The 576716-nt window shown below is 38.2% G+C and overlaps 2 protein-coding genes across 9 annotated transcripts; one reads left to right on the forward strand and one right to left on the reverse strand.

The window, feature by feature from the left end:
- The first annotated feature begins 6378 nt into the window (after positions 1–6378).
- OXR1 (oxidation resistance 1) lies at positions 6379–465419 on the forward strand. 8 transcript variants are annotated; one of them, XM_082858879.1, is made up of 17 exons: positions 6379–6447; positions 88276–88449; positions 225918–226114; positions 383293–383375; positions 388271–388378; positions 390015–390128; positions 397262–397414; positions 404933–405117; positions 407926–408686; positions 412084–412252; positions 417826–417988; positions 447539–447619; positions 449560–449685; positions 450468–450620; positions 459583–459678; positions 461091–461164; positions 463523–465419. In XM_082858879.1, exons 2-17 carry the CDS (start codon positions 88427–88429, stop codon positions 463656–463658), a joined length of 2622 nt encoding a protein of 873 aa, XP_082715005.1. In that variant the 5' UTR covers positions 6379–6447; positions 88276–88426; the 3' UTR covers positions 463659–465419. The 8 variants fall into 8 exon arrangements, with proteins under 8 accessions (XP_082715005.1, XP_082715007.1, XP_082715009.1 ...); XM_082858881.1 differs by lacking the exon at positions 447539–447619; XM_082858883.1 differs by lacking the exons at positions 6379–6447; positions 88276–88449; positions 225918–226114 and adding an exon at positions 324621–324707.
- A 7203-nt stretch (positions 465420–472622) lies between these two features.
- Positions 472623–481279, reverse strand: ABRA (actin binding Rho activating protein; the record flags this gene model as incomplete). The annotated part of the gene is made up of 2 exons (XM_082858453.1): positions 480526–481279; positions 472623–473142 (listed from the first exon to the last, which is right to left on the reverse strand). Exons 1-2 carry the CDS (start codon positions 481200–481202, stop codon positions 472623–472625), a joined length of 1197 nt encoding a protein of 398 aa, XP_082714579.1. The 5' UTR covers positions 481203–481279.
- Positions 481280–576716: the final 95437 nt, after the last annotated feature.

Here is a 576716-nt window from a genome sequence, read left to right on the forward strand (position 1 = left end):
AATTTTAAAGCTAAAACAAGTGGAATAGATTCAATATATATTTAAAGGAGGGATCCTTGGACTATGCAGGTTGTAAGGAAGGCTGTCTGCAAGGTGGGTAATAAAGCTGACACAGGAGAGAGAAGTTGATGAGAAATGGACAGCATCATGATAGTATTTCCACACCCTGAGGTTCAGAGAAGCCCCCTGCCTTCTGGGGGGCACCACTATCGCACCACTATTGTGCCAGAAGATCTCCCTTTTCACCTAAACTAGTTTAGGTTGGATTTCTATATGTACAATTAAAAAGGTGCCAAGTAACATACTACCTCACTGGATGGCTATGAAAATTAAATGATAAAAAGTATGCAAAGTGAGTGCCTACTGGAGAATGAGACATAGAAATACCAATAAATGTTGGATATTATTATTATTAACTGATGCAGGTTAGTATTTTGTATCTATTATATTCAAATGTATTATGGAAATAAATTAATGGTCATGAATTTCTTGACAATACTTGAAAATCTGAGATCACATGTTAAGAATATTTATTATTGTAGCATTGGACTCAATGAGAAGTGAAAAGAGTTGCAGCTATAACAAGACCTTGCTGCTTGTTCAATAACTAAGTCATGTTTGTGTTAGAATTAGAGGCAAGAAAAGAGCAGCCTGATATTTGAAGTGCATAATTATCCACATTCTTTTTCCCAGAGGAAAGGGCCATCAGAGCTAAGTCTTTTAGTCAAGAAGTGTCTTTGATTCACATATACTATGAGCATCCTTAATGTCCCATGACTATTACCTAGAGCAGTTTTAGCCTTGAAGTGCAGAGAGAGGGGGAAATGCACATTTATATCTTTAGTGCATATCACTAGTTGATCTGTTATGACATTTATCTATGGTCATGAAATGAAAGAATAATTTGGGCATTAATGACTGATTACCCCCATTTAATTCTCCATTTCATACATTTTTTTCACAATGGGAAAATAACAGGTATCAAAAAGACAAGCTTTTAATAGCTCTTCAATGAAGCCATCATGATATTTCCATTTCTCTTAAAGAACTCAATTATGAATGACTTCACATTCCTAATTTAGTTCTGATTTTCTAAAAGCAAATTTAGTATGAAAGAAGTGCAAGGGAGAGGCAGCCCAGTGTCCAAGTGTCTAAAACGGGCTCTCTCTATGTAACAGAGGCAGAATATGCTCAGTGGTCAGTGCCAATATCTGGGAAAATTAGAGATGCTTGGCAGTGTGGCACAGATCATACTGAAGGCATTCCAACTTCAAGTTACCAAGAAGTTTGGTAAGAAAACATCAAGGAGGGAAGAAGGGGCTATACTGAGCTATCTCCAGACAAAATGGTGAGAGAGGCAAAGCCTCCATGCCATGTCATGTACCCAGCATCAGCACCCTCCATCCTTTCTCCAGTTCATGAAACTGGGGACTTCGTGCTTAGACCCATTGTTTCAGATCTAAACATTCACCTCCCTTTATAATCCATTAATACATCAGCGAACATCTATCGAACAATGAAGAAGATAAAAATACACACATATATAAATTTGCCGTAGTTTCAATCCTCCATGAACTTGTGTTTCAGTGGGGGAGGAAAAACAAGTATATAGATAATGAAAGCAAATGGGAGAGGGGTGTAAGAGAAGGACAAAGAACTGCACTGGTGGGATAAAGGAGAACTAGGAAAAGAGGAATAATCAGAAGTGTGGATTAAGAAGGTGTGGTGTCTGGTCAGAATGGCCATCATCAAAAAATCTACAAACATGCTAACACATATATATGGAATCTAAAAAAAAAAAAATGGTTCTGAAGAACCTAGGGGCAGAACAGGAATAAAGATGCAGATGTAGAGAATGGACTTGAGGACATGGGGAGGGGGAAGGGTAAGCTGGAGCGAAGTGAGAGAGTAGCATGGACATATATACACTACCAAATGTAAAATAGATAGCTGGTGGGAAGCAGCCTCATAGCACAGGGAGATCAGCTTGGTGCTTTGTGACCACGTAGAGGGGTGGGATAGGGAGGGTGGGAGGGAGATGCAAGAGGGAGGAGATATGGGGAGATATATATATATATATATATATATATATATATATGTATAGCTGATTCACTTTGTTATAAAGCAGAAACTAACACACCATTGTAAAGCAATTATATTCCCATAAAGATGTTTAAAAAAATATCCACAAACAATAAATGCTGGAGAGGGTGTGAAGAAAAGGGAACCCTCTTGCACTGTTGGTGGGAATGTAAATTGATACAGTCAGTATGGAGAACAGTATGGAGGTTCCTTAAAAAACTAAAAACAGAACTACCATATGACCCAGCAATCCCACTACTGGGCATATACCCTTAAAAGACCATAATTCAAAAAGAGTCATGTACCACAATGTTCATTGCAGCTCTATTTACAATAGCCAGGACATGGAAGCAACCTAAGTGTCCATCGACAGATGAATGGATAAAGAAGATGTGGCACATATATACAATGGAATATTACTCAGTCATATAAAGAAACGAAATTGAGTTATTTGTAGTGAGGTGGATGGACCTAGAGTCTGTCATACAGAGTGAAGTAAGTCAGAAAGAAAATCAAATACCATATGCTAACACATATATATGGAATCTAAAAAGGAAAAAAGGTTCTGAAGAACCTAGGGGCAGGACAGGAATAAAGATGCACATGTAGAGAATGGACTTGAGGACACGGGGAGGGGGATGGGTAAGCTGGGACGAAGTGAGAGAGTGGCATGGACTTATGTACACTACCAAATGTAAAATAGACAGCTAGTAGGAAGCAGCCGCATAGCACAGGGAGATCAGCTCTGTGCTTTGTGACCACGTAGAGGGGTGGGATAGGGAGGGTGGGAGGGAGATGCAAGAGGGAGGGGCTATGGGGATATATGTATTCGTATAGCTGATTTACTTTGTTATACAGCAGCAACTAAGACAACAATGTAAAGCAATTATACTCCAATAAAGATGTTAAAAAAATAAAAATAAAAGGTGTGGTGTGAGAAATGCTGAGTGAAGAGTCCTTAGAAGACCATGTGCAAAGAAGTCAATGAGGAAGATTAAGGAAAAGGTATGGATTTGATGATTTTAATATAACTGTAAAATGCAGTTTGAATGAAGTGATTCATCGATTGCATTCATTTATGCATAAACAAATACTAAAAAGGGGAACAAGCGAATTGCAGTGATCCATATGAAGACATAATACATTTACTATAAGAAGGTCAACATTTCTCCTCTATATGTTCAGGATTGGAGGCAAAAGAGAACTATCTCACTTTTTATTGTCAAATGGTTTACATAATTATCAGGTATGTTAAATCAAAAAAGAAAGAAGGGGCTTTAAGAATATGGAAAATGTCCTTTTCCCATAGAGACAGATTATCTACTGGAGGCCTCAGCTGACTGAAGGCTCATTAGAAGACTTTAACGAGTGGCATCACCTTGGAAGTATCTATGGCCCCGAAATCAAGATGAAAAGGCAACAAAGAGGGACTAACTGCTACCCTTAGGCAGGCAAATCAAAGCACCTCTTCCTAAAAAGAGATAGGAAAAATCACTTCTAAGCATCATTATCCTTTTGCTCTTTTCTGAATAACTCAAATCAACTGATATCCCACCACGGGCTTGCTGTCCTTTTTGTTCTATGGGGAAACCTGCCTGTGGTGGATACCTATTATTTCTATCTTGCAAGCATCCCTTATCCCTTCTTCCGCTGACTGGATACTTTATTTCCTTTTGAGAGGTTTCTTCCCCTAGAGGATGCACAAGGATAGCCAACCAGGCTCCTTTGACAAAGACTGATCTGCTCATCGGAACACAAGGTTTGCTCTCTTTGTAAGATCGCAAACTTTGTCATCTGTGTAGGGCTGGAACTGCACTCTGGGCACAGTCTGATGGAGAATGAAGCCAAACCAGAAAGCAATGCTGAGAGCAAGTGAGAGAGAGAGAAACACATTCTAGCTGACGTTGTTAAGCCTCGGATAAGCCCAACCACCCCTTGTACTTCTGAGTTACATGGCCCAGGGAATTTCCTTCTTTGCCTAAGTTAGTTAGAGTTGAGTTTCTGTCACTTGCTATTAAGAATCCTGGATGCAATATGTTTTTGAACTACACCTTTGGGTAGGAAATCATAGTCTTTACTGTGAAATCAAAATCTGCCCGTCTCATGATTATGCTTAGTATGCATGCTATAGCATGAAGATGTTCAGATAATCATACCCACCTTAAGATTAATTACTGAGAAAGGAAGAAGAAAAACAACCGGGATGAAGACAAAGTATATTTTTCATTTTCTTTCACTACCTACAGAAAGGAATGGGTGAGTTGTGCTGATACTCCAAGGGAAAGTCCATTTTGATTTTCCCAATGAATTGCTCATGGAAAATGGTGGAAAAGGAAAATGGTGTTGTCATGACAAAGTGGCTCTAGTCCTGGAGATGACATCTATCACAGGCACACACTAAAGGAAGAAGGAGTCAAGAAGCTGGAGACTAGCAAGTAAAAGGTCAGACATTAACTAATCAACTATTTCGGGCTAGACATGGCACTAAATTTAAGTGGGGAGGGAAGGAGGAAACTTAAGAGGGAGGACAACTTGGTCCAGATAGACACATACCACTCAGTTCTGTGAAAAAGCACAACTACGTTACTGAGTAGGGTTAGCAAAACCGCATTAATTTGTAACAATGGCAAACGAAAGTAGGCTTACAAAGAATCTGAACTGTGAGATATAAAATACATCCCCAGTGACTGCATTGTTCTTAGAAGATTCCCAGTAAATTCTCTCTGAATGAATGAATAAAAACGAAACACATCACTTTTAATAGAATACACACAATCTAAGCTGTGAATGTTGAGAAAGAAATTAGGGGTAAAATAATGAAGAACAAAACTCATATTTGGCGTTTTCCTATTCTGAGCACTCCACAGAGAAAAATCTATTTTTTTCCTGCCCTTATCAGGTAAAGCTATTGATTCAGGGGAATAGGTTATTCGGAAACCATGGAAGTTTCTAGTCAGGCGGACTCTGGGTTCAACACTATCACTCCAGGCAAGAGATGAGTGTCTCTGAACTTCAACGTCCTCTTCTGTCAAATGGGAATAATAATGATTCTCTTACGGGATGGTTGTGAGGGGTGAGTTAAATAAAGACAGGAATTTGACCCAGGAAACTTTTGTAACTCTCATTTTAAGGGAGGAGAATTTTCAAAAGTAGATTATCAGGAATTAAGGTAGAATACACTGAAAATGAATAGCGGGCATAGTTTGTTTGCAGGTGAGGCGGCTCTGAGACCTCGAGGCTGAAAGAGCCGGATGCTCAGGACACCTAGGACGCTTCCTGGCCGGACGTGGCAAGAGGACCGACCCCTCTCTGCGCAGGGTCACCAAATGGCCCGGTTCCAGTTTAGGTGTCAGAATCCGTTCATCTCCAGTTTGCGTCCTTTTCTTTTTGCAATTTAAAGTCGGACTGGAGGCGCAAGGATGGAGGTAAAACGTGCGTTAAAAAAATTACAGTTCAGATTACAAGGACAACAAAATCACCAAGGTCAGGGTGGGTGTCCGCGAACTATGCAAAACCCTGCGGAATGAGGAGTCATAAACGCTCTGAAAAGAATTCTACATTTTAATTTTAGAAGCTCTTTCCAAAGTCCCCTACAGCCTGCCGCTTGCCACCCTTTGGCCCCCTCTCCCGGCTATTGATCATCACCCTCCTTTCCTCCTTTTTCCTTCCAGTAAAAGTAAGTATCCAAAAAACTTCAATTCTTCTCCAGAAGTCCTAAGCCAATTTCGCAGTCGCGGAGCTTTTTCATGGCTTTAACCCAACTTTCTTTCGTTTCTTTGGCGAGTACCTGAAATTAGGGTTGCCCGATAGTCTGGAGCCCTAAATCAGGGAAGCGTGGGGCTTAGTTCCGGCGAAACCCTCTGGTGCCTGTGCGGGAAGCTCATTTTCCCCCCGGGGTGGGGTTCAGACTGCCGGCAGGGACCTAGCAGGACGCTCGCTCAGGTTCCGAGCCCAAGTCCCTGGCGGCGGGGACGCGCGCGCGGCGTGGGTGGGCGCTTTAAGCCCGAGCGACGGTTTCAGCACTACCTATTTTTAGCTGCGCGTCGCCCCCCTTCCTCCCGGCCTCCGGCTTGGTAGCCTCCGGCGGGCGGCCGCCGCTCCGCGGCTCCCTCCTGTCTCCCCCCACAGTCACTCGCTCTTGGTAGCGTCCACGCGGGCAGGTCTGGAAACTGAGCATGTCTGGAAGCGCTCGGCGGCCTCGGCGGCAGCGGTGGCAGAGCCAGGCTGCGTCAGGCTGAGCCCGTTCACCGCGCGGCCGCAGGAGCGCAGCGCCGACGCCGCGCCGCCCAGCCCAGCCGAGAGGGGCGCACTAGCCGCCGCGGGGCCCGCCGCCGCTCACCGCAGCCCCCTCCTGGCGACCCGCAAGTAAGTTTGTGAGGCGGCTGGGCGGTGGGGCGACGGTTGGCGGCCCGGGGAAGCCCACGCTGGCAGGCGGGAGGCACGGCTGGCGCTCCGGAGAACCGGCTGGCCGCTGCCCCAGGTGCCCGGCGCCTCGGCGAGCCTCTTGGCCAGTTTGAAAGTGGTGGCCTCTGGGATGTTCTAGTGGGGGGCGGGGCGGGGGCGGCAAAGCAGGAAGTCTGAACTGACTCCGGCGGAGGCCGAGGGGGCCGACTGAGGCAGAGGGAAGGACCGCGCAGCGAGAGAGCGGGCTGGTGCGGGATGGGTTTGGGATGCGGGCTCCCGGCAGAGAACAGCCGCAGAGGGAAAGCCGGGTGTCTCCGGGGGACAGGGTTGAGAGCGCCGTGTGGGAGGCATAGTAGAGGGTGAGCGTGTCCTGGCCGGAGGGGCGGGAGGGAAGATGGATGGAAAGTGGGGCGCGTGGAAAGCGGATTTGAACCAGAGCTTAGGACGCCGGTGGAGGGGGCCGTGGGCCCCGGGAAACGAGTGGACTCGAATAATTTGGGGAGTCTGTACCAGGTCAGGGCGATATAGTGATGGAGAGGGACAGGCTTGGATCGAGGTCTTCGAAGCGAATACGCGAGGCCAAATGTTGGGAACTGGCTGGACAGAGGATGGAGGCAGAAAGTGGCCTGGAAGGGCCAGTAGGAAAATCGCTGAGGGATTTGGGTAAAGGGGAGGAGGGGAGTGGTGCAGAGATCGAGCGGAGGAACGGGGCTGCTGTTGGGGCTCAAAGGCTCAGGAAAGGCTTGGAGACTACTACGTGCGGTCCCCCTGACTAGTGAATTAGTAGCGGTTCTCTGAGGTTTACTTGCACGCCAGGCTCCTCCTTCATCTTCTACCTCGCTTGTTAACAGGGCAGCTCGCTTTAGGCAAGCTTGTAGATTTGGACAGATTAAGCAACCGGGAAGGTAGTCATTTGCAGGGGAGCTGCCAGTGCTTCCCTTGAGTGGTTCCCGGCACCCTCAGGGTGCAATGTAGGGTCTGAATGTGTGTGTTTCAGGGGATGGTGGAGGGTGATTTCTGCTCTAGGCCACAGGAATCCGGGAGGTACGGTGTTTGGGGCCGGGAAGTCAGAAGTCTGCAGTGTGCAACTCGCGGCGGGGCGTGTGAGTATGCGTGTGTGCGCGCCTGTGCGCGTGTTGCCCGCCCGGGGTCGCGTGTGTTGCTGCAGTCTGTCTCCATGACGAGGAGATCCAGGGCTCCACAGGCGGCACGGGGAGAGGATTAAAGGAAACGTGCTTTCCTGCCTCTCTTCTGCCTCCTTTCCCTAGGGTCGCATTCTTTGCTCGTCCAATGATGCTCTTCTCTAACCTCTTCCCCCGACTTCTGCACGTCCCAAACCTGACGCCGGTCTTGTCCTCTGATTCGGTACCCGGGAGGACGCTGCTGTCCCTCCTCTGCCAGAGGGAATCCGAGGAGTCCCGCTGGTTAGAGGGGCTCCCGAATCCACCAGTCTTTCCCTGGGGCGTCACTCCGGGGGTCCTCAGTTCACTCTGCTGCCCCTGCAGGTGACGCAGTGATGTTGCCCCGCGGACCCCAGTGATGGCTCCAAATAGCCAGCACTTACTGGTTCTCGCGAGGTGGGTCTCCCCAGAGTTTCCCACAGGTAATTGTAACTTAAAAAGAAAAAGACCAGGTTAGTAGAAAAAACAAGCCCTGAGGGCAAAAAGCTTTATGCAAAAGCGCCTCTTAGACTAACAAATATTTTACCCACCAACCACAAGAAGGGAAGAAGCTTCTACAGCGTACGCGTCTGAAACTGGAGGGGAGGGGGCGGCAGAGCGGGAGTTGTCACCATGTCCACGGTTTCTTAGACTCCATCCAGCTTGCTATTTCCTGTCCTCCGTGCCATATTTTAAGCGAGACTTTACCAAATACAGGAAATGAGGATGAAGGAGACTCTGGAAACCTGTGCCATCTGTGGAAGGACTCAGAGAAGGGAGAGCGAGAGCTGTGCTTACTGTCTGCCAGATATCTCAGACGGCTGGGCTCTGAGATTGTGTGTTCAGACATCAGAAATAATTCTGAACATCCAAATTGCAGGGGGGAGACTCAGATGAAGGGAAGTGAGAAACTCTGAAAAAGTGATGAGGACCATAGTATGGGGTTGTCTTGCAAGGTGATCACTGACCTGTGGAGGGACACAGCAGAAGAACAGCAAGCTTCTAATGGCCAGGGGCATGTCGTCTTATTCCATAGGACAGTGGCTGGCCCAGTTTCTAGTACAGTGACTATTGAAAAATACCTTTTGAAGTATGGCCATGATTCTGGATATCTGAAAAGTTTGAATACAAAGACATGTACTATCATTTTCTGCTTCTATTACTATGTTTTTTTCATTGATTATTATTAGAACATGTGGTGAAGGTAAAATAAATTATTATCTTACCCATTAATACTGTTCTCCCCAGAGTGCTGCTCAAATAGATATAACCAAATATGTTTGCCTGTTTTTTTTGTTTTGGGAGTCATGGAGGAAGGAGAGTTGGGCAAATTGATTAGGATGTCAAATAAAGGTAGAGTTTAGGCACCTGAAGATCTTTTGCGTGTGTGGAGGTGAAAGCTTCATTTATATAATGCTAAATTCAGTGCAAAATGAGAAAACCCTTTTGTCTCCACTCCTTACCTCGTGCATTTGAAATACAAAGGATTGTACCCTTGGGCTGGTTCTTAGTCCTCTGAAGCCTAGCTTAATAATTTTCCTAGAGGATTGTTCCCTAGATTCAGGTACACTTTAGGAAATAATCAATGGACTCCCTGCAACCCTAAGGTAAAGTCATTAAAAAAAAAAGTGGTGAAATGGTTTGATGAAGCAGAATAATGAGTGAGAGAAATATTAACCAAAACGTAAGAAGAGAAATCACTTTCTCTTGCCCCAGGGTTAGATCTTACTGATAGGCTTAGAACAGTGGTTCTCAACAGGGGCAGTTTTGCCCCCCAGGGGACACTGGCAATGTCTGGAGATGTTTTTGGTTGTTACAACTGGGTGGGGAGGGGTGCTACTGGCATCCCGTGAGCAGAGGCCAGGGATGTTGCTAATATTCTACAAGGCATTGGGTTGTCCCCCATAACAAAGAGTTATCCAACCCCACATGTCAGCAGTGCTGAAGATGAGGAACCCTGGCTTAGAGCTAGGTATGATTTTAATGAAAAGCGGCTCCTGTCAGGATGCTTTCACGTATTCCTATTGGAAGTCTATCTTGAAAATCAAGAGTAGTTAATATTAAGAGACTTTCTTTGCAAATGGCCCCATATTCAAAAACAGTCGCTTTAAGGAAATTAAAGAGGTTTCTTTTTAGCAGAACTTCTTTTCAGCCTTCAAAAAAAAAAAAGTCCTCAAGTAGATTGGGAATGTCTGAAAAGACGTATATAGTATGCATAGGAACTGAGTAAACATTTTTTTGATGAAAACAAGTTAAAACTGGTTCTGCCACTGTATTTTTCACTGTACTTGTTTGGTAATTGCTTTTAAAAATACATAGTTTTAAAATTAATATTAATTTAAATTACAACTAATAAATTCTTCATGTAGTGAGGGATTGAACCGAATCAGGCAAAAATGTTAGCTGAACACTTATTAGAAGCCTCATGAAGTGTTCCAAAATGAAACCTTAGTATTTGTAGACATCTGCCCAGGAAGGTAAGAACCTGTATAATTTTCGTGCATTTAGTTTCAGTTTTAAATCGACAGCAAGGCATGTATTGAGAAGCAGACCTTTCCGGCTTGCAGTACAATACACTGCTTGGAGAGGGGAAACAATAGCTTACACTCTTGGATGTAATAAGATCAGGGAAGTGTTCTAAGAACACCCGTGTGCAGGAACTCAGAAGCTTGCTTGATAAAACCTTTGTCATGATCACACTGAGGCCTGGAGGAACTAAACAAATTTAGTCAGTCTCCCCTCCATCTCCCTCCACCTGCCAGCACTTTTATTGGTGGGTTGGTTTCAGAATTCATTCTAAAGGGATCCTCATTAGGGCTGCTTACTTCCCTTCTTGTTCTAATAACCATTCCCTCCATCCTTGGCCGTCACCATCCCTCAGTCCTTCAGGAATTCATGCAGCAGAAGAGTCTCCTGCTTAGTTTCTGAGGCACCCAGTAACCTCTCCTTTTCTCCTGTGTGTACAAACACAAACAGCTCTTTCCTGCTTCTGAGAGGAACAGAGATTTGCGTCTCTCTTGGAAAAAGGCAGTGGGGAGAGTCCTTGTTTTCCACAGAGGCAACCTCAGTTTCTCTGCTTGCACCCTTGAATGTCTTGTTCAATTGTTTGTTCAGTTGCATATTCTTGATTTTAGGAAGACTTCCTCTTTCCAAAGACAGAGTGAAAGAACTGAGGAGGACAGAACTTCACTGTGAGCCGCACTGTTGTTGATAGAGGGCACCTCTCATGGGCTGTATGAAGCCTCAAGGATATGATTTGAACCAATGATAATCCTATTTGTAAAGTCAACAATCATTTGTAAGTTCAACAGTAGCAGGTTCTGTTCTAGACACTGGGACTCTGCATTTGCAATGCTGAGCTGCATTGTGCCTTGCAACCGGTTTGCAAAACCAAGTTCATTTAGAGTATTATACATATATTTCACGTATGTCTCAAAGTCTATCTATTAAAAGAAACACAGGATGGGTATTTGTTTTCATTAAAGTTGGAGAGGCTATAGAGATATATAGCCTTATTCTTAAAAATACTTCAGAACACATTGTTGATATGCAGAAGGCAAAAGAAACCGTTAGGGGGGAAACAGTTACATGTGTTTCTCTATAGATCAGACAAGGAGGGAGTGAGCAATCTGAGGTGAAAGGGGTCAGTTCTTATCTCCCTTTTCCTTTCTTTAGGACATAGTTATTGATTTTGTTTGACATTTGAGGAAGGAGAGATGGTTTCCTTCCCCACAGATACTTGTTGAATGGATCTGTGCCCTTTTATACTTCTGATAGCCATAGTAGGAGGCAGTGGGCTGGCTGATATGATAGTTAGAGTGAAGCAGAATTTCAAATCAATTTTGTCAATAATGTTGGTGACAAAGGCTCACTTTCAAAAGCTGAGCATACCATGTCACTATTTTGATGAGACTAATATAAAGATTACAGAGCTGAACATCTCTGCTGATTTGGCTACTAGGTACTGCCTATGCTTTAAACTATCAGAGTGTATGTATTGGGAGTGGGGAATGAAATAATGTGGCAGCTTCTCTTACCTATGAACAAACTTGCGGGCCACTGTGGCAGGTCAGTTATTGTCCGGCTGGAAGAAGGGTAGTGTCAAGGCTGGGAATTTTATTGAACAGTGTATGCTGTCCTTGCTGAGTTTAAGAACAAGAAAAAGAACAACAAAAGCAGGAATTTGAAATTTATGCTACAGCAGAGGCAAAGAGACTTTCTGCTTTTAATTTCATTTTAGCTTATTATTGTTAAGGACAAGCAGCAGTAATGCATGAAAAAGGTAACCTTGCCTGTGGAAGGTTTTACTTTTGTTCATAAATGCTTGTTCATCTTCAGAAGCAAATAGCCTAGAACGTATCCTGAGGCTTTCAGCCTTCAGTATAAATAGTGTGTCTCTTCTGTCTCTAGAATATTCATTATGTGATATCATTCGGAATCTGAATACTGGGCTAAATTGGCTGATGCAGTCCCTTCTAATTTAGTGATTTAGCGTTGTCTCTGTCCTTTTAAAGAAGGTGAAAGAGATATACTGTTTGTCATTGGGAGCACAGTTATGGGTGCTGGAAGCAGCCTCTTTTACACACAGACATGCCTGGTACTTGACATTGGTCTGGGACTCCACGGACCAAAACATAGATCTCAGTCTTCTGGATTATGAAGCCTGATTTTAACAATTTTGATTGGAACCAGAGCTGCGACCAGGCTTGTGAATCAATTGACGTTTTCGGAAAAGACCAAATGATGAGCCAGAATACTCGCCACCCATTGCCAGGAAAGACGGACAGCAGTTTAAGGAGGATCAAGAGATTTGCAGGGCTTCCCTGGTGGCGCAGTGGTTGAGAGTCTGCCTGACAATGCAGGGGACGCGGGTTCGTGCCCCGGTCCGGGAAGATCCCACATGCCGCAGAACGGCTGGGCCCGTGAGCCATGGCCGCTGAGCCTGCGCGTCCGGAGCCTGTGCTCCGCAACGGGAGAGGCCACAGCAGTGAGAGGCCCGCGTACCGCAAAAAAGAAAAAAAAAAAAAGAGATTTGCAGTCAGATCTGGTACTCTTACTTAGTAGTTCTGTGACTTTAGATGAGGTTTTTTTTTTCTTTTTTAACTTCATGGAGCTCCAATTTCCTCATCTTTGAAGTGGAAATTTTTTTTTTTCCCTGTAGCGTTCACTATAGGATTAGAGGAAATATTTTCAAAGCAAAAGTGCGTATTAATAGTGTTGGTGATGGTGGTGCTTATATGTCCTTCTAGTGCTGGAATTTAAATAGTTACTGTCTAGGAAGTGGAAGTAGTGGGGCCATTGGTGAGCAAGATGAGATGGAAAAGGACAATGGGAGTGGATCATAGTTAGGAAGGGGTTTTGGAGGTGAAGTAGTCTGATGTCCTCTTTTGACTGATGGGGCCTTGGGGACTCAGGATTATGGTGTGATTTGCCCAAGGTTATGCTGCATCATTTCAGCTGAGTCTATAATTTTTCAAAGTCTCCATCCTAACATTCTCCACCTTAAGAGCACACTTATTTTCTTGGTTAAATCCATGTTTCTTCTGTTTATCTAAAAATGGTTATTCAGCTCAAGAACCTCTCTTTTCAGTTGTTACGTTACAGGTCTTTTATAGGCAACTAAAGAAGGCATCAATGGATCTCTAATTGAATTTGTATAGGAGTTCAACTCAGCGCTTCACTTAAGTGATCAAGATGATCAAGTACATGTTTATGTTTTCCTAATTGGGGTGAACATTAGTAGAGTTTTATCTAAAAACAAAAAAACCCCGCCACTATGGATAATGTTCTTCAAATAGGTTATTGCTATTAATGACAAGAAAATTGAAGATTGGCCCTTGTTGATGGTTCTGTTGCTAAATTAATAGTTTCGTTTTTGTTTTAAATCAGTGCTGTTGCCATTGTGGTTTCTTGAAGATTTCAGATTCAATGAAAATGTTAAAACCTACATGTGTTGGAAGTACTTTGTGAGTTGTCAAGTATATTATGTATGTTGTCTTATTTGTAATTTATGGTAAAGATATATTATCAGTTACAGTAATGAAAGACTTAAAATTGAAAGCCAGGACAGAAAAAACATTCCCTTTCGAATCAGACAGACTTGAATTCAAATCTCGATTTTTAAGTCACTAGCTGTGAAAACTTGGACAAATTACTTGACTTTCCAGCTTCTCCTGTCTTTTGCGAATCACACCCACCAGATTACAGGTGATGATTAAGTAAGATAAGCAAGTAAAGATCTTAGCGTGATGCCTGGCCCCCTTCTTTGTCCTTGTACACTGCTAATTCACCGTACTTCAGCTACACCTCTAAAGTAATTATTTATACTTGAATTAGTTCAGAGTTTTTCACTGTGAAGAATCAGAAAACCTGATTTTAAGTGACTTGAGGGGAAATAAAAAAGAGAGAGAGACTTCATGAATGTGTAACTCAGTAAAATAGGGGAGTATATCTGGCTCCAGGTAGGACCTAATTTAAGGCTCAAACCATGTGACTAGTTCATTGTTAATGGGAGTGAGAATAAAAAGGTTGTTAGTACTCCAGTTGGAAACTCTGCATTAATTTCTTTTAAGTCTTCCAATAGCTTCTTCTTGGACAGAAGCACACAGCCTTGCTAAAACAATAATAAATCCATTATAGATAGCTGTATGTAGAAGAGTTTTGAGCTGCTTCCATAGATTATTTTGTGGGAGGGAATGGCGTGAAGCTGAAATTTCAGTGGAACCTACTAATAGTGGTAAGTCAAAATAAGATAGGCGGTAAAACACAGCAGAACAAAATTCAAAGCTTCAGTTTTGTAATTTATCAGAGTTCCTTAACTGAATTAAATAGAAACTGGTTCTGGGCAATTTAAGCAGAAAGGAATTCATCCTATGGTCATGGAGTAGTTCATGGAATCGAAGGAAATGCTGAAGAAGAAGACCTTGGAAAGGGTACCCCGCTGTCGGGTTGAGTCAACTCTAACTGTTTTCCGTCATTGTGTCACTGTGCCCAAGACTCAGAATTCTGAGAGAGAAAGAGAGAGTCAGTTCAGAGAAAAAACAGGGCATCTTGACCGGCAGTCCACCAACATTGTGTTTCATGGGCCCAAGGGGCTACCAAGGCATAATCTCTAATCTGCTCCTACCAGAAGGAGGGGAATAGATGATACCGGGCAGGCATACTCAACTCATGTCCACTACATAGATTCGGGTGGGAAAAACTTGCTTCAGTGATGATGAATTACTAGAAGGGAAAAAAGGAAAACAAAACGACAGCAACAAATAAAATGAGTGTATTGTCTAAACAGAATCCATGTGGGAGGCAAAAATACTTTGTCGGTTTCCTAAGGCTACTCTTACAAATTACCACCCACTGGGTGACTAAAAACAACAGAAATTTATTCTGTCACAGTTCTGGAAGATAGAAGTCTGCAATCAAGGTGTTGACGGGGCCATTCTCTCTTTGAAGATTCTAGGGGGAGAGTCTGTTCCATGCCTTTCTCTTAGCTCCTGGTGCCGCCAGTAATTGTTGGCGTTCCTCTGTTTACAGAGGCATCACTCTAATCTCTGCCTGCATCATCACATGGTGTTCTTTCTCCCCTGTGTTGAATCTGTGTCTCTTCGTTTCTGATAAGAACACTGGCCATATTGGATTAAGGGCCCATACTGTTCTTGTATGACCTCATCTTAATGTAAGCAATTACATCTATAATGACCCAATTCCAAATGAGGTCACATTCTGAGATTCTGGGAAGGACATGAGATTTGGGGAGACACTATCCAACCTAGTACTGATGTAATGTGGATAAAATAAACAACAATGCACGTAGCTAGGTCTAAAGAGGGGGAAGGGGGTACTATCCTATTATTCTGTTATAAAACTCTATCTGAAGTATCATGCCTGGTTTAGGCACCCCTTTTCAGATGATCATGTGTGCCCTGGAGAACTAGTGGAAAAACCGTTTGCTTTGTAAGGGCAGTTTTTTGGAACTACGGACCATAAACTTGGCAAAGAGGAGTTCAAGATAAATATAATACGAGCTTCCAGTTGTCGAAAGGAAGAAAGATTTAATCTTTATCGCTCGCTTAAGAGCTAAGACCTATGGCCGGGAATTTCAGAGAAGCCGATTTTCGCTCACTGTAAGCGAGAACCATCTTATGTAAGTGTGGTTCAGGAGTCCCCATCTCTGGAAGCGCTCAGCAGGAGCTCGTCATCCATATTTGTTATGGAGGATGTAGAAGAGATTTCTGAATATCCAGGGAGCTTAGATGAGATAACGGCCCAACGTTCCATGTTTAAGATTCTCTTCTAGGAATACATAGGCCGTTAGTGATCCCCCAAACATTTATTAAGCATGAAGCGTGGTACTGTATGTTGGTGGAAACAGTAGTAAACATGGCATGCATAGTCTCTGGTTATTACGTAGATAAATATTTCAGAGGTCTACTATGGTAGTGATAGTACATATCCAGGAACCTGTAAAGTATCTGGCACAAAGCACAAGATTAGTAATTACTTGTTGAGTGAATTTGTTGTTTAATCGGAGTCTCCTTTACAAATATATGTTCACGTTGTTTACCTGGAGTACTTAACGTGATAGGTATCAGCACTGTCATATTCCTTCATACGATTTCTCCATGGCCTTCTGGCTCTATAGGATTACCTTGTTCATATATCATCCCTCTCTTTGTTTCATTTTTACCATCTTAAAAATAGGGGTGGAGTTGGGGAGTGATTTTCCTCCTTAATCTCTTTCCGCCTCTGGGCTGTCTTTGCCAACAGAGGTAGCCCTGAACCTCTGAAGTTCATGTGTTACTGTGAAGACTGGAGGGGACTTTGGCTAAAGCAGTATTTCTCAGAGTGGGGGACACTATGACTGATTTTATACTAGATGACTTTGGGTGGTGTATGGATATGTATTGAACTGAATTGAAAGGATTTTAAATTTGTTCTCTTCCAATGTTTCTTATTAAGGCAAGGAGGAAGTTTCAGTTTGGTGCTAGTGTTAAACATGTATTCAAGATACTAGTTTTAGCTCCCTTTTTAAGAGTAGGCTTCAGTTGCCAAGCTTTCAAAAGTCCAGTAAAACTATTTTGTTTCCATTCTATTCATTTTTGTTTTATTTTCTTTCATGCTTAGTGCTAGTTTCCATATAAAATAATGATACAAAGCTTCCTTTAAAAATTCATGCAGTTAAATTTTTTAATGGTATGATATTTTTAAAAAATCAAGAAGGTAATATATATAGATGATTGAGACTCGGAAACTTCTATGTCAGAGTTCTCCTGATGATTCATGTGTCTGGACTTTCTTCCTTGCTGTTTCTGGCACTCCTTTGCACTGTGGACACCTGAAAGCAGCTGTTCTGTGTAAGAGTCCTCCCTTTCTGTGTTGTTTCCCAAGATACCTGTTGGCCCAGAGAAAGGGAACTTTGTGCATATAAATATGGCTTTGCGTTGCTTATAGTGCCTAGGTACTATGTATTTCTGAACTATCCTTTAAAAGCAACTCAAAATTGCTTTTCTGGCTTTTAAGGTAGATTTGTACATTGATAGAATAAATGTTGAGTTAATTTTAATTTATGTAATTCTTTCTCCATTGTATTTGTTTTTGTTTTCCTTTCTTTTTGTGATAGGGCCCAGACTTCATAAAGAAGAAAGGAGATTTTCTTTTTACAGGTTTTTTTTTTTTTTTTTTTTACATTTTACTACCTCAGGGAATCAGTATAATACTGAAGGAATTTTTAAAATTTTCAGCCAGTTTTATACATGAGCATGTTTAAAAAGTCAAAATTTTCTACAAGGCATATGATATAGACTAGTAGTTTCCTCCTCCACTGCTCACTATCTCCAATTCCTTATTCATAGGAAGCAACCACTTTTTTTCTGGTGTTTATTTCCATATCCCTAAATACATAGAGTTCTAGATCTTGATATTTGCTCTTATCTGGTAACTTCCTAGATTAGAAGATATGGAAGATGAGTATTATTATCTCTTTCACCAACTTCCTTCCATCTTGTTCTTCCTCCATCTTCCCACTCTTCCCAACAGTATTTCTTTCTTTTCTTTTCATTTGTTTATTTTTGATGAAATAAAGTTCAGAAGTTTGGTTTCCATGTAAGGTGGAGAAATTCACAAGAAATCACGCCCACTATCACAATGACAAAAAGCTGGATTTTGTATATTATATAAAGTCATAACTTGTCTTGGGCCCATCAAGAGCTGAGGTCACAAGATAAGCAAGTGAACTGAAGTCCAAAAAAGGACAAGTCCTTCTAAGGAGATATGGGACATGAACCCTTTTACCTGTGCCAGCTCATAGGAAGAAGAAATAATATACACAAAAGTGAATAAGAAGAGTACACCCATGTTCATAGCAGCATTAGTCACAGTAGACATGGTGTAGAAACAACCCAAGTGTCTGTCGATGGATGAATGGATAAACAAAATGTAGCATGTACATATACAATAGAATATTATTCAGCCTTAAAAAGGAAGGGAATTCTGACACATGCTGTAACATGGATGAACCTTGAAGACATCATGTAGGTGAAAGAAACCAGTCACAAAAAGACAGATTCTTATATGATTCCACTTTATAAGGTACCTTGAATAGTCAAACTCATGGAGATGAAAATGTGGTGGCTGGGGCTTCCCTGGTGGTGCAGTGGTTGGGAGTCTGCCTGCCGATGCAGGGGACACGGGTTCGTGCCCTGGTCCGGGAGGATCCCACATGCCGCAGAGCAACTGGGCCCGTAAGCCATGGCCGCTGAGCCTGTGTGTCCGGAGCCTGTGCTCCGCAACGGGAGAGGCCACAACAGTGAGAGGCCCACGTACCGCAAAAAAAAAACGGTGGCTGTCACGGGCTATAGGGAGGGGGAAGTGGGGAGCTCTTGGCTAATGGATACAGAGTTTCAGCTTTACAAGATGAAAAGGTTCTGGAGATGGACGGTGGTGATGGTTGCTCAACAATGTGAATGGACTTAATGCCATTGAACTGTACACTTAAAATGGTAAAGATAATAAATTTTATGTATGTTTTACCACAACTAAAGATAAAAATATTTTAGAAAGCGAATAAGGAGAAAGATTTAAAATCTTTAAAAAATTCTTGAAAGTCAAGTGAGGACTTAGCAGGATACCTGAGAATACCTGGGAGCGTAGATGCAAGGGGAGTCTGCACTCTCTCACAAGTTCTTTCTTTCTTCTTTTTTTTTTTTTTAATAAATTTATTTATTTATTTTTGGCTGTGTTGCGTCTTCGTTTCTGTGCGAGGGCTTTCTCCTGTTGTGGAGAGCGGGGGCCACTCTTCATCGCGGTGTGCGGGCCTCTCACTGTCGCAGCCTCTCCCGTTGTGGAGCACAGGCTCCAGACGTGCAGGCTCAGTAGTTGTGGCTCATGGGCTTAGTTGCTCTGCGACATGTGGGATCTTCCCAGACCAGGGCTCGAACCCGTGTCCCCTGAATTGGCAGGCAGATTCTCAACCACTGCGCCACCAGGAAAGCCCCCTTTCTTTTTTTTTAATTGAAGTATAGTTGATTTGCAATGTGTGTTAGTTTCTGGTATATAACAAAGTGATTCAGTTATGCATATATATATTCCTTTTCATATTCTTTTCCATTATGATTTATTACAGGATATCGCGTATAGTTCCCTGTGCTATACAGTAGGACCTTGTTTATCTATTTTATATATAGTAATTTGAATTTGCTAATCCCAAACAGCTAATTTATCCATCTCCCTCCCATGGTAACCATACATTTGTTTTCCATGTCTCTGACTTTGTTTTGTTTTGTAAATAAGTTCATTTGTATCATAGTTTAGATTCCACATATAAGTGGACAAGTTCTTTCCCATGGGCCTCTGCTCAGTGCTTACCAGAGAGTTTGGGGGCAAGGAGGTTAACCAGAGAGAGAAACCCCATTGGTTCCACAGGTGTGCACATAGTGAGAGGCTGCCCCTGGAAACAGGTGTAAAATCCCACCTCCAAGCCCAGATTCTTCTCTTACTGGCAAAAGCCTTTTGCCACTGGGGAAGGGGCAGAAACCCCACTGAGCCCAGCATCCTGCACTGGTACAAAGTGGAGATCTGTAGAAAAGTTGAGGAAAAGCCAGCCTAAGGCCCAGGTTCATAGCACCTAAGAGTGAGGGAAGACCCAGAGAACTCAAACGTTTATGTAGCAGCTGTATTCATAATTGCTAAATATTGGAAACATCACAGAGGTCCATCAGTTGGAGAATGGATAAACAAATTGTGCTGGTATTCCATAGAATAGAATTCTACAGGGCAATAAAAAGGAATAAAAGGAAAGTGCTGACTTCACCACTGTGCCAGTGTTCACTGAGAGTAACCATCAGGGAGACAGCCATGAATATTTCATGAAAAACATGGCACTTTAGAAAATGCAAAGGTTGGGAAGGAGATCAAGACAATTATGGAGAAAGCAGGAGTACTTAGAGGGGCTGATTGTGAGGCTAGGAGAGACTTAGAGGTCATAATTTGCTTCTTAGCAAGAAGACAGTCCTATATATGATCTGAGGGTTTTTTTCATTATGATACATAAAATACTATTGATTTATAAACTACTCTCCTTTTGAACCTCAAAGCCCCCTGTAAATACAGAAACAGGTTTTTCACTACCCTAAATTTATGTCAAGTTGGTCATAGATTCTTCAAAGGTAAAGCGTCTTTAGAATTCATCAAATATCCTTCTGAACTGGGGTTCTTAACCTGTAGTTCACAGGCATGGATAGAATTCAGCTAGTACACAAACTTGGGTAAGGAAAAATGACATCTTTATTGTTATTAACCTCTAATTGAAATTTAGCATTGTCCTTCATTATAGGTGTAGGTCCCAACCACAGTAGCATCAGCAGTACCTGTGACTATCACCAATGGAAGTCACAGATAATATCATATCCCATTACAGTTGTTGGCAGATATTTTAAAAAATCATCTAAGGAAACACTCCCATTTACCATTGCAACAAAAAGAATAAAATACCTAGAAATAAACCTACCTAAGGAGACAAAAGACCTGTATGCAGAAAACTATAAGACACTCATGAAGGAAATTAAAGATGATACAAACAGATGGAGAGATATACCATGTTCTTGGATTGGAAGAGTCAACATTGTGAAAATGACTATGCTACCCAAAGCAATCTACAGATTCAGTATAATGCCTATTAAACTACCAATGGCATTTTTCACAGAACTAGAACAAAAAATTTCACAATTTGCATGGAAACACAAAAGACCCCAAATAGCCAAAGCAATCTTGAGAAAGAAAAACGGAGCTGGAGGAATCAGGCTCCCAGACTTCAGAGTATACTACAAAGCTACAGTAATCAAGGCAGTATGTTACTGGCACAAAAACAGAAATATAGATCAATGGAACAGGATAGAAAGCCCAGAGATAAACCCACGCACATATGGTCACCTTAGTTTTGGTAAAGGAGGCAAGAATATACAGTGGAGAAAAGACAGCCTCTTCAATAAGTGGTGCTGGGAAAACTGGACAGCTACATGTAAAGCAATGAAATTAGAACACTCCCTAATACCATACATAAAAATAAACTCAAAATGGATTAAAGACCTAAATGTAAGGCCAGACGCTCTAAAACTCTTAGAGGAAAACATAGGCAGAACACTTTATGACATAAATCACAGCAAGATCCTTTTTGACCCACCTCCTAGAGAAATGGAAATAAAAACAAAAATAAACAAATGGGACCTAATGAAACTTAAAAGCATTTGCACAGCAAAGGAAACCATAAACAAGACAAAAAAGACAACCCTCAGAATGGGAGAAGATATTTGCAAATGAAGCAACTGACAAAGGATTAATCTCCAGTATTTACAAGCAGCTCATACAGCTCAATATCAAAAAAAAAAAAAAAACCCAATCCAAAAATGGGCAGAAGACCTAAATAGACATTTCTCCAAAGATATACAGATTGCCAACAAACACATGAAAGGATGCTCAACATCACTAATCATTAGGGAAATGCAAATCAAAACTACAATGAGGTATCACCTCACACCTGTCAGAATGGCCATCATCAAAAAATCTACAAACAATAAATGCTGGAGAGGGTGTGGAGAAAAGGAAACCCTCTTACACTGTTGGTGGGAATGTATATTGATATAGCCACTGTGGAGAACAGTATGGAGGTTCCTTAAAAAACTAAAAATAGAACTACCATATGACCCAGCAATCCCACTACTGGGCATATACCCTGAGAAAACCATAATTCAAAAAGAGTCATGTACCACAACGTTCATTGCGGCAACCTAAGTGTCCACCGACAGATGAATGGATAAAGAAGATGTGGCACATATATACCACGGAATATTTCTCAGCCATAAAAAGAAACAAAATTGAGTTATTTGCAGTGAGGTGGATGGACCTAGAGTCTGTCATACAGAGTGAAGTAAGTCAGAAAGAGAAAAATAAATACCGTATGCTAACACATATATATGGAATCTAAAAAGAAAAAAACAAAAAGAACAGTTCTGAGGAACCTAGGGACAGGACAGGAATAAAGACGCAGACGTAGAGAATGGACTTGAGGACACAGGGAAGGGGAAGGGGAAGCTGGGACGAAGTGAGGGAGTGGCATGGACATATATACACTACCAAATGTAAAATAGCTAGCTAGTGGGAAGCAGCCACATAGCACAGGGAGATCAGCTCGGTGCTTTGTGAGAACGTAGAGGGGTGGGATAGGGAGGGTGGGAGGGAGGGAGATGCAAGAGGGAAGAGATATGGGGACATATGTATATGTATAACCGATTCACTTTGTTATAAAGCAGAAACTAACACACCATTGTAAAGCAATTATACTCCAATAAAGATGTTTAAAAAATATCATCTATGCTCATTACTACTTTGAAAGTTTGGTTATTATTAGATCTGCTGTTAGATCTTTTTATTTAGAGTATTAGAAAAAGAAACACATATACCATGTCACGAATTCATTCTCTTATAATTTGATAACTGTTTCATTGTTTTTCATTTCCTTTGTAATCCTGTGTATCTCATTCTTAGAAGAGGTCATAGGCTTTCACAGACTCCTAGAGGGATTCGCAGCATCACAGAAGAACCTGGAACCTCTCTTGGTCTGTCAGCAGTAAATTCCATTCAGCACAGATGGCTTGGTCCAGAAAGCCGGAGCTGTTGAGTGCGTTCCCACACTCTGCACGTGTGCTTGATCTGCCGGATGCCATCTGTGCCATTCCGTAGGGAACAGTGGTTCTAGCAGCTTTTCTGTCAATGGTGAGGGCAATGAGCATGTTTTTGAGCATGTGTAGATTCTCGGTGGCTTCTTTAAGAAGACTCTCCTATAGTGGGGCCTTAGGAGTAAGGACCTGGTGTCATGCACCTTGCCTATTAGGGGCCTAGGTTTTAGAGCACCATCCCATGTTCATGGCTCTGGGCCTCTGGAATCCTTGGTGGGGAGACACACAGCTCTAACAGAGGTCAGTCTTGTGGGTTCCACTTACATGTTTGTGAATTCCAGGAGGACTGATGTCTAACTTCAGAGCCATAGGTCAGGGCTCTTTTTCTAGTATTGATTCAGTTCCCTGGCAGGTAGTGTAAGATTTAAATGAACACATCTCCCTTGCCAAGATTTTTATATTTTTACTTTTATTGTCTTTTAAACTTTATTTTAAATGCTGTCATGCCAGAGCGAACCATTTGGGTGACTTAAATGCCGGTAGTGATATTGGGCAAATGGGCATCCACCTGGACGCCCAAGGAATGGGAGAATTGCTTCCCTGTGGGTTCTACTTTGCAGCTAGCTACATATCCGTTATGAAGGTAAGGTTTCTACATATCTCAGGATAGCTTTTTTCATTTTTGGCAACCCTGACAGGAAGTTTTGCCTCTTTTGGAATAAAATCTGCTTTTGTTTAACGTCTCTCACTGACCTAGTCTGTAACGTCTCTCACTGACCTAGGTTTGGTCTGTAAAACCTCACAATTAAATTTCCTGAAGTTACTGCAGTGCTCTTACTGTGACCTTCCTGATGTGTTCAAAGAATGCAGATCATTGAAATCTGCCAAAGTATATTTTGACTGAAATACACTTTCTGGGAGACATTAATCTTAGGCTGCAATGGAACATTTTTCTAACAAATGTTTGGGATCTTAATATGTGTCAGGCACTCAGCTGAACACAGATGGTATATATAATAAGGGGCAGAGCAGATGTGTCCCTGCCCCTGTGGGTGTTAGCTGTAGTGTTAGCTGCAGTGCCGGAAGGAGCTCGGCACACCAAGTAGGTGGGGTGGGAGGCTATACAGCAGAGTGAAATGACCCTGCTAAAAGAGGGGCTCCCTAATCGAGGGCCGCAGAGGTGGAGCTGCGGGCAGGAATAGGGGCGTGTCCCAAGCAGAGGAAACAGCTTGGCCTTTATGAGGCAGTGGAAGGTGATCGGTGTGGCTGAGTCAAGGGTGAGGGTAGGACCAGATGGAGGTGGAAAGGTAAGCTAGCATCAGACATACAGGATTTTCTTGGCCAGGCTGAGGATTTTGGTCTTTGAAACAGAGAGTGACATACTCAACTATTCTTTATTGACACAATGACCCAAAGGTAATGCTGTTTCTTTTCCAAGAGAACAGATACCGTTAAGCAGAAGCAGAATGCCTTTCAACTTAAGAAAAAAAAAGTTGGCTATTTAAATACAGTGGACATGACACATGCACCATAATACACGTACATTATTACAGATATTCCTTCACCTCCAGTAGCAAGCTTTTGGTATCAGTTTTAAGATTAAATTACTAGTTTCTTTGAGGTTCTGAGCTGAGGGAATTCTAAACCACTCGCCTTTGTCATATGCCTTTGAAGACTTCTTCGTAAAGTTTCCATTATGAAAGCTGTTGTAACATTGTCTTCAGTCTTTAGAAAAAAAGCTATTAAAATCACTCAGGTATCTGCTTGCGATTTTAGCTGCCATTGTTTACCTGTTTATTTGGACCTCATTATAAAAGGCTGGAGGCATTATTGTATAATTGAATTGAACTGACTTGCAATTTTTAGGAATGGTTATCTCCGCTACATTTACATTTGTAGACTAATTTTGAGTTTTGCATTTGATTAGAAAATATGGCCCATAGTAGTATTGAACACTGATGTCTATGTGGCCTTCTTAACCACTTCTCTGAATTAAAAGTTCTTGCAATATGTAGATCATTTGAGTAAGAATGTAAAACACAGTTTTTATTTCATGTGTACACTTTTTGAAATGGCAACATTTTGTCCAGAAGTTAATTGGAGCAGCTCTGCCTCATTTTAATGTTAGCTACCAGTGGGGATGAATTAGTTACCAGATGATTGTATCATTCTTGTGGAGGCATTGGACGTGAACTTCTTCCCTTTAAAGCTGCCAAACCAAGATCTGTGTGTCCCCTTATGTGCGATTTCTGCAACGGTTCACATGAAGCTAAGGCAGCATGTGGTGAAACGGCCAGCATCCACCTGTACTTAGTGGCTCATTATTAATGCCCCAGTTCTTTTTACCTAGTACACAGAAGATCTAGGAGGATACTTACTGGTTCTACACCGTGAAGGACCTTGAAAGGACCTTGAGACAAGGCTATTCAGAGGAGGTGACTAAAGCAGTTACAGAGAATTATTTCTTTGTGTGTTTGGCATCTTTACACATGATGTCAACAAGAGCCTCAGAGCGTAACCATAACATCAAAGGGCTTTGTTCTGTATTTTAGATTCTTCCTTTGAAAATGTGCTCCCGTGAAAATGTGTCTTTTATCTGTGCAGCTTTCCTGTGTGGACTGCTCCCACCCCTAGAATCAACGCTTTCAGTCCTGCAGTTGGTGAGGAGCTAGCCTGTCTTCTTTGCTCCTGTTCACCTAGGGTGAGCATGTGACCCAGCCAGCCAAAGGGCCCCCACCTGCAGCCACAGTGATTTGTTCAAGGATGGGTGTGTGATCTCAGCCGGCCGGATGATGAGAGCACTCCCTGGGATTTTGACAGAACACGGAAATGATGCTCTCTTTCTCGTGGGGCTCACAGACTTGTTAGGATTTGTACCTAGAGCTGCTGGTGGCCATCTTTGTGATCAAATGGAGAAAGCCTGCCTGAAAATGAAGCTAGTCCAAGGCAAATAGAAACGAGATGAGATGAAAAGGCACACTTCAGCCTATTGATCTCCCCACACCCGAAATCAGTGAGATTACCAAGTATTTCAGTTGCATGAGCCCATTTTTTTCACTTCCATTTAAGCTAACTTAAGTTAGGTTTTTGTTACTCTTATTTTATTTTAATATTTATTTATTTATTTGGCTGCACTGGGTCTTAGTTACAGCATGCAGGATCATCATTGCCATTTGCGGGATCTTTAGTTGTGGCATGTGAACTCTTAGTTGTAGCATGTGGGATCTAGTTCCCTGACCAGGGAACCTGGGCCCCCTGCATTGGGAGCACGGAGTCTTAGCCACTGGACCACCAGGGAAGTCCCGGTTTTTGTTACTTTTAAATAAAATAATTAAAGCATAAAAGCAGCCCATAAACTGGCCCTATCCAAAGTGACAGCAGGAAGGGAGAGGTCTGAAGACGTCATCTGGTGTGGAGTGAAGGATTTGAAAATCTCCATTGCCCTGAGCCAGAAAGTTTGTAAGAGAGACCAAAGGATGTGCTAACTTTCCCCTCCTGATGCCATTTCCTTTAAATAGCACTGGATCTTTTAAACTAGATTCTGAGGTAGTAGCATCCTAGTCTTTCTCAAATGCAGAAACGGGAGACTTAGTGTTGCTGTGTATTACAGAAACAAACATTAATGGTGGCTGGCTGATTCCTAGTTACAGCCTTGCCATCTGAAAGACATGGATACATTTATGTGTTGTGCGTTTGCTTTTACCATAAGGCATTCTAAGGTCTATTGTTCAACAAATAAGATATTACAACGCCAGCAATAGTCTCTAACGTGAATAGCAAGATAAGAAGGACAAGCAGTGACAATAATAAAAGACAAATTATCCTCTAGTTCTAGTAACTCAGCATTTGGACATTAAATAGCTAGAAAATATGAGTCAGTCGTTTTGGACGCACAGTTCTGCAACAGCGTCATTCCATTTGGCATCCTAGGTATTGGTTTCTTACAGCCATTTCCTTTCAAAGACAGGTAAGAACAAATACACAGTATGGTAATGAAAAAGAGCATTTCAAGTGTCCTGTGAACCTAAAGTGGAAAGCAGAAAAGCAGAGGATCTATGATGACATTTCTGATACAAGTTTATGCTAGTGGCTTATTTTTTCATTATTTCTTTCTGAAGAGATACATGAAACATATATAACTTAGGATTGTTCGTGGCTTAAAGGAGGCTAGGGGAATCAGAGGCATTATTAAGACCTTCATTTTACATTGATGCTTGTCTCATGGATAATAATTTGTGCTAGGAAGGGTTATAACACAAGCCCTTTAGCTAATAATAGAACCCGGTTACTAAGCTATAAGAAGAGGTACTCTGCATATCGTAATTCAGTGACCAGAAGACATTGTCTTCCAAGTTAATGGCCTGGATGGTCTCCAAATATGTAAAGAAACATCTTGGTTTAGCTTGCTCTCTTCCATTTAGAAGAGAAAATACAACAAACACCAGTTTTCCATTAGATATCATAGAATATACTGGTCTTTATCATCCCTTGTGCTCCTGCAATAGAAAAAAATAGATTTCTCCTTCCCAGGTAATTTAATGGGGAAAAACATCACATTTTCAAAAGACAAATGCTGCACAAGAGAAAGTAGCGTGAGGGTAATGAAACTCTGTTGTGCTGTGTTTAGTGAACCGATGGCTTAATAAACTATCTCCTTGGTGACAAAAAAACAAGAACCAAAACAGTTCTCACCTTTGTATCCATAGGAGATTGATTAATAAACACAAATTAGCACACACATCTAAATTTGCCTCCAGGTATTCAGTTTGTTATCAGTCATCGTATCTGTAAGTATGTATAGCTGAGAGAACAGAGCCCCCTGGGGGCGGTTCCAGCTAGATGGATGCTTTGTAGGCTCACACAGAAAGTGGCTGGAATGCACACTTCAGTGCAGTGGAGTTTCCTGTGCATTTGACTCTCAGTCTGCATGTTCTTCTAACCAAAAGGGGTGAGGTACGAAGCACATCCTGTTGCCCTGGCCGTGCCCGTGTAGAACGCAGAGGCTGCTCGCTGAGACCTATAGCTGCAGCCCAGGGACAGATGGGCCATGCAGACAGATGGGGTTCCTGGGCAATGAAAATTCGTTTGTGGCAGGCAGAGTGTATTGGAAGATGAGGAGACTCCTTCGGTTTTGTGAAATTAAGACAGGGAAGAGCTAGGTCTACAGAAGTTCAAGTGGCGACTCTGAATATATGGACCTTGCACTTGGTACTATTGCTGACAGAAAACCTGAGCATTCTCTGCTGTTTTCAGTACAGCCCCTGACACAGGGAAGGGACTGTTCCAGTGCAGAACAGCATAAGTCACAGAGGAGCAGCATCTGGGTGACGAAAGTACAGGGAAAGTCCAGGCGTTTCCTACAGCCCGGCATGAATGAGCATCTGATTGGAGTTGATGTGTAGGAACCCCCCTCTCCAAATACATATTTTTGCATAATATACTTCAGCTAACTGTATAATAAACTGATGGTAGTTTTCATTTTATATTAATTTTGAGGAGTCCCAACTCATTTATTCATTCAGTACGTAAATTGATCGCTTACTCTTTGCCAAACATAGAAAAAAAGTGGTGAATAAATCCAAAGAAATCGCTGCTTTCACAGACATTACATTCTAGTTTGTGGAAACAATCAACAGTTAAGCACGTACATAGGTAAAGGCTTTGAAGAAAAGATATTTGAATAATGTGGATAATATGAAAGAGTATGACAAGTCTGGAGGTTGAGGAACAATAAAAGTACATAGATTAAATATAGGAGGGATCTGAGGACTGGCTCAGGGTAGAGAATTTAGAGAATGGGAAGCAAAGGAGGAAAAAGCAAGGTGCCTGGGGAACAGCAGCCAGTGAGGTAGCAGGAGAACCAGGGAAGCAGTCTTTAGAGAGTGTTTCAGCCATTTGTTAAGCCCAGCAGTGACCTGACCCAACTGATGATTTTAGAAGTTTCATCCTGGCTGCCAAGGAGGCAGGATTATCACAGGACAGGGACAGAAGAAGGGAAACCATTTAGTGGGCGGCTGCAATAATGGATGTGAGAAATAAGGATTGTTTGGACTATGACTATAGTGGTGGAAGTGGTCAAAGAAGCTACATTTGGGATATGCACAAAATATGGTGGAAGGTAGGATACAAAACATGCTCATACACATATGACCTAGAGTTGGATTCGATATTGGGTGTGAGGGAAAGAGAACTGTCCTATCTGGGTGATCTTCATTTAGATCAGTGCTACTCACAGTACTGGGGTGCAGACTTCGTTGTCACTCTGTGACAATATAAGAAGCTTGTGCCGAAATGTAAACCAGCTGAATTTCTTTTGCATAGCTTGCTTTTCTCAAGGAAGGAAGCAGCGCATTGATTTAAATTCTAGCACGAGCTCCTTCTTTTGCCATAGACCAGAAAGAGTTTCCAGACCAGACTCCTCTGTGGCCCTCACTCTGAGGAACCTTGCTTTAGACAGAGTCACCAGTGAAAACCTTTATGACCCGGTTCTCAGGGTTATCCAGGTATGGCGCGTTCTTGAACTGCTGATTTTGTAGTTGTACACGTGTGCTGTGGTTGCCAAAGTTAACAGAACTGCACACAGATAAGTTATAAAATACTTTGTGGAGCAATACCTTCTTAAAGTTATGGTTTCTAGATTTTCATTAGCTTTGTTTGATTTTGTTTTTTTGATTAGTAGGCAAGTGTAAGAGAATAGGCTTAGGAGAGCACTCTTTTAGAATAACAAATTAACTCATGTTTATGAAGTAGGGTCACAGGGCAACTGAAGCTATACCATACTTGTTCTTCAAAACTTAGCTTAGCACCATCTTTTAGGCAGCCTTCCAGATCATCTGACCGTTCGGATATCTGTCTTTTTTATGTGTTTTCACAGCACTGTGTGTGCTTTACCTTTGTCATAGCGCTATTATAGATCAAGAATGGTTGACTGACTTTTCCCTGCCTCCCCGCAAACTAAGGAAGTGGAAGGAAGGGCTGTGTCTTATAACTCCAGTAGCAAGTAGAATGTGTGGAACGTTGTAGATATCCAATTAAACTGTATACACTATGTAGCATGATCATAGTTTTAGAGAACAAAAGGATACTGTGTACATTGCTGGGCATAAGAGTTAGCATCCAAGTTTGGGGAAGCTACCAAAGCAAAGACTTCTCTAAGCTAACCAAAATTTGAGGGAAATGATATCAGTTGTAGCCTCAAATATATAAAAGAGTTTTTAATAGTTAAATGAGTTTTGCACATTGGACTTGTCAACTATATCTATTAAAAGAGAGCAGTTGGCATGAGTGATATCATTTCAGATATAAAGGACACTTCTGTATATATATTATAATAATCTCACTGTAGAGGGAATGACTCATTCTACCACAAAGGATGTCACAATCAAATTTGAGGTGGTGGGATCTAGCAACAGCAATTTCTCTTTCTTTCTTTGTTAGCTGGAGTTCAGATGTGATGTTTGGGAAAATCCCTTGAAAATCTTAAGGTCTGATTACAGTTTACAAGTGAGCTGGTCACCATCCAGGGACTCTAGGTTTTGTAACCAATCCGAATACTTGGAGCTAAAATTTTTAAACATTTGTCTTCATTCAACAGATTTTTTGAGCCTCTAGCGTGTACAAAAAGTACCAGGTGCCGTTAAAGTGCTAGGTGCTGTGGGGGAATAGAAAGATGAATCAGACATGGATTTTGTCCTTAAGGAGGAGTAAAATGAGATATCGTCAATCTTTTTGCTGCACATACTTCCAGGTGTTATAAAATAACACAAACTGAACCCCTTTCCCTGGAGAGTAAGTCGTGCTCTCTTGGTGGAGATCACAGAGCCTGAAGGTCTTCTAACCTGACCCTGTCTGCTCTTCCCAGAGCTAGCTCCCCGAGGTGGTGCTTCCATCGGTGCTCGCGATCGTTGTTCCCTTGGGTGTTCCACTCATCAGGAAGATCTCAGCCGTGGCAGCAATTTGCAGAGCCAGTGTTGCTCTCAGTCTCCTGCTGGTTGCTCCAGTCTACAGCTCTTATAGGGTCTAATGGGTTTAGCATCAATTTGCATTGTACCCCACCCCTTTCATTTCCTTGTTTTGCTCTGAGGCAATCAAAGGTTGTATCAACTCTCACTTGACTATAGGTGAGCTGCCTAAGGATATTCTTCCTATTGCTATTCCTAAAAGCACGTATAAAAATGACTTAGTCACTCTCCCAGCTTCAATCGTAAAGTTCCAGGGAAAGTTTCGAATGGGCCATATCGATTCCCTCAACTCTCAGCTAACCGCTGTGACTGGAAGGAACAGAGGCTCTTATTGGCTCAGCTCGGGCCACGTGTTCAGGCCTATGCGTAGAAACTGGGAAACCCTCATGGCTTGAGTGAAAAAGAATAATTCCTCAAAACTGGGGGAACTGTTGCCAGAAAAATGGTGAAATGGTTTTGGCAAGTTAAAAAAAACACAAAAAACAAAGATGGCTACCACATTTTCTACTATTTTCATGGATTTCTATACATATGTGTGTGTATTTATAAATCACGCTTGCTCGTACATACATACAAACACAGACACACACATCACTATTACCATGTATCTTTCTCTTTTTAGTTAATAATAGATGATGATTATTATAGATGAGTCCCTGACCCAGGTGGTTTGTAGACATTTTCTCATTTTTTCTTTATAAAAACTCCAGAAGGAAAGTATCATTATTACGTCCATTTTGCAGATGAGTAACCAAGGCAAAAGAGAAGTAGCTTGACCATCACCCTCCTCAGTTCCTACCACCAGATAGGAGCCACCTACAAAAGGAGCCTCAGACAGAGCTCTGGTTCTCCCATTAGCTTCTGTGATTGGCTAAACTCTAGTGATGCCCTGGATTGTGTTGATGAGCAGTGGTGAGGCCAGTGTACATATTGTGGACTAACTATAATCTCTGGCTCTCATTCTGTCCTTGGACAGGCAGTGAGTGTTTGTCTGCATGGTCCCCAGAGTTGGGTCAAAGGCCAAGGCAGGTTCAAGAGGGAAATGATAAAGCTGGGGCAAGAGTAATCTTAGACCTTAGCACTTAATTTCTAACCCGTGCTGGTACAGTTTTCCTAAATCTTGCCTTATGATTTCCATTATTTAGTTTGACGTGACCTGGTAATAGATGCTGTGTTGCCAACTGGTTTGCCCTAAAAACATTATTCTTCACCTGCCAGGCGAGTCCCAGCACACCCTAAACCTGTGATGTTGGCTGCACTCGATGTCATCACCACTCATATTTAGGGGCATTTACTCTGAAACTGCCACCTGCTTCATGTGCATTGTCTCATTTAATCCTCATAACAAATTTTAAGAGGTTGATTCCACTGCATTATCCGTACAGCATTCCCAAAGCTGATAACTGCATCTCTCATTCATTTACTGTCAAAGTAAAGTGATTTGGGCCCCATGATTGCAATACCTTAGACAAATGGACTCTAAGATATTTTATTTTATTTTGTCTTGGGTTGTATAATTTTATTGTGTCTTAAAGTAGATATATTCTTTTGTCTATTTTGTCTTGAATTAGATAATTTTCTTAAGGGGAGGGATACTACCACTTATTAAGTATCTGCTAAATGCTAAGCTAACTGTTTGCATACAGGTTCTTTTACCAATCTTTTGGTTCTGTGTAAATACTCATTGAGAGTGTTTTCTCACAGATATACAAATCTCTGTCCAAGAACACCTTGGGAAAGTAGTAGCGAGAAATCTACAAGGTAAAGGAAATAAACAAAAGTTGGTGAGGGTACTTCATGAATACAGCACAGATGCTTGACATGGAGATCCGATTTTTGATGGCAGGCTGTGGCCCTGGCAGATACATCAAATTTATCACTGCAGGAGGCGATGATCCTGCAAAGGAATATTGTGAAAAAACCCGGTAGATAAAATCTACCGGCAATAAAATCTCTTATGTGCTCTTCTGCCTTCTCTCTCAGATTTGCTGCTGCTCATCGATGCATATCAAGTAGGGATTAGGAGAGAATAAATCCTGACAATCGGTCATTCGTGATGAGTGCTGTCTCCATCTCTATGATACCTATTTTTTATGCAGTATTTTATAAAGATGAGTGGAATAGAATAGAATAGAGTGGAATTGAGTAGAAAATGATGCAAAGGTGGATAATCAGAACCAGAGCTATACAAAGATGGAATATGCACATAGCTGATTTGATATGGAGTATCAAATGGTATTTATGTTTATTGTTTTATTGAGGGGAGACCCTTCTGGGGGAGAAAATATAACAAAAGCAACTTTGTTTATTGGCAGAAGAATAAGAACCTTACTAATCTGTCCATACTGACATACCTTTCTCTCCCCTCTAGTGACTGTGAAACCCCTGAAAGTCAAAACATGAGAAAAGCATGTTTACCCACATATGTGTGTACTTTGTGTATGTATGTGTTTATATGTGCTACACAGCTTATGTAATCCCACATATATATACACACGTATAATGAATTGGGATAACCTCGGCTATGGTGTGTTAAAAATCAACCCCCAAATCTTAGTGGTGTAGACCACAAAAGTGTGTCACTCATGCTGCATGCCCATTGCAAGTCAGCTGCAGCTCTCCTTTACTCAGTCTTACTCTGGAGTCAGGCTGACAGCTCAGCCTATATCTGGAATATTGCTTAGCTCATAACAGAGAGAAAAAAATAACATGGCAGACCTTATAATAGATCCAAGAGCTTCTGCCCACATGCGTCAATTCTTCCCACGTGTCATTGGTCAAAGAAAGTCATGCTGAAGCCTGATATCAGCATGGAATGAGTACAGATGATCCTCCTGCAACGATATTTTTGAATGATAATGTAAGTGACTACAATATGATAACCCAATATACTGATACACAAACTAATTCTGTATTTGTTGGGCGAGTATTGGTGTACCGTGAAAGCACTGTAATTTTCAGAATGTAACTGTACCCACAGGAATTGGTACATCTACTCCTAGGTGTTTTTCCCAGGTGGTTGGGGAGATAGTAATAGATAAGAACAGAACATTGCTTTATGGCTTTAACTTCATTTATCCTCATATTCTCTCCCACTCTCCCCCCCAAAAAATACCCTTTCATATTTCCATTCATTCTATTATTAAGGACATTAAGTCACTATTTCTATATTATAAACTTCACTCCGAATATTTTTCAATCAGATATCTATTGAGAACGTCCTCTGTGCTAGGTACACTACCATGTGCTTGATCACACCTTGATCTCATTCAGAAATGCTGTTTCTTAGTGATTTAAAGCCTGGAGGAAATAGTATTTCATTAAAAAATGTATATTAAGTAAGCATTGTTGTCAGTCAATGGAACTAGAACACAGTCTTGTGGAAAAGACTTGTTGAAGGAGAGTTTACCAAGTGCTTCAGAACATGGAGAAGAGAAAGGTAGATTCTTGGGGAATGGAATCATTACATGGCACGGTAGATGAGATCCGTCCTGTCCTGAGAAAGTTGGATAGGAGTTTGTTAAAAGTCAAGGAAGAAGTGGCGGTGAAAGCCTTCTAGGCAAAGTAACTAGCATAAACAAATCAGAGACACAGGGGAAAAAATGTAAAACAGTTTTGAAAAATACAAGTAGTTCTTTATAGTTAGGGTATAGAGTTTGGGGAAAGCATAGTTAAGACTGGGTCTATAGATTAAGATAAATGGTGGATTTATTTGATAGAATTTATCATATCTACCTAGAAAGATTAGCCTTTCTGAACCTCTCAGTGTTCTCCCTGGCCCCGATAGTGGAGACTTTTCTGTTATTTTCACTCCCCTTTTCAGTTGAGCAATGTCCCAGTCGAGTCCCAGGGTTTCTTTGCATCCATTACCTTTGATTAATTTGGGCCCCTGATCTTTCCCTTTTTCCATGTCTAAGATTTGCATTTAAGCCTCTTTGTTTTATGGCTTATTCCATTTGCGTAGAGTGAGCTTGTCCTAGTGAGTCACCTAAAACATTTCTCTCCTCTAAATTAATTCCTTATGTGAATTTCCATACTTTTGTTCAACATATACAATTTTCCCTTTTATACATGGATCCCTCAGTTAATGTGTTTAGAAAAATGAATTAATGAGTCATTTGCGTCATGAAATGCACCATGAATCATTGTTTTTATGGTGTTCTACAAATATTCAACCCAAGCCATGCAATGCCTCATCTGTGGCATAAGGACTGTGTTGTACAGACATTTCAGAGACTGATCAAAATGTAACCTGCTAGGAAAACCATCAGCACTTCAGTTCCTTTTTCATAAAAGGCAGAGGGACAGATATTGAAAAACGACTTCTTCTGATTACCTTTTTGAAAATGTTTGATTGAATTGAGGTGGGGAACACTATACCTTAATGCTGTGCTTTCCACCAGGGAGAAGGAATCTCTTCATACCGTGCCTTTCAGGGTGTCTCTGCCGAAACCCTGTTGGATAATTTCTGTTGGATGATTTCATTCTTTTTCCTCACCCTTCTTTTTCTTCTTTATATCTGGGTTAGAGAATGGATAGTTTGGGTTTAGAACCAGAATATTTCAAAATGATTCAAACCCTTATGTTGTAAAGTGTGAGAATTTTCGGTCCCAAAATACGATGTGATAAAAACTCAAGTCATATGAAATCTGAGATCTAAAGTCAGGATTCTTGACTTTCATTATAGTGTTTGGGCATAACTGTAACATTGCCCCAGATTAGGGATGATGAATGTTACCTGGAGGCAAATGATTTGAGGAAGGAGTGTTTGTTACTGATAGGATGTTGTTTATAAATTTTATAACCACTGTATATTTTAGCTATTACTTATGTATTGATTTCACTACTTAGAAAGTTGAACCATATAATTTGAGTTGAGGTGTCTTCGTGTTATACATACAGGATATCTAGTTAAAATTTTCTTGTATTAATTTATTTTTTATGTTTTGGAGGATTGATTTCAGTACTCAATCAGTAGGAATATAAAAATGTAGTCAGGCTTTGAAATATACAGGGGCTGGGAACTCAATCAGATGTTGAACTCCGGGTATAGATCCATCTAGCCATTGTAATGCCATTGTGTAGAGGAGCAAGGGGGTTTGGATTGAACAAACCAGTTGGGGTCCAGATCCCTGCCGTAATGCTCTTCTTACTGAATTTCATCAAATGAAGACACCGTTGATTTTAAATAGTATCCTGTTTTCATGGATGCATTCGAGTGAAACAAGCCCATCTTAGAACCTAGTAATCACAGTTGCTGTGTGATTTGGGGCACGTTAATTAAGAACCTCTTTGAACTTTAATTTCGTTATCTGTTAAAAGGGTGAATGAATAACAGTAACTTCCTTAGAAAGGTTTAGAAATTTGCAGAGATATTCTAAGAATTACATGAGAGAACATGTACAAATTTTGAGCCTTATTTTAAGGATTCAGTAAGTGCCTCAGTTATTCAAGATAACTTGTTTACATTTCAAGTAAATCTTAGGAAGCAGAAATTAAAATATAGTTTCGGCATATTTTTCTTCTAAGAGAGAACCAAAGTCTCTATCACATGAGAGAATTAAAAGCAGAGTAGACAAACATAAAAATCAACTTTGTTAAATTACTGATGGTAGAGATAAGAAAGAAATAACTAAAGAAGGACCTACCTACATATGGCCAGATTGACGTTACGTGGGAATGTTAGCATCATAACTTTATAAAGAGTTCATGGCCACCTGCTACTTTTCCCTAGTTTATTGTCTGTCTTCTTTGTCCCAAGTTCTAGAATCATTCTTCGGACAGACGAAGTTCTGACTATATTTGAATTCAGCAATTTGTTTCTCTATAATATTAGGTTTACTAAATTTCATAGTCGAGGGTGAGCCTATGCCTTAAAGAAATATGGAGAATCATTTAGAAACTATGACATAAATATGACAGTATAGTATAACTAGGGGAAAAAGCTATAGATTGAATATTTTGAGAGAAGAAGGGAAAAAGGAATGCATACCTGTCTTTTCTAAATTAAAAACATGAAAAGGAAAGCCCTAAGTTAGCCTAATACTTTAATTTTCTATATTGACTTCTCTGAATTTGTCTTTGATTTAAGTGTACACATTTCACATCTATAGCGAAAGGAATAAACTTTATTGGATGCTTACTCTGCCATTAACTTGGAAATTTGTGTACATTACTCCCTTACTTCATTCAAGTAAACCTACTGGGTAGATTGAAAACCAGGATTCAGTCACTGTGGCATTTTTAGTACTTATGGTTCACCTGCTCAAAACCACAAATATCTATTTAATGAAATATCTTAATATATATTAGAATAAAATCTGTGTAATACATAAACTTGTTTTAATTAAAATTTTAACTAAATATTTTAAAACTGGTATATTTTCCCTTTCAATACCTGTCAGGTAAATATATTTGAGTATGTAGCTCACCTTTCATAACTGTAATATCTATTAGTAGTTTAACAAGTATTTCACTTATCTTGGTAAAAACAATGGAAATAAATAGCATTATTTGTCTCTTTTTAGCTGTGCAAATTACTGAAAGATTTTTCTATAATAGTAAGAATCGCTACTATAAAATGCCTTATGTGTTTCATTAAATGAAATTGTCTGGCTATATTAGTACATATTATTTTTAATTACTTTTTCAGGAAAATTGATTCAGTCAAGTCTTTCTGCTAGTGATTGAAATCCTGATTAAATTTGAGTTGTTTTAAATCACATCCTCTCTAATTTAGTTCTAATCTCTAAATAGTAACAACTTCTTTGGTAACCCAAAATATTTAGTCATCACCGACATGCCTAAATACTTCATGTACTTCTTTTAAAAGGCAAACGACTGGACTTTTTCCATCCTATTTTATATTCTATGTCTTTTGCTTGAAGACACATTTTCTTGGTTAAGTATTTTGAGTTTGGTCTTTCCTGCTGTCTAAATTCTAAGCCTAGAATTATGCCTGTTTATTAAACTGTAAGAACCAACTTGTTAGTCCCCCAAAATACTGGACTTAATAGTTGTGCATTTTAATTTGAAGAAAGTCAAATGAATCCATAGCCTTTAAAACCTATCAGAACCAGACCCTCTGTTTTCGTTTTCTTTTGAAGAATTCAGACCAGAGCTATCTAGTAGAAATGTAATGTGAGCTATATATGTAATTTTAAATTTCCTGGTAGTAATATTAAAAAAGTAAAAAGAAACAGGTGAGGGGCTTCCCTGGTGGTGCAGTGGTTGAGAGTCTGCCTGCCGATGCAGGGGACACGGGTTCGTGCCCTGGTCCGGGAAGATCCCACATGCCACGGAGCGGCTGGGCCCGTGAGCCATGGCCGCTGAGCCTGCGCGTCCGGAGCCTGTGCTCCTCAACGGGAGAGGCCACAACAGTGAGAGACCCGCGTACCGCAAAAAAAAAAAAAAAAAAAAAAAGATAGCCGGAAGAGTTTATATATATTTCCAGCCTAAGATTCAACATGTGTAAAAGAACATGCTTTCAAATATTATTTACTTCAGAAAGTCAGATTTAGCAAATATACTTTTAAGTGTTAATAGCTCTGGGTAAGGAAACCACTCCAATTAAATAAATTTCAATTTGTTTAGGAGGTAGCTTTAAGTAATTTTTTTCATGATTTCGCTAATAGTTCTTTTTTTCACTATCATAAAGATGATCTTAGATTTATTTACATTTACTTAAGAAATATTCAATTAAAGTAATATTTAATGATTTTTTTGGCTATGTAGATAATAATTTGCAAAGTCTATTTTTACCTTCAGACATCCCCTAAACACCCATCCTGTTTTCTGCTGTGGCTGCTACTCATGTTTTTCTTTTTATCTGCCAGGGAACCACTTGATTTCTCTAAACCCAATATCTATTCTTAGCAGCGACTGTGTCTCAGATTCATTCTTTTCTGTATTTTTGCTCCATCGCCATTTGTTTAACTATGTCAGTTGGATTTTCCTTCTGTTTTGTTCCTACCTATAACTGATAGAGAGAGGTTTTTATTGCCGTTTCTCACTCGAAGCCACAGTTTGTATTCCAAAGCAAAAACTAAAGGATTTTTTGCTGATCTACTTAAATACCTCAGGAGAGGGTAAAGTATTGTCCAAAGGGCTTAGATTTTAGGAAGCGGAGTGGGTTTTTTCCTACTTTTTAGGCTACCTTCATTGTGTATTTTGCCCCATACCTTCAAAGCTCTTTTTTTTTTTTTCATTAAAATGCAGTATGAACTGATTCTCTAGATTTTGAAGAGCTACTGATACTATTATACAATTTAGTTTTTAAAATTTCCTTGTGCTAAATGTTTCTTCTTTGGGGACATCAAAGGAATGATTTTCTTTAATGGCTCCTAAATTGCAATATGAGACATAGGTGTTCAGATTTCATCTTCAAGTGAGATTCAACAATTTCAGATTTACAAAGCACGGATGTATAAATCCTTAAAGTTAATAACTTTATTTCATCTTTACTCATAATAAATTGGGATTTAAAGCTGTGGGAATCCATTATCACTGTGTCTCAAACATACAGCTAGCCTATGACTAGTTCAAGATATTTATTCCAAACAGATGGAAAGCTTTGTTTACAGAAATAGTTGTACATGTTCAGAGTAACTTTAATTGTGATGGCTAAAAACTGGAAAAATCCCAAATGTTCACCGACAAGAGAATGGCTAAACAAATTGTGGTGTATTCATACAATAGAATACTAGTTAGCAGTATAGAGAAAAATGAAGTACTGATACACACTCAAACATGGATGTCTCTACAACTTTATGTTGTGTGAAAGAATAGTATTGTATTGTGGAATATTGTATGATTCGTTTTATGACTTTCTGGGATAGGCAAAACTCATCTGGGGGATAGCAGATCAGAAGAGGGGTTGCCTATGGGGGTTGAGAAATGACTACAAGGGAAAGTGAGAGAACTTTTGGGGATAATAGAGATGTTCTGTATCTTGATTAGGGTGTTGGGTACAGGGGTGTATACAATTGCTAACACTTATCCAATTGTGCACCTAGTATCTGTACATTTCACTCTAGGTACATTTTATGGAGATTTTCCAAATAGAATGTAGGTATTAACAAATTTGCAGTAGTAAAAGGAAAATGTTAGCCAGCCAAAGGGAAGAGATGTAAAAAGCATCCAAAGATGGAAGGCAGCTGTGCTAACCGCTATACTGCCAACACCTCCCAAAGATGGACAGAGGAGAAGAAGCACTTGTAGGTTCAGCTTACACAGCAGGATGAGGAGACACTGATCCTGTATTTAAATTTACTTAAAAATGGGTATTTTTGTCTTTAGGGTAACATTCAAAACCTTTATCTTTCACGGGCTGGCACCCACTTACCTCTCCAGCCTCATCTTTTATCAGCCTTCTCCCTTTTTTACATTCCTCATCCACCCATAATCTTCCAGTTTCCAAATGTATCTCACTCTCTTTCATTCTGGGCTTTTATACATGCAGTTCCCTCAGTTTCAAGTACTCCTTCCACAAGATTTGTGGCTCAGACTTCTTGGGTCTCATGCTCACTTGCTCCAGGATTTTTTTTTTTTTTTTTTTTTTTTCCTCGATACGCGGGCCTCTCATTGTCGTGGCCTCTCCCGTTGCGGAGCACAGGCTCCGGACACGCAGGCTCAGTGGCCATGGCTTACGGGCCCAGCCGCTCCGCAGCTTGTGGGATCTTCCCGGACCGGGGCACGAACCCGTGTCCCCTGCATCGGCAGGCAGACTCTCAACCACTGCGCCACCAGCGAAGCCCTAAAGCTCCTTTTTTAATGCTAGAATGCATTTAGAAACTCTCTCGTATGAAATACTGTGTGGTACTAAAAGATCTATACAAAGTAAAATTGAAAGCCAGATAAATGTATTACCAGGAAAATACTTAATATTTACCTGCTTATTACCCTTATTATTTATAAATTATTGACAAAGAAGAACATCTATATTTCTCAGTTTGATGTAGTCAATATGTGATTTCAATTGTATGACCTGAAAAGCTTTAGAGATCTGGTTACAGAAGGTATTTACAAGATGGTCTCATACAAGAAAGGATTACTTGAATTGATTACTAAACGATGCAATTTCTGCTTCTCTTATAAAATCTATTCTCAATATATTTGGAAATAAAACTATTTTCTTGGCTAGTAAAATATAAATGTATTCAAGAAATCTCTAATTATTCTGTAATATATTCTTTCTTAAAGCTTATTGGGTTCGTCATCAAGGAAGTCAGTATACTTAATTGGAAAACAAATGATGAGTAACCTCTGGAACTAAAAACTTCGAAATTTAGAATATGTGTATTTTTCCAAAATCTACATGTTCATTTAAATATTTAGCCATGTTCTTTATTCAAAATAATACTCATAAAAATCTATAACTTACAGATATGTGTTAAGTTGAAGTTCTTATAATAAGTGAAACATTTCAGAAAAATAAATAGAAAAATTGTCTTTCTAGTTCCTACATCCAAGTTGTAAATAATTTCTCTCTATATATAGATATATAGAATAACTTATATAGATAGGTAGTCTCTCTCAGTGAGAGTTACATGGGAGGTAGCCTCTCAACTCTGCATACATTCATTCATTTAGTATTTATTAAGCAACTTATTGATAGAGACACTCTTCTGGGCATTGGGGATACAGCAGAAAATAATACCTGCCCTCATGGAACTTACACTTGTGTGCTACTTGTTACTCACTGTACAATGAAACCTTGACGTTTGAGAGAGATGCCTAACTTCTTTGAAAGTCTGTACTCACTTAATGCCTACCACTAGAGCATATACCTTACTTATAAATCAGATATATTATAACAAGTCAAGTGCTACAAAACACTGTTGGATTGGCAATGTTGGGTATACTTATCCATTACTGTGCATTAAATTATCCCACAAGTTCATAGTTGTCCATTATCATTCAACAAATCACCCCACAGTCTAATAGCTTAAAGATACAATAAATACTTGGCATCTCACACAGTTTCTATGGGTCAAGGCTTTAGAAGCAGCTGAGCTGGGTTCTCTGACTGGGTTTGTCACGAGATTGAGTCAGTTTGCCAGACAAGGTTGCAGTCATCTGAAAGCTTGACTTGGGGTGGCTTCCAAGATGTTTCATTCACACAGTGCTAGTGGTTGGCAAGAGGCCTTAGTTCTTTCCCTTCTGGACCTCTCTATGCTTGAGTGTCCTCACAATGTGATGCCTGGCTCTGTCAGAGCAAGTAAGTCAAGAAAGCAAGGCAGAAGCCACAAAATAATCTATGACCTTGCCTGAGATGCCATACTGCTTCATTTCCTCAGCATTCTATGAGTTAAAGAGGTCAGCTAGCTCTGTTCTTTGTGGGAGAGGATGCACTGCCAGTCATACTGGAGAATCACTGCCAGTCATACTGGAAGTTGGCTACCACACTGGATATTTATCCAGCTCCCTTCCTGGTTAAATTGCTCTCTATCTTCATCTATAATGGCTGCTAAAACAATACCATAGACTTGGTGTCTTATAAACAATAGAATGTATATCTCACAGTTCTGGAGGCTGGGAAGTCTAAGATCAAGGCACCAACAGACTCAGTGTCGGGTGAGGTACCACTTCCTGGTTCATAGATGGCACTCTTCTTGCCATGTCCTCACATGGCAGAAGGGACAAGGGAGCTCTCTGGGGTCTCTTTTATAAGAGCACCAGTTCCATTTGTTAGAGATCTGCCCTCATGATCTAATCACCTTCCAAAGGCCCCAACCTCCAAATACCATCACATTAGTAACTAAGTTTCAACACATATAAATTTTGGGGGTGGACACAAGCATTCAGTCTATAATACTCTCAAGCTTGAGTGACTCAGATCGGTACACTGAGATGCACTAAATTTTATGGTGTTACCTGTGAAGAATCAAAATAAAATTGTTTATTTCTTGAAAGCCATTTACAAAGCTTAGATTAATCCATCAACCTGTACAGTTTGTTATATAATGTGAATTTGGTTGTCAGCTAACACAGGACTCAATGGGTTGAACTTAAAATTACTCCTTCAGATGTTAATAAAGGGTGCCTACATTGTGTGTAGATCTGGTGTTTCATGGTGATTATCTAGGCAAGACAGTCAGATGTCAGATCACACCAAAATAGAGACTTCTGTTTGAAAGAGCAAATCCTTTGAACTGCATAGACTATTTCAGAGGTATTTTCTTATTTAAAAAAGTGGTCGTTAGAACCATGTGTTAATAAAGAACATCAGAGACCACTAGGCAAGGTGAAATTTAAGAAGGGTATATAGGATCTTCTTTTTTTTTTTCTTCAGTATACATTTGTATTTCTATACTAATACTCTGAGTAGTCATGATGCTGTGAAATATTATTTCAAGATGGTGGAATATTGGTCTCTCCCTTGTTAAAAATAATTGCTATTATCGTGACTGTCTTCAAGATTGGTGAAAATTTACTCTCACCTTACATCGTGTTGTCAGAGCTGTAGTTTCATTCTTGAAACTTTTAAAATTCCCTAAGTACATACATTTTTTTTAAGAAAGTTGTAATTTAAATCCACTGGAAACCAATATAATTAGGGTACAGCATTTTCTGTCTTGCAGTAGTTTTCAGAAACATGCAAATAAAGCATATTGTTTTCCACGGTTGTTTGATATTCATTTGGGTGTTTTGAATTTAAGGAGATTTTCCTAAATGGGTGACCAATAAGCTCACACCGTGTTTTACTGTGGAATTTTTTTTTTCTCTCAGCAAGCACAGTTATGAATTGCTAGATTGGTATTTTGTGATGACGAAGAATCTCTAGTCCAATGTAATTTTTTTGTTGTTTCCTCTTCCTAGGACAAAATGAATTCTTCCAGTCATATCACAGCCTAAAGATATATGTTTTGTGTGGCAGGAATCCATTGCCAAATTAAATCATAAAGCTTTTTATGGAACTAAAACAGTTAATATGAAGTATAAGACTCACTGCCCTATGCTATTCTCATCCTGGAGCCCTCCATACTAAAAAAGGTGAACTTTTAACATGTAACTCCGTGCCTCTGTAGCAGAATTTTTCTGAAAATTGAAGAGGAAATCCATAATGCTATTGCTTTAACAAAAAATTAAAGAAGAGTTTTTTGGTGAACTTTCCAGTGATGTCTCTTGAATCCCGGACTATCTTTCCATAGAACTTGGTTTAATAGGTGTTATGTGGAGAGAAAAAATTCTGTGATCATACAAATTCAGGAAGTTATAAATTTGTAGCGTTAAACAGGCTTCCTTACTATAGGTGGTCACAGAGCACTTGATCATCATCCGTGACCAGAAGGGAATATTTTATACAGTAGGAATCCAAAGTTGCAGGGGGCTCTTTTCCCTTTAGGAGTATGTCATGAGGTCAGTATATATGGAGCAAATTCTGGGAAACTCATCTTTAGGTATTTCTCATTCATTGCAAACTGAAGTTCACCTTGGTTCTTGATGTTTTGATCAAGGTGTGACCTCTAAACCTGTGTACTGTGGACCACTGTGGAATTTTCACCAGTGCTTCTCCAATTCTAAAGGGAAGGCAGTGTTTGATTGTTAATTATTGAAGGAACTGAATATGATATGCCTGAGTCTAAAATTAGGTTTAATTACTTCTGTATGTAAGACACTGAGCGCACTGCCTAAGCTAAAGTTAAATGTACTGAGATTTTGAATTTCCTTTCATAGGCTTTATACCTCAGTAACACTTAAAATATTTATGGAAAGAATCACCTGGGCTTACTCTGTGCTAAGTGGGCTCAGAGCTTTATGAACATGAACTCTTAAATGATGATGACATTGTGGCTTAAAGAAGCTCAGTAAGTGGTCTGGAGTCCCACAGCTAGTAACATGGTGAAGCAGGGCCTCAAAACCAGCCCAGCCTGGCTTCACACAAGCTCCTAACTACCTCTGGCAAATACAGGCATGGATATCATATCATATAACTCATATCATATCATATTCAGATCATATCCATACCATTTCCTCTATCATATCCAGCACAAAGCAAGACATTGGCAGCTGGACATCAAATTAGGACCTAAAGATATTCTGTATATGTACTTTTAATGGAATTACAAATTTTAGAAGCTATTTACTTTAAAAATTAATATTTATTATGTTACCAGCCTTTGTAAATAATTTCTTGGGCGACTTTTGGAAAGTTTACTTATGGTAAGAACTTGGAGTATACCGAAGGTATATGAATTCATTCTTAGTGTGCCTGTGTGCGAGCATGCATGCGTGTGTGTGTATACATGTATGTTTTTCTTTATGTTTGAAAATACTGAATATGTTAACTTGAAAAAACAATACAGGCATGGATAGAACGTGAGTAATCCGTTGTTTAGTCTCATTAAAGAAAGAGTATCCTGATATATGTGAAAATAATGGGGTCTTAACTGAGTTTTAGAAAAGATGATTTAATTAGACTGTAACAATATAGTCACTCAGAATTATCTCCAGGGGATGACACTGGTTTTAGGGTTAGTGATTAGAGAGTAAATATCCCTGAAGAATTAGGTCGAGATGATATGAAAGGTACCTTTCTCAGCAAATTGTTTTAAGCATATGAAAGTTTATTTTAGCAGAGATTTTGTTTTTTTGTAAACTTGTCATCTTGGCATTTCTTGGAGGAGAGGCATTATAGTAGAAAGGGTCTTATGCTTTTTGACTTGCCGTTCTGCCACTTACTAAATCTCCTACCTTGGTCAAGCTTTTGTTGTTGTTGCTGCTTAACCTCTTTGGAGCCTGAGTTTTCTTCAATGTAAAATGGGAAGAATATTATGTATTTCATAGGATTGTTGTAAATATTAAATGAAAGGACTCATACAGCACATACATAACACAAGTAGCCAGTATCAAATAAATGGTATTTCCTTCCCCTTTTCCCTATGCTACTAATATTTAATAAGTTTGTTATTGAAATTAACTTATGTATTTTTTTAAACACAAGATAAAACATATGAGACTTTCTACATCTGGATAGCATCCTCTTGACATACTGATTTATAGTTGGAGATCTTTAAAGCCTGGCTGAAAATTGCTTTTGAAAAATCCTTTTGTCTTGATTCTAAGATCCATGTTTTTACTCATTTAACATTTCAGAAACGACGTTCAGAAAAGCTGTTACTAATTCACTAGTGATACTTAAAATCAATGGCACCTTAGAATCAAAGAAATACCATAGAAAACATAATGGGTAAGGTAACAAAGAGAAGTATTGCAACTGCTCAAATATGCAAATGTTACTTCCTACATTTCATTAAAAGGAAACCTAAGCTCAAAAGCCCACAGAGCAGTGGGTATAGAAAGGACTTCTGATTCCATTCTATTTAACACTAGTCCTTAATTCCACAAAGAATAACTCCAGATGAGCCAAATTGGAAACAAGAGGCACGTAGAGTAGATCGGAAAAAAAAACCTTTTTTTTTTATATGTATATTATTTTTAAACTTTGATGTGAACTGAAGAAGAATCATGAAATGCATTTCTCAAAGGCCTTTAGAAATGGATAATATGTAGGATAGACCATTTGGAGAGGCAGCTGGTCTTGAAAGGTTGGTGTGACATGATGGTAATTTGTGTCAAATAAAAAGCTGTAGTAAATCTACAGTACATTTGTATCATTGAAGTAACAGGGTGTGTAAAGGAAAATCTGACCATTGGAGAAACATAGACACCTATATTGGATAATTATATTTTAATGCAAACTTATCTGTTGTTTGGTTATATAAGGGTAAATTTATAAAGTACATGATTCAAAGCTTCTTTTTTTCTGTGTCAGGTATACACAAACGAAGGCTAATAAAAATCGCTAGGGAGGAGTTTAACCACCCAGGATGGGATATCTGAAGAATAATGACGTACATTTTGCCCTGAAGGCTACAATCAATCTTTATTGAAAAGAATGTAGACTAAAGACAGGCAGGGCTTTTTGGACAATCCTGCCTCATTACATTTTGCATTTATCTGCCATCTTTCTACCTCTCTTGGTCATTTGAGGGTTATAACCATTTACTTACAGTGATTTTTTTTTATTTTTACAAAAGAAGATAAATGAACCGACAATATTAAATCACATCCTTGTTTCTTTATTTTATTTAGCTCCCTGTAAAGATTCAGTGTTGAACTTCTCTCCCTTCAAAACTTAAGTAAAACATTAGGCTAGGAAAGGGTAGTGGCTTGATGTATGTGTTTTCTTCTTGAAAAGACAGAGTAAAAAACTTTTTTTTTTATTTATTGGAGTACAGCTGCTTTACAATATTGTGTTAGTTTATAGTGTACAGCAAAGTGAATCAGCTATATGTATACATATATCCCCTCTTTTTTGGATTTCTTTCTCATTTAGGTCACCAGCGAGCACTGAGTAGTTCCCTGTGCTCTAGGTTCTCATTAGTTATCTGTTTTATACACAGTACCAGTAGTGTATATATGTCAATCCCAATCTCCCAATCCATCCTATCCCCCTTCCCCCTTGGTGTCCATATGCTTGTTCTCTACGTCTGTGTCTCTATTTCTGCTTTGTAAATAAGATCATCTATACTAATTTTTCAGATTCCACATATATGCATTAATATACAATTTTTTTTTCTCTAACTTACTTCACTCTCATGACAGTCTCTAGGTCCATCCATGTCTCTACAAATGACCTAATTTCATTCCTTTTTATGGCTGAGTAATATTCCATTGTATGTATATACCACATCTTCTTTATCCATTCCTCTGTTGATGGACATTTAGTTTGCTTCCATGTCCTAGCTATTGTAAATAGTGCTGCAATGAACATTGGGGTGCATATGCCTTTTTGAATTATGGTTTCCTCAGGGTATATGCCCAGTAGTGGGATTGCTGGGTAATATGGTAGTTCTGTTTTTAGTTTTTTAAGGAACCTCCATCCTGTTCTCCATAGTGGTTGTATCAATTTACATTTCCACCAATAGTGCAAGAGGGTTCCATTTTCTCCACACCTTCTCCAGCATTTGTTGTTTGTAGATTTTTTGATGATGCCCATTCTGACCAGTGTGAAGTGATACCTCATTGTAGTTTTGATTAGCATTTCTCTATTAATTAGTGATGTTGAGCAGCTTTTCATGTGTTTCTTGGCCATTTGTATGTTTTCTTTGGAGAAATGTCTATTTAGGTCTTCTGCTCATTTTTGGATTGGGTTGTTTGTTTTTTTTGCTATTGAGCTGCATGAGCTGTTTGTATATTTTGGAGATTAATCCTTTGTCAGTTGCTTTATTTGCAACGATTTTCTCCCATTCTGAGGGTTGTCTTTTTGTCTTGTTTATGGTTTCCTTTTCTGTGCAAAGGCTTTTAAGTTTCCTTAGGTCCCATTTGTTTATTTCTGTTTTTATTTTCATTACTCTAGGAGGTGGATCAAAAGAGATCTTGCTGCTATTTATGTCAAAGAATATTCTGCCTATGTTTTCCTCTAAGAGTTTTATAGTGTCTGGCCTTACATTTAGTTAGGTCTTTAATCCATTTTCAGTTTATTTTTGTGTATGGTGTTAGGGACTGTTCTAATTTCTAATTCTTTTACATGTAGCTGTCCAGTTTTCCCAGCACCACTTATTGAAGAGGGTATCTTTGCTCCATTGTATATTCTGGCCTTCTTTGTCATAGATTAGGTGACCATAGGTACGTGGGTTTATCTCTGGGCTTTCTATCCTGTTCCATTGGTCTATATTTCTGTTTTAGTGCCAGTACCATACTGTCTTGATTACTGTTATCTGCAGTATGTTAACTGCAATATGTGACCAAGTTTGCAACATACCTTAGTAGTTTTTATATTAAAGTGTATATATATATTTATATATACACACACACACACACACACACACATATAAATTTTTGAGCATGTGAACATTCTAAGGTTAAGATCTGATTTTAAATGTTGATTATATTAATGCATTTTTCATAAAGTATGACCTTAATGTGTATTTTCCTTTGGCTCATGCCCCCAGATGACCTTCTAGCTAGGACACCATTGGAGCAAGGCAGTTAAAAAACTGAGAACTTCTCTCCCATTACCCAGCACAGTGCTTCCGGATATTTCCTATTTGGAGCAGCTGTAGGATCTAACTGACACAGCACGATGCCTCAGAATACCTTTCTGTAGAACTCTCTCTCACTCTTTCTCTCCCCATCCCACTTTTTTCATCTTTTCCAAATAACAAAAAAAAGGAGTTGGAGAGTTTGTATCATTTTTCTAAAAATTAACACTTAGTAAAAACTTTTCTTTTTGCGGCCAGCCACAATAAAGTACATTGACATTCTAAACTTTAATTCCTCATGAAAGAGGATACAAAGGAAAGATTAACAAATAAAATAAACCTGTTGTGTAAGGAATAATATTAAATATGAAAAGATAAAATTAATATAGTCCAAACAACCTTGACAAGTAATAATGATTACATCATTAAATTCCAATCCCTCTTACATAAATTTTATGAATACTAAGTATACGTGATACTTAATACACAAAGGCATTGTAAATAAAGACCCAAATTTGAGAATTACAACAAAACTGATAAATTTTAAAAGTATCTATTGTAGAGGGCAGAGAGCAGAAGCAAGAAGAACTACAGTCCTGCAGCCTGTGGAACAAAAACCACAATCACAGAAAGATAGACAAGATGAAAAGGCAGAGGGCATGTGCCAGATGAAGGAACAAGATAAAACCCCAGAAAAACAACTAAATGAAGTGGAGATAGGCAACCTTCCAGAAAAAGAATTCAGAATAATGATAGTGAAGATGATCCAGGCCCTTGGAAAATTAATTGGAGGCAAAGATCGAGAAGATGCAAGAAATGTTTAACAAAGACCTAGAAAAATTAAAGAACAAACAAACAGAGATGAACAATACAATAACTGAAATGAAAACTACACTAGAAGAAATCAATAGCAGAATAACTGAGACAGAAGAACGGATAAGTGACCTGGAAGATAGAATGGTGGAATTCACTGCTGCGGAACAGAATAAAGAAAGAAGAATGAAAAGAAATGAAGACAGCCTAGGAGACCTCCGGGACAACATTAAATGCACAACATTCACATTATAGGGGTCCCAGAAGGAGAAGAGAGAGAGAAAGGACCCAAGAAAATATTTGAAGAGATTATAGTCGAAAACTTCCCTAACATGGGAAAGGAAATAGCCACCCAAGTCCAGGAAGCGCAGAGAGTCCCATACAGGATAAACCCAAGGAGAAACATGCTGAGACACATTAGTAATCAAATTGGCAAAAATTAAAGACAAAGAAAAATTATTGAAAGCAGCAAGGGAAAACCAACAAATAGTATACAAGGGAACTCCCATAAGATTAACAACTGATTTCTCAGCAGAAGCTCTACAAGCCAGAAGGGAGTGGCATGATATACTTAAAGTGAATGAAAGGGAAGAACCTACAACCAAGATTACTCTACCCGGCAAGGATCTCATTCAGATTCAATGGAGAAATCAAAACCTTTACAGACAAGCAAAAGCTAAGAGAATTCAGCACCACCAAACCAGCTCTACAACAAATACTAAAGGAACTTCTCTAAGTGGGAAACACAACAGAATAAAAGGACCTACAAAAACAAACCCAAAACAATTAAGAAAATGGTCATAGGGACATATCGATAATTACCTTAAACATGAATGGATTAAATGCTCCAACCAAAAGACACAGGCTGACTGAATGGATACAAAAACAAGACCCATATATATGCTATCTACAAGAGACCCACTTCAGACCTAGGGACAAATACAGACTGAAAGTGAGGGGATGGAAAAAGGTATTCCATGCAAATGGAAATCAAAAGAAAGCTGGAGTAGCAATACTCATATAAGATAAAGCAGACTTTAAAATAAAGAATGTTACAAGAGACAAGGAAGGACACTACATAATGATCAAGGGATCAATCCAAGAAGAACATATAACAATTATAAATATATACGTACCCACCCAACATAGGAGCACCTCAATACATAAGGCAACTGCTAACAGCTGTAAAAGAGGAAATCAACAGTAAGACAATAGTACTGGGGAACTTTAACACTTCACTTACACCAATGGACAGATCATCCAAAATGAAAATTAATAAGGAAACACAAGCTTTAAATGACACAATAGACCAGATATATTTAATTGATATTTATAGGACATTCCATCCAAAAACAGCAGATTACACTTTCTTCTCAAGTTTGCACGGAACATTCTCCAGGATAGATCACATCTTGGGTCACAAATCAAGCCTCAGTAAAGTTAACAAAATTGAAATCATATCAAGCATCATTTCTGACCACAATTCTATGAGATTAGAAATGAATTACAGGGAAAAAGATGTGAAAAACACAAACACATGGAGGCTAAACAATAAGTTACTAAATAACCAAGAGATCACTGATTAAATCAGAGGAAATCAAAAGATACCTAGAGACAAATGACAATGAAAACACGATGATCCAAAACCTATGGGATGCAGAAAAAGCAGTTCTAAGAGGGAAGTTTATAGCTATACAAGCTTACCTCAAGAAACAAGAAAAATCTCAAACAATCTAACTTTACACCTAAAGGAACTAGAGAAAGAAGAACAAACAAAACCCAAAGTTAGCAGAAGGAAAGAAATCATAAAGATCAGAGCAGAAATAAATGAAATAGAAACAAAACAGTAGCAAAGATCAATAAAACTAAGAGCTGGTTCTTTGAGAAGATAAACAAAATTGATAAACCATTAGCCAGACTTATCAAGAAAAAGAGGGAGAGGACTCAAATCACTAAAATTAGAAATGCAAAAGGAGAAGTTACAACAGACACTGTGGAAATACAAAGCATCCTAAGAGACTACTACAAGCAACTCTGTGCCAATAAATTGGACAACCTAGAAGAAATGGGCAAATTCTTATAAAGGTATAACCTTCCAAGACTGAACCAGGAAGAAATAGAAAATATGAACAGACTAATCACAAGTAATGAAATTGAAACTGTGACTAAAAATCTTCCAACAAACAAAAGTCCAGGACCAGATGGCTTCACAGGTGAATTCTATCAAACATTTAGAGAAGAGCTAACACCCATCCTTCTCAAACTCTTCCAAAAAGTTGCAGAGGAAGGAACACTCCCAAACTCATTCTATAAGGCCACCATCACCCTGATACCCAAACCAGACAAAGGTACTACAAAAAAAGAAAATTACAGACCCATATCACTGGTGAATATAGATGCAAAAATCCTCAACAAAATACTAGCAAACAGAATCCAACGACATATTAAAAGGATCATACACCATGATCAAGTGGGATTTATCCCAGGGATGCAAGGATTCTTCATCTACGCAAATCAATCAATGTGATAGACCATATTAACAAATTGAAGAAGAAAAACCATATGACAATCTCAATAGATGCAGAAAAATCTTTTGACAAAATTCAACACCCATTTATGATAAAAACTCTCCAGAAAGTGGGCATAGAGGGAACCTACCTCAACATAATAAAGGCCATATACGACAAACCCACAGCAAACATCATTCTCAATGGTGAAAAACTGACAGCATTTCCTCTAAGATCAGGAACAAGACAAGGATGTCCACTCTCACCACTATTATTCAACATAGTTTTGGAAGTTCTAGCCACGGCAGTCAGAGAAGAAAAAGAAATAAAAGCAATCCAAATTGGGAAAGAAGTAAAACTGTCACTGTTTGCAGATGACATGATACTATACATAGAGAATCCTAAAGATGCCACCTGAAAACTACTAGAGCTAATCAATGAATTTGGTAAAGTTGCAGGATACAAAATTAATGCACAGAAATCTCTTGCATTCCTATACACTAATGATGAAAAATCTGAAAGAGAAATTAGGGAAACACTCCCATTTACCACTGCAACAAAAAGAATAAAATACCTAGGAGTAAACCTACCTAGGGAAACAAAAGACCTGTATGCAGAAAACTATAAGACACTGATGAAAGAAATTAAAGATGATACCAACAGATGGAGAGATATACCATGTTCTTGGATTAGAAGAATGAATATTGTGAAAATGACTATTCTACCCAAAGCAATCTACAGATTCAATGCCATCCCTATCAAATTACCAATGGCATATTTTACAGAACTAGAACAAAAAGTCTTAAAATTTGTATGGAGACACAGAAGACCCCTAATAGCCAAAGCAGTCTTGAGGGGAAAAAAAGGAGCTGGAGCAATCAGACTCCCTGACTTCAGAGTATACCACAAAGCTACAGTAATCAAGACAATATGGTACTGGCACAAAAACAGAAACATAGATCAATGGAACAAGGTAGAAAGCCAGAGATAAATCCACGCACCTATGGTCAACTAATCTATGACAAAGGAGGCAAGGGTATACAATGGAGAAAAGACAATCTCTTCAGTAAGTGGTGCTGGGAAAACTGGGCAGCTACGTGTAAAAGAATGAAATTAGAACACTCCCTAACACCATACACAAAAATAAACTCAAAATGGATTTGAGACCTAATTGTAAGACTGGACACTATAAAACTCTTAGAGGAAAACATAGGAAGAACACTCTTTGACATAAATCACAGCAAGATCTTTTTTGATTCACCTCCTAGAGTAATGGAAATAAAAACAAAAATAAACAAATGGGACCGAATGAAACTTCAAAGTTTTTGCACAGCAAAGGAAACTATAAAGAAGATGAAAAGACAACCCTCAGAATGGGAGAAAATATTTGCAAACAAATCAACGGACAAAGGATTAATATCCAAAATATATAAACAGCTCATGCAGCTCAATATTAAAGAAGCAATCCAATCCAAAAATGGGCAGAAGACCTAAATAGACATTTCTCCAAAGACAACATACAGATGGCCAAGAGGCACATGAAAAGCTGCTCAACATCACTAATTATTAGAGAAATGCAAGTCAAAACTACATGAGGTATCACCTCACACCAGTTAGAATGAGCATCATCAGAAAATCTACAAACAACAAATGCTGGAGAGGGTGTGGAGAAAAGGGAACCCTCTTGCACTGCTGGTGGGAATGTAAATTGATACAGTCACTATGGAGAACAGTATGGAGGTTCCTTAAAAAAGTAAAAGTAGAATTACCATATGACCCAGCAATCCCACTACTGGGCATATACCCTGAGAAAACCATAATTCAAAAAGACACATGCACCCCAATATTCATTGCAGCACTGTTTACAATAGCCAGGTCATGGAAGCAACCTAAATGCCCATCGACAGACAAATGGATAAAGAAGATGTGGTACATATATGCAATGGAGTATCACTCAGCCATAAAAAGGAATGAAATTGAGTCATTTGTTGAGATGTGGATGGATCTAGAGACTGTCATACAGAGTGATGTAAGTCAGAAAGAGAAAAACAAATATCGTATATTAACGCATATATGTGGAACCTAGAAAAATGGTACAGATGGACCGGTTTGCAGGGCAGAAGTTGAGACACAGATGTAGATAACCAACGTATGGACACCAAGGGGGAAAAGCTGTGGCAGGGTGGGGATGGTGGTGTGATGAATTGGGCGATTGGGATTGACATGTATACACTGATGTGTATGAAATTGATGACTAATAGAGCCTGCTGTATAAAAAACTAAATAAAATTCAAAAATTAAAAAAAAAGTATCTGTTGTCAGCGTAAACACAGTCAGAAAATGGAAAATATGAAGTAATTGGTTAGGATTTCTTCTCTGTTCCCACCCTAGAACTGATTAACTAAAATCTAGGTGTAAGAAAATATATATATATATTTTTTTGCGGTACACGGGCCTCTCACTGTTGTGGCCTCTCCCGTTGCGGAGCACAGGCTCCGGACGCGCAGTCTCAGCGGCCATGGCTCACGGGCCCAGCCGCTCTGCGGCATGTGGGATCCTCCCGGACCGGGGCACAAACCCGTGTCCCCTGCATCGGTAGGCGGAGTCTCAACCACTGCGCCACCAGGGAAGCCCGAAAATATTTTTTAAACACTATGTTGTATAATGTTTATTTCAATTATCATTTGTCTCAGTGGTAATCTTTCTGGCCAGTAGTTTTGTTTGTGGGTTTTTCCTTGCTTAGAAATCTTGAACATCTCCTCGGAGCCTCAAAGAAAGTTTTAAATTTTTGTATGGTATTCAAGGCCTTACAGAAACCTAGCTTGTGAGCCACTTCTCCTACCCTTTCACCTTGCTTCCTGTGCTCACTGAGCTCTCTGCCTTTCCTCAAATGTGATATAGACTTTCAGTCTGAAATGCCCCCTCATCACTTAACTGCCTAGCAAATTCTGATCACTCTCAAAGCTCAGCTCAAATTTCCCCTCAAGTGAAGTCTTCCTGCATCTTTCTTTCGTCTCCTGGCCAGATTATTTACTTCCTCCTCTGCCTTCCTTTTCTTTCTTTATTCACATCACAAGTGTGGCATATATTACACTGTTATTATAGGATGCTTGCTCTTCTGCTAGTTTCTTAATCTTTTGGAGAGCAGATACAATATATTGTTTATCTTTTCATCACCAGAGCCTGGCATGGTGAAAGAGGTAAATAAATGAATTGGATCACGGATCTTTTTACAGTTGTCAACAGCCATTTAATAAATGAGAAGATATCCAAAATGTCTTTTTCTTTTATATGAGTGTATTAATCTTAATGTTTAAGTGGATGGATTCTTTGAATAGTTGGTATTTCTAGTAGCCTGTATATTCCCAAGGTAATTTACATTGCTCCCACTTTTTTCCATAGCTTAAAGTCCAACCTGTGGGCTTCCTAACAAAATTATGTAACTAGCTAAAATATATCATAAAATTTTCTTGAAAGTTATTACTTTACAGGCTCTTGTTTCCCTAAGATCTTCCAGAAGAAATAATTTAAGGTTGGTGTCTATCCAAAAGCCTTCTGTATAGCTGATGGCATTGAAGTGGAGCCAGAGAAAACGATAAAGAAGCAGGCTAACTACTCCTTTGCCAAGGAGCTAGAAGGACAAGCTGAAAAGTGACTTTCTCTTGACTAAAGAAAACCGCATTCCACTAAAGGCAGCACATTTTCAGACTGGTGATTGGCCAACTTTATGTCCAGAAGAAAAGCTATTTAATAGAGGAGTGGCCTTTCAGAGAATTAAACTTTTTGTCTAGGTCTGGACTGTAGAAACAGGGCCTGTCTTGCCCATCCTGAAGTAGGGCAGTTAAAGCTCTTTTGGTCTATAAGAGAAAATCAAACTCCCAGGGAATTTTAAAAGGCCTTTTGCTTGTGAAATATGACAGTTTGCAGCGCCTTTTCTTCTTCCATTTACCCTTTCAATGAGGAAACTTATTTTCCTGACCAAAAATGCATTAAGCAGCAGCTGCAGCCATTTCCCCTTAGGCAACATGCTGGGGGCATATTTGAGAGACGAACTCCCTGAAGATAAATGGGTTCCTCAGTAGCCTTGGGCAGGGGGAATCAGGGTGAATCCTTTATTTTTATACTCTGGGCATTTCTGTGGATTGGCTGGTTAGCCCAATTTAAAAATCAGCCAAACTCTTTTTTTTTTTTTTTTTTAATTAATTTATTTTTGCTGTGTTGGGTCTGCATTTCTGTATGAGGGCTTTCTCTAGTTGTGGCAAGCGGGGGCCACTCTTCATCGCGGCGCCTCTCTTGTTGCAGAGCACAGGCTCCAGACGCGCAGGCTCAGTAGTTGTGGCTCACGGTCTTAGTTGCTCCGCGGCATGTGGAATCCTCCCAGACCAGGGCTCAAACCCGTGTCCCCTGCATTAGCAGGCAGATTCTCAACCACTGCGCCACCAGGGAAGCCCCAATCAAACTCTTGATAAGGAATAGTTGCTCATCTGCAGTGTTTCGTGTCCCAGTTGTTGAAGTTTTGCAGGGGATCCCTGTGCCTGGTTAAGGTGCTTTTCTCTATTTCCAAGTTTGAGGCAGTTTGAGTGGCGACCTCTTGTGGTCTGGAGTGAGGTTGAGAAGCTGAGCGAAGTTCCTCTTTGTTAGGAAATTGTCTCTCAGGCTGCAGGGCTCGGAGCGATAGTGACTATTATTGAAATGTAATGACGCAGTCATATCGCACATCACATAAAATCCTCTCTCTGAGACTGTACGTAGGTGCTCAAATCTCTCCTCATCATTTTCTGGGACTCTTCTCTTCCCTGTTCCTCACTTCTTTGCCCTACTCTCCCCACAGATGTTGTCTTCTCTCCCATTGCCCACGTCTGCCTTCAGGATCTCCTTGTCATAGACTTAGATTTCTGCAAATATTTGTTTGTACCCTTTACCTCTGATTAGCCCACAAAGACAAGATAGCAGAAATCCTCCTCAGAAGGGGAGAAATGGGAATGGTTATGAAAACTAACATTTTAGCCTATCCCGTGATTCAGCTGCCTTGTGCTACAATGATGCTAATTGGATATGCCCTTTCATTTAGGATTTAGGGCAAAATAGATAATATTTTATCAGCTGAGAATTTACTGAGCATCTACTTCTTTCCACAAGTACTTTCTTGGTGATAATTATGAAATCACTGTGTTTGTAACTCTCATTCTTTCTTTCTCTCTCTCTTTCTCTCTTCTCTCCTGTCATCCTTGACAACTGTTTTTACTTGCTTATGGCTTTTGACGACTGGAAGTATTGATTAATAATGCATAAGATTTAGTAACACAAGTCTATAGTACTTCACGTGACAGGAACGAAATTTCTTCAAGTCTAGGATTCATTTTACCTCTTCAGATTATATGTTGAAAATAATCATTTTTAGGTAAAATGGCCTTTGGAATCACAGTTTACAAAAACAGAGCTTTGTGAACAATTTTATCTGTTGAGAGAAGGACCAGTGGATTTAAATACATCTTTCCCATATTAAATGTTTTGAATTGATAATTCATGTTTCAAAGAAAAAAATATAATAGATCTGATAGTTCGATTGTTTTTTTTTTTTAGCATATTTTTTTTTCTCCCTCAGTTAATGAAATGAAGTGTTTATAGTGAGGAGGGTCCTCTGGCAGTGGGCCTGTGACCAACAATAGTGTTTGTAGCAGGAGCAGGTGAGCAGCAGAAGTTGGAGGTGAATGCTGAGGTTGTGGGGTGGTGGTCTTGGGAAAGGTACAGATTAACCGAGCAAACCTAGATGTTACTCAGTACAAAACAGAACCTTTTCCCACTTCTAAATGGCATCAAGACTGCTTTGAAAGGGTGTTAGGTGAGCAGTGAGAAGTAAGAGTGATAAGGTAGAAGAGGAAATGAGAGTGCAGCCTCTCCTTCACACGCAGGCTTTCCCCTCAACCAAAGGCAGACCCCAGATTCTACCCCAGAGTTTGTTTGAAATGAGGTTAGAAGTTGCCTTCAGCTTCCGTGACAAGGGTTATACTCTAGAATGATGATTTACGCTACCATTATGAAATAACCAGCTCTCTAATTGGGAGCTACCAAATATCTCTCGTGCTTGATGTTTAGAGGTTCACATTTTGTTGAGAAGGCCCTAGATTATTACTTGGAAAACAAATTTGTTAGAGTACCTCTGTATACAACTTGATTTATCTTTATTATGCAAATAAAAATTGAGCAATAACAAAACTTTATTATATGAAGGAACAGTATGTGATACAAGGAAAGGGCCAAAGGCTGTGAGCCGGTATGCCTGAAGCCTAGCTTGGCCATCCCCATTCCCAGCGAGAATGGCATCGTTTTTATTCATTTTGTGTATTGAGTTTCAATGTAATATTTTATTTGAAAGAAGGTGTTGTACCGAAAAAGAGAAAAAAAGCTTTAGAAATCCCTGCTGATACAGGTGCCGCATCCTGGGTTTGTCCTTGGGTGCAGGGATGATTCCTTTCTGTTTTCAGAGCACCTGGTGCCCTCCGCTGACATCAGCCACCCTCTGCCCCCCATGCTGAGCGCACATGTACTGAGTGATGATCCCCATGGGCCAGACGCTCTAAGTGTTTTACCTGTGGGCTATCTTCATTAGCGGGTAAACTTTTTCTGTAAAGGACCAGATGGTAAATGTTTTAGGCATTTTGGGCCATAAGGGCTCTGTCACATTTACTCATCTCTGCTGATGTAGTGCAAAAGAAGCCATAAGACAGTATGTATTGTGTTTGGATAAAACGCACACAATACAAGGTAAAAGAATTAGAAATATAATCTACATCCTTTAACTTCAAATCTTGTATTTTTTCCATAATTCCTGCTAGCAGAATGGCCCCCTGAAATATAAAGGAAATTTTCTAGGTAAAAACAAAAATGCATTTATCCTCTCTAAGTGAATAACAGACCTTTAGGAAAAGAATAAAAGTAATAAAAGACAAAAGAGGAAGGAAACCTTGGAAAGAATTAATTTTTTTTATTTCATAGAAACTCCCCCCCCCCAATAGAGCAATGCATTGTCATAATATTGTTTGGTTGACTGTTAATGTACAGTAAGTCCCCTACATACGAACCTTCAAGTTGCGAACTTTCAAAGATGTGAACATGCGTTCGTATGTCCAGTCACGTAAGTTAGTTCATATGTCTGGCGTACATTGTCACCTGCACACACCCTCTACAAGTGGTTGTGCTTTTGTGTACTTTACAGTACTATATAGAGTACAGTAAGTACAGTATCTTTATTTCAAGCCCAGGACGTCTGGAAGCGAGGGTAAAAGCAGCGGTGATATAGCTGGTACGGTACTACCCAGACATCACTGGATCGTTTTTTCAAGAGGGTAGATAGAATTGAATCCAGCAAGGAAGCAGAACCTGTGCCATCAGCGTCAGGCGTGAGTGAGATTGCAGCTTGCCCTCCGTCTCCTATTGCTGAGGATCCTTCAGCTCTGCCATCTCCCACCTCCTCTCCCTCCTCCAGTCAGTAACTCTTCTTGCCTGTTCACTCGATGCCAGCCCCTGTATGCCAGCTGTTGTACTGTACTACTGTACTTCTCAAGGTACTGTACTGTAAGATTAAAAATGTTTTCTTTATTTTTTATGTTTTTTTATTTTTTTATGTATTATTTGAGTGAAAAGTATTATAAACCTATTACAGTACAGTACTGTATAGCCAATTGTGTTATTTGGGTACCTAGGCTAACTTTGTTGGACTTAGGAACAAACTGGACTCCCGCATTTGCTCTCGGGATGGAACTCGTTCATATGTAAGGGACTTACTGTATTGTTATGTAACATATCTGCTAATAATGTAGAGAAACATTAGTATCTTTGCTTCATTAATATTCTCTCTGAATCTACACATTTTCCCTTCAGAAGTAATCTGCCTGTGTTTTCCTTTGTTTATTTGCATATTTTTCTTTTTTTTTGGCCACGTGTGCAGCTTGGTGGATCCCTGACCAGGGATTGAACCTGGGCCACAGCAGTGAAAGCACTGAATCCGAACCACTAGACCACCAGGGAACTCCCTATCTGCATATTTTTCTTACAAAAGACCTACTGCCTGTAGGAGACAATATGGCATAATGGTGCAATGGTTAAGAGCCCTAGAGCTAGGATCAGATTTCCTGGTTTTGACCTCCAGCTCTGGCATTTACTTTTTTCAAATAACTGCACTTCTCTATTCCTCAGTTTTCTCAACTGTACAGTGGGTACAATAATAGTGTCTATGACATAGGGTTGCTGTGAAGATTGTATGAGCTAATACATGACAGCACCCACTGCATATGTGCTGGTTACTCTTGTGCACACTCAGGGAATATTGTCTGTTATCACTCTTGTTATTAATACACATCAACTCTTGAATCACCATCACCCTGAAATTTGCCAATCACATTTATTTTTCTTGATTTATATTTTTCACTTGGATCTAAATGTTTTATGAAGTTGTCCATACAGGAAAAAACCTCAAAATATATTTTACATTTACATTTCTATGGAAATATACACAGACTATTTTGATTTTAATTGCTCTGTAAAAATACTTATACTGTTTTTATTGTTTGCTACAACATAAAATTTTCTTTAAAGGTGAAAGCATTTGTATATGAGGGTCTGTAGAAAATAAGTTTAGATGATGTCATCTATCACAATTCCTTTGTGTTGCTTATAAAATAAAAGTAGAGAGGAGATGTGTGCACAGCCAGTGGTCATCATCAATGCCATTGACTTTTTAGACCTTGGGATACCAACTGTGGTAAGTCAGTTGTTTTGGCATCTTTGGAATTATAACAGGTTTAGAGGAATTTTGACTATAACTGCTGATAGGTATAATATTTGGTGAGAATGTGCCATCTTTGTCGACATCCTCTGTCAGGAGTTCAGTTTATCCACATGTCTCCCTCCATCTCTCACCTTTCCAAGCAGCATTCCCAAGGTGAACCAGTCTTACTAATAGAAGAATGTCCTTCTAGTGTGTTGAAAGGAAAATGACAACCACTATTGTGAAGTGCATTTAGATGAGGAACTGGGGTACTTCTAGGGAAAAGACATCACCCTTTCACTAACAGTTTAACCCAGTAGCAAAGCCAGGAGTCATTTTTCTGGAATGAGTAGCCCAGATAGAGTCTAGACAAAAACCTAGTAAAAATTAAAGTATATAGTTTGCCAAAAGGTGGTAAAAGGAAAGAGAAAATGAAGTAGGGCAGGGTAAGGGGAGCTGGCAGGTATTTTAGGGCAATTTAAAATAGAGTGGTCAAGGTAGGCCTTCTTGAGAAAATTGAACAAAGTCTTGAAGGACGAGTGAGCCATGTGAATATCAGGCCAAAGAGCATTCAAGGCATATGGAACAGCTCATGCAAGGTTGGAGCAGGCCTGGAGCATTAAGAAAGCCAGTGGGGCTGGAGCAGAGTGAGAAGAGGAAAGCAGTAGGGAATCAAGTCAGGAAGGTGGTGGGCCAGAACGAGGGACATCGTGAGAGGTTTACCGGATTTTTAGGAGATAGTGCCATTTTAATTATTTCTCTGCTTGGAACTTTCTATTTTATAAAATAGTGACTACTTTATAAAAGAAATTAATTTATAATTAATATATAATACTTCACCATAGAAATCATTACATTATTTTAACTTTTAGGAACATTCATACACATACCCATATAATCATTTCAGTTTCCCATTTATGATGAAAATATTTGCCTATAGTAATTTCAACAATGAAGTGTCCTTTATAAAAGTTTTCTCCTGTATCTAACCACCAGATTATTTTTTAATGTGCTATATTCAGTTTCATTGCGGGCCTACGTTGATCGACTCACTGTTCTCTATATTTTTATGATATATTTAGTTCATTCACATTCGAACTACTTGTGGAGAATAAAAATATAGAGAGCAATTTTATGTCCTCTTAAAAATTATAGCTTGAACCAGAAAGAGGTTACTTCTTGCTCCTGCTCTTTGATTTCATTTTAATTTCAAAACTAATTTCATGCTTTTGAATGTTAAATCACTATAAGGGTTTTCAACTTCCTGTCTTTATTTCTAGCATTATCTTTTATCTACCATGCTAATTTCTTTCCTGATTAATTGGGAGTACAACAGACACCAGCACAGAAATAGCAGAGGTCAGAATGCTTACCAAGTGAGGTTCTGATATAATGCATAATTCATGAAATATATTCACTCGTGTTTTCCACTGTGCTCAGTTGAAAATGTGCCCTGCTAAATGCAGCTCCCCACATTGTTTTAAATGTTGTTGAAATCTACAGATTCCTACTGTTTTTATACTTTTGAGAAAGTCTCTTTTAGTCTTTGTCATTGGCTTTCTTTATAAATGGTTCTTCTAAAAAGAATCCTCTTTGGTTTTGTCCCTCAAGGTTCTCTGAAGTTGGTTACTCAGTGCCAAAGGAATTATAAGTACCAGCTCATAATTCCTTGAGAACCAGTTAGTTCTTAAGTTAATCTCCTGATAAGCAAAGTTGAGTTTATTTCGTTATATAATATAGCTGTTTTTAACCAATATTCTATTATTTTGTGTTTTCAAAGAGAAAATTTATTGCTGTTCTTGCTTTGGGAATCAGGACTCTTTCAGCTGCAAGTGGCAGAAATTCAATTCAAATTAGGTTAATTGAAAAAGGAATGGAAGGACAAAGGATGTAGGGTTGATTCAAACAGTACATCCAGGGCTTCGTGTGGTAGCCGAGGATTCTAGATGTATGTGTGTCTCTCTTACCTTTACTAACCTCTTATTTTGGCATGATTTTTGAGTAACGGGTGGCAACAAAGATGGTCAGCTGCCAGTCCCAGGCCTCATAGTTAACATTTCCAAAGAAAAGACCATGATTCTCTTCCCCCTAATGTTTATAATTTCTTCAGAAGGGTCACATTTGGCCATTTTCGCCATGTGCATACCCCTGGATAAATTTTCATCCTGAGGGAGGGATGAGAAGCTCTGATTAATATGAGTTGAGTGCCTTACTGAGGTAGGGAAGGTGAAATGGCCTGGTTAAGGGACGGGAGGTTCTCACACAGGAGAAGCAAGTCAAGCAGCGATAACAAACTCCCATGTCCAATTCAGGTCTTTTTGACGCCGAGCGTTAGGCCAAGGGTCTCTCTACTAACAACACTTCTTTAGGTTAGTTACTTAAATTTTAGAATTTCTTCAAAGCGATCTTCTAAATCTCTGGAAACCATAAACAGCTCAGATACAAAGACTCTCAAAATGTAGGAGCATGTTTTTTCCCTCCATTTAAATCACTGTCTCCACCGTTAACTATCCTGGGTATACAGAGCTCCTAGAGAAATATAAGCAAACTACATTGTAGTAAAGTGTGTATTGTGTTTGTGTTCTATCAGGTAGCATTCTTTAAAGTGTTAAAGTGCTAAGGGGTCAAAGCGCAAGATGTGAATCATAAGATAGCGTCCTGATATGAGTAGTTTGGGGCCCTTTTGAATTTGGGAGGTAGAAGGAGCACTGATGTTTGTAGAGTAGCCTCATTTGTTTCATAATAATAAGGGGTAAGGTTATGATGACATGTTTATTATTTGCTTGTTTTTGCTCTGATCTAGTGAAATCCTCTTTTGGATTAAAAAAATCCCACGTTAAAAATTAAAAATAAATGTAATAAGCAAAGGAGGCACAACTGTTCTCTTGGATGTGTCTGAAAGGCCACGTAGTGAAACATAAACACAACCATGCCGGCCTCTGATTGTAGGGGAGATGTTACAGTTCAGTGTTGGTCAGCCTGCTTTCTGAGATTCACATATCAAAAGCGTGACAATTTTGTTTCAGAGCCAAGAATAAAAGATAAAAAAGGAAGAAAGTAATAGGAGAAAAGAAAAGCTCTGAGCAGGAATAGTACCGTAACAGGATTCCTAACCACCTGTCACCCTTTCAGACCAGGGCATTGAATGACTCGGGATTATCAAGAGCATATTTCTCATTTCAGAGTCATTATTTAGAAATTTAAATATATCTAATTGAATCAGTGCTCCAGCAGAGCCATTGCTTCTTTTCATTTCTGCTGCCAAAATTCATAACTTCGTCATCTCCAGCCTGGATTACCACTTTGGCCCCCTGGGTACCTGCCTGCTCCATGGTCTGTCCCCTGTAGTTCATGCTCAACTTTGGGGTCAGGGTCACCATTCTCTGGAGTCAAACTAATTGTGCTACTTATCTTTGTAAGACTCATCCATGACACCTTTTCATCTACAAGGAAAAAGCGAAACTTGTTTTTCTACACAAGACCCTTTATATTAGGCGTAGACTCTGGAATCTGGGAGCTGCAATCAAATCCCAGTTCTCCTGCTTATTAGCTGGGTAGCGTAGGTATCAGTTTACGAACCTTCTTTATATCTAAGCCTCCTCATCTATAATGGGGTGATCAAAATGAGATCTGCTTTACAGACTTGTTTTGTAAGGACTAAATGAGAAAAAAGTATGTAACGTATTTACCACAGCAGCTGACATATAGTTAATTTTTTATTGAGGTGCAATTGACATACAATATTATATTAGTTTCAGGTGTACAACATAGTGGTTTGACATTTGTACAATGTATGTTGTGAGATAATCACCACACTAAGTCTAGATACCATCTGTCACCATACAAAGTTAATACAATGTTGTTGACTATATTCCCCATGCTGTAGTTTATATTCCCATGACTTACTTACTTTATAGCTGGGAGTGTGTACCTCTTAATCCTCTGCATCCATCCCACCCCCCCCCACCATTCCCCTCCCTTCTGGCATCCACCAGTCTGTTCTCTGTATCTATGAGTTTGGGTTTTGTTTTATTTTGTTTGTTTTGTTTTGTTTTTTAGATTCTACTTAGAAGTGAAATCATGCAGTATTTGTCTTTCTCTGATTTATTTCACTAAGCATGATACCCTCAAATTCCACCCCTGTAGTCCAAAATGCCAAGATTTCATTCTTTTTTGTGACAGAGTAGTATTCCATTGTGTATATTCCACATCTTCTTTATACGTTCATCCATTGATAGACAGGTTGTTTCCATATCTTGGCTATTGTAAATAATGCTGCAGTGAGCATAGGGGTGCATAGATCTTTTTGAGTTAGTGTTTTCACTTTCTTCAGGTAGATACCCAGTAGTGGAATTGCTGGATCATTTGGTAAGTCTATTTTTAATTCTTTGAAGAACCTCCATATTGTGTTCTATGTGTCTTCACCAAGCTATTATCAAAAAAGACAAGAAGTAACAAATGTTGGCAAGGATATGGGGAAAAGGGAACCCTTGTGCACTGTTGGCATATAGTTAGTTCTTAATAAATATTGGCTACACTGTGAATTCTCTCTCTCTTCTTAGCCCCATCCGTGGCCATTCCCCTATATCTGCCCTGTGATTTAGCCACGAGCTTCTTGGTTCTTGAATTGCCATTCTGTTTTATATTTCTTGGCCTTTATACATTCTGCTTCCTCTGTTTCCCCCACTAGATTGAATGGTTTAAGCTCAGTAATTATATATTACTTGTCTTTGCTGTTCTTAACACAGTGCCAGGCACCTTGTTGAAGACTTGTAAGAAATAATGTTGAATGAGAACAGCTGTTCATTCCTCAAAATAAAATTGGCTTCTTCAAGTATTTGCTTTTAGTTTGGCGTTATAGTGGGGTAATATAGAAGGCTCACTGGAAAAAACTACTTCACGCTAGGGTCCTGGGTATCCAAGTGTTGTGGAATAGGTTCTTTGGGCTAAGTCAGTGAATTTTTTTCACAACCCTTTTCAGTCGTCTCTGACCAGGCCATCTATTACAACAGACAGAAGCTCGATTTAACATTAGATATTTTGAAAAAGGAAAATATGCTCATTCATGGAATTAAAAGAGAAAAGAAGAAAATCGTCGCACAGGCAGAAGTTTCTCCGGGCGTGTTTTGTTTTCCTGATGCATAGGGTTAAGACTGCTGGGTTTTAAGAATTACTCCTTGATTATGGCTCGTTCTCTCAAGACCCCATCTTTCCTGCATGGGAGAGAACCAGCATGATTCAATATAAGTGCAGGTCACTGCTGTTGAGTTCGTCCAGCTGTGTCATCAAGGTGTGAAGAGCTAGTGGCACTTTAATTTGGATCAGTTTTGAAGCATTCAACCAAAGTGATTGGACCACAGTAAAATACATTAGGAACATTTCTACTACAAAAACGTGTAGCTTTTTCTCAGCAACTTTTTCTAAGGACTCAGAAAAAATAATTCTTCTCTGATCTCCAGAAGCTAGTTTTGTTAAGGGGTGACCAGCTACTTTTAAAAATGTAGTTAAGAAGGGAGAAGTATGAAGTGCTAAGAGGAGCTAAGGTTCATTGTAAACATTTCTTAGACTTTGGAGTTGCTCTATTTGCATATTGCAGTGATTCAGTGTTGGTGAGTTGCCCAGAATCACAGAAGTACAATAAATGACTGTCTTGTTCAAGACCTACTCGTTATTTGTTTATGAACTACTACTCCAATATTGTTTGCCCTACTTTATAAATATTTAAGTTCACTTTAACTTTAATCCTCGAGTAAACAAACATTTCATCCAGTGACAAAAAAGAGTAGTATATTCTAATTGTATAATATCAACAAAATATTTTAAAATTAACTTATGCAAATATGGTTGGATGTTTGCCATTTGTTGATTGAAATGAAATATTTGAAAAATTGCTTCAAATGTTTTTCACAATTAAAATTTTTGCTACCATAGATTAATTTGTCATGGAAACACTTATACAAATACATTCTTCTTTATGAATTCATTACAATTACAGAGTCTTAGATGTGTCTTAGAAATAAATTATAAAATTACTTTAAACAGATATTGTATTAGCTTTTTAGTAAAAATAAAATGTAATAAGCGATGGCTTGGAAGTTATTTGTGAGAATTGCAGAAGGAAATTCTATAAATCCCATTTTGACAGATTTTTTATTCTTTGTAATTTGTGATGGGAAACACTACATAAATATCTTTAATGGTATGCTTTTGGCACCATTTGTTACATTTATCTCTTAGGATAGGGTGTGTGTGTGTGTACGTGTGTGTGTATGTGTGTATGTACATCTACTGTCCTTCCACCCAACTCCCCACACATTAGTTTTTCTTTTTTTCAATAAAATAAGTGATAACATTTTTTGGATTTGGGAATTTATAAAACCAAGTCATGTGTTGAGGAATTGGGAAGCAAATATGGGAGGGTATCAAGGGAAAATGTGGGCTAACACGATAAATTAACAGCTTCAAAATTTGAGCTGTGCATATACTGTTTTAAGAATCTGTTTTTGCTGTATTTCTTCATCTAGTTGGATCTTCTTCCAGTTGGATCTCCACTTTTATAAATATTATTGAAGAAAAGCTGACACTTAAGATCTTGCCATGTATATTTAAGAAACTTGCCATGCTTATCATAATGAATTAATGTTTTACATTCTGGTACAACCTCCTGTCTCACTGCAGACTGGTAACTAACATTTCATCGACTGCAGAGATCCATGAATCATACTGGGGAGTAGCACTACTCGAAGTCACCTCCTGGGTCTTTAATTCATGTCTACTCGATATTTAACACTTTCTACGTGCAACGTCAGAGTTTCTGTGCTCTTTCCCATTCTGCAGTGTATTGGAATTAATGTATATCTTGTTTTTTGGATACTACTCAGTCTTCTTATAAAAAAGAAAAAATTTACAATACTTATAACGGATTAGATTTTTACTGATTCCTACATAACTTGTTGGTCGGAAGGAATGCATTTATAGTACAAAGGCTGATCATGGGAAAAGCTAAGAAAGATAAAATTGGGTTTTGGAGACTTGTACCTTATAATTGAGACTCAGGCCTACTATGTTATGTCTGTAGAGTTTGCATTTCCTTTGGCAACACATTAAATTTTTTTTTAATCAAAATAAAATACGCATGCCATAAAATTCACCCTTTTAAAGTGAACAATTCAGTGTTTTTTTTAATATATTGAAAAAACTATGCAACCATCACTGCTAATTCCAGAACATTTCCATCATTCCCGAAAGAAATTCCATACCTCTTGGCAGTCACTTTCTTCTCCTCCCTCCCTTGGCCCTTGGTAACCATAATCTACTTCCTGTCTCTGTGGATTTGCCTGTTCTGGACATTTCCTATCAATTGAATTGTACAATATGTGACCTTTTCTGTCTTTATTCTTTTACTCAGCCTAACGTTTTCAAGGTCCATCTGTGTTGTAGCATGTATCAGTACTTCCGTCCTTTTTATGGCTGAATAGTGTTCCATTGTATGGTTGTATGCGTATCCTACATTTTGTTTACCCACTTATCAGTTGATGGACATTTAACTTACTTACACTTTTGGCTATTATGAAAACAGTTCTATGCACATTTATGTATGTTTTTGTGTGAATACATGCTTTCAACGCTTGTATAAATACCTAGGAGTGGAATTGCTGGCTCATATAGTAACACCACATTTAAATTTTGGAGTAACTGTCAAACTGTTTTCCACACTTTTACATTCTCATCAGCAAGATACGAGAGCTCCACTTTCTAAACATTCTAGCCAATATTTAAATGTGGTAATTGCCCAAATTTTCACTGGGTTAGTTTTCTTTTGTGAATGCTAAAGTCTTGACAGATATACTTTGCAAATATTTCCTCCCACTCTGTGGATTGTCTTTTCACTTTCTTTATAGTGTCATTTGACATGCAAACGTTTTTCAATTTTGAAAAATTCCAATTTATTTTTGTTTTGATTGCTTGTATTTTAGGTGTTACATCTAAAGAAGGTTGCCTGACATCTTTTTTTGTTTGTTTGTTTGTTTGTTTTGCGGTACTCGGGCCTCTCACTGCTGGGGCCTCTCCCCTTGCGGAGCACAGGCTCCAGACGCGCAGGCTCAGCGGCCATGGCTCACGGGCCCAGCTGCTCCGCGGCATGTGGGATCTTCCTGGACCGGGGCACGAACCCGTGTCCCCTGAATCGGCAGGTGGACTCTCAACCACTGCGCCACCAGGGAAGCCCTGCCTAACATCTTTTTTGAAACATCAGACCTACCTTTCCTGTTTCATCTCATGTCCTACCCCAAATACATACACACACCCATACACAGACACACACACACCCTTTACGCCTTAGCCATTCCTATTCCTAACCATGTCAGCATGCCATGGTCTCTCTGTGGCCTTGGCGTATGTTTCCTCCCTCACTCAAAGTGCCTCAGTTGGCAGTTTTTAAAAACTCTGGCATGAACTTCTTTAGGAAGCTCACCCAGTTCTGCCTTCCCTTGCCCTGATCCATGGCTTTATATCCGCCACTTTCCTCTTCTAATCCCCAGGCATACAATTGTGTGTTATTTTAATTGTTCATTTTCATCTCTGTCACCCACCCTGCACCTTGAGCTCCTTGAGAGCAGGTCTTTCTTTGATTTCTGGATGTCCCAAACTGAACAGTGGTCTGCAGTAAATGCTGAAAAATATTTGAACGAATGTCTACTGTTGTCCTCAGACTGCCTTCTTTGCCATCCATAATTAAAGGCTGCATGTTGCTTATACTTTTTTCCATGAGAGGACATGACAGTTTGGACCTTCAACGTCTCTTCTCCCTCTCTCAGCCCATCATACCCAGTTGGCTATAGTCACTATAGTACTGTATTCACTGAAGTAAAATCAGAGCAAGTAACTTGAGCTAAATGAGTCCTGGATTATTTAGGTCCTAATATGATTAAACACTAATTCTCTGGGTCAAGAATTAGAACCAGGTTCAGGGGCTTTGATTTTTCTCTGAAAGAGTGAGTTTTTACCCAGATAATGCAGACTGACAAGATATGAATAGAAAAATTGACTTGAATACCAATCTCATTTTCCTTAGACCCACTGACAAGAAGGGAGAGGCGAGGAAGGCTAGTCAAAAAGCAGATTAAAGGATCACAGTTTATGCAGGTGGGGCAAAGTGCAGACTGACAGTGTAGAAAAGGAGCGGGCATTATCTGACATGTATCCCTTGGATTTCCAAGGACACTGAGGTTTTCACTGTGTGCTGTTGGGAAGAATAGCAATGAGAGGCGAGCATTCAGCAGCTCCAGTGGCAGAGTCAGAGACTGGGTGTGTTTCTTCAGGCTGCCCTGAATGATGGCCTATGAGTCGCTCCCTAGCGGAGCAAGGAACCTGGCTCTAGTCATTAAGGAATTGGGTTTCCCAGGCATAACTAACCCACTGATCCCTTTGTAATATATTGCTACCTCACTTTCACATTTCACATGTAAACTTGTACCTAAATTCAAACTGATGCATTGAAATTGCATCCACCAGCTTTAACTAAGTTAGAGCCCAGGTTTTTGCATTCCCGTCCCCACCACCAGGTGTCATTACTAACTGGATGTGGGGAGGGACGCTGGCAAGGCCCACTACATCGACTTCACCTTCCTCTTCTGAAAGTATTTTATTCTTGTTGAACTCTTCTACAGCTGTTCTTAGGGGATGAAAACCAAATTGGAGGATTTGGGTCACTGTGGCAGGTTGAAAAAACTTCCTATTACTTCAGCATAAACATTGGACCAGAATGACTCCGTAATGACCTGGGAGTGTTGACATAAACCAATGGCTTATGCAAGAGTGAAATGACTTTGCAAGAAATGACTATGCAAGAGTCATTTCGGCAAAGAGCTTAATTCAAATGTTGTTAGGCAAATGTCTATAACACGATGATAGGATATTATAAAGCCTTCATGAATAAAACTGTATTTGTATTTTACAAATGTGTTTAAATTTAACATCAAGAAGCTATGCTTAGTCAGTTTTCTAATTGGGAAATATCTCTGAGTTATAAAGCACGGCTTAAAATATTTAGTTTTGTAATTAACATAGAAGTACAAAGATAATTCATGAATATTCTTGTTGTTTCCTGATGAGATTTTAGTTATGATTTTTTAAGTCCAAAATATCTCTATCAAATAGCATATTTAATGAATAAAAACAGTTTGGAAGAAATTATTACTATAAGAAAATAATTTTATAGTCTAGATGTATTCTGCACATGCTATCGGCTTATTGACTAAAATAAGAAAACTGAAAGTAAGATCTTATGTAAAATGTGACAGTAGCATAAACTGAGAAATACAGAGGGAATAAAAGTAAATGAAGAAAAATTAAAATTTCTCAATTATTTAATGTGTATTTCAGCTACATATGCCAACATTTGTGGAAATTAGTTTATCATAAAAATTAGAGAATTTTCTAAATATAGACTGTTACTGAAACATAGGACATACCTAGTAGAATATTAAAGACTTGATTTACTAATTTTTCTAAAAATAGGGAAGGAATATATTTATATGTGTTTGTGGAAAGAGAGAGACAGAAAGAGAGAGACAGAAATAGAGAAAGACAGAAAAAGAGATACAGAGTAAACCAGGTTATTATTAAAGTGTGACTTGTGACTAAGGCATTTTAAATAATTAAATATCTGATAAACAGATTGTTATATACCTAATAACTAGAATACAACAAAATACATTTAATGTTAATATTATATGGAATATAATTTCATATTTGGGGATTTAAAATTTATTAATTTTTCCAAAGAGCATTATAGCACAATTCTAGAATCTTAAAGCTTGTTAACTTAGGTAACAATGGTAATAAATAATAAAGATTATTGGAATAGTGCTTGACATTTTATGAAATATTTCAGGCAGGTGATGTAGTTCAACTTCCTTGTTTTACAGATAGAGACAGATACAAGTTCCTAAATGTTTCAAAGTTCCAAACATAAATGTTCTTTTTTTAAAAAAAATTTTTATTGGAGTATAGTTGCTTCACAATGTTGTGTGATTGTACAGCAAAGTGAATCAACTATACGTATACATATATCCCCTCTTTTTTGGATTTCCTTCTCATTTAGGTCACCACAGAGCACTGAGTAGAGTTCCCTGTGCTGTACAGTAGGTTCTCATTAATTATCTGTTTTATACATAGTATCAATAGTATATAAATGTCAATCCCAATCTCCCAATTCATCCCACCCACCCCTTTCCCCCTTGGTATCCATATGTTGGATATGGATACCATATCTATTTATCTATCTATCTCTACGCCTGTGTCTCTATTTCTGCTTTGTAAGTAAGATTGTCTATACCAGCTTTTTCAGAGTCCACATATATGTGTTAATATATTTGTTTTTCTCTTTCCAGCTTACTTCACTCTGTATGACAGTCTCTAGGTCCATCCACATCTTTACAAATGACCCAATTTCATTCCTTTTTATGGCTGAGTAATATTCCACCACAGGCCAATATCAGTGATGAACATAGATGTAGAAATCCTCAACCAGCATAAATGTTCTTGAAATCATACCTTTTCCATCAAGTTGCAAGGGACAAAATAAAATATTCCTGCAAGGAAGGGAGTGGAAGTATAAAGTCTCAGTTGGAAATTTAGTTAATCACCTTTATCTTATGTTGAAGTATGAACAAAACTCCACATCATGTTTGGCTTTAAGTACTCTCAGAAGCAGTTGTATTTCAATATTTAAAATTGTACAGAAAGAAGACATAAAGTTGTAATAACTATCTCAAAAACTAATTTGGCTTTTTATAGCTTTAGGGGAACAAATCCTGATCTCTTCAGTGGGAAATCTCAGAGTTTTCAGTGTAAATTGTTATGTTTGAAATGATTTACAAGTATAATTCATGGAATGTCAATATATCCTGAACCATCCATGCTTTATAACTTGGAATTCTCTAAAACATATTTTATTCTTGAAATCTATTCAAAGATTGACTATTTAGAAAGGAAATATGTGCTTTCTGTTATCATACTGCTTCTCCCTGTCTCGTGCTCTCTTCCTCTTGCTCTCTCTCTCTTTTAACTTCCTATCCGGTCTTGATCTGACTTTTTAGCAAATAGGGCTGTCAGTACTCTCTGTCCTCTCAAGTTACCCTCATCCTCAAAAGAAGGAATTTACACACAGCATAGAAATAAACAAAAGTGATTGCTTTTATCGGTTTTCTATTAATTAAAGCTGTTTCTCTTCTTAAAGGGAGATTCATATTTTGGATTTCATGTTTCTCTGTAAGAACAGAGGTACATTTTCTGTTTCCATGTCAGGAAATTTATTTGAAATCTTGCTATTTGGGAGTTCCCCCCCTCATTGCATGTGTTCAGCTGTAGGCATTGACTTTAACAAAGGATAAAACAGATACAACAGATAACCAATAATATTCTGGCAAATAGCACATACTGCTATTTAGATATACGTACTGAATAAGCCATACTGGCCTTTTCCTCTGCCTCGAGCACAATAAGTTCATTTCTGTCTCAGAGTCTTTATATGTTATTCTATCTTCCTTCTGATAAAAAAAAATTAATTCTTTCTCTGTTAAATGTAATATGTAGGGAATCATAAATTCATCAGTAAAATTCTGAAGAAGGTACTACTTTTCTCCCCATTTTATAGACAGAAAAACTGAGAGAGCGTGCTTAGCTTTTGAAGGAGGAATTGAGATAAAGTGCTTAGAACAACGTCTGAAATAGAGTAAGCACTTAATAAATATTAGCTTTTGTGATCTCATATGTAAATCACCTTTTGTGTTTATATGTTCCTTTTCTCAGAGTCGGTTTGTAAGACAATTCTCAAAGCTAATGAAGGAACTTTTGTAAGTCTACAAGCAAAACCTCTTCTGTAGGCAAGCCTTAAAACCATCAGTCAGAATATTTTAACTGTTTTCACTGAGTCCTTTTCACCATAGCTCTGAATTTTCATACCATAGCGATTAGCAGCAGTCAACAGATAGGTTGTGATTGGAGCAGCTGTCAGTGGGGGAAAGGAAAGAAAAGCTTCTGATTTAAATGGATCATAATAATGATCTGCCACCCAAGTCACCAATAAATTTTCTTTGTTTTATTCTATTTAAGAAAGCAAAGGTAAGTGTAATACTATAGTTTTACCTGAGCTGCTGAATCCCCTACTTCTATTTTTGATACAACTTAAAAAATATTCGTAAAAATACATAAGTACTTTAGAAAGGAGATTAAATCATTCCCTTTTATATTTTTTGTCCAAATATCACCTCCTTAGATGGGTCTTCCCTGACCACCATATCTAAAATAGTGGCCCCATCACCCACTGGCCCCTTGCCTTGCTTTTCTTTTCTTCATAGCATTTATCATTTCTTGATATTATATATATATATATATATATATATATATATATATATATATACACATATATACATCCCTTTACTATTTTGTTCCTGTAGCTTTTTTCCTGTAGTATGATATAGGCCACACGAGGACAGCAGCTCTTTCCTTATTTTTTTGCTATGTTCCTAGCACATAGAACAATGCCTCTCATGTGACAGTCATTTAAATATGGACCAAAGAATCAGTGAATGGATGAATTAATAAAGAATATAAAAGCACCAAGGAACACAGCAGGGAGCAAAGACTTAAACTGCTATAAAGTTATATTGCCTGCTACAATCTTAGAAATCTCAAACTTTTTCTCTTAAAGCCTGTTTTATTCAACCTTTACTGATATTTGCAAAACGTTTGTAGCAAATCTTACTGTAATCTCAAAGGTACTTTAGATAAACTTGCATTATCCATACTGCAGAAATAAGCAAACATAAACTGTGAATAAAGATATTCAGTGATAGACCTAAGCTTAGGTAGTTTATCTGACTCAAGAGCATTGAAAATATTCAACTGTTATGCTAAAAGTTTTGTTCTACATATCCTATAAAAAAGCAGGGAGGGATTCCAGTATTTATGCCATCTGTGTGTATATAATGTCTTTTATAACCAGCACCTTTACTTAAAATTATTATCTTGGGACTAAGGTGACTTTTCCCCAAATAAATGCTCTCTTGTCTGCAACAACAACAAATACCTTAAATATGATATTTAAATTCAGGTTAATGGATTTTGCATGAAATTGAGAAATAAATAATATTTAAAATAGTACATCCTTTTAGAAATACCTACGTATTTTTCCATGTTTATTTGATCATCCAGTCTACCTATGCCTACTTATCAACAAAAGGTAGTGTTAAAACAAAACTAAAAGAGCTAGGATATATGTCAGGGAAACAAAGATAAGTAAGTTGCTTTTATTTCTCTAGGGGGACTCCAGTGTAGTGGGGGAAGATAGATAGGAACATCAAATATATGCATGCACACTTACACATATATTTATTTAGTACTTGCCCCTGATCACCCTCTGCTACTATTCCCCACATGAGCTCTTCTATCTTGACTGCCCAGTGCCACCTGATTGTTAGCTTCCTACTTTTCAAAGGGATTGGAAACTCTGAACTGTCTTAGTCTTAAGTATCACAATTTCCCATTCCTATACCTAAAAATGTTCCTCTATCTATAGCCAACCTCACCTCCTTTTGTCAAGGCTCAGATGAAGTTTTCTATTTTTCTGTACTGGCTTCATCCTTCCATCTATTATTCACCTGATCTCTTCAAGAATTTTCTTCAGTGCTTCTCTTTCCATTTATTATATATTGTGTTAACTTTCCCCCGTCTGCTAGCTCTTTCTCCACAATTTGTACCCCATATCCAGATTATTTGCCAGCCCACACCAGCATGGCTCCCGAGCCGATCGTGAGCATCCCTTCCCAGCTCTGCTTTCAATAATGCCACATTGGTAGACTGAAATCACCCCCTTGTAGTGGAATTATTTATATGATAAAAATTTGGCGGATGTTCCCCCTCTGTTTTTTAAACATTTACAGGCAATAATAGGGGCTCTTAACTGGCAGCAATTAATTCTGGCTAGAGCTAGGAGGAATGAGTTGGGCAATGTTTCTTACTCTAGGATTTTAAATTAGAAACTATTAAACACATATATTCCTGCAAAGCAGATAGCCCTCACTATCTGGACTCTTGCTATCCAAATATTTGCTATAACATTGTATGAAATTTTCACCCAAAATTTACTATCCAAATAGAAGTTCAACTAACAAGTGTATATAGTACAAAAATGTAAGTGTTTTAAGTTGTAGGTAAATCCACGTAGGAGAATGTATTCTTCCATCGTAGCTTAGCTGTTCTCTTTATAGGGTCATTTCAGGGTCTTCTAAGGAAATGGAAAAGCCTTTGAAGAAAGTTAGTGAGCACAAAAGGTCTAGGAAATCCCATTCATTAGAAGGAACATTGGAAGTATACTGAGAGGGGTGAACACAAGATATAAGCCTGGTCATGTGTATGTCTCCATCTATAACACATAGGCTTTTTTCTAGTTTTGAAAACATCTATCACAGTGCTATATTATGATTATTGGTTTTGGAAAGCTTCACTGTGTCACTGAAGCATAATATGGTATGTTTGAAAAGCTAGAAATTTGTCTCATGCAGTGTAGATCATCATAATCTTTGAAACCAGGTAGATGCTACTGAAGGTACTACACACCTTTGAAGATCTGAAGAAGAAGATGAAAGAGATTGATCATCTGGTAAGAAGAAGTCAAGTTTCAACTTCAAACCTAAAATGGTACAAATGATTTTAAAACTATGCAAGACAGCATCATTTGAAGATCACAGAGGAAGCAGCTTCTTGGTAATGAGGTTGTAGCAGTTTTTCCCAGTAAACTACAGAAAACAGTTGACAAAAGGAGCTAACAAATTTTCATAAATACTAATTTTCTTGATAAAATTTGGCATTTTAAAAGGATAAGAAAAAAATATCCGGGGCATTAAATATCCAAAGATAAACTGGCATACCTTTTAAGTGAGAATTTAAAGTAATGTTTAAAAGCAAACAGTTCAACAAACAAAAACCTTATGTATTTGTATAACTCTGAATACCCCAAGGAAATGTTGAAGAGTAAATTGCCTCTTCTGTGGTTCTCAAATCATAAAACTTTGGCTGACAAAGGAGGCATTCAGTCATTATTCAAGGAGTCATAATTTCTGACAGTTCATTTCTTAAGGGTATGAATTCTTAGAACAACATAAAGAATTGGGGTTGAGACTTGAGTTAATTTTTATTTAATAAAATAGTTGGCGAAGAGGTTGTTGAGTAAGCGCTGCTGTGAAGAAAAAGAATTTGGATGATATGCTAAGAAAATCCTCTTTTTGTTTCCATCTCAGAAGGGTATCTGAACTATTTTTCCATTGCTAATTCATTTCACCAGTGGTGACATCATCCCTCTGTAGAGGTGACTGTGTACTTCATTGACCTTCTGTGATACTCTCTGATGTTTAGAGACACTTTCTGTTCAGCTCCAAAAGATGGAAGCTCCTCAGTTTAAGGAGGTCAGTCTCTGCAAAATGAAAGTCAAAGGCTATTAGAGAAAAGTCAGTTCTTCTCCAGGCTTATCGAAAGGACTTGTTTAAAGAAATGAATTGATTTGTGATGATGTTAGGTATTTTCAAATAATGTCCAAAAGAAGAAAACATTTGCCTTAGCGAGGAATGACATGCAAATATTTTTCTTGTAATCCGTATCTGAGAAAAATGCCTCACTCTAAGATGTTATATTCCTTAAGAAATAGGTATTGCCTACATGTAGGGGCTGACTAGTGGTTATCAGCAGAGAAGGTCTTAACATTTAAGATTTCTTCTCTTGGAAGTAGGCTGTTTTTCCTTACATCTATTATTTGAGTCTCTGATATGCAGATGAGTTCACTGTCAAACAAAAGGAAAAACAAAAGAAAAATAAGAAAGAAAAGTCAATAATTTGCATGACCATAATAATAAAGCAACTCAATTAAGATCAATTTAACAGATATTTATTGATTGTTCCTTCTAGATAATAAAGCAGGCTAAGTAGTACAAGAATGAAGAAAAAAAAAGTTAAGATATAATTATTTCTCTTAAGGAAATAGTATGACTCAGATAGGTGCATAACTACTGGATTGCTTTGGCTTTGGTAGTTTTTCTAAAATACCTACAAATATATTTTAAATAAATATTACTATATCTCCTCTCTGGTTGTCTGTCCATTTGTTGTAACACAGGGTGCTCCCCATACCCATGGCTAGAAACTTCAAAGTCCATGTTTCTTAACTAGTTCTTAGGTAGTTAAATAATATCATATTATTAACATGCAATGCTCACCTTTAACAGACAGGTAAACCATAACACTAGTGAAATGTGATAACTATTGCAGTAGAAATATGTATATCATGAGAAGGTACAAATATGAAGGGGTCATCATTCTACTAGGTTTTAAATAACAGGGCTATTGATATTTGAGCTGCACTTTGCAGGGCAAATACATCTTCAGGACCAGGAGGAGAGACATTCCCAGAAGTGGGAACGTAATGACCAGTCTGTTAGTTCTGAAACCTATAGGCATGAAAGTGTTCAGTTTACTCAGGAACGAACGAAGCCCGGTGTTGCCAGGCCTTAGTGGGTGGGCAGGGTTGGGGGAGCTTGAGACGAGGATCAACAAGGTGACCTGAGCTGAACCATAAAGAGCCTTGAAGCCATGCCTGGCAAGTCTTCAGGGGAAAATCAACAACTATATATTACATTCCTAGACTGCATTGTGCTCCCGGGCTGGTTTTCCCCAGTTCTCCTAAGTTAATTCTGAATACTAAAATGCTTATTTTCTGAGACTACAGGAAGATTCGTTAAGTGTGCCTAAGATATTTTTTCACTTGAAAGATTTATTTAGAAAAAAATTCTGCTGCTTTGTTTCTTTCTGTTTTTAATTAAACTGAGTTTTGGCAGTCCTTTCTACTAGGCAATCCACATTAGATTGAACCTTTAGTGACTCATCAAAATGTATTGTAAATTCTAAAAACTTTAGGAAGTTTCGATGTAGCATACTTTTTAAAAGACTTATTTAGTGCTACCCTTGAGTACAATAATGTACACCTGAAAATTTTGAGTTTTGAACTGAGAATTCAATTTAGTATTTTTGACTAGTTCCAATGTGTACAGAGTTCTGTGATAGGCCTACAGCAGAGGGTGAAAACAAATTCACTGAACAATGGTAATCCAACATGAGTGAAGACAAGCCAGAAAATAGAGGATAGACAATATGGGAGAAGATCTCAAGGTGGTAGGGAATCATTCGAGGTTTCCTAAACAAGGCATTTGTGTACATAAGTGCTTTGCCTTAATAAAGTTAATTTCTAATATGGATTGAGGGTGAGAGACAAGTTCACAGCCAACGCAACCATTTCCGACCAGTGATTTGAAAACTATGTATCAGAGAAGACTAGCGCTCAGGGGAGAGTCTTCAAGTGTTTTCCAGAAAATGACATGTTCCTCATCAAACACTACACTGTCCAAAGAACATTTTTTTTAAACTCTGTTTTTCAATTAGAATACTGGTGCACCTTAAGATTTTAAATATGCTTTATTATTTATTTGCTGATATGTTTTTAGATGCTTTAAAATATCTGAAAAAAAAAGATGGTTAAGACAAAAGATAATAAGAGCTTGAACTTGGGTGGTGGTAGGAGGAATAAAAAGTAAACAATGACTTGATATTATTAAGTAGTAAAACAACAATAACGACAACAACAACACGAGATCTGGCAACTGTTTAATTAATAAGCAGAAAAATGATTCTGGAAGTCAGGAATAAAGATCAGATCCATAGGTAGAACTATGTGAATTATCTACTGGGAAGGTCACATTGGACAAAACTTTGAAGAATTTTGACATAAAAGGAAACGGAGGAATCATGATAGACTAGTAGAGAACAGAGAGGATTAGGAGAGCCTGGATGTTTCAGCATCCTGGAAGTCAAAGAAAGAGAGTTCAGGACAAGTGAACAGTGAGAGTGGCACCTGACAGAAGGCTATTGGAATTGAATATTGGCTAGTTGACTGGTGATGAGAATATTGGAGCAGAAACCAGAAAGCAAAAGAGGGTGATGAAAAAGAGAAGACAGTGAATGTAGGTAATGTTTTGTGGAGTTTGTCAGTAAAGGGAAGAAATAAGAAAAAGGAATAGTTTGAACTCACAACAAGGAAAGAGTTAAAGAATCAGGGACACAGAATAGAACTAGGAAGAGATGGAGTTGGAAGATGTAGGCAACAGAGAAGCTTATGACTACATAATGATTCGAGAGAAGATGAGATCAAAGCGTGAAAGCACAGGTGGAAAAGCCATCCTTATAGTTCGTATAAGAGTAAAATGAATTTTCCTCAGAAAATTCTAACAATGTCTGGTACGGTCATTTATTCTGAAGAAAATAATCTCAAACAGTTTTAAGGGGATCTTTGTTTCGTGTGTTAAATTTATTTAAAAATTACTCTAAGACACATAACCCTTTATTTCTCTGCCTATGATAAGTACTTCCTATAATTTGAACATAGGGGTTATTTTGGAAGTGGGTACTTATGATAATCATAAATATAGCCAAGTCTCTCTGATGAATGCTTTTAGACCAATTACTGACATGCTCAGTTGAATACTAATACCTCCCATGAAATGGCTTTAATACAAGTAAAATGACAGCTGCGCTGCAGCGAAAGAACACATAAAGCTTTGCATTAGCTTGTCTCCAAGGTTACCATCCATGCTAATCTGAAGTTTCAACGTGTGGGATTTCTCAACCCTCTGCAAAGACTGTATTTTTGGGCTAGGTATCAGTCGGGTATAAAAACAACTTGGAAGGTAATCAGTGTCTCCTCTTTCTTCTTCTTCTTCCTCATCATTATCATCATCATTACAATTATCATTTTTTCACCTCTTACTATGTGCCAGACAATATTAAGTCCTTTTATGTATTATTATTTTAATTCTCACCATAATCTTATGAGAAAAAGACTATTAACACTCCTATTTTAAAAATAAAGAAAACCAAGAGAATGTACTTAATTTTCCTGAGATCGTAAGTTACAAGGAGCACAGATGGAAATCATACCCAGATTTGTCTGGCATCATCATCTCTGCTTCTGTATTCTTTACTGCTCTTATGTAGAAAATGAGTGCCTTCCATGAAGACCACTCAGCCCATAGTGTGCTGCGGGAGAATGTTTTGCATGAAGGCTAAACTAGAAAGGGGACCTAGTTATGAAGTCATTGTTATTATTCAGGCATCAGAAGACAGTGGACAGAGGTGGTATGAACGGAGAAGAATGGACATGTTCCAAAGATATTTCAAAAGTAGAATCAACCAGGCTTAGGGATTAATTGGTTGTGTGGAACAGTATTTCTGTTTTGAACAATGAATACACTTCAAGAAGTGTATTTGTAAAATCTACCAGGTTTATTGGTACACTAAGGAGCAGTAGTGTCAGAAAGATTAAACTTATACACTGCCTGTAGGAGTGCAAATTGGTACAACTTCTATGAAAGGCAATATACCTGTATCTTTCAGAAGTAAAAATATGCGTCGGTTTGACCCAGAAACCTTACTTCCAGGTATTTATCCACAAATATGTATCTGCGTTGTAATATAGATAGCTGGATAGATAGATAGATAGATTGATTGATAGATATAGGTATAGATATACACTGCAGCATTGTTTGTAATTGCAGAATATCAGATGCAAACTGAATCTCCTTCAGTATGAGACAGGCTAATAAGTTAGAGTAAATCCATTCAATGAAATGCTTTATAATCCTTAAAGGCAATGAGGCATCTCTATATGTGAATTGATAAGGAAATATTGTATATAGACATATAATTATGTACATATGTGAAAAAGCAAGGTGCAGAAAAAGTGTGTATGTAGGCTACCTATAGTAGATAGGTAGAGAGAAAGAGTTTGATATAAGGAGAAATCCATAGGATATCTCTTTAAGGATAAAGATTAACTTATATTCTCCTGAAGTCCTGGAGGTCCTGAAATTAGTAATACAAATAAGAGAATAAAATAAGAAAAAAAGTTAATGTTCGAACTGTTATTTTTCAGTCATTCAAATCATATTGCTGCTAAGGCATTGCATTTTGTCCACTAGTTTATTAACACCTGGAGAATACTTGATACTTTTATACATAAAAGGCAATTCCTGACCTTTGCAAAATTATGGTCTATTTAAGCAAGTAAAAATAACATATACATGAAAAGTTATGTATACATTTTAATGCTCAATATATTTTAATTGCTAAATTGGATGTAGGTTAGTTCAGAAAGAGGGGAAGAGGGGAGATCAGAGATACCTGAAACTGAGACAAGAATTCACAGGATATGTGGGCCTTGTATTGATTCTTGAAGAATTTGGATACATGCAACTAGAGGGGAAAGAAAACGTCAGGCCACGGAGAAGAATCGGAGCTTTGTAGTACAGTCAGGGCTTAGGAATGAGCACAGTAAGCAAAGAAGCTCAACCAGAGGTAGGGAATCTGGGTTTGGAAATATCAGTGTTAGTTTATAGGGGGACCAGAAAGCAAGGAAAAGGCGTTTGATTTGATGTGGTAATAAAGAGGAAACCACTCTGTAAAACTCAAAATATTCTAATATCTTCTTGATCATTCTCTTTGCTAACATTTATTTTGAATCTTTGGCATAAAAATGTTCTTTCTATCCTTAATGCATTTTATTCTTCACTTTATGCCTATTATTTCTTATAATGCCTTTAGTGGAATTAGAGTATATGTGTACCTCATTACCTGCACAATACATCATTTAAACAAAATCCAATGGTCTCACCCAGTTTGAAATTATCCTATAATGTTTAGTATCACCTTTGAGCTCCAAGCTCTCTTTTCTGTAGGCAAAGCAATGTGATTCACTTATGTACACGCAATAGTGTTTATGGTCAAAAACGCTTAATCGTTTTCCTTTCCTATTCCAAGTTTTTTTTATAGGTTTACTGTCTTAAGTATGGGATATATAAGAACATACTTTTATTGTATGGTAGATTGCTTAAACGGATATTCATGGAATTTTAACATCTTAAAGATACAAAAGTATCTGTATTTATGGACTAGGTTATGAAAACACTTCTTTTGCTTAAGTCAAATCACTTTACAAAAATTCTTTAATGCTATATAACTAAATGACAAAGTAATTTCAACTAAATGAACGTATGAGAATGTAGTATTCCTTTCAGCTGGATTTGAAGCCTAGAATCTTATTCATGAATAAAATGATTAAAAGAATTATTTTGTTAAAGTATAATCCCAATAATCCACTGTTTTGTTCAAGTATTATTCACTTTTTTTTTTTTTTTTTTTGCGGTACGTGGGCCTCTCACTGCTGTGGCCTCTCGCGTTGCGGAGCACAGGCTCCGGACGCGCAGGCTCAGTGGCCAAGGCTCACGGGCCTAGCCGCTCCGCAGCATGTGGGATCTTCCCGGACCGGGGCATGAACCTGTGTCCCCTGCATCAGCAGGCAGACTCTCAACCACTGTGCCACCAGGGAAGCCCTATTCACATTTTTAATGAATCTGCCAAGTGAAGGGTCTTGTATTGAATTCACGTGCCATTTCCCCTAACATTGCGCTAAAAGAGTAACCTAAAGAGTACAGTTGTGCATTTGCTTATAACTTACAATCCTGGCTGGGCATTCAGGGAAAGTCAAATCATTCCATATATTTTGAAACATTTCTAAAGCCATGAAGACATACTCTTTTTCCCTTTTGACAAAGGGGCAGAATGTGGCTCTTAGTAATGCTAGAATTTTGGCTGAAAGCTATAAATTCATACTTCAGTGTGGAGACTGATACTGGGATTAGTATAAAGATTGTGAATTATCACAATAAACAGAAAATTTAAACTTGCCTGAAGATCATAAAGATATTTCCTCTGGAACGTTTGCACTGATAAGCAATGAATTGTTTAAATGTCACTTAAGAGAATAACAAGCCCACTAACAAGGCCTTTGAAAAACTCTGCATCATAAAAATGCAAACAGAGACTTCCCTGTGGCGCAGTGGTTAAGAATCTGCCTGCCAGTGCAGGGGACACGGGTTTGATCCCTGGTCTGGGAGGATCCCACATGCCGCAGAGCAACTAAGCCTGTGCGCCACAACTACTGAGCCTGCACTCTAGAGCCCGTGCTGCAACTACTGAAGCCTGAGCACCTAGGGCCCGTGCTCTGCAAGAAGAGAAGCCACCGCAATGAGAAGCCCGAGCACTGCAACAAAGAGTAGCGCCTGCTCAACGCGACTAGAGAAAGCCTGCACAGGAAGGAAGACCCAATGCAGCCATAAATAAATAAATAAATAAAATTTAAAAAAAAATACAAACACAGCAGGCTTTTTTTGTGTGCATTTTTCAACTCAGTAAACTTTACTGAGTACCTCAAGGTGCATATCCTTGAAGAAATAAGTAAGATAGTTATAAGATGCAAATAAAAATAAAATATGCCAGAATACCGAAATGAATGTCAGAGTGATTATTGTAATTTTGAATGGTCACTATGAATTTTTTTGTGTTCAAATATTTTATTTTTATAAACATCTAGGTTTAAAGTCAGAAAAATTCAACTCTTTAAGATTTTTTTTTTTTTACAAATCCACATTTAATATAAGCTTATTAAAATCCAAGTTGATAGTGATTGCAGGTAAAGTACATTAAGAAAAGATTATGCTTTTTAACAATATTGCCAGCACCTTAGGAACTTTTTCTGAACTTTAAGGACTAAAAACAAGACTCTCTCAAAGACAGACTTCCCTGGTGGTGCAGTGGTTAAGAATCCACCTGCCAATGCAGGGGACACGGGTTCGAGCCCTGGTCTGGGAAGACCCCACATGCCGCAGAGCAACTAAGCCCGTGCACCACAACTACTGAGCCTGTGCTGTAGAGCCCTCAAGCCACAACTACTGAGCCTGTGTACCACAACTACTGAAGCCTGCGCGCCTAGAGCCTGTGGTCTGCAACAAGAGAAGCCACCAAAACGAGAAGCCTGCACACTGCAAAGAAGAGTAGCCCCAGCTCACTGCAACTAGGGAAAGCCCACACGCAGCAACGAAAACCCAATGCAGCCATAAATAAATAAATAGATAGATAGATAGATAGATTAAAAAAACAACAAGAACAAAAAAAAAACTCTCTCAAAGAAAAATGAACCAGACAGAGTTAATTCAAGACTATTGCAGTAGGGGAGAGAGACTGAACTCAACTCTGCTGAAACAAAAGTCAGGAAGGTTTTTAAATGCTGGGATGAGCTAGTAGAAAAATACTGGAAGATATTAGGTTGGTCGATGTGATTAGGCATCTGTCTTTGCTGATTGGTACATATGGAAGTTAGGCTCCTGTCCTCCCACAGAGAGTGGGCAATAGAGTGCTATCTCCCTTTACATTTACATTTCAAAGGGATGTCTCTCAGGTCCTGGAGAAGAACATTCCTGGATTGTAAAACTGGCCAGAGGCTGGAAGAAGGGCAGAGAGTGAATTTACGATGGCAGTTTTTCTAAGGTGAATGCTCTAAGAAAGGGGATGTCAGCGGCCCACAGTCAAGAAAAAGCCTGTCTAAAGTTTAGTCAGGCTGAAGGGAATGATAAGAGGCAGTCTTGGTCGACTCTTCACTTACATTAAGTAGTACCATGTACACTGACAATATTTGACCATTTTTGACCTACAAAAACAACAGTTTCATATGGCTTGATCAAAGATCCTGGATCAAATTTCTTTGCTTGTTATTTCCTAATTTTGCAGAAGCAAACATATCTGGAACTGTGGTCTTTGTTATGCCCTTTCTCACTCTAAAACAGAGTTGGGGACGGTTTTATATGTATTTACATAAATATAGTGTGTATACGTGTGTGTGTGTTTATCAAAAAGAGGTTAAAGATTAAAGTTGGCAAAAAATGCAAAAATGGATTAGCACTAAAAAAGCAGACCTCAAGGCCTTATATAGTTCTTAAGGAAATATCATAAATTTGTTTCAAAGCTTCCCATAAGTTAAAGCAAGGAAATAAGCATAAGTTGCAATAATGCACCCCTGTTGTTGAATAGGGTTCAAGCAAACCAGATTGAAGCAAACCAGACATTTAGGACAATGGTTTTCCCGATGTGGAGATCTGGCACATTTTTCCACTGAGTACTTGTGAGGGCAATATTTTTGTGTTGGCTAATGTTTCACCTAATAGCTGATAGCTATTAGCTGATACCTAATAGCTGATATCACAGGCCTGGATTTTGCTTGTTTACTTATTATTTTCTTCAGTGATGTCCCTCAGTGCAAACTCTTGGCCAAACACCAAAGTATAATTCAGTAAAAGTAATTTAGTTAGGTATTAAAATAATAACATCCAGACATACATTTCTCTAAAGATAGAATTAAGAATATCTAGAAGGATGAATTGTGTCAGACGGTATTACATACTTTTTGGGGGGGGAGGGGAGGGGTGGGAACCAAACGCTTGATAAGAATCAGGTAATACAGATTGTGAGAGTTTGCAGTTACCAGTTTGGGGAGCAGAATTTGGGGTTCCCATATCCTTAATAGATGTAAGCCCATATGTGTTAACAATTACCCAAGGGCAGGATGGACTTGAAAGCTTCTTGGACTGTAAGATGCTTTAAGATACGGACTTTCTAGCTGCTTACGCCACAAGCAGGCAGGGTCTATTAAAATTAGAATCCATTAGAATTATGGTACTTTCTCTATTCCCCTATAGCTTCTTGTATGCCTTTGAACGTACACAACGATTTTCAGCATGCATTTTATTTTGTTTTATTTTTTACGTGATGGCATCTGTGTTAGACAGTGAATTCTTTGTGAGCAAAGGCTATGTTTTATTCATCTTTGTGTCCTTAGTACTTAGTTAGGGCCTTGTAAATAGTGGGGAACAAAAAACATTTTGTTGATTCTAGGAATGACTTAAGAAAACTGAAGAAGTTTGATATTTAAAATTACATATCAAATATGTAAAATTACCAGTGAACAATGGATCAATTCCACTTCCCCTCTGTCCCATGTTTGTCACTTTGCAGTAGGTGCAGCATCATAAAATATTGGGGGTAAAGGTCACAGAGTCTCAATCATGATGGCAGACAGCGCTAGTTTTCTCACAAGACCCACTTCCCCCCTCTTCCTTTCTAATAGGCACCTTGGTTTTTGGTTGGACAGATGGCTGCCTGGGATAATGGCTGCATTTTCCAGTCTCCCTTAGAATAGGAGTGGTCATGTGGCTACACTCCAGTGAATGAAATGAAAGTAGAAATTTCATGCGTCAATTTTAGGGTGCATCCTTCTTTCCCTCTTCCTATTTTCCGCTGGCTGGATGCAGACACACTTCCTGGACTCAGCAGCTACTTGGAGCATGATGGGGAACCACTTGTTGAGATTGATGAGACAACAGAAAAGGAGCCTACATCTCTGGTGTCCGCGGAGTTGCTATATGCACCTTGGACTTGTTAAGACTCAAGATTTGTTTTTGAAACTTGCAGCCAAACCTAGTGGTAGTAGTGTGGGGCATGTCTTCTTTAGAAATCCTTCCCAAATCTCTTGAATGGGTTGGAAGCCCCTCTTCTGTGCTCCCATGTACTCTGTGTAAACCTTTCTTATCCTATTTCATTACAAGTATCTTTTTTACATAAAACTTTTTTTGAGGGCAGGAACAATGTCTTATTCATGTGACATTTATCTTTATCCCTGAGCTGTACCTAGGATAGACTAAATGCACATAGTATATGTTCAATGAATGTTCGTTAACACTACTGGATTAATGACCTGAACTAATGAAAGTGCCTAAAATAGTATCATGGAATTGATTGCACCCTCAGAAAACTTTTGGTTCAAGATCATAGAACACTGTACACAGTATATGCTGCAAAAAAGTGTGTGGAACTGTTTGTTATGTAGAAACACACTGCTTATCTCCCATGTGTTACTCATTATAAATTTTCATTTGCTCGGATGTAGTAATGAATGATTTTTTATTAAAGCTTTGGATATTTAAAAAAAAAAAAAAAAAAAAAAAAGCTTTGGATAGGACAACAGTTTGTGCCAAGGAGCTTTTTTTTTTCCAGTATCTGCTACTGACTAATCAAGATGTTGATCTGATCTTTTTATCACAAGTATATAAAACTGATTTAGAAAGCATAATTGATTGACCCTATGGGGAAAAAGTTCAGTGCCTCTAAAAAATATATTCTCTTCCCTCCTTGTATTCTCTACTTCAGGGAATTAACATTTTATTAACCTTTCAATTTATTTTCAAGAAAAAGCATTCAGCTCATCACAAACTTGATATAATTTTCTTTGGTTTATGACATGTCTTATATTTTAAGAAAAAAATTCATATTTTCTTTTGTGTGATTTATACCATGACAAAACTATTGACCTGGATGAAATAAATCTGTGAAAAGTTATATAGATCAGGTACTAAAGATATCATTTTCTTCCTTTTCTTTCCAGGTCTTCTCAGACTGTGAGTAACTTAGTGGTTTGTGCATCGTTGCGGTAGCCAAGCTAAAATTCCTGGTGGCCTTGTCCGCTTGATCTACTCATTCCCTACTCTGAAACCAAGAGAAGACTGTGCCACAAGAGTCCTCCAGAAATTGCTACAATGTCTGTATCTAATTTATCATGGTAAGTGAATGACTTCCTAACTTTAAATGCAAATACACGTATATCATGAAGCAATATTTTATAAGTTGTATGGTCAGAACTAAAACAGGGAGAGAACTTAAAAATCTGTTTTCAAGAAATTGTTGTCCTGTGTTAGGGTGAGGAAGGCAACCTAGAATTAAAAGTTTGGCACTTTCAGTACCGTGGTGTCTGGGGACTCTGGAAGGGGTTCAAGCCTCCCACTGAATCCGCGTGATATCCACTGCCTTTCTTTTCAGCACACTCTGGGAGGGAGAGGGATAGGAATATAATATCCTTTCAACATTCATATCCTCTGTGATATGCCCAGATTCAGGACTAACAAGCTGTAAGCGTGGCTCTAAGGGTAGGATAGACATTTTCTCGTCAATACTTTTCTTCAGACTTCCTATTTCAACAGACCTACCCAAATTAAACTGAGTAGAACTCAAATATGGAAGAGAAATTTCCTTTATAGATTGATACCTCTAAACAGCTGGCATTCTGAATAATCTCTTACACTTCATGTTTAAAAGCTGTTCGTGGTTTTAAAAAAGCATGAAGATATTTTTCTGGCAAATAATCAACAACTTTTCCTTGGCAATGAAGAGCAGTACCAGCAGGGATGAATTTTAAGCCATTTTATTGAACCTTGGATTTTTTCTGTATATAAAGAGCTGAACAAGTGATATTATACAAATTCACGGTATTCAATATGTGAATGTCAGAAAAACCTAGTAATCTTTTCTGTTTCCTTAAGAGCCCATCTTATCCTTGTCTTCAGTTTGTACTGGAACCATAGATAGCATCAGATTAAAGACTAGTTTCTGCAGTGTAATTCCATGCATTTAGTTTTAGTTAAGTAAACAATTTCTTTAGGGCAGAGGATGGAATCATCTGTTTAGATTTAGAGTAGTATTTCTGAGGGACCCATTTTTATGGATGCCTTAGACTATATTCTTGGGTCCCTACTGGGTGCTAAGGATCTCAGTTTGGAAAAAAAAAATAATTGAAGAAGCTGAAATATATTCTGTAAAAATAAATGAAAAAAAAATTTAAGTTATGAATTATTACTGCAAAATGTTTCCTTTTATATTATTATGAAAATAAAATTATCGTTAAAATTTAAAAACTAAACTATTTCTGTAAAACTTGTGAACCCATTCAAACCCCTAAAAGAATTATACGCCTGGCAGACGTGTGTGTTGGAGGTGAATCCTCAAAAGGAAGACTGCATACCAAAGAAGAAAAAGAAAGAGAAGGAGGAAGGGGAGGGGACAGAAGAGGAGAAGAAAGAGGAGGGGGAGGGGGAAGGAGAGGGTTGGGGGAAGAGAAGATGAGTAAGAAGCAGGAGAGGGAGAGGGAGATTAAAACACACATGTGATTGCCATAGCTCAAGGTAGGCTGTGGTGTGGCCTGGTTCAGAGTCAGGACAAAGCTGACACAGGAGCCTGTCCTTGGTTTGTACCTCAATGAACAGATACCTTGATGTGAGTGAACACCACACAAAGAGAAAGATTGTATCTTGTGGTTCCAGTCCAATTGTCCAGCCTGGCTCTTAGAATTTAGTGGATGTTCTATAAACTTGTGCTGTGTGAATGAGTGAAAAAAAATGCAAAGCAGGTAATGCAATGGGAAATTAATGTTTTTATTCGAGAAGAGAATTAAAAGTTAAAAAGTAAAAATTATGAGAGTATCTTATAGATTTCATATATCTTAAATTTGTTAGAATTCTTTCTATGTTAAAGGTTCATATTTTACAGAGATAATTCTTGGATATTTTCATTCGATGGTATCCTTAATTCTGGCCACAACTGATGTTCCATGTTAGATTTCCACATAGGGAGCTCTTAGTTTGTTTGACCAGTGTCATCCCTTCATACAACTGTGTGCCATTTGGCACTTCCATTCTCCCTCTTAGAATTTGGGCTCCCCACATACCGGCAAGAACGAAGTATAGAAAGGAAATCTAAGATATGCAAAACAAATCATTGATTTATTTCACTTACACCCAGTTTAGAAATCATTAATCTTCTTTTTTCACATTAACCTTTGTAATTCTTCTTTATTTCCTAACATTTCTCATCTACAATTTGGGAAACATTATCTTATAAATATTTGCATACAGGTGCATGGTAACTCATCAATTCTCTGTGAGAATTTCTCACAGATCTACATTAATTTAGTGAAATTATTATAGTCTAGGGTCTGGCTCTCTGTTTTGAAATCCAGAAACTAAGATGTGAAAATACTGACATTGGAAAATAAACTGGGTTGCCAGACTACTAATTTAAATAAAATATGTAGGTAATTTTTAAGTTTGTGGGATGCTTGCTTTGGCCTGACCAGTGCATCCTCTAACTGTTACAGAAAACTATCTGAGAATCTAAATCAGAAGTTTGGCTGATGTCACGTTGTCATGGCAAGGAGAGTTATACGCTTCCAGAGTTCAAAGGAAACAGGATAGGCTGCGCCTGGCAGGATTACCTGTCAATAAGGGATGTATCTGCCACATACCACCATCTGTTTCTCAGGGCAGCTTCTTCATGGCTAGGAGTGAGAGGAACACTGTCAGTGTTTGTCACTCTGATTCTTCTGTTCCATGTCTGCCAGACTCTCCTCAGCTTGGCTTTCTCATTAATGTTAGCACCGCCTTTATAGTCAAAACTTACTTCAATCTGTGAATAGTTTGCTCTGCCTACCATGATTTTGTACATACCTGACCATAACCGTGTGTTGATTTTAAAATTTAACTCTGAAGCTTAATGGGAGAAGGGATGCCTAATTGTGATCCCTACACATAACCTAGGAATTTAGAAAATACAGGTTAAGATACTTACATTCATATTTACAACTATCCAAGCAATCCTCCCAGCTTTGAAATACCAGTATAAGAAAATTGTCTTTTTACATATTAAAACCAAAAAAACTTCTTGCTCTAGAAGTTATGTGTATGACCCCTAAAAAAATATAAAATAACTTGGCCCTTTCATGCAGAATCTCAGAAAGAAATACAATCTAGGAAAGTTCCAAATTTCTGGGAAATTATGAAGTGTCAATCAGGTAAGGAGGTTGGGGGGACTTGATTACGAGTCACACAGGGACACAAAACGGGTGTTTCATGAATCTTTGTCTTTAGTAAATAATTACCAGAGGGAGACAATGATTGAGTTGACGGTGGTTAAGATAGAGACAGAGGGATGTACAGAATCCATTGCAGACGTCCACAGACAGGTGAGAGGTTCGAGGCTATGATCTGAGGGAAAGAATGGTTGCTGGTAGCAGAGATAATTAGCAGGGGACATGAGGAGGTACAAAGAGTTGAGAAAGGATCCTATGTCTATAGCACAAAGAGGGAAAAGCGATGATGCCGAGAAGCGCTTGGAAGAAATTTCAGTGCTTCCTTTTCTGATAATCATCCTCAATCCCTCCTTTTAAAAATGTTTTTATAAGATATATATGTACATATATAATATATATAAACATTTTATATGTACATATATGTAATGTTTTAAAATATACACTTTTTGCAACATGCAATCTAAGTAAATATTATCAAGAGTGAACATTTACATGGCATTTACCATGTACTAGGCACTTTTTTTTAGATACTTTGTCCATATACTCCTCACAACAACCTTCTTAGGAATGTAATATTGTTATTTGCATTTCCACAAATGGAAAAGTTAGGCGCAGAAAGTTAAGTAATTTGCCCAATATGATACAGCCACTGAGTAGAGAGTTAGGAAATGAAGGCCGCCAGCCATTTAGTGCTCCTAACCACTAAACTACCCCTGTAAAACCAAAAACTCTCGGTGTGAAAACAATATCCCTGCTCTGCGCGTGTGGCTTCAAAGCGAGCGCCCTAGTTCCCATTTCCAACCAGAATGCTTCCCTTAATTTCCTCCAATAGGGATATCCTGGCACCTGTCCTGGAAGGAAGGGAGTGTGCGGACCAGGAACCCTAGCAGGCATTAGCAAGGCAGGATGTGGAATGAGCCCCCTGATTTCTGAGGGGCGGTAAGGAGGTTGTTGCTAGCAGAAACTTAGTTCCAAAATTCCATAAAGTGAGCTAACTACTAAATATACTACTAAATATAAATCTTAGTTCCACTTGTTATGTTACAGGGTAGAAATTGTCAGGTTTTCAGCGTAATACCAAAGAAGCACACCAGCGAGATGCCAGCTCTTTGCTGTAGTTCAGCTGAAGTGGCTCTTCAAGTGCGCGTCTCATAGAGACCCTCCACTGCTAAATCCGGTACTTTCTGCCTCCCCAGACCATCTTGCACCCTCAGCTTCCATTATTTTAGTGTTACTGTACATATGTAGGTCAGTATTTAGAGAGAGATTCTAGTAGTGGCTCAACTTACTTTGCCAAATGACATCTCTTTGACCCCAAATTATTTTTCATTGTGATATCTGCACACACTTCAGCTTTTGCCCTATGGTGTCTTAAAGACATTATGGCACCTGACAGAGGTGAAGGTAATTCAACTAGAGCCAGGTAGGGGAGGAAGAGGATAGTGGATGAAAGCAAGAAGCCAAATAGGCAGTCAAAATCAGTTGAGCATCTGTAATGTGCCATGTGCTAAACACAGAGCAGTGTTGGTGGAAAGTAATAACTGCTCTTTTAGGAGCTTATAGTTTGGCTATAAGACTAAGTGAAGTTGACCCTTGAACAACGTGGGTTTTAACTGCACAGGTTCGTTTATATGGGAATTTTTTTCAATAAATACAGTTGGCCCTCAGTATCTGCATACATGGAAACTGTACTGGACTCGAGCTTGGTGGATTTTGATATCCTTGGCAGGTCCTGGAATCAGTCCCCTGCAGATAGCGAGGGAGATGACTGTAATCAAATAACTGATTTAATGTGATAAGCGCTCTAAGAGGATGTCCAGGGTGTTTTGAAAATCAAAATGGATATTTGTTTTTTCTGCTTGGGAAGAGATGCTTTATTTTTCAGAAATACAAATGCACCTCTTGCATTTGTTTCTAAAAATTAAGAAATCTGCTAGTTACAAAGAGTTAAATGCTCTACAATTATAAAGCAGAAATAAAAAATGAACGAAATCCTGTCATTCATAGAAAGCCACTGTTATAAATGTGAGATATATTCTTTTCTACATATACTCACATCTTTTTGCAAAAATGGACTCAAACCATGCATGATATTTTGCCATCTTCTGTTTTCACTGAACAGTTTCTACAGCCATCTCTCTATTTGAAGGGTATAAAGTGACATCATCACGTGTAAAGTCTGGTGACACTGTATGGCAGTACTGTTATTTATTTCAGCCATCCAGATTGGACCTTCTTATGTTTTCTAATTTTTGTGTTTACTATTGTAAATATTGATACTTCTCGTGAGATGAAAAATTTTCAAACATTGCTGGGTCACAAGGTACTGTGCCATTCAGAGTACCTGGCAAGGCCCTATCTTGTTGCAGCTCCTGGAATTGCAGACATCAAGGCTCTGGAGAAAATATGGGATTTCTGAGAAAGTGTCTTGTCAACTCATCTTCTTTTTTATTTTAGAAAAGGACCCATCATGTATGCTAACCTTTCACCAGATGTTTAACCTCACTAACATTGAAAATGTGCTGATAATTGTCAAAGAAATATTTTCTTATATTTGACTAATAGAATTTTATCAAAAGTCAACAAAATATTCTGGCACGCACGCCCATAGGTTGGAAATATAACAAAAGTCTGAATTCTGTAAGTTATTGAGATATTGACTAAATTTAGAAGCAGTGAATGGTTTTTATTGAATATGCCTGTAGTATAAAATGCTATTATGAATGTGGGGAAGTTCAGTAATGCTGTAATAGGAGATTAAAACTAATTTGAATTATCTTCTTTATCCAAATATAGTGTGTTAGAATCCTAGAATTGAAAAAGATGCAAAATTTGGTTTGTCAGATTATTCACATTATTTATAATATTTTTATCTAAGTTCTTCTTTAATGAATAAATGAAGAAATGTATCATTCCATATCATTCTTTGGCACCTGCATTTAGGAGAAAAAAAAATTCTGGAGAGATGGAGCAGCCTGTTTATTCTAAGGAAGGGGGAGAAGGGGAAGAATCAGGATCTTTCCTCAAATTGGGAGATTGGGATTGACACATATATACTATTGATACTATGTGTAAAATAGACAACTGCTGGGAACATACTGCATAGCACAGGGAACTCTACTTAATGCACTGTAGTGTCCTAAATGGAGGGGATATATATATATATATATATATATATATATATGTATGTATGGCTGATTCATTTTGCTGTGTAGTGGAAGCTAACACAACATTGTAAAGCAACTATACTCCGATAAAAATTAATTTAAAAAAGAAGTAAATATTAAAAAAATTGCCTTAGCCACTCTACTGCAAACTACTTGTCCTATTTACACTGTTAAATAGTAGGCTCTCAGGGACAGGATCTGCAGTGGCAGAGGAAGCAGAGATTTGAATTGTCTCTATTTCTGGAGGGATCAGAACCCACAGGGGGGAAAAATGTGGTTAAGTAGAGATTGCAAGGGAAGTTTTGATCCTGAGTTTTACAGTAAAGGTTAAAAGTCAATTGTCAACAGCCTACTATTGGAGAAGAGGGAAAAAATAAAAAGGTTACCCATAAATATAAAGCTAACACTTTGAACTGAAAAAAAGATGAGAGCTTCTGAGTGATAGGACAGGCTTAGCTGGTTAGGTACTGTGAGTATTTCTCAGTGTGGTAAGTGCATGTTGAATGAATGACTAGTATATTAAGGTACTGGGAAGAGAGAGTATATGTATGTGTGTGTGTATATATATATACATATACATATGTATATATATATACACACACATTCTTTTTCATATTCTTTTCCATTATGCTTTATCACAGGATATTGAATACAGTTCCCTGTGATATACAGTAGGACTTTGTTGTTTATCCATTCTATATATAATGCATCTGCTCATCCCAAACTCCCAGCCCTTCCCTCCCCCAACCGCCCACTCCCCACAACCATAAATTTGTTCTCTCTGTGAGTCTGTTTCTGTTTCTTAGATAAGTTCATTTGTGTCATGTTTTAGATTCCACATATAAGTGATATAGTATGGTATTTGTCTTTCTCTTTCTGACTTACTTCACTTAGTATGATAATCTCTAGGTCCATCCATGTTGCTGCAAATGGCATTATTTCATTCTTTTGTATGGCTGAGTAGTATTCCATTGTATATAGGTACATCTTCTTTATCCACTCCTCTGTCGATGGACATTTAGGTTGTTTCCATGTCTTGGCTATTGTGAGTGGTGGAGTTCAGCTTGATTTTAAAACTATTCCAGTTCAACTGAGAAAAAAAAAATCACTTTTCAGGTCAATTGGATTGTCATTAAAAGAGTTAGATTTATTCATTTATACTTGTTTTTATGTTTTTTTCTAAAGAATAGGTTTATTGTTATGAGTTGTATAGGAATCTAAAAATAATTCCTGTACAGAGATTATTAGTATATTTTAATTGCATTATTTTTATGTAAATTAGAATTTTTTATGGTTATATTCATGCATTTCTTCATTCAACAAATATTTTGAGTGCCTACAATGTGCAATTTTCAGTGCTGTGGATAGAATAATAAATGAAACAAGCCCCTACTCTCATTAAAATTACATTCTAGTGCTGAAGACAAATAAACAAATTAACAAATATGTTTTATAATATCAGATAGTGGTAAGGATTTTTTTTTGATTTGTATGTGTTTTATTCTATATTAGTCTCTTAAATAGAAAACAAAAAATGGAGCTACAAACCTAAATTACGATAGTACTAGCTTTTCTCATTGCCTGTCTATCTACTTTTACCAGAGGTCTTTATTTCTTCATAAGGCTTTGAGTTACTGTCCAGGGTCCTTGACTCCAACCTGAAGAACTCCCTGTGGCAGGCAGGTCTGGTGGTTAAGAACTCTCTCGACTCTTGATTAACTGGGAATGTCTTGATTTCTCCCTCATTTTCAAAGGAAAGTTTTGCTAGATATAGGATTCTTGGTTGGCGGTTTCTTTCCTTCAACACTTCAAGTACATTGAGCCGTGCTATCTGGCCTCCGAGGCTCCTGATGAGAAATCTGCTCACGACCTTCCTGGCAAATCTTCTCTCAGCTTCATAGACTTTCATAATGTACCTTATCGTGTCTTATGCAAAAGAACATTTTGTATAGTATCGTGAAGTCAGTTAAGTTGTAACATTATTTTGAGACCAGAATTTAAGGAAAAGGAATTGAATATTTCAAGTGTAGACACAATGAGGTCTTTAAAACTATTACACATTTTCAAACTAGAAATAAAAAGACCACTGAAGTATCCTACAGATTTTAATTTATAACAAAAGTGAATACCGATATCTAATAACACACGTACAGAAAAATTTCTTTGGGATCCTTTTTCCTAAGTGTAAAGGGGCCTTGAACTCAAAAAGTGAGAAAACCACTGTGGTTTATCCCCAGCGGTGATGGGTCCATTTCTTGCTCTGACCTCAGAATGCCCCACTGTGATGTAATTCACAAGAACCCAGCTAGGCAGGTATTTAGTCCTTAGAGCCCGGGAAGCTGCTTTTGGTGACCTGACGGCCTTGGACCCACAGTTAGCTTGTTTTTTCCTTGTTTCTGCCATTTTGTTGATTTTTTTTCCTCTTTTCTCTACCCTTTTTTATTTTTCTCATTTTTCTTTGTTCTTTGCCTTTTTCTCATTTTTCTTTATTTTTCTCTCTTTATCATTTCTTTTAGTTTTAAATTTGTTCTTCTCAATATTTTGGTGTTTCCTTTCCATTTCTTCTGCTTTCCTTTGTTCCTTTGTTCTTTTTCTCATTTTTATCTTAATTTTAGTTAGTATTGCCAGATTAGTACAGTTAGCATAGTCAGCATTGTTGGTATAGTTAGCGTAGTTGGTATAGTTAACACTTTATTAGCATAGGTAGTGTAGTTAGTACTAGTTAGCGCTGTTGGTACAGTTAGCATACTTAGCATTGTTAGTACAGTTAGCATTGTTAGTTAGCATAGTTAGCATTTCTAGTTAGTGCCGTCAGTCAGTGTAGTTAGAAGGTCAACATGATGGAGGGCCTCACAGCCAACTCTGCTGACAAGGAGGCTCATATTGATGATTACGAGATCCTCCACACCATTGGTGAAGGCACCTTCGCTAAAGTGAAGCTGGCCCGGCACATTCTGACCGGGACACAGGTGGCTGTCAAGGTCATTAAGAAAAGGCGTCAGAGCTTATCAACTTTCCAGGAACATTTCCGGGAAGTGCGCAACCTGAAGGCTCTGAATCACCCCAATATTGTAAAACTGCGGGGGGTGATTGACACGGAGGAGACATTGTTCCTCGTGATGGAGTACCTCAGTGGGGGGGATATGTTCAGCTATTTAGTGAACCATGGCCGTATGACAGAGGCGGAGGCCCGAGGCCCGTTCCAGCAGCTGGTCTCCGCCCTGCAGCACTGCCACGAGAGGGGCATCGTGCACCGGGACCTGAAGCCACCGAATATCCTCTTTGATTCTAACATGAATCTAAAACTGACAGACTTTGGCTTCAGCAACAAGTTTGATGACACTGCCAAACTGGACACGATCTGCGGCACACTCCCGTATGCTGCCCCAGAACTCTTGCTGGGGCAGAGCTACAGCGGCCCTGCGTTGGACGTGTGGAGCCTGGGAGTAGTGCTCTACACCATGGTAACTGCATGCCGGCCCTTTGTGGGAAAAGACGCCCACGAGCTGCGGAAGCGAATCCTACAAGGGCAGTACCCCATCCCACCTTACCTGTCTTTGGAGATAAGGGGTCTATTACAAAAAATGATTGCCCTCAACCCCAGTGACAGAGGCACCTTACCTGACCTCATGAGACACCCATGGGTGAACATGGGCCAGAAGGAGCCACTCCAGCCACCCTGTGAAGAGGACCCAGAGGTGACAATGGTGAGGACTCTGGGCATGACTCGCGATCAGGTCCAGGACCCAGGAACAGGCAGTGTGAGCTCCATGAAACAAATGGTGGGGTCCTCCATCATAACTGTGAGGCCCTTGCCTTCCAGGGACCTCAGTGGCAGTGAACGTGAGCCTTCTTCAAGCTCTGAGTTGTCCAGCCTGATAATCAGATGGCTCAACCAGGGAGAAAATCTGCAGCTGCAGGAAGACCAGCAGGCAGGGCAGAAGACCAGTGAGCCTGCCTGGCCCCCTCCCAGCCTGCAGTCGACGACTGCCACCCCCAGCCTGCAGTCGATGACTGCCACCCCCAGCTCAGCCCACCAGTGTGGCCCTGGGACATCCCTCTCCACCAGCAGCAGGATTGGAGCCCTAGAGGGAACCAGCTGCCCCCCGGGGGTGTCCAACACTGGAAGGTCCTCCCACGCTGAGCAGCCTGAGAGTATGTCCTCATCCACTCCCTCTGGCCACAGCCAGAAAAAGCAAGGGGTGGCTAGGAGAATCTGGAAGTTTACATTAAAACGCCTTTGTTGCAAACTACCCTGCGAGGCGTGTTATAATAAAGTGAGCCCATCTGAACCCTTTGAATGACCGAGGCAGAAGGTCAGGCCGCCACGCTCCCTGGGACCCAGTCCAGTGGAAGATTAGTGTGTTCTCTGCGCGGCCTTCAGAACCATCGTATCCAAGACCCTGACCACTCAGAGGATGGTCCGGAGCAGCCCAGGCGACTGAAAGAGAGACCACCGTGGCTGCAGGTCCACCCCTCAATACCCACCTGCTTGAAACTTAAGAGAATGGACTGTCATTCCTGGGGCACGTCTCCCCTCCCCCACTCTTCTGTCTTCTGTGTTGGTGGGGGAGGGGGATAGTTCTTGTTCGAAGAACTCCTTGGTTCTTCCAATTCTAGTTAATAAACTTGATGCTCCAGAAAGATGTATTGCACTGTGCTTTGCATCGTCCCTGCACAGAACTGGGGCTGTGCATTTTCCAGTTAGACAAGTGTGTAGCCATGTAGTGCTTGGAGTTAATCAGAACAACTGAAGGGAAAAATGACCTAAGAGAATTAGCACAATGACTCCCAGCAGCAACAACTGCTGCACTGCAGGGCAGAAATGCAGGAAGTGTGAAGTACCTTCCTGCACTAACATTACCGAACATTTTCAGAAGGGCTGAGGGGAACTTTTGGTCCCTGCAGCCTGTGTTAATTACAACAGAGAGGCCCATGAAAAGATAAGAAGGTCCCGTGAACCAGCCTGTGCGCGGTGTGGTAAGGTCCCTGTGCAGCTGAGTTTCATGACTGTCGCGCAGCAGTTGGGCTCTCCTCTTCCCCCGTGCGGAAGGACCCTGACGCATGGGTTTATTTTATTTTTTTGATGTACACCATTTTAAAAGTCTTTATTGAATTTGTTACAATATTCCTTCCGTTTTATGTTTTGGTTTTTTTGGCCGCGAGGCATGTGGGATCTTGGTCCCTGACGAGGAATCCAACCTGCACCCCCTGCACTGGAAGGCAAAGTCTTCACCACCTGACCGCCAGGGAAGTCTCTTTTTTAATTTCATTGTTTTGATGCATGGGTTGGACCACGGGGACTGGATGATTATACTAGATGATCATACTCTCAAAACACTAGATTTGTCAGCGTTACCTGGTTCCCTGGTTCAATAAGCCCTTGAACACACGGGTGACTGGAGCAGGGGCTTCTTCCCAGAGGCCTCTCTCTGGGGGCACATGCTCTTGGAGGCATCACCTGCACAGTCCCATTGGCTCTCGTCTGCTTACAGGTCACTTGCCGACTGCGGAATCCTTCACCACAAGACACAGAGCACTCTGACCACGTGCCCATGAACCACCTAAGTACAGATACTCGAGGGGCAGTGCCAGATGTTACAGGGCTGGACCCAGCCATTGGCTTCTGGAGGTGCTCACAGAAGGCCTCACTCATTTCCTGCCCGTTGGCCATTACGCACTGGGGTCTCTGAACTCGGGCTCCCAAGTGGCCGCAAGTGGCACAACAATGTGTCCAGCGACCAAGCTCCCAGAAAGTCTCCAAAGCCCCACCCATCTATTGCACTTGTAAATACCGCATTTGCCTGGTCTGGAGAGAAGGAGAGGGGAGGATCACCCGGGTCCTCGACGCCAGTGCTCCACTCACACACTTGCTCTCCTTGCTCAGAATTTGCCTTCGCTTGGGATTCGGTCTCTCTCTCTGCTCTTTCCTCTAGCACTTTAGAAGTAAAAAGAGTTCCCGTGAGTGCATTAATCTTTTGCATAATGTAGTGAAATGGCACTGGATTTCATAGTGATCCCTCGGACCTGTTCGTCCTCTCTGCTGTCCATGTACCTTAACTTGCGTGCCAGGCGGCTGGAGATGATGCCATTGCTAGATATAAGACAGTCAGCCAGAGTAGCTTTTCCATGGTCAACATGAGCCAAAACACAGATATTCCTGATGTTAGCCGTGTTTTTCTGGAGTTGAATCATACTATCCAAACTATTGAGCACCATGGTCACTTATTTCCTGTGACGGCTGCCGCCGCCCAGCCAGCCCAGCGCGAATCACAGCGCCGACCACCCAGTCTCCTGTTTCTTCAGGGAGGCAGATCTTGTTCTCCCGTCTCCTCGCTCAGCTGCCTTACGAATAAACCCTCTCTTGGCTGCAGACCTCGGGGTCTCACTGTTTTGACTTGCTGTGCATCTCGACTTCTTTGTTCTTCTCTTTGTTTCTGCCCATTGAACTTCTCCCATTGCTGGCCGTCTCCTGGGTGGGGATTACGGAAATCTGGTGGAGGAGCATACTGGCAGGGCTGCGGGTGGCCAGTTCCTGACTGGATGCCTTCTCTCTTCACTGGCCTTGAGGGGCCCACCTGCACAATTGTTCATATCCTGGCTTTGCCAAGCTCAGTTGAAATACAGCAGTGTCTTGTTTAATCCCAGCAGAACATCTGAGGACATTGTCTCAGAACTCCTCGTGGGTACATTTCCTCTGGGAGGGAGCTGTGAAGGAGGAAAGGTTTACACACACTAGGAAGCCCCTTCGCGGGCGGAGACTGCGGGTGGCGGGGGGAGAGCTTCGAAGCCGCGGAGGAGAGCGCAGCAACAGGGGTGCGGAGGGCAAAGCGGAGAGATTCCCGCACGGAGGATCGGTGCCGACTGGCACTCACCAGCCCGAGAGGCTTGTCTGCTCACCCGCCGGGGCGGGCGGGGCTGGGAGCTGAGGCTCGGGCTTCGGAGGTCGGATCCCAGGGAGAGGACTCGCGGTGTGAACACACCCTGCAGGGGTTAGTGAACCACGGCTAGCCGGGAGGGAGTCCGGGAAAAAGTCAGGACCCGCCGAAGAGGCAAGAGACTTTTTCTTCCCTCTTTGTTTCCTGGTGCGCGAGGAGAGGGGATTAAGAGCGCTGCTTAAAGGAACTCCATAGACGGGTGCGAGCTGCGGCTAAAAGCAGGGACCCCAGAGACGGGCATGGGACGCTAAGGCTGCTGCTGCCGCCACCAAGAAGCCTGTGTGCGAGCACAGGTCACTATCCACACCTCCCTTCCGGGGAGCCTGTGCAGCCCGCCACTGCCAGGGTCTCGGGATCCAGGGACACCTTCCCCCAGTGGTAAGGATTTTGAAGAATAATCAGCAGAGTGAAAATATAGTGATGGCAGGCATGGGGAATTGGTGAAGAAAAGCCTCTCTGACAGGTGGCACTTAAGTAGAAAGGGAATGAGCTATACAGCTTCCAGAGGAAAGCCATTTCTGGCAGAGAAACAGAAGGACAAAGGCTCTGAGATGGAAATGTACCTGGTGTGTTTGAGGAATCATCAAGGAAGCTAGTTTGGTGGAAACAACCAATAGAGGGGAGAGTCCTAGGAACTGACTGAGCTTGGAGAGGTAGCAGGGACCATGTAGGTCACCAGAAAGACTGAATTATATTCTAAGTGTGATGGAAAACCTTGCCCTCACTTATCACATTATAGGCAAAAGTTCATATAAAATATAAATTTAGAGAAATTCAGTGTTGGGAAGAATTGAGTGTTGAAACCAGAGTCTTAATCTGATTTCTATTTAAAAGGACCTCTCTGTGATCTACAGATTTTATTAAAAGAGTTTATATTATGTTCTGAATATAAACATACAGCAGATATGATTAATGAGACGTAATAATGAAAGGTTTTGAATGAAAAACCTTTTTTCAGGAAAATAGCCTGTGTCTCCTTACTATCCATTTCAAAAGATCCAACAAATCTGATACATCTGCGTAATTAGGGCCATGATATAAAAGAGATTTCATCTACAGAAATATTCTATCTTGCATTAAGGAGCCTATCAGAAGAAGGTGAATGAATGCTTTGGTAAATTGTGGAAATTGAGAATATACTATCAATTATCAGACCTTTGGGTTCAAGATGGCGGAGTAGAAGGACGCGCACTCACTCGCTCTTGCAAGAGCACCAGAATCACAACTAACTGCTGAACAGTCATCAAAAGGAAGACACTGGAACTCACCAAAAAACACACCCCACATCCAAAGACAAAGGAGAAGCCACAGTGAGACGGTAGGAGGGGCGCAATCACAATAAAATCAAATCCCATAACCACTGTGACTCACAAACTGGAGAACACTTATACTACAAAAGTCCACCCACTGGAGTGAAGGCTCTGAGCCCCACGTCAGGCCTCCCAACCTGGGGGTCCCGCAACAGGAGGAGAAATTTCCAGAGAATCAGACTTTGAAGGCTAGCGGGATTTGATTGAAGAGCTTCAACAGGACTGGGGGGAAACAGAGACTCCACTCTTGGCGGGCACACACAAAGTAGTGTGTGCATCAGGACCCAGCGGGGAAGGAGCAGTGACCCCACAGGATACTGAACCAGACCTACCTGCTAGTGTTGGAGGGTCTCCTGCAGAGGCAGGGGGTGGCTGTGGCTCACCATGGGGACAAGGACACTGGCAGCAGAAGTTCTGGGAAGTACTCCTTGGCATCAGCCCTCCCAGAGTCCACCACCAAAGAGCCTGTAGCCTCCACTGCTGGGGCGCCTCAGGCCAAACAACCAACAGGGAGGGAACCCAGCCCCACCCATCAGCAGACAAGCAGATTAAAGTTTTACTGAGCTCTGCCCACCAGAGCAACACCCAGCTCTACCCAACACCAGTCCCTCCCATCAGGAAGCTTGCACAAGCCTCTTAGAAAGCCTCATCCACCAGAGGGCAGACAGCAGAAGCTAGAAGAACTACAGTCCTGCAGCATGTGGAACGAAAACCACATTCACAAGAGAGATAGACAAAATGAAAATGCAGAAGGCTATGTACCAGATGAAGGAAAAAGATAAAACCCCAGAAGAACAATTAAATGAAGTGGAGATAGGCAACCTTCCAGAAAAAGAATTCAGAATAATGATAGTGAAGATGATACAGGACCTTGGAAAAAGAACGGAGGCAAAGATCGAGAAGATGCAAGAAATGTTTAACAAAGACCTACAAGAATTAAAGAACAAACACCTAGAAGAATTAAAGAACAAGCAAACAGAGATGAACAACACAATAACTGAAATGAAAAATACACTGGAAGGAATCAATAGCAGAATAACTGAGGCAGAAGAAAGGATAATTGACCTGGAAGACAGAATGGTGGAATTCACTGCTGTGGAACAGAATAAAGAAAGAAGAATGAAAAGAAATGAAGACAGCCTAAGAGACCTCTGGGACAACATTAAATGCACCAACATTCGCATTATAGGGGTCCCAGAAGGAGAGGAGAAAGTACGCGAGAAAATATTTGAAGATTACAGTCAAAAACTTTCCTAACATGGGAAAGGAAATAGCCACCCATGTACAGGAAGCGCGGAGAGTCCCAGGCAGGATAAACACAAGGAGAAACACACCAAGACACATAGTAATCAAATTGACAGAAATTAAAGACAAAGAAAAATTATTAAAAGCAACAAGGGAAAAATGACAATAACATACAAAGGAACTCTAATAAGGATAACAGCTGATTCCTCAGCAGAATCTGTACAAGCCAAAAGGGAGTGGCATGATATATTTAAACGAAAGAATCTACAACCAAGATTACTCTACCCGGCAAGGATCTCATTCAGCTTTCATGGAGAAATCAAAAGCTTTACAGATAAGCAAAAGCTAAGAGAATTCAGCACCACAAAACCAGCTCTACAACGAATGTTAAAGGAGCTTCTCTAAGTGGGAAACACAAGAGAAGAAAAGGACCTACAAAAACAAACCCAAAACAATTATGAAAATGGTAATAGGCACCTACCTATTGATAATTACCTTAAATGTGAATGGATTAAATGCTCCAACCAAAAGACACAGGCTGGCTGAATGGATACAAAAACAAGACGCACATATATGCAGTCTACAGCAGACCCACTTCAGACCTAGGGACATATAAAGACTGAAAGCGGGGGGATGGAAAAAGATATTCCATGCAAATGGAAATCAAAAGAAAGCTAGAGTAGCAATACTCATATCAGATAAAATAGACTTTAAAATAAAGAATGTTACAAGAGACAAGGAAGGACACTACATAATGTTCAAGGGATCAATCCAAGAAGAAGATATAACAATTATAAATACATATGCACCCAACATAAGAGCACCTCAATACATAAGGTAAATGCTAACAGCTATAAAGGAGGAAATGGACAGTAACACAATAGTAGTGGGGGACTTTAACACCTCACTTACACCAATGGACAGATCATCCAGGCAGAAAATTAATAAGGAAACACAAGCTTTAAATGACACAATAGACCAGATAGATTTAATTGATATTTATAGGACATTACATCTGAAAACAGCAGATTACACTCTCAAGTGCGCATGGAACATTCTCCAGGATACATCATATCCTGGGTCACAAATCAAGCCTCGGTAAATTTAAGAAAATTGAAATCGTATCAAGCATTTTTTCCAACTACAGTGCTATGAGATTAGAAATAAATTACAGGGAAAAAAATGTAAAAATATGCTGGAGGAGGGCTTCCCTGGTGGCGCAGTGGTTGAGAGTCCGCCTGCCGATGCAGGGGACACGAGTTCGTGCCCCGGTCTGGGAAGACCCCACATGCTGCGAAGCAGCTGGGCCCGTGAGCCATGGCCGCTGAGCCTGTGCGTCCGGAGCCTGTGCTCTGCAACGGGAGAGGCCACAACAGTGAGAGGCCCGCGTACCGCAAAAAAAAAAAAAAAAAAATTACATTTTCTTTATCAAAGAACATTAAAGTTTTCCTACTGCTGGTTCCACAAACTCATTTTTTATTATGAACAAAATCAATTAGTTCATCGCTCAATGCTACTTAACTTATTAATGCTACTCCCAAGTAATAAGAAATATCTATATTTCATGATAACTAGACTTGAACTTGTGAATGTGTTTTGAGTCTCCAGAATTGTAAAGTTAACTGCTCTCACATTCACATTGACAGAGGTCACATAAATGATATCTGGTGAACTGAAACTATTAATTATGGAAACCACGTTCAATTCAAGTGAACATTTTCCTTTGATCTAGGTCTGCTTAGATAAAATGGTGCATGATTTTACAACTTCCGTGCTAAATATTCAGGCCAGCTCAGCGACAGTAGCAGAGAGAGAATAACCTCCTCTGACAGATGATTTCTAAAGAGCCGGCCGCACCAGGCCTCCCTTGTTCAGTTGAGAGCTCGTGGTAGAAGGTGCAAGTTCTGACACTCCACCATCTTTTCTGACAGGGACATTTCACACAGGAGAGACGCTCTTGTTCCAGATGGTTTTTCAGCTTTCTGCACACTAGCTTTGTGGACTCCTGCTGTAACTGAAAATTGGTTTTACGCCAACATTTGACAAAGAAATTAGATTAGGTTAACTACTCTTTGGTTTTAGATTACTGATATAAAGTGCTTTCATGAATAGGACAGAAGAAATTGAAATTCAAGTTAAGTGATGTCCCCAGGTAAATTTTCATTTAGACATTTTCCCTGAGGTTTTTATAGTATCATAAACCTACATTCAGATACAGAATTTGCATAGAATCAGGCTCATTGAAATTCTGATGATCTTTTTCAATCTATAATATTCTTTTTAGTGTTTTTATGGAAAACTAGCTAGATATTTGAAGTGACTGTAAAGATGATGATATGAAAAGATTTGAAAGGCATATATTAATTCATCTGCATGGTGAAAGCATTCATTATGTTTATTACTTCTGGGTTCTCATGAACTGAGTAAGAGAAAGTCATTTTCTTGAAGTGAGGATTTGCTTGATATCCCTCCATAATTTTTCCAAGTTCTAAGCATTTGGAGAATAAAACAGACATATCAAGTACATACTGTATTTGGCAAGTTGTAAATGTGATTGATGGAAGCATTGAGCTATAGCTGTTACCAGAACATATATTATGAGATGTCTGAAACTTCAGCTTCCCAGTTAGCATGTATCTGGACAGCCAACTGCTAGGACAGAGATGAGGTCATCTTGCACATTGCTGGCACCTGGTACTCACCAGATGCTTTGCACTCATAACTAGCTGAACGTTCACCAGAGCATTCAGTCTAATTCCCCAGGCACTGTAATGGACAGGATATATATAGTATGGGTGGAAAATCTTGTTTAAAAAAAAGTCCAACATTGGAACAGCAGGTAAAGTGATTTGACTGTCATAAAGCTAGTCTGTGTCTAATGTATGATAATGTAAGAACTTTCCTGATATTTGAGAAAATAAAATAGCTCTGTTCCCATCCTGTGATCTTGATTTTTAACCTCTCCACTCTGGAGAAATTTCCTCAGATCCGTGTTCTGTCATCTTCTGCCTTTCCTGACTATCTCTTAGCCTTTTCACATCACCATAAATTATTGGCTGGTACTGGCACAGTATTTGCCTAAAATCATAGACCATTTTTGAGAAGGAAGCTGTGAGGTCACGTAGGGCATTGGTTACAGAGTTGGGGTTCATGGACACAGGGCAGTCAGTGACGAACCATCTTGTTACCAAATGAGAAAAATAAAGATAATATCAGACTAATTTTGCTAAATTTCTTTTTTTATCTGAAATGATTATTTGATATTAAAATGGTCTTTTATGCAAAGAAGGTGATAATAAATAATAATCATTATCCCTAATTAAGAAAAGCAGAAGTATTTAGCCTAAAATACTAAGTGGATGTCCAATTTTAATTTTCAGATTTATGGTTCTATGAATCTAAGAGTCTGGGAACTACTGACCTAGTTCAGATAATTACCCAAGCCATAGATCCCATCAACAGAAATCCTAAGTAGTGATAATTCAGCCTTTTCTCAGCACCCTTCCTGTGAGTCCCCAGCCTAATGGGCTGCTCATATGAATTTGGGCTTTCTAATTATTACAAGTTTTCCTCTACATTGGCTCTAAGTCTACTACTCTGATTACTAGTTCATCATTTTACCTAAAGCCATATATGCTGTGTCTAATACAACACTTTCCCAAATATCTTCTAAAGACCAGTAATTCCAAGGTATGTGTTAATAGGTATCATGAGGAGGAGGGGGGACCACAGACAGATTATTTGGGGAAGCAGTAGTTCAAACCAGTAGATTGATTAATTTCAGTACTTCACAAATTCTTTACTGGGCTAATTCATTTAACAAATATTTATTGGGCATCCACTACATGGCAGACAGTGTTCTATATTCTAATCTATACTGGAGATATTTAAGAGGAAGATATAATAATCTGAGTTTTCCAAATTTGGACTGTGGTACCTTTTTTTTCTTTCTTGTAGCTGGTGTTCTTAGGGGCAGCACTAAAATCATTAGATAAAAGCTATTTTTTCTCCTTCTCTGCCTTTCTTTAAAGATTCACAAACTAAACACATTATTCGTTTAACTCAGTTACATGATTTCCAGTCCCTTCTGCTCTACCCCGGACATGCCTTAACTTGTCTTTAGCTTCTGTTAAAAAAATATGGCTAATAACTGAACACAAAAACCAGGTTTGGCTTGACCTCGTGCAATATGGGACTGCTGTCTTCTTTTTCTGGGTGTATATTCCTATAAGTGCAAGAGGAGCTCATTTTTGTTTAGTTTAGTTTTGCTGTGCCTTGTTTTTGCCATATTTATCATGTGCTTGTTAAATATGAGCTCTGAACCTATCACGAGCGCACATCTCTATCAAGCATCACCTTGTTAGAGCTGGCCCATCAACCTGTCACCTTAAGATCTTTCTGGAAATGTGTTCATTGGACTTTTGAGGAAAGCTACCCACTGAAGTCTGTTCTAAGTAGGGACAGGTTATTGAAGGAATGAGTCTGGAATAATGAGGACAGGTATCTCATCTACACAGCTTGCTGTACTGCAGGAACAGTGACACAAGAAAGTGTCAGGGGAACACTGAGACAACGGGACCGTTGGGCCTCACAAAACTGAGAATGTGTTTCAAGAACTGAAGGCCAGGCTTCCCTGATGGCGCAGTGGTTAAGAATCTGCCTGCCAATGCACGGGACACGGGTTTGAGCCCTGGTCCGGGAAGGTCCCACATGCCACGGAGCCACTGAGCCCGCGGGCCACAACTACTGAAGCCCGCGCATCTAGAGCCTGTGCTCCACAACAAGAGAAGCCACCACAATGAGAAGCCCGCGCACCACAACAAAGAGTAGCCCCCCACTCACTGCAACTACAGAAAGCCCACGCGCAGCAATGAAGACCCAATGCAGCCAATAAATAAACAAACAAATAATTAATTTTTTAAAAAAGAACTGAAGGCCAATTAGGATGCGCTGATGCCCTGGTGACTGTCATCTCGTTGCACCAAGGAGCAAAACTTTACTGATCTCTCTTCTAGTTCTTTTGTATTCACCTAATTTAACAATGCCTGACTTTCCTTGTGACCTTCTGATTCTGTACCTGCTACCACTGCTTAAGTCTCCCCATATATTTCAAGCTGAAATGGTGGCCCTATGAGTGCACTGCTATCTTATTTCAATAATTTTCTCTCAATCAAGCAATTCTTCTACTATGGCAGTTCTAATCTATCATATGGCTCATGTAACAGGTTTGATTTTTGATAACTGTCTTTGAGATAAGTTAGTCCTAAGTAAGACCACAAGTAAACTAAATAGATTAGTGTAGAATAGTGGGTAGTTATTAAAGTGTGGTCCCTGGGCTAGCAGAATTAGCATCACCTGGGAACTTGTTCCAGGCTCCAGCCCAACCCTACTGAATCAGAAAATCTGGGCCTGGGATCCAGCAATCTGTAGTTTATCGAGCCCTCCAGGTGATTCTGGTGCGTGTTCAAGCTTAAGAACAGATGGGTATAAAATTGTCTCTCTAGAGTCTAGATTTACAGTGTGACTGCCAAAAATAATGACTTTGGGCATAATTGATATGCAAAAGATCCTTCTGATAATATTTAACTAACAGTTTCAGCTGTTTTTTTAAAGTTGTTTTTTGACTGGAGGAGAGCATTGTCAGCATATAAGATCATGCTTCTTTTCCTGTTAGCTGCGGCATCCAATTGATGTAAATTTCGGAGCAATATTTTGGTACACATGTTAAAAGCAACAATTCTGATTTCTTAATGTTTAAAACATTCAGAGAGGAATGTGTGTTGCTGGAGGCCATTCTTGCCCATTCTGGTTTTCATGGTATTGATATTTAAAAAATGTATAACAGCTTTATTGAGATAGAATTCATATGTCATATAATTCACTCATTTAAAGTGTACAATTCAATAACTTTTAGTATATTCAGAGTTGTGCAACCATCACCTCAATTAATACATTTTCCTCACCCCCCCAAAAGAACCCCCGTATCCATTAGCAGCCACCCCCCACCCTTACCTAATACCAATCCCATACCTAACTCCCCCCTCAGTCATAGACAACCACTAATCTACTTTCTGTCTCTATAAATTTGCCTCTTCTGGACATTTCATATAAATGGCATCATACAGTATATGGTCTTTTATCACTGGCTTCTCTGACAGCATAATGTTTTTAAGGTTCATCCATGTTGTACCGTGCATCAGTAATTCAGTCCTTTTCATTATTTCAAATCATTCCAAATAATGGCCCATTAAATATATCTAAATATAGATGGTATTTTAAATATAAATAGATATACATTTTATTTATCCATTCATCGGCTTATGGACACGGGTTGTTTCCATATTTTAGAATAAATAATGCCACTGTGAACACTCATGGTGCAGGTTTTTGTGTGGACATTATTTTCATTTATCTTGGGTAGGAATTAGGACTAGAATTGCTAGTTCATATGGTAACTCTGTATTTAATTTCTCTAGGAACTGCCAGACTATTTAAGTGGCTACATCATTTTACATTCCCATCAGCAATGTATGAGTGTTCCAGTTTCTCCATATCCTTGCCAGCACTTATTATCTGTCTTTTTAAAAATTAATTAATTTTTATTTTTGGCTGCATTGGGTCTTGCTGCATGCGGGCTTTCTCTAGTTGCAGCAAGTGGGGGCTACTCCTCATTGCGGTGCGCGGGCTCCTTATTGCGGTGGCTTCTCTTGTTGCGGAGCACAGGCTCTAGGTGCGCGGGCTCCAGTAGTTGTGGCACGTGGGCTCAGTAGTTGTGGTTCACGGGCTCAGTTGCTCGTGGCATGTGGGATCTTCCCAGACCAGGGCTTAAACCCATGTCCCCTGCATTGGCTGGTGGATTCTTAACCACTGCACCACCAGGGAAGTCCATTATCTGTCTTTTGAATCTAACCATCTTAGTGGGTATGAGTAGTATCTCATTGTTTTGACTTGTACTTCCCTAATGATTAATGATGTTGATATTAAGCCTCTTTTTATATGCTTTTTGGCCACTTCTTCGGAGAAATGCTATTCAGATCCTTTGCCCATAGTTTAATTGAGTTCTTTGACTTTTCAGTATTGAATTATAAAAAATTCTTTATATATCTTTATATATCCTAGATGCAGGTCCTTCTCAGGTATATGACTCGTGGTATTTTTTTTTTTTTTTGATAAAGGCTTGAAGGACTAGATGTGATTTCTATATATGGAGATGGAGATTAATGAGAGATTTGAAAAAGTACATTTTCTTTTCAATGAAACAGAGTAGCAATGGTCACTGCTATGATAATTCAACATCAACTTCACGTGTTACTTATCTAGGATATTTAATTGAGGGATTTTACTTCAAATTTGTTGAGGAGAAAACCAATGCAGAGTTTTAAGGGAAAGAGAGTTTCCGTAAGGGGTGGATAGCCAAATAATGAAGAGTTCAAACAGAGTGAGAACTAAATATAAGCTGTGGAAATTAGGATCCTGGTTATTTGTGACACAAGAGAACAGTTTCTCTGGAATGATGGGGCAAGAACCATAATATACTCAGCTTATGTGTAGGGGAAAAGGAGGACATGGTGGCAGTGTGCATGTGCCTTTATTAAATTGGCATGTGATGAGTAGGAGAGAGGAGGCTGGTCATGAAGTGGAATCAGGAACAAGGAAGAGAAGGGTCTTTAGATTGGAGAGATTTGAGCATGTTTGAGGCAATGGATAGAAAGTGTGTGGAGAGGGAACAATTGTTTGACCATAAAGGAGAGGGTGGTTGCAAAGTCTCAGTGAGGTAGGGCGGGGCAGAATAGAAAACATAAGGGGAGTAGTTCCTTATTGGCCGTCAGGCCACCTCGCTGAGCTCCACAACCATTCTCAGATGTGGGACCCAAACAAACAGGCTGTACCTTTACTGTTCACGTCATTTTCTGTTGGTCTCAATGAGATTTCTAACTCTCATCGCATTCCCTCCTCATAATATGTTCATCTGAAGCTTCTATCAAATCATCAGTGTTGATTTGTTCATGAAGAAATGTTTCTTATTATAGAATATTCTGTGTTACTGAGTTTTTTTACAGTGACAATCTGTTTGAGGCAAGCTTTTAATTGAAAAATTCACCTGATATCCCTTACAGTTCAATATTTTAACGGTCTAAATATACCTCTAGTTACCCCACAAATCCAGGTGCCTACGGATCTTTGAAATGGTTACTAATTTTTATCTCTTAGCCAAAGCAAAACTAATAAATAATCTACACTGTTCTAAATGTTAGATGCTTAACAAACAATAATCTAAACATTTCTTTCTAAATTACAAGCTTCCTTCAGATGATTTTCTTTTTGTTTTTATGTTTTATATATGAAGCTTTCCCATCGACCGAATATCAATATCTGGAGAATAAGTGTACAGAAATCAGACTTTTAACCGACCAAAAACCAGGAGACCTAACTTTAAGTCCCTCTGCAGTAACTAACTGTCTCCTTGGGTAAATCACAATCTGGACACCTTATTTCTTCCTGGGAAAATTACGAGGTCAAAATGAAATCGAAAGTGGCCTCCAGATTTGTTACTTTGTGAGTCTTTATGTAAATTTGGAGTTGCATTTTCTCTCTTCGTTTGCTAATCCAGATCTCCAAGTTAATATATGTATACCATTCTGATTTAAAGGTATAATGCAACATACTATCTTATTTTCTCATTGATGATTTTTTTTTTTAAATTGATTGCAAATCCTTCAAACCGAAATCCTGATGTTTCCTTCCTGTCCTGAATCTTTTCATGTAATGTTCATTGAGAGCCGCTTGCCAGGCTGGCCCAGTCTCAGGCCTCCTGAACAGCATTTATACACGTGCTGGACCTCCTTCTCCATGTGAACCACATTTGTGATGACTGCACTCTCGCCCCACAGCCCAGCCATACCAGAGGGTCCCAGCAATCTGGTATTTTCTTCTCTACTCCAAATTCTCCTATCCAGGTCTGTGAACTACAGTGAGTTTGTTTGTTTGTTTTGTTTTGTGGGGATGTAGATGGGGGACTGTGGGCACGTTTTCCATACTAAGCACTGTGCTAGGTACTCTGTCATGTAATTTCAATAATTTTTTTTTCTTTTTTCTTTTGGCCACACTGCATGGCTTGCGGTATCTTAGTTCCCCGACCAGGGATTGAACTCAGGCCCCGGCAGTGAAAGCTCTGAGTCCTAACCACTGGACCGCCAGGGAATTCTCTTTAATCTCAATACATTTTTATGCCTTTCCTGGAAATTGGGTCATCACCAATTTATACATGAGGAAACTAAGACTAATTCAGGTTAAAGAACTTACCCAAGTAAGTGGAGGGAGGTTGGCTGAACCTCTGACAGCTTATATCCAAAGTCTTTGCTCTTTGCTACTCTGTTTTTGTACATCTAGAGTATCCATGGGGAGGAAGAATACTGGGCTTACCTAGGAGGAAGAACTTTAATGCTCTTTTCACTTTCTTTTTTTCCCCTGGATGCCTCGAAGGGTGGGGAGGAAAGAGACTTGAAGTATATGGGGAAGGAAAGATTGATACACATATCTCTGGAGAGCGTGCTCATTTCATTTCAAGGTGTCTATTTTAATGGAAATCATGTTTTCCCATTGTTAATAATAAATGATCATAAAAGCAGTTGTCATCCCTTGAGTTGCTCGTGTAATGAGGCAAGAACACTATTGATCAGTGTTTTAATTAGGTTATAGCATCAAAGGTATTTTTAAATTTCTCTATGTAAAACTCCACTGCATTTTACATAGTTGGTGTCTTTACATCTAAATTTATTTTCAGTACCTGTAATATGCCATGTTGTGTTAGTTTGGAAATGTATTATCGGTGACAGGTATTACATCCTCTAGGCAGCCACAAGATTGCAGTAAAATGAAGCATTTGTTGTAAACCAGATGTATGCCCTATCATTGCATCATTTGAAATACCGTATTATGTAGAAATTGAGGCAGTGTTCACAAATCTATCAGGATTATCTTGCACATGGTTGATAAAAACAAAGGGAGCAGATCATTACTGTAGAGGTTGGCAGTTCATCATGTATTGAGTGCACACTTTTGACCAAAAAATAAACAGATGATCAAGACTGAATCTTAGGCTTCATCTAGCTGATAGTCTAGTAGAGGAGCCAGAGAGATGATTGGATTTTCAGCACCATGGGAATCATCTTTATTTTGTTTATCTTATTTACCAAAATGGTCTTTGCCCATAAATCACACAAACCAAGTCAAAGCTTTCCCTAAGCAGAATTCTTTTATCATATAGCACTTTGGATAAAAAAAAAAAAAAAATCACTCATAAAACCGTAATATGAGAAACAGTTGGCATAATAGCTCCTCGGGAAAAAGACCTAAGGATTTTATTTGTCCATAAAGTCAGTGTAAACCAGAGTTGTGATGAGCTCCCATACCTGTTATAATAGGTGGCATTAATAGAAGCATAGAGCGAACACAAATGGGCAAGGGAGAAGACTTCATCTGTCTGCTGTACTAATTAAATCACCCGCAGAGGGTAGTGCACATTTCCAACAATCACACAGTGGAAGAGACTGACAAAATGAATCTGTCTATTAAAGGTAGATAAAAATAGAACTACATCTCATAAAGATGCTTTCATTAGAAAATGTTAGATAACGCTGAGACCGATATGGAGTCTGTGATGGTGGTGATGAGGATATCATTAATGATAACTCCTGCTTATTACATTCTCTTATTTAATGTTCTCACAATCCAGTGAGGTAAGGATACTTATTATCACCCATTTTGCAGAGAATAAAATGGGCACAGAGAAGTTCATGCACCTCCTTGAGATCACACAGTCAGGAAGAGGGACACCTGAGTCCATGTCCTTAATGATATTGCCACGTGTTACCACTTGTAAATAGCTGCCTGTCCTTGAAAGCGCTGTCCTGGGACTACAGCGCTTTGCATGAGGAGAGAGTGATTTTATACAGTGCCAGGGTGTGGAACTAGCCAGTGGGTTAAATTTGGCAGACAGATTCTCAAACCTTTGTGTGAAAGAGTTTTCTAATAAGCAGAGGTGCTCAAGAAGTGGCAGGGGAGCTGTTTTAGGCATATGCAAAATCAAGAGCGGCTCTTTCCTTTGGTCTGGCCCTAATGGAAGGGAGATTTCCATTTATCTAAGATACTAAAACTTGTCAAAAGTTTTCGTTGTTGCTGTTTTACTGTCTTTAAATTATTGACTCAAAAAATTATTAAGGAGCATTTTGTTATTTCCCATGCCAGTTCCAGTCTGGATTCCCTTTTTGTTTTTTTCAGGGATAGAAATAGGGAGTTCTGTTCAGAACTCAAAGTAAACACACTGGGGCAGGGTTTTTCCTTCAAAGAAAGGTATACGAAAGCTTTCATTACCTTCCCTGGGACAGCAGTCGTAGGCTATGACAATTACCTAATTTGAGGCAGGTTAATAACAGATTTCTTTCCATCCTTTCACAGCAATATTACAAAAAGCTGGCAAAAAGTCTCGGGAGAAAATTTTCATTGGTACTTTGCAGGTATCATATGTTCCATTTGTTGCAATTCATGTAAACTGTCTTCTGATAAAGATGCACACAGATCTTAGTTCAGCTTCCACAAATTCGAAAAAAGCCACAATTTCATAGAAATAGTTATAATGAACATTAATTGAGCACTTAGTATGTGAGAGGCAGTGTTTCAAGCACTTTACATTTTAATGCCCTTAATCGTTATACTAATCAGGGGAGTGAAGAATTACAAATATCTCCTTTATAGACAAAATAAATGCATAGAAATAATATGTGATTGCCCAAGATCACACAGATGGTGTCTGAGATGTGATTTGTACCTTAGCAGTCTCAGTCCAGGGCCTACTCTCTTAATCAAGTCTCTGCACAGCCTCATTATCCAGTTTGTTTTCCGTAAGAGAAGCAAACTCATTCGTTGTATGGTGAGTGCATGGGGAGGATGCTGCAGATTGGCTCATTTGGTACCCACTCTACTCCCCTTCTAGCATATCTTCCTGTGCTATAGAGCCTGGAAACTCAAAGAGCACCTTGTCCTTGTCAAGGCTCCCTGGCAGCTAGAGCTTTACTCGTGCTCCGGGCTCTGCCAAGCAGATTCTGTTGACTAAGACTTGGGGTGTGTGGAAGCGAGGTGCAGAAAAGGCAGCAAAGGCATTTGTTCTCCTGTAGTTACTGGTCTGGTCTTTAACATCATAGCTGTTGAGCAGGGGGTTGGCAGCAACAGCGAGAATTCCTCCATGAAATTCTTGTCATGTGGTTGGGAACTTCTGTAACTACTTACCACCCTGTAGTAAAATACTTTCTACTTAAGCAAGCTAGATTACATTCCCCGTGAACAAGAACCCTGATTAATGCAGAGGTCGTCAAGTCTATGAAGGGATATTATCCAAGCATCTCTTTGACCCTTGGTGTCCCTCCAGTACTGGAAAGTTGACTAGAGGCAATGCATTCCTTCAATATTAGAAAGTTGGATTGGAAGGCTCATTTCAAGTTTAAAATTCTATGATTTTTGAGCTCAAGGACCAGAACAGACCAGAGAGGAGAGACCTCATACGTTTGCTTAAGCCAGTTTTTCAATAGAGTTTATCTCTTCCTTCGCTGAGTTAGCCATCTCACAAAAAGCACTGCATTTCTGGGAGATAATGTGTCTGGAAAAAAAGTAACAGACACTGTCCTGAGGAATAATAAACCTACATAATTAAGAAGGGCCCCCACCAAAAGCATTGCTTGTTACGTTGATACCCTCAGTTGTGGAGAAGCAATAATGGAGATTTTTCTCATGTCTCTCTTGCCTGTACACTATTTTCCTTCTCCTGGCCTCCCCACCAAGTCAAGATGAAGTTTGGAATTGTACTTGGTCTTAAAGGAGGTTGGATAGGAGGCATCTCTGGAGGTGAACAACCATTGAGAAGGGTGGAGTGACACTGAGACAGTGAGTCTGCAGGTTTAGCTGAGGTTAAGGGAAGGACAGAGAAACAGATAAGGTTGGAGATAAGAACTTAGAACTAAGGAAATAATCTTCTATTAGGTGGATTGCCTGTTGTTTTTAGCAGATTTTTAAAAATTTTTATTTTATATTGGAGTATAGTTGGTTAACAATGTTGTGTTCATTTCAGGTATACGGTAAAGTGACTCAGTTATACATATACATGTGCCTATTCTTCTTCAAATTATTTTCCGTTTTAGGTTGTTCCAGAATATTGAGCAGAGTCCCCTGTGCTATATAGTAGGTCCTTGTTGGTTATCTATTTTAAATACAGTAGTGTGTATATGTCAATCCCAAACTCCCAGTTTATCCCTCCTCCCTGCCTTTCCCCTTTGTTAACCACAAGTTTGTTTTCTAAGTCTGTGTCTGTTTCTGTTTTGTAAATAAGTTCATTTATATCACTTTTTTTTAGATTCCACATATAAGCAATATCATGTGATCTTTGTCTGACTTACTTCACTTAGTATGATAATCTCCATGTCCATCCATGTTGTCACACATGGCATTATTTCATTCTTTATAATGACTAAGTAATATTTCATTGTATACATGTACCACATCTTCTTTATCCATTCATCTGTTGATGGACATTTAGGTTGCTTCTGTGTCTTGGCTATTGTGAATAGTGCTACTCTGACCATTGGAATGCATGTATCCTTTTGAACCATGGTTTTCTTCGGATATATGCCTAGGAGTGAGATTGCTGGATCATATGGTAGCTCCATTTTAAAAAAGGCTCTCTTAAGAAGGTTAATATAAGATTGGTAAGTTGGGTGATTGGAGGTAGGAAAGAAATACAGTAAGTTACTGGCCAAAGAAAAAGTAGTACTTTCATATTCTTTAGATAATTTTACCTATTTCAGTTCAAAATACATTTTAAGAAAGTAGTAGAACATATATTTTAGGAAAATAGTAGAAAATCATTTTTAATGGAATCTCTACCTAAAAAAGCAGACCATAATTATTCTAAAGATTAGACGAATAGATGATTCATCCATTAGATGATTAAATAACCAATGACAGGGCATTTGAGACACAATATTTTAGTCTAAGAGTTGAGAGTGGAAGGGACATATTTCTAAGCAGTTGACACACAGCCACCCACAAATCATGACAAGTTTGCTAGCTTTGAAAAATGAAATGTTTAAAATTAGAGAACATTTTAAAAGGATATGTTTACTGCTACATACCTTTTGGAATGGCAAAAAAATAAAAAAATAAAGTAAAATAAAAGATAAAAGAAAACAGTTGCCTACAAAATTAATCATACACTTGACATATGACCCAACAACCCCACTCCTAGATAATTACTCAAGAGAAATTAAAACCAATATTCACCTGTATGAGGACTTTTATAATAACTTTATTCATAATCACTGAAAATTGGAAACAACTTGAATATCCTTCAACTGGTTAACAGATGAGCCAATGTCATATAGCCATACAATGGAATACTATTCAGCAGTAAAAAAGGAAGGAACTATTGATATTAGCAACACCGTGGATGAATTGTAACTATATTTTGTTAAGTGAAGAAGCTGAAGAAAAAGACTGAAGAAGCTACATATTGCATGGTTCCATTTGTTTGACATTCTAGAAAAGTTATAGGGATGGGGAACAGATCAGTGGTTGTCTGAATTTTGAGGAGGGGACAGTGGTTGAATAAAATGGGGGTGCACAAGGAATTCTTAGGGTGATGAACTGTTCTGTATTCTAGTCCAGTGACAGATATAGGACACTATGCATTTATCACAATCCATAGAAATGTATATCACAAACGTGAACTTCAATGTATGTATATACATTTTTTTAAAAGATCAACCGCGATGTTGGGGGATCCCAGGGCATAGAATGCAGACAGAAAACTAAACCTAGCCTTGTTACAAATGTATGACATAACCTTAGTGATCGTAATGGGGAAAAAGTAGTTTACCTAAATAATTAGAAAACACTGTTTTGACTGGAAGCTATCAAGCTGGAGACAGAAAAGAACTATGCATGAACATTGTATTCTAATTGGTAAATTTGTTTCTCCCAGGAGTACCCAGTAGCAATTCTGAAATTACTTCAGATGTGTATGTATATATGTAAATTGCATATAACTGGAGCCAGATTTATCACTATCAGAGAAATAAGTTACAAATAAGCAAGAGGGCATTTCTGTATTTTCAGAAATATAGAAACTCCTCAGTAACCTGTTTTCATTTCCTTTGCATAATGGATTGCTGGATTGTATGGTAGTTCTATTTTTAATTTTTTGAGGAACCTCCAAACTGTTTGTTCCCCATAGTGGCTGCACCAGTTTACAATACCATCAGCCGGGCACAAGTGTTCCCTTTTCTCCACATCCTTGCCAACACTTACCTCTTGTCTTCTTGATGACTGCCATTCTCACAGGTCTGAAATGGTATCTCATTGTGGTTTTGATCTGCATCTCCCTGATTGATTAGTGATGTTGAGTACCTTTTCATGTACCTCTTGGCTATTTGGATGTCTTTTTTGGGAAAATGTCTATTTCATTCCTCTGCCTATTTTTTAACTGATGTTGTTGTTGTTGTTATTGAGTTATAACATTAGATATGTGAATGTTAACATAGCTTCTTTTCTCTATTGATACAGCTTTGCTTTACTAGTTGTTATTGTTCTCTAAAAATATTCCTTGTACATGCACATCTGGGAATTTTTTTCTCATTTTCTCTAGGATTTCAGTTTAATCCTTCTCTCCCCCCACCCACTGAACAGTCTCATCCAATTTGGAATACTGAATCTTTAACTATTGTCTCCATTGTCTTTATTTATTTGCACCAGCCATAATGATTTTGATGCCCCAAAGGCCACTTGAAAATACTAAAATGTTGAAAATACTAAAATGTTTTGAAGTTTAAATGGAAGCAACTACCAGTTAGATTTTAAACCTCCTAAATAATCCTGAGTCAGTTTCCCCATCTCTGACATTGATACAGTAATTTCATAATTATGTCAGTACATTCATTCTGTTTGTGTGGAGATTAAATTAATAAAGATAGTAAAGAGGGCTTGGGAAATATAAAATACTATAGCTCTAGTAGTTTTTATTGTATTCAGTGATATAGCTGTGAAAATAGCAATCCTAGCATTTTATTATCATTATTTCATCTAAGCTCTCAGCTGTTTACCTGGCTGGGAACAATTGGAATGAAAATGAGTTGTTATAGCTCATCTTGGGCTTTATAATCTGAGCCAGTATATCATTTTTTTAAACTCATAATTCAGAAAAGAGTGCTAGAGCCATAGATGTGAATAATTAAAGAACATTATTTAAAATATCATTTCACTATCCCAAAAGAAGCCTTTCTGAAGGCTTCTACTAGGCACTCAGACTGTGATTAGAAGCCCTGTTTTTCTTCTTTTCCTAGTATTTCGTTGGATTCAGGAAAAAGGAAAAGAAAAATAAATAACCCAATTAAAATGGAATAAAAATGAAATGAGTAATACCATTTCTTGTTAGGAGTACAAATATATACAGTGTTTTACATAATGTAGACATGAAACACTAAATAGTGAAACAGAGTGTATATAGTGATGTGAGTGGGTAATTGCCAAATCCCTGTGTGATACAGCAGAGAGGACTAATAAAAATTAATGAATCATGCTCCTTTTTATAATTCTTTCAGTTATGTATAATTTTCTCTATCCTAGTTAGGACATACCTGTTTCGATTATATGTTAGTTCAGGAAAGTTTGAGTGTTGCCCTGCTGTGAAATAAGAGGTAAATTGCAATACATTTCCATTAACTTATAGGCATTTATGACTAAAGAAGTCTGAGTAGTTTTTTATATTAAGTATATACCTGACTTTGAAGTGAAGATATAAACAGAACCTCCATGATTTAATTTTCTATTCTTTTTTCTAATATGTATGTTATCAGGATTTTCGGTTATGCTAAAATTTCTGTGGTCAAACATGTCTACTAGTTTAATGACCTGGCATGCCATCTGTGTGTTTTCTCTCAACATGCTGGAAAGTGCACGTTACCCCTAATATGATCCCCTGTAAATGAAGTGCCTATTTTTCATATTATTGCATTTCAAATAAGGTATTCATTACCTCTACATTAACTTATTTCAAGAGTAATTAGGAAATCAACAGGTCTTATGTATGGGAATCATAGAAGACTGGTATTATTTTTAACAAGAACAAATTCAGAGAATTTAAAATTTTCTTTTTGTTTATGTTTTTTCTTAGACCTTGAGATCTAGAGAAAAAATAATAATATTGGTCAGCCATTTACTAAGTGCCTAATAATATGCCAGACAGTGTGCAAATATTATTGTGTTATTTCATAAATCTTTATGAAAGTTCTTGTAGGGTGGTGTTATTCCCATTTTACTTTCGAGGCAAATTAGGATTAGATGTGTTAAGACCTTAGCTCAAAAGCACGCAAGAGTGGGGCTTCCCTGGTGGCGCAGTGGTTGAGAGTCTGCCTTGCCGATGCAAGGGACGTGGGTTCATGCCCCGGTCCGGGAAAGGTCCCACGTGCCACGGAGCGGCTGGCTCGCTGAGCCTGCGCGTCCGGAGCCTGTGCTCTGCAACAGGAGGGGCCACAACAGTGAGAGGCCCGCGTACCGCAAAAAAAAATCACGCAAGAGGGAACAAAGTCCGGGATCACATGCAAATTTTTCTAGTTACCAGAACCCCAGAATTTTTCCCCTATGTCAGAATGTTACTTTTTCATGTCACTTTATAGCTTCTTTTGCCCAGGAAATGTGAACAACCATCAGTAACAATGCTGTTCCTTAGAACAGAACCTTTCAGAATCTCTAGTAAGATGTGAGATTGTCAGGCCGCAGTACAATTTGGAACGGAATTTATTAAGACAAACTAGGGGGAAAGAACAATATTAGACCCACTTTCCAACAATGCTAATTGTAGTCATGGGAGTTAATTTCCTTTACATATGGTTTACTATTTACATCTCATCATAGTATTCACTAATCAGGAAGTTCTTACCTGATTGTTTCATTTGTGTATCTCTCACCATATCACGATGTATCAGAATTCCTCTGTCCTTGTTACCCCAAATGGTATTTGTCATAGAGAGTATTGCATTTTGTCATCCTTCTCCTTCACAGACTTTTAAAATTTCTTCCTCAATTGCCTAACACTAATTTATTAGGGATTATTTTGTTTAACAAATACTTACGTAAGTATTTACTATCTGGTAGAAACTGTTTCAAGCATTTTACAAATATTAACTCATATAATCCTCACAAAGCTCTATGAGAAAGAGTATCAGTAAACATTTGTTCAGGAGATCAGTCACAATAAGTTTATGGCATAAAGCGTTTATTAAAAGAATTAGATCAATTGTGGGAGGAGCTGGGGACACGAAGGTCCAGAAGAGGAAATTAGAGGACCAGAGAAGTCACATGCCTATCAATCTGAGAAGCCAGGTACCTCCAGAAACTGAAATGACAACAGGAAGGGGAGCTTACAGAGAGAAGCTGTGGTTTCTTTGTAATTTCTGCCTCCGTGGGTCCTCAGTCAAGAGCCTGCTGGCAGCTCTGAGTCTGCTCTTGGTCAGCAGCATGACAAGTAAGGGAGAACCTCTGAATGGGGCAGTGAGGGAAAGTTAGGACAAGCTGAAAACCAGCAGACATCTCTGCATCTGTCCATCATCACATCTGACCACAAAGCCATTCAGAGATTAAATGACCACTGCTTCATTTCCACTCTGCACATCTCCGGCAAGCTTTCTTTTGATAAGAATAACCCAGCAACGTACAGGGGAGGGGTTCTGGGAAATGTAATTCCTACCTTAACCAAGTTGGCATGACACAGTCCAACATATAAGCAGGCACATTTATTTTCCTTGTCTTACAAATGAGGAAGCTGGGGCACAAAGCCAAGTAAGTTGCCCAAGGTCACCCGGCTCCTGAGTGGCAGAATCAGGTTTGGATCCAGGCAGTCTGATTCCAGATTGCAAGCTCTTAGCTCCTGTGCTTTTCTGCCTCTGCAATAAAATAGGGTTCTATAGACAATCTCAGTGTATTTTTCCTTATTTCAAGTCTCCTTGTGTCTGGTTAAGAAAATTCATCACCAGGCCGTTATGTAAAGCAATGATATGAGTTATCTTCATTCTCTTCTATTTTTGTCAAAATCCCTAACTTACTTTTTAGTTTTTCTCATAATCTGTGTTTTTTTCTCTTCTATTTTTGTCAACATCCCTAACTTACTTTAGTTTTTCTCATAATCTGTGTTTTGCCCTTCCAAGACTCACTATTTTTCCAAAATAAATTCTTGATTATTAGCTTTCCAACTATTTTGATTTTTTTTAACTCTGTCTTTTAGCAGTTGCATATCTTACACTATTTTAATGATCATTTGAATGTCTGTTCTCTGTATGTATTCTTACATCATTAATGTCCACACGCGTCATATTCTCAAGCATACTCCAACATTCTTAAATCAGGAATACTACCTTCTTTTCCTTTGTGTCACCACCAAAGTGTGCCTAGTAGATACTCACAAGTACTTTCTATTAAATGCCAAATCTTCCTGCTGTAAATAAAGGAAGTTTCATTTGAATAACTGGAAATCATGTTCGTATTGAATAAAAGCACTTTCTGTATATGTATAGCAAAGTGATCTCTTTCAACTCTGGGTTTTTAACTCTGGGTTTTCTTCCTCTGGTTTAATGGCTACCTTCTTAAAAATACCCTCAAAAGAGAATGACGTAGCATGAACATTTTTGGACTGAAAGAATCCCAGCATTTCTCTAACATTAACAAAAATATTCCTTTCAAATCAGTTTCTTCTTTTTCCAAGAGTAGTAAAAGATTCACTATAATTTTTAAAACCTTTTTAAAATTAACATAAATTGGTCTTGTATTATGATTTTATAGCCAGAGTTGGCAGATTATTTGAGTGACTGAAATACTGAGTTATGACATCCAATTTGGATTATGAAAATAAACAAGTTTTAAATTTGTTTCATTACAAAAGGAAACATCTGTAATAAAATATCTCCATAACAAGGTTCCATTATGAATCACACTTAGAGACAGAATATCTAATTTTGATATGGAAACAAAGCATGCTCAAAGGTATCATGATCCTGCTGAATGGATTTATGACAGATAGATACAAGTAGGTGTGTGTTTTGGAGGATTAAATGATCCTTTTGACTTCATAATTTAAGTTAGATGCTATTAAAAAATTTGAGTAGCTACTACTCAAAAATTTCAATGTGTTATCAAGTACTCTAGTGAATACTAAGTTTAAGAAAATGAAAAGTTAAAGACAGATAGAAAGCTAAGCATTTAAAAATTGTTTTACTTGAAACTATTTAGCAAATGAGAATTTGATGATTGCTTTTGTTCTTGTCAATAAAGACGGGAAAAAAGGCATTCATTAGTATAAAAATAAAAGCTAATCAAAACTAGCTCCATGATCTTTCTGTGTACTCAGAAGTGTACTTAAAGAAATGACTTAATGATGAATTATTTGAGGAGGAAGGGCAGTTTATCTCATTTTCCCAAACTGGGCAATAATTGTGTTTCTTATAGTGAGGTAAAGTTCCCTTATAACAGATAGTAATGATAATAGAATAGTAAGCAAGGAAAGCCATCACTGAATGCTTTCTGTGTGCCAGGCAGTATGCTTACACTCATAATAATACTATAAGGTAGTTATCATTATTATCCCCATTTTACAGATAAGGCGATTTAGGGTTAAAGAGGTCATTACTAATCAGCTAGTGAATGACAAAGCTGGGTTTTGAGCTTCAGTGGCTGATTTCCAGAGCTCAGAATTTAAACCACAGTGTTGTTCTGCTAGTCTAATAACCCACATGTAGCAGATTGAAAAAAAAAAAATTCCATAATTCTTCACTTTTTCCTAATCCATGCCCTGCACAAAGTGACTTTTCAGCTTCTCCCATCAAGAAGTGAAGTCTGTTTCCCCTTCCCTTGAATCTGAGTAGGCCTGTGACTTGCTTCAGCCAATAGAATCCCACAGAAGTGACACTGTGGAAGTTCAGAGCCTAACCTGCAAGAGCCCTTGCATGCTTCCACTCCCTTGGAACCCTACCCAGACATCATGTGAACAATTACATGCTAACCTGCTGGAGGATGAGAGAATATGGGCCAGAGCTGTGTCAGCTCAGCTGTCTCAGCCACAGTCACAGAGATGTGAGAGAGTATAAAACAGATCAGCAATGCCAAGTTGCACATGATGGCAGATGATGAGGGAGGCCAGTTGAGAAGAAGAACCACCCAGATGAGTCCAGCCAGAATTGTTTATCAAGAGAATCATAAGTTAAATAAGTGGTTGTTTTTAGCCACCACATTTCAGGGTGATTTGTTACACAGTAGTAGCTAACCAATACACCAGAGGAGTTATGTAACAGAACAACAGACTAAATAGTAAATATGGTGTTAAAACTCTCTCCTATATATTCATATACAGTGAACTCTGAAACTTCTGAAGTCAATCTCTTGTCCCTCCTAAGGAACTAGTAAACATTTACAATTTGCACAGTTGGAAGAACATATTTAGAATCCTCCTCTCTGTACCTTACATTGATCTAATCTTGTCTTGGGGCCTGCTTGTCTTACTGTTGCTTTTGCACTTGTATGAGTACTTGGAAAACAGTCTTTAATTATTACCCCAAGAATAGCTGTTATTTCTGTTTCTCTAACATAACTGCTCAGTTTATTCAGAAACATGTAAGTTAGAATTTTACTCAATACAAGTTGAATTATTTTTGAGTCAAGAATATAAGCTTCGATACCCATTTCGGCTTTGCTTATTCATATACATAAACCACAATTTAAAGAGTATCTGACTATGTTCATGCAAAACATGCACACAGATGTTTGTAGCAGCTTTATTCATAATTGCCAAAACTTGTAAGCAGCCAAGATTTCTTCAGTATGTGAACAGATAAACAGTGATAGATTCAGACAATGGAATATTATTCAGCACTAAAAAGAAATAAGTTATCAAGCAATGGAAAGTCATGGAGGAAAGTTAAATGCAAATCACTAAGTGAAAGAAGCCAATCTGAAACAGCTACACACTCTGTGGTTCTAACTATGACATTCTGGAAAAGACAAAACTATTGGAGACAATTTTAAAAAATCAGTGGTTTCCAGGGGTTAGGGAGAAGGAGGGATGAATAGACAGAGCACAGAGGATTTTTAGGGCAGTGAAACTATTCTGTATGATTCTATTAATGGTGGATAGATGTCATTATACCTTTATCAAAACCCATAGAATGTACAACTCCAGGAGTGTACCCTAATGGAAACTATGGATGTTGGGTGATAATGATATGTCAATGTAGGTTCAACAGTTGTAACAAATGTACCACTTTGGTAAGGCATGTTGATATGAGGGAGGCTGTGCATTTGTGGTGTCAGGGAGTATATGGGAACTCTCTGTACTTTCTGGTCAGTTTTGCTGGGAACCTGAAACTGCTCTTAAAAAAAAGTCTGTTTAAAAAAAAAAGACTACAGTTTATATATTGAATTCAACTCTTCCATTTCTCTCTTTGTGGAAACATTCAGGATTTTTGAGGAATATTAATGTGATACTTGTTCTCTATATCTGTCTCTATTTCTGCCTTGCAAACCAGTTCATCTGTACCATTGTTCTAGATTCCACATATATGCGTTAACATACGATATTTGTTTTTCCTCTTTCCGACTTACTGCACTCTGTATGACAGTCTCTAGGTCCATCTACGTCTCTAAAAATGACCCAATTTCGTTCCTTTTTATGGCTGAGTAATATTCCATTGTATATATGTACCACATCTTCTTTATCCATTCATCTGTTGATGGACATTTAGGTTGCTTCCATGACCTAGCTATTGTAAATAGTGCTGCAATGAACATTGGGGAACAAATGTTTGGACACCAAGGCGGGAAAGAGGGAGGTCGAAGGTGGGGGTGGGATGAATTGGGAGGATTGGGATTGATATATACACACTAATATGTATAAAATAGAAAACTAGTAAGAACCTGCTGTATAGCACAGGGAACTCCACTTTGCTGTACAGTAGAAACTAACACAACATTGTAAAACAACTATACCCCGATAAAAATAAATAAATAAAATAAAAATATGATACTTGTGTACATCTGTGACATGACAAGGTTGTAACTCTTTGAAACTGAATCCTGAGCAGTTTAATTCACTGTCAGTGCAGTAATGCTGGGATTTGTCTAAATGGCGAATGATTTCTCCTTTGAATCTGAATATTTTCACCAGAGGGGCATGAAAAGTGAGGATGCATTTCTAATCAGTTTTCAGTACCCAGGTTATTAGAACTGTTATTTGATTAGTGTCCACTACAAATTAATATAATACGAAGGGTATCCATTTTAATGAGCAGAGAGACTACTATAAAAAACAGAAAAGGTTTATTAAAGAATTTAATTCAAAGGCGCCCTGGAGGTCAAACACTAATTGAACACCTTCACTTTATAGATGTGGGCACTGAAACACCCAAAAGTTAGGTAACTCTTCAAGATCACATAGCTAGTGACTGAGCCAGCACCACTATTTATTAAGTTATACTGTCTTTCAGCAGTGCACAGTGTCAAAAATGCGTTATGGTGGAGAAGGGAAGCATGGCAGAGCAATGTTCATGTACAGTTTGGAGAATTGATTGGCCCAGGAATGGCTGGTACTGACCCTGAATGTTCCCAGTTTTGAGATCTCCAATTAAATTTACTCATGGGCAAAGGGTTTATTTTAGCCTTCAAAACAAATTCTTGCTTACGCTTGAAAAGTCAACTCAAGTATCACATTGTTTGGGAAGCTTTCAGTAATGTCCCCAGGTACCATTGACTATGTCCCCACCATCCAGGATTGTACAACACATCAGTTACAGCCATGGTTCTCAACCTAGGAGTGGTTTTACCTCTCAGGGGACATACGACAAATGTCTGGAGACATTTCTGAAGGGTATGACTTGAGGTTGCTACTAGTATTTAGTGGGTGGAGACCAGTGACGCTGCTAAACACCCTACAGTGCACAGGACAGCCCTCCACAGCAAAGAATGACCTGGCCAAAATATCCACAGTGCTGCTCCTGGGAAACCCTGAGTTACAGTACTGTCTTAGGTGCTTGCCAGGACCAGAGATGGTTTTCCTCTCTGGGATAGACTTACTTTTAGTTCTTTTAAAATAAGCAGTAAGATGGACATTTCAAGACGTTAAGAGATACATGTTAATTCATAGGGTTTCTTTCACTGCTCTTTCAATTTTTTAAATTCAAAACTGTATTCAACCATATGCACATACGATTCACATTGGTTTCGGTTTTTTGTTGGTGAGATTTCTTCTCTTCTTCCTCCTCCCCCACTTCCTCTTCTTTCTCCTCCTCTTCCTGTTCCAGGCCCCTATTTGGAAGAATTTGGACACATGGGGTTTTACTCACTGCTTCAGGGGAGTGGGTAGGGGATGGTTCCATTCCTTTATCTTCTCTCTTCCAAAGTAGAATATGGGGTTCTGGTCAGAGCAAACTATTATCTCACTGGTGGCAACTGTATTTCAGCAAATTAACTTTACATTTTCTTCAGTTTTCGCTAGGTAAGGTGCATGCAGGTGTTAGTATGACTTAGTTGAGGGAAAACAGAAAGCAGTTAGAATAGATCAAGATCATTTATTCTGTGGTGAGGTTTTGGTGGAAGCTGATAGGGAGAGCAGGAGGGGAAGTTGGCCTTTCAAGAGAGATTTAACCAAGGGGTCCTACAGGAAAAGTTTCCATCACTGCAGTGGTATTTAATTGTGTAATAGATTCATTTTCTCCCCTGGACTATGAAACCTTTGAGCTTTTCTCTCTAGTGCCTAGCATGCCTCATGCATACAATGATATACTGATACCACACACAGAGAGGGAAAAGGCATTACTTTCCCCCATGATAATTAGCTTTTCCTGAATCGCTTCTGGAGGTCAATTTTGCAAAAGCAGAGAAATCAGAAGCATCATTGGGCTTTTCTCAGATAAAAGAAAGGAAAGATTATTTTACTGTTAAACACAACAAAAATCTATTTTTTGGTACAGCCGTGTTTCCTTGTCTGTAACTGTCTAATTCTTAGAAAATGATTATTTGGCCTGGGAAGGAGTCAAAATTGAGAAAATGGTTTCTTTCCAAAGAAATTAAATTAAGTTTTATCTCCCTTAAGAAATAGTAGGCTTTTAAATGTACTTGGCACACAAACCAATGAAATTATGAAAGTAATGAATACAGAACTTGAAACACGTAGAGTAACTTGAAGTAAAGCTCACAGGGGTTACATTTACGGAAATTAATTCACAACTCCTGGAGAATATTTAAGAATATTTGTGGTTCACTCACTAGCTTCATACAGCAGGCTGATATAGTTGTATTGTATGAAAGGCTTAGAGTTGGGCTTAATGATAGAAAAAGAATTAGATAGCCTTTCTTTTCTTGGAATATACAAAACAACTAAATCTCATCTTTAAATTGAGCTTAGTGAATTAGATGGGGTGTTTTTGTATATACTTCTTAACCTTTCTCCTTTCTTAGAGAGTCATCTTGAAAATATTTTACCTCGGAGAGTATGCAGCAAGGGCTCATCCCACTAAAGAGCAAACCGAAGAATTTCTTCTTTGATCAGTTGGGATTGGTTTTTTTAAATGCCTGTAGGAGATGACACACACACACACACACAAGTATGAAATTTTTCAAAACCACCAATAAAATGCAATCCAAAAACCACCAATGAAGATATAATTTCCTATTATTTCAGTAACAATCTAAGGTCTAGATGGCTGAAAAAGTTTTGAGTTTGCATTTGCACTGCATTTGCACTCAGCCTCATTTATTTCTAGGAGGAAAAGGAATAATAAATACCAGTTTTTCTGTAGATTGAATAACAGTTTTGATTCTCTGTAAGCATCTTTCTAGTTTTAATATTCCATTTGTCAATGAAGAGAATTTGTCAGAAAAGAGAGAACTAAATGAAGTTGATTTAGCTTGAAAGTTAAAAATCCTGCTACTTTCTTGTTTTTCTAATCAAATCCAATGATAATATATTAAATCTCTTTTGTATTTGGAACAATGGTAGATGTTGGCTATTAGTGACATCCTTAGAAGAAAGATGTGACTCTTTCTTTATTCAGTAAATCAATTCATTAGTACAAAATCAACCCAGAACCTTCTTTCAAAAAGAGCTCTGCACCTTCAGAAGGAGGCTTGGCCTCTTAGAACATTGAATTAATTCCAAGGTGATTCCTGCAAACAGGTGCTGAGCCTAGAGGGGACACAAGTGTTTATAGACATAGCAACGAGGTTATCAAAGCTTCTGACTTTAAAACCTAAGATGTGGATAACCTGATATGGGATATGGCTCAAAAAATATGAGAGCATTATATGGATGACTGATTGGTATAAGCAAAAGAAGAGTAATGGAATGTGTACAACAACCAACTTTACCATGAGTGTCTCAGAGAAAAGGGCAATCATTTCTAATAACTTTATTTTGTACTAAATTCTAAGCTTCCCAGTACTTATCAACTTAACTGCATCTGTGGTCCTCCAGAAATGATTAAATCATTATATGTTTGTTCCAGAAAGGATTCATTTCTTCAGAAATGCTTATTAATCCACTTATTCATTCATTTATTCATTTAATAAGTCACTATTGAGCATCTACCAAGTATCAGATACTATGTTAGATGCTGAGATTATAGCAGCAAGTAAGACTTACACTGTTTTTGCCCTTTTGCAATTAATTACATAAATAAGTGTTTAATTATATTTGAGGAAAGTGTTAAGAAGGAAAAGTATCTTATGAGATGAGAATGATTTATAGGGAGTTTTCACCTGACCTAGTATACAGAAGAGAGAAGATTTCTGTATGAAAGTGACACTTAAGCTGACAGCTGCATGTGGGCAAACTTCCTGTGTTGGGAAAGTACTGATGTCGTCAAGAATGATAAGAAGTGAGGGAAGAGAATGGTGTGACACGAGGCAAGGGCAGAGCATGCACAGCACTTTGGACCAGGTTAAATGTGCTGACTTTCATCCAGTGGATACCCATTATGTCCTACACCCTGAAGGCACTGTGTAGTATACAGCTGTCACAAAATAGACACATGATGGTACATGATTGGCACCATGAAGGATATGAAAGTGTGAAAGTTATAGTTGGTTCATTCAAGAAGTCCTCAGTGTCATAAAGGAGACATATGCATGATGCTTCTTCTCCCATGTGAATTTTCTGGGACAGAGTCTCCCTTACTTTTCATTTTATCCCCTGTCTCTAATGCAACAGATTTGTGCTCAGTAGTAAATATATGGTCATTGCATAATTTTTTATAAATATCCTTAGTGCAGTGATAAGGCTTTGCTTATCCAAGGTCCCTGATTTCTGTACAACCCTGAGTCTTAGAGCATTGGCCTTTTGGCATCTAAAGAGTTGAAGGCTTCAGGCTACTTCTGCCGTTGATCCTTTATGGTTAAACTATATAATCTTAGATATAGTGTCACCGAGGGGGCCTGTATTATGTTCAGAACAGTTAAAGTGCTGGACTGTAAAAGGCACTCTGCATACTACCTATTACTCTAATAGTATAGGAATTGAACACTTTGGAGCCAAACTGTTTAGGAGGCAGTAGTGACTCTGCTACTCACTTTGACATTTTAATTTTCTTGTCCTCAGTTTCTCAGCAGTAAAATGGAGAGAAAAGCAGAACCTACTTCATACAATTACTGTGAGGATTGACCATAAACATTTCTATAAATTTCTTAGTATACTCTCAATACATATTAATATTAAACACTCAAAAATGTTCCCTTTGTTGTTATTGTTGTTATATTAGGTAATTCTCACAATTCTTCTGAGATACTAGTAATTCTAGCATTTGAACCTAGATTTTTTTTTTTTTTTGACAACTTTCACTCTTGACTATATCAGCCTCTCTCAGGCTTTTTGTGTCTTTCAGGAAATTTCCTTAGCCATATCCAATAGCATACAAATCAATCCCTAGCGTCCCAGAAGGCATCCTGTCCTTCAAATGCCAGGATGGGGAAAAAGGTGTTTCTGGGACCAAAAGTGAGCTACATCTCACCTCTCAAACTGAGCTGTAAATATGAAAGCTATTTAAGGCCCAGTGCTGGAAACAGTTTCCAGACCTCTTTAAAATTGTCCCCATACATAACAGTGTGCATCTTAACAGCATTAAAACCAAACAGACCTTTGGTCTATGAGCAATTCCTACATAAGTGTTCTTATCAATTCCCATTACCTAGTTTATTTTGGCACAGAAAGTTCCTCAACAAATATTATCATTTTCAAGGTGAAGTACACAAGGAGTCAGGAGGTTTTAGACCTAAAACTCTGCCCTGAAATAGAATTATGCTAATGATCAAGTCAGGCAACGTGAGCCTCTATTTTTATTGGTTAACTAGTAGATTGAACTTTAATTCTTTATATGTAATGGGGTGATTTTTCTTTTATTTTGGTGTTTTCCTAAATTTTCTAGAAGTTTTATAATACAGGTATATTATTTATATTATCAGTTAAATCATTTTCTTTTAAAAAAGATATATATATTTCATTACAGGATGATGATGTATATATTTATCTCTTCTGTAATCCTATTTGTTTGTATTGCCCTATAAAGGGGGGAATACTTACGCTCAACATGTTATAGAAATTCAGTGATAGACGGTAACTTGCATTATTCTGAAAGCTAATCTTGATAAATACCATGTGAGTTTTCATTGCTTGCCAGGGAATCCATTTGGTTGTCTACGACTGACTTAGAACATTTTTTGACAAATAACTAAGGAAAAATTTGTTTTAGACAAGGCTAAGCTTTGCCTTCATTTAGTTTTCTTTTTTTTAAAATATATACCTTATTTTTCTAGGGTTGCTACTGATCTATTGTATTCATCATATATAAAGCCTGTTTTTAGTATTTTCATTCTATGATAATGTTTAGCTTTGGATTTGACTTTGATCTAACACTGCTTTTAAATACATGGTCATTTAATATTAGGCCAAAACATGTATTCAGTGCACATGCAGGTACCTGATCCCAGAAATCCTATTGTACTCTCCAAGCACTCTTCTCAGAATTAAATATCTTTCCAGTACTCACTGTGATTTATTAATGTATGCACTAATAATTGTAGAAAGACATCAATGTCTGTCGAGCTTCTGGTTAAGCTCTAAAACCTTAAATTTTCAGGTCTCCTAGACATAGTGATTATTAGACATTGTTAAATTGAATAAGAGCTAATCAAGACAAATTTTCAGTAACACTGAAAAGAGTTTTAACAGGTTGGTTAAGGGTCAATAATTAGATTTTATTTTTGTTTTATTCAATAACTCCATGCTATCTAGAAAATATTCTTAATTAGATGTTTTCTAATTTTCAAAGTAGACCCAGTTCTCACTGCATACACGGTGGTTAGCAGAATAGGATGAAAATATAGCTAATGCTGTATCTACTTTTGGTTGAATATCTTGTAATTATTTTGTTGTTAGAACTGCACAGTGCTTTTTTTTTCTTAACCAATAATATTTTTTTTCTAAATAAGGAGTTAAGAGGCTGTGTTAAATTTCTGAATTTGACAAACTGATTTATGATATTTGGGACTTTGTTTTCTGGAATTGATGGGTTTTGATTTGTAAATGTGCCATCAGTGATTTATCACTGATGACAAGGCACATATTTCCTATGTGACAAGTGCTAAGAGATCATGAACAACTCCCAGGTGACACAGTTGGAGTGTTTTCTGTCATATGTAATTCAAAGAGAGAAGAGCCCATACTGAATTGGAGAAATCAGGGAAAGGAAAGCCAGTGTATATAGATTTTCTACCATGTGCCAGACACTATAACAGGATTGTTACATGTGGGATCTCATTTAACCTCCTCAAGCTCATCAGCAAGTAGAAAAAAATTAGAATTCAGAATCCAATCTATCTCATTCAAATGTGACACTTTTCGCACTTATACCACTTACATTCTTTAATAGACAGGGTATTTTTGAGATACATCAGGAAAGCTTGAAAAGCTGTGGTCATATAGAGGGATGGGTGGGCATGGGATGTTAAAAATGGGAAGGAGAAAGAGCAGTCTGGTCAGAACCTCACGGGTAAAGAATAGATATCGGAAAAGGTGGGTGAGAAACAAGAAGAAGTTTAGTTGGACCAGACCAGAACAACCTTTGGAGTGGTGGAAATACAGACTGGAAAGGAAGGTTAGCAACATATTGTAAAGGACTTTGAAATGCCAAGACAAGGAGTATGGACTTAATTAGGAAGGCAGCAGGGAGCCACTGAAGGTTTTGTGTGGAGGAGCAATATGATTACAGCTGACAGCAGTCTTAATAAAGCTTAATAAATAGTCCAGTTTATAACCGTAGGCCAACTGCTGAGCAGAAGCCAAAAGCTGTGCTGCAGAATTAGCAAACTAATTACTGTGAGGGATGATGGCCTGAATTTAATCTGAGTCATCCTTTATAGTGGAGTATGAGCCCCTAGAATTGTAAACAGATATCTGAAGTGACAGGTGACAAGTCTCCTCGGAGTCTCCTCTTTTTATTTGACACAACAGTGGCACACTGTTAAAATGCCTTAACAGGACCATGATTTACTTTTCACCATTTTTGCAACCTCTCTTCCTTGTCAATATTCAGTGTATTTTTATGGCTTTTCAGCAGGCTTAAAATCTATTGCCATCTGTCTTATTACTTATAATAATGCTTTGCCATCTTTTATTGGTATTCATACGCTTTGCCAAAAGGGAAGGCATCATTATGTTATCTGCAGTTTGAATTAACAGCTGATGTTGACTAGAAGACAATATTCAAATTTCAGTTCTAGCAACCGGGATAATTTTTTTTTTTTTTTTTATTTAGGAAGTAGGCTACGTAAGAATCTTTATGTAAGGTAAAGTTTCCTTTATCTTTTGGTTAAGAGGCTTTTAATGTGTTTTGTGTGTGTATGTATTTGTGTGTTTACATGTGTTGTGTGTGTGTGCGTGCGTGCGTGCATGCATGCACGTGAGAGCAAGGGGGTGAGAGTGAGAGAGACCATGCATATGACTATGTAGAGAAAGGACTAGATGTTTATCATATTGCTTCCTTCTGTGGAATAACTCCTGGCAAACAAAAAAGTTGCATAATTAAGTTTCTTATAAAACACTTTCTCTTTAATACATTGTGGTGATTACTCTCACCCTTAATAGTGAGAAAGTTTTGCTCCCTTGTCAGCAATTCAATATTATTTTGAACTTATGCAATTTTATATATTATATTATGGTGAGTTTTTTGCCCTTTTTCCCCGCAGTAGATTGTGTGTCTCTGGAGGACAACATATTTATACATTTGGTGCAAAGCATGGCACCTGGCTCATCATATATCTTCAAATAGTTATCCCCATACTGTTGGAGCTTTCCTATCTTAGGACAGTCTTGCCTGGGCGTTCATTCACTCAACAGATTTTGAGACGCTCCTAAGTACTTTGAACAGAATACAGTCCCCTCTCTTTAAAAACTTGCAGACAAATGATGAGATGATTACAATATAATCTGTAAGTGTTGTGATTGCTGTAGGTATAGTGTAGAAACAACCTTGGGGTAAGGGAATGGCTTACTAGAGGGGATGACCTTTTATCTGAGTTTTAATACAATTTAAAAAGGGAAGGCATAAGGATGAAAAAGCAGGAGAGAGTTAGAATGTACATGGGCCTGAGTGTGAAACATGGGCCTGGTGGGATGACATTGCTGCTAACGTAGTATGACCATGGGAGGAGAGGAGATCGGAAAAGCTGGAGCCAGATCCTGAAGGCATTTTTGGTAACCCCCAAAATCAGGTCACTCAATCACTAAGATTTCTATGTCGTAATTCGAAGCTACAATTTAAAAGTAATTGGGTGCTAATTCTAAGGAAGTCCATTACTGTGGCTACCCATTGCCATTTCTTTTAAAGAAGAAATGGTTGTTTGGTTTGAAATGGCACGATTTTGTCATTTTTGACTTTATAGGCACATTTAGAACACATATAGAATTAGAGTTCTAGTATCTATGTAAGAATAATGATAATAGTACCTACTTCTAAGGGCTGTGAACTTTCAATGAGCTAATGCAAAGTGACTACATGGCAAATATAAAAACTCAATATGTATTATGGGTGTGTATTATGAAGTGTTCTCTCTTGTATTTGTGGGAAAGACCCAAAGCATGAAGTACATCAGGGCTGGTAGCAATGCATAAATCTGGCCAACATTCTCTTGAAGCCTAATTTTTGTGTCTACTATTTTTTAAGTACTATTTACCATTTGGGCCAAAGTGCTATTTATTTAGCCATTTCTTATCTCCAGATTAAACTCAAAGTAGCAGCTTTGAAGATTTTGCTTTATTGGGTGGCTTAGACATTTGTGGCTGGTAAGACTTGGAAGGGGCCTTGACTTAGGGTTTTTCGAGTTTTCTCTTAACTTAGAAAGTTAATTAGCATTACAAAGAAACAAGGTTGATGCATCGGAAGGAAGAGTGTTATAAAAAGACTAATAGGAAAAAAAAAGACTAATAGGAATAGTATGCATCAAATATATTTCTGTGTGCTGAATGAATCATTTTTAGTGTCTTATACTTAACAGTGTTTAAAAATGTCAAGTTTCACCTTTGCCTTATACCAGCTATGTGACCTCATCTGAAAAAAAAATGATGTTAATAGTATACCTATGTCATAAAATCATTGGAGAATTATACAGTAATTTATATAATATACTTAACATGGTGGCTGTCAGTTATTAAATATTCCAATAGTGTTAGCTATTGAAACTCTACTGTTATGTAAACATGACATGATTGTGCAAATAAGGCAACCTGTAAAAATAAGAAAGAATGTGTACTAAAAATTATGGACTTATCACTCAGATCTGAGCAAGGTTTACTACAATATGCTATGTATAGTCTTTACTCTCAGGTACAATTCTTTCTAATTCTTTTTCACTTCACTCTGTGAGACCGAGGAAATTCTTTTGTTTAAAGCGTGATTGGAAAACACCTAATAGTCTCAGTAAATTTCATATGTGTCTGTGAGTCCAATGAGCTCAGGTATCAAATTGTCTCTTCCTAATATAATACATAGAGCTGCTATCTATAAAACTATTACTGTTTACAGAAGAAATTTTGAAGTTTCCTCGTCAGCCAAATTTTGTGACGTAAAAATTTTGATTTAAAAAAAGGACCCACGAGGAGTTCCAACTATTACCGTATAGCATCAGTATTATTGTAGTGTCTTTATACCTATGGAATACGAATGGTTTAGTCAGGGTGTTGTCTAGAAACGATGGCACGCTCAGAGTGTGTAATTTGAGAAGACTTTAATCAAGGGATGACTTACAAAGGGTTAACCAGCATGTAGGGAGCCACTAGGGAGAGCACAGTAACCTCCAGGGACTAGGGACAGTGGTGGTGAGAGGGGGCTTTATCACTCCTAGGCATGAAGTGACCAGGGATGACGGAGACAGAGGGCTTTGTGAAAAGGGCTGCTTCACTCTAGCTGCCGCCGTCTCTGGTGGGTCCAGCTGTCCACTCAGTATCAAGTGGCCAGCTTAGTAAAGGAACACTTTAAATTTTAACTTTTGACAAAAATGGCAGCTTACAGAATGTGATTACAAGGAAGTTAAAAAGAAAAGACAGTAAATCAATGGGGAGGAGGTTCATTTGAGGCTGTGAATAAATGATGCAAATTTGGGATTTTGTAATCTTTAGTGTTTATTTCATTTTTTTTTTACGTCTTTATTGGAGTATAATTGCTTTACAATGGTGTGTTAGTTTCTGCTTCATAACAAAGTGAATCAGTTATTCATATACATATGTTCCCATATCTCTTCCCTCTTGCGTCTCCCTCCCTCCCACCCTCCCTATATTTCATTTTGTAAATGGACTACTCAGTATATATATATATATATATATATATATATATATATATGATATACAAGATTCATTTGAAAATATACTAATGTGTTCATCTCTTCACACCATCTTTCTCTATATTCCATGTTCTTCTCTCTCGTAATGTCTCTGTCATCTCCTGATCCTTTGTTCATAACAAACTGTCTGATATTTTGAAATGGTGCTAAACTTCCCTTCTGTTGTTTGTTGGTGACTTGTTTTTCAGAATAAAACAGTGTATCCTTGCCATGGAGCACAACACAGCAGCCATCGAAAATTGTGCTATTAATCTATTTATTTATGGAAGAGGAATAGATGTCCACAACAACTGGGCAAAAAGCAGGTTGCAAAATAGCACACACTTAGATAGGTTGCAGGCTATTTCTTATCCTCTATTTGCAGAAAGGGAACTTTGAAGAGCCGAGTGGTGTATTGATTGGCTTGATTGTGGTCACATGGTGAGTATCAGCAGCTCTTCCAAGAACATCCCAGTCCCTAGAGCGTGGATCCAGTCAATAGCCTGTTAGTTCAAAAGCTAAATAGGTGACAGATGAGCTCGTTATTTGGCTAAAGGCATGAAAAGCTGAAATCCACGGTGTCTGTGAGGAGACTAGTTCTGCTGCATTATGTCCCACTCCTTGGTGGGGCTGCAGAGGGTCCCCCTTCAGGACAGGCTGGGGCACTGCACCCCTCAGCTTTGCATCTGTCTGGATTGCTGTATTGTTGGGGGCAATCTCTTAGCTGCCCTCTGGTTCTTTGTTTCTTATTTGGGCAATAATTCAATGGATTTTAATAATTTGGACCTTTTATTTGCCAGTCCAACTGCAGTAGTGTAGAGTGGCAGATTTATTTCATTTTATGGAATTAGATATAACTCAAATCACTGTGGAACTCAATATGCAAATCAGACTTTACACTTAAGCTATTTTTTTTTTCCGGAAAGAATACGACTCAACCTGAATAAACACATACAGACTATTCCAACCTTCTTTTAAAGGGTTAAAACTGAGCTCTCAGGAAAATCGGTAGCCCAGAATATTTAACTCTCTGGGCCAGAAAAGAAGGAAAGCGTTTTTATGTGAAGGGGAGGAAAATCACTTGTGTTTTAAAAATACCTTTAAATATGAATGTATATGAATTTGGCAGAATGATCTAAGAGGAAAAGAAAAATACATGTGATAGCATTATGAGAATTTAATATATAAGAAAGCCATACTGAAGCAAAGTTGACAGTTTTAAATTACTCTCCTTTTAAAGATATAGAACATTGTAAAATTGGTCATGAATTGAAGGTCGTACATCTTTTTTCGTTAATTTGTAGAATTTACGTCCTAACATTTATCTTTACTCTCTGAAGTCATGAAGAATATATCTTTTTTATAAATTTCTTTATATCTGAGAAATAAATATATCATTCGTTACTAGTTTACTAATAGATATATTTGTAATTTTAGTTCCAATAAAGGAGTTATTTGGGGGTTTATGTGATTAGCTAAATTAGCTGTATTTTAAAATCACTGTAAACCGTTAATATGTACAATCTCTTATGAAATCAAAACTCCTAAATCTTTATACTCATTAAAACAATTGTGTCTTCTTGTAAATATTTTATAGTAAAACTATTATATATCTAAATTTTACATCTAAAATACCTTATATCTGAAAATATTTTATATCCAAAATATTAATATGATATCACACTAAATTGGTATGGCCAATTAAAATGTTACTATTTGAGGAATGGTCTCAAGCTAAAGAGACTGTGCTGTGTTTTCCCCTGCAGCTGTTCTATACACTGACCATATGTTAAAAAAAGAAGCCACTATACAGTCACTACCTTTATTTTTCATTTTCCTTTAATAGAATACTAATAATTTTAAAAAATACTTAAAATTGCATCATATTCAGAAGAGAAGAGTGACACCTAGCCAATGAATGTGCCTTCATTTTGTTTCTGAAGAGATGACCCACCGTGGAAGCCCACACTAGATAACAAAATTACCAAATGTAAGCAGTCAAGATCAGTGGCCTCTGAACTTTTTTGAGGGTGCATACCTATTGATAAAACATGTGCCTCCAATACATATGCACATATTTATTAATAAATTATATTTATGAGCTATGATAATAATATACTCTGTACATGATAAAACATATTTCCCAACTAGAGTTCTTCATACAAATAGAAATTTTAACATCTTTCGTACCCTTCCCAAACAGACGATTCTGTGGAACATCTGGGTGTGTGCCACCGTCCCCCACACACAAACATACACACTTTGGAGAACATTATTATAGAAGTCTGCTCTTCCTTAGACCTCTTTAAATAATTCTGAGTTGTATAATAGGAAGCTAAAATTGGAAGACTTTTTACTAATTTACAGGTATATCAGTTATCTATCACCAAAACAATACCAGGTAACAACCTGCACCCAAACATAGTAGTTTAAAACAATAAGCATTTATCATTATTCCTGTGTCTGTAGGTCAGCTGGAGGGTTCTTCTGGGCTCAGCTGGGCTCACTCTATGTCTGTGGTTAGCTGTAGGGTGGGGAGGCGGTTTTGCTGATCTTGGCTGGGTTCCCTCACGTGTCTAGCTGTGGACTGCACTAGGATCGCCTCAGCTGGGACACCTGGGCTCCCTTCCACATGCTTGGCTATTACATTCCTTCAGAAGGCAAGACTGGGTGTGTTCTCTCCATGATTTCAGAGAAGCAAGATTGGAAGCAAATGACCAAATGACCAAATGCTTTTTCAAGTCTCTGCTTCCGTCAGTTTTGCTTCTGTCTCACTGGCTAAAGCAAACGCTGATCGGGCTCAGCATCAGATTGGGAAGGCAATACACAATTAAAGAGTAAAAGGCATGGGTATGAGAGGTGGGGCCATTAATGCTGTCAATCTACAGCATCAACACAAAGTCTCTTCTCTGTTTGATACATGCAAATGGACTGATAATTTCTAGGTAGCTGTAAGAGTAGCCCGTGCCAAATATACCTCAGTCTTCTGATTATTTCAGTGTTTAGGGTAATTTTCTGGCCATAGAGGTTATAGATGTTTCATTTTGTAATTCAGCTCATTGGAAGTTGAAGTTAAATTTTAAGATTGTATTTCCAAAGGGTTTCGTCATTAATGTCTTGGGTAGTCTCAGCTCTAAGGAAGCAGGAAAAGTGTAATTGTGACTGTTGTAATTATGTACTCACTTGTTTTGCATATGGAAAGTTAAGCCTCTTTTCATGAAGTGTTGGTGTAAAACTAAAGGGGAAATGTGATAAAATTCTATCGTTTAAGTTAGAAATTGATAATTCCTCAAAAAATACACAGTAAAAGTCTGTATCCTGTAATGTATATCACACACATATATTATTTAAAGAACAAGTACCCCCCCCCAAAGTAGAAAAAAAATGAGAACACCTCTCTTCAATGAAAAAAGAAGTTAATTCTGAATGGCAAGGTTGTATCTGGTTTTGAGGTAACTTATAAATGTCCCAGATTCTGTTATTGTGTTACAAAAACATTTGCTTATTTAAATCACCATTGGAATTCCCTGGCGGTCTAGTGGTTGAGACTCTGCGCTTACACTGCAGGGGGCGTGCGTCCCATCCCTGGTCGGGCAACTAGGATCCTACATGCCATGTGGAGCTGCCAAAAATAAATAAATTAAAAAAAATAAAACATTATAAAATAGTAAAAAGATAAATAGTAATAATATGTTCATTTTAAGTCACATTTTATGATTTTCCGTGTGTTTTCCACCTGTATGAATTCAAACATAAAAGCTAAATGGCTTCTCAGAGTGCGTATTCACCCTTATGGTGATTAACTACCATTGTTGGAGCACTCATTTTGTGCCACATTAGAGCATTCATTTAGTGCTCACAGCTCAGTGAGGTAGCTATGTTTACAGATTAATAAAAGATTTAGAAAGGCTGAGTAACTTGCCCAAGGTCACAATCAATCAGTGTCAGAAGAATCAGAACTTGAAATCGTTTCTTTCTGACACCAAATTCTACGCTCTATATTCTTAATCATTACACTGTAAAGCACTTAATATTAATGGGTTTTTAATATTATAGAGATCTTTTAAGAGGTGAGTGATCTAAATGGTGCCTACAGAGGGGGTCAAAGTGGCTCTTGGTATTGCCCAGGAGAGAGGTTCCCCCTGGCTGGTTAGCATAAATATCCAGCATTTCCCTAGGGTTCTAGAAGCCTCTGACTTTCAGAGCTCAAAACCCGTTAGTCATATTATTGACCCAGCCCTGATTGTGTTTTCACTGTTTCATTGTTATTTCCCGCCCCCGCCCCCCCCCACAAGGAATCAATAAGTAGTCAGGCCCTGTGGGAGTGTGATTTCTTATTATAATTGATTAGATTAGCATCTAGTTGAATAAAAATTAACAAAGTAAAACATTTCAAGAGGGACCATGGCTCTTATCACTGTAGACTCAGTCTTTCAAAAACGATATATGCCACCTTCAAAGTGCACCCGATGAGTACCCTCAGATTTAAGGTCTGTCCTAAAGCACAGTTATCAACTATCCTTTTGACCATCCTTACTTTATTGGTAAAGCAATTTTAGGTGTTCAGTTTTGAAACCGTCATTCAAATTAAGTGACTGGGCTTTATTTAAGGAGCTATTTCTATATTTCTGGGACTATGGCTAGGATAAACTCCCGAAGCAATTTGAGAGAATAAATTGCCTGAATTCTGGCAGGTAAATTAGTTATTCTCAAGATGCTTCTAAATTACGTTTACTTTCTAAGCCTCTGTTATGCTAATTTAGCTCACCTGAACAGTTGTTTATTTAGTGGATTAAATAAAAGCAAAGAGGTCAAGGGCCAGACCACAAAAGGCCTGAAAGGTCAACAGTGGAGCCAGTTGCCTGGAACTGCCACCTACTATCTGCCTGACCATCTCTGTGACTCAGCTGCTTCACCTCTTACATGGGACAGTAACACCTCCCTCACTAGGATGTTGTGAGGATAAAATGTGGTGTTACAACCGAGATGCTCAGAATAAGGCCTGGCACTTTAAGCGTTCAGTAGCTTTTTGATATTATTAGTATTTTTAGAAATTTTTATTAGAGTATAGTTGATTTACAATGTTGCGTTAGTTTCTGCTGTACAGCAAAGTGTATCAGTTATACATATGCATATATCCACTCTTTTTTAGATTCTTTTCCCATAGAGGTCATTACAGAATATTGAGGATATTATTATTTTTTAAATTGCTACACAGATTCTACAGACCTCTAATTTCTGGCAAATCTATTCTACTTTTCTTCTTTTATATGTCTTCTTTTATACACTCTTAAAGTAATTGAAGATCATGCCTCAATCTTAAGTAACTTTATGTGTTAGAAAATATTCATTTTCATAATTATTTTCTGGGGAGTTCCCTGGTGGCCTGGAGGTTAGGATCCCAGGCTTTCACTGCCGTGGCCTGGGTTCAATACCTGGTCAGGGAACTGAGATCCCACAAGTCACGTGTCATGGCCAAAAAGAATAATAATAAATGCTGTTTTTTGTTCTTCAAGAAGAAGGGGTATAAGTGATGGAGAAAAATTTCAGTGTGGTCTTAGACTTCTTCTGGAGGATCTCAGTACCCAGATGAAAAGTGATATTCTCTTCGTAACGTCACTGAACAATTCTTGATTTATTTCTGTAGGAACTTTATCAATTTAAAAGAATATAGTGACTAAGAGGAAGACCCTGGAGACAGATTTTTGTGGGTCTGAATCTGAGTTTCACCATGTGCTCAGTTGCATGACCTTGGGCAGGTTTTTTAAAACTCTTTGCGCCTTAGTCTCTTTATCTATACAATTAGGGTGATAACAGCACCTATCTCAGAGTACATTTGCGAGGATTAAAGTTTATGAACATTACTTGCAGTACTGCATGGCTCATAGTAAATACTAAATAAATATTAGATACTATTATTATAATCCCCATTTTGTGACTTACAAGTAAATAAGCTGAAATTGGAATTAATACTTTAGGAAATTTGTCAGAAATATTTTTGAAATTTTTATCATCTGCCCCTCTTTTGCTATAACAAAGTTAAAATTGCAAGAAATTGCCTCATCAGGTATTCTTCCCATTGATTTGAATTCTGTGATATGCCTCTGTGTTTGGTAGACTGATTTGTGATTATATTTATTGAAGCCCGATCAAAGACTACAGGGCACAGCCTCAAACAGTCACGCTTGCAGCTATGGGTAACTCTGTGGTCTCAGATTCAGCGCTCGTTCTGTAATACTTTTTAAGAGAATAAAAGAGACTGCTATATTCTGAAAGGGCCAAGAGCTACCACTGGAGAGATAGCCATATATTGAGGCCAATTGCTTCAACTTGGCAAATGCTGTTATTGTGACATTATTGTGGCTTTCCTCTCTTCCTGAAATATTAGCACAGGAATATTAATTTTCTTAATTCTGCCATTATCTCTAGGGAGAGTACTTAATTATTTGGAGCTATGTGAAGAATATGTTCTGAAAGACCAATCTAATCCTCTAAGAAGTGTGAGAAATCTCTTGGATGAAAGGCTAGTGATAAATCAATGTGTGATATTTCAATATGGAATAAACAATCAAGTACCTGGGGGCATATAGGCTTAGCTGAGAGACAGGGACTGAAGTGTTTCTGCCCTTAGCTTAGTGATGAAAATATTAGCCTCCGTAACATTTACAGTATATTTGGCTACAAATAACAACATTTTCTCCAGTGCTATTTAAGTAGAAATTTCTGTGATGATGGAAATGTTCTATAATTGCACTGTCCAGCACTGTGGAACCAAATTTGTGATCTTATTTAATTTTAATTTATTAAAATTTTAAAGCCACATGTGGCCAGGGGCTATGATATTGAAGAGCACCGCTATAAATGATGTCTTGAATAAGTACTAGGTCTATTTCTCATATAAGAAGAAATCTGGAAGTAGGAAATGCAGGGATAATGTGGGTGCTTACAGGTGCTATTAAGGAAATGAGCTCCTTCAGTGTTCTGCCTCAGCAGCTCTACATTCACAGCCCTTTCATCCTCATGGTCACAAGATGGCTGTACCCCAAAGCATGTCATCTGTATTCAACACAGCAAGAAGGAAGTTGGGTAGAAGGTTAGGCCTTCACTTTAGGAGGCCCTTCTGCATTATTCCCAAGACTTTCACCCACCTCTAATTGGCTAGAACTTGTCACATGCCCACCCCGCCTGCAGTAGAGGTAGGGAGTCCATGTATTTCTCTTACCAGCATCTACTGCAGAGAAAGCAAAAGGAGGAGAAGGTTGGAAAGGATATGGAGTGTACTGGTCTACAATTTTGCCATAGCAGACATTTAGCTACTTATCCTATGGAATTCCATATCCTATGGAATGCCACAATTATGGGCTTGGAGTAGTCAATATCTTTTTCAAAAATCTAGGTGACAAACTGTAGATGACACTAGACTTTGGCTTCAAGACTGTTTAGTACTGTAGAATATAGGACTAGGACTTTGATGTATTGGAGTGATGATGAGAACAGTGTCACATTTAAGGAAAACTGGCTAATATAAGTGGTCTTTTAAGTATTGAAAACAACTTAGCATGTTACCAAGGAAATAAAGATATTAGAGTTAGAAATTCAAATGTCAACGTATGTAGGCATCTCATGGTTATGGGATGCGTGGGACGCATGGTTTGGTGCCACATGTGCCCATGGGTCACCCTGGAAGACACCCCTCCCCAAATGAATACTTATCCTCTCAACCATGGGCAGCTATTTAAAACCTCCTTTTACAAAATAGGAACTTGAGGCTTGGAGCAATTAAAGTACTTGTCTACAACTTTGTAACCACCGTGTGGCAGAGTCGGGATTCAGATCAATCTGAATTGACAACAAGCCAGAGTTCTCCACAGTAGGATGCAGTGAAGACTGTCAGTCACTCAGCCCTGGGCTCACAATCTGTTTTCTTCACTTACTGTGTGACTTTCTAAGATCTGTTTCTCCTCGTGTTTGTTCCCTGCTGGAAATTCGTTAATAATGACTGCCCTTAGATAAAAATTGGCCCCTAGCCTAAATCTCCACCCTCTATCCCTCAATGGTGGAGGCAAGGCTACCTGCCCAAGACTTTGAGCTCCTCTAGAATTAAGAATTTCTTCTGATTATCTTTAAATCTCAGCAGAACATCTGGCACATAGTAGAGGTTTAAGAAATAATTACTTTATCAAACAATCTATGATAGAGATCAATATATCTCCCATTTTTGGAGGACTATGAGATTATATATATATGTTTTCTATCTGGTTGAGTTTTTTCCAAACTGCTTTGGACTTCTCAGTTTTGCTAAGAAAATATAATTGTGAAATGTAGGTAAGACTGTGAATGTCTTCCAGTATTTTATTCAGTATATTTAAAGCTTATGCATGTTCAGTGTAAATATTTTCCAGTAATTTCTGTAATAATGTCTCTCTTTGAATTGATGGTTTTAGAGATTTATGTTCCCTTAAAATGGAAACTAAGCATAGAAGGATTTCTGTAGCCTCTTCTGTGTGTGTGGATAGAACTTCAGTGATTTCATTTATGTAATAGGTTGGTATCTTTTGTTTTCTTTAAGCATTTTTCGTTAAGTCATAATCCCTTATAAAATGAATGTATTTTTCAAACATCCAAAGGCCTATTGCAAAGAATTGAAAGGAACTTTATGTGTTATGTAAACCAATGGACCAATTTAGTTTGCTTAGTCTTAAAAGGGAACCGATGGGATGAAGTTAGTTAGCATTTAAAAAATACAATTGTATACAGCACAGAGGGGAATGAAAGTTATGTTTATCCCATACTTTCTTCAAATGTAGATTGTGCTCTTTACCTATCTGACTTCATTTCAGAGCTAAGTAAAGGAACATTTATTATTATGTTCAAAATACCTTGGTTTTAACAGCCACCTCAGGAAGAAAGTACTTATTGATTTATTTACTGATTTATTGAAAGTTTATTGATTTTATAATCCTAAGAATCAAGAATTCACTTACCTATCTCGTCCCTCTTCTAAAAACCTGCTAGGTGTAAAATGATACTCTCTACCTTTACCATAACAAAGCTGCTACCTACTTTATAGAGGTTATAAAACTCTGGGAACTAAGACAGATGCACAGAGTCTGGATTATCTTAGATGTGGTATTTTAGCTTATCTTCCTATCATGGTCTTTCCAAGAGAAAATAATAGCGCCTTGTTATGACTATCCCACTCTTCCAGTCCTAGTGGATTTCAAGGATTTCCTTGACTCTCCTCATCTCAGAGGAAAGTGGTTTTGGAGTCTTTCTGTTCCTTCTCTGTAAGCCTATAGGAACAAATCCATCTTAGAGGTCCTGTCAGGTACTAGTTAACCCCTTGAACAACACGGGTTTGAACTGCATGGGTTCACTTAATACAGATTTTTTCAATAGTAATTATTACATTGCTACAGTGTACAGGTGGTTGGTTGAATCCATGGATGTGGAACCGCAGATACAGAGCAACCATGGATACGGAGGGCAGACTATAAGTTATAAACAGATTTTTGACTGCACAGAGGGCTGGTGTCCCTAAACCCTGCATTGCTATGGACAGTTTCTATACATCATTTGCTCTCCTTACAACTCTCTGAGGATCTATTGCTCCATTTTTTTAGAGTTAATTAATGCATCTCTAAATAAAGTAATTTTCTGTGGTAGATTCAATTCCTTGCTACTCCTCCCATTGAGAGGTGGAGTTTAATTCCTTTCTCTTTAGTTTGGGATGGCTTCAGTGGCTTGCTTGACCAACAGTATGTGACACAAGTGATGTTCTAGGACTTCTGAGGCTACGTCATAAGAAACTCGGCAGCTTCTGCCCGCAACTTCAAGGATAGTTGTTCTTGGAGCCCTGAGCTGACATAGCAGTCCGGCTGGAGCCACCGTATTATAAGGAAGCCCAAGATATGCTAAACCAGCCTACAGTTGTTTCAGCCCCAGACGTTTGAGCCATCCCTGCTAAAATTCCAGTATCATGAAACAGAGATAAGCTGTGCACGCTCCACCCAGACCAAGTTCCTGACCCACAAAATTCATGAGATAAAATAATAATAATAAGGTGATGATGGTGATAAATTGTTGTTTTAATCCAGAGCAGATAACTGGAACACTTACCAACTTCTAACACTCTAAAGTCTGTGCTCTTAACCTCCCTGTAAACGTCAGCTGCCTGTGTTCCTGTTATGTTTCATTAAATTTATAACCACAGGAGTAAAACTGAATAAGTTAGATTTCTCTTATAAGAAAACAAAGCTAGAACCAATTTAAAGTAACTCTGCCATCATGCTTCATTTTTATTCATTTGCCATGATCCAAAATGGCCTAATATTATATATGTTTCTTCAACTGTCTGCATTCTTCCCCAGAATATAAACTTCACGAGGACTTTGTTTTTTACTTTATAGCTTCCATAGCGCCTGCAACCAGAGTCTGGCATGAGTAGTTGCTCAAGGAATATTTGTTGAATAAAGGAATGAATCAATGATTCACAGTGAAAAAAGGGCATAGATATTATCCTTTCTGTATAGAATATAATTCTTCTGGAAAAATATGAAAGCCAGAATATTATAAAGATACTATAGTAAATATCTGGGCACCCTAAACCAGGAATTAACAAATGTTCAGATTATACCATGTTCACATCAGAGTTTTCTTTTTCTCTAAAGGAAATAAAATATTAGAGAGAAAGTCGAATCTGCCTATGTTTTCCTATTCGCCTTTCTCCTCTCCTAGAGGCAATACTATCACTATTCAACACGTAAATTCTTATGCTTTTACTACATATCACTGTGTGCATAAACAATATATCTGCTCGGCTCTGCCTTCAAAATAAAGTATATCATAGTCCCAAGCCCCGTTCACCTGTTCCTGCTACTTACCTAGTCCACCTCCTGTCATCTTTTATCAGGGTTGCTGCAACATCTTCCTGACTGCTCTTTGCTTTCTCTCTCACAGCGTCATCCCAACATACTCCATTTCTTCTTCTCCTAGCAGCTAGATTGATCCTTCAAAAGCATTCCCTCCTCCTAGCCCACGGGGGCTCCACTGCCACTGGAATAAAATCCATGGTCCTTGCCCTGTTCACCAAGGCCCTGTATGATCCGCCCTCCAGCCTCCAGGCCTCCCGCTCTCTACCTTGCCCCCCTGTGCTGCAGGAGTACTGGCCTTCTTGCTGTTGAGGGAGCACATCAAGCACATTTCCATCTCTGAGCTTTTGCGTTTGCTCGTCCTTCAGTCTGGATGGCCCTCCCACAGGCCTGTCTCTCGAGGCTCCAGCAGATCACTGCCTGTGTTCAGGTTTTGTCCAAAAGTCATCTCCTGATGAGGTAGGGAGACCATTCAATCTATAGTTGAATTGCCCTCGTGGTCTCTTACCAGGTTTATTTTTCTCCATAAGATGTACCACAACCTGACAGAATTTGCACATGGATGTATGTATATATGCATGCATTTATCTGTTTTTGCTGTCTATTCCTTCAGTAGATTATAAGCTATTGTAAGGTCAGGGACCTTCTTTTTTTTTTTTTAAGATGTTGGGGGTAGGAGTTTATTCATTTATTTTATTTATTTTTGCTGTGTTGGGTCTTCGTTTCTGTGCCAGGGCTTTCTCTAGTTGTGGCAAGCGGGGGCCAGTCTTCATCGCGGCGCGCGGGCCTCTCACTATCACGGCCTCTCTTGTTGCGGAGCACAGGCTCCAGACGCGCAGGCTCAGTAGTTGTGGCTCACGGGCCCAGTTGCTCCGTGGCATGTGGGATCCTCCCAGACCAGGGCTCAAACCCGTGTCGCCTGCATTAGCAGGCAGATTCTCAACCACTGCGCCACCAGGGAAGCCCAGGGACCTTCTTTGATTCCATCTTTTTTGGGCTTAGAATAATGGCTGACATAAAGTAGGTGCCCCCAAAATGTGTTGAATGAAGAAATATAGGAATATAGTGTTCTGTGTATATAATATATATGTATTTATATATATATTTATATATAATTTATATATATAATACATATAATTTCTATACACAGAACACTATATTCCATCCATCTATCTAGTCCAATCATTTTAACTGTGGTATGTTATTCCATACATCTTATTTATCTATTCCCCTATTTTTAGGTTGTGATTACTTTTAGTTTTCACTTTTCTAAACAATGCTGAAAGAAACATTCTTTAGAATATACTTTTCTTGTTTGTTTTTCCTTGTAGGTGCATAACAGAATAAACATTTCTGAGTTTTTTCACCTAGCAGCTAAATTCATCTATAAAAGTAATTCCACAGAAATTAGTTTTTTGCTTACAGGATTCGTCTGTCATCCACCAAATGTTCCTGTGCAAACGTAAAATTCATTTTAGGAGTGGGGAGAAAAACAATGTCACCAAACTTTTTTTTAAAGAACAAGTTTAATATTCTATTTACCTTTTAAATCTCATACTTTTCTGACATCGTGCCCTAATGATGTATATGTTCTGCTGTTAAAACTAGAATATAATGTTACCTCTGATTAAATTATTTCATTTTGATGTTATGTGCCTGCACCTTTGTGTGGTTGTGTGTGTGTGTGTGTGTATATATATATATATATATATATATATCAATATGATCATTTGAATTACTGTGTTCCCAGTAGTTTAAGCAACGCTAATATTCCACTAAATCAGAGAGAAACTATTCAGAGAGTTTTGTGTTTTGCTTGCTAAAGTTAAAAAAAAGCCAATTTTGTTACAAAATTGTGAACTTTGTTAAACTGAAGAGGTGATGAGAAAAAACACCGAAAAACTCATTAAGAGCTTTAATACTAAGATATAATATAGACAATTTCCAAAAGAACTGGAGCTTTCAATATGCTTTGAAACAGCATATTTTACTGGATATCATACATTTTGACTGTGAAGCTATGAATGCAACTAAAACAGATAAGAAAAAATTGCTTTTTGGGGGTGATCATTTCGCCTTGCTCCTTGTTAAATCATTCCAGAAAGGAAAAAAAGCTGAGTTCTATTTACTTAATTTGTAATTTGTAACAATTTGGAGAGAAGTTAATCTAAATGTCAACATTTTAAAAAGTTTATCTGTGCTAAGAAAAATTATCAAGTAACTAGTGTTAGGGTTGAATGGCAATTATACCTCAATAAACCTGGGAAAAAAGTTGGATTCAGGAAATATAATTTATTCATTTAGCAGTTATTTATTGAGGGCCTACTAGGAGTCAGGTGCTATTCCAGATACTCAGGATACAATTATGGATAAAATACTTGAGGTCTTTACTCCTTTGAGCTTACTAGTAGTAGGAGAGATAATAAACAAGGAAACTCATACTTAAATGAGATGATGCCCCGCTATGAACTTACTCCTGCCGTGAAGCCCATAACACAGGGCAGTGTGATTGAAAGTGAGTGCATCTGGGGGACAGAGAGGGGGTCAAAATTGCCTTAGCTCTGGTGTCCTGGGGGCACCTCTGAGGGGGTAACAGTTGAGCTAAGAGCTGCATGAGGCATCAATTATGCAGACATCCAGTGAAAGACTCTGCAGTCAAAGGAACAGCAAGTGAGAACAAGTTTGCTGTGTGTGAAGACTGCAGAGGTCTGTGTGACTGAGGAAGTGAGGGAGAGAGCGGCAGAAAATATGGTAGGTGGGACAGCTAGGAGTCTTGGAGGCTTGGTAAGGAGCTGGATTTTAAGCTAGGAATTTCTAGGTATTCTAGGAAGCCACTGAAAAGGTTTGGCAGGGGAGTGGCATGGCAGATTTATGTGTGTGTGTGTTATACTAGACATACATAATACATATTATATTATTATTAACAATTATTGACATACTAATTATAATAATATTGTAAGGAAGGCACCATTTCACCTCTCCCCTCTTAGGGTTTTTCAGCTCAGTCTAATAAATAAACTGACATCAGATAGATTAACAGGAGAAAACTTGTAAGTTTTACCTGACATGGGAGCCCTCATGAGGAAATGAAGACCCAAAGAAGTGGCAAAACCTAAATGCTTTATACCAGCTTGAACAAAGAGAGGCGATTGTGGAGAAGCACCTAAAATGTACAGGGAGGCTAGGAGAAGATAAGAATGATTTTTACAAGGTCTGTTTGCACAGAGTTCTCTCAGCTTTGACTCCTGGTTGAAGAATGTTTCTTTTCTCTCTTGGAACAGGGAGGGGATCTTTCCCACGGGAGTTTTTATGTCCTGTTTTCGGGAAGGAAAGGGGAAATTGGAATATCCTTCTTGCATCGGCTCTTTCTAAAGTGCCCCCAGCCCCAAACCATCCCTGCACCAATGCGGCACACCTGGGGGTGGCCCACTCTGCCATCCTCCAATATAATGAATAGTATAATATATAACATTTATTATATATAATATAATATGTATATGCTATATCTTTTTTAACATCTTTATTGGAGTATAATTGCTTTACAATTTTGTGTTAGTTTCTGCTGTATAACAAAGTGAATCAGCTATATGCATACATATATCCCCATATTCCCTCCCTCTTACATCTCCCTCCCACCCTCCCTATCCCACCCCTCTAGGTGGTCACAAAGCACCGAGCTGATCTCCCTGTGCTATGCAGCTGCTTCCCGCTAGCTATCTGTTTCACTTTTGGTAGTATATATAAGTCCATGCCACTCTCTCACTTCGTCCCAGCTTACCCTTCCCCCTCCCCGTGTACTCAAGTCCATTCTCTACATCTGCGTCTTTATATATATGTTATGTATTTCTATATTTTAATGACCATTCTGGCTACTACCTGGAGAATGGATTGTAAGGGGCCGCCTAGTGGGTGAGGGTAACCACTGAGCACGGGCAGGGTTGCTAGTAGTCCAGAAGAAAAAAATGCACTAGTGGATTAGATGAGGGCAGAATTTCTCAACCCAGGCACTACTGGCATCTTGGGGCAACCACACAAGAGTGGGTGTGCTGTGCACTGTAGGATATTTAGCAACGTCTTTGGCCTCTTCTCACTAGATATGTGTCATTGCCCACCTCCCTGCCCCAGGTGTTACCAAAAATATCTCCATCCATTGCCAAATGTCCCGGGGTGGGTGGGGGGGAACAAAATTGGCCCCAATTGAGAACTGAGAAGGGGATAGTATTGGAGATGGGGGACAGAAGCCATATTTAATATATATCTGGTGGTAGAGCATACGTGACCTACTGACTGATTAGATCTAGAAATTTCAGGAAAAAGAAGACATTGGTTCTTGTATATGACCCCCATCTGCCTGTAAATAATATTCTCATTGCAAATGATATTTATCTACAGTTTATTAATGCAGAACCTGAAGGGCTTTGTTTGGCAATGACGTCTTATTTGCTGGTTTTGTTGCTACTTACAGAGTCTACTTGAATATAGAATATAAAATTACTTACTAATCTGGGCTTGTCAGTTATTCAGTCAGGTCTTCTTCTTAATCACCCTCAATCATGAGGATTTGTGATACTGTGAAAGGAAAGTACCTGTTCCTGATAAATACCAGTACATCTGCTTAATCATTTATAAAGGCCTGAATTATTCATGTATGTGTATGTGACTATAAGCACGTTGGGGACTTGTGGGTATGACTTTATGTCCCAGATGAAAAGCTAGTACTTCTTCTATATGTAGGATGTGGAGGAAGCAGGGGTAATTATAGAACTATGGAAAGTAGATACATTTTGACTCCAAATAATGGAAACTTTCTCCCCATTCTTTCACTTCTCTGTCTGGTCCTCTGGAACCATCCCCTCTTAGCCACTGGGATTGTGCCCCTATCAAATACCCTCTGTCTTCCATACACTCCGCAGCCCCAGATATGACAGCCACTCTCCATGTGACACATCTCCTCACCCTTCAGTGCTCTGATTACTGACTGCTTTGTAGGATGCTGTTAGGCACATCTGCATGACCAACCACATCCAATGGTTGGTCCTAAACGTGAAATTAAGCTCCAAAATCAGTCAGATGGAGAAAGAGTAAAGTGGGGCTTTACTTTGCTTATTCTGGATGTTACATCCATTTTCACTGTTCACGATCACACTGGCTTTTTTTTTTTTTTTTTTTTTTTTGCGATATGCGGGCCTCTCACTGTTGTGGCCTCTCCCGTTGCGGAGCACAGGCTCCGGATGCGCAGGCTCAGCGGCCATGGCTCACGGGCCCAGCCCCTCCGCGGCATGTGGGATCTTCCCGGACCGGGGCACGAACCCGTGTCCCCTGCATCGGCAGGCGGACTCTCAACCACTGCGCCACCAGGGAAGCCCCACATTGGCTTTTTTGAAATGCACATGGCATTTTTTTTTTCCTCTCTCCAAGGAAAGAGTAAAAATAGTTATGGCTTTTTGGCTAAAAACTAAAACAGATACTATTTATAATGCTTTTGACATAAAATATATTAAAGTTAGTAATTATTGAAATTGGTAATAGCAAAACAAACAGCCACCATTTCATGGCTGCTGGTCATGTACCAGGCAGTGAGCTAGGCCCTTGCATAGGTTATTTCCAAATGGTATGATGTTTCTCTCAAATGCATATTATTATCCCCAGTTTACAGATTTGGAAACTGGAACTGAGAGGTTCTGCAGTCTTGCTCAAATTTGCCTTGCAGGTTAGTAGCACGTCCAGGTTTCAAACATAATCTCTTTGGCTCAGGAGCTCAAATTCTCAACCATCTCACGCTCTACCCTTTTTAAAATAAAAATAGCACCATTGACTATTTGCATCCCACTCTCTTTCAGGGACTTCGTGAATATAATCTCAATTACTCCTCCCCACAGCCTAATAAAATGGGTGTCTTGTGCCTGTTTCATCACTAAAAAAAATGAGGTTGAGCGAGGTTTCATAACTTACAGTTTTATCAGGACCTTACAATTTCAAGAGACAGAAAACCTAGGTATTAATAATTCATGTAAAGCTGAGGGGCAGAACTGGCTTCCGTTCTGCCTGAGCCCAGAGGACGTAACCTCCCTCTCTCCACGTCTTTGCTGTGCTTTTCCTCTCTGTCGGCTATTTTCACACACAGCCTTCCCTGTTGAGGCGGCTGATGACTGCCAGCTCCTGAAGGCTCACATCCTCTCTGCTTCCTAGTCCTCAGCAGCCCAGCCATGCCTCTTTCCCTGAACTTCCTGCACATTTCTGGAATTGCATAGCATGTTCCTTGTTTGGCTGGGTCTGATTCCCGTCCTCCCCCTGGGGCAGGGAAGTAGGCTCAACACAACCCAAATCCACAGAGAGAAGCAGTCCATTGTACCTTCACCCCCAGAAAGGGGGGATGACTGTGGGGTGAGCAAAACAAAACAACCAAATAACATCTGTCCATTACATGTACCTGTGTTCCAGTAGTGCTTAGTGACCTATATAGGACTCAGATTCAGATCTGTAAGGCTCCAAAGCACTTTCTCTTACCCTTTGCACTGAGCTTCATCTCCAGATAATTGTCTTTAAAAATCCATTGTGAGGGCTTCCCTGGTGGCGCAGTGGTTGAGAGTCCGCCTGCCGACGCAGGGGACACGGGTTCGTGCCCCGGTCCGGGAAGATCCCACATGCCGCGGAGCGGCTGGGCCCGTGAGCCATGGCCGCTGAGCCTGCGCATCTGGAGCCTGTGCTCCGCAACGGGAGAGGCCACAACATGAGAGGCCTGCGTATCGCAAAAAAAAAAAAAAAAAAAAAAAAAAAAAAAAATCCATTGTGAGATAATTTCAAAATCTCCTGTACTTCTGTGAAAAAAAAAAAAAAGCCAGTTTTTAAAGGAAATGATGTTTAAAAGCACCAGCATACTTGTGATATCTCTCTTAAAAATAAGTCTGTCAACATAAGGGAAATATTTTTTCTAGAAACTAGAGATTCTCTAAAGTTTAGGTAAAAAAAATGCAATGATTTAGTGTCTAATTTCATGACAATTTTTGCATTGAATAAAATGTCCCTCATCACATCTCCAAAATAAAGGATATTTGGCATAGGACTTTCTCCTCATCTTTCATTTTAAGGCTGCACTACTATTTTCTGTCTTTCCCAACAACACAAAGAGTCTTTATCATCATTTCAACAATCTTTATTTCAGTGTTTTTGACCTCACACTTTGAGGACAGTACTCTCCCCTTGGGAAAAATTAAGTAGAAAAGTGTAGGCAGAAATAAATAATGTAACCCAGTGGAAAGAGTACAGGATTAGGAATCAGGAATGAGGGACAGCATATTAGTTCCTCATTTTCTGAGATGATCTCCTATAACCCTCTTACATAATCTCATTAATGGCTGTATTTTCACACTGGGTACAGTAGAGCTTTTCAAATTGGCCAGTAAATCAAAATTCGTTCACTCAGACAAAAATGAATTGAGAGTCTGTGGCACAGTACTGTGGTAGATATGGTGAAAGTTACAAGATGGTTCTTCAAGGGAATCTGTTGTCATTCCCTAAAATGCATTGATTATCTAATAGGTACATGACACTGCTAGAAGAGGGGATCTTAAAGATATACAGAAAAGCTCTAAGGGGCTTCTAGTCTACATGGAGAGATATGGGCAAAAAGAAAGATAAATATACAAGGCAGCATATACAATGTGCCATGTGAATAGAAGTGCTTTATGCGTTTAACTTCTGGTGAGCAGTTCAGACCATTAGGGACTGTCCACACATACCTTGTAATATGGGTGAATCTGATTATTTCCATGAATATCAGCATAAAGGTAGATGCAGGCAGTCAAGGTAGCTACACAAGGACCAGATTGTTGACCAAGTATATCCAAATCCAGAGTGGATTATATAAGGAAAGGAAAGGGGGAATCCACCACAAACAAAGGAATGATCATAACATTCATGTGTTATAGTGTTATAATATACAGGAGGCACTAATTTATATCAACATGTGTTATAAATGAAAAATACATGTTGATTCAATAGGCAAAAACAGAATGAAAAATATATCTCATTAATAATTTTTATACTTTGAAATGATATAATATTTTGGATACATTGGGTAAAATATTAGTTATTTTGATGTGGCCTTTAGGAAATTTAAATATATATGGCTTACATTATATGGCTATTGGAGAGCAGTATTTCATTTGACCAGATCGGGAACTGAGGATGCTTTTTACGAATCCCATTTTCTACCAGTTCTCAATTCCAAGTTGTAAGCAAGCTCTAGATACCTTTATTCTAAAGCCTGGTCACTGATTACAGAATGTGTTGGGGGAATTGTGTGAGAAAACTAATACTTATTGAGCACCTACTCTTTTCTGGGCTGCCGTATGAAGTTGGAGTTTTTATTCTCCATTCAAAGGAAGCTCATTCAGATGAAGTAACTTGTCCTGGGTCCAGAGAGCACAAATAGAATCAAACTCAGGACTTTCTCATTCCAGAATAGATGCTTGTCTATATACTATGTTGTATGCCCCAAGTGCTGCTACCAAACCAGTGCTGCCTGAGTACTAGAGTGTTAGGAAGTCACCAAGGTATTTACAGAGACAAAGAGTAAGGGCTTTGGAGTCCAACCTGGGATTCTAAGCCTGAGTCTGCTGCTTTGTAGCTGGGCAAATTATTTAACTACTCTGAGATTCAGTTTTATCATCTGTAAAGTACAGATGAGAGTAACACTGTTCTCACAGGTTTGTTCTAAATGTTAAACCAAATTATATTTATTGAGTACTTAGTGCCCATCCCACAGTTAGGATTCAGTAAATGATGGCAGTATGTTTAAGATACAGCGCCAGGGATGAGCATGTTGGTTCAGGCCCTATAGCTTGTCTGATAGGTATGAAATTAGATTAGCACTGCTCTGGTGCCCTTAACTTGCCAGCCATGTGACCTTGGGCCAGTTACATCTCTGTGCCTCAGTCCCCACCTACATATGAATTGGGTTTAATAAGGGTCCCATCCCCATTGTTGTTGGGACGATTAAATGAGATAATGCATGAAAGTTGCTTAGAACCCCACCTGGAGCAAAATAATGGAAAATGATAGTTGCATTGTTGTTTTTACTGTTGTTAATATTCAGGAGACATTTGTTTTTCAAAATTGTATTTATATGTATATATTTATTCTTTTAGCTTTTTAACTGTTTTTGTTCTATTTCCTGATATTTGCTTTTAAATTTAGGGGTCCTAAACCACTGTGCTTTCTGAATTTATTCCTTTTAGACTCTTCCCATGCAGCTAAGAGATGCATGTGCTAGCCTTTAATAGTCACTACCCACCCCACCTCAACCAGCTTCTTACTTTCCATGCAAACATTGTGGGTTTTTTCTTGGAAATCCCACTGGCAGAGGGGAGAAATCACTTTTTTTTTTCCACCGCTGAATCCTCAGAACCTAGCAAAATGCCACATTCAATAAATTTGTCGAATGAGAAACCAGGTAGCCATGTCTATTAGATTAATAATAAAAATAAAGATTTAGGTAGAGTTCTAATTAGGTTCTGCACATAGAATTCTCCTATGAATGACGTCTTTGAGAATTTGTGAATCTGTAAATCATCGATTGTGTTCTGGGCAGTTGAAAACGCTGGCTAAGTGAGGTTTTACTGTGGCTGATATTATTTGGGGGCATGAATAAAATTTAACTTATTTTAAATAAGTTGACCTTTTAATTTCATCTTCAATAAAATGGAGAAAAGATCTGCTGTCTCTGTCATAGAGGGGATTCATAGCGGTGCCCCTCATCAATGGAACTGCATTTTCAAAGTGGACAACAGTTTTAGAAACTTTAGTGTATTGTCTGGATTATAGATTTATAACTTATTGGTTTATTCTTATATGCTCACCCTCCAAAAGCTGGTTGAATAGGTTCTGCTCTGAAGATAGGAGTGCAACATTTCCTGGACAGCTGTGCTCAGCCATGCCATATGGACCACTGCACAACTTGTCCTTAATACTAATAAATGTCACAACCCCCAATTAAAGTGATTTTTTTTTCTTTACATGCTGAAATCACTGCTGATTTCAATAATGAATAATTATACAGAATGTAGTTAGGAGTAAAAGAGCATTCTTTTCTAGTTCTGGGTGGTAGAACAACTTCCAACTCATTAAAATTTTACTGTTAAATTTTGAGGCATGTACCTAAAAAATATCGGGCCACTGATGAATAGATTACATTCTGTCCACAGTTTCTGCTCTCATTTGTTTCTTTTCAAGGAGGCACAGGATTTGGTTTGTAGTTTTTACCTCTCTGGATAAAGGCAGATAAAAAATAATATTGAAAAGAATATCTGGCAGTTGGAATTTTTAAATAATAATATAAATAATATAATATAATATAATAAAATCAAAGTTTATGTTTCATCTTAGAAAAACATAGTAAAATAGAAAGCAGTGCCAAATTGAAATGAAAATATCAAGTACAACATGTTAACCTAGATGATCAGAATTTTTCACCAGTTGATATTCCCAGGTTAAATGTATAAAGGTAGTTAGTACCCTCCCATTCATAACATTTTTCCAGTGTGACTGTCAACTATTGTTTATTTTTATAGCTGAGCTTGGACTTATAAACATTTGTTAAATACATTCATTCCTTGTTTGAATTTTTTAAAAAGAAAGTATTATCTGAAAATGTAATTCCAAAATTCTTGTAGAAAATTTATGTATACACACACACACACAGACACTTACACTCACACCATCTATACTTATCACACAGATGTTAGAATTAGGATAACTTAATATAAATCACAGTATTTCAGAACAAATATAAAATACTTTAGATATGACCTTGGGCAATAGCCATTAAGAATTCAAGGAGAGGGGCTTCCCTGGTGGCGCAGTGGTTGAGAGTCCGCCTGCCGATTCAGGGGGCACGGGTTCGTGCCCCGGCCCGGGAGGATCCCACATGCTGCGGGGCGGCTGGGCCCGTGAGCCATGGCCGCTGAGCCTGTGCATCCGGAGCCTGTGCTCCGCAACGGGAGAGGCCACAACGGTGAGAGGCCCACGTACCACAAAAAAAAAAAAAAAAAAAAAAAGAATTCAGGGAGAGTTCTTTTTCTGCTGTTTCTAAATCCTTTGTCTCAATGAGTCTACCAACAGAGCCCTTTATTTATAGGGAATTAAATGGAAACCACTAAGGCAGTCCTGATAATATCCACCTGCTTTCCTATTATGAAAGAGCCTTACAGCACAGTGGAGTAGACAAACACTCTAATCTCACCTGTTTTATTTCTAGTATAACGTCATGGGCTCGTGACAAGTTTGTAGTCACTTAAGAGGCTTATTTAGACACTCAATACCCGAGTAAGTGAACCCTGAATACCTCGAGGCCTAACTGCTAAATTATGGGTCCGTCCAAATGTGAGCATTTTCTAGTGCCAGGCAAATCCATTGGCAGGATACTCAGCCCAGCAGCCTGCTGCCCATAGTTTGGGAACTGCTCATTATTAACTGGTCATGTTTCAGGGCAGCCCCCCCCGCCCCCCCCCCCCAGATGGCATCACATCCAGCCTGTGCTAAAAGACCAGCCTTATTGCTGTGCCTGGTCCTTATGTGCCCTCTCCCCATTTTTGCCACCTTCATTTCTGTCCATGTCCATTATCCATTGCCTTTTTTTAGACTTTAGTTACCTTTTAAGTTTACCCTAGATGTCCACTTAATCAGATCTTACCTGAATAAAGATGTTAGGGACAGAAAGAAAAGATACACATGCTTATTAGTTCACAGCTTAGCACTACTCACATTGCAAAGGCTCGGGAAGAATTACTACCTGTGGCAAGTCATCTCTTACTATTTCTCTGAAAGTACAATAAAAATGTAGCTCCTCCTGAAAAGGAGTGGCAAAAATAGGCTGTTGGCTGGGTTTAGTTCTACCTTAAAAGCAAGTTGGCCTTAATTTCTCCTGGGGTGTGGGTGTTAGTGAACAGAGGTGATCTTGGGTGGCCTCGGCCTGCAGCGGCTTGAAGCAGGACTTCAGTTCCCAGCCAGAGACTGAAGTTGGGTAGCAGCAGTGAGAGTGCTGAATCCTAGACACCAGACCACCAGGGACCAGTGGCCAGTGACAAGGTCCTGGCCTGTCAGCTTTGTAGAAATGAATTTCCACGGAGAGATGGAAAGTAGTGAAGCAAGTAAAGTGTTTATTAGGAGGAAAAAGAGTACAGTATGTATGGAAAGACACACGGGAGGGCTCAGAGACAGTCTCGCCCTCGTGGTAGTTTGAATCATTTTTATGGGGCATTTCTTCCAGGTTTCCTTTGCCTGGTTCTGAGTCTGTATTTGGTATATTTCAGGGTCCTCCCCTGTGTGCATGCGCATCTCTTAGCCAAGGTGGATTCTAGCGAAGAGGCCTATGGGTAGTTGACATCACTTACTATGGGGTGACGCCCCCTCCCTTTTGATCTCCAAGGAGACTTTCTGTGCATGTGTAGTCGGGAAGGTCTCCTTGACTTTGAGAATAAGAAATATGTGGTCCTTTGTCTCTTATCTGGGCAGGGCCCAGCCTCCTCTCTTAGAGGATGGCTTTGTGACAGTCTTCTGCAGCCCAAGCAGGTGGATACAAGTGAAAAGCGTGAGTGCGATGCGAGGTGGCTGTCTCCCCTTCACTGTTACCCTCGAGAAACTGGCAAGGTGGACACCTTCGTGTGTCCAAATGTGGTTCCTTAAGAGATTGGTTTGTCATCTGAGGAAGCTGCTCTAACTCATTTCTACTTCTCTTCACAAGTCTAGGTGTCGCAATGCCCGGGGGCTTTCCTATTTCCTGGCTTCTCTGAATCCACAGGGAGCTTCTTCACTTAGAGATTGAATTTTTACAGTGACCTCTGGCAGCAGCAGTCTAGGTTTTCATCCCATCCCCAACATATCCTTTAAATAACATACGTTTGACTCTTTCTGCTACTTCTGTTTGTTAGGATGCTAGGTAATTTACACCTAAGGACTGTGTTTACAGATTTTTAATATATTATCATCGTCGACATCCAAGATTTTGAAGAAACATTAAAAGTTAAATGTTTCTTTGAAGGCATTTTAAACTTTTTTAGGGTATTAATTTGACAGTAATTGAGGCTTATCTTTGGTAATGCTGCACATTAAATGACAAAATCTACCTTATCTAAGTATTTCTCTTTTAATACTGAGGAAGAACGTTCTGGTGGTATGAAGGGCTTTACCTAAAGTAATGTAATAAAGTGAGGGAAATGGGATAAAGTGATCAACAGGTCAGTGTTTGGAGTCTTTAAGGACAGAGTTCAAATCCCATGTCTGCCATTTACTAGCTATTTGACCTTGAGCAAATTCCACGACCTTGCCAATTTCCCATTCTTTCTTCTGTTAAGTGGAAATATGAATAGTAGCTACCTCACAGGCACCACTGTGAGAGTAAGTAATGCATTTAGGGCATTTGCCACAATGCCTAGAGCATAGTAAGAACACAATGAATTAAAGTGAAAGCTGTGTCCACGGTTGAAAGTCTGATATGGACACTATCTCTAAATCGCTTGTTTGTTTGTTTTGTATGCTACAACGACGAAATTTCACCTGAGCACTACCTGTCATTTACTAACACATCTTATTGTGTAGTTTAAATGATATGCCACAGAGAAAAATACACTTATGGAAGCATATTTCTCACATACATAACCGAAGAGCAATTGCGTTTAAACCCGCCTTCTTTGTACTCACTGATTGGCATGTTCTTTAGGGAATAACAGCTTGCTGTGTGGACTGTAGGGTCTTCTTTTTCCTCGGATGCTTTTCCGCATGCCAGCCCCTCCCCCCAACAGCCGGGCCCCTGGTGAAGGTGTGGGCGGAGTTTGCGAGACACCAAGTACCGGGCTCACAGGTAACACAACGCTCATCCGATCCGCCTGGGCTCCCACACAGCTATAAGGTTGCCTGCTCTCCCGCACTGAAATGACGAAGGACCAAAACAGCCCGGGGTAGGTGAGATCTACCAGCTCCATCTGTTGTTACTTTCTCTGTTATTATGAAGAAAACGTTTCCTAGTTCCATTAGCAAATGAAATCAGATCTCTGATTTCTGTGCAAGTGGGAAATCAAATCTTTGTGTTTATGGGACCAAACAGATGGATTCTGTGGCTGTTTCCTGGCAAAATGGGACCATGAGCAAGGCAGGCAGCCAAAGGCATAGGTATTAAAGAAAGGGAAAACCTTCTGACATGCTTGGTTTGCTGTATCCATTACTTCTGATCCCTTTCAAAACCATAGTGCTTTGTAATTTTTTAATGCTATTTTTCTAATTTTACCTTAGCACTACCAGTCATTGACTAGCACCTCTTATTGACGGATTAAACGATTTTAAATGGCGTGGGGAGATAATCATACTTTTTGTTCTCCATTAAAAGTATCTTAAGCATTTATTATATATTTTAGTATGTTGTATTTAGCTTAATACATTATTTAAAATCATTTTTAAATAATTGCTTGAGAAAACGAGTCATGAAAAATTGTATTTTTCTGAGAATAATAGTTTTTCAAACACTTTGTATTTTAAACTAACAGTGGTGTCGGTCTAGCAACATGGAATATCTTTTGAATAGTCTCAATTTTCAACTGTTTACGGGCCGTCGTAGATGCCCATGTGATCTTTTACAACATCTGACATAGCAAAGGTACAGAAACTTGTCTTTCACCCCGAGAAATAAACTAACTCCCTTTACTCACTAATCCTTTTTTTAAAGTCTTTATTTAATTTGTTACAATATTGCTTCTTTTTTTTTTTTTTTTTATTTTTATGTTTTGGTGTTTTGGCCGCGAGGCACATGGGACCCTAGCTCCCCGACCAGGGATCAAACCTGCACCCCCCACATTGGAAAGCAAAGTCTTAACCACTGGACCGCAAGGGAAGTCCCTAATCCCTTTTTTAAACTATAAGATTATGTTTCCTTTTTCTTTGTTTCTGTAAGATGTGGACTACAGCATTAGTAGTTTTTAACATCATTCAGGTATCAAAATTATATTATTTTGCGTAATTAAAGCTATTTTTTCCTTCTGATATGGAGTTTACAGATGGGTAGGTGGGAAAAAACATAATTTTTGAAACTTGAGTATTTACCCAGATTACTTAATTAGCACTTTGCTGCCTGGTTTGACAATTAAAGTTGACCACGAATTTGCATCTCGGAAGCAAGAAAACCACAATTTTCTGGAAACTTAATTAAAAATATATAGATTTTTGCCTGCATTGTAGAAATATTTTAGGGGTTGAAATTTCCTAATTAAGAATTAACCTGCTTCAACAGATGTGTCCCTTTTGACCAATTTCACTCTTTGTTTAATAATGAGAAAAACTAGCAGTTCTTCTTGCCTTCTTTCCATCAATATTTAAATGAGGAAAACCATCCAAAGTTCTGAGGCAAAAGCAGGCACAGCTACATAGAATGCTTTAGTTGCAAAACCAATAGAGATATTCAGAAACCTTAACAAAATTATTTCTTTAGAAATAACCCCAGAGGTACCACCACTTATACTAGAACATGATGTTCATCGTTTAATATGGGCCACTATTCTGTGTGCCCTACATGTATTAACACAATTATCACAACCACTCCTGTGAGATTGGTGGTGTTATTATTCCTGTTGTACTGATTAGGATACTGAAATAAAAAGAGTAAATAAGTTTCTCAGCATCACACATTTACTAATGGTGGCAGTAGAGTCCATAGTAGCTTGGTAATAGATTTTAAAAAAATTAAAACAAATCCAATTCAAGACTATGTTTTTAAAATTCCACTTATATTTTCTTCATTAGGTATTCAAATTACAAAATATGTGCTTATGGATACAAATCAAATAGCACAAAAATGTACAAAGAAAACAATTCTGCCATGTCCCCTTTCTGAACCTACTCTCCTGACAGTAGAGAATATCTCTCTGCATTTTTCTTCATGCTTAAGCAACAAACACGTGCACTCTCCCACATGCGTGCATGTTTTTAAACAAACATAAAAACATCCAAACATTACTTTGAAATTTGCTATTTCACCAAGTTACACGTCACGGTAGAGTCATGCTTCATGCCACTAGAGTTACAGCTCAGCTTTACGATGGTGCATAATATTTCATGGGATGAATGAACCATAATTTATTCATGTTATGATGGATATTCAGATAAATGAATGATCAATTGCCTAAGTGTTTGAAGTAGACACCTGACAGAAAGAGTGAGATGAGCCAGGTGCTTTAACCAAAGGTAAGGTTTGATTATGAGAACATTTTTCATAATACTGCAAGTTCTTAGCGATTACTTGATCAAAATTATGCCTGGCTATATCCCAAGTCCACACTTCTTAAAATGCTCCCCATTGCCTTAAAGACTATAATTGATCTCATTATCTTTGTCTCTATGTAGTATCTTAGTTTAGATTCTTTGAAGCAAACCAGAAGGACTTAGGACATGGGAAAATTCAAATGTCTATACCTGTTAAATTTTTGCTGATGGGAAAAGTAAAAACACTAATTCATTGCAGTTCTAAATTTTGGTTTGAAAAGAAAAAAACAAAAGCAATCAATCAAAACAATAAAGAAGGATAGGCAGCTCTGGAATAAACACATTGCCTGGGATATTCTCCATAAGAATATGCTTTCCATGGCCGACTGAACAGCGGTACACTGTATACAACAACCCTTTAAGGTCCTTGTCTCCTGTGGCGCCAGTATTTCTTGTAGAATGAAATAGGCATCTTTAAGCCACCTGAGTACCTCTTGAGCATAGGAGAGTTATTCCTTAAATACTTTTATGTTTCCATTTTATAGAGCCCTGAAAGAGATTTTTTTCTCCTCTTTGAGTTTGAAAACAAAGCAAATCTTCTACAATGATTAGTACTTCCTTTTTGTGCCTCAGAAAAATAATTCCTCATTTCTTATTTCTCAAGAAGAAGCAGCTCATCAAGTTATCTGCTTGACTTTTCCTGCTTCTGGAACTGAAGCAAGTTTGCTTATCTAACAGTATTCTGTAAAGCAGCAAAGAGTGACATTCAGTACCGTCCCCATCATAAATTGGGAAACAAGAGAGACTATAGCACACTCTTTGTGCTCCTGTGGAACCCATCAAAGCTAGAGATGTGGAGCCTGACTCAATTCACATCTTAAATGTCTGAAAGAAATTTTGCATTGTGTTTATTTGCTCAGGGTTTAGTGCAAAAATTACATATATGCCCTTGAGGTGATGACAGGAACGCAGTCATCTGAGAATGGGAGTTTTCACGTTGATACTCTGAGCGTTCTGTTCAGGACCATCTGGAATCTAGGGCTACATCTGAGTGCATGATATTGGAAATCTTACAAGTACTTACACTGGCTCTAATATATATATCATTCACACACATGAATTCTACCCACTTAGAAACAAAAACTTATCCAGAAACTGCATCATGGTAGTTGTTCTTTAAATATACACTATTCAGAATAAAGGATTTGTTCTTATAATTTTGACCTTTTGAGAAATTATGTGTATAGTCATTCCCTTCAAAGCCAGTTCAGTTTCAAAGCAATTTATATGATTGTTTTTACTTCAGAATAATAGGAATTTTTTCTTTTTGTTTTTTACATATTGGTTTTGATGATGATGACGTATGCTGGTTGGAATATTAATGATTTAAAAATAGCACAAAGAGACAAAGCTTTATATACTATAAAATTTTAATTGTTTTCCAGAAGTGCTCATATCTGTTGAGACTAGCAATAAAAATTTTAAATATTGTACATATATCTGTAATTTAGTTCAACATACATTTCTTTAGCTTTTATTTTTTGCAAGGCATTTGACTTTTTGTTATAAGAAGATTCAAAAATGAATAAAACGCAATTCTAGCTCTCCAGATTTTCCTGGTTAGTGGGTGAAACTCAGAGTTAAATGTGTAAATATTAATATGGTATAACATCAGGAAGGCTGCTATGTGCTCAAACAGTGGAGCGTTAAAAACACGCTCCACTGGTTGGGGCTTCCCTGGTGGCGCAGTGGTTGAGAGTCCACCTGCCGATGCAGGGGACACGGGTTCGTGCCCCGGTCTGGGAAGATCCCACATACCGCAGAGCGGCTGGGCCCGTGAGCCATGGCCGCTGAGCCTGCGTGTCCGGAGCCTGTGCTCCGCAACGGGAGGGGCCGCAGCAGTGAGAGGCCCGCGTACCGCAAAAAAAAAAAACAAAAAAAACCCCACGAGGCCATGAGATGATTTCGGAAAAGAGAGCATACTTGACTGAATGCCCACTGTGTACTCATTTCGGGGTCCCAGAGTCTGGCAAATATTTCAAAATGTTCCATGTGTAAAAAACAGACCAAAGTCTAGCTCCTTACTCCATCTGCATTTGGTTTCTTTCTAGTAGGGTCATGTGTGTAATGAAAAACACAGGAAAAGGATGTGGCTTATTCTTCAATGGTAATTTTAAAATGGTAGAAGATGGGTGCTGAACCCCACTGATATTCAAAAGAAGTGTGATATTAGTTGAATTTTTTATTCTCTTGCGGCTTCTTAAATTTTTGAAATGCATGTAAATATGAACTTAAAGACAGCAGTGTTTTAAATCTACTCTATAAACATGACAGCAAACCAAAATGTTGATGTTAAATTAACTATTCATTTATATACATGTTTATATATTATTTATAGTTACTGTGTATATATATTTAAATATACTATGCTCATAAATATAAAAGAGAAACTTTTAATTCATCGGAAAATTTTTCTACATTTTATTATCTTTACAAAAAAGAATATTTAGGCCACTCAATATCTATAGACATCTTTTCTTTCTATTACATCCAAGTATATCATGGAATAATTCTGAAAACACTGCCACCCCTCTACTTGATATTGGACTTGTTCTTTTAAATTGGTCAACAATTTACTGCTCCTGGCATTTCACTTTTTGAGAAGCATTTTAAATTAATTGCCTACTTTAATGGGGACATATTAGCAATCTCTTCCCTCGCTTTTTATTGTTTATTTTGAAACTTAATGAAAACCCTTTTCGGGCTTGTTTTTATGTGTAATCCAATTTAGAGTGATAAAAATTTTGAAGGCCTGTTTAAATAACATAAACTGAAATATAGGTAATCCTTCAGTGAGTCTGCAGTGCTCTAGGGTTAAATTGAAACCTTTTAATGTGACGTAAAGCCCCCTGGGTTATATGCACCCTAATCTCTCCCTCCTGTCCATAGCCATACCCATATATTGAAAATGGCTTCAGATGTGTTTTTCTCTTTCTCAGCTCTGTGTTTTTGCACAGGCTTACCTCTGCCCAGAACGTCCTTTCTTGGACTGTCCACTTTGGGGCTTTTTAGTACTTCTTCAAGTGTCTGGTAAATGTGACCCCCCCCCCCCCTTGGAGGTCCTTCCCATCTCCAGGCAGTGCTGCAGTGCTGTTCAGTTTGAGCTGTCCCAGGCCGAGTCTGCCCTTCTATCGCTGCACGGAATCACATTGGTATAATCACATCATCTTTCCATCTCTCTCTCCCATTCACCTAGGAAGACTCAATTCTTCTTTGTGTTCCCAGGGCTCAGCACGGTACCTTGCCCTCCATGTTGGGTGATCTAAGGCTACAGTATATGCACCATTTTGAAAGTGATCATCTTTTTGATGATCACATAGCTCTCAGATGCTATACTGTTCTTCCATCAATGTGAAGGCATTTTAAATTGAGTGCTGATTTTCTTTGATTATGAACCATGAGCAGTGGGAATCATGTTGTTTAAATCCTCTTCTTTCTTAGTCCAGTCTTTCATTCAGGCCCTCATTATATCTCATACAAACGATTTCAGGATCTTCCTAACTAGTCTTCCCTACCATCAGTCCCCTTCTCTGTCATCCAGCCTATATATCATTGCGAGAGCTAACTTCCTGAAAACATATCTGATCATTCCTGTTCTTAAAACCCCCTGGGCACACCCTATCATAATACATAATCCAGGCCCAGCATCTAAGACTGTAGCCTGGCAACAGTATGAGATCTGGGACACATTGTGTTTTGTTCAACATTATACCCCAGCACCTAGCACAGTGATTGGCATGTCTTACAATGCATGTGCTATCTTAGGATAACCTATGACATCAAATCTAAGACGTCAGTGATCACAAATCACAGCGTTATTTTATGTACCACTAAGGGAAAAGAAATCTGCAAATTCTAGTTGTGGCACAACTGTTTCTTTCTTATATGCTTTTGAATTTTTATTTTATTCTTCCTGAAAGACATTTGAGACTTCTTCAGATAAAAGCAGGTTTTTATTATTTATCACTCTGGTGCATAAATAAAAAGCAAAATATAAGCAAAATAAATGGGCTAAGTTTATTCTTACAACTTTGCAATGAAAGCCTGACGTTTCTGCATCTCTTTCCTCCTCAGAGTCATTGACATTTGTGTTCTGTTCCGCATAATATCGTTCTCTGTTTCATCAAAGAGTATTAGAGATGAAGCATGTCTTGGAAGAGTTATTCTGTTCCACCCACTTTGCATTCATAGGTAGTCATAACTTCCAGCTGTCCAGCTACATCCTGATTTCAGAGGTGTTAAAAGGTTAAAACGGTAAGGTACGTCTCAGAATTGATGAACAAAGTGAATTATGCATGGGCTGAATGCATGCTATTATTATAATGCTCCCAGCCTACCCTTTCAGTTTCCTCTCCCCACATTTCAATCCCACACACTATTTCTCTGAACTGAGAGACTTTGTGAATGGGAGGAGATCCTTTTGCAACTCTGTGTTGTTGCATTCATTCCTATTCACTCAGCATGAAATTGACTTCTCTTCTCTGTTCTCAAACTCAGACTAGCTCTTCATGATCCAGTTTAAATGCCATCTCCAAGCCTACCTTCCTCACTACCCCAGATAGACTTTGTTTCTGCCTCTCCAATACCTTCTGAGCATTTTGTATACACTAATTTGAACACTTCTCACATTTTTTTCTGATGACATGGTTAAGGATAAAGACCAAACATGTGGTATTTTTCTTTGTCCTCTTGCTGTTGGCACACAGTTATTTTTTCAATGAAACTTGAATAAATATAGTTTGGTATATCTCATTCCTTTATTTGACTGTGGAATGGTATGAAGTGAGAGAACGTTTTTCCAAAGTTTCCCTGGGAGGACTTGTGATACCAATGCTCTTATATGACTGGTATCCTTGGTCCAGTATTTTGCTTTAGATAGAATATCTAAATTCTGCATTGGTCAAGACCTACATTTTACAAAACAAACAAAAGCTCACTAATCCAATATTTGTGTACATTTCATCAGCATTGTACAACCTATTTGTTAAACATCATTTATACATTCACAATTTTTATACTACAATTAACCAGAGATCAGAGTCTGAAAAAGACAACTAGAAACAATTTTAGAAACTTTAAGAGCAAATTTAAATTCTCAGTTGAAACATTGTATATTGATAAAAAAAAAACATTAGCCAAGGTCCAATGCCTGTTCTTTAAAAGTACCTCCTCATTTCATTAACAAGTGTCAAAACAAAGAGTGTATGTCCAAATCCCTATGTTAGCCATGAGTCATTCTACAATATATATATAGATGTTAACGTGACTCAAAGAGATACTGACAAAGGAACAGGTGATGATCTTCTGGAACAGTGTTACTGAAAATATTGTTTGTTCCAGCCTGCATCAGTCACATACTGGATAGAAATGCAGTAGGGGGCCTCAGCTTCTGATTCCCTAGATTCTGGGTAATTTTTATAGGCACAGAAGCTTGAGAATATGTGATTTTAGATTCTGATCCATTGAATCTGATACCACAGAAGATATATTTAGTGTTTTCCTGGTAATCCTAGACTAATTCCCAAATTCCAATAGGGACTTTTTCTTCTGGGCTGTACAAGTCAGCACTCTTAGGTTCCATAATTCAAAAACTTTGAAAAATATTTTCTAGAATATTTTCATCATTAGCCTTTCACTATGAAATGCTGTAAACGTAATGCCATTTCACTTCACTCTATAAACGTGGGGAGTTAGTAACTCACTGTGAATACAGATGGAAGAAAGAACTAAAAAAGATCATTTTGTACTGTATGCTTTCCAGAGGAAATGATCTGCAATATAGAATTAAACAGAAAGCTTTTAAAACAATTCTGAGTCACTGCGCACACGTAGAAAGAGATCTGAGTCATCATAGGTCACCCAGAGGATGGAGCCTAACTGGGAATAGAATGTACTTGTTGTCCTCCATACCTTACCTACTTCCTCCTTGCTCTGATGATTCTTTTTTTTTTTTTAACATCTTTATTAGAGTATAATTGCTTTACAATGGTGTGTTAGTTTCTGCTTTATAACAAAGTGAATCAGTTATACATATACATATGTTCCCATATCTCTTCCCTCTTGCGTCTCCCTCCCTCCCACCCTCCCTATCCCACCCCTCTAGGTGGTCACAAAGCACGGAGCTGATCTCCCTGTGCTATGTGGCTGCTTCCCACTAGCTATCTATTCTACATTTGGTAGTGTATATATGTCCATGCCTCTCTCTCACTTCGTCACAGCTTACCCTTCCCCCTCCCCATATCCTCAAGTCCATTTTCTAGTAGGTCTGTGTCTTTATTCCCGTCTTACCCCTAGGTTCATCAGTACCAGTTTCCTTTTTAGATTCCATATATATGTGTTAGCATATGGTATTTGTTTTTCTCTTTCTGACTCACTTCACTCTGTATGACAGACTCTAGGTCCATCCACCTCATTAGAAATAGCTCAATTTCGTTTCTTTTTATGGCTGAGTAATATTCCGTTGTATATATGTGCCACATCTTCTTTATCCTCTGATGATTCTTAATCTAGTCATGCGTCATACGATCATGCTCCTGTGAAACAATGTGAACAGCTTTTCATTAAGGATTTTCTGGCTGCTTCTAGTATATTCAGGAGAAGCAAAATAAGCATTACTTACAAAAAAAAAAAAAGACATTGGGTTATTTACACAATAGGAACTTGAAAAACTAAATAATTGAATTTGAGTACATCTAGCACTATTGTCTGACTTTATTTCTATTGATAGGATAATTATTTTGGAGATTGTTTTATAGCATCACATTGTAGTTGGAGGAAAGAGACAAATTGAATCCATCTCGATGCGGTATTGTGAGGTTTTTTTCATCCACATCACAATCTCACCTGCATTTTTTCCCTCCACACCACAATTTCACCTGCGTTCTTCTTTGCATTTACATCTCTATCCATCATAAACTCCATAACAATAATTTAGTCAGCGTTTGATCACCTCTGGAGCCTACTTAACCCCTCTGCCCAGCCGCTCCTTTACTTGGATTCTTAGCAGAGTCCCGTGTCAACCAGGGATGGCAGATAAATGCACACTCAAGGATCCGAGAGACCACAGAAATAAATGTTGTGAGTGTGTGTGTGTGTGTGTTCTTCCTGTAAATTGCAGTTATATTTATTGTAAGCATTTTATATAAAAATGCGTCTTTAAATTGACCCCTAATTAAGTGGCTAAGACAGCCGACTGGGTGTCATTGTTATATTTTAGGCAGTTTCCATCTAAATTTTCAGTCTTTCTCCACCTCTGAAGCTAGGATTTACTCATTTCACATCTACTTACTGATTACACACATGTCCTAAATCCCTCCGGTGTGCCAGGCACGGTGCTCGGCAGTGGGACTCAGGCGAGCAAGATACTTACTTCCAACCAGCTTGCTTTTCTACGACTATAGCTTGGGCTTCTGGCAGCACTTGTTAGGAATAATTGTCTCTCTTCCTGTTCCGATCTATAATAAATGAACCACTTTCTGACCTATACAGGAGCCTTTCACTAGGGAGAAGGTGGGTCAATATCTTGAAAAGCCCAGGACCTAGCATATCTGCTGTTCATTTAGCTTAATATGTCTGTAATGACATGGTGGCCTCATTAATACATGCCAGGTTTTTCCTGTTGCAGCAGTTGCCACCATGTGTCCTTCTTACTTCACTAAAACAATCTTTTAATTTAACAAAAGACAATCTTTGTGATATACTGAAGCCTGTCAGAGAAATGATGTCATTGTTAACCGTCATTATTCACCCAGTGTCACAAGCCAGCTGGGCTGCATGAGCTGAAGTCAGGAGGGGGCGGAGCATTCGGAGGTGTCTCTTTTCCTCTAGCTGTAGAGCTAGCTGACTGTCAGCTCATCACAGACATTCACTCATTTATTCATTCATTCCTTTTAAAATAAATGGCATGTTGAGTGCTTGCTTGTGGCAGGCGTAGTTCTGGGTACAAGAGATGCAGTGGTTGATGAGGCAGAGATGGTCCCAGCCTTGTGGATTCCAGTCTGTCACTTGCAGCTTACCTTAAATTTACTTTTGACACCAGTGCTCTAAATCAGTGCCTTTACAAGTTGACAGTAATCCAGAGAATCACTGAGAATCTCTTTACACCTGGAAATATCACCAAGAATCTCTCTACACCTGGAAATATTTGCAAAGACTTTCAGTACACTCTCTGAGGCTGCCCTGTCCTTCAAGAGCTGCCACTGTCAGTTTCCAAGAGCAGAATTAAATGCCATCATCATCTTTCTATGTATAAAAATGTGACTTGCAATACCCTGTGAATGCTTCCAGTTATCTTGGAATTGCATGGAAGGCAGCATGGGGGAATTTGGGTTGTTTCTTACATGCCATTTCCTGGCATTTTGAAAACATTTGTACCAAGTCAAGTGATAGGGCCACGCACCGCCTTGGTTTCAGAAGCATTTCTAGTGGTAGCTAAAGGGCTTTAAAGCAGTCTCTAAAAGTAATCTAATCTCTGTGCCTCATGCCTGGGCCAAATCAGGTCTACTGCTGGTGAAACAATTTGTGTAATCATCATCATTTTATAAAAGTAAGTTAATAAGCAGGTACTGTGCTGGGATGTTTGGAATATGTTCCCGTTAATATGTCTTATTAAGGAAAAGACTTTCTGTAAGGCAGAATCTCCCTGTACTCAGAATGTGCCAACCATGAACACTTGCCTAAGACAGGTGATTAGCAGATGAACCAAAATTATCCCCAAAGAAATTCAGATATTTCCCAGGTACAGGTGTATGATATTTGTACTGGGCAGATATAGTCAGAAAGGCTAACCCCCCTCCCCTTGTCTTTCAGGGCAGTGATTTTAGACTGCCCCTGGGCTGTCACTTTTTGCCTCTTTTGAATTTATCCCCTCCTCCCATACACACTATGGCCAGGATTGTTGTACAGACATAAACTAAAGTTTTAACCATGGAGCCACCAACAGTCTTGCAAAGAATATGCCACTAACTCTGATTAAACATCTTTTATTATTCCACATTCTCTGAGGCTCAGTCTGTCTAAACTCTGTCCCTACCAAGGAACCACCAAAAAGTAACTGAGATATCTTGTTGTTATTTACTCTGCAAATAAAATATCTGAGAGTGACATCAAATTATCGAGCATATTAAATGTATGTGTGTATATAGTCGTGACCTTGGGAAAAATATTTAACTGTTTTCTTTACTGTTTCTTTTGTGAAAAAGGAAGAGGATCCATAGTGTTCCTGGTTTTATAGAAGTCTATTTAGGTGCCTCTACCATTACTGATGAGCAAACAATCATTATAGTCATTTCTAAACTGTAAATTTAGAAACGTGAAAAAGAAGAGTATAAATTATCTTTAATGGGGCATTGAGGAATTTTACTTAAAGCATGTTATTATCATAACGTCTTAAAAGGAATTCTACTTAAAAACAAGTTATTTCTCCAGAACTTATAACAATAATCTATAACAATAATAAAATCAGTAATAAATTCTAAGGAAAAATATGGCAGGGCACAGTTAAAAATATTTTCTCAGTTATCCAAGAGCAAACTTAGCATTGTATAGATGAACTCCACTAGTAATCCTGTTACTGAACCAACCTGGGATGCACTCACGCCAGTGTGCAGTTAAGCCAATCTACTGACGCCGGGTTATGGTGAAGGAAAGTGCAGTGTTCATTGCAGGGCACCAAGCAAGGAGTTCAAGATGCTTAGTGCTCGTAAATCTGGAACTCCCTGATGGGGTTTAGCAAAACATTTTTAAAGGAAAGGTGAGGGAAGGGCATCCCAGGGCACATGATCAGCTCGTGGACAGTTCTCTGACTGGTTGTAGATGAGGTACAGGATGGTGTCACAGGGGTTAACATTATCAATCCTTAGGTGCCAGTAGTTCTGTGGGCTGGTGAGCTCATGATCATCAAGTAGTTAATTTCTTCCATTTGGTGGTCGTTTTAGCATCTGTAAAACAACTCAGGGGCTTCCCTGGTGGCGCAGTGGTTGAGAATCCGTCTGCCGATGCAGGGGACACGGGTTCGTGCCCCGGTCCGGGAAGATCCCACATGCCGCGGAGCGGCTGGGCCCGTGAGCCATGGCCTCTGAGCCTGTGCTCCGCAACGGGAGAGGCCACAACAGTGAGAGGCCCGTGTACCGGAAAAAAAAAAAAAACAAACAACTCAGGAAATGTGCATCAGATACTATCATCTAGGTACTTCAGAGAGGAGTTAAAGCAGAGGATATGGAGGAGGGATCTGTCACAGGAAGGCCCCATAGCATCCTGCTGGGCTACAATCCCCAAATGTATCTTGATTTACTCTTTTGAGGTACTTCTCCCAGAGAAGGATTCTGAAGTCATAGATCCATACTCAACATTCATTTCAGTGATCTCTTAGCAATGCCTGCCATGGACAAGGGAACAGAAACTGTAGCATGTGTGACCTGTAACATATATGTAGGTTATGTGATAATCCTATAAATTCCTACTACACTTATAATTAGTACCAGATTATGGAATGTTAACTTTACTTGAATTAGTCCATATACTTTTAAAATTAGATAAATCCAACTGGACTATAAATTGATTGAGAAAAGTTCCCATATGTTATACCACTTTATTTTTTTCTGTAGATGCTGTTCAGATTTGGGGTACACAGTAATTACTCAAACATGTATTGACTTGGTGAAACAATGCAGTCGAATGACATTCAATTTTACCTCCATAGGCTTGTATAAATCTCACAGAGAAATGCAGTATTTGGGGCCTATGTATATAGATTTATATTAAAAAGTTTATATGTATTTATATATATACATGTATAATTGTATAATATACTGTATATTAATATATTACATATTTATTACATGTAAAGTGAGATACCAATTTAATACGTAAGTATATTAAATTAATATAAAATATGTATTAGTTATATATTTTATATTATATTTACTTAAGACACAAAGAAGAGTTAAACAAGCAGAATGTTTAGCCTGAAGGAAAAAACAATAGGGGGCCATTAATAGCCAAGCACATATGTTTAAAAATCTGTTTATCCAAGAATGGTTAGATTTGTCCTAAGTGTCCTTAACGGTAAGCTAGGGCCAGTGGTTTGAGATTATGTGAACAGATTTTAGTAAGGAAAAATTTTCCCAAATCGAGATCTGGCGAAGGTAAGAGTCATCCCCTTTGGGAAATGATGAGTTCCCTTCACTAGATGTATTGACATATAAAGTAGGAATTTTAGAGGGGCGTCAAGCTTTGGGTGTATGGTTCAAATAGGTTGCTTTCACAGTTATTTTAAACCCAAAAATATAGACTTCTTGCTGATTCTAAGTTTTCTTATTTGTAAATAATAATACCTGCCTTTCCCCTCACAGGTTATTGTGCAGAGGAGAATAGATGATGCAGCTGACCCTTGAACAGTTTGAACTGCATGGGTCCACTTATGTGCAGACTTTTTTTCAATAAATATAGCACCTGTGTTTTCATTTTACAGATCTTTAAGTGTAAGGGAAAAGTTTGTGTTTGATTAGAGACCACAATACATGGAATCAGAGCTAGGGTTTTGAGGCCTGATTCTATACAAACTGTCTCAGCTTCCTGCCCTTGGGTGAATGATTTATCGGTTGCTTTGTTTTTGAGGCAGAGATAGCAGAACACAGATTTTCATCCGTGGGTGTGTTGGGGGGGGGGGTAGATCGGCACCCTTAACCCTTGCCCTAAACTCTCGCATTGTTCAAGGGTCAACCATATATGCAAAGTGTTGCAAAAAATATAAAGAATAAGTAATTCTGTTGCGTGAAAGGAAGTTACTCATTAATGAGTGTGAATCAGATCTGACTAATACCACAGTTATTCATTAGCATCTGTAAGAAACATCCAAATTAAAACACCTAAAGATAATACATGAACTTGTAATTTTCAGACTTATGTTTAGAGAAAAGTGTACCGACTCACTTTACAGGGACTTGGATACAGATGGATTTATTTCCCTTTCACATTTATGTTTTAGTTGTATTAATGTATTATTTTTCTATTATATAGAAGGTCTTGGGTGATCTTACCGACAGGTTTTTGTCTGTTGGTTAGTCTGTTGGACTATTTTGTGTGTCTCAAAGAAGTTTTGGAAAAGGATAATAATCTGTTCCAGAAAAGTAGACCTCTGCGAATAATTTAGCCGAATTAAAATCATTGCAGAGAAATGAATTTAGATTTCTCAGCTTTATATATTCACATTCCTACAGTAGTCTTTATTAACCTTTAAAGGACACAGGGTTTGTCTGATTGTTATGCTTTAGGCAGCATGTAAAGGCGTAAGTAGGATATTGTGTTGAACTTCTTAATCGCTATTTCTGCATTGAATGTGTTAGTTTGTTTTTCCACCTCTGTTTCAATCACTATCCATTCACAGACTCTTCAGTTCCTGTGGGGAGCTTTGGGAGAACACATTGCTTCTCTGAATAAATAGCAAATGCAATCCAAAACCTTGGATAAACTATTTAAAAGTATAATAAGAGCCCATGAACTAGGTTTTCATGAGATTGAGAAAGGCATAGTGGAAGGCGAGGGAGTCTCGCTCTGCTTAGAGAAGTGGCATAGAGGTTGAGAACATAGCAAGGCTGTCAGCCTGCCTTGGTTGAACTAGGGTTCAAATCCTAGTTCAGCCATTTCTGAGCTGTGTGGCTTTGTTAAATTACCTAATATTTGCTTGACTCAACTAGCCTATCAGGGAATCAGGGATTATAAGAGCACCAGCGTCATTGTATTATTCATATAAAGTACTTAGGGCAATACTGGCGTATAGCAAGAGCTCAAGAAATGCTTATAGCTATACTTTAGAGTCCTGCATTAGACCGGGAAAACCTGAGCTCTAAGCCTGAGTCATCTGGGTAGCATATAGTCGGTTATTGCTCATAGCAATATCAGTTTCTTCATCGATATATAATATAATTGATTTTATTCAAAACCACAGGTGCTTCTGCATTGTAGAATGTAATTTCAGGGCCTCACCTATTTATCATCACACTTAAGTGAACCTATCTTTTTTTCTGTTATTTATGTGTTTATTACATTTTAATGTAATATTTTCTAAAAGTCCCTGGTTGTACTCTCATAGTTTGTTTGATTGTAGCCTATTGAGTTGAACCTAGAATCTTCATAGAAAAGTACTGTCTTCCACAAATGTTTCCTCTGGAATGATAATAGCACTTGATATTTTACAGAACATTTTCAAGCACAGTGTTGCACTAATCCTTAAAACATCTTGTGATGTAGGTATTTTTATTCTTATTTTGTGACGAGAAAACTGATAGCAAAGTTAATGGAGTAAAATTAAGCTAAGTTGTTTATTCAAGTTGTTTATTTCTAGACCACACAAATTAATGGATTATATATGTGCCTTTGTGGGAAGAGCGGAGGCTTGTCCCTGTGCAGTGTTTTGTACAAAAAAGAATGCAAAAGGGCTTCCCTGGTGGCGCAGTGGTTGAGAGTCCGCCTGCCGATGCAGGGGACACGGGTTCGTGCCCCGGTCCGGGAAGATCCCACATGCCGCGGAGCGGCTGGGCCCGTGAGCCATGGCCGCTGAGCCTGCGTGTCCGGAGCCTGTGCTCTGCAACAGGAGAGGCCACAGGAGTGAGAGGCCCACGTACCGCAAAAAAAAAAAAAAAAAAAAAAAAAAAAATGCAAAAGTTGAAAAACTAAAAAAAAGACATAAAGAAGGAATCATTCATTACTTGACTTCTATTATTCCTTTTTTCTCTTCTTCATAGAGTGGAGGAAGTTTTTTTTTCTCTTGGCCACACTGCACTGCTTGTGGGATCTTAGTTCCCTGACCGGGGACCTCAGCTGTGAGAGCGTTGAGTCTTAACCACTGGACCGCCAGGGAATTCCCAAGAGGAGGAACTTCTGATATGGCAAATGTCAGCCTGCTGCTGCCACCCTTAGATGTCCCCAGGTTCCTTGACATTAGCACAGTGTAAGTGTCAGTGAGAGAGACTCTTAGCAGTGCTTCTATCGGCCTTTTTTTATGTTGACTTCATAGTTGATAAATTGCAGGTCTCATTTATCCTGCAGCTGGAAGAAATCTCCTTATGTTATTTTTTATTAATTTATTTATTCAACAAATATTTATAGGACACCTAGGATATGTCAGGCAGGGAGGTGCCTCTTTATACAGTAACCATGGATAGATTGTCATCTCTTATCTGGTTCCCTTTTCTGTATCACTGAACATGGGCTTGTTCTTTGTTGTCATGACATCTACACTCATTTATTCATTCAATGAGTATTTATTGAGTAGCTACTATAAAGGCACTAGGGATAAAGTAGTAGAGAAAAAGTATAAAAGTATTGCCCTCGTGAAGCCCACATTGAAAGGAGGGGGCAGACAGAAAAGCAGGATACTTGAATGAAATATATAGTATGTTAAGTTTTTTTCAGTATTAATGATAATAAGATAGAAAAGGGGATAGGGAATGTTGGGTGGGTGAAATTTTAGATGATTTGGGCATGGAAAGCCTCACTGTGAGGATGATTGTTGGATCAATACTGGAAAGAAGTGATGTGGATGTCAGTGGAAGGAAAAATAAGTATAAGGCCTGCCTAAGGTGGGAGCATGCCCAGTGTGTTTGAAAAATATTGAAGAGGAAAATGCAGTTGAAATGAAGTCATCAAGGGAGTAGATGGGGGCAAGGGAGAGTAGTGGGAGATGAGGTCAGAAAGGCAAAAAGAGGCCAAACGATGTAGAGCCTTGTAGATCATTGTGAGGACTTTGGCTTTAACTCTAAGTGAGATGGGAAGCCACAGGAGGGTACAGAGCAGATGAATGATGTGATCTGATTGACTTTTTTTGTTTTTTGTTTTTTTTTTTTGCGGTACGCGGGCCTCTCACCGTTGTGGCCTCTCCCGTCGCGGAGCACAGGCTCCGGACACGCAGGCTCAGCGGCCATGGCTCACGGGCCCAGCCGCTCTGCGGCATGTGGGATCTTCCCGGACCGGGGCACAAACCCGTGTCCCCTGCATCGGCAGGCGGACTCTCAACCACTGCGCCACCAGAGAAGCCCCTGATTGACGTTTTAACAGAATCACTTTGGCTGTTATGTTAAGAATAGACTAAGGCATAGCAGAGAGACCAGATGAGGGAATCTTGGCTTGGACCAGAGTAGTGGCGATGGGAGGATGAGAAGTGGTCAAACTATGGATATATTTTGAAAGTACCTCCTGCATAACTTGCCGATGGACCAGTTGTAGAATGTGAGAGAAGGAGAAGGATCAGGATGATATCAGAGTTTTTGACTTGAGCACCTAGAAGATTCGAGCTGTCATTAACAATTTGAGGAACATCATTACCTATCATCATTCTCTCTCCCATAGATTAAGAATAGAAAACTTCAATAACTTGAACATAGTGACAGGATACCATATAGTTATGGTACTTGATTGTACTTTATTCAAGAGACAGTTTGGGGACTCGAGTTCTATTCTTGAATATTCCATAAACTAGCCCCGTGATGTAGGTTAAGCCACTTTAAGTCTCAAACTTACTTTATTCTTAAATGAGACTGACTCAGGCATCTCTAAGAAGCCTTCTCTAATGTCATTGTCCAAAAAATATTAATCAATTTCTCCACTGCCCTACTTTATACCTGTAAAAACTTCTGCTATTCTATGTGTTTATATTTTATATGTTGCCACATCTGTTGTCCTTACTAGAACATGTGCTCCTCAATTGAGAGAAAAACTGATATCTTACGAATTCTTATCTTATGAATAATTTTGATACTGCACTATAACAGTTTAGACACATAACTGCTTATTTTACATGCTTTTCTAATTTAATAAAAAGATGAACATTCATCATTTTTTCATGAAATTGAATCTTCAAAGTAAAGCTTGGAATATATTATAGGAATAGGAAGGGAGCATTAATCTTATTGGTTTGCAAAACTGAGCCACATTTTTGGGAGGGGGAGGGTGGCAAGGAAAAGGAACTTTTCTTTCAAAGACTATTATTTTAACCCAAATAATTTATTCAGCCATTGTATAATTTTTTTTTTTCTTTTGCGGTACGCGGGCCTCTCACTGTTGTGGCCTCTCCCGTTGCGGAGCACAGGCTCCGGACGCGCAGGCTCAGCGACCATGGCTCACGGGCCCAGCCGCTCCGCGGCATGTGGGATCCTCCCGGACTGGGGCACGAACCCGTGTCCCCTGCATCGGCAGGCGGACTCTCAACCACTGCGCCACCAGGGAAGCCCCAATCATGTTCTTGATTATTCTTTGGAAGCTAAAACTTAGAAATGACATGATTACCTTTCGATTTTATTGCTTTCAATTCAGTTACTTTCATCCATATAAATTTCATTTATTAGATATAATTTACTTCCAATTCAATTTATATTTACTAATATTTTCCCCAAATGAAATACATTTCTGTACTAAATATAAAGGGGTAAATGTAGATATAGTAGAATAATGAAGAAGGGATGAAACCCTGCCACTGAGGAAGTCTACAGCTTGATTCAAATAATTTAGTTAGCCTTGGTGATTAAGCTACAACCCAGACTTACTGGATCACATTCTAGCTTGCTCCCAGTGCTGAAGATTCTTCAGGGGCCCACGTGAATAAAGCAGACGACCAAGCTAGGGACTCTGATTTTAAAGTAATGAGTGCTTTTTTGTTTTAAAAATTTGCTCTAAAGGCAGTTCTGGGAGATAAATTCCAATAATAGCATATTATTATTTGAAGAAATAACAGCATGTAGGATATATATAAGCTACTTTGAAGGAGAAAATACTCTTTTTTTTACTATTTTATTTTGAAATAATTTTAGACTTAGAGGAAAGCTGCAAAAATAGTGAGCAGGTTCCCATATGCCCTTCACCAGGCTTCCCCTAATGTTAATTTCTTACATTATCATATTTTGATTATTGAGACCTGAAAATGGGTATATATAGCATTCTATTAACTAATCTACAGACCCTATTAGAATTCTATCAGTTTTCCACTACTGTCCTCTTTCTGGCTTGGGATCCAATGCAGGATCCCTTGTTGTATTCCATTGTTATGTCCCGTCGTATCCCCAATCTGTGTCAGTCTTATCTGCCATGATCTTGTCACTTTTGAAGAGTAATGGTCAGTTATTTTGTAGAGTGCTTGAATGATGTTTCCTGATGTTTGGATTCAGGATATGCAGGAAAATACTCTGTTGAATATATAAGCCTAGGATGCATTTGTTCAAAAAGTGGTAATATGTCATATATAAACATAAATGATCTTAAAGGCTGTGTTTTGAACAGTCTTGGGCTGATACTTTTTCCCCAATTCAGATCTACTGAGGATTTCCCATTCACAAATAAAAGGGTGAGTCAGTAATTCAAACAGAAAAATTCTGAAAATATGCAGTAAAAATATACTGTTAGGTGCCCTGGAAAATGCAAAGAAATACAAGCCATAATCCTTTACCTCAAATACTATACAATCAGGCTAAGGTGGCAAGGTATAGAGAGTTTGTTCACTATTTGATTGACTTTGTTCACTATTAAAATGTATATGCACAAAAGATTAAATAAAGAGCATATTAAAACAACATATTAAAGGAGGATTATGCTATCATTTAAGTCATTGAATCAATTGATTCTTTTTAATGACTTAAACAAAAAATAACTTTATTGGCTTGTATAGGCTGAAAAGCCCATATCTCAGGATGTTCTGGATTCAAGGCTTTAAAAATATCATCAGGGCTTCCCTGGTGGCGCAGTGGTTGGGAGTCCGCCTACCGATGCGGGGGATGCGGGTTCGTGCCCCGGTCTGGGAGGATCCCACATGCCGCGGAGCAGCTGGGCCCGTGAGCCATGGCTAATGAGCCTGCGCATCCGGAGCCTGTGCTCCGCAACGGGAGAGACCACAGCAGTGAGAGGCCCGCGTACCGCAAAAAAAAAAAAAAATATATATATATATATATATATATATATCATCAATACTTTGTTCTTTTCCATCTCCTGTCAACTGTCTCTATCTTCTTGGTTTTTAGGGACAATGGAAAAGAAGAATCACTTTCTCAGAAACAATAGCATATATCTTCCCGTATCTTGTTTGGTCTAAGTCACATGCACATTACTGAACCAATACTTCTGGCTAAGGGAAAAATGATGGTAGGGGTGGCTTAGGCTTGGATCACAGAGCAGGTTTCACTGGAGGCACGTGACTAAGGGGGAGAAGGGTTGTTCCTCAGAGGGAAATATAATAATATAACATTCTTAATATAAGTATAAGGAATGTGGTTACAGGAAGGAGGGTAAGTGAATGCTAAATGTAAAAAAAACCCCAAATATTTACTATAACCCTCAAATTTGAATTGGTTTAAATTTAGAGGGTAAATGCTTCTCAACATATGAGACAGATTGATTGCTGTAGTAAAGAGTACTCCCATGCTTAGATCATGTAAGAGACTTATACAATTAAATTATATTAATTAAATCATCACTCCATGGTGATGTATCTTCTTTTCTTCTAAAGTTAATATCCACATTTGCCTGTCATCTAAATATCAGTGTCCAGTGCTTATATTTCTCAGGAATTGCTCCTTATTAAGCCAGAGTAATCAGTAGTCTCACTCCGTATGTTCTTCCGGTCTAGGCTGCACATGCCCAGATTTTTGGAGCTGTTCTTAACTTTGTACTCTGAGGTTTTTGTTTGTTTTTTTGTTTTTTCCTAGCAGTAAGCCATGTTAAAAATTGCCTAACCAGGCTAAGCAATGTGTTTTTCTTTGATTTTTTTTGTAGCACTACTCAAGTTATACATCACTGGTATGTCCTATGAAATCTGCTTTTTCACTCATTTTCAGTTGACTTTGTTATGAAATTGATTGACAGGGAAGATTATAAAGATTCTGTTTATACCAACTGGAAGAAGAAAGAATACTCTGTCTCTGAATAGTTTAGTGTATTCTTGGTTGGAAGATCATGTTGGATAAAATGACCCCTCAGGTTTTCTTCCAGCCCTAAGGCAGGATGGAACTTAATGCCGCAGCACAAATAAGCCGCTGCCACAACTGGGCACCAGATAAATGCCTTTTGATGAAGGTAATTAAATAAAGGTCCTAATGGTAGTCATCACACAGTATCAGCCTTTCTCCCAGTGCCTGTGAAAACACCACTTGAAAAGACTATAAAAAATATGCGTTCTGTTTAGGCAGCAGATGCTCTCATTAGGCATCTCAAGGTTTCTTGAGAAAAATAAAACACATGTTAGGGTTCTGAGTAGTAGATTGTTAGGTTTAAAAGAAAACTAAATGTAACCTTTTGTTATGTAAAATAATAAACTGCTAAGATAACCATAAAGGCTTTCTTTTAACACAAAGTGTACGTCTTTCTATTTTCTAGAGGGCTCTAAAAAGAGCCACATGCTATGACCACTTATCTACAGGGGAAAAAACGGACACTTTAATAAAGTAGAAGTTAACAGTGCTTAATTTCTAGTGGAAAGTGAAGAGATTAATAAAGAGGATTGTTTCTGTTCTTTGGGGGTAAGCTTGAGTATTATAAAAAATTATTGCAATACTTTTAAAATAACTGCTTACCAAATTGTTTCTATACATTTAATATCTGGGGTCTCATCAGAGGGAGAAGTTTCAGTCTTGTCTATTCAATACTCTAAGAAAAATCAGACGAGAAGCCCCTGTTTTCTTTCATATTGCCTGTGCCTTTCCTTGCCACTGACATGAGACTTACAGCTGCCAGTGGAAGGCAGAAAGGTTGTCCAATTTGAAAGCAAAACTTTGATTACTTATTTGTACTTTGCTATCATGAATTCAGTAAGAAATATATACGTATTTTATATTTCATGTGAATTTCAGACCAGTGTTCCCTTAGGACTGACAATGTTATGGACTATGTAATCTAGAGAATTTTTCTATTTACCAGGTAAAGTGGCACCCCCATGTGTCAGGAAATGATTGTTACCCAAAGTGTTCTTGGAAGGCGTAAGCTTTTCAACACCTGATTATGGACAGCAGCATACAATTTGATGCGTGGCTTTCAGTCTAGGAAGGCTTATGGTAATCTAAAGAAGTGAATTTTTACAAGATCCTTATGTACCTTTCAGTTTGAGAAGCACTTCTTTAGATTACAGTGGTTTGGAATGTGAACTCTGAAGATGGATTACCTGGGATTAATATACCAGCTCCAACAATCCCAAGCTATGTCAGGGGTAGACAAACTATAGCTGGTCTTCCAAATCTGGCTTACTGCCTGTTTTTGAATCGTTGGCATTTTAAGAATGGTTTGTACATTGTTGAAAAGTTTTTTTAAAAAAACTGTTGACACATGAAAATTCTATGAAATTCAAATTTCTGTGTCCATAAATAAAGGTTTATTGGAACATGGCTATGCTCATTTATTTTTGTATTGGCTATGCTTGCTTTTGTGCTACGTTACCAGAGTTGAGTGGTTGCAACAAAGACCCTACGTTCTGCAAAGCCAAAAATTTTACTATCTGGCCCTTTATAGAAAAAGTTTCCCTTCCTCTGAGCTGGGCAATCTTAGTTAAATCACTTAAATTCTCTGTGTTTCAGTTTCCCCATCTGTAAAATAGGGTTAGTAAACTAGTAGCTGTGACATAGAATTGTCATGAGAGAATAAAGAGGCAGCATAGTGTAATGGTTACAAGCATAGATTCTGGAGCCAAACTAGGTTTACTATTGGTCTGCCATTTATAGCTTTGGGCCTAGACAAGTTACATAACTGCTCTGTGCCTCCGTTTCCTCATCTGTGAAATAAGGAAAACATAGTACTAGTACCTACTTCATCAGTTGCTGTAAAAATTAACACAGGTGAATAATATCAAGTAGTATCTGGTGTTACTGCTGTAATTTTATCACTGTTGGTGGTAGTGTTGTGATTGTTTTTACCTACCTCATAGGATTATTTTAAGAATTAAACGAGATAATCCAGGTGGAGTTTAGGGCATCTCACTCAATAAATGTTAGCTGTTATTGATTATGCACATCTTCAGCTATAGTGTGTTGATGTATCTGTAATTCTCATGTTGGCTGGGGATTGGAATGTTGTCAGAATAAAAGGGAGTAGAAGGGAAGTAATTTAGAAAGGTCTTGCATAGGATTAATATATAATATTTATTTCTATATTTAAATTCATTGGTGATGCTAACCTTAACTCGACAAAGTAACTATTAATTAATTAGCAGTATCTGTAAGTGACCTTATTATATGAATAGGGGAGAACAGTTTATTATCAGTGTATGAATTTTATGTAACCAGCAATTCTGCAAGGGTTGAGTGTGATTGAAGGAGCTCCTCATTTTTACACTTATACTGTTATTTCACATAGCACACCATCCTTAATTTATTAAAAGTAAATAAATAAAAGGACGAGCCCCTAACCAAAATGTAATTAATTTAAAGTTATTTGAGTCCAATTAAATTACTTTATTTATCTTTTGTTTGCGATTTTGTCTTTGTTGCTGTGCGTGGCCTTTCTCTAGTTGCGGTGAGCGGGGGCTACTCTTCGTTGTGGTGCATGGCCTTCTTATTGCGGTGGCTTCTCTTATTGTGGAGCAAGGGCTCTAGGAGCGCAGGCTTCAGTAGTTCTGGCATGTGGGCTCAGTAGTTGTGCACAGGCTTAGTTGCTCCGCAGCATGTGGGATCTTCCTGGACTAGGGCTCGAACCCGTGTCTCCTGCATTGGCAGGTGGATTCTAAACCACTGCGCCACCAGGGGAATCCTGAGTAAATTACTTTTTACTGTGTTCTATACTTTAGACCACCTCAAATCACCAAAAGTTGGTGTTTGGGGGAAAAAAAGTTAATTCACACTTGCAAAGCAGAATAAAAGGACAATACAAATAGCTCATAGTTGAATTCTTTCATGTCTGAACAGTAAGAAAATGCTTGACAGAAAGAGCACCTATTTAAAAAAAAGATGGGGGCTTCCCTGGTGGTGTAGTGATTGAGAGTCTGACTGCCGGCACGGGGGATGAGGGTTCGAGCCCTGGTCTGGGGGGATCCCACATGCCGCGGAGCGGCTGGGCCCGTGAGCCACAACTACTGAGCCTGCGCGTCTGGAGCCTGTGCTCCGCAACAAGAGGGGCCGCGATAGTGAGAGGCCCACGCACCACGATGAAGAGTGGCCCCTGCTTGCCGAAACTGGAGAAAGCCCTCGCACAGAAATGAAGACCCCAAACGAAGACCCTATTCAAAAAATAAATAAATAAATAAATTTTTTAAAAAGATGAAGTGCAGTAATTGGTTGAAAGAGACTCTTTGTTTAGAGATGAACACTGGACTTACTAAATCCAGAAAAAGAATAGTTTAGGATAAGGGTGGGTGTGATAGCATGAGAAGTTAGTCAGTGGTCCCTTATGCCTTGGAGCTAGTTAATAGTTAAATTTAACATAATCTATATGATTAATTCTAAAAAATAATTTGATTATAGGAGAAAGCTGTTATGTAATTTTTCCTACTATTTTTTGTTGTAAAACCGTTGTAACTTTTATCAGTAAGAAAAAGTTTTCTTTCAAATGAGAGTTAAAGATTAGAATTGGTTTCTAAGAAAAGTGGAAGAACATGTGTGTTATGTATATGTGAGTGTGTGTATACTTCTAAAGTAAGAAATTAAATTCAACTGCATTTAAATAATATATGACAGTTTAAATTCCGTATCTAATTTCAGTCCTATACTTTTGATAATTCCTAGATATTCTTTATTGAGTACTATAGCAATTCAATACCCACCTCCTCAGAAGAGGAGAAAAAGGGTGACTTTTCTCTAGATTAATCACTTTTACAGCTCTATCCTAACTTAATATTACACTACCTTTAAAAATATATATTATCAATAATTAGCTTTTTGGTCTAAATATTTAGTGTACGCTCTGAATAGTACTATATCAGTATCTATTTTATATTGTCTATTTCTCTAGGACTGTACTTGTTTAAATTATTTTTGTATATTGATACTAACCATATGCCGAGGACTTATGCATGCTACCATACTGCTATGCCTTATGGAATCAAAAGTCAGAATCCTTCATTCACTTCCCATTGACGTTCTCTGCAATGTCTTATCTACCTAGTAAGTTTTTATTACCCTCTCCAGTATCACTTTAGATTTTCTCATCACGTTTTCTCAACTGCTAGTTGGAAGCAATTGCTTAAAGTAAATTCGCTTACAGGGCTGCCACAGTACATAATTCCGGGGGGCGCCATTGTCTCCCTGGGATTGTGTAGTGCACAACCTGCGTGGCAACCATTTACCGTCATTACCCAAACGTAGAGGACTTCAATTTTGGATATTTATATTTAGTATTTAGAGCTGGCCAATTACTTTACATAAACTAGCTTTTGCGTAAAGATCCAGGATTTACTTGCATGACTCAGTTGCTGTAAATTTAATCAGTATTCACATTTGAATACAGAAAAAACTGTAGCTTTATAGTTATTCCTGAACTACAAGAAGCACTTGAGAATGTAAAGATTTGTACTCTAGAATTTAATCACAAAAGATTAAAGTTTCTAACTTGATTTAAAGAACAAACTTAAGAGACTTTACTGGGAATGTAAATAGTTTTGGTTTATTTACAGTGCAGTGTTTTCAGTTGTGAAGTTGGCTAGTTATGTAGGCGGAAGGTGTAGGAGTTGTGGTAGTCAGTATTTTACAACAATTTTGCCACTTCTTGACTTCTCTATATTCTTAACAACTGTAGTAGCAATGCCTAAATTTCTGGAATGCTCTTCCCCCACAGTAGTTTCCAAAGAACTAATTTTTGTTCATTAATTATCAAGCACAATTGTTTATTGTGATAAACAATTGAGAAGGGATGGGAAGAAGATGAAGAAAAAGAGAAACCCTGAAAGATCACCTTGACTTTGTTAGCATTACCCCCGATATGCAGAGCCAGCCAGATATTTCGCTTCTCTGCATTGTGTTATTTCTCAAATCATCTTGCTTGTAAAATTCAAACCTAGTATAGCTATTTCACTTTCTGCATTTTTTCTCAATTCCTTTTAGTAAAGTACTGATAGAAATAGGTTTTACATTAATTAGGCTTATGAAGAAATAATAACTTCTCTGAGTATTCTAATGCCTTTTTTTCTTAAAATTCTATTTCTTTTGTCCTATTGATGCACTTTGGTGGGTGGACTGGATATTAGCTGATAATAAACTATAGAAATATTTCAGTCCCAGACGTTTTGAGTGATAGTATTGCTTAATTCCTCCCTGTGTTTCTTATTTCCTGGTCTAGACAGTGAGTGTTGGGAATGGATGTGTGTACACGGTAAGCCCTCGGTAAACACTTGTGATGTAGCACAGTAATATGTGCTACAGCACTGGAGGATGGACCTGGCCTTGTGTGTCTTCTCTGTCGGTCACTAGCTGTGTAAATTTTCATAGTCCCTTAAACTTTCTGAACCTTAGATTGCTCATAGGAATATAAAGTTCCTGCCTTGCCTATCTTACAAAGGGTTATGTGGATTAAATTATTTAATATACATGAGCAAACTCAGACCAATACAGTGCCATATGAATTTAAGGAAGAGAGTGATTGAATAGTTCTGACTAAATTAAGGTGACAGTTATTGTTCAAAAGCTCCCTTGTTTCAGGTCACTGAGTGAAATAAATTGGTATCTCTGGGAATCTTACATAATCATCTCCATCAGTGTTAAGGCGGCTTACCAAGTAACTGAAGATAACGAGGAGGCCGTGGCTAGAACTAAGTAAGAATGTTGAGGTGGATGACAGTAGCCTCTCATTTCTTTGAAAATTTTTTATTGTGCTGATCCTAAGACAGGCAAATGGTTTAGCAAAACATGGTTGGATCTTGGAGTCTTAAACACTTGGGCCATGTGTGACACACAGGATGAGTAATGTTAAAGACTGAACACTGAATGTTTTCTTGGAAGGCCCTATACTGACGTTATGTAACGGTTTCCTGCTACCTCCTTAATTCTACATGATAGATTAAACTAGGAGACTTCTAGAAAATTGCATTAAAGACTTCCAACAATAGGGAGAGGCTGGATACCAGAAACATAACCAGATACAGAAGGTTTAGAATATTGATCCTTGTATAAACATAAACAAAACTTTCTTAGGCAATATTGCATAGCTCTCCAATAAACTGTTTTGGTAGCTCTAGTAAGAATATATGACTGGCTTCTTTTGAAGTGAACTAGAAATTGAGGAAAAATATGAAGTGTCTTTAGGCTAGAGAACCAGAAGAATAAGTTCTTAAGAAGAGCCATGGGGGGAAAGAGTACATCCAAATAGCTTTTGAGAAAGGAAAGTATAAATCATTCTTACATGGAGCAACTCAATTTGCCACATTTTAACCTGTTTTATTTTATTTTGAAAAATATATGTTAAACATGCCCTTGATGGATTCATAGTATGATTTCTATTAAGTTAATATCTGTCTTCATGCTAATCTTATTCTGTGTCATCTTCCTTCTAATTGCCGTGCGTGTGAATTATGGGTAGGTTAAGTAATTGACTCTGTTTTTCCTGTATGCTTATGATGCTTTTAGGCTTCCAGGAGTAGGATATACAGGATGAGAAATTTGAGGTACTGTTGTCAGAAAATTGGGGAGAGGATAATGGGGCAAGTAAAAATAACATGCACATAACATTCATGGGTGCCTTCATTCATTCATTAAACAAATGAATGTGTCAAATTTGATACAGACACCATACTGACTTACCTTTAAGTGAACATGGCTATTTCATGGGGAAAAGATACACAACTGCGAAACAAACAACAAATTTAGAGTAAGATCAGAGTACTCCCATGGCTTCTCTATATTACTGCATTTTGGTGGATGGAGTGTTAGTTATGGGGGCTCTGAAAGACTATTCTATGGGCATGCATACTCTGAGCCCCCAAATTATCTGGAAGACAAGAGCACAGAGCAGAAATTAAACTCCTTCTCAAGGGTTCCAACCAAGTAAATCATTCAACAATGAGTGGATAAGATGTTGAGGCAGTGTAGAATACTGGCAAGAATAAGAGTTAGGAATCAGTGGAAACTGGGCACAAATCCCATCTGTAGCCCCTGCAAGCTCAGTGACATTTAGAAGGCTACAGAAATTCCCTGAACAACTTTGTATTTTAAAGTAGAGATAAAAATACCTACTTCTCAAGCTCATTATATAATGTCCTGCATAGTTCCTGGTACATGGTAGACAATTAATAAATATTAATTTCCTTATTACTAAATACTTCGATGGGTATACAATTTGTCATATATCCATAGACTCAAATAGCAGAGAAAGTACTAAAGTCTTCTTCTTTATCTCTGTTATTAACTAGAATTTGTTTTGTTCACTCATTTGGATTTCACTTCATTATGGATCTTTTTTTCCAGGCTTCAAAGATTCTTTCAAATGAGCTGTGGCTTTATACATGTCAGAATGTGAAGGCATTTAGACCAATTATTTTAGTAATGAGCAGAATGTGCCTCGCTGGTTTCCTTAATGTTTAGTTGTTGGGGCCTGAAATCACTATGAAGGTAAAATCTTCATAGCTAATGAAACAGAATAGGTGAAAGTAAATAGAGAACTGTCCAGCAATAAAACTGTCACTTGGTCATCTGACACCTGTAGGAAAACTTGACAGCAACAGGTAGTTCCAGTCACTGGGGACTAGGAAATAAAGAAATAATATTGCTTTCTGGCTGATGAATTGTAAACCAGTACTATGTATGAGCACAGTCAACTGAGAAAGATTCATGCAGCAAGATTTGACTTGAAGGTATTGGCATTTCTATTAAAAAAAGGAAGGAAAGAAGGAAGGAAGGGAGGGAGGAAGGAAACAAGAAATAGAAGTGATAGCAACTGAAAATAAAAATTGGTGACTTAGTGAGTGAATGCTTGATAGCACCTCTAGCCCCATCCTGAGGGGGTGGTGATATGACACCTGAACATGATTTCTTCTTTAAATAGTATATACCAGTAATACCATGAAAGTAGCCATTAAAATCATCTGCTTATCTTTATCCTCATCAGGAAGCTTCCAGTTATAATTTGGTTATGAATTATTAGCTTGCATATAGGCCAATGGAGTATCTGGTCCACCTGAAAACATTTCTGGTTATAAATTCATGGCTTAGCATTGTGATTTTAATGTGTTAGTCTCTTGGAAATCTGATTACCTGTAGACTTTCTTGCATGGATGAATAATTAAATTTCCAAGCCCACAAGCTGAGGACCAGATTCTGGGAAATGGTGATGTCATCACACGCTAAGGGGGCCAGTTTCTCTGGAGAGCCAGCCAGCCTTCCCCAAACATCTTTGCTAACACCTTTCCATTCAAAACGAAGCCATCCTATGCTGGACTCAACTATAATGACTGAATTTACATTTGATTTTCAAGGGATCAGATCAAGAGATTTGGTTTGGCTTTAGCCTCTTACTCTATTTATTAAAACTACATAGTTAGAGACTTCCCTGGCAGTCCAGTGGTTAAAGAATTCGTCTTCCAGTTCAAGGAGTGTAGGTTTAATCCCTGGTTGGGGAGCTAAGATCCCACATGGCTTGTGGCCAAAAATCCAAAACATAAAACGGAAGCAATATAGCAACAAATTCAATAAAGACCTTAAATTAAATGGTCCACATTAAAAAAAAAATACATAGCTAGAAAATCTATTTGACATTGAATTTGGCAATGACTTTTTAGTTAGAACACCAAAGGCACAATTTATGAGAGAAAGAATTGATCAGCTGGACTTCATTAAAATTAAAAATTTCTCCTCTGCAAAAGACACTGTCAAAAGAATGAAAAGTCTCCCAGAGACTGGGAGAAAATAATTGCAAATGAAATATCTGATAAAGGACTGTTATCCAAAATATATGAAGAACTCTTAAAACTCAACAATAGGAAAACAAACAGTTCAATTAAAACATGAGCCAGAGACCTTAATGGATACCTCGCCAAAGAAGATACACAGATGGCAAATAGGCATATGAAAAGATGCCCCAGTTTAGACATCATCAGGGAAATGCAAATTAAAACTACAGTGAGATGCCACTATACATCTATTAGAATGGTCAAAATCCAGAACGCTGACAGCACTAAATGCTGACAAGGATATGAAGCAACAGTAATTCTCATTCATGGCTGGCAGGAATGCAAAATGGTACAGCCACTTTGGAAGACAGTTTGATGGTTTCTTATAAAACTAAACATACTCTTACCATGTGATCTAGCAATCACATTCCTCGGTATTTACCCAGAGCAGCTGAAGACGTATGTCTACACAAAAACATGCACATGGATGTTTATGTCAGCTTTATTTGTAATTGCCAAAACTTGGAGGTAATCAAGATGTCCTTCAGTAGGTGAATGGGTAAATAAACTGCGGTACTTCCATACAATGGAACATTACTCTGCACTTAAAAGAAATATATATCAGCCAAAAAAAGATAGGGATAAACCTTAAATTCATATTACTAAGTGAAAGAAGCCAATCTGAAAAAAACTCCTTACTGTATGATTCCAACTCTGTGACATTCTGGAAAAAGCAGAACTGTGAAAACAGTAAAAAGATTAGTGGGTGCCAGTGACTGGGGAGAGGGAAGGATAAATAGGCACAGAGGACTTTTAGGGCAGTGAAACTACTCTGTATGATACTCTAGTGTTTGTCCAAACTCATAGAATGCACAACACCAAGAGTGAACCCTAATGTAAACTGTGGACTTTGGGTGATAATGACATGTCAGTTTAGGTTCACCAGTTGTAACAAATGTACCCCTCTGGTGGAGGATGTTGATAAGGGGGGAGGCTGCAGTGAGGGGATGCAAGGAGCAGAGGGGAGTATCTATTCCTTCTGCTCCATTTTTCTGTGAACATACAATTAAAGTTAATTTTAAAAGGTATGACTAATTTTAAAAGCACAAAATTTCAACTGTTAAATTATCAATTAATTCATCATTGGGTTGTACTAATTTATTGATTTAAATGTCATTTTAGTTGGCTTGCTTGCTTTTGGCAAAGATTTGCCCAAATAACTGGATTTACATCGTATTGAAAGTTACTAACATTGTTTTATCAAGGAAAATGCTTGATCTTGTTGCAAGAATGCAAAGCACCTCCTGGCTCATAAACTGAATGATTTGGTTCAAAAACATTGCCTGTCTAACTGGATTTGAAGTCAGGAGTTTTTTTCCTCAGTCACTCTAAATTTCAATCCCATTTTTTAATGCTTTTGATAGACTAAAATTCCTTCTTCTAAGTAATCTAAACATATGAAATAAAATCATCAATTTAGTGGTGGACTCTGTTCCAATGTCAACATGGGTAAATAATCTTTAAAAAAATTATATATCTATTTTATATATAGATAATAGGCAATGCTATTTTTTAAGACTATTTAAGGTCATTCTCCTTTATATCCCTGTCCTTCCTAACATAGCATGTTCTTTGATAGATTCTCAGGTTTCTTATGGTACCTATGAGATCGAAATTTAAAGATACTTATTAACCATGTGGTATGTGTATGTGTGTATGTATATATGTGTATATATATATGTGTGTGTGTATATATATATATATATATATATATTTATAATGTTATTCGCCCTTTAAAGAGAAGGAAATCCTGCCATTTGTGACAACATGGATGGAGCTGGAGGACATTATGCTAAGTGAAATAAGCCAGCCACGGAAAAAGCAAATACTGTGTGATCTCACTTATTCTTCTACTCCTTGCAGAGTCTAAAATAGTTCAACCTCAGAGAAAAAGAGAGTAGAATGATGGTTGCCAGGGCTGGAGCGGGGGAGAAATGGGGAGATGTTGGTCAGAAGGGCACAAAGTTTCAGTTATTCATGATAAATAAGTTCTGGAGATTTAATATACAGCATGGTGACTAGAGTTAATAATATGGAACTGTGTACTTGAAATTTGCTAGTAGGGTAAATCTTAAGTGTTCTTACCACAAAAAGAAAGGAAGGAAGAAGGAATAGTGGGAGGGAGGGAGGGAAGGAAGGAAGGAAGGGGGAGGGAGGGAAGGAAAGGAAAAGAAAAGAAAAAAGAAAGAAGAGTAAGTGAGGTGATAGGTATGTTAATTAGCTTGTCTTTGGTGATCTTTTCACAATGTATATGAATATGAAAGCTCAAACTGTACACCTTAAATATATACCATTTTTGGTCAGTTATACCTCAGTAAAATCCAGCAGTCTCACGTAAGGTCGCCTTGACTTGTGCAGTGACTTTGCTCTGTGCATTAAGTAGTTTCCTGCAGCATTTTCTTCCTCCTGGCGTTATTGTAGTAAGTAGAGTGTGTCTCTTTCCCTAAGCACTAACTTCAGCTGTCACGGTAACTAAAATCTAGTTTCCAGAGCAGTGGGTAACGAATGCACTGTAGTCAAGTGAAGCAACAAATCTTTAACAATTGAAGGACTGCGAACAATTCTATTTACACGGCATCTCTTGCTAAAAATGCAGATAAGAGCAACAAGGGCACTACATTCCTGCCCTGGGAAGGGGATTGAGTGGGCTTATTGCAGGGACACTCTGTATGCTTCCTCCCACAGGGAGTGAGGGAGAAGCCTCAGGAGCATGGCACCCTTGGGTTCTCTGACCGGCATGGAGTGTTCTGGTCAGCCAGAGGACAAGAGCCTATGTGAGGGATAGGGGAGGGTGGGGAGGGGTGTCAGTCATTTTCCAGAAGAAAATGGAGAGACAAGGAGGGGAACAACCACTGTCGGTTTAGAGGATAATGAGAGGGACCTTGAGGGAGAGAAAAGGCTTTTGTTATATTTGCTCAACATTAGGAATGCACTCAAGAGAGTGAATACAGAAAGTACGGTCTTAGAGACGCCGCATACACAGAGCCAACCACCTGTTGCAAGTTTTCATTTGGACACAGTATATATCCAACCAGCCTAGCCGTATCCCCTTCTCTCTCCTTCCCGCAAGTCCTGCTCAGCTGCTCCTGTTGTGGCAGTGCTCCCCACTCCAATCTCGGGAAATGGAACCATGTAGGGTGCAAAGAATTTGCAGGGTGCCAAGCCAAGAGTTCAGGACAGCTAGTGCTCAAAATACCTGAATTCCCTGATGGGTTTCAGCAAAGCATTTTTAAAGGCAAGGTGAGGGAGGGGCATCCCAGGGTTGTGATCAGCTTGTACACAATTCTGATTGGTTGATGGTGAGGTAACAGGGTGGTGTCATAGGGGTTAACATTATCAATCCTCAGGCTCCAGTAGGTCTGGGCGATGTGCTTATGGTCACCAAGTAGTTAACTTCTTCCATTTGATGGAGGTTTTAGCATCTGTAAAACAGCTCGGGAAATGTGCATGAGATACTGTTATCTAGGTACTTCAGGGAGGAACTAAAGATTCTGTGACTGCCATATGGTTGATTTACTGTTTAAATTGTTACCAGTTCTCCTGGCCCAACTGCTACTTTTGTCACTACATGTTCACATCCTTTCAATCATTAATTCTTGAGCCAGGCTTTTGTGACGCAGGGGAAGCCTGGGAGACTACAGCTTTTCTACAAGCAAGAGGCAGGCAGAGGACATGGGGGGAAGGGTCTGTCCCAGGAAGGTCCCATGGGGTCCTGCTTGGCTACACTATGGGAGAATCTGTTTCTCGCCTTTTCATTTCCAGAGACCAGTCACATTCTTCGGCTCATGATCTCTGTCCTCCATGTTCAAAGCCACCAGTCTCTGTTTCACTGTTGGTCATTTACTCCTGTTCTGCTGTGCTCATATATCCCCCGGATGCGCCTCGTCTGCCTGCCTCTTCCACTTTTAAAGACACTTTTCATTACATCGGGCCCACTTAGATCCAGCATAATTTCCCCCATCTGAAGATACTTGACCACATATGCAAAGTCCCTTTTGCTGTGCAAGGTAGTCTATTTACAGGTTCAAGAGATGATGATTTGGACACCTTTTGGGGCTATATTCTGCCCACCACACTCCTGTTATCCTTTTCCTCACCTTCATAATCGCCTCCATGTAGTTGAGAGCATTGACTTTTTTTTTTTGGCGGTACGTGGGCCTCTCACTGTTGTGGCCTCTCCCGTTGCGGACCCCAGGTTCCGGACGCGCAGGCTCAGCGGCCATGGCTCACGGGCCCAGCCGCTCCGCAGCATGTGGGATCTTCCCGGACCGGGACACGAACCCGTGTCCCCTGTATCGGCAGGCGGACTCTCAACCACTGCGCCACCAGGGAAGCCCGAGAGCATTGACTTTTAATTCTCGCTTTATCAGATTCTACCTGAGTGATGTTGTATAAGTACTGAACCTCTCTGAGTTCTGGGTTTCTCATCTGTAAATGAGTTGCCCTCTTACTTAACATATTGCATAGATTGTAGTACGCATTCAACACATTACAGCATTTCTGGTAACAGCATTGCCATCGTTATCATCATGATAATTGTCTGTTTCCTTACCTCCCTCTATATCTTTAAGCCTGGTTAGCAGAACCGCCATACCTCCTTCATATTATTTGTTTTGTAGTGTCTGGGATGGGGCCCCACCATAAGTGCTCAACTCAATAAATGTTTTTGAGTTCATTCAATAAACGGCTTTTGAATAAATTAATCAAGTAAAAGAAAACTGTCCACCTATTTCAGACTGTTGGTCTAAGAACACCTATTTTACACGCTTCAAAGAAATGTCACCACAACAACCCTCTAATTGCCTCTGCTTTCATGTTCTATGTTTAGCTAATGTCACTGGAGCTTCACTTTGGTTTTCTTTTAGCCAATTGTGCATGTATACATTCTCTCAGATATGACCTTCTAGATCTCTGAGCCACCTATGTCAAGAATTAAGATATATTAAGAAACTGGATCTTGGTAAAAAAGTTTCTCAAATCCTGCCTGTCTTTCCTAAATTTGTATAATCATACAGAATGAATTAGAGACAAATACTGATAGTTTTGTGCTTTTTAAAAAAAAAAAACAACAGTGCTGTTCTCCCTTTCCTTTTCAATTACATATATAATAAAATGTATGTTTATATATTAATTTCCTGGGCCTGTAGGAAATAAGCCTATTTTGTTTATATTAAAAGTTTTTGAGACTTCTCATGGTTTCACATTTTATTTATATACCAGTTTAGTGCATAAAATGAGACTTTTCATCTTGTCTTTTATCATCTGGGAAGAAGTAGAATTTGTAGATTCCCAGTCTAGTACTGCAGTTAAATTCGTATGCATAATTGCTTATTGAAGTGACCAGATAGAGGTTATTATATTATAATAAATATGCATAATTACTTATTGAAGTGACCAGATAGAGGTTATTATATTATAATAAATATGCATAATTGCTTATTGAAGTGACCAGATAGAGGTTATTATAAGTTATAATTACTATATAATGTTTTCAATGTCAATATAATTTTTAACCTAAAAGTTCTTGAAGTTCAAGTAAACAGCAGCTTTGGGTCATATTGAGTAAATATCTCAAGTATTATGCAACCTTCCTGAATATGAGTCCAGGTTCCTTTTGTGCTGGTGTGTGACTTGGAGTCAGGATGAAGGGTGCAGAGGGAGCCCTGGGGACCCACTCCAATGCAGCACCGTCCCTGGGGTGACTTTGGGCAGTTGCCAGAAAAACCCATCATTGCAGATTTTCCCGGGAGATAGATTTCCTTTCATAATGAAGTCTATGTGCAATAAGTATTTGCATTTTATGTTAGTGTATCTGACATATTATTTACTATCTTCTGTATAGTAAACACTAGGTAAATATTTATTGGTAGCTTGATTTTGAGATTTGAGGATTGGTATTGTTAGTTGGTAATATTAAATAAACCAGTGATGATGTAGCCAACACAAAACATTATTTAGATATATCAGGAGAGTTGTTATGACATGGTTATACAGAATAATAATTTCAAAAATGTTCTAATTATTAACGATAAAATGTGTTTCATCAAGCTGTCTTCTGTACTTAAGATGTTTAGTTTTATGAAAGATGCTTGCCTCTTGTTGATTTAGGATTATGTCCTCGATTATGTACTAATCATACGCTCTGTGATTTTGAGGAACTAATTTAACCTTTCCTACAACATATTTTCCTCACCTATCAGTTTTTTTTCCTGTAACTAGGGTGACCACATAATTTGTGTCCAAACTGAAACACTTGAGAGAGAATAAGGTTACCATTAATAACTATGCCAGGACAATTGGCTTAAACTAGACTGTTCCAGGCTAGTTGAATGTGTGATCACTCTACCAGTAGCCCTGTTTTCATTAAACACAACTAATACTTCCTGAGGACTATTACATGCAAGACATTTTTCTTTGAACCAAAGAAACAAAAGAAGGAATACATTTTCCTTTCACCAGCCTTTGTCTTCACCACCAACCAGCTGTGTTCTGCTTTGATGAATTTTATTTATTTTAACATAAACAATGTATTACCTTACTTAAATGCTTGCAAACCACCAAAAGAGTAGAGTAGAAGAATGAGTTCAGTGTCATGAGGAAGATTTAGAATGCTGTGAGGTGCAGAGTTAAAGAAAGCGTGTCTTATGCGAGGTAGGAGGATGCAGTATTTAAAAAGCGTGTTCCTCCTGAAGGTGAGCCTGGAGGGGTGGTTAAAAGAACTGAAGACAGAAATGTAAAGCGGGAGGTTCCCTGGGGCAGTTTCCCTGACTGAGAGGAAGTCTTCTGTCATCTTGGATTGAAGAGGCACAGGGCAGAATGAGTTGGATTTGGCAGGTTTAGCCCATGTGTGGAGGAGCTGATGCCATATGGCATGATGGAGGGCTTTGTATGCCAACCTGAGGAATGTATGTTTAATGTGATGTGTTTATTATTAAACAAATGATAGTCCCAGCCCCTTCTCTTGTCCTGGCTGTCCTCTCTGCCTTTATACTGGCCGAACGTCTCAATCTGGGTTATTCATTTTTCCCCCTTCCTTTCATGTCTGCTCTCCTGGTGAATGTGCTCAGTATATAAGCATCCTGATTTTTACCGATTGTAAATACAATACCAACAGACTTGCTCTGCCTCGTACCCTCGGGAAGGAATTATTCTTTTGCCCAATCTTGCCTAGATAACTGGCCTTAATTTTCTTTTCATTCCTTTCTTTCCCTTCCTGGCCCCAGTTTATTTCTGCTGTCTTTTATGGGTTTTTCCCCTCATTTCCTAGTTAGTATTTTATTTTGGTTAATAGGACTGAAATCCATATGTGTGTGTAGACAAACAGTCATTTGCATACAGACACACGCACACACACAAGCAGCAGTATGAGTACACTGATTTTCCTTGACCCACAACCACTTTTTTTCCCACGTATTAACCAATCTAAACAGAATATATATTGTAACCAGTACATACAATTAATGTGATGATGTAGCTTTTCTTCCCACACCCCCAAAAAGCTCCTAAAGAAATCTGTGACATTTTAGAAGTGTGAAAATATCGGTAGTGTGAAATTTCCGGTTTTCAAGCCTGTGAAAGAGAGCAGAGGCTTGTTGAATTAACTCCATGTCACACTGTTTTCTATGCTCCCAGCCTGCGATGAGCAGCAGTGTCGTGGTGACAAGGGCTAGCTCCACAGACACACCTACTGCCTGCTCTGAATGTGTGTGACCTCAAGCGAGTCAACCTCTTCTCCTCATTCCTTACCTGTAAAATGAGGCCGAGAAGAACAAACTTGCCAGGATTGATTGGAATGGTTTGCATGAATATTTAGATCAATGCTTAGCACATCCTAAGGTATCTATGTGGTCATCCTTTTTTTTGTTTGTTTGTTTCCTCTAGATTTAACAATGAAAAAGCAAATATTTAAAAAAGTGGAAATGGTATAAAATACTATCTGGTTATATTTCATGAGATGCACCAGAGGTTCTCAAACTTCCTGGGTTCACTCTAATCTCAGGCTTTTCTCATGGTACCCCTAGACTGAAATAAATACCTAATAGTTTGTTAATTAATTAAGTCCAAACCATGGAAAGGTAGCCATTTGTGTTGACTGAAAAAAAAAAAAAAAGCACAACCTAAAAGTTGAGAATTATGTTTTATTCAGTGGACATACTGAGGACGTAAGCCCAGGAGACAGGCTCTCAGATGGCTCTGAGGGACTATTCTGAAGAGGTAAGGGAGGAGCCAGGATATATAGGAAGTTTGGCAACAAAACAGAGGTAGACAGAACATCAGAAACTTACTGTTAATTAAGGAAAACGCAGATATCTCAAGGTAATGACTTTAGCGCTTTTCTATGTATGGGAAGATGCAAGAGTCTGGGCTCATTTATATCATTCCTTTGATAGGCACCTTAACTGTCTGGGGCCAGCATCCTGTTTTTCTCTGTCCTGAATGCCCTCGGGGTGCACAGCTGGGGGCGGCTGCTAGGGGGCGTAGGGGGGCAGCTGTGGTGGCTGATGGCTTGCTGGCTACGGCATCCTTTGCTTACTGACAAGACAGGCTGTGTTCTTTGTCTACATTTGCATGATATCCACCAGTTGTCGATGTGTTTTCCCTGAAAATTTTAAATCCCTCCCAACCTCCACGCGTACCCCCTGTGAGTTTGCTGCAGCCCCTGAGGTATTTGGGGGCACAATTCGGAAATGATAAGGGTACTTACTTGTTTAGCTCTTACCTCTGCCTGTTATTTCATAATCATTCAGCAAGTGCTCTGTGATGCTGATTCATGACTTCCCCCTCTCCAAAACCTTTAATCTGTCTCTACACAGAGTTAGCTCAGAAAGCCCTCAGAGGAAAACCTAAAAAAGGAAGCTGGAGCTTCATGTAAAGTGTTGCTGTGTGCCTGAAGGCCTCGGAGAATCTAAAGCAAAACGAAAAGGAAAAAGAGACTCAGTTCTCCAGTGTGTTCACTGTGTCAATCACAGTTGCCCTTAAAACCTAGGAATACATGCTTTTATGGTTCCCTGGAGCTCCTCTGCAGGTGTGCCAAGCAGAAGTTACCCGAAGGTCACCTGCACAATGATGTAGGTAAAAGGAAAGCCTGATGTTTACTGTTCCACCCCCCAGGCTGTGGAAACCGGCAGCAATACAGCAGTGTCCACTCACCTGTCTTCCAGATGGCTCCCTATGTTTCCAGTTGCCGCCCGCAGGTATTTGGGCTGGTTGTAAAAAGCTAACTAAGTCTTTGGAGAAAGGAAGCACTGCCTCACCAGACCTATAAGCTCCCAGGCCAATTAACCCATCATGCATTATATATTATATTATATGTTAATGTTTACCAAACTGTGTTGCCAGCGATTTAACAAAACTTCACCAGTCCAGACTCCTAAACAGTAAAATCTAGGTTTCTGAAGAGCTGGAGGATACATAGAGACAAGAGCTTCTACATATGAATTGATGTTAAAAAGAATTTTTTAAAAAGTGCCTCATACGTTTTTCCTACATTCTGGAAAGGTACAGTTACATATACTGAAGGAGCTGGAGTGGACCTTGAGGCCAAGTTACTTTTTACATGAAACTAGAATTAAAAATAAATCTTTCTAAAATGCATTACAGATTGTTCGGCAACATTATATGCTGTAGCTATAGATAGGCGTGCGGTCAGGGAGGAGCTTTAAGGTCACACTGTATTGCCACTACTTTACAGATGAGGGCACAGCCCCTCCAGCCTGCAGGACTGTCAAGCTGGCACACATTTATTTCATCGCATGCTGTCTCTATTAGGTTCAAATGAGTGCTGATCGCATCCACACTGCCTGTGTGCCCCACGTAGGTTCCCTGCCCCACGTAGGTTCCCTGACCCCGGAGTCCTCTTCAGTCATCTCCTCTCACTCTCTCCCCTCTGCCCATTTCACACACTCTTTGTTATCACCATAGCCACATATCGGGGGACTCTGCACTCAAATGCACTGTCCTCCCTTCCAGGGATGTCATTATCTTCCTGACCTGTGCTTATTGCTTCTGGGGACTCAGGGTCTGCTGATGGAATACCAAGACCGTTTTTTTTTTTTTTTTTTCCTACATCCTATGTTAATGTTTGCAGTCATTATAGGAGAGGAGATTGAAAGAAAAATGGAAGTAGGAATAAAGGTCTGTATAGCATTACATTACCAAAACCAGCCCATGAGGCAGTATGAGCTAAAGGTAAGAACACGCTCTTTGAAGTCTGTCCTCTGTACCTGCTGTCAGACTCCAGCTCTCCTGTGTAGTGTTCATAAGATCTGGATTAAGACACTCAGCCGCTCTAAGCCTCAGTCCCTCCTCTCTAGAAAGGGCATGATGATACCCACCTTAAATAGTTGTTACGAGAAATTATGAATCAGAATATGTTGAAAGAGTTTAGATCTCTGAAAATAATAAGCACTGATTGGTTATCATTAGCCCATTTTACAGAAGGGGCAGTTGAGGATAGAAGTAAGGGACTTGTTGCAGATCATGGTTCGTAAATAGAAGGAGCAGAAGACACCTTCGTCCCCCATCTGCCTCATTCCTTCTTCCTATTAGATGTTTGGAGGCTGTCTAGAAGCTGGGGGTTCTGAAGCATCAGATTTTTTCAGTCTTAGGATTTTAGTGCTGCCTCCCTCCTGCTTCTCCCCCGCCCCACCACTAGCACTTAGTGAAACTTCAAGCTGAATAAATTGTTCATGGTCTCACTGTAAACAATGACTTTCTCCCATGGAGGGGAAAAAAAAATTGTGTTTGATGACCTTTCACTGCACATAGTCAGTGTGCACTGGGAGGAACAAAATGAGCCCTGAAAATAATTTAACTTTCTTTAGAGCCTGAAGACAGGAATCTGTCAGCCATAATGCTCTCCAGCTTTAATCAGTATCCTGATTTGTCAGCCTGTAACTATAGCATGCCAGTCAGTTTAATGAATACTCACTGCCCCAAATGAATGAATATTGAGTACCTACTGTGTGCTGCTATGTAGTCACAAAACAATGCTTCTCACACCTTAACATACACACAAATCACGTGGGATTTATTAAAATGTCAAGTCTGGTTCACTCGGTCTAGGATGGGACTTGAGACTGCATTTCTAACAAGCTCCCAGATGACACCAGCACTGCCGGTCCATGGACCAAGAGGTGATTCTTAGACACATTAAAGTTCTAGAAGCACTAAGGTATCCCATTCTTCTTTTAATTCTCTAACACTTTTTGGTATTTACTATTCTTTTATTATTTTACATATCGCTTATATTCTCCAATAGAATTAAAGTTCTGTGAGAGCACAGACCTTTCTACTTTGATCATCACCGTATTCCCGGCTCCTAGAGTAGCGCCTAACACATGTGGGTGAGCTGCAGCCGAAAGCCCATCTCCTCACACACCAGTACTCAGTAATATTTGTGATTCAATAAATGACTAGATGAATACAGGTAATGGTAATGTACATACACACATAATATTTAGATATTGTGTATATTATCCTAATAGGAACATTCAGACGAATATATTATCAACCTCAAGTTGTAAATATACAATAATACATGTCAAATTAGTGTTATGGACAACTACAATAAAACTTCTTGAAATTGGGCAAATATTGAAAGTTTCAGAAAAGAAATAAAATTTGAACTAGTTTTGATGAAGACAAACACTTTTATAAATATAGAAAGAGAAGGAGAGGAAGGTAATTCATGTAGATGGAATTTGGTAGGATAATTATTTGAGATTTAACCTTAAGTTTTATTCCCCTTGAAGCCTTCCCCCAGTTTCCATGCAGTTATCCAGTCCCTAGTTTTCCTATCATAGAGAATTTTGCAGTGCAAAAAACAGAAGTTGCTGAAAGTCTGCTGTTTCTTTTATAAAATCCTAAACTTGAAGAGATTATGCTCTGTATCGTGGGGTAGGGTAGAAGAGAGAAGAGTTCTTTTGAGGACAGCTAAAGCAACAAGAATTTTTCCCAAGGCAAAAGAATTCAGTCTAAGCTGAGAAGATGATGCTGTAGGTATTATTCATTTTTTTCTATGCCATGGTCCCCTCCAGTAGTTTGGTGAGAATTACAAACAAAGCCTATAATATTGAAATTCATTTATCAAAACACTTTTTAAGATTGAGATATAGTAATATATATGTTTATTTATTAATGTATAAAATAATAAGGTCTGGAAGCATAACTAATAATTACCTTGATTTCGATATAGTGATGAGCATGGATTTTTAGCTATGAAGTGATACAAAATATCTCTACTTTTTATTCATGATGGATTTATAGGTACTGCTAATATCAATACTGTTGTAGTTTATTGCCTACATTTGTAATAGAAGGAAATGGTACATTTTCACTTAGAGGTTAATGAAAATAAAGATGTAAACATTCTCCCATCCAAGTCTATGGAACCCTTTGGTGTGGTCTCCAGGTTCAAAGGAAGGACTGAGCGTCACTCCCAGGTAGCGCTTATTAGTCAAGAGAGTCTAGGTCAGTGGTTTTCAGTGTCTTGTCCCTGAACCAGTAGCATAAGCATCACCTAGGAACTTGCTAGGACTGGAAATTCTCAGGTCTTACCCTGGTCCAACTGAATAGAAACTCTGGGAACAGAGTCAGAAATCTGTTTTTACAAGCCCTCCAGGTGATTCTGATGCATGCTCAAGCTGGAGAAGCGCTAAACTAAATTATACTTTAGTAACAAACTAGCCCTAAATCTCAGTAGTATCCATATAAAACAGTATGATTTTTGACTTCATTCAAGTTGAATTTCCATCATGGTTAGGCTGGGTTCATTCTACTCCATGTCTCCTCACTTGGGATCCGGGTGACAGAACAGCCACCATCTCCAGCATTATTAGTACTGTGCCAGAGGAGAAAGAAGAATGGAGGGTCTCACACTGGTGATTAATGGACCAACAGTGATACGTGGCACTTCCACTAACCACTAATTGGCCAGAACTAATCACGAGGCTCTACCCAATGGCTGGGGGACAGGAAGTGCCCAGAAGCCAGGGAGCTAGGGATGACTAACACATTATCGAGATACAGCGAGATCTCAGAGAGGATGACCCACTAACACCCCACAGCCACTCCAATGATTCCCATGTTTGTAGCAGGCACAGGAAAAGCAGAATCACAGGCCCTGAGGAAGCCATGCAGCCTGGACCAGCGGGTGGACCGATGTGAACCAATGTGACCACAAAATCTATGACAAAGTAGACCAGTGACTGGGATGGGCCAAAGGAGGGGGCACTTCGTTTTATTTTGGTGATGCTTAAGACCCAGGGACTCTTGCACAACTCTGGGCAAGGAAGGAAAATACAAGAGTGACTGAGATTGCACTTCCTGTTTCTGACACACCTGAGATTGTAGGGTAAGCTTCATATCCACCAGAGCTGTTGTCTGTGTAAAGTGCACTGGTTCAGCACTTAATGCAGCACATTTTAAAGGGTGATTTCTTAAATGCTTTTGATGATGATAAAATAAACTCTTTGGATACTTCAGCACTGACTAAAGTGACATATTGACTTAGAAAGATTATAGGTCTGAGGTTTTTCTAAATTCATATTGGGACTCAGTTAATGGAACAATGAGTCACTGGTACTTAATCATTTCTTTGTGATTGTGACAGGTAATTCTTTTTCATCAGTTATAAAATCTTACATTCAGCTGGCATTTTTCTACAATGTTCTCTACTTGCCCTGCGTTTGCCTCAAAATAAAGAGAAGTTGGGCTTCCCTGGTGGCGCAGTGGTTGAGAGTCCGCCTGCCGATGCAGGGGACACGGCTTCGTGCCCCGGTCCGGGAAGATCCCACATGCCGCGGAGCCACTGGGCCCGTGAGCCATGGCCGCTGAGCCTGCGCGTCCGGAGCCTGTGGTCCGCAACGGGAGAGGCCACAAAAGTGAGAGGCCCGCGTACCACAAAAAAATAATAATAATAAATAAATAAATAAAGAGAAGTTATTAGCCATGTAATGATGAGAAAGTAGTCGCAGTAAAAGTTGATCTAATACGGTCTTGTTAAAAAAAAGCCTGGCTTATCTGGTGAAGATTTTATTACTTGACCCTCTTGGAAATATCTTAGCCACTATGCCACCATAAATGTGCATTTGATGAAGATTGAAATCTACAATTAAATACTACATTTGTATTTAGTAACCACAAATTTTTTCTGTTGCATTGTAATGTACCAGTAGGTGATTAACCCCTCGCCAATGGAGAAAAAGCTTCTGTAGAAGAATTTATGTGGTCACAATATATTTTTTGAGGGGGTATCTTTATTGAATGTCTGAGAATGAGGTATGACATATATGTTGGTAGAGAATATTTCACCTTCTCACTATGAAACGTACACATTATAATATCTGCCCACTTTGTCGCCCTATTTTTCCCCAGGGGGAAAAAATGTGTGTATTGCCCAGGAAAACTCTATGGGATTAGTTAGTATACTTTTAACTGAGTTCAAATGTCCTGGCTTGTCTCTGACTTTTGTACATATGACTTGTGTCTTCTTATTGTAGTTCCCTGTTAGAAATTAGCTGATAATTGTCCTGAAGCAATAGCTACCGGAAGTTCTTATAGACACTCCTGGAAGTTGGCATATATTGTTTGCTATGAATTCCATTTTGCAAAATTGTAATAAAATACAATTTTTAAGAAAATGGTACAAGTATATGAACATCAGGTTTTACATTTATTAAAACATTTTTCTCAATGTAGTTTTGACGTTTGCTGCCTAGATAATAAATCCATGCATGGACTATTCCTTTAAACATATCCCAACACAATCTGTCTTATGAACAAATCAATCAACAGAGTATTTCAGATATAATTTTAAAAAATGCTATCTGCAGAAATAATAAAATTTTTGCTTACTAACAAATTTCATGAGACAGTTTGGAGCCCATATATTTTAGCTTCAATCAAATAAACCTTTGTATGAAATCCAGAAACTTTTAAATAGCAACATAGACCATAGGAATGCAGTTTATTTAAGTCAGACTTTAAGACTGTTGTTTTAAATCATGATTGCATCTCTAGTTTCCATTCTACTCACATCTTAAGGGGTGTGTGTGTGTGTGTGTGTGTGTGTGTGTGTGTAAATTAGTGCATCTTGGGATTCATTGTAGTATGTCACTTGAAAAACTTTTTCAAAAATGCTTGGAGTTGATTTTTTCTCCAAGACAATTTCATTTGGCATTAGTTCACCTTGATCATCTTACATGGCAAGAAACCAACTGATGCAGGTTTTACCTCTTTGGCTAAAGAATGAGTAGTTTTTTTTGTTTTTTTTTTTTTTGCGGTACGCGGGCCTCTCACTGTTGTGGCCTCTCCCGTTGCGGAGCACAGGCTCCGGACGCGCAGGCCCAGTGGCCATGGCTTACGGGCCCAGCCGCTCCACGGCACACGGGACCCTCCCGGACCGGGGCATGAACCCGCGTCCCCTGCATTGGCAGGCAGACTCCCAATCACTGCGCCACCAGGGAAGCCCATGAGTAGATATTTTTTAAGTATGTAGTGTCCTGTTTTCTTTGACAACTGTAATTTTGCCCAGGAGGTAATTACCAGATTCACTGCTTGTTAATTACTACTTTTGCTTTGGGCTCATACTTATTGTCATGAAAAATATTACTATTTCTGGTGGCCTCCATGAGGGTCATCTTAAGTCAGGGGAAGAAAAGCATGTGTTTAATATGAAATATATTCATTTTAATATCTTCACCTTCTGTGGCCCAAACCTTTGTGTAGCATGGTTTTGCTTTTTCTATTCTGTGTTGTCAGCACTAAAGTAACAAAATAGATTCTGCTCTGTGTGCCTAGAGGATTGTTTTCCCCAAAACCTGTATGGTATTTGCTTCCACTGTGCAGGAAAGATTACAACATGCAATGGACCTATCACTGTCTCCAAAATTGCTGCTGCCCTTAATCAACTGAATGCATGACAGGAATTATGAACATGTTTCACAATTTTCCTTCTTCTTCCTTGATTCTTGAGTAGCACATAGAATCTTATTCAACATTTCCTGTTGGAGTAGAAAGGAAACATAGAAATATAATTACAGTAGTTTGATATATGTAGTGAGATAAAGCAATATTTGGGTTCTAACTCCAACAATACCCGTGAAGTTAAATAGGAGAATATGTGGTAGAAAAAGAATTGTTCTTCCCCTAAAACTGACCTTCTCGTCACTGTCTCAGCAGTGACTTGCCATTTTAAAGCTTTGTCTGAATAATAAGGCAGTATTTTTTTGCCTGTGAAGTGAGAAATGAATGTTAAAAATGTAGTCACTGAGCTTTCCTTTGCTTACTGTGACAAAACCAACGACCCAGCAATCATAAATGACCACTAATGTCTAGCTGCTGGCTGTAGTGCTCTATGGATTTTTGTGGTGCAAATTGTCATTGTGTGTAGACTACTTAATCGAGTTCCTGAGAAATTACCAAAGAATTTCTTTAAAAAGGAAAAGTACAATCATCAAGGAAAAACACAGCAGATACTATACATGAAGTGCTACATTTAAGATGTCAGTCTTTTTCCTGTATATGTAAAAACCTCTGTAGAGAAGTTGTCATTTTTAAATGATGGAAAGCATATAACGTTTCCTTCTAGTTAAAAATCTCTGCAGGTAAACTGTCATTCTTAAATGAATGTGTCTAGTGTTTCCTTCTTAGTTAATGCAGAATGAAGGATTTGAGTTGTGACACAATTGCTCTACTGTCTAAAATTCTGCTCTAAGCACTGGAAATCTGTCAGTGAACAAGGCAGGTGAGCTTTCAGCTCTCACATCATTAATGAAGCGGTTCGGGACCACAGATCATTCACAAGAAAATATATCTACGATAAATAGTCTGAAGAAAATACCAGTAAAATAGGGTGATGGGAGGAATTGACAACTTCAGGCTGGGTAGTAAAGAAGGTCTTTCTCTAAAGAGGCTTTTGAGTTGAGACCTGGATGACGAGGAACCAGACGTGAATTTCTAGGGAAGGTGCGTTTCAAGCAGGGGGAGCTTCTAGTACAATAGCTTTGAGACTAGTAAAGTGTCTAGGAACAGAAAAAAGTGTGGACACAACAGTAAGGAGGAGCATAGAGATGAGGACAGTGAAATAGGCAGGGGCCATGTCATGAAGGGTCCTGCAGGATTTGGTAAGTGGTTTAAAATTTATTCAGTGAAGATAAGAAGCCCTATTGGAAGGACTGACTTGATCTGAATTATGTTTTTAAAACAGCAGTTTGCTCTTTGTGTGGAAAATGGATTGAATGAGAGGAAAGAGCAGAAGCAGTAGGAGGCCGTAGTGGCATCCAAAGAAGGAATAATGGTGGGTCAGCCAGAACATTCTTCCCAGGACTCTCCAAATTATCCTTGCTCTGAAATGCCTCTTACCTCTGCAAAAGAAAAATGTTATCCATCTAAACACTTTCTGCCTCAATGCAAAAAAGGGAAGGATAGCATACTCTCCGCAGCTGTTTCGCATCCCAGAGCTGTATCCCATCTCAGTATCCTTTTCTCCACATGGAGATTATTTTGAACCATCCAGGTGGTTTTGATCAAATTGTATACATGTAGAATATTATTCTTAAGCTCCAGTACAACCCCACAGACACAAAGATTAACTTAAGCTGACTAAGGACATTTCAACTGCCAGGAGGTTAAGACAGTATTTAAATTCATAATCTGCAGTACCTTGGGTTTGAGCTATGACCTGCAAGATACGATTTACTGACCAATAAGAAAGACTTCATCAAGCTGGACTGTCATTCTAGAAGTGTTTCCTTATACACGATTCCTAGGTGCTGAAGCATCATTTTTAAAAAGCTCTGCTTTGGGAAATCAATGTGAGGGACTGTGTTAGGCAACACAGGCAGATCCAGCTTTACGGGTGTGTGCCCTGTGCAGCTAGCTGTACAGGGCCTGTGCCTGTCCACACTTGGTTTTATGCTCTGCAGTCACTATCTTGAATTCTTACTACATTTTTAAACAAGGAACCTCTCATTTTCATTTTGCACAGGGAACCACAAATTATGTAGCTGGCCCTGATCACAGAGCTTGGAAAACTGTGTGAAAATCTATCCCTCTGCTGTCAGGCATAGAGAGGTAGAGGAAGGAGTGGAGCAGGTTTGAATAAAGGGATTCTCTGGCAAAGGAAATTCATTGCCTGTCCAATCTGAGATAATCTAGTCCAGTGGTTTTCAAGTGCCTGTGTTCAGTCCACGCCTACCTGATTTTTACCTCTCTGTGGAAAAATAAGAACATGGACGAGGATGCCCTCAGTTTTTTGTAAAGGTAAATTTGTTCAGCTGAGAGGTCTGCTCTTTATTCTGAAATTAGATTAAACTTGCCACTTTTGGTCTAACATGTTTTCTGTTTTGTAACATATTGGTAGCAGGTAGGAACTTTTTATTTGAAAGCACTTCTGTAAAATAAAACTTGACCATTTCATTTCAGCCTAATGCTTCTTGACAAGAAACAAACAAACAAAACGCTCCATCCTATCCCTGTCTTCTGCTTTACCTTTACCTCCTTTTTTCTAATCCCAACCTCAGTTTTCTCTTATTCTAATTATTCCCGATAGCAACGACACACAGTTCACAAATACTTGAACCTAATTTCTTAAGGTTGAGTAGAAGGTAATCAGAAATAAATTCACATGAATATTAGAACTTATAGATAAATGCAAAGTGGAGGAGAGATTATCCTCCTGTAACCAGAGTACTTATAATTCTGTTTTATAAATCCATCCCCTTTTGTGTCCTAAAGGAGAGCAACAGTTTTTATCTTGGTAACCCCAACACTTAGCATCGTGCATTAGGTTCAATAAGCCTTCAATTGAGTATATTGAAAATAAATTTTTAAAAAAAATATATATATATAATATTATATTGTATTGTGTTATATTTAACTGGAAATGTCCCTGAAAGGGAGGGGTGTCTCCATTCTATCACCACCTTCTTTGGTGGTTCCAGCCCTTCTTGAGCCAAAGAGCAATGACCTTAAGAAGGATTAATAAAGGTGCATTGCATCTGTAGCAGGAAGTGGAAATTAGACATTTTCTCTGGTTCAGCTGGATCTAAGACACCCGATACTCACACATTTTGAAATGAGGTGTGGAACCGCCGGATCGAGATTTGAGAAGCTGATGGTCAGGGACTGTTCTGTGACTCTTAGCTGAGCACCCACCGCCAGCTGATATCACAGTTTGGAGATTAGAGCAGGATTTTTAGAGAGAGCTGCTGGCCTTCTGGGAATCTTGTCCTATCCCAACCCCCACCCTCACCTTAAATCTATGTATGGGGCTTCATTGGGACAACCCAGAGAGCTTGGGGAAACAATGGGTTAGACTTTGACTCAACCATGAGAAATCAAAGAGTAGGGAGAATCTGACACAGGGATACAAAGAGCTGCTATCTTGCGAGTGTGCTGAAACCTACAGGTCAAGGAATGTTCGTTTCTTGTTGGCAAAATGTGGCAGAGAGAGAGAGAGAGAGAGAGAGAGAGAGAGAGAGAGACCTGGCCTGAAAGGTCAGGCCTTAGATCTTGTCGAGGAGGGCTGTTTGGGGGAAATAACATGGCAGTGTATGTGAGGGCTGGTATAGGAGCTACTAGGGTCCAGTGAGAAGATTTGCATTCACTCAAAAAGAGGAAACTGCAGAGGAGGGATCTCCAGTCAGGTGTGGACTACAAAGAACCTATAAAATATCCCACCTGACAAGAGAAAGAGGTGGCTTTAAACACCTAACAAAATGCAGAGTGCTGGTGCCCACAACTAAGACCCCTGGAGCATAGTACAGTGCCTTGAACATAGATGGGAATCAGCGGATACTTGGTGAACACAAGGAATGTAAACTTGCTAGGCAGATATCACAGGGGTGATATCCAGCATGGTACAGATGAGAATGATGAGGTTCAGGTTAAGGGTGTTAAGTCAGGTTTATTCCTAGCTATGGCAGAATCTAGTCGAGAGCACTGTTCTGAATAGGTGCTCAGAACAGCACTGTATGGCCTTTACCAGGTTTGTGATATAAAGCAACTAAGAGTTCATAAGAAGACTCCAAGGCAGTCTTTCCTGGGGTGCTTGTATGTACCTGGTTATTCAGTTTATCCTTAGGTGAAGTCAAGCCTTTAATGGTGGCTACTGTGTGCCCGGCAGGATACGGGGCGCTGGTGGTTCAAATATAAATAAGACAATCCCTGACCTCAGGTAGCTTATGGTGTACAGATGAAAGGCAGTAATTGGTCATTTACTTAATGTATAGCATGAGCTCAAGAAATATTAGTTCCAGTAATGCCACTGTGAAACCAAGTGGTTGAACTCAGCTTCCCTACAGATTGTAAGGGCCCTCCAAACTACAGTTAAATATAGATTGCTACTTTTTGCCATCATCAGATTTTATTTCTTATTCTTTAACGATGATTGACTGAATATACTGTTTTTAATAGAGTTATGTAGGTATTTCTATCAGTCTTTAATGTAATTAGAAATTGACATATATGGATATATTTTTTTCTACTGCCCTTTTCTTCCTGGCTTGTTAATATGTAATATTTTGCTTCTGTGCATTCAACCTCCATTTGATTTTTCTCCTAATGTAATTTACTACCTGCAGAAATATGACACCCGGAAAATACAGGAGTGAAATGTCCATTAGCATAATGCCAGTATATCAACACATGGTTTAAAGGGTCTTCTAGCCCAAGCCTATTCCTTAGATGATGCATTCAACCATAATTTTCAGCCTTTAAAATTAGTCCTACTCATAGATCTGGAGACAGCTCTCTTTTCACACAACTGTTATGAATATTGTGGTTTTCTAACCAAAGAGATGTGACAGTAATTTCTTAAGAAAGATTTGGGACATTGTGACCGGTCCAAACTAAAAATAAAAGAAGAGGGAGAGGATAAACATAACCTCATGCCCTGTACATTGTGACTGGTCCAAACTAAAAATGAAAGAAGAGGGAGAGGATAAACATAACCTAATGCCCTGTACATTGTGACTGGTCCAAACTAAAAATGAAAGAAGAGGGAGAGGATAAACATAACCTCATGCCCTGTACATTGTGACTGGTCCAAACTAAAAATGAAAGAAGAGGGAGAGGATAAACATAACCTCATGCCCTGTAAGTCTTCTGAGTGAAGACATGTCTGGAATTTACGCAGAGGGATAATTTACTTATTTCTTCATCGATTCACTTATTCGTGTAGTAAATATTTTTGGTGTGCACATACTGTGCAAGGCACTTGGTAGATGGATAAAGGAGATGTGCTTCCAGGCCCACCAGAGTGAACAGCAAAGTGAGAGAGACAGAAGAGAAAAAAGTAAACATGAACAAATGTATCATTAGACGTGGTGATAAATACCCTGAGAAGCAGATGAGCAGAGCGCTAAAGCACAGCTTGAGTGGGGCCGGGAGGTAGGAGATGGGAGACAACCTACTTAGAATCATGGGGGATGGGGTTTCTGAGGAGAGTTACAAAATGAGAAGCAACCAGCAACTCAAAGAGTCAGAGGAAATAGCATGTGCAAAGGCCCTGAGGAAGGCGAGAGCTTGGCGTGTTTGAGAACCTTGAAGGACACCAAGGGGACCGGCACATGAGCAAGAAGAAGAGCCCAGGATGAAGTAGGAGATGGAGAGATGCAGGGACTTACAGCCCATGGAAAGCAGTTGAGAAATTCATCAGGTCACACTGGGGAGGCGTTCAGTTCTTTGGAGCAAGAGAGTAGCCTATCTCCTTTAGGCTTAAAATGCTTGTTACGGCTGCTGCAAGAATAGGTAGGAAAAAAGGAAAGTCTAACAGGGAGACCAATATGGAGGCTGTGGCAGTAATCCAGTGGGCTGGTGACTAGGGAGGTGGGAGTGGAGATGGAGAGAAGTGGAGAGGCTGAAAGTATAATTTGGGAAGGCAGAATAGAGAGAATGTGTTGATGAATTAGAATTGGAGAGTGTTGGAAAGGGAGGGAACAAATATAACTTCGAGTTTTCCGGCTTGAATAACCGTAGGTGTTGGTGCCATTTGCAAAGATGGAGAAGACAGGAAGGAAGGTTGAGGCAAATTTAGGAACCAAGAATTTGTTTAGGGACATGGTGAGTTTAAGATGTACCACAGGTAATCGATAATGCCAAGTAGCTAGTTGTATATTTAAGTCTGCCGTTCTGGGGAAAGTTTGAGCTGGAGGTATAAATGTGGGAGTTTTTAGCATATAAATATTTCTTCCCAAGGGAATGGATGAGAACATCTAGGGAGATAGTGAACATAAAGCGAAGGGAGGCCCAGCTCCATTAGGCCCCTGGATATTCCAGAATTTAGGGTTGAAAGGGAAAAAAAGGAACTCTTAAGGAATAGTGGGAAAAAAAGGAATATTAGAAGTATTGTGTGTCAGGGGCTCTAAGCTAGGATGTTTCAACATAGAGGGGCCGTTAAAAAAAAAGTTGAGGACTTATATGTACCAGTGCATATCATGCTGAATATTTATACGGATGATGTTATGTTATCCTTTTAATAACGCTTCAAGGTAAGTAGAGTTATTAAACTCATTTTACAAGTGAGTAAACTGTAGAGAGATGAAGCAATTTGCCCAAATTTTGGACGCAGGCTTCTAACTCCAGAGTCTTACCCTTTGTGCCATCCACCTCTACAAACACATCCTGTGACTCAAAGACTAAAAAAGAGATGAAAACCAAAAAAAGTAACTTTGTGTGAAATGATTGAAAACCTAAATGAGTTGTTTTGCGAGAGTGGTATTGGAGAGGGCTGTGCAGTGATGAAGAGATGAAGCCAAGTGCTGTGAAACAGAGAAGGGAATTCAAGAAATGGGATGGCAGCCTTAGGAAGAAGACAGCTTCTTGAAGGGATGAGAGATTTTAGCACCTGGTGGAATGCTGGTGGGAATGGTTTAGCAAAGAGGGGGAGATTCATGACCAGGTTGGAAGCAGATAACCTAGGAGTAACGTTGAGAAAGTGATGTAGGAGGAGCATCGTCTGCCTTGCCGGCATCCCTTCCTGTGTGTATAAAATAGAAACTTCCTTCCTTTGTGAAGGATTTAGAAGAGACCTTTGGCTCTCTGTATCTGTGCCTCTCCAAAGGAAGGAGAGCAACTTCTCAAACTGTGAAAGGGACTGCAGAGGTCTGGCCCCACCTCCTCTGCCTTCTGTCTTTGGGATGTGATGCCCACAGCATCTTTGTGATGTTCTCTGAGCATGGAGCAGCCTCACCAGGATACTGCTTCTCCAAGCTGCCAGCTTGTAACGGAGTCCTTGACTCCTGTCTTTATTTCTCAGTTGGTTCAGGATTTACAGAGGGAAGAGAGCAGTTAGTACATTAAAACCTCAGGTATAGAGAGAGGATGCTGTTGGATTCAGAGAACACATGGAGAGATTAGCTTTAACAAGAGGAGGACCATACCCTTTTCTGTAATAGGAAAAATGTTTTAAATAATAGGGAAAGAAATGTAGGTTTATAGAGTTGCCACTGGGAAGAAGACAGTGACTTCTTTAATGTAATTTTAAACATTTTATAGTATGTTTATCTGAAGAAAGTCTAAAATCCAACTTTGCTGTATTGGGGGCACACTTCGTAGACCTCATGTGTTAAACCACTATTATCTGAACAGAAGAAAACTATAACAGGTTCCCCAGTGATCTTCAAACTGGGAGAGGGCACATGGTTGCCCTATTCTAGGGTAGCTCCTTAGAGTCTACATAGGACAGTTTAAAAAAAATCCTTTTCCATCAGGAATACCCTCAATAATGCAATCTTACACTTAAAAACAGCAAGGCATCATTTTCATTTGAAAATATTTAGGATGACAATAGGATGGGTTGGTTTAAAGAGGCAAAGAAACAATGGATTAAATGAAGTGATGTTTTCCATCAAGCTCCTGAATTAATATGTAAATAAGAGACCTATATTTTTGAACTTCTTTTCCTGTGTCTCATGTAGTCATTTGGGGAAATTAAGACGGGAGATTTTTGTGCTACATTGGCATTTTAACTATAAACCATTGCGCTTTGGCCCAGAGTATTATTACCTGCAGAAGCTATCTTGATTAAGTTTGGAGTTGCCTTATGTTGTGCCTAAGCAAAACTACATTTTAATCAGCTAGTCCATATGCTTTATACAGGTAGTTTGTAATAGGCCCTGTTAAACATAGATTCCTTTAATCAGCAATGTTGGATAGAAGCCTAAAGTCTTAAAATAGTCTTCTTTATTCTGATTTCCTTCTCCCTAAGATGAATAAACAGAATGCAATCGATGTGGCAATAGCTGTTACAAATCATTTCATCAAAGGTAATAAAATTAAATTCCATCTCTGTGAGTTATTACAGAAGACTGTGGAACATTTACAAGAATTTGACTTCCAAATCCTTCAAGCCCTAATCTTTGGATTTGCATAATGTGTTTCTACTTTCAGGATTTTCCAGTCGAAAGGCTTTGAAGTTCCAAGGCAAAAACTGAAATAAATTGGAAATCTGTGTAATTTCAAAGTGAATGCTTACAATATAATGGTATAATTGGAAAGTACATGGAAGGGGAAACATAAAATTTTACTACTATTGACTTAATTTTTGGAAACTTGATAGTAGAAAGATAATAGGCAAAATTCTTCATGAGTGATCAAAAATATAAAGTAGAACTTTCAAATCAATACCATTATTTAATATTAGATAACTTTAAAACAGTAGATCCTGAACTTGAACCCCAGTTTTTGATTCCAGGGTCCTTGCTCTTTTCACTTCTTCATGCCACCACTGAAATTTTTTGCATGGGGATGTCAATTTATCAAGACTACAGAGTGTATTTTTAGAAATTACAAAGCTGAATTTAGTGAAAAAAGAAGTGAAATACTGTTCAGCTTTATCATACTACTGATGATGGAGGTGGAATAATTTCCTTTGTCTAAGCTTCAAAACATTACCGTGATCGGATGGGAAAGAGGCTACATTACGTGAATGTACTAAATTGATTATTATATCTGCTCCCAAACTGTCCAAAGTTGCTTATTCTCTTAGTTTGTTTTCATGGATTTTATACCTGAACTTGCTTGCATGTTTGTGTTATCTCTTGTGGCTTTTTCCCATGATGAAACCACTCATTCTTTTAACTATTTATGACGTGCCTTCTATATGCCAAGAAATATGCTAAGTCCTAGGAATGAAATGGTGAACAGGCTGAATTTCTGTGAATGCAGGAATTCAGTTGATCTGGTGGTGAGTATTCCTGATGAAAAATGCTTCTCTCCAACCTCTTTTCTCTGGGCTGGCATAAGCATGGGGATATAAATAAACCAGCTGGCAAACTTCAAGGACTTGGATGTCTTTTTCATGAAAGGTCAATAAGAAAGGCTAACCTTTTGCATTAGGATTTATTGAACTCTGTAGAGGCAGATCGGTTTTGGATTGAATTTCTAGTATTTTTGTTACAAAATTAGGTATGGTAGTAATGAATTCATGTATGCTTCTGTATGATTGATACTATGTACACTGGCCTTGCTTGCTCTTCACAGAGTTGAATTCAATTGCATTTAACAAGAGAATTCCTAGCAAACCATTTCTACATATCATTGCACCTGTGGCTCAATTTTTGAATTTTCTGTGCTCTGAATCTCCAAGATAGGAAAGTATAAATCTCTTAGAATGAATACAGGGCTAGAAACATCTTATTATAACAAGGTCTCTAGTTTTGGTGTCCCATTAACTGTTCCAATACCAGTTTGTACTCCCAAATGATAATTCTGTTGAAACTTTTTGCATTGGTTTGGAATTTTAAAAGAAGACTGTGTAATTCCTGATCCCACGTTAATGATATTTTCTGTCTTAATCCTTGTGTTTAGGAGCACAAAGAATAGATTGGCCACAGCAATTATAGAGCAGGCTGTAATTGGCATACCCCATAACCCAAGGGATTGTTTTCTTGTTTTAATGCATAGGTTTCCAATCTGTCATTTCTTCTGCTTGGACTTCTGAATATGCTTGTTTTTTGATGGTTTTGTGGTTTGTTTTTAGCTGCTGATTTCTAGTCAAACTTTACAGCAGGGGTAACAAAAACCCTTAATTTTGCAGTGTGAAAATTCTTTAGGCATTCACTCTCAAAAGCTCTTTTTGAGTGACTTGACATTTTTGCAGCGCACAGTATCCAACTTCGAAAATCTACATTCTCAGCAGCTTTACTACTTTAAAAAATATCCTTACATTAGCTCTTTCAGGAAGCAGGGAGACAGCTTTGCTAACAGTAATGAGTTGTGCAAATCACAGATGGTCTTCTGGTTGGAAATTACTGGAAAGGACTACAAGCATTGAGTCTTTGGGGCATAGCCATTCACATGCATCCATGTATGTATGTGTACATGTACATTTGTGTAAGTATACAACAAATAAATGGGGCAAAGAGGGAATTTGTATAGCTGCTACTGGTACTGCAGAGTTCTGTGGAATTTTACCAAGTGCTTTCATTGAAGTTAACGCATTTTCTGTTCACAGTAACCCTCTTGGGTCAAGTACGTAGATAGCCTGAATGCCACCATTGTGGGTAAGAAAGTAGAGACCCAGACAGTCCAAGTTCTTGTCCACAGTCACATGACTGATGAGTGTCAGAGCTGAAATTTATCTCTGTCTCCTAATTCTGAAGTATGGCTTTTTGGTCAAAATGTCCTGGTTGGATTCCAGCTTCCCTAATTTTTAGCCTCCCAACCAAACTTTTCCTATGCCCTAGGGAATATTCCCCTTATACTGTAGTAGATTTTCCCAACTGTTGCTTGTATTGCTGTAGGCATCCTAATACTATATAGTAAATGATTAATAGAAGGTTCATTTTTTTCCCCAGATAGCTACAGAGCTCAGGAACATATCCAATTAGTTATAAAAAATGTACGATTTAAATTCACTTGATGGGAGAAGTAATTCCAGTTAAGAACTCAGGTTAAATGAATTTCCTTTTCTTATGTATTTAAGTCATACCAGGGTTTAGTTTAGGCTTAAGGTAGAGTTCTATTATGCAGTATTCAAACAAGTTAACAAAACTGTTAAAAGATGCAGAGCATGACAGGCAAAGAAAGATGAACAGCATTGCTTAGCTATGACTTGGAGGGAAGATGATTGAAGGGTGGAGATAGTGGGAAGGTGAAAATCCCCACAGTGTGAGAGGGAAGGGGAAGGTAAGACCAAAAGAGTATGACAGGTAATAAACCAGAGTAATAAACATCTAAATGTGAAGATGCTTAGGAAAAGCTTCTCCATGGTGAAAGCCATTGAAATAGAGGGTTGACCCACATCTTGCGGAGAAGTCCTGTGTGGTGAGCAGCTTAAAGCCACGTTCACTCACTGTCGGCACAAGTTCTGGGCTCCAGATGTCCATTATATCCTTTAACACAGAAGATTCATGTATTCTACTCCGTGATTTTGAAAATGAGTGGAAGATTTCTTATGTTTCTGGTAAAGTCGAAATAAGTTAGGCAAGAATAAAATTTAGCTGGTGACTATGAGATTAATTCTGTTCAAATTGGCTAGAATTGAAAGTTTTCTGCCATTCCTTTTTTTTCTCTAGCTCCTGTGACCTCACATTTCATCATCCTCCGCCTACAGGGCTTCTCCTGCTCCTTGGAGAACTGGTTGAAATCGGCATGAACCCTATTTTTACAGAGTAGGAGAGGCAAAAACCCTCCTCACGCTTGCTTTCTTGGTCATGTCCTTACTTCCTCCTGATTCCCTGGTCTCTACCTCTGCTTATGAGTTTGCTAATTTAGGTCAACTCCACACAGATTAAAAATATGTATAACTCAAGTGAACTATTCAATGGATTCAGTTGTTTTCCAAAAGATTTGGGGGCTCTCACAGGAAAAATACCATATTACACACCACCCAAAGGACTCCCATTTAGCGTGTCTCCTCTTGTTATCTTCCACTCCTTCACTAAAATCCACACTCCAGAAAAGGTGAAGCCCCCTACAAAATGTATTGTAATCCCTATAGGCTCAATGTTTAAAGTTGTGCAGCAGGGAAGGATCCTAAGAAACTGATATAATTTCCTCAGCATTCATAGAAGTTTGAACAAAATTATATCCCCTTACATCATCATAAAGAGATTGGAACTTGCATCCTGTGCAGGTGCTATGCTAGGTACTTTCCCATAGGATGTTGACTTAGTTCTCAGAATCTTCCTGGGTATGTTTTATCCCCATTTTATAGATGAGGAAACTGAGTCTCAGAGAAGTGTCCAACATTGTTCCCATGCAGAAAGGAGGTAGTGGGATATATGTTTGGAGGAGTAGGAAGAATTCTTTTTTGTTCAAGAACAGAGGAACAAGAAAAGGCAAAGATTACGAAACACCAGACGGTCTGCCTATCAGAGCCATGCCAAGAGGGATGGCTCCTTCTAGTCATGTCTTTGGAAATGCAAAGCACACTAAACAAAGATCCTTTCAGTGCCTATTAAGGGATTATTTTTGTCTCTATTTGTAGTGCTTCATTTATCATCAATGGGTATTTTATCTCATGTACAACTACATAGGCCATTATGCTATATTTACATTTGTTTAACACATTTAATTAAGAACATTGTTAAAAAAATGTAAAAAAGACTTCCCCTTTCATGAAATTTGGAAATCGAAGGTAGCATTTAGCAGGTTTCCTTGTCAACCACAGTAGTCATCTTTAGAATCTTTAAAGGAGTAATTCAATTACCCACACAGTTCTGCTTTCTAAGATCGTGCAAATGGAAGTCTTTTCTTAAGCAAGCCCACAAAGCTACTAGCAGTATTCCCGACTCCAGCAACAACACGAAAACATGATACCTTTCAAGTCTTGATTGGAAAGAGTGTCTGATGGGGAAGGGCAGAAAGAAGAGGGGAAATACAGAAAGGCTATTGGCTGCTTGCCTTTGTCCTTTGCTCATTCCAAAGAGGCTATAAAAGGAGTTGTGGGACACTTAGGTGTTTGAAGTGTTGGAGAACTTCCTTAATTATAGTATCTAGCCCTTTATCAAACATAAGATCCATTGTTGATATCCTCCCATGGGACACATAACTTTAGCAACTCTGGTCAGTTCTAAAACAGACCAACATAAGATATAAACAATTTCTGGTGATGAAATAATCTGCTATGTGAATTGGAAATAAAATCTGTCACATTTACATTTTGAAAATAATCTTTATTGAGAACTAGAGAGCAGTTGAATTTCTTTCAGGAAAATTTAGCACTTTTCCTTTCAATCCCTACTCCTTTGCACCCCCCTCCCCCCAGAAAACTTGCTTTATTCTGAAACTCAAATTTAATTTTGAAATACAGTTTATAGGATGAACTCTAGAATAATTAACCTTTTTGTAAGTGAAAATGGTCAAATATTGGTGATTTCTTAGAGTTTGTAGGGTTCAGTATAATGTTTTTAGTATAGTCTAAGTCTTTGTGTCTTAAGTGCAGTTTTCGGAAAGCCACATTGGGACAAATTAACGTTGCTGCTTTGGTGGCCCCAAGCTTATTTCTTAACTTCTTATTAATCTTAATGCCGTCTTAAGCTGCATATAGTACTACCATAACTTTTAGTTCCAGTCTACAAACTCCAGACTAAGACAAGAATGATGTTATTGGAAGACCAAGGCATTAATAAATACATAACCCTGTACAAAGTAAACCCTTGTTTCCTTAAGTATGTTGAACATTACGACATACTTGGTTGTATGTTGATTTGTATGTTGTAGGTGATTTTTGGTGGTGATTCCTTGAAGGACATTGCGTGCAGTTTGCTTAAGTTGGAAATACAGCCTTCAACCTAATTTCAACAAAGCAACCAAAGTGATTCTTTTAAAATACAGTCATCGTGCCATCTCTCCTTTGCTCACATCCTCTCCGGGCCTCATTCTTGAATGACCTTGAAGCTCTGTATAATCTGTCCTCTTTCCCCTGCTCCCCAGCACCATCTTGTTGACTTCATCTCCTGTTTCTCTTCCCCTCCCTTTTTCTGTTCCAGCCACTTTGTTCCTCTAACACACACAAAAAAACTGGTTCCCCATTTGCTGAAATGCTGCTCCCCAAATATGTCATGGCTCCTTCTTTCAGGTCTCTCCTCAAAAGTCTGATGGTGTGCGGGCGCTACCTTGGCTCTCCTTTATATGATAGTATGCCTGTGCGCCTCTGTCTGCTATCCCTTTTACTCTGCTTTGTTTTAATCCACAGTGCTTTTTGCCACCTGATTTGTTATCTGTTGGCTTCTTTCTTTGCTTATTACTTGTCTCCCTCTATAAGAATGAGGATTCCATGATGGCAGGTGTTTTGCCTCTTTTGCTCACTGTGTATCCGTGGTGCCCAGTAGAGCGCCTGGTGCAGAGTAACCATTCAAGGAATGAATGAATAGTCCCTTTCAGTTCATGAAAAGCAGGGGGATAGGGGATAGGGAATAGCCATCCCCAGCGAGGAAAGGATCCTTCTTTAGATTCACTCTACTCTGGCCAGCTTTGGGAGTCTAGAGGCCAAGACTTTCATTCTATTTCTTTCTACTGTCACCTTTTTGTAGCAAGCAGCCATTCAGTAACTATATGTAATCTTCATTGTAAATGAATAAGTTAAAAATTCAGTCAGTTTCAGATGGAGACTTTTTTTTTTTTTTTTTTTTTTGCGGTACGCGGGCCTCTCACTGTTGTGGCCTCTCCCGTTGCGGAGCACAGGCTCCGGACGCGCAGGCTCAGCGGCCATGGCTCACGGGCCCAGCAGCTCCGCGACACGTGGGATCCTCCCGGACCGGGGCACGAACCCGCATCCCCTGCATCGGCAGGCGGACTCTCAACCACTGCGCCACCAGGGAAGCCCTCAGATGGAGACTTTTTATTGGAGTATATGGTATACTCAGAAAAGATGCAGAAACCATAGACCATTAGATTTTCACAAAGTAAATACATAGAACCCAGATTAGGAAACAAAATAGTACCAGAATCCCAGAAAGCCCTTCATGTCTCTATCAATGTAATAACTTCCCCAGCAGTTATCCTACCCACACTTTTAATATCATAGATTGTTTTGCTTCTATCTGAACTTTATACAAATGGAATCCTAGAGCATGTGCCTTTATGTATCTGTCTCCTTTTCTCAACATTATTTTTATGAAAACCATCCATGTTGTTGCAAGTAGTTGTAGTTTGTTCATTTCCATTGCTGTATAAAATTCCGCTATGTAAGTGTCATCATAACTCACTTATGCATTTCTACTGTTGGTAAGACATTTGGGCTGTTTTTGATATTTGTGTGTTATAGATAGTGCTTCTGTGAATACTCTCAACTGGGTCTTTTGGTGAACACGCCTATATTTGTGTAGGATAAATTCTAAGAATAGAATTGGTGAGTCAAAAGATGCATGCCTTCAGCTAAGCAGGCATTTGCCCTAAGTGGTCTCCACCATCAGTGTCCCAGAATTCCAGTTGCTGCTTATCACCATACTTCATGCCATGTCTTTGACATTTTAGCCCTTTTGGTAGATCCTGTTCATGAGTGCAGTGTGGTCTTAGTTTGTATTTCTCATGACTAGTGCTGTTGAGCACTTGTTAATATATTTGTTGGCAATTTGGATAAAGCGAGTCAATTTTCATGAATATTAAGTAGGTAACATAGGTGGTATGTGAAGATGGCAGATATCCTACAGGTGATAATTCAATGACTAAAATTCAGTAAACACTGCTTTCATTAAAGAATCTTCTACTAATTGATATATTTTATTTCTTTAACAAAGCTTTTGCTCTGGTAAATTCAATTTAATAAACGCTTATTGAGAGCTCATTATGAATAACCTCCTATGCAGAATGGTGTCAGGCCACCAAGGTCTATGTCATTGAAAGCTGCCCAGAGGAGACCACATCTAAGCCGAGTCTAGAAGCAGGAGCAGGGTCTGACTGTGGGGCAGAAAGTGGAAGCTACTGTACTGGAAAGGCTTGAATAAAACCTGTAGGTGTGAAGGTGTATGAAACTTGCAGGAAATTCCAAATTTGCAGGTGTGACTACCATAACTGATAAAGAAAACTGCCAACTCGCTTTCTGTAGGGAATTAAGACTTGAAAAATGACACTTAACATTAGCCTCCGGAAGAAGCAAGGGCCTAGAGTAAGCTGGGCTTAGGGTTCAGTTGCATTACAAATACCAAGTTGCGTAGCTTGAAGTATTTGAATTTAACTCATATCATTTACCAATTATTTTTATACCAAGAGAAATATTCTCGTGCTTACGTGGCCTTTTGCTTTCCATGTTAGGCCTGATGTCAGCTCTCTAAAATGCAGGAGTGAGCAATACATTTATTGTCATTGAGAGTATCTGGAGAAACAGTATAAACGCTATAATTTTTCCAGCTAAGATGCTGTTACCGATGAAACAGAAAAGCACTGGCAGCCTCTAGTTATACAGATAGGCATTTCATTATTCTTTTCTGGGTTGCAATTATTTATTTCTAACTAATGTTTTACATTAGCATTAAAAAACACTCCTTTCAAAAGTACAAGCAATAGTCAAATGCATTGTCTTTGTCTGAAGTTACATTTTATTTGCTATTCAAAAAATAAAGGTCTTCTTTTTATCACCTTACATTTTAATATATTTTAATGAAACCTTTCAGAATGATGGGACAGAAGATTTTCTTCCCCACTAGTTTCAAGAATATTTGAAGCATTTAAAATACTGTAGGGAAGGTCTGTAATTTCTGAACATACCTTGTTCTCTTTCAAGGCCAAGTATAACTCAGTTGTTGAAAGAAATTATGGTGGAGATAAATATGAAGAAAGTGTGCCTTTCTCTAGAGTCAGTAATTACAGCATGCGGTATTCTTTACCTGTAGGTTGAAGAAAAAGTCCCAGTCGGTGGATATTACTGCTCCAGGGTTCAACCCTTTGGCTGGTGCAGGAAAGCAAATGCCACAAGCCAGTAAACCCACCACACCCAAGACGTCCATCATTGAAGAAGAGCAGAACAACGCAGCAAATTCCGAGAAGCATCCTTCCCGAAGGAGTGAGCTGAAGAGGTTCTACACCATTGGTGAGCACCACGATTTATGCAAGTGAATAGATGGGGTCTATCCAAACAGCACAGTGAATGTGTGGGGCTGTGGTTAAATGTCCCTTGTTTATATAACGTGTACAGTCCTCCCTCAGTAGCCACTGGTTCCAGGACCCTTCAGGGACACCAAAATCCAAGGATGCTCAAGCCCCTTATATAAAATGGCATAGTATTTGCATATAACCTACACACATCCTCCCGTATACCTTAAATCATCTCTAGGTTACTTATAATACCGAATGTAATGTAAATGCTATGTAAATAGTACTGGATGTGCAGAAAATTCAAGTTTTGCTTTTTTGGAACTTGCTGGATATTCCCCCCCAAATATCTTCAATCCTTGGTTGGTCGAATACGTGGATGTGGAACCTGCAGATACAGAGGGCCGACTGTACATCTTTCTGATGGTTTGTGGTGGACATCTCATACAGTCTGAACATGGAGTTGGAAAAATACTGCACACCTTCAGCAAAGTTAAGTAAGAGAGTAGGCCTGAGGACCTTCTATATCCTGCCTAAGAGAAGTAAATTACATATATATGGTTTTCCAAGTTTTAAGCTTATGTGCTACTATTTTCATTTTTGCCAGTCTTTAGCCGGGCGCCGTTTTTGTTTTTGGTTTTCGGTTTTTGCTCTTTTCATTCTCCCTCCAGGCTTTCAAGTGGCTGACCCTGTTCTGTCAGGTTGTTGAGACAGTGGTTGATGTCAGCCTGTAACTAACAAAGCCACTAAGAAAATAGAAAATTACTACGTTCTGAGGAAGGACAGATTATGTTGTAGGTCCGTTTTTACCTTGCACATTACTTCACATTGGAGAGATTGAATCACGTCCAGATCCCAATGTATGACAGGGTAGTAGGCTGTGGATAGGGTCTTGCAGACATTATGCCGCCTTTTTCCCAGGTAGAATAAATATCCTGTAATTTTGAACATTACCACTTAATTGGAGTGTTAGACGTAATCAATTCAAATAAGTCGAATTACCAACTTTTATGTACCAATATTTGTTCATCATGTCTTTGGCCTTGATTTTTAACTCACAATAACAATTTTCAGTGTTTTAGGTCTAATTGAGACACAAGTTGCTAAACATATGTATGGTAGAGGTGATGTGTAGGGGAGATGAATCTACCAGGAAGAAGGTGGATGCTTCGCTGTTGCTTATTATTTCATTTGGAGAGATTTGGTCATCACCAAAGTCCTTAATAGTAGACACTGTTGGCTTAATGCCTTTACTAAAGTTACATCAAAGGGGTCATGTTTTTCTTGGTATCCAGCACCCCACCACCCCATTATGGGATGTTTGGAATTTTTTCTCAGATATTTTAGTGTCTCTATCTAGAAATGTAATCAGATCAGATTTCTACCATTTCCTACCATTTTATATCTTCTTCCTATATCTACTCTCAGGTTTCCTTTTTTTCCACATGAAGATGTTAAAGTCTTATTTTTTAATAGACAACAAGCATGGTGTCTTTGAGGATGTCAGTGGTCAGTGATAATGAGAATTGATACACGAGAGTGTAGACAGGTACATATTTCCATTTTTAAAACTTATGATAGCAGAGTTCTAAAAATCAATCAACTAGAAAAGCCCGTGACGTTTACATAACTGCTTCTCTCTCCATTTTCCAATGTCCTCTCCTCCCACCCTTCAACACGTCCGCTACCATCTACTGCTTTTCTGATTTATTAACTGGATAAGAAGACAATATTTTGCCTTCAGAAAATAAAGTTTATCTTATAAGCTCAATATTCCTTAAAGATGAGAAAATGAGGGTAAAACATTGACCCCCAGCTTGGCCAATGTAAATAAACAACTAAGCCTGAAAAACAGAATTCTAAATGGTGAGTTTGGATTGCAGAAAGATGAACTATCAGTTATTTTAAATAGTCCTACAGCTAGTGAATGTTTATTTTTGGATTTGCAACAGTTTGATTCATAAGCAATGTCAGTGGCATGTCTGTATGTTAAAAGAGACCTGGAGACATTTTCAAGGCTGAAATATTAGTAACCACGTAATCACCTATATTGAAGATCATTTCACAAAACAAGCCTATTTCAGTATCCCTTAGTAAATGTATTGGTAATAAAGACAACAACAATTATAACTGCCATTTATTGGTAATTCCAAATACTAGGCACACATTAAGCTCCTTTCTTCTCTCTCAGTTGATCCTCACAACTCTTGTAAGTATTATACTCTCTATTTTTTTAGATGAGGGATAGAACCTTAAAGAAATTAAAGAAAAAACTGTGAGCCAGAGATAGCCAACTCTGTGAATGAAATTAACCTTCTTGTGACATTTTAGAGTCTGCCTTTTATGTCGCTCGGAAGGATACCATTCCCGTCTAGAGAGGTGAGCCCGAGGAGTTTCTTTGAGTGATACAGTGAAGTGATATTTTTACTGGAATCCTCAGAAAATTTCACTTAAGGAAACCATGCCAACTAACCCATCCACCAGCCAACATGCCCTTTCATTTAAAGATATCTTTCAATGTCTCAATTTATAGCTCACACAACTGGAAAAACCTGGGAGCCCTCTTGTGGCCAAGTTGCTACTACATTTAAGTTTAGCAATGAAGTGCAGTACTATAGTTAAGTAATCATTCTAGGAATTGAAGAATTTTAAATTAAAAAAAAGAACTAGAAAATTTTGGACTTATTTAAATGTCTCTTAGTGGCTAATGAGTGGCTGCGGTAGCTTCTCTAGAAATTTCTTTTGGTCTCACAGCTTTTATCCCTCATGCATTTATGTATAGGATCTACTTCCTGTTGAGAGAACTCTAGGAAATAGAAATGATTGCCTCCTTGTATAGACAATAGATTTAGGTCCTTAATTATTCCTAATAACAGAAACATGTTAAAACAAATATAGCAGCAAAAAAAAAAAAAGTGGCACAGCATAAACTCATTACTTTTTATAGGAAAACAATCCATCTTATAAGAAGTATAATAAAATTTCATTGTTTTGATATAAGCAGAGGAAAAGCTGTTCTCTATTGGTGTGAGATATATGAATCTTCAGCTAAATTAAAAGGAGAGTAACCACTATATCAGGACTGTGGCTAAAGAAAGAGTTTGTTCTGTGCTGCTTTTGTTACCAACTGTATAATCTTGCACAGTTACTTACCATCACTTGACCTTAACCTTCTCATCTGGACAGTGACAGATTTAGACCAAATCAGTCTTTCTGAGTATTTTTTCTTGCTCGCTTTTTATTATACAGTTGACCACATGAAGTACTGTATATGTTTTCTATTGCTGTGAAACAAATTACCACAAACTTAGCTGTTTAAAACAACACCCATTTATCAGCTCACAGCTGTGTAGGTCAGAAATCCACAAAACATGACTATATTTTCTGCTCGGGGTATCTACAAGGCTAAAATCAAGGTGTTAGCTGGGCTGAGTTCTTGTCTGGAGGTGGGTTCAGCTCGGGAAATGTATGCTTCCAAGTTCATTCCTTTTGTTGGCAGAATTCAGTTCCTTGAAGTGGTAGGTCTGAGGTCCCCATTTCCTGGTTGGCTGTCAGCTGGGGCTCACTCTCAGCTTTCAGAGGCTACTCTCTTCCCTTGCCATGTGGCCTCTTCCATCTTCAGGCCAGTAACTGCATGTCAAATCCTTCTCTTATGAATCTCTAGTTTCCTCTCCTTGGGCTAGCCAAGAAAGCTCTCTGCTTTAAATGGCTCATGTAATTAGGTCAGGGCCACCCAGATGATCTTCCTGTTTCAAAGTCAATAAAACCTAATCATGGGAGTAATGTCCATCATATTCACAGGCCTGGGGATCACACACGTGTGTACCTTACAGGGGTGAGGCATCTTGGGGACCATCTTAGAATTCTGCCTAACACATTGTACACCACTTACGCAGTGCACACTCAACCACCAACATAGCTGAAAAAAATTTCCTGAGCACATTTCCTTACTATCTATTCTGATCGTTATTTTCATTCTTTTAAATGCAATCTCAACACACGAAATTGACTACATGGTCTGTTAATGAGTTGTGACTTACAACTGGACTAGATATTTGAAGTCCTTCAGGTACTTACAATTCTATTATTATTTTTAAGTAAAAGTGTTAATTAGAACTAGAATAATATAATATTAAATTAGTGGACTGGTTCTAATGGGTAAACAGATGAAAACAGAATAGAATTGTTCCCTACTCCAGTTTTTGTTTGTGCTCAGTAAAACTACTTGAGTTTAACAATGTATATAAGAAACCTATATCCTTCAAAAGCATAGTCCCTACTTAAAGATGGAAAATGAAACCAAATAGCAGACTCATATTTTTAATACTCCATGTATTCTCTACATTTAATTTAGAGAACTACATGTAAGGACTTCTGAAAAGAGTTGTAAAGCATATGTAGAGATAGTGAAGAAGACTCGGCATGCAGAATCCAGAAGTGTCCCAGCACTCCCTAAGCTGGGCTTGTAAATCCATGTAATATTCATTCCTTGATTCAGAATCTAAAGCCAGAGTTCGTACATCTCTCTCCAGCATCTGTGACTATTAGTAAAATGTGCTGATGTCTTTCCATTCTGAGACTTTTTTCGCTTGACAGTTAGGAAGTGGGACAGGTCTTGAATAGATGTCTCCATAATCAGAGTCATTCAGTGACACACCAAATGCTGATTAGTCCTCGATCAGACCCAGCTGTGTGAAGGCCTCATAGAAGATGCTGCTCAGAATAAGAAGAAGGGTAAAACAGAGATCCCTGCTCTTGAGGTGTTCATCACGTGTCGGTGGGGGAGGGAGTGCTTGGTTAAAATAGGCACACCAGTGAGTAGAATACAAGACAGATGCTCTCAATGCCATGGGTGGGGCCAGAGGTAGGGGAGATGAGTGAGGAGTAGCGGAGGGCAGGGGCGGTTCACTCAAAGTGCTGTGGAATCCAGAAGATGGAGAAATCACATCAGACCTTAAAGGCACTCCGGGGCTCTTTATTGGCTTCATAGATCTAGGCACTGTTCATCACCCTCCGTTCTCGCTGCCTTGACATCCAGCACTTAGCTGTCTCCCTTATCTTCTTGTGTTAGCATGTCTCCATACCAAATCTCAATTCTCATGAGTAGGAAAGGATGGCATGAATGTCATTAATCCTAACACTGAGTACAGTGTAAGGCACACAGTAAGTGCTAAATAAACTTTGGGGGCGGCAAAGAGGAGGGAGGGGGGGTGCTGGTGGAGGTAGTGGAGATGAACCTTGCCCTTTTCAGTGGAGGAGGAGAGAGGAAATGGGCCAAGAGCTTAGTGTAAAGAAGAGCTTTGAATACTTCCAGGCATGAGAGAAGGATTGGAACCCCTGCTGTGGAGAACAATGAATAAGATCTACAACTTTTAAATCTGTTAGAAATTAGAAAAAGGTTAGATTTAGCAAAACCCTTTTTAAATTTTTTTATTTAGTTATTTATTATTTTGCGGTACGCGGGCCTCTCACTGTTGTGGCCCCTCCCGCTGCGGAGCACAGGCTCCGGACGCGCAGGCTCAGCGGCCGTGGCTCACGGGGCCTAGCCTCTCCGCGGCACGTGGGATCTTCCCGGACCGGGGCACGAACCTGTGTCCCCTGCATCGGCAGGCGGACTCTCAACCACTGCGCCACCAGGGAAGCCCTTAATTTATTTTTTTAATTGAAGTATAATTGATTACAGTGTTGTGATAATTTCTGTTGTACAGAAAAGTGACTCAGTTACATTACATACATATATATACATATGTGTGTGTGTATATATATATATATATATATTCTTTTTCAGATTCTTTTCCATTATAGGTTATTATAAGATATTGAATATAGCTCCCTATGCTATACAGTAGGTCCTTATTTTATTTGTAGTAATTTGGATCTGTTAATCCCAAATTCCCAATTTATCCCTCCCCCCTTTCCCCTTTGGTAACCATAGGTTTGTTTTCTACGTCTACGAGTCTATTTTTGTTTTGTAAATAAGTTCATTTGTACCATTTTTTTAGGTTCCACATATAAGTGATATCATATGATATTTGCCTTTCTCTGTCTGACCTATTTCACTTAGTATGATAATCTCTGCATTCCTCCATGTTGCTGCAAATGGCATTATTTCATTTTTATGGCTGAGTAATATTCCATTTTCTGTGTGTGTGTGTGTGTGTGTGTGTGTGTATGTACACATCTTTATATCATCTTCTTTATCCATTCATCTGGGGTTTTTTAAAATATTTATTTATTTTTGGCTGTGTCATGTCAGTTGTGGCATGTGGGATCTTTCGTTGCGGTGCACAGGCTCTTCGCTGGGGCGCGTGGGCTTCTCTCTAGTTGTGGCGCACGGGTTCCAGAGTACGTGGCCTCTATAGTTGCGGCACACAGGCTCTCTAGTTGTGGCATGCGGGCTCAGTGATGCACGGGCTTAGTTACCCTGCAGCATGTGGGATCTTAGTCCCCTGTCCAGGGGTTGAACCTGCGTCCCCTGCATTGGAAGGCAGATTCTTAACCACTGGACCACCAGAGAAGTCCCTCCGTTCATCTGTTGATGGACATTTAGATTGCTTCCATGTCTTGACTATTGTAGATAGTGCTGCTGTGAATATTGGGGTGCATGTATGTTTTCAAATTAGAGCTTTTGTCTCTTCCAGATATATGCCCATGAGTGGGATTGCTGGATCATATGGTAACTCTACTTCTAGGTTTTAAGGAACCTCCATACTGTTCTCCATAGTAGCTGTACCAATTTACATTCCCACCAACAGTGTAGGAGCATTCCCTTTTCTCCACACCCTCTCCAACATTTATTATTTGTAAACTTTGTGATGATGGCCATTCTGACTGGTGTGAAGTGATACCTCATTGTAGTTTTGATTTGCATTTCTCTAATAATTAACAATGTTGAGCATCTTTTCAATGTGGCTGTTGGCCATCTGTATGTCTTCTTTGGAGAAATGTCCATTTAGATCTTCTGCCCATTTTTTTGATTGGGTTGTTTGCCTTTTTGATAATGAGCTGTATGAGCTGTTTGTATATTTTGGAAATTAAGCCCTTGTCGGTCGCATAATTTGCAAATATTTTCTCCCATTCCTTAGGTTGTCTTTTTGTTTTGTTTATGGTTTTCTTTGCTGTGCAAAAGCTTATAAGATTGATTAGGTCCCATTTGTTTATTTTTGCTTTTATTTCTTTTGCCTTGGGAGACTGACCTAAGAAAACATTGCTACGATTTATGTCAGAGAACGTTTTGCCTGTGTTCTCTTCTAGGAGTTTAATGGTGTCATGTATTACATTTAAAGCTCCCTTTTATTATGCTATTTATTTATTTATTTATTTACTTATTTATTATAAGGAAGGTCAGTAGTAATATACCCTTGTTTATTTTTTAATTTAGTAATTTAAGTATTCTCATTTTTCTTTTTTTTTTAAACATCTTTATTGGGGTATAATTGCTTTACAATGGTGTGTTAGTTTCTGCTTTATAACAAAGTGAATCAGTTATACATATACATATGTTCCCATATCTCTTCCCTCTTGCATCTCCCTCCCTCCCACCCTCCCTATCCCACCGCTCTAGGTGGTCACAAAGCACCAAGCTGATCTCCCTGTGCTATGCGGCTGCTTCCCACTAGCTATCTGCCTTACGTTTGTTAGTGTATATATGTCCATGCCTCTCTCTCGCCCTGTCACAGCTCACCCTTCCCCCTCCCCATAACCTCAAGTCCGTTCTCTAGGAGGTCTGCGTCTTTATTCCTGCTTTACCCCTAGGTTCTTCATGACATTTTTTTTCTTAAATTCCATATATATGTGTTAGCATACGGTATTTGTCTTTCTCTTTCTGACTTACTTCACTCTGTATGACAGACTCTAGGTCTATCCACCTCATTACAGATAGCTCAATTTCGTTTCTTTTTGTGGCTGAGTAATATTCCATTGTATATATATGTGCCACGTCTTCTTTGTCCATTCATCAGATGATGGGCACTTAGGTTGTTTCCATCTCCAGGCTATTGTAAATAGAGCTGCAGTGAACATTTTGGTACATGACTCTTTTTGAATTTTGGTTTTCTCAGGGTATATGCCCAGTAGTGGGATTGCTGGGTCATATGGTAGTTCTAGTTGTAGTTTTTTAAGGAGCCTCCATACTGTTCTCCATAGTGGCTGAACCAATTCACATTTATTATGCTATTTGAATGCTCTCTGCAAGTTCAAAGACAAGGCAGAAAAGGGTTGAAGTTAGCCTTCCTTGGTTCTTGGCTCAGCAGGGCTTCCAAACAGGGCCAGTAGGGGGCTCCTTGAATAACAGGTGTCTGTATAATACTTCTGGAACTTTCCTTCAGTTGAGACTTCCGTGCAGGTCCTCACCTTGTCAAGCGAACTCACAGTCTGCTCACGCCTTTTAATCTCTTGTTTGCCCTCGTGGATCAGTCTCTACCTTTTGTCCTTTCTATATTAATCTCACTGTATCACCTTCTCTTTGTTGAATACCATGTATGATGAATCAGTCAGTGTTCTCTACACAGTAATTTCCAGTTATATTCAGATAAACAAATTCTGGGTTTATTTGGTGGATGTGTTTAACTCAAACTTTTTCATATATGAAAATATGTTTCTTCATTTATTAACCTATTCACTTATTAATTAAATAAATATTTATTAAATGCCTACTACAAACCAGGCCTTGTTCAAAGTGCCACTAATACAAGAGAAAATAAGACCAAGTCCAGGCACTCAGGTGCTTATACTCTAGTGGGAAAAACAGGGTATAAATAAGCAACTGGTTATTCATTGTCAATGAATAGTAAGTTTTTAGAGAAAAATAAAACAGGTTAATGGAGGAGGGCGATAGAAAAGTTACTCTGTAAAATGTGTTTGAACCTTATACAATTTTTATAAACATTCTAGCAGATAAATGATACAGTTCTGAGAAATCAGTTAGGCTGGTTTCAATTACAGGACATTCGATACATTAATAATAGATTTTTCAAAGAGTTGTTTTTCGCTTGTCATAGAATTAATTTATGAAAAGACTAATGGAATTGATAATTGCAGCATGAAGAAGAAAATGATTGAGGGAAAATTTAATGATCCTCAAGCTTCCCAGCATTGTTTTGAAAAGGAGGTGCCCAGATGTTCTTCACTTCTACCAAGGAAAGAATAAGTTGTAGCAAAGAATATAAAAATTAAATACTGGGGGAATGTAACAATTTGAGCACCGTTACTGGGGAAGTTTGGGTCGTGTTTTCTAAAGTACAGCTGTTATGTCTTTAGAGTGGTTTAGGCATCAACTTGCCTGGAAAAGTGCTCCGATCAGCTCTCCAAGATCCTGAATGGTTTTGATCAGTGGCAGGAAGGCGGAAGGGTAGTCATTCATTCCACTGCGTTTACTGAGCTCCTTCTTTTGGTCCCAGAGGCAGGATGGATCAAGGGTGAGGAACTTGGCCTCTGGAATATGGTGTCTAGGTTGGAATCCCATTCCCCCTGCTAGTTATGTGACCATAAACAAGGCACTTAGACTCTCAAAGCTCAGTGTCTTCACTTATAAAAGGAAATAAAACTGATGCTTCCTGAAAGGGCCGTTGTGAGGAGTCTATGTAAAGTGCTTATAATAGTGCCTAGAACATGGAAGTTCTCCATGAATATTAGTGAGCTTGTTATTGTCGTTGTGCATTAAAGATGTGGCATGAATGAGGCGTCATGATCGCTGCCCACCTGCTATGTGAAGCTAGCTTCCTGCCCTGATCCTTGTGGATATGCTCACTTATCCCCTAGTTTTTAGCAGGTGGTTCCTCATTCCCCACAAGATAAGGTTGTTTGTTGCTCTGTAGACCTTTCATGCTCTGCCCCAGTTTACTCTCCAGCTTAGTCTCAGACCCCAGCCCCACACTCTAGCCATGCTCATTGTGGTTTCCCAAAGGTGTCCTTCCGTATGATGGGCTTTATGGAAGTGTTTCCTTCTGCCTAGAACAGTGTTAGGATTCCATCCAAATTCCCCTCATACTTGGCCACACCTTCCCCAGATTTGATCAACATGAAAAGATTCAAAGCATTTTAACATATGCATTGTCAGTTTTTTAGGTGACTAAAAAATACATGTTAAAATCAGTGAATGCTTATAACATTCCTAAAAGATGAGTAGGATACTTATTATGGCCACCATATAGCATTCTTGGGAATTGAGTCTCTGAAAGTTGAATGACTTTTTCATGATCCCACTGGAAATGGTGGCAAAGTCAAGGAAAGAATAAGTAGATTGATAACTAAGGGTAAACAGTTTATCTTCTGCATGTTTTCAGGTCAATTCTCTTCTCAAAAACAAACAAAAATGAAATTTGATCATTGACAGAGATCTCAGTAAGTGGTTTCGCAAGCACTAGTCCATACCTTTTATAGTGAAACAGATGCATTAAAAAAAGAATACTAGTTTTTCATGAAATTACATTTATTCGATTAAAGTGACCATCTTTTCCTTCTTTTGCTCATCCTTCCTTCTTTCTTTCCTTCTTCCCCTCCTCTCTTTTCTTCTTTTCTCACCTCCTTCCTCGTGTTAAAATGGACTGCCTTCTGTGAAATGATGGCATAGTATATATATTGCTTTTGTAGAATTTTTTAATAAGATGTGGGTTTTTTGTTTTGTTTTGTGGTACGCGGGCCTCTCACCGCTGTGGCCTCTCCCGCGGCGGAGCACAGGCTCCAGACACGCAGGCTCAGCGGCCATGGCTCATGGGCCCAGCCGCTCCACGGCATGTGGGCTCTTCCCGGACCGGGACGCGAACCCGCGTCCTCCGCATCGGCAGGCGGACTCCCAACCACTGCGCCACCAGGGAAGCCCTAAGATGTGTTATTTTTAAATCTCCTCACTTGTCAAAATTAAGTTAGGAAATGTCCCCCAAATATTCTTTTGAAATATTACTCTTCTGTGAAATTGTAAAAGTCTGACATCCACTGATCTTGTCCTTTGCCCTGCCTTCAGAACAGAATATCTTCAACATTCCAAACTTAATGAAGCACAGATAAATACAAATTTGTATCTTACTAACCCCAGGCTGCTTACATATTGAAAAGAGAGCCTACAGAATTAGGGGTTCCCTGGGAATTCTTCTGAGTAGTTGGCAAAATTAAAACAGTAATAACTAGTTTGGAAACTCTAAAAAGGGAAAAGCAAGACACGTATTTAACTATTTTTTAATTGCAATACACCAGGCATTTAAAAATATCACCACATAACTTATATGCCTCTCCTTCTGAATCCAGACTCTTTAATTATAAGAATAAAAAAGATCGACTCTAAAGTGAAAATATTGTAGCAGGAAAGAGAAAGAAAAAAAAGGAAAAGACTAATCTCGCTGGAGGTGACACATTCTGCAGCATGAAACTAGGTCACCGCTGAACCAGAACCTTCTCTCCACGCTAGAAGATTCTTCATGTAAAAGCAGGAAGTCTCTGATTTAATCAGAACCAACTTGGCACACAGGTCACTGTCTGTAAGCACAGAAACTAAAATGGGTAACTGCTCTGAGGGTTCAGATTAAATTATGTTCTTGAGAAAAATGACTTTGTTTTGAATTGATGTTTGTTTGATGACTTCTTATACTTTCTGGGTCACAAGATTATTTAAGGAAAATTATTCTGTTGCTGAGGTTCCTTGTTATACATGGAATCTGGACTTCCCTAAATGGACCTGGGCTTTTCACAGATTTCAAAGACTGCTGCACATGTAGAAGTGCCTTTTCTTTTTGACCCACGTTGCATTAGATTGGGCCATTTGTATTAAGATAATGGAATTTGCAGATATTGAAAATCCAAGTTCAATTTTTTTGTTTACTTGTGGGGTAAGCAGACCTTGGGATTCGGTGTATGAGAATCTGCGTCTGTGTGTATGTGCTGGAGGGGTATTTGAATGGGTTTTTATTTCATGTCATTTAAAAAATTCCATTTAAAATCCACTTTAAAACATGAGGCCTAGGAAAACCACAGACGAAAACTTCTTTTCCAGTCTAGAATAAATATGAACACTTTATTTCCTTCAAGAGAAATTAGATTTTTTAACTAAGCATTTATACAATTTTAACTAAATTTTACTAAGCAGTACAGGTGTACTCAGAAAGAAGAAAAAGATGTTTGTTTGATACCCCTATAGATTGGTAATGTTTGTAACATGCTAGATAAGCTTGCCAACTGTAATTTACAAAGTTACCACCATCTTTTGTACATTTGCCCGTATTCTCTTTTGCCCTGATTCTGTTATTGTTCTCTGTCAGAGGTAATCAACCCAGGATCAAGAAACACAGCTTAATCATGGCTGTGATAAATGGATTAAGAAATGTCAATACCCCAGGGTTTCCTTGAGCTACTGGTGTTGGTTTGGTATTTGAGTTGCAGCATAACTTATAACTTATTAGAAACAAATTATACCTGTCAATTTATTTAATGATTTCTAAGCAGCCTAATTGAAGCTATACTGGTTAAAATTGTGTAATAATTTAAACAGACATTGTTTCGTGGTGGAGAAATAATCATGATCTTATTTGAAATTTGCTAAATCCCTATGACAATAAATCCGTCAGCACTGCCAGCCGTCAGAACTTGCCCTTTCCCCCTGCCAACGCTTGTAGGAACGTTCCTTTCCGCTGAACCATGGCTAGGGGAAGAAAATGACAGATTATTAAGAAATACCTGCTTTGTTTTAAACATTAAGGGATAGAATTAATGGCATTTTGAACAGTGAAATATGTTCAAATTTCCCCCGTATTTCCATTTTTTAAAAAAAGCATCAATTTAAAGAGTTTCTAGGATCTTGCAAACATTCAGAAATAAAGCTATTGATAGCCCCTTGTTATGTTGCACACCTGAAACTAATATAATGTCTATGTCAATTACACCTCGATGAAAAATATATTTAAAAAAGCAATTGATATCTCCTGATTTTTTAGGATATGACTTTTCTTCCTACTTCATATCTAAAGACATTTTTCACACATTAAAAAAACCTGCAAGATTCATGCTCCTCAACAAAATTTTGACCATGTTCACACTCTGACCAAAAGAATATTACTGAGAAGAATGTGAAAATAGTTGAAAGTGAGACACAATTGAGGGAAACGCTTCTATTTGCTATTTCTGCCAGAGGTTTTGAAATGACTTTGACTATAGCTAATTACTTTGAATAGCCCAATTATAAATGTTTCGGTGACCATTCCTAATAGATTCACTATAAATCATGTGCACATCTACATGCAAGCAAGCTTGTAGTGAGCTATTTTAAAACTTCACTAATTCACACCTTGAATCATCTGAACAGACTGTGACCTAAAAAGCCTTTGTGTCAGTATAATCCATGAATAAAAAGCTATGTGAATTCTTAATGGAAACATGATTTCAGAATACAGAAAATATTATGTTCAGCAAATTAGCTTAACAGCCTTTTAGTAGGTAAAAATACCTGCTAAGAGAAATTCATGTAATGGTTTTGAAGTAATGTTATCTAATACTTAACCTATTTCATGTTACTATGTATGTTTGAAGATAACAAAGTTAAATACTTTCAAAATATTATCTGAATAAGTCTTTAGCTATTTAGATGGATGTTTCCTGGAGGAGAAGGCCTATATTGTCTGTGTAATCATGGCCGACACATCTTAGCATCCCATTTCCTCCATTCTCCTTGGTCATTTATTTGGTCAGCCTGTTTCATGAGTTGGAATCTTAAGTCTTCGGGTACATTCAGTCTTATGGACATTAAATATTAAGATGTTACACATTAAGTATATGGACGATAGTCCATCACAGAGAAATCAGTAAGTCTTTAAACAGTGCCTGCCTACCTGCTGCATCACAATATTTTTCATTTGCTAGGATTTGCACTCAAGAATCCTTGGGCTTAATTTTGTTGCTTAAATTTTAATACGTCGATAGAAAGGACATTGATTTCCTCTCCTAGTTCTCTGAGCCAAAGGAGGCAAAAATTATCATCAGTAGTATACTGGAAATAAAATATCATAGGTGCCCACAGAGAGTTTTACCTTGTGACTCTGTTTATTGAGTGTCTCATAAACCAGTTCAAAACAATTTCCTTTTTAATTAGGTAATTTTAGTGTCTTTGAGGTCTTTTTCAAGTATTATTTCAAGTGAGTCATTGTATAGCAGAACAGCAGAATACTGTTTACTCTAACTAAAGAAACAGGGTATCTGGTGTGCTATTTGAGGCTACAAAGCTTCACTTCCTACTTTAAATAATTCTCTCAAATTACAGATCTTTCTTGATATGAGAAACATTCTTGTAAATAAACATAGGGTGAGTGGGATGGGACAGGGATAGCCAAAAAGTCTCACTAAAATAAGAAAAAGAGGAATATCAATAGTAATTCCCTCTCTCCATGCTCTCATTTATTTTTTTCACCTCTACCCCTAAATAAGCCTACCTAAATCTCAGTTCAGTGGTCAGTTTTAAGAATGCTTATTCATTCATTTAATAAATGAATGACTACTGTTGACAATTGGCAGTTGGAGATGAGGCTTGAGAAAGAAGAGGCGCCAGATAATGGGGCGTCTTGTGGGCTGTACTATAGAATTTGGACTTAATCATGACACCTTGGGAATTGTTGAAGGTTTTTGCCTAGGGGAGTACCTTGATAAGGTTGCTTTATAGAGAGATGTTTTGAGCATCATATGGAGAATGGGTTGGGGCTATACATGCCTAGAGACAGAGTAATCTTTCAGATGTATAAGTGTCAGGGCTAATTAGATATTATGCTGTACGGCTTAAGAGCTCTGGCATTACACAGATCTAGTTTTGGATACCCGCACAGCCATTCTAAGTAGCTCTGTGACCTTGGACAAGTCACTTAACCTCACTGATTTTCCTTTGGGAAGTGAGAATATTACCCTGTACCACTCAGGTTTGTAATAAGGTTTATATGAGGTAATGTGTACAAATTGCTTACTAGATCCTGGCACAGTGTAACACACAGTAGAAGTTAAATAAAAAGTAAAGTATCAAAATAATATTAATTGAGAGTGACAAAGTCCTAATCTAGGGCAGAGGCAATATGAGAGGAGAGAATTACAGAGAGGTGATGGGTATAAATGGGGAGGAACTGGTGACCAGCTGGAAATGAAAAAGAAGAAGATTTTCCAATCAGTTCTGTGATTTCAAGTTTTGAATGCTTGAAGCAATGATAGCTGACATTTTCCCATTAAGGTATATCTTCTTTTCTAAACCAAACAAATATCTCTATGGGCCAGAAAAGGGGTAGAAACACATAGCAATAAAGGAGCATGGAACCCACAGTCAAGAACAGCTCAAGAGGACATGATATCTAAATGTAATGTGGTATCCTGGATGGGCTCCTGGAACAGAAAAGGGACATTAAGTCAAAGTGTAAGGAAGTCTGGATAAAGTATGGACTTTAGTTAATAGTAATGTATCAGTATTAGCTTATTAATTATAACAAATGTAACTAATCAATATAAGAGGTTAATAATAGGGGAAACTGGGTATGGGATATATGAGAACTCTGTACTATCTTAGCAATTTTTCGATAAATCTAAAAACTTTTCTCAAATAGAAAACTTTATTAAAAAACAAAATGCGTACCATGCACATTAGAAGAACAAAGCCCCACTTACTTCTTCAAATTTAGCAGCTGAGCAGGGATTCCCAACCATGAAAGGCTGGAAAAAGCTGTGATTACTGCCCACGCTGGGTTGTGGCTCAGCGTAAGCTTCAGAGGCCGGAGGAAACAGAGAGAGGCTTGGAACCTGGACCTAGGAGAAGCCACCCCTCCATTCCACAGCCGAATCGATTTTCTCGCCATGAGCCACCAATACAAGACCTTGTTCTGGAATGGAAGTCTCGGGGGCAAGTTGAGCTACGAGGAAAATGGCTAGAGGAAGTGAAGGCACTAGAGAGAGGGAAAAAAATGTGAAACCCAAAAGCTCGCTCTCAAGAGGAGTCCGAAACTAAAATTGAAGTACACGAGGAAAGCTAAAACTGAGAAAGTCAACAAAATCAACAACTGGGTGAGGAATTCACTAGAGAAAATGAAAAAAACAAAAAAAAACTGTTAGTTTTTAAATTGACTTTATGATTTGTGTGAGGCTTCTAGGATAACTGTTGAGTTTCTGATTTGAACACCTAGGTGCATGGGGTTAGCATTCACAAAGATGGGAAATGCTCAGGGGATAGCTATTGAAATGGGATATTGAGTTCGATTGTGGGTCCGTTGAGCTTTGAGATTCCTGGGGGGATAGGCAGTTGGATCTGCAGTTCTGGTGCACAGGAGGTAGGTTTAGGATGAAGATGTCTCTCCAAATCAGCATGTAAGTATAATGGAGTTTCTTAAGAAGAGTGAATAAAGCGATAAAGAAAAGAGTCCTCCCCAAAATTTAAGGGGTAGGACCAGACCAACAGGCTGCAAAGGAAACTGAGAAAGGACGAACAGGGACGTAGGAGGAATCTTTGTGGTTTCCTCAAGCTCTCTAATCCTATAAATTATCCCCTTGTTGCCTCTACTAGTTATTTAGGAAAGAAATGAAACTATGCCATTCACATGACCAAACATGCAAAAGATTATCATGATGAGGCCTTGACATCCTAGTATTCAGGAATAAATGTGTTCAAGAAAGCTATGTCGGAAGAGGGGCAGGGGGAATATTCTTTGTCAAAGAGAGAGGGAACAGCAACTTCTCTTTGGTTCCCTTCTTTGGTCATCCCCTGTGATTTAAGTCTACTGGAGTAATAAAATCTGTCAAGAAAAATGGGATGAACTGGGATTGATGTTTTAAGTATCACATCAGAAACCTTTTGATGTTAAAGGCAAATGGTTTCTATCTGATTTAGAGGAATGTCAATGCATCCGAAAACATCTCTTTCCAGTATTGAATCAGTATTCATGAGTCTGTTCTCTTAGCGTAAATCACACTTGTGATTCATTCTCTTTAAACACCCTACTGATTGCAGAGTCATGTCACATCACACAGGCTGAGAACTTTCTCCTCCCTTATTTGGGGACTTGTAGAAAACTTCAGGATAAGCAGCAGACAGCAAGTGACTCAGGGGTTCAAGGCGGTTCCGTGATACACCACCTGAAGAGGGGAAAGGCTTGGTTTTTTTTTTAATCTGTCTTTCCCCAATTGTTTTTTTTAATTTATTTATTTTTTATTTTTTTTAACATCTTTATTGGAGTATAATTGCTTTACAATGGTGTGTTAGTTTCTGCTTTATAACAAAGTGAATCAGTTATACATATACATATGTTTCCATATCTCTTCCCTCTTGCTCTCCCTCCCTCCCACCCTCCCTATCCCACCCCTCCAGGCGGTCACAAAGCACCGAGCTGATCTCCCTGTGCTGTGCAGCTGCTTCCCAGTAGCTATCTACCTTACTTTTCAACAGCAGCACCCAGAAAGGAAAGCTTTAAAGCCTTCAGACTATTCTAAAGAATCCCTTCTTAAATGGGAGAATCTTATAAAAATGCAGAGGCTGACTCAGTAGGCCTGGGGTGGGACCCACCATTTCGCATTTGTAACAACAATCCAGGTGCTGCTGGTCCATGAATAGCAAGGCTGGTCTATACAGCCTGCAGGCATCTTCACGAGGAAACGCATATAAAATATTTTTCAGTATTTGGACCCAAGTTATCATCCTGGACTAAAAATATATCTTGAAGACTTAATGTTCCTTTCTTGAAACAGACTACTGCTACGCCAAGCCCTTAATACCTATGCTATTAGAAACTTTCAGAGTAAGAATAAGAACGTGGATACACCCACACATGCATACACATAGTTTTCATACTATCAGATACACAAATTACCCTAAAGTAGTAATAGATAAAATTGTTTTGTTAAGATTAGAGAATTTGCCACGTGTTAGCAGCTCCTGAATTTGATTAGTTGAGGGTGCTAATTGTGACAGTATCATGCAATTTAGTGCAGAGCAGGAGAAATAACTAGGTTCTGAAACAAAAGAGACAGGTTAGAATTTAGCAATTCACTGGCTGTTTTAGCTCTGCTATTCACCAGTTGTATGGGTCAAGTTTGTTGATCAGTTTTTTTCAACTATTCAATGGGAATAAAAACACTTTCTTCATAGGCTTTTTGTGAGTATTAAATAAAACAATGCATGTAAAGCTCTTAGTACTGAATCTGATTAGTAAATTCTCAACAGATAGTTCCTCTTCCATTAAAGAAGGAGAATGAAAATGGAAAGATGTCAATGGGCAAGTAATAGCCAATCAGTAATAATCAATAATAAGTAGTCTTACTTGAGGAAAATCCGTTATTGCTATATTTTAATGTCTATATATATTAATTTTGTCCTGAAAGCAAACATGAGGTTTCTGCATCAGACTTAAGATTACCTACAGCAATAACAGCACTGATTCCCCTTCCCTGGCAGCAGCTTGATGAAGGGCAATGTCAACCCTGCTTGTAGGAGTTTGTACTGCAGGGAGCCTGAAATATCAATCTGGACATTTATATAGGAGCTGGACAGCTGCCCTGCTCCCCTCTGGAAAGAGGGAGAGAAATCTTTGTCCGTAATATGTATGCATCTTCTCTGGTCCCTAAATTTTTATAACCCTTGGCACAACAAACAAGATAGCTCAGGGTTTTAGCCTCCTTTGAAATATAAACACATAGATCCAGGGAGATAAATCTCTGTCTGTCTCCAGAGCTCTTCATTTATTCAGCCATCCTTTTACCTAGATGCCAATTTTTTTGCTAAATCTGGACCTTCCGATGGCCCCTCCTCCCCTCCCATCCCCTCCCCATGACTCCTGAACTTTCAGTACAGTTTATACAAATTAAGACATTTTTGTCTGTGATAGGATTTCCTGTGGAAACGGATGGAAAGACTAAGTTCCTTGTCCTGGTTGAATTGGCAGAAATAGGTAGAAGTGACAGACCCATAGGATAGAGAGACCCACCCCTGACATTAGGGTCAGACAGATCATCGTTAATAGTGGAAAGAGGCGACTCAAAAATCAGATAACTTTGAAACTGTTCCCACATTTACTGCTCATCAAAGGTGTGGTCCTGGACCTGGGTCACTTATCCTCCAAGAATTCTAACTCCTACTTGAAAAACTAGGGAATTTGCGATCCACATGATCAGGAAAACCCCTCTGAGCCTTTAATACATGGATTTTAATATTTTTAACTGTGGTGCCTTTTATTAGCGTTCCCTTCAAACAAAGTTATTTTGAGCATTGACTTTTTTTGGCATAACCCCTATCTAAATACAAAACAACATTTGTTCTTAAAAACAGCTGCAGTTACTTGTACCTTGTCTTTTCTGTCATTTTTAGTATTCTTTCATGAGAGTTGTTTGTTCAAAACGTTTTACCAAAACGTACAAGTCTCAGGTTGGAACTGCTTATTTCCTGTTCGTGATTCCAACCATCCATCATGATTTGTCCTTTACAGCCTCCTAAACTCCTTTTATTTAGCGTAATTGTTTTGCTGCGTTAAAAGAAGCAATCTTTATACTAATTAAATCATTTACAGAAAGGAACCTTTTCTCAGTGGTTATGTTCTTTGCTTTGGTTCCATGACCCCAGATAGTTCTCACAAACTCAACAATTCTGAAGAGCATGGAAATAGGTGTTTTGAGTGCAATAAAGCATAGCTAAAGTTAAGCATGCAAAAACGCGTGTGGAGCTAGCTTCTGCAAAGTGGGGAAGACGAAGGAGAAAAAAATCCCAACAGTTATAAGCACATGTGTGTGCTGGACACTATGCATTATCATTTCATTTAATTATCATAAAAATTTTGTGATAGGTTTTTTTTTTGGTCATATGTGTACATGTATACACGAGATTCAAAGATATCGCATGGTTTTCCCAAGGTCGTCCAACTCGTAAGGGGTAGAACAAAGGTTTAAATCCACGTTGGACTCCAAAACCTATCTATCTTCTTTCCGTTAAATTTCACTTTCTCCAAAGAGTTCTACTCTTTCATAGCAACCTGTTTAACACATGAGATGATGCCTGTATAAGCTCTGCATAAACTGTAAAGTGCTGTACAACTGTGACTTATTACCACTGTAATTGATAAAACTGGATAAGTCATTTTAGGTTCCTAAGGAACAATCATAAATAACAGATAAGCACAATTATGCACTTAGTCTTGCTCATGTAATTTTACTTCTCATACGTGTATTTGAAATAGCATTTTATAATTAACGTATTGTTCCCACTGAAGCACTATACATGCCCTTTTCATATTTTCTCAATGAAAGCAGAATACTGGCAATGTTTGAAAACTCATTGTATGATTCAACTTGGGACTTCTTACGGAGTGCGTGTGTGTATGTGTGTAGAGTTTTTAGTAAAATCTAAACTGAACTTCTGTCCTGTTTGTTTTCATGCTCTAGTATATTGTGAACTGATAAAATTACAATATTTTTTGACAGGAACCAAAACTAAGTTCACCAAACATATTGCTAAAAAACGGTAAATTAATTTAAAATGTCATGCAATGGAATTGGCTATGAGTTTTTTAAGAATGACTCATGTCAAACAAACCTTTTCTTTTTAAATAGAAGATTTAAGAATTAGGAAAATGTCATAGTGAAAACATCTTGATTTCAGCAGAGCCATCTGACAAATTTCTTATGATGGTCAGTTAAACAGAGAGAGAAATAAGCATGAGATGATTCTGTGGATAGCTTTGAGGATGACTAATAATGAGGGGTCAGCTTAGAGAATGGTTTCCTAGTACTGGGCCATAAGGCCTGAATTTTAAGACTTTGTCTCATTCACATTTCACCGTTGTCTTGGCCCATATACAGATAAGCTCTAAATTGACACAATGCTAAGTGAAATCAAAATATGACAAGATAAGTTCACCTTAAATGATTGACTCAAATTGAAAACTTAACATTTAATAAGTTTAAATGTTAATTTTTCTCTGCTTGAAAAAGTCACCTGTACATGTACAGATTTCAGAAAACCTGATTAAACAGCAATTTGGATAAAAAGAGATCCATGGATTTTAGTTTTAGAAGTGGACTTTCAGCAATGTGACATTGCAAGCCGAAAAAGGGAATCCAGTCTTGAATGATCAGGATCTCAGGGATACCTGCTAGCTGTTTTCTACCTTAAGGAAGAAGGATCATCGACATGGCTCCCAAGGATAGCTCTAAAACCAATAGGTGGAAGTTCCAAGACCACTGTTTAGCTTAATATAAAGAAGGACTATATGAAAATATGACTGCAAAAAGAAGGGATTCTAAGGCAACTCCTCCCAACAGTTAATCCGTTTTGTTTTTTAAAATAATACATTCATATTTCATTTTTGCATAAAACCATGGTAATGTCTGTACTGTTCCATTTTTTAGACTATGCAGTGCCACAGTCAAATTCTGTTTGCATTTTAATAGACTTCTGAATGATCTCCTTTTTCTTGTAGTACCTCAGCATTACTGCCCTCCATTAGAAGGGCCCCGTAGTACGAGGCAGTGTAGAAGAGGGTAAAAGCCTTCGTAAAGCCGAACATAGCCTGACTTAAATCTAGGCTCTACTAGTTACTATGTGATACTGGGAAGTTTGCTTAATTTCTCTGAACCTCTGTTTCTACATCTCTAAAAAGATGTTGTCTACATCACTAGGCTGTTCTAAGCATTAAATGTAGATAATGTGTTTTTTAAATTAGTAATTTCAAATAAAATATGATAAGTGCTTAACAAATACCCATTAATAATAATTTACAAGAGTATGATAATTCATGTTTTTAAAACAATTAGAAATGTGTAGTAAGTAGTAGATAAATAAAAGTGAATGATTATTATGTTAGTGTGAAACAAATTGGTATAATGGTGCTCCTGGGATGCAGCACAAATCATTTATTGGGAGATACAGTGGTGAAGAAATGAAGAAAAGGAGGTTCATTCATTGTTGCCAAAGCAGGCTGTGTGAGTCGAGGGCTATCGTGAAGCCACGTCTAACCCCAAATATTTTCTCTTTCGGTTTGATCCCAAAGCCCCCCTGTGAAAATCACCCACAAGTTATAAAACGAAGAGATGACTTTTTCCAGGGAATCGCTGATCCACCTGTGAAGAAGAAAGGGAATACTTTTGATTCTTGCTTATTAGCACTTTGGCAAAACTGAATTTAGCAGATTGGTGTTTGCTATCTTAGAAGCACAGAAGCGGTTTCCTGAGGTGTGAAGAGCTATGGAAACAGCTGATTTCAGCAAACCTAAGAGAAGCAGGGCAGGGATTAACACTGAGTGATTGAAAGGCAGAGCAGTCCCTGAGGGATCCCAGGGAGTGAATAGAGATCTCAAAGGCGATAGAGAAGAAACACGTTATACCAAGTGGGGCTAAGATACCAACATTTCATCTAGGCCCTAAGTTTATTGTTGTATTGGCCCTTGGCTCTTATATGTATCATTCTATATTATCTTGAGCATATCCTATGAGTTATGTATTTTTATCTCCATTTAACCAATGAGCCAGTTAGGGCTCAGATAGGTTAAGTAGCTTGCCTGAGATCCCACAGTTAGTAACCAATGAACCAAGGAATTGAGCCTGCCTTTTGTACAAGAGCAGAAATCTGTTTACTCTCTGTCACTGAATGAATAAAATGAGCCTCTCTTTTACAAACACAGCAAACTTATTTCACCATTGAAATAGGGACACAGGTGATCTTCCTAAGCCCTTTGGAAAGAATTCTTTAGCTTGATAGAGATTGTCTAGCAGCTAAGATTATGTAATAATTGGAGATTACTATGAATATTACCCAACCTGAAATCCTAATGAAATAAGTTCACAAGAAAACACACAGACTGTAAGTAGCCTAAAACAAGTGTTTACTAAATGGGTGGAGCATCTGATAGGGGGAAATATATTCTCCAATTCTAGGAAGTTTTGGAGGCAAAGCTTCCAAAACTTTCGGTTCGTATTCAGAACTTAAAAAGATCACAAAAACAACTTATTTCTTCTTCCCAATCTGTAGTTCTGCCAAGGTTTATTGAGAAAATGTTACACATTCATGTGTTCACATATATACAATCATAAAATTATTTCCTCTTAGTAAATTTCCACTGTGAGTTAGGCTTTTTTTGTGTGTTTTAATTTCCATTCCCTTCAATAAAACTGTGGTAGCGTTACTGCATATAAATAGATTCAGTTTAAGTAAATGTCTCAAATATATCATGCTGTTAGCAATAGCCAGAAAGTGATATCACTACAAGAAACTAAATTTCACATTGGCTTGAGGTCTAAGGTCATGAGAAAAAAAAAATAATGAAACTGTGTGTAAATTGGTTCTGGTAGCTCAGAAGATTTGTCCTTTTTTTTTTTTTTTTTTTTAGCAAACCATCAAGCTCTGCTTTGTTGTTGTTGTTTTTCATAAATGGATACAGTTTGTGTCAACAATTCCCCCAAAAGCGTTGAGGATATGGTAAATTCCTTTTTTCCTGTCCATTGATCTCAGATATGGCTCGTAAGTCTGTTAGCTTTTGACTTAAGACTCACAAGTCTGAAGTCCCATTTTTATGACATTTTTATGGTAAGTGGGCTACACCTGCAGAAATTTGCAACTTCTTTTTGCACTGTAAGCATAAAGAAGAGGCTTCCTACATGTCTGTGCTTCTTGGCAAATCCTCAGTGACTGGCTCCAAATATAGACATTGGGGGATTCTACAGAGCAGGATGGGGAAAAGGAGAAGGAGGCGATCTAATGGGCATGACACTCACCATTCACAGAATTTCATAAAAGGCTTATTGGTCAAGTACCCTACTTTGAAGTTACTTCAATTTAACTAGTTTAAGCTACGTCATTCCTGTCCCATCCCGTATGGTCATTCCTTTGTTTTTATACCCTTTTTTTTTTTAACATCCCCACCTGAGATGCAGTCAGTTTATCTTTGTTTTTCTTCTGGGTTTTATGTTGATGGATTGTTTCATTTTTGAGGACCCGTGTGTGGGGATGAGAGGTTGATTAATGATTCACATGAGAGAAGGTAATGAACATTGTATATACTTGAAACAAAAGAAAAGACCAAAAAAAAAAAAGGAACTCTGTAGAAATTATGTAATTCTTAGCCACAAGTGATTTCTTTAAAAATGTATGAAAAGCTACTGCCTTCCTTAGACAGGCTTTTATTTCTTCAGACACAAGTAGGTACATGTCTCCCTACAGATACTCATTAGTCAGCTGATACTATAGACTGTCAGCTAAGGTTTGCTTAGGAAAACAGACCACTCTAGGTATTTGAGCAAGAAAGGTCTTAATGCAAGGAATTAATGCCTACAAAGCTATGGGAAAGGTTGGGAGAGAAGGGCAGACAGCACTTTCTGGCTTTGAAAAACCTGGAGTGCCAATTTGACAGGAAGCAAGCTCTCAGCTGTCTACAGCACTGAAATAAATGATTTTAGAGACATGGGAGAAGCCTTTGAAAATTTCACATTGCCATCCACCCATAAGTCTACGTTGGCCACTAACAGAGGAAAGAAAAGTCTCCTTATCTTCTCCTTTCCAAGTCTTTATGAATACCTCTAATCGATCTAAATACCTCTCATTCGAATCTAAATAGAAAACTTACAGGAGAATAGAAAAAAAAATCTAGTTTTTAGGCTTCAAGCCCTTTGGGTCACTGTACTTAAAAGGTCAGGGATGGGACTGCATTGATATCTCTATAACAAGAGAGCACTGTCAGTTCATATAAGTCATAGGTGGAATTTTGTGTTCTCTCCAGAGGACTAGCTTGAGTAATGTTGAGTGAGTTAGCATTCTAAATGTTTACATATCCTTTCTTATCCTGCCTCTTAATTGCAGAGAGGACAAGCTTTTTACTTCCATTTACAAGATGGTGTGCTTGTCAAACTGTATAATCCAAAAGGAGACAGATATGTGCAACATACAGGTAATAAGGAAGTTACCTAGCAACCAACAACATTGGCAAAATCAGCTTTCCTTAGCCTTTTATGAGCATTTTGGTTAGCAGATTGGATCACATTAAAAGCTGAAGCAAGCAGGAACGTTTTTCAATATTTTCAATTATATCTTGTTTTAGAAGGTAAAAGTTTATCCCCATGATGGAAATGCTCCTTCAGGTGTATCTGATTTGTGTTCAGTTGCTGAGAGCAGTAAAGCATATGTGTATTACTGGCGGAAGGAGCCTCACAGAAATGAGCGCTGCTTTTCTTGTGGTGTCAGAGCCTTTTGACTGGCATGAGAGTATGTAAAAGTATTCTGTGTTCCTCTGCAAATAAAAATAATGGGGGCAAAAAGCTGCTTTAGCAGCACCCCTAGTCTCCACCCACTGGGTACTAGTAGCACAGCCCACCCACAGTTGTGACAACAAAAATGTCACCAGACATTGACAGATATCCCATGGGAGAAGAGTCCCCTATGGTTGAGAAGCACTCTTCTAGACAGTTCAATATAATACAAAATAGAAATTAGAAACAGCTACTGAAAGGGAGACAAAATGATTATCTTAGATAATTGTTTACCTGGTAAAACCAAGACATTCAATTGAGAAGTTATTTGAACAATAGACTTCAATAAACTAGTCAAAACTACATATATATATATATGTACATACACACATACAAAAATCAATAACCATCAGAAACAAGTTAGGAAATGCAATATAGTGTCCCTTTTGTAATGGGCAGCAAACACACAACAAAAACCTATGAAAACCACAAGCAAGAAATGTACAGACATTATAAAAAGAATGAAAATATTTTTGCTAAAGCATCCCTTATACCTATAATAATCAAAACAGTGGTACACTGACACGGTATCTAACAAACAGACCAGTAGCACAGAATAAATGGCCCCAAAATGACCTAATTTACATTTTAAAAAATTAGTTTTGAAAGGTAGCATCACAAATCAGAAGGTAAAGGAGGGAAATTTATTTTTATTTTATTTTTTTAAATTTATTTATTTTATTTATTTTTGGCTGCATTGGGTCTTCGTTGCTGCGCACGGGCTTTCTCTAGTTGCGGCCAGAGGGGGCTGTTCTTGGTTGCGGTGAGCAGGCTTCTCGTTGCGGAGCATGGGCTCTAGGTGCACAGGCTTCAGTAGTTGTGGCTCACAGGCTTCCGTAGTCGTGGCTCGCGGGCTACAGAGCGCAGGCTCAGTGGTCGTGGCGTATGGGCACAGTTGCTCCAAGGCATGTGGGATCTTCCCGGACCAGGGCTCAAACCCGTGTCTCCTGCATTGTCAGGCAGATTCTTAACCACTGTGCCACCAGGGAAGCCCAAGGAGGGAAATTTTATTGAATGATTCTGGTACAGTTGGTTAACCATCTGAAAGAAAAATGTTAACTCCTTCACACTTTACATTTCAACAAAATAGGTGTTGACTCTTCTATGCCATTCTGTGGCTTATCCTTCTACCCAAGGGCCTGTTCTTTCTCCTTCACCAGCACACTTGACATTCACCCCTGACGTACCAGGGCCATTCCTCCCCTGACTTCTGCTGTCTCTGTTAATTCCGCTCTTATATAATTCCACACCAGGATGGGCTTAGTATCGTGAGTTTCTGTTTACTTAGCTCTCTTCTCTGCTAAACAGTTCACTCTTTGAGACTCTTATCACAGCATTCCCAGGCTCTAGCCCAGTGGACTTGTTATTTGTAAAGTATACTTATATTTTTTAAAATTGTGATAAAATACCCATAACATAAAAATTACCATTTTAACCATTTTTAAGTGTACGTCTCAGTGACATTGAGTACATCATACTGTATGCAACCATCACCCCCATTCATCTCCAGAACACTTTACGTCTTGTAAAACTGTAACTCTGGGCTTCCCTGGTGGCGCAGTGGTTGAGAGTCCGCCTCCCAATGTGGGGGACACGGGTTCGTGCCCCGGTCCGGGAAGATCCCACATGCCGCGGAGCGGCTGGGCCCGTGAGCCATGGCTGCTGAGCCTGCACGTCCGGAGCCTGTGCTCCGCAACGGGAAAGACCACAACAGTGAGAGGCCCACGTACCGCAAAAAAAAAAAAAAAAAAAAAACTGTAACTCTATGCCAATTAAACAGTAATTCCCTATTCCCTGCTTCCCCAGCACCTAGCAACCACCATTCATTGTACTTTCTGTCTCTGAATTTGACAACTCTAGGTACCTCATGTAAGTACCTACAGTATTTATCCTTTCGTGAATGGCTTATTTCATTTAGCATGATGTCTTCAAGGTTCAGCATGTTGTAAAATTTATCAGAATGTCCTTCCTTTTTAGGACTGAATGATATTTTAATGTATGCATTTACCATGTTTTGTTTATCCATTCATCAACTGATGGACAGTGGATTGCTTCCACCTTTTGGCCATTGTGAATAAGCTGCTGTAAACATGTATGTACAACTGTTTCTGTTCCTGCCTTCAGTTCTTTTGAGTATGTACTCAGAGGTGAAATTGCTGCATCATACAATAATTCTATTTTTAATTTTTTGAGGAACCACCATAGTTTTTTTCATAGCGACTGTACAATTTTATATTCCTACCAGCAATGCACATGGCTTCCAATTTCTCCACATCCTCTGCCGGAGCTTGTTTTCATCTGTTGTTTTTTTTTTATAATAGGCATCCTAATGGGTATGAAGTGGCATGAATCATTCATTTTTATATCTTAGCAGTTATCTGATTTGACTCACTCATTTTGCCATAAGCAGACATTGAGTCAGAGAATTCATGGGACTTACCTCAGGTTAAGTGGCTACCTAACTTGTTTCCTGACTCCTGGTCTGTTGCTTCTCCACCAAGCCATCATGTTCCTCTGGTTACACAAGTAGACACAAAGAGGGACCTACCAGAAACTTTCCACTTTAATTTCACCTTTGCCTCTCTCCTGCTTTACGGCTAAACATTTTCTAATCTTTCACTATAAAAAAGAGAGATAGCAGGAAAATTATGAGACTGTGGAGGAAATAGCTATAAAAATGTGCCTATAGGTAACAATACTGTACTGTGCACCTAAAGTTTTGCTAAGAGGGTAGATGTCCTGAGAAGTGTTTACCACAATAAAAATGTTATATAAAAAGCTGAGTAAGAAACATGAACAAATGTTGTTTTCTCCACAAGCCAGTAAAGAATGGTGAATTAAAAGTAATTTACGCTCTGGTCTCAACAGTGAATTGATAACCAGCTGAAGAGGTTTTAATTTATTAGTATACTGTGTATTTGGGGCCTCAAAGAAGTAGTTCTCAGGAAATTGCTATGTGCAAAAGAGAACTGAGTATATTCATAGGATGTATATTGCCTATTGCTTTGTCATTTTCTATTAATATGAAGAGATTTGGATTTGATTTTTAGAGTTCTCAAAATATTTCGTGATTCAGAGGTAATGTAGTCTGTGGATATTATAAAATGTGCCATTTTCTGGCAGCCTAAAACCAGCTGCAGCAAAAGAACTACTTGTGTAAACATCCAATCACAGAATCCTTCCCCCTCACTGGAATCACAACACAAAAATAACCCCAGCACATTCATGAATATATTAAAGCAACATAAAGCAGCAGTGCAGAATACACCTGCCTCAAAGTCGCTGTCACTGAGAGAACCAGCAGCAGTGATGTAAATCTCAGCTATGGGTGCCCATCGCCTCCAGGGAACTGGAACAGCCTGCATAGAATCAATGCTCTGTGAAGCAAAGGAGATGGTGATGTCACCAACCTGACTGCAGAACTCCCAGAGCACCCTGGATTTTCCCACCATAAGACCCATCAAACATTTCTGAAGTGACTTTCATCCTTATCTAGACCATAATCTCCAGGACATCAGGAGTCCAGGCTGCTTGGTTCATCATTGTCTCCCTTGCACTTTGCTCAGGGCTAGACACATAGGAAACACTCAACGAACATTTGCTGACTTTGTGAGTAAACGAATGTTAGCAAATGTGTATGAGCATGATTGGGAAAGTTCTAATCTTTTTTAACTCTAGAGTTTTATTTCTGCACATGACACCAAGGGTTCTTTCTTACTAACTCCCCATTATATCTGTTTGTAAAATGGTGTGATCGCCCAGATGAAAGGCTGAAGGTATAAATGATAAGGGTCAACCATTTACTGTCCACGTGGGAGATCCTCCTGTGTCCTGTTACTACTGCCGTTGGGAAGAACATAGCGTAGCGTGGTCACCCTGAATAAAAATAAGTGGTATTTCTGAGTTCTTACCATTTGCCCGGCATCATGCTAACAAGCTTTCCCTAGGTATCTAATTTAATCCTTTTAAGAATGCTGTACGATGAGCTTGATGTTGCCATCATTCCTATACTACATATGAGAAAACCTTGGCTTAAATTGATTAAATATCTACCCAAAGTCAGAATGCTACAAAGGAAGTGGGACTTGGAAATTGTGCTGTTAGTAAAACTGTGCTGTTAGTCCTGGGTTCTGCTGCTAATATGGTAGACTCAAACTGATCGCTCTCTCTAGGGAGAGGATTCCAGTGCAGAAAGATACTGTAGTTGCAGCTCTCAAAACACTCAGATTACACTGTAGACAGAGAACAAGGGCCAAAATCATAGTATATAAATAACAGCGTTCCATATTCTCGTTAGTAAGTGTTCAGAAGCCTCACCCATCTGGATTTCACTCATGATGGAAGTACATCCACCTGCCTACAACACTTGATAAGCCAAACAGTGAAGTTGCCCAATCAGAGGAGCAAACAGCTATCACCACATTTAAGCACTCAGTTGTTTCTTTATCCGAGAATGATCCTCTCTTCTAACCCTCGGGTAATTAGTAGCCTTTTAATGCTCTCAAACTTAATTCAAATGCTACCTCTCCTGTGAAACCTTCTCCCAGTCCCCAAAGGAATCTTCCCTTTCTCTCTGCCCCCATTCCGTTGTACCTTTGCTTACTCATTTAATTGGAGTAATGAAATTCAGATAGTGTACGATCGAGAGCAGTTACATTTTGAAGTAAGTATGTAAATTATCTGGAAAATTCACTCATCCCAGAGTACTATACTTATTTTAGGAAATAGTTCAACATAGTATCCAACCAACTACCAGTTATGTACTGTTCAATAATTGCTGTAATTAGGGAATACTTCTTGTTGAAATAAGCAAAATTAAGTGGAAACATAACAGTTAAAAGAAATGAGCCCCAGGAAAACCACTCTAAAGTCCTCTTCTATTTGTGCACGTTTGGGTACAAAAGTGGTTTTGTATTTTTTAAGTGCAAAAATATAAAAACAGTTAATTCGTTATTTGCTTAGCATTGGGTTCACTTTTTGGCCCTTAGAGGCTAAAATGAAATGCCCATCAGCTACTTGAATTCTGGTTTGCTTTTGTGATAACAGCTCAGTTTAGAATGCTGAGGTCACATCTGAGTTCAGTGCCTTAGAGAGTGAGAGGGACTTCTTTGTACGAGGGGAATCACTCATACTAGGGGAATCGTAGTGTTCAGACGGCAGAAAGGATTTATGTATCGTTTGAGATGCTAAAGCTTTATTTTTGGTGAAAAAATTGCTGCGCCTTTTAGTGCTTGCCTGTAGGCAGAGTGCATGGCTGAACTCCATGACGGAAGAGTTGCAGCTGAGATGAGGAACCAGACGGTGCTTTCTTTCGTGAATCTATTCTGAGTAGTCCCATTTCTGTTTATCAAGCAAATAAATTTTGATCATATCTCCCAAGCTCCATATGAGTATTCTGTGTGGGCTGCTCTGTTCTCAGTTCTTAGGCAGTGTAAATATGTGGACTTCAGGCTGAAACTATTGTTGCATTTAAAACTCAAAATTGAGTCAGTATATTCATTCCTCCTAGAAATCCATAGGGACTTTACACACTCAGTATTAAGCCTTCCTGATAGATAGGATTCTGTAAATTTAGCTGCTAATTGGCCAGATATATTTGTGAAAAACCAGAAAGTAAAAGTGCATTGTGATTCCACGTACTCTCTGTGTCTTCCTGAGAGAGGATTCAGTGACTCTTGCATTTGCAAAAAATAAAACACATAACTTTTCCAGGGCACGGAGGTAACAGAGACTATATTTAAGTTTGGATTTTCAGATATGAAATTCATTTGAAATGCACTAAGTTCGTTAGTATGAATATTTCATTTCTCTTAACAGTAGTGACATTGGTGGGTTCTCAAGTTTTTTTTAGTTCCACAGAGTTTCTGTAAACCTGAGTGCGGACATGGGTGGTGGATCATTTGAACTTCTGTCTCCAAATAAATAGTAGCATTCTGGGTCTCAAAGACTGTTTTATTCTCCTCTTAATCGCCCCTCAGCATTGATCAGTATGCTGGGTGTGTAGTTAGTGTTTCATAAGCATTTGCTGGCATCTTAGGAAAGAAAATGTTTCTAAACCCAAAGGGAGAAAAACTTTTTATAAAAATAGTTAGAAATGTATTCTTAGAGAAAAATAACCCTAAAGTCTTGCACATTAAAAAACACAACCCAAGCTAAACTTTTAATGCCATTTTATTCTGTTGCAATTTATTTTCTTGTATTATATATATTTTTAAATTATATAAACAGTAAAATGTATATGGCCACTCCTGCCATACCCCACCTGTATACCTTGCTGTTCTTGCCTACAGTTCTTTATTCATGAAGTTCCTCTTCTGCCTAAAGGCTATTCTCATCTTTCATCAGTTAACTTTAACTTTTTCTTTTAAGATTCAATTCAAGTAGCATCACTTCCAGAAAGCCATCATAATACCTCTGTATTAGAATTTGATATTTTATGCTAAAAATATTTTCTTCCCCATTACCTTAAGCTCCCTAAGGGCTAAGTTTATGTTCTATTTATTTTTGTTTCCCAATACCTGGCATGTAGTGAACACTCAGTAAAAAATTTTAAGCCTAAATGCCACTTATTCATATTTATATTATTTATATCTCCATTTATATTTGTATCACCAGTTTTCAGTATCTGGGAATTTTTTTTTCTTGTTTTCCTCTCTGTAATATCCAAATCCCAGGATTTATCAAGGTACCATAGATTCTGGAGACATTATAATCTCTTCTGTGTTAATAATGGTTCTCAAACTTGATTGCATATTGGAATCACCTGAGGAGTTTTAAAACATACTCATGCTCATAGTAAGTCCTATTAATATCCTGTACACCCAGTATGATGTATTAAGGTGGGCTGTAGTATTACCTCTGTGGTATGCATGTGGAAAGGGTATAACCTAGTCTAATCATGAGAAAATGCCAGGCAGATCCACTTGAGTGGTATTCTATGAAATGATTGGCTGGCATGCTTCAACATGCTTAAATTTATGTTACGAATTTCACCTTTATTTTCATGATCTAAGGCAGGGTCCTCTGAACCAGAAATTGGACATTAGTAGGAAAACTGGTAATATTTGAAAAAGACATAGATTAGTTAAAATATTCCATCATTGTTAATTTTCTGATTATGATAACTGCACTATAGTTATATAAGGTGTTAATATTAGAGAAAGCTGGGTGAAGGCTGTATGGTAATCCTGTTTACCATTACCACAACTTGACTGTAAATCTATAATTACTTAAAAATAAAGTCACTTATGTCACTCCCAGGTGTTCTGATTTAAATTGTCTGGGTTGAGACCTTGAAACTGGGACGTTAAAAACCTCCCCGGCTGATTCCAATGAACAGGTAAGTTGAGAACCAATGCTCTAAACCAAAGGTACTTGAATTTGGCTGTCCATTAGAATCACCTGGGAAGGTTTTTTTACACTCCCAATGCTCAGTCTTTACCCCAAATTAAGTTAGAATATCTAGGGCTTGGACAAAGGCATTGATATTTTTTAAAAGCTCTTGAAGTAATTCTATGCAAAACATGGTTGAAAATTGCTGCTCTAAGCTAATGTTCCCCAATGTGCATGAGTATAATAAGCAAATCCTGGAATGTTCCATGATCATGACAATGGTCCATGAACATTTTAACATAGACGTCCCCACTCCAAACCTACTGAATCAATATTCAGAGGAGATGAGAATTTTTAACATTCAGCCAAAGTGAATTTTATGATCAGAAAAGTTTGGGAAACATTACAAGTTATCTAGAAATACTGAAGTTGGTCTAGGTTCTGGCAGTGAAGGCTGAGGCCCTGCAGAGAGAGACTTCCTTATTGTACCAGCAGGAAAAGGAGGGGTATAAACGATGGGCTCAGAGGAAATCCATGGACGATAAATCCCCCGGCCTGGATAAAACATGTTTGGCCATTATTTATTCAATAGTGATTTACTAGGGAAAGAGTCATGGAAAGGCAAGTACCTGACCTCACAAAACTTGCATTCCAGTGGTAGAGGGAAACACATGATAAACAAGTAAATTCATAAGTGAACATGGTATTTCAGATAAATTACTCTTTAAAATAATTTTAAAACAGTCCAAATGTCCATCACCAGATGAATGGATAAACAAACTGTGGTATATAAATTCAATGGAATATTATTCAGCCATAAAAAGGAATGAAATACTGATACGTGCAACAATGTGGATGACCCTCGAAAACTGTATGTTAACTGAAATAAGCCAGACAAAAGGTCGCATATTGTATGGCTCCATTTATATTAAATGTGCAGAAAAGGTCAGTCCCTAGAGACAGAACACACACTGTTGATCGCCAGGGGCTGGGGTAGGTGAAATGGGGAGCAACTACTTATGCATGTGGCATTTCCTTTTGGAGTTATGAAAATATTTCGGAAGTCGATAGAGGTTAGTTGCACAACATTGCAAATGCACTAAATGCCACTGAATTGTTCACTTTAAAATAGTTAATTTTATGTTATGTGAACTATAGCTCAATAAAAATAGTAATGAGGTTTAAAAACTTAATATGGCGGGGCTTCCCTGGTGGCGCATTGGTTGAGAGTCCGCCTGCCAATGCAGGGGACACAGGTTCGTGCCCCGGTCCGGGAAGATCCCATGTGCCGCGGAGCGGCTAGGCCCGTGAGCCATGGCCGCTGAGCCTGTGCGTCTGGAGCCTGTGCTCCGCAACGGGAGAGGCCACAACAGTGAGAGGCCCACGTACCACAAAAAAAAAAACAAAAAAAAACAAAAAAAAAAAACTTAATATGGCAACATCATAGAGAAAGGTAGGTGGTGGATGGATACTCCAGATTGGGCCACCAGGGAAAGCATTGCCCAAGGAGTTACTTTTGAAATAAGACCTAAGTGATAGAAGAAGCCAGTCATGTAAACATCAAGGGTTAGAGAATCCCAAATGCAGGGAATAGCAAGTGCAAAGACCCTAAGGTGGGAATGAGCTGCACATGTTGTAGGAAGGGAATAAGGCCAGCATAGTGAGGGAGGGGAAGAGTGAGTGAAGTTATAAGGGACAATTGGGGTAGGTCGTATGGGAGCTTATAGAGTTTTAACAGCCATCATCTGAACCTAACTAACTAACTAACTAACTAACTAACTAACTATATATATATATATATATACACACACACATATATATGTGTGTATATATACATATGTATATACATACATATATACGTATATATATATAATTAAAATATATATACATGTATGTTTATATTTTTAAGTTAGCGTATGTAAAAATTGGATTTTTGGAGACAAGGGTGGAAGCAGAAGGACCAGCTAAGATGCTGTTTCAGTGTAGCAGGGAAGATAGTAACTTGGAGTCCAGTGACAGTCACAGAGAGAGAAGTAAATGGGTTCAGAATCTCTTTTGAAGGGCATGTTGATGGAATAGAGGTAGAAATGTGAGGGTAGGAAAGAGGACCAGGTTGGGGGGTTGGTGTTATCTGAGCATGTTTGTTTTCCCGTTTCGGATAGGGCTGAATTTTCGGATAGGAGGGGAATTTTGAGGGAGAATACATATGTTTAATACCTCTCAACTCCAAGGTATCTTGGTGGCCCTAGAGAATTTTGTCTTATCTTGATCAATGTCAAGGGTATCTTAGGCATTGAATTATTAAATGTTGACGATGAGTACCTGTTTCAATTACTAGTCATGACTGGCTTTGTTCTAAGGGCTGAGATAGTGTCTTGTGTAATTTAAATTAAATTTAATTAAAATTTAATTAATTTAAATTAATTTTTTTTTTAATTTACAAAAAAGTGTCTTTTATTTCTGGCTTGCAGCCATTTGGGAATTAGAATCAAGCTGAATATTTACAAAAAAGATTCTTTATGGGTGTTGAATTCTTATGCACAAATGCATGGAGTTAGAGTAGAAATAAATAACTGAGATAAACATCAATGCTTTTCCGTAGACATCACTCAGACCAGGTCCACTGGTGGCCGTCCCCCTGCCTCTTGCAGATCCTGTGAACATCTGGTTGTGAACACCTGTTTCTTCATTAAGAGCTCATTAGATAACACCCCTGCAGAGGCATCACTGACCCCTTCCTTGAAGGACAAGTCCTTTATTCTCCCTCCCACCACTGAACTTCAGTGATTGATGATCTGCAAATCCTTGGGGAGGAAAGCCTGGCAGTTCCTAGAATAAGAAAGGCCATGTGTTCCCCACCACTTTTCCTCCCCTTTACTCTTTCAATAGCAATACTTTCACTGAGGAAGTGGTATCATAGAGCTTCCCTTCTAAGAATGCCTCCTGCCAGCTACCCTTACTACTAACAGCATCTAGGAAGACGCACAGCTGTAACTACACTTCCCTGAGTTGTCATTTTGTAACAACTGCACATCTGATCAGGAATCTTTACAAAGGAGGAGCGTGGCTCCTCCATCCTTATTAAAATATATTCGTTCCTACCATTGGTGTTTAAAATGAAAAATGCGTGAAAACAAGTTTGGCATGTTATTTGAGGGAATTTGTGATTTCCATATTGAGTGGAAATAATTTTCCAGTCTCTTTCCTTTGAAAAACAACCAGCACTATGCTGATAAATATGGAATAATAAGTATCCTTGTCAGAAAGTGGTCTAATCTGATACTTTTCTACCTTTTGTGCAGAGAAAATAAACTCTGCTCAGACAAACTATGTATTAAACTAACATATTATGTCTAGATTCATTCCTTATCTGTTAAACAAAAACATTTTGCCAGTATGTGTTGTTTAATGTCCCCATAACCTGAGAAAATAATTTATATCTATATCCATATCTATATTTTATCTATATTCATCTATCCATTTATTATCTATTTCCATTCTTGGTTTATGTAATCATGATACAATTTGAGTAAAATAAGCTCTGAGAACTAAACATACTGAGTAAATTTCCTTTTGCAAAACGGTGGCTTACCATATAATGCTCTAGAACTGGAATTTTGCTACAGAGTAGCTGTTGCCCTGAAAAAAAAGTAATTGCCCTCATAAAAGTAAGTCTTTTACTTCAAGTGCACATTTTACTAAAGCAGCTTTTTGATGGGATCAGTTCTAATGTGAATGTAATGAATATGCTGATCATCATAATAAATGGGTCTTAGGCTCAGTTTTCTCAAATGATGCTAAGGAGGTTTTTCCCAAAGTTTCGATTAAGTGTGAACCGAAGACTTTCTAGCCTCTGCTTATGATCAGCTTAATAAAATACCTTAGGACAAATTCTGACCTTAACTCTGTGTTCTGTTTTGAAATCAAGTTTTGCCACAGAGTAAGAGTTGACTTACTTGTTTCCTCAGTGGAAATATTGAGGAAGTTGGGGATTAGTAGGACTGATGGCATGCTGTAGACATAATATATTTGAATGTTACATTTGCTTATCTAACAGGATATTGAATAGAGACTGACATTGTATAATTTTTCCCTTCTACTTAAGGCAGTTCTAAATTATTATTTATTTTGGCCTAAGTTTTACAAGTCCCTCAGCTTACTGGTATATTGGTATGGTTCATGTATGGATGAATTTTTTCCTTTGGAGATATATATATATATATATATATATATATATATATATATGATATAAATCAATGTATCATTCCTAAAACTGGATGATTATCCGTGGAATGGAAAACATTCTTTTTTTTGATCTTGGGACTCCCTCAGACTAGACTTCAAGCCACCTGCTATGTTGGAAAACTACATGAGTAGAGTCTTCTAGGAAAAAGATGAAATTAGCTATAACATGAAGTCGTCCACACATCTGTTTAAGCCAAGACTTTGCCTCTGAGGAAAATTTGCAGTGTCCATTTGGAAAGTAAGTTCTGTTCCACTGTAGGGTTAATAAAGAACAAAAAGAGAGCCGTGGAAGTTCTCTGAGTTTGGCTGGAGATTGTAATGAGAAAAAAAGGTTTGGGGAAATGTTAACAGATGCAGCAGGGGTTAATTCCCCAAAGATACCAACTCTCTAAGCCTTGCAGGAGAATGCATATTCTCAGCACGGGCAGTATCTGAGAACTCTGCAAAACAAGGTATTAGGCATAACCTTTGCCTAGCCACGAGAGCTATCTTGTTAATAATAGAATTTATAAAGCCCAGAGAAGAGTACAAGTAGGCTGGGGACGCGGGAAGAAGCAGATTTAAGCCCCAGCATTCCAGGCCCTTGTGACTTGACTGTGGGTGCAACGAAAAAGGCTAGGGAGTAATGAGGAGGCATCACAAACCTGTTCTGTATTGTGCTTTCATTTAAGACTCTGGATTTAGGCATTTGCAGGAAGAACAAACCAGTGTTCTGCAGTGTTGAAGAATATACATTTTTCTGTTTAAGATTATGTTGTTATCTCAACATCAGAAGCTGTAGAGCTCTGACGAGCATAAGCGTTCATATCAAATGACAGAATCTGTGTTCACATCCTGGTTCTGCCTTTATTTTCCTTTATTTTCTTTGTGAGCTGGGCTGAATACTTAATATCTCTCCCTTCATTTATTTCATCTGTAAAGCAGGGTAATTCCTAATTCATAGATTCTTATAATTAAATGAGATCATGCATCAGCAGCTGAGTATAGTAGGACATCAAATTGTCCTTGAAAAGCAAGAGACACAAAAAACTGACTGCAGCAAAGGCTGCCCAGAAGCCCCTTGTTATGCAAGATGACCGTCTAATGCCAGGCCTATGTTTTATGTAATCTGTCCTCACTGATTAAGCAATGTCTCTGCTGTTGTTCCCTCAGTCACTTGACTGTGTGTGTGCTTCACTGCTAAATGTTCTTTCTAACTCACTGTGTTTCCTAACAGCTAGTCTGATCTTTCCTTCCATAGCTTCAGGCCACAGCTTCCTGTTCTCCCGTCTGAAACTGAGCAATTCCCTTCCCTCATTAATTTTGTAACCTTGAAGCTATTGAAGCAGTCTGAGCAAAAACCCACCTGCAGTTTTCTTTTTTTTTTCTAAACTCATACGAATAGAATTCTTTCCTTTTCTTTTCACACATGCACGGAAACCTGAATTCCTTTCTCTCTTAGTGTTGGCTCTAACTGTAGTTAATGAAACGTTTTCTATTTGGAGCCCTTCCAATTAATTAAGACTTTTTCTAATGAAGAAGGCATAACCCATTACCTGAAAAGCAGATCAGTAGGATTTAAAGAAACTTCCCCCTTTATGGTACTTAAAACCATTTTAAGTTATTGCCATAATAAGGTGGCTGAAGCATGGCAAATAAATCCATACATAGCGGCACACTAGCACTCAGTTTAAAATGCAACTTTAGACATATAAAGCATACAGTTAAGGGTTATGTCACCCACAGAGGCTGTCGTGCTGGCCTGGGTTCCTTCTAAATGATGATCACTTGGCATTGACAGCAAAGTCAAATGATTAATATTTCCTGGACATGTTTATCTGAGGCACAGAATTAGCAGATACCAAAACTCTCAATAAAACTATGGTTTGTGGAATTCTAATTATTTATTGGGAACTACCTTATTACAGGTAGCTCCCAAGAAGAGAAAGAAGCAGGTATTTCCCCTAGATTCCACTTATTGAATTTATCACATAGGATCCTTTGGAACTCAGCATTTATCCTCCATCTCTGCAGGCAACTAAGGCTGAGCTAAGCTAAAATGTGGCAAGAATAAACACTTACAGTCCTGAAGTAGAGCTACTGTTCTGTGTACTTGTCAAGTTGAATGCCACTCATGTTGGTTTCAGACCCTCCTACCTGAAGTGGGGACTTTGGTGGACTCCTCTTATTTGTTTTAAGAGAAAAGGCTCCATCTTAATAAGAATGAAGAATCAATAAGGAGTAATTTAAGTGTAACTAAGAAGCTGAATTGAAAATTGAAGACACAACAGCAAACTAAACTATATTGCACATTACTACAGATGTTCACCTCAGTGATTTGAAGTCAGATGTAACTGACTTTGAATTCTGGCCTTACCACTGATGAGATTTTGTAACTGGTGAAGAAGTCATTTCATGTGTCTAAAAGCCCATTTTCTCACATTCAGAGTGGAAATAACAGTCACTTTATAGAGTTACTGTCAAAATTATATGAGATGTGAGCTCCCATTTCTAGGACATGTGCTAGGGAAAAACTAGCTTCCTTCTTGAAGCTTCCTACTTCCTACTCTTGGAAGTTAAAGCCAGAGCCCTCTTGTATCAGTTAGCCACTGATGCTTAACAAACCAACCGCAAAGCCAGTAGCTTAAAACAACAACCGTTTATCGAAGTTACTTCTTCCAGTTTAGGTAACACTGAGCTGGGTGATTATTCAGGCCTCATCTGGGCTCTCCTGTTTCTCATGCTTCTGCAGTTGGCTCAATCAAAATAATTGATTTTTATGAATGTTTATATATTTTAGCCCTTTTCAAAATAGTGATATTCAAAATATTTAGCAATCACTTTGGCAGCAGCTCAGACCAGTCAAGTGCAATTGCAGGGCTGGATGACCCCTGCAAGGCGATTGTTAATCACTTAGTTCCTGGATGATCAGTTGGTCTGAGGGGCCAAGTTGGGGAGCCTGGACAGTGCGGGAGAGGGCTGTCTGGGGGATTGGTGCAGCAGCTGTAGATCAGCCAATACAAAAGTGTTTCTGATACAAACTGGCTGAATGTTAGCTTGCCCCATCCATATTATAATCTTCTTCCTGTCCACGTTGCCCCAAGGCTCTTGATATCTTATCACTAATATACTGTACCTTGCAGTTAGCACTAGTGCCCCCTTCATCTTAGTACCAAGGATACTGCTTACATCCATGTGTCTCTCCATCCCACCTCTCCCAAATTCCAATAAACCCACATCAATAGCAAGCACAAGTTTTATACGTGCTTCTTAGAAATAGGGCAATGATTCTTAACTGGGGAAAATATGGCAGTAATGGGCTTGGAGAAAAATATTGTTTTCCAATATTATAATAACCATATTTGTCAAGTGGGACACGAAAAGTCCAATTATTTTTCATCATAATAGATAATAAAAGTTGGTAGAGATTTGCCCAAACACACAATGCTCAAAACAGGAAGAGACCCACACCCTATTTCAAAAGGCACCATGGATTAAAAACACTGAGAAACATAAAACTTAAAGGTAATACGGAGAAAGCCAGAATCTCTAGGGTGAAACCCAGGAGTCTGATTTTAAACAGATCATTCTTACTGACACTAAAGTTGGAAAATCATTGGCTCCGATGGTCTGCTGTACTGAGGAAATGCAGTTGTAAAAGGGCATTAACCTTAGTAAAACACAGGGATGTCAGCTTACTAAGGCAAGTTTGAGCTATGCGCTGGATATGGAATTCTGTCCCATAAACTGGTTAGGGTCTTTCTTCTGAGCTCTTCTTGCATAGTCCCATCCTTAAACCTGTCCTGATAGCACTGAGGCTCCCAAGTGATTCGATTTACCTCTTTGGGAATTGTATAAAGCTGGCCAAGATTGCTCGTAGCAGGCATCCAGAGGTAGTTCCTGTCCTGAACCTTGACAGATAACCTGTCGGGGCTCCATTGAAGTTCCTGCATGCCTTGGAAGTCCCATCTGCTAAGCAGGGGTATCAGCCTGAATGCCTTGGGCTCCAGATTCTGTTAAAGTCACTGGCCACTTGCTAAGAGCCATGATAAGTAGAGCCCACCCTCTAATCAGCCCATCACATTTTTATTCAACTTGCTACAACAAACTTGACTTAAGAACTTGCATATCTTACCTCTCATGAGATTATTTTGTTTTCACACTCCGTATCCCATTAGGTGTAGGAAGAAGAGGAAAGAAGGGATTTTATCTTTTATAAATGCTTGTTATGCATATAGAGATATCTGGGATGTTGAATTTATTTAGATTCAAGACAGGTAGACCAAACACTTCAGGTAAGTTCCTCAGGTTTTAAAAAGATTACTCATGGCTTCACCAGATGCTCTGCAATTTCATCAGCACTGTATGCTGTATAAAGATGCTGCCTCAAAAAGGAGAGATACCTAGTTTGATGCCATGGCTTTCTTTTTGTGCTTAACTCAGTGAGGAAAGAGTTCAAATACATTTTTTAGCCTCATCTGTTTACACTGTTTTCTATGAGCCCATTACCGGATAATTACCCAAATAAGGAGTTACTTCTCTGAAGTTGGTCTGCCAAAATTCATTGCAATACCAAATACAAATGCTGTTAAAATGGGTAATATTTAGAAACTCTTGTTAGTCTGTCACAATAGTAAATATATTGCATAATTTGAAAGCCATGACTATTATGCATTCTTTCAAAACACAAAGTATTCAGGAAGAGTTGATAAAGGTAATGAAATCTAAATAAAGGTAATGAAAACAAAATAATTTTTGTGACCTTCCATTCCAGTTGCTAATAAACACAGAATATCTTCAATTAAAATGTAAATGGAATTCACTGCATGAAGCTACCTGGATGATGTGTGATCACTGAATAATTTGCAAACAGCCACTGAATAATGGCCAAAAGAAAGTAGAATTATTGCTTCATGACTCACATTTTGATATTTTATGATCATTTCTCTCTAGTGCTGGGGCTTTGTGACCCTGGACAAGTTTCTTAGCCTCCCAGAGTCTCTGCCTTTCCATCTCTAATATGAGGAAATTGAAACCCACGATCTACAAGATCCTTTCCTGTTCTAAAATTCTGTGGGTTTTTAGGTCATTGGCTTTATTATAGCTTGTTTTCTTCTGCCCTGCCTAATGAGTTAGTGAAAGAAGGACTGATTTTGGACCCAGATATGAATTCAAATCTTGTCTCCTCACTTCCTAACTGTGTGAACATGAATAAGATACCTTTCCAAGATTGTTGATGTGTAACAAATGGAGAACACCTACCTGGTGGAATGATGATAAATAAGTAAGGAAGTAAAAAGCTCCAAGTACAGAATCCTCCACTTATAACTCGTCAGGTTCACCATCAACTGTATTCCTTTTCTTATCCTGCATCATTTTGGAACTCTCAAATCTGCCTTTTCCATGAAATCTTCTGGCCTCTGACCTCTGGTCCCTACAGAAAAAGTTATAATCCTGGAGACTGTACTAGAAGGATGGTAAAATATAGAACCATGGCAGACAAGACCTAAAAGATAATTTGGTTTTTCTCCTGAGTTGTCTTGGTGAAAAAAAGAATGACATCTATTGAAAACAGTTGTCCTGCCTGACATTTCTTTTTCTTTTTGTCTATGAAGTCGTACTGGCCTTATTTTTTGTAAATGAGATATATCTGAATCATGTGAAAGTGGCATGCTTCCTAAATGACAGACAGTCTTTTCTTTTTTTAAAAATTTATTTTATTGAAGTATAGTTGATTTATAATGTGCTAATTTCTGCTGTACAGAAAAGTGACTCAGTTATACATATATATACATTCTTTTTCATATTCTTTTCCATTATGGTTTATCACAGGATATTAAATATAGTTCCCTGTGCTATACAGTGGGACACCTTGTTGTTTATCCATCCTATATATACTAGTTTGTATCTGCTAATCCCAGACTCCCAGTCCATCCCTCCCTTACCCTCTCCCTTGGCAACCACAAGTCTGTTCTCTATGTCTGTGAATTTGTTTCTGTTTCGTAGGCAAGTTCATTTGTCTCATATTTTATTTTATTTTTTTTTTTTAAATTTTATTTACTTATTCTTTTTTATTTTGAATTTTATTTTATTTATTTTTTTTATACAGCGGGTTCTTATTAGTCATCAGTTTTATACACATCAGTGTATACATGTCAATCCCAATTGCCCAATTCATCCCACCACCACCCCCACTCCCCCGCGGCTTTCCCCGCTTGGTGTCCATAAGTTTGTTCTCTACATCTGTGTCTCAGTTTCTGCCCTGCAAACCACTTCTTCTCTACCCTTTTTCTAGGTTCCACATATATGCGTTAATATACGATATTTGTTTTTCTCTTTCTGACTTACTTCACTCTGTATGACAGTCTCTAGATTCATCCATTCCTCTACAAATGACCCAACTTCATTCCTTTTTCTGGCTGAGTAATTTTCCATTGTATATATGTACCATATCTTCTTTCTCTATTCATCTGTTGATGTGCATTTGGGTTGCTTCCATGACCTGGCTATTGTAAATAGTGCTGCAATGAACCTTGGGGTGCATGTGTCTTTTTGAATTATGGTTTTCTCTGGGTATATGCCCAGTAGTGGGATTGCTGGGTCATATGGTAATTCTATTTTTAGTTTTTTAAGGAACCTCCATACTGTTCTCCATAGTGGCTGTACCAATTTATATCCCCACCAATAGTGCAAGAGGGTTCCCTTTTCTCCACACCCTCTCCAGCATTTGTTGTTTGTAGATTTTCTGATGATGCCCATTCTAACCAGTGTGAGGTGATACCTCACTGTAGTTTTGATTTGCATTTCTCTAATAATTAGTGATGTTGAGCATCTTTTCATGTGCCTCTTGGCCATCTGTATGTCTTGATGTGATTTCAATTTTTTAAAATTTACTGAGGCTTGATTTGTGACCCAAGATGTGATCTATCCTGGAGAATGTTTTGTGTGCACTTGAGAAGAAAGTGTAATCTGCTGTTTTTGGATGGAATGTCCTATAAATATCTATTAAATCTATCTGGTCTATCGTGTCATTTAAAGCTTGTGTTTCTTTATCAATTTTCTGTTTGGATGATCTGTCCATTGGTGTAAGTGAGGTGTTAAAGTCCCCCCCCCCCCCACTATTATTGTGTTACTGTCCATTTCCTCTTTTATAGCTGTTAGCAGTTGCCTTATGTATTGAGGTGCTCCTATGTTGGGTACATATATATTTATAATTGTTATATCTTCTTCTTGGATTGATCCCTTGATCATTATGTAGTTGTACTTCCTTGTCTCTTGTAACATTCTTTATTTTAAAGTCTATTTTATCTGATATGAGTATTGCTACTCCAGCTTTCTTTTGATTTCCATTTGCATGGAATATCTTTTTCCATCCCCTCACTTTCAGTCTGTATGTGTCCCTAGGTCTGAAGTGGGTCTCTTGTAGACAGCATATATATGGGTCTTGTTTTTGTATCCATTTAGCGAACCTGTGTCTTTTGGTTGGAGCATTTAATCCATTCACGTTTAAGGTAATTATCGAAATGTATGTTCCTATTCCCATTTTCTTAATTGTTTTGGGTTTGTTTTTGTAGGTCCTTTTTTTCTCTTGTGTTTCCCACTTAGAGAAGTTCCTTTAGCATTTGTTGTAGAGCTGGTTTGGTGGTGCTGAATTCTCTTAGCTTTTGCTTGTCTGTAAAGCTTTTGATTTCTCCATCGAATCTGAATGAGATCCTTGCCAGGTAGAGTAATCTTGGTTGTAGGTTCTTCCCTTTCATCACTTTAAGTATATCATGCCACTCCCTTCTGGCTTGTAGAGTTTCTGCTGAGAAATCAGCTGTTAACCTTATGGCATTTCCCTTGTATGTTATTTGTTGTTATTCCCTTGGTGCTTTCAATAATTCTTCTTTGCCTTTAATTTTTGCCAATTTGATTACTATGTGTCTCAGTGTGTTTCTCCTTGGGTTTATCCTGTATAGGACTCTCTCCACTTCCTGGACTTGGGTGACTATTTCCTTTCCCATGTTAGGGAATTTTTGACAATAATCTCTTCAAATATTTTCTCGGGTCCTTTCTCTTTCTCTTCTCCTTCTGGGACCCCTATAATGCGAATGTTGTTGCGTTTAATGTGGTCCCGAGGTCTCTTAGGCTGTCTTCATTTCTTTTCATTCTTTTTTCTTTATTCTGTTCCACAGCAGTGAATTCCACCATTCTGTCTTCAGGTCACTCATTCATTCTTCTGCCTCAGTTATTCTGCTATTGATTCCTTCTAATGTATTTTTCATTTCAGTTATTGTGTTGTTCATCTCTGTTTGTTTTTTAATTCTTTTAGGGTTTTGTTAAACATTTCTTGCATCTTCTCGATCTTCGCCTCCATTCTTTTTCTGAGGTCCTGAATCATCTTCACTATCATTATTCTGAATTCTTTTTCTGGAGGGTTGCCTATCTCATTTCATTTAGTTGTTTTTCTGGGGTTTTATTTGTTCCTTCATCTGGTACATAGCCCTCTGCCTTTTCATCTTGTCTATCTTTCTGTGAATGTGGTTTTTGATCCACAGGCTGCAGGATTGTAGTTCTTCTTGCTTCTGCTGTCTGCCCTCTGTGTGCCATAGTTTAGCTTCCACGCATAAGTGATATCATATGGTATTTGTCTTTCTCTTTCTGACTTACTTCACTTAGTATGTAATCTCTAGGTCCATCCATACTGCTGTCGAGAACCTTCTCTCATTGCTCCTTTTCACCAGTTTTTTGTTATTGCTGGCTGTTGTATATCCCAATTTTTTTAACTAAAAATAACTTATGATTATTTGTTCATTATACAAAGTACCAGACAATATGAACAAATAGAAGAAATGAAGCATAAACACAGTCTCCAGAGAGAACTACTTTGTATAATTTGTCAGATTTTCTAACTACATGTAAACTGTGTTTACACATTAACAAAATTGGTTGATACTATATGGTTCTAAGGTAAGCACCAGTATATGTGCTCTGTAAGGGCTGGGATGTGCTTGGATTTGTTCACTGCTCTTGTTCAAGCATCTAGAACATGCCAGTCACAGAGTATATACCCAATACTCTTTTTAACTACTATATTCCTATATATCTTTTTGTGACAATGAGTATGATTCTGCAGCATCATTTTAAATGATTATGTAGTATACTACAGTACAGATATACCACAACTTAATTAGATTCTCTATTATTGGACCTGTCAGATTTTGTTTGTTCGTGTTTACCTATAACAGTATTTTAATCAAAATCCATGCAAATAAACCTATGCCTTTCTTCTTCTTTATGACTTTGTTAGGATAAATTTGTAAAGGTGGGAATCACCAAGTTTAAGTCATCCACTCACAATTTTAGAAAATGATTACATGTTGCCAAATTGCCCTCCAAAAGATTGTGTCAATTCACAATCCAGTCAACGGAGACTGACTCTTTCCCTTCACTCTCACAGGTTATTAGGAATTATGTTGAAAAAAATTAAAAATCAGTTTAAAAAGTAGATCACTGCATACTAAATGTTGAGAATATTTATTTCTGCATGCTATGTTACCAGCCCAGGACATCTTTCCAAATACTTTTTCTGAGATACAAGATCCTATAACCCAGAAAGGATAAAATCTTCCTAAAACAGTGTCAGGAAAGTTCTGTTTTGTTTGTTTCACTGATTTGGTTAATTGGGAGAAACGACAAGAAAGTTCCCATAAATATTCCATTGATATTCATATCAATACTTTCACTTTGACATGCCACCATTCTACATTAAAATCATCTTCAGTAAATCATTTTTCACATTTGTATAGTTTGACGGTGCCCATTTAAATCAATCCCAAACTGTTACGAAACCCAGAAACGGTGGAAAACTTTGTGAAATATTTGTAAGCTGTGCAGTGTTCTCCCCTCATGAAATCAAATGTGAAAAATCTGTGTGGGAGCTGTTTTTCCAAGGTAAATAGATTATTTTTTATATCTCTAGGTGCAAATACTTTGAAACAACCAGAACACATTACAGCTGAACATGGTCTTACAAAATTTTCACAGCTACTGCATTCTTGTCAGTACGCTGTCGTGGTGCAGCTTTGATGGTTTATCTGAGTTTACCCCTAGCCATGATTGTTGCTCACAATTTTATTATACACCCTTATGTGAACAACACATATGACAATATCCAGTTCTGCTTCCTTGTATGCTCAGACTTTGACATTCAGAAAAATCATTAATGCCGCTGCCACTGTGTCTGTGTCTCCAGATGTGAGATTTTTTTCCCCCTTGAAGATATTTCCAGACTACATAGTCTTGCAAGTACAGAGCCAATGGCTTTGTACTTTCTGTATTGCATAGAGCTCAATTTGATATGGTCAGTTAATGATTACCAAAAGGTTTAGACATGACTTTGCTATTTAAGAAGCGGCTCAAAGAGAGAGAATTGACAACATTAATTATCGGGAAAGAGGTTGGGTGATATTGTGAAGATTTAGAGAAAGGAGAGGCATGAGCATTTAAAAAGAAGAGTTAAACAGGATATTGAGAGAAAAAATGGGAAATTTGAACTTCAGTACCTCCTAGAAAGAGATGATATAAAGTAGACAAAGAAGCTGGCCTCTACCTGCAAGGGAAGAAGGTTATTGTGGAAAAGAAAGTTGCCAAGAAATCAAAGGAAAAATTACAGTAAGAAAGTAGAAGAATGGCCAAGAATCCTACTTTAACAATAGAGATAGATTTGAACTGTGGGACTCTGGGTAGCTTAGAGAGATGGGGAAGAACTCTGAAAATTGCTCTTTGATAATCATTTGAGACACGTGTGCCTTCTGATGATAAAGATTGAGGGGAAATGGTTACTAGTTGCCAGACTGTTCAAATTGGCACATTCATGTTTTTCTCTTTTTAAGAGTCAGTGAGATCTGCCTTGTTTTGACATTGAAGTTATCTCTAAATGGTCTGGAAAATTCTCAATTTTTCCAAAACAAAATTTTAAGTCTTCAAACTTTATACAAATTTAAAGAGGTAGGCGGTGGCCAATGTTTCAAAAACTCACATATGAAAGGGTATCTCAATGTTTTTATTTGTTTGGAATTTATTACTTATCTAAAGCAATCTAGTATAATAGGAAGAAAGTGAGGGGGACTTCCCTGGCAGTCCAGTGGTTAAGACGTCACCTTCCAATGCAGGGGGTGAGGGTTCAGTCCCTGGTCGGGGAGCTAAGATCCCACATGTGTCGTGGCCAAAGAACCAAAACATAAAAACAGAAGCAATATTGTAACAAATTCAATAAAGACTTTAAACATGGTCCACATCAAAAAAAAAAAAAAATTAAAAAAGAAAAGAAAAGAAAAGAAAGAGACTGAGCTTTGGAGATTCAGTTCCCAGCAGCTGGATTAACTGCTGTGTGACCTTGGGGATCTTCTCTGAACCTCATTTTCTGTATCTATTAATGGAGACCCTACCTTCTCAGTTTTGAGAATTAAATAAAATAGTATACGTTGAATGCCCGACTCAAAGTAGGCAGAGAATTAATAAAGATTTCTTTCCCACCACCTTCCCACACAACGTGGGGAAGGTCTGCAGAGGTTTATGGAAGTAAACATATTGTAAATAGTGTAATTAAGTTAAACAACCAAGGACCACCTTTAAGAGAGGGGATTGGCATTATCAGGAATGTGAGATGAAATTAGTGTTGCAGTTAAGCCCTGAATTTGTCTCAATTTCTCGCTGTCTCTACCAGGATGCTTTTAGTTACAAGCAACAGCAAACCTATCACAAACTGATTTAAACATAAAAGAAATTCATAGGCATGTGTGACTGAGATCTGGAGGTAAAATGACTTGAGACCAGGCCTGACCTGTCTACTTAAATGACAGGAGAAGGACCCATTTTTATGCCCTCTCCGTTTCTTGACTCCGCTTCTTTAGTGCTAACTCCATTTTGTGCAAGCTTCCCACCTCAGTCCCAAGATGACTATTTTGTTCACATTCAGGTTTCTTTACGGCTAAGGCGTCAGATCTGCATTAGCTAACAGTCTATTGTGAATGGTTGCAAACTTGAACTTGAATCTCATATATGCTAATCTCATTCTCATTCAGCAAAGAGTACAGGTTTCCTACTCTCAAACAAATTCCGGGGCTTTAGCCTAAATTAATCAGCTTAGAACACTTGCCCACCCTTATCTCAATACATGTGGCTAGATCTAGGTTAGGCGAATTGCTTTAGGCCTGAGCCATAGATTCTACTTTCAATTTGGAGGTCAAGCCAGTTACCCTTGAAGCACATGGGCTGTATTGGAGAGGAGTGGAACCAGTACAAGAATGGGAGTGCTTTTACCAAGGGTCACAGGAATATATGCTGGTAGGCTAAAGGGAAGATATCCCCCAGAGTAGCTGTGAAGGGGAAACTTTGGGTTTTATATATGTATATATTAAAAAAAGAAAAAAATATATATGTATATTTGAAAAAAGGAAATGAATTTCATCTTATACTTCCAAAAATGAAATTGGAGGAAGAGTTTATTGAATTGAGTATTGTCTAAAAAAAACTATTTAACAGAGACAGTGTATTCAGTAATAATTCTGCTAGATTAGGTAAGAAACACCAGTCGAGTACTAAACTTTTATATACATATTTTGTTTTTTTCATGTTTTAACTTAATTGGAGGCATGATTTGGAGAATCTAGAATAGATTTCTAGTATATCCATTAGTCTTTCAAATAAAGCCATTTAAAATGCTTGAGCAGTATTCAGTTGCTGTCAATTCATGATTCAGTTCTCTGAGAAGGGACAGCATCTAAGATATGAAATAAAGCAAGGTTTCTTTATGCTTAAGATGTCAGATCTGAAGTGCCTGACATTCTGTTGTGAACAGTGGAGAACCTGACTCTCATTTCAGCACTGGTGTCAAAAGTCATGTGACCTGAAAATGCTCCCAACAGTATCCCAATAAATACTTTGAATTTTCTCCAGCAACTGAGTCTGAGCCAAATGGCATATGATGAGTGACTTTTTTTTTTTTTTTTTTGCGGTACGCGGGCCTCTCACTGTTGTGGCCTCTCCCATTGCACAGCACAGGCTCCGGACACGCAGGCTCAGCGGCCATGGCTCACGGGCCCAGCCGCTCCGCGGCATGTGGGATCCTCCCGGACCGGGGCACAAACCCGTGTCCCCTGCATCCGCAGGCGGACTCTCAACCACTGTGCCACCAGGGAAGCCCGATGAGTGACTTTTAATATAAAAAAAAAAAAAAAGGCATTAATTCTTTGAAGGACCTTAGATGGCTTCTGGGACATCTGGTTTCAAGTAGCATGCCACTCTGAACCCTCAAATAGCTGTATTAATTGGCCTACAGAATGGGTTATTTAAGATGAGCTCTTTAAATGTTGGGGAATGGGTACTAAATATAGTGATTTTAATTTTGGTGTAATTAATGGTGAACTAATCTTCTAAAAGTAATCAGCTAAGTCCAGCTGCTTCTGACAGATAGAAGCAGCACTAGTTAAGATACTCATTTGGCTGCTGCTATAATAAAGGCCCAAAGATTTGATTTTTGTCCCATACAACAGCCTGAGGGTAAGGAGTCCTGGGCAGGTTTTTAGTGTCAAGAGTAGAGACTCATTCTAGTTCCTCTGGCATATTAATGTTCATCTTCCATCTCTTGGTCTAAAAAGGCTTCTCTAGTGTGCACTCCAGCATCTGCATTTCAGCCAGTGAAGAGATGAAATAGAAAGATGGGACAAAACCCTTACTTGTAGGAGCGTGACCCCAAAGTTGCCACATCACTGCTTCTGTTCATTTCTCACTGGCCAGAAACTAGTCATGTGGTCACCCCTAGAGCCAAGGAAGGCTGGGAGACAAAGTCTTTTGCTGGATAGCCTAGTGCCCAGTTAAACCCAGTGTCTCTATAGAAGACAAGCACGGATATTAGGGAGAAAACTAGCAGGCTCTGTCACAGAGTCTCTGAAGAAAGGAGGCTGCATAACTCCCTATCCACCCAAGCTAAGTTACATCTGTCCAGTTCTCCCAGTTAGTGCACCAGTTTGTCCAAATATGAACTGTAATGGACAGAATATAAGATTTTTGTACACTAAAATAGTTTCTACCTCAGTTACCATGGGTTATAGAATCCAGCCTTTAAAATCATTATAACATGTACCTTTTGTTTCTGATTTTTTTAAATGCATATTTTTGAAAGTTTGGAAAATACAGAAAAATGTAAAGAAGGTAACAATCTACCATAATTCCATTAGGCGGCAATAACCATTGCTAAGATTTTGGCACATTTACTTTATGGCTTTTCTCCATGAGATTCTTCTCTTTATGTAGATAATTAGACACAGTTTTGCAACCAGATAATATACATTATTATCACATCTTTGAAATATTAAGTGATTCTAAATATTTTTTATGTTTGCATTAACTTAACCTGTAGAAGTACCAGAATTTATCCAACATGTTGCCAATATCAAATACTTAGAGTTTTAGGTCTTTGTTGGTATTAAGAATGTTACTGTGAACATCTTCATGCATTAATGGTTGCCTGCATTTTGAATTTTTAGAATAGAGTCTTAAAATAAAGTTGGATCACAAGGTAAGAACATTTTAAAGGCTCTAGATTTATATTGCTGAATCACTTTCCGCAAAGGGTCATGCAAATTTCTCCTATTAGTTCTATTCATCTCTTTCATATCACTCTTACTAACATTATTATAATTAAATAAATTTGTCTCACTCAGTTACATGAAAAAGGACATTCACAGGCCCTTGAAGACGGATGAGCCTGAGTGTAGTTTCACATGTACCAGCAGTGTTTTCATGTCTACATTAAATTCTATTATCTTGATCTTTTAGTCATCCTTTGTTTTAATGCAAATATAAACTATCATGTGCCCAACTGTGTTAGTCACTAAAGCAGGTACGAAGTGAATGTATGATATCTCATTTAATGACACCAACCAACTTGATTTAGCCAAGAATCCTGAAGAGCATATTTTTAAAAAGAGAGAGAGGGAGAGCAGGTATTGAATTGCTAAAATAAATGACACCTCATTTATGTGACAAAGTTCAAGAAATTTTCTCAGAGGGGAGACTTCAAATCCTCATTTCAAAGCACATTAACTCTGGAGTTAGATAAAATCCTGACACATTTGATTATACGATTTCCAAGTCAATAGCAGATTAAAAACAGATTAGAAAAGAGCAGCAGACACATTAACAACAAATAATGGTAGCTAAGAGGTTGACAATGAGGAGGGAGAGAGAGACAGAGGGATCTTGTGTTGTTTATAACACAAACACACACAACAATGTGAAATTCTGCTTTTTAAAATTGTAACTTTTTAACAAAACTAGTGTTTAATTAAACTATAGCTCACCTATTGAAAGTATGTTAAGAAGGCCTTACATATTATTTTTATGGCTTTAATATAACAGAAAAATACCATTTATAATAAGAAAAAGCTGGATATAACTTTGAACATAAAATTTGATCACAGACATTTTAAAAATTGAAAAGGGACATATTGGAAGTAAATGCACTATAATATGAACTCTGATTTTCTTGGGGTGGTAAGATAAGTTTTCCTACTTTTTTCTGTATCTTCTAAATTTTCTAAAAAATATATGTATTACTCTAATAAAGAGAATTAAAGTTATGTTATTTTGGAATAATATTCCAGAAAATTTAAGAATAGAAATTATTATCTTGTACTTATTGATAACATATAGAATTATACAATAATTTGTGCTTACAGTGGTAGCCAAGTTAACAAGAAAAGATCAAATTTGGTTCCACAGACTTTACTGCAGAAGTCCTGAAAAATATAATCTCTTTTCGAAAGATTTTTATCCAGAGTAAAAATAAACATGCAGTATTTGTAATATATAAAATGTAAACTAGATGAGATGCAAACCACATAATTAGTAGTGATGTAAAAAAATCATTATTTAGTCAGTAGTCTTTTGAGGATGTCTCTTGGATACTATTGAAATTATTTGTTCTATGAAGTAATGATCATAAATTATGATGTTAGAAAGGAAATTCTTAAGTTAGATAAGTCAAGCATCATTATATATTTAGACAGAGTGCTCTTGCTATATAAGTAATATTGCAGACATTTGACAAATTAAAATTGTTTCAGGCATAAGTAAAACTTCAACAATTTAAACCATAAAGTGTGTTTAAATTTTTTACATATACACTCATCTTGCACATAGGAGTAGAATGTTTATTTAAATTGTTTCTGTAGCATTCTTCGGTGTAAATTATTTTTCTTTGTATTTAGGGAGAGTAACTTTTACTACTTTTACTTAGAAGAATTCATAGTATTTTCTAGAAAATTACTAAATGTATGAAATATTTCCTTTAATATAATAGCTTGAAATTGATCATCTGCAGATTTTCTAAACTAATCACATGAACAATGTAATTACATGATTTCCTTTTTTAAATTATGTTACATTGAACATATTTCCACATGTACCAGTTTTTAAGTAAGTTGTTGTCTCTCAGATCCAAACCCACTCTTCTGGGCTCAGCTCCGTTATGGCTGTAGCTGGGTCTCTGTGAACCAAGTTTCTCCTCTGCCCATAGGGGGCGCCAGAGGGAGACAGCAAGGCTGAAGCAGGGAGATGAACTCTTTCCTGGCTGACTGCTACTGCTATGAGTAGCTACCCAGCTACCCTTAACTTTGGCAACCAGGGTTCATTCCAATAACAACCCTTCTCTAAGTTCCTTTGTTTTAAAAGTATCAACCACTTCTTTTTGCTCCCCAGCCCAAGGTAGTTGCCGCTTTCTGCAATTGCTTTCTTTGTGATAGCTTAGTGTTATCTACTTTATACCTAAACTGTTCCTTGCATTCTGTTCTGTCTCCTGGCTACACTAACTGAGACAGCATAATTTCCTAAAGCAGAAATACTGGAATTGATAAGATAATTTTCCTACTAGCTAATAAATTAACGTGGGTACATATGGTAACTCTGATAGAGGCTATCAGAACTTTGTCTACTTTGCAAAGAAATGAGTTCATATACAGGATATAAGTAGTTCTTTATGGTTCAGGAATACAAACCAGTCAGTTCTTCTCATGTGCCAGCATAGCTTCCTTGTCAACATTTTAAGGAATTAAAAATTTACCATATATACTCTTTGTGTGTATGTATATAATTGCATATATGTGTATATATGTATATATGCATATATGTGTGTGTGTTTATGTATATTGTAAAAATGTGACAGGAAGGAAAAACTTACAAATTTAACGTGGTTGTAAAATAGGTCAATTGTTAATTTGTAACATGCGTTAAGTTTCATCGTACCACTTGTATCTGAGGTCTGGACTCTGAGTACTAAATTCATTAGTTAGCAAAATACTTAACACATCTGGTTACATATTCATCAGTTCAAAAGTGTTTACATGGTGTTCGTATTGTTCTTATCAACAAGGTTGTCTCAGATTTCCCATTGACTCTCTTCCTGGTTCCTGCCATTATCTGAACTCAACTACTACTATAATGGCACTTTTGACCTTAGTTACTACCCAGATAATCTTCTCAGTCTTTTTCTTGCATAGAAAGAAAATGTACCAAAACGTCCTGAAATAAATGCTACCTCTTTTATTGCTGACTTGGACTGACCCCTCCTAGCTCCTGAAATTCTTGACTCCCTAACTCCTTGCCTGTCTCTAGCTGTGACTGTTTGGATTCCAGAATTTTTGTGCTGACTCTGGGTTCCTGGCTTGCCCCAGACCACATTTCTGGCTTGCTGCTTGGCTTTTGCTGTAATTCTGTTTATGGCTGCGGTTGGTTGTACAGTGACCACTTGAAACTCATCCCTTCCTGTCTGACATCCTGTAATTGCTGTCCCTTGAAACTCCTCACCTCTGATTCGCCCCACACTTCTGGTTCTCCTGTATGTCCTTTCATCTTACCTGAGGCCAGGGTTAGCCCTAGCCTTGCTGATTCCTGGGCCTGCCAGCCTCTAGCTAAATAAACTGAGCAGGGAACCTAAGTCAAAGTGGGAGAAGTGAGTGACTATTTTTGCACCTCTGCTCATCTCAGGGTATTTGGGGAAGGATGTTGGAAAGCCTTGTGGCTGAGTTTGCTGGCACTGGAGTCAGAAGGACTGAGCTCACACAACTAGTTCAACCATTTACTAGTTGTGTGACCTTAGGCAAGTTTCTTTACCTCCCTATACCTCAGTTTCCTTATGTATAGTATAAATAGAACGTATCTGTCTCAAAAATCATTGTAAAGATTAACTTAAATAAAGCATGCAAATTGCTCAGAAATGTCCAGCACAGAAAAAGCACTGAAATGTTAGCCTTTGTTGTATTATTCCTCTATCGTGATACTTGATGATTTTGTTGATATCTAAAATTGAATATCATGTCTAAATGACTACTCTCCTGACTTATCAATCATTGAGAGGATGGTTGAATACATATAACTTCCCTTACACAGTTATTGAACCCTCCATTTTTATGTGGCATCTATTTCGGTAAATGAAGAAGGGAGAAAGATCACTATTAATAAAATCTTTCTTTCAGTCTGTGTTTGAAGGGCCCAAAGATTGTAGGAACCTGGAAGAAGCAGTGACTAGAATGGAAACCTTAGAACAGCCTGTTCCAGCCAAGTTGCTGGGTTAAGCAATTAACAGTCTAGCTTAGTTTACACTTGGGTCTATGTACGAGACAAAGATACTATTTTCATCTGTCAAGGCAAACCTGCGTGTAATTGGCTAACATTTTTTTTTTTGCCCTGTGCAGTGACTCTACAATGAACAGTTACTAATAATATACATCCTATATATATTTGATTCTTAATCCATATATTTTAATTATCAAATAGCTCTAAAGAACTTATTACATTTGTACAGTATTAGGGTTTACAGAGTTTTTTGGTAAGCATGATTACAATTGATCACATTTAACTTACTTTCAAGGTTTTAATAGAAATTAATCTAATTTTCCATATGAAGATATTGACACAAAATGTAAAGTTTACACATGTATCCAGTGTAACTTAGCTAGTAGTCAAGAGCATATCTACCCCTTCATATGGTTACTCCAAATTTACTGTTCTTTCTGTTACCTCAAGGTGATGCCAAAACTCTCTTACTACTTCAAAGGATGTCATAGAGTTTGAAAGTAACAGTGGTAAAAATTAATACTATTAATATTTGAATATTTAATACCTTAGTATTTGAAGGAACCAAGTAATCTACAGAATCAAAGTAATTATAAAGCCTGGTTTCAGAGACTGAGTAAAACAGTTTGATTCATTTTCTCACTCAGAATATTGAGCAGAAAACCTCTAGCTTCAAATATCTTCTCCAAAAAAGAAAAAGTTGTAATGATAGCCAAGATTTAAGTGTTGCGTGCCAGGCATTTCATCGGATGCACTGCTCCTGAGAGCCTCACAAAGTACTTACAACTTTTTTTTACCCCTCAGATGAGAGAAAGCAAGCTTACAGCTCAGAAAAGCTAAGAATTTCCAAAGTCGTCCATACAGCCTCTAAGCAGGGAAGTCAGGATTCAGACTCAGACAGGCTGAGTTCTGAGCCCATATTCTTAATCACTATGCTATTATCTATGTGCTTGATTTTGTAAAATGTAGCCTTCATGAGCTGCGCGATTCTTTAATTCAGTGGTTTGGGGTAGTAGTAACGAATGGTTAAAACTCCAAAAAGTGTCACTAGTCTCATAGCAGCAGCCCCGATGCTGTTGTCATGCCAGGCTCATAGCAGAAGTGTGTGCATTCTGAATGACCCCACGCTTCCAGCCAGCTGCCTGAAATCATTATTCATGATTTAGCTTGGAAAACATATCCTAATGACCAGCATTTTCTTCCTGTGTGACTGACCAGCCACTGTGATTTCAAATGCACAGAATGATAGTCAGAGAGCAATTTAAATAAGAAGCCTTTCAAACATATCTTTCTCCTTACCATCTTAACCACTTTTAGGTGTACAGTTCAGTAGCATTAAGTATATTCACATTTTTGTGAAACAGATCTCCAGAGCTTTTTCATCTTGCATATCTGAAACTCTATAACCATAAAACTTATTTTTTCCCTTTTCCCCTCCCCCTTAGCCCTTGTTAACCACCCTTCTACTTTCTGTTTTTATGAATTTGACTATTTTAGATACCTCATGTAAGTGCAATCATAAAAAAGCTGTCTTTCTGTGACTGGTTTATTTCACTCAGCATAAAGTTCTTGAGGTCCCTCTGTATTGTGGCATGTGACAGGATTTCCTTCCATATTAAGGCTGAATGATATTCCGTTATATGTAAACACTGCATTTTGTTTGTCCATTCATCCACTGATGGACATTTAGGTTGCTTCCAACTCTTGGCCATTGTGAATACTGCTGTTATAAACGTGGGTATGCAAATATTTCTTCGAGACCCTGCTTTCCATTCTTTTGGATATATATCCAGAAGTAGTATTGCTGGATCCTATGGAAGTTCTATTTTTAATTTTTTGAGAAACGTACGTACTGTTTTCCATGGTGGTTGCACCATTTTACAGTCCTACCAACAGTGCCCTAGGGTTCTAACATCTCCACATTCTCACCAACACTTGTTATTTCCTGTTATCTTTTTCATGTTTTGATGAAGAAATATACTTTGTATTTCAGAAAATATAATATTACTGAAGCTAATAGTCTGTGAGAAACAATTTGGGGCTAACATATTTAAATGTTTTCTAGCCCTCTAAAATGTGTTTAATCTAAGAAGCTAAATACTTCCCAGAACATTTCTTGAGTAAATGAATAACTTGCTCTTGTGAACCTAAAACACATATTTGTTTCTTCATTCCTTTGGCTGCCACTGTCTTACCCAACTTTAAAATCTTCTTAAAAATAGTCAGAGGAAGACAAGTGGGAAGGTATAGACTTCTCACTTCAATATTCTCTAAAGATGGAGAAAAAATGGTGCTATTCAAAGGCATTCTGTACTTGGAGATTTAGAATTTGGGATGGAAATAAACCCAATGAAATAGCAAGAATGTTTGAAAGACAACTCGCCAGCGCACTACTGCAGAAGGCTGAATTCCAGAAAAATATGCCCAGTATTCATGAAGTGGAGAAGTAAGTTTCTGAAATCATGCCTGTTTTTTTAATTTCTCATTTATTTGAAATGGCAGTCATAGTTGGGGAAAGCAGAATCCTGCTACTGAAGCGTTTGGTTAATGGAAATTAACCAAATGGTAGAATCTTATGCAAATAAGAACGGATTTGGATATTTGCATAGTGGCCCTTCTATGGCTTAAGCACCAGAAATTGCTAACCTTGGACTTTAAGGGCAGTAGTTATGTTAGCTGTCTGTAATATTTTGATTCTGTGATATAGGTTAAAAAATATTTAAAACATTTATCTTATTTCTATTAATATTGTTTGATTTTTCTTGTTTCCATTTCTCATTTCATTTGTAGAAATGTCTAGAAGCAAATATCTTTTTTCAGTCTAAACATGAGAACAGGTGAATAAAATAAAATTATAATAATTTAACCTCACATTTATTTACTATAAGATGACGGTATTTAGATTCTCAAAAGAATTGCTAGTATGGAAGAAAAATCAGAATATTTAACATTTTCCAGCCAGTGACTGATAAATTTTCTAATACTATCAGATAAGTGATAAAGAAAACACAGTGAGACAAATAGACTTTTATAATGTATTGAAAAGCAAATATTGCTCAAAACTCAAGACAGTTTACTTAGAAATAAAAATAACAAAGACCTAGTAGATAAGACAAAATTATGTGGAAGTGTGAGAGTGAAAGTTAATGATGAGCCGAAAACAAGGCATTTGTTCTGTGTGGCAGCTAAAAATAGCAAACCTGGGGACAGTGAAATTTTCTTTCGTATATTTATTCTTTGTTACAGTTGTCTAGCATGAGGAACAAAACAGAAATGCCCTGTCATTATATTGCTTACTGTATATTCTTTCTCAAGGGTAAGTGTTCAGCAATGGAGAGCATTACATAAAAAGTCTTCTACAACACTTTAACTTCGCCTCTGCTAACCTTATAAAGCCAAATTCCTTACTGAGTTTATGAGTAAAGCTTAATAATAACAAAGTTAGAGGGAAAACACCACATGTTATAAAGTAGAGACAATAACTTACAAAGCAACAGCAGTGTTCTAGTTCCTGTTTTAAGAAAATAACTAAAGCTTATCACTTGACCAGCAGGCTTAATTTATGAAGGAATCACTAATATATTAAACAACGAGACTATGGAGGCCATGGACTTAGTCACAAAGTGGTTGCAGAACAAATAGATTTCTTAGAGAAAATAGGCGTAAAAGAGAAAAAAATAAAGGCCTTTGACTTTTATAGGGATATTTTTAATAATGGTTGGAGGTAGTAAGTAATGTCCAGCCATAGTTATAACAGTATTTTTTTTCTTTCTAGTCTATCAAAGTCTTTTGCCAATGAAATAACAACATAGCACTATTATCTAATGGGTCCTAATTAACAGACCCAACAAGCTATTCGACTGATTTTTGTTACAATACTCCTTTCACGTAGTGGATATACTTATTCTCTGGAGTTCTATGTAATTACGCCAGAGGATGTCTAACTACATACAGTTACTCCGAACTGCCAGCCCCTCAGACGTTCCCTGAGGTTCCCTTTCACTCCTTACGTGTCCCTCTTCTTTGAGGGACATTAACAATCAACAATCAAACAATTCCAGGGAATTAGCTACCATGATATCTTGGTAATTACTTATCATGGCATCTGGTTTCCAGAAGATAGACCGCTTTGCTCTGCCATTGGTGGAAATACAGACCAATGCCTACACAGCCTCCTCTACTTTCTCTGGCCAGCCAGCTGCAGCCAGGTTCCCTAAAGGCACCCTGAAGTCTTTCACTTGGTTTGACATGAGGAAGAAGCTTTCCTAGCCCTTTTCCCACACCAGATGGGGTTGGGAGTGGGGGGAGGGGGGGGTGGAAGCACAATATACTGACCACTTTCTCCAAAGAAGTTCTCTTTCAGTGACGTCCATAGCAACTGTTTTATACCCTTCAGGTGCATGATGGGCCAAACCAACGTTATAGTCTCTGTATCACTTTCAGGATATGGAGATATTTGATACCCACTCCACAATATTCAGCCTTAGGATCCTCAACCAAAACTGAAACAAAGTTTCATTTCCATAGCTTCTACACTTCTGTGACATGATGTACTTATACTATTTTTCATTTATTTAAAAAACACTTTATTGAGGTATGATTGATATACAAAAAGTTGTACATATGTACTGTCTACAGCTTGATGAGTTTGTTGTGGTGATCATTTTGAAACGTATTTTTTAAAAAATCATCACGTGTAACAGGAACTAATACAGTGTTGCAGGTCAAATATACTTCAAAAACAAACAAACAAATGTACAAACAACTCATAGAAAAAGAGATCAGATTTGTTGTTACCAGAGGTGGGGGACGGAGGGAGGGTCCGTCATCAATTGGATGATGGCAATCAAAAGATACAAGCCTCAGTTATAAGTAAGTACTAGGGATGTAATGTACAACACGATAAATACAATTACCGCTGCTGTATGTTACATAGGAAAGTTGTTAAGAGAGCAAATCCTAAGAGCTCTCATCACAAATCATTTTTTCTATTTCTTTAATTCTGTGTCTATATGAGGTGAGGAATGTGCACTAAACTTATTTTGATAATTTCATAATGTATGTAAGTCAAATCATTATGCTGTATACCTCAAATGTATTCAGTGCTGTATGTCAGTTATATCTCAATAAAACTGAAAGAAAAAAGAGATACACAAGAGGCAGGTGGTACCAATGGATACATCCCTGCTCACTCTGTGAACATAGCAAACAAGTTTACATCCAATATCTTATCAGTGAGGAAGTCTTTTAACCCCCGAACTGCCATCGTTTGGGGGACTCCGTTGGAGAGAATGACTAAGGAGCTGGCTATTGTCAGGTGTTCAGAATCAAATCTGTAGACCTAAACCTGCATTTAAAAAAAAAGAAAAAAGTGTACACATTTAATGTATACAACTTGATGGGTTTGGAGATAAGTATGCACCCACGAAAGCAACAGCACAATCTATGCCATAAACATCCATCACCTCCAAAAGTTTTCTCCCACCTTCTTTATTTATTTTTTATGATAAGAACAGTTAACATAAGCTCTACCCCCTTAGAAAAAAATTTTGGTATATAATACACTGTTGTTAACTATAGGTAATATGTTGACCAGTAGGTTTCTAGGTCTTATTCATCTTGCATAACTAAAACTTTGTACCCTTTGACTATTACTTCCTCATAGGTCCTAGTAACCACCAGTTTACTCTCTGCTTTTATGGGTTTGACTATTTTAGATTCCTCATGTAAGTGGGATCATCTAGTATTTATTCTTCTGTATCTGGCTTATTTGACCTAGCATAATGTCCTTCAGGTTCATCAACAAGGTTTTCAGTTGGGAGGAAGGGTAGTCTTTTGTGAAAAAGGCTTTTTAAAGTTATTTGTGTTTAAATAAATAACTTTTGTAAACTAATTATTAATTAGAAAGCATAGTTTTTCCTTAAGATTTAAGCACAATTCATAAGTCTGTTTTTTATAAAACTGTACTCACTTCATTCCATTAAGTCATAAATTTAACAGATTAAGTTCACCTGAAATTTACTGTCATTCACAAATCTAGTTAAATAAGCTTCTTTAAACATTTTAAACTACACTTACAAATGATTTTTAACAAATCATGATTTTTATGTCATTTTTAACAGACATTATAAATGCTTAATGGGACAAATTAAAATGTAATAAGCCAATACTTTCTAAGCACTCAACTCCTGTAAAACTAATAATCAAATCTATAAATGTAATACATTGGTATAGCCACTGTGGAAAACCGTATGGAGGGTCCTCAAAAAACTAAAAATAGAACTACTATATGATTCAGGGTAAATATCTGAAGAGATTTATTTGCACTCCTAGTAAAATATCCGAAGAAAACGAAAACACTAATTCAAAGAAATACATGCACTCCAATGTTCATAGCAGAATTATTTACAATAGCCAAGATATGGAAGCAACCTAAGTGTCCATCAACAGATGAATGGATAAAGAAGATGTGAGGTATATATATATATGTATACATACACACACACACACACACACACACACACACACACACACACACACACACAATGGAATACTACTCAGCCATAAAAAAGAATGAAATAATGCCATTTGCAACAACATGGACAGACTTTCAGAGTATTATGCTTAGTGAAATATGACAGAGAAATAAAAATACTGTATGTTATCACTTATATGTGGAATCTGAAAATAAACTAGAGAATATAACCAAAAAAGAAACAAATTCATGGATATAGAAAACAAAGTAGAGTTTACCAGTGGACCAGGGGGAAGGAGTAGGGGCAATATAAGGGTAGGGGATTAAGGGTAGGGGATTAAGAGATAAAAACTACTATATATAAAATAAATAAGCTACAAGGATATATTGTACAGCATGGGGAATATAGCCAATATTTTATATTAATGAAAAATGGAGTATAATTTTTAAAAATTGTGAATCACTGTGTTGTACACCTGAAACTTACATAATATTTGTGAATCAACTATACCTCAATTTCTAAAAATAGTAACTTACATTAAAAAAAACAAGCAATAAGATGCTCCTAAGTATTTCAAACATCTTAAAGTCATGACTGGAAGCAAGACTTCCAGTTAAAGATGGCAGATTAAACACAGCCATTAAGGTCTGTTCCTTTTTGATGCTCAACTGAAATGACAGTAAAGTGATTTTTTTCTTTTTTAAGAAGGCACTATAGGTTAAAAGGAATATAGAGAGGAAATAACAGTTAAAATATTTCAGAAGTTGGAAAGCAGATGGCTTAGCAGACTCAAGAAAGCTAAGGCTAACTTTGGGAAAAGTGAGAAGCACAAAATTTATAGTGCAGAACTCCTGAAATGCAGTTGGTGATATTGAGTATTTCAGAAAGTAGGAATAAAGGTAGAATTAAAATAATATCTGTTTAAAAAGTAGATTGACCCAGGAGAAAAGACCTCATTACTGATATTAAGAATCCTCCTAGGAATCAGCTCAACTAGAGCATCTTACAGCGCACAATGCAACTAACCAAGCCCCACTTCCAATCAGCTTTTTTAGTGTCCCACTCTTAAATAGGAAAGCTATTGAGGTATGTTTCTTAATTTAAGCAGCCTTAAATTAAGAAAGTTTTTAAGGGAATTCCCTGGTTGTCCAGTGGTTAGGACTCCATGCTTTCACTACCCGGGTTCAATCCCTGGTCAGGGAACTAAGATCCCACAAGACAAGCCATGCGGGGTGCAGCCAAAAAAAAATTTTTTTTTCATATGAGAGCACTGACCAAACCAAACACACGGGAAAAGACTTGTAAAGAATGCAAAATATACAGGAAGAGAGAAAAACCTCTAAAGACATCAATAATATTCTCTAAAGGGTAAAATACATTGTATCCATGAAACCAAAATAGGGAGATACAAAAAGGAATATTTAGAAAACAAGACAAAACACAAAGGCTCTAAGAGATTAAAGATACAATGGCATAAATTAAAAACTCAGTAAAAGCTTTGAAGGACATCTTCCCAAAAGTAAGATAATGGGATAAAGGATGAAAATAAAAGGAAAAAAAAAAAATGGGAAATTAGAGGACCAGTCATGGAAGTCCATCATCCAAACAGGAGTTCCAGAAAGAGATACAAAAGGAAAAATAGAGTGGAGAAAAGGCAGAGAAATAACTCAAAATTTCCCATGACTGAAAGTCATTAGTTTCCAAACTGAAAGATCCTAGTACCAAGAACAGTAAATAAAAATAGGCCCACACAGAGACATATTGTCGTGAAACCTGAGAAAGCTGGTAGTAAGGAAAAGATCCTCAAGTCTTCAAGGTGACATATGTAATCAATGGATCAAGAATCAGAATGGTAGAGGACTTCTGCTTTCAAAGTTCTAATGTAAATTATTTCCTACCAGAAATTTTACTCAAATTATAAATAATATGTGAGAGTAGAATAAAGCCATTTTCGTAATACACATTTTTAACATTTTCCTCCCACGTCCCCTTTCTTGGATGTGCCATCATTATTAGAAAATAAAACAAGAAAAAAAAATTTATGGCGTTCAGAAAGCAGGATATATCCATACATAAGGGAGAAGTGAAGGAATCTTCCGAAGGACAGTTCCATTAAGAGCTGTCCTAGATAACAACAGTCCAGGCCGGAGCAGGTCCGAATTAAAAGAGTTCAGAGTGATTGGCTCTAGGGAGTAGAAAAAGGAAAAGATTGGAAGAACTGCTTTATTTTATAAGAAGCCCAGGAGAACTAAGTATGGGCTCCTTTAGTTCATGTGGAACTTTGGTAAAAATTAAAACTAAACTTACAAAGTATAATCAAATCATCATGTTGATTAGAAAATTCACAAGTTTCTATAAACCCAACTTGAGCAATATTCATTTCTTCAGCACCTCTCCACTTTTTCGGATGTACTTTCCTCATGTTAAAAGTTAGCCGTTCAACCAAAGAGACTTATCATCATCTCCACCCTACTACAGCAACTGTGGTCATTGATTTTGATTGTGGATGGTGATTCTTGGACTTCTCAGGGCTACTTCTAGGAAAATTCTGTCCAAATACAGGTTGACAAGCCAAGTCCCTTCTTTTAATGTCACTTTTAAAGCCCATCCCTTTTCTTACCACCTAGTGAGTCACATCTTTCCTTGTTCACTTATTTCCTATCACCTCAGGCAGCTTTTGTCTGAACTAATTTACTAGGTATATACCTGTTACCCAGTTTGCAGTTATCTTTTTTGCCTGATTGAATTTAATACTTTAAAAAAAACTTGTACATTATCTCATTATTTACCATTCTATATACTACAGTAATTCAGTTTCTCATGGAGCATATATATCAGTAGAGAAAGGCAAAAAAATGAATGAACATAGTAAATAAGTAAATTGTATAGTAAATTAAGTGAAGGAGCTAATGAGTAGATTAAATGTCATATTAGGTAAAGGAGATCAGGAGTGCCAGGGAAGGGGGTGTGTTGCGATTTTCTTTAATGGTAGTAAGCCTCATTGAGAAGATGGCAAAGATGAGCAAGGACTTGAAGGAACTGAGGAGTTAGCAAAGCAGATACTTGGGGAAGTAGAATTCCAGGAAGAAGGGAAGAAAGGCCCCAGGGCAGGAGCTTGCTTTGTATGTCTCAAGAACATCCAAGTCAGTGTGATTGGAAAGAAGTGAGCAAGGGAAGAATAAATGGGAGATGAGTTTGGAGAGAGAATGGACCAGATCATATGGCATCTTAGAAACTTCTGTTCTGGGTTAATGGACTACAGCTCTTACTCAGAGTGAAATGAAGCATTATTAATGATTTTGAGAAAAGATGTGACAAGATCTGACTTACATTTTGAATGACTCATTCTAAATGGAATGTGGAGAATAGACTGGTGGACCACCAAGGGCGGAAGCAGAGACACCACTTAGGAAGTTGTTGCTCTGATTAGGTGGGAAATGATGGTCCTTCAGACCAAGATGGCACTGATGGCAGTAGTGAGAAGTGGTCACATTCTGGATATATTTTAAATGTAGAGCCAACAGATTCTCTTGATGGTTAGAATATGAAGGGTGAAAGAACAGAGAGAAAGTAAAAAACAAACAAAATAAGGAGTCAAGTATTCTGCTAAGGTTTTTGGCCAAAGCAAATGAAAGGATTTTCCCTCATGTAAGGTGGGAAAGACATGGGTGGAGCAGGTTTGCAGAGAATTCATGAGTTTATTTCTGAACATGTTACATCTGAGAGGTTATCTAGGCTTCCAAGTGGGAAATCAGGAAGTTGGCTCTATGAATCTGGAGTTGGGGAAAAACATCTATGCTGGAAATATTAATTTGGGAATTTTCAACATAGACGTAACAAAAGCCATAGATGAGCTCACCAAAAGAGTAAGCATTGACAGATGACCAAGAACTGAGGCCTGAGGTCTCCAGTGTTGGAAGAAGAAATCTGACAGAAGAGATGGAAGGAGGAACCAGCTCAGTGGGAGGACAACCAGGAGATGGTGATGTCATGGAGCCCAGTGGAGAAGGAGGTAGAGGTCACTGTGTTGAGTGAGAACTGAGATGGCCATTGGTTTTCTCAAGGTGAAGGTCATTGATAACTTTAACAAGACCAGTGCAGTGGTGAGCCTGCCACCACCGTTGGAGTGGATTTAGGAGAGAACATGGGAAAGGAGAAGTTAGAAATGGTGAATATGGAAAAATTCAAGTTTTGTTTTGTTTTGTTTTTTTCAGCCTAGGGAGCAGCAGAAAGGGGTGCTCATCCGTGGAGTAAAGTGGGTCAAGAGAAGTCTTTGTTAAAATGGGAGAAATAGCATCATAGTTTTATGTGAATGAGAGTGATCCAGCAGAGAGGGAAACAATTGACAAAGTAGAGGAGAGTGGAGAGTTTCAGAAGGTTTGTCTTCGAATAAGTAGTAGGGGAGGGAGATAAATGAGCTTAAGGTAGGAGCAGATGAGAGGTTGAGTGGGTGGGTGCAGATGCTGGGAGGTGGGTCAGTGTGATACTGAGGGTCTGTGGAAGTCCTCCTCGGAATGCTTCACTGTTTCAGTAAATTAGGTAGCAAGATCATCATCTGAGGATACGGATGGAGGAAGAGTTTATTCGGGCTATCAGGAAAGAGGAAATGGTGTGAAGTCATCATCTAGGAGAGTGGGAGAGTGAATAACTAGGAAAATGTAGTACAAATGCCAGGCAGCACTATGGGTCAACTTGAAGTTCACAGTAACATCTCTAGAAAGCTTGCTTTTCGTGACTGTATAGTTGTATTTGAAAATAAAAAGGATCTTTATGGTTGTTCTTTTAAGATGGATTTTGAATAAAGAATGTTCTCAAAGAATAGGCTAGATTTCTCATAGAAGTCCAAAGAGGTCAAAGTATAATCATCCGTGAGTTTCTCTTTGACATGTATGCACACGTGGCCATGGCTGTGCCCACGTAAACATTACGACCTGGCTTTTCTCCTTCCTCTCTTGAAACCTTTCTGTATCCCCTTTCTGCATGTTTTCCCTTTCTTGTTGGCATGTATTTCCTTTGCTTATGACATTTCTAGATGGAAATTTTAACGTTTGAACTGATGTGTATTAGCATTATTTTTGATCTTGGGAAAAGGAAAAACAGAAACCAAAAAGGTAATAGAATGCCTGAGAACAGAGAAGGGAAAGTTACAGATTTAGATAAGAAATTACTCAGGATAGACCCATGAAGGTAAGGCCAGCTGAACGATGATCTAAATATTAAAAAAAAAAAAAAAAAAAAAAGTAGGATGATCGTGTGGAAATTTAATCTGTCTCAAAAGGAGTCTCAAATTATCTTCAGTTATTGGTAGATCTACCAGGTATTGAGTTAACTGAATATTGAACCTCTTATTTAATGATCTAATTTTTCAAGCAAGGAAGAAAATTTTTCTTGCTTCTTAGTTTTCATTTACTTGCAAGAAATTCATATAGTCCCTTGTTTACTTTTAAACCAAGCAAATTCTTATAATATAACTTAATAGTTAACAGCTTTCTAGCAGGGCTTGTATATCTCAGCTGCATGATTTTAGGCAGATGACTTAATCTCTCACTGTTTGGTGTTTTAATATCTAGCTCATAGGGTTGGCCTGAGAATTGAATAGTATTATTATAGATAAGTTATCATTAGCTACTTATTCCCAACATTCCTAAGGCCATACAGCTAGTAAAAGGTAGAATTGAAAGTATCACCTACCATCACCCTAATCCTTAAATCCAATTCTAATGCATCCCATGACTAACTGCTTGCCATGTAGAAATAAAATCAGAAGAGTGAGTTTTTCTTGATCCTTGAATTGAAAACAGTTTTTACAGAAAGAAAAGACAGTTTACACATCATTTCTCTCAAGATATCAATTCTTTCCTTATCTCACAGGTTGTAATGACTTGATGGAATATTTAAATACAAGTTACTCAGCTCGAGGGAAAACGCAGGATACCTGGACTAGAGCTGCAGATGCATTTTTGGTGCACTGCTGCCCCCTGCTGCCTAATACATAATTGTACCTTTTCACACGTGGAACCCTTATAAAATTAACAAAACTGTATCCCATATTACAGAATCTCACTAAGGCGCCCCAGAAGTGACCAAGATGACACAGATGGTGGAAAATTCAGGTTTAGGCTACTGAAAAGTCACTTCTCCCTGCTTTGTCATATTGCCTCTCCCCCATTAAATTGAAAGTCAACAAATTATTTATTGGGTGCCTACTATGAGCCTGATACTGTCAGAAGCACTGAAGATGGAGAAGAGAAAACCAAGATTTCTTCGCTGACAGAATTCATATTCTTGCACGAGTAAACAGACAAAAAATGGGGAAAATATCAATAAATAAAATAATTTAAGGTTATGATAGATGCATTAAACAACAGTGATGATAATTCATCTTTGTGGGTCATGGTGAATACAGAAAGTTAAAGGCACTGCTCAGTTAAAGGCTTTCTGTGATTTGATTCTCACGGCAATTCCAAGTAGCTACTTCACTTTACAGCTGAAGATACTGAGGTAAGGCCAGAACGATCCTAAGAGGTGGAACCAGGATTTGAAACAAAACCACTTCTGACTCCAGGAATGCTTAGGGTCAGCTTCTCTGGGGAGATGACACTGAAATGAAGAGGAGAAGCCGAGCTTTTGAAGATCTAGGGGAAAGCAAGCCAGGCAGAAGTAACAGCAGGTGCAAAGGCCAAGAGATGGAAGTGAGTCTGGAATGTCAACGTACAAAAAAAAAAGACCCTATATTAGAGCAGCCTGCAGAGAAAGTAACAGAGGCCAGTTCACGCTGAGGAGCTTGGATTTTATTCTAAAGTGCAAGAGGGAGCCATTGGAGAATGGTAATCAGAGGAGTAACCTTATTCCTGACCTAAGGAGCTCACTCTGGATATTGAAAGGACAACAGACTATAGGAAAACAAGAGCTGGTAAAGGGCAACTAGTTAAGAGATTGGTAACTTCTGTCCCATCTGGGCCTCCTCTTCAGGAGACCTAACATTCCGAGTTCTCCAGCCCTTCTTCTCACCATAGCCTTCAGCCTTGTTGTTTTCTGATGTTCTCTGGTTTGCCAGTATCCCCTTTACACTCGGCACTGGGCAGGCTACTCCAGATCTCATCAGACAATGGAACAGTCACCTCCCTCAATCATGTGTCATGTCATCAAATGCAACTGGAAGCTCCCTCTGATTTCCTTCTTCATGTGACCCATTTGGGAATGAGATTGGATTTATGGCCGACTGAATCCCTGTGTCCTTAGCTTGATCCTTACAGCACCTAGAATCCCACATAATGTAGTTAGCAACAGATTTCTTTTGATACCTCTTTTTAGAAAAATAGGAAGACCAACTCTCATGTTTCTAATTAGAAAATCCTTTTCTGTTCCTAAGCTCTCTTCCCAGCAATAAGGTAGGGTACTTTTAATTTTACATACTTTCTTTCGATTTCCTGTTAGTTTAAAATTTTTTCTCCTTGCCCAAACTTTGCATAAATTGTTCTAAAACCCTTTACCTACTTTGTATCAACTTTATCTGGATTAGTACTTTATGAGAGGACAAAACCCTTCGTTCCATAAATACAGCAGAATGTCTATAATGGAATGATAGAGAATCCCCAGCTTGTTTCCATAAGTTGTGGATATCAGTGAAAACAACTATAGCAATCAGAACTAATTTTTTCATTATGTCAGTGAAAATATGTATAATATTTGTATCAAAAAGGAGGTACATTTAGATTGTGGTAACAGAGACACAACTACAATATTTAGTCAGACTAAACCTTTATACTCATGGAGAATGACCAAAGATAGGCAGTTCAGGTTCCACAAAGTCACTGGGCTCTGTCTTTCTGTTCTGCCTTCCTTAGCACGGGGCTTTCATCTTTCACATGGCTGCTAGCATTCCAGCCATCATGCCTCCTGCATATCTTCACCTGAACATTCCTTTGGTCCCTCAAGCTCAACTATTCCTGGAAACCTGTTCCACCCTTTTCCCCATTTTTTTCTGTAGTACTACCATTCTGCTGAGCACCCAACTTTAAAACTTATGTTATCAACACTCTCTCTCCTGAACATCCAGTTTCTAAGTCTGAAATATTCCTCTGAAATGTCAGTCAGACAAGCTTTCTCCTTTCCATTTCCACTACCACTTCAGGTCCTCATTGCCTCTCACCTGAACAATGCAATAGTCCTTCTATCCTTGTCTCCATTTTCACTCATTTTACCCAGTATTGCCAAAACATAGCTCTGACTTGTCGAAGGAGAAGAACACTTATGTTTAGGGACTTTGTAATCGTAAAGGGGCTTGACTCCAGCTCTCCCATTTATTTGCCTACTAAGCCATGGGAACATTAATCTTTCTAAGCTCAGTTTTCCAATTTGCAAAATTAGAGGTAATAACAGTACATATTCCACAGGATTGTCATGAGAGTTAAATGAGATAATGCACGCCAAGAGTTCGGCAAAATGCCTTCTTTATCACTAACTTTATTCTGCTCAAGAACATCTGAGACAGTGGTTAATGAATTAAAAGCAGAATCCTCAGTTTGGCCTTCAGTGCCTTCCCAATGATGGACCCAATGTATTATTAAAGCATCACCACCCATTCCCACCATTTATGTAAATGTTACACATCACCACCCGTTTCCACCATTTATGTAAACGTTACACACACCCTAGAAATACTGAACCACTTCATGTTTCCTAAATAGTCCCCCATGTTCCCCTGTCCTATTCATTTTTCAGGGTTTTTTTCTACCTAGAATTCCCCCTTGAACCCTCTCCTCCTTTCCATTGAAACCTTTTTTAAGATTTCTATTGTGAAGCTTTTTTGGATCCCTCAACTGTATAATAATTCCATCCTTTGAACTCTATAGTATTCCAGGTATAGTTTTCCTGTGTTAACCTCTATTCTAGGATATGCATTAAGTACCTGTCTCATTGACTGTTAGATTATAATCTTTTTTTTTTTTTTTTTCTTTTTGTGGTACGCGGGCCTCTCACTGTTGCGGCCTCTCCCGCTGCGGAGCACAGGCTCCGGACACACAGGCTCAGCGGCCCAGCCGCTCCGTGGCATGTGGGATCTTCCCAGACCGGGGCACGAACCCGTGTCCCCTGCATTGGCAGGCGGACTCTCAACCACCGTGCCACCAGGGAAGCCCTCGATTATAATCTTGAGATCAAGGACTTGGACTTTCAGGGCCACCAGGTATGAGGGCGTATGCTGACCCCTTCACAAGGGCACCCAATCAACACTGTGATTCATAGCTAAAATCCAGCTGAGTTCTCCTTACTAAACCGAGCCGCATGGCAAAGGACTGCATCCACCAAGAAGGCTTCCTTTTTGTCTAATTTGCATAAAGACGCCATGTAGAGTAGTGGGTCCAGCGTTGATTTCACTCATCTTTGCATCCCAAACAGCACCAAGTACCTAGCACAGGAGCATCTACATAGTAAGTGCTTAATCGACCTGGTTTAGTTGATTCTGATTTAACTAAGTCCAGTTGTGGAAAATAAGACCACAGATTGAAGCTTTAGAGTCTGTGTTGGTTATTTGCCAAGGCTGAGTGCAGAAAGGAATGCAGTTGGGTGTCCTCCCAAGCCCCAGGGAGCAGCCACCATATCTCAGTCTCAAAGGGAAGTAAAGGACAAGTGTCTGTTAAATTGCTGAGGATTTAGTTTTTTCTCTAACTGGCCATTTATAGGGCATATGGCTCTATTCTGAGGGCTGGTTTCTTCTTTGTTCCCTATAAAGTGAAGCCCTCACGGGGGCACGCCAGCATCAATATTGCTATGTAAGAGAAAATCTCGTCATCTCTTAAATTAATTAAAAATTAAATTAATTCATCGTCCAGTTTATCTATCAGTCTGTAAAAATGGTCCTCTTTGTTACATACAAGAATGGAAGAATGATGTGAGCCTCCACAGAAGCCTTGGAAACCTCTTCCACACCACCATTCCTAACTACTGCCTAGTTGTCTGCTATTTCATTTTGAGAACTTAATGATGCATCTGTGTTGTAGCTCTTGTTTGGAGACTTCTTGAAGTTCTCATCTGTCTTTGCCTTCAATCTGAATGAGTTCAAAATCTCGAAGATCAAGTTTAGTTTAAAAGAACAAAAATCGGGGCTTCCCTGGTGGTGCAGTGGTTGAGAGTCCGCCTGCCGATGTAGGGGACACGGGTTCGTGCCCCGGTCCGGGAGGATCCCACATGCCGCGGAACGGCTGGGCCTGTGAGCCATGCATGGCCGCTAAGCCTGTGCGTCCAGAGCCTGTGGTCCGCAGCGGGAGAGGCCACAACAGTGAGAGGCCCGCGTACTAAAAAAAAAAAAAGTTTTGAAACTTAGAGTCAAAACCATACTCTTCTGTGTGAGGGCCAGATGTGGCCTGTGGACCACCATTTTGCAACCCTTCCTTTAAAATTATAATAGGCTCCTGGTCCCTGGACTCTGAAAAAAGAGCATGCACAGAACTAGCTTTTTGCTTTATAACAACCAGTTGCATCATTACATTATCTGTTCAAACAGAGGCATTATGTCCTTTAAGAACACCAACACTGTACCTCATGGGGTAAAAAAAGTAAGAAAGACAGCATTTGTCTTGTTTTTATGGTCACTTTACCTATGTAATAATGATAGAAGTGGCTTTTTCCTCCTTGCTTGTAAACAAGCCAACAGGCATAGTAGGAACAAGACATATTCAATAAAGGTGGCAAATAAAACTCCTAGAGAAGTAGTTGAATTCTCAATAAGCTACTGAAATTAGAATTCAATACGTGCTCTGGAAATGTGATCTATGGCATATCTAGCTACTGGCTGTTATGAGATCCAGGTCAGAGGAGACTAGTTAACAGAAACCTTTGTAAACCAGAGTGTTGAAGAGGCTTTAGATTTTGAAAATGCATTCCAAATGTTTCTTCTTAATTTTGTAAATTCTACGTACTGTAATTACTTTGAAAATGTACATTTTAGCAACAATTTCTACTGAACTTCCCTTTCTTCTAGTTATTTATTCAATTAGTTCAGTAAGTATTTGTTGAGCACCTACTAGTGCCAAGCACCCTTCGAGGTACAAGGGATCCATCATTTAACAAAACAGATGAAAATCCTGCTCTCAAGGAGCTTATATTTCACAACTAATAAATAATAAATGTCCTGGTATGTTAGAAGGAAATAAGTGCAATGGAAAAAGTAAAAGTAGAGCAGGCTAAGAGGGACCGGGGATGGGGGTGTGCACATTGTATTTTTAAATAGGCAGGTCAGGGAGGGCCTTATGTGACTTTTGGGCAATACAGAGAGGAGATAGGTGTTCTTTACTGTTTACCACTCTTTTTTTCCATTTATCAAAGCAGTGTAAGCTAAGTGATAAAGAACTGGCACATTGTGTGTATACTGATGGAATTCATATCTTTAATGCAAAGAAGAGAAGACAGATTTAATATAAACAGTTCTACAAATTGAGGGAAGGGAATAATATCACAATATATTTTTATAAAGCTTTACAGTATACAAAGGTCTTTTCATACATTTTTATTTGATATTCATTATAACTCATTGGGACAGGTGGGATGATTTCTATTTTTTTTTAGGTAAAGTAATGAAGCTTAAAGATTTGCTTAATTTCCTCACCCCTCAGTGGTTCCTCGTTGCCTCCCTCTGATTCCCCATTCCGCTGATCTTTGTTCACAAGACCCTTCACGATCTGGCTTCTGCTTACCTTTTCACACCATCTCTTGCCAATTTCCCTTTCACTGTCCACATTCCAGCCATACCGAGCTACTTCCTTTTCCCCATTTGCCAAGCCCTCTTGCCTCTGGACCTTTACACATGCGGTTCCCCATCACCTTCTCTGGCTACCCTCAGATGGTTCTCCTGGTCTCTACTTGGGCATCACTTCTTCTGGTGAGCCTTCCCTGATTCCACCAAAGCTGAATTTTGTACCCCAGCAATTATGTGTTTCCCTAGCACCATGCTTATCCTTATCATAGTACTAACTGCTTCTTCTGTAATTGCTTGTCTGGTGAGCTCCTGGAGGGCAGAGACTATGTCTTCTCCATCACTGTATCCCCAGTGGTTAACACAGTTTATGGTCCATATGGGTCTTTGTTTTTTTTTTTTTTTTTTTGGTATAAATCCTCCCCTTCTTTGGTTTTTTTCTTCATTCATCCATTCGTTAATTTTTTTTTATTGGAGTGTAATTGCTTTACAATGGTGTGTTAGTTTCTGCTGTACAACGAAGTGAATCAGCTAAATATATACATATGTCCCCTCCCTTGTGGCCCTCACTCCCACCCCACCCCCATCCCACCCATCTATGTCGTCACAGAGCACGGACCGAGCTGAGCTCCCTGTGGTACACAGCAGGTTCCCACTAGCTAGCTATTTTACACGTGGGGTCTTTCAACTGATGAATGAACAACATGATTAATCAATCGTTCAGACCACATAGGAAGCTGCAGTTCTGGAAAGCTGCAGTTCATGCAAAATCTTCTAGGTCGGGGGCTTTCAATAGCTTTCTCCTGGTCACTGTAATTTGTCTCAACACTTCCTCTTCAGAGCCCTACACAATGATCCTCAGCCTTAAACCTTTTAAACTTATTCCAGAGGTGTCCTGCAGCTTGGATATGGTGAAATCCATGATCTGACTAGATCAAACTTCCCCTCCCTCTTTCTATATTTTTTCTTGCCCTTCCGCACGTGCCTCCTCTGCAAGCATAATGCTTCATCAGGGTCCTCCTTCTGGCTCCCTGCTTCTGCTAATAACTTCAGTTTCCTTCTGCCAAGTGATTCCTGTCCTTGTCACAGCTCGGTCACTACCGAAATAAAGATAACTCCTTCCTCTCTGGCTCTAGGCCTCTCTAGAACTCCTCTAGTTGTGATAATTACTTACCAACCTCTGGCACTTTCCCAGTCCTACTCCGACTGCCTTCCTTTCACTCCATGGAAGTAAACTGTGCTCCCTGGAGTTTGATTCCTGCTTTCAGAGTTACCTGCTGCTTCATCTTCTCTTTGCTAAGCACTGATCTTGCATATGGGTGGAAAATGTCCACAGTCGTCTTGTGTATCTGAGTGGCTGAGACTTGCTTGGTCACAACAATTAGCAGTAGGCATCATTAACTCAGAGGGAGAGCGTAGAGGTCATTGGCATCATCGTGCCGTTCACCTGCCATATATGTTTGGCTCAGAATGTACCAACATTCCCCAGTTATTTCCATTTTTCACTCACAGCAGAAATACAACTTTGGGAACTTCTTATGCTTGATCACCCGCTCCAAGTATAATAGTGGCAGTTTGCTGGCTGCCGTGGGGGGGGAGAAATACACCAGAGTATTTTAATTTGAAAATTCGACTGTTAATATATCAGGTTTCCTTAAGGGCCTTCAAGTAGACAAAGCCTTCTGACCCACATTGTCTCATCTGGTTTCCACAAAACCATGAGGCCTATTTTACAGATGAGGCATAAGAGGCTTAGAAAAGTCATCATCTTTTAAGCCCAAGGTCACACAGGAGTAGCAGAACCAGGACGTCAGCCCAGGTGCTTCCCCTGTTAAATCAAACCACCTCTTATTAGCTCTTGTTTATATACAGTTCATGGCCGTAGAGAACTTGTCCTCTTTTTAATGCCAGGTTCATTGCATGGGACCAGAGCCTGTCTAGTAGAGAGTTCCTTCATGCATTACTCTGCTTAGTCCTTTTCTTTATTGTGAGTTTTTAAAGCATTCTGATTTGAGCCCAAATTCCTTAAATCCTCATAAATAATCCTAGGAAAACTTTCAATTAACCAGAACGTACAGATAATTTTGCTTAACTGGATTTTCAGAACAACAAATGCAATTCAGAGAAGTAGAGTGGAAAGAGGCAATTTCCAGCTACTGCTCTGTGCCTAGGTTTTCTTATGTAGAAATGTAACTACTTGAAATGCAGTGAAGGAAAAAACTAAAAGCAAAACTTTTTTTTTTTATATAATGCAGCAAGAGCCAGCAATATATAAATATTCAATCTAATCATAAATAAAATTTGGTCCAAAGAAAAATATTGTCATACAGCGTGATGTTAGTGATTCAGAGATGTATATGCTGTGTCGGAGTCCTTACTGTATGTGCTTTTTAATCTCTTAATTTTAGACCACTTTCTAAAAATAATCAGGTACCTCAGCAAGTCTGCTTTTCTGCAAGTCTATGATACTTAGAGTTCACATAATTATTAATGTGTGAAATTACAATACATCCCTGGCAACTCAAATGTATCCCATGAAACAGAAATTGTTCATGAATATTGGGTTATATTTTAATTTTGACTTATGTTTAACATTCTGTGTTAAGTGAACCAAAAGGTTGCAGAATTCAAAAGGCAACCGTTTTTAAGGTATATGTTACATAGCTGTACAGTAATTTCAACTAGTACCTTCTAGTATTTTTGGAAAGCATAAAAATATCTATCAAAACAAAACTCATGAGCAGAACCATTGCTAATTTTGAAGTGCTTAATATTCGTATTTACATAATCCAGATGGAATACATTCAGGATGAAGTTCTAGTATAAATTTTGCCCTTGAAATAGTCTTTGAAAATTTAATCTCACAACTATGTAATATCTTGCAGGTGGCTTATGTTTTATAAATACGATCACCTTAAACTGAGGCTGAATTTGTGAAGAATGCATCTTTCCCTGCAAAATGCTATACTGTTTGGGTTAGTATCAATTATGGATTATGGATCACTAATTGACAGGCTAATTGACTGTAGTCATATTGGATCAAGTTTACAATATGATTTTTGAAGTTCATTCATCCTCCAAGATTGCCACTAGTTTCAGCCGTTCCTCAAGACAGTTTTTGCCTGTAGCCTCTGTTCTTGTACTCAGCATACTCAATTCCCATGCAGCCCAGGAAGGCACAAGGGTGAACACTTCTCTGCATGAGCACACACAGGTCTCAAGGTAATATTTCCTGTCTTGCAAGGAGCCATGGGGGTAAGACAACTTGGCAGACTCTGCAGAATCACAAGGTCTCCCACTTGACCCCATGACAGGAGAGAATCTAAGAATTATCAGAGGCAACTTCATGATGTCCCCTCCACACCTGGGGCTTTGGAGTATTGTGAAGAAAGTGCCTTCACTATAACTAATACTTAAGTATAATTTAACTAAGAGAGAAGTTAATTTCCACCATCAGAGGTTGATGTTAGTGGGAGACCAAGGGTATCTCTGGACTTACTTAACTGGATGTAAAAAGCAACGTAATAGTACAACTAAAATAAAGACTTATTAACTCACCAAAATGAAAACCTATACTCTACTAGACCTCATGAAAACTGGTATGAAAGACTACCATGTGCTTTGGGGTATGTTCAGATGTGGTAAATTAAAGCCACTACTAGGCAACTATTACAAAGTTTTACAACCAACCTCCTGAAATATAATAGAAACACAACCTATGAAAAGAAAATTTTGGTTATCTGTTTCATTACTTACTCTGTAACCAAAATGTAGATGATGATGTTTTCTGTTGGCTCAAAAAAGTTGACCAATGCCACAAAAATTTCAAACATTCAGGCCTGTTATTCAGTATTTAAAACACTGTTATTCCAGAAAAAATATGAGTTTAGATTTAATACCACTTAAACGGTATTGAGGCAGTTAAAGATTACAGGCAAGTTGGGCTTCAAGTACAAGTAATATCCTAAATTACTTTTTTACTTTATATAAATAGCGTTGTTGTTTCCTTTTCCCTAATTTTAAGATGATAGACTATTTCTGTAATAACAAGAAGCTGAGTTGTTTGTTCTGACTGTTTAGTGGCCCAAGTACTAATTGGCTAAATGACTCCATGACCTTAAAAGAATTAACATAATGCCTTAGTGTTTAAGTTTTTCAGGTATTCATTGATCACTCTTAGGCTCGCATCAATGAAATAAATGCCAAGTACAGGTTTATTAATCTGAGAGTTTTAGTGTAAATTTTATTATATTGTACAAAAAATTATTTTTTATGTCCTCAATTAAAAAAAAACTTTTTTCCAGTTTTCATATGATAAAACTTGGGAAATTGACACAAAATATGGATTTTTTTGGTGAAGAAAATGATAAACAAATGAGAAAGAGGGGACTTTGAATCAAGTTCAGTGGCTTCACTTAGTAGACCATATTCCATTTAAGGAGGCTAGTTGACAGGCAGATTAGAGGATAGTGTTACTTCCTCGCACACAGTGAACACTTTTCTTTCTTCCTAGTTGCTGTTTATTACTGAAAGGAGAAAATGTCAGCATTCCCTTTATCAGATACTAGTTCAGCATCTCAAACAGTAAAAACCGGTGGTAGGACACGAAGTTGGTCCACCACAGTGGTTTACAACGTGCACTGATATAATCACATACAGTTGCAACTCAATGGCCTGAAATCAAAACGAACATTGAGCCTGAATTCAATATTTACATGATTAGAGAGACTTGTTACTTTCCAAATCTTCCTTTGAATATCTGAACTGGGTCATATTTATTCTTCAACCAGGAACAAAAAGATTAATTTACTTTTGGTCCACAGATGTGTTGGATTGTTATCAAGTTTCTTATGGGAAAGGTTAAGTTAATATTTTGATAACAGACAAAATCTTCAAAGTGAGCCACAGGCTTATGTAATGAGAGTTGGATTTCATAGGCTAGAATATCAAGGATAAAGAGTAGAGAAAGGATTTGCAAGTCACACAGTGATGATTATTTTTAGTGTAAAGTTTATATCCCTCCCTCCCAACAACTCTCTTAACATGTCACTTTGTCCTTTATAATCAAGTGTTGAAACAGACCTTAGAGAATCCAAGAGCAGAAAACTCATAGGCTTGTTTGGGGTCAAGCAGCTACTATAAATAAGTATATACATCATTTGCAAATAATAAGAGTGATGGAAACCATGGGAATTCGAGAGTGTATGCCCTATCTAAAGATATTCAAACCAACTTAAAAATAAATATGGTTTGCCTTCCAAACAAGCCCATCCACAAAACAAACATGGCCTATGGATCTCCAATTTACTACCCTCGTGATTTAGCCCAACCTAAACAGCAGTTTCTTCCAACCTCTTACCCAAGGCTCACATCCCTTCTTGAACATTTTTGCGAAGTGGCCATTCACTTCTCTTAGAACAATTTCAGTGATAAGAACTCATCAACGTTTGAAGCTGCCAAGTTTGTTTTGTGATTGTCACTTGAAAGTCTGTCACTGTTGAGGGTTTTAACACTTGCTTCATAGATGATATATATAGTTCCTTAACTGCAAAAAGGTCCTCATGTTTTCTCCATTATTCCATGTTTATTTATATGGCTCATGTCATATAGGCTGATCTTAGAAAGGCCCATTTGCCATTAGCATTTGTTCATCCCATTACCGAGCAATTTCTTGGTGCTAGGCACTAAGCTAGAAACTGGGATACAATGGAAAAAAGACACAAAGGGCTGTGCTTTCCTAAGTCTTACAGTCTAGTCAGGGAAACAGACGAAAAGCAAGATAATTAATTTTCTCTGATATAGTTCCTGAAATTATGTCTAGAATCAGATGCTATCCTCATTCTCAATTAGCTTTCCTCTAAAAACACAGAGTGTAAAATACTTTTTTGTTTTTTTGTTTTGTTTTACGCGGGCCTCTCACTGTTGTGGCCTCTCCCGTTGCGGAGCACAGGCTCCGGACGTGCAGGCTCAGCGGCCATGGCTCACGGGCCCAGCCACTCTGCGGCATGTGGAATCTTCCCAGACAGGGGCACAAACCCATGTCTCCTGCATCGGCAGGCGGACTCTCAACCACTGCGCCACCAGGGAAGCCCTAAAATACTTTTTATACAGTTTCTCCATATAAAAGAAAGAACAAAAAATGTCTTTAACATTTATCATCCTGTTTTTCTATATTTTTAAAATAATATATGGTAGATAATACTACCATATCATCCTTCTGAGCTAAAACTATCAGTTAAAACGTCTATAATATATCTCAAGAATCAGTAATTTAAAATGTATTCCATGTATGAGGGTATATATTATTTAATAATGTTTCCTATGGGTGATGGGCTTATGATGAGTGATTGTTTTATTTTTATTATTTTTCTGTATTGCCCAGATGTTTAATATTGAACTTGTAATTTTCTCTAAAAATAAAGATTTGAATAGAACTTCAAATTTTAATTTTAAAAAAACCCCTAAGCTGTCTTAGAAAGCAATTCCTTGAAACTGCTTTAAAAATCAAGAATAAACAGAAGCAACCTAAACACTTGAAGGGGTTAAATGAAAAAACTCTTGAAAATGCAGGCTTGTACAGTGTAATTGTATGCCAGAACCCCTGACCTCAAACCAACAATTATACTTTTGTTAAAACCTAAACCACCCTTTAAATATATATATTTTAAACACCTTTTAAAAATGGGTTAGGGGGACTTCCCTGGTGGTGCAGTGGTTAAGAATCCGCATGCCAATGCAGGGGATATGGGTTCAAGCCCTGGTCCGGGAAGATCCCACATGCCGCGGAGCAACTAAGCCTGTACACCACAACTACTGAGCCTGCACTCTAGAGCCCGCAAGCCACAACTACTGAGCCCACGTGCCACAACTACTGAAGCCCGCGTGCCTAGAGCCCGTGCTCTGCAACAAGAGAAGCCACTGCATTGGGAAGCCCACGCATCGCAATGAAGAGGAGCCCCCCTCTCGCCGCAACTAGAGAAGGCCCACGTGCAGCAACAAAGACCCAACGCAGCCAAAAATAAATAAATAAATAAATAAATACATTTATTTAAAAAAAAGAAAAAATGGGTCAGGGGAAAAAAAAACTGCCGAAAGGGCTAAGAGTCCCTTTTGGTGAAGGGATAAGCCAGGGTGCTGTGAAATCAGGAAGCTTGACTTTCAGAAGAAAAGAAAGCCTTTTACAGCTCAGCATCAAGCACATATATCAGTTATTAAATGGCGTTTGGAAACCACGTTAAAAGACCTATAGGCTTCTCTTTGTTAATGATGATAATATCTTTTGTTTGAGTTTTTTCTATGTGCTGGGTAGTCTGCTCTGTGCTTTACATGCACTCGATTTTTGAGGACTTTACAGAATTTTTTTTTATAAGTTGACTGATTTTATGAATGAAGAAATCATATTCAGAGAGATAGCTTGCCCAACATCCCCCCTTGGTAAACAGAGAGGGTAAGATTTAACCTCAGGATTTTCTTACTCCTAATTCTTGCTCTTAGCTATTACTTGTAATCCTTAGCCTACTGTCTATCTAAACTGTTTTTCTTCCAAGTATATAAGCAATTTAACCACTGCTTTCAAGACTGGCTGTCTTTGAGTCAGACTATGTGCAACTTACTTCTCTGCCATTATCACTTCTAATCATTGCTGTCCACTGAGGCACTTGGTGGGTGCAGAACCTCACTCTCTGCCCAGTTTGCTTCAAGCTGGAAACCCACGCTTTCTTCCTTTGGCTCCCAAGGCACAACTAAAACAACATTAAGAGTGTGACACGCTTGATTGGAGATTGGAGGTGGGGAGAGAAGTGGCGAAGGTGTTTCCTGCAAAGAGCAGGAAACAACTAAAATTCAGTATCAGACACCACTGTCCCTGGGAATTTACCAGCAATTCCTCACCACAGGTTACTTCTTTCTCAGACTCAGGCCTCTGGACACATTGCCGGACCCTCTGCCTTTCTTCTGCAGTTGTTTCTATAACCCGCACCTGGCTTCCCAACTCTCCAGTACTCCCCCAAACCGGGAAGATCACACAGCTATTTAACTCTCCATCCCTCGCCAGTCTAGGCTCTGGTCCTGTGTTCGTATTTCAATAACTCACTAAGATAGTCTGCTAAGCCAAGTGCCATCCACTCAGGATCTCTGCCGCCACCTTTACAAAGGACTGCCTGAAGATTTTAAACTACGGTTTCTTCCTTAACGCCTCCGGAGTCAACTTCTCCCACCCTCAACAACCTCAGCAAACCCTAAGTATCAGTCAGGGTTCTCCAGAGAAACAGAATCAACAGGAAACACACACACGCACAATTTAAAAATACATAATCTATCCAACTCTCCATTTATCTAGAGAGATTTATTTTAAAGAATTGGCTTATACAATTGTGGGAGCTGGCGCATCCAAATCTGAAAGCAAGCTGGCAGGGTAGAAATTCAGGCAACAGTTGATGTTGCAGTCTTTAAGCCTAATTCTGCAGGACAAGACAGGAAGGCTGGAAACTCAGGCAGGGTCTCTGTGTTGTAGTCTTGAGGCCTAATTCCTTCTTCAGGAAATCTGTCTTTTCTTTTTTTAATTTTCTTTGAAGTATAGTTGATATGTGATATTTTATGTTACAGGTGTGCAATATAGTGATTCACAATTTTTAAAGGTTATACTCCATTTATAGTTATTATAAAATATTGGCTATATTCCCTGTGTTCTACAATATATCTCTGTAGCTTATTTCATACATAGCAGTTTGTACCTCTTAATCCCCTATCCCTATACTGCCCCTCCCCTCTACCCTCTTCCCACCGGTAACCACTAGTTCTCTATATCTGTGAGTCTGCTTCTTTTTTGTTATGTTTGCTAGTTTGTTGTATTTTTTAGATACCATATATAAGTGATATCTTACAGTATTTCTCTTTCTCTGACTTATTTCACTTAGTGTTATATCCTCCAAGTCCATCCATGTTGTTGCAAATGGCAAAATTTCATTCTTTTTTATGGCTGAGTAGTATTCCATTGTATATATATACATACCACATGTTCTTTATCCATTTCATCTGTTTATGGACACTTAGATTGCTTCCATGTCTTGATGATTGTAAGTAATGCTGCTATGAACATTGGGGTGTGTGTATATTTTCAAATTAGCGTTTTTGGGTTTTTTTCGGATATATACCTGGGAGTAGAATTGCTGGGTCATATGGTAGTTCTATTTTTAGCTTTTTGAGAAACCTTCATAATGTTTTACACATTGGCTGCACCAATTTACATTCCCATCAACAGTGTAGGAGGATTCCCTTTTTTCCACATCCCTGCCAACATTTGTTATTTGTGTTCTTTTTGGTGTTCATTGTTGTTTTGATTTGCATTTCTCTGATGATTAATAATGTTAAGTATCTTTTCATGTGCCTGTTGGCCATCTGTATAACCTGTCTTTTATTTTAAGGCCTTCAGCTGATATGGCCTGTCTACATTACGAAGGCGCTTTACTTAAAGTACATTGATTTAAATGTTAATAACGTTCAGTGTGCTTAAGGATTAGTTGAAAAGCTTATGATTCTTTAAAATAGCCTTTACTTTCAGAATCCACTTAGCCATTATGCCCCCAACACCTGTATGCAGTACTATCAGATTTACAAAATTAGGATAAGGGCTAAAACCTCCAATGACAAGTTTGGCACCATTGTGTTAGGGGTGAGAGAGCTCCACCATTCTACAGAAATTCTGGGCATGGTGTCAGTTATTAGGAAAACAAGGACATTTATGAACATGGACAAATTTTGTTAGGAAATTTCTGCTGGGAAGAAATTGTCTGGGCATGATGGTGGTGGTTGGATGGAATAATGGAGATGGACAGTCCCGAATTGAAAATCCCAGCGTTGGATAAAGCTCTACAGTGTTGAACAAAACCTACCTATTTCCTTTTTATTGCCTATAAAATAGGAGTGGTATTTTTCAGAGCTTTCGTAAGGGTCAAATGAGAAAACTGTATGAATTTTTCCAGCAGAATGTTTCGTACTCTTTAAATAGTAGTGTTCTTTCTAGTCAAGGCTGAGTCATAAGAAGTTACAACTATCCAATCCTACTAGACAGAGATGGTAATGATTGGGCAAACAATGACATCCACAGTCCAGGCTTTGTAAACATAGGACTTGGTCCTAGAAAATCACGAGCCAAGGTTGTCTCTCTCTTCCCCTGCTTCCCCAAGGTCTTTGACTTCCATTTTTCTGTGCAAGTCTTTTCCATTCTCCTGTGTATAGACTAGTTTCCCTCCTTATCCATTAGCTTACAGATGGCTTTTGTCATTATGACTTCAGTTAGGCTCTAAGAACATGGTCTTTGAGCTCCAGAATTCATCTCTCAGTTCCAATTTGAGAGAGTATCTGATTGCCCAGACTGTCTGCCCATGGAAGAACAGCCCTTGAGTCAAGTGTCAAGTGGAGACCTCATTATCCAGTCAGCTCAAGGAAATGGTCATGGAGAACCATATGCCGACATGGGTCCACCTCTTCAACAAGAGGAAAGTGTAGACTTTGGTGATATCCCTAGACATGTCTACCACTTGCAGCTGCAGTGGAATCATACCACCTTCAACTTATTCAAGGACTTCAGACCCAAAACCCACATAAAGTGTGGAATGTGCCTCCATTATTGTCATCTAAACCTCATGATAAATCTATTAAAATTATAGAGCTTAATATGAATAACAGAACTAAAAAGCAGTATACCAACAAGCAAACAGAAACACTTTGTAATCTCCCATCCATACCCCATTCACCACTAGAGTTTCATAGTTATCTTAAAGACAATATGGTTTGAGTGTCCAAACATCTGCATATAGACATTCCTTTTGTTCTTCCTTTAAACATGCTTTAGTGTGCTTAAGAATTTCTCTACATGTGGTATATACATAAAACCATGCATACCATATAGGTGATTTAATGATTTTTTTCAATCATAAATTTGACAATACATGTTTTTGAGCTCTTCCCCATAGGCTTATAAATTACCGCCACGTAAGCTGGTCCTCCATGTGGTAACACTTTCATTGGTCGTTCCAAATGGAATACAGCTATTTTGAGTTATGGATGGTGCCGATTAATATTTGATCTCATTAGTTAATTATATTGCTAAATCGATGTTAGAACAGCAAGAGTTCTTACTAAGTTTAATTTAAAAGACTTCTCTAAGGTTTATGCAACCAATTAGTTTTAGAGCCAAAATACTTGGACTTCTATTCTTGCTCTTTCTCTCCCCAGTTATTTATCTATAAGGTTTGTTGTGTTCCACAGTCATGAACTGCTGAGTTATTTGAAAAACACCAGCTGTTAATAGCCGAGAACTGCAGAACAGGAAAACACGGCTGTATCGGGACAAGGCCATTGCTATTAATGGAAAGAGAGTGCAAAACTTGTTTCCTGTGTTCATGGTTTGTTTTTTTTTTTTGCGGTACGCGGGCCTCTCACTGCTGTGGCCTCTCCCGTTGCGGAGCAACAGGCTCCGGACGCGCAGGCTCAGTGGCCATGGCTCACGGGTCCAGCCGTTCCGCGGCATGTGGGATCTTCCCGGACCGGGGCACGAACCCGTGTCCCCTGCATCGGCAGGCAGACTCTCAACCACTGCGTCACCAGGGAAGCCCTGGTACCATCTTTTAACAGGGAACAAACACAAAATACATAATTTGTTGGACAAATATGCATATTTATGTGAATTTTAAAAACAGATGCCACCATCTTTCCCCTTTCTGTTATATACAGTATTGTTGACATCCTCTAAATTAGGTATGATATTGGTTTTCAGCTTTTTGTAAATTTCTATGGGTATTGCTCTTACTAAGAAGATTTAACAGCATTAAAACTCATTGCTTCTGAACTCATCCATTTGTTTTCTGTGGACAGATGCAGTAACAAAGCTCAGTTGCTTTACTGAAGTGTCGGATTACATGATTTTAAACCAGGGCAAAGAGAGGAAGAGGTTTATTGAATAAAACTGTTTACTGCCTTTCCAGTACCCAGCTGATTAACAAATGGTTGTACAGCTGTTTGCAATAAGATACAGGCAGTCCCTACCTTTTGATAATTGTTACATAAGCTTTTTTTATTTATTCTCAGAGAGTGGTTTTCAAAAAGTTTATGTATTATGATTGAGGTGTTTCAGAAATGATTTAGGCAGCTCATGTTTGTGTACACGATGTGCGTGTATTTGTGTGCCCTGTGCACACGTGTGTGCATGTGACTCGCACATCTCTTTGCACAAATGATTTGAGGTAGTACAGGATGTCATTCTGGTTAAAAAGCCACATCAGGTTACAGTCAGTTAATAGACCAGAGGCTGCATAATGCGCTCTTCAGCTTCGATTTCTTGAAATGTTACAAGATGAAGGAGGTGAGATTCTGGGACTTTAATTTGCACTAGGGCGCAATCATTCCTTTGTGCTGAAGGGGAGTGAGGAGAAAGGTTTCATGGGAAAGGCAAGCTTTTAGAAACGTTTACTGTATAAGGTAATTCATAAAGATAAAAACTCCGTACTATCTTGCACTTGAAAACTAAAATTTTTTTAAAAGGAATTGTTTATCAAAATTACAACTACAGGAATTAAATTAAAACACAAGGATAGGGTATGGCCGGCTGTCGGCAATGCCGATCTGGTTTCTGTCTGCGGTCTATTTGTACAGGTCAGATGTTCTTCCTTCTTCTCCGGCAAGCCTCAGCCTAGGCTTACCTAATGGCCTGCTTTAATCGAGCCAGCCGCCTTCTGGAGGGGAGGAGCCAGAACAGAAATAGCTAGAGTTTAATGTGAACAAGGGCATTGCTAAAGACCTCAAGTCAGAGAGCTCCTACTTCTCATTGATGTTGAAACAGCGTAAACACTAAGCTTCAAGGAGTGGGAATGAGTTATCTGTGACAAGGCACTTCTTACATTCCTGGTTGAAAGCAACTAATACAAAGTCATCCTAACGAGGAGACAGTCATACTGTTTTTATTGGGTGCGATTATAATCCATTCTTGTCCCATTATAATATGACGTAGTTGTCTTTAGATGAGTAGAGCTATGTTGAGGAATTTTGTAAAAAACGAAAGCTGATGACTTGAGGCTCCTCGCTAGATGTTGGGCGGGCCAAAAAGTTCGTTTGGGTTTTCCGAAAATCTTATGGAAAAACCCAAATGAACTTATTGGCCAACCCAATATTTTGGAAGAATTTGGAGGGGGAAACGTAGTGACTAAGAGCACAGGCTTTGGTTGCCGACCAAGGTATGACTTCTCTTCATTTTAATTCTCTGTAAATTGGGGATAATAATAGGTCCTACCTCAAGTACGGTATGTGAACTATTTACCAGATGTATTCGTTTCCTGTTGCAATTGTAACAAATTATCAAAAAGTGAGTGGCTTAAGACAACACAAATTTATTATCTTGCGGTTCTGGTGGTCTGAAGTCCAAAATGCATCTCACTAGGCTAGTCAGTATGTGTGGAGGGCTACATTTCTTTCTGAAGGCTCTAGGGGAGGATCTCTTTTCCTGCCTTTTCTAGCTTCTAGAGGCTTTTAGAGGTTTCTGGCTACAGCCCTTGGCTGGTGGCCCACTGCCATCTCCAGGGCCAGCAATGGCTGATCAAGTCTTTCTCACATGCATCACACAGGCACTGACCCTCTTGGCTTCCTCTTCCACTTAGGAGGACTCTTGTGATTACACTGGGCCCACCAGGTTAATTTCCCATCTCAAGGCCAACTGATTAGCAACCTTCATTCATTTCATCTGCATCTCAGTTCCGTCTACAACCTTAATTCCCCTTTGCTACTTAAGGTAACATATTCACAGGTTTGGGGGATTAGGACAAGGGCGCTTTTAGGGGTCATTATTCTACCTACCGCACCAGAGTACCTGCCACGAAGCAACACAGGGAATGTTAGTTTTTGCTATTCTTGATCCCCCATAAAGAAAGGAACCCTCTCTGAATGTTTTTTGTGGTTTAAATAAGAAGGCGCCACTGACCAATGTCCCAGAAACCAGGTGAGTGTAGAACCTCCCACACTATGTTTCAACACCTTCTACAAACATAGTTTTGGCCCTCTGCCTTTAAAGCTGAAAAATGAAGAACAGGATTGTGACGTCTGACCTAAATACACATGGTCTAGAGCTTTCCTGTTCTCTTCTTTCTCTACACTTTTTCCTTTCTTGAGGATATTTTCTGCGGTGGTATCAACTCACCTATATGTAGCTGACTCCCCCAAAATAGAACTTGGGTGCTAACCTTTCTGTTAAGCTTAAGGCACCACACGTCCAGCTGGAGCTGAGCAACTGCCCCCTAAGAGTCTGTGGGTCCCTGGAAACACCTGAGAATTCAAATGACCATTTTTTTTTTTTTTTTTTTTTTGCGGTACGCGGGCCTCTCACTGTTGTGGCCTCTCCCGTTGCGGAGCACAGGCTCCGGACGCACAGGCTCAGCGGCCATGGCTCACGGGCCCAGCCGCTCCGCGGCACGCGGGACCCTCCCGGACCGGGGCACGAACCCGTGTCCCCTGCATCGGCAGGCGGACCCTCAACCACTGCGCCACCAGGGAAGCCCTCAAATGACCATTTTTGACTCAAGCCATCTCTTCCTACCCGCTGGGTGCAAGGGCAGCATCACTCTCTCTGCCACGCAGACGTGAACATTGGGAATCACATGACTCTTGTGCCCCCTAACACTCTCACAAGTCCTCTCCAGTCATCTTCCTCACTGGTGCTATCCAAGTTCGAGCTTCTTGTGCCCTCGTCTAGACCATGACATAGCCGCCTGTCTCCTGCTTTCCTTCCTTCACTGATTTATGTCACCGCCTCCAGGAAGACTCGGGTCCCTCCTCTCCACCTCTTCTGCCTTAAATCAATCCTTCTGCCTTGAATCAGGCCTTCTGCTTTGTAGTAAATCAGTCCTTGTCAGCATGCTGAAGGGCTCAGGGAATTATTTTTAAGCACCTACCATATGGTAGATATTGTACTTAGACATGTCACATATGTTATCTCATTTAATCCTCATTTAATGCCCTGGCAGGTACGTGCTATCGCTCCCTTGTTACTATCGAGGCAACTGGGGGATAGAGAGCTTTATGTAATTCAGCCAAAGCAACAGAGTAAGCAGCAGAGAGAGAATTCAAACTCAGATGTGTCTGATTTCAGAGCCCCTAATTTTACAGCTTTATACTGGAGCCCCACCATTTGATTTTGTTTTTAAGGTTCTAAAACAGATACCTTATGAAGGTACACCCAAGTTCACGTACTTTTGGGGCAAATCTTCCAGTAGCCTAATGACAAACGTATCATGGTTTGGTCATCTTGGTGGTGGTTTCCGAGGGCAGCTAAGGACTGCTATGTGTACTATTTTTTATCAGAGATTTAAGACATATCAAACCTTTGCCTTTGACGTGGCTTGCAGATTAACCCAGGTCCATTTCTCATATCTAAAAAAAGAGGGATGGGAAGCGAGGAAGCCATTTGCACAGCTATGGGTGGCTTTGAACAAGGTGAAGTCAGGACTCTTTTGGAGGTAAATAATTCTGATAAATCTGTTTCTTTTCCATTAAAGATCAACATTCAGTGACAAGCCAAAACACGCTTCTCTTCTTTGACCAAAGCACCCACAAAGGAAACAGAAACCAGTTTAGCAACTTTGCAAGTGGGTGCGAAAAGATTCCTATAAATAAAGCCTCCCATTGTGCAGCTCTGGTCCTGTTAGGTTTGGAATGCTGATGGTTTATATCATCCTACTCTGAGCTCTTACTGACAACCTACTGAATTTAGCTCTAGCTGATGCTTCGGTGCGTTACAGTTTTTAGAATTATAATTTTGATACTTCTTAAAGGTGACTTTAATCATAAAGTCTACTTTACAGACTGGACTTTGTCTCCTTCCACCACTACCCTCCATCCTTTCCTTATCAATTACTTTCCTAAAGGGAGAAAAAAAATAATATAACTCAAATTAGCTGATCTTGGGAATTCCCTGGCTGTCCAGTGTTTAGGACTCTGCGCTCTCACTGCCGAGGGCCCAGGTTCAATCCTTAGTCCATGGAACTAAGATCCCACAAGCCAGGAGGCCAAAAAAAACAAAAAGCAAAAAAGAAACAAACAAAAATTAGGTGATCTTAAGAACAGGAAGAATGTTCCCTGGGGGCTTAAGAAGCTTTATTGCTCATAAAAAAGCATCAAAGCAAATACTATACAGAGGAGGTCAGTTGGGCAACTCTTTTTTATTCATGTGATAGCTTTGCCCTTATGTAGATGATAGAACTCATAGAATTAAAAAAAAAAAAGCTGCAGGAGATGGATTTCAGTAACATAAAGAAATATACTTTCAAACCTTATTACTTCTTTTATAGGAAGGAAAATGCAAACAAAATCAACTACTTAACGTGACTCTTAGACTTCTGTGTAATTGTGAAAGCCAAACTTAGCAGAAGAAATCAACCTTAACTTGAGAATTAAAAATGCTGTCCGGAGTCATTATTGGGTCAGTAGTCAAAATTGGACTGCAGACAACAATCATATAAAAGTATTCGGGCAATGTGAAATTGACTAAATTGAAAAGTGCATCTTCGTGGGTATGCACGAATATCCATATTCATAGGAAGTATACACTTGAGTATTTGGGGCCAAAGCCATGATGCATGTAACTTACCCTAAAATGGTTCAACAAATATACACATTTTGTGCGTGTGTATGTATACATATATGTCAGAGAGAGAAGACAGAGGGAGAGCACAAATGTAAAACAAATGGGATAAAATATTAACAATGGCTGAATCTAGGTAAAGAATATAGGAGAATATGTTTGTCCTAAGCAATATTAATTCACATCCATGAGCAGATGATGTTCGAATCTAAATTTCCAGCTGAGAAGATTATCATAAACTTTAGACCTACAACTGTTTACTAGACATCTCCTAGGATATTCCACAGGTATTTCAAAACCAGCCTTTCCATAGCTGGTTTTCTAATGCCCCCCTTTAAAGCTGAGCTCCCGTCAGTATTCTCTGGTACCCAAATAGGTTCTTTCTTCTACCACCCCGAGCACATCTCCCCCATCAGAGCAGCTATAATCACTCAAGAAATCCTAGCTATTCTAACCCGTAAAGTGTCTTCGATTGATTCACTTCTTTCAGTCCCTACTGTCATTATTTAGCTTCATATATCACATGGATTATAATCATCACCTCCTAAGACCATTCTTACGTTCAGGATATGTCCCCCTCCAGTCCGTCTCCTGTACTGGGGCTAATTTTTAGAGTTCAAGCCCGATCTTATTAATGCTCTCCCTATTGCCCTCAGATTAAAATCTAAATTCTCAGTGTAATTTACAGGGCACATGAAGGCCCTGGTTCCTGCTTATTTCCCTAATCTCATATCTCTCCTCTCTCTGTACCATAATTTATCATATCTTCTCCTATAGCATGCTTCTGTCACACTGGACTTCTTGCAGTTGAAGCTTCCTCACCAGGCCTTTTCCCCTGTAGTCTCTCTGCCTTGAGTACTTTCCTTTTCCCCTGTTCCCACCTACCTTTTCAACACATGATCCTGTTTGCCTAATTTATTTCTCTCTTTAAATCTCAATTTAGACAACATTACTCTAGGAAAGACGCATGACACCCCAAGTCTGAGCAAATCAGTAATTAGAAGCAAATTTAAAATAAAATAGCAATAGAATTATTCTTATGAATACATATTTTTAATCTAGCATAAAGCATGTACACATTCATTCAGTCTAAACCTTAATAGGTTTTCCACAAGTACTCACTGGACATCTGTTATATGCCCAGCAACTTCCAGTTGGGCCATTGAATGGAAATTACTTGGTCTCCTACAATGTTCCCGACATTGTTTTGGTTGTGGGGAACTATAGCAATGAACATTCTTAGAGCTTAAATTCTAGTAGGGGGGACTATGCAGAAACATATAAAGGTATAATATCAGTTAGTGATGTGTCAGGAAGGAAAAAAACATGTAAGGGGCTGCTTCCCTGGATACTGTAGTGAGAAAAGACCTCTCTAAGGAAGAGCTATGTGAACAGGGACTTAAATAGAATGAGGGAGCAAGGTCAGGCCAATGTCTGGGGAGAGCATTCTAAGAAAAGGGGAACCACAAGCACAAAAGTGTTAGGACAGGAGCATGCTTGGTGTGTTCAAAGAACAGCAAAGAAGCCTGCATATGTTAAACTCGGTGAGCAAGAGGGGGTGATGATGGAAAGGAGTTCTTAGGCTGGATCCTGTGAGTAGTGAATCCACTCTGTCAGGTCTGATTTTGTCTGAGCATTGATTTCAGTTGTCCTCATGGTTTTCTACTTGGACTGAGAACACAAACTGGATTGCATTTTGTGGGGAAGAAAGGACATTGGGGACCAAGGACAATGGGAGGAGAGTCCCATCTAGTTCAAAGATGTCGCCCTGAGAATTAAAGAGCCAGAATTGGACAGACCCTGGAGAACTGTAAGGGTGATGTCAAAAGGTGCTCTGCTTAAAAGCCTAAGTACCTCCCTATTGCCCTCAGATGAAAATCCAAATCCTCAGTATAATTTACAAGGCACAAGAAGATTCTTTCAAGCTGGTGGAGCAAAGCCTTTGTTCCATGTAAAGTAGCAGTGCTGGGCAGACAGCCTGGACATCCCAGATATCTTCCTTTTGCTGTTTCGCATCCCCATTCTTTCCTGACTATTCCAAAATTAACTTAGTCAAATCTAGGCTTTTTTTTTTTTTTTTTTCCCCAGCCATTAAATGGTGATGGAGAGTACTTTTGCTTTTGAACTATAGAAATGACTTTTTTCAGGAAGTGTAATAGATTGTTTTAAAAAATAAAATAATGAATTCCAGTTTTTACATCAATTTCCAACCACATAGTCTAAATAGATCAAATATAGTATAATTTTAATTTCTACACTACATTTGGTTAACATATGTGAAAACAAAAGCTAAAAGGTCATTCTGATTTTCAAGAGGACTAACTTGTTTCTGACCGATGTGACTGAGAGATCTTGAATTATTTTCTTAAATGATATCTATTCCATTTTCTTTTCTTATTAATCAGTCACTAATCATTTCGTTGTTTTTCTCTTTTATAATCTTCTGCTTGATCTTTGTTGTTTCCACTTCCCAATGTCCATAATCTTAATGATTGTCTCCCTTTTGTTGAAAAAAATTATATGGCATATAATTCATATCTGGGGAAATTTTTTAAATTAATAATTATAATAAAGTAAAAGTTTAAGATATACACTATTAGACAATGTCCAAGGCACCATTGATTTGTTTTTAACATTTATTTATTTATCGATCGATCGATCTATTTATTTATTTATTTTTGGCTGTGTTGGGTCTTCGTCACTGTGCACAGGCTTTCTCTAGTTGCCGTGAGCGGGGGCTACTCTTCATTGTGGTGCATGGGCTTCTCATTGTGGTGGCTTCTCTTGTTGCGGAGCACGGGCTCTAGGCGCCGTGGGCTTCAGTAGTTGTGGCACACGGGCTCAGTAGTTGTGGCTCACGGGCTCTAGAACACAGGCTCAGTAGTTGTGGCGCACGGGCTTAGTTGCTCCACAGCATGTGGGATCCTCCTGGACCAGGGCTCGAACCCATGTCCCCTGCATTGGCAGGCTGATTCTTAACCACTGCGCCACCAGGTAAGTCCCAAGGCACCATTGATTGACATAACTATTTTAATCAAACACTAACTTTAACGTAATTCTTTTAGGCTATAATAATTTTCATGTACTGTGTAACTTTTTATGTGTGGAATCATTCATTTTCTTAGTTAGACTTTACTATAGGAGCTTGAAATCAAGCTTAAAACTCATTTGGCATTATGAACTGAGGGTTTTTTTCCTTTATTTCCTTTCTGCATCTCTTTTCTTTTGACAATTTTGAAATTTCAAAATCAGATAGTTAAGGAAAGCTTTGTTTTGAAGAGTTCATCCTAATAAATTTCTATATTATAAAGAATGTTGTTTTAACATGGCTTATCTTGATATGGCTGGCAATATGTGAAATACCTACACCTACTTTTATAGCTTTCTCTTTATAATGATAATTTAACAAGCTAGCATTTATTGAGTACTTATTCCGTGCCAAGTACTATTCTGAGTTTCTCGTATGTATTAAAGCACTTAATCCTCATAGCAGCCCTATGAGGTAGGAGGTATTAAGATCCTAGTTTCACAGGTGAGAAAACTGAGAGGCAGGGAGGTTAATAATTTACCCCAGGCCTCATGGCTGGAAAGTGGAGGCTGGCACCCAGGCAGACTGCCTCCAGTTGTTGCTCACTCTGCAATATTTACGTTAGCTGATACAGCCCAGAGAAAGGAGACAAGCTGGCTGTTTAGTGCGGATTGCTGAGGAATATAACAGGAGGGAAAAATAGAGCAGAAATTGTGCTCCCTGCTCAATAGGAGACATTATTCCCAAGGGAAAAACACAGAACTTGGGGCTTTTTTCCCTTCATTCAGAAAGTATGTTCACAAGGAGAAAGAAGAAAATTAAAAAGACTGTGTGTATCAGGTTACTGAATCGCCACTGTAACTCCAGTGTTTGGCAAAGGCTTCCCTCAAACACTAGCTGCTCAGTAAACAGCATTAATTTTGTTACGTGCTAGCTGATCTGGATTGGTGAAAGCTCTTTTAGGCAAACTAAACTTATAGGAATTTTGTGAGACATTTATTACCATGAAGACTAGTACACTTGAAATACCCTACGTATACCCAGCAATAATCGCTACTGTAAGCAGTTCAAATTTTCTTTTAAAAATCACTCTTAAACACCCTTTCTCTTCTAAAAGAAAATTAAATACTTGATAAGTAGCCTTTCTCATAGAGAAGTGGATGTTTTCTCCCCACCAGGGAACATCACCTCTCCTTGCATTCATCCCCTGGAAAACCTTTGTTTTAGAACTGACACCGCTGATCACTCAGCATCTTAACCGCATTTGTTTGCCACTTCACCTGAGGAGGAAAGTGTTCTTTTTGTATTCTGTAGCATGCATTTTGATAAGGGTGCAGGCTACAAGTAAAATTCACATCTCAAGTTAAGGTTGTATCCTTGGCATTGTAACGTGTTATTAGCAAAAGTGCTTTTATAATTCTACCTGCCAACAATTAACATCTATAAATAGGAAGACCACAAGATTCTGAAATTACCCAAGTATTGGAAAGACTATTTTTTCATAAATTTTCCTTTAGCAAAGGGTCCTATCCCTACCATCTTCAAAAAAATGTTCAGTTTGAACAAGTCCTAATTGTGTAATCAAGCAGATTTATCCATCGCATAGAAATAAAACAACAAATTTTTACATTTAAAGTCACATTATTTGCTGGAGAGGGTGTGGAGAAAAAGGAATCCTCCTACACTGTTGGTGGGAATGTAAATTGGTGCAGCCACTACGGAGAACAGTATGGAGGTTCCTTAAAAAACTAAAAATAAAACTGCCGTATGATCCAGCAATCCCACTCCTGGGCATGTATACAGAGAAAACGTAATTTGAAAAGATATATGCACCCCAATGTTCATAGCAGCACTATTTACAATAGCCAAGTCATGGAAGCAACCTAAATGTCCATTGACAGTTGAATGGATAAAGAAGATGTGGTATATATATACAATGGAATATTACTCAGCCATAGAAAAGAATGAAATTTTGCCTTTTGCAGCTACATGGATGGACCTAGAGATTATCATACTAAGTGAAGTAAGTCAGAAAGAGAAAAACAAGTATCATATGATATCACTTGTATGTGGAATCTTTAAAAAATGATACAAGTGAACTTATTTACAATACAGAAATAGACCCACAGCCATAGAAAACAAACTTATGGTTACCAAAGGGGAAAGGGAGGGAGGCATAAATTGGGAGTTTGGGATTAACATATACACACCACTGTATATAAAGTAAACAACAAGGACCTACTGTATAGCACAGAGAACTAAATTCACTATCTTGTAATAACCTATAGTGGAAAAGAATCTGAAAAAGAATATAGATGTGTGTGTATATATATAGCTGAATAACTTTGCTGTATATTTGAAACTAACACAACTTTGTAAATCAACTATACTTCAATAAAAAATAAAATAAAATAATAAGGAAAAAAGTCACATTATAATGAACAATAAAGTACTGTATGCAAAATTTTGCATGTTAACATGTTAAGTGTTGGAATTCAAATAAGAGACACACATATATCAAACACACTTGTGAAATGGTCATATGAAAAGTACCTATGTAAACAAATATCTATATATGTGTCATATCTACACAAAATACATATGTCCCGGTATGTTGTCATGTGCTCTTTCTTATTTGCTCACATTAGGAATCTGATAAGAACTAGACTGTGTGGTAAGAACGTTATGTTCTTACCACAATAAAATTGAAGAAAAAAAAAAGTTTCAATGAAATAAAATGTCTCATTATCACGAATTGATCAAACTACATGATGTAACATATATAATATAAGGCAAATCAATCAAGAAGTAAGATAGGAAATACATTTAAAAAAAAACTGGAAAGAGAATCTAGAATAAAACCCGGAGGTTATGTAGAAGCAGTGGCATTCCTGACCACAGCACTAAAAATATTTTAAAAACAGAGCTTCTTAGCAGCCTGGATCCCAAAGTTGAAGGACAGCTAAGAGGAAGCAATGCCCAAGAGCCAGTATTTATTCTTTGGAAACTATGTCATCAGATGCCTAATGGCCGGTTCTAAGCACAATTAAAAGATTGACTTGGTCTTACAAAACCTTGAAAGAACTACACTTAGCTGACAAGTGACTCAAATCTAGTTCCTATCAGATTCCTAGTGAAAGCAAATAAGAAAGAGCAAATGACAAAATACTGGGAAATATGTGTCTTGTGTAGATATGAAATGTATATAGCTATGGATATTTGTTTATACAAGTACTTTTCATATGACCAGTTTATAAGTGTATTTGTTATGTGTGTACATCTTTATACTTCTATTATTTGAATTCAAACACAATGCAGATATAGATAGCATTACCATCTATGTGAGATGTAAATATATAAAAGCCACCCTTTTGCATTTTCTGCAGATCCTGAAAACCATATGTTTATGTTTTGTCTAGGGTTTTTTGTGTGTGAGTCTCTTCTTCTAATATAAAGTCTTGATTTAAAAAAAGAGCCAGTTCATTCCTGCTTTCTACCTGCTTGCTGTCGTTTCCAGGAGTCTGCAGCTATGTGAAATTATTTGAAGGTGAACATTAGAGCAACTTCAAAACACTTCTGGCCTCTCTTTTTGTTCACCATATAAAGCTGCCAGGATACATTGTCATTAAGTTTCTATACCTAGCTAACTCCACAAAACTTTGAGAATAAGCAACATTTCCCAGGGTGGTTGTGTGTATAACTAGAGAATATTAGTTGAAGCACTTAGTAAATGATAAAGCCTTACCTACATGTAAGGCATTGTTTAGCATTAGCATTGCTCTTATGTAGAATGGTATCTAGGACTGGAATAAACCAGTCACATGATTAAGGAATGGAATAGAAATTGATAACTGTTAAAACACTTATAGCGGAGTGCCAGGAACTTTACCAGAAGTTTTACATAGGTTGTCTCATTTAATTAATAGCATTCATATGGAATACTGCTGGAACCCTTAAAGGAGCCAAATAGTTTGTGGTGGATACACCGGTAGCTCCATAGAGAAGATTAGATATCATAAATTTTCATTTGAGAATGAATTATATTGCCAGTTTATACCATTTTCCTCTGAAATCATGTTGGTTTGATCCGGTTCTGTACTAGCCAATAAATAGCTTATTACGGAACTGTCAGAACTTGGCAAAGGCCATAAGTTCTGTACTGCACGCAAAATCTTGGTCTTATTGTATTGCGTAGAGATGCCAGTGTCATGAACTGGTGGTAATATGAACTCCGTTTTCTTTATAAGCATTGTCAGTCCATCACAATGTACTGCACACAGTTTTCAATGACTTGTATATTTTTTTAACTTGCCCCTGGAGCCCGCCTATTTTGGCAGACAGCAGACCTTGGACTTGCAAAGGATTTTTATCTACTGAGTTGACATTTTCTCTTCCTGATGATAATAATCCCTACCCACCAAATAAAATACAGTATTATCATATGTTTATATCTCAGTGAGCTGCCATTGAAGGATTCCATAAAAATGTGATGACCGGGGAGAATAAAAGGGAAACATCCACCAAGGTCTTCTCCAGGATTCTGAAGTTTAAGTATATTGACAGGGAGTCAAATAGAGCTAGGCTGTGGATGGTGCCATTTGCTTCTAAAGGACTAACACAGAATGTGAATTAAGGGGAGGTGGGGGGCAGGTAGGAAGAGGGAGTTATTATGACTCATTCATTCATTCAGTTACTAAGTTTCCACACTATTATAGGTGCTGTAATGTACTCTCTCCTTGTCCTAACAGGGAAAAAATACAGAAGGAAATAACTGTAATGCAAAGTAGTGTGTATACTATATCATGACAATGCAGATGGAGGTTCTGGAGAAAAAGAAATCAAACTTACGTTTGGACAATGAGCTAACAGCATTTAAATATCTGTAAAGGTATAAAACACCAATCAGGTTAGGACCCAGCCTTATCAGGTCTGCTGAGTCTCAGTGCTGTTAGGAGTACATAATAGAGATGTGTTAAAGGTGGCTGAGCCATTGATTCACTTTAAGATAAGAAACGTACAGAAGTTAGATACTGAGTTCTGTTATCTCACTCCATGATAGACTTAGAGGGTCCACTTAGTAGTGTATTATGTAGAGCATGCTGGCACTGTTTCGAGAATGTTCAGTGAAACAAGAGGGAGGCTTACGCAGCCAGGAGGCGATACAGTGGTTTTACCGAGTGCAGAAACAGAAACCTTTGAGACTCAAACACTGCCACCAGAGGTCAGGGCCGGGAGTAGAGGGCACTCTCCCAGAAAGGAAGTGTTGTATTACCCGGGGAAGCACAGGAACCAAAATCCCCGTCCTGTCTTCCTGAGAGCAGCACTTTGCTGGCTGAGTAGGGGTTGAAGGGAGGACCTCAGAAATGTTCTGCGCACGTAAAGGTATGTGTAAGTGCTCTCAGCTTTAAACAAGTCATTTTAGACGGTCAGAGAAAGGTGACTTTGTTACATTTTCAAAATCCAGATGACCTATATGGATCTGTTGGTTACTACCTCCAGGAAGGGAATGTTTGCTGGGGGCAGTCAGGAGGGAGTGACTCTGTTGAAATACTAATCTGAATATAGGATATGAAAAAGACTTTCCGTGCAACTACATTATTTGTCTATGATTTGCTGTAGGTGCAGCTGCTCTGATTCTATATGGAGGCCCTACCAGAAATAGATTCAAACATAGTGATTTGGGGTCTGTTTTCATGTCCAGTGGCCATTTATATGTCATTAGTGACTTTTTTCATTCATTCATAGGAAATGAAATTTGCCAGTAAGGTTTGCATATTGCCTTATCTTGCCCGTAACTGAAAGGTTGTGCACAACTAGGGTAATGATAGTGATTAAGTCAAACGCTTATGCGTGTTCTCTGGGTTTCAAAGACTGGTAATGCATTTCATTAGGCTCTCCTAACCATCCTCTTAAAAGTTTGCTTAAATGCCTTTGTTTTCCTTTGGCATTTTATTGAAATAAGTCCTTTAGGCTCCACAGAAATGCGGAGGGAAATCAATAGGAGGTTTTTGTCTTTCCTTTTTTTTTTTTCTTTTTTTGCGATACGCTGGCCTCTCACTGCTGTGGTCTCTCCCGTTGCGGAGCACAGGCTCCGGACGCACAGGCTCAGCAGCCATGGCTCACGGGCCCAGCCGCTCCGCGACATGTGGGATCCTCCCGGACCGGGGCACGAACCCGCGTTCCCTGCATCGGCAGGTGGACCCCCAACCACTGCGCCACCAGGGAAGCCCGTCTTTTTCTTTCTTTATGTTTTGGTCAAACAAGTCAAAATAACATTATCATTGATGGGTCGACCTATACTTCTAAATGGAAGGCATAAAGATATAAAAAGATCTGAGGCACGCACGTAAGTAACCTCTTTGATTTTTAATGGCATGCAGCAGATGGAATTCATTATTGACTTTTAAAAATGAAATTGCTCTGCATTATTATTTATTTATAGTTTTTCCTTTTAAAAGAAGTAATTACCATTACTAGGTTAGTTTTTCCTCAATCACAAGCAACTATGTAACAGTATCAGAATGTCTAATGTAGTTTATCACTTAGTCATGAAGCTTAATGATGCTACAGGATATTATCCCTTTCAAATTAGCAATAAATTTATGAGCATAATGCACGGCTAAAAGGTTGAGTATCTTTTCTTCTTACTTGGTTAATTGCAAAAGCAATTATTTCACATTACAGGGTAATTTATTTATGAAAATCTCACTGCAGAAACAGAAATGTTTTTAATTAGAAATAAACAATCTAATTTCATTTTTCCAGTTCAGCACACAGATTGTGTGCTGATAATCATAAAAATATGCAAAATGCCCAAGTTAAATATTTAGATGATTGGTTTCAGCCCAAACAACTTTTTAACTTTAATCACAGAATCTAAAACTTTTAAGTCATCAAGAATGTTGAAAACCAGTCATAACAAAATTTAATTTCCAAGCAATGTCCAATGTTTAAGCAGCTACATTTAGCTCAAATTTGAGAGGTATCAAAAGTGTCTAAGTCTTCAGTCTTTGTGATTTAAACAATATACAAGAATGGAAAAATCATCAGGGTTAGACTATAGACGTTACAAAAATGTTTGAAGCCCTTTTTCAAAGCTGTTGTTTCAAAGAATCATTTCACATACAGCCCAGCAATTAATAGGATCAGGAGATCTGTGTGCACAGGATTCAGACCACGCATGAATTTCATTGAAGCTCCTGCACAGGTTAGACCCCTCCCTCCATTCTTCCTACCTGTCCTCCAAGCTACCCTTCCCTCCCCCAACTGCTTTCTCCTCTTTATTCCCCTCTCTCCTCCTCCTTCCTATACCTCATAACCCCCTGGCACTTGCACACCCAGACATCTTTTTTGCACAGGCAGATTTGTTTTCTCCAACCAGTGGTCATCACTGTGAAACTGAAGGATAGCAATTAATATTTCATATGTAGCACTTAAGCCTCTTCAACTAGATTATGCATTTTGCTTCTTCATACCCATCCATAGGCACTTAATAAACGCTTACTGATTGTCTAGTTAGGTTATATTGACTGATTTTGAGAATTCCCATACCCTCCGCAGTTACCAGTACTATATTTCCTGGATTCTAAGACGTACCTTTTTCCACATTTTGACTTATTAAAATCTCAAAATATCTTATGATCAATGGTGTATCATGGTTTAATTGACAGGGTTTCGTTGTTTTTTCTCTTGGTGGTGCATCTTATAATAAATGCAGTCTTGATGAAATATGGCAGTAAAAATTATAGATAAATGCATTACTTGTATAATGTGCTAAATGCTGTGCATTTCACATTCAAACTCTGTAAGAGTATTCTCTTTCTGTTCTGTAGCTTATCCAGGGTCAATTTTGGTCTCTTCTCAGTACCTTCCTCCACCCTAATTCCCTTGCACTGTGATTCTCCCTGTTCTTGGGCAACTGTCTTGACTGAAAACCTCTGGAAAATACTCAGAGAATTTTTAGTAATATAATTACCAATATTTAACTGTAATGAAATGGAAAGGGTACAGTTTTTTAAAAATTAAAGACGTGGTTCAAGTTATGGTTCTGCTCCTTTAAACTATATGTACTTAGTGATCCAGAATTGTTCTCAGAGTTTCAAATTACATATCTAAAGAATAGAAATCATATGAATAATTTCTTCATCATGATATTGTTAGGACGATTTGTAAAAAATATTGGGCCAGTAAAAATATTGAATACGAAATGTATTTGAGAGCACTTGATAAACCATGAAGTACTGTTCAGCTATCAATTTTAGCATCAACATTGAACAAAACTTTAGACGGTTGGGAAGAGGAAAGAAGAAGACATTATAGAATTTATCCCAAATTAAAGAGAGTACATTCTGCATTTTAATTATCATTGGAGATGATGATCTGACCCATTAACTCACTGCCTGAATTTAAAGGAGAACTGTGACATCTATCTTCAGAGAACTTCCAACTTGCAGCGTTCAAGCTATTTTAAGTCCCAGTGCTGAATGCATACTAGTCTCAGAACTTGTATCCTTTACTGAATTAGCAGAACTACAGCCCACAGCACCTCTGTGGCATTAAAAATAAAAGGTTACTTAGATTCCCCAATTCTTTTCCTGTCTTTGTTCCTTCCATTTAAGAGCCATACCGATCTGTAAATTACAGTAAGGCTTTGGGAAAAATAACATAAGCGTGTTTAACAGTGGATTTCGGAATCAGCATATGACAAAGAGTTTTGTCTAACTCCTCACCTTCAGAGGAAAACACGGTGGGAGGGGGTGGAGTGGGGTTTCCAGCAGTTATTGTTCTTTCTGTGTTTGTTTTAGTTGCTTGGTCTGGTCGAAGCAGCCAAACCTTATTGTCTATTTACTGGGCCCCCAGTGTTATTTATTTACCAGGCCCTGTTATACATAAAGACTTAAACTGAAATAGAATCGGCACATGAGCATACATTTTAATAGAGTCATACTTCCTACAGAAGGAGAGTTACAGGTATAAGCTAATGCCCACTGGGGAAAAAAAGTACTGTTAAGTCATAATAGTAATTATGGAAGGGCCCTACTCCCTGATCCCAGATATTCACAAAGGAGAAATGAAATGATGCAAAGTTAATTGAATCAAATGGAATCAGTCACATAATTATTTCCATAGCCAGGACCCTTTTTCTGCCAACAGGAAGATTCCAGATATTTTTAGCTTGAAATGTCATCTTACAATTCGCCAGTGAAAAATGAATTCTATAGAAGAACATAGAAACCAAACCTTTGCATAGAAACCAAAAGTGCTTTAAAAAAAAAAAAAAAGCTAGTTAGGATATCTGTATGTATTTGAGCATTCTCTAATACTTACATTTCAGTGTATTGGCTTTCACAGTTTCAAGAACATAAAATAACAATAAAAAATAAATGTCATCGTTGTATCTTCAAAATACAAGTACTTCCATGGTACTTAAAATAGTATTGTTGAATGTAAATTCCATTGCTATAGTGAGTATGAAACACAAAGTTTTTTTTTTTGGAAGGTTAATATGTTTTGTGCATGTGTTATTTTTTGAAGTTATGGATACTTTCAAGAGGTAGGAGTAAAAAAAGAGAAAAATACTGTATTAAAGGCACGTGCAGGTGAAAAGGGGGAATTGAAGGAGAGGGAATTGTGGTCCTTACTTGAAAATCCTGTTTATCTCCTATACTTTAACATCCAACGGAGAGTCTTTCAGTATCTCATTTCAGTCACTTTATTTCCAAAGACCAAAAGTTTTAACTCTACTGTGAACATTTTCCCATCTAATAATATTCTGGGGGTTAATACATTTCCCATCTCAATTTGTTAGTAGTTGACAGCAAACACCTATATTGGGCTGACTTGGTACTAAGTACTAGACTAAGTGCTTTACATATATATATATATATATATATATATATATATATATTTTTTTTTTTTTGGAGTATAATTGCCTTACAATTTTGTGCTAGTTTCTGCTGTACAAGTGAATCAGCTATATGTATGCCTATATCCCCTCCCTCTTAGACCTCCCTCCATCCACATCCCTCCCATCTAGGTCATCACAGAGCACCGAGCTGAGCCTCCTGTGCTATACAGCAGGTTCCCAGTAGCTATCTGTTTTACACATGGTAGTGTATGTATGTCAATCCTAATCTCCCAATTCATCCCACCCTCCCCTCCTCCCACTGTGTCCACACGTCTGTTGTCTACATCTGCGTCTCTATTCCTGCCCAGCAAGTAGGTTCATCTGTACCATTTATTAACTCATTAACAGGTTAACACATTTTAGCAAAATTACATAAATCATGCATTGAGCATTTATTAGTATTTCAGTTCATGGAAGCACCCTTTTTCTAGTCGTTCAGGCCAGAAACGTTGCTACTCTTCCTTTTCCTCTTCCACTCTGTATCTGATCAGCCCAGAGATTCTGCTAGCTCTATTCTCAAAATAAATCCAGAATCTGCCCAGCTCTTAACCACCTGTACTACTTCCTTCTAGGTCCAAACACCATAATCTTTCAACTGCATTATGGCAATAGGTCTCCCTGCCTCTGCCCTTGCTTTCCCCCATCGCCCCTCTACCAGTCAGCTTTCAGTAAGGCACCTGGAGAAACGCAGTTAAAACCTGAATCTCATTGTGTCTTTCCTGTGTGCACAAACCTCTTCAAGGGCTCTTCTCTCTCAGAGTAAAAGCCAAGCTGAAGTTCTCATCGTGGTGCACAGGGCCCTACCTGACACCCCGACACGAGTACACACACACACACACACACACAACTTCCTACAATTCACTGCACTCCAACTACACTGGGCTTTTTGCTGTCCCTTGAACACATCAGACAAGCTTCTTTCTTCCTCAAGGCTTTTACAAGTACTGTTCCCTCTGCCTCAGAGGCTCCTCCCATAGCGACTGGCGTGGCCAGCTTCCTTGCTTTCTTCAGTCTTTTTTCAGTACTTTTCAGTGTGAACTTCCCTGGTCACCTTATCTAAAACTTTAAATCCCTCCAGCCCCATCACAGTTCATACCTTTCTTTGTTTATTATTTTTTTTCCTTAGCACTTATCACTAACATGTATGTGTGTTTATATTTATTTTGCTAACTGGAATGCAAACCCTGTGAAGAAGGATTTTTTTGTCTTTTTTTTCATATTCTATCCCTTGTACCAAGAGCAGAGCCTGGTATATAATATGTCCTAAATAAATATTTGTTGACTGTATCCTTGTATCAACCCTATTCATTGGGTACAACTATTTTTTACATTTTACAAAGGAGGAAGTTAAAATGCAGGTAGATTAAGAAATTTGCCTGAAGTCAAACAAGCTAAGCTAAGGGTCAGAATCAGGATTCAAACCCAAGACCTGGCTCCGGGAATCTGTGTTCAGACCACTCCATGTCCTTAACTAAGTGACTAAGTAGATTAATTGGGAAAATAGAACTATATGTAGATTCAGCTATTCTCTGGGGTTTTCTTCAATTAATTAATTTTCTTCAATTAATCAATTAATTAATTTCTTCAATTTTCTTCCACTTAAGTGAAAAATTGAGAGTTGCCTGGCTTAGCACAGCCAGGACACAGTGAAGCCTCTTTCCTACATCACTTTTTGAATTTTTTTTCTAAAAAGAAGGTATGAGTTTTTCACATAGAAAAATGTACAAACAAATGACCCCAATTCCACTCATGTTGACATTCAAATAGTAATAATAAAGTAACATATGGACAATGGTTAAAAGAAGAAAGGCAACACTGTAGAAAAAAATAAAATGAAAGCATTTATTGAATGTCTACTATATTCTGTAATAAGTAAGTGCAGGGACTCCGTATTTGGTAATGCAAGTAGAATTTAACGAGAGGGACAGACACATATGCAGACAGTTATAATTATGCATTTCGTTAAGTGTCATGGTTGGGTTATGTATAATTCTGAATTGGAATTTAGAAGAAGAAACAGCAAATAGAGATCTGCTGACAGCTGAAAGCAGGGCCTTGTAGAGCGAGTCGTGGGGCAAGTATGTAAATAGTGAGTGGAAAGGGATTAAACGCCTCAAGAAACACTGTTTGAAAGAGGAGGCTGGGGAATGTCAGCAATAAATGTGACATGTCACAATTTTGCTTTTGATGATGGGACTCAGTGAGGGGGTATTTTAAAATAGCATTACATATGCTATAGAATAGAAATTACAGGCAAATCAGTTATCTGAAGGATGTGTAAATACATATTGAATTTAATTAGTAAAAGGATATCATTACTTACCCAAATGCATCATATGGAAAATTGTCAATTTCACATCCTTCCCTACCCACCTTGTTCCTCTGGAAAGTCTGGTTTCCAGCTGACCACGTCTCTCATTTGGCAAGGTCACTATGAACTTCCTGCCATCCAGAGTGTTGGCAGTCTGATCTAGCTTAGTGACAGACTGCTTGGTTGTTACTAAGGTCCTCTGTAAAAAGGACACTGTGCCCTTACATGGTGGTGATTTCTCCACAAACAAGTCAAAAAGAAATAAGGTATTTAAATAATAAATGTTAAGAAGAAACTAATGTAGAGTTATGTGGTCACATGAGACTGGAGTGGGGTGGGCAGAGATACAGTTAGCTTGCATAATGATGGGGATGTATCTCTGAGAATGTGTCATTAGAGTTGAGACCCAAATGATGAGAAGCCATACAAGGAACCAGGAGAATAGCTAACCAGATAGAGAGATAGTAAGTGCAGAAGTTGGGAGGCGAAAACGAATTTGGTTTGTTCACAGAACAGAAAGAACACGACTAGACAGAGTAGTAGTACAAGATGAGGTCTCAGAGTTTGCCAGTGACATGATGTACAGTCATAATTAACCTTCATTTATGCCTAAGAGCATTGGAATTGTTTTTCTTCTTTAAGTGTGTCTCAAGTGTAAATCCACTACTGTTTCTAGTAGAGAATAACTTGAATTTGCTCTGTACTGCATAATTTATAAAAACCTTTACATGCATTCTCATTTTACTTAAAATTCCTTAACATCCCCACGAAGTAGACAGGGCTAACTTTATTTCCATTTTACAGGGAAGGAAACTGTGGTATAAAAATGTTACATAACTTGCCTACAAAGATGTCTACAAAGCAACCCTTCCCCCACCTACAGACATTCATGTCATCTGATGCCATCTGCATCATCAATATTGTCCAAGAGTCAAAACTGTCTTTTAACCCAGATTTGAAATGAACTTGGGGCTTTGGTATATCTAAAGGCTGCTCATTGCTGAAAAAAAGAGAAACAAAAAAGAATTGCTACAATGAACAAAAGAAGAGGTTTGCTCTAATAGCAGGGTGTGTGTGTGTGTGTGTGTGTGTGTGTGTGTGTGTGTGTGTGTGTGTGTGTGTGTGTGTGTGTGTGTGTGTGTTGTAGCATAAATTCTTTCAAGGCAAAAAAATATTTTAAAAATTGAATAAACAATCTGGACATATTAGAAATATCTCAGGGCTACAGATATTAAGTTTGCTTATTAGAAGCAAGTCAAGGTTATGCAGTTAACCACATATTCTTTTTTTAAATTTTTTAAAATTAAATTATATAGAGGTGTGATATTTACTGTCTCAGCCTATTAGCTAAGAAAACCCTTTTTCCCTTTTGTAGATTTGATGATTCATTTTTAACTAGTATTTCCTCTTTCTTGCTTATTATATTTATATTTTCAGTTGTATTCCTACAAATGTCATTCTCTGTATGACATGGCCTTGATTGAAGTTTGACAGCTTTTCTCTTTTAATTAAGTCCTTTTTCATATTTTTAAATTAATTTGTTTATTTCTCCTTTGGTCTTGTGGTTTCTTAGCACCTTATCTGTCTGGATGATTAAATCTTGGTTATAATTTTTTTTTTTTACTTTAAAAGTATCTCATTTTCTTAGTTTTTTAAAACTCATACACTTTTTTAAAACTTGAGATAAGTGTTTCATTTAAGGATATCTTTTTTTCCCTTCTGCTTTATCTTCCAAGTTAAGGCTGATTTCCTCATTTAACATTGTAGGTCCTTGTAATAATCAAAACAACCGCCACCACCAAGTCTTAAACTTGAAGAAAAGATCTCAAAGTTATTATTCACTATTGTTGTGATAACGTTTTCTCAGCTTCAAACACATTAAATTAATACTCCATGGTTTTAAAAAATTTTTAGGATATTTACAGTTTCTAATTATCATGTAAATATTTCAAGCCAATTTTTAAATATATGTAATAATTAACATATTTCAGATGCAACATGATTTTTAATGTACTCAGTAACTTAAGGGCTAGGACACATATTTTCTTTTATTATTTCAAAATTGCAACTCCTGAAAAATAGAAAATGCTCAGACCCTTTTTTTCCCTCTAGGGCTTGACTCTTTTCTCCAGCTGGTTACGTCTCACATCAGCAACAGCGTTTATCTCAAAGTACATGTACATGGTATGCAAACAACTGAAATCAAGGCAACTCTGATAAAGCATGTCTTGTTAATCAAAACTGGATCAGAGCACATGCAGAAAGGGGAGACTTTAGGATAGAAAAGATGGTATTTCAAAACTTGGTTTCTCATACATTTCTCTAGGTATATATTCAGATGCTGGTCCCTAATCAAGAGAGCAGTCCTGAATTATCTAGCTTCTGTTTTTTTTGAGAGAAAAGTGGCCATCCAACTGTTTTAAACTTCCCTTGCATTCCTTTCTCTTTCAAAGCATACATTTTACTGTTGATAATCTTAAACAAAAATAGTGGAAGGGGACTGCTGTTTTATAGCAGAAATATTAAATGCTGGGATAAGGAAAATTGGCTTTCTGAAATAGAAAAAGATGAAAAACTAGGTATATGGTGGTAAATTAATGTAAAGTGAGATATTCTGTTTGCATTTTGTATCAACTCTACTACTGTGTATGATTTACTGCTGTTGAGTAGATTGACGATGACATCATCAACATACGAAGATGACAAAAGTGATAAAGGTAGCAATCTACCCAAATGATTTTAGAGCTGTTGCTTTCTACTTCTCCCCTACAGCCAAGGAACAATCACACTGACACTGAATTCTTCCAGTGCCAGCAAGGGACTTACTTGCTGCCTTTTCAGAGATGATTAAAACCTCATGCCCCTTGGTAACAGAGACAACCAATCTGAAAAGACTGTCAATGCTGGTGCAAGCCAAAGCTGAAAACATTAGCCTTAAGGCAAGTCCTAAAGCTTCTGCCATGACAGGATAGAGGAAGAGGTGGAGGTTGGAGGGGCAGGGGATCTGCCAGCCACTTTTTCGGAAGGTCTGTAGTGTTGCATTTAGAATTTCCCATACTATTATTACTCAGAGTGATTTACTACAAGGAATTCCTAACTGGACTTCTAACCTTCCTTCTTTCTTCATGCCCTTCCAACCCATTATCCACACTGCCATCTTAATGATCTTTCTAAAACAAAGAACTGACTGGTTCTCTCTTTCAAAAATCCTCTTAGATTTTCCATTGGCTGCTACATGTATGCCAACTCCTTATTATGGCGCACACAGTCTTTCATGGTTTGGAGCCCATCTTCCTAGCATCTCCTGTCTGTATATCCTCTTCGTGTTGACCTGATTTTAGGAATGCCTGTCCACTGGATTGTTGCAAGATTTCAGTGAGAAACTGTATATAGAGTACTCAATAATAACTAGTATTTACTGAACACTTACCATCTTGCCAGGTGCCAAAGACTGGGCTGAGTGCTTATGTGTATTAATCTTCATACAACCTTATGAGGTATAGATACTTTTATACAACCTTATGAGGTATAGATACTTCTATAATCTCCCTTCTCTAAATGAAGAAACAGATTTTGAGAGGTCAGGCAGCTTGCCCAAGGTCACACCAGTAGCCAGAAATGGAGTTGTAATTTTATCTCTCCGACTCCAAAACTGATGCTTTTATAGATTTTACTGCCGCCTGGTACATTGCCTGGTGTACAATTCAGCTTGATTAAATATTCATTTTTTTAAACCCATTACTATAAAACTTACAGTGTCTGGAAAACGACCTTTTTTTCTTGCTTCCATTGCCTACCAAGGTTAACGGATAAACCACTTTTTTGACTCTTTCTAGATGCTCCAGTCTCCTCTATGCTGTCCTCTTTCACTTCACACTCAGCGTACTGTGGTGTAATAATCGTTTACGTATCTACTGCCTCTCATCTGTGGGCTGTTCCTTGGGTCAGATACCACATCTTCACTGTCTTTGTGTCCTTGGAGCTGAGCATAACGTGTGCAACATTCAGCAAGTGGTGAGCAAATGGAAGGAGTGAAGCAAGCTCTGAAGAGAATTTTGAAATATATGAGGCTTTCTCCTTTCTCAAAAATGAGGAATTCCTCCTTCTATTTAATGTGTAACTGCACTAACCCTTCAAATAACACTCAACCGGGTCATTATGGAAGAGCAGAATCAGACTTATGAGGTCCGAGAGGGTGAAGGGAAGATGAACCCTCCTTTTTCTTCATTCCCCTTTTCCCTCCAAATGAGAGAGAGGCAAGATTGAAGGAGAGAAGATAATATTTAGAAATAGTGAAATGACATTTAAATTCTTTTAAAAAGATACTAGTTATACCTCATGCTAAGATGACTAAGACTCAAGTCTTAAGCTTTCCCCGCCTTGATCCTTTTTCCATTTTTCCAAAACAGTTATACCTCCATTCACACATTTCTCAAGGTTAGTGAATTAGAAAATACCCCTAAATTTTAAGATCTCAGAATTTAGAGGAGATCAACTGGTAGACACATGGTCACGGAGTGAGTCAGTGCAAGTTCCAGGAGTAAAGTTTAGATCATCTGACTACTAGTGGAGGGTTCTACGCATCCAACTGCTGCCATGTCCCCTGAAGGATTTGGTAAAAATAGAAGATGGTACAGTTGGGGAAAGAAATCACTGTCATTGCCAGTGCCCATATTCTATTTTTCCCTGCTTAATAGAATAATAATTTTTAACTCATAAATGCATATGTTCTGTTGATTAGCATGTAATATTATGTCAAGAATACCAACAAAGATATATGTCTAAAATTTATATTATCCCCTAAAATATAGAGAGCCAACATATATCAGCAGAAAAGCATTTCTTAAATTATAAAACAAGCAAGTATTCATTGACCATCATTATTCTGTGCGAAGAAGAGGGTAAACATTATTTTTAATAAACTACTACTTTCCTTGTTCTTTTTAACTTGTGTGGTGGGATCCTCCATCCCTAAGTGATATTCAACAACTATAAGGTCTAAAGCAGATTTGTTATCCTGGGGGAAAATAGTAATAATTTCCCTTAGTCAGTGTGATCTAATACAGTATGTATATCTACACATTACAATCCCATGTCTTAAGAGAGTGAAACCCCTGCCTCTGTCTAGGAACTTGTAGGTGACCCTTAACATCTCACTCATCTGACCTCCCTTGTCTCCTCTTTGTATAGGAAAATGGTGGCTTACCTTTCTCTGCAGATGTAAAAGTCAGCTAATACCTGGGTTTAGTTCCTTGCACTGCTACCTGCCAGGTGTGCAACAGTAGACAAAGTCATTGAACCCCTTTTACCCCTCATTTCTTCATCTGCAACATGGGGATAACATTTTCCTCCTTCCCTACAAGGTTCTTGCAAAGATTAATGACATATGTGTAAACGTGGGCTTAAATCATAGAATCCTGAAAAGGACCTTACCAAAGTGAATCTACCTCACCATTTTTCAGCTAAGAAATCGGAGGCAGAGGCATGGTAAATGCTGTGTCCAAGACCAGTAAGTAGCCTGTGAGTTGTACATCTGAGGCTAGAAACCAAGTCCTTTGCTTGAGTGTGCTTTGTTTTTGCTTCCTTTTTTTTTTTTTTTTTCACTTGATAGGCACCACAGAACTGATATACACAAGGAAGGGATGTAAAGACTATGATAGAATGATCTTAAAGAGGAAGTAGGTTTTTTACGCCAAGTGACATGACAGCAAATGAGAAAAGAGGAAGGTACAGGAAGAATATTTATTAGAGGGTTTATAGCATGCCAAACATACATTAAAACATGAAAAACGTTTAATTACCCAATTCATATTACATAGTTAAAATAGCTACAAAGGATATTTTTTTAACTTACAGAATTATCAAAAACACATTTCTTGCCTTCCCTGTTTCTAGCGCTCTTCTAGGACTTAGCAGATCTTAACAGTGTACACGAAGTCTCTGCTTTATGCTGTGTTGCCACCTGTGCTGGCTGTGGGCGGAGGGTGTATGAGGAAGTTCAAGGGGCTGAGCTGGGGAGAGGAGTAGCTGCTTGGTTTAGATGAAGGTACCAGGGAAACCTCTCACTCACAAATGACTCTTCGGTGCTTTCCAGTTTTAGAAGTTCAGCTGGATTTTCAAGTCCCTCTTATGAAATGCAAATATTCTCTTAAAATGATACTTACATCCCCATAAATTACCCTTGACAGCAAGTCTACATTTCTCCTCTAATCACATCAGCTTTGATTGGTGATGGAGAGGTGGAAGAGAGTGTAACTGAGAGCTTAAAGCCCTGAGGAAAGGGCAGACCTAGATAGGAGTTGAATGGTAGATACCAAAGGTTACTACTGAGTGCCAGGAGGCAAAAGAAGCTCATGAAAAAAAATTGGTGAGAAACGGGAAAAACAGCCTTTGGCTGCTTTGCCTTTTTGCTTAGGGCTACAGAGGTAACCAATTAAAATCCAAGATATGACACTACCCTTTTTTTCATGCCTAAAACTGGATATTGAGTGCTGTATTTCACGGTGCTAGGAATAAGAACAAGTCAAATTTATAGTCTTGGATTAGCAGACACCATAATCTAGAAGAGACAATGGAAAGATTACAGAGCTGGAAACTGCGAACCTAAATTCAAATTCCTACTGTGATAGCAAGGAGTTGCATTTGTCTGTGAGTAAAGACTCCTGATGCCACTTATCTAAACACATAAAGCTTTAGTTTTCTCCTGTGCAGAGAAGTCCAGAAATAGGTAATCACTGGTATAGGTTCAGGATGTGAAGGCTGGGGTGTCTTTGAAATTTTCTTAGCTTTTTCCTCATGGTTCTAAGAGATCTGCTATAGCTCTTGCCATCACATCCATCTTCCAGACAGGAGGAAGGTAGAGGCAGAAAGGAGGGGCACATATATCAGTGAAGAACTTCTAGCAGACTTCAGCTCATGTCTCAGTGTCCAGAACTGTGTCACAGAGCTACTTGAAAAAGAATGTGAAAAATTAGCCTTTTTGCTAAACATACTGTCATTCCAAATAGAATCAGGAAGGAAGGAGGGAAGAATGGATATCTGGTAGTTGCAGTCTTGGACAGAGCAGCATTGATTAGGGGAAAATAAATGAGAGTTTCAGCAAATTGAAAAGCAAAATGGAATATATAAATATAAGGTAGTTTTATTAAGAAGGTAATAGAAGGGAAGGAGTTTTATGCTTTAGAAGAAGGAGACTCTAATGCATGCCTTTCCACTTCTCTGGTCATCGGTGAGAGTAAAATAAGCATAAATTATTTAAAAATCCATGGTGGGCATTTTAAAAATATACCAATAGGTGATAAAAATTTAAACTTAAAATATACCAGCTGCAAACCATTCTTACATCCATGAGCTCCATGAACTTTTGCCATTCGACCAGTCATGGTGCAATCCAAATGTGGTCTCAGAGTGTCTTGAAAGTTGGGTCAGATATGCCTGGTGTAGGACAAGACAGTTAAAATATTTCTATCTGGAAATCCCTAATGTGGATAGCTAGCTTTAAAAAAAATTTTTTTTTTCTCAAACAAAGGAGTGGGAGTGGGGGACTGAATTTTAAAAGTAAACCGAATGGTATTTTTTTGTATTCAAGATTACAAGAACTTCACACTTTTCTAGTGAAGAAACATTTATCCTTTGTCAGGCTGACAGTGGTCTACATTGAAATGTATCTTTCAATGGAATCGTGTTAAATTTTAGTTTCAAGAGTATTGCTATGTAATCAAAATTAGAATTAAATTTAAACGTCAGAGATCAACTAATTGTCCTGAAGCCACCCATGCATTAACCTTCTCATACAGATCCAGATTCGGAAATAGCCAGTTTATCAGTGAAAGATATCAGGAACAGTAGAACTCTATAGCAACACTACTAACTAATTGAAACAACCGGACCCTTAAGAGCTAGGATAGATCTAAGAGTAGTAAAGACACTTATTTCGCTGAAAGATTTGAGATCACTACCCAGAAGTTTTCTTTTGTTTTTAACTTCCTGGACTGTTTTATTTTACTCAGGAGCTATCTTATGACCCTGGGGCAGAGTGGAGAGGGGTGGAGAGCCATAGGCCTCTTGCTTGTACATGGATCACAGCTGAGCCAGTATTCAGTAAGTGGACAGGACAGTTAAATGGAAATTTCTCAAGTAATCTGTAGCATTATGCTCAAGAAAAGATTAGACCAGTTCCCTCTGGAGGATTTTCTTCTGGCCTTTTGCTGTATGAAATGGGACCTGACCTCAAGTGTGAAACCTGAAGGAATACACCATGAGGTCAAGAGAGCAAGGGAGATGCTTCTGGATCAAAGGAAATTGTTGTCAGGCATGGAAACCATGGGAGGAGGAGAAAATACTGATTAAATATCTCCAATACAGGTTCAACAATGAAAGGTAGGGAAGATCAACATGTGAGTGGTAAGAGATGAAGGGCAGGAAAGAGAGCTGGGAGACTGTGGAAATGTTTGAAGCTTTTTAGACTGGAGTCTACACATACACAATTACAACCTGTAGTTTTCTAAAATCTTAAAACTATCTGATAGTGATTCTTGACAGCGTTATGTGAGGATGTTAACAACTGTTGTTTTTATAAGTATGGATAGACATGAAATTAAGACAAATTAAGTGTATTTAGAAATAGTCACCTTTGAATTGTTATGCATCTTGTTTTGCATTTATCTATCTCTTTTTTGGGCACACACACAAAAAATATATCAAAATATCTTTGTGGCTTTAATTTTAAGTAGTTATAAGTTGAATTGTAAAAGGTAGACTATTTCATGGCTATGAGTCTAGATTGAGAGCATTTAGTGAACATGTAATATGCTTTCATTGTGTTCTATTGGTACTTATTAACTTAATTCAAATATTTATTGAATGGCTACTAGGTGCCAGTAATGAGCTAGATCATGTCATAGAAGATCATAATCAGTCTACTAAGAAAGATTTGATCTTAATAAGAACATATAAATATTCAATAATTTTCAACACACATTTACTTGGAACATATTACTGATACAGTGATTTAATCACCAACTGAAAAGAATTCCTTAAGTAAAGTTTTAGTTCTCTGTTCTGAGAAGATTGCTATGTCTGCTGTTTATTATAACACTTTATATAATACTATGCCTCTCATCAGGATACAGTACCAAAAAAATATGCTAAAGACTTGCAGTTTGGAAAATGAAATAAAATCAGAGGCACTGGGATATTTTAGTTCATATCCTAGACAAGAAGACAGAAAATATCTACCCTCATTGAGAAAATGTTATTGATATGGTCCCTAAACCTAAATACAGTTTGCGAAGGCAGAAGGTTTCCTAGGAGATGTAGATCTTGCAAATATTAACAGTGAAGAAAGATCCAACATGATCCGACTAGGCCTACCCTTCAGATTTTAGTAAAAGGTTGTGGGAGAATAAGAGTGTCCTTCATGCTTAATTTGGAAACAGATATCACCTTCAGGTGTGATCATATAAGTACATACCTAGCTTTGCAATGTCATTCATTGTTGGAGTGATTGCTCACATAACACATCTCTGTGCCTTTTATCTTTATAGGGATGATTTGGAAAACTGCTGTGGCCTAAATTCTAAATATGTTTATAAAATGCAACTTTGTTTCTAGGTGGTCTTATTCCATCTAATTCCTTTTTGTGTCTGGCTTTTAATCAATAATTTCAGGCTAAATGCAATCAAATGTCTGAAAATGGAAGAAGTTGTCCAGTAAAATACTCTATTATCTGATAATAGATGGGTTGTCATCGTTGGCTAATGCTCATACTGTATTGAGCTGGTTTAGGTGTTACGTGTATGTCTGTGTATGTATATGTAACACGTGGTTTAGGTGCTATATGTGTATGTGTATATATTATAGCTACAGAAAAAGGGGGGGACACTTTTTATATACCACCCTTTTTTTCATTTACATTTTTGCTGTGTTTTGTTAAGTTAGACATAATTATATAGTCTACCATACAATTTCTAGTTATACTTTACTTCCATTACATGTAAATGCTGATTCCAAAACACTGCATAATTATAAAATTATGGTAATATCACTACTCATCTATTACCATATGGCTGTCTTGCAAATAACTCTTCAAAAGTAATTGACTTTCAAAATATTCTCTTCAGTTATTTTGCTTTGCTGCTACTACTCTTTGCCAATTCTACCTTCCTATCTTACTCTCCATATCATTAAACTAAGAGAATACATCTCTGAAACAAATATATTCATTGTCTCATAGGAAAGACATCTGAGAAAATCAGACTCAAAAGGAAAAGAAAAAAGAGCAAAGTGTAGAACAATATTGGGCCCATTGCCAAATTTATTTTTGGCCCTGATCATCTGGGCTAGCGCTTGCTTGCTATGAAAGATGACTCTAAGTGACTCTGTGCTGATGGAATTTATTATAAGGAAAGGAATAATTTACTAGTCACGGCCTCAACTTACAATTGCAGACTTCTTGTCCATATAAATCATGTGCTATGTTCATACAGTCAGTCATAAAAAAAATTCAGAATGTACTGTGCTGTTCTGGATTGACCTAGGCTTCCTTCCCTAGCTTCTTAGATTTCCCAAAGTATCAAGTTTAATTTGGGAATTCTCTCCAAACTTCACAAGCTAAAAGAACGATAAGGAAATATCAGAGTGTCTCGTCAGCTCAACTTCAGTAATCTTGAAGATTTACTCTCTGACTAAACCCTAGTCCTAGTATCAAAACATTTCTTACTGGTAACACACTAAAAAGCTCTATAATTTATATAGGATTTATATGAATGAACAACAAGTTTCCTTAGTTTTGCAGCATCCACTTAAGAAGGTTGATTTGGAACATTTCATATTATACAATTTTATTACCTAAATTTCTATCGTGAACTGCCAAGAACTGACGCTTTTGAAAGGCTGACTCGGATGAGTTGATAGAAGATTTTTAAAAGGCTTATTTGTAGGCTTTGTAAGCCATGATATCATGAAAAAGAAATTAAAGCATGAAAAGGAAATCCTCCAAAAACCAATGATATTCTCTCCCTTAGGGTCCTTCCTAGTTCTGTAGTCTGCACTGTACAAAAGAAGACAAAAGCCATAGCTGATTTATACAGGAGCCTAAGAATGAACAAAGAGCTGAAAAGTTAGTTTTAGGACTTAGAAGAAAAATCCCAGAAACTAAAATATTTTAACTTAGAGTAAAAAGATTACAAAATCAATAACAATAATAATAGCTTGCACTTATCGAACAATTGTCATGTGCCATTCTTCACAGTTACTCTATAAGAGGGTAGTATTATTATACCCATTTTACCGATGAGAAAACTGTGGCTTGGAGAAAATTACCATGTCCAAAGTCATATAAACAGTAACTGATGGAGGTGAAGTTAAATCATAGAAATCTGACTCTAGAGCCAGCTTTTTTAACACAACAGTCACCATAAAGTATATGATATTCATGCAGATTGAACAGTGATTTGAATCAGAGAATACTCCTTAAGATATTCGTATGAAAAGAGGTGAGCTTGAACCTATTCCGGTTTTAGAGAGAACATTATTTACAGAAAGTAATGGTAATGGAAGAGAAACAGGTTAAATAATATCACATGAAAACAAACATGGAAATTCAGACCATGGGACATAGCCCAGTATCACTGACCTGTTTCTGCAACAAGCCAATGGCATGCAAAAAACAAACAAACAAAAACCAGTGGAGTCTTTGCTCAGATCTTACACTTTAAATGTGGCCCATTTTGAGTCCAGCAACACTGACACCACCTGGGAGATTGTTAGACAGATAGTATCTCAGGTCCTGCCCCAAGTCCTACTGAATCTTAAGATCCCTAAGTGATTCACTTGCACATTAGAGTTTGAGCAGCACTGGTCTAGATGACTAGAGATTTAACTAATTGTAATAGGTAGAACTTGTTTGGATCATGATTCAACAAGCCAACTGCAAAAAGACATTTTCACCTACTGGGGAAATTGGGCACGGACTAGTTCTTGAATTCTAAGCTCTAATTTTATTAGGTATGATAATAGCACCTAATGGTTAATGATGAATGTCCAAATCATTTAAAATTTAGGCACGTATACCAAGATATGTAGGGGTGAAATAATATGGCTGGAATTTGCTTTAAAATGTCGTGGTAGGGCTTCCCTGGTGGCGCAGTGGTTGGGAGTCCGCCTGCCGATGCAGGGGACGCAGGTTGGTGCCCCGGCCTGGGAGGATCCCACATGCCGCAGGGCGGCTGGGCCCGTGAGCCATGGCCGCTGGGCATGCGCGTCCGGAGCCTATGCTCTGCAACGGGAGAGGCCACAGCGGTGAGAGGCCAAAAAAATGTCGTGGTAAATACAGTAGCAGTAAGTGATACAAATGTGGCAAAATCTTGAAAATTGTTGTATCTGTCATTCTGCTCTTCTATCTGCTTTTGAATGTTAGAATATTTCATAAATTTATAAAAAAATATCAAAATAGGGACTTCTCTGGTGGTCCAGTGGTTAAGAATCTGCCTTCCAATGCAGGGGACGCAGGTTCGATACCTGGTTGGGGAACTAAGATCTCACGTGCGGCGGGCCAAGTAAGCCCGTGCGCCACAACTAGGGAAAAGCCTGCATGCCGCAACTAAGACCCAACGCAGCCAAATAAATATAAATAAATAAATATTTTTAAAAAATCAAAATAAATGGACTTATGCCCTAGAAATTGTAGAAATAACTAAAAGAAGTCTCTTATAGTAGAAAGGGTTAATCATTTCACAGAATGTCAAAGAATCTTTCTCCAAAGGATTTAAATAATAGCACACATTTTTTGGTCCATGGGCAATTTTAGATATAGTCTTGGTAAAAACCAGAAGACATAAAAAAATCTGCCAGGCTGCCTTTCTCAAAAATGATTCTGTGGTAGATGCTATACTTTGTGAATACTTCGGGCCATTGGTCTTAGATTTAATGCCTTAGCTGTGTTTAAAAACAAGAAAAAGCAGTTGGAGATGCCTCTGTTCTAGCCCTGTGTTTCCTCTTTCGTGGCATTCTTCACTTTAATGGTTGACTGATGGAATGTTGAGCAACATAGTCATCCAAATCCAGCATTTAATAGAGAGTCCTGTACTGATCTCATTCTGTTGAGAGTCTATGCCTGTAAGTGCAGACTAAGGCCTTTTGATGTTATGTGATCAATAGGAAATCCTTTAAGCTGGTATGTATTTGTCATATAGAAAGGCATTCCTTTCAACATCATATAAATCCTTGATGTACTTAACCACTGCAAAGCATATCATTTTTTGTTTCTGGAAAGGGGTGCAAAAGAGATTTCCACAAGCTATTAAAAAGAGGAACCAAGTACTTTTGCAACCAAGTACTTTGTCAGTATTTGTGGTAATGTTTTATATTTTCTGGTTCCTTCCTATAGATACCTAAGAATGGTTCTCAGAGACTAAATAATAAACTCTGCCAACAACCCCAGATGTAGACATTATACTGTTTACAGGTGAACAGCTGACCCTGACTGGTTTAGTAGGAGCCTTGTGTTTAGGGAGTGAGTCAGTGGATGAGCAAGAATTTGCTTCCAGAAACCTTCCCATTTGAACCACAAGTAGTTTTCCCTACATGGCACTATATTTTGGTCTATTGGTTTGGATTTTATGGAATAACCTAGAGCATCTAAGGTTTTCCTTTGATGAATATGTATTTGGAGGAATGAATGAGTAATGGGATAATGGAGGGAATTTTGGTTCTGACTCTGAATCAGAGTGACTGACACTCAGGTGCCGCTCCTCAAGCTTCTCTAATTTAGGTTGTGCCCCGAGAGGCTCCCTATTTATAGGAAGCTGCTTTGTTAGATGTGTGTGGTTTTTGACTTTTTAGACACAAGTTCTTTTCTCTCTCTCTTCCTATTCTTCCTGGTAGATGCCCAATCAGCTAGTATTTCTTGCTCTGTTCTTTTCAGGAGAGCAGCCTCTGCATGAAATTTTATATATTGCTCATTAGCCTTCAGTACAAACAAAAACCTGTTAGTCAAACCATGATCATTTTTCTTTTCTTTATTGAAGTATAGCTGATTTACAATGTTTGTACAGCAAAGTGATTCAGTTATATATTCTTTATACATTCTTTTTCAAATTCTTTTCCATTATAGTTTATTAAAAGATATTGAATATAGTTCCCAGTAGGACCTTGTTGTTTATCTATTTTATATATAGTAGTTTGTATCTGCTAATCCCAAACTCCTAATTTATCCCCCCACCACCTTTTCCCTTTGGTAACCATAAGTTTGTTTTCTATGTCTGTGAGTCTGTTTTTGTTCTGTAAATAAGTTCATTTGTGTCATATTTTGGATTCCACATGTAACTGATATCATATGGTATTTGTCTTTCTCTTTCTCACTTACTTCACTTAATATCATAATCTCTAGGTCCATCCATGTTGCTGCAAATGGCATTATTTCATTCTTTTTTATGGTTGAGTAGTATTCCATTGTGTATATATACCACATCTTCTTTATCCATTCATCACGGACATTTAGGTTGCTTCTATATCTTGGCTATTGTAAATAGTGGTGCTATGAACATTGGGGTGCATGTATCTTTTTGAATTAGAGTTTTCATCTTTTCTGGATATATGCCCAGGAGTGGGATTGCTGGATCATATGGCAACTCTAGTTTTTTAAGGAACCTCCATACTGTTTTCCATAGTGGCTGTACCAGTTTACATTCCCAGCAATGGTGTAGGAGGGTTCCCTTTTCTCCACACCCTCTCCAGCACTTACTATTTGTAGACTTTCTGATGATGGCCATTGTGACCAGTGTGAGGTGATACCTCATTACAGTTTTGATTTGCATTTCTCTAATAATTAGTGATGTTGAGCATCTTTTCATGTCCCTCTTGGCCATCTGTATGTCTTCTTTGGAGAAATGTCTATTTAGGTCTTCTGCCCATTTCTGGATTGGCAAACTGTGATTTTTGGCATTCTGCAAACATGTTCCACACACCTCTGTACCCTTCAGCTTGTTTGTTCTGCTACAGCACAATATTATAATCTTTGGCTGGAGAATTGTAATTAGAACAACTTGTTGTTTTTCCTAACCTTATTGCCACTGTTAAAATTGTTTATTATTATAAAATATAACAATATTTCCAAAGCTCTAAAGTACCTTTATTACTGTAGATGAACTTTATAGGAAGCATGATGCAAAGCTTCATAGCCCAAAGAATTAATAAATATATCAAAAATAGTATATCCTTTTGCTATTTTAAAAGAATATCATTATATTAAAAAAAAAGCTTTGATGTGTGTGTCTGTGCATGTGTGTATATCCCAAATAGGTTCTATTAGAGAAATAAGATGGTCAGAGGATAATTTTCCCCAAGAAAAGGTAACATCAAGACAGATATAAAAATTAACACATTAAATATTTTATTTAACTCATTAATTAAGGAAGCAGTGAGATGTTACAACCAATTTAAAGGAGAATCCAAACAGACATAGAACAGGCTTATTGGAATGAATGTTTAGATGGGGACACATTCTTCCACTGTTGGTGAAGAAAGTCAATTCAAAGTCAATTCAAAGTTGGACAGAATTTGCATAAACAAGAATGTCTTTGTTTATAGACAAGAATAATTTCGCATAGCTCTCAGCTTTTACACTTTATAGAGTTGTAAATTAGGTTCCATAGAATCAAAAGCAGATAACCCAGAAGAGTGTACTCTAGACACTGCATAGTTTTTCCACTGAAGCACAGGATTATTTTTCCCTTACAATACTGTATCCCTAAGTGCACTGTTACTATCAGTGACCCTCTGCTATCAACACAAAAAAGTCCAAATTCCTTAGACATTCACAATTTAGCTTCAGCCGCTTTCCAGTTTCTGTTCTCCAGCTCAACACCCTTAAACCCTACTTTCTTCAGCCAAAGTTAACTACATTCTACTAATTCTACTAATCCTTCAAGTCGCAATTGTCACTTCCTCCAAAAAGCCATGTTGTACTTTATCTGTTTTAACTAGGAATTACCATACCTCCACTTGAGACTCATCACACTTTTTTCTGTACTCTTCCTGTGTATTGACCGTCTGCTGTGATCTACAGTAGTTCTCAAACCTAAGAGTACATCAGGATTACCTGGAGAGCTAGTTAAAACGCGGATTTCTGGGCTCTGCCCATCCTCTGATTCAGTGGAGCTGAGCTTGAGCCTGAGAATTTGTATTTCTTACAAGATCCCAGATGATGCTGATGATGCTGGTCTGAAAATAACACTTTGGTAACCACCTGCCCAGAAGAACCCTGTAAAAACACTGCAGATAACATTAATGAGACATAGATAGCCCTTTAGGAATTCATAATCTAATGGAAATGTCAAAAGCTGGCCCCCCTAAGACTACCTTTCGGTAAGACAAAACTGAGTTTATTGAGGTAGAGAGAATACCACCTCAACAGAGCCTTTTAAGTGCCTTGTGTTGGGGGTGGGGAGACGTCAGGGGGAGTAATAGCTGAGATTTTTGAGATTTTCAAGTTTGATTGAAAGCAGGTCTTCCAGGGTAACAACTTGGTTAGGACTGGGTAAGAATCATGGTATGATAGTTTAGAATTGATAGAATAAGATGAGGATTTTGAGGCAAAAGGGGTTCAAAGAGCTCTGGTGTGAAAACTATCAGTTGATGCTTTCTGTTGAAGAGCTGATGTCTTCGTTCAGGATGTTCCTGAAATGAACCAGAGCACAGTAGAGTAGTAAAGTCATATTAACGTAGACAGTCAACTAATAGTTTCAGAGACAGACACATAAAGTGTGTCTGGAAATACCAAGTACATGTCTCATAAACATTCAAAATTTTGGAGGAGTGGAAAAGAATTCATATTTATTAAGAACCAATTATATTACACATACAGTGAAGTGCATGTGTGTGTATATGTGTGTGTGTGTGTATATTTCAACTAACTGTATATGTATATTAGATTTTTGTGATAATTATGATTATCCCTAGCTAATGCGGATAATCCTTATTGGGACCTTAGGATAAGAGGACCTTTGGATAGAGCTCTTTTTATATTATCCAAAACTCATGGTCTCTTCTTTTTGGGAGAGATAAGTAGTGAGTATGATGATTTTAAAACACAGTAAATTCTCTATATAGAAATAATAGAAATAAGTATATATTTTTAAAAGCCTGATTGGCAAGTGAGCTTTATTTTGGGAAGTAACTCAAGCTCTAACCTTTCGTGGAATACAATTGACATCCGTTACCTTGCAAATCAATTTTTAGGAACACCCTAAGGTGAGTGTATTAAAGTTACACCTGAAAAAGACAAATTAAATCTTTTGAAATTCAAATTCTGGCACATGATTCAATGTTTAAGCTCTTGAAGAAATAGTTAAAACTTTGTACCAAATACACTCTATGTTCGGTCACAATACTTGAAAGAATACCCAGCATGCTTTTTACAGATTCCAAAATCAAACTAGAATATATGCATAATATAAAATAAATTGACTTAGATTTATTCATGACAGGCTCATAATGCATGTTCTATAAAATCACTGAGGTGAAATTCATTTCAATGTTCTTTTGCTAAAGTTTTGAGAAAACATCTGAAGGTAGCACACCTGTAGAAGTTATCAAGTACTTGCCATTCATGCTAATGGTATTCACAACATAAAAATTTGCTATCTTCAGAAGCATCATTCTATTAGCAATAAACTATTTTGCATGCAGCTGTTTTCTCCCTTTGCCATCTGGGCTTTTATGACACCTTTCAGTCACAGATTTCTCTGTGCTAATTGCAGCTAAGTCAAATTGGTGCAAACAGGACTTCAGAGGGTAGGGTGTCTTAACTGGGACCACACAGATTTTGAAACAGTAAGTGCAAATGTGGGGCTGAAAGAGAAAGCACAGAAAGATATTGCAGTAAGTGGCCATAGCCTGCCCCACATCTTCTCTGTAATGAGATGGAGAGGTATCAGGATCAAGAGAAACATGCTATCTCCGTGCACAACATACTAAAGTGCAAATGTAAGAGAAGATTAAATATTACTTTAGCTAGGCGGAGGATGAAATAAGGCTGTTTGAGGACAAACTATAGAAGTTGCCAGAGGCATAATGCAGTTATCTTTCCCAGCATCTACTAGATCTGGGTTTCTCCACCTGGGGACTATTGGCATTTGAAGCTGGATAACTCTGTCTTGGGAGCTGTCCTGAGCATTGTAAGATCTTAAGCAGCACCCTTGGCCTCAACCTACTATATGCCAGTAGCACACCCTCAGTCTGACAACCCAAAATATCTCCAAACATTGCTAAATGTTCCCTTGGGGTAGGGTTTACTTGCCAGATTTAGCAAGTAAAATTAGAGGACCCTGAGGTAAATTTGAATTTCTGATAAACAGCACATAACTTTTTGGTATAAGTATGTCCCATGCAACATTTGGTGTAGAATTGTACTAAAAATTTATTCATTGTTTATCTGAAATTCAAATTTAACTGGGAATCCTATATTTTATTTGGTAACCCTACTGGGAGGCAAAATTGCCCATGATTGAAAACCCCTGCGCTGTAGATACCACTAAATTAAGAGCAGACACCCAAGAGACTCTTAACTGACTTGACTGACAGTGTTGCTTTCCTTTACCTCTCTGAGGTTACCAGTAACCTTGTTTACAAAGGGAGGGTTCATTAACTTTCCCCTCAGGGTTGACATGAGATCTAAAGGAAATAATGTATGAAAAATTCTTAGTACAATGCCTGGCATAGGAAGCAATTGATAATATGTTCATTATTATTACCTTAGGATCCCTCACAAGATGGTGTCATAATAGTTACTGGTCTCTGGACTTAATTTTCACTAACAGGAAAGACTATTACAGAAACAACAGGAGCCCAGCAGTGATTCTCAATCTTGGCTACACAATGAAATCACCTGGGCAGTGTCCTCCCTGATGTCTGTATCCTACCTCTGAGAGATTTGGATTTCATTGATCAGGAAGGTGGCCTGAGCACTGGGATTTCAGAAGATCCAGAGGTCCTAAAATGTGTAGCTAAGGCTGAGATTCACAATGGGAACCACAAAAATGGGTTGGGATCCAATCTAGAGAAAAGAGGGACATGATTTCATACATTCATTCGTTCAACAGATACAATACCTGAGTGCCTACGATGTGCCAGGCCATATTCTAAGCAGTGAAGGGAGTCCCTATACTTGTTGAATGCTAGTATGGAGAGACAGCCAATAAATAAGACATTTTAATCTAATTTCAAAGATTAAAACTGAAGCCTACGTGAGAGATGATAGCATTCCAAACAATCAAAGTCATCAATACTCTTACTGAGAAAGCAAAATGGGGAGAAAGCAGTGTGACTTAACATGTTCTCTGAGTTCAGTTCCTAGAAGAGATAAAAGTAGGAAGGGACGCGGAGCGGCTGGGCCCGTGAGCCATGGCCGCTGAACCTGCGCATCCGGAGCCTGTTGCTCCGCAACGGGAGAGGCCGCAACAGTGAGAGGCCCGCGTACCGCACAAAAAAAAAAAAACTAGGAAGGGCATATTAACGAGGACAAGTAAAAGGATGGCATAAAACTGTAAAGAGTGTTAGAAAGGTCAAAACACAGAGCGAGGTTTCAGAAACACTAAAGGAACTAGCCAACTAAGATCATTCTGTGAAAAGGGAAGTCTTTGAATAAAGGAGGATAAGAAGCCGGTATGAGGCTCTCTTCTTGAGGAAGATGTACATTGTTGAACCGATTATTAAGACAGAACAACTGTGCCTATTTTGCTTTTTCTCAATTAAGAATGAATGAGCTACATGTCAATTTAATAATCTAGCCAGAAGAACCTAGAAGGGTAGAGGAAAGTTTTCTTCCTCCCCAACAGAGCACTGATCGTATGTCAGGCTTGTGTCAAATGTCATGAACTTACACTGTTTTCATTAAACACTAGGTCACCATTGCTACCCCAGTGTGATAGCTGAGGAAACTGAGGCTGGGCAGTGTTCACTGAGTTATTCACGAATACAAATCAGGAAGCACTAGAGGCAGAAGGTTGTCTGTCTGGTTTAGCATCTCCCTGGTGCCTAGTCAGGGCCCCACATCTGTTGACTGATTGAATCAATAAACAAACCCCTGAGCATTATTAAAAAACAAAAATGAATGAGCTACTAGAAAATACAAAACAAAAACTGTGACACGGAGATTTATAGGCTAAGGTAGGTGAGGATATAGTGAAAGACCACCTACATCCACTTTGCATAACTTGTAACCTCTTTGTCCAGAAAACTTGATCAGGATATTTTGATATGTGGTCACAGACCCTTTGGTAGTAATAGTATGAGAATGATAGTGTATTTGTGAAAATTATATTCCCTTTTGTACCAAACAAACCTCAAATATATATAATGACTTAAATACAAGAGAAATTTATTTCTTGTTCAAGTCCAAAATTGGTGTTCCTGAATGGTGGGTGGCTCCCCTCTAAGAGTAGATTCAGGGACCCAGGTTCCTTCTATCTTGTGGCTCTACCATCTTTAACAAATGGCTTCTTGGGTCTTCCTGCTTATCTGCTTCCAGGCTGTGAAAGGAAAAGACCGTGAAGGGTCATCAGTGAGATGCTCTTGTGGGCCAGGCCTGGAAGTAGCACACATCACTTTTGCAATCCTTCCATTGGCTAGAGCTCAGTCACTTGGGCACCGTGATCAAAAAGAAAGCTGGGAAATATAGTATGCCCAGGAAGAATATCAGATTTGTTGACAGATAACCAGTCTTTACCAGGATAACAGGAGATCTGCCAGAAAACTATAGTTAGATGAATAATTCAAATTTCAAAGGATGGGGCTGAAATGGAGTTGAAGGATACAGAAACAACAAAGGTTTGAAACCCATTGGGAGGGGATAAACAGTGATCGTGTGGAGTCTGTACCTCATCTTCTTCTGTCCATTAGAAAGGCATTTAACAAATATACGACATAGTTGATAAATGAAAACTGGGTGATGGTATCATTTAGTGGATTCATACTTCTTCAGATAAGTGTGTCCAGCGAGTGGTAATCATTGTCAACCATGAAGGCACTCTCCTGTGCTGTGCCCGGGGACTCTCCTTGCCCATGTCCCAAATATTTTTAGGAACAACTTGAATAGAGATAAATTTGTGGCTGAGTCAGGGAAAGAGATAATTGAATGATACTTCAGTGAAAGAATCAAGAGTAGTTTCAAAATGATCTCAGCAATCTAGAACATGGGTCAGCACAATTTTTCTGAAAACAGCATGGAAGTAAATATTTGGGGCTTTTGGGTCATAAGGTCTCTGTCACAACTAGTCATCTCTGCTGTTGTAGCATAAAAGCAGCTATAGACAATACATAGATGAACTGGTGTGGCTGTGTTCCAGTAAGACTGAATTGATAAAAACAGGTACCAGGCCAGATTTGATCCATAAGCCATACTTTGTTGAACCCTGATCTAGAAGTATAGGCTGAAATTTGAAGGCAATAAATCTAAATTTGTTTACTTAAGGCCAAGGGACAATGGGTCTAACACTGAACATGTGTGATATCCTTTCTAATCAAAATAGAGCTGCAAGATAGGTATTATTTGCTCTTATTTTACAGATAAGAAAGCTACATCTCAAAAGTAAATACTTTGACCCAGCTTTCACATCTGGAAAACACTTTATGGGACATCCTGCCACTTTAACAAATGTTTGGGTGAATCGAGAGTCACAACTCATTACTCAAGTCAAAGATGGAGCACTTCATGTGGCAGCACTCCCTGTAGAAAAGCCCTGGGTTCTTCTGGCTCTGCTCTTATAGAAGTGTGTGACCTTGAGAGATTCGCTTGACTTCTCTGGGTCTTAGCTAACAAATCAACAAATATGAGAGGCTCAAACAGATAAACACCAAGGTCTCTCTCAGATCTAACAGGGTTGCTATTACTAAATTAAGGGCAGCATGTGAAAGAGAACTGAGACTTACTCTCTATAGCTCTAAAAGCAATTCTTTTTAAACTTCTTCTAATATAGTTTTACCTAAAACCAATATATAGAACATAAAAATGGCATTTTATGAGCATACATTTGTTTTACAAGTTCAAATTTATAATATTTTCTGATCATAAAGACATTTATTGAGAGAATTAGGCTGATGTGAATGAAACTGAAGTTTTAAACTGGGAGTGATGGATGATTGATGGGAATGAAATGAAGTTTTAAACTGGGAGTGATGGATGATTGATGGGTTCTTAGCATCAGCACCTCAGCATTCTACTCATTGTGTTTTGGTTTGTTTGCTTGCTTTTGGTTGTGAAATGTCAAGAAAATTCTTATTCACATACATCATTTAGATGGTAAATTAATAAATATTCTTGGAATCTGAGAATACTCGTCAGAATATAGAAATGGCAAGAGAGGCCTGAAAAACAAAACGCATGAATTTGACAACATAAATCAGGAAGTCTTTTGTATACTAACTTGGAATATATGATAAAAATCAATGTAAATTAAGCATTTGTAAACCCTTGTATCAGTCAAGGTTGGCTAAGCTTCTGCTATGGTGCCAAATGAACCCCTAAACCTCAGTGGCTTACTGTAATAGTGTTTCTTTCTTTCTTTCTTTCTCGCTCATATTACATGTCCAATTCAGATTGAAGTTGCGGGGAGGGACTCTGATCCACGTAGTTTCTCAGGGATCCAGGTTATTGGAGATGGCTCCACCATCTCATAGCTGTGCCACCTGAAGCAGGTGGTATCCTTGGTTGCTGAAGCAGGGGCAGGGGCATATGGAGTGTAGAACATTGGCTGCTTTAAAAAGAGGCTGTTTCTTTACACATGTGAGTGTAAAACACGTCACTTTTGCTCAGTGTTTGTCAAAACTAGCCTTGTGGCCCTATTCAGAAGTAAATGTGTGATTTGTGTGAACTAAATATGCAAAGCACTTAGAAGAACTGTAAAGGAGCAGATCTCAAACACCGCTCATCATCAAAAACTGAGGTTCCTGAGCCCCACCCTACAACCCTGCAATCAGGATCTCTGGGGTGTAGTAGGGAAATCTGTATTTTTTTAAATGTTCCACAGCTGATTCTCATTAACTGCAGGATGTTGCTGCTGGAACAGGAATGTTTTTAAAGTGGAGGAAAGGCAACAGTTAGATCTATGGATTTGAGATTACCCAGCTGCAGTGTTGGAGATGATTAAAGAGGGGAGAAACTAAAAGCTGGGAGGTTTCATGTTACACAACACGTAGGGTTTAATGACCAAACGTAAGTGCATGTGTTTATGTATCATGCAGCCTAACAATGCTGTTGTATCTTTCTCTGTATGTTTTAAGAATCTCCTCCCCACACCTTTCTTCCTTAACTCCAGAAAATTAGTAGAGTAGGCACAAAGTGGCTTCCAACCAGTCTTTGTTCACTTCATTCATTACATGTTTTTCATGCCACTGCTGCTCATGGTGTTGGTTGTAGAGCCAGCTTAGTTCCCATAAGAGGCCCTGGGTAGGGAGTGGGGAGTGGGGTAGGTGGGCTTAGTCTGCTTCTCTCTTGAGAGGTAGCTGGAAGTGGTCAAACTTTTCTTCATGCCTGTTAGAACAGCACAGAATCTGGTTCTATTGATGTTTCTGTTGCCTTGTGAGAGCTAAGAGTAGATCTGCAGTGGGAGAGAATGGCCAGTGCATGACTCTTTTGAAAATCAAACCTATCTGGCTAGTGCTGGATTGACCATCCAGGTTTGGGTTTCTCTTCCTATATGCAGTCTGGATTTTGGCTAATTTGCCTGGTATTATTAGCATCTTTCCCAAATGTTGTTTGGGATGGGGAGGTGGGGAGTCAAGGAACCCCCATACACTTTAAGAAGAGGAGTAGGTTCTCTTCCTTTCAAATATTATGCTTAGTACTTACCAGTCTTCTGCTCATGCACCCTGGCTGAAACAAGTGGAATATTGATAAGAACTTGGCATTGCTGCCCAGAACTTTGTCTAAGAGAGATGGATGGACTTGTAGGCAGGTTCTATTTTTATTGCCATACTTCATTTTGTCTTGTATTGATAGACCCCAAAGTTCAATTCCCCCATAGCCCCTCCAACGAGAAAAAATAAAAATAATAGTATCTAATTACCAGCTACAGACTGAAGCTGGAAACTGGCATTTTGGTATAAAAATAATAGCTAGCAACAGGCTTAGGTTTCTCCAAAGTTGTTTTGCTCTTTCTTTTCCTTTTTGCATTTCCATTTTTCTAATACCTTTTAAAAAAATACAGAGCAGAGATACGGAAATTATTTCTAATACGGTCTAAACTAAAACAACTGATAACATACAAATGTAAACGTTCATAAGAGACTACTATGAACAATTACATGCCAATAAATTGGATAACTTAGGAAAAATGGATAAATTTCAAGAAAAATTCAACCCAAAACTGAATCATAAAGTAATAGAAAATCTGAACAGATCAATAATTAGTAAGAAGTATGGATCTGTAATCAAAACATCCCCAAAAAGAAAGGCCCAGGACCGGATGGTTTCACTGGTGAATTCTACCAAACATTTAAAGAAGAATTAACACCAAAAAAAACTACAGGACACTTATCTCTGATGAATATAGATGCAAAAATTCTTAACAAAATACTAGCAAACAGTGGGATTTATTCCTGGGATGCAAGAATGATTCAACATATGTAAATCAATAAGTGTTATATACCATATTATTAAAATGAAAAATAAAACTAATATGATCATCTCAGTAGATACAGAAAAAGCATTTGACAAAACTCAGTATCTTTCCATGACAAAAACTCTCAATAAATTGGGTACAGAAGGAATGTACCTCAAAATAATAAAGGCCATATATATGATAAGCCCACAGCTAAAATCACACTCAGCAATGAAAGGCTGAAAGCTTTTCTTCTAAGATCAGGAAGAAGACTAGGGTGCCCACTGTCACCACTTTCATTCAACGTAGTACTGGAAGTTCCAGCCAGAGCACTTAGGCGAGACAGAGAAAAGGCATCCAGATTGGAAAGGAAGAGGTAAAGTTACAGATGATATGATCTTGTATATAGAAAAATCCTAAAGACTCCATAAAAGTACTGTTAGAACTAATAAATAACTTCATAAAGTTGCAGGATACAAATTGACAGAGAAAGTCAGTTTGTCGTATTCATATATGCTAAGAACTATCTGAAAAAGAAATAAAGAACACAATCCCATTTACAATGGCATCAAAAACAATAAAATACTTAGCAATAAATTTAACCAAGGAGGTGAAAGATCTCTACTTTGAAAACTGTAAGACACTGATGAAAGAAATTGAATAAGACACAAATAATGGAAAGGTATCCTGTGTTCATGAGTTGGAAGAATATTGTTAAAATGTCCAAACTACCCAAAGTGTTCTACATATTCAATGTGATCCCTATCAAAATTCCGATGGCATTTTTCATAGCAATAGGACAGACAATGCTAAGATTCATACGGAGTTGCAGAAGACCCCAAACCGCCAAAGCAATCCTGAGAAAGAGGAACAAAGCTGATGCATCACACTTGCTGATTTCAAATTTATTACAAAGTTATAGTAATCAAACAGTGGGGTACTGGCATAAAAACAGACACATAGATCAACGGAACGGAATCAGGAACCCAGAAATAAATCATGCATATACCATCAACTATAATGGAGCCAAGAATACAGTTTCTTTAATAAATGTTGCTGGGAAAACTGGATAGTCACATGCAGAAGAACGAAATTCGACCCCTATCTTACAACATACACAAAAATTAAGGACTCAAATGTGAGACCTAAAACCATAAAACTAAAAGAAAACAGGGAAAATCTTCCTTGACATTGGTCTTGGCAATAAATTTTTGGATATGACTCCAAAAGCACAGGCAACAGAAACGAAAATAAACCAGTGGGACTACATCACAGTAAAAGAAACAATCAACAAAATAAAAAGCAAACCTAAGGAATGGCAGGAAATATTTGCAAACCACTTATCTGATAAGGGGTTAATATCCAAAATATATATAGAACTCATAAAACTCAATAGCAAAAAACCAACAATTGAATTAAAAACTGGGCAGAGGATCTGAATAGACATTTTTCCAAAGAAGACATACAGATGGCCAAGAGTTACGTGAAAAGATGTTCAACATCACTAATCATCAGGCAAATGCAAATCAAAACCACAATGAGATATCACCTCACACCTGTCAGAATGGCTGTTATTACAAAGGTAGGAGATAAGTGTTAGCAAGGATGTGGAGAAAAAGGAACCCTCATGCACTGTTGGTGGGGATGTAAATTGGTACAGCCACTATGGCAAACAGTATGGAGGTTCCACAAAAAATTAAAATGAGAACTACTGTATGATCCATCAATTCTACTTCTGGGTATATATCCATAGGAAATGTAATCACTATCTCGAAGAGATATCTGCACCCCCATGTTCACTGCAGCTTTATTCACAATAGCTAAGACATGGAAACAACCTAAATATCCATCAATGGATGAATGGATAAATAAGATGTGATATAGATACACAATGGAATATTATTCAGCCATAAAAAGGAAATACTACTATTTGCAACAACATGGATGGACCTTGAGGGTATTATGTTAAGTGAAATAAGTCAGACAAAGACACATACTGTATGATCTCAGTTACATGTGGAATCTAAAAAAACTGAACTCATAGAAACAGAGAGTAGAATCGTGGTTGCTGGGGTCTGGAGGTTGGCGGAAATGGTGAGATGTTGCTCAAATGGTATAAATTTACAATTTTAAGTTGAATAACTCGTGGGGATCTAACATATAACCTGGTGACTATAGCTAACAATATTGTATAGTTGAAAGTTGCTAAGAGGGTAGATCTTAAACATTCTCATAGCACATATACAAAAAAGATAACTATACGAGTTTATAGAAATGTTAATTAACTCTACTGCAGTAATCATTTTGCAATATATACTCCTATCAAATCATCACATTATATACCTTAAACTTAGAATATGTTCTATACCAAAAAAATAAATCCAGCAATTCAACTTCTGGGTATAGAGAGAAATGAAAACATATGTCCACAAAATAATTGGTACATAGATGTTCATAGCAACATTACTCATAATAGCCAAAAAGTGGGAATAGTACAAATATCCATCAACTTATAAATGGATTAATAAAATATGATATATCCCTATAATATTATTTGGCAATAAAAAGGAATGACATACTAATACCTGCTACAACATGAATAAGCCTCAGAAACATTAGGCTAAGTGAAAGAAGTCAGACACCAAGGACCAGATATTGTATGATTCCATTTATGTGAAATGTTTATAAAAGGCAAATCCATAGAGACAAAAAGTAGATTAGTGGTGGTCTATGCCTGTGGTGGAAATGGGGAGTACTAGAAATGGACAAGAAGTTTCTTTGGTGGGTAATAGAAATGTTCAAAAATTAGATTTGGGTGATGGTTTAACAACTGTGTAAATATACTAACAACCATTGAATTGTATACTTTTAACAGATGAATTATATGGTTTGTAAAATCATATGTCAATAAAGTTATTTTAAAAATAAGGCAAAGGGGGCTTCCCTGGTGGCACAGTGGTTGAGAGTCCACCTGCCAATGCAGGGTACGCGTGTTCGTGCCCCGGTCCAGGAAGATCCCACGTGCCGCGGAGCGGCTGGGCCCGTGAGCCATGGCTGCTGAGCCTGCGCGTCTGGAGCCTGTGCTCCGCAACGGGAGAGGCCACAGCAGTGAGAGGCCCGCGTACCGCAAAAAAATAAATAAATAAATAAATAAATAAAAATAAGGCAAAGGTTTGCTGGAGGAGGCATGCACGATATATAAGGACACTTTTTTTTTTTCTTAAAGGATGAGAGGAATATATGTGGTGATATGGCATGATAAGGAGGAAGGAACCAGAGTGGAGAGAGAAAAAATAATAAAACGCAAAGGAATAATAAGGCTGACAAGTCATAGGCAACACACACCAGACTAAGGTCAAGAATTAATTTGGAGAACGAGAGGCATGGACGTGTAAGGACTTCCTTCCTTCTGAGGCAATATATGGAGATGAGCTTGTAGATTAAAAAGGAAAGGGGAAGAAGAGTGAGAGTGTTTATATTTCATGGCCTATGATTTTAAGTCATTTAGAAGACCAAGTAACATGTTTGCGTAATGAATTTGGTAACTTCAGGAGGATGGTGATGGGTCAGACAACAAATGCGAAGAATAAAAAGGAAAGATGACGAAATGAGTAAAACGATTTTAGAGACATTAGGGCTTAGCTGAGTTTAAATAAAAACTTGTAAAGCACTTAATCATCAAAGTTATACATTTTTATCCAGCAGCTCTAGCTTTCCATGAAACAGAAGCAGAAAAAATTGATGGGTTAACTGCTTGTAAACCTGTATTTGAACTGGTAGAGTACAGGTTCCTACTAAGGTTAGATGTAAAACTGCAGATTTAATCAGGTATAAAATACTCAACCACTATTTTGGATATGATTATCACAAACTAATGGCAGATTTGAAGATGTAAAATATATTTTAGAAAAAGGATTTCACTGTAGTTAATCAGGATTAGACTTAAGTCATCGAAATTCAATTTGTAAAGCTTACTGAGCCTCTCTGAGATCTTGGAAGTGGTGCTAAGCTTGGTAATGCTTCCTTCCTTAAGAAATGGAAATCGCAGAAAAACTGGGATCCACTTACCACTCTACCAAATGGGTTCCAAGGAGGTACAGAAGGAAGTCTGGAGCAGTGCTTTCCTAAGCAGCACATCTGAACACAGGGATGGTTGCTGAATATGCATATTCCTGGGTCCTTACTCAGAAACACTGTGAAATCACACTCTGGGGGTACAGCCCAGACAGTCTATACATTTAACCAAGTATAAAGGTGATGCTGATGTTAGAATGGTGAAGTTTGTCCAACCTATTAAGAATTTAAGCTGAAAATGGTGATGATGGGAAAAAGATCAGTCAAATAATTTAAAAGGGGGGGGGGCAGGGCGGAGGATAATCTTTAATGGTTTGGCAAAATGCTTAAGTTCCTCAGAGATGTTTTCTGGACTCCACTGTTTGGTATGATTAGCTCTTCAACTTCCTAGTTCAAACCTTTTCTTCAAATGCATTAATAATCTGGTAATTCCAAGAAAGTTTATTTACCGCATGGGAAAAACTAAAACAGCTATGAACAGATGTGAAAGGAAGAGAATAACCAGATCTCACAGGAAACAAAATCGGGTAGTAAATGTCTGTCAAATGTCGTTGCTCCTTCTCTGCTTAAAGGAGGATAAAGTTGCACACTGAAGCCCTAATTACCTTGCCTTACAGGACCAGAGTCATGGAATGTCAAACTCTAACATCAGTTCATAATGCCACGGCGAACTTCGACCGTGACGATTAATGCTTTATTTTACAAAGATGGTGTCATAAGGCTTCCTAGGAAGCATTTTATCTGGGTTGTTTTATGTTAACTACGACTTTAGTTTTACCTTAAAACTAACATTCTCTCCTTCCTCTCACCCACCCCGCCCACCAAAATTTCAAACTGCAAAAGTTTCCTGTGGATTGTGCCCCTCCCCCTAACACACAGAGACTCACAGAAACTTTTGGACACACAGAAACTTTTGGACACTGCTGTCCTAGGCCCCCAAACTCTCCGCAAATCCAGCGAAGCCTCCCCAGGGCCATCCTTATACCCTTATATCCTTATACCCGGCTCTACCCTCGGGTCCCGAGGCTCGGCCTCCTCCCCTTTCTCCAGCAGTCCCGAAAGTCCGGTCGGGTCGGGACTGGGCGGGGTAGGGCGGGGCAGGCCTGCTCCATTGGAGCCAGGCACGTGGGGGGAAGCGGATAGGTTCGGTTCGGCTTGCTAAAAGGCCGCCGCGTTTCGACGCTGCCTCTGTTCCAGGAAGTATATATCTACTCTACAAGCTAAGTTTGGCCCGAACTGGCGTTTGGAAGCAACAAGAAAAACTTTTCAAAACTTTTGTCCAGCTTCTTTTCCCCCGACGCCTAGTTCCCTGATGGTCCGCCCCGGGGCCAAGTTCCGGACGTCCCCTCCCCTTTTCCCTCCCAGCCTCCGGTGAGGCGTGCGGAGCCACCGCCCCCAGTGTCGGCTCGGACGCGTGGGTGGGCGAGCACAGAGTCTCGGCGGAAACCGTTGGCCTCCTCGGCGCCTGCCCGGCGGCAGCATGGACTACCTGACCACGTTCACGGGGAAGAGCGGGCGCCTTCTGCGAGGCACAGCCAACCGCCTGCGGGGGTTCGGGGGTGGCGGCGTAGCCCGGCAGGTGCGCTTCGAGGATTACCTGAGGGAGCCCGCCCAGGGGGACCCCGAGTGCGGGTCCCCGCCCCACCGGCCCCCGGCGCCGTCCAGCCCGGAGGGACCCGGTGAGCCCAGCCTTCCTTCGCGTCCAGCGCGGCCGACCCGGGCTGAGGGCGGGGGGCAGGCGGAGGTGTGGGCGCTGCGCTGGGGGCGCGGCCCCGCCGGCCGCCGGCGTGAACGGGGTGGGCGGGGGGCGCGGGCCGGGCGTTGGCAGGTGTGCCGGGCCGGGATGGCGGCGGGACCGGGGCGAGGAGCGGAGGGCTCGCTCTGCTCTGGGGACGGAAGACTTGCTCGTGTCTGCGTCGTAGCTTTTCCTGCTCTGCTCTTCCTGCTTTCTTCACCTATGCTCGACTTTCCTTACCCCGCCAACTATTTCAAGGGTAGGATCCCTTCGTTTTTCCCTCCGCGTGAGAGGTGAATATTGAACCAATTGTGACGCTCATGTTTTCCCTCTTAGAAATCATTAAGAACGCTGTGCTTGACTTGGGTTTGGATTGGGTCATTGTTTTTATTTGATATTTGCCAACTGTTAGAATTCACATAAGCACTTAATACGGCTTTGGAAAAGAAAATGTTTAGCGTACACGGCAACCCAGTGGATTTTTGTGTCGTGTATTTTGAAAGGCTGCGTGTTGTCTTGAGGTGGCAGAACCTGGAAACTTTCCTCAGTTATCATTTCTACTGCCTGTTCAGTTTTCTTTTGTCATAGTGGGGTTGTACTGCCCTTTAAAAAATCAGTCATAATGACAGGATATTGATATCTTACGGAATTTTTAAAAGCACTTGCTGAAGCGGTATTTGCATCATGCATATGGTAACTTCTCCAATGTCGTTGGCTTCCCCTGAGTTAATAAGTGGCAGACCTCTCCTAATCATATTTTATTCTTGTTACCTGTTTTAATATGCATTCTGGTGTTATGAGAGTAAGTTATGTGAGTATTAGTTTAGAAAATAGAGAAAAGTACAAAGAATATAAAATCTATCCATGACCCACATCCTAACATTCATTTTAAAGCACTGAAACTGTGAGGACATCTATTGATTGTGTGTGTGTGTGTGTGTGTGTGTGTGTGTAATTTAAGCTTTGAAGAAACTTGAATATTAAAATGTAATTTTATCATGGTCCCTTTTATTAATTTTTCTTCACTTTACATAATATTTTTTCTTCACAATTCTTGTTTATGGAATTAGAAAAATGAAAAAGGGGATACTTGGTTTCTGCTTTGAAGGACATTAATCAGATGCAGAATCCTCTTAAAGGTGGGACCAGGGATGAGGACTAGAACTTTAAAGTGTTTGAATAAAGGATTTTTTTTTTATGAGACCTCAGTTGATTAATTGAAAACAGTTGAAATGTGACTAGCCCCTAGGTAGATGAAGAACTGAGAAATATGTGGTGTAACTTAACCTGGAAAGGGATATGATGAATAATTTAACAAATTTGCCCAAATATATACATCTGATTCATTGATTCAGAAACATGTATTGAGCACACTGCTATATCAAACACTGTCCTTCAGAGTTACAGCTTCAAAATACTATACAGATTCCTCTTCTGTTGAAGCTGCCTTATGAACTCATGGCACTTTCTTTAATATTCATGGTGCCCCCAAATCTCTTGACACAAGTTAGAAAGGCCTTGTGATGTCAGTTTATGACCAAGGTCAGTGGACAGGTACTTCTAGCATTAACTAGCTGAAAGAATTTGTATAAATTACTTAATCTCTTTGGGTGTATATTTTCTCATTTTAAATGAGGTTGATTGGATGATCTCAAAGGTTCTCAACTCTGGAGCTCTTTTTTCATTTGGAACAGAATTAGTGAACATGATAGATGGTAAAGCTACAAATTAAATAGCATTTGGGGTTAAAAACATTGTAAGTCTATAAAGTTATGCCTACAGAGTTCTGAAGGTAGTTCAAAAGATGAATGCCCCAGCAATAACTTGATTACCCCCTCCCACTCTTAGAATAAGTATAGCTTCCTCAGTTGACTCCTTTGAGAGGCAACATGTATACATACAGGTAAAAAATAAATGGTTCTTCATTAATTTCTAGGCAGCCTTTGCTTAAAATGAGAGATCTTTTCTTGGCAGCTGCCTACCAGATAGGTTTTGGGTATAGGGTTTTTCTTTACATTTGTGTCCTTTGGAATGAGTATTTGTTAGTCTGTTTAAAGGATTTCTTCTACTCTTTCTGCTTGTGACTACCTTTATTTTAGATTTTTATAACAGCTGCTTAAGTTCCCTGTTATTTGTCACCCTTCCTTCAGTTCTTTAAAATGTCCTGTGTGTTGTAGCAGTATATCTTGTGCAGACACTTCTACACTTGTAGATCGGCTACACTCCAGGACTCCATTTGTTGTTTGTGATCTTACCCCTCACCATTTCATGTTCAGTAAAGGTGCTGATAAAATAGTTTTACCATTGACAGTTTAAGGATGGACCAGATAAAACTTTGGTCATACGTTTCTGATTTTAACTCTTTCTGTAAACAAACTGCTTACCTGACAGTGTTAACTGATGCCTTCACTCCTCTCCAAGGTGGCTGCTTTTGCTTTTACCAGTTTTCAGTGTTTGCTGATTCCAACATTATAGTCCCCTCAGGAATATCTAATTGGGACTTAGACACATTAAGGAGCTTATCACACCATTGCTCTAGTTAATAACAATTACAAAGAAGACACACTATGACACAATTTTTGCTCCTGCTTAAAGAGAAAATTATGTTCTGATTCAAAAAAATTTTTAGACCTTAAGTATAGATCAGGTTTGGAGGCATCACCATAAACCTGTATTGGGTAACCTTTAAAAGTAGTCAGTTACTAGATCACATGGTAATAAGTAAAAAAATTTAACATATTTAGAGTTTCAACTTAATTGTAGCATAGTTTTTATCATAAACTTCCCTGTTATGTCAACTCTGTTCTCCCACTTGGTGACAGTATACTTTAAATACATCTCACTCCTATTTGAAGTTTCTTTTCATTTACTTTTACCAATTAAAACAGTATCTTTTGGGGAAATGACAAGAATAAGAGTGACTAAGAACATTTTCTATGGAGCAGGCACTAGCAGATACTTTTATTTAATCCTAATAAAAACTCTGTGAGATAGGTACTATTATTATCCCATTTTCCTGACAAAGAATCTGGGCCAGGCAAAGAAATAAGGGATATAGAATCCATTTGAGAGTTATCTTCCTATTTCTAAGAGTTATGTCAGACAGGAAAAAATGTGAGAAGAATGCAAAATTCTATCATGTGTGATGTTAAAGTTAAAACAAGTTAAATTAGGTAAAGGATAGGATGGATAGTCACTGAAATTTATTTAGAATCAGAAGGATATTAAAATGAGATGAAAACGTAAAATCCAAGGAAGGTGTAAGAAAACTTAGATATATTTTAGGTTGGAAATTGCAGATGCAGATTGTCAGGAAGAGTTAGATAATAGTTTATCTTGAACCCAGAGAAGACCAAGTACCTGTATAGGATTTGGAGTACCAGTTGTTACTATTAAAAAAACAACTCATGGTGCTGGTCACTCATGGAAGAGGATAACCCTAGATGTCGGCAGTCTTAGTCTCTTTCCTAAGGTGAGGGGGAGAAGAATCTCTTCTTGATAAGCAACCTCAATCTGCTCTGATGGTAACTCCAGCTAAGTTTGAGGTCTTAATATTGTTTCCTTTGTCCATTGGTTCTCAAGTGTGAAGTAGATTTGCCCATTTTAGAATTGCTGCTCACCTCACAGGATGGCTGAACTCAAGGCTTTTACATTATCTGTGTTTTAGGACAGAACTGCCTCTGAGTAGTTGAGGCTACAATAAAGCAATGAGTCTCCGACTTTAATGTGCCTCAGAATCACCCAAAGGCTTGTTAAAACAATAAATGCTGGAGAGGGTGTGGAGAAAAGGGAACACTCTTGCACTGCTGGTGGGAATGTGAATTGGTTCAGACACTATGGAGAACAGTATGGAGGTTCCTTAAAAAACTACAAATAGAACTACCATATGACCCAGCAATCCCACTACGGGGCATATACCCTGAGAAAACCAAAATTCAAAAAGAGTCATGTACCAAAATGTTCATTGCAGCTCTATTTACAATAGCCCAGAGATGGAAGCAACCCAAGTGCCCATCATCGGATGAATGGATAAAGAAGATGTGGCACATATATATACAATGGAATATTACTCAGCCATAAAAAGAAACGAAATTGAGCTATTCGTAATGAGGTGGATAGACCTAGAGTCTGTCATACAGAGTGAAGTAAGTCAGAAAGAGAAAGACAGATACCGTATGCTAACACATATATATGGAATTTAAGAAAAAAAATGTCATGAAGAACCTAGGGGTAAGACAGGAATAAAGACACAGACCTACTGGAGAATGGACTTGAGGATATGGGGAGGGGGAAGGGTGAGCTGTGACAGGGCAAGAGAGAGGCATGGACATATATACACTAACAAACGTAAGGTAGATAGCTAGTGGGAAGCAGCCTCATGGCACAGGGGTATCGGCTCGGTGCTTTGTGACTGCCTGGAGGGGTGGGATAAGGAGGGTGGGAGGGAGGGAGATGCAAGAGGGAAGAGATATGGGAACATATGTATATGTATAAAAAAAAATGTTGGACCCCTCCTCTAGAGTTTCTGATGAGCCAGGACCCATTATTTGCATTTCTAACAACTTCTAAAGTAATGCCAATGCTGCTGATCTGGGGACCACACTTTGAGAATCACTGCTTTCTTTAGTGGGTAAGTCTTTTACCCTTGTTAAGGTTAGAAGTAAATATGGAAATGATGAAATTTGTTAAATGCTTAGTATTTTTGTATTAAGTTTAGGAATAATCAGTGTATTTGGTCTTTAAAATATTTGTTATATTTCAGAGAATTAGGCCTATTAGAGTGCATACAAATTAGTCTAAGAATCTAATTGAAGATGAATACTTATGTAATTGTTTTTTGAGTGATTTTAAGTTAAAAGGTGCAAGTATTTGGCTAAATTTTGAAACTATTGGAATGTTTAAGAGAACTTAACATTCATTATATTTAAAACTTTATTGCAATGTATTTACTAGAGTTAAGTTTTTAGAAAGGTTTTCTTGTTAGAGGCAATTAAAGTGTTTACGATAGTAGATGTATAAATACAATTTAGTATATATATGTGAGAGAATTTAATTACTCGTTTGTATTTAAGGATATTTAGTTTGTTTTCTGTTTGAGTTGATCAACTATCAAAAGCACCTTAGAAAGTGTGTTAAATTTACTAGTTTTATAAATAGAATACACTTACAGTTGAAGGCTTAAAGGAAAACTAGATTTTTATATTTGTACTTCAATAAATCAAACATTAATTAAAAAGTAAAGTAACTGCAAATAGTTTTTTTCTGTGTTTATAAAGACTCCCTAATGGCCATCAGCAAACTTACATTAAGGGACTCTTGATACATTTTTTTGAATGAATGAATATTAGTACAAAAAAGGGGCATGTTTTAAGACCAAATTAATGTATTAGAGAAAGGCCAAAAATTAGCCTTTGTTTTCTAGCAATCAGTGAAAAAGGGAAATGTGATCAGACATAAATCACAGTGTCACTAAAATAAAGATAAACCCGTTGCTTAGGCGGGTAAGAAAAATGCAACTTTTCCTGATAGAATAAAGAGAAAAAATTCTCATGGAATTCTAATATAGCAAAAAGTGTCCTCATCATCTTTATAGTAAATACAGATTCTAATTTCAAAAAGCTATTTTTTTAACACCGTTCTTTAATGTAGTTCAGTGGTGTGACAACAAAATGCAAGGTAGTAAAAACAGTTCTATACAGGACGAAAACAATTAACCCAAATATGCAGTTATCTGATGGTTTGTCTTAACTGAGGGGTAGGTGCTAGATTATAAACTTTGGTAAAACTAATGCATGCTAACTATGAAGAAGTCATACATAACAAATATTAAAGCTTAAAAGCCACCTCCAATCCAACTATATAGTGATGTCATTAATGTTAGGGTAGGCATTATTGTTAAGATCTGTTTTATGAATATATACGTATAAAATGATGGATAGATGGTTAGAGGGAAAGAGTGACTGAAAGATATTTGTTTGCCTTAAGAAAGTATTTCTTAAATGGTGTGTCTAAAGTTAAGCAGAATCTGCAAAAATATTAAGAGATTGGTATTATTGTTACATTCTTCTTTCAGTTTTAGGTGGGGTTTCTTTAACTCTTTGAGGTAACATGAGCAGTGTCGTCTCCCATATTTCTTCTCCCCACCTCCTGATATTCATTACATCATATTTACAATTCTCATACTTACATAGCGCTGTCATACTTATACCAGTCACAAATAGTTTTTCCACTACATAATTGTTCAGTGCTCCCTGCTACTCCTTTGATCATTCCTAGAGTTTTTATTTTGATAATTTCGTTTAATTTCATTCTTGTGGCATTGAATAATGTTTCAGTAAAGAGGTCTTAAGCAAGCTAGACTGTTTTCTTTTTCTTCTAGTAGGTGATTTGCTTCTTATGCATGAATTCCTGAAGAACTTTTATTTTCCAAGCATTTTAATTTAATCAGGAGCAGAAACAGGAATGACTAGATGTGTGTGCACAGGTATGTGTATGTGTAATAGCCTTTTAGAGAGTAGTCACTATATGGAACAGCACTGGTCTTGAGATAGAAGGAAGAAAGACCTTAGAGGTTTAATGTTGGGTCTTAACACTTCTACCTGAAAGACTCATGGTTTCTGTTCACGTTTCCTTGGGAAAAACAAGTCACATAGCCAAGTCTGACATCAGTGGGATGGTACAGTGTATTTTATATTCCTCCCCGGGGAGGAATACAGAGTATTTAGTAACTGTAAGGTAGTCTATCACAATGACTACCTTAGAAAACAATTCGTTTGACAGAGATTTGAAGATGCTAGTGTTACTGTCACGGGTAGGGAGTTGTATAAAGAAGCCTGTTTCTTCTGTCAGTTATTCAGTCTGCAAGTTTAATCCTTTCAAAAGCTCTACTAACAGTCCTTCTCAAATTTATTGTGGATGCAACGGTGAATCAGTTCTGGAATGAAACGCGAGATCCTGCCGTCACAGTAAGCTCCCGGGTGATGCCAATGCTGCTGGTCCTTGGAACACAATTTTAAATAGCAAGGCTCTATAGCACTCTGTATCATGGATCTTTTCACTTAGAAGTGAGCCACACACAACACAAAAATTCCTTGGCTGGGTAGAGGAAAGGAGCATTAAAGGGGAACAAAAAACAGGTTAGAGACCAAGGAGTGTGAGATGTTACCAAATGAAAGGAGCATTGATAAGGAATTAGTTGGGTGCTTCATAAAGTTCAAATAAAATAAAATTGAAAAAGACTATCAAATTTGCCCTTTAGTTTATTCTCCTTTGCAGGTTTAGGGAACTGGGAAGACAGAAGACATTGCAGTACATTGTGGAATCAGTAGGAGGTGATGGAGTAAAGACAGTGAAAGTAGACTCTTATTTCCAAAAATTCGACTATGAAAAGAAGCAGAAACATAGGCTGATATCTAGAGGAGGATGGTTACAAAGTTCAAGAAAAATTGAGGGATATTTTTAAAAGTTTATTTCTGTTTTGACTATGGATAAGCAGTCAATAGCAAGTGAAAGGTTGAAAGTACAGGCATTTTTTCCTGTACTACTTCACTATAGATGGGATCAGTTAATTAGAAAAACAGTAATCAGCATATTTTTTTAGTTTAGAAGATGCTTTTCAAAGTTTAAAATCTATATTATTGAGTTTGAAAATATTGACTCCCAGCTCAATATTTTTATTTTATTTTATTTTTTTAACATCTCTATTGGAGTATAATTGCTTTACAATGGTGTGTTAGTTTCTGCTTTATAACAAAGTGAATCAGCTGTACATATGCATACATCCCCATACCTCCTCCATCTTGCGTCTCCCTTCCACCCTCCCTATTCCACCCCTCTAGGTGGTCACAAAGCACAGAGTTGATCACCCGGTGCAATGCGGCTGCTTCCCACTACCTATCTATTTTACATTTGGTATTATATATAAGTCCATGTCACTCTCTCACTTCATCCCAGCTTACCTTTCCCCCTCCCCATGTTCTCAAGTCCATTCTCTACGTCTGCGTCTTTATTCTTGTCCTGCTCCTAGTTTCTTCAGAACCATTTAAAAATTTTTTTTAGATTCATATATATGTGTTAGCATACGGTATTTGTTTCTCTCTTTCTGACTGACTTCACTCTGTATGACAGACTCTAGGTCCATCCACTTCACTACAAATAACTCAGTTTTGTTTCTTTTTATGGCTGAGTAATATTACATTGTATATATGCGCCACATCTTCTTTATCCATTCATCTGTCGATGGACACTGAGGTTGCTTCCATGTCCTGGCTATTGTAAATAGAGCTGCAGTGAGCATTGTGGTACATGACTCTTTATGAATTATGGTTTTCTCAGGGTATATGCCCAGTAGTGGGATTGCTGGGTATTATGGTAGTTCTATTTTTAGTTTTTTAAGGAACCTCCATACTGTTCTCCATAATGACTGTATCAATTTACATTCCCACCAGCAGTGCAAGAGGGTTCCCTTTTCTCCACACCCTCTCCAGCATTTATTGTTTATAGACCTTTTGATGATGGCCATTCTGACTGGTGTGAGGCGATACCTCATTGTGGTTTTGCTTTGCATTTCTCTAATGATTAGTGATGTTGAGCATCTTTTCATGTGTTTGTTGGCAATCTATATCTTCTTTGGAGAAATGTCTGTTGAGGTCTACTGCCCATTTTTGGATTGGGTTGTTTGTTTTTTTGATATTGAGTTGCATGAGCTGCTTGTACATTTTGGAGATTAATCCTCTGTCAGTTGCTTCATTTGCAAATATTTTCTCCCATTCTGAGGGCCATCTTTTCGTCTCGTTTATGGTTTTCTTTGCTGTGCAAAAGCTTTTAAGTTTCATTAGGTCCCATTTGTTTATTTGTGTTTCTATTTCCATTTCTCTAGGAGGTGGGTCAAAAAGGATCTTGCTGTGATTTATGTCATAAAGTGTTCTGCCTATGTTTTCCTCTGTGAGTTTTATAGTGTCTGGCCTTACATTTAGGTGTTTAATCCATTCTGAGTTTATTTTTGTGTAGGGTGTTAGGGAGTGTTCTAATTTCATTCTTTTACATGTAGCTGTCCAGTTTTCCCAGCACCACTTATTGAAGAGGCTGTCTTTTCTCCATTATATATTCTTGCCTCCTTTATCAAAAATAAGGTGACCATGTGTGTGTGTTGGGCTTATCTCTGGGGTTTCTTTCGTGTTCCATTGATCTATATTTCTGTTTTTTTGTGCCAGTAACATACTGTCTTGATTACTGTAGCTTTGTAGTATACTCTGAAGTCCGGGAGCCTGATTCCTCCAGCTCTGTTTTTCTTTCTCAAGATTGCTTTGGCTATTCGGGGTCTTTTGTGTTTCCATACAAACTGTGAAATATTTTGTTCTAGTTCTGTGAAAAATGCCATTGGTAGTTTGATAGGAATTGAACTGAATCTGTATATTGCTTTGGGTACTATAGTCATTTTCACAATGTGGATTCTTCCAATCCAAGAACATGGTATATCTCTCTATCTGTTTGTATCATCTTTAATTTCTTTCATCAGTGTCTTATAGTTTTCTGCATACAGGTCTTTTCTCTCTTTAGGTAGGTTTATTCCTAGGTATTTTATTCTTTTTGTTGCAGTGGTAAGTGGGAGTGTTTCCTTAATTTCTGTTTCAGATTTTTCATCCTTAGTGTATAGGAATGCAAGAGATTTCTGTGCATTCATTTTGAATCTTGCTCCTTTAGCAAATTCATTGATTAGCTCTAGAGTTTTCCGGTAGAGTCTTTAGGATTCTTTATGTATAGTGTCATGTCATCTGCAAACAGTGACAGCTTTACCTCTTCTTTTCCAAGTTGGATTCCTTTTATTTCTTTTTCTTCTCTGCTTGCTGTGGCTAAAACTTCCAAAACTGTGTTGAATAAGCGTGGTGAGAGTGGGCAACCTTGTCTTGTTCCTGATCTTAGTGAAAATGATTTCAGTTTTTCAGCATTGAGAATGATGTTGGCTGTGGGTTTATCATATATGGCCTTTATTATGTTGAGGTAAGCTCCCTCTATGCCTACTTTCTGGAGGGTTTTTATCATAAATGGGTGTTGAATTTTGTCAGAAGTTTTTTCTGCATCTGTTGAGATGATCATATGGTTTTTATCCTTCAATTTGTTAATATGGTGTATTACATTGATTGAATTGCGTATACTGAGGAATGCTTGCATTCCTGTGATAAACCCCGCTTGATCATGGTGTATGATCCTTTTAATGTGCTGTTGGATTCTGTTTCCTAGTATTGTGTTGAGGATTTTTGCATCGATGTTCATCAGTGATAATTGGCCTGTAGTTTTCTTTTTTTGTGACATCTTTGTCTGGTTTTTGGTATCAGGGTGATGGTGGCCTCGTAGTGTTCCTCCCTCTGCTATATTCTGGAAGAGTTTGAGAAGGATAGGTATTAGCTCTTCTCTAAATGTTTGATAGAACTCACCTGTGAAGCCATCTGGTTCTGGGCTTTTGTTTGTTGGAAGATTTTTAATCTCATTCTCAACTTCAGTGCTTGTGATTGGTCTGTTTATGTTTTCTATTCCTTTCCTGGTTCAGTCTTGGAAGCTTATATCTTTCTAAGAATTTGTCCAGTTCTTCCAGGTTGTCCATTTTATTGGCATAGAGTTGCTTGTAGTAATCTCTCATAATCCTTTGTGTTTCTGCAGTGTCAGTTGTTACTTCTCCTTTTTCATTTCTAATTCTATTGATTCGAGTCTTCTCCCTTTTTTTCTTGATGAGTCTGGCTAAAGGTTTATCAATTTTGTTTATCTTGTCAAAGAACCAGCTTTTAGTTTTATTGATTTTTGCTATTGTTTCCTTCATTTCTTTTTCATTTATTTCTGATCTGAGCTTTATAATTTCTTTCCTTCTGCTAACTTTGGAAGGTTTTTTGTTCTTCTTTCTCTAATTGCTTTAGGTGTAAAGTTAGGTTGTTTATGTGAGATTTTTCTTGTTTCTTGACATAGGATTGTATTGCTATAACCTTCCCTCTTAGAACTGCTTTTGCTGCATCACATAGGTTTTGGGTCATCGTGTTTTCATTGTCATTTGTTCCTAGGTATTTTTTGATTTCCTCTTTGATTTCTTCAGTGACCTCTTGGTTATTAAGTAATGTATTGTATAGCCTCCATGTGTTCGTATTTTTCACAGATTTTTTTCCTGTAATTGGCATCTAGTCTCATAGCGTTGTGGCCGGAAAAGATACTTGATACGATTTCTGTTTTCTTAAATTTACCAAGGCTTGATTTCTGACCCGGGATGTGATCTGTCCTGGAGAATGTTCCATGAGCACTTGAGCCAAAAGTGTATTCTGTTGATTTTGGATGGCATGTCCTTTATCAGTTAAGTTCCATCTTATTTAATGTATCATTTAAAGCTTGTGCTTCCTTATTTATTTTCATTTTGGATGATGTGTCCATTGGTGAAAGTGGGGTGTTAAAAGTGCCTTACTATGATTGTGTTACTGTCGATTTCCCCTTTAATGGCTGTTAGTATTTGCCTTATGTATTGAGGTGCTCCTGTATTGGGTGCATAAATATTTACAATTGTTATATCTTCTTCTTGGATTGATCCCTTGATCATTATGTAGTGTCCTTCTTTGTCTCATGTCATAGTCTTTGTTTTAAAGTCTATTTTGTCTGATATGAGAATTGCTACTCCAGCTTTCTTTTGATTTCCATTTGCATGGAATATCTTTTTCCATCCTCCTCACTTTCAGTCTGTATGTGTTCCTAGGTCTGAAGTGGGTCTCTTGTAGACAGCATATATATGGGTCTTGTTTTTATATCCATTCAGCCAGTCTATGTCTTTTGGTTGGAGCATTTAATCCATTTACATTTAAGGTAGTTATCGATATGTATGTTCCTATTACCATTTTCTTAATTGTTTTGGGTTTGTTATTGTAGGTCTTTTCCTTCTCTTGTGTTTCCTGCCGAGAGAAGTTGCTTTAGCATTTGTTGTGAAACTGGTTTGGTGGTGTTGAATTTTCTTAGCTTTTGCTTGTCTGTAAAGGTTTTAATTTCTCCATCGAATCTGAATGAGATCCTGGCTGGGTAGAGTAGTCTTGGTTGTAGGTTTTTTCCTTTCATCACTTTAAATATGTCCTGTCACTCCCTTCTGGCTTGCAGAGTTTCTCCTGAAAGATCAGCTGTTAACCTTATGGGGATTCCCTTGTATGTTATTTGTTGTTTTTCCTTTGTTGCTTTTAATATTTGTTCTTTGTATTTAATTTTTGACAGTTTGATTAGTATGTGTCTTGGCATGTTTCTCCTTGGATTTATCCTATACGGGACTCTCCGTGCTTCCTGGACTTGATTGACTCTTTCCTTTCCTATGTTAGGGAAGTTTTCCCTATAATCTCTTCAGATATTTTCTCAGTCCCTTTCTTTTTCTCTTCTTCTTCTGGGACCCCTATAATTCGAATATTGGTGCGTTTAACGTTGTCCCAGCGGTGTCTGAGACTGTGCTCAATTCTTTTTAATTCTTTTTTGTTTATTCTGTTCTGCAGTAGTTATTTCCATTTTTTTATCTTCCAGTTCACTTTTCCGTTCTTCTGCCTCAGTTATTCTGCTATTGATTCCTTCTAGAGGATTTTTAATTTCATTTATTGTGTGGTTCATCATTGTTTGTTTGCTCTTTAGTTCTTCTAAGTACTTGTTCAGCGTTTCTTGTATTTTCTCCATTCTATTTCCAAGATTTTGGATCATCTTTACTATCCTTATGCTTAATTCTTTTTCAGGTAGACTGCCTATTTCCTCTTCATTTGTTTGGTCTGGTGGGTTTTTACCTTGCTCCTTCATCTGCTGTGTGTTTCTCTGTCTTCTCATTTTGATTAACTTCCTGTGTTTGGGGTCTCCTTTTTGCAGCCTGCAAGTTCGTAGTTCCCGTTATTTTTGGTGTCTGCCCCCAGTGGGTAAGGTTGGTTCAGTAGGTTGTGTAGGCTTCCTGCTGGATGGGACTGGTGCCTGTGTTCAGGTGGATGAGGCTGCATCTTGTCTTTCTGGTGGGCAGGCCTGCGTCTGGTGGTGTGTTTTGGGGTGTCTGCGAAAATACGATTTTAGGCAGCCTCTCTCCTAGTGGGTGGAGTTGTGTTCCTGTCTTGCTAGTTGTTTGGCGTAGGGTGTCCAGCACTGTAGCTTGCTGGTCGTTGAGTGGAGCTGGGTCTTCACGTTGAGATGGAGATCTCTGGGAGAGCTTTTACCATTTGATATTACGTGGAGCCGGGAGGTGTCTGGTGGACCAATGTCCTGAACTCAGCTCTCCCACCTCAGAGGCACAGGTCTGACACCCAGCCAGAGCACCAAGACCCTATCAGCTGCATGGCTCAGAAGAAAAAGCGGGGGGGAGAGAGAGAGAAAAAAAAACATGGAAGAAAGAGAAAAGAAAAAGTTATTCGAATAAAAAATATAAAATAATTATAAAAAATTAAAATGTAATAAAGAAAAAAAAAGAAAGAAGAGAGCAACCAAACTAAAAAACAAATCCACCAATAATAACAAGAGCTAAAAACTATACTAAAAAACCCCCCAAAAAACGGACAGACAGAACCCTGGGACAAATGATAAAAGCAAAGCTATACAGACAGAATCACACAAAGAAGCACACACATACACAGTCACAAAAAGAGAAAAAGGAAAAAAATATATATATTTATCGTTGCTCCCAAAGTCCACCGCCTCAATTTTGGGATGATTCGTTGTCTATTCAGGTATTCCACAGATGCAGGTACATCAGGTTGATCGTGGAGATTTAGTTCGCTGCTCCTGAGGCTGCATGGAGAGATTCCCCTTTCTCTTCTCTGTTCGCACAGCTCCTGTGGTTCAGCTTTGGATTTCGCCCTGCCTCTGCGTGTAGGTCTCCTGAGGGTGTCTATTCTTTGCTCAGACCGGACGGGGTTAAAGGAGCCGCTGATTCGGGGGCTCTGGCTCACTCAGGCTGGGGGGTAGGGAGGGGTACGGAGTGCGGGGCGAGCCTGCGGCGGCAGAGGCCAACATGACATTGCACCAGCCTGAGGCGTGCCGTGTGTTCTCCCAGGGAAGTTGTTCCTGGATCCCGGGACCCTGGCGGTGGCGGGCTGCACAGGCTTCCAGGAGGGGAGGTGTGGACAGTGACCTGTGCTCGCACACAGGCTTCTTGGTGGCTGCAGCAGCAGCCTTAGCGTCTCATGCCCGTCTCTGGGGTCCGCGCTGATAGCCGTGGCTCCCGCCCGTCTCTGGAGCTCGTTTAGGTGGTGCTCTGAATCCCCTCTCCTTGTGCACCCCGAAACAATGGTCTCTTGACTCTTAGGCAGGTTCAGACTTTTTCCCAGACTCCCTCCCAGCTAGCTGTGTCACACTAGCCCCCTTCAGGCTGTGTTCACGCAGCCAACCCCAGTCCTCTCCCTGGGATCCAACCGAAGCCCGAGCCTCAGCTCCCAGCCCCCTTCTGCCCCGGCCGGGGAGCAGACAAGCCTCTTGGGCTGGTGAGTGCTGGTTGTCACCGACTCTTTGTGCGTTAATCTCTTTGTTTTGCCCTCTGCACCCCTGTTGCTGTGCTCTCCTCCGTGGCTCCGAAGCTTCTTCCCCCCCCCACCCCCCCATCTCCGCCAGTGAAGGGGCTTCCTAGTGTGTGGAAACTTTCCCTCCTTCACAGCTCCCTCCCCGAGATGCAGGTCCTGTCCCTGTTCTTTTGTCTCTGTTTTTTCTCTTTTTTTTGCCCTTTCCAGGTACGTGCGAGTTTCTTTCCTTTGGGAAGTCTGAGGTCTTCTGCCAGCGTTCAGTAGGTGTTCTGTAGGAATTGTTCCACATGTAGGTGTATTTCTGATGTATTTGTGCAGAGGAAGGTGATCACCATGTCTTACTCTTCCGCCATCTTGAAGGTCTATGTCAGTATTTTTAAATCATCAAACTTTTTATCAGTAGCTACTACCAAAATTACAATATTCAGTTATACTAGGTGTTTTTTCGTATTTTAAACCTCATACAGTTTTCATTGTTGGTTTTCAGCCTTGCTTCTTCCAGTTTGCCTTTCCCATTCTATTACCAACATGATTTTTAATTTAAAGTCTGATACTGCTTTCTCAGTTCTCTACTTAAAAATCTTTTGGGACTTCTCCGTCTGGTAATAGCAAGCTAGGTAATTCAGATTGTCCTGCTGAGAACAATTTAAAAAGCTGGGCCAGTCATTAAAAAGTCTACAAATAACAAATCCTGGAAAGGATGTTGAGAAAAGGGAACTCTCCTATGCTGTTGGTGGGAATGTAAATTGGTGCAGCCACTGTGGAAAACAGTATGAAGTTTCCTTAGTAAACTAAAAGTAGAGTTGTCGTATGATCCAGCAATCTGACTCCTGGGCACATATCTGGTGAAAACTCTAGTTTTGAAAGATACATGCAACCCATTGTTCACAGCAGCACTGTTTACAATAGCCAAGACATGGAAGCAACCTAGATGCCTATCGACAGATGAATGGATGAAGATGTGGTATATATGCCCAATAAAATACTACTCAGCCATAAAAAGGAATGAAACAATAGCATTTGCAGCAACTTGGATGGACCTAGAGATTATGATACTAAGTGAACTAAAGTCAGAAAGAGAAAGACAAATACCGTATGATATTGCTTATATGTGGGATCTAAAATATACAAATGAACTTATATACAAAACAGAGGCAGACTCATAGGCTTAGAAAACAAATGTATGGTTACCAAAGGGTAAGGGAGGTAGGGGAGGGACAAAGTAGGAGTTTGGGATTAGCAGGCATAAACTACTATATATAAAATAGATAAACAAGGTCCTACTGTATAGCACAGGAACTATATTCAATATCCTGTAATAAACCACAATGGAAAAGAATATGAAAATGAATATGTATATATATATAACTAAATCACTTTCCTGTATATCAGAAACTAACACAATATTGTAAATCAACTATACTTCAATTATAAATAAATAAATAGCTGAGTGAAAACACATTTTATTGAGGGTATTAGAATGCTAACTGATATGACTAGATTAGGATCTGAGTGCTGACAGAGGCCCAAGGAGGAGCAGCTCCAATTTGGGATTGCTTTTTTTCCCCTGGGGGTTGTGTTGATTCCAGAAGCAGCAGCTGAGAGATTAAGAGGTGCTTTTGGTGGCCTGTTGGGTACAAGGAGACAGGGACAGAGTACAAGACCCACCACAGGAGAGGGGTGAACTCCTCTCACTTAGGACCCCAAAATGCTGTACCTTAGGATACAGAAAAACTGAAGTGGCTAGGCTCTCATAGGATGGTAGCTCAGCTTTAAATTATCATTCCTGAAACTGCATTAATAAGATCTGGTATTGCTAGTGTCCTCAAGTATTTGGCAGAAGCAAACACCTTTTCTGGAGAAATACAGCTTTCTTTGTGTCAAATTCTGTCTATAGACCATTTTTCAAATTCAGTATCCGGTATATAAAATATAATTGGGCACCTGACAAGATAGCAGAAAAAAACAAGAAAATAGAAACAGATCCACAGGAACTCTGTATCTTGTAGTTATCAGATTTAAAATAGCTGTGTTGAGAATTTTGAGCTAATTAAGAGTTTTGTAGAGGTACAAACTATAAAAAAGAAAAATGGATATTCTAGAATTGAAAAATGTAATCCAGTTTTTTAGATTAATGTAATCTAAAGGTCTTAATTAGGATCTTTGTGGATGAAGTTAACAGCAAATTAGCCATCACAGAAGAGAGAATTAGTGAATTGAAAGATAGGTCAGAAGAAAATATCCAGAATAAAGAGAGAGGGACAAAAAAAAGAAAATAAAGGAGGGGGTAAGCTTAATACAAAATATAATTAGAAGTTCTTGGGACTTCCCTGGTGGCACAGTGGTTAAGAATCTGCCTGCCAATGCAGGGGACATGGGTTCAATCCCTGTCCGGGAAGATCCCACATGCCACGGAGCAACTAAGCCCGTGCGCCACAACTACTGAGCCTCTGCTCTAGAGCCCATGAGCCACAACTACTGAGCCCACGCATCACAACTGCTGAGCCTGCACGCCACAACTACTGAAGCCCGCGCGCCCTAGAGCCCATGCACCACAACTACTGAGCTCATGCGCCGCAATTACTGAAGCCTGGTTGCATTAGGGCCCGCGTGCTGCAGGTACTGAGCCTATATGTCACTCCGCAACAAGAGAAGCCACCTCAATGAGAAGCCTGCGCACCGCAACGGAGAGTAGCCCCTGCTTGCCACAACTGGAGAAAGCCCATGCCCAGCAATGAAGACCCAACATAGCCAAAAAAGAAAAAAAAAGATTTAATTAGAAGTTATAATGTGTGTATATTTGAGTCCCCCAAATGAAAAAAGGGGGGCAAAAGTATTATTTAATGAGAGAATGGCTGAAAACTCCAAGACTGATGAAATACTTTAATTCACAGATTCAAGCATCTGTACAGGCCCCTAATGGAATCAATACAAATCTCACTAAAGATGAAAAATCTTAAAAGCAATCAGAACAAGTAGTCAATGATGTAGCAATAAGATTGACAGTTGATTTCTCAACAGAAACAGTGGAAACTAAACGGCAGGGGAAAATACCTACCAGCTTAGAATCCATCCCCTGTGAAATTACCCAGAGCCGCAATTAAAATGGTAAATATGAGGGCAAAACTAAATGAATGTTGACTATCTAGAAAAATAATAATGTCTCACAGTGTTTTTAAATACACATACATGTAATTAAAGTATGTAATAACAATTGCATATAAGTCTTGGTAAAGGCACATAGTTTTTAACATCCTTACATTATCCAGAAAGATGATAAAAGTGCTAATTAATATTAGATAGTGAAAAATTAGTAATTTAGGCTGTAATCTATGGGATGACCACTAACATAATAGTTAAAGAGTACGTCAAACTTTAAGGCAAAAAATATTGTAAGAAAAGTTTCAATATACTGGGAAGATGTAATCTAAAACAATTAGTAGGTGTTCAGTTCTTAATTTGTATGAACCTAATATCACGGTCTCAAAATATAGTAAGCAAAGTAAGGAGACTTAGGAGGACCTGAATAACCCACAATCATAGTGGGAGATTTTAACAGTCTCTATCAGTAATTTAAAGAATAAGCATGCAGAAGCAAACCAATATGGATGTAGAAGATTTGAACAACACAATCAGCAAACTTAATCTCATGGATGTGGAGATAGGAGTGTGTGTGTGTATGTATGCATATCCACACATACGCACAAACACACACATAACACTACCCTACAGTACAGAATACACATTCTTTTCAAGCATGTATGGAGCATTTACTAAATTTATATGTGATTATAGAGCAAGTTTCAACGAATTTTATAGGTTTTAACTATTTAAGAGTATTTTCTTTCACCACAGTACAATTAAGCTAGAACTCAGTAACCAAAAGATAAAAATTTTAAATTGTCATAGATTGGCAAATTAAACAATATTCTCTAAATAGCAAAAGAAGAAATAGGGTAAAAGCCATAAAATATTTTGGATGGAATTATTAAAATACAATGTATCAAAACTTGTAGGATGCAGTCTAGATGGGAATTTCTTGTTTTAGATTACATATATTAAGATTTTGCTTCTGGTAATGATGGAGTAAAATCTAACTCCCTGCTCTTTCCAATATACCAGATAATTGTATCTCAGGGAGAGTCATATATATACATTTATTTATCAGATATTTATTGAGCACCTACCATATGTCATGCTTACTACTGTATTAGGTGCTTGGTATATAGCATTGTTTCTCAGCCTCAGCAGTGTTGACATTTTGTGACATTGTTCTTTCTGGGGGGACTGTTGTGTGCATTGTTTAGCACACAATGTTTAGCAGTATCCACAGCCTATACCCACTAGATGCCAGTAATACTCCTTCATTTTGATAACCAAAATTGTGCCTTGGTTTTCTCAGTTGTAAAATGGGGATAATAATGATACCTACTTTATAAGGTTGATGAATTAGGTAAGACAATAAGTAAATATAAAGTCCTTAGAACAGTGCCTGGAATATGCTAGGCACTTGGTAAATGTTAACTATTATTTTGATTGTCAAATATCTATGCATTTCTAAACTGTAATAATTTTTGTAAAGAAGAAAAATAGGACCTCTCCTTTCCATACTCCCAACCTAGATTCATGTTTGCTGGCAACTGTCTTTAAAAGGGTGTTATAAAGTTACCATGTAAGAGAGGGTATTATAAAGTTACCAAGTAAGAGACTGGACTAGGGAACAACTGTGATCACTTTCAACTCTCAATTACTGTGATTATATTTTCATATTGATAGAAAAGAATGATCAGTGTATTTCATTGTACTCTGGTACTTATATTTGTGAATACATGTTTTAATATTGGTTATTAAAATAATTTTAGAACTATTTTTATAATATTATTACAATATATTTTACAATTTTAAATTATTAAAGTGAATACTTTCAATTTGTTTGAAACTCTAAACTGCAGAAAACTGGTTTATTAGTTTTTTTGCTCTGAACTGCACTCCATGGCGAACTTTTGAAAATGGTAGTGCAGTTGCAAACTTAATTGTGATTAAATGTTTAATGAACTCTTTAACGGATTGAAAAACTACTGTTAGACAAATAAGTGTAGACTAACGTTTACTCCTGAAATCAATTAAGAAGGGATATATATTACTAGTTAAAAGTAATCTGTAATTGTATTTTGCATTGCTTTTAAATTGCAAAATGAGGGAAGTGTTTTTGGCTCCTGCTGTTTATGAAATAGCAGAAATAAATTTTAAAAATTTATTTAAAAATAGTTTTAATGTTTTATCACAAAAATCAAATTCACATATATGCTGTTCATTGGAGAAAATATTAGAATATAGTGATAAGCAAAAATATTGTCTTTCACTAAGAATTGTACCATTTTGCATTCTCACCATACCTTTAGAAAAATGCCTCTTTTTCTACAGCCAGACTGTATATATATATTTTTTCCCTTTGTCCACTTTTCTTAAAAAAAAAAAAAAATGGCTATAAGAATTGTGGCAGTTCTAGGTACAGTTCAAGTTGTAGCTTCAAAACATTAGTTCATTCCAATGTGATGCTTGCCTTGTGTCAGGCTCTTTGTTAGGCACTGAGAAGTTGTTGTGAACAAAGCAAGCGCGGTGTTTTATAGGTTACAGTTTAGTGGGAGAGATTTAAAAAGAAACTTTAAACTGTGCTAGATGCTGTGAAGGAGACAAAGATGCTCTGTGACTAATAACAGAGATCTGGCTTAGCCTGGGTGATCAGGAAGGTTTTAGGACAGCCTTTTTAAGTATTGCAGAGCTAACTGACTTCTTTCGGATTCAGACTTGATTATTAATATCATTTTTGTTACTGTTAATGCTTCATTAGAACCATTCACCCAACTGAGCTAATTAGATACATATAAGCAAACTGTGGTATGGTCAAAATGTCAATTAAGATTGGATAGGTGGAGAGCAATGAAGTAGATATTTTCTAGATTCTTTAGGCTTAGGTAGAACTAATTTTTCTTTGAAAATTACTGTTTTAATCTTATAAAAACTGAGTGTGAGTATAGCATTTTGCTATGTTTACTGTCTTCCTCAGTTTTGAGTTTTTTATTAGTGTTTTAGAGATTGATTTTTTTTTAGAGATTTTATTTAAAATTGTTTAGATAGGAGTGGTATTTTATCAGTTCAGTGCAATCTTTGTTACATGAAGTATAGATGAGAAGATTAACATTAGTGCAAAATTTAAACTAAAACAAATACCATAAACTTGGTGGTAATGATGTGTTCAAGTGAAATGTCTTGATAAGCAAGTGAAAAATAGTTGGCACTCTATCTGAAATGAAGTGCATAAAAGTATGTTTGTATATGAAAGAGTATCTTAATCTACTTCATGGTATATGTAAGGAATTCAGTAATTTAATACAAAAGACGACTCTTGTCTTTTACTATGATTGTAGAAGTAGAGACACTGTGAAGATTAATGTTACATATTTCAGACTTGGTTTGGTTAATAATAATAATCTTCAAATATAGTTTTATTATAATCAGGTTAGATGTGTTGAAAGATATGGCCCTTAACTTACTTTTTAATACCTTCCTTTCAGCTGACAGTTACTTAGGTTTTGAATTGACTTCCAGTTAGGTTTTGAATTGACTTCCAGTTATTAATAGTGTTTCATACTGGTCAGTTCGTAAAGCAAGCAGGAAGGAAGTACATTTACTTATTTTGATACTCGGTTGTATTTTAGAGCAGAGAATCCTACGTAGCAAGCTGTATTACTGGTGAATCCAGTAGATATCTGCCCAGTGAGCTCTATTTAGCGGTCCTTGACATTACTGTGAAAGGAAAATGAATTTAATAGAGTTTTGCATCATTTTTTTTTTCAGACACTGGCCAAAAGAAGACCCTAGACAAGAAAGATGGGAGGAGAATGTCTTTTCAGAAACCCAAAGGGACTACTGAATATACTGTAAGTTATTTGTTTTGAAAAAGCTGATATCTCTTTGTGATAGTCTTATTTGAGACATTCTTTGTTTATGCTGTAAATAAGACAAAGGTTCCTAATTGCCTTATTTTAAAAATCTGTACACCACTTTCGATAACTGCTTTACTAATAATAATGATACTTCAGTTCTTAACTGTATTTTAGGATTTTTTTTCCTTAAAGGAAAATTTTATTAAGTGTGATATAAAGATAATTATTCTAGCAAATTTAACAAAATGATAATTTACTTGGAGTTAAAGTTCCTGTGGTACAATAATTTTTTATTAGGTTAGACTTTTAGGGAAATATTTATGTTTTTAGAAATGTGATCTTCATTATATTCCCAGCAGTGCTAACGGTAATGAAAATGGCAGATAGAATACGGAAAAAACAAGTTGCTATTAATTTTCCAGAATAACCTCTCACATTAGATTATTTACACTGATTTACGGCTAAGTTTCTATGTTCTTGAAATGACCCTCAAATTTCCTTGCAGTCAGCTTTTCATATTTCTGGTTAACTATGGAAAACTGAAGTGAGAAATGTACTTTAGTCTGTGATATGCTGCTTCTTTGATTGAATGTAAATGTTGTTAGATAATTTTAACATGTTAAAAATCTGTTATTTTAACTGAGCTTAATTTTGTGTTATTTTGTGTTTTTCTAATATGTTATTGTAACTGTATTAAGAAGAAAATAGCAAGTTGAAACAATTTATACATTTGTGTCATCATGAAGTCTTCCAATCTTGGTTTGAGTCTTGATTATTTTTCATAAATTCTAAAAATTGAACCAATTATCAAAACCTTGAGTTATACTTTATTTTCATATACTGTATAATTGACAATTTGAGATTTTAAGTATTTTAAAAAGGTTTGAAACCAGATAATTTAAGGTAGAATTATATTTACTACTATCAAAAGAATCTCCTCTTAAGCATATTATAAACTCGAGTGTGCTTGTACTTTCTCTGCATGATTGAGAAATTGAGAATATAAATTCAGACAGTAAAATATTGAGTAATGTAGTTTGATGTATTCATTAGTGTTTATTAAGACATAAGACTGTAGGCATAAGGCATAAGATGTTATCTACATATGTAATCCTGTGGTTTTGAAGAATTACAAAAGTTTATTTGGTTTTGAATTCAGGAGTTTACCAATTTTTTTCTTGTAATTCAATAAAACTTGTGTTATCGGTAGCAAATTTAAATTTAAATTAAGAACCATTATTTTGGGCAAAGGTTAATTGAAACTTGGCCATTTGTATCCTTGGGTTCTGCATCAATGGATTCAACCAACCATGGATAGAAATATTTGGGGAAAAAAAATTCCAGAAAGTTCCAAAAAGCAAAACTTGAATTTCCCTTACTGGCCACTATTTACATACATTGTATTAGGTATTATAAATAATCTAGAGATGATTTAATGTATATGGAGGATGTGTGTAGGTTATATGCAAGTAACTATGCCATTTTATATAAGGGACTTAAGCACCCATGGATTTTGATATCTGCAGGGATCCTGGAACAAAAATCCCCTGGGATACTGAGGAATTACTATATATTTTTTCTTATGTTATAAATGACCTTTGGGAAATAATCAGTTACTGATAAGAAAAGTTATAAAACATCCTCTAGGAGATCTTTGTTTTCATTTTTTATCCCTTTGTTTATTCCCGATGCCATATCCTAAAGATAGAAACACATGTGTTTCTAAAACTAAGATATTACTGTCTTCTATTCTTATTATAATTTGTAAAATCTTCATATAATATCTTTATATAAGGTACATAACATGATTTTTGTATTTGGGAAAAATATATTTTTCTATATTTCTTTTGAAATCTTTCAGTATTACAGTGTACTCTCAACATTTACTTATTCTAAAATATTTATGGTTTAGCTTAAATGTATTTTCGGACCACCTAAATATAGTATAAATTAGTCATTGTACCTTAGGAAGCTTTAAAGTTAGAATCATACATAAAAAAAATCATAACATATGTATTACGTATGTGTTTATATATGCACATACATGCACAGTTTTTAACTATAAAATTACTTTCAGTAGGATCAACAAGTAGACCTTGAAAATGCTATACATAACCATTTTCTTCCTAGTTAATTTAATATCCCTGTACCATTCTACCGAAAGCCTTGTCTAAGGTCACTAATGATTTTCTAATTATCAGACCTGGTGGCTTTTTCTTTGTTGTTGCATACCACTCACTGTTCCTTCTTTCTTGTTTTACTTTCCTTCTCAATGTTCTTTAATGTATCTTTCAGTGAGGATCTGTGAATGGATAATCAGGCAGTGTCTGAAAAGTCTTCATTGCACCCTCATTCCTGGTAGTTGAGCTGCCTGTAGATTATTAGGTTAACAGTTATTTTCTGTCAGCACTTTTTTTTTTTTTTTCCCGGATGCGCAGGCTCAGCGGCCATGGCTCACGGGCCCAGCCGCTCTGCGGCATGTGGGATCTTCCCAGACCAGGGATCAAACCCGTGTCCCCTGCATCGGCAGGCAGACTCTCAACCACTGAGCCACCAGGGAAGCCCTCTGTCAGCACTTTGAATGTAGTTATCTTTTATCTTATGCCCTTCTGTTGCCTTTTTATTTTTGTTCATTTCTAGGCAGTCTTCTTTTTTTAGATTGTTTTTTGAAGTTTACTTCTTGTCCTTACAGTTCTATAGTGCCACTGTGATAACTCTAGATTCAGACAAATTTTTATCTTATTGTGTTTCTTCACTCTAAGGAATCATGCCATTCATAAATTCTGGAAAAATTATCAGCCATTATTTCTTTGATTATATACTCTCCTTTCTCAATTTATTCTTGAAACTAATTGTACTACATTTTGCTATCATTATGCTTCATTGCCCTGTTCTTGCTAACATTTTGACTGTATCTTACACCTCTTTCACTGGTTGTTCTGCTCTTGTTGATTCCAAATGTGAGTGGTTCCTTGTATCTTTTCACTTTCCCATTTACATTCTGCAACTTGGAGAACTTAAGAACTTTACTATATGAAGTAAGACCCAAACTTTTTTCTATTTCTGCCTTTCTAGATGCTTACATTTCCTACCACCACTTCATATTTAACAAATTATAGCAAACCTTTCACCAGTATTTTTCTTCATTCTTGCCTAATGCTTTATTTTCTTGTTTCCATTTTCCTTCAATCTGTTGTTCATCTAGGTTGGAATTTTTGGATTTAGCATCAGTTGATCATTAATGTTTGCACCTCTGACGTAATACAACTACTGCTCTATTACAACTTCATTCAATCCATTCCTGTTTTCTCTTGAATCTTATCTGAAAATCTTATACCTTTATCTCTTTCTTTACATTTGTATGACCTTAAGGATGATCTGCTGCTGTAGTATTACATTGGTTTTTCTGCATCCATTCTCTTGTGTCATTAATCATAGACCTGTAGCCATTAATCTAAGATGCCACTCGGCCATGTAACTTCCTTGCTTCATATTGGTGTTTTTATTACTTTCATTACCACAACTGATAGGATCATTGTGAAGATGAAATGTGTGTTAATTAATAAGAACTTCGTAAACTTCCAGATGTTTCTGCAAAGTAAAACTGGTTTATAGAGAGCTTTTACATACATTATCTCAATAAGGTAGGTGACACACCATCTCATTTCATAGATGAGAAAGTTTGCATGGAAGAAGAGAGCAGGGCTAGATTATTAGTCTGTGTCTTTGGCATCAATTTGGTTTTACAAAACCATTAAAGAAAAAATATATATTTATTTATTTATTTTTTTTTTTTTACCCCCACATACATATCTACTTTTCCTGATTTTCGAAGTCTTTTACAGTCTAATTCAAAATGCCTAATTCAATCTCATCCTTTTTTTGAGATTTGGCTCTACTTACCTTCCTAAAATCCTAAATTCATGAGTGTACCCTGGATGGTTTAGGAGGAAGAGATAGTATCCCACAAATGTGTTTTGTTCTTTTCTGTCTCCTAATATGTCAGTTCTAGTCTCTTCATTTTGAATGTTCTTCCCTACTCTCTACTTCTCAAATTCCTACCCGTTCTTCAAGATAGCTTTAAATCTTTTCCATAAAGTCTTTCTTGGACAATTTGGAGCAAATATGTTGCTCTGTCTGCTCAGAGCTTCTGTTGCATTTGTTCTTTCACTTAAATTGCTCTTTATCTTTTATATAACCTTTTTTGTCTTTCTTATTTTCTAACTAGATTGTAAATCCCATATGCACTAAAACCACTTCATTGGACTTCATCATTCTCTACAGAGATGCTTTATGTATAGAGAACTCTAAAGGAATACATTGATCAAATGACTTTCTTTCAGGATAATTGACAATTAAATCCCATGATTTAAGATTTCTATAAATATGATCATTAAAATATACTAATTCAAAAACATATTCCTCAGCTTTGGTTCAAATATATTTTCTAATTTATCTATTTAAATGGAAGATTATGTAAAGATCATTAGAAACAGCACTTTAAGTTTAATACAGGCATACTTTGCTAAAGTAAAATTAGCTTCTAGAAGTTACATATGTTTTACAAACTATTTGTATTGTTTTAAAATCTTTGTAAAATAAAAATCACTTGTTTGTGTTTTGAAAATTATATTTTGTATTTTGAAATTGCTTGAAGTAGAGGCCTACATGTAATTGTGATGTATTATGATAAAGCATATACTCTGTATCATAATAGGTTGAGATCAGTTGCTAACAAACACAAAATTTGTCAAGTTATCCTGTCTCTAAAGATGGAAATACCAGTTATTAGTCAAATGTAAAATTGGTCCATAGACATATTAATGATCATTAAACCTCATCGTTTAGTTTTTCTGTTTTAACAAATTATTTTTTTTTCTCTTAAACAGGTTGAATCAAGGGATTCTTTGAATAGTATAGCCCTGAAATTTGATACAACGCCCAACGAACTTGTTCAGCTAAATAAGTTATTCTCCCGAGCAGTTGTTACTGGACAGGTATCTTTTTTTTAATGCATTGATGGTTAGAAGCATCAGTTTTAAGACAGAAAGTATCCATTGCAATACAGTTAATTTAAGAAGAGTAATTTTATGCACACTTTGAACAAATCACATTGGTTCTAGAAGAGAAAATTAAATGTCACTTATATCCATGTGAATTTTTCTTAATACATATTGAAAATAACTGTTGTCTTTTCAAATATAGTTTTAAAGAGCTTTAAAAAATATTCAAAGCAGTACATGTACCTGATAAAAAATTCAAACTTTTTTAAAGGTAGTTTATCTCAGACTTACAGTTTCCTTTTCCAGAAGCAACCACAGTTACCAATATGTATCCCCTTCCAAAAATATTCTAGCCTTTCTTTCTTCTTTAAAAAAAATAAATAACTTTGATTCTGGAAAAATGTTCTGTTGAAGCATAACTCAATCTCAGACTTTTTCATGTATGTAAAGTATTGCACTCTATTAATATATAGGCATGCCTTGGAAATATTGTGGATTTGGTTCCAGACCACTGCAGTAAAGCAGATATCACAATAAAGCGAGTCATAGAATTATTTGGTTTCCTAGTGTGTATAAAAGTTATATTTACACTACACTGTAGTCTGCTAAGTGTGCAATAGCATTATGTCTAAAAAAAGTACATACCTTGGGTTTCCCTGGTGGCGCAGCGGTTGAGAGTCCGCCTGCTGATGCAGGGGACACGGGTTCGTGCCCCGGTCCAGGAGGATCCCACATGCCACGGAGCGGCTGGGCCCGTGAGCCATGGCCCCTGAGCCTGCGCGTCCGGAGCCTGTGGTCTGCAATGGAAGAGGCCACAACAGTGAGAGGCCCACGTGCCGCAAAAAAAAAAAAAAAAAGTACATACCTTAATTTAAAAGTACTTTATTGCTAAAAAATGGTAACCATCATCTGAGCTTTCAGAGAGTCATAATCTTTTTGCAGCAGTCACTGATCACAGATCACCATAACAAATATAATAATAATGAAAAGTTTGAAATATTGGAAGAATCACCAAAATGTAACCCAGAGACAGGAAGTGAGCAAATGCAGTCGAAAAATGGCACTGATAGACTTGCTTGACACAGGGTTGCCACAATCTTTCAGTTTGTAAAAAACGCAATATCTGCGAAGTCCAATAAGGTGACACAGTAGAACGAGGTGTGCCTGTATTACGGTTTAACCAAGCACAGTAGGCTTTAGACTTCCTACTTTTTTGCTATGTAAACGTTGCTCTAGGAAACATTCTTGTTTGTTTCTCTTTTTCTTTATATGCACGTATATCTATAAAGTCAAGTCCTAGAAGTAAAATGGCTCAGTTAAAGGATATGTGCATTTTAAGCTTTGCTGGCTGTTGACAAATTGTCCTTTAAGGGGAACACCAATAATTTTTAAGAATTACTGTTTCCCCTCACTGTTGCCCACAGTTTGTGTTATCAAACTTATCTAAATTAAATATCTTTTTTAAAATTTTGTTACAGTTATTTCAGTAATAAACATTCTTTTAATCTGAAGGTTTTAATTTTTAAAATTTATTTCTGAAGGTCATTGTTAATGGTGCTCGCTTAGAGAATACCATCTGATTATTAATATTTTAGTTTGACTAAATCTTTATGTGAATATTTTCTTCCAGGTTTTATATGTTCCTGATCCTGAATATGTCTCCAGTGTTGAGAGCTCCCCGTCTCTAAGCCCCATAAGTCCTTTGTCACCAACATCATCCGAGGCTGAACTTGATAAGACCACTGTAAGTTTCCCTTCTTTTCAAAGCTATCAAGAAATGTCACTGTATTTGTATATATCACCATTTTTTTAATCCTACTTTGCCTATGGCTTGAACGAAATTTTACCTTTTTAGTTTGTTAATTAAATTTGTAAATCCCGGTTTTTAAAGTGAAACATTCTTATTAAATCAGACAGCTTTTACCCCCACATACTTCAGCATATCTTCTTGGGTGACACAGTGAAGTGTCATAATGTTGCCTTTTATAAAATTTCAAGAGAACCACATTGTTTAGTCAGGGAACTTTATAGAAGGTTTTCTACTGTTGGTGGTAGTAGTAATCCAAAGATATTCATCAGCCCTTTTATGAATATCATATAATAATTTAACTAAGAAAGGAATTTTACTTAACAAACATGAGTATATCATGATAGGAAGTCCATGTCCAATTTGATTTTTTTTTTTTTTTTTTGCGGTACATGGGCCTCTCACTGTTGTGGGGCTCCGGACGCGCAGGCTCAGCGGCCATGGCTCACGGGCCCAGCCGCTCCGCGGCATGTGGGATCTTCCCGGACCAGGGCACGAATCCGCGTCCCCTGCATCGGCAGGCAGACTCTCAACCACTGTGCCACGAGGGAAGCCCCCAATTTGATTTTTATTTGAGTTTCTGTGAATGTTTATATAATACTTAAAACTCTTGAGTTCATTATTGGCACACTTTAAAAAAATAATTTATGGGGACTTCCCTGGCAATCCAGTGGTTAAGACTACGCACTTCCACTGCAGGGGGCATGGGTTCGATCCCTGGTTAGGGAACTAAGATCCCACATGCTGCACAGCACTGCCAAAGAAAAAAAAAATTATTATCTTAGTTGTTGTTCAGAATATTAATTTGGAGTAACTAATAGTATATTAATTTATCTAGCATTTTAAAGGAATAGATGTTCTATATGTTACATTTTACAAATGAATTCCAAGGAAAAAAACTTTAATAATTTTGATTAAAATTCCTCCGACAGGAATTATGTTTTTTGTGCCTTTCCTGTGTAAATTAATATTAATCATAATTTCCCATTTTCATAATGACCCAATGATTATGTTTACATGTAAAAGGTTATTTCTCCATTAACTGGCTAGACTCCTGTGAGAGATTCTTCTGTGTTGCTATGCTGATTTTAGGAGACATCCTTTTCTCTGCGCCAATTTGCACTCAAAGTTTAGGATACCAAATGGCATACTGGTAACAAAACACAAATTATTAATGTTAATTTGCCTATAAATTATTAGGAATTATTAGTTTCTAAGCTGTAGTATTAGACTAGTTCCACTTCTCTCATGGAGTAGAGGACATGATATTATTAATAAGTATTTGTCTCCTTGCCTAGGGACTTTTTTCTGTGTGTTTGTGGTGAGAGAGAGAGGGAGGGAGGGAGGGAGAAAGGGGGTCTTTTTCAAATGTTTTATTTGCTGGCTATCTTGTAAAAATGACAACTACTTTAGAATACAGCTACATGAAAGGAATGTATTACATTTATTCTCATCATTGACGAAAATGGAAGTCAGTTTCTAATGATACTGGACCAAACAGTTACTGGACCTTTTTGAACATGGCCATGCCATTGTCCTATGGGACTTAACAGATATATTCATAAGGGGCAATGACAAAGGAGAGCAGTGTAGCCTTCGGTTAATTTAGCTTGTGTTCCATACCCTAAAGCAAAATTGTGAAAAGCTAGACTACTTACCTGAATTAGGATTCCAACGCGGATAGTCTGAGTCCAGAGCCCATGGTTTTTTACTAGCACTTTATAGCTGGAAATTGATAGCTCAGAAACTACTATCGATCAGTAAATAATTGGACCCAACACAAAAAGATAAGTAATATTCAATCATTGTGAGTGTAGTAAAACCTGTCACTTTTGCACTATCATTTTGTAAAATTTTTTTAATCTAACATTCTTTTGTAAATATAAAAACCTCTTTTGTTTGTTTATCTCCTTTGATTTCTCCTCTCTGCATCTTAAATTTATTTATTATGCTAATGCCATTTTAGGCTAGAACTACTAGTGTGATATATTTAGGATGGAATTCAGAGGAAAAAGAATTTTAAATAAATAACATGGAAAAGTGAAATGGTTTTAAATAGTTTTTAATTTCGGCTTATGTTACTATACTCCACTGAAAGATGGTTTAGCAGATAGTTGTATTCTCTTTAATATAAAACACTCTTTAGTATACTCTAATAAATCTAAAAGATAATAAGAAAAGTAGAGTACTTATAATGTGGTAAGAAAATATAATTTTGAAAAAAATACCACTAAGAGATTCTATGGAAGGCCTAGAAGGTCTTACAGGAGAAAATATATAAAGCATTAATAGAGTTTAGGCACATTAAAAGCTTCTTTTTAAGCATAGGCAATTATTCTGCTACAGTTACTATTAACATTTAAAAAGTACTTACTATGCATTTATTAATGAGGAAACTAAGGCGTAGAGAGAATGAGTAATGTACACAAGGTCACATACTTAATGAGTGGTAGAGCTGAGATTTAAACCCTGACAGTCTACATCCAGGTTTTGTGTTATATTCTTAACCACTTTTTGAACTAATTGATGAAAGGGTAAGGATTAGCAGTACAGATTCTCTGTGACTGAGACATACAATCTAAAATTAAAATATATGTGTCCCAAATTGTAGAAACTAGAAAGTTTGTAGTAAAGAGCTATGTGGAAGTAATGTAGCAAATTTTTTGCTTACCAAAGCAAAAATAAAAGTAAAGCAGATAATCGGAAGTATTGCTTAAAATGATTAAAAGGTGAACAAAAGCATTGCTTTTTTTTTCTCAATATTTAAGATTATCTGGACTTTTAAATATGTTGTTCTTCTGTTTATGTAACTTAAAAAATTATTATTTGCCTGTATTAATTTCCTAGGATTGCTGTAACAAAGGATTACAGAATGGGTGGTTTAAATCAGAAACTTACCTCACAGTTCTGGAGGCTAGATGTCTGGAATCAAGATGTTGGCAAGCACCTTGTGGGGGAGGATCCTTCCTTGCCTCTTCTAGCATCGGGTGTTGGCCCACAATCCTTGTCGTTCCTTGTCTTGTTGGACAGATTACTCCAGTTTCTGCCTTTGTAGTCACATGGCTGTCTTCTCCTTGTGTGTTTGTGTCTTCACATAGTGGTCTCCTCTTCAGATAAGGAAACCAATTAAATTGGATTAAGGGTCCACTCTACTCCTCCTGTGTGACTTCAGCTTAACTCACTTCATCTGTGAAAAGCTGATTTCCAAATAAGGTTGCATTCTGAGGTAGGGGGTTAGGACTTCAGCATATCTTCTTGGGTGACACAGTGAAGTGTCATAATGTTGCCTTTTATAAAATTTCAAGAGAACCACATTGTTTAGTCAGGGAACTTTATAGAAGGTTTTCTAACTCTAGTCAAATAAGATTTTTTTAAAAAAGACATTCAGTGACTATTCTCTTTACATATAGATGAGAAAATATATAAAAGAGTGATGTTAATTTCTTACAGGGTTTTGGGGATCTTGAGAATATTTGTGAAATCTAATAAAATAAACCTCCCTCTATTTTAATTATACTAATCACATAATTCATTGACATCCTGAACTTATATACCTGAAAACAGACATTAAAGTAATAGCACACATGCAAGAAGTTAAAAAAATTTTAGTTAGAAATATCAATATAGTTTGAAGAGATTAAATATAGCATATGCTTCAAAAATTGTTCTCACATATGCCATCCTTAAACTAGTCACAAGCATTCCTCTCCCCTCTTTCCCTTCTTCCTTACTTCCACCTCCTTCCTCTCTCTCTGTGTATAATATTATATATTTAAACTTAAAATAAATTTAAAATCACTAAAATATATAAAATATATTTTATCTGATATATAATATATAAATTATGATTTTAAATTTCATGCTTTTAAACCTAAATTTTCATATGTAAGTATATATACTTTATTATATAATAAACATAAGCTTATATATTACATATTATATTAAAATAAAGTTAAACAACTATAAATGCCATATGTATAAATAACACATGAATTATATGTTACCTATATATTGTATAATATAATTTAGCTTTGGTGCTTTTAAACTTAAATACCAACAGTTTATTAGGGAATTATAATTTTTTAATATGTACTTTTTAAATGATGGTGCTATAATTATACCTTAGTTTTACATTCTTAGAACAAAATTTTATATTTGAAATATGTGAAAACATAAAACTTCATAGTACGACTTTGTATTTATATAGATTTTTAGGAAAGCATTTCTTTATATAGAGGAAATCTCTGTATTTGTAATATCAGAAATAAATAGTTAAATTACTGGGTGAGAGTTTTCTTCTAGATTCTAAAAGCAAGCATTGTTCTCATAATTAGAATTTAAAAATTGATCCTTCTTTGCTTTTTAACCTGGTTGCTAAAAAGCTCAGTGCCAGGTCCAAAACTCCAAGTACAACACTTAAAATGGCATTTTATTTTTTCTTCACTCTGATATTTTTATTTTTTATTTGTATTGTATTTTATTCTGTATGTTTGTTTTAAGAGCCTCAAATTCTTCAGAAGTGGAGTTTAAATAAATTCTGAGAGTGATAGTTAAACATAACAATTTATAGGACGTAAATGGTACCCATCATATTTATTGGATTGAGTGAAGAAACATAATATTCACTGCTTTAAAAATAAACATTTTATTTTAGATTATATATTATATATGTTTGTATGAAATAAATATAAATGTTGGTATTTCTGTGCCTGTATGGTTTTTCCTTCTCAAATTTTGTATGCCTTACCTACATGTTACCAGAGAACATTTCTACATATTTTCAATCACTAAAGAACAAAAACTCCATAAAGCCAAGGCAACATGGGAAAAGGAGAGTTTGGAGTTGCTCATTAGCTTATGGTAATGATTTATAATAATACTCTACAGATTATATAATATTTAATCATATTGTACAAAAAAGATGACCATAAGTCAACTTTTTTGGGTCACTTGTCATAGCATTGCTTTCCTTTTGCACATTTGAACAATTGAGGTGACAATTGAGGCTTGATAAATAAATGTTTATAATCCTGTATTTTTAAGGACCTTTCCATCCCTAGTGGCTAAAACAAAATTGCACAAAGAAGCTTCAGAAAGCACTCAAATAAGCTTATTCAAATCACCTTATTAAGAAACAGAATCTGTAAATTCACAGAGATACGGAGATACTGATACTTTGGATCATGTACATGTATGTAAGTTAAAATGAGGTCTGATTATTATGATTTCTCTAAACAACTTTGATCTCTTTTAAAGAAATACTCTTTTATGCTATACTTTGAGCATTCGGTAAGCTAATCTCATGTATTCTTTTTAATAGGATTACTTTGACAAGTTGGGATTGCTATTGATACTGAGTTGTAGAATTTGAGGCTTTGAGGGAACCTCAGAGATCTTGTTGTTCTATGAGGTATATGTTTAAGGAAAATATTTGACAATGTACCCTGATACAGTTTCTGTGAATAATATGGTTATTTAGTAGATACTGTTGTCACCTGATTTGGGAGTAACTGAACAGTCATAGACAAAACTTGTGTATTGCTTTGTGCCAGTTTGCAGGGGCCCCTGTGATGGCTCTGTATTGGCTTTTTTTTTCCCCTCTGCACACAATCTTTTAGAAGAATGTTTGAAATGGAAAGCATATAGTAGTGCAGTTAAGCTCACTAGTTCATGTGTTGGCAACATGGGTTTTCATCTCAGCTTCATCTTACTCATTGGGCAAGTTACTGAATTTGGACAAGCATACGTTTCCTTAAAAATTAAGGTAATAGTATATACCTTATGAGTGATTTGAAAGTGAAAAGGTCTTTATAATATACTTAAATATAAAGGTATTCATAAATATCAATTAATATTATTAATGTCCCTTATTTAATTATCTGTGCTAAATGAATTTATATATGATATAAAACTCTTAGATACAGTAACTACCAGAGACAACAGGATGAATGTAAAGTTACTAGTTTATATCACAAAATGAAAAGATTGATAATAATGCTATAACAGTATCATGCAGCTGTTAAAATATAATTCCATTTTAGGTTTTTTGAAAATATAATTATATCAAATGTAGCTGTTTTGCAGTGTTCTGAACTGGTCTACCTTCAAAAAATGTCTGTTGAGTATCTGCCCAAGTGCTTGGGATTCAGCCCTATATTTTAGGAAGGGTATATGAAATTTAGAAAGGAAGTCTACAAATTCTGTCCTATATAGGACAGAATTTAAGGAATTAGATCCATTTATTAGAGTAGAAAAAGTCATGTTAAAATTTGATAGTTCTTTTCAAGTATCTCAAAGTCTGTGAGACTGAAGAGGAAGCAGTCTTGTTTATTATTTCAAAAGGGCAAATAATAACTATTAGGTATTAATTACAGAGTGGCAGATTTTAGTTCAAAGCTCTGAAGAACCTTGCTACTATGAAAACTACTATATAAGGCATTGTGCATTTACTTATAAGGTTTGAAATGCCTCTGTGGAGGTATTTAAAACAAAGATTAAAAGGCATCTGTCTAACCTTCCTACATTTGTACAGAATAGTGAACTTTGGGAAAACTATGAGTTCTGTGAACTTGGATAGAAAAAATTTTAAGTGAAATCTAGCATTTTTAAAGATTAAGAATATAAGCAGCAAACTATAGAAAAGCACCAGGGATACCTGTGACTTTGTCTCCAATAGAACTCACATATTTTCAGTTCTTTTTTTTTTTTTTTTTTTTTATGGTACGCGGGCCTCTCACTGTTGTGGCCCCTCCCGCTGCGGAGCACAGGCTCCAGACGCGCAGGCTCAGCAGCCATGGCTCACGGGCCCAGCCGCTCCGCGGCATGTGGGATCCTCCCGGAACGGGGCACGAACCCGTGTCCCCTGCATCGGCAGGCGGACTCTCAACCACTGCGCCACCAGGGAAGCCATCTTTCCCATATTTTTTTACATAAAAACGTTTTGAGCTGTTCTACAGAATGTGATGAGAAGGAAGAACACTTACTGGGGAGAGCTATGCATTTGCATTTAACAATGTGCTTAGTTTTATTTAGTTCTCTGAAGTGTCTTTATCTTTTTTTTTTTTTTAAAGAATCCTGATGTAGTCCACCCGAAAGAAGAAACTCTCTCATCTGCTTTTACTGGTATTCGACCTGCACGAGTTGTATCTTCAACTTCTGAGGAGGAAGAAGCATTTACTGAGAAATTTCTTAAAATTAATTGCAGATATATTACCAGTGGCAAGGTAATGGATAAAACTTCAGAAAAAACTTTTAATCATTTTTTATTTATTACTAAAATATGACAGTTTTGCATTTACATTTTTAGTCATCAGCATCAGCACATGATGATCAGTTTAAAATAATCTTGTGAAATAGGCAGTCCTATTCCTTCTTCACAGGAAAAAAAAAAAAACTTTCAGAAAAGGTTAATGAGTCTTTAGGGTTTCTCTATCCTGGCTAGAATTCAAACCCAGTTTGAATCTGTGTTTTATCTACCACACATTGCTGCTTTTCTAAAGCAGAGAACTTCTAGTCTGCAAAGGGAATTATAGTAAAGTACAGTAGTGTTCAAAATAAACTCCAGGTGTTGCTAAGAAAGTAATTATAGTATGATACCCACTTGAGAAGTCACACGTGAGAACCATTTCTTTATAGTCGTAATTCATAAATTATGGGTATTTGAAATAGGTGTTTAGTGCTATAAATTTCCCTCTATGTACTGTTTTAACTGAATCCACAGTCTTGATATGTTGTATTTTCATTTTCTTTCAGTTCATAATACTTTCTCTTTATTTCTTTTTTGGCCCATGGAATATTTAGAAGTTTCTTAGTTTCTAAATATTTGGTATTTTTCAAGATATCTTTCTGTTACTGATTTCTAATGTTTTTCCATGTGGTTAGAGAACATACTACTATTTGTAGGCTTAACGTTTAATGGTGCAGAATGTATTATATCTTGATATGTGTTACATGTGCACTTGGAAAGAATGTGTATTCTGCTGTTGTTGGGAGAAATAGTTTATAAATGTCAATTAAGTCAAGTTGAGTGTTACTATTGATCTTCTGTCTTTTTGTTCTATCAATTATTGACAGAAGGATGTTGAAATACCTCTATAATTGTGGATTTGTCTATTTCCCCTTCTAGTTCTATCAGTTTTTTTGTGTGTATTTTGAAACTCTGTGGTTAGGTATAAAAATGTTTTGGATTCTTATATTGTCTTGATGAATGGACTTGTTTAATTATGAAAGACTATTCTTGGTAAAACTCTTTGCTATGAAATCTGCTTTGATGGATACAAATGTAGTCACTTAGCTTCTGTTCAGTTAGTGTTAACTTGATTTATCTCTTCCATTTTTTTACTTTGAGACTGTGTCTTACACTTAAAGTGGGTTTCCATAGTTTACATCAGAACTCACTCTTTGTGTCATACATTCTATGGGTTTTGAGAAATGTATGATGACATGTATCCATTATTACAGTATCATGCAAAATAGTTTCATTGTCTCCCAAATCCTCTGTGCTCTGTCTGTTCATCCATCCCTTCCTCTGGACCCCTGGAAGCTACTGATCTTTTTTCTGTCTCCATAGTTTTGCCTTTTACAGAGTGTCATGCAGTTAGAATCATAAAGTATGATTGAATGATTTCAGAGTGGTTTCTTTCACCTAGCAGTATGCATTTAAGAGCCTTCCATATCTTTCATGGCTTGACAGCTCATTTGTTTTTATCGCTGTGGATGTACAGTACAACAGTTTATCCATTCACCTACTGAAGGGCATCTTGGTTGCTTCCAAGTTTGGACACTTATGAAGATAGCTGCTATAAACATTAATATGCAGGTTTTGTATATGTTTTTATTTCCTTTGGTTGAATACTAAGACATGTGATTGTTAGATCGTGTGGTAAGACTGTGTTTAGCCCTGTAGGAAACTACCAAACTGCCTTCCAAAAGTGGCTGTGTTATTTTCCATTCCTGCCAGCAGTCACTGAGAGTTGCTGTTTCTCCACATCCTCACCAGCGTTCACCGTGGTCAGTGTTTTAGATTTTAGTTATGCTTATTGGTCCTTAGTGGTAACTCATTTAATTTACATTTCCCTAATGACTTATGATACTGAGCATCTTTTCATTTGCTTATTTGCTATTCATATAGCTTTGGTATTTTCTTTACTTTTTAAAGATATTTTCACTGGGCATAGAATTTTAGGTTGACAGGGTTTTCTTTTCCTTTCAGAACTTTAAATATGTTTCTTTCAAATCTCTACTGTTTTCTGGCTTGCACTGTTTCTGAAGAGAAGAGAAGTCTTCTGAAGAGAAGTCTTCTATTATTTTTGTATTTGGTGTGCTGTATAAAATATATATTTTTCTTTGTTTGCATTTAAGATGATGTCTTTATCACTGATTGTGAGCAAGTTGATTTTTTTTTAATTTTATTGTTATTATTTTTTTACATATATATTCTTTTTTAAATTCTTTTCCCACTTAGGTTATTACAGAATATTGAGCAGAGTTCCCTGTGGCATACAATGTTGGTTATCTATTTTAAATATAGTACAGATCACTTCCAAACTCCCAGTCTATCCCTCCCTCCCCACCTTTCCCTCCTGGTAACCATAAGTTTGTTCTCTATGTCTGTGAGTCTGTTCTGTTTTGTAAATAAGTTCATTTGTATCTTTTTTTTTTTTTAGATTCCGCATATAAGCAATATATATTTGTCTTTCTCTGTCTGACTCACTTCACTTAGTATGATAATATCCAGGTCCATCCATGTTGCTGCAAGACGGCATTATTTCATTCTTTTTAATAGCTGAGTAATATTGCATTGTATATATGTACCACATCTTCTTTATCCATTCATATGTTGATGCACATTTAGGTTGCTTCCATGTCTTGTAAACAGTGCTGCAGTGATCATTGGAGTGCTGCATGTATCTTTTCAAACCATGTTTTTCTCCAGATATATGCCCAGTAGTGGGATTGCTGGATCATATAGTAGTTCTGTTTTTACTTTTTTAAGGAACCTCCATACTGTTCTCCATAGTGCCAATTTACATTCCCACCAACAGTGTAGGAGGGTTCCCTTTTCTCCATACCCTCTCCAGCATTTACTGTTTGTAGATTTTTTTGATGATGGCCATTCTGACTGGTGTGAGGAGATATCTCACTGTAGTTTTGATTTGCATTTCTCTAATAATTAGCAATGTTGAGCATCTTTTCACGTGCCTTTGGCCATCTCTATGTCTTCTTTGGAGAAATGTCTGTTTAGGTCTTCTGCCCATTTTTTGATTGGGTTGTTTGTTTTTTTGATATTGTTGAGCAGTTTAATTATGATGTGCCTTGGTGTGTGTTTCATATTTGTTTTCCTTGGGGTTCGTTCAGCTTCTTGGATCTGTAGGTTTATAGTTTTCATCAAATTTGAAAAACTTTTGGCCATATTTCTTCAAATGTTTTTTCTCCCCCATTCTCTCCTCTTCTTTGGAAACTCCAGTTATGCATATTTTAGGTTGCTTGATGTTGTGCTTCATAGCTTACTGATACTCTGCTCTTTTTTTTCCTCTCTCTCCATTTTGGACAATTTCAGTTGCTGTATCTTGAAGTTCAGTAATTTATTTTTCTGCCAAATCTAATCTGGTATTCTATCCAGTGTATTTTTCACCTCTAAGTTTAAACTGGGTCGCTTATGTCTTCCACATCCCTACTTAACACGCAAAATCTTTCTTCTATATTCTTGAATACATGGACTATAGTTAAAATAATTGTTTTAATGTCTTTTTCTACCAATTCTTTTCTCTCTTCCACTTTTGGGTTTGTTTCAGTTAATTGATTTTTGTTATTGCTGTGAGCCATATTTTCCTGTTTGTTTGCATGCCTAGTAATTTTTAATTGGATACCAGATATTATGGATTTTATCTTGTTGGGTGCTGGATATTTTTGTATTTCTATACATATTCTTGCGCATTTTTCTGTGACATGGTTGTTTCTTGGAAACAGCTTCATCCTATCATGGCTTGCTTTTAAGTTTTGTTAGGCATAACCAGAGCAGCTTTTAAGTCTAGCTAGTTTTCCCCTTACTGAGATAATACCCTTCTGAGTATTGAGGTGCTGTAAATTACAAGGGTTTTTGCTCTGGTTGGTGAGAACACAAACTATTTCTGACTCTGTGGACTTTAGGGATTGTTCTCTCAGCTTCTTTTGAGTGCTTTTTTTCTCATCCTTGGATAGCTGCTTTCGCACAGGTGGCAATCAGTCCTCAGCTGGAACCTTGGAAAAGAATCCTCTGTAGATCTCCAAAGCTTTCTCAGTAGGGAGTGTTCTCTCCTTTCCTGTCTCTGTCTGTGGCCAGGAAACTCCACCCAGTGTGCTGGGGCATTTGTAGATCTCATCTTATTTGTTTCCCCTTATTCAGCATTATAGTATCAGAAAAGAGTTATTTCATGTATTTTATGTGTTTTAGTAGCTTTAGGCAGAATTAGCTTTTGGCTAGAAGCAAAATTTTAGTTGGAAGTATTTGAATAACAATTTTGTTTAAGAATCAAAGAAAAGATAAAGTCATTGGCAGGGTTAGGAATGGCTTGCACTGGTGTTCTTGAAACAATCTCTTGTAAGAAAGTAAGCAGGAAAAGATGCTTTCTCATACAAGTCATCTTCTTCCTTCTTCTTACAGGTTGATTGTAGTAAAGATTATTTATATAAAATTATGGAAATTTATCAACAATTATTGTAATGGTTAAATTACTGTGGACTTAAGACTGAAAAAAAAATCAGTACAAGCTTTTATTTCTCCTGGGATGAGTTCCCTCATAATCTTTTATCTTTTAGTATTTACAGAAATATTGAAATATAAGTGGTAACTTTTCTTTTAGAAATAGACTTTATTTTCTAATAGAAATAATTTCTTCTTGGAAGATTAGTCAAGTAATTGCACATAAGGAATTGGAAGTTACTAATACTAAAGGGAAGTAGGTGCTTGAAGTTTCTGAAGGTCATGTGGATTAAGATATGGTAATTGGAAATCTCTTACTTACAGTATGCTCTTGCTCCTGAAAATATGTCTACATTTATGAAACAGTATTTAAAAAGAATGAAGTGTTAATGGTTTAGTATGAGTTTATGATTTCAGATTTGATCTTGGGCAAATGAATTTGAGAGGCTACTTTCTAAAGAGACTTTTGTGAATTTTGAGTTGTAATGTTTCTCATGGCCGTCTCTTTTGATTTATGGAGACACCTGACATCTCACAGGATACCTCAAAGAGCTCCAGCTAAAGGCAGAGGGAAAGAAGCTTGAAGAATATATCAGTGCATCCTTCAGTAGTAGCAAATAAGGGTGAATTCCTGGAATATAACACTAGCAGATTGATCATTCCAGTGTTAAGCTATAGGGCTTCAAGCCCCTTGTAATCCAAGTAGTAGAAGTACGGTTTTGAGAGACCTTTCAAATGGTTTCTATAATTACACTACTAAGATTATAGTATTCATGTGTATAGTGAATTAAAGTATTATTATTACGCTGGGCCTTTTCTATAATACCTAGTAATCATTGTCTTTCATGAAAATCCTTTAAAGCAAAAGATGTAGTGTTATGCCAGTGAACCAAATATTATATCATCATTTAAAACTAATGCTCAGATGAAATTTATGAAATCAAGAATGACCTGAAGTCTTTCAGAGAACCTGAAGTTTGCTTTCCTTAATCCTTACTGATTGTTTGGTTTCATTTCTCAAATAACTTGCTTGTAGACGTGGTGAGATAGAGGAAGGTATTAAAGATTGGAAATCTTTCAGCTTTTTTATATTGTATATACTCTTGATTATTTATTTCTTGGATTATCCCTGGCAGTTGTAAATATCCCTGCAACATATTTTATCATCACTTATTGATTTCTGTTGGCATGTGATCCAGGAATACATAATGTATATGAATCTGTTTAAAATATTGATCAAGGGGTGGGATAGGGAGGGTGGGAGGGAAACGCAAAAGGGAGGGGGTATGGGGTTATATGTATACATATAGCTGATTCACTTTGTTATACAGCAGAAACTAACACAACATGGTAAAACAATTATACTCCAATAAAGATATTAAAAAACAATAAAATAAAATATTGATCAAAAGATGATTAGGCTATGGTTTACATAAAGTTCCTCCTTATTTAGGAGGTCCATGGTCTGAACCAAAAGAAATACTAGTCAGAGTTTGAGATTGATTCCCTTTCCTCCACCAAAATGCACACACACACACGTATTCTCTCCAGTATCGCATGCAGTTACTGTAAATAATAAGCGTATTTTATAATCTCGAACATTGGCAATAACTTTTTTTCATTTGTGATTGGGTGACCATTTTTAGTAGGATTTTTCTTTTTATTTTTTTGTTTCTAAAGTTAGTGTCTGTCATAACTTAAGTTTTACATTCTTAAAGTTCAATCAGATAAATTCACAGAGCTGAATATGGACTTGGAAGGAGGGTGTGATACCAAATCAAGCAATATTTAAGTTTTTCTACTGGTATCTTCAGGAAAAAAAGACAACTTTGAAGTAATTATTTGGTTTAGTTTTAGAATTCTGTCTGGCTCTTTATTTTTATTCTTACAGGATGTAGTGGAATGGGAGTTTGAAAATGGGATTAAGAAAGAATATACATAACTGAATAACTTTACTGTACAGCAAAAATTAACACAACATTGTAAAGTAACTGTACTTCAATAAAAATAAATAAAATAAATAGGATTAAGGAATATTTGGTACTTGAGTTGAAGTGATTATTGTTTGTAACTCAGATGTGAAAAGATTGTAGTAAAAAGCATGGACTGCTTGGATGTTGGATCTTGGTCCTGCCACTTATTAGTCAGCTATGTTATTTATTATTTAGGACAAATTGCCTAGCCTCTCTCAATTTTAATTTCCCCACCTGTATTCTCATCTCAGAGCTATAATTGAACAGTAATATATATAAATGAACAATAATATATATAAAGCATGATACATACAAAGCATTCAAGAAACATTAGCTAATATTAGTGGGATCAGCTTCTTACGTACTTCTGTTTGCTCATTTGTAAGATGAGAGGGTTGGACTCTTTATATTTCTATCACTATTTGTATAAATATATTTAAAATTTCATAGCTTTTCATGATTAAAATAATTACTGTATGCCTTAGAAGTAATCTAATCTAATTAATTTTACAGATGAAGAAACAACCCCAGAGGCTTTGCTTGCCAGAGGTCACAAAGCTAGGCAGTAGCAGAATCGAGTGAAATGGAGATTTTTTTTTTAAAGATATTTTAAACAGATTATACTATTTTCCTTTTATAATGGATTGAGTTATCAGCACATTATTTATTAAACCTGTAGTGTGTGCATGAAACTATTTGATACCTGTAGTGACGGAAGAACACAGGAGGCTGTATGCAAGTTAATGTAAAACATGGCTCATGCCTTGAAGGACTTGACAATCCTTCTTATAGTACTGAAGTTATCTTGCTGATATAACTCAGCATTTTACTGAGGCTGCAAATTTTAATTCCTGTCTTGATTGATTGAAGGTGAATATGATATTCTTTGTATTTTGCCTCTGCTAACAAGGAGAATTTACTGGGAAAATTTGGGTGTTATTAAAAACATTTTCGTGAGAATGCCATAGTGCTTGACTATACTACTTTTATATGTGGTAGGTGGCCTAACATTGGAAATAAAAATACCTAGAATAATTTTGAAAATTTAAACTTTGAAGTTTAAACATTATTTTCTTTTTTCATCTTAGGGCACAGTCAGCGGTGTGTTGCTAGTTACACCAAATAATATAATGTTTGATCCACATAAAACTGACCCCTTGGTTCAAGAGAATGGCTGTGAGGAATATGGCATCATGTGTCCAATGGAAGAGGTGATGTCAGCTGCAATGTACAAAGAAATTTTCGATAGCAAAATAAAGGAATCCTTACCCATGTAAGAGTGATATTTATACTCCTTTGCAATTTTATTTCATCTAGATAGTTGACCCTGGTCTAATAACTCTGAAGTATTTTTTAGTAGTTTTATTATAGCTGCTTTTCATTTTATCATTAATGAAACAGAAATTATATGTAGTATTGAAAAGATTATTCTTACTGCACTAGGTTAGGAATTGTTTTAGATTTATATTTGTATATTTGGTCAGAGAACCTGATATTTAAAAGTAACCTATAGTACTCATGTAATTCAATGTTTACCAGCCCATTTTATTCAGGTAAATTCAAATTATTTTTATTAGTAATTTAAGGTAATATAAGTAATCAAGGGTAGCTTTCAAATTTTCCTTAGAAGAGCCTGAAGAGTTGGGTGTGGGGTTTGGGGGAGGTCACATGAGCAAAGACCTGACATTAATAAAGCCAGAGCAGCTTTGTCATTTATTGATTTATATGTTTGCACCCTTCTCTCAGAAAAGTATAAAACACAGGGAAGAAGACCCACAGATTGCACAAATTTAAAGAGTTAACCTTGGAATATACTGGTTTGGGAATTTGTGTGTTTCAGGTAACATAGATGTGAGGCTACAGGTCAGCATAGCCTTTGAAAGTAATGTGTTTAACTAAAGGAATAACAAAGAAAAGGGAAGGATAAGAAATAAAAGGAGAAGAAAATAAAAGACAGGTATACAAACAAAGGAAGGGAAGGACAAAAGAAGAAAATTGATACATAATAGAAAAGAACTCCCCCATTCCTCCATACATGACTTTATCAACAGTTTAAAAACTGGCTTCACTTTAACTGATACTGAGATTTCTATCCCTATAATAGCCCACAGGGATGATAATGGTTGTTTTAAAATTAACCCCTGTGAGACAGAACTACTTACAAAAGAGACGGAGAGCAAATTATTTTTGTTTCTGAGGCAGACTACATGAATTGTTAGAATACCTGTGGTAGAATAAAATCTTTTATTTAAACAGTCTCCATTATAATGGCCCCCCAGTAGATACTGTTTTGGCTTGGTAAACTCATCCTTAGAGGTGCAGATTATTCCTAGGATTGCCTCTACTGTTAGCTATTTAATATATCATCATCCAAAATCAGTCTCAGCAAGTAAAGATTATTGTGGCAGGTGGACGGGTAAGACAAAGGTGAAGGAGTGAAGGATTAGATTAAAAGAGAAACAAGAAGAGTATATGTATGTATATGTTGCCAGTCATTGGTGAGATCCATTTTATCTTGCCCTGCTTTTCCATTTGTATTAGGGTACTTTGGGATTCTATTATGCTGAATGATCCATAACTATTCTACACAGATGCTATAGGGCCCTTCCTCTTGTAAATCACTGTTTTATCATTCACAACATCACCTGGAAAGACCATCTATTTGATCCAAACTTTTAAAAAAGTTACTCCAAAAGAAATATCTTTCAATGCTGCCTTATGAATTGATTAAAAACAGTATTTGGCAACAACTCAGATAATGTCATGTATGGTAAAAATGAGGTGTAAGATTTGATTGGTTTTCTTCTGTCTTAACACTGCTTGGGAAGTTAATTGCAAAGGTATTGTTCAGGAACTATATTGAGCAATAGCAGCATCATTGACATAAAAAAATAAGGTTACAACACTTATCTAAATCTATATACTGTTAGGTTTACTTGACTTTATCTCATACCTAAGGGTCTTATTAAATCTACAGGTACAGTTTCTCAAAACTTTTGCCAAGTTCCAAGACCCTATATATGCAGTTTTAGGGGCTCACCAGTAGATGACACTATTACACATTTAATAACACAAATTAGCTGCTTACATACATTTCTTAAGGTGAATCACTCAGTACAAGGGAAGCAGAGATAGGAACTGGACTTCAACTAATTAATACTTTTTAAAAATAAATTTTACCTATCCTATGCACAATGAAAATTATGCATATCATTATAAAAAATATCAAGTACTAGAATAAGAGGAAAAGGGTTACCCAACTTCACCATCCAGAGGTAGCCAATAAATTGTGTGTCGGCTTACTTCCAGTCTTTCCTATTCTCAGACTTGCATAAATGTTCATACTTTTTCCAAAGAACTCATGCAATTTCCGTTTATCAGAAACTACTTTTAGCCATCATTTTGAGTTGCTGACTTGCATTTCATGTAGTGTTTACACTGTCTCCTTCCAGAACTTAACTGTCTAACCATTGAACATTAGTGCTTGCATATACAAATGCCATTAAACATGGAAATCTAGAAGTAATGATGAACCATTCAGCTAGCTAATATCTAACCTCTAAGCACTTTTGCCTCAGTTCTATTCAGGTTGGTTTTTAACTTTGCACTTGAGTTATTTATTTTAGTTTAATTTCTATTTAAATGTAAATAAGCACTGTGTGTGTGTGTGTGTGTGTGTGTGTGTGTGTGTGTGTGTGTGTGTGTAATATCAGTCAGTGTATTTTTATTTTATTAAGACATTTAAAATTTTAATCAAAATTTTATTTGCATATTTCATCAGTGAATAAATTTTAGTTTAGAATTATAGCTTCACCCAGAACTTGTATCTTCAACTTCTCTTCAGGTAAATCAATTCAGGAAATCTTACACTGATATTTCCCAGATCTTAAGCAATTGATGCAAAACTTGACTTAATTACATGGTCTATAGGAATCAATCAAATTTTTGATATGCTGTTAAGAGATGTATGCTACACCCTTTTAGGAAAGCCTTTTTAGTGATATTAATTCAGTGTTAAGTTTGTGGAAAATAAAATTCTACAATTTAAAAAGTAATAACTTTAAATTTTGTTTACTGACAGAGAGATAGATCAGTTATCAGGAAGGGACTTCTGCCATTTGAAGAAAATGACAAGAAGTAATACTGATGAAATAGACTCAAGAATTCGCGATGCAGGTAATGATAGTGCCAGCACTGCTCCTAGGAGCACCGAGGAGTCTCTTTCTGAAGATGTGTTCACGGAATCAGAACTCTCTCCTATACGAGAGGAGCTTATTTCTTCAGATGAGCTGCGACAAGATAAATCATCTGGTGCGTCATCAGAATCTGTGCAAACCATCAGTCAGAGTGGAGTAGAATGTTTGACAGTCATAACAGAGGCTGCTAGTACTCCTGACCACTTAAAATCCGATTCTGGACGTACTACCAATGAAGTTGGGACTCTTTCCCTTAAAACTGATTTAAATAATCTTGAAATGGCTACTAAGGAAGGAGATCAGACTACAGATAATCTTCAAGAAATCTCAGGTCCTAAAGAACAAAGCACAGGTATAAAAGGTAATGCAGACCAGGATTTTCTTCTTAATGAGAATTCATTACACCATGAAGAAGGTGAAAAAGAAAGTATGCCCTGTGGGGAAGCAATAGAATTTAAACAAAAGCCAATTGTCAACAAAGGAAAACAAGGAAAGGAACAAAATCAGGACTCAGAGACTGAGGTAGAAGAGCTACGGAAACTCTGGAAAACCCATACAATGCAACAAACTAAACAGCAAAGGGAAAATATTCAACAGGTGTCACAAAAAGAAATTAAGCATAAAATAGCAACAACCAATATAGAAGGTAAGTGTTAAGGAATATATAAAGTTAGTTTATCTTATTGCATATTGTCTCCGTCTTTCCTCACTGACTCAAAAGCTACTGTACCTTAGGCCACTCTGAAGGATGATCTAGTAGCCTTTGACTGATGTTTCTCTGGGGACAAGTACATAGTCTCTGGTTTCTCCTGTCTTTTCTTATCCCACAGTGGGTTGTACACATAATGGGAATCTTTTCCACCATGTTTAAACATTCCTCACACACTGCATTCTGTCTTTAAACAATTTATTTCTTGAAAGTGCTCACAAGTTCCATAATACCTCTGATTTCTCCATTTCTCTTTTAGTTCTTGATATGTTTTATCATTAAAATACCTTTTAAAATTTCATATATAATACCCTAATTGCAATTTGCAATTGCCGAAGTTGTAATCCCATCATTTTTAAAAAGTTCAATTAGACATAAAAATCTATTTCTGAAATTCTTTCAAGTATCCACAAGTTCCATCATTGTCTGATTAAATGTCTTCCTTTAAAAAGCAGTACTAAGGCTAAATTAAAACACCATTTTGTTTTTTCATACTATTTACTTATGAAAATTATAGTAATAGTTTGTCTTTTATTTCTAATATACAGTGCTTCCGCTTAGTACATTATGGGTTAAAAGGTGTATAACTCAAGTATCTTAGCTAACATTTCTCATATTCTATTGGAGTATTGATTCTAGATTAATCAATACTAGATTTCAGTGTTTTTAATTAAAAAATTTTAATTGTTAAAATATACATAAAATAGAAATTACCAGTTTAACCATTTTTAATGTAAAATTTAGTGGCATTAAGTACATTCAACATTGTTGTACAACCATCGCCACCATCCATTTCCAGAACTTTTTCATCTTCCTGAACTGAAACTCTGTACCCATTAAACAGTAACTTCCATTCTCTTCTCCCTACAGTCCCTGACAACCACCATTCTACGTTTTGTCTCTGTGAATTTGTATCTCTACCCTATGTACCTCATATAAGTGGAATTATACCATATTTTCCCTTTTGTGTGTGGCTTATTTCCCTTAGCATAATGCCTTCAAGTTTCATCTGTGTTGTACCGTGTCAGAAATTTCTTCCTATTTAAAACTGAGTAATATTCTACTGTACACAGCACATTTTCTTTATATGTTCATTTGTTGATGGACATTTGGGTTGTTTCCACCTTTTGGCCGTTGTGAATAATGCTGCTATGAACATTGGTGTACAAATAATCTGTTCGATTTCATTCTTTCAATTTTTTGGATATATACCAGAAGTGGATTTGCTGGATCCTATAGTAATTCTGTGTTTAATTTTTTGATGAACCATTGAGCTGTTTTCCACAGTGGCTGCACCATTTTACATTCCTACCAGCAACACACAAAGGTTTGCTTCAGTTTTTAAAAACACTGAATTTTCTTTGCATTGTCTAATTTAGGTATACTGAAGACCTAAGGATTATATTCAGTAGATGTTAAGGAATTCATTTACTCAAAGCAAGTTCTATAAAAGATTGAATATTTTTTCTTTTGTAATTTTTTTCTTTATTCAGAGCTAATGAATGTTCATTAAAGAACATTTGACAAATGTAGGAAGTTTTTAGAAAATTTATAAAAATTACCTTGAGTTCATCACCTAGAAATGATTATTGTTAATATTTGGTATATTTATCTTTGATCTTTAGTGTGTATGTGTATATACATACACAGACACATACAATTTTGCTAGTTTTTGTATGTAACTTTACTTACGTGTATTTTTCATATAAAATCAGGATTGTATGTAGTGTTGTTTCTTGCTTTTTTTTACTTAGTATATTATGTAATAAACATTTTCCCATGTCATTATACAGTTGACCTTTGAACGACTCAGGGGTTAAGGGGTGACACACACCCCTCTCCCACATTCGAAAATCTATGTGTAAGTTTACAGTCAGCCCTCCATATCTGTGGTTCTGCATACATGGATTCAACCAACCATGTATTGTAGTGTTATAGTATGTATTATAGGAAGGAGATCTGCATATAAGTGGACCTGTGCAGTTCAAACCCGTGTTGTTCAAGGATCAACTTGAATCCATATAATTCTTTCATGGTTTTTAATGACCCTGTAATTTAGCCATTTCTGTATTAAGACATTCAGTTGTTATTAACAATTCTTATTATTAAGATATTTCTTTGATGTTTTAAAGAATGCTGGCATAAATATCTTTATTTGATATATTTGTGTCTGATAGTTGTCTTATATTTTGAAACTTTGAAAAAGATAAAATGAGGCATTTCCGTTTGACCCAATAATATAGTAGACTACTTTCATTTTATTGGGTTTGTTTGGGTGCAGGGTTTGATGGGAGGGACATCCCATTATGACAAAATACTAAAAGGAGAAAAATTGGTAATAGTTTAGATAGGTATTCCTGGATTGTTACCGTTTGGTTTCTTCTTTTTTTGTACCTGTGTATGGAAGGGGGACAAGAAACTTAGTTTTAAGTAACTAATTTTAAGTAACTTGAGATCCTGTAATAGGGAAATATTTAAAGTTTCTGATCTTTAGTGACTTTATAATATCATAAAACTTATAAAACTGTAAATATATAAATATAAAAATGTACAAATATAATTGTGGGAAGAATGGTAAAAGTTCACTCTTTTAACCTGATGCAAATGTTGGGGCTCAGGTAGATGAGGTACCTTGTGCAGTATTACACAGAAAAAAAGCCATGACTAGTACCCAGATCTCCTGACTATAACTAAGTGCTTTTTCTTCACAGTATGCCACCTTCGTAAGCTAATTAATGTCTAGATTGCTGAATTGAACCATGTTGTCAGACTCTCAGTGTGTCATATGTCAGCATCTGTGGCTGGACGGGTTAGAGATAATTCAGGCTGTCCGAACTGATGGCTGAATCTAGCATATTGTTTTTATCACACCTTCATATGCATATAAAAGCTTCACAAGATTTTTTACTAAATTTTTGTCTGTAACAACCATATTACAGTAAACCTTTGAAAATTCTACAGACTTATTTAGATATTGTTCTAGAAGGCTGATAAAGAACATGCAGAAAATTGCACATGTGTATGTGATACTTTAGTGCGGGTGTCACAAACAGAAATTTGCCAACAGTTCCTGGATCTTCTGCCTTTTCCCTAACGCTTAGACGTAACGTCAGCTCATACTTTGCCTATTAGTTCATTAGTCCTGCTGTACTTGTCACTTTGCCTCTGATGGGAAAAAATACAAGCTACTTAAGAGAATTCAGTAAGTTGATGTTTTATTCTGTAATTATTTGTCAGAAGTTTGGAGATAAGCATTACTTAATCTAAATTATTTTAAATCATTCAAGCATGGTGTATGAGAATTGAATAAACACTGTTTGTGTCTCAATTCTAGGTTCTGCACTTTTAAAAGAGAAGAGGAGGCATCGATTACATAAGTTCTTATGTCTCAGAGTTGGAAAACCTATGAGGAAAACATTTGTATCTCAAGCAAGTGCAACGATGCAACAGTATGCACAGAGAGATAAGAAACATGAATATTGGTTTGCTGTGCCACAAGAAAGGTAAAACAACAACAGAATCTTCAAAACATTATTGAGATTCCTTGAATTGAAATTATTTTGTATACTACATCCCACCAGTAGCAAAGTATTGAAATAGTTTATGATTAAAACCTGACAGTAAATCTATTCAAAATCGTTTAGCTCCTCTTTTACACTCTTTAATTTACCCCATTTCTAATTTTAGTCCGTTTCATGGTTTGATGCAAAAAAGGTGAACATATACCTAGTTTTAGTGGTAAAGAAACTTACTTAAAATGTCTTAAATCAAGAAGGTTCATCAAAATACTAACTGGTACAGCCCCTACCTCAAGGCAGGTAATGATGTATAATTTCCTTCTTAAAAATTTCATCAAATGCTTACTGAATGCCTACTATAGAATACATAGCACTAAATTAGCTACTAAAAGGATGTGGTCCTCAAACTATTTTTTATACCCACTACACAGTAAAATTTTTCATCTTAAGTTTAAGCAATTCTAAAGGATGTCTGTCATCACTGCATTGTAAATATTGACATTTTAAGTTAAAACTTGCATTTATACTTTAAATATACTCAGTAGAATCTAAACATTGTTAACAGTTTGCCCTCTACCATTATCCATTTAAACACCACTTGAATGTGCTCTTGAACAGTTAAAATTTGCATCATTACTTTTTCTCTTTGAATTTGTATTTCAATTATACCTCCTCATAGAATCTTACTCTAAGGTACTATATTTTTATTCCCTTTTACATTTTTTGCAACAAATTACCTATACTTACACATTTATCTGTATGTGTGTGTGTGTGTGTGTGTGTACTGGAATTACATTTATTTAAAAATTTTGTGATTATTGTCAAAAGAGTAAAGGGTCTAAGACTTACCCTACCTTGCTAACAAGTTGGCCTGCCTCAGTTTAATGCACGCTGGCAGAAAACAGAGTCACAATAGCAGCAGTCACAGTACCAGCACTTGTATGAGTTCTTTGAGCTTCAGTCCCCACGGTTGGATGTGAAAAAAGGCCAAGTGACAGCTACATGTGCCATGGGTTATGTTAAAGAAGAGGAACCATAAGTTTTGGGAACTTAAACCTTTTATAATATACAGTAAGCATGGTGACCCTTTGTTCCAGAGTAAGGTACTATTTCTGCCTTCTAAAACTATGCTATGCTTTGTTTCCTGTTCTAACATACTTGAAAAGGTAGTGCTGAACAAAGATACACAATGCCTCTGCTCACAGTACATGTGGAAATCAAAGAGAAAATTGTCTGTCAACAACTGCATTATTCCAAATGTTAATTAAACACAAGAAAATTTTATCATTACAATTATTACTAATAAACAGTTCATCAAAGCAACATAAATTGTCATAATTATTACATATAAAAAAGTAAAATATAGGAAATGCCTTAATAAAATATTTAGGGCTTTCCTCCAATTAGTTTATGTATCCATTGATGAATATTGTTCATTGAAATGATGAGATAGGATTCAGCCCCTCAGTTCTACCCCCTCCCTTTTTTCTTTCTATTATAAGTATTGAGAAGCTTTGTTAATAAAAAAGTCTATTAAAATTTTTATTGTAATAATGTTAATTCTTTAAACATGTTTCTATTTATATTCCAAAATTACTTACGTTTCATCAAAATTATTTTCAGTGACCATTAGTGAACAACTTCATTAAAAACTCCTCCAGTTTTATGGAAATCAGTGAATTAGAAACCACCTGATATGCCAAAGGACTTGTTATCCAGTCTTTTAAAACTTTTCCCCATCTCAGTACCAACTTTGGGCAATGAGGAAGTTTTTACGGTTTATGGCATGTAAAATTCTGGATGACTGATGATAGTGCCTTAGTGAAAGCAGAGAACAGGCAATCTGTAAGATGTCTTGACCACACTGTTCTCAGGCAGCTTAGTATAAGATTAACATATGGAAGCAGAATATAAGATTACTTCGCTTAGGACTATCTTATGTGTCTGTGTACCTCTTGGAAAGTCTTTATATGTTGCTCTGAAGACTGTTGCTTTCAGGAATATAATAATAAAATTCTTCTCTCTCCCCCCTCACCTAAATATACAGTACAGTCTGTGCATTCAACAAACTGTGATTAGAATAATTTAAAAATATGGTATGATTTGCATAATTCATGATACATGAAAGGCAAAGAGCCAGATACTCAGATCTGCCAACGATACCAAGATGATTACAATGAAATATTCAACCCTATTATATCTTTAGTTAAAAATAATGTAAGGATTTGTTTTTCTCATTACTGTTGGTTTTATTTTAATTTTTGCATGGAATTTTCCATTTTAATGTTGTCCTTGCACCTTGGCTAATGTTCATTAAAAATTAGTTTTATTAGAATTTTGAACTGTATTGTATCTAAGTAATTTATGAAAAAACAATTGCTTGTTTTCATAGAGGCAAATTATCTGAAAGATGATACTTAATTCCTTTTTTTTTTACATCTTTATTGGAGTATAATTGCTTTACAATGGTGTGTTAGTTTCTGCTTTATAACAAAGTGAATCAGTTATACATATACATATGTTCCCATATCTCTTCCCTCTTGCGTCTCCCTCCCTCCCACCCTCCCTATCCCACCCCTCTAGGTGGTCACAAAGCACCAAGCTGATCTCCCTGTGCTATGCGGCTGCTTCCCACTAGCTATCTACCTTACGTTTGGTAGTGTATATATGTCCATGCCCCTCTCTCGCTTTGTCACAGCTTACCCTTCCCCCTCCCCATATCCTCAAGTCCATTCTCTAGTAGGTCTGTGTCTTTATTCCTGTCTTACCCCTAAGTTCTTCATGACATTTTTTTTCTTAAATTGCATATATATGTGTTAGCATACGGTATTTGTCTTTCTCTTTCTGACTTACTTCACTCTGTATGACAGACTCTAGATCCATCCACCTCATTACAAATAGCTCAATTTCGTTTCTTTTTATGGCTGAGTAATATTCCATTGTATATATGTGCCACATCTTCTTTATCCATTCATCCGATAATGGGCACTTAGGTTGTTTCCATCTCCGGGCTATTGTAAATACAGAGCTGCAATGAACATTGTGGTACATGACTCTTTTTGAATTATGGTTTTCTCAGGGTATATGCCCCATAGTGGGATTGCTGGGTCATATGGTAGTTCTATTGGTAGTTTTTTAAGGAACCTCCATACTGTTCTCCATAGTGCCTGTATCAATTCACATTCCCACCAGCAGTGCAAGAGGGTTCCCTTTTCTCCACACCCTCTCCAGCATCTATTGTTTCTAGATTTTTTGATGATGGCCATTCTGACCGGTGTGAGATGATATCTCATTGTAGTTTTGGTTTGCATTTCTCTAATGATTAATGATGTTGAGCATTCTTTCATGTGTTTGTTGGCAGTCTGTATATCTTCTTTGGAGAAATGTCTATTTAGGTCTTCTGCCCATTTTTGGATTGGGTTGTTTGTTTTTTTGATATTGAGCTATACCTTTTTAAAGTGTTAGTTGCCATATAAGAAATGACATTATTAAAAAATTTTATTAACTTAGAAACAATTTCCAGAACAGTGGTTATTGATTAGTATGTGCTAGTGGAGGGTTTTATAATCACTTTTCAATTATCCATGCTAATTACAGCCAACAAAACATACATGTTTGAAAGGTGTTGCTGACCCTCAAATAATGTTTATCAGGGATTTAGGCTTTACTCTAGTAAACAAAATGGAAAAGGGGAACAAGAGAGTTAAAAGGTTGGATCATCCCTGAACCAATAATACACTGAATGTTCCTGGTATTTAAAAGTTAAACATATGTTTGTTGGCAGTCTGTATATCTTCTTTGGAGAAATGTCTGTTTAGGTCTTCTGCCCATTTTTGGATTGGGTTGTTGTTTTTTTGTTATTGAGCTTCATGAGCTGCTTGTAAATTTTGGAAATTAATCCTTTGTCAGTTGCTTCATTTGCAAATATTTTCTCCCATTCTGAGGGTTGTCTTTTGGTCTTGTTTATGGTTTCCTTTGCTGTGCAAAAGCTTTGAAGTTTCATTAGGTCCCATTTGTTTATTTTTGTTTTTATTTCCATTTCTCTAGGAGGTGGGTCAAAAAGGATCTTGCTGTGATTTATGTCATAGAGTGTTCTGCCTATGTTTTCTTCTAAGAGTTTGATAGTTTATGGCCAACAAACACATGAAAGAATGCTTAACATCATTAATCATTAGAGAAATGCAAATCAAAACTACAATGAGACATCATCTCACACCGGTCAGAATGGCCATCATCAAAAAATCTAGAAACAATAAATGCTGGAGAGGGTGTGGAGAAAAGGGAACCCTCTTGCACTGCTGGTGGGAATGTGAATTGATACAGGCACTATGGAGAACAGTATGGAGGTTCCTTAAAAAACTACCAATAGAACTACCATATGACCCAGCAATCCCACTATGGGGCATATACCCTGAGAAAACCATAATTCAAAAAGAGTCATGTACCACAATGTTCATTGCAGCTCTGTATTTACAATAGCCCAGAGATGGAAACAACCTAACCTAAGTGCCCATCATCGGATGAATGGATAAAGAAGATGTGGCACATATATACAATGGAATGTTAGCCATAAAAAGAAACGAAATAGAGCTATTTGTAATGAGGTGGATAAACCTAGAGTCTGTCATACAGAGTGAAGTAAGTCAGAAAGAGAAAGACAAGTACCGTATGCTAACACATATATATGGAATTTAAGAAAAAAAAAATGTCATGAAGAACCTAGGGATAAGACAGGAATAAAGACACAGACCTACTAGAGAACGGACTTGAGGATATGGGGAGGGGGAAGGGTGAGCTGTGACAAAGCGAGAGAGAGGCATGGACATATATACACTACCAAACGTAAGGTAGATAGCTAGTGGGAAGCAGCTGCATAGCACAGGGAGATCAGCTCCGTGACTGCCTGGAGGGGTGGGATAGCGAGGGTGGGAGGGAGGGAGACGCAAGAGGGAAGAGATATGGGAACATATGTATATGTATAACTGATTCACTTTGTTATAAAGCAGAAACTAACACACCATTGTAAAGCAATTATACCCCAATAAAGATGTTAAAAAAAAGAAAAAAACTCTAGACCACAAAAAAAATAATAAAAATAAAAAAATAAAAGTTAAACATACTAAATTTCTATTAACTTGGAGAAAATCTGTATAATGTCCAGGTTTTAAAATAGGTAATTAGTTAGTTGTTTACTTATATTTTATATAATTAGATCATTGTGTAAATGAGGGCAAAATGGTGGGTTCAGTTTTCCTTCCCATTACTAAGTTTCTTAAAGAAAAGAAACATTACTGTGGACAGCATCTGAGCATGTCAAAACCATGCTAGAGAAAATCCTAATGTAGTTTTCTCAGAGCTTGACAGAACCCAGCCAAAAAATTTTAAGTTAATGTTTTCCTGGTAGTGGGCTTTGTTTTATTTTTAAATAAAGCATGGTATATATTTTGTATATTTTAAGTCTTCAAGTTTTGTGAAAATATTTAACAAATATAGTTTTTAAATTCTAGCTAACAGCACAGAATACTAGGTCTATTATTAATAATCGCTTGTTCTAACAGGACAGACCACTTGTATGCCTTCTTCATTCAGTGGAGTCCAGAAATATATGCAGAAGATACTGGTGAATATACCAGAGAACCTGGATTTATAGTAGTAAAAAAGATTGAAGAATCGGAAACAAATGAGGATTCTACTAATGAAGCAGCAGCTAGAGAATGGGAGGTAAGGGGAAAAATGTGAAGATTTCATTTATCTTTTTGCTTTGTGTGAATTTGTAGTTTTATAGTAGTTACAGGCAAAGTGCAAGTGATCTTTGTACAAAAGTAATTTTTTAAAGGTTCACTGTCCATGTATATACATGTTTATTGAATAAATCTGATTAGTAACTTTGGTTTATTCCTATTTGTCATTTCCTTTTCCTTTAAAATACTAGAGAAGCAACCTATAGCAATAAAATGTCTTTTATTGAGTGAACTTTAGAATAATATTAACTGCTGTTATACTAATTTTCATAAAATACTTATTTCAGATCTGATTTGTTTTGTTTTGTTTTGTTTTGTTTCTGATTTGTTTTAATGTTATCTCCTGCATGGAGGCAGTACAGCAGTTATTTAACTCATTCATGCAAATTAGCACTCCTTTCTAATAAGCTCATAAAGCATTATCTTGACATCAGTTTAGCAGTAGTGCTAGGGAGACAAGCTGATGCTAATTTTTACTAAGTAATGAAAGTTTTATGTGCTCAAATTTACTGAGCTTGTCTAAATGATCAGATTAACACTAATCAACTTTTTATAACCCCTCTTAGATCCATCTTTTAATATTACATATTATGTTTTTACATGCTTTGTCTTGTGGGATTGATAGGGTGGGTGACAGTATCCAGTTTCTCTCTTGTTATGGTTGCCTGGATTAATCTCTTTGTGCGTTAGAAAATACAAAGCAGATGCTAAAATGTGATAATAAACTGAATCAAATTTTGTTATCCATGTGGTGTTAATGTTTGCAGTTGTTTATGTGATGAATGTATTGTGTATGTACTTAACATGTATAATGATTGAAGGTATACATGGCATGTCTTTTGTTCAAAATGCAAACCTGATTTTGTATGTGCCTAAGTCCATTCTGTGGTATATACAGCATCAGTTTCTACTGTGACTACCACATAATGGAGGAAAAGAGTTTAACATATTTTGAGCATTTATTTTGAGTTATTTTAATATTTAAACCAACATTATTAATCTTCTTACCAGCTTTATTCACAATAGGCAAAAACTGGAAACAACCTGAATGCCTAACAGCAGGAGATTGGATAAATAAATTTCAGAATTTTATATAATTCCAAATATAGCAATAAAAAGGTTCTATTGGTAACAACAACATGGATGAGTCTCAAAGATAATAGTTTAATAAAAGAAGGCAAGCCAGACATAAAAGACTATATACTGTATAATTCCATTTACATAAAATTCATAAGGGCAAAACTAGTCAAAAGTCCACCAGACTACCTGTTTCTGGGAGTTTGGCTTGGCAAAGGGCAGGAGGGAACTTTATATAGAGTACTGGAGATGGTCTGTATTTTATTCTTGGTGATGATTTACATGGGTGTTCACATGTACAAAATAATCCCTATGTATTTAAAATTAGCTTTAGGATACTTTTAAAATAGCCCAGGTGATCAAAGGTAGTAACAATAGAAGGTAGAGTGGAAGGGGATAAAATAAAGTTTTTTAAAAATGTATTACCTAGCTAATAAGACAGGATTTAGTGACAATTAGGTAATGGTGAAGTTTCTAACTTGGGTGGCAAGGTGGATGGCAATATTTTCAATCAAGTAAGGGAGTTGAGAGTTTTCTCTCCTTTGGGATTAGAATACTTAACTTTGGAAATAATAGACTTTTATTATTATTTTTTTGAGTATTGACATTTTGATTCAAAGGAACTGCCTCAGTTCTTGTGGAAGACTCTTCAGGTTATGATTTCTAAAGAAAAAAAGGTCCCCTCACTTGTTTTCAACTAGAATTGATTCAAATAAAAAGAAGATGGATGATAAAAAATTTAATTTTAAAAACTTTTTTTGCTGCCTTGTCTAGAAACATTTTGTTGCGCTATCTAATATAGTAGCCACTGTTGACATGTGGCTATCGAGTACTTGAAACGTGGCTAATGCAACTAAGGAATTGAAGTTTTAATTCTATTTACTTTTAAATAATTTAAATGTAAAAACCGATACTTGATTCGGTATTGGATGACGTTTAAATATGTTTGGAACAACTTGGATATATGAATCTATTCTTTCAACTATAAATTTCATGAAATCTAAATATGATCTAAGTAAGTTCAGGTATTTCCTATGAAATTTGGTGTCTGCATTGAGATGTAGTTAAAATATACTAATTCCTATAGATACAATAGCCCCTAGCCACTTGTAGCTGTAGAGCACTTGAAATGTGGCTAGTCCAAATAGAGATAATCTGTAAATACAAAATATATACTGGATTTTAAAGATTTAGAATTGAAAGAAAAAATGTGATTAATTTTTATATTGATTATGTTGAAATGATAATATTTTGGATATATTGGGTGAAGTAAATATATTAAAATTGATTTAACTTTTTTTTTCCTTTTTTCATGTGTCCACTAGAAAATTTGTGCTTGCATATGTCTTGCATTGTATTTCTCTTGTATAGTGTTGGTCTAGTGCCTGATAGCTACTAAGTGCCTAAAAAGTTGTTGTTGCTTTTTTTTTCCATCAAAAGTCTGTTGTTTACCTCAGGCCTCACTCTTGGTGTTGTACATTCTATGGGTTTCAAGAAATGTAAAACGACATAAAAAGTATTTTAAATGTTAAAAGGATGTTTTTTAAAAAAGGAATTTGACTAGAGACATATATAAAATAAGAGTAATTCAAAATTTCTACCTACGGCCGGAGAAGAGGTGACTTAGAATTTAGGATGAATTTATTATGAATTTATTTCATGCTAACATGAAATGTATACATTGAGGAAACTTCTGCATATGATAAACTCACCTCCTCTACTACTTCTCTTCTGTTTCCTTCCTGTCCCCCTACCTCTGTAAGTGGCATGAAGGCAGGGTTTTATGGGTTTCATACACTATCTGCAGAGCTAAGAACAGTACAGGCATATAATTCATCCTCAATAAATACTTACAGCATTAATGAATAAATTTGGACATAGATTAAAATAAATAATGAAACTTGTACTTATTAAAAATGATCTGTATCCTAAAATAAGTTCTTATGTCACTTGTAGTAAATATTTTGTCATAAAGCCATAGACTCTGGAAGTTGGAATTAACTGACAGTTCAGCCTCTCTCATTTTACATTTTACACTATTCTTGGTTCTGCTGTAATATATTTAGTGATAAGAAACTTACTACCTCAAAGGGCAGTACTTTTCAGTTTAGGACAGTTCTGTTAGTTCTTTCTCTTAGTGAGTTTAAAGAAACATACCTTTGTAAGTTTAATACATTTGTCTTTGTTCTTCCTTCCAGTGCACATTAGTAGCAACATATTTTTTCTATATACTATGATACTATGAAAATTTATTATCAAATATTAATATTTAAATATAATTAAATATTATTATTTATTATTATTATCTTCCTTTTTAATCCTCTACCAGGATTATTTTCCCTGGTACTTCAGTTTGACTTTAGTAACTCTTCTTTGATCTTACACTATCCTCATCATTACCCTAAAAGGATTCATTAACTGTGGCACCCCAAATTACTAAAATGTGCACCTTTTGTAGCAAGAAAAATTCTACAGTATTTGAAACAATTTCAGATCCCAAATGTGCAAATTGAAAGTCAGTTCTGAAGATAATTAGAAAAGGTTGGAATTCAAGAATTAGAAATGATGAGAAAAGGAAACAAAGGAGAGCAGTATTAGAGATTGGTACAGTGAATTCCAGAGAGAAGTGAGAGCAGCAGAAACCTACCTTTACTAGCAAAGAGAAAAGATAGCTAAATTTTAAGATTGTCAGGAGTAAGAACCCCTTAAGATACATTAGAACTAAGATTCCTGAATATTGGGAGAAAGAATCTAGAAATACTATACATGTAACTCAAGATGTGTAACAGATTGATGTTATTTATTAATATGTACTCTTTATTCTAGTTTAGTCATTAGTCAATATAAATATAGTTAGCATAAAACATCAGGTTACCTCAACATTGTTTCTTTTGTAACCATACTGTCTTGAGTTTCTGAATTATGAATTCTTCTGCTGTTGGTAGTTTAATAACCGTACCTTGCGACTGAAAAGGAACAATTGTAGAGTCTTCTGTTTTCTGCCAGTATTCAGTGCAAGAAGTCAGTAGAGCATGTTTACTGAGGATGATATTTTATGTGGGCCTTCACAGTTTTGTGAGAAATATTACTTGCTTTTTTGATGGGGAGTGTTTTTATGGATGTTCACTGGAAAGGAAGATACACTAATGGCATTTCAGCAGTGTCAGGTAAAGGTGGGAAAAGATGCCTATTTTGACCCCTACTGTTTGCTGATGATTGTACTTGGATTTGATTAATACATAAATACAGAGATTAATAGTATAGTGAATTTGCATGTGCCACTCAGCTTTCTCAACTTATTTTATCTGTAATCCTCCCTTTTCCCCAGTTCACATTTCTTCAAATGTGATAAAAATGTTTAAAATACACGTAATATGAATGTATTTTTACTGTTTGCTGTTTGAATTGGCATCCAACTAAGGTTTAGATGTTTCGATTAGTTAAAACGTCTCTTAATTCTCTGTAGGTGTAGGTTCTCCCTCCATTTGTTTGCCTTGCTTTGCTTTTTTTTACCTTGTAATTTTAGCTTTTAAGAAATCATATTTTTCCTGTAGAATGTCCCATAGTCTGGATTTTGCTGATCACATCCCCACAGCCTTACTGACATGTCCTTGTGCCTTGAATTTCCTGTAAATCAATATTTAGATCTATTGCATCCCACTTCATCATAGACTATTATCTTTATTTTACAGATAATTTCTCTAAGCTTGTTTCTTAAGCTTAATTTTAGCTAAAATCCTCAAAGTGGTTAATCTGTAATTCAGAGACTATACTCTTTTACCACACCAAGTTCTCAACCTAGGCAGAACCTTTGAATCATCTGGGGGAGCTTTCAAAAATCTTAATACTCAGGGTCACCTCAGAGCAATTAAATCAGAAGCCCTGGGGTGGGACCTACTTATCAGTGTTCTTTTAAAGCTCCTCAGGTGATTACATTGTACAGTAGAGGTGGAATAACTACTGTACTATCCCAAGCCACCACTTTGGGTGTTGTGTTAAACAGATATAATGCTAAGACAAAAGATACTTTCAGACTATATTGGTCATAATATACTTTAATTTTCAAGTGTCTGTCATGCAAGTTACAATGTATAAAACATTTTCAAAATATTCCCCTTATTTTGGTGTTGCATCTGCACACCAAAAACATAAATTTGCTTCACTGTGGAGAAACTTTCTTTAATCATTTTATGCTTTGATTTTTAAAAAGATTTCTTATCAATAGTAGCAATCCTGACATAGTTACTTCAGGCATAGCTCCCTTACATACCAAAGGACTCCTATCACCTTATGTACTCAGAGGCACTACAAGGAAAGGGAAATCAAGAAATATACCAGGCCTTCCATACTTTTTTTTTCATTGGTCTATGCCTGTTGAACTTATCTATCAAATGCGCTTTAAAGTTTGATGTACTTGACAAGTACCCAAGTGTCCAGTGGTATAGTCTAAAGCAGTGCCTACCACAGTAAGCCTGAAATAACTTTGAAGCCTGTTTTATTTTTAAGGTTCATGTGAATTTTGCATTTATCTTCTTAATTTATCTGATGTACCTAAAAAACTTTTAAAATTCTTATCATGAAATAAAAATGATGCTACAGTAATACAGATCAGTTTTATCCTATCACCAGGTACCATAGCACATAACTACACCCCTCAGGCTTTATTACCCTCGACCCCAAATACCAACTTCAGTAGGCACTCTACTAGAATCCTCTGAAAGTTTTAGGTTTCAGCTTGTCACATGTGTTGAGTGTACCAGTCTTGCTGCTTGATGACATGCCTCAAAAGTAGAACTTTTGAAGTTAAAATTGCTTATTGTACCACTTCCTTTGGGTTGACATTCCACTCCTTTTGGGATAAGAGCTGGCAGAAAAAGTTTTCAATTTTTTTTCATCTCTAAAGTTAATTTTATACCACTTGTAGTGCAGTATCTCTCATACTCCAGACCTACTAATTAAAACATCCAGTGGTCAAAACAACTAAGAAATTGACTTTATTAAATTAGCTTTAATTGATTTATTTAAAAGTTTACCTCCCAGGCTTATGTTTGTTGGTTAAATTTTAAAATACAAGTTTAGTAAGATTTTATCCCCAGGTTTATCCTTGTTGATTAAATTTTAAAATATGGATTTACTAAAATTACATGCCCATAGTAAATTATATAATGTATTAGTGCTTTTCATTTTTAAAAGCAATGATTGTTATTAGAAGATTACTCTGGTTTACTTCTTACTTCTTACACTTGCCAAAGTATTGATAAAAATATGTTCCATTCAGTGTTTGGTTTCTGATATGACTTGTTCATTTTTAGGTGCTTGACATGACTCACATTTTCTCAAATAATCAAAGCTTTCATTTAAGTGAAAGTGTAAGTGTAAATATATTGGCTGCTTATTAAATAAACCTGTACAAAGGTTTTGTAGTTACTCCAAGTATTTTAGAATCTGCTTTCTGGCGTAGATAATTTTGTAACTCATTTATAGGATCTTCCCATTTTGACATTAATTTTTAATGTTCTCCATTTTAATTATATAAATGTAATATATTTAACCTAATCTTAGCAATTTAGGCTATAAAATTTATCATATTATATCCTTATTGATTTGGCTTTCCACTAGGATGTGGTAATCATCATGTGGAATCAGTTCTGTTTTCTTAGTTGTCACTAATTAATTAGAGTTATTGCTGTGGATGTTTATTAGGTTTCTCAGAGAAGACTAACAGTTTGGTATTGCTGCAACTTCTAAGAAGCACCAGTATCAGGAGGCTTCAATTGTTTGATTAATGTTTTACTTCTTAAGCTGCCAGACAATGAGTATTCTGGTGTTCATTTTCTTAAACACATGGGTTGTTTTTTTGTTTCATTTTGTTTTTTAAATTAAAGCACAAGTAATGCCAAAATTAAAATTGAGTCAATATATAAAACAAAATTCCTGATCTCTTAGCCTAGCCTGAAAAATCCATGCAGAATTGATTTTGTTCAAAATGAAAGTAGTCTCTATCTCTAAGTCACTAAGTAGAGGTCACATTTCTCAGATAAAAGCAATTAAAGAAGAATATACTTTTTTTTACATTGATCTAATCACATAGGATTACAAATCATAATGCCAAAGAAATTTAGTAAATATGAAAAATTCATAAATCAAAAGCATTAAAACCAATTAGAATTTATGAGTTAATACAAATTGTCTTATATAATATTTCTGTATTGACTATTTTTTAAACCTCTTTATTGAGGTATGATTGATATACAAAAAGCTGTGCATATTTAATATATACAACTTGATGAGTTTGGAGACAAGTGTATATCCATGCAACCATCACCACAATCTATGCCGTAAACACTCGTCTCCAGAAGTTTCTTCTCACCTCTTTATAGTTATTATTTTGTAATAAGAACACTTAACATAAGATTTACCTTCTTAGCAAATTTTCAAGTATATAGTACAGTATTATTATAGGCACTGTGCTGTAGAGTAGGTCTCTAGTTCTAGGCTATTATGTTTTTTCATATTAGCATTTAGCACCCAGGAGTCATTATGGTCTGTTTTGACTATTACTGATGTTAACTACCTCAGGAAAGTATTGAACCAATGCTTTGCTTTCCCTATTAATAATCTAAGTTACTAGCCAAAAGCTATAGACTATAAAATTTCTATTAAAGCACAAAATGTCTAATTGATATTGTGAGAAGGGATGAATGAATGACAGACTATTTTATGATTTTAAAAATTAAAATATTACTTTAAATATTGAGTAGGTAGATAATGTATTATTGCTTCTAGTAGACCACTCCCAACTTAGAGGATATCAGATATAAGGTAATTCAGCAATTTCAGCCCTGATAAAGAAAGTAAAGGAAAAAAATTAAGTTGAATATGTGAATTATGAGAACAGATTATGTTCAACCTTAAACTGGTTATGTTTTTAAAAGTGCTTCATTTTATAGCCTGCCATTTTACATTTTTAATGCTAAATTGACATCTGCTTCAAGCCCTGGGGTGTCTAGACAAATTTAAATGACCTAGCATTATGTTTTCTGAGTATTATGAAAAAAGAAAGGGCAAGAAGGAGATTTACTGAGCTCATTTTATGTCTGCTAGGTAGGTATTGTATTTATTAAATGGAAGCATTTGGCTTCAAGAAACAGAAAATCACACTTAAAATAGCTTAGACCAGTTGATTTTTCTTTTTCAATTGAGGTATAAATAACATATAACATATTAGTTTCAGGTGTACAGCATTATGATTTGATATATATACTGTGAAATGATCACCACAGTAAATCTAGTTAATCTTTTTTGTGATAAAGACTTTTAAGATCTATTTATTCTCTTAGCAACTTTCAAATATATAATGCAGTATTATTAATTATATTCACCATGCTATATATTATATCCTCATGACTTACTTTATAATTGGAGGTTTGTACCTTTGAGCTCCCCTTCACTTATTTTGCCCTCCCCAATGCCACCCCCCACCCCCCTGGCAACCACCAATCTGTTTCCTTTATCTATGAGCTTCATTTTTTGTTGTTGTTTTAAATTCCACATATAAATGAGGTCATATGATATTTGTCTTTCTCTGTCTGACTTATTTCACTTAGCTAATGAACTCAGGGTCCATCCATGTTGTCTCAGATGGCAAGATTTCAGTCTTTTCCTGTTTTTGTTTTTGTTTTTGTTTTTGCCTACGTAGTATTCCACTGTGTATCTATACCACATTTGCTTCATCCATTCATCCATTGATGGACACTTAAGTTGTTCCCATATCTTGGCTATTGTAAATAATGCTGCAGTGAACATGGCAGTGCATGTATCTTTTAAAATTTATGTTTTCATTCTTCAGATAAATACCCAGGAGTAGAATTGCTAGATCATATGGTAGTTCTATTTTTAATTTTGGGGGGAACCTCAAAAAATATACTGTTTTCCATGGTAGCTACACCTATTTACAATCCCACCAATAGTGCATAAGGGTTTCCCTTTTCTCCTTTTTCTCGCCAATGCTTGTTATATCTTGTCTTTTTGATAATAGCCATTCTGACCGGTGTGAAGTGATATCTCATTGTAGTTTAGTTGTTTTTCAAAGTGTGGTCCCTAGACCACAACCAGCAGCAATAGTATCTCTGAATTTGTTTAAAAAGTACAGGGAATTCCCTGATGGTCCAGTGGTTGGGACTCTCTGCTCAGGGCCCAGGTTCAATCCCTGCTCAGGGAACTAAAATACCACAAGCCGCAGCGCAGCCAAAAAAAAAAAAAAAATTAAAAAATACACATTCTCAGGCACCATTGCAGTCGGCTTATCAGAAACTGGTTTTGGAGCCCAGTATTCTGTTTTAACAAATGTTCCAAGTGATTCTGGTGTAGGTTAAATTTGAGACCCACTGGTTTAGATCTTTAAGAACCCATCCTGTCTAGGCATGGAGCCAGCCTTCTCAGAAACACATGGCTGAAAAGATACCTTAGCAAAATCAAAACTGTATTAGGAAGAAGGTGTGGAGATGTATGCTGAGTAAGACAACCAATGAAATAGGCTATCCTTTGCATGGTGCATGTGTGTATATTTTTAAAAATCTCATTTAAACCACATTTTGGTATGCATATATTTCTAATTCTAGAAAATTCGTCTGGAAGTAATGATAGGTTTTCAAAAGAGCACCCCACTACCACCGAATTATCTAATGCTGTTGGTGTGTGCAGAGGGAGTGCAGGGATGGGGGTTGGCGACCACAGTTCACTATGTATATAATTGAACTAAAGCTGGTGTGGAGATGGGTATAGTGTGCCTACAAGGGACTGTGGGAGAGAGATCTTAGGGTAAGTGTGGTGGAGCTGGTGGGGGAGTTAGGGGGGTGACTGGTATGAGTGGCACGGCAGGGTGGATATTCATCAGGGGGTGTGCTGTGTCTTGTGCATGCACATGCTGGAATGTGCAGGAAGGAGATGGGGGGGTGTGGGTATGGTGCAGCGTTGTGTATACTAGAAAGGTAGCTGTGTGTGTGTGAAGGGTGGCATTGTGTGCACAGCTTTGTGTGTACACACAACAAGGTAAAGGGGGAGGAGCAGTCTTAGCTTAAAATGGAAGAACTATTCAGTGTATCATATGGCATTGATATTCTAGTTAAAATTGAGGTAATCTAGGTGATTATAGTTTATAGTCATAATAATATTTAATCTTAAAAATTCACTTATATTCAGGATACCCCTGGTTAGTGAAGTATACATAGGCATAGTAAATATAAGTACTTTTTCAAGAAACTAGATGTTAGAAAATGCAGTTTAAAAATGGACTGTGTTAATACTAAAAGGAATTTTCAGATCACACTGAATATCTGTATAGGCTTTATTTGTAGTAGATTGGCTTCATTTTTACATAGTCATTCTAAAAGTTTGAGGATTGAAGGGTCCTCAAAGGATGTTTTACTGCTTAAAAAATACATGTAAGATGAAATTTTATAGGACTCTTAGATGTAAATAAGGAACAGAATTTTATGACTGTATGAGCAAATAGTAAAATGTTAATTGAAATCATTTGTGTACTTTGGGAGGGACTCTGGAAACTGTACTGATTACTTTTTTATGACTGGGTTATTTTTAGTATATTTCTTAGTGTACTGGTATTTGGAAATACATGCTCTGTATCTTTAAGCTTTTGAATCCTTTCTCTGCACATTTGGGTACAGTGCAACCGAACTTAAACATGGGAAATCCTCTCTTCCCTCCCCAGCTTTACAGTCTCCACTCAGGACTATCTTTGCAATGGATACTACTTAGTGATTAGCTCTCTGTCTTGTCAATCAAATCTTTGTCTCCAGCAAACTGTTTTGTCACTGTAGTAGGGCTCTTGTGCTAGAAATGTATTTTTGACAGAGGAAGAATGCTTTCTAAAACAGTTCTTAGGAGATTTGATGTAACTTAATTTGCCCTGGAAAGGAAATGTCTCGTCTCTGGTATGGGAAAAAGGGGAGAAGGCATCAACCAATTAGTCAAAAATATACTCTGGTAAATCTTAGTCGATGATTTCAGTTTCTATATTTATTAGTCTTTGTATGGTGACATTCTGAAAAATTGTATAATTTAAAAGTTTAAGTATAGAGAATATTTATAGAATACAAAATTGTATGATTATAAAAGCATACCTTAATTTAAGCTATTTCTGCTAATCATAAATATCTTCAAAAAGGAAATGAATAAGGTACTGTAATTTTAGTTTGTGGAAGTGTTTTGGTTTTCGTGTTCTACATCAACAGGAAGTTATCAAACCTTTATTACTGCCTTAATTTTTAATTTAACTTTGTAGGAAAATATTTGGAATTTTTGTTTTGCTTAAAAATAAATTTAGTAGAACTATCTTAGTGAATTAACTTTAATTTTTATTGACTGGATCCCAGACTAAATACATTTATAATTTTGTGTTTTAAGACTAGTATTTTAGCAATCCAAGAAAAGTCTTTCTCAAGCTATCCAAAAAGTTTCAAGCATTGTTGCCTAATACAGAATGATAATGATACTCTATGATGATAAATGATACTCTAATTAAGAAATATCTAACTCAACCTTACTAATTTTAAGAATCCTAGATATTTTTCAGTATAAGTATGTATGCATTATTTGTTAGAAAATGTATTGCCAGTTGTTTTTCTTTGGTAATTTAAGATTATATCTTGCCTTATGAATATTAATTTTATTTTTACTGAGATTATAGATGATTTAAATGAGACTAGACATATACTTAGAACCGGGAGTGACTTTGGAAGATGCCCCCAAAGCAGCTTGCCACCCTTAAATGTTAAAACATGTAAAAATATCAAAATGATTTCCATTGGTGGTGGTGTAATTTGGCTGGAGAGTACTTTTTTATGTCTTTTTATTTTTAAGTTGAATGATTTCAAGTTTTTGTTTATGAAACATCAGCACAGAGTGGTTTAGGCATCTGAAATGATTGGATTTGTTAAAATTCTGATCAGGTTATCAGATTAGCCAATTAACATAGCTTTTTTTTTTTTTAAACCAAGAACAGTGATGCTATGCATGTATTTTTTTGATTTGCAGTTTGAATTAACATTTATCATTAGTTTGCTAATACTGTAATATAGTTTAATTTATTACAAATACAGGCAAAATGTGGATATTTTGAACTTTATAGTTCAAAATATATATATATATTTATATATATATATAGACCAACTTTATATATATATATATAGAGAGAGAGAGAGAGACCAACTTTATAGGTCATTATAATGTACGTCACACACTTACAGTCACCAATTCCTTTTTAACCTCATAGGAAGCTGTTATGTTATTTTTTCAGATATGAGAGTGTGCTTCTCACTGGTCCTCAGCTCTGCGCATAGAGTTTATATATGTTGTTTCACTTAACCTTCACAATAACCTTGCAAAGTCAGTAGTATTACTTCCCATTTTAAAGGTGAAAATTCATATCGAGTGTTTTACTGAACTAAGTTGTCATGGAGCACAGAGACAGCTAGACCCTAGCATATTCATTACCTCGCCAGGATGTCTTTGAGAGTTTTATAAAATGGTACAATACATTATGATGTGTCTTGGTGTGTAGACAAGCGCAAGTCCCAGTTTTCTAGCTGTTTTCCTTGCTTTGGAGTAGAAATCCTAGAAGCTGTAGGGTAGGAGAAAGGCTTAAGGAAATACAAATTAAAATGATAGCAGTTCTTTTACTTGTTTTGTAGATTGAAATTTCCTCTAAGATTCTGCCAGAGAGGGAGCTCTTCCACTTTAAAACTGAAAATAAAAAATAATTTTTCTAGGAGTATAACAAATATTTTAGAACAAATAAAATTTCTCATTTTTGGACTTCGTATTTTGTAACTTCTTACAGTTCTTCATAACTTTACTCAACTGATTAGTAGAATGGTATTACTTAAGTAATAAATAGTCTTATAGCTAGTATTGATATGGCCATATATTTATGTAAACTAGGACAGTTTTCTAAATGCTCAGTAACTGTGTGTTAACCAGAGATAGATTATTTGCATTTTGTAAATGAATTAAAGTCTCAAAGATAATAGGACTAATAGTTAGAATATGCTCCAAAATATATGGAATAAAGTTAACCCTTTGCCAGTTAGCTTAGGTGAGAACCATGTTGATGAAACATGCTTAACTTTATCTTTTCCTTATACGTTTTTTATTGAGGTATAGTTGATTTACAGTATTATATTATTTTCAGGTGTACAACATAGTGATTCAGAATTTTTGTAGATTATAATCCATTGATAATTATTATAAAATACCGGCTATGTTCCCTGTGCTGTACAATATATACTTGTAGCCTATTTATTTTATACATAGTAGTTTCTGCATCCTAAACCCCTACCCCTGTATCACCTCTTTCCACTGATAACCATTAGTTTGTTCTCTATATCTGTGAGTCTGTTTCTTTTTTATTATATTCACTAGTTTATTTTTTAGATTCCACCTATAAGTGATAACATACAGTATTCGTTTGTCTCTAACTTATTTCACTAAGCATAATACCCTCTAGGTTCATCCATGTTGTTGCAAATGGCAAAATTTGGTTTTGCTTTTTATGTTTTTTTGGTTTTTTTTTAATTTTTTTTTTTAAATTTTGTTTTTACTACTACTGAGTAGTAGGCTGTTGTATATGTATATACACCACATTTTTAGGCATTCATCTGTTGATGGACACTTAGGTAACTTCCATATCTTGGTTAAATTGTAAATAATTGTAAATAATGCTGTTAGGAAAATTGGAGTGCATATATCTTTTCTAAGTGTTTTTGTTTTCTTTGGGCATATACCCAGGAATAGAATTGCAGTTCTCTTTGTAGTTCTCTGAGGAACCTCCATTTTGTTTTCCACAATGGCTGCACCAATTTATATTCCCACCAAAAGTGTGCCAGGGTTCCCTTTTCTCCACATCCTTGCCAGCATTTGTTAATTTGTATTCTTTTTGACGATACCCATTTTGACAGGTGTGAGGTGATATCTCATTGTGGTTTTGACTTGCATTTCCCTGATGATTAGCAATGTTGAGCATCTTCTCATGTGCCTGTTGGCCATCTCTAGGTCTTCTGTGGAAAAATGTCTATTCTGGACTTCTGTCCATATTTTAATTGGGTTTTTTGATACTGAGCTATATGAGCTGTTCATGTATTTTGGGTATTAACCACTTATCAGTCATATTATTTGCAAGTGTTTTCTCCCATTCACTAGGCTGTCTTCGTTTTGTCAATGGTTTCCTCTGCTGTGCCAAAGCTTTAAATTTAGTTAGGTCCTGTGTGTTTATTTTTGCTTTTGTTTCCTTTGCCTGAGGAGATGGATCCAAAAAAATAATTCTAAGATTCATGTCAAGTAGTGTTCTGCCTAGTAGTTTTCTTCTAGTAATTTTATGGTTTCTGGTCTTACATTTAGTTCTTTAATCCATTTTGAGTTTATTTTTGTATATGATGTGAGAAAATGTTCTAATTTCATTCTTTTACATGCAGATATCTAGTTTTCCCAGTACCATTTATTGAAGAGACTGTCTATTCCCCACTGTACATTCTTGCCTTCTTAGTCATAGATAAATTGACCATATGTGGGTTAATATTTGTGTTCTCTGTTCTGTTCCATTGATCTATGTGTCTGTTTTTGTGCCACTACCATACTGTATTGATTACTATAGCTTTTTAGTATAATCTGAAGTCAGGGAGTGTGACACCGCCAACTTTGTTCTTCTTTCTCAAGATTGTTTTGGCTATTTGGGGTCTTTGGTGTTTCCATACAAATTTTTAAAATATTTGTTCTAGTTCTCTGAAAAATGCCATTGGAATTTTGATAGGAATTGCATTGAATCTATAGATTGCCTTGGGTAGTATAGTCATTTTAACAATATTAATTCTTTCAATCCATGAACACAGTGTATCTTTCCATCTGTTTGTGTCATCTTCAATTTCTTTCATCAGTGCACTACAGTTTTTCAAGTATAGGACCATTACCTCCTTAGGTAAGGTTATTCCTAAGTATTTTATTATTTTTGATGTGATGGTAAATGAGATTGTTTCCTTAATTTCTCTTTCTGTTAGCTTGTTGTTGGTGTATAGAAATGAAATAGATTGCTGTATATTAATTTAGTATCCTGCAACTTTACCAAATTCATTGATGATCTATAGTAGTCTTTTGGTGGCATCTTAAGGATTTTCTATGTATAGTATCATACCATCTGCAAATAGTGACAGTTTTACTTCTTCCTTTCCAATGTGTATCTCTTTGTTTTTCCCCTTGTTTAATTGCTATAGTTAAGATTTCCAGTACTGTGTTCAATAAAAGTGGCAAGATTGGGCATCCTTGTCTTATTCCTTATCTTAGAGGAAGTGCTTTCAGCTTTTCACCATTGAGTATAATATTAGCTGTGAGCTTCTTGTACCTGGCCTTTATTATGTTATGTTCCCTCTATACCCACTGTCTGGAATGTTTTTATCATAAATGGATGTTGAATTTTGTCAAAAGCTTTTTCTGCATCTATCAAAATGGTCATATGGTTTTTATTTTTCAATTTGTTAATGTGGTATATCACACTGATTGATTTACAGATATTGAGCCATCCTTTCATCCCTGGGATAAATCCCACTTACTCATGGTGTATGATCCTTTTAATGTTTTGTTGGGTTCGGTTTTCTAATATTTTGTTGAGGATTTTTGTACCTATGTTTATCATTGATATTGGCCTGTAATTTTTTTTGTGTGTGATATCTTTGGTTTCAGTATCAGGGTAATGCTGGCCTCATAGAATGAATTCAGAAGTGTTCTTTTCTCTGCAGTGTTTTGGAATACTTTGAGAAGGATGGGTGTTAACTCTTTGCTAAATGTTTGGTACAATTCACCTATTAAGCCGTCTGGTCCTAGACTTTTGTTTGATGGGAACTTTTATTACTAACTCAGTTTCATTACTGGTATTTGGTCTGTTCACATTTTCTCTTTCTTCCCGGTTTATGCTTGGGAGATTGTACATTTGTAGGAATTTGTCCATTTCTTCTAGGTTGTCCATTTTATTGTCATATAGCTGTCCACAGTAATCTGTTATGATTTCTCTTCCTTTTTCATTTCTGATTTTATTGAATTGGGACTTCTCTCTTTTTTTCTTGATGAGTCAGGCTAAAGGTTCATCCGTTTTGTTTATCTTTTCAAAGAACCATCTCTTAGTTTCACTAATCTTTTCTATTTTTTTTTTTAGTCTCCATTTCATTTATTTCTGCTTCTATCTTTATGATTTCTTTCCTTCTACTAACTTTGTGTTTTGTTTATTCTTTTTCTAGTTCTTTTAGGTGTAAGGTTAGGTTGTTTATTGGAGATTTTTCTTGTTTCCTGAGGTAAGCTTGTATCGCTATATACTTCCCTCTTTTAACTGCTTTTGCATCCTTTTGATTTTGGATCATTGTGTTTCATATTCATCTGTCTCCAGGTATTTTTTGATTTCTTCAGTGATCCATTGTTTGTTTAGTAGGATATTGTTTAGCCTCCATACATTTGTATTTTTTTTTGCAGCTTTTTTTCTTGTAGTCGATTTCTAGTCTCATATCACTCTGGTCAGATTAGATGCGTGATATGATTTCAATTTTCTTAAATTTACTGAGGCTTGTTTTGTGGCCTAGCATGTGATGTATCTTGGAAAATGTTTCATTTGCACTTGAAAAGAATGTATACTCTGCTGCTTTTGGATGCAGTATTCCATATATATCTATTAACTTCCTCTGGTCTAATGTGTCATTTAAGGCCAGTGTTTCCTTATTGATATTCTGTCGGGATGATGTAAGTGGGGTGTTAATGGCCTCTGCTATTATTGTGTTACTGTCAGTTTCTTTCTTTATTTCTGTTAATATTTTCTGTGTTAGGTGGTCCTATGTTGGGTGCACATATATTTACAGTTGCTATATCTTCTTCCTGGATTGATCCCTTTATCATTATGTAAGGCCCTTCTTTGTGTCTTGTAACAGCCTTGTTTTAAAGTATTTTGTCTGATAGAAGTAGTGCTACCCTGACTTTCTTTTGATTTCCTTTTGCGTGGCATATGTTTTTCTATCTCCTCATTTTCAGTCTGTGTGTGTCTGACTTCTTAAGACAGCATATATACAGGTCTTGTTTTTGTATGCGTTCAACCACTCCATGACTTTCGATTGGAGCATTTAGTCCATTTACATTTAAAGTAATTATTGATCTGTATGTACTTATTGCCATTTTGTTAATTGTTTTTGCAGTTCTTTTTTGTTCCTTTCTTTTGTTCTCTTCCCTTGTGATTTGATAACTATCTTTAGTGTTACATGCAGATGCCCTTCTCATTTGTGTGTGTGTATCTGTTATAGATTTTTGGTTTGTGGTTACCATGAGGTTTTTATACACACACACACACACACACACACACACACACAGCGAGCAAACAATCTGTATATGTATGTGATTATTTTAAATTGCTGTTCTCTTAATTTCAAATGCATTTCAACAACCCTGCATTTTTACTCTTCTCTCTTCACGTTTACTGTTTTTGACATATTTAACACTTTTTTCTTTTGAGTATCCCTTAAGTGTTTATCATGGATGTAGATGGTTTTACTACTTTTGTCTTTTAACCTTCCTACTAGCTTTTATGCAGTTGATTTACTATCTATTTGCCTTTACCAATGAGCTTTTTTGTTTAGTAATTTTCATGTTTCCAGTTGTGGCCTTTTCTTTTTCACTTAGAGAAGCCCGTTTAACATTTCTTGTAAAGCTGATTTGGTGAACACTTTTACGTTTTGTTTGTCTGTAAAACTTCTAATGTCTCCATCAAATCTGATTGAGAGCCTTGTCAGGTAAAGTATTCTCAGTTGTAGGTTTTTCCCTTTCATCATTTAAAATATATTGTGCTACTTCCTTCTATCCTGCAGTGTTTCTACTAAAAATTCAGCTCATAGTCTTATGGGAGTTCCTTGTATATAAGTTGTTGCTTTTACCTTGCTGCCTTTAATATTCTCTTTATTTAAAATTTTTGCCATTTTAATTACAGTATGTCTTGCTGTGGTCCTCTTTGGGTTGATCATGTTTGGAACTCTGTGTGTCCTAGAACTGGATGTCTGTTTCCTTTCCTAGGTTAGGGAAGTCTTCAGTGATTATGTCTTCAGGTATTTTCTCTGCCCCTTTCTCTCTTCTTCTGTGACTCCTAGAATGCGAACGTTAGCACACTTGATGTTGTCCTAGAGGTCACTTAGTGTCCTCATTTCTTTTTATCCTTTCTCTTTTTTTCTGTTCCACTTCTGTGATTTCCACTACTCTGTCTTCCAGCTCGCTTATCCATTCCTCTGTATCATTTAGTCGAATGTCGATTCCTTCTAGTGTATTTTTCATTTTACTTTCTGGATTCTTCACCTCTGTTTGGTTGTTCTTTTATATTTTCTAACTCTTTGTTAAACACTTAAGATTTCTCACTCTGTTAATCTGTTTTTCTCCTGAGTTCCTTGATCATATCATGATCATTCCCTTGGTCTCAGGTCTAGTGCCTGTGTACTGGTTGGTGGGCCCTCTGGTAGGCTGGGCAAATGTACAGGGGAGGCTGTGGGCTCAGGGGTTCTTAAGGCAGCCTGTCTGCTGTTGGGTGGCATTGCGTCCCTGCTCAGTTAGTTGCTTGGCCTGAGGCACCTGGTACTGGTGCCTGTAGGTTGGTGGGCAGGGCTGGGTTCAGGTGCTAATAAGGTAATGGGAAGATTCCAAATGGTACTTGCCAGCATCAATGTCCCCATGGTAGAACAAGCTCCCAAAGATGGCTTCTGCCAGTGTATGTGTCCCCAAGGTAAGCTCCTTTTGCCTCCTGCCTCTCCAGGAGACTCTCCAAGATCAACAGGCAGGTCTAACTGAGGCTCCTTTCAAATTACTGCTTCTGTCCCCAGTCCCAGAGTGTGTACGCCCTCTTAAGAGTGAAGTCTCTATTTCCTACAACCCTCTGGCTCTTCCAAAAGGAAGCCCCACTTGCCTTCAAAGTCAAACATTCTGGGGGCTTGTCTTTCCAGCACAGGACCCCTGGGTTTGGGAGCCTAATGTGTGGCTCAGACTCCTTGGGGAGAACTTCTGCAATAATTATTCTTCTGTTTCTGGTTCACCTACCAGGGGTATGGTCTTGACTGTACCATGACTCCACCCCTGCTGCCCATCTTCATTATATCTATAGTTGTAAAAGATCTTTTCTGATCGGTTCTGGTCTGTTTGACTGATAGTTGTTGTGTAAATAGTTGTAATTTTGTTGTGCTCATGTACTCAGGGTCTTTCTGCTCAGCCATCTTGCTATGTTTTCTTTATTTTTAAAGGCTGTTTTAGAGTTTATTCTGATAAATAACCTAAACTTTAATCTCTAATCATTTACTTGAAGCTGTTTATATATTTGATATACCCATATACTATATCCTGCCTTTTTAATGTCTGTCAATAAATTGTAATTCATGTGAAGGTTATAAGCTCATTTTATAAGGGTATAAGTTTAATCAGATTAAAGTCACAAAATATTAAATCACATCATTTTTTTCTATCAGTACTTCACTGAATTTTCTCATCTTTTCCTTTTTGTTGTTGTTTTCAGGCTGTAATATATGACAAGATGAATTTTTTTTTGTATTTTAGGTCTTTATATTTGAAAACACATGACATGATGAATTACTTACATCTGTATAGAAATTAGCTCACAGGTAGAATTTTAAGAAGAACAAATTTAAATGTTAAACTCTTTCCAGGGACCTCAGCTAATGATTATAATACTGATTAAAATATTAATAATTACTTATACTAACACTATACACTTACCATGAGTTTTTTACTTAATCCTCAACCTGTGAAATATTGCTGCTTTCACCTTCATTTCACAAAACAGAGGCATATAACAGCCATACTCTGACCAATAAAGGTCAGAGCTGTGGTTTGAATCCAGGCATTCTATTCTGGCTGTAAGCTGTGCCCTTAAATTCTTTGCTCTACGTGCTCTCAAAATCTTCAGACTATAACTGGGAGAAGGGGATTAACATTTATTTTGTACATTTGCTGTATCATTTTCTACTTTATATATATCTTACACATACTATTATTTATTCCTCATAAAGTGCCTAAGATATGATTATTATTTCCATTTGAAAGACCAGAAATTGAGAGATTAAGTACGGTTGCTCAAGTTCACACAACTAATATAATCAGACTTCCTTATCCACCAGTTCTGCATTCGATGGTTCTGCGTTCGCAGATTCAACCAACCACAGATTAACAATATTTGGAAAAACAATCCCAGGAAGTTCCAAAAAGCAAAACTTGAAGTTGCCACAATGCTGACAACTATTTACATAGCATTTACATTGTATTAGGTATTATAAGTAATATATAGATGATTTAAGGAGAGGATATGCATAGATTATATGCAAAAACTGTGCTGTTTTCTATAAGGGACCTGAGCATCCATGGGTTTTGGTTTCTGTGAAGGTTTCTGGAAGCAATCCCTCAGGCATATGTAGGAACGACTATTAAACAGAATCAGAATTAAGACAGAGTTCTACAGCTAAACCTACTATACTATGTTGCCTACCTATAGTAGATATTCATGGGAAGTTTTTTAACTAGTGTTTATGCCTTATTGTATAAAACATCTTACTAATTATGTCACAACATAATTGAAAAAAGGACATATACACATATATTCAGTGTAGAATATTTTTTATTTATTTGACTTAGTAGTTGAAAAGCATATTTATTACATATGTAAGTTGTGAGACATAATGATAAAATGAGTATTTGTCATCACACTCACTCATTCACTACCCAACTTAAGAACTAAAACATTACCAGTGAAAGTGCATCATCCTATGTGTTCTTTCTCTATCTCATCTCATGTCAACTCCAAATTGGTAACTACCTCCCTGAATTTTGTGTTTGCCTGGTTTTTTTCCCTGTTTTTCTTTAATTAATAGATTTTATTTTTTAGAGATTTTAGATTTACAGAAAAATTGAATGGGAAGTACAGAGAGCTCCCATATACCCCTTTCTCTCCAAACACAGTACCCCTGTTATTTACATCTTGTATTAATGTGGTACATGTTATAATTTATGAGCTAATACATATTATTATCACCCAAAGTCTGTAGTTTACATTAGGGTCCATTCTTTGTGTTACACTTTCTATGGAATGACATGTATCTGCCATTACAGGATGATACAGTGTAGTCTCACTGCCTTCAAAATGCCCTGTGCTCCATCTGTTCATCCCTCCTTCCCTCCACCTGAGAACCACTGATGTTTTTAATCTTTCTATAGTTTTGCCTTTTCCAGAGTATCATCTAGTTGGAATCGTATCATATGTAGCTTTTTCATATTGGCTTCTTTCAGTTAGTAAAATGCATTTAAGGTTCCTCCCTGTCTTTTCATGGCTTGATAGTTCATTTCTTTTTAGTGCTGACATTTAATATTCCATTTTCTCAGTGTACCACAGTTTATCTATTCACCTATAGAAGAACATTTTGGTTACTTCCAAGTTTTGACACTAATACTAAATGAAAGGTTTTTATAAACATTCATGTGCAGATTTTATGTGGACCTAAGTTTTCAGCTCATTTAGGTAAATACCAAGGAGTGTGACTGCTGGATTGTATAATAAGAGTATGTTTAGTTTTGTAACAGAAACTGCCAAACTGTTTTCCAAAGTGACTGTACCATTTTGTGCTCTACCAGCAATGAATGAGAGTTCCTGCTGCTCTGCATCCTCACCAGCATTTAATATTGTCAGTGCTTTCATTCTAAATAGGTGCGTAGTGGTATCCCATTGTTATTTTAATTTGCATTTTTCTGATGACATATGACATAGAGCATCTTTTCATATTCTTACATGTCCAGATCTTTAGTTCATGTTTTGTTTGTTCTCTTGTTGTTTTTTAAGAGTTCTTTGTATATTTTGGATAACATATTTATCAGCAATGTATTTTGCAAAGATTTTCTCCCAGTCTGTGGATTATTTTTTTATTCTCTTGACAGTGTCTGTTACAGAGCAGACGTTTTTAATTATAATGAAATCCAACTTACTAGTTTTTTTTTATGGATCATGCTTTTGGTGTTCTATCTAAAAATGCATCTTCAAACCCATGTTCACCTAGATTTTTTTCTGTATTATCTTCTAGTTGTTTTATACTTTTGCATTTTACATTTAGGTTGATGATCCATTTTGAGTTAATTTTTGTGAAAAGTATAAGGACTTTGTCTAGATTAACTTTTTTGTGTGTGGTTGTCCAGTTGTTCCACCACTATTTGGTAGAAGACCATCCATTCTTCATTGCATTATCTTTGCTTCTTTGTCAAAAATCAATTGACTGTACTTGTGTGAGTCTGTGTGTAGGTGCTCTCTTCCATTCCACTGATCTGTTTGTTCTTTTGCCAGTATCACAATCTTGATTACTTTATAGTGAGTCTTGAAGTTGAATAGTGTCAGTCATTCAGTTTTGTTCTTTTCCTTCATTACTGTGTTGGCATTGGGATCTTTCTACATAAACTTTAAATAATCAGTTTGCCTATATCCACAAAGTAACTTGGTGGGATTTTTATTGGAATCATGTTGAGTCTATAGACCAAGTTGGGAAAAACTGATATCTTGACAGTATTGTCTTCCTATCCATATATATGAACATGGAATATCTCTTCATTTATTTAAATCTTCTTTGATTTCTTTCTTCAAAATTTTGTACTTCATGTATTTCATTTTTTTCTGTACCTAATATAAGTAGTATGGTTTTACATTTCAGATTCCAATTACTCATTGCTGATACACAGAAAAGCAGTTGACTTTTGTATATAACCTTACATCCTGCAAGCCTACTATGATTGCTTATTAACTCCAGTAGTTTTTGGATGATTCTTTAGAATTTTCTTTATAAACAATTATATCATCTGCTAAGAGTTTTATTCCATCCTTTCCAATCTGTATACCTTTTATTTCCTTTTCTTGTTTTACTGCATTAGCTAGGTCTTCCAGTACAGTGTTGAATAGGAGTGGGAAAGTATTTCATTTTTCACCATTATGTATGATGTTAGTTGTAGGATTTTTTCGTTAGATGTTCTTTATCAAGTTGCAGGAGTTACCCTCTATTTCTAGGTTGCCGGGAGTTTTTATAATGAATGTTAGATTTTGACTAATGCTTTTTCTGCATCTATTTATGTGTAATGGATTATATCAGTTGATTTTCAAATGTTGAAATACCTTGCATATCCCTTGCATACCTGGAATTAAATCCCACTTGGTCACTGTATAGATATCTTTTTTATACATTGTTGGATTCAATTTGGTAATATTTTGTTGAGGTTTTTTTGCATGTATGTTCATGAGAGATATTGGTCTGTAGTTTGTCTTTCTTACAATGTCTTTGTTTATTTTTTATTAGGGTAGTGCTGGCCTCATAGAATGAATTGGGAAGTATTTTCTCTGCTTCTGTTTTTCTCGAAGAGATTGTAGAGATTTAGTATAATTTCTTCCTTAAATGTTTAATTGAATTCACTAGTGAATCTATCTGGATTCACTGAAGATGCTCCAGAGCTAGAGATCATACCACTTTGGGTTTCTTTGTAAGTACAGAATCAGCTGCCGTGGTGTATGCATTTTTGCTTTGCAAAAGTCAATATAATTATATTGGCCAGAATGAAAATCTGTTCAGTTTTTCCTTTTTTCTATGATCATGTCTGTCATAGTGCTCAGCAATTTTGCATAGCTTTTCATAGAGTTACCTTGATGTTTACTGGTAGCTAATTCATTTTACTTGGCTAGAACTGGGCCTGGTACTTTCTGTTTTGCAAGGCTATTAATTACTAATTCAATTTATTTAGTAGATATAGGGCTGTTCAGATGATTTGTTTCTTCTGTGTGAGTTTAGTGGTTTGTGTCTTTCAAGGAATTGGTCCATTTCATCTAGGTTTTCAAATTTGTAGGTATAGAGTTGTTTATAATATTCCTTTATTTTCCTTTATTATCAATAATGATGGCCTGTCTTCATTTATGATATAATTTATTTGTGTGTTCTTTTTCTTACTTTAGTTAGCCTGGCTAGAGGTTTATCAATTTTATTGATCTTTCCAAAGAACTGGTTTTTGGTTTTGTTGAGTTTTCTCTATTGATTTTCTGTTTTCTGTTTCACTGATTTCTACTCTGACTTTTTTCTATTATTTCTTTTCTTTGACTTCAGACTTAATTAACTCTTCTTTTTCTAGTTTCCTAAAATGGAAGCTGAGATTATTGATTTTAGATCTTTCTCTTTTCTTTTTTTTTTTTTTTTTTTTTTTTTGCTGTACGTGGGCCTCTCACTGTCGTGGCCTCTCCCGTTGCGGAGCACAGGCTCCAGACGCACAGGCTCGGCGGCCATGGCTCACGGGCCCAGCCGCTCCGCGGCATGTGGGATCTTCCCAGACTGGGGTACGAACCCGTGTCCCCTGCATCGGCAGGCGGACTCTCAACCACTGCGCCACCAGGGAAGCCCCTCTCTTTTCTTACATGTGCATTCAGTGCTATAAATTTTCCTCTTAATTCCTGCTTTCACTGTATCCCAAAATTTTGGTAAGTTATATTTTTATTTAGTTCAGAATATTTTAAATTTCTCCCAAGACTTTAATGATTATGTGTTAATTAGCAGTGTGTTGTTCTAAAGTAATTTGGGATTTTCGCACAATTTCTCTGTTACTGATTTCTAGTTTAATTTCATTGTGGTCTGAGAGCATACTTTATGATTTATATTTGTTAAGGTATGTTTAATGTTCCAGAATGTGTTCTGTCTGAGTGAATGTTCCATGTGAGCTTGAGAAGAGTATGTATTCAGCTGTTGTTGGATGGAGTATTCTATACATGTCAATTAGATCCAACTAATTGAGAATACTGTTCAGTTCAGCTATGTCCTTACTGATTTTCTGTCAGATTTGCAAATTACTGATAGAGGAGTTTTGAAGTCTCCAACTATAATAGTGAATTAATATATCTCAAGATTATGTAATGAGTGTTCTTTTCCCCTGATATGCTGTGGGGAAAACAAGATTATTCCCTTTTTGTGAGAGTCACTTCTTACGTTTATTGTTCTATGAGGCTAGTATAATATACACATATTGTAATTGAATGGTTTTGAGTAGTTAACAGGTTTTTTTTTTTTTTTGACTAAAAGAACAGTGAATATATCTGCCTTCTTATGAAATTCTATGTGAGTCATCTGCAGATATACTTAACGGGATGTAATTTTAAATATAAAAGATTTCTTCAAATCAAAACTTCAGTAATGTGTTCTGCTTTTTTTTCATTCTGGATTTAATCCTTTTTTTCCCTCTTAATTCTACTTTCTAGTTACCTAATTTATGATTCTCTATTTGCTCCTTTTATATTTTATTTAAGTCACAGAAGTGTATTTTGAAAACAGTAGTTTTAATTTAAGGCAAAAAGGAGTAAAGTTTTAACATAATTCAGGTCTTATTTTGTGATAAGACTTTGTCATATATTATGAAATATAGAACAGAATGTTACATAAGTTCAGGATGCTGTTGTATGCCCTTTTTTGTTAGCTACAACAGCTCAACTTTAATTTCCTCCTTTTTAAAAATATTTTTGGATTCCAAAGTAAATATAAATGGCATTGTTAAGTAACATTTTTCTTTCTACATCTTCCTTTACTAAGGAATAAAAGTAAGGCATAAGTGAGAAATAAAAATTGTACATTCACAGATATCTTTTTTAGTCTGCAAGTCACTTGGGGGAAAGGTTTTTGGCTTGTTTATGGTGTAATTTCAGGAGGAAATACTGGAATGTCCTGGAAGGAGGACTGTTAGACCAATGTTAGACTGAAGCTCTTTTCTTTCTAGGACAGCATGTTCTTATTCATGGGATTTGCAGCAACTATACATTTCCTCTATATTCAGCTTCTGTTCTGCTTGTTGTTCTTATTAGTCTCTTTGTAATAGAGATGGGTAGATTTATTTCTGCCTTCACATTTGTAATTTGTTGAAAATAAATGCTCTCTTTGTGAGAGTCCTTTGTGAAAAACTGAAGAGACTAGAGAGTAGCACTTAATTCTGCAGAGGGTAGTTCATAGTACTTAGTTTCTGCAGATGGGATTTAGCAGTATAGGCAAACTACTTTGCTCCTCAGGAAATGACTTTTTAGCCAGACAGTGAATACAGTTTTAGCTAGAAGGTCTTGATTTCCTCAACTGTGTACCTTTAATAATTGGGAGTGTGATACAGGACATTTTGTAGCAATCTGCCATTTTCCACTTAGGTTTAATCTTTTGGGTAAAGTAATACATTCTGTACATGGAGTATGATTTACCAAGGGGTTAAAAATTAATTTGAGACTAATTCCAGATCCACCATATATACTAGGAATCTATATCTCTTTATTCATTTATTTTGAGAGGAAGAAGTATATTTCTCTAGTTGAGGCAGGAGATAGATGGGCCCCAGGCTGAGCAGCTGGAGTTTATCCCCTGTGGACAGATTCTCCAAGATGAATACAATAGCAGGAGGAAGGAGAAGCTAAGACCTGCCCAGATGAAAGATAAAGGGACCACATATTTCTGGTTCTCAGAGTCAAGGAGACCTTTCCCACTACACATGCGCAGAAAGGCTCCACAGAGGTCAAAAAGGGAGGGGGCGTCACCCCATAGTAAGTGATGTCAACCTACCCATAGGCCTCTTCTCTAGAATTCCATCTTGGCTAAGAGATGCACATGCACACGTGGGAGGACCCTGAGATAAACCAATTACAGACCCAGAACCAGGCAAAGCAAGATAATTGGCCAAAGGGAACCCAGAAGAAATGTCCCATACAAGTGAGGCAAACTACTACGCGCACACAACTCTCGACTCTGAGTCTGCCCACGTGAGTCTGTTCATACGTACCCTTTTTCCTCCTAATAAATGCTTTACTTTTTTCACTACTTTTCATCTCTGGGAATTCATTTCTACAAAGCCGACGAGCCAGGGACCTTGTCGCTGGCCACTGTCCCTGGTGGTCTAGTGGCTAGGATTCAGCGCTCTCACTGCCGAGGCCTGACTTAAGTCTCTGGCCGGGGAACCGAAATCCTGCTTGAAGCTGCTGCAGGCTGAGGCCACCCCAAGATCATAGTCATTTGATTTCAAATCCTTTTTCTTTATTAGTTCACCTACTCTTTTGACAATATTGTATATTATCATTCATCACAGCATGAGTAAATATTTAAAGGTAAGGAAGTGGTGAGTTTATAAGTTCCAGAAAGGAATACAGTTCAAAAAAAAAAAAAAAATGAATGAGGAAAGGAGATTTGTGACATTAAAGAAATTATGACTACCAGATGTTATAAGCTTATACTTATGATGCCAGTTTATGGTTCCCTCACTGATGATTCCTACTCTAAGTGATGTTGATACAATTAGATTATAACTGATCCGTTTTGTGAGCAAATTCAATTTTACCTTCATCCAGGAACTGTGTTTTATATGGTAAAAGGAAGAGCTTTCAGTGTAAGATCAGTGTTGAGTAGAGGCATAGAAAGAATGCAGAGGAACAGTTAAGTCATATGATTTGAAAATTCTTGTCTAGGAAACTCTCGGTTAGACTGAATGCCATAGGAAGAAGGAAGAAAGGTATAACTGGTCATTAAATATTTTGTAGAGATTTCTTTTGCTGGTCTTAGAAAAGCAAGCTGTGATTTTTATTTTTTTACTTTTAGTACCTAATTTTTCTTTCATCTTTATTGAAAATTCTGTTCTTAATTGAAAAACCTTTAATATTTTTAAATTAAACTTTCAAAATAGACAATATATATAAAATAGTTGAGTTCTTAAAACTGAAATACTTTAATATCAAAAATAAAAACCAAAAATAAATATGGAGACTCTTCAACATTATCCTTTAGTCCTTAGGGTAATTGATGGAAAATTAAGTAAAAGTAGTGTTAACCCCTGTTTAGTCTGTGGTGGGCACTATACTCAATCCTTTATGTGCATTTCATTTCTTCATTTTATTTACACAAAAACCCTATTTAGTATGTACTATTATTATTTCCACTGTTTTATGGAGAAATAGATAAGAAAGGGGGAAAACCTAGGTCCATCTGATTCCCCAGAGCTTGAAATCATAACTACTTTGGGTTTCTTTGTAAGTAGAGAGTCAGCTATCATATTGCAAGCATTCTTGCTTTTCAAAAGTCAATCTAATAATAATGGCCAGAATGGAAAATCTGTTCAGTTTCTTTTCCTTTTTTCTATTCTCATGTCTTTCATTGCTTTCAACAACTTTACAGCTCTTCATAGAAGTAGCTAATGCGTTTTAGTTGACTGGAACAAGAACCTTTTAAAACCTAGGTTAGTTTAAAAATCTAAACCTTTTATGGGTCAGTTGGTTTAACTGCATTTTGTGGCCAGAACCTCTACACATAATTGATTGATCACAAGAGGAATTTGTCATAGGTCAGGAGAATTCAACACACATTTATAGCACCACCAGAGTTCACTATATTATGCTTACTGTTTTGGGAATTATGTCATGATCTGAAAAAGCTGTAGCTGTTGTGTCAGTCTGAGGAAACTTGTCTGTTTTCGTGGGCTTTTTATAATAATATTTATCTGTCAGACATGGCTTTCAAATTCAGCACCGTGCAAGAGACTGGTCTAGACAATTACAGAAGATATAGAATTTCCCTTAGAAATTTAGAATGTAGGAAGGTCATTACATTTTAGTCACAAATAACTGCTACAGTACCAACTACAAAGAATTACTGTAGAGGAAAGGCAAAAACTTTCAGTTCAGGATCATTTAGAAAGACTAAGTGGACATGCCTGAGAATGCTATTAGATATGCTTTTAAAAATCTAATTTTCTATTTCTGGAGCTTATTTTTCTTACTGTCTTAGGTTTTAAAATGTACTTCATATCTTTTTCTTGCTCCCCCACTTCTCTGTTCTGATACAGATCATATAGCACGGGTACGTTTGTTACCTTTGCCTAGAAGAAATTTTTCCAGCATTGCCATTAGGATGTAACCTTTGAGTTAAAACTGATTTGAAGGGGAGAGTTGAAACTACCATTTTCTTTGTAAACTGCAAGACAGTTAGATTTTAGATGTTATCTTTGATATTAGCAAAGCATGTTATGTTTTATATAGTGTTTCTTTTATAAAGGACTGTAATTCTATTTATTCAGTCAAATTCTGTCTATATGAACCTTAAGTTGTGTACTAGTAGTTATAAATAAACGTTAAGTTGTGTACTAGTAGTTAGTTGGATGTAGTAGTTATAAGTTAAATTCATTCATGTGTATGTCACCGTAGTTTAATATATAAATCTCTTGGATTTTCAGCATGGAGTGGGGAAAGAAATCCTGATTACAGTTCTCTTTCCCATTTAAATTTCTCCAATTTTTGTTTTGTTTTGGCTGTTTTTCTCAACTGTCAGTGGAATTATTGTCTTCCTGTCTCCATATTCAGGTAGTGTCAGTGGCTGAGTATCACCGCAGGATCGATGCTCTAAATACTGAAGAACTGCGCACACTCTGCAGACGTCTCCAGGTGCCCCCTTCAGTAGTTTAAACCCCTCCAGAGATTGAATATTCCCTGTTTTCAGTGTCTTTTGTCAGGGCAAATCTCTTTTTTGAAGGATTCGTTTTGACTGCAGCACTAAAATACGCCATCAGAAAATTCCTTTTGTATTAAAGAGTACAGTATTGCCTTGAAGAGCTGTAGGACTATCTTTTCTGGCATCTTTTCATTTGAAAAATGTTCAGAGGAATTTTCTGTTATTTTAGAACTGTTCTCAGTACTGTATTTCTTAGATTGATGAGGAGTTTTCATTTTACATTGGAAGAATGTCTTGGGTTTGAGGTAGAATCTTTACTAAATGGAATCCGAAAGATGTACTATGGGAAAATGTTTTAAAATTTAACGGATAGCAAGGTTCTCTTCTTTAAGGCTATTTCAGTTGTATCAACCCTACATCAAATATCATAATGAGATGAATTGTTTTTCTCCTTAGGTTTTCCTGGTTGGTATTAGAAATACTTTGGAATAGTATAGATTAGGCACTACAACTAGATAAATTGTTTAAAATTCTGTGAAATAATCTTTGTGATTTTTCAGGAATAAGAACTATATATTTGACCTCATTTTTCAGCTTTGTGTATTATTGTGTGTTTTCCTCTTCTTAATGAGATATGCTTTCATGGCTTTGCTAGAACTCCTGAATTTTTTTCTTTTCTTTTAATGCTTCTCATGCTGCCTTGGATATTTTTTAACCTTTCACATCATCAAAATAAGGGTAAAACATGATGATGATGTGAAAGAATTATTATAGTTTTCATCAAAAAACAATACAGTTCTAGAACATGTATTGGTTGAAAATATGTGTTGTTTAGGTTTGGTAAGAAATCTGTTAAAGGAACAAAATTTAGCAAGATTCCATTCCTGCGTGGAATCACAGTCGTCGAGAATTGCTGCATTTTAGTTATCTGCTGCAATAGAATTCTGTTTTCCAATTTAAAAGTTTCATTTCATATATTTTATTTTCTAATATTACTGCATTTTATATATTAAAATAAAATTAATATGAAAAAGTGCCAACAGAATAAATTGTACAGGAATTTAAGTTAATCAACGTTTCTGTCACTTTAAGAATATCACTGTTGTTTCATATATTTTATTTTCTAATATTATTCCATTTTACATATGAAAATAAAATTAATAGGAAAAAGTACCAACAGAATAAATTGTATAAGAATTTGTTTTGATTTAATCAACATTTTTATCATTTTAAGAATATCAGTGAGATCATTTCCATCAAGAAAAGCATACATACTTTTTAGTGCATCAAATTGTTCTAATTTAAAAATAGGTTTGTGAAAAAGTTAACTTTTAAATGTATTGTTTGGTTCAGCTAGATAAAAAAATTGCATGTTTAGAAAGTAAAAATTAAAAAGGCATTTCTAAAACTAATGGTAACCTTTTCAGTGAAGCAGATAAATTCACATACACATGCACACCAATGAAACATTATCCTTTTTTTTTGTACTATTTTTTAAATTAAAATTTTGGCACCCAGGAAGTTTTCTTAATTACTTTTGGCAAATTTTATGTTAACCATGAAAAAATATTCTCACATATTTTAAATAGCACAGGTAAAAAGCAAGCTAGCTGGCTCATTTTTTGCCCTTGAACAGAAAAATTAAAGTTTCCATGCAACTTAACCTCTTTTTACCAGAAATGTGGAGTTTATCATTCAATACCTGTCCTTCCTCATGTAGTAGATGAGAAAAATGTCTGCCTACAAAAAACTTTTTCTGCATTGGACATGCCATTGTTATTAGATGGAGCATCTTTTGCCTATTCTAAAATCCTAAATTAAAGCTTTAGCCACCTTTTTTAAGGTATAAGGTTTTATTTCTCTCAAAAGGCTAAAATTTTTGAAGGTTGGTTGCCGTTCTGTATTAATATGTTGCTGCTGTTTACTTCTTTAGATTACTACAAGGGAAGATATAAATTCAAAGCAGGTTACTCCAGTGAAAGCAGACCTGGAATCTGAATCTTTTCGACCAAACCTAAGTGATCCCAGTGAACTCTTACTGCCAGATCAAATTGAAAAGGTATGACATACCCATCTATGTGCCTTTCTGAGTATGTGCCATGAGAATAAAATACCCTATTTTCAGTTGTTTTGAAAACTGAAGAAGCAGGGCTGCTGTTCCTAGTCTTAGTCTTCAATGCAGAGAAAGTAAACAAAATATAGCAGCTAGCTGTAATAGAAGATATTAGGAGGTTTGGGTAAGCAGACATTAAAATAAATAACAGTAGCAATTTAGGTGAGACAATATAATGGCCAGTATTTAATTTCTTATTGTGTGCCAGTTACTTGCTTTATATGGGCAATCTAATGTAGTTGTTGCAGCCCCTGTAGGAGTTGGATGCTCTTATTGTCACATTTTGTAAGTGAAGAAACGTGGGTGCAGAGAGGTTACATGAATGTTCAAAGCCATACAGTTATAACATATTGAAGCTTGATTTCTAATTCTGATAGTCTGCCTCTGGATTTGAGAGGTTATTAATAATCAAGCTAACAGTTCATCAAATATTTTTGTTAATTTGATACAGAGGATGCAAACAATAAGTAATCCATGTTTCTTGACTCTATTCTAATCTGTATATTGTTTGGTATGACTGTTTCTTTTCCTAATGAACAATTAATATTTCATACTGAGAAATGTACAGTTATTCTTCAAGCATCTCAGTATCTTTGACAATGATATTTTCTACTGTTATTTTTGTAGGCTGCATTTTATAAAGTACTATTAAATTCCAACTGGATTAGTATCGTACAGATTAACAATAAGCAACTATTGAGTATGTGTTAACAATTTATTTTTCAAAGCTTACCAAGCATCTTCCACCAAGAACAATTGGCTATCCATGGACTCTTGTTTATGGTACTGGGAAGCATGGTACAAGCTTGAAGACCCTTTATCGAACAATGACAGGTTTAGACACTCCAGTGCTGATGGTGATTAAAGACAGTGATGGGCAGGTATGAAAAATAACAACCTTACCTTTTAAGAGATGGTAGTAACAGTAATGTTAGCATATTCTTTTGATAAAAATTTTCATTAGTACATTTTATTAAGTTTAACTGGTAATTATTGAGTGCTTTTGATATGCAAGGCAATGCTGAGTCCTACAGAGGTATAGATATGAGCATGAATAATTAAACAGTTCCTGCCTTCAAAGGAATTACAGTCTGGTAGAAAAGAATACTAAAGTATGTGAGTATCTCTAAAGCCAAGCAAAATATGCCTAGTATAGTTAGAATCTGTAAAAAGTAAAAGGGGTGTTTAGATTGTTCATTCCTATCTGAGGGAGATAAGAATGAGGTTCCAGGAAGTAGTGGAAATTGACAGTCTTGAAATGTGGGTAAATTTTAGAAAGTTAAAGATAATTGTGAGAGATAGCTTCTAGATGGCAGAGGAGTAAGACGTGGAGATCACCTTCCTCCCCACAAATACATCAAAAATACATCTACATGAGGAACAGCTCCTACAGAACACCTACTGAATTCTGGCAGAAGACCTCAGACTTCCCAAAAGGCAAGAAACTCGCCAGGTACCTGAGTAGGGCAAAAGAAAAAAAAAACATAGACAAAAGAATAGGGACGGGACCTGCACCTCTGGGAGGGAGCTGTGAAGGAGGAAAAGTTTCCACACACTAGGAAGCCCCTTCACTGGCGGAGACGGCAGGTGGGTGGGGGAAGCTTCAGAGACACAGAGGAGAGCACAGCAACAGGGGTGCGGAGGGCACAGCGGAGAGATTCCCGCACAGAGCATTGCTGCCAACCAGCACTCATCAGCCTGAGAGGCTTGTCTGCTCACCGGCCAGGGCGGGTGGGGGCTGGGAGCTGAGGCTCTGGCTTCAGAGGTCAGACCCCAGGGAGAGGACTGGGGTTCGCTGCGTGAACACAGCCTGAAGGGGACTAGTGCGCCACAGCTAGCTGGAGGGGAGTCTGGGAAGAAGTCTGGACCTGCCTAAGAGGCAAGAGACCTTGTTTCGGGGTGCACAAGGAGAGGGGATTCAGAACACCGCCTAAACGAGCTCCAGAGATGGGTGCGAGATGCAGCTATCAGCGCGGACCACAGAGACAGGTATGAAATGCTGAGGCTGCTGCTGCAGCCACCAAGAAGCCTGTGTGCAAGCACAGGTCACTATCCACACCTCCCCTCCCGAGAGCCTGTGCAGCCCACCACTACCAGGGTCCCGTGATCCAGGGACAACTTCCCCAGGAGAGCGCACAGTGCACCTCAGGCTGTTGCATCATGCTGGCCTCTGCCGCCGCAGGCTCGCCCCACATTCCGTACCCTACCCTCCCCCCTGGCCTGAGTGAGCCAGAGCCCCCTAATCAGCTGCTACTTTAACCCCGTCCTGTCTGGGTGGGGAACAGATGCCCTCAGGTGACCTACACACAGAGGCAGAGCCATATCCAAAGCTGAACCCCAGGAGCTGTGCGAACAAAGAAGAGAAAGGGAAATCTCTCCATGCAGCCTCAGGAGCAGTGGATTAAATCTCCACAATCAAATTGATATACCCTGCATTGTGGAATACCTGAATAAGCAATGAATTGTCCCAAAATTGATGAGGTGGACTTTGGGAGCAACTGTAGATTTGGGGTTTGATTTCTGCATCTAATTTGTTTCTGGTTTTATGTTTACCTTAGTTTAGTATTTAGAGCTTATTATCATTGGTAGATTTGTTTATTGATTTGGTGCTCTCTTCCTTTTTTCTTCTTTTATATATATATATTCTTTCTTCCTTTTCTCCTTTCGTGAGTGTGTATTTATATGCTTCTTTGTGTTATTTTGTCTGTATAGCTTTGATTTTACCATTTGACCTAGGGGTCTGTCTTTTTTCGCTTTGTTTTGGTTTTTTTTAGTATAGTTTTTAGCACTTGTTATCATTGGTGGATTTCTTTTTTGATTTGGTTGCTCTCTTCTTTCTTTCTTTCTTTTTTTTTAATTACTCTTATTTTTTATTTTTAATAATATTTTTTATTTTAATAACTTTAATTTATTTTTCTTTCTGTCTTTCTCTCTTTCTTTCTTTCTTTCTCTTTCTTTCTTTCTTTTTTTTCTCCCTTTTCTTCTGAGCCATGTGGCTAACAGGGTCTTGGTGCTCCAGCCAAGTGTCAGGCCTGAGCCTCTGAGGTTAGAGAGCTGAGTTCAGGACATTGGTCCACCAGAGGCCTCCCAGCCCCACGTAATATCAGATGGTGAAAGGTCTCCCAGAGATCTCCATCTCAATGTGAAGACCCAGCTCCACTCAATGACCACCAGGCTACAGTGCTGGACACCCTATGCCAAACAACTAGCAAGACAGGAACACAACCCCACCCATTAGCAGAGAGGCTGCCTAAAATAACAAGTTCACAGACACCCCAAAACACACCACCTGATGCAGTCCTGCCCACCAGAAAGACAAGATGCAGCCTCATCCACAAGAACACAGGCATTAGTCCCCTTCACCAGGAAGCCTGCAAAACCCACTGAACCAACCTTAGCCACTGGGGACAGACACCAAAAATAACGGGAACTATGAACCTGCAGGCTGCAGAAAGGAGACCCCAAACACAGTAAGTTAAGTAAAATGAGAAGACAGAGAAATATACAGCAGATGAAGCAGCAAGGTAAAACCCCACCAGACCAAAGAAATAAAGAGGAAATAGGCAGTCCACCTGGAAAGGAATTCCGAGTAATGATAGTAAAGATGATCCAAAATCTTGGAAATAGAATGGAGAAAATACAAGAAACGTTTAACAAGGACCCAGAAGAACTAAAGAGCAAACAAACAATGATAAACAAAACAGTAAATGGAATTAAAAATTCTCTAGAAGGAATCAATAGCAGAATAACTGAGGCAGAAGAACGGAGAAGTGACCAGGAAGGTAAAACAGAGGAAATAACTACTGCAGAGCAGAATAAAGAAAAAAGAATTAAAAGAATTGAGGACAGTCTCAGAGACTTTTGAGACAATATTAAATGCACCAACTTTTGAATTATAGGGGTCCCAGAGAAGAAGAGGAAAAAAAAGGGGCTGAGAAGATACTTAAAGAGATCATACTTGAAAACTTCCCTAATATAGGAAAGGAAATAGTCAAGTCCAGAAGCGCAGAGAGTCCCATACAGGATAAAACCAAGGAGAAGCACAACAAGACACATATTAATCAAACTATCAAAAATTAACTACAAAGAAAAATATTGAAAGCAGCAAGGGAAAAGCAACAAATAACATACAAGGGAATCCCCATAAGGTTAACAGCTGATCTTTCAGCAGAAAGTCTGCAAGCCAGAAGGGAGTGGCAGGACATATTTAAAGTGATGAAAGGGAAAAACCTACAACCAAGATTACTCTACCCAGCAAGGACCTCATTCAGATTCGATGGAGAAATTAAAACCTTTACAGACAAGCAAAAGCTAAGAGAATTCAGCACCACCAAACCAGCTTTACAACAAATGCTAAAGGAACTTCTTTAGGCAGGAAAAACAAGAGAAGGAAAACACCTACAATAACAGACCCAAAACAATTAAGGAAATGGTAATAGGAACATACATATCGATAGCTACCTTAAATGTAAATGGATTAAATGCTTCAACCAAAAGACATAGATTGGCTGAATGGATACAAAAACAAGACCCGTATATATGCTGTCTACAAGAGACCCACTTCAACCTAGGGACACATACAGACTGAAAGTGAGGGGATGGAAAAAGATATTCCATGCAAATGAAAATCAAAAGAAAGCTGGAGTAGCAATTCTCATATCAGACAAAATAGACTTTAAAACAAAGACTATGACAAGAGACAAAGAAGGACACTACATAATGATCAAGGGATCAATCCAAGAAGCAGATATAACAATTATAAATATTTATGCACCCAACATAGGAGCACCTCAATACATAAGGCAAATGCTAACAGCCATAAAAGGGGTGATTGACAGTAACACAGTCATAGCAAGGGACTTTAACACCCCACTTTCACCAATGGACACATCATCCAAAATGGAAATAAATAAGGAAGCACAAGCTTTAAATGATACATTAAACAAGATGGACTTAATTGATATTTATAGGACATTCGATCCAAAAACATCACAATACACTTTCTTCTCAAGTGCTCATGGACATTCTCTAAGATAGATCATATGTTGGGTCACAAATCAAGCCTTGGTAAATTTAAGAAAATTGAAATCGTATCAAGTATCTTTTCTGACCACAACACTATGAGACTAGATATCAGTTACAGGAAAAACATCTGTGAGAAATACAAACACATGGAGGCTGAAGAGTACCCTCTTAAATAACCAAGAGATTACTGAAGAACTCAAAGAGGAAATCAGAAAATACCTAGAAACAAATGACAATAAAAACACGACGACCCAAAACCTATGGGATGCAGCAAAAGCAGTTCTAAGAGGGAAGTTTATAGCAATACAGTCCTACCTCAGAAACAAGAAACATCTCAAATAAACAACCTAACCTTACAGCTGAAGCAATTAGAGAAAGAAGAACAAAAAAAAAAAAAACCAAATTTAGCAGAAGGAAATAAATCATAAACATCAGAACAGAGATAAGTGAAAAAGACATAAAGGAAACAATAGCTAAGATCAATAAAACTAAAAGCTGGTTCTTTGAGAAGATAAAAAAAATTGATAAACCACTAGCCAGACTCATCAAGAAAAAAAGGGAGAAGACTCAATCGAATTAGAAATGAAAAAGGAGAAGTAACAACTGACACTGCAGAAATACAGAGAATCATGAGAGATTATTACAAGCAACTCTGTGCCAATAAAACGGACAACCTGGAAGAAATGGACATATTCTTAGAAAAGCACAACCTCCTAAGATTGAACCAGGAAGAAATAGAAAATATAAACAGACCAATCACAAGCACTGAAATTGAGAATGTGATTAAAAATCTTCCAACAAACAAAAGCCCAGGGCCAGGTGGCTTCACAGGCAAATTCTATCAACATTTAGAGAAGAGCTAACACCTATCCTTCTCAAACGCTTCCAAAATATAGCAGAGGGAGGAACACTCCCAAACTCATTCTACGAGGCCACCATCACCCTGATACCAAAAACCAGACAAAGATGTCACAAAAAAAGAAAACTACAGACCAATATCACTGATGAACATTGATGCAAAAATCCTCAACAGAATACTAGGAAACAGAATCCAACAGCACATTAAAAGGATTATACACCATGATCAAGTGGGGTTTATCCCAGGAATACAAGGATTCTTCAGTATATGCAAATCAATCAATGTGATAAACCATATTAACACATTGAAGGAGAAAAACCATATGATCATCTCAATCGATGCAGAGAAAGCTTTTGACAAAATTCAACACCCATTTATGATAAAAACCCTGCAGAAAGTAGGCATAGAGGGAACTTTCCTCAACATAATAAAGGCCATACATGACAAACCTACAGCTAGCATTGTTCTCAATGGTGAAAAACTGAAACCATTTCCACTAAGATCAGGAACAAGACTCTCACCACTGTTATTCAGCATAGTTTTGAAAGTTTTAGCCACAGCAATCAGAGAAGAAAAAGAAGTGAAAGGAATCCAAATCGGAAGAGAAGAAATAAAGCTGTCACTGTTTGCAGATGACATGACACTATACATAGAGAATCCTGAAGATGCTACCAGAAAACTACTAGAGCTAATCAATGAATTTGGTAAAGTAGCAGGATGCAAAATTAATGCACAGAAATCTCTTGCGTTCCTATACACTAATGATGAAAAATCTGAAAGAGAAATTAAGAAAACACTCCCATTTACCATTGCAACAAAAAGAATAAAATACCTAGGAATAAACCTACCTAAAGAGATAAAAGACCTGTATGCAGAACACTGTAAGACGCTGATGAGAGAAATTAAAGATGATACCAACAGATGGAGAGATATACTGTGTTCTTGGATTGGAAGAATCAACATTGTGAAAATGACTGTACTACCCAAAGCAATCTACAGATCTATTGCAATCCCTATCAAACTACCAATGGCATTTTTCACAGAACTAGAACTAAAAATTCCACAATTTGTATGGAAACACAAAACACACAAAACACCCTTAATAGCCAAAGCAATCTTTTTTTTTTTTTTTTTTTTATTGTGGTACGCGGGCCTCTCACTGTTGTGGCCTCTCCCGTTGCGGAGCACAGGCTCCGGACGCACAGGCTCAGCAGCCATGGCTCACGGGCCTAGCTGCTCCACGGCATGTGGGATCTTCCCGGACCGGGGCACGAACCCGTGTCCCCTGCATCGGCAGGCAGACTCTCAACCACTGCGCCACCAGGGAAGCCCCCAAAGCAATCATGAGAAAGAAAAACAGAGCTGGAGGAATCAGACTCCCTGACTTCAGACTATACTACAAAGCTGCAGTAATCAAGACAGTATGGTAGTGGTAGAAAAACAGAAATATAGATCAGTGGAACAGGATAGAAAGCCCAGAGATAAACCCACACACACATGGCCACCTTATCTTTGATAAAGGAGGCAACAATATACAATGGAGAAAAGACAGCCTCTTCAATAAGTGGTGCTGGGGAAACTGGACAGCTACATGTAAAAGTATGAAATTAGAACACTTCCTAACACCATACAGAAAAATAAATTCAAACTGGATTACAGACCTAAATGTAAGGCCATACAGTACAAAACTCTTAGAGGAAAACATAGGCAGAACACTCTATGACATAAATCACAGCAAGATCCTTTTTGACCCACCTCCTAGAGAAATGGAAATAAAAACACAAATAAATGAGACCTATTGAAACTTAAAAGCTTTTGCACAGCAAAGGAAACCATAAGATGAAAAGACAGCCCTCAGAATGGGAGAAAATATTTGCAAACGAAGCAACTGACAAAGGCTTAGTCTCCAAAATATACAGGCAGCTCATGTAGCTCAATATCAAAAAACAAACAACCCAATCCAAAAATGAGCAGAAGACCTAAACAGACATTTCTCCACAGAAGATATACTGATTGCCAACAAACACATGAAAGGTTGCTCAACATCGCTAATCATTAGAGAAATGCAAAGCAAATCTGCAGTGAGGTATCATCTCATACCGGTCAGAATGGCCATCATCAAAAAATCTACAGACAATAATTGCTGGAGAGGGTGTGGAGAAAAGGGAACCCTCTTGCACTGTTGGTGGGAATGTAAATTGATACAGCCACTATGGAGAACCACATGGAGGTTCCTTAAAAAAACTAAACATAGAGATACCATACAACCCAGCAATCCCACTACTGGGCATATACCCTGAGAAAACCATAACTCAAGAGACAGGTACCACAATGTTCATTGCAGCTCTGTTTACAATAGCCAGGGCTTGGAAGCAACCTGAGTGTCCATTGACAGATGAATGGATAAAGAAGATGTGGCACATATATACAATGGAATATTACTCAGCCATAAAAAGAAACAAAATTGTGTTATTTGTAGTGAGGTGGAGGGACGTAGAGACTGTCGTACAGAGTGAACTAAATCAGAAAGAGAAAAACAAATGCCATATGCTAACACATATATACGGAATGTAAAAAAAAAAAAGAAGAAAAAATGGTTCTGAAGAACCTAGTGGCAGGACAGGAATAAAGATGCACATGTAGAGAATGGACTTGAGGACACGGGGAGGGGGAAGGGTAGGCTGGGATGAAGTGAGAGAGTGGCATGGACATATATACACTACCAAATGTAAAATAGCTAGCTAGTGGGAAGCAGCCACATAGCACAGGGAGATCAGCTCGGTGCTTTGTGACCACCTAGAGGTGTGGGATACGGAGGGTGGGAGGGAGGGAGATGCAAGAGAGAGGAGATACGGGGATATATGTATATGTATAGCTGATTCAATTTGTTATACAGCAGAAACTAACACACCATTGTAAGGCAATTATACTCCAATAAAGATGTTTTTTAAAAAAATAGCTAAAAATAAATAAATAAAATTTATAAAATAAATAAAGATAATTGTGTGAGGATGAGACCAAGAACAAAGTCCCAGATAAGGAAGAGACAGTTTGGTTATTCCTGAAACAGCAAGTTCATAAATGGGCAAAACACATCTTTGTTATTGTCAGACCTAGTAGCTTCATTTTGGGAGGTGGAGGTGGTGGTACAGAGTTTCTGGGGTGCTGGTAATGTCCTGTTTCTAGGTCTGCATGAAGGTTGAATGGAACTTTGCTTTGTGATGATTCCAAATTGATCTGTATGATTGTATTATATATATATGTACATACACACCTTACAATAGGAAAAGTCTATTTTAAAAATTGAGTCTGGAAGTAGAATGTCAGGAGAGATAGTGACTGTAGAGATCATCGAACTCTACTTTGCCATTTCGTGATCTGGAACCTTAGACCCACAACATTGAAATGACTTGTCCAGTCCTCTTGTTCATTTATTCATCCTTTTTTTAGGGAATCTACTGTGTGTCGTGTACTGTGTAAAAGCAAGGCATTACAGGACCAAACAATTCAGACTGAAGTTCTGTCCTCATGGAATTTACTGTCTAATGAAGAGGAAACTGGCATACCTTTTTAGTAGTAGAATGTTTACCCATACTGAGGGGTTTTTGCTGTCGTAAGTGCTACGGTACCACAACAGCATGTTGTCCTCACTGTGTGTACATTGTCATGCTGAAATGTGGCTACCACTTTTTTAGATTATCTTTTTGTTATAATAGACATGTTTTTAGATTTCAAAACTAGGAAAAATCTGGTTTTTTCCCACTGAGAAACTGATATGCTTTGTACCTGACAAAAATATGAATTGTGTGACAACTGGTCATGTTTCACTTCTTAAGTACAAGTAGACAAAACTATGCTAGATTAAACTTTTTGCATTTTACTTAAACATATATAACGGGACAGTGCTTACCGAAACAAATTAATAGTCATGTCATTGAACGTGCCTTTTTTATCCTTAGGTTTTTGGTGCATTGGCGTCTGAGCCATTTAAAGTAAGTGATGGCTTTTATGGTACTGGAGAGACCTTTGTTTTTACATTCTGTCCACAATTTGAGGTAAGAACACTTATTCCAGTTATATTCAGTTTGTGAAGAGGTGTCATCTTGAATAGAACATTCACTTTGGAGTCCTGCATACTTGCATTTGACTCTCAATCTCTGCCTTTTACTAAATGATAACCAAGCACTTTTTTGACCATTGTGAGCTTCAACTTTCCTGTGGTTAGAATGGGGATCATAAAATGTAACAAGGTTGTTTAAAAATTAAATGAGAATCATATATGTGTAACACTTGGTGTGGTACCAGAAAGACATCATGGGCTCAGTAAGGAGTATACATCATTATTACTGTTTTGTTTATTAATTATCTTTGTAAAATTTCTAGAAACTTTTAATGACTAAGTTTAATGATGTCAGTCTTGAAAATTTTAAAAACAAATTATTTGGGGTTAAATCAACAGTGATTACCTGATTTCATTTTCTTTATTGTGACTTGACTAAAATTAGATACATTCTAATGCCAATGAGATCTGAAATTTAATACATGCATTTTAGTGAATGTGTAACTGTTTAAAGCATTGAGTGCAATCTCAGAGTCTCTGGTACAGTCAGGTTCAGCATGTCAGACAGTACCTAAGAGATGAAATTATAACCTTGAAAATAGGGATCAACACAGTTGTTTTTTTAAAAAATTGTCTTCAGGAACAGTTTCTATAATGAACAAAATAGGATTTGATAACATAATAGGAATGAACTCTCTTAACAAATTTGGGTTTAAGTGGCTCACCAGATTAACTAGTGCTTTCCATTCCTTCCATAAAACATATCAACTGATGCCTACAGCTACCTGGAAGCTTGTAGTTGTTACAGATTTTTGAAGTTTCAGTTATACTTGTTTCCAGTCCTTTTTTATGATGCTGTTTCTACCTGGTAACTAATAATGTAATTAAACAAATGTTATATGTATATGAAAAAGTGAGTGCTAAAGTGTATTTTATTGAAAACTGTAATGAATACTTTGGAAAATTTTTATAAAGGTGAGGTGCTATAAATTGATTTGTATTAGGTTTAGGTAGAACTTGCATGAAAGGTTAAAAACATTTAAGAATATTAACATCTAAAAGTTTTACCCTTGAATGTCTCAAGTGTTTTTATGTTCACTCCTCTTTAAAGAAATTGAAACTGGAAAGCATAAACACGTGCTATAGGCTTCTGTGAGAATAATGATAGGCAAATTCATACCCAAAGAAAAGACCTTGGCCCTATACCAAAATGTTAAAACATTATCAAATTAATGTTCATTTATATTTGATGCTAAAATAAAAGTTAATGACATCTACTCAGTTTTTAACTAATTTTCTACTTTCTTTAACTTTTCTCATTAACCATTGAACTCTTGTAGTCAGAAAAGAAAAAATCACATAGTGATATTTTCATCTACATATTTAAAGCTTTTGTCATTTTTGTAGGTCTTTAAGTGGACAGGAGATAATATGTTTTTTATCAAAGGAGACATGGATTCACTAGCTTTTGGTGGTGGAGGGTAAGTCTCTTGAACATTTGACTGTGAAATTTTGAAAGAAACTTTAAAAATTCATTTGTGGGGCTTCCCTGGTGGCGCAGTGGTTGATAGTCTGCCTACCGATGCAGGGGAAACGGGTTCGTGCCTCGGTCCGGGAGGATCCCACATGCCGCAGAATGGCTGGGCCCGTGAGCCATGGCTGCTGAGCCTGTGCGTCCGGAGCCTGTGCTCCACAATGGGAGAGGCCACAACAGTGAGAGGCCCGCGTACCGGAAAAAAAAAAAAAAAAATTCATTTGTGTTATTTATAAAATCAGCTATCTTTGGAAAGTTTTGACATTGGAATCCTAATTTATATATTATGTCTAAGAAAGTATAATATTTGCAAGAAGGTGCTTGAGTGTAGTATTTGAAACTCTTGGTAGACTACTACTCATCTCAAAATGCTGTTTAGTTGATTCCCCTTTGATTAACCCTTTTGATTAAAACCCTTCTTTTAAAGTCTAGTGACTTCTTGATAGTTGAAAGAGAAATACACTAATCCCTTAGAACTTCTCAAATTTTCAGAAAACCATGGTGATATGTTCTTTCTCCCAATTTATAAAAAAGGTCTAAAATTTTTCATGTTATTCTACCCTGGAGACTATTTGGATTGATATTTTAGACAATAGAAATCTGTTTTCCTGTTAAAAATGTTAGTGACACCCCCACCCCCGATTTTCAGGGCTTGTTTTCTTTTTTTTTAACAGTACGAGTAATCAGCAGTTTGATTTGATTCTTTTGGCGTAGCAAGCATTGTGAGAAACTTTGTTTTTTTGTTCTGGTAGTCCAACTTCATTTAGTCTTCATGGTATTTGGGGGTAGCTTGCTCTACTGCCTCCTAGCCTAGACTCCTCAACTAGCCCTTAGCAAACACGACTTCCTACCTTTGTTATTTCTCTCTGTCCTTCAGGATCGGAATAATGTATGCTACATAATTCCTAAATTTATAGAAGTGTTATTTGTTTCCCACATTTCAGGATATATAATAATAATTCGTTCAGGTCACAGAATCTTGTTGCCTGAATAGTCATCATCCTGAGTGATTCTAGCACATTCTCTTACAACTTCTCTATAGATAGGTATTTGGAAGACATGATTTCAGTGATTAAAGATTAACCATGGTTATGATAGCCTTCTCTGAAGGACATAACCAGGTAACTAAAAACCATGTTATTTTTAGTTGTTGGAATTAGCTTATAATGTTTATATGTTCCAATTACACCTTTTTTGTTTGGGGAGAAGGCAGAGTCATTCATCCCTACTCCAGTGGTGGTCTTACATGTGATTCAGTTAGCTCTCCAGGAAAGCCTCACAAGCAAGTGGCTTATAATTTCAAGCTATTAAGGGTGCCTTTAGTCTTTGAAAGTAATGTACACAATGTCATTAGATATTTGCCGCAACTTAGTGTTAATGATGCAACGTGATTCCAGCAGCTAAACTCACCATTGGGTCAGTTGATAACAAATTAAGACAAGTTTACAGTCTTTGAAGGTGAGTACAGTCTCAGAAAATGGGAGCTATAAGGACTTGATATTCCAGAATTCCAAACAGGAGCCCCAAAGAAATCAAAATCATGTGATGGACTGAATATAGGCTTTGGAGTCAGATAGACCTCATTCAAATTCCAGCTTCAACATAAATCACATGTGGGACCTTGAACAACTCAAGTCTAAAGTTTCCTCAGCTGTGAGTTAGAGATTGACCCCTTGGGCTTCCCTGGTGGCGCAGTGGTTGAGAGTCCGCCTGCCGATGCAGGGGACACGGGTTCGTGCCCTGGTCCGGGAGGATCCCACGTGCCGCGGAGCGGCTTGGCCCGTGAGCCATGGCCGTTGAGCCTGCGCCTCCGGAGGCTGTGCTCCGCAGTGGGAGAGGCCACAACAGTGAGAGGCCCGCATACCGCAAAGAAAAGAAAAAGAGAGTGAACCCTTAACATTAACCACACATTTTATTTTAGATGATAGGGAGTTTTCATGTCTCTAAGAAACTCATGTTAAATATATTAAAACCAAACAGCAAAGAGAAATTCATAATACCAGGCAAAGAATAACAGAGTAGTACCTGCCTCAAAAGCTAATTCTATAATTTTAGAGGGTTCATCTTACTCCTTGATCTATATGTTAAGTGATTTTATAATGGGATATGAACAAAACAAAGTTGCCTTGTGCCACTTAGTGTGGAAAGGAGTAGGGAATGGTTTTGAAAACAATTTTTAGAGTTGTTGAATATTGAAATGTCTCATTAAATTAATATTTTACAACCTCTGCAATTATTCTTTTACAACTTAGGGCATAAGTATTAAAAGATTTTTGTTAGAACTGTTTTCTTCTATGTATTACAGGGGAGAATTTGCCCTGTGGCTTGATGGAGATCTCTACCATGGAAGAAGCCATTCTTGTAAAACATTTGGAAATCATACACTTTCTAAGAAGGAAGACTTCTTTATCCAAGACATTGAAATCTGGGCTTTTGAATGAATATAATGCTCTCTCTCTTAGCAGGATAATGGCCCAAACCTGACATGGACAAACAAGCGTTGTTTGGAAAGTTCAAGAAGCAATACAATGTAACATGTAACTCATGCTTTAAAAATAGTTCATATCACCATTTCTTACAGCTATAATTTTGGAATTTATTTTTAAAATCATGTTTCTGTCCCAGAAGTCTTTAGGGTTAGACCATGGTGTGGGTCCCTGCAGTGTAACAGCTTAGGTTTTGTCAGAATTTTGGTAGCATTTTGATCATAGTGACCACCTCATCTATAATCCATGTTTTCTCAGTCTCCTAATAGGATGGTGCTCTTTTGTTGAACCTATTTTGGTTTATTATTTTTTAAACTATATTGATTGTTTTAGTAGAGTAGTCTAACCTGGGATATTGAGGGAATGAAGACCAGGTACTGCTGTATCTGTGAGGTTGGCACAGGTGACTTTTCGACATGCTCCGCTTAGTTATTCTTGTAAAGGAAAAAACACATGCCAAAACAATGCATACTTCATAGACCACTGAGTTCTAGTTTTAATTCACAGTACAACATTCTCTTTATTTATTTTGCCTGTATTCTCAATTTCATTTTAATAAAAATGAAATTTGAGGAAAATTCTGATTGTAATAGACCACAGTGCACATGATCTGCGGGTTTGGGCATATGCTTTCATCGTTGAATTATCTGATAAAGAGTTATAAAGTGACAGAGGAGAATGAGAACTTGATGATTCTACTGAATTTAATATATCAAGCAAGAAAATATACTATTTACATATTTGTAGCTTAGCAGGGCATTATCATAACTACAAAAACTAAGAGACAGATGCATATTTCGTCAACATATTGTGTCAGGTATACTGTTTTATAGTTCTGTTGTTTTAGCCTTGTTGCACACCAACTCCGAAAATAAGGTTCCTGTTCAAAAGAAAAAAAAAAAAACCTTGTGATTTTTTTTGAGTGGTATATGTTATTAATCACCATTAGCATTTGCTCTTATAAAAGGGCAATGATTATAGTAGAATATTGTAACTCAGTAGACTTGTTGAATATGCAAACTTACTGTCAAGTGACCTCAAAAAAAGAAAAGATAAAATATATCAGTAGTTCTTATCCTCTTTTGTAGGAAACCAGTAATAAGCCATTGCGGCAATAATTCATCAGTTAATTTCAAAGCTTCATGTAATGCAAAAAAATCCTGCCGTTATACATGTGACAGTGACCTTGTGCTGAAATTTCAGCTATTCCAGGTAAACATTGTATATTATCTTGTAAATTAATGTTTAAAGGTAGTTTTGTTCTTATAGAAAGTGTTGATTGCCAGGTTGCTTATAGCACTTTAAATTATTCTAAAAATGAAATTATAAGCCAAATATGTTGGCTTAAGTAGATTTAGTTGTATAGTACTTGGATATATTTAGATCTTTTGAAAGTTTAGATACTATCTAAAGAAAGCATAATGCTAATGAAAAAGAAAATCTGATAATCTATTTAATATGCTATTGCCGAATATGAATAGAAATACAGGGCATCGTTTCCTTGTTTATGTAAAGCTCTCATTAAAAGTTACTACCAGTGTATAGATTAAATGTTTACAATATAGGGAACTGTAAATAAATATATCAGTTTCTTTCCCCCTTTGGTCTTCCACAGAAGTATTATTGTCTTTGTGGAGTTGACTAATCATAAAAAAATCCTGTATTGGATTTCAATTACAATAAGGTCATAGTGGTGTATACCAAATAAAATTAAATACATAAATATAAATTTGAGTTTGGATTTATTGAATAATCAAGTTATTTTTATATTTAAGAAGTCTGATTAAATGTACTACTGTCTTTTATATGTGAAAAATGGTTCTAGGAGCTATGGTGGTGGTGTGGTGGTGGTAATAGTAATAGTGATGGAAGGATGCATTCAAACAGAGGGAACAGCACAGTTTAAAAAATGGGGATGTACTTGGGTACTTGGCACATGAGGAAATGTAAGTCATTTGTTATTTTTAAATTATGTCCCTGGCTTTCTTGGTGGGGAGTGCATAGCAAGGTAAGACTAATTTCATAAAGAGCTCTGTTGTTGTGCAGTGTCAAAAAATTTAGATTTTTTTTAATCTCATAGGAGCGATTAAGAAAATTTGAGTGCAAGAATGTTATGATCAGATTTCCACTTTAGAAAGATGTCTGTGAAAAGTAGATTAGTAGAGAAACAAATTAGAGACAAGGACACTAATAAGACTGTTGAAAAGTCCAGAGCGAAAATGTTGAGGTCTGAACGAGAATAGTAGCAATAGTGATAAGAAAGGAGGCATGGATTTGAAACAGATTTAGGAATTAGGATTAACAAGTTATGGTTATTAATTGGATGTCAGAAGGAGTTAAGGATAGCTCTCAGGTTTTTTTGTTAGGAATATATTATTCATCGAGATGGGTGATGTACAAAGAGTAGAAGCAAGCAGCAGATAGGGAAGTTAGGTTAGTTGTGGAACTTATTATAGTATAATATGAGAAACTAGAGAACAGATTGGGGGCAGGGGGGAATTAATATTCTGTTCTGATAGATAAAAAAAAATTTTAAATCAACAACATATAGGTAGATGTTGAAGCCATAACCTGTGGATGAGACGCCCTTGGAGATTATAGACTGAGTGAAAAGAGAATTCTTGAGATAGGTTTTGGGGGTATAGTAATATTAAGTGACAGGCAGAAGAAAAGGCTGTAAGCTTCCATCTCAAGCAGCTAGAAGAACAGTAACAAATTTAACCTAATGAAAATAGAAGGAAAAACGAAATAAAGATGTGAGCAAAAATCAATAAAATTTAAAACAAGCATACAGAACAGAAAATCTGAGAATAATAAAATTGTAAACCTCCAGCAAGATTAAGAAAAAGATAAATCACTGTTAAGAATTTAAACGGAGACATCACTGGAACCATTGAACCTTAAAGAGATAAGATATTGTGAAGAACTTTGCATCAATAAACTTGACAATGTAAATGAAACAGAAAAATGTTTTGGAAAATAGAATTTATTAAAAAATAATCCAAGAAGAAATAAAATTTTTGTATTAAAGAAACTGAATCTCTTAATTAAAAAAATCCTTCCCACAAAAAACTCAGGTCTGTATGCTTCCACTGGGTAATCCTTTTAAGTATTTAAGGAAAAATAAAGTATCAGTCTTACATGAACTCTTCCAGGGTACTGAGAAAAGGGAGAACTTATGTTATTGAGGCTAGCACCACCTTGATACCAAAACTTTACAATCCTTACCAAAAAAATTACAGAACAGCATGGTATGAGCATAGATACAAAATCCTATATAAAATATTCACAAATCAAATTCAGCAATGTATGAAAGAATAATATATTACAACCAAATTGAGTTTATTCCAGGAAAGCAAACAGTAGTTATTTTTAAATTGGTATTGTTTTCCACATTTAAAGAAGAAAAATCCATGATCATCTCTACAGAAGCAAAAGAAGCATTTGATCAATTTCAGTGCTGTTTATGATAAAAACTTAGCAAATTAGAAAAGAAGGGATCTTCCTCAATCTGTTAGAAAAATATCCTTGAAAAATGTACAGGAAGCATCATCTTTAATGGTGAATTATTGAAAGTTTCCTCCCAGAAATAGGAAACGTAACAATAACTGCTTTCACCACTTCTATTCAACATTATCCTGGAAGTTCCAACCAGTTCAATAAAGCAAGATAAAAGGCATAAGGACTGGGAAGAAAAGACTTTAAATGTCATTTGTATAGGACACAATCGTGGACATAGAAAATTCCAAAAAGATCAAACTATTGAAATCATTTGATTTACCAAGGTCACTAAAGACAAGTTCAACATTTAAAAAAAGAGTAAAAACCCTTCTTTTTATTCTTTCTAAACCAATAGTTAGAAAATGAAGCTTAAAATACTGTCATTTTGCAATACCATTGAAAAAATCGGATATGTAACAAAAAGATAGACATAAGTAGGAAGGATATACCATGCTCATGATACGAAGACAAAATTGAAAGATGTCAGTTCTCTAAAATCAATCTGTATTGGCAGGGAAAATCTCAGCCAGGTTTATTTGTGGAAATTAAGCTGGTCTATAATTTATATGGAAATGTAAAGGCAAAGAACAGCTGAGGCAACAGTGAAGAATGAGGCTGTGGTCTTAAATACTAGATAATCAGGATCTATTAAAAAGGTGTTTGAAACAATGTGGTATTGGTCAAAGGATATACAAAAAGAATGGATTAAAGTCAAGAGTCTAGAAACAGACTGATTTTTTAAAAAGATGCTGCTGCTGCTTAGTGGAGAGAATGGTCTTTTCAATAAATGATGCTGGATTAATTGGATGTCTGTATGGAACAAAAAATCTTGACCTATCTCATACCACATACAAAAATTAATTACAGATTGTAGATCTAAATGTTAAAGGTAAAAAAATAATGCTTTTAGTTGAAAAATATAGGAGAATATCATCATGACTTTAGGATACACATACATTGGACAGAAAAGCACTAACTATAAAGGAAAAAAATGGTAAATTATACTGCATTAAAATGTTAAGAGCTTTTCATCAAAAGACATCATTAAAAATGAAAAGGCAGCCAACAGAGTAGAAGGTTCTTGTAATACACAGATCTAATGAAGGTCTCTTATACACAATATACAAATGACTCCGACTCAAACAAAAGACGAAAAAGGCAGAAGACTTTGGCAATTCCTAAAAGTATTAAAACAGCCAATAAGTGCTATTTTAAAAAGGAATGTGAAGTGGAATAACTTTGGAAAACATTTTTTGGCGGTATTCTACTAAAGCTAAATTTGGCCGGCAAATTTCATTCCTTGCTATGTACCCAACAGTAATTGTGTATATTTGTTTACCAAAATATATGTACTAGAGTGTTTAAAAAAGAACTGTTTGCTTTCTTTCTCCTCTCCTGACCATCGCCCTGCTCCCTCCATACATTCACCCATTCACCTGTTTTACTGAGTCTAATTTACTGCTTCCTCTGGGTTGTTCCTGGAAGTAATCAAGCACGTGAGCACTCTTCACTAGCAGAGTCTTGGTTCTTACAGCCAGCCCTCTGGTAAGGCGCACTGGTTTTCAAACCAGCTAAAGGGGCTCATCTTCCCAGTGTCGGACTCCAGGTCTGGGGGTGCCCAATATGTGTCTCGAGCCCCTCACTCCCCAGGCAGGATCCCCGAGCTTGTGATATATCCCCCTCCTCTTTGTGTTCCCTGCTCAGGGCGCAGGCCCTGATCTGACAGCTTCTCCTCCCTTCCTACCTGGTTCTGTGTGAATCTTTCTTTAGAGCCTTTGTTGTAGAATAGCCTTTCTGCCAGTCTCCAGTTTGTTTTCAGTGAGAATTGCTCCACGTGAAGCTGTACTGTTGATGTGTTCCTGGGGTGAGGTGAACTCAGCATTCTCCTACTCTCTGCCATCTTAATCTCCCCTGCAACCTTTTCCTTACTTTTTTCAGAGCTGCATCCATGTGTATGTACCATGCTTTTTTCGGCCATTTTCCTATATGTATTAGGTTATTGCATTATTTTACAATTAAAAATAGTACACTATGTTATGCATATGTATTTTCATATTGTTTGAGTTGTATCTTAAAAGGAAATTTGGGGATTGGAATTTATTGGTCAAAAAGTAAATGCAGGGCTTCCCTGGTGGCGCAGTGGTTGAGAGTCCGCCTGCCGATGCAGGGGACACGGGTTCGTGCCCCGGTCTGGGAAGATCCCACATGCCGTGGAGCGGCTAGGCCCGTGAGCCATGGCCGCTGAGCCTGCGCGTCTGGAGCCTGTGCTCCACAATGGGAGAGGCCACAGCAGTGAGAGGCCCGCATACCGCAAAAAAAAAAAAAAAAAAAGTAAATGCAATGTGATTTTGTTAGATACATGGGTGCCCCCCAAATCTGGGCACACAATGCCATGAGATAATCCTTGCTGGGATGATATTGAACCACAGCACTCTGAAAACCTCTAGGCCACGAAGTTAGGTCCTACGCCGCATTTATAAATTAAATACTTCTGCAGACATTGTGTTCTTACTGTGTATCAAGAAACATCCTCGGTACTGGGAATGAAAATGTATATTCTAGGAGGCATCTGCATTAAGAGGCCACTTTAACGTCGGCCAGATGGTTCCCTGCTTCTGTAATCCCTGAAAATAGTGACAATAAAGTACAGCGATACTTTCTCTAGCATGAGTTCCCACTGAAACGAAATTCTACTTTACACAGAATTATTCCCACATCGTGTGAGAAACAGTACCTAATATATCTGTTGGTAGTATTAAAAAAAAGGCTGGGGGGGCTTCACTGGTGGAGCAGTGGTTAAGAATCCGCCTGCCAATGCAGGGGACACGGGTTCGAGCCCTGGTCTGGGAAGATCCCACATGCCGCAGAGCAACTAAGGCCGTGCACCACAACTACTGAGCCTGCGCTCTAGAGCCCACAAGCCACAACTGCTGAGCCCGCGTGCCACAACTACTGAAGCCCGTGCACCTAGAGCCTGTGCTCCTCAACAAGAGAAGCCACCGCAATGAGAAGCCCACACACCACAACAAAGAGTAGCCCCTGCTCGCCACAGCTAGAGAAAGCCCGCGTACAGCAACGAAGACCCAACGCAGCCAAAAGTAAATAAATAAATTTATTTTAAAATATATATATTAAAAATAAAAATTCATTTTAAAAAAAAAAGGAACTTGAGTTGGGGAAGGGAAAGTAAAAGCAGAAGTAAAAATATAGTTGCAGCCTCATTTTCCAACACAGTGTTGGCGAGAAAGAAAGTCCGAGTGCTGACTTCCGTCCTGTTGATGTAAGTGGGCAAAGTGATAAGAAGGTGAACTTGGGAATCAGGAAGTCATAAAACTTCAAGTTAAAGAAATTAAAAGGCATCAAACATTTGGAGGTCCATACAGAAAAGGTTAAAAAAACAAAAATGTACCTTTCAGTAACCCCAAGCTCTTTAAACATCTGATTGAAAGTTTTGAAAAATCCTGAAGATTTGGAAACCAACTGTACACTTATCCATTACTAGGAATTTAGAATTGCCAAAAGTAAAGTGCTATTGATAGTATATTTACTTTATATATAATTATTTCATATGTTATTTGGTGACTGAAAACATGAGGACTTTCATTAACATGTTTGCCGCCTGAGTTCTACTCATCCTTTTTTGTCTAAAAGCCTTAAGGTTTTCAACCATGGATTTTTCCTGTCATGGAGTTTTTTTAAGATAAAAATCTGTCATATAGCAGGCATTTTCCTCTAAGAAAACTTTCTGATGTTAGAGTCACACCTTATTCAGAAGAGTGTTAATGTAAGCTCTCTGAGAAGAAGACTTTTAAATTCCATCCTCACATTCAGACAAACTGAACTTTGAATGAGCTGCATCGATGCTTGCATAAACTGTTACTGTCCAGAGTTGGATATGCACTCTCTGTCTAAATATTCCACCGATTCTAGAAGTAGCCCGAGTTGCACTCTATAATTTTGTATTTCAAACACCAGAAAGTGGCATTGTGGAATATAACTTCAAAACAGTAATATAAAAACAAGAACATAAAGTACAAGAAAGTATCTTTTATTCTTGTGCCATGTTTTTAAGTTTTGACATAGGTTTCACTGTTGTGATAAAAGTATACATCTTATATGAAATCCTACTTAGAAATATTAGTCATTAATTTGTAATTTAACAAATCTATTATGGAAACAAAAATGTATAAACCTTCTTTAAGAAGGTTTTTGGAACTTTCAGTTTGAAAGAGAATCGTACATGAAAACAAGGATAACTCTTACAGTAGTTTAATCCATACTTTATATTAAACCTAATGCCTGACAATTATGAGTGTCTATTACTTTGAGGTATTATGCTTTGACATTAATTTCTGTATCTAACACCGAAGTGCTATAATATCATTTAGTAACTTCCATTGAATTCTGTAAGAATTGTAATCTCACAATTTTTATTCAGTTTGTTTTTAAAATTATACAAGGCACATTAAATCTAATTGAGAACAATTGACAAGTAACAGATTAGTGCCAAATAAATTTGTCATCATTAAGCTATACTTTTTTCACTTTGGCAGGACTAATATTGCTGCTTTAGGACTTTCAGATATTTCAAAAAATTTGTTACAGCATGAAGTAAATTAAAATGTCTCAAGTCTGTTTCTGATCTACCCATGATTCTATCAGATTCTTCTACACTCAACATTCCAATTCATTGTAGCATTTTCTGTATTTCTACTTCAAACAGCATGACTCACTAAGGTTTTGAGAAAAAATAAAACTTCCCCAAGAAGTCATGCAATGGCAGGTAAATCTAAATGTCTTACCTTTGCTCTGCTTTCATAGAGCAAGTGAACAAAATCGCCTTCTCTGTTGGCTCTAAGACCACCAGCAATGTCTTTTTATGTGATTTGTGCAAATCACATCAGAGAAGGGTGGCTAATTTCTGTTGGAAACCTATTAAATTCAAAGTCCACAGAGAAATTCCAGCATCTTATTTGAATACAACTTTTTATTTGTGTGCTTATTTTGTGTGCTTGTTTTTTAAGGGATAAAAATAATGGTACAAAGTCAAGCTTCCTAGAAAATTTTAAATTTAGCTTTGCCAAACTTGCTGGAACTTTTTTTTCCTGAACAATGACACATTGTAATATGTTTTGCTGATATTTCCCTGAAGTCAGCATTTTTCTTAGATATAATTGTTTATTTAAAGATTTATAGTAGTTGTGCAAAGAATAGCCAAACATTTTTGCCTAGAAGGGTAAATGGAATTTCAAATATTTGTACTATTATATACGAATAGTCCTCGATGTCCTTTCTGAAATGCTTTGTGTGTGCTTAAATAGAGTGCCAAAAAAGTCAATCATGTAAAAATTGTTTAATATTTACCAACTTATTACAGAGCAGTTTGCATTTTACTTTCCGCTACATTCACATTTAGCATTAAGACAAGAGTGGGTCAAGTTTGGCTTGTGCAGTTGAAGGTTCACTCAGTAGAGTAATCACAACATGGTCATCCCGGCCTTGCCATAACATCTCTCCTTCGAAGTCAACCAGTCCATGCTTCCTGGCACGCAGGAGAATGCCCACAACTTTATCTGAAATACGAACGTATCTGTCAAAGAGATCTCCAAAAGTAACCTGGATCTTGCCGTTCCGTCTGTGGTGAGCCATCGTTCGGATGATGAAGCACATGTCCATGATTTCTCTGTAGATGTGCTCCTCGGCTCTCTTGGCCCTTTCGGCAGTTTTGGTTCCTTCCTTGGGACGGCCGTAGCCTTCATCTCCTTTGTGCAGGCAGGTGGACATGGCCAACTCATAATCAAACTCTTCACTGAAAGGATTGAGCTTCTGAGATTGTCTGTGTTCATCAGCCCAGTGTTGCCATCTTTCTGTCAGGTTGCCCACTTGGCTGTATTTTTGCTGGGCTTTGCAGTTGAGTTTCTCTGTGACTCTATTTGCCCTAAAAGAGAGAGAGAGGATGAAGAATCAAAATATTGATATTTTAACACCCAAGTGTTGCTTTCTGTCTGTACTTCTTGTACATATGCATCTTAATGTAACTATAATTGTTTCATTATGAAAGAAATATGAACAATTCAAAAAAGTAAGAGATAAAAGAAGAAAAATCATATACAAGGCCACCATTGTTCTTAGTTTGAGGTATCTCCTAGATTATTTTCTCTCTAAATAACAGTAATGTTTTAAGCTCTATAAAATAATCATATTAAACTATTTCAAGAAAAAAGCTTCCTTACACAAATGTAATGCAAATATGTGTATCTTTTTTTTTTTAAAGAAGATGTTGGAGGTAAGAGTTTATTTATTTATTTTTGCTGTGTTGGGTCTTTGTTTCTGTGCGAGGGCTTTCTCTAGTTGTGGCAAGCAGGGGCCACTCTTCATCGCGGTGCGCGGGCCTCTCACTGTTGTGGTCTCTCTTGTTGCGGAGCACAGGCTCCAGACGCGCAGGCTCAGTAGTTGTGGTTCACGGGCCTAGTTGCTCCGCGGCATGTGGGATCCTCCCAGACCAGGGCTCGAACCCGTGTCCCCTGCATTAGCAGGCAGATTCTCAACCACTGCGCCACCAGGGAAGCCCCAAATATGTGTATCTTAAAGTTGCATATTAGTAACATTTAGAACTGGACTTGAATGAGTGTATTAAGGGAATACACTTTACACAGGACATCAAGAAACAGTTATTTGCCCAAAGTAAGCCTTGTATCGGCACACATACTCTGTAATATTTACTCAAGTATAGATTTTTATATGTGGATATTTTTTTTTTTGGCCCCCTGCACAGCATGCGGATCTTCTTTCCCCGACTTGGGATGGAACCCGTGCCCCCTGCAGTGGAAGTGCGGAGTCTTAAGCACTGGACCACCAGGGAAGTCCCTATACATGGATCTTTAATGAAGCATATCTATACTGGTATCTATGATGTACCACAAATTTTGAAAAATCAAGCTATATATATAGGAAACACCAGCTAGCAATAGTAACATTTATTGAACACAGTGTGCTGGCATTCTTCTAAACACTTTCTACTAATATTTCCACAACCATTTCATGAGATAGGTACTGTTAATCTCACTTCCCAGATGAGGAAACTGAGGCCAGAGGGGTTAAGTAACTTTGCTTAAAGTCACAAAGCTGTTAAGTGATGGGTCTGTGACTTGTACCAAAGTTAATCCGGCTCCAGAGCCTGTGTATAACTTCTGTGAAATGCTGCCCTAACCCAGCGGAAGAGGCAGGATTCAAACCCAGACTGTCTCAGGCAGAGTCAGTGCTCTTCCCTCTGTGTCATGATGCCACTCAGCCTGCCAGGACAGTGTCTAATATGTGGATGAGCTGTGTCTCAAATGTGTGTGTCTGCCTTTGCAGTTTGGAATGCATTTCTTATTAAAACAAAACAAAAACCAGCATTGGAAAGTGTAGACCAATAATGTCATGAGGGTGCAGATCTCATTTTAAAATGGCAAAATTTGTCTTTAACAGACTTTCCTGTCATTTCTGTATCTCCAATCTCCTAGACCTTTTTTCGAGGTCTCTTTGCCTTCATGAGTAAAGCATGAACTCTTGGACTACCTAAAAGTCAGAAATTTGTATTCCTCATCTGTACAAGTGCCTCACCCATCCTTCTCCCCAGCTCCGAGTGGCTTCATGTGTGGAAGCGTTGGAAGTGGGAGATGTAGAGCAGGGTTGGATTTGCTTATGGCAATGGCATGCCCGAACTCAGCGGCCCCTGCTATCTGAACTCTCACAATTTGCTGTTCAAAACCCAGGAACGGGTCAGATGTGAGTCTTCCTCGCTATCCAGACTCACTTCCTGCAGTCTGGTCATTCAGATGCAGGAGGCTAACACTGGGTAGAGAGGCAAGCATACTTGCCTGAGCATTGTTTTCTTCGAAGAGGAAGGCCATCCACTAGATGGCGACCTTTCACTAATTCCCGTGGTTTGTGTCCTACACTTGCTGCATTGTTTCACTGTTGCAGTAGAATTCAAACTAGGAGTACATTGCTGAATATAACACTGCTCTTCTTTGTAATGACATGGACAAAAGTATATGACAAAGTTAATTGGGAAAAAGCAGCATACAAAAACTGTTTACACAATTATCACAACTTAAAAAAATCATACATGTATGGAAAAGTGCTAAGAGCTACACTGCCCTGAAGTGGAATGCATTTCCCTCAACCCTGCTGGTCCTCGTCTTCATCTGCATCTCCATAGACTGTCCCTGTTCAGCTGCTCAGATTATGGGCTGCTTGATCTCATGACCAAAGGAGAGGAAGCACCTAGTGCCCTTGGAATGATGGCAATCCATGGCAGACATAGTCTTCAAAAACAAGCCCAAGGCTGGAACATCTTGCTGGAGAAGCGACTTGAAACATCTCAGAAGAAAGTGAAAAGAATAGCACGATTTATTAACTCATACTTTTTGTCTCCTGAGCACCACCTGTGGTTCTGTCCTATAGTATAAAACATAATACATCCTCCCTTTAAGGAGCTTCTGGGCACTTTGACATTCCTTCCATCCTCTAGTAAAGTACTTATGACAACTGCTGTGTGCCAGACAGTCTTTTAGGTACTCATTGAATATTCAATAATGAAAAAAGAATGACGAATAACCACTAAAAGACATTCATGAAAATCATCAGAGTGAACCAAATTTGAGTATATATGGTACAATTCTAACCATGTAAAATTGTGTACACACCAGGCTGAAGAAATCAAGAGCATGTGCACAATTGAAAATAATTATGTTGGTATCTAGGTGACAGTTGATTTTTTTTTTCTTTTTCAAAATTCTCTTTCATGCTGGTATTATAGTTGACGCTTGAACAACACAGGCTTGAACTGCGCGGGTCCACTTATACATGGATTTTTTTTTTTTTATAGTAAATACTACAGTACTACAGGATCCTCATCTTCTTGTTCAAGGGAACAATGGTGGGGGAGGGGTTCTGATCTTTCAAGCACTTGAAAATCCGAGTATAACTCTACACTTATACTGTATCCATGGTTCCACCTCCATAGATTCAACCAACCATGGATTGTGTAATAGTGTTGCAAGCATTTATTTGAAAAATCTGCTTATAAGTGGACCCACACAGTTCAAACCCATGTTGTTTTGCATCAACTGTATTGATTTTAAAATTTACAAGAAGCAGAAAAATATTCAAATTATCATCCAGAGGTAATTTGTTTAAACTGTATGTTATATGGGTCTCTCATTCATTGATGTAGTATTTTTTCTTCTAATTTTAATTAGGAACTTAAATTCCCTGAGTGTTGACATTCTATGTCATTTGGGATAAGGGTTGGGGTTGGTGAGGTAATAACTGTTTGAAGAAGAGAAACATCTAAAAAAGCACCTACTAAATCTTAATTTCCATTTGTTTTATGGTCAAACTGTAATTTCCAGTAATAAGAGAAAAGGAAAGCAAAAGAATTGATCCTATTAGCAAGAATTAGAAAATAGACAAGGTTGTTTTAAAGAAGTACTAGAAGAAAATATATCTTAATGAGTATTTAATTTTCACTATCTTATAAACGTTCTATATTGTCTTAGTATTTCCAGTTTTTAAAAAGTATGGAGTTTCAGGTTTAAATCAGGATTAGAAAGTCTTATACCTTGAGTATCCTCCTGATCAATGAGTGTAAGACTTAATATATCAGCTTTTCCTGTTTTTCTAAATTTCAAGTAAAAATGTGAATAATAGTTTAGATTGAGCTTTAGAAAGACAATCTCTTACACATTTACAGAAGCAAAGCGATATTCAAAGACTAGCACCACATCCATACCTTAGGCTAGAACACTTCTCTGTCAGTAAACTGAAGAACTTCTGCCACCCTTTCCAACTTCTCAGGGTAGTTCTGGGGAGAATCTGCTCCTCTGTCCACTGGTTTGCTTGCCCTTCACCACAGGAAGTATAGCCAATTTGGTTAATGGGAGATTGATATCTACAGGGTCACACTTTTCAGAAGCAGGGTGACTGAATTCAAAACTGTGCTCTCCTTTCTGTTATCAGCCAGGTTTGGGAGCCAAGCCTGTGCTTCTCCTTGCAGATTGGCAACTGTCCTCAGAGTCCATGGAAAGGGTTCCAAGCTCGAGAATTGAGGGCAAATATTAGAAAGCCATACTTTCCCCTTCATTTCTAGCAAATATCTTCAATATAGTTGTACCAAAACACTACAGTGTGGGAGTTATTGGGATTCCACTAATTAAGCTGATGCTTTGATCTCCATTTGATTTCTTGAGTCCACTCTGTCCTCAGAGAATCAGTCTAACACAGTGGTTAAGAATGCAAGCCCTGGCATCAGCCTTCCCAGTGTCATCACTTACTAGCTCTATGACTTGTATACATCTCCTCGCTCAGTTCCCTTTTCTATAAAACGCTCAACCATTAGTATTTTTGCTAAACAGAACTTGGAGGAGAGAATGGATGAGTGATTGTCATTTCAATATTGCATCATTACTGTATGGGAGATAAAATTTCCTTTGTCTAAAGGAGCTGGACCAAACAAGTCACATAGCTATACAATCAAAAGACTGAATATTTAAAAAATAAAGCATAAAATAGAAATCATTTTCATGGTAAAGCCCCAGGTAGTAAAACTCTACTGGTGAAGAATATTTCTACTTTCTACCAAACCTGACTTGTCTCTGTTATCCATAGAACATCTTAACCACCAAGAAAACTTTTTTTCTGCTTAAATATTCGTGACACATAATTTTCTCCCTGTTAGTGGATATGGGGAAAGAATGGTGCTTAGAATTAAAAATAAATGAACAAAACCCCCTTTCCCATAGGCCTCCTCAATAATGCCACATTCATTTCTCAAGCAGTATGTGAGAGTCCCATCAGGTAAAAAGTCCCATTGGGCTTCTGCTGAAGCTTCCTGAGCATAGCTAGGATTACTGCTGACATTCAGAGCTGCTGTTGCTGTGTACAACATTCTGGTACCCTACGTATTCTAAGACTAAGGGAAAGGAACCAAAGAAGGAAGGAAGGGATTTCATTCCCATTCTCCTCCCCAAACCCTGAGAGCCAATCTCCTAGCATCTCATAGTGTTGGGATCACCAGGGCTGGCCCCTTGCATTATAATGAGTACAACTTATTAAGTAGCTTTCCTGGGTCCATTGCTTTACATAATTAATACCAAAATAACTCTATGGATTATCACATCTATTTTTTTTAGATGAGTACAAAGAAACTTAGGATTTGCCAGAGTGACCATGTTTCAAATCTGTCTCTCATTCAAAGGTATCTCTCTATCACACTAAGAAGGTGTCCATGTACATGTCTGTTTGGAGGAACCAACAGAAGGGTCCGGTATGGAAGTTCTCACTTCCAGGTGAGACAGTTTGAGTAGTGGTCAAGAGGGTGGGCTCTGGATCCAGAGTGCCTGGGTTCAAACCCCATGGGCTGTACAATCTTATACAAATTCCCTAATACTTCTTTGTCTTATGTTCCCATCTATCCAATGAAGATAATGACTGTGCCTACCCCATGAGAATGTTTTGAGGATTAAATGAATAAATACTTAGACGAGTGCCAAAGAAGAGTACATGCGTTGGAGATTGGTCCTAACTGTCACCTCCCTACCTCTGGCCAATTCAAAACATGCTGACAGTAAGATCGTCATTGTGCCACCCTTAGTCTTTATTCCGTTGGGTTTATTCGGTTCTATTGTTTTGTTTTGTAGCACACGCCCCCCCCCCCAAAATTCACAAGGCCAAAACTTAGACTATGGTTCCATATGGTCTGGTAGAATAGTGATTTCTGATTATGAATTCCTATGTGAATGTAAATAGAGCACAAATCTAGATCTCTGAGTGCATCCTCAAGGTGCTGCATGAGAAGTAGCATCATGTCTGGTTCCAAAGCATTACATTTAGAGACAGGCATACACATCTCAGGTCACTAACTTGCTGAGTGAAATTTCCCTCTGAGTTTCAGTGCTCTCATCCCTAAAACGGGATATTACCTACCTCATTGTGAGAGTTCTAAGGACAAAGCACGTAAAATGCCCACAGCACGCACTAGATGCACGCGGAATTATGATTATCTACGTTTGCCATTTCATTTTTCTTGAAAGCTTTCAATATAATAGTGCTAATTCTTTCAAAACATCTTTAAAGTCACAAACTGACAGCTTTTCGTCAAATAAGGTAACTAGTTTTGTTCTTTACTTTCTGATTATATCATAAAAGTTGAAAAACACACCTACACATCTAACCGTTCCCAGGAGTCGGTTTATAATTATTCGCCACATCTGAGACTTTTCCTATATTCTGACATCCTGTGGTTGTTGAATGAGAAATCCTGACTTTCTGTTATGTGGAGGCAGCTACTGTCTTGGAACAAAACATGCGTTTCTTGTCAGACTAAAGTATCAGTTTGAGTCAGTGTGTGTGTGTGTGTGTGCGCGCGTGTGTGCATTTAGTTGTTTTCGGATTGTGATATTTTAATTACCTAGCTTTTATAGCATTTCTATCTTTGTTTATAAGCAGAACAAAATTTTCTGAAGGTTTGAAAAATTGCTAAATAATAAAATCTATATGAGGAGTAATAACTTTCATATAGTGAGCTTATGTGCAGGCACTGTGCTAAATTCTCATCTCCTCCCAATACAACAGAATTTATTCCAAAAGGTTACTGTTGCCATTGTTTTACAAAGGAGGAAATGGGTTTAGAAGAATAAGCCGGTTTTTTGTGTGGTGAGAACATTTAAGAGATATTCTCTTAGCAACTTTCAAGTGCATAATACAGTATTGTTAACTATAATCAGGGCAGAGCTGGAATCTGAACTTGGGTCTGTCTGACTTCAGAGCCTGCTTTGACGTCAGACAGCAGCTTCCCACCTGTATACAGGCTCACAGAAATCCGTGTTCCAGGGGCACTATTTGGGTAGATGTGTCTCTTGAAAATATTGTAGACTGATTTTGGACAAGGGAAAGGTTTCTCCACTCAGTCTACCAGTAAATACTTGTCTCTGCAGAAAAATAAGCCAATTTGTTACTCATTATGGAATTGACTTAAAAATTTTTCCCAAAGCAGATACCCCTCTCCGGTGGCTTCAGATTTGTTGTGGCTAAACCTGGAGTGTTCAAAACAGAAAGGAGAAACCAAATAGTGCAGGCCCTTGGCCCAAAGGTCCATAGCTGAGCTTGGTCCTGCCCTCTTAGCCCAGGGGCGTGCCTTTCCCCAGACCTCGCTGCCTGCCCGAGCTGTGAGATTCTCACTCTGACTTTGGTGGTCCTTCCCTGCTCTCTGGGATTCCCGCAGCTGCTTGGGGCTCAGGAGCGGGATAAGGAGTTGGGAGATGCGTTCACTTACGGGAAGGGCAAGGGGCGTTTGATTCTGGCAGTGGCCACCCGCTCTCCATCCAGCTCCAGCCTCCCCTCCGTCTCCCCTCCGTAGCCGCTGTCCTCTGTGTCTACGCTGCTGCTCCTGCACTTGGGCCCTTCCCGTTCCTCCTGTCCCATCTCTTTCCAGCCTTCGATCAGCTCAGATACCAGGCTGGCACATTTTCTCCTCCGTGTCGGGGAGCCATGGCCGCGGAGGATTCTGTCCATTTCACTCTCTGGCTGCCCAGCTTCAGGCGTGTCCCCATCCTTCTCGTATCTGTGGCTGAGGTGGCCCACATCCCCTCCTCTCTCGTAAGCCTTGCTGACGACTGTTTTGGTCACCTCTTTCCTTCTGATCTGAGACACCTCGGTGGCTTCCTCTGAGCTTGGTCCATCTCCGTGTCCCTCTGGCTTTGGGGAGGAAGACTTTGGGGCACTCTGAGCTTTCCGGTGGGTGGTGGGATGGATCACTGGTCCAGAAGCTTGGGGTGGGTTCTGGGTCCCTCCTGGCATCCAGCCTGTGGGCTCCTGGGCCTGCCTGATGCTGTTCTCATTGGCCCACTGCTGCCAGCCTCGGGCCAAGCTGATAACCAGGGTGGCTGTGCGTACCTTCCGGAGGGCACTCTTGGCTGGCCCCTCCTCCCTTTCCTTTTCCCCCGGAGCCATGCTACCTTTCTCTTCTCTGCTGCTAGCCTGGGCACTGGCTAAAATGAGTGTGGGCCGGTGGAGGGCCTGGGATTTAAATAGAAGTGGGACGTGGGGTGGGAAGAGAATTTGGTCACGGTGGAAACTATGTTAAGCACTTCTTGCCAAGATGCAGTGCCTTCCCTGTGATGGTGTGCTTTTTTTAAACCCTGACAGCTCCAGTTTCATCAGAGCAGAGGGACATCTCTGTTGGTAAAAGACAGTGATAGGATCACGCCCTTTCTTCTCCAAGTGCCAGAGTGGAAATTACTAGATCCGATCATGTGCTCAGCCTTAGGTTTTTCCTGACCTTAAAATATGGTCCTACCATTTATAGGAGCATAAAATACATGCACAAGTTGTGCTGGGAACATCATAGGCTTGTTTCCATTGAAACCTCAACAGCTTTCAGTATAGCTCTTAGTTAGTCCCCATTTTATAGCTGAATACAGTGACACATAACTTCCTATAGCGAATAATATCTGAGACTCACACCCAGATGTCTGATGTAGGGCATGTGCCTCTTTTCACTCCACTCATCAAGGGTCCTAAGTTGCCGTTTTCTTTTTGTCTTCAGCTCTATTCAATACAGACTTTAGAAGTCACTTCATCCAACCTCCATTTACCAGATGAGAAAATTGAGGCCCAGATAAGGGGGGAGACAAGGGCCTGGTGTTTTAGTCCCACGTTTGAATTATTTTATAGACAAATCCTACTAATACACAAGACGATAGTCAAAATTTTGGTCCAATTATTTTTTTAAAAAATCTTTAAATTGAGACCTACACACACACTGAACTTCAGAGATTATTACAAGAAATCTTTTCAAATGTTTTGTTAAAGCAGACTATTTAAAGACAAAATAAGGGAATGCTATCAGAAGCAACCCCTATCTGAACTTTTGAATAACACAACCTTCCTTAGCAGAACTTCAAGTTCATGCAGAAAAACCATTTTTTCAATTCTCAGAACAAAGACCTGAAATATAGTTTTTAAAAAAGGACTGGATAGATAGGGCACTTGGACAGGAAAATAACCATCTATTAAGTGTCCTAAACCAGGTAAAAATGCTCAGGGCTCAACACTGAGTAATAAAGTAAGACAAATAGAATTTTTTCTTCATACAACAGTTCTATAGATTTTTTTAACTGTATACTTTCCTCCAATCTTGACATGTAGTTAACCACACTGATTGAAAACTGCTGCCTTAAGACCATAAAAAGGTACGAACTTTAATTACTTCTGATTGTGAGACAATTTATTTAAAAAAAATATGTTGATGTCAGTTTTCCATCCTGTAGGTCATTTACCTCCCAGGATTAAGACAATTGGGGAGACGATTTACTACTCAATCTAGAAATCTGTCAGATGTGTTTTTAGAGTTCAACAGCATCTGAAAATGTTAACTGTGGTCCGACAATGCAGAGACAAAATCCCTCTTGATTAAGAGGAAATTGGATCACAAGAAAAGAAAACTATGACAAAGATTTCAATCTGAGTCTGAAATTTCTGGCATTCTTTCTTAGAATGTAGACACACTGCAGACTGTTTGGTTCCTGTTAGATTCCCTTCAGCTACTTGGAATGCCTTTTGAAGGAATGGGGTTCCTCAGAGACGCCCATGAACTCAACCCAGGACCAGGCTAATTTATAACTCCCCAAGGGACTTTTCTGCTTCCCTGCCCACACCTGTTCCACATTCAATTCTTATAGGGAGAGAATGGAAACAGCAAAACGTTACTAGTCTTTCACATATTAACAGGCATTGCAGTCAGCTGCCTGGGTTTAGGGCTATCAGCAGATAGTCTTGGCAAAAACAGGCAGCTACTAGAAGAATCTGGTCATTCGTTCTGAGATTTTGCTTCCACGGCAACTGTGGTCCTTCACTCATGCTTCTTCAGAAGAGAGTGTGAAATCCTTTTCCTCCTCGTGTCAGCTTTGGGCATTCCTTCCCTAAAGAAAGGTCTGTATACTACCTGCTGTGCATCTTATAAGGAATATCTTCTTTCTCAACCTCGATCTAGATTCTTAAGAGTTCAGCATTCTTCTGCTTTAATAGAAGGTGTAAAAGAAATGAAAATAGGGCCTTCCCTGGTGGCGCAGTGGTTGAGAGTCCGCCTGCCGATGCAGGGGACGCGGGTTCGTGCCCCGGTCCGGGAAGATCCCACATGCCGCGGAGCGGCTGGGCCCGTGAGCCATGGCTGCTGGGCCTGCGCGTCCGGAGCCCGTGCTCCGCAACGGGAGAGGCCCGCGTACCACACACACACAAAAAAATGAAAATAAAGTCTCAAAGAAAGATATAGTGAACTAAGTAGTTTACAATGTGAGTTCCCTGTGAGACGATGAGATTAGAAACTGTAGGTGAAAATGCAGACCTGATTAATGAAGTAGTTACCACCTAAGAAATTTGTCATAAGTGTGGAAGTGTTTTGTAAAAAATACTAGTTATTATTTGATCATATGGGCAATACTAAGGAAGGGAGGAAGTTATATTTATGCAATTCTCTGCATGATACACTTAGAAGCCAGATGGAGCCAGCTCTCATCACCAGCTATATAATCTGACTAAAGAGACTTTAGAAACCGACGTTTGCTCAAGGCTTATATGAAACAATAATTTCATTGATCCTTTCTACATAAATAAATACGTTTTTTACTTGTTCAGTCACAGAAAAGTGGGAATGAAAAGACTTTAATGGGCAGCAACAAATGGCTTTTGATTTCAAGTGAATTTACTTAACTCACTGCTAATGGAATGAATACAATGGGTGAGGCCTGGTAGTAGAGAGTGTCGGGGAGAGTGTAAAGCTGAACAAAGCAGAAACTACTCTCAACGTCTTCCCATCTAGCCAGGAGAGGACATGCATACAACTGCCCTAGAACTACACTAGAAATAGAAATAAAGCTTTATGGGCTCATTGAGCACAGGTGACTGATTTTATTGGAAGGACTTCACAGCAGTGGTGGTCCTTTATCTGATCCTTAAAAGGTAAAACTCTACCAGGTGGAGAAAGGGTGCTCTAATCTGAAGAAACGCCGTGAACAAAGATAAGGCATGAAGATGCACGGTACACCTAGAGACCTAATGGCCCCGCGTGGAGATCACAACCTCAGATGCCTACAGGATCATGCAGGTCATTTAAACCCATGAGGTGAGTTGGGTTGGGGCACAATATGGGGTGGTGAGGACTGAGGGCAACTGGCGAAGCAATGTCACAAGAGAAGTAAGAGATCTGGATTTTTACATGAACTCTCCCGGTTCTTTAAGTGGTGACAGTTAATACACACACACACACACACACACACGCTCACGCTCACACACAGTAGTACTGGGTGAACCTACACAGTTCTCGGACCAGATTCTGTGGACCCCCAGTTTATAAGCTTTAGAGAAGAGCATACAGTGTTTATGGGGTAAGAACAAGGGGCCCGGGAGCAGTAGGACAGGCCTTTGAAGAAGTCAGTTGGAGCGATATTACGAAGAACGCCTTGCTAAGGAATCAGCGTTTTATCAAATGGGACTCACTGCATCACTAAAAAATTTTAAACCTCAATGTGTTATCAAATTTGCGTCACCAAACGATCAAATCAAAAACCAGTGAAGTGGGGTTTGGATTTGAAAAAAATAGGATAGGGAGACTCTTTATAGGGGTTACAAAAATAATCTTGGAAAGAACCCAGTGAGGATCTGAAAGAAGAGAGAAAGGTTTGAGAGCCATTGAGGTTCACATCAGACCCGCTAGCTGCCAAGGGTGATGGGTATCGGGGGTGGTCTAGAGGTTTCAATTTAAGTGACAGGTGTGAGGAGGTGCATTATCTGGAAAAGGATAGAAGGGACGATTTGTGGTGAGAAGAAGGTTTTCCCCCTTGAGTTGCGGAAGTGCTGGGGCGCCCGTGGAGACCTGGAGCACTGAGAGGAACCAAGAACATGGACCCGGTGGTCGGGCAGAACCAGGTGAAGATCCAGGCTCTGCAGCTTAGCAGGGTGGCCTACATCATGTTACTTAATTTGTCTTAGGATTCAGTTTTTTCCTCTGTAAGATGAGTACTATCAGAGCATCTACCTCATAGGGTCAGTGTGAGAATCAAATGAGTAACACGTGTGAAGCACTGAACAGCGTGCCTGGCCCATGGAAGCTCGGTAAGTGGTTATTGCTATTAATATCTGGGTGTTGAGTCATGGAGTTAGAGAATTAAAGCTCCTTAGATATTTCTGTCTGACCAAGGACAGGACTGATACCAAACCCACGGCAGGGATGCGTCTTCAGGTGGGAGGGTCAAGTGGGGTGATTTGTAGGGAGGGACTGGTGGCTGCGAGGGAACGCTTATTTATAGTGTTTCATTGTAAGGTAATTTATAGTGCGGCCTTTAAAGCAGTGTTTGAAAGGGTTCCCTCAGCCTGCTGCAGGTCAAATGAGGTCTCAGTTACTTGGTAGGGATAACCAAAGGGTTGAGCACAGGTGCTCTCCTGGAACCTCCTGGAATATGGAGCTTAGTGGTTTCCAATCACTGAGGCTCACATCAGAATCTTAAATCACATTGGGATCACCTGTGGAGCTTTAAAAACTACCACTGGTGCTAAACTGTCTCTGGACACAGGTCTTGGGTAGGATCCCAGCACCATCTTAACCTAACACACCATCGGGGCTGACAACCCTTGTTCTAGATTCTAGAGGCTTCCAGCAGACATTTCACATGCAGGTCTCAAGAGTGTCGTGACCAGTAGCCCAGGTATGGGTTCAGGCAGATTGATTTTGCATTCTGGATCTCCTTTCAGAATCTGTGTACCACAAGAGTTAACTCCTCTGAGACTCAGTTGCCTTGTCTGATGGCAATAACATGACTTTCCCCGCCGTTCTTTGTGTGTCTACATGAGGTGATGTTTGTGCAGCAGTTAGCACAATGCCCAATACGCTGGATAAGAGCACCACGTGGAAGCTATTCACATTGTTCTTTATACTGTTACTGAGGATAATGATGCCACCTTCTACGTAAATGACCTCAGTTCACAGACAACACATCGAACCTCAATATGTATAATACAACATAAACTTTTACATCATAAACAATAATAATTTACATACATTGCCAGAGACCAAAGAAAATTTCAGAGAACAAATATCACACAAACCATTACCAATCTATAGTCACATTCATTTAATTCAGGAAACAAACAGATAAATGCTTATGATATTTAATTAAATCTGAACAGTGGTGTCTCAGAAACTGACCTTGTAATCATGACTGAAACTCACTCTTCTTTGAATAACGTTGTTCAGTCTTTACTATGTTATTAACACTAACTTGGTTCAATTCATGTTTAATCGATTAACTCCAAACTGCACAATTTAGAAGTGTACCTCATTAACACCCTAAACTGACAATACCCATTAAAGTATCATGTTCCTAACTCCTCTGATCATTGAATAGTATAACATAACACACCTAGGATGGTGTCAACCTATAGTTCAATGAAAAAAAAGTGAAATCAATGGCTGGTTTGGGCTGATCACGCCCACTTAATTAGTGCGATAGCTCCTTAATACATTTTGCTACTTCTCATTTTGCTCTGTGCAAATCCATCTGTATGCATCTCCCATGTTTATACCTTAAAAGTCGCTCAGCTGATCAGAACCCTTTAACCACTTCCCAGTATCATCCAGATAAAGTTAACACGTCTTAGCCTCATAGTCAAAGCTTGCTATCATTTGCCTTCACTCTTCACTCCTTGCCTTTATAGTTTGGTAACTCTGTGGAATTTCACCGAAAAAAGCCTTTTTCTTCCTATTTTGGAGGATGTATGGCTGAAACAACAGTGCACATAGAGAAGCTTTGTGTGTGCTGAGACAATTCATTTAATTTTTGCTCCTGTTTCTTCCTGCAAAAATCTTCTTTGTCCTGGACTTGGTGTGAGTGTCAATAATGTACACCAAAGTGTTTCATAGACTGTAAAGAAGGATAGCAGCCCCGTCACCATGCTCGGACTTCTCCTTTTTCTTCACCACTGGGTCTATTGTAATATTGTAATACATCTCTGGCTGTGTTACAGCTCTGTACCAGCTGTAGTTTTTAAAGTTCCACAGGTGATCCTAATGTGGTTTAAGATCCTAATTTGATCCTCAGTGATTGTAAACCACTGAGCTCTGTAATACCCCCGTCTCTGGGTTCCATTGGTGCCACCTACTTTTACCTTACTACCTGATGTACGCCCATGTAGTCACTAAGCACCACCTGCGGGCTATGGAGGGGACGGGTGACAAAGAGATGAGTCTGACCAGTGTCTGCCCTAATGAAGCTCACAGTAGAACATGGAGAAAGAAAGAAAGCAATCAGGTGTTACTGGGTTATGATATACGGGTCAGAATAGGGGCATATCTGAGGTCAAAATCAGTTATATCTTTGGGGTTAGGGAACGCCTCAAAAAAGAAGGTGCTGATTGAGCATTATGGGTTGCTGTCCAGTCGAAGGCGGTTGGGGAGAGGAAGCCCCAAAGAGAGGCTTAACGACTCAAGGTACGGAGGAGGAAACAGCATGTCTTACTGGAGTGTAAGCTGGGGTTTCCCTACATACTACAGCCTGATGGGGTCCCCTTTCTTTTTTTAATATAAATTTATTTTATTTTTGGCTGCGTTGGGTCTTCGTTGCTGCTTTCTCTAGCTGTGGAGAGTGAGGGTTACTCTTCCTTGCGGTGCGTGGGCTTCTCGTTGCAGTGGCTTCTCTTGTTGCAGAGCACAGGCTCTAGGCACATGGGCTTCAGTAGTTGCAGCACACATGCTCAGTAGTTGTGGCTCACGGGCTCTAGAGCGCAGGCTCAGTAGTTGTGCTGCACGGGCTTAGTTGCTCCGCGGCATGTGGGATCTTCCCAGACCAGGGCTCAAACCCGTGTCGCCTGCATTGGCAGGCAGATTCTTAACCACTGCGCCACCAGGGAAGCCCCCCTTTCTTTTAATAACCCAAGAAAACGACTTACATCCCCCTCCACTCAGTGTAAACAGAAAGAGTCTAGTGGCTATCTTAGAAGTCTTTTCAAATATGAGTGTGAATGGAAGTATCTAGAATTTGACCATTTCTCACCATCTTTATGGACATTAACCTGCCCGCCCCTTCTCACCTGGACCATGGGCAGCTCAAGCCACCATCAGCATTTTTGTGGATTATTACATCGTCTCCTTAACTGGTCTCCCTACTCTTAACCTTGTCCAATCTATTCCCAACATTAGTCATATCCTTTAAAAACTTAACTCAAGTGTTTCTCTGTTTTTTGCCTCAGAGTAAAAGCCAAAATCCTCACAATGGTCTGCAAAGTCTTACCACACTCTCCCCGTTTAGGCCCCTGACTGCTTTCCCTGTGACTCTCCCCTACCCCATTCTTCACCCTGCCTGGGCCACACGGATCTCCAAGCTCTCACCTGCCCCGGGACTTCTGCACTGTAGCTCCCTTTGTCTTAACCTCCTGATTCCCCACCAGCCGGCGCCATTGCCTCTGCATATTCCAGAGACACAAAGTCTCTCTAAACAAAAGAGGTTCTCCTCTTAAGAGCAATGCTGCATCCTTCTGCAGTGGAAACCAAGGAAGGAAGTGCAGTGAAGTTTGCAGCCGGTCAGGTAAATAAGTAAGACCAGATAGTGGAGGAACTTTAAAGCCCTGATAAGAAATACAGATTTTATCCAAACCTTGTAAAGTTTTAACCTGAAGAATGGCATGATCAGAATTGCATTTTAATAAATTCATTTTGTCAGTAGTATGGAGAATGGACTCAAGGATGGTGAGTGGGCAAGAGTAGAGGCTGAGATAATTTTTGTTTTCTTTTATCCAGAGGCAACCCCCGCCAAGGGCAGGATGTTTGGGGGTCTCTATTGGCTGTCTGGTCTCTTTCCCACCCCCTTTATAAAGGCTCTTCTAAAGCAGAAATTCCAGTCAATTCTTTCCCCTACTAGTTCACCAACTAGACCAAAATTGTTCCCACCGCTGGAGGTGGGAGAGTGGAGAGACGGCCCCACCCACTAAGTTTCGTTACTATGGTGACAGCGGGGGGTGGGGGAACCTAAGTGCCTCTCCCACCTTCCTCCCAAACCGAGAAAGATAGTGGGCCCTGCTGACCGCGCCAAATTCTAGCCAACGGGCGGCTGCTCCTGCTTTCCGCCAGTTCTCCCCGCCGCCGCGTCGGCCTCGCCCCCAGGAATCGGATTCACGAATCTGGACTAGGGATTTACAGTTCCAGGCCAGGTGCGAGGGCGCTGGGCGGAGGAGCGCAGAAATCTAGGTAAGAGATGATGAAAACCTACTCGAAGATGGTAGTGGTAAAGTCGGAAAGGAGGTAATAAGCACTACGGGTGTAATTAAGAGGTGGAATTGATAGGCGTTGGTCACAATGAGATATTAGGTGTGAAAGAAATGAAGGCATTTGGGACGAACAGGCTTTTTGTCTTGGGTTGATAGGTAGATGGTGGTTTCATTCACGAAGAATAAAAATACGAAGGGAATGCTAAGCTTGGGGATTGGACAAATATTAAGTTTTGGACATACTAACTTGGAGATACCTGTAAGACCTCCAGGGTAAGTTATCTAGTAGATGCGGATTGGAGCGCAGGAGAAAGGTCTGGGCTCTTATGTAGATTAGGGCATCATTTTGGATCATGCCAAGTCACAGAGCCAACAAGAGTTAACACTGGGATCAAAGTCGACACTTTGACTCCAGAGTCAGGGCTGCTAATGACTGTGGTCGGACACAAATTCCTTTCCTCCTCCTCGCTTTGCGCCCCACCTTGAAGGATGGGCTTCGGAAGCTTGTGACACCACTCTCGAAAACAGCTTCTTAAGAAGATCTAGACATAGGGTTTCTTAGCCCTGACTTTCTATCTGATCCTGTAAAACTTTCCTTTCCTTAATGCCAAGTGTCTTTATGTGACCCGATGGAGGTGTTAGCTAACTCTATAGTGGTAATAATTTTGCGATATATAAGTATCACATCAACACATTATATACCTTAAACTTACACATTGTTACATGTCAATTATATCTCAATAAAGCTGGAAAAAAGGTATGTTTAAAAAGTAGTCTTCACGGGGCTTCCCTGGTGGTGCAGTGGTTGGGGGTCCGTCCGCCTGCCGATGCAGGGGACACGGGTTCGTGCCCCGGTCTGGGAGGATCCCATGTGCCGCGGAGCGGCTGGGCCCGTGAGCCATGGCCGCTGAGCCTGCGCGTCCGGAGCCTGTGCTCCGCAGCGGGAGAGGCCACGGCGGTGAGAGGCCCGCGTACCGCAAAAAAAAAAAAAAAAAAAGTAGTCTTCACTTCTTAATTTGTGACCTCCTGTTCACTTCTCAACCCATTCAACCCACAATTCTGGTTTCTGCCCACAAACTCAATTTAGTCAAGGCACAGATGACTTCCTCATTGCCAAACCCAAGGGAGATTTTTAGTTCTAACTTATTTAAACTTTCTATAGCATCTTGTATACATCCCCTTCCGTGTGTGTGTGTGTGTGTGTGTGTAAATATGTGTATGTGTTGAGGGAAAGAAAGTCCTGACAGAAAGATAAAGTTTGGAAAACCAAGAAGGAATAGCCAATCCTAATTATACTCATGCAACTTATCATAGGCCGGCATGAATGTAACATACAGAGTTACAATTTATTCCCAATCCTGAACCTTAGTTGTGCTAGAAGTATTACTTTCAGTGCAGGGCTGTCATTTTGAGAAAAAAATGCTGAAATAGCCCATTGAACATGGCTTGGTACACCAGATGTTTCCCGTCTTTTCCTGGAAATTATCTAAAAGCAACAGGTACAATTTTTTTTAAAACAAAACCTCTTGGACTCTATCTTCTGTTAAGTAGGACACAGGTAATCTACAGACTCTGACATATGTGTAATAATTGCTAAAACTAGCTGAGGTTGGTTAGAATCTATGTAGCAGAAAGTCAAGAGGGATACCGAGAAGGCCTGCAGGGGTGGGTTACAGAAGGATTTTGTAAAAACACATTTTCTGAAAGGAAGCAATTCACCGTGTAGTAAAAAAAGCTGCATGGCATGTTTGCTATAGTGAGTGTAGAAATCTGGTGTCAGGTCTGGCAATCAAAATCCTCCTAAACTTCAACTTTGAAAAGCAGTTTTGTTTTTCTTTTTACCATCTTTATTGGAGTATACTTGCTTTACTTGTGTTAGTTTCTGCTGTACAACAAAGTGGATCAGCTATATGTATACATATATCCCCATACCCCCTCCCTCTTGCTTCTCCCTCCCATCCTCCCTACCCCACCCCTCTAGGTGGTCACAAAGGACCGAACTGATCTCCCTGTGTGATGCAGCTGCTTCCCACTAGCTATCTACCTTACGTCTGGTAGTGTATATATGTAAGTGCTACTCTCTCACTTCGTCCCAGCTTCCCCTTCCCCCTCCCCGTGTCTTCAAGTCCATTCTCTATGTCTGCGTCTTTATTCCTATCCTGCCCCTAGGTTCATCAGAACCATTTTTTTGTTTTTTTTTTTAAACGGTATTTGTTTTTCTCTTTCTGACTTACTTCACTCTGTATGACAGACTCTAGGTCCATCCACCTCACTACAAATAGTTCAATTTCGTTTCTTTTTATGGCTGAGTAGTATTCCAGTGTATATATGTGCCACATCTTCTCTATCCAAACAACCCAATCCAGAAGACATAAATAGACATTTCTCCAAAGAAGATATACAGATTGCCAACAAACACATGAAAGGTTGCTCAACATCACTAATCATTAGAGAATGCAAATCAAAACTACAATGAGGTATCACCTCACACCCGTCAGAATGACCATCATCAAAAAAATCTACAAACAATAAGTGCTGGAGGGGGTGTGGAGAAAAGGAAACCCTCTTACACTGTTGGTGGGAATGTAAATTGATACAGCCACTATGGAGAACAGTATGGAGGTTCCTTAAAACACTAAAAATAGAACTACCATATGACCAAGCAGTCCCTCTACTGGGCATATACCCTGAGAAAACCATAATTTGAAAAGCAGTTGATTTAAAGAGGCAGAAGCAGTAAGGGTACACAAAGAATTAAATGGCTGCATCATATTTGCAGGAAGCAGTCAGATCTCTAAGGTGGCGATAGAAAGTTCTTTGGATTGAAACACCTGGAAGCTACTCTGGTCCATCCTCTTTCTTTACAGGAACTTTCTTAAATGCCTAGTCCAGAAAAATTCAACTCATTTAGTGGTGTAAAAAAAGTTTTAAAATGGTACAGTAGCAACCCAAAGACACTTTAAGAAAAATATGTGGAAAAGAACAATAAACTTACCAACAAAGACCACTCACCAGAAAAAAGCTACCACAGAACAGGTGAAAAATGTGAACCTTCAGCCAAAACTGTAAAGACAGAAAACATGACCTCTGTGAAGTAGAAGGGAGCACGCAAAGCAGATACAATAATTCTTGGGAGAGATGGCAAGACAGCAATCAAGGACAAAAAAGACTAGAGAAAAGATATTAAAGGTAGAAGAGTGGGACCAGAAGAGAGAAACCTGGTGTTTTTCTCAAAGAATTTGAATGTATACTTGGAAAACATGAGAGGAGCACACATGGTAGGCGCTCAACAAATGTTTGGTCAGTGAATGAATGGGTGATGGGGGAGGGAGATGTTCCTGAATTCCATTGTATACCTTAATAATGAATCTATTTTAAAGGTAAATTAAAAATAAAACGACAAAAGAGTGAATGATAGAAGGGCCTCAGATTTGTTCTTATTTTCTCCAGTTGTTATGTTCTCCAGTTCAGAATTTACAGAAATCTGTCTCCATTTCCATGACTGTTTTGATTTGATGAGGACTGAAAACATTTGTTTGCTCTGAATTTCATGGGGCCTCCTCTGCATCCCCCCAAATGAGGGCAGGGTTCCTGGTCCTTCTTCTCAGTCCTGCGGAAGAGCCACACAGGCGATTCCAGTCTGATCTGCCCTTTGGAAGGGACTGACTGGTCACAGCCTCCTCTGCCTGCTCTCAGATGATTCCAGGCTTGCTGTCTCTACAGGTTCCGCTTGCCAGACCTTCAATTATTTCCGTGGCCCAAGTCAACAAACATTCATTGGGCTAAGTATCATGGTTGTAAGAGGTACCAAGACACACGAGGTGGTGTCTCAGGGTTTGCACCCTAGTCAGGGATTCAGGTGCGCATGATAATTACAGGGGCCTCGACAAATTGTTAACCTAAGGATTTGTTTTGTCTAAGTCTGTACTATTTTGCTAGGGCTGCTGTCACAAATTGCCACAAACTTGGTCGTTTAAAACAGAAATTTATTCCGTCACGGTTCTGGTGTTCAGAAATCAAGATGGTAGCCTGGGGCTTCCCTGGTGGCGCAGTGGTTGGGAGTCCGCCTGCCCATGCAGGGGACGCGGGTTCGTGGCCCGGTCCGGGAGGATCCCGCATGCCGCGGAGCAGCTGGGGCCGTGGGCCGTGGGCCGTGGGCCGTGGGCCGTGGGCGCTGAGCCTGTGCGTCAGGAGCCTTTGCTCGAGGTGGGAGGGGCCGCAGCAGTGGGGGGGCCGCAGCAGTGGGAGGCCCGCATACCGCAAAAAAAAAAAAAAAGATGGTGTCCTGGCTGTGCTCCCTGTGAGGGCTCCAGGGGAGAATGCTTCCTTGCCTCTCCCAGCTCCTGGTGGCTCCAGGCTTCCTCGGCTGGTGGCTGCACCACTCTAGTCTCTGCCTCTGTCTTTACATGGTTCTCTCCTCTGTGTCCGTGTCTTTTTCTCTTCTTTCTGTGTCAAATTGCCCTCTGCCTTTCTCTTATATAAGGACACGTGTCATTAGATTGAGGGCCCACTCAGATAAGCCAGTATGATATCAAGTTCCTCAAATTAATTACATCTGCAAAGACCCCTTTTCCAAATAATATCATATTCACAGATTCCAGGGGTTAGGATGCGGACGTATCTTTTGGGGGGGCCACCATTCAACCCACCACAGTCTTCTTGCAGAGTGTTTTACTTTCCTTTGGCATCCTATCGTGCTTTTAGGCTTCTCTGTTTGTATTATATAGTCTGACTTTGGATCAAATTAAGCCCCATTGCCAGCTAGCTGTGTGACCTTTGGGCATGTTACCTAGCTTCTCTCCGCCTGAGTTCTCTATGCAAACAGGAAGTGCAAATGTGCTTTTGACAGGATTATTATAAGGAGGAATGGGGCATGGAATGTAAAGCTGTTAGCCCAGCTCAGTAAATAATGGGAAGAGATGATTTCACTGCAGTTAGCAGCTGTGACACTAGGCACTGGGAGGACATCAGCTCTTCAATGTGTAGTTTTACAAGGAGGCCTTTATCTCTCCTTTATTTCCTTCTGCCTTAATTTTCCCAGAGCCAAGGTAAGCACTGCAGACTTGCTCCAACCTCAGAACAGGGGCTTTACTTTGAAAGCCTTGCAGCTAGCTGGCAGACAGCTGGAAATTCACTATTTTAAGTTTTAAGACACTGGCGGGAGGTCTGAGCTATGTTAATTTCAGAACCCTCTGACAGGCTTATCTTCAGATTTCTTTTTTTGTTTTTTAAATAGAGATTAGAGCTTACTCAAAGAGGCAAAGGCAGCTGTGTGGGGAGGTATCTTGTTTAACGGTCTGTCTGTCATTTAACACCACTTGTACCCCACGGGGAGGAAGGAGAGGCTGCCTGAGAGCTAAATTTAAGTTGTAAGGGTCTAAGCATCATTTTTAAAAGAAGATAGATAACAGCTTCCTGTCTGGGAGAGATTACCAAAAAAGAAACTTTAATTCAACCATTTTTATGCTTTTGGTGAGAATGGTTCCCCCACTACAAAGTCCAGGGAGAATTATTTGTAGTTAGTTAAGTAAGATGTTTTAAATCCTTGTAACTCTTTTCTTCCAACTAAATATTTATTCTCTTAAAACACCAAGGAGTGTTCAAAACCTGTACTATCTTTCCTTTTCTTTAAAAGGAAAATTTTTTTTGGTAAAACACTTGGTCAAGTAAAAATATCCATGGAGGCCCAATTATAAAACAAGTTAAGAAGAAACTTCTCTCGTTTAGAGAGGGGAGGGGATGGTTGAGAACCTAGGGGAACGCTTATCCAACACTCCTCAGCACGCCGAAAAGGGAACAGGCACAATCCCCTCCCCAGGGGTGTCACCCTTAGCCAGGGCAGACTGTCACCTGGCTGAGGAAGGGGATGGAGGACACTAGGGCCAACTAGCAGGTGTCTGAAGCTTTGATTTAAAGGCTAGCTTGCCCATGGTAAAGCTTTGTTCTGTAAACCACATATATGCAAAAAGAGGTAATCAGATGTCGACTACATGGAACACCTTAGGGTTCCAAGAACAAATGCGCAGCAAAAATAAAAGTAGACACGTTGTTGCCAACAACCTTATGTCCAGTCCTGGGAGATTTAACAGGTATAGTGAAGTGGTTAAGAGCATGGGGCCAGGAGCTCAAATTGCTCGTTCCTACCTCAGCTTTACAGGGTCTTGGTGGTCCCCAGACTGTCAGTAGCATCAGCATCACCTGGGAGCTTGTTGGAAATGCAGACGCTCAGGCCCCTCCCAGACTTACTAAACCAGAATCTGCATTTAACAAGATCATCAGATGATTTGTATGTACATTGAAGTTTGAGAAGTACTGGCAGACAGACCCCGGGGTGACCCCCCAGCAGTTCCTCCCTCCTGTGGTTCATGCCTTTGCATAATCCCCTCCCTTGAGTGTAGGTGAGGCAGGTAGCCTCCAGGACCAGAGGATGGCCTCCAACCAGAAGCCAGATAAAAGGGACACCCTCCGTCATACAGGTGCAAGGAGATGATTCCTACTAACCACCTAAATGAGCTTGGGTGTAGATTCTTCCCCTGCTGAGCCTCGGGGTGACGCAGCCCAGCTGACACCTTGACTGCAGCCTCGCAAGATGCTGAGCAAAGGACTGTTAATTCAGGCCTGGACTCTTGACCGACAGAAACTATAAGGGAATAAATGTGTGTTGTTTTAAGCTGTTCGCTTCGTGGTACTTTGTTACACAGCAATAGAAAACCAGTACATCTAAGGCGAGTTATCCACTCTGTTTGCCTAAATATTAAAAGGCGATAAAAACGGTATTAGCCATGGGGTTACTGTGCAGATTAATGAGTAATACGTGCAAAGTGCTTAAAACCGAGCTTGGTAAAACATGGTAAGTGCTAAAAAATTGTATTATTATAGCATATAACTGAAATGTGGTTATAATTCCCTACTTTTTGAAAACTGCTTTTTAACGGGGCTGAAGCAGGATGGACAAAGCGAATGATGGTCAAGGAATTATGTTGTATCTTGTGCATATGAGCTTCCAGGACATCCCTAGTGTGTCTTTTGAATTTGCTTCAGTGATGATGTAGGGAAGTGCTGCTGGAGTCTATGTTGCTTCTTGTGTTAAGTTTATTCACCTAAGAGAATCTAATCCAAGCACCTCCTGGTTATAACTCAAAGTGGAAAAACGTGTGCCTTATCTTCATTTTACAGACAGGTAAGTGAAGCTCTGGAGGAAATGATTTGTCCATGTTGTGGCGGAAATACACGCTGCTAGAATTGAAGTCTGGCATCTTGATTCAAGCTCAGATAATCAAAACAGCATGAGCTATTTGCTATGTGGATCAAGACAGGTTCAGGTAGAAGATGGGCTACATAAACGGACATTTCCCAGTGCAAAATCTCAACACTTGCTTCTCTCTTCTGTGTCTGCCCTACCTAACCTGCCAATCAGTAAACTGTCCAGTTTTCCCCTTTGACTGAAACTTTGTTTTGGGGCTTGCAAAATGTTACTTCCGATTATACACCGTCTCTTGCAGGTATAAGCAATGCAAAAGCACTAGCAGGTCTCTGAGCCTTTGAGTGGCAGCCTGCCTCCTGTCATGACAATAAAATTAGAATGGGAGATGAATTATACCCTTTCTTCTGACACCATTTGTTAAAGCCCCTATGTGAACCTTCATGTGCAATGTAATTTCCAAGCACTTGCTTTCTGAGAATCCTTGTCATTCTTTGTCAGTGCCTGTGTTCCCTTCTTATTGGAATGGCCTTGTATATTGTATTTAAAAACTATTCAGGTATTTTTAATTATAATGCCCTTTCAGGAGACGTGTATCTGGCAGCCACCCATTACATTGCTCTTTTGTTTTGAAGATCAGTATGCGTTCAGGGCTGTTTTTCTCTTCTACTTTACCAAAGACACTCACATCTGGTTCTTGGCGAATACCACAGACGGGGTCGCACTATAATTGAACTTTCATAAATCATCCTCTGCCGCATACAACCAAATTCCCACAACCTTTTCTTCCCTCAGAAACATTTTCAAGCTGCTCAAGGATGAGATAAAGAAACAGGTCTATCTCCCTCAGTACATGTTTTACTTTTCATTCCTTTATCAGCTAAGGGTTCGGGTCTTGTGGCTAATGCCAACGTGCTAGTCTCAAGTCAGCTGCTGAGGAAGTGGCTGAGTTGTGAAAATGGTATGTGTCCTCAGATACGCTAATATTGTAGAGGATATACATATATATATTGTATATACATGTTAATCATTTTAATATGCCAGTCTTGATGTTTACAAGTCACGTCTCAACTAGTATACAGGTATCTGAATACATATAAATATCTATTTATGTCCTAGTAGTTGAAGTCCCTGGATTTGTAATATACTCTAACCCTAAGATGCCAACATCACAATTATTTTTTTTTATTGTGGTAAAAACATGAGGAGAGTATATTTTTAACCCAATTAAAATTATTTGACTTAAGGATAGTGGAAAAAAGTGAACATAGACTTCTCTTTAGAACATCATTAGGTGCTAAAAATATCCAAATAATGTCAACCCAGTGCACCAGTGATGATGATGATGGTAGTCATCTAGCTAAGACAGTATGTTTGCAATTTTAATGACCGTGTTAGGAAAGTTACAGGACAAAAATTCTTTAAGAATATTTCAAAGACAGACAATGCTAGAGAGTAATAAAGAGCTTTCTGATGACAGATTTCCCTGTAGAAAGCTTTCCCAATCTGTGTTTTCGTGATGACTGAGGTTAGAAAAACTGTTTTCCACAAGAAAACTAAGACAGTGAGATTAATCACACAGTTGCCTAAGAAACACAGCAAAGGTTCAGAATCTGGATCATACCATGTTTTCTGTTGTATCTCCTAATGAACAATTTGGAGCGGCATAAAACAGGAATAATATGACGCAGGTGTACACAGACACAGCTAGTACGGTTGCTAGAATGTTGAAATACTCATGTAAACAGCAGTTATGCTTTCCCACCTCACCTCTGACCCAGGGACCCCTAGACACCCCCAGTCCAGCAACCAGGGGATTAACACCTGGCACATAGTGGGACTTTCAAGACCCAGGTTTAATTCAGTGCTCAGGCTGTCCAAGTGGTTCAAGCGTTTGAGTGTTACCCATCGATAAAGTTTAGTAAGTCATTTTGATGCTAGTGAAGTTTCAGCGGTTGAAGTGACCTGTTAAAAAGAATCGTGATATGTCTTCTCTTATTTATGTTGCAGTGTGTTTCATTGCATCTTCATCTCAAACTCTGAAAATGTCAATTTACCCACCTCTGTTCTGTAAAGTTTCAACCTGGAAAGCTACTCCAGGGAGTCTGATATTTGGAAATCTGAATACCTTAATGGAGCTGCTAAAATACTCTTGCTGAGACAGGAAAGGGAGAAAAGAAACGGGGACTCTACATATGCTTTAAAGCAGTAATCCGAAGACAGCACAAATATTATCAGAAAGACTTCTTAGAGGATGCCGGGATTTGGCTACATAGCTGCAAATTTTCCTGGTTATGGTAAACTGGCTTCAAACATACAGGAATAAAGAAGAGGTTTTGATCTTCCCTGGAAGATAAAGACAGTCTGTGAATTAAGTTAAATAAACCTCACAAGTTGTTGTTCTTTAAGTGAGAGAGGAATAGTAACAGAAGTTTGAGACATCTATAAATAACCATGCTTGTCTTTCTGCAGCAATGATGATACAAGGTTAAAGCAACATTTCATGTAGCAAGATCCACCTTAAATTTCCAACATTATCTAAATGCCTCTAATGGCAAGACTAGTTCTTAGGGAAGGAGACTGAAGACTAAAATTTCAGATGTTTTTACCTGTTTCAAAGGCTGTTCAGAAATGCTGTCTTAGGACAGGTTGAGCTCAACCTTCATCTTGGATGGAGTCAAATGGATTACTTCCCCTTTGTGACCTTAACTCATTTGCATTCCTAATCCTCATTTTCCAAGTAAAACTTTCTTCTAGTGAGTAGTGGCCAGCCCACAACAACAAGATGCATGTGTTGCTGATTGACAATCAGTTTGATTTTGCTTTCGTCCAGGGCCCTGTGTACTCTGATTCAGCATGAAATGCGCCCCCCCCCCAACCCTGTTACCTTTCCTTCCCTACTCAAGGGGCTTTCCAGATCCCATTATTGATCGCTATTAGTGAAATTTTGTGTTTTCTGATATAGTGACAGACCCAAAGATCATAGCCTGAGTTTTCAATCAATGACTGGACAGTATGATCTCGTTTTTCCCTCTCCGTATGTTCTCCCTCTGGGCTTGGCTTTCAGAAACAATTCAGTTGCATCTTAGTCCAAATGTACAGCTGAGTTGCTTGACCTTTCTATTCTGCAAAGTCTCTCAGGGCAAGCTGGGCTCTCAGCCTCCCCCTTTCACATCTCACAGCAACAGGCAGGACATGTTCTTATTCACTACTTTTCCAGCCACCAACTGTTTTGCTCAGCAGGCAGCTATGTTATGGCTGGGAAAGGTGACCTTCTAACAGACCTAATATTTATTTAACCAACAGCAACCTCTGGGGCTCACCTACAATCGTACTGAACCTCAATCAAACATTTTCTGCACATGCCTAGGCATGTCAAGGACTTGAGATTAGAAACGTTGATAGAGTGGGATTTATACTCACTTAGGCTCCTGAATGCCTTTGGGGCTCTCAGCTTATACTTGGGACATTCATGAAATATGAAAAGGAAACAGCAGTGCAGTGGATGTTATCGTATAATTCAAAATATAAGCCAAGATCCGTGTTAGAGGTGAGTTCTTTCGGTTCAATTAACATTTTTAAGTGCGTTTAAGGGAAAGTAACCTTTTATTAAAGCAACTGGGCATAGACTTAAATGAAAAACAGGTGTAAAGTCAAACAAAAATTTTACTTTTTAAAAAAGGATTAAACCATTAACCTACTATGTTTTAGTCTCTTATAGGGTCTAATGTATAAAAACATTGGGGCAGATTTTTTAATTGGATTCCACGTTCTTAGTTTTTCTTCCCTAGGGGTCAACTTATTTCTTAATTAAACCAGCTCTCAGAATTATCCTAGATAATCCGTATATCAGTCCAGTGTAATTCATAACTCTTCCATTTTACCTACTACCCTGATCCACCTAAGATAGCTATTTCCCTGCCACCACTTGTGTCTTTATAACTTGCCTCCACCTGTCCTTCTGCCCTTTGTTCAATCCTTACTTCACATGCACTATTTGACCTCTCTTGCATCTTTCTTTATTTTTATTTCTTTATTTTTTTGCGGTACGCGGGCCTCTCACTGCTGTGGCCTCTTCCGTCCCGGAGCACAGGCTCCGGACGCACAGGTTCAGCGGCCATGGCTCACGGGCCCAGCCGCTCCGTGGCATGTGGGATCTTCCCGGACCGGGGCACGAACCCGTGTCCCCTGCATCGGCAGGCGGACTCTCAACCACTGCGCCACCAGGGAAGCCCTGCATCTTTCTATTCTTACTGATTGAAGTAAATGTGTTCTAGAGAGCAGAAGCCATGTAACAAGTGCCATAACAATATTAATCATCTCTAAAGCATGCATATTGGTGGTATCAACAAATTCACTGAGTTTGCTTAGTTTGAAAGCAAAAGCAAAGGATTTAGCTCTTGAAATATAATTGTCCCTTGGTATCCAAAGGGGATTGTTTCCAGGACCCCCAAGGATACCAAACTCCACGGATGCTCAAGTGCCTTGTGTAAAATGGTATAGTATTTGCATATAACCTATGTAATCTTTCCATATATTTAAACCATCTCTATGTTACTTATAATATCTAGAACAGTGTAAATGCTATGTAAATAGTTGTAAATACAATGTAAATAGTGTGTTAATAGTGGCCAGTGGGCTTCCCTGGTGGCACAGTGGTTGAGAATCTGCCTGCCAATGCAGGGGACACGGGTTCAAGCCCTGCTCCGGGAAGATCTCACATGCAGTGGAGCAACTAAGCCCGTGTGCCTCAACTACTGAGCCTGTGCTCTAGAGCCTGCGTGCTGCAACTACTGAAGCCTGTGTGCCTAGAGCCCGTGCTCCACAACAAGAGAAGCCACCACAATGAGAAGCCCACACACTGCAACAAAGAGTAGCCCCTGCTCGCTGCAACTAGAGAAAGCCCACACGCAGCCAACAGAGAACCAACGCAGCCAAAAATAAGTAAATAAATAAAATTAATTAATTAAAAAACTAGTTGCCAGTGCATGGCAAATTGAAGTTCTGCTTTTTGAAACATTCTGGAGTTTTTTTTCCAACTTTTGATCTGTGGTTAGTTGAGTCTGCAGATGCGGAAGCTGTGGGTATGGGGGCCACTGGACTCATTCTTGGAATGTTCTCCAGGACCACAGCCACCATGTTGGGAGATGCCCAAGCCATGTGAATTTGCCATATGTAGACACCTTATTCAGTATCTGTCAGGTGAGCTCCCGGTCAGTTGTCGGTTCTGTGAGGTCTCTTGGGTCTGCAGCTCACTGGCATGATTAGACCACTCCAGCCCCAGCAGCCATGGAATTGCACCTACATGAGAGACCATAAGAGAGAACCTTTCAGATGACTCTGGTCACCCTACAGAACCCTTTTCCAGGTGGCAAATGTATCTCAATTTTTAACAGAGTAAAGATGATCTGAAGGTTGCTGTTTTGTTGACTCCTTATAGACACTTTAAAGCAAATAAGGAGTCTTCTTAGAATCTTCTAGGCGTTGTCTCACCTATAATTGCCAGATAAAATACAGGATACAACATTTGGCTATACTATACTAAAGCTTCATTTATTGTTTATCTGAAAATCTAATTTAACTGGACCTCTATTTTATTTGCTAGACTTGCCAACCTAGCATACCCTGAATCTCTACCCAATATTGAAAAGGGGCTGGTTTCAAAGAGACTATTTACCTTCCCTATCCATCCTTCATTGACTCCTGGTTAGATCAATACAGGAAATAAAATCTCTAGATCTATCAAATCCACTTATTAAAATCCTGTAAACCTTTCCCTAAGATCGTGTAAGCATTCATCCCCAACACTCCCAAAACATCTATAAAATATGTAACTCAATCCCACAAAACAAATCCAAAAGCAGAGTAGAACTTGGGCTTTGGAAAAGTCAATTGCAAATAAAAACAAACTGAAAAAACCCAAAGCAGTCCTTGTTTTGATTTGTCTCTGAAGGGTACAGTGAAAGAAAAAGAAACCAAAGAACTTGAATGGCTTTCAGTGACCAAAAAAAGACCTTAAGCTTCATGGAAAAATAATCCAAATAGCATTTAATTGTTGGATATTGATTCATAGTTTACAAAAGATTCTTATATTATCTAATTTGAATTTCATAAGAACCTGTATGAAGTAGAAAAGCGATAGATCATTTTTGAATCTTACGGACCTTAACTCTGACTGGGATTCAATACACTGTTATGCAGTTGGGTAGTTATTTCTATTTGCCCTCAAATAAACTGAGGTTCTGAGAAATTATGTTAACTGCCCACTGCCAGAATTAAATAATACTTGAAAAGGCCAGGACTTGAACTTGGTATTTTCAGTCTTGAAGTGATTTTCCCATTATACCATGCAACCTCTCTGAAAATTCTGTAACAAATGAAAATCAATTAAAAAAATAAGCAAACAAAGACAGCATCATAACGGAGGAAAATGCTGATTCAACTTACGTTATTGAGCACCTGTTATGTATCAAGCACTAAGCTAAGTGGTTTTGCACATGTTTTCTCACCTCACGAGGACTGTCAGTAACAGTTTATGCAGAATCCACATATTTAAACCTACAAAGCCAAGAAATTTATTTATTTTTTTATTTTTTTTATTTTCTACTTTTTTAACATCTTTATTGGAGTATAATTGCTTTACAATGGTATGTTAGTTTCAGCTTCACAACAAAATGAATCAGTTATATATATACGTATGTTCCCATATCTCTTCCCGCTTGCGTCTCCCTCCCTCCCACCCTCCCCATCCCACCCCTCCAGGCGGTCACAAAGCACCGAGCTGATCTCCCTGTGCTATGCGGCTGCTTCCCACTAGCTATCTACCTTACGTTTGGTAGTGTATATATGTCCATGCCTCTTTCTCGCTTTGTCACCGTTTACCCTTCCCCCTCCCCATAGCCTCAAGTCCATTCTCTAGTAAGTCTGTGTCTTTATTCCTGTTTCACCCCTAGGTTTTTCATGACTTTTTTTCCCTTAAATTCCATATATATGTGTTAGCATACGGTATTTGTCTTTCTCTTTCTGACTTACTTCACTCTGTATGACAGACTCTAGGTCTATCCACCTCATTACAAATAGCTCAATTTCGTTTCTTTTTATGGCTGAGTAATATTCCATTGTATATATGTGCCACATCTTCTTTATCCATTCATCCGATGATGGACACTTAGGTTGTTTCCATCTCTGGGCTATTGTAAATAGAGCTGCAATGAACATTTTGGTACATGACTCTTTTTGAATTATGGTTTTCTCATGGTATATGCCCAGTAGTGGGATTGCTGGGTCATATGGTAGTTCTATTTGTAGCTTTTTAAGGAACCTCCATACTGTTCTCCACAGTAGCTGTATCAATTTACATTCCCACCAACAGTGTAAGAGGGTTCCCTTTTCTCCACACCCTCTCCAGCATTTATTGTTTCTAGATTTTTTGATGATGGCCATTCTGACTGGTGTGAGATGATATCTCATTGTAGTTTTGATTTGCATTTCTCTAATGATTAGTGATGTTGAGCATTCTTTCATGTGTTTGTTGGCACTCTGTATATCTTCTTTGGAGAAATGTCTATTTAGGTCTTCTGCCCATTTTTGGATTGGGTTGTTTGTTTTTTTGTTATTAAGCTGCATGAGCTGCTCATAAATTTTGGAGATTAATCCTTCGTCAGTTGCTTCATTTGCAAATATTTTCTCCCATTCTGAGGGTTGTCTTTTGGTCTTGTTTATGGTTTCCTTTGCTGCACAAAAGCTTTTAAGTTTCATTAGGTCCCATTTGTTTACTTTTGTTTTTATTTCCATTTCTCTAGGAGGTGGGTCAAAAAGGACCTTGCTGTGATTTATGTCATAGAGTGTCCTGCCTATGTTTTCCTCTAAGAGTTTGATAGTTTCTGGCCTTATATTTAGGTCTTTAATCCATTTTGAGCTTATTTTTGTGTATGGTGTTAGGGAGTGATCTAATCTCATACTTTTACATGTAGCTGTCCAGTTTTCCCAGCACCACTTATTGAATAGGCTGTCCTTTCTCCACTGTACATTCCTGCCTCCTTTGTCAAAGATAAGGTGACCATATGTGTGTGGGTTTATCTCTGGGCTTTCTATCCTGTTCCATTGATCTATATTTCTGTTTTTGTGCCAGTACCATACTGTCTTGATTACTGTAGCTTTGTAGTATAGTCTGAAGTCAGGAAGCCTGATTCCTCAGGCTCCGTTTTTCTTTCTCAAGATTGCTTTGGCTATTCGGGGTCTTTTGTGTTTCCATACAAATTGTGAAATTTTTTGTTCTAGTTCTGTGAAAAATTCCAGTGGTAGTTTGATAGGGATTGCATTGGATCTGTAGATTGCTTTGGGTAGTAGAGTCATTTTCACAATGTTGATTCTTCCAATCCAAGAACATGGTACATCTCTCCATCTATTTTTATCATCTTTAATTTCTTTCATGAGTGTCTTATAATTTTCTGCATACAGGTCTTTTGTCTCCTTAGGTAGGTTTATTCCTAGACATTTTATTCTTTTTGTTGCAATGGTAAATGGGAATGTTTTCTTGATTTCACTTTCAGATTTTTCATCCTTAGTGTATAGGAATGCCAGAGATTTCTGTGCATTAATTTTGTATACTGCTACTTTACCCAATTCATTGATTAGCTCTAGTAGTTTTCTGGTAGCATCTTTAGGATTCTCTATGTATAGTATCATGTCATCTGCAAACAGTGACAGCTTTACTTCTTCTTTTCCGATTTGGATTCCTTTTATTTCCTTTTCTTCTCTGATTGCTGTGGCTAAAACTTCCAAAACTATGTTGAATAAGAGTGGTGAGAGTGGGCAACCTTGTCTTGTTCCTGATCTTAGTGGAAATGCTTTCAGTTTTTCACCATTGAGGACGATGTTGGCTGTGGGTTTGTCATATATGGCCTTTATTATGTTGAGGAAAGTTCCCTCTATGCCTACTTTCTGCAGGGTTTTTATCATAAATGGGTGTTGAATTTTGTCAAAAGCTTTCTCTGCATCTATTGAGATGATCATATGGTTTTTCTCCTTCAATTTGTTAATATGGTGTATCACGTTGATTGATTTGCGTATATTGAAGAATCCTTGCATACCTGGAATAAACCCCACTTGATCATGGTGTATGATCCGTTTAATGTGCTGTTGGATTCTGTTTGGTAGTATTTTGTTGAGGATCTTTGCATCTATGTTCATCAGTGATACTGGCCTGTAGTTTTCTTTCTTTGTGACATCCTTGTCTGGTTTTGGGATCAGGGTGATGTTGGCCTCGTAGAATGAGTTTGGGCGTGTTCCTCCCTCTGCTATATTTTGGAAGAGTCTGAGAAGGATAGGTGATAGCTCTTCTCTAAATGTTTGACAGAATTCGCATGTGAAGCCATCTGGTCCTGGGCTTTTGCTTGTTGGAGGATTTTTTTTTTTTTTTGTTGGAGGATTTTTAATCACAGTTTCAGTTTCAGTGCTTGTGATTGGTCTGTTCATATTTTCTATTTCTTCCTGATTCAGTCTTGGCATGTTGTGCCTTTCTAAGAATTTGTCCATTTCTTCCAGGTTTTCCATTTTATTGGCATAGAGTTGCTTGTAGTAATCTCTCATGATCTTTTGTATTTCTGCAGTGTCAGTTGTTACTTCTCCTTTTTCATTTCTAATTCTATTGATTTGAGTCTTCTCCCTTTTTTTCTTGATGAGTCTGGCTAATGGTTTATCAATTTTGTTTATCCTTTCAAAGAACCAGCTTTTAGTTTTATTGATCTTTGCTATCGTTTCCTTCATTTCTTTTTCATTTATTTCTGATCTGATTTTTATGATTTCTTTCCTTCTGCTAACTTTGGAGTTATTTTGTTCTTCTTTCTCTAATTGCTTTAGGTACAAGGTTAGGTTGTTTATTCGAGATGTTTCCTGTTTCTTAAGGTAGGATTGTATTGCTATAAACTTCCCTCTTAGAACTGCTTTTGCTTCATCCCATAGATTTTGAGTCGTCGTGTCTCCATTGTCACTTGTTTCTAGGTATTTTTTGATTTCCTCTTTGATTTCTTCAGTGATCACTTCGTTATTAAGTAGTGTATTGTTTAGCCTCCATGTGTTGGTATTTTTTACAGATCTTTTCCTGTAATTGATATCGAGTCTCATAGCGTTGTGGTCGGAAAAGATACTTGATACAATTTCAATTTTCTTAAATTTACCAAGGCTTGATTTGTGACCCAAGATATGATCTATCCTGGAGAATGTTCCATGAGCACTTGAGAAAAATGTGTATTCTATTGTTTTTGGATGGAATGTCCTATAAATATCAATTAAGTCCATCTCGTTTAATATATCATTTAAAGCTTGTGTTTCCTTATTTATTTTCATTTTGGATGATCTGTCTATTGGTGAAAGTGGGGTGTTAAAGTCCCCTACTATGAATGTGTTACTGTCGATTTCCCCTTTTATGGCTGTCAGTATTTGCCTTATGTATTGAGGTGCTCCTATGTCAGGTGCATAAATATTTAAAATTGTTATATCTTCTTCTTGGATCGATCCCTTGATCATTATGTAGTGTCCTTCTTTGTCTCTTCTAATAGTCTTTGTTTTAAAGTCTATTTTGTCTGATATGAGAATTGCTACTCCAGCTTTCTTTTGGTTTCCATTTGCATGAAACACCTTTTTCCATCCCCTTACTTTCAGTCTGTATGTGTCTCTAGGTCTGAAGTGGGTCTCTTGTAGACAGCAAATATATGCGTCTTGTTTTTGTATCCATTCAGCCAATCTGTGTCTTTTGGTGGGAGCATTTAGTCCATTTACATTTAAGGTAATTATCGATATGTGTGTTCCCATTCCCATTTTCTTAATTGTTTTGGGTTCGTTATTGTAGGTCTTTTCCTTCTTTTGTGTTTCTTGCCTAGAGAAGTTCCTTTAGCAGTTGTTGTAGAGCTGGTGTGGTGGTGCTGAACTCTCTCAGCTTTTGCTTGTCTGTAAAGCTTTTAATTTCTCCATCAAATCTGAATGAGATCCTTGCTGGGTAGAGTAACCTTGGTTGCAGGTTTTTCTCCTTCAACACTTTCAATATGTCCTGCCACTCCCTTCTAGCTTGCAGAGTTTCTGCTGAAAGATCAGCTGTGAACCTTATGGGGATTCCCTTGTGTGTTATTTGTTGTTTTTCCCTTGCTGCTTTTAATATGATTTCTTTGTATTTAATTTTTGACAGTTTGATTAATATGTGTCTTGGCGTATTTCTCCTTGGATTTATCCTGTATGGGACTCTCTGTGCTTCCTGGACTTGATTAACTATTTCCTTTCCCATATTAGGGAAGTTTTCAACTATAATCTCTTCAAATATTTTCTCAGTCCCTTTCTTTTTCTCTTCTTCTTCTGGAACCCCTATAATTCGAATGTTGGTGCATTTAATGTTGTCCCAGAGGTCTCTGAGACTGTCCTCAGTTCTTTTCATTCTTTTTTCTTTATTCTGCTCTGCAGTAGTTATTTCCACTATTTTATCTTCCAGGTCACTTATCTGTTCTTCTGCCTCAGTTATTCTGCTATTGATCCCATCTAGAGTATTTTTAATTTCATTTATTGTGTTGTTCATCATTGTTTGTTTCATCTTTAGTTCTTCTAGGTCCTTGTTAACTGATTCTTGCATTTTGTCTATTCTATTTCCAAGATTTTGGATCATCTTTACTATCATTATTCTGAATTCTTTTTCAGGTAGACTGCCTATTTCCTCTTCATTTGTTAGGTCTGGTGGGTTTTTATCTTGCTCCTTCATCTGCTGTGTGTTTTTCTGTCTTTTCATTTTGCTTATCTTACTGTGTTTGGGGTCTCCTTTTTGCAGGCTGAAGGTTCGTAGTTCCTGTTGTTTTTGGTGCCTGTCCCCAGTGGCTAAGGTTGGTTCAGTGGGTTGTGTAGGCTTCCTGGTGGAGGGTACTAGTGCCTGTGTTCTGGTGGATGAGGCTGGATCTTGTCTTTCTGGTGGGCAGGTCCACGTCTGGTGGTGTGTTTTGGGGTGTCTGTAGACTTATTATGATTTTGGGCAGCCTCTCTGCTAATGGGTGGGGTTGTGTTCCTGTCTTGCTAGTTGTTTGGCATAGGATGTCCAGCACTGTAGCTTGCTGGTCGTTGAGTGAAGCTGGGTGCTGGCGTTGAGATGGAGATCTCTGGGAGATTTTCGCTGTTTGATATTATGTGCAGCTGGGAGGCCTCTTGTGGACCAGTATCCTGAAGTTGGCTCTCCCACCTCAGAGGCACAGCACTGACTCCTGGCTGCAGCACCAAGAGCCTTTCATCCACAGGGCTCCTTAATTTGGGATGATTCGTTGTCTATTGAGGTATTCCACAGATGCAGGGTACATCAAGTTGATTGTGGAGCTTTAATCCGCTGCTTCTGAGGCTGCTGGGAGAGATTTCCCTTTCTCTTCTTTGTTCTCACAGTTCCCAGGGGCTCAGCTTTGGATTTGGCCCCGCCTGTGCGTGTAGGTCGCCGGAGGGCGTCTGTTCTTTGCTCAGACAGGACGGGGTTAAAGGAGCCGCTGATTCGGAGGCTCTGGCTCACTCAGGCCGGGGGGGAGGGAGGGTCACGGATTGTGGGGCGGGCCTGCGGCGGCAGAGGCCATCGTGACGTTGCACCAGCGTGAGGCACGCCGTGCGTTCTCCCGGGGGAGCCGTCCCTGGATTCCGGGACCCTGGCAGTGGCGGGCTGCACTGGCTCCCCGGAAGGGGGCGTGGACAGTGACCCGTGTTCGCACACAGGCCTCTTGGTGGCGGCAGCAGCAGCCTTAGCGTCTCATGCCCGTCTCTGGGGTCCACGCTTTTAGCCGCGGCTCGCACCCGTGTCTGGAGCTCCTTTAAGCAGCGTTCCCAATCCCCTCTCCTCGCGCACCAGGAAACAAAGAGGGAAGAAAAAGTCTCTTGCCTCCTCGGCAGGTCCAGACCTCTCCCGGGACTCTCTCCCGGCCAGCCGCGGCGCACTAACGCCCTGCAGGCTGTGTTCACGCCGCCAACCCCAGTCCTCTCCCGGCGCTCCGACAGAAGCTGGAGCCTCAGCTCCGGCGGGCGAGCAGACAAGCCTCTCGGCTGGTGAGTGCCGGTCGGCCCGATCCTCTGCGCTGGAATCTCTCCGCTTTGCTCTCCGCACCCCTGTTGCTGTGCTCTCCTCCACGGCTCCCAAGCTCCCCCCCTCCGCCACCCGAAGTCTCCGCCCGCGAAGGGGCTTCCTAGTGTGTGGACACTTTTCCTCCTTCACAGCTCTCTCCCGCTGGTGCAGGACCCGTCCCTATCCTTTTGTCTCTGTTTATTCTTTTTTCTTTTGCCCTAACCAGGTACGTGGGGGGTTTCTTGCCTTTTGGGAGGTCTGAGGTCTTCTGCCAGCGTTCAGTAGGTGCTCCGTAGGAGTTGTTCCACGTGTAGATGTATTTCTGGTGTATCTGTGGGGGGAAGGTGATCTCCGTGTCTTACTCTTCCGCCATCTTCCCGGAAGTCCCTGGAAAGCGCCAAGAAATTTAAAAGTTTCAGAGCAGTTAAATAAGTGCCAGACTGTAAATTCATTTAGCCATTCATCATATATTTATTGAGTACTAATTATATATCATCTACTCTGGTAGGTTCTAAGAATGCAGATGTGGCCCTGCTGTCTTAGACTTCTGAGTGTAGTGGTCGATGAACATAAAATAGTTTATGCACTGCAACTGTTGTACCTTATTCATTGCAGAGCTCCTCAAATGATCTATGTAGTCTTATTTTAGACAAATTCTAACAAGCTCACTTACCATTTTCTCTTCTGCCACAGGTTGGAAATGGCAACCAGGAAGATATACTTACAGCACTATGAAGCCACAGGAGGACACAGCAGACACAACTCCAACTGCATGTGAGTTTGAAGTCATCTAACATATTGGCTAAACACCCATACAAACCCCAGTAAGTTATAAGCCTTGAGAGTGTCACTGATTTTTGACATATTAACTTAGTTGATGTTTTTATCTATGACCCAGATATGTGTGCTAACTAAGCTACTACATAAAATAATGCACTTTAGAAAAATATACCAAAGTAACACATAATTAAAATAATTATCTAGGAAATCTTCTTATATAGAATACCTTGTTCTATGACAATGTTAAACAGGATAGTATCATGTTAGGACACTAAAAAACTAAATGTATAAAGCCATGAAAGTCATTCATTTCTACCTTCATTTTAAGGCATGGATTGTTCTGCAAATTATATTGTGGATATCAGTAACATCCTTGGCAATTCCTGCATTATATGCTAGTATAGGTTGAAAATCTAAGAACAAATTCCAAAGTAAACCCAAATAACATAAACTAAGCAGCCAGAAAAGTCTTTAATGAGCTAGAGGCTCTCCTTCTGCAGAGTTGGGTTATACCCGAAGGCTCATTCTTCAGAGGTCTCGGAGCAGCTCTCAAACTTTTATCTGCTTTCACACACGTGAGAGATGGCACTTAAAACAATCTGGTTGTAAATTTAAGCAAAGTTTACCATAATGGTATCAGAGTCAGTATGGATATGCAGATACTGCTTACTCTTTTTGCATTTTCCCTTGGTCTCTTTCGCATTCAAAATGTATCTGTCGAGAAAATGAGAAAGCAAATTGTTGGAATTTATGAAATTATAATCCACAGATACCACCACAAAGTCATCACTGTTGTCATTCAAGAGAGTAAAGGGTAAGATAGGATCATCTGTGAGGTATGTTTGACAAGTGCTTTTGCTAAAGCTCCACCTTGCTATATGGAGTTGACTGCTTTTGGTTTTGTCTGCTTGGCTCTCATTTTTCTTTTTTCTGGAAACAGCATCCCAATTTTTCTTTGAGAAATCATCTTATTCTTTGCCTATGTAGTTGAGTGAGACTAAAAACCCACCACCTGCCCTGTACCTCCCGTCCTGGTGAGTGACTGATCTAACAAACCAGTGTGTTTTATCCCCACTGGAGGTAGGAATGGACAAGTAACCTTATTACTATAGTGAGACCCAATTCCAGAGTTTTTCTGGAATTACTGGGAAGGAAAGGTTTTCTTTCTATTGGTGTTGCTAAGTTATAAGGTAAGCTGTTTTGCTACATAGGGAGAGCCTACATGAAAATGCCATCAACATAATGGAAAGCAAATCAGAAGATGGAGAGAGTTAGAGTCCAGATAACACTGTTTTAGCACCTTGGTCAAGCCATACCTGTAGATGTTACTCCCCTAAGACTCTTCAGTTATGTTAACTAATAAATTCCCTTTTTTATTAAGCTACACTGGACTGGAATTTTCTCATTTAAAATCAATCAAAATCCACAATTAAACAAAATATAAACCAGCGAGAGTGACATTATAGGAAAAACCGTGACTGTTTTAATTTAAGAAAAGCATAAATTTTGACCCCTTAAATTGCAATTACTTTAATGAATTAGATAAATTATTGACCATTTGTGCCACTGACTTCAGAGCACTGTGAGATGTCTGTGAGGAAGAGCCATTATTTGTCCTTTGCACATATTTAATTAAATGAAGGCATTTACTACACCTAAGAATGTCTTATGGCCTAGCATCATAGACAAGCCACTTCACTACCACTCATGAGAAATCCCAGCACAAAGTACTACAAAACACTAAACCTAATAGATGGCAACTTCTCGAAATATATAATATGAAACTCAAGCAAGGAGTACTTGAATTGGATTTACGGTAGCCTACCCATGTGAGTGTTGCAAACAAGGAAACAAGATGCCTTATTTTACCTTCAAATACTTTTGGTCAGCTAGCCCAAAAGTTATGTCATGGAGAAGATGCTGTTTAAATAATGACTGTAATGGGCCAGCTACTGTGGTAAATCTTTGCATTGAGAGTATATTAGCCACAGGTTTGTTGCACTAGTAGTGTTAGGGCGATAAATATTTATACCCCTCAAAAAGAAGGATTATATTCAGTTTTCCTGCCAAAGAACTTGTCCTTCAGGGATAAGAAGGACATTGTAACTGCATTCGCTTAAAACTTATACAATAAATTTTGGTGGTCACATATGAGGTTGGTGGCACAGAGCTAATAAGCTTGAACTTGTAGGGGAAAGACTCGCCTTCCCTCTTATAGAAATATAGAAAGACCCTATTTGAAAGGAATTCCTCCTTTTCTACCTCCTTCTCAAGTCGTGTGCAGCCATCTTGCCCACATACCTGCTGGTCTAGAGTAAATTCCTCCTTGGGCAGGAAATACACAGTTTCTCTGGCAAGTTAACAAGTCAACTTTGCCTTAGATGGGGCTCTTATGAATTCTAATCAGAAGCTATTTTTGATGATCACAGGCATCCTTCTCAGGGATTTTTTCCTTAGTTTCTAACTTTCAAATCCACCAAAATCAATGTGTGTTTGAGTGTGCCTGTGTGTGTGAAAAGCAAGTGGCTACTTTTAAATGTACAAGTGACGCTGTCATATCCCAGACTGGAGCCCTGATGAGCTTCTGGAAGGAAAGGGATTTCACAACACTAGAGGTTAACTGCAGTGAAGGATAAAGGACATAGCTAGACAACTTGCCCAATGAATCAGCAAAAGAGTATGTGTTTACTTGGTCAAGGCCAGAGAGAAAATACTCTCTGATATATTTTATTAGTCTCTGTGGTATTTAATAAAATGGGCTTGCGTTGTGGTGAAGGACACTGGGTTCTGTAGTCAGAGAGATCTGGATTTAAACCCAAGCTTAGCAACTTACTAGTGGTAGGACCTCAGGTAACTTTCTGAACCTTTCTGAGCCTTGGTTTCCTTATCTGTAAAATGGGGAGGTAATAGCTGAGAGGTTTATATTCGATGATGTTGGTGAAGTGCTTAGTGTCCCAGGGGACACTCAGTAGTTCACTGTTAGACTCTAATCTTACTCGAAAGTGGCGGGGCAAGTGACCACTTGCTCAAGTGGTCACTATCTGTCTGTCTGCTAATCCAGCTCCTCAGTGGCAGTTGAAGTGTGACATGAAAACCTTGGCACAGTTTTTTTTTTTTTTTTGCGGTACGCGGACCTCCCACTACTGTGGCCTCTCCCGCCGCAGAGCACAGGCTCTGGACGCGCAGGCCCAGCGGCCATGGCCCACGGGCCCAGCCGCTCCGCGGCATGCGGGATCCTCCCGGACCGGGGCACGAACCTGCGTCCCCTGCATCGGCAGGCGAACTCCCAACCACTGCACCACCAGGGAAGCCCTTGGCCCAGTTTTTATTGAACTCAGAACTAGGAATTTGGATTGTGACAGACATCTAAATTCTAATTTAGGATGAAATGACCCGTTCACTGTATTCTCCTCGCTTCTCTTACATTTTGAGAGTGAGCCCAACCTGAGGGTTTGGATTCACTTCCTGAATCTTGCCGTATCTCTACACCATAGACTTACACCTGGGTATTTCCAACCCCTTTGATAATAAAACTTGTGTCCATTTAGGGGACCAGACCTGCCATCAGTGGAATAGAAAGAATGACTCTGAGAGGTTTCATGTTCTCATTTACTCAGAAACCAAATTGGGAGGCCTGGAGGTTCCCTGGAACTGGACCTCTCCCCTCTGGCAGAACTGGATCCAAAACTTTTCAGAAAATTAATAAATGTGGTTTTTTTGTTGTTCAGTCTTGATTACCTGGTAAATCTAATAGTATTATCGCCAAGAGAGACTATATACTACTTAAGATCTCTGTACTGATTTTCCCTTCTTTGTATGTGATCTAATTTTAATTTTCTGAGCCTAAGTTTTCACTTACGTATAATCCACAGCAGAAGGTCTTTCAAAAGCAATCTTAGCTTTGCTGACTTCTACATGGACTGTGGAGACCTTGCTCTGCCTTTATTCATCTAGTGCAATGCCATTTATTAAAGCCTTTTTAAAGAATTTCGGTTATCTTAAACCTTTCTAGTAGTTTGCATATTTACTAAGGGTACGCTTTAAAACTCCACAGTAGGGAAAATTTCAAACACAGACAAAAGTAGAAAATATAGTGTAATCACTTCTGTGTATGCTGAGTCTCCATCAGAGGTTCAACAATCATAAGTTAATGGCCAAGCTTGTCTCATCTATGTACCCACTTTCCTTCCATTGTCAGATTATGTTGAAATAAACCCTAGACGACACACAATTTTACTAATAAATGTTGCACCTGGGCCTCTCTTTCTAAAAGATCTCTCTCTTATTTTTAATATATCTATAATACCATGATCACACCTAAAAAATAAACAATTGTTCCTTAGTATCATGATCAATCAGTTAGTGTTCAGATTCTGCGAAACTCATCATACTTTTAACTGCATAAAACTGCAGCCTCTTTTCCTAGGTTGGTCTGCAGAGCAAATCATCAGGATGTGGCCAACACTGGATGGCCACTATGTGCCTACCAAGAACTTTTGGCAACCAAGTTGATCCACTTTTGCTCAGAACTCGGGGCATTCCCTGGGGGCTTTGTATGCCGTGGCCCAGGAGAGCTGCCTGCTCTGAGAAGCAGGGGAGGGGTGGGCCCTGAAGATCCACATACATTCATGAGACACTGAACCAGTGGTAGTGGTTAAGCGTGGGAATCACAGAAAGCTTTCTCTTTGCCCATTAGTGAGCTGGGTGATGCAGAGGTGTGGGCAGGGACCCTCCTTACAGATGGAGAGACTGCCCAGCTTACAGTTGCCTCCACATAATCTCCCCCCAGCACCACACCATATCATGCAACCTAGGGGTGGGATGTGGCGCAGAAAGGCTGGAATCAGTATCTGTCATTCCAGAATGGCCTTTCCAGTCAACCCCAGGGGGAAAAGCAAGGATAAAACCCTTCCAGTATGGAAGGCACATATTCTCTCACTAGTACCTGCTCTCCATCCCTCTCCAGATGAGGCTGTGCCCTGAGAACAATGCTGACAGATAGGTGTATCCTACTGAGGTCCCTGCTCACGTCTGTCTATTGGGAATGATCCAGGAGGGCAGTACCAGAATCAGGGAGCTGGCGGTAGACCTGGAGCCTATGGTGTCTAATGTTTCTCTTGTCGACAGGTGCCTTCTGGGAGAGGGTGGCAGCTTCCTAGCAACCTTTGGTGGGAACTGCAGAGAAACAGGGCAGAGGGACAGTCACTGACTCTACCACAGTGTCACCTCTAGACTGTATGCAGGAAGTGTTCAGAGCAGGTCAGCACCTGGGGATGTCTGGGCAGGGAGAGAGCTTTGCCCCAGGAAGAGACGCGCGTTGGTATTGGGTGCGTTGTTTCATTGTGCTTGGGGGTGGGGCTTTCCCTAGTCCCAGTATAACTGAGTTGATGTGGCTACACCACACAGTCACCAAGGAGCAGACGGACCTTGGCCCTCCTCTCCAGACTCATTGCTCGGGATCGTCTATAACCCAGCCATGGGCAGCTTGTACCGCTTCCTCAGAAGTGTATAGCTACCCTGACTTCCGGCCCTGACTTCGTGCTTTGTTCTCTGTTTGGAACACTCATTCTTTTCCAGGTCCAGTTCCCTCTCCTTCCTCAGGTCTCAGCTTGAAGGCCCCTGGCTCTGGCAGGCCCCTTGTCACCCCGACAGGTGAGAGGCTGCCGCCGCATGCTCCTTTACTGCCCTACAGTTTCCCAAATTATACTTCATTTACGCTAGTGCTTGTTTATTTGCGTATTTTCCGTATTTGTTAACACCTTGAAAGGCAGGACCCACCCCTATCTTGCTCACCCCTTTAATCCCGGTGCCTGCTACAGGGCCTGCTACACGTAGGTCCTTGATATATATTTATTGAATGCATGATTTCGGTTTATAAATATACTCAAGGGACAGGTTTGAGCCAACATTTTGAGCAGGCTTGAAAACATCAAAAGGGGACCTGACTAATTAGGGATGGGATCTTCACTGGATTGCAAACCATTTTGCTGATGGCGAGAGGAGTAAGGGCAGAGAAGAGTAGAGGTGGGCCATTTGCGTTCTCTGGTAACCTGCACTATTGACAGAGCTCATGCTCCGTCATGAACAGTGGCTCCAACACAGAAAATAGGCCAAGCCTCCTGTCACTGATGCTCCGGGGTGGGGGGCTGTGCTAGGTCCCTGTGGGGCTGGAAGAGTCATCTGACATCTTAGAACCCACCACCTGGGAGCCTTACATGATGGCCACCTCCAGATCCTGGAGTGTAGACCCCGGCAGTGTGAAGAGGCTGTTCTAAGGGCTGCTAGGCTAGCCTCTCTTTTAAATCATTTTAAACCAGTGATGATGCAGCCCCTGCTGGAAGAGCTGATGTACAGTAGAGCTCAGTCTGTGGCTAAGCCATTCTCCTTAAACAACAACAGCAAGAGGTTTCTTTCTGTATTTTGTTCTGAAACCTGATTTCCTAAAGCGGGATTTGGGGAAGATGGTGTTTTTAAGCTTAGTTTGCTATGTTTCATGCTATATAATTTCTTCTCTGAAACCTGAAACCTGATTTCCTAAAGTGTCCATGGGCCCTCGTTCTGGAGAAACACATAGGGGCTTAATCCCCCCTAAGGTAACAGACCTTGAAATATTTAAAGAGAGCTATAAGTTGTGACCATAATGCCTTTATCTATAATGTAATTGAGACATCACTTTGAATCTAAGAGGAAAATAGGAATTAATTATTTTGAAGGAGAAATGGGGATTTTTTTTCCTAATTGTGTAGTGTTTATTATGGGAGTATATTTATAAAAAATCATCTAAAGTAGAACCCTGCTAAAAAGAACCCATTTATCTATCACTTTTAACTTACTTTTCCATTCCCAGATACTGTTTCCATAGACTATCACCACATCTGGCAACTGGACATCATAAATGTGCTTTAAAGAAAATCCCAATTTAAAAAGTCTCTATCCCACAAAAAAGACCCAGCTGACCTTATTGATGGTCTGAAAAAAAAAGTCACAAAGAACCTAGGAATAAAGACGCAGATGTAGAGAATGGACTTGAGGACACGGGGAGGGGGAAGGGTAAGCTGGGACGAAGTGAGAGAGTGGCATGGACATATATACACTACCAAATGTAAAATAGATAACTAGTGGGAAGCAGCCGCATAGCACAGGGAGACCAGCTCGGTGCTCTGTGACCACCGAGAGGGGTGGGATAGGGAGGGTGGGAGGGAGACGCAAGAGGGAAGGGATATGGGGATATATGTATATGTATAGCTGATTCACTTTGTTATAAAGCAGAAACTAACACGCCATTGTAAAGCAATTATACTCCAGTAAAGATGTTAAAAAAAATTAAATAAATGGGTTTATGCAAAAAAAAAAAAAATAGCGACAATACCAAATGCTGCAGGGGGTGTGGAGAAACTGAATCTCTCATATATTACTAGTTGAGAAAGTAAGATGGTACAATTACTCTAGAAGATAGGTTGTCAGTTTCTTAAAAAACTAAACATAAACTCATCATACAATTCAGCAATTACGCTCGTAATGAAAACTTATGTCAGCACAAAAACCTGTAGGTGATTACTAATAGCAGCTTTATTTGTAAACCTGGAAACAACAGAAATATCCCTCAATAGGTGAATGGTTAAACAAACTGGTTTATCTGTCATCCATACCATGGAGTGAATTACTGATACACAAACTTTGATGGATATCAAGGGCATTTTGCTAAGTGATTAAAAAAAAAAAACCTCAAAAAAAAAGTCACCCAAATTCTTGATTATTTTGCTATAGAATAGAACCTTGGACTCTCTGTTCCATTAATTTATTAATTTGGTTAATATGATTGTGATGATGGATTAAGCTTTGCTCTAGCTGAATTCTTCATTTTCAAATGTTGTCTCCTGAATTCATACACTGCCTTATTCACAGGTTATAAACCACCACCTCAGTTGCTTTGTTTAGTTCCTAAATCACTTCCCTATTTTTAGATCATTACCATATTTGAGAAGAATAGATAACCTTTGATTTCTTGTGCATGTGGCAGCCTGAGGTCCCAGCACTTAAGGTTAATGTAGCTAAATCTAAAGCATGGAGTAAAAATATTGGATCGGTTGTAGGCGTGACATCTACTTCAATGGAATTTTTTTTTTTTTTCTGAGAACAGATCCCATTTAATAACTTTAGCCCGAGTTAATGTAGCTCTGTTTGAAGCCCCTGTCCCTCTCAGGGAGTGGCTGTATGGCGACATCCCCCCTGCCCACTGGCCTGTGCCCTGTAACCCAAAGCCACCTGCAATTGGTTGGGTTGGTGTCTGATCTCCTAAGAAGTCACGCTATGCCCTTACAAGTGCAGCCGCTGAACCTCTGTTCAATGTCATTCCAAGTCAGTTTGCCAGGAAAAATGCCTGACTCATGGAAAAAGAACTTGTATTAAAAGTGGAGGAGAGTACAGTGAATCTATCCAAGAAGGTCCTAATACCTAAATCACTTTGAAATAGCTATTTGTATCCCTGACACTGTGTTTTGTGCATTGAGAATGTAAAGGCCTGTGGGATTGACACATATCCTACCAGAGTATATTCTCAACTGAACATTTTCCTATCCTGAATTAGCAAAGTTATCCTTGGACGATAGCTTCGTTTATTTCCCCTCAAAATACCTTTGGGATAGAGCAATGGTTCTGAGCTCACAGATTATTTTGTCTCAAGGGGACACTTGGCCATGTCTGGAGAAATTTTTGGTTGTCACAATCGGAGGCTCCTGGCATCTGGTGGGTAGAGGATGCTGCTAAACGTCCTACAATGCACAGGACAACCTCCCACAACAAAGAATGACCTGGCCCTAGGTGTCAGTCATGCCAAATTGAGACACCTTGGGTTGGAGAATTTATTTCTAATTGATTTAAAATTTCTTCCAATTGACTTCCACTTTATTGTTTTAGATCATTTTCTTGAGTCCAAGAATGACTAGAGTTAGTACAGAACCGCTGCTTATCAAAATTCCCCACACCACATCCAAGGTAAACTGGCATTACAAGGGTAACAGGTATAATACAGATCACTAGTGTATTCCTAGGTGAGACTGTGTCTCTGTGTCTTTTGTATCCTTAATGAGGAGAGACTGAAAAGTAATAAGGAATTACTTCTCCAGGGCTGCCATAACAAATTACCACTTAGTGGCTTAAAACAGCATACATTTATTATCTTACAGACTGTAGGTCAGAATTGTGACACGGATGTCACTGGGCTAAAACCAAGGTGTTGGCAGACCTGTGTTCCTCCTCGAGGCTCTAGGGGAATATCCATTTCCTTGCTTCTTCTGTCTTCTCTAGACTGCCCACTTTCCTTTGCTTGTGGCCCCCCTTCTCCACTGCAAAGCCAGTAACGTTGCATCTTTCTGACCAGTCTTCTGTAGTCATGTCTATGTCTGATCACAGCCAGGAAATTTCCTCTAGTTTTAAGGACCATTGTGATGACATTGGGCCCACACATATAATCCAGGATAGTTTCCTCATCTCAAGGCCCTCAACTTCATCACATCTTCAGAGTCCCTTCTACCATGTAAGGTAACACACATATTCACAGGTTCCAGGGATTAGGATGTAGACATCTTTGGGAGGCATTATTCTGTCCCACACAGAATAATACTAACTTTGGCATCACCGAATTTCCATTGAGCTACTGATGTCCTACAAACTGGGGACAGGTTAAAGCACATGGGCTTTGGGAAATATGCTATCAGTTGTCATAGAACTGTCCTGTGAACAGCTCAACTGCAACCTTGTAGTACGAGTGGGTTTGCCTCCGAAGGAAATGGACATTTCAACTGTCGATCATTCTGGAAAGAAGTCGTTCCTAAATGAGCCTTAGAACAGGGTGAGGGAAACACTTTTCTTTCTCTCTCTGAGACTGGGTTCCCTTTGGCCTAGACCTGGAGATGTGGAGGTACCTGGAGCACGAACAGCTACTGGGCATAGGATAAACCCTTGGGGCTGAGTAAGTGGCCTGGGGTAGAGCACATGTTATAAACTTGCTTTATAAGGGACCTAGAAGGGGCTGGGGACTGTGCAGTCCCCTTGAATTTTTTTTAGAATAATTTTATTATCACTATTTTTTCAAAAGTAGCCTGTTTCTGCTTGGCTGTGAAAAGTGAAAGGGAAGGGCTTCTGTTATACTTGGGGATGGCTCTCCTGGGGTGAGAAGCAGCAGCTTACAGAATCTAGAATCAGATGACTGGTGACAGGAGGATTTAGAGAACACACAAGATACTGAGATATTCAGAAACCGGTAAAAGAGGAAAACCTATGCTGTAGGCAGAAGGTTTATATCCCTCCCCGCTAAATTTATGTTGAAATCCTAACCCACATGATGATACTTTTAGGAGATGGGGCCTTGGGAGGTGATTAGGTCACAGGAGCAGTGCCCTCGTGAATGGGGTTAGTGCCCTTATAATAGAAGCCCTAGAGAACTTCTCGCCCCCTTGTACCATGTGAGGACACAGTGAAAAAATATCCATCTGTGAACCAGGAAGAGGGCTCTCACCAGCCACCAAATCAGGCAGGTGCCTTGATTTTGGATTTCCAGCCCCCAGACCTGTGAGAAATAAATTTCTGTTGTTTATATGCCTCCCAGTCTATGGTATCCTCTTAGAACATCCTGAACTTGAATGGACTAAGACAACCTGGAAAAGAATGCATGTCAAAAGAATGAGGGGTTCCAACTGTTGTGATTTATGTATAAAAGGGAAATGTGACCTCCTGGGTGCTGAAGTCTGGGATATTTGGGCTATGTACCCCAATCTGCTTTATAGTAAACAGTACAAGTGTGAGATTTGAATGCATTTTGGTAATAAACATGACATTTTACATTCACATAAAACTGTCTTAAATCACAAGATTTTACAATGTGATGCTGTGGAGATGACATTAAGTTTTTCCTTTGAAGGTATTGACTGGAGTGGGCCTTGTGGAAAGAACCTTGGGTGGCTCATGAGGGGACGGGCTTTTGTGTCTCCTGTTTTCACGCTGCACATTGTACCTGAATGATCTCCTGACTCCTGCATTTATCCACTGTAACACGTATGTGATTCTTGGTGTGATGAGTGTAGTTTGTTTATTTCCCCTTTGCACCCATTGGTACCCAGCACCATGCCTGGAAAAATGACTTTTTTTTGCTAAGTAACTACATCAGAGTCTCTATTGTCACTAACCAGCTGGCTGGCTTTGGTGAACTCACTTCATTTGAGCTTCAGTTTCCTTACTTAATATGAGGAGTGTGGAAATCTTAATTCTAAGATAATTTCTGGCTCTCATATTTCATATTCTTTTCAATGTATAAATTGTTGCTTCAACCCAGTGATTGTTTTTCCTACTCTCTTTTATTTGGTAAAGTAGGGAAGGCACCTAATTATCTTCCAGTAAAGCGTTGGATGTTTCAACTGACAGGTAACCAAGCTAAGAGTAGGATGACCCTTGATATATATGCATTTCGTTCCTTTGATTCCACTCGGTTCCTGCTATGTCTATACAATATTAAGTGCGTTGGAAATAAATTTCACCCTTGTCGGACAGAAATCAAAGGAAGCAGTTTCTGGGCTTTACATCAGACAAAGGTTTGAGCCAAATGAGGCGTGGGATGGGCTCTGCTCTTTTATCATTCCCTTCTGCCTTGCTTTCTCTTTAAGCTTCTTAGATTCATGTATCTAGTTCTAGAGATTCCATTCCCCTGGCTGGAGCCCCCTTAGCTCTCCTGCTTTCCCCCTTATTCTCCAAAGGAAATGCTGAGGTTGTGTGCATTTCTTAATTGCATTCTCCTTCAATACACATGTAGCTGTCTTTTGAGCTTTGGCATGCAAGTGATGACAGAAATATACTGGTTTACAAGTGCCAACACCCAAGGCCACCACAGGGGTGTAGAATTCACCTGCCAGAGCATTTGACACTTGCGTCAGGAATAGGCAACAGCTGAGAAAAGCCCTGTGAGAAATAGTTTTTCACGTACACAGGAAAGGCTGTCCAGAATTGTAAATCAGTTGGATGTCTGTTTCTTCCAGCAAATTCTCCCAAGGGTGGAGGAAACGGGGAGTCTATCCAGCTCACTTGGTGGTTGTGTGGAAAATGATAGCATACCAGTGATGCAGGAGTCATTTTGCACCATGAGATGAAGGCCTTTGGTTCCTCATCCTTAGAAGTTTGGCTAAGACTGGGAGGCCAATTGCTTCCAGGTGCAGAGGTTTGGGTGCAGTCCCCTCTTCATATTTAATAGTAGAGATCACAAGCTTTGAGCCCGTCTAAAGAGACCAGCTGTTTCATTTGGCCAATCATGACGATGGTATTCAGGCATCCTTCCCTTAGCTCTGCCACCTTGAAGCCTGATCTTGGAGAACTTTTCCTTTCATTCGTGATGGTGTGCAGATGCCTTTAGATGCTAACAGGAAGTAAGCCACCCGGTTTATGGTATTTTTGTTATAGCAGCCTGAACGAACTAAGACACTCTCTCTTGACTTCTAGGACATTACACTTCATAGATACTCATCCCACATCTTTGATTGTGTCTTGGTGGTTCCTTGCCCTTCATCTGTCACTTAGAGGTCAGTTGCTCCAAAGCTGGCCAGACTTCCTATATTCTTCCTGGTCAGTCTCACCCACTTTTACATTTTTTTCTAACATCTCTATGGTGATGATTCATAATTTTCCAACCAAGTTTGGACCATTCTTTTAACTTTCAGATCTGTGTTTCTACTGTCTCTAGTTGGTTTCATCACATACATTGCAATTATTTTATTCATACAATAGATATTTGTTGAATACTGACAACACAACAACAAATAGCACAGTTTCTCTGCCCTTTAGTTGTTCATGGATTCTTGTGAGAGGCAGTTTTCTTGTCTGTCCTCTCTAGAATGTGAAATCCTTAGAAATATAAATTGTCTTTGTTTTGTGTGTGTCCAGATTCTACCAGTAACTGGCACGCTGAGATGCTCAAAATATGTTCACTGCATTAATTCACGAATCATAGACACATGAGGGCAAAAAGAATCTTACGTTCAACCACTGTCCCAGTTAGATTCCCAATTTGATTTACTTCTAAAATATACCAATACCTGGTCACCCAGTTTCTGCAGGCACTGGGAGTTGTTCTTTATCATTGGTGTTTACAGACTATGCCAAATGGCTTTTTTTCTTTCTTTTATAATGAGAAAGAAAGAAATACCGAACCTAGAAAAGTGTGGGGAAAATCCTAGGGTATGTGAACAGAGGTAGAAAGAAATGACCACTTTGCAAGGAAGAAGTCATATAAGCAGGTTAGAAAAAGGGACTGAACTATTCACCTCCTATAGCACCCATTCAAAACAGAGGGTCAACAGCTACAGCTGTTTCAGTTTTGCCAATTTTGTCCTCCAGGTTAGACACGTGCCTTGCATTTACTTTAATAGGAGCCATATGTACGCAGTTGATGGCGGTACTTACTGCTAAGGAAGGGAAGTACTGAGTTCCTGCCACCCGCCCACATCTGCGGCTTTATAAGCCGCAAGAAAATGAAAAACAAACACGCTGCTGGCATACTAGGAAACCATGGAGGTTTGACAACACCAACCAGGAAGAAAAAGAGAATTGGAGTGTGGAGACTGTGCTGGTGGGACGCTGGAGCGTTACAAAAGGTCAGGTCTTAAATTCACAGCCCTTGGGTTACTCCGCTCCTCGTAGCTGGGGTCTTTCTTTGGATGAAGTGTTATGGAGGATATTTCTGCGTCTCTCGGATCTGGGAATGAAACACAAAACTCATGGGTGATAAAGATAGCTTTCAGTTCATTTGTTGAACAAATGCTTGTTTGAGTTCCCAGAAGTTGTTAGCTAGGACATGGCAACCCTTCCCATAGTACCAGGTTTGAGTGTTTGTTTGTTTGTTTTTTAAAAAAAACCTCTTTTCGTAAGTACAGTCAAGGATATTCAGTGCAGCATTCTTTATGCTGTCTCTAAATTGGGTAGAGGTCGTGGTCAGCAATAGTGGATTTGATAAATAAATGATAAAACCTTTATACAAGGAAATTTGTAGAAGTTAGAGAGGGTTATTAAGCTCGTAGGCACTGATATGAAACTCTCCCCGAGACATTGCTAACTGAAAAAAAGAAAAGCTGCAGAAAACTATATGTGTGGACTTTTGTTCAATAGACCGAGGATTCTCTGAAAACACAATTCCCTTAAAAGCTTAGTAGGTTTGGGCTCTGTTTGCAGCCACTCAATTTTAGTAAAAACAAAGTTAGTTATCTTGTCAAGTCAGTGCCTCTGAATTGAGATTAGAGCGAGTTCTGTCCATCTGACCAGAGATCAGCTTAATACTCTCCAGTTTGGCCTCTGTCTCAAGATAGGTCAGAAATCCCATCTTATCTTTCCCTTGTCCCTAACCCCAAGTCCAATGACTGGCTCTTTTCCTTTGGGTAGATTGTCTCCTTTTAAAATAGGAAGTTCACAGTTTTAAGAAGCCTGAGGGAGAAGCCTGTTGATTCCTCTTGCTGTCTAATCTGCTCCCACGTTTATCTTCAATTCCAACGTTATCCTGGGGCTTAGTATCTCTAACCCTGCAAGTAAAATACAAACAGAATTGAAAGCTTCTCCAAATTACTTGTACGTAGGAAGGGTCTTTCTTAGCAAGCTTTTTATTTTCCCTCTGTTTCCAGAAGGGCAAGTGTGCACAGGAGTTCTTTGTAAAAGAAATTTTTTTCTTGCTGGAGCTTAGTGAGGGCAGCAAGGAGTAACCGCTACATCCCTACATTCTAGAGTTTTTCTGCAAAATTCCCTAATATTCCAGCCTTCTTAGACATGTTCTCTATATCCCCAGGTGCAACAGGTAAATCACCTTGTAACAAACATTTCCAGCTTCTTAGCTTAGTTAGGCCAGAGGTCTCCTAACTGCCATCTAACCTAACACAACTTGGCCAATTCCCCATTATGGACTCTTATTTATAATACTATTCCCTATTTCCAAGCACCGGTTTCTGTATTGCATATAACTTTCAGTGTCAAGTGACAGAAACCTAACTCAATATACTTTAAAATAGTTTCTCTTTCATTTGTGAAACAGGGTAGTTGTTCTTGAAGCACAGCTGGATTTCATCAAAAGCTTAGTAGGTGTGGGATTAACCTACTTGAGCAATGCTATCACACCCAGGTGCACCTATTTTCCACCCCTGCGTTCTATGTCCTTGTTGTTGGTTTCATTCTCAGGCTTCTGTGCTCACTTAGGGCAATTAGAGATGTATTTCTAAGGCTGGTATCCTCAGAAGAAAGAGAAAGTCTTTGTCTAACAGCATAAGCTGTCTTGAAGTTGTCCCGTTGCCTCTAACTGGGCTGGCTGACCTGTGCACACCCTGAACAGACAGGTCACTGCGGATTTATAGGTGATGGCCAGCTCTCGCACTCAGCCTTGGAGACAGGTTTGCTCAGCTACATTTGAAACACTTTCAAGAAAGGGGGTGATTTCCTGAGAAAAAGTGCTTTTATTACTAGAATAAGAAATTATGGTTGCTGGGCATAAAACATAAAAGGTAACAGTGACAGAAATATTATAGAGACAGAAAGCTATTTGTAGGAGGAAAGAGTGGATTTGAAGAAGGAGAGAGAAATGGAAAATCCTGAGTAGGCCGAGTTTTTGAAAGACAGGGTGTTTCTGAGAGAGCAGGGAGGAGATATTAGAGACATTTGCTATGTTGTGATGTGGGATTTGGGGAAGATGGTGTTTTTACGCTTAGTTTGCTATGTTTCATGCTATATAATTTCTTCTCTCTCACTTTTCAAGAAATATAAGTAAAGACTTATACCCTTTGTCAAGGCCTTTTGGAGATATATTTGTGCTGGCTTATGGACATAACACTAGGCCGCTTCTGGTCTAGAGGGCACCCAGATTTGTTTGGGTTACATAAGTTACTTAGAAACAATTGCTAAATTTTTAGGGAGAGTGACTAGACTCAGGATAATATTGAGTACAGAATTTCTACTTTCAAGCAACAGACAATTTTTCTAAGAGCTCTCCTTTTTCTAATAGTCTTCCATTTTTTCTTAACTGGTAAATTTCCTTTTAATAAGGATTTAGGGCCATTTGCAGTATTACCTGTAGCAACAGTTGAAGGTCAACAGTAAGGGTGGTCAGCCCTCCAGTATGAGAAGGCATTCAAAAACATTGATTCTGAAACCAATAAGGATTAATTGACTATGAAAATAATATAAAGCAGAAGTTCACTTAGCTGCACATGAGAACCGTGAGGGAGCTCTTAAAAATACCAACGCCGCATTCCCACTTCTAGTCATTTTGATATAACTGTTCTGGGGCAGGCTTGGCATCAGCATTTTTAAAAGCCCTTTAGGCGATGCGAATGTGCTGCTAGACTTGAACCATTGCCGCAGAGGTTAGGGCTTAATCAGGCTTGCCGATTAGTGTCATCGTCACATGAACTGCATTTGTTGAACACATACCTTCTATCCAACACACTCCTGTTAGGCATTCCCATATCATAGTAACCTAAATAATGAGCTAACTGTAATGCTTCTCTCAGGAAGTAATGACAGTGCCACGTAAGCTCTCTGGGTTGGCGCGAGGAACCGGGAGTTGACCTGCAGAGTGACTGAACCCAACAAAGTACTTCATGACCACATTTCTATGTTGCACTTGTAATAGAGAGCAGAGCTGGCCCAGAGTTAAAGGCCAGTAAGTAAATAGCAAAAACCTGCAGCAAAGGCCTCTGAGATCTATGGAGCCAATGAAATATTCAGGCCATGATCTGACAGCAAAGCTGTTTTGACTTTCTGTACCTGTAGAAAGGAGGGCCAGGCCACTTAGTTCATATTTAGCGTATGTGGCAACTCTAACTCCCATGTAGGCGAGCTGCCACGGATTTAGGGAGAAATAGTTGATGAGTTAGAGCTCAGGTGTTTCACTTGCTTTCACCTCACCTATCCCCCTGCCCTGCCCAGCCCCTGTTCTCTGCTTGCTGGCTACCACCCACCCCCATGGCTTCCCGCTTCAGTTGGTGTCCTGGGAAGAGGGGGAGGGGGGTGATTGACCTCATTGGCAGATGCTGTGATTGTTATTCCTGCGGCTGCTTCCCTGCCTGCACAGGTAGCACCCTGTAAGTCAGATCTGGGAAGCAAATGCCTCACTGAGAGTTGCCTGCATTTGTTGTCCTTCAATAAGTAAAACACCTCCTGGTGTGGGGATTAAAAGGGGCCGCCCAGGAAGGTTTTACACATGCTTTAAGACACAACATTTACATTAATGCTGTGTTGAAAGTGAGCGTTTGATGCTGCTGTCTTCCAGTAAAATAGCATTTCGTCAGTCAATTGGGTTAGTTTTCTCTCTCGAAATAGCCGCTTCTGAAAGTGAGGACCACTAGAATTTCCAAACTGAGGGGTTAGAAAGTGGTGTTTCACTTGTTTTGTAATGAAGAAGGTTTGACAGAGCTGAGCTTCTGCATTAGAAAAAGTGCTGCAGGAGGCCTTAGAATGAAGCGGAGAGGGGAAACTGGGAGAATGAAATCACTGGCTTCCAGGGTTGCCAAAACCCTTCTAAAATACAACAGTCTTTTTAGGCAAATATACGATGACTTTTAATCCTTTTTCTGGTTAAAGTTGAAGGAGATTGTATTCTTCGTAAGATCTGTTTCAGGTTATCTATTATTGTGTAACAAACCACCTTCCAATAGTGGTTTGTTAGAACAATCTCTTATTATCTCTGATAGTGCTGAGAGTTGACTAGGCTCAGCTAGGGGGTTCCCACTTGGCATCTCTCATGGGATTGCAGTCCCTCCGTGGCTGGGTCTGGGTGGTCTCTAAGGCCTCCAGACTCACAGGTCTGCTGCCTGGGCCGAGGGCTCCCACAGCTGGGGCTCCTCGGACATCTTTCTCGGCGTCTATGTGCCCTTTCCACGTGCTGTCTCCATCATGGTAGTTTTAAGGTAGCAGCACTTCTTACATGGTGACTCAAGGCTCCAAATACACTTGTCTCAAAAGAGGTTGCCAGGCGGCTTCCTTCTTGGTGGCTCTCTTTCTCTTAGAGCATGTGCTCCTAGGGAGGCCAGCTGCCATATTGTGTGCAGTCCTTTGGAGAAGACCATGGGGTGAGTAACCGAGGGCTGTGGGCAACAGTCCCATGAGTGACCTGGGAAGTAGATGCACCAGCCCAGCTAAGACTTCAGATGACTGCAGCCCCAGCTGATACCTTGCCTGCAGCCTCCTGAGGGACCCTGAGCCAGGTGCCCCCAGCTAAGCCTCCCTCAGATTCCTGACACTGTGAGATAATACATTTTTGTTGTTTTAAGAGACTACATTTGGGTTAACTTGTTACGAAGCAATAGATAATATATACAGCCTCTTTTCTGCTCTTTCCTAATCTTCCATCTGCCAAGTAGGCACTCAGTTGCTGTGGAACGAATAAATGAATGAGGAATGAATAAATACATGGTTTTTGGCTCTAAAGGTAGTCCATTGTTTCTCATAGCACACACTTCTGTTATGGAAACTTTAGAGATCTATATTGATTGTCTCCACTTCCTACAGAGCTGAAAATTGCCAAAGGCCATTACTTAATCTCCATCCAATAAGTCAGTGATATAGACACACATACATGAACACGCACAGCCTATGTGTGTATGTATATATACATACATGTATTTAGGCATAGACACATACATACACTGGGCTGCCATATATTTTTCATGTCAGAAAGGCTTCCCTTTTCTAATAAAATAAATTAGATGGTGTGTTGGTCTGCCACATCCAGAAGTATTTAAGTCCTAGCATAAGTATGGTATAACCCTGTACAAACTTTTTTTCTGACAAGTTATATTCTTGGCTATTTTGCTGTTTGTCGTGTTTATTTCTGCCTATTTACTTCTCACCTCTTTAAGTCAATTTAATTGGTTTCTGGGAGTTATAAAAATATTTTAAAGTAGACTGATTTTTTTTTTTTTTTTTTTTTTTTTTTTTTTTTGTGGTACGCGGGCCTTTCACTGCTGTGGCCTCTCCCATTGCGGAGCACAGGCTCTGGACGCGCAGGCTCAGCGGCCATGGCTCACGGGCTCAGCCGCTCCGTGGCATGTGGGATCTTCCCGGACCGGGGCACGAACCCGTGTCCCCTGCATCGGCAGGCGGACTCTCAACCACTGCACCACCAGGGAAGCCCTAGACTGATTTTTACTACCCAACCATTGGGTTATGATTTTGAATTCTCCCTTAGAGGATATATATATATATATACACACATCTGAAAGTAATACCAGTCGACTCTGTTAAAGGTATTTGCTTTGGATCTGTAGTACCCAAATTATACTTTCTAGTCTTTATGTAGAAATATGCTAATAATTCAGTGAAACCTAAGCCAAACCAGAAAAAGTGGCTTGCTCGAGATTTCTTTTTGGTAACGAGGTAAAAAGATGAGTGGAGGCATTCTAGGTCATGTTTCTAGACCCTTCTTACCTGCTGTAAACCTCACCCCGACTGTCCTTATGGGGACCCTTTTTCCCTATAGCCCCGTCAGCGTTCACTCCTGGCCCCCTTGCTCCCTCACTCGTTCCCCTCGGCAGGAGAGTGACTTAGCCGATGTGACTTTGTTTGAGGAGCTGAGCACACACGACTCAATCCCTTTCTCTTTCTTGGCTCAGGAGAGCCTAACGGCTGGTCTGCTCTTGGTCACATGCTGAGGTTGGCCTGTGCTGTCTGTGACTCGATGGGTGCAGCAAGTACTGTGGGCGCCCTATCTCTCTCCTCCCAGCCTTCACCTCTACAGGCAGAAGGTTGCTTATTACCAATGCCTGCGCTTTCTTAGCGTGTGTTCCTGGCCACAGGAACATACTTGGCCCATGCACAGGACAAGCTGGAAGTGCCCTAGAGTTGATGTCCTTAGAGGCAGGTCTCCAACAAGGATGGAGTGGGAGTTGATGAATAAAGAGCTAGTTTCAGAGACACTGGGGTGAGACAACTCTCAGAGGTGTGTTCTCTGCTTTCTCCCAGAGTTGCCCAGCTGGATTGAGAACAGGCTGCCCACGGTGGGAACTGACTTTATTGATTGATTGATTGATTGATACTTAAAAAAATATATATTTATTGGCATACAGTTGCTTTACAATGTTGTGTTAGTTTCTGCTGTACAGCGAAGTGATTCGGTTATACAGTTATGTATATACAGTTATACAGTTATGTATATCGGTAACTGCCTTTAGGACATGCTCCTTGCTGGCTTTCTTCCCTTCCCTGTCACTCCCTCACTCTTCTGCTTGGATTAACACCCAGGTATACTACTTGGGGTCACATCTTTGCCTTGGGTCCGGCTTCTGGGTAAATCTGCTCAGGGTGCATTATTAGGGACCGCTGCTGCTTCCCACCTGAGTCACATTCTTCAACAGCTCATGTGAAGCTGACACCTGTCGTCTCATTAGCCCGACTTCTGTTTATCTCGCTTAGTTCAGAACTCAGGAGGGTAAATGGATTATATTATTAAGGCTCCTTCTCAAATCCCCATAACTTGTACTTTTCCACGTCTCCTAGTTTCTTCACATTAAAATTTAAAAATATAAAATTAAGCCTTATAAACAAACATTAAGTGAATGTGGCTCACAACCCACTCTGTTCCTGCCAAAGACATGGATAAAAAAATGTGTATTTTGATATATGATAAATATATAACTTCTATTTTGTTTACAGTGGTATAGTCTCATGACAAGTTTAATATCTTTAGCTAGATTTTGACAAAAATTTCTTTAGTTGCAGTATTGAATGTTTTAATTTCTTTTCTGCTGGATAACGGTATTTGTCTCTTTATTCTACCTTTATATGGTGATTTTCTATGGAAACGGAAAACGTTTTTAAGAGCATATGGCTCTTTATTTTTATTTTCTCTTAGAGCTGAGTCAGAAAAATTTACAAGTGGGGAACTTGATGCTGAGAAGTTAACCCAATGTGCAAACTTGGGTTAATTGTTTAGCCTCCATCTCCTCATCTATAAAATGGGCATGGAATTATTTTACCCACAACACAGGATTGCTGTTAATATCAAATACAAGGGAAAATGTTGTCTTATAAGCATAAAGTGGTATAAGAGTATTGGTTTTTATTTCTTCTTTGCTTTTGAGGCAAAGAGGGGTAGCTAATTCTCAAGCATATGGCTAATTTGAAAGTCCATGTGAGGCCCCCAGAAGAACCCAATGACCTTGAGGTAGAAAAACATGAAATTTTCTGGGAGGTGCCAGTCTGTTCTAAGCATGGCAATTTTCAGGGCCCATTGAGGTGAGGGGGAGCTGATGATTTTCACTTGATTCTTTGTGGCAGAGGCCATTCCCTAAATAGGCAGAACCTTCTCTAAAATTTCCAGTAAGAATCTGAGCGAGGTTATTTGCCAGTTAAAATTCCTTGGAATTAATCAAAAGCTGTGATCCTGCAACAGCTGCCCATTTCACGTGATGCTTGTGGTGATCCCAGGTGGGAATGCGTCTGATGGCCAAGTTTATTAAAGTAATTTTGCTATTTTGCTGTGTATCTGATCGATAGGAAGCACTGTTTCTTCCTCTCCCAATGTGGCATTGGTTAACTAAGATAAACATTCTCTGGAATCATGAGAAAAATTGGGAGTTCATTTATTATGGTGTTCATTAACAAACTGTTTTGATAATTTTTGTGAGTTTCTGTATTTGATATTCCCTTTATTATCATTACTTTTCAGTATTACTATTAAAACATGTCCAGGATGTTATCTCCTAGTGTAAATTTAGGCAAGTTAGTTTTTTTTTTAAAACACCCAAACTTGATTTTATTTTCTAGCTTTCACTGACCCCTGGTGGCTTCTCCTGCTATGTGGGAAGGAAAGCCATGATGCTAGGTTGTACTTTGGCTGGACAGCAAGCAGCCAGGTGACTTCTGTATAATGTATTTGGATTTCAGAGAATCTTTAATTTCTCAGTCAAACTGTATATCCTCTCTAGAGCCCCCTGCCATGACCATCTACCTTCCGTATCATGTTTCCAGTGATGGGTTTCCTTCATTTGCTGAGGATTTTCATTGTTAGAATTTTTATTTTTGCTGAGGTTAAATTTACTTCCTACTTTATATGGCTGTTAATCTTCTCTCCTCCCATATTTCTTCTGGTATTTTTTCTTTAACAGAATCTTGCTCTTGTTATTTGGGAGAGAAATAGAGACCAGATGACCCATAAGATGTGTTGGATATTCTAGACTGTATTGGATCTGCCTTTTCAACTGCAGCATTTGTGTGTATTTAGGGAGAGGAGGAGTTAGAACTGGAGAGTTCAGTGTTCACTCTCTCTTCTCCTTTGCCCTGGGGTCATAAAGAAACTATCCCAGAAAGTGAAACTGAGCTGGTTTAGAAATGGCCCATTTTAAGCCTGTTGGCATTCTAGGATACCAAATAATTACTTGTCCTCTCCTCTAAGTGCTAATAGGTATAAAACTGATTCAGGGAAAACAAATTATTTTTAAATCAAGAACTAATCATTCCAAAGCCAAGGGCTCCTTGGTTGGAAATTAAGGCAAAATTCCTACTACCTCCATCTAAATCTAGACCTTGAACTGGCCTTGGAGAGAGTTGGGTCTGCAAAGCGGACAGTGAATTGACTGAGCTTTGTGGAGGATCTTGGGCTGCCTTACAGCCAGGAGAGCAGGGAGAAGAGAAAGATTTCCATGTTGGTCCACTTGGGATGCACCAAGACTCTAACAGCCTTGGAATAGTGATGTTTCACCCTGATGCAGTCCAAAATGATCACTCAGACATGGTTCACAGGTGCCCCACAATAATTTTTTTCTACATACGAAGTTCACCACGATTACTGTCTCTGTTTAAATTCCATTCCAGCAGTATGGAATGGTTGACTCATAGGGTAGAAATAGTAGAAATAACAGACAAGAAACTCTATGCCTAATGACTCACTTAGGTGCATCAGAAATTGGTGCTGGTTTGGTCTCCTTTTAAAAACTTTCATGGTCAAGCAGAATCTTCAGAGTTGGTTTTTGGACACATACCCCCAGATTGCTGGCCTCCTGAATAAAGCAAACTTTTTGTTCCTATAGAAAAAAAAAAATGGGTGTTAGCTTGCAAAGTGCAGGGGGTGGGGAGATTAATGAAAATTGAGTCACTAATTATGTAATAGAATTCCTGTATGTAAATAGAATTGGCCTAATAGGCACTAAAAAAGCGCTATTTGGAAATTCAAGGAGAATCTGTTTCCTGGGGAAGCACACTTACTACTAAAATTAGTGTGACATCACAAACTTACCATATGCTCAGTACGGGCTAGATATTTGCTGTGGGAGCTTCTCAGTCAGTTTCCCCTTTAAAGGGGATATTAGAGTTCTCCAGAAAAGCACAGTCAATAGGATCTCTATCCATATCTACAGATCTATGTGAGGAGGTTTCCTATAGGAATTGACTCATGATCATGGAGGCTGAATCCCACAATCTGCTATCTGCAAGCTGGAGACCCAGGAAAGCCAGTGGTATAATTCAGTCCAAGTCTAAAGGCCTGAGAACTAGGGGAGCCCGATGGTGTAACTACCAGTCTGAACCTGAAGCCTGAGAACTTGGAGGGGTAGGGGTGCTGGTGTAAGGCCAGGAGTTCAAAGACCCAAGAACCAGAAACTCTGATGTCTGAAGACAGGAGAAAAGGGATGTCCCATCTCCAAGAGAGGGGGCGGGAGAGAGAGGGAGAGAGACGTTTCACCAGCTCTCTGGGCATCCCTTAGCCCAGTCAAGTAACCATCCACCAATGGCCTCAAAATCCCTGACACTTAGCGTATAATTATTTTTTTCTCTTTTCACGGGAAACAAATAGGATTAACAAACTGTGCTCATTGTTTATTATTCTTAAGTCACTATAAAATACATTCTACATATCACACAAGGGGAGAAAGCGTGTTTATCTCGTAAACATTTCTGAGATAAAGTTGTCCACAATTCTGCATGTTGTTTAATGATGCTATAACAGGTTAGAAAGAGATTTGCCCCTTTATGACTCAAAAGAATTAAGAGTTGTGATTCGATAGCACAGTTTGAGGCCCACGTTGTACCAGAAGGATGTAACACCCCCTCACCTTTTGCAGCCATCGCTTGGTAAAGGCCATGGGGTTTGGCTGTGGATTTGTACACATACCCCTAGGAATCCTGGATCACTCAGGTGGGGAGACACATACCCTGCTCAGGGGGAGAGCTGGTGTTTCCTGGGTGCTGCTTGGCACCACATTTTGTCCAACAAAAAGGGACAGTAAAGCTTTCTTGGCTGGTCTAATTGTCCTAAGCTTCCATCTCATTGTGATTAAAACAGTGCAAGGTCAAGTCCTGCCTAGAATGGGGAGGTGTCACTAATTTCATAAAGCTCCTAAGATCTTTGGCAAAAAAATTCGACAGGTCCTAAAACAGTGCTGGAGAGACATTCTTGGCAAATGCCTTGTTCCTATGACAGCCCAGTGTCTGTCTTTCTGTTGAGCTGATATAATACCATGAAGGCAGAAACCGTGCCTTACCCATCTTAGAATCCTCAGCAACTGACACATCAGAAGACACACAACTAATGAGATAAGTGGGCAAAAGTTAGGGTTCTGTGGGGAAACAGTGGGAGATGAGTCTAGAAGGTTAGAGTGACTATGGGCAATTCATGAAGGGTCTTGAATGAACCCTGGTGAATGTGTGGTTGATTTTAAAAATAAAAAAAATATCTTTTAGTTGAACATTTGAATCTGAAGCTATAACCCCTTAAAATCCAGGAAAGGCACAGAATTGGAGAACTATGATCACGAGGCCGCTGTGTGAGGTTTAGGATCTCATCCGTCTCAGATAGGATGGTATTTAACTCATCTCGAAGCGTGAAGAGTTAAGAATGGATTTTACCAAGCCTCTCAATGTCAGGTGTTCATGGGAGCTTTGGGCCAGGGCTGGATCACAGAGAATTCTTGTCTGCATTCTTGGAGTGCCCCAAGTGCCAACTGTCTGTGGTTTTGATTAAAGATAGATCTATATGCCTTACATGCCAGACTTGCAGGCTGCGGAGTTGACTTCCTGCCATGAAATGTTAGCAGCCCTGGCTTTTGTGCTTAGGCACAGATCATCCCACAGCTGGGAGGAAGCTTCAGGGCTGCCTGGGAGCAGGGGAAATATTTTTGTTAAAATAGCCTAGGCCTTCAATCCACTCATTGTCGAGGGAGGCATTCGTATCCTTTTGTAAAAAGCATCCTAAGAGGCCTATTGAAACCTTGTTAGGGATGGCCACCAGTCTGGCTACTTTTGGCTTACAGTTTAAGAAGGAGATTGGAAAAATTATATACTAGGAAAGGACTTTAGCACCCTGGCTTCTGGGGACAGAGAGGAAGACATTTTAATCAAGTCTATTTAATGAAACTGTCAATAAAAGAGAATTTCTGATAGATGTTTAGATGTCATATCAGGCCTCCATTTCAAAGAGTGTTACAGTAACTTTAGAACTTCTTCAGATCAATTTACCAGGTTGCTTAAAACTCTTCAGTGGTTCTTTATTGATTCTAGAGTAACGTCCAAACTCTTTTATATGATGTTCAAAGATTTTCAAAATTTGGTTCCAAAGTTTCTTTTTGGTGTCTTCATGCAACTCTTCCCACCTGCTTGTTCCCCATCCTGCAGACACTCGATAGAATCTCACACCTGTCTAGCTACTTCTACCAGGTTCTCTACAATAACCTGCATTTTTTTATTGTGGTAAAATATATACAACATAAAACTTACTCTTAACCAATTTAAAGTGAAAATTCAGTGCATTAAGTACATTCATAATATTGTGCAACTGTCGTTACTATCTAGTTCTAGAACGTTTTACCGCTGCGAAAAGAAACCTGTACCCATTAAGTGGTCACTTCCATGTTCCCCCACCCTGCTGCCCCACCCTTGGCATCTGTGCTTGTTGGCTGTTTGTATATCTTCTTTGGAGGAATGTCTAGTCAAGTCCTTTGACCATTTAAAATTGTCTTTTTTGTTGTAAGGGTTCTTTCTATATGCTAAATACTAGACCTTATCAGATACATGGTTTGCAAGTATTTTCCCCCATTCTGTGCCTTGACTTTTTACGATCTTAATGTGTCCTTTGATGTATAAGTTCTCAATTTTGTTGAAAACCAATTTATGTATTTTTTCTTTCATTGCTTATGCTTTGGGTGTTGTATTTTAGAAATCATTAACAAATCCAACATCATGAAGATTTTCCACTATATTTTCTTCTAATAGTTTTTAATTCTTATTTGGGTCTTTGGTCCATTTGAGTTGATTTTGTATTTGTATAGTTTGTAAGGTAAGGATCCAACTTATTCTTTTGAATGTGGGTAATCAGTTTTCTCAGCACCATTTGTTGAAGAGACAACCCCGCAGTTTCGACATTTCCTTTTATTTCCTCTCAATTCCTTTTATTTTATTTCCTCTCAATTCCTTTTATTTAAGTGAAACATGGTTTCCCCTGATGATACTGCTTTTCTGGCCACCCTCTCAAACAGAGGGCTTTTTTCCTACCTTCCCTCATTGATCCTGGAAAGGTCATTACACGTTAAGTTTCCATTTATCTGCTTCTCCCTCACTGCTCCCCACAAACCCTTGTTAATGCCTTTCTTTGGACTCCCAATGTTATTCACTTAATGCCACCTTCTCCCCACCTTCGTTGCTGTTATCTACTTATTCCATCTTATTTGATGACTTCAACACTTAGTTGTAGACAAAGGCTTCTCTGAATCACTCTTGTCATCTTTGTAGACTCCAAACACTGTCTTGATGACTGGCCTCTTCATGCCTTAACTGTCACAATGCCAGGATCTTGATCTTCCCTTTTCACAGCCATTATTAGTGAGGCCGTGATTTAGACATCATAACCCTTGGAAACAGCTTCCTTTATGTGGTAAAATTCTGAACTCCTTCTTCTCAGCATATGCTCACTTACGTTTCTTGTTGTTGTTTCTTGTTGAACTTGATATTAGCTTCTGACATTATTTATGACCTTTCTGCCACTCCTGATTCTTCTAATTAATTAATTTATTATTTATCTTTGGCTGTGTTGGGTCTTCAGTTCTGTGCGAGGGCTTTCTCTAGTTGCGGCGAGCGGGGGCCACTCTTCATCGCGGCCTCTCTGGTTGCGGAGCACAGGCTCCAGACGCGCAGGCTCAGCAGTTGTGGCTCACGGGCCCAGTTGCTCCGTGGCATGTGGGATCCTCCCAGACCAGGGCTCGAACCTGTGTCCCCTGCATTGGCAGGCAGATTCTCAACCACTGCGCCACCAGGGAAGTCCCTGATTCTTCTAAAACAACATAGATATAAACATTACTTTTAATTTTAATGCAATTTCAATCTTTTAGAAAAGTTGTGAAAATAGCATGCACTCTGCTTCAGACTCAGACTCGCCACTTACTTACATTCTAGCTCTCTTTAACATTCCATTTCTCTTTATGAATCATTTAAAAAGTTGCAAATCACCCTTTATCCCTAAATATTTCAGAGTGCATTTCCTAGAACAAGAAATTCACTTACATAAGTACAGTAAAATTATCCAAATCAGTATATTTACTGTTGAATGTTATTTCTCATCTAATTTATATTCTATATTCAAAGTCAATTTTCCAATATTGTCTTTCTTTTTCTTTCCAGCCCAGTATTATGCATTACTTTCAGTTTCCCTATATCTTCAGTATCCTTTAACCTGAAACAGTTCCTCATTTTTGTCTTTCTAGACCTTGATTTTTTTTTTCTTTTCGGGCCTCTCATTGTCTTGGCCTCTCCTGTTGAGGAGCACAGGCTCCAGACGCGCAGGCTCAGCGGCCATGGCTCACGCGCCCAGCCGCTCCGCAGCATGTGGGATCTTCCCGGACCGGGGCACGAACCCGTGTCCCCTGCATCGGCAGGCGGACTCTCAACCACTGCGCCACCAGGGAAGCCCGACCTTGATATTTTTTAAGAGGAGAGGCAAAATAATTTCTAGTATGTCCTTTAATTTGGGTTTATCTCAGGTTTCCTTATGATTTGATCAGCAAGCCTTTTCAGCAGGAATGCTACAAATGTTATGTCCTCACTGCATCATATCAAGAAACATATAATGGAACATTGTCCTATTATTGGTGACATTAGCTTTGATTACTTTGTTAGGGTAATGTCCACCACCTCTCTCCACTGTACAGTTACTGTATTTCACTTTGCCATTAATCTACAGACAGTTACTTGGAGATATCCTGTAATATCCTGTAAATACCCTGTTCCTCCTCAAACACTCAACCACTAGTTTTATCAGCCACTGATGATTCTCTGCTAAATCAAGTCTCACAAAGATGGTTGCAAAATGGTGATTTCCATCCCCCCCAAACTCTATCATTGTTTTCACATTTATTAGTTGTCATTACACTTTAAGGTAAAGCCTGACTTTCCCCTGCATTTATCAATGTATTTATATTAGTTTTATCTCATGGATATTTGTTTTATTCAAAGGATTATTTTTATATATTACCATTACTAATTATTTTGATGTTCAAACTTCCCAAGTTTAGCCAGTGAGAGTTTCTTCATGCTAGTTATGTCCTTTTGACATATCTCCGTTATTCTTTGAACAATTCCTTACTTTCTGGCACAGGAAGATGCTCCAGGCTTACCTTCTGCTTTCCTTGCTCCTTGGTTTCCAAGAAATCCTGATTCCTTTTTGTGAGGAACGGCATTTTGAAATCAAGATCTATCGTTCCTGGGATGTCAGTGCTTCTATGTCTTCTCAGCAGGAAGAGCTGTGTGTATGTGCGTGTGTGTTTCTATATTCACTTACTCTATCTGTCTGTCATCTATTGATCTATGTCAAACACCCCAAGTTTATACTAATACTTTTAATTTCTCCATTTCTGTATTTGTAATTTCTTCTCCAAACAACCAGCCAGTGAGAAACCTGGTTCCTATTATTCTCAATATGTTGACCCATTTGCTCAGTCCTGCACTATATACAAAATAGTTTCAGAATTGCTAATGCATATCACTGTGAAAAATAAGCTGTGAGCTACAGTTCAATATTTCTTTGCTTTTTTTTGTCTTAAGACTAAGGGAGGATTTTAAGTTCTATTCAGAACAATTACATTTGAAGTGCTTATTACATATCTGAGTAGACATGCAGAGTAGGCTTCCTGGATTTCGGAGGAGATGTCAGGAATAGAGATAAAGATTCAGGAATCATCAGCTTAAAAATGATATTAAGATAATTTAAAGCAAGAATTGAGTACACTGATTAGGGAACGTAAGGGTAGAGAAGAGAGCTGAGGAGGTGGATGCAGCAAAGGTAGCTGAGAAAGATGGGCCAGTGAGATAAGAGGCATATTTAAAGAATATAATATTCTGGAGGCCAACTGAAGGAAGCATTTGGAGAAGAAGAGAATCATCAGCTGTGCCGGTTGCTGCCAAGAGGGTTTAGAAGATGAGGTTTGAGAAATAACCAGCAGATTCTTACGTGGGTGAGGTTTCTATGGGGTGATCTAGAATGAATGCTTATTTAGAAGGGATTAAAATATAGCCAATTCCTTCCTACGAATGGGAAGTGAGGAATAGACAGTGAGTACAGACAGATCTTGAGAAATGTTGCTATAAATGGGAGCAGAGCAAAGGGTTGATAGCTGGAGGGAGTTGTTATCTTTTTAAAGACATCAGACAATACAGCATGTAAGTGTGCTGCTAAGAATGACCTCAAGAAGACTGGAAACGAATGATGCAGGAGAGAGAGGGCAATTATTCAGGAGAAAAATCTTCGAAGAGCTGGGATTATAATGATCCATTGTACAAGTGGAGTGGGTTGGGAAGTCCATCCATGACAACAAATAAAGGGAACTGAGGATTCTGAACTGCACTTTGCTGACTGCTGAGTCACCTTAAGGTATGACAAACAGCATAGTAACTGCACTATTCAGTACTGCTTTAGGTGGCCTTTCAGAACCAGTTTCCTGTTATTCCTACTCTTCCCAGTCACCTTATCCTCAAATCACTAGTCCATGTGTCTGAATAACATTCCTGCCTCCTCCTGAAAAATGCTTTAAAACATAACAGTCCCAAAGAGAGCATTTTCAATGTTTATCTCCTACTTCCTTTTTCCAGCCAAGTGTTATATTCCCACTAGCTTTCAATCATGGGCTCTGGGCTGCTTATAACTAGAGACTGGAATCTCCTTACAATAAAGGAGATCTTGGCCTCCATGCCTGAGGTCATGTTTTGTTTCTGAATCCCCTCATCACCCACCCCAGACACCAAGGGGGAGTTGACAAAGAGAGACCAATTTAAAAATAAAGGACCTCTGGACTTCCCTGGTGGCGCAGTGGTTAAGAATCCACCTGCCAATGCAGGGGACATGGGTTCAAGCTCTGGCCCGGGTAGATCCCACAGGCTGCGGAGCAACTAAGCCTGCACACCGCAACTACTGAGCCTGCGTTCTAGAGCCTGTGAGCCACAACTACTGAGCCCACACGCCTAGAGCCTGTGCTCCACAAGAGAAGCCACTACAGTGAGAAGCCCGCGCACTGCAACGAAGAGTAGCCCCCGCTCGCCACAACTACAGAAAGCCCGTGCGCACGCAGCAACGAAGATCCAATACATGCAAAAACAAAACAACAAACAAAAAAAGAAAAATAAAGGGCCTCAAAAATCTTAGGTTTATGTGTAAAACTCAGGGTCCTCCCTACCAGATATAAAGAACTACATATGGAAATCGAATGTGTTAGGTAGCACTTCGTGCGGGTGTGATGCCCTGCCTCACCTCCTCAAACCCCCCACCCCAACCCTACTGCCATGGGATTTGAGGATCTGAGAGCAAGTGCACTGGAGCCTCTTCCCTGTTTGAGATCTTAGCAGTGTGCCTCTTCTCCCCACAGCACCAAGCTCACGGTGGCTGAGTTGGGGAGCTGAAGTGGAAACATATAGTATCTGAGCATCAGAGGGACAGTGACTGCCCTGTCCCTCATCTCCCATCTGAGTTTCTCAGGGCTCCAGAGAATTGGAAGGGTCCTTGAGTTCCCTGGGGCCCTGAGCGAGTGAAGAATTGGAAGTGTTCCCAGGCCTGCCACCTGGTGGCCATGGCTAGAAGCAGGATGAAGTGTGAGGGCAAATACTGTGTTGATAGTTTACCCCCACGTTATCAGGGACACTTGATCAAAATCTGAATAGATCCCAAAAGTCAGGGAGGAGGAAATACGTAGAGTCAGTTACACAGGATGCTAGGGTCCTCATCGTTCATGGGAGGAACCCACAATCACTCAGGCTCCAGGGAGAAGTGGGACAGAGATTCATCAGCTGTTACTGGAGCCTCCCTCATATTAGGACTGTAGACGCAACTTAGGAACTGGATGAAGTAGAAAAGCCAAAAGCATGTGAGGGAATTTGGAACTATAACAAGACTGTGCTGTAGGCCTGCACTAAGTACTCGGGCTGGACCCAGAACTGATCCAGAGTTGACCCGTTTTCTATCATCAGCAGAAATGGGGCTATAGGGCTAGTTACAGAGAAGAAGCCTAAATATTTTCATATTCAAGTATGTACTTAAAAAGTACGTAGATTCCAATAGAGTTACAATAACTTCCATATTTAATAAATTTAAAATCTAAAGAGGAGATCTGATCTTGCCTCTATATTGTTGGATTTGTAAAATACAAAAACGCTCTAGGAGAACGCACTAAGTCTAGTATAAATGAATAATTTTTACATAAAATCTAGTAGAATATTTAACTGACCAATAAATATTTGAATAGTAGACTATTTAAATGATCAAATAATCTCTGCTCATTTAATTATTACTTTTGGGTAAATTTCTGAATGTAGATTAATTTGTGTTTTGGTGAAGTTTATTTTATATTGTCTAAGTTAGCGATTAGCAAACTATAGCCTGTGGGAAAAATTGGGCATGTTATCGATGTTTGAAAAGAAAATTTTACTGCAATATAACTACTCCCATTTTGTTTATATATTGTCTACCGTTACTGTTGCAACAGAACATTGGGCTGGCAAAGCCTGAAATATTTGTTATCTGACTCTTTGTAGAAAAAGTTTGCCAAGTTCTAGACGAAGGCTTACATTTGTACTCTTATCTTTTACAGTATTAAGTAGAGACTTTTATTTCCCTTTGAGCCTATTTAGGTCTTATTTCATTAAGGCATGGTGCTTTCCAAACATGATGCTTGGAACATTGCTAAGAATGAAACTGTAGAGATCTTGTCCTGTAAGAAATGGAGCTCCAAGTAGAATATTAATCTTAGAACTCAAGCTGACATTTATAGCTGTACAGCGATTTTCCTTAGCTTGTTATAAAAACTGAAGTACTTGCTACAGTAGCTAGAAAAGAATGTCTGCTGTGTTTTGAGAAAAGAGTTCAATGAAGAACTTTCCTGCATCACTTTCACTTCCATTCCATATACTAACACCATCCCGTTGCAGTGTGGACTTCCTGCCCTTCAGAGGTAGTTTCCACGGAGTGTTAAAGTTAGACCAAGTGGATGCTATGATGTACTGATAGGAAAACGTGACAGTGCCCTCCTATGAAATGACTCGATACTTTACAAAGATCAAGTCCATATTGCATATCCTACATGTAAGGCCTGATATCCTATTGACTTCCCTTTATCAATTTAATCTTAAAATATATTCTTAAAAGGCATCTTCTATTCCAGCTGGGTTAATTTCTTCTTGTCTGCTTTATATGCTATTCCCATTTCTTGCTTCACACTTTAGGCTGTCCCCTATAGGACTCAAGATACTCATGAGGAATTGTGTGGGCTGAATACCAGAGGTTCATCTTTGGATACAGGCTCTGGAAGTCATAGTATTCCCAATTGGACAGGATTGAAATAAGCGTCAATGTTTCTAAAATAAAAATCTATATTCATTTTAGAAAAAAGTGAAATAATAGAAAAGGAAAAAAATGAAACATTCATAATGCCTCCCCACTTCCCACAGAGTTACTGATTTTACAATTTTTGTATAAATGCCTTTTCAGAAATTTTTCTATGGACACATTTTTTTTTCAATTTTCAGCGTAATTTTACTTGATTTTTTCCTTTTTGTCCCTTCCCCCATCCCATCTCCTTTTATTAGCCTCTTCATCAGGTAAAGTCCATATAATTAAATTTATTTTCTCTGTGCTTATATAATCATATGTTGACATATGTATATGTACATACATACGTTCGTAGTAATTGTTTACAGAACTGAGATCACATTACACTCACTTTCTGCATCTTGCTTTTTTCTGCTTATGATTCCTTGTGGAAAGTCTACCAACTCAACTAGTATACCTCTGCCTGGTATGGGTGCTCCCTTACGTTATTTCTAGAAGAACACGTTCTGATTTCTGTTTCAACCCTGTAATCCAATGTGTGCTCTTCCCAGCCCGGGCGGCCACACCCAGGGTCTCCTGCCTGGGGATGGGAAAGAGACGGTGTGAGAAAGTTACGATGCCTCGCCCCAGGTTTTGCTCAAAGCTGGCCTGCCTGGTGGGGGGCACCCATTCCTCCTTCTCCAAGTGGGGGAGCCCCTTCTATTTCAGAGGAGCAGGAATGGCTTTGGTTGTGGAAAGGAGACAAGGAGCCACTGAGGTACCTCTGACAACAGCGGCTGTGCTGCTGTGGGGACAGATTCCAATGGGGCAGGACTCCTTTCTGCCCTGGGCCACCAATGACGGGCTTGTTTTATGGACACACTTTTTTTTTTTTAATTTTTTTAACATCTTTATTGGAGTATAATTGCTTTACAATGGTGTGTTAGTTTCTGCTTTACAACAAAATGAATCAGTCATATATATACATATGTTCCCATATCTCTTCCCTCTTGCGTCTCCCTCCCTCCCACCCTCCCTATCCCACCCCTCCAGGCGGTCACAAAGCACGGAGCTGATCTCCCTGTGCTATGCGGCTGCTTCCCACTAGCTATCTACCTTACGTTTGGTAGTGTATATATGTCCATGCCTCTCTCTCACTTTGTCACAGCTTACCCTTCCCCCACCCCATATCCTCAAGTCCATTCTCTAGTAGGTCTGTGTCTTTATTCCTGTCTTACCCCTAGGTTCTTGATGACATTTTTTTCCTTAAATTCCATATATATGTGTTAGCATACGGTATTTGTCTTTCTCTTTCTGACTTACTTCACTCTGTATGACAGACTCTAGGTCTATCCACCTCATTACAAATAGCTCAGTTTCGTTTCTTTTTATGGCTGAGTAATATTCCATTGTATATATGTGCCACATCTTCTTTATCCGTTCATCCGATGATGGACACTTAGGTTGTTTCCATCTCCGGGCTATTGTAAATAGAGTAGCAATGAACATTTTGGTACATGACTCTTTTTGAATTATGGTTTTCTCAGGGTATATGCCCAGTAGTGGGATTGCTGGATCATATGGTAGTTCTATTTGTAGTTTTTTAAGGAACCTCCATACTGTTCTCCACAGTGGCTGTATCAATTTACATTCCCACCAACAGTGCAAGAGGGTTCCCCTTTCTCCACACCCTCAATGGACACACATTTAAGAAAAAAACTTAAAAATTAGGTGACGCCATTTGAACTGTAATGTAATCTTATCACGAATATCTTTCTGTATTGATAAATAACAACTAGCAACCTTTGGTGTGTGATGTATACCTGCCACAAAATTTGTATAAAGCATCACTCTATCCTTTGATCCCTTGATTGTTTCTAGGTTTTCATTATTATTCATGATGCTGTGGGAAATTATATGTATCTAAGTATTTGATCAAATACTTCTTTAGGCTAAATTCTGAGTGGCAGAATTACAAGATCAAAAGATCTGAATGATTCTGATGCTCTTGGAACTTATTACAAATTGCCCTCTATAACAGTTGTACCTTTTCACTTTCTCTGTTGAAGTGTAAGAGAGTGCCTTTTTTTCAACAGTATCACCACTACCAGGTTATCTAATTTAGTGACCTTTAAAGTTTTTCTTGAATATGACCCAAGAGTAAGGAAAAAAAAAATACTTTATGTTGTGATTTAGAACACATACACTCATACACACATAATAAATGCATATACATAAACAAACACATATATTTAATGAAAACAAAAATCACACAAAATAATTCTAACCCTTACTGTATAAAATGCATTTGATTTTTTTATCCTGTTTCATTAAACAATGCTGGCTGAGACCCACCGAGTAGATTTCATAAATGGCTAGAAGAAATGGTGAAATTTTAGGGTAAAATAAATATGACCTAAAAAGTATCTTAGCCAGAGCAAAAGTCCATAACGAGATGAAGTTTAACACCAGTATTGTGAGGCTCCTCAAGTGGGATGAACGCCAACGTCAACACCACCTGTATCCAGGTTTTCCATCCGTACAATGCTTATCCTGCCGTCACTTGCTAAAAATCTTTTGAACTTTAAGATGTTCTTAATGGTTTCCATTCCTAATTCATCATAAAATTTGCTTCATTCCCTTCAATATGCTCCCTGAGTGTTTAAAATCTGTATTGGTGATGATCCTTCCAGCATCTAGCAGCATTCCTCAGCCTTCTCACCTTTAGGCAGTCATCTTCAAATTTAATTCAGGTACCACTCTTTGTCCTTAGAGTTATTTGGAACCATTTTTGTCAAACTGTCATTCTGCCCCTGGGCATCCATCCTTCCACCCTCTCCCTTCCCTATATGTGCTAATAACCTTCATAGAATCTTATCTGCTTGACTCTTTCTTTCCTTAGAATGACGTGATGATGCTCCTCAAACCCTAAATTAAAGGGGCTTATGTTTGGCCCATCACATGTGCTTGGGCATTTCTGACTTTTAGGAAAAGACAAGGGTGTTCCCTTCTCCCATCCCTACCGTTCCCATGAAGACCTTCAGGGAAATGGACTTTACTGGCTGACTCTGGCAGAGTCATCAAAACCTGACTTCATTCTTGATCCTCAGAACATATCATATCACCTCCAGAGCTCAGGAATACTGCCCATTTGTTTTCCACTTGGTAACAGCCAGTGGTTTACAAACTCTAGTCTGGAGGCCTAGGGGTTTCGTAAAGACCTTTATGCACTCCCTCAGGGGCAGGAGGGAGATGTACTAGTGGAGGGGGGCATGCTCCAGAACTCCAAGCCCCTTCAGTGAAGCTGCCACGCTTTTATAACTTTTTATACGCTGGGCTTGCATCTAAAATCTACCTTAACTCTCCACCAGTAACTTCCATAGAATTTTGAATACTAAAGGATAATGATAAGAAAATAAGAAATTTACCCCCAAATGATTAAATACTTAAAATTCAGCAGGCAGTATTAAACAGACGTCAAGTCCCATTAGGACATTTGTATTGCTCTACTAACCGTCACGTGAGTGAGTGCCTGGGGCCATCTCTAAATGATCTAAGCGGGCTGACCCTGGTGGGTCTTGGTACCCTAATGATAGTTTTGAATTTCACATGGGCAATGTCGAGAGCAATCAGATGTTTCCTTTTTGGTACCTGTCATTTCCTGCTACAACATAAAATAAGTAGAGTGGCATTGGCTTTAAACTTGTACTTGGTCCTTTATCCAATGCTGTTTGTCTGCCAAGTAAGCAAAAAATCCATTGCCTTTTCTCCGAACAGCCCATTTCAATTTTGTACAGCATTTCCCACCTGAGTTGGGGCACTGAAGGTTGTTTCCAGCTTTGTTGTCTCTGATGGTCTTACGGAGCCAGTACCAAGCCCCTAAGCATAAAATCCTATCCATGCTGGCCTCCCAGAATCTGGGCAACAGCTTATTTATGAGTGCAGCTCTGAATTCAGAACGTCTGGGTTCAAATACCAATCCTGGGACTTCCTAGATGTGGGTCCTTGGGCAAGTTAGATCTCTCTGTTCCTCACTTTGCTCATCTGTAAAAGAGTCTTGATAAGCGTAGTACTTGGCACATAGGGATAGCATGAGAATTATATATACATAAAGCACTTAGAAAAATGCGTGGTGCATAGTAACTTCTCAAGAAAAGTTGATTTTATTATTCCCAAATAACTCTAATCCACTCTAAATTAGGATTGAGATTTTACTGTAAGTGAAGGCTACAGGTCTGTATTGCTATATCAAAGTAGAAAAAGTATGAAAATAAAAACCATTCATACATTCACACATGTGGAAATATCGGGTTGGGCAAAAAGTTCATTTGGGTTTTCCATAAACTGTTACGGAAAAACCTGAACGAACTTTTTGGCCAACGCAATGTTTTTGATTCATTTCTTAATACACGTGAATGTACAATGAGAATAAACTGAGTCAGTTTGGTGTGATGTCTAGCTTTATAAATTGTGATACCCACTCCATAGAGATATTTTAGAGTCTGACATGTTCTAAATACATCAAATATTTTAACAAGAAAAATCCGTTGTTTGATGAGATAAATGGCTTTTTATACTCACTGATTTCCTCTACCTTGTCACCACTTTTCTTCTTCCTCCACTGTCATTGCTAATAGCTTTTTAATGGAGTCTCCCACCAAGTACTTTCACATTTAGGAATATAAAAAGCACAGACGCATGTTGAGCTGGAAGGAAAAATTCAGATCATCGAGTCCAAGCAGCCACATTTGCTGGGATCTCTGCTTCCCCTAGAAATGAGAGGTGTCAGTACAAGGTAACGCTGTTCTTAATGACGCAGGAAACTGGTGAAATCCTGTGACAGAGATCTGAAAATGCTGATCCTGATTCAAACTTGCTAGGTGTTCAGTGATGCTGTTGAATAGATTAGGTACCAATAAGACCACTTCTGGATCATCAGCTGATTCATGGACTGTTCCTTGTCCTAGACCAATCATGCCACTCTTTTTTTTTTTTCTTATTTCTAGAGCCTGAGGTGACATACTAACGGCGATATTTAAGTTTATGGCTTTTAACAACTCTCTCTCTATGACGCATATTTTCTTTCCTATGTATCACGATAAGGTGTGTACAAATATTGAATCCTCAGACTTGGCTCTTTTCAAATGCCTGCACTGCATGATGACACCTCTCCGGATAGCAGTGTAGCATTGGAAGAGGTTGTAGGCGCCTCTGTTGTATTTGGCAAGAAGAGAAAACCCTTTAGGCTGAGTGCTACTTCAGACTTGGACTCTTCACTAAAAATCATTATTTTTGTTAGCTGTTGTTTACATCATCAGATGATACTATCCCCCCTCTCCTGCTTGAAATCCACCTAGCTGTAGCTGTAGTTTAAGCTCTCCAGTTACTGATTAGCAAGGAGATGACTGTTTTTAATTGTTCTCTCTGCTATACATATTGGTTACACGCAGAAATTGAAGATATAAGAGAAAGGGAAAGATCAGAGAGAGAGAAAAAGAGAATCGTTTAGAGCGTTTGTGTTAGGTGGAATTATTTTGGTTGAAAAGACCAGAAACCAACTAAAATGAATTTCGGCCAGAAATTTCTTTATAAGGACACTCAGTGTAGCATGGAACCCAAAGACAGGAATGCTTCTAGGTTTCAGGAGAGGCAGGATTCAGGGATCTGAACCCCTGTCAAGACTCTGACTTTTCTCTCTCTGTTCCTCACTCTGTATAGGTTTATTGTTTGCTCTTACTTACATGATGGAACACAGTCATCCAGCAACAACTCCCATGCTCTATGTGTTACAGTGTAGACACAAGGAAAGACTGTCTCAGTTCTCTTGATTCAGGTGCAAATTTCCAAGGAAGAAAACTCATTTGCTAGCGGGCAGGTGACCTGTTGTAACCTGACAGCTCCTGCAGCAACTACCCAGGCTGTGGAGAGATCAATTCCTAGAAAAGGAATGCTGGACACACACAGAGGTGATCACTTTGGATATTTTAGCCAAAATTCTTTTTCTCAAACCAGTTTTGAATTAATCTCTACAAATTTCTAATTGCTGTCACCTCCTAAGTTACCCAGCTGAAAGAAGCAATACTTCCATGTTTCCTAACTCCACCTCACTCAGATTTGAAGGGTATGTTAACATTATAGAATTAGGTGAATGAGTCTGCTAATCCTTGTTAGTGACTGTATTATTCATTTTTCTGTTACAGTCCAGCCTCACCCTTATAGACCTACGTGTTCCAGAACTTTTAGCCTTCTCTCTCCTCTGATCATTGTCGTTACCTTTCTGTGCATGTTTTCCACTTCATGAACCCTGAGTTTTTGACATGAGAAATGATTTCCATAAAATAGTTATTTATTGTGAAATTCTAGATGGCTAGTCAACTTAAATGTTAAGATCATAAACTTCATCTGTATCATATCCCATGTCCTCTGGTACTAAATACCGTACACATCACTGTTGATCGATTGTGGTATATTAAGAAAAAACTATTCCGTTTTTGAAAAGAGTTAAGAGGAGGCCAAATTATCCTTGACTGGTAAAAGAAGGATGAAAACGTAACTTTCTTGGAATTTGCGAGCCCACCTTCTCAGAAAGCTATTAAATCCTTTCTGTGTAAAGTTAATCCCCTGGGCGATCTGTTGATAGTTAATGGTGACAGCTGAAGCATGAAGAGGGTTGACTCAGTTTATACCAGCATTTTAACTTGAATATTTGGGAAGTGAGTTTCTGGGGGAAGCCAGATGACTTTCCTTTTTTTTTGTTTTCCTACCTTATATTTTTCTTCTATTTTCTCCATCTCTTCCACAACTTATTTTTTTTGTTTGTTTGCTTGTTTTCTTCTATTTCCTCTCCCTACCCCCCACTATCTATAAGACATGCTATCAGGAGGATGGGGTAAAACAGGCCTCACACAAGCCAAAATGGTAGGACATAAAACAAGACAGCACATGAAATTATCCATGGGAATTGCACTATTTAAGTCATGTTTGTTTTGCAGCTACTTAAACGATGCATATTTTAATCAGGAACAAGTCTTAAAGGAAACAGTGACGGAGAGGATGTCCACCGCCACACCAGGCTGTGTACTCCATCCACCCACTTATTCCTGGCTTCTGCCATGATCCCTTTTGTTTCTCTATTTGACCTCTTACAACACTATTTCTGCTTCCTCTTTTACCCATATTAATTTCTCTGCGATTTTTAATTCTTCCAAATAAAAGGAAGAAGGTACTTGCTGGTAAAGTACATTGGTAAAGATATTTTGTGATTATGATTTAATATTAACATCGCTTCTAGATTATGAACTCACCAGCATCTAGCTCATTAACTGGTGTATGGTGGATGACCAATAGCGCTTGTTAACTAGACTAGTAAGTTTTTTTTTTCTTGACATCTTTATTGGGGTATAATTGCTTTACAGTGGTGTGTTAGTTTCTGCTTTATAACAAAGTGAATCAGTTATACATATACATATGTTCCCATATCTCTTCCCTCTTGCGTCTCCCTCCCTCCCACCCTCCCTATCCCACCCCTCCAGGCGGTCACAAAGCACGGAGCCGATCTCCCTGTGCCATGCGGCTGCTTCCCACTAGCTATCTACCTTACGTTTGTTAGTGTGCTAATAAGTTTTTTAAAACGTTTTTGGCAGGATGATTTTAGATTCACAGAAAAGTTGCAAATACGGAGCATTCCTGTATAGCATCACCCATGCGCTAATACCATGTCATATATCCTTGGTTCATTTGTCAAAACCAAGAAATTAACATTGATACTATGCTACTAACTAAACTACAGACTTTATTCAGATATCAGCAGTTTTTTCCACTAATGCCCTTTTTTTCTGTTCCAGGATTAAATCCATGACACCATCTGGCATTTTGTAACCATGTAATTTTAGTATTCTCTAATACTGAATACTAATTTTTAAATTTACCTTTTATGATTTTACTTTTAATAATTATGTTAAATTGTAGGGAACACTAAGAAAATAAAAATGTGAATATCTAAAATAAACTAGACTATATGTCATTTTACAGTGATGCTAATTTTGCTTAAATTAAGATTGCCTAATATCAGTATAGTAGAAAGAAAATTTATCAGATTTAAATTTCAAGATCTGGAAAGGGAACATTTTTCCTGGCATCTCTTGACCTCTCAAATTCCCTTTATTTTAAAATATAGCTCTATTTATTGACTTTCATAATATAGTGAAGGTTTGTTTCTTAGCATTGATAATTCAATTTCTACTCAGTTAACTGGTCTCTGGAAAAAAATATTTTACAATTTTATTATTGTAAGCAAATTAAATTCCAAAGGAAATACTTTTAGAAACAAAAAGGTTGGAATTTTGGAGTCAATCTTCTGATTTTTTGTGGTAATCCTGGTAGGATTTTTAAAGATTGTCAGACACACCCAGTCTGCTATCTTGATTAGTGCTTTATGTGCTACTTTTCTTGCATACATTTTAGCTGTGGCTTCCTGTGCAGCATATAATTATATTAATGTACTGTCCAAAAGTTCTTGCCTTTTCTCCAGGAAACAAAATACCTGGTGTTTTTTTTCTAAGTCATATGGTAAATAAAGGTAATCTTTAAAACTGGATGGTACTCCCCACCTCCCCAAATCTAGTATAATCCTTGGCACATAATATGTATTCAAAAAAGATTTATTGAAAAGTCGAACTCATAGAAGCAGAGAGTAGAATGGTGGTTGCCAGCTGGAGGATGGGGAAAATGGGGAGATGGTCAAATGGAATAGACTTTCAGTTATAAAATGAATAAATTCTGGGGGTCTAATGTACAGCATGGTTACTGCTGCACATTAGGTCCTCAGACTATAGTTAACAATATTATATACTTGAAATTTCTAAGGAGGTGGATCTGAGTGTTCTCACCACAAACAGAAATGTAACTATGTGAAGTGATGAATGTGTTAATCAGCTTGGTGGTGGTAATCATTTCACTATGTGCATATATCAAATCATCATGTGGTACACCTTATATAAAACTTTTAATGTTTTAATTATACCTCAGTAAATTTGGGGAAAAAAGAAAAAAGATTTGTTAATTGATTGAATAACAGGTGATCTGAATCAGAAAAAAAGATCTATGAAAAGTCTTTCACTAGCACTCTTAAACTTAGTCTAAATCCCCGCCTGCCATCTTGTGGACACAGTGAGAATTGCAACGGATTCTATCTAAACCATGCCTACTCGTAAGAGCAAGGCCATTTATTGAATCAAGGAGGAAACACTGCAGTTTTTAAAAGGGACGTGAATTGAGACAATTATTCAGATGATTAAGATGGAAAGGAGTTTTCACCAGAAATGTTCCAATTATGGAAGCAATTTCAAACAAAATTACAAGAAAAACTATTTGTCCTGTACTTGATCTGGTTAGAGTGGAGAAACAAAAAATCTACCATAGTTTCTTAAACTCTTCAGTATCCATGGATCAAATTCTATTTTATTCAAGTAGTTTGTTTAGTTTTCTTAAAATGTGTGATGCTTAGGTTGGAAACAAAAGAGAAGACTGTTGAGAATAGAGGAACAAGGAGGGAAGAAGATCAGGCAAAGAAACAAAAGGCTGCTTTGCATATGGTCAAGGGAGGCATCACCCTTGTTATTTTTACCATGTAAAATCATGTAACATGAGCACAATGGAGTGGGCTGTTTGTGGCCAAATAAATCTAGGCATAATCCTTTTTCTCTCTTCCTTCTTTGTCCTTCTGCCTCATCACAAATCTGTTACCACTCTTATTTTTATTCCCTTACAGAATCTTTTTGTATGCACAGGGCACAGTCCCTTTCTCTACACTCACCCTTGATTATATCTGGTGGCGCTTTGAACTCCCAAGTGTCTGGTGCACAAAAGGTGCCCTTTGTGTGAGCGGTGAGGCAGCGCCCACACCCTATCCTTCAAGGTCCTTTGTGGAATCATTGCCTCCTTAGCATTTTTCCTCTTGCAACCTGTTTTCTCTTTATTGTGTCATTTTGAAACATCACGGGTATTGTTCTCTGTAATAATCATTTCATTGAAAGTCTGTCCCGTTGTTAAGACCACAGCCCTTCATCTCTCCGTCTCCTGTGTCATCGGCCTCTTCAGTGCACTCCTTGATCTTTCCAGATGTCTCATTCCCAAAACACAGCTGTCCTTTCTCTTCTTCATTGTTGTGCATTTGCCAGCCAGATGATGAGAATACTTACATCATTATGGACACATTTTCCACACGAGGATTTTAATGGGCATGACTATACATCCTGGGATTGACAAAATTGTTAGAACTTGGTGTTGGGGGAGCACACCCAAAAAGGAATCGGTTCTGGGCAGCCAGTATAGAGTGGGCTGTCTGTAGGTACAGAGATTTTCTGCTCACTAGGCCAGCGTCTTTATACTCCTGGTTGCTCTGGTGGTTTCAGCTCCTACTTGATACCACATAGATCCATGTAAATGCTGAGTTTGCCAATCTTACACAATCCCTTTGGAAGCTAACATTTCTGAGAAACAGCACACATGCTATGTAACAGTAACTGTGTGCCAGGCATTATTTGAAGCACTTTACATATGGTAACTCATTTTAGCCTTACGACAACCCTATGAGGGAAAAACTCATCATCTCTAGTTCAGAGATGAAAAAAATCAAAGCTTATGAAATACTTCTCCCACCGTAGTCTTGGAAGGTGTTTTCCAAAGGTACCTGGATAACAAAACTCCTAAATTGTGGAGCCAGGATTTGGACATAGGCAATTGGTCTCTAGAATCTGTACTCAGATTATCTAGGTGCCTAGTGCTGGTGAATACCTCCTGGGGCAAAGGTGAGAGGGGTATTTTATGGGCTTCATTGGCTTTCAAATGATCTGATATGCTCCAGCAAGCTACAGTTAATTCAGCATGTTAACTCTAAAAGAACGAACGTCAGACATTAGGAATTTGATTAGAGTCTGTGCACATCAACCAGAGCACCAAATCTGGGTTCTCAGGCTGTTTTTGTGGGAAACCCTCAACCTGAATAGAGCTCTCCTCACTGAAAGATGAGGAATCTGGTGAAAGGGAGCACTGGACTTAGGAAAAGATTCTACGATCTAAAGAATGACACTATTTTTCTCAAAAATCAGACTTCTAAAAATTATGTAAAACACACAAATTTAAATTTTATAAACCATCTGCTTTGGGTTTTCAATAGAATACAGGAAAATTATTCCATAAAAATATATGAGGAACACAAGTATATGTAGGTGACTAGCATAGTAGTGTAATATACATTTGACAAGAAATATGAAAAAGGAGTGACTTCTATGCAGGTAAAAATAAGAAAATCCTGCACAAAACCTAAAAATGATGAAGTTTGATTTACAGCTGCAATAGAAGCAGTGAAGGGCGTACTCAATATTCAGGAAATTCTATTAGAAAAAAATGTTCCTGGTCAGAAAAAAATGAAGAGTAATAAGGAACAAATATATAAAAGCATAAAGCTTTACTGATTTAAGAAAGAGCAGTTATAAATAAAGTAGGCTCAACCAAATATCAGGCAAAATTGATGAAAAGGAAACAACCCTGAGACAGATCCTGATGAATTGTTTTTAAATTTTAGAGCTAGAGAGCAATCTATTTAGGTGTCCAGATGGAAAAAAAAACAGAAACAAACTAGGGTAATTACAAATAAATTGAAATGAAACTTTTTTTTTTTTTTTTTTTTTTTGCGCTACGCCGGCCTCTCACTGTTGTGGCCTCTCCCGTTGTGGAGCACAGGCTCTGGGTGCTCACGCTCAGCGGCCATGGCTCACGGGCCCAGCCGCTCCGCGGCATGTGGGATCTTCCCGGACCGGGGCACGAACCCGTGTCCCCCTGTATCAGCAGGCGGACTCTCAACCACTGCGCCACCAGGGAAGCCCATGAAACTGCTTTTACAATTCTTTATATCAGTGTTAGACTCTAAGGGCACAACACTTACATCCACTCCTGGGAAGAAATTGTGATCCAATTTTTCTCTTTTTCTTTCTTTTTTAAAATTAAAAAAAAATCAGTTGAAATTTATTTGACATATAACATTGTTTAAATTAAAGGTATAAAACATGTTAATTTGGTAATTTTAGGTTGTAATATAATTGCCATTGTAGCAATAATTAACACCTCTATCATGTTATATAGTTATTTCTTTTTAGAGACTGGGATAATTGAATTCTAAATTCTAATCTCTTGGCAAGTTTGATTTTAATACAATATTGTGTATATTCACTACATTGTGCATCAGATCTCTAGGACTTATTTACTACGTGTTTCAAGTTTGTACCCTTAAATAGCATCTGTCCTATCCCCATGCCCATTCCCTGGTAACCACCATTTTACTTCCTGTTTTTATGAGTTTGGCTTTTGTAGATTCCACATACAAGTAATATCCTATAGTACTTGTCTTTCTCTGTCTGACTTATCTCACTTAGCATAATGTGCTCAAGGTCCATCCATGTTGTTACAAGTGGCATGATGTCCTTCTTTATCATAGTGGAATAATATTTCCATTGTATAAATATATCATAACTTCTTTATCCATTCATCTGTTGATGGACACTTAGGTTGTTTCCATACCTTAGCTATAGTAAATAATGTTGCAGTAAACATGGGAGTGCATATATCTCCTCCATATCCTGTTTTCATTTCCTTTGGCTGTATAACCAGAAGTGGAATTCCTGGATCATACAATAGATCTATTTTTAATTTTTTGAGGAACCTCCATGTTGTGTCCCATAGAGGCTGAAGAACCAATTTATATTCCCATCAACAGTGCACAAGTTTTCTCTTTTCTCAGCATCCCCACCAACACTTGTTATCTTTTTCTCTTCCTAATGATATCCATTCTGATAGGTGTGAGGTGATAATTCATTGTGATTTTGATTTGTATTTCCCTGATTAGTGATGTTGAGCATCTTTTCATGTACCTGTTGGTTCTTCGGATGTCTTCTTTGGAAAAAATGTCTATTTAGTTCCTTGGCCCATTTTTGAAACATTTTTTGTCATGTTCTATGAGTTATTTATATATTTGGATGTTAACCCCTTATCCAATATATGGTTTGCAAAATTTTTCTCCCATTCTGTAGGCTGTCTTTTCAGTTTGTTAACTGCTTCTTTCCCATTTGTTGATTTTGCTTTTGTTGTTTGCACTTTTGGTGTCATATTCAAAATCATTGCTGAGACCAATGTTGAGGAACTTCTTCCCTAGGTTTTCTTCTAGAACTTTTATGGTATCCTATCTCATGTTTGAGTCTTTGATCCATTTCTAGTTAATTCTTGTGAGTGGTGTAAGATAGGGGTCCAATTCCACTGTTCTGCATGTGTTTATCCAGTTTTCCTGAGATCATTTATAGAAGAGACTATCCTTTCCCCACTGGTATTCTTGGCTCCCTTGTTGAATATTATGTGACTGTGTGCTTCTGGTGTCTCCTTTCTGTTCCTTTGATCTATGTGCCTATTCATATGCCAGTACCATACTGTTTTTACTACTATAGCTTTGTTGTGTAGTTTAAAATCAGGAAGAGTGATGCCTCTGGCTTTGTTCTTCTTTCTCAGGATTGCTTTGGCTATTTGAGGATTTTAGGATTTTTTTCCTACATCTTTAAAAAATGCTATTATTATTTTGATGAAGATTACATTGAATCTATAGATGGTTTTGGGTAGTATGGATGTTTTAATATTCTTCCAATCTATTAACATGAGATGTTTTTCCATTTGTTTGTGCCTTCTTCAATTTCGTTCAACAAATTCTTGTAGTTTTTACTGTACAGATCTTTTACCTCCTTGGTTAAATTTTTTGCTAGGTATTCTATTGTTTTTGATGTTGTTGTTAATGAGATAGTTTTCTTTATTTCTTTTCCATATTTTATAATTAGCATATATAAATGCAACTGATTTCTGTATGTTGATTTTATATCCTGCAAATTTACTGAATTTTTAAATTAGTTCCAACAGTTTTTGGTTGAATTTTTAGGATTTTCTATATACAAAATCATATCATCTGCAAATAATGACAATTTTACTTCTTCCTTTCTGATTTGAATGCCTTTTATTTCATTGCCTTGCTTAATTTTTCTAGCTAGAACTTCTCCCTAGTGGTGGGAGTGGCCACTGGCATCCTTGTTTTATTCCTGGAGGAGTATAATATGGGCTGTATGTTTGCTGTATATGGCCTTTATTATGTTGAGGTATGTTCTTCCTATACCCAATCTGTTGAGGGTTTTCATCATGAAAGGATGTTTTATTTTTTCAAATGCTTTTTCTGCATCTATTAAAATGATCATGTTATCTTTATCTTTCATTCTATTAATGTGATGTATTATATTTATTGATTTGCATATGTTGAACCATCCTTGCATCTCAGGGATAAAGCCTACTTGGTCATGGGATATAATCCTTTTAATGTAGTCTTCAATTCAGTTTGCTAATATTTTGTTGAGAAGTTTTGCATCTGTATTCATCAGGTATGTTGGTCTATAGTTCTCTTTTCTGTAGTGTCCTTATCTGTCTGTGGTATCAGGGTAATGCTGGTCTCATGGAATGAGTTTGGAGGTGTTTCTCCTGTTCAATTATTTGGAAGAGTTTGAGAAGGATTGGCATTAATTCTTCTTTAAATGTTTGGTATAATTTGCCAGATAAGCCATCTGGTCCTCTCTTGGGAGAGTTGTGATTACTGATTCAATCTCTACTCATTGTTGGTCTGTTCAGGTTTTCTGTTTCTTCCTGCTTATGTCATGTAGGTTGTATGTTTCCAGAAATTTACTCATGTCTTCTAAGATGTCTAATATGTTGGCATGTAATTGTTCATAGCATTCTCTTATGAACGTATATATTTCTGTACTATCAGTTGTAATGTGTCCTTTTTCTTTTCTTTTTTTTGAGTGTTTACCATTCTTTTCTTTAATTGAAGTATAGTTGATTTACAATGTTGTGTTAATTTCTGCTGTATAGCAAAGTAACCCAGTTATACACATACATACATTCTTTTTTATATTCTTTTCCATTATGATTTACCCCACGATAGTGAATACATTTAGTTCCCTGTGCTACACAGTAGGACCTTGTTGTCTATCCATTCTACTATCCATGTAATAGTTTGCATATACTAACCCCAAACTCTCAGTCCATCCCTCCCCCACATTCCCTCCCCCTTGGCAACCACAAGTCTGTTCTCTATGTCTATGAGTCTGTTTCTATTTTGTAGATAGGCTCATTTGTGCCATATTTTAGATTCCACATGTAAGTTATATCATATGGTATTTGTCTTCCTCTTTCTGACTTACTTCACTTACTTTGATAATCTCTAGTTGCATCCATGTTGCTGCAAATGACATTATTTCATTCGTTTTTTTTTTAATAGCTGAGTGTTATTCCATTGTTTATATGTACCACGTCTTCTTTATCCATTCGTCTGTCATTGGACATTTACATTGTTTCTATGTCTTGGCTATTGTGAATAGTGCTGCTATGAACATAGGGGTGCATGCATCCTTTCGAACCATGGTTTTCTATAGATGTATGCCTAGGAGTGGGATTGCTGGTCATATGGTAATTCTATTTTTAGTTTTCTAAGGAACCTTCATACTGTTTTCCATAGTGGCTGCACCAACTTACATTCCCACCAACAGTGTAGGAGGGTTCCCTTTTCTCTACACCCTCTCCAGCATTTGTTATTTGTAGACCTTTTAATGATAAGTGTGAAGTGGTACCTCGCTGTAATTTTGATTTGCATTCCTCTAATAATTAATGATGTTGAGCATATTTTCATGTGCCTGTTGGCCATCTGTGTGTCTTCTTTGGAGAAATGTCTATTTAGGTCTTCTGCCCAGTTTTTGATTGGGTTGTTTGCTTTTTGTTGCTGTTGCATTGTATGAGCTGTTTGTATATTTTGGAAATTAAGCCCTTGTCGGTCCCATCATTTGCTGGATTGTCTTTTCAGTGGATTGTCTTTTTGTTTTTTTTTATGGTTTCCTTTGCTGTGCAAAAGCTTGTGAGTTTGATTAGGTCCCATTTGGTTATTTTTGTTTTTATTTCTATTGCCTTGGGAGACTAATGTGTCCTTTTTCATTTCTAATTTTGAGTCTTCTCTCTTTTTTTCTTACGGTAGCCAAAAATTTGTTTTCTTTTTGAAAAACCAGCTCTTAGTTATATTGGTTTTTTTCCTATCATTTTTCTGGTCTCATATATTTTATTTATTTCTCTTCTGATCTTTATTATTTCCTTCCTTCTGCTAAATATGGATTTAATTTTTTTCTTTTGTTCCTTGAGGTATAAAATTAGGTTGTTTATTTGAGCCTTTCTAATTTTCTAATATGTGCATTTATTGTTATAAATTTTCTCTCTGAATGCTTTTGTAACATTTTATTGGATTTGATACATTGTGTTTTCATTTTGTTTTTATTTTGAGATAATGTTTTACTTTTGTTTTGATTTCTTCTTTGACCCATTGGTTTTCCAAAAATGTCTTGTTCAACTTCTATATATTTGTAGATCTTACAGCTTTCTAGTTTCATATTACTGTGATCAGAGAAGATAGTTGGTATAATTTAAATCTTAAATTTGCTAAGACTTATTTTGTGGCTTATGATATGATCCATCCTAGAGAATATTCTGTATGCACTTGAGAAGAATATGTATTCTGCTGCCATTGGTTGGAATGTTCTATATATATAACTGTTAATCCATTTGGTTTAAAGTATGGTTCAAGTCCAACATTTCTTTTATTGATATATATATATATATATATATATATATATATATATTTTTTTTTTTTTTCCTTTGGTCTGGATGACATATTTATTGCTGCTAGTGGGGTACTGAAGTTCCCTACTATTACTGTATTGTTATCTATTTCTCCCTTCAAATCTATTAGTTTTTGCTTAATATATTTAGGAGCTCTGCTGAATTGTGCATATATATTTATAATTGTTGTATCTTAACCCTTTATCATTATATAATAATGTATTAACCCCTTCACCGTTATATAATTGTCTTCTTTGTCTTTTGTTACTGTTTTTGGCTTAAAGTCTATTTTGTCTGATATAAGTATGGCTACCCCTGCTTTCTTTTGGTTTCCACTTGTCTGGAATTTCTTTTTCCATCTCTTCTCTTTGAGCCTATGTCCGTAGGGCTGAAATGAGTCTTCTATAGGCACCATCTAGTTGGGTCTTGTTTTTTAAATCCAGCCAGCCACTCTGTGCCTTTTTGATTGGTGAAGTCAATCCATTTATGTTTAGAGTGATTATTAATATGTAAGGACTTACTAATTCCATCTTATTGTTTGCCTTCTGGTTGTTTTGTATATCCCTTGTTTCTTTTTCTGTCTGTTTCTGCTTACTTTTGTAAATTAGTGGTTTTCCATTGTGGTATGCTCTGTCTCCCTTTTCTTTTCTTTTTTAAATATTTTCCTGGCTGTGCCGTGCGGCACGTGGGATCTTAGTTCCCTGACCAAGGGTCGAACCTGCGCACCATGCATTGGAAGTGCAGAGTCTCAACCACTGGACCACCAGGGAAGTCCCTCCCTTTTTTATATTTCATGAATTTGTTGTAGATTTTTGCTTTGTGGTTATCACTGAAGCTTGCATAAGACATCTCATAGATAAAACAGTCCATTTTATGCCAATAGCAATTTATTTTCATTTGCCTATAAAGGCTCTATTCTTTTATTCCTCCCCTTTTATCTTCTTGATGTCATAATTTACCTCTTTTTATGTTGTATATTTGTTCATAAACTATAGTAGCTATAGTTATTTTTAATGCTCGTTTCCTTAAACTTTTATACTATAGTTAAGTAGTTAACACATCATTCTATCAATAATAGAATTATAGTTTTCTAATTCTATCTACTTTTTACCTTTACCAGAGTGTAATATACTTTCATATGACTCTGATGAACATCTTTTCATTTCTGCTTGAAGAACTTTTTCAGCATTCTTGCAAGTCAGGTAGGTATATTGGTGGTGAACTCCCTCAGCTTTTGTTTGTCTGGGAAAGCCTTTCCATCTCCTTCATATCTGAAGGATAACTTTGCTGGATAAAGTATGCTTGGCTGGCAGTTTTTACCTTTCAACACTTTGAATATATCATAACACTCTCTCCTAATCTGTAGAGCTTCTGCTGAGAAATCTATTGTTAGCCTAATTGGGGATTCTTTGGAGTTACTTTCTTTTTTCCTCTTGCTGCCTTTAAGATCCTGTCTTTGTCACTGATTTTTGATAGTTTCATTATGCGTCTTGGTGAAGGTCTTTTTGCATTGAGACAACAGGGTGGACTTATATGTCCAAGTTCTTCCCCAGGTTTGAGATGTTCTCAGCTATTATTTCTTTCAATAAACTCCCTGCCCCCTTCACCTCTCTTTTCCTTCTGATACATCAGTTATACTTATATTTGCCTTTCTAATCAAATCCAATAACTTTCCTAGGGTTTTTTCACTTAAAAAACTCTTAGTTCTCTCTCCTCTTCTAATTGAAATATTTCAATATTCCTATCCTTCAAGTCACTTATTCTCTCTCCCATCTGTTCTTCCCTGTTATTGATGCTCTCTATTGCATTCTTTATTTCATTTATTGAAATCTTCAGCTTCAGGATTTCTGTTTGGTTCTTTTTTTTATAATTTCTGTCTTTGGGTAAAGAACTCCTTCTCTTCATTAATTTTATTCCTGAGTTCATTGAATTGTCTTTCTGAGTTTTCTTGTAGCTCAATGAATTTCTTCATAACAGCTATTTTGAATTCTTCATAAGTTAGACTGCAATATTCCATGCCTTTGAGTTTGGTTGCTGGTGAATTATCATTTTCTTTTTATGATACCACATTTCCTTGATTTTTCATACTGTTTGAAGGTATGCACGTTTGCTTTTGCATTTGAAGTAGCAGACCCATCCTTAATTGAACTTCGGTTCTTTGGTTCTTAAAATTCGACAAACTGTCTACTAGAAACCTTTCTTTTATATTCCAGAAGGTGGCATGATAGCTCAAGTCTGTGGTTTCTCCTACTGGAGCTGGCTGTCTGGGATGCTCTTGGGAATGTGGAGCTGACAGCAGAGTAAGGGGAGGTGTGAGCTTAGCACCTGCGACTTTTGGGGTACCCACGAGCGAGCCCAGGGATGAACTCCTCAAGTGTGTCACTCCCAGAGGCCCACAGGCTGACCTCCTGCTGAAGTCCTGAAGCAGACAGGAGGAAACACATTCCTTCAAAACCCTTTTATGTTATCTGCCTCCTTCCCTTTCCTGTCCCTTCCCCAGTCACAGAGTTTCATCCTCAGAAATCTGGGTGTTGGTAGAGAGAAACAGGTTTCTCCAGCTGCAGCCTGCACACCTGGGACAGCCTGGAATTCACTCACCACTTTTGCTTTTTACCTCCTCCATGGGAAGGGTCCCCACTGACACAGCCAAAAGCCCAGCCACTTGCAGTGTTGCCCTGGAGAGGGGTTCCCATCTTGGCAAATTCCTTCCTCTTTTCTGCATCCAAACTCGTCTCTGTCCTGCTCCTATGGTATGCCAGATTCTCCCCTCAGAAAGGCTGGACCTCCACAAACTTTCTCACAGGTGGCCACGGGTATCCACCCAGTTTTGTACCCTCCAGATTTCCTTTCTGTGATCAAGGTGAGTGAAGGCGGGGCAGGCTCATCAAGTCAGCCTCATAGCCCCTACCGAGGTCCTGTCTGCCCATTTTCAGAAGCATGTGTGGGTAGAAACCTTCCGGGTATCCTGGTATAATGTGCAGCGGCACTTTTGTTCCATTATGGATGTCTAATTAGCTGTTAATCAAAGGAGAGAGAAAAGAGGAATGACTCTTGCTGCCATGGTGCTGGTGTCACTCCCAGCTTCCCCTTCCTTTCCCAAGGTATATAGGAAATGTGAAAATATGAGTATATGGAATAAGAAACATATTAAATAGATGAAAGAAATTCTCATAAAATCAAAAATTGTATCACTCATCTGTTTTTTAAAAATTAAATATACATTAGAACAAGACATAAATTAATAACAAACTGAAAAAAGAACAAATTGGGTCATAAAAAGATTGATTTTAGGGAATTCCCTGGTAGTCCAGTGGTTTGGATTCAGCTCTTTCACATTGAACCAGGTTCAATCCCTGGTTGGGGAACTAAGATCCCACAAGTTGTGTGGCTAAAGGAAAAAAGAAAGAAAAATTGATTATAAACACTGCTACCAGTGACACATAGATAAGTTTAAATTCTTGCTGTAAATATAAATTTAAAAAGTACAAATATAAAAATATGCCCAAAGAGAATATACAAAATAAAAATAATTCATGCCTTAAAAACTCATATTTTATATATAAAAAACTGAGTAGCTGAGAGAGAATTAAGGAAAGCCAAACATGCTAATTTTCTTATTTACAGGGGAAAGTCAAGAGATTCTCTTGCATTCTTAATATTAATCATTGAAAACAGCGAGTTCAAGCACATTTTGAGTTTTGAAAACACTTAGGATAACTTTTCACTTGATCTTAGCCAAAAGGCCGAGAAGCGATAGGATAACTTTTAATTGATAAAAGTAGAGAAAATATAGTAATAGTGCACAAAGAAAAGACAGAAACAAGTTAAGTTATAGGACAAACCGTCAACAAGGGGTGTATTAAAATACATACATGTAAATAACAAATTTGTCTATAATTTAATATAGATAGATTACAGTTTTATATTTTTTAAAAAAAGAGAGAAAAAACCCAAAATAAATATATGTTGTTTCCAAAGGACAAAACTAAAATAACAAAAATTATTGAGAGTAAAAGGATTGGCCAGGATAGATCAGGCACAAAGAAATGAAAAACGGTGTGAACTCCTACAATGGGGCTCTCCTGTAATTCCAGGTTATTCTCCCCTAGTTGAAAAAAACCAAAACAACCAAACAAACAAAACAGTTGTGGCAACATCAACATGCTGCAGAGAAGAACCATTTCCTCTGACTCTGAAACGAAGTAGCACGCACACTCCAAAACCAATAAACAAAACACAAAACCCCACCCAGTCACATATATACACCCGTGAAATTAATATTTGAAGAGCAGTACATATTTACTGACTTTGTACAGTTTGAAAGCACTTTGAAACTGATCTCTTAAATGTCCCCCTCTTCTCCCATCCAGCTTGCACACTTCATAGTCTTTTCTCCGCTCCTCTCATTACTTACTTCTGTGCTGTGTTTACCACTTGACTAATCCCTACTTCCCCTCTAAACTCTGTTAACAGTTTTTACCCTGTAATCCTTGGCTTTATTTTCCTTCTTTGACCAACCACACCCCCTGTCTTTCATAAATATATGTTCTCCTTAAGACTTAGTAGATTTTCCCTTTTTCAGCATCCCACCCCAATTTTAATCTCCTATCTGTTGTCATGTCTATTTAGAGAAGTCAATTTAGATCTGTCATCCTGATCTCCTTTCTAAACTGCTAGCTTAAAATTTCAACTATACATGCCTACTTGGAACGATTTACTGAGCATCTACTATGTGACCGGTACTATTGATATTTTAAGTGTGTTTATGCGTTCACTCACTTAATCTTTGGGAAATCCTGTAGGGCAGATGGTGTCACCACATTTACAGAAAAGGAAATCAATTTAAGACATTTAGTTAATTTGTCCAGTAGAGCATCAGAATCTGTTCTCAAATCTTATTCTGACCAACTCCAGTGCCCAGGGAGAGGACAAGTGAACACTTAAGTTTAGGAAAATCATCCTTTTGTCCTTTCATCTAGGGAATGACCAAGTTCTCTGGGATGAGAAACAAAACATTTCTAGAACTTGCTCTGTACCCAGCACTGTGCTGCATTTTGCATCTGTGATCTCTTTTGCAACAACACTAAGGGGTGGAGGCAGACAGGAAAAGACGCTTGAAAAGATCATGCAGCGGATAAGCAGCAGAATAGAGATTAGATTCTGAGTCTTTTTCTTCATTAGACATTCTGCCTCAATTAATTAACTCGTAAATTTTGGATTAAGTTGCTTTCTTTCCTAGTCTGTGCTCAGTTCCTTTATTTTTAAAATGAGGAAGTTAAACGTCTGATAACCAAAGTCCTCTTTGGTTCCATCATTACAAAATTCAGTAGCTCTAAACAGAAAAGTTGTCCTTTGATAAAATTAGGTACCTTAGTAACAGAGCTGCAGTTGGGTATTTTGCCTCAAAATCCACCCTCTGCGTTCTTGTTACACCCAACCTGTTGTCTCCATCTCGGTCAATAGCACCGTCCTCCATTGAGCCGACAGACATGTGTTTGTGTGTGCACTCCTCGCCCCTTCCGTTTAGACAATCATCTAGTCCTATCCACTCCTATGTCCATTAAAACTTTCAAAACTGGACACTTCTCCCCAGTCTCAACTACCCTTATCTCTAGCCTGTAACAATGCAAGATCCTTGTTACTGGTCTTTCTGCTTCCACTAGGGCCCTTCTCTAATCTATTCTCCACAAAGGGCCAGAATGGCCTTTGCAAAAACCAATTCTCATAACAAAAGCCTGATTGTGGGATCCCATGACACTCAGGGTAAAATCCAATCTTCTCAGCATGACAGATATGACCCTGCATGATCTAGCCTTTTCTAACATGTCTAGCCACAGTACTTGTCAATTCTGTCCTGCCTCTAGTAGCATTGAGTTGTCGTTCCCTGACTCCATCAAGTCCTCTTTTTTTTTTAAAAATAAATTTATTTATTTTATTTTTGGCTGCGTTGGGTCTTCGTTGCTGCGTGCGGGCTTTCTCTAGTTGTGGCGAGCAGGGGCTACTTTTCGTTGCAGCACGCGGGCTTCTCACTGTGGTGGCTTCTCCTGTTGTGGAACATGGACTCTAAGCCTGCGTGCTTCAGTAGTTGTGGCTCGTGGGCTCTTGAGCGCAGGCTCGGTAGTTGTGGTGCACAGGCTTAGTTGCTCCAAGGCATGTGGGATCTTCCTGGACTAGACCTCGAACCCATGTCCCCTGCATTGGCAGGCAGACTCTCAACCACGGCGCCACCAGGGAAGCCCTCAACTAATCTTTTATCACAAAAATATTTGTTCCTGGGGCTCATTTCAGCCCCATTCTGCTTTGTGGGTGTACTTGCTGAGAATAAGAGAAGAATGATGAAGACAGGGATGCCAGAGGAAGGAAGGTGATGGAGTTTGGCCGAAAGAGAAGAAAAAGAGCAAATAAACTTCCCTTCACAGAGTAGACTTAGCCAATTCCAAGGCTATTTTTTTGGAAAAGGAGGCAGACCAGAGGCGCGTTCTCAGTTACGCCAGGTGGGATGTCTTATGCTGATGAGAAGGGAGAGAAAAGTGTCCAAACTAAACGCCAAAGACCCCAGCCGGCCTGTTTTTCAGTATTCATCTAAAGTTCAAAATCATTTTGCCTTAGATTATGCATTCTAAAGTAGACTTTTCCATCTATATTTGGATTTGGGCTTTCTTTTCCTCTCCTAGAGGTGGTGCTTCCTCTGCTCTAAGTGTATGGTCTACTCTCTTCTATAGCAGTGGTACTCATTAGGGGCAGTCCTGCTGCTAAGCGATGTTTTGGAAATCCGTGGGGGTGTTTTATGGTTGTCCCAGTGATTGAAAGGCCCTGCTGGCATTTAGTGAGTGGAGAGTCACCAGGTTGGATGTCTAATAATGTTCAGGAGAGTCCTGAGCCACAAGTAATTGCTTTTTGTACTGCTGACTTTCAGAAGTCCCACCAGACATTCGTAAGTGTAAACAACCTATTTATAATTTTCTGAAGGAAGAACCAAATGATCTTTTTACATATAAGCAAATGGTATTTTTATGCAGTTTTAACATCAACTGAATTTGACAGAATACAACCATTGTGTACATAGAGTCTCCCTTTGTTTTATTTGGAACTTTTCCGAGAGTTATTCATCACTGTGGAACATCTCATCACTGATGACAACACTGCTTGAGGTACTTGAGTCAAAAATGCAACACACCGGGCTTCCCTGGTGGCACAGTGGTTGAGAGTCCGCCTGCTGATGCAGGGGACACGGGTTCATGCCCCGGTCCAGGAAGATCTCACATGCCACGGAGTGGCTGGGCCCGTGAGCCATGGCCGTTGGGCCTGCGCGTCCGGAGCCTGTGATCCGCGATGGGAGAGGCCACAACGGTGAGAGGCCCACATATAGCAAAAAAAAAAAAAAAAAAAAATGCAACACACCTGTGTTGGTCTGCATTTTTGGCTGTTGAGGTCATTATTTCTTCTAATGTGAGTTTTTGTATATTGAATTATGTATTATTTTACTGTAATTTGCTTTGTTTTTATTTCTCTTTTGTATAACAACTACGGAGTTTTGGGGGGCTTTTTGTCTGTTTTAATTATATCTGTAGGTAGATTATATTTTCTATAAATTTATTTTAGAATTTTGAAATAGGAGTTAGACAATATTATTTTTAAGTGGGTATTTGATAGGGTTAAAAACCATGAATCTATAAAGAAGTGCTTAATTATTTAAAATCAAGGACTATGGAGTCGGCCCTGGGTTTGAATCCCATCTCTGCTACCTGCTTGCTGTGAGAACTTTGAAAAGCTATTCCCATCCTCTTTGATTTCATTTCCTCATCTGTAAAACAGTTAACCTGAAGGGCGATTATGGTAATAATGCAGCAGAAGGTGCATAGATCTGGACCTGGTCCAGAGAAAGTATTTGGTAAATGTTGGGTATAATTATTTTAAGCCTTGATTATTTATTTATTTATTGGCTTTTGAAAAAAGAACAGCTTTATTGAGATATAACTGAGATACCATGAATTCACACTTTAAAAGTATAGTTCAGTAGTTTTTAGTATATTCACAGAGTTGTATAATCATCACCACCATCTAATTTTAGAACACTTTCATTACTCCAGTGAGAAATCCCGTGCCCATTCGTAGTCACTCCCCATTTCCCCCTCCCCCCCAGCCTCTGGCAAGCATTAATCTACTTTTTACTTCTATAGATTTGCCTATTCTGGAAATTTAATATAAATGAAATTATAAGTAGTGGCCTTTCACTTGACAGGCTTCTTCACGGGCATAATATTTTCAAGGATCATTCATGTTGTGGCATGTATCATACTTTATTCTTTTCTATTGCTGAATAATTTATGTATGCAAGCGTTGATTATTTAAATACTCATTTCCTATTTATTTTTTAATCGTATCTGAAAGCATCTGTTTTAATTTTTGGTTCTCCTCTGTTATTTATTATTAGACTATTAGACTTTCCAAAGCATTTTTATCTTTGCATATGAAATATAACTTGTCAAGCTCTGTTAATATTCCATAGTTTAAAGTACAAAATTAATCATTTAAAATACTTTGAGACACGTATGGGTTGGAGAGAGTTTATAATCACTACGAGAAATTATTATAATAGTAATAAATACAGATTAGTTTGTAGATTTACTTGGATGATAAATTAAGATTTGTGTTTGAGTCTTCTTTTGGAATGGGGTCAAATGTGAAGATTAATTGGTGGAGAAAAGATGAGAGTGCCAGGTATGGCAGCGAGGTGGCCTTGATTAATCAAGTAATTCATCTTAGTTCTTCTTTTTATGGACGAAGACAGCCTGTAGATGTCCCCCGACACAGTTGTGCTAATGTTTAAAACACAGCTTTGCTTAAAGCAGTTAACACATTTGTAAATTATCAGCAGCTCCAGTTAAAGGGTACAGGAGGGAGAAAGGCAAGCCCGAGATGGAGTTGGCTGGTCTTGGAAGGGTGTTGGAGGCTCAGGCAGAGGGAGGAGTGTCCCAGAAGACAAGCACGACTGCCAAGAAGTGGAGAAGGAAATAAGGAACTCTGTATTTCCAGGAAGGATCATCCATTATGGACAATATAGCCAAGAAATAGATTTGTTTGGCTTATGCAGTGCTAAAATAAATTTTTTTTAATTTAATTGGTAAGTTTGAGATTTAGCTTTTTAAAAAAACTCCAGACAGAAAATTTATACAATTTGGTTGACATATTACAACATATGTTACTAATCATTATATTCCTTAACATGGGAAGAAAATTTTTTTAATTATTTAAATATATTTATGGTCGAAGTATTTTTTTTTTTTGTAATTGAAATGTTCTTAAAATCTTACTTCCACAGAAAATGGCATAATAGACATACATTTTCAGTGGCTTTTGGCATCTAAAAATCTAACGAGTACGTTAACCAATTGGAAACTGGAAGTGTGACATAGCCTAAGAATTAAGAATTTAATCATGGGCTTCCCGGGTGGTGCAGTGGTTGGGAGTCTGCCTGCCGATGCAGGGGACACGGGTTCGTGCCCCAGTCTGGGAAGATCCCACATGCCACGGAGCAGCTAGGCCCGTGAGCCATGGCCGCTGAGCCTGCGCGTCCAGAGCCTGTGCTCCGCAACAGGAGAGGCCACAACAGTGAGAGGCCTGCGTACCGCAAAAAAAAAACAGAAAACAAACAAACAAAAAAAAGAATTTAATCATTATAATTTATTAATCTATGAAGGCCACTGGGTGTAAAATGATGTGACTCACTAATAGGAAAATGAATAATTAGCATTTGTTTACCTCATTGAAAAGTTCAAGTGAATTAGGTTTTTCAGAATTTGATTGTACAAAGCAGATGACATCTTGGACTTACAGCAAAAGTCCAGCTGAAAAGACCTATGTGCAAGGAACAGTTATGCTAACGTGCTTTCCAAGATAGGTGAATATGCACCAGCTATTATTTTTCTGCTGAGAGCATTGCTGAATATAAATGCTCTCAATGTAGAAGAATAAATGAATGGAAGTATTAATAGAATTTTAGAGCTCAAAAATACAAGCGGTAGGGTGGAGAGCATTATTTATCAACCAAACCAGGGCATGTTTCAGTGTGAGAGGAGATGCCATAAGAACTCCAGAACAGGTGCAAACTGGGTCTGTTCTCAGATGTATGGTCATTTACTAAGAGGTCAACCCTTCTCTTGGTACGTATTAGGAAATGAAGCCACAAGATTTGCAATTTAGTGAAGTCACATTCTATCAGGGACCAAAGTAGGACTACAGCCCAGCTCTTGGTAAAGTGTGTATCTATTTCTCCTACTCATGTGCCTTCCTTTCCAATTACCTCTTTTACACGTTTCTACGATCAACTTGCAAGAGAGGCTAAATCTTGATCTTTTCAAATATAGAAAGAAACAGAGCAGAAGTTAATCCTTATCCTCAGCTTGTTTTTAGAAGTTGGGCTTTTTGCCTTCTACCTGCACATATGCAGAAATACTAGGAATAGAATGAAAGAAAGGACTTTAGAAGTATACTGGTTAGTGATCTCTTCACTAGCTCAATGTCACTGTTTCAGAGATTGTGTTATTTCACCTACTTTAGTCTTCCTGTTTTCTGAAGCTTGCTTTCAGAGTGTGAGTTGCTTTCATTGTCCTTTTCTTCTTTCTTTCCTAATGTCAGCAACCTGGTGATGCTGAATAGATGCTGATGCAGTGCTTTTCAACATGACATGTCTTTTATGTTTATTTTGGTTTGTTTTACTTAACTACTGTTTAAGCGCACTTGTGCAGGCGCTACTTAATTCGGTACCTCTTTCTTTGTAACCCGTTCTACCACATGAACCCTGGTATGGATCAGGTCTCCTGGGGACTCTGCAGAACACACTGTCTGCATTTAAAGGCCTCCAGTACACCCAGTGCTGAATTTGTAGGGATACCTAAGGGGGTCATCAGTTTACAGAGCCAAGCCTGAGGGCTGTATGTTTGAGGACCTCGTTGAGCCACCAAGCACAGTGAGTTCTGAATCCACACATTAGGATTTTAAAGCCCTTCAGCCTGTGGGCATGACTGTGGGTATCCCTGCACCAGATGCCCAGGACATCTGTAGTTCTTGGCAGGTGGGGAAGCATGTGGCAAACATTTGATTTGACTTGTCAGAACTTTATGAAAAAGATCTGACCGTAAAAGGATTCATGTTTTTTCTTAAATCAAATTTGTTCATTAAAATGAACTTTATAAAAATTCTTCAGTTTATAATGATTCTTTCGTGCATTTAAAGTAAGAACAAAGTCATTTTGAATTTGTGACATTAAATTTAAAAAATTCAAATAGTTTTATCCAGAAACTACAACTGAGCACAGAGAACTAAAAAATGAGGTTGTAAGAGCTCCTGTTAATTGAGCCCTCACCACATGGCAAGTATGGTATTATGTGATTTATGGGTCTTAAATAGTTAATCCTTAAGACAACACAGTAAAATACACATTATTATGATCAGACTCTAGATGAATAAGCTGAGGCTCACAAAGTTGGAGTTTATTGCCCAAGACCACACAGCCAGCAGTGGCGGAACCTGGGGTTAATCAGGCTTCTGTTCAAACCAAAGCACATGCCATGTTTCTTCACCTAAACAGTAGCGAAAGTAACGTCGTTCAAGCAGTGTCTACAGAGTTCACATCAGCTATGGTTTGGACTTTCCCTGTAATACCAAAAACTAGCTAGCTTTTACAGTTACTAAGGAAATCACAGCATCATTAAAAATCAATCCCCATTCTGTTCCCTTCGAGGAACACACACACACACACACACACACACACACACACACACACACACACACACACACACACACACACACACACACACACACACACACACACACACACACACACACACACACACACACACACTGCACGGGGAGAAGCAGCTTGAGCCCATCCCAGCAGTTTGAAGCATCTACACTTGTAGATGCTTTCTGTTTGGAGATCAGATTTGAAACCAGGGTTTTCTGTCAGTGGTGTCTTAACATTGTCTTTGGCAAATCTCTTCAAGTTGGCAGCCGTACTGGGCTTTTTATGTTCCTCAGTTTCAGCTGTTCAGGCACTTGGGGCAGAGCCCGTAATAAAGATCAATCATCCCAAATGTAACATACAGATCTGAGGACAATGTATATTTGTCTACGGCTACGTCCTATAGCAGCAGACAAATATATACATAGACCAGAACTTTAATAGATCATTTTTTTAAAAACTTTTGTCTCTGTGTCTTTTCCACTGAAGAAGAATGAATGTGGATACTTGGGATAGAATATGTAATCTGTATATAATTGGTCCCCGCCTGTCGTAAATATGGCTAATGCTCACTGACTCCCTCCTCTTCCCCCCCGCCCCCCCACCCACCGGGTGTGCAGGAACCTTACTCCACAGCCCTTGCAGCTGTGTGAGGTCTGTGACTGGTTCATGACAATGAAGTACGAGTAGGAGGCAAATAGGTACCTTTTGGTTTCCCTGCTTATATAGCCTACCCTGACACCCTGTTGCCCTCAGGGTAAGTACTAAAGTCTGAATATGGTTTAAAAGGTTTCCAGTGCCCTGACTGCCTTCACCTCTCCATCCCTTCTCTCACGATTTCATGCCTTGCTCTTTGTCTCAGGCATCCTGAAGCTTCTAGAAAGAGCCAAGCTCTTTCTCTCCACTGTCATTCAAGTGACAGTTATTTCCCCCAAGCAGTCCCCTCTGACCTCCAAAGCATGGTTTACTTCCCTACTTAAAACTTGCCAATAGTTTACTATTTTATTTAGAATTTAAGGCAAACTCCTTGTCATGTCCTGTGGTACTATGTGAACTGGCCACAACCTACTCCTCTGACCTCATCTCATATATGCTCAGTACTTTCCAAGCACTCTGGCCTTCCTGCTGTCCTTTGAGCTTGTATAGTCCAGATGTGTTTGTGTGTCCATTGTGCTGCATGAATATCCCATTGTGACACGACAGTGTGTCCGAGGGCAGTGATAAAGGAGCAAATGCAGTGACATGCCATCTTTACCACCTCTTTTATTTCTTTTGCTATGTCAGTAAACTGCTGCTGGTAATTAGTCTTGTAGCCATAGATTTTTTTTTATCTCCTCCAGAGAAGTAGGCTAAATCACTGCATAATGGCTTATGGGATAAATTGTGTCATCGTAGTGAGGAAAAATTTCTATTCTCCTGGAGTGGAAACTTGCTGAGTTGGCAGACACCTGATGAGGAAGTAAGTGTACAGAGACAACTAGCTGAAATTGGAGCTACTTACTGACTATAGGCATACCTGGTTTTATTGTGCTTCACATTATTGCACTTCACACACTGCATGTTTTACACGTTGAAGGCTTATGACAGCCCTGAATTGAGCAAATCTATTAGCACCATTTTTCCAACAGCATTTGTTCACTTCATGTCTCAGGGTCACATTTGGTAATTCTTGCAATATTGCAAACTTTTGGTTATTATATTTGTTATGGTGATCTGTGATTAGTGATCTTTCATGTTACTATGAATTGCTGAAGGCTCAGATAATGGTTAGCATTTTTGGAAGTAAAGTTTTTTAAATTAAGGTATGTACTTTCTTTTTAAACATAATGCTACTGCACACATAATAGACTACAGCATAGTGTAAACAACTTTTATATGCAGTAGGAAACCAAAAAATTTGTGTGACTCACTTTATTGTGATATTTGCTTTATTGTGGTGGTCTGGAACTGAACCCACAATACCTCCAAGGTAGGTCTATAGTTCATTCTTCAAGGCTGTCCGCATTCTTTCAACAACTTAGCTGGCACTAAAAATCTAGTAATAACCAGAAAGTAACTAGAATGGGACCTCTCAATATGGTGTAAGAAAAAATATTAACAGGAATATGACAAATAAAGGACTGAAAATTGGTTCAGATGAGAAATATTTTACCATTAAGCAGACAAAAATTAGGATAGAGAGTCTTTATAAAGTTCCATAGTGGCTACCCTGAAATAAATGCTCAAAGTGGAAATAAGACAATAGAACATAATAAAAATATTGTTGGAAGCACTCCTTGAAGAACCATGAGAAATAAACAAAACCACATCAGAAGTGAAAAACATAGATGGATTAGCAAAAAGAAAACTGAAGACTAGATGTCGCTGAATATGGAATTAGGGGTATGAAAAACAGGTCCTAGGAAATTGAACAAATAAATTTTAAAAAACCCCAGAAAACATTGAGTCAAAAAAAAAGAAGGAATACAGAGAGTGTTCCAGAACGTCAAAGGAGATACACACACATTGATATTTCGTAAAGAAAGAATGAAAAAAGTAGAACAAAAATATACAGTTAACCCTTGAACAACACAGGTTTGAAGTGCACCGGTCCATTTATATGCAGATTTCTTTCAATAAGTACTACACAATCTGCAGTCGGTTGAATCCACAGATGCAAAACTGCTGATATGGAGGGCTGACATAAAGTTATATGCCATTTTCTACTGTGCAGAGGGTCAGCACCCCTTCCCCTCATGTTGTTCAAGAGTCAACTGTATTAAAGTATACTCTAAATATTTCTTCTACTGAAGACAACTGAAGATGTTAGATAAAATATATCTTTTCAAATGCATCACTGAGCTGACAAGAAAACAAATCCATACAGGCCAAAACCTAAGTGAAAGCAGGAGTACTGGGAAGCGAAGGTTTGCCCTGAGGATATCTGCTACACCCTAAGTGACCCTAGACTTCTGGTTGTTTGGCTTTTATTATTTTATTTCAACATAATTTAAAACTACAAAAAAGGTGCAAGAATAACACAGAGAACTATTTATCATTCTCTCAGAGACTCCATTCAAGTTTTGCTAATTGTCCCAGTAATGTTTGTTTAATAGCAAAGGATCCAATCCTGGATTATGCATTACACCTGTTGTCATGTCTTTCTCTTTCAACCTGGAACAGTACCTCAGTGTTTGACTTTCACCACATTGATGGTTTGCAGATTCTAGACCAGTCATTTTGTAGAATTCCCCTCAATTTGAGTTAGTCTTATGTTTCTTTACCATCAGTCCTAGATTATACATTTTTTTACCCCCCAAATATCATTGAACCCTATTGGGTGGCACATGATGTCCATTCATCCCTTTATTGATTGTGTTAAATTTGACCACTTTATTTAGATGTTGCCTGCCAGGTGTCTCCACTGTAAATTTACCCCCAATATTCCTCCCTTTTAAATAATTATTTTGTGGGGAGATACCTAGGGACTATACAAAATCTTGTTTCTTAACTTTTACCGACTAATTTTAGCATCCGTTAATGTTTCTTGATTGAATTAATTATTACTAGTATGGTTGTCAAATGGTGATTTTTCTAATATAGCATTCCTTCAGTATTTATTGGATGGCTTCTACTTATTTATTAATTTATATTAGTGTGGACTTTGGGTTCCTATATAAAAAGTAGGATATAATCCATTACTATCACTATTTGTTGTTTTTTTTCTTTGAGTTTCTTTTTTTTTTTGAATTTTATATTATTTATTTTTTTACACAGCAGGTTCTTAATAGTCATCAATTTTATACACATCAGTGTATACATGTCAATTCCAATCGCCCAATTCATCACACCACCACCCCCATCCCCCCCATGGCTTTCCCCCTTTGGTGTCCATAGGTTTGTTCTCTACATCTGTGTCTCAACTTCTGCCCTGCAAACGGATTCATCTGTACCATTTTTCTAGGTTTCACATACATGTGTTAATACACGATATTTATTTTTCTCTTTCTGACTTACTTCACTCTGTATGACAGTCTCTAGATCCATCCACATCTCAACAAATGACCCAATTTTGTCCCTTTTTATGGCTGAGTAATATTCCACTGCTTATAGGTACCACATCTTCTTTATCCATTCATCTGTCAATGGGCATTTAGGTTGCTTCCATGACCTGGCTATTGTAAATAGTGCTGAAGTGAACATTGGGGTGCATGCGTCTTTTTGAATTATGGTTTTCTCTGGGTGTATGCCCAGTAGTGGGATTCCTGGATCATATGGTAATTCTATTTTTAGTTTTTTTTTTTTTTTTCCATTTGTTTTATTTATTTATTTGTGGCTGTGTTGGGTCTTCGTTTCTGTGCGAGGGCTTTCTTCTAGTTGTGGCAAGTGGGGGCCACTCTTCATCGCGGTGCGCAGGACTCTCACTGTCGCGGCCTCTCTTGTTGCAGAGCACAGGCTCAGTAGTTGTGGCACACGGGCCTAGTTGCTCCGTGGCATGTGGGATCCTCCCAGATCAAGGCTCGAACCCGTGACCCCTACATTAGCAGGCAGACTCTCAACAACTGCACCACCAGGGAAGCCCTATTTTTAGTTTTTTAAAGAACCTCCATACTGTTCTCCATAGTGGCTGTATCAATTTACATTCCCACCAACAGTGCAAGAGGGTTCCCTTTTCTCCACACCCTCTCCAGCATTTGTTGTTTGTAGATTTTCTGATAATGCCCATTCTAACCGGTGTGAGGTGATACCTCATTGTAGTTTTGATTTGCATTTCTCTAATAATTAGTGATGTTGAGCAGCTTTTCATGTGCTCCTTGGCCATCTGTATGTCTTCTGTGGGGAAATGTCTATTTAGGTCTTCTGCCCATTTTTGGATTGGGTTGTTTGTTTCTTTAATATTGAGCTGAATGAGCTGTTTATAT

This window comes from Leucopleurus acutus (assembly GCF_964270905.1).
Source record: "Leucopleurus acutus genome assembly, chromosome: 17".
Taxonomy (NCBI): domain Eukaryota; kingdom Metazoa; phylum Chordata; class Mammalia; order Artiodactyla; family Delphinidae; genus Leucopleurus; species Leucopleurus acutus.

What these genes read in the sequence shown, in the direction of transcription:
- OXR1 (XM_082858879.1), top strand. Translation starts at nt 88,427, where the DNA reads ATGTCTGTATCTAATTTATCATG. An exon ending in TTTGCTGTGCCACAAGAAAG is followed by an intron (nt 412,253 to 417,825) that starts GTAAAACAACAA and finishes TTGTTCTAACAG; the next exon opens with GACAGACCACTTGTATGCCT. An exon ending in TTAAAGACAGTGATGGGCAG is followed by an intron (nt 450,621 to 459,582) that starts GTATGAAAAATA and finishes TTTTATCCTTAG; the next exon opens with GTTTTTGGTGCATTGGCGTC.